The sequence below is a fragment of the Oryctolagus cuniculus genome, chromosome 13, assembly GCF_964237555.1.
Source record: "Oryctolagus cuniculus chromosome 13, mOryCun1.1, whole genome shotgun sequence".
Taxonomy (NCBI): domain Eukaryota; kingdom Metazoa; phylum Chordata; class Mammalia; order Lagomorpha; family Leporidae; genus Oryctolagus; species Oryctolagus cuniculus.
In genome coordinates, this window is record NC_091444.1 from 24790250 (window position 1) to 25276777 (window position 486528).

Genomic DNA, 486528 nt, shown 5'->3' on the forward strand with positions numbered 1-486528 from the left:
TATTTATTTGAGAGGTAGAGTTACAGACAGACAGAGGGAGAGACAGAGAGAAAGGTCTTTGATCCACTGGTTCATGCCCCAAATAGCTGCAATGGCCAGAACTAGCAGATCCGAAGCCAGGAGGCAGGAGATTCTTCCAGGTCTCCCATGCGGGTGCAGGGGCCCAGGCACTTGGGTCATCTTTTACTCCTTTTCCAGACCATAGCAGAGAGCTGGATCGGAAGAGGGGCAGCCAGGACACAAACCAGCAAACATGTGGGATGCCAGTACTGCAGGCAGAGGCTCAGTCTAGTACAGCACAGCCCCAGCCCCTTGTTTGTGTGTTTCAAAGGCAAATGTTGGTAGACAGAATTCCACATTCTAATCTAGCAGGAAATAGCATCAGTTCTGAGCAGCTTTGGCTTAAATTCCTGGATTTGACAACTTTGAAGCTTAAGTTCACCACATGGACACATGGATACACAGACACAGACACAGACACAGACACAGACACAAGCTTTCTGAATAAACAATGGTTTTATTAACCTAGGTTAGGGAAGCTCACATAACTTGGTCATGTATATAATTGTATGATTGGTGATGAAAGATGATTAAATTTTTCTGGTTTCCAGTATGAAATTCTTAAAAAGGTTGAACAATTGTATTATGAAAATCAGAAACCACAAACCCAGGACTGTGGTTTCAAGCTCAAACCACTGGCCTGGGAGTTCAAGAGTGTGTTAAGGGAGGTTGCTCAGGGAAAACATCATGAACTAAACACCCACAGGATTTATGGTAAACACATACACATGCAGATTTTTCTAGGCTATAAACTATAGGCATTTTAATGTTTTCTCAGTAGAATGGTCTCTTCTTTGATCCTTCAATAACAATTCTTGCTTGCAGCCAGGTTTCAGCATGGTGCCTTGCTTAAAAGATATTCATGGAACCAATGAAAATTGTAAAGAATGAAGTCTATTGAACATAAACTCTGACTAAGAGAGAGGTTATGTAAAAGCAATAAGAATTTCTGCTCTAGATTTGCAGCCCAAGCTCACTTACATAAGTGCAAATATTTTCTTCTTTGTGTCAGCCCCAGTAGAATTATTTTGCATTAGGAGTTAACTTTTTTTTTTCAGAAGAGAGAACCATTAACTCCCTATTCCTTGATGTTTGTGCCTTTGATTGTCCAGTGTCAAATGAAGTTGAGAGTTGGTAAATGATTGAATGGCTCAAGTACTACAGTAATCAGCTTTCCACACTACAACGAAATACCAGAGGCAACTAAGTTTGTAAAGAGAAAAAGTTTACTTAGCTCACAGTTCTGGAAGCTCAAGTCCAAGATGGGTGGCCCCCTGGGCAGGGTCTGTGAGGGTGGAGGATGGCAGTGGGGGAGCAGTTGCAGAGAAAGGTTCACACCATGAGCCAGAAAGCAGGAAGGGCGGCTGGGCTCACCTCAGGCTGTGATAACAAGGGGGCCTTTGGAGAACTACTTTCTAAGGGCATGTCCCAAGTGACCCTAGGGAGCTCCCATTAGACCACACTTCCCAGTGGTCTCACCAGCTTCCCTGGAGACCAAGCCTTTAACACGCAGCCTTTAGAGGGGGCACTCAAACTAAAAACCAAAGCACAGCAAAAATTAAGTAGCCAGCTGTTGCTGTGTTCAGGGTTGGCCTGCGACTGTTGGTAATGCAGTTACATTTGCAAACTCCAAACACCTGCTTGCCATGTGCCTTTCAGGCCGTCTGTCAAAGGTCCATGTGACTCCCGCTTTGTGTGATCTTGAATGTGTGTTTGCAGTGTAGACAGATGGCAGCGACTACTTTCAAGAAAACCCAAGATCAGGGTAGTGGCCAGGCTTAGCAAGGCGAAGGGCTGAAGTATAGGTGTGTGTGTGTGTGTGTGTGTGTGTGTGTGTGTGACAGAGAGAGAGAGAGAGAGAGAGAGAGAGAGAGACAGAGAGACACGGGGAAAGAAGGGAAGCTGCTGTCCTCAGGATGCCTCGATCCTGTTTGCTTTTTGCCAAGTGGCTGTCTACCCCAGAGGGAGATCTGGGGCGAGCATCTGGCTGAGTCAGGCAAAACCAAACCAAACCTCCAGATGGCCAAATCTGGTAAGAGTCGCTGGGTGGGAATCCCTAAGCAGCCCTGTCCATGGTGCTGACCACATCCTCCCCACTCCTCTGGTCCACGGAGGGGGCGCCCGACGCGACTCTGGCTCCCCGCACAGCGCCAGCACCTGTGCTGAATCCCGGGGCGCGGCGCGGCGGGGGGCGGCGGGGTGGGGGCGGGGCGGCGTCACGTGCCGCCGGCGGCGACGGCAGCGGCGGCGGGGCCGGGAAGGTTCCATTCCTTCCGGGGCCCGAACTCCGGCGCGCGCGGCCCCTCCCCCGGCCCGGCCGCCCCGCCCGCGGCTCTCCCGGCGGTCGCGCAGTCCCGCGACTCGGGGCCCGCGTCCCGCCCCTCTCGCCACAGCCCCGGCGTCCTCGGCCCGCCGCCCCCGCCCTCAGTTGGTGCGGTCCATGGCGAGCTCATCATGGCGATTGAAGGTAAGCGGAGGCCGCCGGCCGGGAGCGACGAGGGGAACGCCCCGCCGGCGGGGGCTCGCGGCGCCGGGGAGGCCGGGGCGCGGGGGCCCGGCCGCGTCTCGGGAGGCGCTGGGAGGAGCGGGGACGCCGGGCCGGGCCGGGCCTGAGGCAGCCGCTGGTCCGGCGTGCAGCTCCTCTTTCCGGCGGCGCGGAGTGGGGCTCCGGCCGCGGCCCTGCGGAGCCGCCGGACGTCCTGAGTGAGGCGAGGGCTACGGGGCCTGGGGCTGCGCCCCCTTCCCTCTCCGCGCTCCCGCCCTACCGAGAGCGAGCCGGTGCTGCGGTCCCCTCGCTGACCCTTCCCAGCCCCTGCTCTGGGGCTGGCCGTGGTGTGCGCTCTCCGCCCATTCCCCCTCTGCTGCCTTTACAGGGGACCGGGAGGTTGGGGGTGAGGTTAGTTTCCCCCCTCAACACTCAAAATTGCTTTTCTTATGAAAGAAAACTAAATCGATCTTGGCCAGCGCACGCTCTCAGAATGCTGCACACACCCGTCTTTTTTCAGTGTTACAGGATCCATCCACAACAACTCCTGTTTTCAGGAGGCAGCTTAATACAAATTAAGTTGGCACTCCAGTGTAGTTTTTCTCTTGGCCGAAAATCATGTAACCACGATAAAGTGTCAGTATTTTGTCTTGTTTTTAAGGAAGTTACTGTGCAAATCAGCATCACACATCTGGCATGCTTCTGTGAAAGACTACAGCATCTTCCAGCCCCTTTCTTACTCTTTGATGAACTCACAAACGATGAAAGTAATATGTAAAATTTCCTTATGGCTATGTGCGTGTGCGTTCATCTCTACAGATCTGCAAGCTTCCCAGAGCGCTGCCATTATTTGTCTGAAATGAATGTGTGTTTCTCCTGAGAAAAAACTTTTAAAAAGTGCTTTCCATCTAGGTCACCAATCACTGGTGTTACACGCATCTGGGGGCTTCTTTTGGTCAGATACTGTGGGCTCCACAATGGCTTCAGCTGTGTGTTCTTATTTATTTAAGAGATTGAGTATCTATTAAGTCACACAATAAGATAGTTTCAGATACCTGCTTTAGCAAAGGTGATGGAGAATCGGGGCCACCTATAACCTTTGGTAGCCCTAATACCGGAGCCGTACTTTGATGCTCTGTCCCTCTCTGTGCTTTTGGCTAGAAGTTTACAAATCAGGAAACCAAAAGCAGTGATTGATGTCGTGTACTTTTATTTTTCCATCCAATTCTTGTGAAGCAGGTAAAAAAGGCTTAGGCAGAATGTGAGGAAGAATTAGCCAGGTAGCATTCAGGTACAATGCTGTAGCTTGTGATTTCTCAAATACTGTTTTCCAGTTTTTTTTCTCTTTTTTCTTAGTTCTTCCATTCGTTCCTCAGGCAGTTAGATGTTACGGACTCCTCTGTCAATGCAACTAATGACATTTTGCTCTACTACTTGTGTGTTTAAAGAACAAAAATTTTAACAATACTTATATTCTAGAGATTCTTGTGTTAAGATACTTTCATAAAAATTCCCATACTTGAAGCATTTGTCTAAGGTTTTATAATATAAAAATCAGGAATTTTGTCTTCTCTAGTTTGGTGAAGAAACTATAGTTGTAATAGCACTGCAAATTGGATTGTGCTTCTTTCACATACTAAAGTCGCCTGTACACAGCACCCCTCTGGGTTGTGTCATGCAGTCAGCTGAGCTGTAGTTGAAATTCTGTATTGGGTGCGTTTAGAATTGTAGGGACCCCAGAGGAATGTTTCATCCAGCATTCTTCTCAGTGGAGTGGTTCTTAAAACATCGGAGTCTTTCAGTAGACATTTCTTATAATTAGCTTATTCAGTATTCTGTATGAGAGTCTGTCAGGCCATTAGGATGAGGAGGACCACGATCTTTCCCCCGGAGTTCATGTTCCAGTGGGGAGACAGATAATTATAAACATCCAGTTACAATAGTGCGAACACCAAGAACATTCTTCCTTTATGTAAAAATATTCAGTGGTGATGAGTTCAGCACTGGTGTTAGGCAATAGGCTTTCTTTTCCTTTTCTTTCCTTCTTTCTTTCTTTTTCTTTTTTTAGATTTACTTATTTGAGAGGCAGAGTTACATATGGGAAAAAGAGAGGTCTTCCATCCACTCCCCAAATTGTTAAAACGGCTGGAGCTAGGCTGATCGGAAACCAGGAGTCAGGAGCTTCTTCTGTGTCTCCCATGTGGCTGCAGGAGCCCAAGCACTTGGGCCATCTTTCACTGCTTTCCAGGGCCATTGGCAGGGGACTGAGTTGGAAATGGAGCAGACAGGACTCGAATTGATGCCCATATGGGATGCCAGCGATGCAGATGGAGGCTTAACCTACTATGCCACAGTGCTGGCCCCAAGGCTTTCTATTCTTAAGGTTTTTTTCTTTGGCAAAAAAAAAAAAAAAAAAAAAAAAAAATTATTAAGAAACTTCTGTCTTTGCAAGCTCTGCCTTCTCTAGCAGCAAATCAGAAACTCACTGTTTCCCGTATACGTGAATTCCCTACAGCCTTTGAAGACAACTTAGAACATTTTCTTCCTAGACAAAGCATCCGTTCCCTCCTTTGGGTGATCTGCAGTTACAGGTTTTAATACTTGGAATGTGGCAGAGGATCACTCCATTCCAGTATTACTGTTTAACAGCATACATTAAAAATGTTATACCATTCCTTGACTTGTATATAATCCTTTTAATATAGTTCAATATTAGAGTAGACTTTTTGGCACTACATGTTGGCTCAGGGTGAAGCTGTAATCAACCAAACCTCAATCTCTCAAATCCTTTGTCTGAAGTCCCTTGCCTAACTGACCAGTGTTTGGAATTGAAGAGACTGGTCGTTTATGTTTACTAAACATACTCTGGTTATCTCTGGTCCAATGTGTTAGCCCTTGAGTCTAGACTTTTAAGTGCTAAAAACTACTTTTAGGCCGGTGCCGCGGCTCACTAGGCTAATCCTCCGCCTGCGGCGCTGGCACACCAGGTTCTAGTCCCGGTTGGGGCGCTGGATTCTGTCCCGGTTGCCCCTCTTCCAGGCCAGCTCTCTGCTGTGGCCAGGGAGTGCACTGAAGGATGGCCCAAGTGCTTGGGCCCTGCACCCCATGGGAGACCAGGATAAGCACCTGGCTCCTGCCTTCAGATCAGCGTGGTGCACCGGCCATTGGAGGGTGAACCAACGGAAAAAGAAGAGCTTTCTCTCTGTCTCTCTCTCTCACTATCCACTCTGCCTGTCAAAAAAAAAAAAAAAAAAAAAAAAAACCAAAACAAAACAAAACAAAAAAAAAACTACTTTTATTTCCTTTTCTATGTAAAACTCTTACTTTATGGCACCAAATCATTTTTGTACTAAGTAGGCATTTATTTCCTTTTGTCAGACATATAACTACTAAATCAGGACTTAAGACAACTATAACGTGATGGTGTTGCTGTAATGAGCTGATAGAATTCCAGTTAGAGGCGAAGAAATTAGCTCCATCTTAGGTAAAGGTACACATTTTAAAAGGCATTTTGAAATAGTAAGAGTAGTTTCCAGGGGCCAGGGCTGTGGTGCAGTGGGTTAAGCTATGGCCTGCAGTGTAGGCATCCCATATGGGCACTGGTTCAAGTCCTGGCTGTTCCTCTTCTGATCCAGCTCCCTGCTAATGTGCCTGGGAATGCAGCAGAAGATGTCTCAAGTCTCTGGGCCCCTGACACTCACATAGCAGACTCTGAAGAAGCTCTTGGCTTTAGCCTGGCTCAGTCCTGGTCATCGTGGCCATTTGTGGAGGGAATTGGTGGATGGATGGAAGATCTCTCTCTCTAACTCTGCCTATCAGATAAATAAATAAATCTTTAAAAACAAACAAACAAAAAAAAGAGTAGTTTCCAGATCCCTATAGTTACCCTAGTGGTCTGTCCATATCAGGTTGAGAATCATTGTAGCCTACTGAGACATATAATTGTTACCCAATATATTAATTCTTCTCATGTTGCTCTCTGTTGGTGTGACATTATTGACTGTCTCCTTCAAGTTTCTCCTCTCCCAGTAACATACTTATTCTTCTCTTTATCTACCTGAACTAAAGTTTTTTGTGTTTCCATTGTCAACTCCACTGCTATTTTCCGCTTTATCCTTATGGCTGTAATTGCCCATATTGAACACATTTTAATCACTTGTTTACATACCTGTTTTTCCAGTCAGACTGTAAATTTCCAGAAGCTAGTGTGTTACTCAGTTTCATACCCCTTGGACAGCATCTGGAGATAGTATGTACTCAGTGTAGTTTATTGAATTGTTTTATGGAATTCTATACATTGTACACATGGATTACATCCATTTCCCAGATGCTTATCTCTAATACAGAATTTTCTAGATTCATATTTTACAAGCAGTATTTAGATATCTTCACAAGAGTGCCCTACAGCCATCTAAAATGTGTATGTTAGGACATTCAGCATGTCCTAAAGTTGTCATCACAGGCACTAAATTCAGCCTTGATACTCCATTCCATGCAAATTTACGATCTGAGTGACATTTTTCTTTTCTTCCCTCTCCTGTTCTGTTCTGATTTCCATAGCAGAGAGCTCCTGTCCACTGGTTTACTTAACAGATACCCACAGTGGCTAGGGCTAGACTATGCCTCAGAGTTGAGAACTCGGTTCAGGTCTCCTTCCTGGGTGGTAGAGATCAACTATTTGAGCTATCATTTGCTTCCCAGGATCTGCAACTTTATTAGCAGTGCAGGTGGGAACCAGGTCTGGAACTTGAACTTAGGCATAGTAATATGGGATATAGACATCCTAAATGGTGTCTTAACTTCCTGGCCAAATGCCCATCAACTTAGTGGCATTTTAAAGTAACGAGACAACTGAGTTGGAAACCTGGAATCCACTTTTGTTCACCCCTCACATCCTGTTGATTGCTAAGTCCTGCCAAGGTACATCTCAAATTAATTTATTGTATTTAGTTATGCTCTTATCTCTAAGAGACTTGCATTGGTTTCCTAACTAGTCTAGGACTACTAGTGCTAGCTTTCTTTATAAGATGCAAATTTGGTTTAAAAGCCCAGGATAAAGCTGTTCATTAATAATCTGGCCCATGACCTTCCAGTCTACATTTTTCTGTCTCTTCCATAAGAATCAGTTTAATCCACAGAACCACAACTTTTTGTTATACAACTGTTGTGCTATTGTGGTAGTCTTGCAGCCCGTATGATTTCCTGGAATGAAATCTTGCCTCTGCTTCCCAACCAGTTTCCTGCTAATGTGTGCCTTGGGATCATGGTGTGTGATGGCTCAAGCAAGTATTTGGTTCTCTGCTACCCACATGGGTGACCCAGATGGAGTTCCTGGCATTTGCCTTGCCCAGCTTTGTGGGCATTGGGAGTAAACCAGCTGTCTTCCTGTCTCTCCCTCCTTTCTCTATCACTCTGCTTTCAAGTAAATAAATAAAAATATTGAATATGGTAGCGATTTAAAAACAAAGAGAAACATTTCATATTAATCTGATAGGAGAATATTACACCTCTTGCCAGCTTTTCATGTTATGGTTACAGAGATAGTGTTGTTATGTATATAGGAGGTAATAAAACCTACCCATAGTCTATGGCATAGTGAGGTAATTTGTTAATAGCTTACTTTTGAAGGAATTACAGTTCATTTTAATCAGTGATATTCTTAAAAGGGATACTTTGAGGCCGGCACGCGGCTTACTAGGCTAATCCTCTGCCTGCGGCACCAGCACTCCGGGTTCTAGTCCCGGTTGGGGTGCCAGGTTCTGTCCTGGTTGTTCCTCTTCTAGTCCAGCTCTCTGCTGTGGCCCAGGAAAGCAGTGGAGGATGGCCCAAGTCCTTGGGCCCTGCACCTGCATGGGATACCAGGAGAAAGCACCTGGCTCCTGGCTTTGGACCGGCGCAGCATGCTGGCCATAACAGCCATTTTTGGAGTTAACCAACGGAAGGAAGATCTTTCTCTCTGTCTCTCTCTCACTGTCTAACTCTGCCTGTCCAAAAAAAAAAAAAGGGGGGGGGGATATTTTGACATAGGTTAAGGATAAAATTTTAATTTTTTAAAAACATTTAAAAAATTTTATTTGAAAGGCACAGTTAGCGAGAGAGAGGTTTCCATCTGCTGGTTCACTCCCCAAATGGCCATAACAGCTGGGGCTGAGCCAAGCTAATGTCAGGAGTCAGGAGCTGCATCTAGGTCTTCCATGTGGGTGTAGGGGCGCAGTTGGCAGTCTTCTTGGGTGTCTTCTTCTGCCCTCCTAGGCGCATTAGCAGGGAGATGATTTGGAAGTGAGCAACTGAGATTTGAACCATTGCCTGTATAAGATGCCAGTGCTGCAGGCAGTGGCTCAGCCCACTATGCCACGATTTCTAATGTTTTACAGAAACTTCAAATATGTTTATTTAGGTAGGTTTGTTCAGTGACCTTTTGAAATACTTCTAAGTAATTTACAGTTGGATCAAGGTTCCTTTTCTAACTCACTAAACAAAATTAGAAGGGAATACAGGGCCGGCGCCGTGGCTCAATAGGCTAATCCTCCACCTAGTGGCACCGGCATACCGGGTTCGAGTCCCGGTCTCGGGGCGCCGGATTCTGTCCTGGTTGCCCCTCTTCCAGGCCAGCTCTCTGCTGTGGCCCAGGAAGGCAGTGGAGGATGGCCCAAGTGCTTGGACCCTGCACCCCATGGGAGACCAGGAGAAGCACCTGGCTCCTGCCTTCGGATCAGCGTGGTGCGCCAGCCGCAGCGCGCCAGCCGTGGCGGCCATTGGAGGGTGAACCAAAGGCAAAAAGGAAGACCTTTTTCTCTGTCTCTCTCACTATCCACTCTGCCTGTCAAAAAAAAAAAAAAAAAAAGGAATACTGAAGACATAGTTGTATTTTACTTTTTGTTATGTTAAGGTGGTATTAGAATTCACCAGTGCATACCAATGCGGGAAGCAAAATACCTTGGCTTAATTTATAGTTTGTTGAGTAATACACATGATCACTTCCTCTAAGAAGATACATTTGTACATAGTATATATGTAGTAGTATAGTAGATTATGCTTGTACATAGTGTATATGTATATAATATATATGTAGTAATAGATTGTCTGCTTGGATTTGATTTTCTAGGATTGTCTTCATAGCTGATGTCATTCTTTTCTCCCTAAATCCTAGCTGATCAAAACATAACATAAAACAGCTACATACAAATAATGTAAGATTGCACAACCTACTATAAAGATTTGAAGATTTTGCATAAAGTGGTTATATGCATATTTTGTGTATATAAATAGTAGTATCTTATTTACTTGAAACCTAACAAATGGGAGCCTTTGACCGTTTTTTAGAAGGAGAAAATAGTGACAGCAGAGAGAGTTGCTATTAGGAATTTATTTGCAAACTTCTAAGAGTCAAAGGTAATTCAACATGATTTCCTGTTTTCACATTTTTAGGGCTGTGTTAGAATTGATATTCAGAATAATATGTGGAATCATCTTGAGATTCAAGATTTTATTGAAATGTTATGTTCACTATTCTGAACTTACTAACACAGTAAGGAAGGTAGCTTTAAAAACACGATCTGGTTTAGTAGTCAAAACAGTTAACTAGAAAATTCAATTAAATAGAACTTATGTGTGAGCACATACTTATTCAATATTTTGTTCATGAGCTTCTAACAGTCAAAAATTTAATTAAAACTGAATTAAAAGGTAACTCAAAACCTGGAAGATGCTTAATTTTGAAGAGTAAGTTTTATATGGTAAAATTTGTCTCATAGAAAAATTATTGAATAAGTACATAGGAACCTGTGTGGATCAATGCAACACTATATTTAGCATGCTTTGCAAATTATAAAGTGCTCTAAGGTATTGTTATGAATAGAGATATTGTTGGTTATTCTATGTAATGCTGGAGTGGTGGTGAGCATGTTTGTCGGAGTTTAGGCTGCCATTGGATAGGAATGGTACAGATAAAATGAGTTTATAAAAGTATGGAAAGGATTGGATAGTCTGAGGACGATTTTACCTCTACAGTAATTGCATAACAACAACAAAAAGTAAAGAAATTCCAATTCGGGAGAATAACTCCCAGACGGTTGGAGGCCTGAAGGTTTATTCTAAAAATTTTTTTTAAAGCAGGGAACATTGAGAAATATTGAGGCCGGTGCCGTGGCTCAATAGGCTAATCCTCCGCCTGTGGCGCCCGCACACCGGGTTCTAGTCCCAGTTGGGGCGCCGGATTCTGTCCTGGTTGTTCCTTTTCCAGTCCAGCTCTCTACTGTAGCCCCCAGGAGTGCCATGGAGGACGACCCAAGTCCTTGGGCCCTGCACCCACGTGGGAGACCAGGAGAAGCACCTGACTCCTGGCTTCAGATCAGCGTAGTGCGCCGGCCGCAGCGCGCTGGTCTCAGCGGCCATTGCGGGGTAAACCAACAGAAAAGGAAGACCTTTCTCTCTGTCTGTCTCTCTCACTGTCCACTCTGCCTGTCAAAAGAAAGAAAGAAAGAAAGAAATATTGAGAAGATTTATTTTGGAATATTTATACCAGCAAGTGTTTGGAATTGAATAGTAACTGATACTGTTGAAGAGAAGAAAACATTATACAGGAATCTTCACTGTTTACTGGACCTAAACTCAAGCTTTCTTTGTATTCCGCTTGTTAGGAGTGCAAAGGAAATTAGCATTTTTTGGGTGCTCCCTGTGGGCCGGCCTATCCATTTTCTGTCGCAGATGGTACCACCTCTCCCTGTCTTTACTGTGGTTTACATCTGTCTTACTGAGATGTTGTTTTCCTTACCAGTTGTGGACTTGGTTTCAGAATCCTTGGTCTTTTACCACCACTGTATCCCTCACTGCTAATCCACCACTACTTTTCTTACTCCAGAGGATAAGTAGTAAGCACAAGGTTTGCAAAGACAATGCTAGGTGATCCTGACTGTAGAATTGAAGTCTGGCTCAACTCAGAAATTCTGATCTTTCCATAACACTGTTTTAAACTAGTGACCAAAATTGGTATACCTCAAATGAAAGGCTTAATTAAGGACAAAACTTAAAGTTACCTAGCAGTTTCTGACTATGGTCTAAATGGGTTATGTGTGTGGACATCATTAATAGGAAATACTTAAAGCTTCTTTCTTTAAAAATTTTTTTTTATTATTTTGAAAGGTAGAGTTACAGAAAGAGGAGAGATGGAGATTGTACATCTGCTGGCTCACTCCCTAAATGACCACAGGAACTTCTCGGGTTTTCCATGTGGTTACAGGGGCCCAAACAGTTGGGCCATCCTCTGATGCATCCCCCTTGTCAGCAGGGGGATGGATCGAAAGTGGAGCACCTGGGAATGGAACTGGCAGCCACATGGGAAGTTGGCTCTGCAGGCGACGGCTTAACCCACTATGACACAATGCTGGCCCCTAAAGTTTCTTGTTTATTATGTATTCTGTAGGCATCTGCTCCAGAATTAGCTATAATGGTTTATAGGTGTAAGCTAGATGTTAATTTAAAAGTTGTATCTACTTTAATTGCTGTACATACATTGGAGAAGAGCCTTTAGGTGAAATGGAAACAGGGCATTTCTAAAGCAACCATTAAGTATTTGACCAAGAAGAAATAAGGACACATGGCCTTCAAAAAGTTCATAGAGATAGCACTTTTTAATTTATTTTTAATTAATTAATTTATTTATTTTTGACAGGCAAAGTTAGACAGTGAGAGAGAGAGAGAGACAGAGAGAGTTATAGACAGTGAGAGAGAGAGAGAAAGAAAGGTCTTCCTTCCATTGGTTCACTCCCCTAATGGCCGCCACGGCTGGCACTGCGCCAATCCGAAGCTAGGACCCAGGTGATTCCTCCCGTTCTCCCATGCCGGTGCAGGGACCCAAGCACTTGGGCCATCCTCCACTGCTCTTCCGGGCCACAGCAGAGAGCTGGACTGGAAGAGGAGCAACCGGGACTAGTATCCAGGGTGCCGGTGCCGCAGGCGGAGGATTAGCCAAGTGAGCCACGGCGCTGACCCGAGATATCACTTTATGAAATGACTATACATGGATTTCTAACTTTTTTGCACCAAAATAGACATGTCTTTCAGTAATATTTTCTATGAACTTTTTGAAATACCTGTGGAGAACCTGTGGTGATTTAGGCTAATAGAATAAGCATGGTAGGTAAAATAAAGTTTGAAATAAACTGATCCATTTTAAAGGAACTGAATCTTTTGACTTAAGTCCATTTTTATATATTTGGATTTATTTTGAAAGGGTTACACATCACTACACGTTTTTCTCTGTAGCCATGTGGAAAAGTACATAGTTTGTAATGCTCCCCCCTCACTTTGGAAAAAAAAATTCTCCTTCCCAGGAATATTCACAGTTACCTGCACAAACACACATGTACACAAACACAGCACAGATGTGTGTGTGTGCCCACGCACATCGTCTCCTCTTACATGCCTCCCCAGGCCAGCTGTGAAGGATTGTGCCAGTTTGCGTTATGCCTCTACATGGGTTTGCCTGAGGGGAGATGGTAAGTAGGACTAAGCTTGTCATTTTTTGTTTCTCATTTCCATGTTGCAGAGATGATTATTTCAAGAATAATGCTAATATTCTCTCTCAAGTGTAGATTTTTGGGAAATCCATTTTAATTTAAATTGCTTTCAAAAGGATTAACAATTATTATAATTTTTTCATAAAAATGGGAAATCCAGTTTTGCTATCTTAACTATATTAAACAAAATGTTCTCAATTTTTTTTTCCCCTTCTGACAGCTAACCAGTGACCCTGGGCAATTTTATCCATTAGTGTCTTTGTTTATCTACACTGTAAAGTTGTGAAGTAGACCAAATTTATTTCTGAGTTCTAGACTCTTAGGTTTTGTTATTCTGATAATAGTCTCCAAGTCATTGATATTGTCTTTCCTTTTTTTTCCTAAGTAAATCTGATGACTGAAAACTTTGTATTTTAGACATGGTTACTTATTTTAGTAGAAGATTCCTGTCTTTCTAAAGATACTGACTGTGGCCAGTGCTGTGGGCTAGTGGGTAAAGCCGCCGCCTGCAGTGCCAGCATCCCATATGGGTGCTGGTTCAAGTCCTAGCTGCTCCGCTTCCAATCCAGCTCTCTGCTATGGCCAGAAAAAACAGTGGAAGATGGCCCAATTCCTTGGGCCCCTGCACCCGCATGGGAGATCTGGAAGAAGCTCCTGGCTCGTAGCTTCAGATCAGCACCGCTCCAGCCATTGTGACCAGTTGGAGACTGAACCAGCGGAATGGAAGACCTCTCTCTCTCTCTGCTTCTCCTCTCTCTGTGCAGCTCTGACTTTCAAATAAATAAATAAGTCTTTTAAAAAAATGAAAATACTGACTAATTGACCACTTGAAATAATCATTCCTTGTTGTGCATTATATGTTTTATGGCAGAATTAAAATTAGTAAGCTACTTACTGTACTACCATCATTATCTTAGTTGAGGCATGCTGGTAGTGTCTTGCCTTTGGTTTTCAAATTTGACATTTTGTTTGGAAACTTTACAGATTTACTTTTTTTTTTTTTTTTTTTTTTGACAGGCAGAGTGGACAGTGAGAGAGAGACAGAGAGAAAGGTCTTCCTTTGCTGTTGGTGGTTCATTCTCCAATGGCCGCCGCAGCCGGCGCGCTGCGGCCGGCGCACCGCGCTGATCCAATGGCAGGAGCCAGGTGCTTCTCCTGGTCTCCCATGGGGTGCAGGGCCCAAGTTCTTGGGCCATCCTCCACTGCACTCCCAGGCCACAGCAGAGAGCTGGCCTGGAAGAGGGGCAACCGGGACAGAACCCGGTGTGCCGGCGCCGCAAGGTGGAGGATTAGCCTAGTAAGCCACGGCGCCAGCCACAGATTTACTTTCAAAGATAAAATAAGGCATCATATTTGTACAAAATTTACCAAATCTCTGATTGAAAAAGTATTTAAGACTTTTGGCTTCCAAACATGTACATTTGTTATATAGAATGTTAATTTATTTCTTTAAAATCTTCCTAGTCTTAGAAAGGATTGTGGGCAAAAAGAATATAGAACTTTAGGGGCCGGCACCATGGCTCACTTGGTTAATCCTCTGCCTGTAGCACCGGCATCCCATATGGGCACCAGTTCTAGTCCCGGTTGCTCCTCTTCCAGTCCAGCTCTCTGCTGTGGCCCGGGAAGGCAGTGGAGGATGTCCCAAGTGCTTGGGCCCCTGCACCGGCATGGGAGACTGGGAGGAAGCACCTGGCTTCTGGCTTCGGATTGGTGCAGTTCCGGCCGTAGCGGCCATTTGGGGGGTGAACCAACGGAAGGAAGATCTTCTCTCTTTCTCTTTTTCTCTCTCTCTCTTTCTCTCTCTCTCACTGTCTGGGTCTGTCAAAGAATAATAAAAAAAGAATATAGAACTTTAGTATTCAATAATGTGGTAAAACTCAACTTTTATGTTCTTTTGTGTTTTTTAAAAAAATGATTTATTGATTTATTTTAAAGTCATAGTGGCAGAGAGAGAGGAAGAGACACAGAGAGAATTTCTGTCTGTTGCTTCACTCCCCAAATGGCTGCAACAGTCGGGTACTAGCCAGGAGCTAAGAATTCCATCCTGGTCTCCTACATGGTGGCAGGAGTCTGACTATTTGGGTCATCATCCACTGCCTTCCTAGGCAGACTAGTAGGAAACTGCATTGTAAGCAGAGCAGCTGAGACCAGCACTGTGGCCTTGCAGGCCATGGCTTAACCTACTGCACCACAGTGCTGATCCCCTTGTGTATTTTTTTTTTTTTAATTTGACTGGTAGAGTTATAGACAGATAGAGACAGAGAGAAAGGTCTTCATTCCATTGGTTCACCCCCCAAATTTCCGATCCGAAGCCAGGAACCAGGTGCTTCCTCCTGGTCTCCCATGCGGGTGGAGGGGCCCAAACACTTGGGCCATCCTCCACTGCCTTCCTGGGCCACAGCAGAGAGCTGGATTGGAAGAGGAGCAACCAGGACTAGAACCCAGCGCCCACATGGGGTGCTGGCGCTGCAGGCGGAGGATTAACCAAGTGAGCCATGGCACCGGGCCCCCCCTTGTGTATTTTTAAAAGCAGATTTTTTTTTTGAATTTTACTTTATTACCAGGAATTGATTGATCTTTAATGTCACTTTCCATTTTATTGGTAATAGTGATTGCTCTTGAGTTGCACATGTACATCAGTGATATCTTATTTGATGGTTAGGAATTTGGGGGTGTATAACAAGAATGGAAGAGTGTGATTTTACTACTTTGTGTGAGTACTTTGACAAATTTGACAGTTTTCAAGTGAATCAACATTTAAAATATAGTAATTATTTGGTGTCTTTTTTTTCTATGAGGTTTTTTTATTTAGGTAGAATACTTTCCAAATAAAAGTTAGCTTTCATTGTCATTTTGCACTTCTAAGAGAAGTTTAGAATATAATGGTTTTTCTTGTTACTGTTAATACTAATTCTTGTAAGAACTATGCTAATATACTTGTATGAAATAATATATATAGTAAAACAACAAATTTATATTAAATATGAGGTTGAGTCCAGTGTTAAAACAGGCTTTAAAAAGTAGAGGCTTATTACAAAAATTAATTACACAATTCAAACTGTTACGAATGTAACTTATGAGGGATGTCTTAATGATTACATGGAAAACATACTTATAAGTAGCCTATGAAAGCATTGTAAGTCCTTAATATACACTGTAGTTAAGTTATTGCAATTATGAGTCTTCTAAGTCTTGAACATTGTTTCTTCTTAGCTAAGTATCCAGTTGTTTGACTAGTGTCTCCTTCCTATGTACAAAATGTATAATATATAGGTATTCTTCATTCTAATCCTTTAGCAAGTGATCTATGGTTTCTTATTGGTACTATTCCAAATAATATTTTATACCAGTTTTTCTGAATAGTTCTTTTATGACTATAGCTTAATTTGAGGCATTATTTCTTGCTAAGTCTATCTTCCTATTAGTGACTTGTCTGTATTGGTGATAAGAAACAGCGATGGTGTTGATGCAATCAAATTAGACTGTAGAACTAACCTGTTGTAGTGATAGAAATACAGTTTTCTAGTGTCTTAGCTTGCTTCCCAGATGACCTACTTTTTTTTCCAGTGGATATTGTGATTTTTACTTCTCATATTATTGCTGTAAGATATTTCTGTTTCTTATAATTCAACTGTTGATAATATAAAGTGATTAATTTACTATTTTTATTGTGCAAAGTTGAAGAGTAACAGTGTATTTATAAGTTCATAAATAATATGGAATACTATGAAAGTTTGTTTAGTTTACATCAAAGTAGTTCCAGTGTATACCTATAGAGCAACTTAGATTATACTATGGGATGATTAAATCAAGCCAGTTAACATATCTGTCACCTCAGCTACTTATTTTTTGTGGTAAGAACATTTAGCATCTACTCTGCAAGCAATTTTGAAATATATAATACATTATTATTCAGTACTCTCACCATCCTGTGCCCCTTGACCAGTGTCTCCCCTTTGCCCAGCCCTGCCTCTCATTTCCAGCTTCTGGCAGCCACTCCATATGTACTCTCTGTATCTATAAATTTCACATTTTTAGATTCTATGTCTAAGTGAGGTCCTGCAGTGTTTGTTTTTCTGTGTCTGGCTTATTTCACTTAGCATAATATCCTCATGTTTCATTCATGCTGTTGCAAAAGACAAAATTTCCTTCTCTTTAAAGACTGCAGTATTCCATTATGTATAAATGCTACATTTTCTTTATCCCTTTCAGCATTTGCCATTACCTTTGAGCATACACTTATCCCATGACCCTGCAATACTTCTCCTGGGTGTACATCCAAGAGAAACATGCAAAGAGGCATGTATGAAAAAGGTTCATGGTCGGCCGGCGCCGCGGCTCACTAGGCTAATCCTCCACCTAGCGGCGCCGGCACACCAGGTTCTAGTCCCGGTCGGGGCGCCGGATTCTGTCCCGGTTGCCCCTCTTCCAGGCCAGCTCTCTGCTGTGGCCAGGGAGTGCAGTGGAGGATGGCCCAGGTGCTTGGGCCCTGCACCCCATGGGAGACCAGGAAAAGCACCTGGCTCCTGGCTCCTGCCATCGGATCAGCGCGGTGCGCCGGCCGCAGCGCGCTGGCCGCGGCGGCCATTGGAGGGTGAACCAACGGCAAAGGAAGACCTTTCTCTCTGTCTCTCTCTCTCACTGTCCACTCTGCCTGTCAAAAAAAAAAAAAAAAAAAAAAAAGAAAAAGGTTCATGGTAAAATTATTTCTAACCCAAGCTCAAGCCAATCCAAATGTTATGGACAGTAGAATTGAGATTCATATGTGTATAAATATATGTGGGTATGTGTATATGTATGAGTATAATATGTAGTAGAATTCTACATGGCAATGAAAAGGGGTGAAGTCAGAGCTACAGATAATACAATGAGTTGATTCTACAAACGTAACAGAAAGAAGCAAGACTCAACAATGCCCACTGTATGATTCCATTTATATGAGTTTTTTTTTTTTTTAAGATTTCATTTATTTATTTGACAGGTGGAGTTAGAGAGGGAGCGACACAAAGTGAATCTGTTGGTTCACTCCCCAAATGACCACAGTGCTGGAGCTGGGTTGATCTAAAGCCAGGAGCTGGGAGCTGCTTCCGGGTCTCCCACATGAGTGTAGGGTCCCAAGCATTTGGGCCATCTTCTACTGCTTTCCCAGGCCATGAGCAGAGAGCTGGATCAAAAGAAGAGCAGCTGGGATGTGAACTTGTGTCCATGTGGGATGCTGGTGTTGCAGGCAGAGGCATAGCCTACTATACCACAGTGCCAACCCCCATTTATGAACTTTTTTTTTTTAATATTTATTTATTTATTTGAAAGGCAGAGTTACAGAGTGGCAGAGGCAGAGAGAGAGAGGGTTTCCATCCACTGGTATACTCCCCAAATGGCCACAATGGCTGGAGCTGTGCCCATCCAAAGCCATGAGCTTCTTCTGGGTCTTGCACACGAGTGCAGGGTCCCAAGGACTTGGGCCATCTTATACTGCTTTCCCAGGCCATAGAAGAGAGATGGATTGGAAAAGGAGCAGCCACGTCTTGAACTGGTGTCCACATGGGATGCCGGCACTGCAGGCTGTGGCTTAACCTGCTATGCCATGGCATTGGCCCCTTTTATGAGTTTTATAAATGGACAAAATAAGATGCATTGTTAAAACGCAGAAGAGTGGTTATTTCTGGAGGGTAGGGTCATACCTACAGAGATGAACCAGAGGACTCCTGGGTTGCTGGTAAAGTTCTTTCTCATCTTGGTTTGCTGTAATTCAGATGCATACCTTGTGATAAGTATTTGCATGGAATTTTATAAACTTGTACATTTTCTCTGTTTCTATTTTTCTGCCCAATAGAGAGTTTTAAAAAGTGAAATATTTTTAAAAAGGCACTCTCCCCAAAAAAGGATAGTGACAATTTTTTGGGTTAAATTTGTTATTTATTCATTCATTCATTTATTTAAAAGGCACAGTTAGAGAGAGGGGAGAAATAGAGATCTTCCATCAGCTGATTCACTCTCCAAATGGCTGTAACAGCTTGGGCTTGGCCAGGCCAAAGCCAGGAACCAGGAACTCCATCCAGGTCTCCCATGTTGGTACAAGGACCCAAGCACCTAGGCCATCTTCTGCTGTTTTCCCAGATATGTTAGCAGGGAGCTGGATCAGAGGTGGATCCCAGCTGGGAGTTGAACTGATGCCCATATGGGATGCTGCTTGTTAGTTTTTATCATCTTGTTTGATATTTATTGTTGAATTTATAAGAGTTGGTAGATGGAGAATGGAGAAAAGCTCACATTTTATTTTTTACAGTGTGAATTTATGTGATAAAATATAAATAGTGCCCTTGCAGGGCTGACCTTTTCACAGTAACTCACCTTCTGTATCAATGTTGAGAAACAAAAGTAAATCATTCCTTTCAGTGCTGCCTTCTAGATGCTTGGGGAATGGTAGTAGGATTCGTGCTCTTGAGAAACTTGCCTTTCAGAATAACACAGCTGAAAGCTGACTGAATAAAGTTGAATGAAGACCTGCGTAAGACTGGACTCAAGAAAATTCTGAATATAAGGACTATTATGTTCAGTTAGTTATGTTTAAAGAGAAGAATTAGGGAACTTATTTCTGAGGTCATGTTCTGGGTGTCAGTTTAAAATGGTTCTTTGTAACAGTCAAACTTGGTCTGTTTTCTTAACTTCTGTTAAACATGTTCTTAACAGGTGGAGAGAGAACCTGCGGAGTGCATGAACTTATCTGTATCAGAAAAGGTAAGTGCTGTGCATGGTTATTTACATACTAAAAATATTTGAGTTATAATAAATTTTAGTAAGATGATAGATTATTTGGATTTATAAGGCATCTAATTTAATAAATATTATATTTGTTATTTGTATTATTGACTTAAGCATTCCTGAAGTGCCTATTGCTTGCCATGAGAGTTGTGACTTTATATGTAGTTTCCATGGGCTGATAAAGCCTGGTGTCTAATGTGCTGGTTTTGAGACCTGGTGAAGAGGCACAGAATGGAGGGTTTGATTTTTGTTTCCTTTCAGAATCTGGAATCTGAGTGCATGCTGGTCTCCCATTGACTTTGTCCTGTTACTGAACCCATCAGAGATGTGAGGAGTTGGTTGAAATTCAGGTTGGGAGCATGTCCAAGGACCCCATCATCCTTTGACACCAACAGTCTGTGCTTCCTAGAAGGAGCCACCTGACCACTGGGTGGTTCAACAAGGTGGCCCCAGGAAAGGTGATTCAGTTATTAGGTGGCAGTCAAGGAATCAGGTATTCTTTAGATTTGGAAAAATCAGGAGAACCTTGGGAGGCCCCACAACTTGTTTTTCAGTAATTACAACCTGTGAAGTGGTATGGAGAAAAAAAGAAGCTATACTTGGAAAGGTCAGGGAAAGGAAACCTTATAAATATACTACTTTTGTCTCTTTTTTAAGTTTGGGGCATTTTCTTTTTCTTACATCTGTCTTGAAAACTTACTTGGTCCTCCTGAGTCTGGCCAGCTAGCTGCCTTCCCCTCCCTACTCTTTTATCACAAAGAGGGTTGGAGCACTGTCAGTGTTTGTGAAATGTGGATGTGATCGGCATGCCAGGCAAACTGCAGCTCAGAAAAGCTTCCACTTTAGAGTTGAAAAGAAAATTTTAATCCTTCTCAAATGAATTTACGTGACTTCTGCTGACGTGGTCACACTAATTTATCCGTATGTCAGTGCCTGCGATTGCTGTTCATTTAGAAAGCATCTCCTTCCTTTATTAAAGTGTTGCTTATCTATCATACTTTTCCTCTGGAACCACAAAGAAGGACATTGAAGCCAGTTTCCTTTTTGATCTGTACTGCTTCTCTGAAAAGTTTATACTTTATTCTTACTCTTTGTAAACATTTATAGTCTTCTACTCTATCAACCCAAGATTACTGAAAATTTTATAGATAATTTTAAAGTTATTACATTGTTCCAGGACAATATTTTAAAACTTTTAATTTGATGGAACAGTAGGAAGCTGTGATCAGATGAAATCAAATACTATTTTTATTTTTTTTTGACAGGCAGAGTGGACAGTGAGAGAGACAGAGAGAAAGGTCTTCCTTTTGCCGTTGGTTCACCCTCCAATGGCCGCCACGGGAGCCAGGTGCTTCTGCTGGTCTCCCATGGGGTGTAGAGCCAAAACACTTAGGCCATCCTCCACTGCACTCCCGGGCCATAGCAGAGAGCTGGCCTGGAAGAGGGGCAACCGGGACAGAATCCAGCACCCCGACTGGGACTAGAACCCGGTGTGCCGGTGCCACAAGGCAGAGGATTAGCCTACTGAGCCACGGCGCCGACCGAAATCAAATGCTGTTAAAACTGTGTTCATGTGAAGAGAGAATCAAGAATAGCAACAGCTGGAAAGAAAGAAACTAAAATATGCAGTTCTTTTGTGTCTTCTGTGGTACTGATAGCTACAAAGGAGAAAGCAGTATAGATACAGATGATCTGAATATACTTTTTTATTCTTACTATTTTCTTTAATTTTTTTAAAGATTTATTTACTTATTTGAAAGTCAGAGTTACACAGAGAAGGAGAGGCAGAGAGAGAGAGGTCTTCCATCTGCTGGTTCATTCTTGAATTGGCTGCAGTAGCTGGAGCTATGCTGATCCAAAGCCAGGAGTCTGGAGTTTTTTCCAGGTCTTCCACGCGGGTGCAGGGGCCCAAGGACTTGGGCCATCTTCTGCTGCGTTTCCAGGCCATAGCAGAGAGCTGGATTGGAAGTGGAGCTGCCAGGACTCGAACTGACGCCCATATGGCATGCCGGTACTGTGGGTGGCGGTTTTACCCATCACGCCACAGCGCTGGCTCCTCTTGCCTTTTTTTTTTTTTTTTTTAATTGCTTCTACCATACCTATCCAGGTAGTCTTGCCCAGATTTCTTGCCTGGATTTCTCTATATTGGCCTGACATTTTCGCTTTCTTCCATCTTTCTACAGAAAGTTAATTCTGTGATTGAAATTTCAAAAAATTTGTTCACACTATAGCCATGTTGTGGAAAAATGTCTGAATCTCTGTGTGTGTCTTCAACATTAAGTAGTATTGTGTCCTAGTGGATATTCCATATATATTTGAATATTGGCAGAATTAATACTCAGGGCTAAAGCTTTTGCATTTTAAGCTGGAGGTTGCATAGAGCCCAGCTTATGATGGTTATGTAAAGTAGAATACTAATTGTGATTAGTATCAATGATTCTGATAAAGTGATGTCTGTTATTACTCTGAATTTCTTTCTGCATGTTTGCTGCTTTTCTTTCTCCTTTGCTGCATTCTCCCCACTTTCAGACCTGTAAATAAAGATGTACCAGGGTTTGCCCCTGGGTTTCCTTCATTTATCCATCCCCCAACCCCCTTTGATTTTATCTAGTTTTGTTGTTTTAAGTGCCACACAGATTTATAAAGCCAATTCTGGGCTGTCTTTGAACACCTGTTCTTTTTCAAACCACTTATTTGATACTGCTGTCTGCCTGTCTGTTAGAATTATAATTTGATTTTCTCACGTAAACTGGTACCCTCTTCAGTTTGCCCAGTCTCAATGAAAAAATAGCACTGTTCACCTGGTTGCTCCAGTTCTAACTTAAAAATCATCCCCAGTGTCTGTCACCTCCTTGTTTCCATCATTGGTTAGTAAGTACATCAGTCTCACCTGCACAGTGTATTTTTAATCCAACCTGTTACTGTCATTTTAGTCTAGATCTCTGTCTTCTTTTACTCTGATCACTGTAATAGTTTTCTGATTTCCCTACTTAACTCTTATCTCCTTACATTAAATAGTAGTAATTATTTACTTGGGATACAGATAGAGAGCTCCCATCCCCTGGTTCATTCCCTAAATGTCTGCAATAACTGGGCTGGCTGAGGGCTGGAACTAGGAGCCAGGATCTCAATCTAGGTCTTCCATGTTGGTAGCAAGGACCCAACTACTTAAGCCATCACTATTACCTCTCATAGTCTTCATTAGGAGGAAGCTGGACTCAGGAGCCAGAGCCAGGAATTGAACCCAGGTACCATAATATGGGGCACAGGCATCCTAACTACCTGGCTCAGTCCTGGCTGTTGCGGTCATTTGGGGAGTGAACCAGCAGATGAAAGATCTATCTCTCCTTCTTTCTCTTTCTGTAACTTTATCTTCCAAATAAATAAATAAAATCTTTTAAATAAAAAATGTGAGAGAGAAGAGGTAAGTTGAGGAAGAAAACTATGAAGCCAAAAGAAACCAGGCCTTGATGATGTGGAAAATCCTCACCTATCCAGACTGTAAATGACACTACAATTAGTAGGTTCAGTGTCAAGAAAGCATGCCAGTGCTGTGTCATGGCAGGTGGGGCCGCCACCTGCAGTGCCAGCATCCCATGTGGGCGCCGATTCGAGTCCTGGCTGCTCCACTTCTGATCCAGCTCTCTGCTGTGGCCTGGGAAAGCAGTGGAAGATGGCCCTGCACCCACGTGGGAGAACCGGAAGAAGCTCCTGGCTCCTGGCTCCTGGCTTTGGATCGGCGCAGCTCCAGCTGTTGCAGCCAACTTGGTAGTGAACCAGCAGATGGAGGACCTTTCTCTCTCTCTCCATCTCTCCTTCTCTCTCTGTGTAACTCTGACTTTCTGGGTCTCCTATGTGGGTGCTTGGGCACTTGGGCCATCTTCCACTGCTTTCCCAGGTGCATTAGCAGGTAGCTGGGTCTGAAGAGGAGCAGCTGGGATAGGAACTGGCACCCATATGGAATGCCTGTGCTGCAGACTGGGGCTTTAACCTGCTGAGCCACAGTGCCAGCCCCTCTCTGTCACGTTTTACCTTAAGCATCATGAAGTAACCAGGCTGCGCTTTTTACATTTTTTGGAAACCTCAGCTAAATATCCAAGCTCATCTTTTATAAATCCTGCCTTTTCTTTTTTAAACTGTGGGATGCAATTCAGCTAAGCTTTCTGCCACGGTGTTACATGGGTCCCCTTTCTTGTGATTTCTGTTGCATGTTGTTCATGTTCTTAGCATTTGGCATCAGCACCTTCAGCATCTGTATTTCCACCCATGATCTGTTCGTGATGATTTAGGTGTTCTAGAGTAAGATGATACAAGTTTCTCTACCATGGTGCTAATTTCCTTCTTCGTCCCACTGGTAGAGTCATTACCATACATGTTTCTATAAGAAGTCTGTTAAAGGACATTAGGATTTTCTGTTAAGATCCTCAGAATTCTACAAGCTTCTACCCATTATCCAATTTTGAAACTACTTCCATGTTTTTAGATATGTTTTTGGAGCAGCATCCTACTTTTCAGGTATAAAACTTTTAGTTTCCTATGGCTGCTGTATCAAAGTTTACCTTTGGTAGCTTAAAATAATACAAATGTGTTCACTTGTAGTTCTGTAGAGCAGAAATCTGAAGTCAGTGTCGTTGGGCTAAGGTTAAGCTTTTCTTCTGGAGGTTTTAGGGAGAGAATCTCTCTCTTTGCTGTCTTTTAGAGGCCACCTGTATACGTTTAGTTCCTTACTCTGTCTTCGAGTCTTTCACTCCAGTCTGATTCCATTGTCTGTCTCCTTCTTCCACTACTAACTTGGATTGCCTGCCACTTGGATAATCCAGTTTAATCTTCCCATTTCAAAATCCCTGTCGTAACCAAATCCACCAAGTCCCTTTTGCCATTTAAGGTGACGTTTGCAGGTTCTGAGGGTTGGAACAGGGTCCCTATTTAACTCCACACACTTAAATGATCTGACTCTTCTCTACTTTGCACTCTTTTCCTTTACTTTTTATTAAAAGATTTTTATTTATTTATTTTAAAGTCAGGGTTACACAGAAAGAAGGAGAGGGAGACAGAGAGAGAGAGAAGTCTTCCATCTGCTGGTTCACTCCCCAGTTGGCTGCAACGGCCATAGCTGCGCTGATCTGAAGCCAGGAGGCAGGAGCTTCTTCCGGGTCTTCCACATGGTTGCAGGAGCCCAAGGACTTACGCCATCTTCTGCTGCTTTTCCAGGCCATAGCAGAGAGCTGGATTGGAAGTGAAGCAGCCAGGACTTGAACCAGCCATCATATGGGATGTCAGCATTGCAGGCGGCTGCCCCACCTGCCATGCTACAAGGCCGACCCCTCTACTTTGCACTCTTAATTTTATATGTACTTATTACCCACAATGCTTCAGCCACTTAGGTTCTCTTTCTCTTCGTTAATTGCACTAGGCTTGTTTCTGGCCAAAGACTTTATCACAGGCTATCTTTTCTGCTGTCCTGCTCTCTCCCACCAGTTTGAAGGACTTGGCTCCATTGATCCTTCAAGTCTCATTCCAAGTGTTTTCTCATGCATTCCTTACTGGCAGTATCTAAAGTATCTCCTCCCATCCCTCTTTGTTCTTTGACCACAATGAAGACATACTGTTATTTTAACACCTACCTTAATTGACAGTGATCATTTATGTAGTTATATACTTTTTTAAAAAAGATTTATTTTATTTATTTTAAAGAGTTAGAGAAGGAGAAACAGAGAGAAAGGTCTTCCATCCGCTGGTTCACTCCCCAAATAGCTGCAACGGCCAGAGCTGTGCTGATTTGAAGCCAGGAGCGAGGAGCTTCTTCCAGGTCTCCAGTGCAGGTACAGGGGCTCAAAGACTTGGGCCATCTTCTACTGCTTTACCAGGCCATAGCAGAGAGCTGGATTGGAAGTGGAGCAGCCAGGACTCAATTCAGCACCTATATGGGGTACTGACACTGTGGGCTGGAACTTTAACCCCCTGCGCCACGGTGCTGGCCCCATTATATACTTTTTTAGTTGGGGTGAACCAGCTGATGGAAGTTTTCTCTGTCTCTACCTCTTACTGTAACTCTGCCTTTCAAATAAACAAATGAATCTTTTTTAAAAAAGAATATGGTTGGGTTGTATATTAACTAGCATATTAATTTAGTTGCTTTATCAAAGACCACAAGTGACTAATCAAGAAAGGTTTACTTCTCTTTTATGTAAATGAATAAGTTGATAGGCATGATGGAGTCAGGAGATTATTTGGTGAGTTCCTTCTATCCAATGTCCCCTAAGATATGGTTTTGTTTGATATATTCGAGGTTACTATGTCCACATTCCAGTGACCAGAAGAGGGACAGGGAAAACATGTAAGCAGCTTTCTTTTAAGGATGTGATGCAGAAGTAACAAACAAGTCATTTCTACTTGTATGCAGTTGGCTAAGATTTAGTCATGTGGCTATCCATTGCTGCAGGAGAAGTGAGAATAGGTTTGCAAGGTGACATTCAAGTGAACATTAGGGCTTTATTTTGTCACTAAAAGAGAGTGGGACAGAATGGATATTGGGAGATAGCAAACTCTGAAGCAGAGTTATTCCTGTTATTCTTCAAAGGTGTTATAAAATCACAGTTATTGTGATGGTATGGAAGTGACACAGATACAGATAAATAATCCCATGAAACAGAATAGAACAGGAACAGATACTCAGATACTTGGAAACAATGTATCTAAAAGATGATATCACAGTTAAGTAGAGTAAAACTGGATTACTTGTTAAGTAGTATCAAGAAAATTGTTTACCCATTTGGAATAAAAAGGACTGTGGCTTGTGCTATAAATATTAACTAAGATAAACTCTAGTTGGTTTACTTTTGAAACATTTAGGAGAATATTTTGGATGCTATTTGATATCACTGTGGTTTACAAGTTTTCAAGTTACATGTAACAGAAGCTGAGAAGGCCGGCGCCGCGGTTCACTAGGCTAATCCTCTGCCTTGCGGTGCCGCCACACCGGGTTCTAGTCCCAGTTGGGGCGCCGGATCCTGTCCTGGTTGCCCCTCTTCCAGGCCAGCTCTCTGCTGTGGCCAGGGAGTGCAGTGGAGGATGGGCCAAGCCCTTAGGCCCTGCACCCCATGGGAGACCAGGATAAGTACCTGGCTCCTGCCATCGGATCAGTGCGGTGCGCCGGCCGCGGCGGCCATTGGAGGGTGAACCAACGGCAAAGGAAGACCTTTCTCTCTGTCTCTCTGTCTCACCGTCCACTCTGCCTGTCAAAAAAAAAAAAAAAAAAAAAAAAAAAAAGCTGAGAAGGTGATTGATAAATTTTACCATTCTTAAGTTAAAAACTTGTACATTAAGACATATTATCAGAGTGAAGAAGACAAGCCACAAAATGTGTTTGCACCGTGATGTTTGGGTCCACATTATCTCATACTCTGTGAGATACACACACACACAGACATACACATTACATATTGATTAAAGACCTATGTGTGTCCTGAAGCTATAAGACTACTAAGAAAATGTAGAGATGAAGCTCCAGACATTAGTCTGCATACTGATTTTTTGAATATGAACCCCAAAATATAGGAAACAAAACAAAAAATAGACAAATGTGGTTATAGCAAACTGAAAAACTTCTGCACAGTCTAGTGAATAATCAGTAAAGTGAAGCAACAACCTATGGGATGACAGAAAATATTTGCAAACCATATATGTGTAACAGGAGAAAGCATTTGCAAACCATACATCTAACAAGGTGCTGATAGCCAAAATATGAAAATAATTTAAATAACTCAATAGTAGGAAAGCAACCCAGTTAGAAAATGGACAAAAATCAAACACATTTCTCAGTATAACAAATGACCAACAGCTATGGGGAAAAAAGTGCTCAAAATTGCTAATTATCAGAGAAGTATAAATTAAAATCAGTGAGAGATCACCTCTCACCTATTAGGCTATTATCAAAAATAAAATAAAATAAAGATAGCCAATACTATAGAGGATATAGCAAAAAAGGAACTCTTGCACTCTGTTGGTGGATATTTAAGTTACTACAATCCTTGTGGAAAACAGAATAGGGTTTCCTCTAAAAATTCCAAGTAAAACTGCCATGTGAGCCAACAATCCCAGTATTGCACATAGTAGAGGAAATGAAGTCAGTATGTCAGAGATAAGGTTCACTGTTATTTGCAATAGCTAGTATAGGTTCAGCCCAAGTGGTGGGTCCATCACCAGATGAATGGGTAATGAAAATGTTATGTGTATATGCTGTCCAGCCTTAAAAAGGATGGAAATCCTGGGACTGGCGCTGTGGTGTAGTGGGTTAAGCTGCCACCTACAGTGCTGGCATCCCATGTGGGCACTAGTTTGAGTCCTGGCTGCTCCACATCCAATCTAGCTCCCTGCTAATGCTCCTGGGAAAGCAGCAGAAGATGGTCTAAGTCCTTGGGCCTCTGCACCCATGAGGGAGAACTGGAAGAAGCTCCTGGCTCCCAGATTTGGCTTGGCCCAACCCTAGCCATTGCAACCATTTGGGGAGTGAACCAACAGATGGAAGACTTTTTTCTCTGTCTCTTCCTCTCTCTCTAGCTCTGCCTTTCAAATACATAAAAATAAATCTTAAAAAAAAAGGAAGAAAAGCCTATCATTTATGGTAATATGGTTTAATCTGGAGGACATTATGTTAAGTGAAGTAGGCGAGGCACAGAAAGTCGTGGTCTCACTTGTATATGGAATATTTAAGAACAGTAGTTACCAGGGGCTGGAGTGATTAGGGAGATGTTGGTCAAAGGATACAAAATTTTAGTTAAATAGGAATTGAGTTCAAGAGATCTGTTGTACAAAATGGTGGCTGTAGTTAATAACAATGTATGCTTTGGGCCGGCACCACAGCTCACTAGGCTAATCCTCTGCCTTGCGGTGCCGCCACACGGGGTTCTAGTCCCGGTCGGGGTGCCGGATTCTGTCCTGGTTGCCCCTCTTCCTGGCCAGCTCTCTGCTGTGGCCAGGGAGTGCAGTGGAGGATGGCCCAAGTGCTTGGGCCCTGCACCCCATGAGAGACCAGGAGAAGCACCTGGCTCCTGCCTTCGGATCAACGCGGTGCGCCCGGCTGCGGCGGCCATTGGAGGGTGAACCAACGGCAAAAGGAAGACCTTTCCCTCTGTCTCTCTGTCTCACTGTCCACTCTGCCTGTCCAAAAAAAAAAAAAATAATAATAACAATGTGTGCTTTAAAATTGAGTAGATTTTTAAGTATTCTCAACACACACACACACACACACACGACTATAACTGTGAGATAATGTATGTTTGATTTAATTATTCCAAGGTGTAGATCTTTTTCAAAACATGTATATCACAAATACATAGAATTTAAACAAAGAAGCAAATAAATAATTGTTATAATTAAAAAAGGGTCTAAAATACATAATGATCTTTAGCACAGTTTTTTTTCTTAAATTTTTATTTTTCACATATATCAGCTACTTTAATCCCCTTCCTTTTTTTTTTTTAACCTAGAAACCTTTTATTTAAGATATACAAACTTAATGCATTTCATAAATAAAAATTTAGGAACACAGTGATTTTTCCCACCCTAATCTCCCTCCCGACCGGGACTAGAACCCGGTGTGCCAGTGCCGCTAGGCGGAGGATTAGCCTGTTGAGCCGCGGCGCCAGCCAACCTCTGTGTAGTATTCCATCATGTATATATATGATAATTTCTTTATCCAGTTTTCAGTTGATGGACATCTGGGTTGATTCCATACCTTAGCTATTGTGAATTGAACTGCAATAAACATGGGTGTGCAGATCACTCTTTCATATGCTGATTTTTTTGGTTTAGGTAAATTCCCAGGAGTGGGATGGCTGTGTTATATGGTAGGTCTATATTCAGAATTCTGAGGTATCTTCCACAGTGGCTGTACCAGTTTACATGTCCACCAACAGTGGCTTAGGGTACCTTTTCCCTCATATCCTTACCAGCATTTGTTGTTTGTTGATTTCTGTATGAAAGCCATTCTGACCAGGGTGAGGTGAAATCTCATTGTGATTTTCATTTGCATTTCCCTGATGACTAGTGATCCTGAGCTTTTTTTCATGTGTCTGTTAGCCATTTGAGTTTCTCTTTTGAAAAATGCCTGTTCAAGTCCTTTGCCCATTTCTTAACTGGATTGTTTTTTTTTTGTTGAATTTCTTGAGCTGTTTATAGATTCTGAATATTAATCCTTTATCAGTTACATAGTTTGCAAACAAATAATTTCTCCCATTCTGTCAGTTGCCTCTTCACTTTGCTGTGGTTCTTTTTCAGTGCAAAAGCTTCTCAGCTTGATATAATCCCATTTGTCAATTTTGGCTTTGATTGCCTGTGGTTCTGGGGTATTTTCCAAGAAGTCTTTGCATATGCCATTGTTTTGAAGGGTTTCCCCAATGTTCTTTAATAATTTGATGGTATTAGGTTGTAGATTTAGGTCCTTGATCCATTTTGAGTGGATTTTTATAGAATAGTTTTATATTTTATTAATGTGTAAGGATATTTCAGAAACTTCATTGAAAAATGGAACTAAAATTATGAGTTTATTTTGCTGTAAAAATTTTGGGGTATAAAATTTTTTCAAAATACGTGGAAAATATATATTAATGTCATTTCCATGAACTTTAAAAAATTTTTGTTTTCATTTTTATTTAAAAGGCAGTGAGAGAAAGACAGACTAATAACAGTGTTTATCTGCAGGTTTACCCATCAAATTCCTACAATAGCTGCTGTTGGACTAGGCTAAAACCAGGAGCTTGGAACTTCATCTAGGTCTCCCACATAGTGGCAGGACTCAAGTACTTGAGCTGGCATCTGCTGCCTTCCAGGGTGTGCATTAGCAGGAAGCTGGATCTGGATCAGAGTAGCTGGGAGTCTAACCAGCCTCTCTGATAAGGGATGTATGTGGGCATTTCAATGGTGACTTAACTGCTGCACCTAATGCCCACCTCTCCATGAATGTTTTAAATTACCCTCATTAATGGGGCACTGTTAAACGTGCTGGGAGTACAGCACACAAACATGGCTGCTCCCTGAAAGAGGGAGACTGATTCAGTAATCTATACACTGTATTATGAAGTGATAACTAGTAATGTGGAGAAGACCAGTCAGGGACAGGGAATAGGGCTTGCAACCTACCCCTTCAGGAATGTGTAGTCAGGGAAGTTCTTACTGAGAACATGACAGTTGAATTGTGATTTGTAGTGAAGGGAGTAAATCGTGCCAGTATCTAAGGGAAGAGCACTTCAGGCAGAAGGAACACCTGTAGAGTTTCTGAAATGAAAGATCCTCAGAGAGATCCTTTCCTGAAGAACAGAATTAAGGCCATTTGTGGTTGGAGCACAGTGACAGAGTGATAGATAAAGCTAGATAGGTAATTGGGGACTATATTGTGTATCTTGGAAATCCTGTAGGTAGTTTGACATCACCAAGTGAATTGGAAAGCTTTTGAAGTGTTGTAACTAATCTCAAGTTCTATCTTTTTTTTATCATGAGAAATTTCAAACATAGAAAAAGTTGGCAAAACAGTGAACTTACATACTTCCTAAATTCAACATTTGTGTTTATTTTACATGTTTGCTTTAGCTATGCATACTTTTTCAAAAGACTAACCTAGTAGATTTTAGAATGTCTTAGATTCTGAATTTTTGGTTTATATAAATGTTATAGACTAAATATATATATGTATAGTCTTATTTATCCTCCTGTCTACAAAAGGTGGCATACTATATATGTGTGTATGAATGTTTTTATGTTTATCATATATAATTTCTTATCTTTTAAAAATCTATTATATCCTAAATTCATTTCAGCAAGTATATATCATTTTTTCCATCTGTATTGTACTGTAATATGTGAACACACCATAATTTATTCAGTTAATTTCCTAGCAATTAAAATTGTATGAGTTTTGAATTTTTGTTCAAATAATTTCACAAAGATTAACTTCATACATGAATACTTCTGAGTCGAGGTCTGTTTTTAGGTAGATTCTGAAAAGTGGGGCTGCTGTCTTAAAGGGCAATTCTTACAGAAATTTCTTACATGTATTAGAAATTGAAAAATTCCTCTTTTTATTATTCCATTTCATATTCATGTCAGAAATGTGTGAACTCACAGTTCTGCCAACATCCATGTCTTAAACTTTTGGATTTTTGTTGTTACTGTTATTGGTCATCTGGTATGTAGAAGATTGAAGTTCAGTGTAATTCAAATTTTTCGTTTATAAGTGAGGTTGAGGACCTGTATGCTGTTTGTAGAGTGCACTGATGTTGCTTGGTGTGATTTGGAGGATACCAGAAGAAGGTGCTGCTTCTAAAATGTTGCTTCCATGGTTTCTCATTCTCTGACATTTGCTATAATTAGGATACATCTAATCTTTAGAAATTCATTTCAGAATATATTACTTGGCAAGGGAAGGAGAGTTATTTCTTGTTCCTCCAGCATTCTCATCTAAACATGTTGTTACAGTGTATCAGATTATTTACCTTCACTCTGGAAAGCAGGAAATCGTTGACCTAAGGCATGCTACCCAGAACAACTTTTTTTTTTTTAATTAATTTATTTATTTTTGACAGGTGGAGTTAGACAGTGAGAGAGAGAGAAAGGTCTTCCTTCTGTTGGTTCACCCCCCAAATGGCCGCTATGGCCAGGGCACTGTGCTGATCCGAAGCCAGGAGCCAGTTGCTTCTTCCTGGTCTCCCATGTGGGTGCAGGGCCCAAGCACTTGGGCCATCCTCCACTGCCTTCCTGGGCCACAGCAGAGAGTTGGACTGGCAGAGCAACCGGGACAGAATCCGGCATCCCAACCGGGACTAGAACCCTGGGTACTGGCACCGCAGGCGGAGGATTAGCCTAGTGAGCCACGGCGCCAGCCCAGAACAACTTGATATCTGTGTCATAACAGCTATGCCAAATGCCCACCTCTTCTTTCTGCTTTTAAAATTGACTTCTAGGGCCACTTTATTGTTTTTTTTCTGCCATATTCTTACCTTTTCCTCCTTGGTAGAAGAGATGGTAGGGGTTTTTAGGCTTCAGTTTAATACAAGGTAGCAGTGTCAGGCAGGGAGCCAGTTTTAGAGGCCCTTTTCCAACATAGCCAGTTGTATCTGTGTGGCTGATGGAAATTAGAAGCCTAGAGAATGCTTAAAGGTTGTGGAGGTAGAGAATACACTTCTCAAGACAGAGGATTATGATGATGGTGGTGTGTGAGTGAGAGAGGTACTCTAGATAGAGGGTCATGTGAGGTTTCTCTGAGGAGATAACATTTAAGCATGATGCCACGGAGCCAGGATGTAAAGATCAGGGAAAGGCCATGAGAACAGGGAAATACACATGCCTTGATGAGGGAGCTTGGCTCTGCATTTCCAAGGAGCTCAAAGAAACACTGCTGAAGGAGTAAGTAGAGAAGCGTGAAAATTGTCACAGGATGAAGTAGGAGAGGTGAGTGCTATCTAGAACATCCATGCATTTACAGGCTGTGGTAAGGGGGATGAATCTGATTCCAAACACAATGGGATGCCGGAAAAGAATCTTCAGCAGAGAAATGATAAGATTTGCTGGTCATATATGATCTGTAGGGGATAAAAGTGGAAGAAAAGGTACCAGTTAGGAAGCTATTGGAGTAGTTGATGGTTTTTGGGTTACTGTGTTGTGCAGAAGTTGAGAAATGCTTGGATTAGGGTGTTTTTATCAGTAGAATTGACAATACTTGAAGATGAGTTAATGTTGGGCTGGGTGAGGAAAAGAGAGGAACACTGTTAAGTTTTGGCATGGTTTCTGAATGGTTGTGCTTTTGAATGAGATGAGAAAACTGAGGAAGGCAGGGAGTGAGGACTGAGTGATGAACCACAGGAATCAGGGATTCTGTTTGAGACATTGGAAGCTTGAGATGCTTTTCAACTGTTTATTAAAGATGTCTGGAAGGCAGTTGGATATTTAAGTTTGGAATTCAAGGAAAAGGTTAGGCTTGTGGGGCTATTTAGGGACAGGTGTTGTGGTCCAAAGGTTAGTAAGCTGCTGCTTGGGATGCTTGCGTCCTGTATCAGAGTGCTTGGGATTGAGTGCTGCCTTTGCTTCTGTTCACTTGGGGAGGCAGCTGCTGATTAGGCTCAAGTACTTGAGTCCCTGCCACCCACATGGGAGATGGAGTTCCAGGCTCTTGACTTTGACCCTGGCCCAGCCCTAGCTATTGTGGGTATTTGGGGAGTGAACCAATCTCTGTCTTTGTCACTCTGCCTTTCAAATAAATAAAAATTAATTTAAAGAGTAAAAAGCAGGATTTTCGGGGGTATATAGAATTTAAAGCCATGAGACAACAATCATCCAGGAAGTGAGATTAGGTAGAAAAGATGGCCAAGTGGAGCATTGATGTGAATATGGATTTGCGTTTAAAAGTTGAAACACATTTATGTTGCAGTGTTGGAATACAAATTTCTTATTATCTTAATGAGTTTATAATCTTCCAAGTTAATTTTAAAAGATAACTAATGGTCTTCTTGTACTAGGGATAATTATTTGATTTTTTTGATGACTTTCAATCAAAAGCATCTTTCAGGAATATATCTTCTCAATTGATTTTATTATATTTGTTCTTTAGAAGTTAAGGTTTTGATTATTAGACAATAAGCAAAGTAATAAGTATAGTTTGTGTACAAAGGGAGAGAAGAAATGTTACAGTTTAATTTCACCTCAGAGTGTTCTGTTACACAGTGTTCTTGATACTGTGTTGGCTTGTATTAGATCCACTTTGGAAAGGAAAGCTACAGCATATCCAGACTCAAAATTATGATATACATAACATTTACCTTATTTCTTTTCATTAAAAATAAAAGCTCTGGTTTTCAAAGTAATCCACAGTAACAAGAGCATTCCCTTAGCCCTTTCATCTTCCACACCAATCCTACTCTCCCAGAGGCACAAGCTGTCATTTCTTGTAGCTTTATTTTCATTTTCTTCATGCTGCCTTTATACTCTAAAGTTCTCTGCTATTTCTGGATCTTTGAAAATATTTAGACATCTGTTGACTTCCTGCTATGGTTGATGAAGATTTAGCTTTTGTAGAAAACACAGTGCAGTGGTTACTATGTTAGGTTTGTGGTTTGGGAGTCAGGAGTTCTAGGTTCTAATACTGTCTTTCTGCCAAATGTGGTAACTGTGTGACCTCGGGAAGGTTACTTAGTCTTCAGTACGTCACTGTGTCGCTGTCCACATCTGTGTGTGAACTGGAATAGCTGTATTGTCTTTTCATGTGTTGTGAATTTTAAACTAGTTAATACCTATAAAAGACTAAAATTTTTTGAGCAAAACCAAAGTAAATAATAATAATTGTAATGGTAGGAATAACATAATAATAAAATATTTTGCTTTTCCATGCATTTCCCTACTTCTTATTTTTCTAGTATAGTTCTATTTCAGTTTTGGCTAAGTCAGCTTTCAAAATTAAATTTTTGTGAATTATGTCATAATTAGATTTCCTTTTTTGTACAGTTTTTTTTTTTTTTTTTTAAGATTTCATTTATTTGAAAGGCAGAGTTACAGAGAGGCAGAGGTGGAGAGAAAGAGGTCTTTTATCCGCTGGTTCAATCCCCAAATGGCTGTGATGGCCGGAGCCATGCTGATCTGAAGCCGGGAGCTTGGAGCTTTTTCTGGGTCTCCCATACGGGTGCAGGGGCCCAAGGACTTGGACCATGCTCTACTGCTTTCCCAGGCTATAGCAGAGAGCTGTTCGGAAGTAGAGCAGCCAGGACTTGAACTGGCACCCATATTGGATGCTGGCACTGCAGGTGGCAGCTTTACCTACTACGTCACAGCGCTGGCCCCTTTGTACAGCTTTCACTTCTCTTCCTTTCTTTTCTGTCTACTTTCAGGCATTACCTCAATTCCTCATTAATCAGGGTTCGGAATCTCTGATTTCTTTGTTATTCACACTTTCCTTCTGTTAGTTAAAATCTGCCTCTTTGGTTTATATCACATGTCCTTAGATAAGGCCTTTTTTTTTTTCTTAGAAACAACGGACTGGCATATTATATTACTTAAAGCACTGTTTGCTATACCAAGAAATCCCAAGTATATTAGTAATGACTCTTTTAAAATAGAGAGGTCTTTTTCTCTTCTGTGAAGTTTAGATCAGGTATCTCTAATTGTCTTCAGCAGGGATCCAGGGATCCAGGCGCTTTCTGTCTTGTGGAGCCGGCCTCTTGAGTGTGTGGTTTCAGAGGTTACTTTGTTCATCTTTATCCAGCAGGGAGTGTAGCGGAAAGGAGGATTGCACCTAGGAAGTCTTTGTGGGCTACAACTGGAAGCAATACACGTTTCCTTAAGGTTCACCTCCTGTGTCACATGGCTACATCCAACTTCAAAACAGGCTGGAAAGGTTAGCCAATGAGCCCAGGAGGTTCATTGGGTTGGATTCTGCCACTTATCAGTTAAGCTACTCTTAAGAATGCTCGCCTTCCTGTAGTCTTACCTACTCTGTATATGCTAATGGTGATCACTGGGATCAGTTCCCTGTAGATGTAGTTGTGTGTGACTGCAGGGAGCGCACTTAGGCTAGTAGAAGGGGAGGTAGTTTTTGTTGTATTTTGTTTTGGTAGCCAAGGTTGTGAATCGTCTGATTTTGTGATTGACATTGTCTCATTGAACCCTATCCATTTCTTCTTTCCCCCTTTGCTTCATGGTGCCAAAGGGCATGTTTATTTGTTGCCTTTTTCTTCTCCATGAGCTGTGCGTTACAGACCCTGCCTGGTCACTTTAACTCATACATATTTTCAGCTTCCTCCCATGTAGTCTGCGCTGTGGTCTACTCTTCCAGTTGTTGCTGCTCGTGTTCTCTTATTTCACATGAAGTTATCTTTCTGGCAGTGACCTAGGCACCCTTGCTATCTTACCTTTTCTGTTTTCCTGGCACTTTTTCCTCTTTTATTTTTTTTTTTTAAACAACAAAACCTTTTAGTCAGTTCGGAGTGGGGTCGAAGAGCATGAGAAATTATGCCCTAGGGTTGATTTCTTTTTACTCATATTTTTTGATATTTCAATTTTTTTTCCTTTTTTGTTTTAAAAATTTATTTTTATCTATTTGTGTGAAAGGTAGAGTTGCAGAGAGAGAGAGAGAGAGAGCTCTTCCATCTGCTAGTTTACTCCCCAGATGGCTGCAACAGCCAGGGCTAGGCCAGCCCAGAGCCAGGAACCAGGAGCTTCTTCCAGGTCTCCCACATGGGTGCAGGGGCTGAAGCACTTGGGACATCTTCTGCTGCTTGCCCAGGCCATTAGCAAGGAGCTGGATTGGATGTGGAGCAGCCAGGACTTGAACCAGCACCCAAATGGGATGCTGGTATCACAGGAGGAAGTTTAACCTGCTATACCACCACACCAGCCCCAGCATGTTTTTCTATTGAAGATTTTCTGATGATATGATTTTTGTTTTTAAGAAGCAGGGACACAGATCTTCCATCTGGTTAATTCCCCAAAGGCCTGCAAAATCCAAGGCTGGGCCAGGAACCAGGAACTCAATGCAATTCTACCATGTGGATGGCAGGAGCTCTATTAGTTGAGCCATCACCTGTGCCTACCAGGGTTGACATTGGTAGGTAGTTGGAATCAGAAGATGGAGCTGTGAACTGAAGCCAAAAACTCTATTCTGATGTGGAATGCTGATATCCTTATGGCTAGGCCAAATGCCTACCCTGAGGACATGGTTAGCATTTAGCTTTATTTTTCTTGTTTTGTACAGTTTTTGTACAATTTTGGGAAGAAAAATTAGACATGAAATTAGAAATCTTGTATTTTTAAAAAAGATTTATTTTATTTGAAAGTCAGAGTGACACAGAGAGAGGAGAGGCAGAGAGAGAGAGATCGGTCGGTCTTCCATCTGATGGTTCACTCCCCAGTTGGCTGCAATGGCCAGAGCTGCACTGATCCGAAGCCAGGAGCCCGGAGCTTCCTCCTGGTCTCCCACATGGGTGCAGGGGCCCAAGGACCTGGGCCTTCCTCCACTACTTTTCCAGGCCACAGTAGAGAGCTGGACCGGAAGTGGAGTAGCCAGGTCTCAAACTGGCACCCATATGGGATGCCGGCATCCCAGGCCGGGGCTTTAATCCACGGCGCCACAGCACTGGCCCTGACATCTTATATTTTCTTCAAATAGAGACATCCATGATGTGTTAATGAAAAAACATTTAAATATTAATTTAGTCTAACTTAATGCTCTTTTTTTCTCCTCTCCCCCATCCTCCACTATTTCTCATTCCCCACCCCATTCTTCTTTTTGCATGCATGGAAACTTTTCTTTGGAAAGCCTTTCAGAGGGGATTGGGCATGTTCAGGGTGGTAAGGCTGTAGATGTTTGGAAAGGCTTTCAAATCCCTTGGATCTTAACAATGTGTTTAAAGTTTTACATTTCATATTTAAATTATAAATCCATTTTATCTGAGATAATCCAGTTTCATTTTTCTTTATGGATAACTGGTAGCTTCAGCACAGTTTGAGAAATGTTCTAACATTTCCCACTAATCTAAGTGCCACCTCTGTTAATAGATCAAGTTTCTATCAAGTTGGTTGGTCTAGTTCTCTTCTATTAATCAATGTACTTATTCCTTAACAGTATCTCAGTATCTTTTTTTTTTTTTAGTTTTTTAACTTTTATTTAATGAATATAAATTTCCAAAGTACAGAATATTGATTACAATGACTTCCCCCCTATAACGTCCCTCCAACCCGCAACCCTCCCCTTATCCACTCCCTCTCCCCTTCCATTCATGTCAAGATTCATTTTCGATTCTCTTTATATACAGAAGATCAGTTTAGCATATATTAAGTAAAGATTTCAACAGTTTGCTCCCACACAGAAACATAAAGTGAAAAATACTGTTTGAGTACTAGTTATAGCATTAAATCTCAATGTACAGCACACTAAGGACAAAGATCCTACATGAGGAGTAAGTGCACAGTGACTCCTGTTGTTGACTTAATTGAGTTGTGTGATTCTCTCTCCCATATGTTTCTTCTTTTAAGAAATTAGTGAATTAATTTCATTTTTTCAAAAGGGAGAGAGAAAGAACAGATCTCCCATCCCCTTGCTCATTCCCCAGATACCTATACCAGGGCATCTGAAGCCAGGGCTCAGGAACTCAATTCCAGGTATCACGTGTGGGTTGCAGAGGAACTGACTACTTGACTGTCAGCTGCTGCCTCGCAGGGTCTGTGTTAGCCAAAGATGGAATAAGACACAGAGCTGGGATCGAGCACAGACACTCCTGTATGGGACGCAGGCATTCCAAACAGTCTCAGCTGCTGCACCAAATGTCTGCCCATCTAGTTTTCTCCTTCAGTAATGTCAGTTTTATTTTGGGACCTTAGCTTTCCCACGTAAATTTTGTTGTTGTTGTTCTTGTTATTTTCTTTCTTTCTTTCTCTCTCTTTCTTTCTTTCTTTCTTTCTTTCTTTTTTTTTTTTTTTTACAGGCAGAGTGGACAGTGAGAGAGAGAGAGACAGAGAGAAAAGTCTTCCTTTGCCGTTGGTTCACCCTCCAATGGCCGCTGTGGCCAGCGTTCTGTGGCCGGCGCACCGTGCTGATCCGATGGCAGGAGCCAGGTGCTTCTCCTGGTCTCCCATGGGGTGCAGGGCCCAGGCACTTGGGCCATCCTCCACTGCACTCCCTGGCCACAGCAGAGAGCTGGCCTGGAAGAGAGGCAACTGGGACAGAATCCAGCGCCCAGACCAGGACTAGAACCCGGTGTGCCGGCGCCGCTAGGCGGAGGATTAGCCTAGTGAGCCGCGGCACCGGCCCGTTCTTGTTACTTTCCAAAGAAACTTTTTTTATTTAATGAGTGCATATTTCATAAATACTCTAGGAATATGGTGGTTCTTCCCACCATACCCAACCTCTCACCCTCATTCCCACCCTACCTCATCTGTCTCCCCTTCCCAGTTCCATTCTCCATTAAGATTCATTTTCAATTAACTTTATACACAGAAGACCAACTCTATACTAAGTAAAGATTTCAACAGTTTGTGCGCGTGTGCGCGCGCGCACACACACACACACAATTCTAGAAGTTTTATAGTTAATTGTTATAATCCAACCCACTGAGGACAAAAGTTCTGCATGGGAAGTGAGTACACAGTGACTCCTCTTGTTAATTTAACATTTAAGACACTTATGAATGATGTCAGTGAGCACCTGGGCTCTTGCCATGAGCTGCCAAGGCTATGGAAGCCTTTTAAATCCACATACTCTTGGCCAGTGCCATGGCTCTAGGCTAATCCTCCGCCTGCAGTACCAGGTTCTAGTCCTGGTCGGGGCGCCAGATTCTGTCTTGGTTGCTCATCTTCCAGGCCAGCTCTCTGCCATGGCCCGGGAGTGCAGTGGAGGATGGCCCAAGTGCTTGGGCCCTCCACCCCATGGGAGACCAGGATAAGCACCTGGCTTCTGCCTTCAGATCAGCGCGGTGTGCTGGCTGCAGCGGCCATTGGAGGGTGAACCAACGGTAAAGGAAGACCATTCTCTGTGTGTCTCTCTCTCACTGTCCACTCTGCCTGTCAAAAAAAAAAACAAACAAACAAAAAAAAAAAACCACAGTCTCCAGTCTCCATCAGTATTTAGAGAAGGCTGTAAGCAAAGTGGAAGTGCTCTCCTCCCTTCAGAGAAAAGTACATCTTTTTTTGATGGCCACTTCTCTCCACTGGGGTCTCATCCACAGAGGTCCTTCATGTATGACACGTTTTGCCATAGTATCTTGGCTTTATATGCCTGAAATGCTCTCACAGGCTTTTTTTTTTTTTTTAATTTATTTATTTTTATTTGAAAGTCAGTGTTACACAGAGAGAGGAGAGGCAGAGAGAGAGAGGTCTTCCATCCAATAGTTCACTCCCCAGTTGGCTGCAGCTGCCGGAGCTGTGCTGATCTAAAGCTAGGAGCTTCTTCTGGGTCTCTCATGCAGGTGCAGGGGCCCAAGGACTTGGGCCATCTTCTACTGCTTTCCCAGGCCATAGCAGAGAGCTGGATTGGAAGTGGAGTAGCTGGGACTAGAACTGACGCCCATATGGGATGCTGGCACTTCAGGCCAGGGCGTTAACCCCCTATGCTACAGTGCTCGCCCCTCTCTCACAGGCTTTTTAGCTGGACTAGCATGTCTTAAGGGCTGATTCTGAGGTCAGAGTGCTATTTAAAGTGATTATCATTCTATGAGTCTGCTGTGTGGACTGCTTCCCATATTAGAAGATTCTCTCCTTTTTAATTCTATTATTATTACCAGACACTTGATCTTATTTAGATGATCCTTTTTACACTTAATTCTATCTATATGATCAGTTACTTTAATTAACACTTAATATGGTCAGAGTAACACTTAAGATGGCATTTTTACCACCTAGCTTAATGGGATTTGGTGTCCCATGGCTAGTTTTTAAATTACTCTTAGAAGTAAGTTCTGGGGCTAGTGCTGTGATGTAGCAGGCGATGTTGCTGTTTATGGTGCTGGCATCCCATATGGGCACTGGTTTGAGTCCTGGCAGCTCAACTTCCAATCCAACTCTCTGCTATGGCCTGGGAAATCAGTAGAAGATGGCCCAAGTCCTTGAGCCCCTATAGCTGCATGGGAGACCTGGAAGAAGCTCCTGGCTCCTGTCTTTGGATCAACTCCACTCTGGCCATTGCAGTCATTTGGGCAGTGAACCACCAGGTGGAAGACCTCTCTCTCTCTCTCTCTCTCTCTCTCCCTCTCCCTTTCTCCCTCCCTCCCTCTATCTCTCCCTCTCTCTGCCTCTCTCTGCCTCTCTACCTCTGCCTTTCAAATAAATAAATAAATAAATATTTTTGTAAAAAAAAAGTAAGTCTGTAGGAATGTATGCAGAACTATACAGCTTTACATTTACAAACTTCTTCCTCCCTCCCTTATTCCCACTTTTATTTTTTACTGAGATCTGTATTCAATTGACTTTATACACATATGGTTAACTCTATGTTAAGTAAAGAGTTCAGCAAATAGTATGAAGTAAAGGGAAAAAAAAAACTTCCTCTGTAGTCAAGACAAGGGCTGTTCAAGTCATTGCCTCTCAAAGTGTCAATTTCACTTCTACAGATTTCCTTTGAGATGCTCTATTAGTTATCACAGATCAGGGAGAACATATGATATGATATTTGTCCCTTTGGGACTGGCTTCTTTCTTTCTTTCTTTTTTTTTTTTTGTAATTTTATTTATTTGACAGGTAGAGTTACAGACAGTGAGAGAACAGACAGAGAGAAAGGTCTTCCTTCCGTTGGTTCACTCCCCAAATGGCCGCCATGGCCGGAGCTGCACTGATCCCAAGCCAGGAGCCAGATGCTTCTTCCTGGGTTCCCATGCAGGTGCGGGGACCCAAACACTTGGGCCATCCTCCACTGCTTTCCCGGGCCACAGCAGAGAGCTGGACTGGAAGAGGGGCATCCGGGACTAGAACCAGCACTCATATGGGATGCTGGCGCCACAGGTGGAGGATTAACCCAGTGCGCCATGGTGCTAGCCCCGGGACTGGCTTATTTCACTAGGTATGATGTTTTTCATTTTTATCCATTTTGTTGCAAATGAGTGGATTTCATTTTTTTAAACTGCTGTATAGTATCCATAGAGTATATATCCTGTAATTTCTTTATCCAGTCTTTGATTGAGGGGCATTTAGGTTGATTCCATATCTTAGCTATTGTGAATTGAGCTGCAATAAACATGGGGGTGCAAATAACTTTTAGTTACTGATTACATTTCCCTTGAGTAAATTTCCAGGAGTGGGATGGTTGGGACATATGGTAGGTCTATGTTCAGATTTCTGAGGTATCTCTAGACTGTCTACCATAGTGGTTTTACCAGTTTACATTCCCACCAAAAGTGGATTAGGGTACCTTTTTCCCTGCAAATAACCAACATTTTTTCTTTGTTGATTTTGTATGAAAGCAATTATAACCGGGGTGAGGTGAAACCTGATTGTGATTTTGATTTGCATTTCCCTGGTGGCTAGTAATCCTGAGCATTTTTTCATGTGTCTGTCGATCATTTGGATTTCTTCTTTTGAAAACTGTCTGTTTAAATTCTTTGCCCATTTCTTAACTTGGTTGTTTCTTTTGTTGTTTTGGAGTTTCTTTGTATCTCCTGGTTTTAATCCTTTATCAGTTGAATAGTTTGCAAATAATTTCTCTCACTCTGTTGGTTGCCTGTTTACTTTCCTGAATGTTTCTTTTGCAGTACAGAAACTTCTCAATTTGATGTAATCCCATTTGTTAATTTTGGTTTTGATTGCCTGTGCCTCTGAGGTCTTTTTCTTTCTTTCTTTCTTTTCTTTTTTATTTTTAAGATTTATTTATTTATTTGAAAGTCAGAGCTACACAGAAAAGGAGAAGCAGAGAGAGAGAGAGGGAGAGAGAGAGAGAGGGGAAGGGAGAGAGAGAGGGGGGGGGAGAGATAGATGTCTTTCATCTGCTGGTTCACTCCACAATTGGCTGCAATAGCTGGAGCTGTGCCGATCCGAAGCCAGGAGCCTGGAGCTTCTTCCAGGTCAGAGGAGCAGCCGGGACATGAACCAGCATCCATATGGGATGCCCGCGCTTCAGGCCAGGGCTTTAACCCGCTGCACCACAGCATTGGCCCCTGTGCTTTGTCTTCTAAGTTGAATATTTTTCCTTCTGCTTCACCGATTCTGTTGTTAAGGCTTTCCACTGCATTTTAAAATTTATCCTATTGAATTCTTCATTTCTAGGATTTCATTTTGATTTCTATTTAAGATCTCAATTTCGTGGGGGAAATTTTCTTTCATGTGTTGTATGGATTTCATTAGATCGTGCATTTGCTTCTGATTACTTCTAAGTAATTCTGTGGTCAGTTTTTTGAATTCCATTTCTGGCATTTCTTCAATCTCATCCTCTTCACAATCTATCATTGAAATGTTGTGGTCTTTCAGGGGCATCATGTGGTCTTCCTTATTCTTGTTTCTTGAATTGGTACATTTGTTCAGCATTTGTGGAGATACTCATTGGTTTCTTCTTTGTTTTTTTAGCTCTGGCTCCTTTTGTCTTTGGACTATGTGTGGATTAGTGGAATGTCTGATTTCATGGATTAGTTAGAGGCATGTGCTGAGTGTGGCCAAGGAGCTCTGTTCAGTTCTCCAGGGTGAAGGGTATGTCTGAGGTGACACACCCATGTTTGGCATGGCAAATCTTCACTTTTTTTTAAATCAGAGGGGAGGTTTGTTCTTGTTGGCATAAACTAAGCTGAGCTCCTCTCCTCAAAGGAGACCAGTGCCTGGGCACTAGCCCCAGTGGGTATATTAATTGCTCTGCTCTGCTATAAAGACCACACAAAGGATCTGTGCAGTCCTCGGTGTAAGCTCAGATTCCCCAGTAATGTCCCTCATGAGGTAACCAGGGAGGCTTGATTGTGTGGAGCCTCCTAGTGACTGCCCAAAATCCCAGCCACACCCTTAGTCCTCTCACGCAGCCTCAGTGTTTTCACAGTCCTGGCACACCAGTTTTCCACAGTTATGAGCACCCAGCCCCCTGTCTGTTCTCCCCACCAGACTTAAAGAGTCCCTGCTTGACTGGTTGCTGGGCATAGACACCACGAGCTGATGCATCTTTTACTTATGTCCAAAATGGCACTAGCTCTCTATCAGCTTGTTACAGGACACCGTTGTAGGGTGTTCGGGAAGACAGAAAGCGTGCCTCACCTTTGTTTTTTTTCTCCTCTAGTGTGGCTATCCCCTTGGGGCTCCACCTGGGAATCCCTTTAGGCTCTTCCTGCCTCTTCCTGGCTTGGGCTGCTGTAGTCTGGTCTCACCTCAGTCTCCAACGCTGGTGGGAGGCTCTCGGCTGCTGGGGTCCTGAGTTGTGCACCCTCCATGTAGGTCCACTGTGTCCCTCCAATTTATGTAGAGTTTCCTCTGATGTTTTCTCCCTAACTCTTCCCCTACGTGTAAATTCAAGATAAGTTTGTAAAGTTCCTTAAAAAGCCTTTTTTGAAGTTTAAATTGGAATTGCATTGAGTCTTTAGATCAAGGTGGAGATGTTATTTTTAAATTACTGAGCTGTCCTTGTTCTTGAACATTGTATACTTTTACATTTATTTAATGCCCTTCAATACAGAAAATTTCTCTGTAGATATCTTGTATCTGTTTGTTGGATTTATATTTCAATATTTTTATTGCTATAATAAATGAGATCTCATACAAAAATGCAATTAACTTTTATATATTGGTCTTATGTGTAGACATATTGCTAAACAATTTTAATGTTTCTGTAGGTATTTTGGGGTTTTCCATGTGGATAATTGTCTTCAAATATGAACTGTTTTTATTCCTTTGCAGTTATACCCTTTATTTCTTTGGTAGCTTTTAGGAAAAAGTAAAATGGAATTCAAAAGATAGTTCATAGTACTTTCAAATGCTTGATTAAGAATAATCTTAAGAATGAGAAATAACAAGTATTCGTCAGGATATTGAGAAATTGGAACCCTCATACATTGCTAGTAGTTATATAAAATGTTGCAGCCAGTTTAGGAAGCAGTTTGCAAGCTTCTCAAAATGTTAAAAATAGAGTTCCCTTATAACCCAGAAATTTCATTGCTTGATTCATAACACAAGTGTTGAAAACACGTTTTCATGCAAAACTTCTGTATGAATGTTTATAGCAACATGTTCATGATAGCCCAAAAGTAGAAATAGCCTAAGTATCCACCAGTTGAAGAATGAGTGAAACAAAATGTTGTGTATCTGTATAATGGTATTAGTATTATTATTTTTAAGATTTATTTATTTGAAAGTTAGAGTTACAGAGAGGCAGAGGCAGAGAGGGAGGGAGGGAGGGAGGAAGGAAGGAAGGAGAAAAAAAGAAAAGAAGAGAGAGGTCTTCCATCTGATGGTTCACTCCCCAAATGGCTGCAACAGCTGGAGCTGAGCTGATCTGAAACCTGCAGCCAGGAGCTTCTTCCAGGTCTCCCACATGGGTGCAGGGGCCCAAACACTTGGGCCATCTCCTGATTTCCTAGGCCATAGCAGAGAGCTGGATTGGAAGTGGAACAGCCAAGACTTGAGCCGGCACCCATATGGGATGCCAGCACTGTAGGCGCGGCTTTACCCGCTGTGCCACAGCTCCAGCCCCAGTGGTATTATTATTAATACATTAAAAGGAATCAAGTGTTAATTCAAGTTACAACAGGGATAAATCTTGAAAACATTATGTAAGTGAAAAAAGCCAGACACAAAATGTCTATTTATGTGAAATAACTAGAACAGGCAGATCCACAGAGACATTAGATTAGTGGGCTTGCCAGGGTTAGAAAGAGAGAGGAATATGGAGTTACTGCTAATGAGTGTTTTTGTGTGTGCATGTGTGTGGTGTGGTTGATGAAAATATTTTGAAATTCATGACAATAGCTGCACAGTACTGTGAATATCATATACGATAGACAACTGAATTATGTACTTTAAAATGGTGAATTTTGTGGTGTGTATATCTTAAATTTTTTTAAAAGAAAGTGCTTACATAGTATTTTTTCAGTGTCATGGGATCCTTTTTATGCAGAAGTTTCCATAACATGAAATTCTGTTCCTTTGATATTTATTACTTTATTACTTTAAATCTTTTATGTCTTTATGAGCCCAAAATTAAAATACTGATATGCCTCATAGAAGCACATGTACTTGTGTATGTTAATGTGTATTAATATGTTCAAATCATATTAATTTGGAAGGGGTATCTAGTTTAATGGCACAGGACTCTCTCTATGGTCCTGGCCTTAGTATTTTCTATATACAATACTAAATTTATTTTCATGGAGTTAATTTATCTGTAAACACAAATCAACATATGATATCCCGGTTCAAATGGCACTCTGTTCTGGAAATTGCAGGGAAAAATATTTGTAGTGCTTACAGAATAGGAGATATCACTAATGAAAATTTTTTTATAGTTCTTAAAAAGTTAATAATTGACTTTAAAAATAAAGATGGCTTTACTAAGTCATGAAGAAAATGTGTTCCTGATGTATTTTTCCTTGATTAAATGAAGTCATTTAGTTAAGCCACTAAAATAAAAATACCTGGGTATTCTTGGTAAATAGTATCAGAGATACAAAAGTTTTCTAATCTTTTCTCCTATTTCAAACAGATTGTCTGAAGCTAGGTTGGCCACTTGTACTTCTTTGTATGCTGCTTATCAAAGTCTAAGTGACCTTTATACTTTCTTTCAAATGTGACCCTAAAGAGTAACTGAAACTTCACCAGTTAACATTTTATTTACTTATTTATTTATTTTTAAAATATTTATTTGTTTATTTGAAAGAGTTAGAGGGAGGGAGGGAGGGAGGGAGGGAGAGTTAGATCTTCCATCCACTGATCACTCTCCAAATGGCCACAACAGTCAGGGCTAGGCCAGGCTGAAGCCAGGTGCCAGGAACTTCATCCGGGTCTTCCATGTGATATGTGGGCCCAAGTATTTGGGCCATCTTCTACTTTCCCAGGCACAGTAGCAGGGAGCTGGATTGGAAGTGGAGCAGTTGGGACATAAACCGTTGCCCATTTGAATGCCAGCATCAGGCAGCTTACCCTGCTGTACCACAACACTGCTCCCCCCACTTTAAATTTATTTATTTATTGAAAAGGCAGAGTTACAGAGAGAGAGATTGAGATTGGTTGATTTCTAAACACTGTTTCTATGTGTGTTATCTATTTCCCTTTGAGTTGGCTGCTGTTGTCTCGGGAAGAATAGAAGCCCAGTTAGGTTCTCATGTTTCGAGATCTTACCCTGAGATTTCGTGATTCAGTGAAATACGCAGATTGGTTCTCTTTCTTCCTTGCCCTGCTAACTTACGTCCTTGGCCCTTCCTGCTGCTGTTGGTGTTTTTTAGTGATCTTTTTATGGGGGATATTTAACTAAGTATCTGAAAGTATAGATGGTAATATTTCTTACAGAATTTGTAAAGTTGTAGAAATGTTCTGATATTTTGGGTGATGGAGTAGGGCAGGAATTTTTTGCTTTGTGACCATACTTGACTTTGAAACCTTTTATAATTCTAACTATCCAGGGTAGAACAACAATAAGGTACCATTTCTTTTTTCTAGTGTTTAATGCAGCTTTTATTTAGTAGAAAGAGTATAGGAAAATACTTTGTAATTACATATAATTGGAATCACAAGACACGGATGAAATTTTTCAATTTGCTTCATCCAGCTTTGGCAACTGTGAAATTTATTGCTGTTTGGTTTGGATGTGATTTATCTCCCAAAGTTAAGGTGTGTTGGAAATTCGGTTCCTTGTGTGGCCATGCTGAGAACAGGTGGAACCTTTAAGAGGTGGAGCCTAGTATAAGGTAATTAGTGCATTGGGGGTGCTGTCATTGGAAGAGATTAATCTGGTCTTGTGGAGTGGTTGACTGCTTGCAAGAGTGGGTTGTTACAAAGTGAGGCTACCCTATGCCCCTGTCTCTTTCTGCCTACGAACAGTCCCGTTTCTATTCCACCATGTTGTGGCACAGCCAAGGGGCTCTTTCCAGGCAGGACTCCCTTGCTGGGCTGCCAGCACCATGCTGTTTGGACCCTCCAGTCTCCAGAATTGTAAGCCAAATAAACTTCTTCACTTCATGCAGTACCTAGCTTCAGGTGTTTTGTTATTAGCAAGGGAAAATGGACTAATACAGTCATTAAATTCTCTATTTATTCATATGTAAAATGGTGACAATATTAGTGGTATCTATAGTAATTTCACAAGACTTTGCTGACAACCAGATGAACTAAAGTTGGATTCAACCAACTATGGATTGAAAATAATTGAGAAAAAGTTGCATCTGTAATTAACATATGCAGACTTTTTTATGTCATTATCTACTACATAATACAGTATAACAACGATTTATGTAGCATTTGCATTGAATTAGATATTATAAGTAATCTGGAGATGGGAGATTGTAGGTAGGTTTTGCAAAGGAACTTAAGTATTCATAAATTTTGGTATCTCCTGGATAGTGGGAAGGGGTCCTGGAACCAATGCTCCCTAATTCTGAGAGGTGAATATGTGTGAGAGCCTTTGTAGCCAGTAAACTGGTATATACAAATTATTTGTATTTTCTTACTGAAGAAGGTAGGGATAGTCTTGGAACCTCTAAACTCCTAAAGATGAGCCAGATGTATTCTGTAGGTATTAATTTTATGTTTAAAGATTTATTTTATGTATTTGAAAGAGAGAGCAATCGATCGATCAGTCGATCTTCTTTTTCTCAAATATTTTCAATCCATAGTTGGTTGAATCCAACTTTAGTTCATCTGGTTGTCAGCAAAGTCTTGTGAAATTACTATAGATACCACTAATATTATCGATCTGGTTCACTCCATGGCTGGACTAGGCTGAAGCCAGGAGCCCAGAATTCCAACTGGGTCTCTTGCATAGGTAGCAGGACTCAGGTATTTGGGTTCTCTTCTGATGGTTTTCTATGTGTATTAGTGGGCAGCTGGATTGGAAGAGGAGTGGCAGGTATTCAAACCATCATTGTGATGTGGGGTGTTGGTGTTGCAAGTGGCAGCTTTGCCTGCTGCACCACGGTGATGGCACCTGTAGGTATGAATTTTAGAAAGTAGTTCTGATTGTTTCTATTACTCATTGTTTTGGTGATATTCAGGATTTTAAATGTATAATAACTACAGAGGGTGATAACATGAGCCTTCTAAAATGTTTCAGTAATTCATTTAAATGATGACATATGTATGCAGGAAGCCCTTGTTGACCTCTCAACTAGGAAATGGCTTGTAATATTAAGAAAATCTGACCATAATCTTTGGCTGTAGAATTAGATTTCAAATTCAACTTCTTTGCCAGTCCAGTGAAGTAATTCTTGTATTGTTACATCAACACTTGAATGTGAAATACATTGTTCCCTCTTGTCTGTGGTTTCACTTTCTGCAGTTTTGCTTACCTGTCCCTAAATGTGGTTGGATACCAAATGAAAAATTCCAGAAATAAATAATTCGTAAGTTTAAATTGTGTTTTGTTATGAGTAGCATGAAGAAATTTTACACTATTCTGCTCCCTCCTGTTCTGCTCTGTTCCTCTTGGAAAATGACTCATTTTTTCCGTGTAATCAAGGCTGTATGTGTTGCCCACTCAGTAGTCACTTAAAACCATCTTGGTTATCGGGTCAACTGTTGCAGTATTGTGGTGTCTGTGTTCAAGAAACCTACATCTTAATATTGGTCCCAAAGGCTAAGAGTAGTGATGCTGGCAATATTTTTACAGTATACATATTATTTTAATTGTTCTAATTTATGATTAGTTGCTGTTTGTTAATCTCTTACTATGCATGATTTATAAATTAAACCTTATCATAGGTATGTATTTATAGGAAAAAGCATAGTATCTCTTGGGTTTGGTACTATCTGGAGTTTGGTTTTGACATATATCCCATAAGGATAAGTGGGGAACTACCATACTAAAAGTCATGGAGGCTGGTGCCGCGGCTAACTAGGCTAATCCTCCGCCTGCAGCGCCGGCACTCTGGGTTCTAGTCCCGGTTGGGGTGCCGGTTCTGTCCCGGTTGCTCCTCTTCCAGTCCAGCTCTCTGCTGTGGCCCGGGAAGACAGTGGAGGATGGCCCAAGTGCTTCGGCCTGCACCCGAGTGGGAGACCAGGAGGAAGCACCTGGCTTCTGGCTTAGATCAGTGCAGCGCGTTGGCCATAGGGGCCATTTGGGGAGTGAACCAACAGAAGGAAGACCTTTCTATCTTTCTCTCTCACTGTCTAACTCTGCCTATCAGAAAAAAAAAGTCATGGAAAAATTATAATTCTGTGCTGTTCTTCACTTCAACACTAAACTTCGTAAACTGCACTAAGGAGCATGTGCAGGGTAAGGTGGTAGTGTTCTCAACATGTAATTCAGTTTGAATTTATTTCAAAAATATATCTAGAGAAGTAATTTAGTTCTTCTATTTGTACTACTTTCATGTTATTAGAGTTGATATCTTTCCCTTTGGTATAGCTCAATAACTTCAAGGCAGTGTTAATAAGAAATGTTTGTGAATTGAGGGGACCAACGCATTTTTGTGAGTACTCTGTTGGAATACATTTTAAGCTTTTTTTTGTCTTCAGCTTCAGAAATTTCAATTAGGTTGTGAATTTATAGAACCTTGTTGATAGCAAAGAATAGGGCTTTTTGCTGCTATAATTAAAATGACACTTTCGTTTACAATTTAATAGAAGGTGGAAATCGTGGAGCTATATTTTGTTTGATTCATTCTCAGCTTCCTTGAACTTCTTAATGAGAGGTTTATGTGCACCCAGAGGGAAGGAGTCACTGCATTGACTCACGCTTGTTATTTTTAGTTTCATAGTCTAAATTGAAGCTGCTGTGAGTTATTCTAAGCACTGAGTGAGTAAAGCAGACCCTCAGTGTTTGAATGTACTGTGAAGGTCATGGGAGTAAGAGTTCGGAGTGATCGTAATGAAAATGGAGAGCACTGGGTGATGAAGACTCTGAAATTAGACCGTCCTTCACCTTACCAGGTTCAGCCTGTCTTGGAAATACTCCTCCTAAAAGTACCATATTCTCTTTCTGCTTATTTCTTTTTCTCAAGGCTGGGTTAGTTGGAGTTTTGTGAGTGTAAAACTATGGTGCTTTTGCAGAATGATGTGTGTGAGCCAACTTTAGTAATTTAAAGCTTTCTTTGGTTTATCCTAACCCATCTGCATTATTCAACTGAACCATTGTACACTCTAATAACTTCCGTTGAAACAGAGTAGAAGTTCACTTACTGGTGCTAGATCAGATGAACTAGAATGTTTTTAATTGCCCAGCTCTTGGTCCAGAGGAAGTAGTCTGAACATCCTTTTGTTGATGATTAACTGACCTGTGGGGAGATGTTGTTACCCTCTTATTATTTGTTTTTTTTTACAGTGTTCCCTTATAGTTCCTGCATTAGAAGTAGATCACTCCTGCTTCCCTGTCCTTGTTAAGCCACTGCTCCACACCAAGTTTCTTTTTTTTAAACTTTTATTTAGTAAACATAAATTTCCAAAGTACAGTTTATGGATTACAGTGTCTTTTTCCCCCCCATAACTTCCCTACCACCTGTACCCCTCCCATCTCCCACTCCCTCTCCCATTCCATTCACATCAAGATTCATTTTCAATTATCTTTATATACAGAAGATCGATTTAGTATATATTAAGTAAAGATTTCATCAGTTTGCACCCACACAGAAACACAGAGTGTAAAATACTGTTTCAGTACTAGTTATAGCATTAATTCACATTGGACAACACATTAAGGACAGAGATCCTACATGAGGAGTAAGTACACAGTGACTCCTGTTGTTGACTTAACAAATTGACACTCTTGTTTATGGTGTCAGTAATCACCCTAGGCTCTTTGTCATGAGTTGCCAAAGCTATGGAAGCCTTTTGAGTTTGCTGACTCTGATCTTATTTAGACAAGGTCATAGTCAAAGTGGAAGTTCTCTCCTCCCTTCAGAGAAAGGTACCTCCTTCTTTGATACCCTCTTATTATCCTTGAGAGAACAGGAGTAGGCATAAGATTTTTGAGATATTTCTCGACAGAACTGGTGTCATGCATACCATGTTGCTCCTGTCAGTGATAAGGGTCTACACATTTGATTTCTCTCTCCTAATATATATATATTTTTTTTACCATTAGAAGTAGGATAGAGGAGAAGAGAAATTTTTTCTTTTTTAAATAATCAACCTATTTCATCCTAAGAACCAGGCAGAAGAATTGGATATATACAAATTAGTATTTGCTTAAGTACTTATTTTATTTAAATGAAGTTTATGTATAAAAATATATTTGACTAGATTCTTTTTGATAAATGAGTTTAATTTTTTCTGGTGATTTATCTAGTCCCTGACCATTTTTTAGAGAAGGGAAAATATCTGCAGAGGATAGTATCCATATATTAATTGAAATATGCTTCAACTTTATATTTCAACTCCAGGAGTTAGAGAACCACAAACCTTTAAGAGATCCACTAAATGAGGGTGATGTATCTGATGATATGGCTTAGGTTTGAAGTTCATGTCCTCAGAGAACTGCTTGTTCACTCCAGTGAATCTCTAATTGCTTTAAAAAATGGATTCCTTGAAGCATTTAAGTCTTCAATCCACTTGCAGTTTATCTTTAACTAATAAGCCAGTTAATAGAAATACCAGTTATTGGATAATGGGTTCATCCTTTCCGTGATAATTGCAGTATCATTGTTATCATATACTTAATTATTATATACATTTTGGTCAGTTTCAGTATTCAAATTTTTTTCTTTCACTGATCTTTATTTTCTGGAACCACTGTTACACTCTTTCTTATTGCAGCTTTTGTTACCTGGTTGAAAAGGGATTCTTATGTTTGTTAAAACAATTCCTGTTTATTCTCTTACATTTATTTTTCTGGATGAACTTTGGAATTGTTATGTCAAGTATCCCCTCCTACAGGTTATGTCCCATTCCCTTTCCCCAGGAGTCCTAGAATTGAGTACAATTTCTAAGTATATTTGTCTTTTCGTTCAGGAACATGGTAAATCTCTTCTTCTCTTATGTCTCCAATTACAGTGTAAAGTCATACACATTTCTTTTTATTTTTTGCATATAAAAGTTAATGATTTATATATTTACTTTGAAACTGATCATGACTATGGATTATTGGAGATTTAGTTAGGAAAATTAAATGTGTTATAGTTGATTAATATTTTTTGTATTACCATGTGCATCAAGGATCCTCAGGACCCATTCTTATGTTCAGAGCCGTAAGGAATCATGAGACTTAACATATAGCTGTCATCCTGGCTGAAGTAGAGAGATCATAAGAGGAAAAGGTAGAAATGGAGTCAGGGAGAATGCGTGCTCAGGGATCCTAATAATACCTTTTCTCTGTCATTAGGGTCACACAGAACATACGTCCTCTAGCAATGAAAGTGCAGCCACATACATGCCATGTTTCTGCATAGAAAGTCTTGAAGAGTCAGAGGCCCCTGTTGAGTTTGCAGATTCTTTTATCCACCTGCTTATATCTGCCATTGAAAGCGTCTGGTGAATTGTTCATTTGATCTGTTGTACTTTTACCTGTAGAATGTTTGGTTCCTTGTTGTAATGTCTGTTTCTTTATTGACATGCTCTGTTCATACATTGTTCTCCTAATTTCCTTTAGTTCTTTGCTCATGGTTTCTTGTATGTCATTGAGTATATTTAAGATGGTTGATTAGTAATAATATCTGGACTTCTTTAGAGTTGGTTTGTCTCAAATTCTATTTTTTCCCCAAGAATGGAAAATTAGACCACAACATCCTGTTTCTTTGTAAGCTTTATATTTTTTTATGAGAACTGAACATTTCAAATTCTATAATCTGTTAACTCTGGAAATCAAATTCTCCCATTTCTTGAATGTTTCTGATTTTTGCTGGGAGGGTTTTGCACTCATCTTTAGAGTGACTTATTCATGTGGTTTTTGAGAAGTCTATTCTTTCTTGTCTGTGGTCACTGAGATTTCTTTACCTTTGTAAACACTGAAGAGATTCTTTAAATGTCTGGATTGAGAAACCAAATAAAAAGTGTGTGTTTTTACATCTGCCAGTAGCCACTGCTGGGGCAGCCATGGGAGCCTGAAGTGGCCAAAACAAAGGCAAGTATTAGTACTGGTCCTTCAGCATAGTGCCAGGATGACTAAAATACTCAGCCTCAATCTTTGAAAAGTCAGGGCCTTACTGCTGATCCCAGCAGCAACAAGCCATTCTGGGAACAAGAGTTGCTGTCCAAAATGAGGCTGAGGAATGGGAGAATGGGGACTGGTTCGCACACATGGCCCTTTTACTGAATTGCAGCATTCTCTGCCTTTATCCAGCATGTCCCTGGTTAAAGTATCTGATTAATCAGATTCCAAGTTCCAAAACAGTAGACTGTGATAATTCAGGGTTGTTTTCAGTGGAGGGATCAATCTGTGAAGCTTCCTACTCTACTATTTTCTGTGATGGCACTCTTAGTGTATTTGTGAAAATATATAAAATATTGGACAAAAATAATACTTGCCCACACATCTACTATTTCCAGTGCTCTGTGTTCTTGTTTAAGATCTGGGTTTCCATGTGATATTTTCTTTATGCTGAAGGACTTTTCTCACAGTAGGTTTGCTGGCAGTGAATTGGGTTGCCAGTGGTGAATTTAACTTTTGTATATTTCAAAGGCTTTAAAAATTTTTATTTTCATCTACTTGAAACACAGAGTGACAGAGAGATAGACATAAGAAATTGTCCTTTGCTGGTTTGGGGCCAGGTCAAAGCCAGGAGCCTGGAACTCCATCTGCGTCTCCCATGTAGGTGGCAGGGACCCTAGCACTTGGGCCATCATCTGCTACCTCCAAGGATGCATTAGCAGGAAGCTGGATCAGAAGCGGAATAGCTGGGATGAAGCTGACCTCATAGAACATGCAGGCATCCCAGGTGGCAGCTGCGCCTGCTGCTCCACACCGCCTCCCCCTCAAGCTTTTGCTGTCCTTCATTTTCATGCATGCTTTTCAAAGATAGGTTTACTGATAAGGAATTTGAGGTTAATGGTTATTTGTTTTTCTTCTTTCAATGCTTAAAAGATAATACTCCACTTTTCTCTAGCTTGTATTCTTTCTGATGAATAATCTCTTGCCAACCTTTCCTTTTGTACATAATGTGTACTTTATTCTGGCTACTTTTAAGATTTTGTCTCTATAACTGCTTTTTTAAAATTTATTTTTATTTATTTTTTATTTTTTTGACAGGCAGAGTTAGAGAGAGAGAGAAAGGTCATCTTTTTTCCCTTGGTTCGCCCCCCAAATGGCTGCCACAGCCAGCACACTGCGCCGATCCAAAGCCTGGAGCCAGGTGCTTCTTCCTGGTCTCCCATGCAGGTGCAGGGCCCAAGCACTTGGGCCATCCTCCACTGCTTTCCCGGGCCACAGCAGAGAGCTGGACTGGAAGAGGAGCAACCGGGACAGAATCCGGCGTCCCAACTGGGACTAGAACCCAGGGTACCAGCGCCGCAGGTGGAGGATTAGCCTAGTGAGCCACGGCGCCGGCCCTATAACTGCTTTTTTTTTTTTTTTTTTTTTTTTTTTTTTTTTTTTGGACAGGCAGAGTGGACAGTGAGAGACAGAGACAGAGAGAAAGGTCTTCCTTTGCCGTTGGTTCACCCTCCAATGGCTGCCGCGGCCGGCGCGTTGTGGCCGGCGCACCGCGCTGATCCGATGGCAGGAGCCAGGAGCCAGGTGCTTTTCCTGGTCTCCCATGGGGTGCAGGGCCCAAGCACCTGGGCCATCCTCCACTGCACTCCCTGGCCACAGCAGAGGGCTGGCCTGGAAGAGGGGCAACCGGGACAGAATCCGGTGCCCCAACCGGGACTAGAACCCGGTGTGCCGGCGCCGCTAGGCGAAGGATTAGCCTAGTGAGCCGCGGCGCCGGCCACCCTATAACTGCTTTTAAACAATTTGAAAATGATGTTCCTTTGTGTTGTTTTCTTCATTTTTCTTCTACTTGGGTTTATTGAGCTGCTGTTGGTTTTTAGTATTCCTTAAATTCAAAGACATTTAGACTATTTTAAAATCAGATATTTTCTTCATCTTCCCTTTTCTTGCCTCTTTTTCACAGAATTTAATTACACAAAGATTTGTTCACATGAAGTTTTTGCACAGTTATGGATTCTTTGTTCATTTTTTGGGGGTCTATTTTGTGGTTTGGTTGGATGTTTTCTGTTGGTATGTTTTTGGTTTCACTATGTTTTCCTTTGTAGTACTTAGTCTGTTTTCAGTCTCTTTCAGTGTTATTTTATTAAAAGATTTATTTATTTATTTGAAAGAGTTACACGGAGAGGAGAGGCAGAGAGAGAGAGAGGGATGTCTTCCATTCGATGGTTCACTCCCCAATTGGCTGCAACGGCCAGCACTGTGCTGATCCAAAGCCAGGAGCTAGGAGCTTCCTCCAGGTCTCCCACGTGGGTGCAAGGTCCCAAGGACTTGGACCATCTTTTACTGCTTTCCCAGGCCATAGCAGAGAACTGGATCGGAAGTGGAGCAGCCGGGTCTGGAACTGGCCTCCACATGGGATGCCGGCGCTTCAGGCCAGGGTGTTAACCTGCTGTGCTACAGTGCCGGTCTCTCAGTGTTATTTTTGATCTTGACCATTATAGCTTTGGCCATCAAAAGTTGACATACCTTTTCAGAAAAATTTCCATGTCTCTCTTTTTTTTTTCAATTTACCAATTGTTTTAGTTATGTTTTTGTTTTTTTTTTTTTTAATTAATATAAAGAGAACAGATTTCATACATTCCATGGATACAGTTCCAAGAAGACAACCATACTTCCCTCTCCCTCCGCCTAATCTTCATTCCGTCCCTCTCTCTTCCTTTTGTCAGTTTTTGCAAAGACATAATTTTAATCTGTTCTGTATTCACAGGATTAATTCACCACTAATAATGATATGCAGCAAGTAAAAAACAGGAAGATCACAATTCCATAGGAGTATAAAAATGTAAACATGACAATCATATCATAAAATGTCTACTTCTTGCCTATACTTTTTTGTAGTATATGTTAACTGTGACATATCAGAGAAAAGATGATATTTATCTTTTTGAGACTGGCTTATTAAACAGATCATAATCATTTCCAGTTGTATCCATTTTGTTGCAGGTGACAGGATTTCATTCTTTTGTGTGGCTGAGTGGTACTCCATAGTGTATTTATACCACATTTTCTTTATCTAGTCATCAGTATTTTTTATAGAAAGCTTTTATTTAATAAATATAAATTTCATAAGTACAACTTTTGGATTATAGCAATTCTTCCCCCTTTATCTGCCCTCCTACCCCCAAACCGTCCCACCTCCTACTCACTCTCCCATCCCATTCTTCATTAAGATTCATTTTTAATTATCTTTATATACAGAAGATCAACTCTGTACTAAGTAAAGATTTCAGCAGTTTGTACCCATACAGACATACGAAGTATAAAGTACTGTTTGAAGACTAGTTTTACTGCTAATTCTCATAGTACAACACGTTAAGGACAGAGGTCCTACATGGGGAACAAGTGCACAGTGACTCCTGTTGTTGATTTAACAATTGACACTCTTATTTATGACATCAGTAATCACCCAAGGCTCTTGTCATGAACTGCCAAGGCTATGGAAGCCTCTTGAGTCCACAAACTCTGGCATTAGTTAGGGCCATAATCAAAGTGGAAGTTCTCTCCTCCCTTCAGAGAAAGGTACCTCCTTCTTTGATGGCCCCTTCTTTCTACTAGTCATCAGTTTTTGGACATTTGGGTTGATTCTGTATCTTAGCTAATGTGAATTGAGCTGCAGTAAGCATAGGGGTACACATAACTCTTTCATATGCTGATTTTATTTCCTTTGGTTAAATTCTCAGGAGTGGAATGGCTGGGAAATACTGGTAGTGTTTTCAGATTTCTGAGGCATCTCCTACTGTCTTCCATAGTGGATGTACTAGTTTACATTCCAATCAGCAATGATTGAGTACCTTCTCCCCTCTGTCCTCACCAGCATTTGTTGTTTTTTGATTTCTGTATGAGATCCATTCTGACTGGGGTGAGGTGTAATTTCATTTTGGTTTTTATTTGTCTTTCCCTGATGGCTAGTGATCCTGAGCACTTTTTTCATGTGTCTGTTGGCAATTTGAATTTCAACCTTTGAAAGATGCCTATTTGTATCTTTTGCCCATTTCTTTTTTTTATTTTATTTATTTTTTAAAAAGGTTTATTTGTTTTCTTTGAAAAACAGTTACAGAGAGGCAGAGGCAGAGAGAGAGAGAGAAATCTTCCATCTGCTGGTTCATTCACCAGATGGCCACAACAGCTGGTGCTGAGCTGATCCGAAGCCCAGAGCTTCCTCCTGGTCTCTCTCACAGTGTAGGGGCCCAAGGACTTGGGCCAATGTGGTGGAATGAGAAGGCCATGCCAAGATGGTGCTGGCAAGCGAGTGTCAGGAAATGGCTTTAGAACCCACCTGGCAAAGGAGTCTGCCTGGCAACAGGCAGTGATTGGGTACAGCATAAACTGCCCCTTGACAGGACTGGCTGCCTCAACTGTATAAGCTGCTGCACCAACTGAAATAAACAAGTCTTCAAGCTGTTTGCCTCTAGCCTACTTTCACCTGACTCCCAGTGTCTACATTGTGACTCTACGCCTCTTGCCCCCATTGTGCTTCTCCTCTCAGAATGAATCCACAGCAACAGGCCATCTTCTACTGCTTTCCCAGGCCATAGCAGAGAGCTGGATCGAAGTGGAGCAGCTGGGATTCCAACCAGTGCCCATGTGGGATGCTGGCACTGCAGGCAGCTGCTTCACCCACTACCTTACAGCGCCGGTCCCTTGTCCATTTCTTAACTGTATTGTTTGTTGTTGTTGAGTTTCTTAGGCTCTTTATAGATCCTGGATGTTAATCCTTTATCAGTTTTATACTATGCAGATATTTTCTCCCATTCTGTCAGTTGCCTCTTCCCTTTGCTGAGTGTCTCCTTTGCAGTGCAGAAACTTCTTAGCTTGAAGTAATCCCATTTGTCTATTTTTGCTTTGATTGCCTATGGTTCTGGGGTCTTTTCCAGTAAGTCTTTGCCTATGCCAATGTCTTGCAGAGTTTCTCCGATGTTTTCCTCTAGTGATTTGATGGTATCAAGTCATAGATTTAGATCCTTGATTCATTTTGAGTTGATTTTTGTATAGGGTGTAAGGTCAGGTTCTTGTTTTATACACACATAGATGCAGTTTTTTTCCAGCATCATTTGTTGAAGAGATTGTCCTTTCTCCAGGGGTTTATTTTAGCTTGTCTGTCAAAGATCAGTTGATTGTAAATGTGGATATTAATGTCTGGGGTTTCTTTTCTGTCCCATTGGTCTACATGTCTATTTTTGTGCTGGTACCAGGCTGTTTTGATTATACCTGCCCTGTGGTATATCCTGAAATCTGGCATTGTGATGGTTTCAACTTTGTTTTTGTTTAAGATTGCTTTAATTATTCCAGATCTCCTGTGCTTCCATATGAATTTTAGCATCATTTTCTTCTAGATCTGAGAAGAATGTCCTTGGTATTTTGATTGAGATTGCATTGAATCTATAAATTGCTTTGGGTAGTATGGACATTTTGATGATACTAATTCTTACAATCCATGAACATGGACGGTTTTTACTTTTTGTGTCTTCTGTTTCTTTCCTTAATAGTTTATAATTTTCATGGTAGAGATCTTTCACATCCTTGGTTAAATTTATTCCAATGTATTTAAGGTGGGGTGTGTGTGTGTGTGTGTGTGTGTGTGGTTATTGAGAATGATACTGATCTTAGAAGTTCTTTCTCTGCCATGGCATTGTTTGTGTATACATAGGCTGTTGATTTTTGTGTGTTGATATTATGTCCTGCAACTTTGAACTCTCTTATGAGCTCCAGCAGTCTGTTAGTAGAGTTTTTTTATGCCTTTATATATGATATATAATCTACAAACAGGGATAGTTTGACTTCTTTGTTTCCAATTTGTATCCCTTTGATTTCTTTCTCTTGCATAATGGCTCTGGCTAAATCTTCCAGGACTATTTTGAAGAGCAATGGTGAAAGTGGGCATTCTTGTGGGTTCCAAATCTTAGTGGAAGTGCTTCCAGCTTTTCCCCATTCAGCGGGATGCTGGCTGTGGGTTTGTCATAAATTGGATCTCAGAAGATGGCATCTGCTGCAGCCCCTGACTGTGGGAGCTGCTGGTGGTGGATCCCACTTGCTGCTGTGTGTATGAACTGTCCATGCTGTTCCACAGTATCTCTCTTCTTTCTGTAGAATTATTACTGCAAACTTCTCTTCAACTCTCTCTTAGGAATACACTTCCTTCACTTTTCTTCTGTTATCTTCCCATGGTCAAAATCAGCATGTCTTTTCCCTATTCAGTCATCTATGTATTTCTTAACACATTCAGTCTTTCTTCTAGTTCCTTGAACTCATGAAATACATCATAATTGTTTGTGTCCTTGTCTATCAATTTTCTGAGAGAGTTTTGTTTTCTTTCTTCTTTTGTGGTCTGTGTAATTTTTTTTGGATGCCAAACATTGTGAAGTTTTCATTAATGAATATTTGATAATTTTGATTAGTTCTTTTTTTTGTTTTAAGATTTATTTTATTTATTTGAAAGAGTTACAGAGAGAGGTAGAGCCATATATATAGAGAGAGAGGTCTTCTATCTGCTGGTTCACTCCCTAGATGACCACAATGGCCAAAGCTGAGCTGATCCGAAGCTAGGAGCCAGGAACTTCTTCAAGGTCTCCCACATGGGTGAGAGGCCCAAGGACTTGGGCCATCTTCTACTGCTTTTCCAGGCCATAGCAGAGAGCTGGATCGGAAGTGGAACAGCCAGGACTTGGACCGGGGCCTATATGGGATGCCGGTGCTGGAGGCTGGGGCTTTAACCCTCTGAGCCACAGCACCAGCCCTTTGAGTAGTTCTTGAGCTTTATTCTAAAGTAAGCTAAATTACCTGGGAACAGTTTTTTTCCTTTTGGCTTGCTTTTAACCTTTCTTGGGAGACAGGAAACCTATATTTAGTTGAAAATTAATTTTCTGAGACAAAGTCCTTCATAATAATGTAGTAGCTCATACGTTTTGAAATTATTCTATTCTGGAGGATATTAATAGTCTCTATTTCTAGCTCTCTATCAGATATGATTGCTCTTAATTCTAATCATATTAGGCAATTCCTTTCCCAGCCTTTGATTGTTTCCTTACCTGTCTTTGCTGAGCAGTGCTTGGCTCTTCATAATGGGTCTCAGTGCAGACACTTGGAGTTCTTTCCTTATCAGGTGGTTCCCAGCCCTGTGGACTTTAAGCCTCCTTGCCTTCTTTATATTCCCAGGTGTAGCTCCTCAAACCGGAAGACTGCTGGCCTCTGCTCATGTTACCTCTCTCTGTACAGTAAACTTGTCATCCTCTTTCTCCAGACAGGGAGCTTGGAAAATCACAATCATGTGATGCATCTCATTTTTTCTTCTTCTTAATGATAACTGCTTTTATTTCCTGTGTCCAGTATCTTGAGTCACAGTATTTCATATATTTTGTCTCTTGTTTTAGTGTTTTCAGGTAGTCTGATCTTGGTTATTCTGAATTAATTGGAAGTGGAAAAAATGTTATCAGAATGGGGTCATTTGGGGTATTTAAATAGACTAAAAAAAGAATCTGGAGCAGAAGTTTCAGGATAGAGACTGGGAAACTACATAGAGTCCTGAACTAGAGAATAAGATGCAGTGAAATTCGTCCCTCTACCCCCTGGGCTTTGGGGGCTGATGTAATCTCATACAACTCTTGCTTTATAAAAAACAAAAGGGGGGAATTTTAGTAAAATGACACAGTCTTATTTATGGTGCTATCTACACCCGGACACCATCCTAGGCTCTAGCCCCTGCTGCCCTTGCTGGAAGCCAGGTGACCACATGGCCTAACCAGTGGTGTCAGCTCTACCCCCATCCTAATGGGATTCTCTGCTCCTACTTCCCTGCCTGCCCCGCAGCCAAGTTTTAAGAGGACCTGCTCCTAAACACGTGGCTCTCTTTCTCTCCATCCCCTGATCTCTCTCTCTCGATTTCTCTCTTACTCTCTGCTTCTCCCTCTTTTCCTTCTTTGCCCCTTCCCTCCAGTCTGTCTGTCAGGTTTCCTCACCAATAAACCCTTTCCCTTAAAAAAAGAAAAAAGATGCAATGAATTGTAGTTAAGATGAGGAGGCTTGTGGAGAAGATTTAGAAACTACAGGTTTAGGAGTGAAAAATAAAACACAAAAGAAAATTTCTAAACTTGGGAAATGAGCTTTATCTTAGATTTGGCTTAAGGAAAGACATTCTGTAGCCATCTGACATTTAACTTTTGAACCACTGCTTTGAATCGTCTCTTTGATTTCTGAATTCATTTTAAATTTTAGTGTTTCAGAAATGGTGATACAAATCTAATTGCTTGCATCACACCTCTTTTTAAGAATGGCAGAAGATAATGTGTATCTTTTTACTTAAAAGTTAAATAAATTGTTTAATACTTTTTAAGCATGTGGGAAAAATTAGTTTCATGTAGTTACATTAACTAGTAGACATATGGTGCCATCTAATGGCTAATATGAAAATCTAGTTAGTAGCATAATGCTTGACAGTGTGTACATATGCTGACGATCTTTGTTATTGAAATCTATGTTGCTTTAAATGATCAAGGTACAGTTTTTATTTCAAAACTTAAATATAAATATTTTCATTTTATAGTGTTTTTAAAATTCAACCATGTCATTGTCTGATTTTCATCATTTTAAAGCCTAACATTTTTTTTAGAATGTTTTATTAAAATATATTTAATTCAAATCGTGTATATAAAGTCATTTTAATTAAAAAGTCAAATTTACAAACCTCCCATTTGGTATCATTTTAGTTCTTATTCCACCATCTCAGTCTTAATGTACAGCTGTAAACTGTGCCTTGAGGAACATCAGTTCTGTTAGAAAAATATTTTTTTTAAAGATTTATTTATTTATTTGAAAGAGTTACCCAGAGAGGGAAGGAGATGGAGAGAGAGAGAGAGAGAGAGGTCTTTCATTTGATGGTTCACTTCCCAATTGGCCGCAAAGGCCAGAACTGAGCCGATCCGAAGCCAGGAGCCAAGAGCTTCTTCCAGGTCTCCCACTTAGGTGCAGGGGCCCAAGGACTTGGGCCATCTTCTACTGCTTTCCCAGGTCATAGCAGAGAGCTGGATCAGAAGTGGAGCAGCCGAGTCTGGAACTGGCACCCATATGGGATGCCAGGATTGCAGGTGGCAGTTTTACCCGCTATGCTACAGCACCGGCCTCTCGAAAAAGATTTTATTCTTCCTTTCTTACTTCCCTTTCTCTTTTTTGTACCTTTTATAAAATATATCTAGAATGTGAGAATATTTGATCAACTTTTTAAATTGGTGTTGAGAAATCTTAGGAGTTCTAAGGCATCACCCCAGAGGCTGTTGTGGAGACGGCTAAAATTAGAACATGAGCATGATGAAGGCTCCAGAAGTCCTGCACTGAAGAAAACTGCTCAACTCTGCTTAGCCTAATATTCCCTAAATAGTTATCAAGGAATCCTACCCTTCCTTTTTAGAAAAAGTTATTTATTCATTTTAAAAGGAGGGAGGGAGGGAGGGAGAGAGGGAGAGGGAGAGAGAGAGAAATATGAAAGAACTGAGATTTTCCATCTTCTGGTTCACTCCCCAAATGCCCACAACAGCTGGGGCTGAACTGCCCCAAGCCAGCAGCTAGGAGTTGCATCTGGGTCTCCCACACGAATGACAGGAACTCAAACCAGGCCCTGCACTATGGGATTCAGGGGTCCTAAGTGGCAGCTTAACTGGCTGTACCACAATGTTACCCCCTCCTTAAAAAAGAGCATGTCAGCTCCCCAAACCTCAACCTGGAAGTTGTTTTATTATTGTGTTGCTGCCTGCCATCAAATCATACTCTGGTATCTTTTGAGGATAGAAAGGGTCTATTATTATTATTACAAAAAGGAAACAGGTGAAATATGTCTCAAATCTGCCACCCCAATTGAGCCTGGGGGGCCAGCTCTATAGCTTAGGGTGGAGAAAGCTGTTATGCAGAAATGTCCAGCAAGGCAAATCTTGGCTGGAAAGGCATGGGTTCAGGCCCCCAGGGCAAAACGGACTTTCACTTCCCGATTTCCGTGTTTTCTCAAAGGGCTCAAGTACCTAATTCCTGAGTTGCTCTGGCTTGCTTGAGTATTTTCTGATGTTGAATGACAGTATGATATTTGATCATATGGGCATCCTGTTATTTATTATTTATTAATCAATGTGCTATTCCTGGAGTTTTAAATGTGTAAATAACTGTACCTTCACTAGATACTCTGCAGTGAGAATAAAATCCTTAAAATAGTTTTTCAATTTTTTAAGAAAAAAATTTTTTTTTTTGACAAGCAGAGTTAGACAGTGAGAGAGAGATACAGAGAGAAAGGTCTTCCTTCCGTTGGTTCACCCTCCAATGGCCACTAAGGCCAGCGCTGCACCGATCCGAAGCCAGGAGCCAGGTGCTTCCTGCCAGTCTCCCATGGGGTGCAGGGCCCAAGCACTTGGGCCACAACAGAGAGCTGGACTGGAAGAGGAGCAACTGGGACAGAATCTGGCGCCCTAACCAGTACTAGAACCTGGGGTACTGGCGCTGCAGGCAGAGGATTAGTCAAGTGAGCTGTGGCACCGGCCAAGAAACTTTTTTTTTTTTTAAAGATTTATTTATTTATTTGAAAGAAGAGTTACACACAGAAGCAGAGGCAGAGAGAGAGTGAACGAGAGAGAGAATGCACGCTCTTCCATCCGCTAGTTCATTCCCCAGTTGGCCACAACAGAGCTGATCCAAAGCAGGAGCTTCTTCCGTGTCTCTCGTGCGGGTGCAGGGGCACAAGGACTTGGGCCATCCTCTGCTGCTTTCCCAGGCCACAGCAGAGAGAGCAGAGAGCTGGATTGGAAGTGGAACAGCTTTCATACGAACCAGTGCCCATATGGGATGCCAGCATTGCAGGCTGTGGCTTTACCCGCTAAGCCACAGTGCCGGCCCCCCCTTAAAATGTTTTTAATTGCTCTGAAATTTCCTTAGAAAATCTCTTGTATTTAAAAACAGTTTCTAGAATTAGGCTATCTGGGTCAAAGAATATCCTCATCCTTAAGGCCTCTTACAACATTCATAGCAATTTATATTCTTAGTAATTATATTCCAGGCTGTTTCCTTTACATTCTTATTTTGTCTTCATTATATATAAAAAAAAGCTTACTAAATTTACATATTAGTGTTTTTAGTTGCATTTCTCAGTAACTGTGAATTTGGATATTCTTTCAACTTTACCAATGATTTAACATTAAAGAATTAGTGACAGTTGTTTGGTCCTTCTTTGGAAATTACACTTTGCAGATTTATTCTCTTTATTAAAAAAGTTAAATTGAGTGATTGATTTCTTTGGGGGGCTATGGTTTTTCTCAGTCATGTGTTAAATTTTTGCCAAATTTTTTGTGGTTTAACTTTTTGGTATCTTTCTGATGCACAGAATTTTTATGTTTCTGTATAGGAAAAAAGTTAATCATTTCTATATGATATTTTGGTTCTAAGTTATGTTTGTAAATTTGTAGTTGACAGATGTTTACTGGTTGTAAAAGAAGTGTACATTCACTGACATAATCTAATGCTAAAGTCACACGTAACCCCTATATTCGGAGATGATAGTGCCATTCATTGAATAACCAGCATATTTATTTCTTCTTTACTGATTTGAAACGCTTTCTTGGCTGGTGCCAAGGCTCAATAGGCTAATCCTCGGCCTTGCAGCGCCGGCACACCGGGTTCTAGTCCCGTTGGGGCACCAGATTCTGTTTCAATTGCTCCTCTTCCAGTCCAGCTCTCTGCTGTGGCCCGGGAGTGCAGTGGAGGATGGCCCAAGTGCTTGGGCCCTGCACCCGCATGGGAGACCAGGAGAAGCACCTGGCTCCTGGCTTCGGATCAGCGCGGTGCGCCAGCCGCAGCGCACTGGGGGCAGCGGCCATTGGGGGGTGAACCAATGGAAAAGGAAGACCTTTCTCTTTGTCTCTCTCTCTCACTGTCCACTCTGCCTGTCAAAAAAAAAAATGCTTTCTTAATTACAGATTTACAGTATATACTGAATAATACTGATCTTTTTATACTGTATCAATGTCCTGTTCTTTTGTTAGTGTCATACTATTTAATTGCAACTTAATCATATATTTTAGTGTTTGGCTTAGTCAAACCACATTTTAAATCCTTTTAAACATGTTCTTTCTCTTCCTTACTATGAATTCTTATAAACCTCTTGATAAATACCTTCATGATAACTTAAATGGACAGTTTTCATCCCTACCAGGTATTGCCAAGTTTTCTATTTATAATTTTATAATTTAAAGAATGTGTAAGTGAAATCATATAGAATGTGATCTTTGGAGGTTGATTTTTTTAATGTGCTTGAGATCTGCTTGGGTAGATATCAATAATTTGTTCCCTTTTGTTACTGAAAATTTTCCATTGTATGGAGTTACCACAGTCTGTTTAACCACTAACCACTGAAGAGCATTTGTGTACTTTCTAGTTTTTGACTGTTACATGCAAAGTTGTGGTGTACATTCAGATATAGTTTTTTATTTTTTGTGTGTGGGACATTGTGATAGTTAATTTTATGTATAAAATTGGCACCTAGTTATTTGGTCAAAACCACTATAAATGTTTCTGTGAGATTTTTTTTCTTTTTAGATGTGATTAGCATTTAAGTTAGTAGACTATATATATATATATATTTTTTTTTTTTTTTTTTTTTTTTTTTGAGAAGCAGAGACATATAGAGGCAGCTGCCATCTACTGGTTTTCTCCCCAAATGCTTGCAATGGCTGTGTCTGGGCCAAGTCAAAGCCAGCAATCAGTAATACTGTGTTCAGGTCTGCCATTTGGGTAGTAAGAACCCAGTTACTTGTGCCTTCACTGCTGCTTCCCAGGGTCTACATCATCAGGAAGCTAGAATTGGGAGAGGAGCCAGATATTGAATCTAGATACTCCAATATGAGATGGGCATCTTATCCAACACTAGCAGTCAGTAGACTTTTTAGTAAAGGAAATTACCTTTCATTATGTGAGTGGGCCTCATTTTATCAGTTGAAGGTCTTTTTTTTTTAAGATTTATTTATGTATTTGAAAGGCATATTTACAGAGAGGCAGAGGCAGAGAGGGAGAGAGAGAGAGCAAGAGAGAGCGAGAGCATGTGAGTGTTGATCTTCCATTCACTCGTTCACTCCCCAGTGGCCACAATGGCCAGAGGTGGGCCAATCCAAAGCCAGGATCTTATTCCGGGTCTCCCGTGCAGGTGCAGGGGCCTAAGGACCTGGTCCATCTTCCACTGCTTTCCCAGGCCATACCAGAGAGCTGGATCCGAAGTGGAGCAGCTGGGACTTGAACCGGTGCCCATATGGAATACTGGCACTGCAGGCGGGGCAGCTCTACCTGCTGTGTCACAGCACTGGCCCCAGTTGAAGATCTTAGTAGAAAAGTCTGAGAAGGAATATATTCTCCCTCTGCACTACCTTTGAACCCAAGACTACAACACCTGCTAGCTGGCCCAAAGGGTTTCAGATTTTCCAGCTCCCAAATACACATGGGCCAATTCCTTAAAACAAATCTCTCCCATGTTTATATGCTATTGGTTCTGTTTCTGAGGAAAAGCCTCACTAAAACAGATTTTGGTTTTGAGTGATTTTAGAAAAATATAATCCTTTTTTTTTTTTTTTTTTTGACAGAATGGACAGTGAGAGAGACAGAGAGAAAGGTCTTCCTTTTCCATTGGTTCACCCCACAATGGCTGCTGCGGCTGGCACGCTGCAGCTGGCCCACTGCGCTGATCCGAAGCCAGGAGCCAGTTGCTTCTCCTGGTCTCCCATGGGGTGCAGGGCCCAAGTACTTGGGCCATCCTCCACTGCACTCCCGGGCCACATCAGAGAGCTGGCCTGGAAGAGGGGCAACCAGGACAGAATCCGGCGCCCCGACCGGGACTAGAACCCAGTGTGCCGGCGCTGCAAGGTGGAGGATTAGCCTAGTGAGCCGTGGCACTGGCCAATCCTTTTTTAAAAAATATTTATTTATTTTATTTATTTGAAAGACAGAGTTAGAGAGAGGTAGAGACAGAGAGAGAGAGCTCTTCCATCAACTGGTTCACTCCCCAGATGACCGCAATGGCCGGAGCTGCGCCGATTTGAAGCCAGGAGCCAGGAGTCTACTCTGGGTCTCCTGCATGGGTGCAGGGGCCCAAGTACTTGGGCCATCCTCTCCTGCTTTCCCAGGCCACAGCAAAGAGCAGGATCAGAAGAGGAGCAGCTGAAACTCAAACCAGTGTCCATTTAGGATGCCGGTGCTTCAGGCCAGGGCTTTAACCCGCTGCGTCACTGCGCTGGCCCCAGAAAAATATAATCTTGAAGATGAGTTTTCTGAATTGATTCTGGGATTTCTATAAGTAGTTCTCTGATCTGACTTGCATTAAAGGCACTAAGGACACTATTTTCAGTAGTAAACAGAGCACATTGCGAGATGTGGCAATAGTGATATGTAAAATATCATGGGTTGGTAATCCTAATGAAATATGTATAAGGAGCAAGTTGACAATGGTGGTGAGATTGTCTGGTTGTTCCTAATTGAATGTACAAGTAGGGGAAGAAAAGGATTTGAATTTCCAGCCCCAATATCACACAAATGACCTGAAAGTTTCTGTATGTGCTCTGAAATCCTGTAGCTGCAGAGCTGATACTGCGAAGCGCAGGAAGTCAGCACAGTATGTAAGTGCTCACTGGAGGTGGGTTTTCTTTGTGTGTGTGTGTGCTCTGTGATTGTCATTACCAATTGATCTGTAAGCCAAGGCTGAGCTAAATTTCAGTCCTTATGTGTCAAGGAAATCCATCTTACATGGTCTTTAGTTATTTAGATACTTGAATGATTTAATAGGGATCTTCAAAAAGTTCATGGACCATCTATATTTATGGAAAAACTGTGCATAAATTTCAAAAAGATTGCATTGAAATGAAATTTTTTAATTTTTCTAAGACTTAAGAGAATTTTCTGTTTTCATTTTATTTGAAGGTGGAGACAGACATTTGGAGAGTGATCTTTCCTTTACTATTTCACCCTTTGAATACCTGCAGTGGCCAGGGCTGGGCCAGGCCAAAGACGAGAGCCTGGAACTCAATCAGGTTCTCCCATATAGGTAGCAGGGAACCAAGTACTTGATCCATCATCTGCTGCCTCCCAGTGTGCATATTAGCAGGAAGCTAGATTGGAAGCAGAGTAGCTGGGGCTTGGACCAGGAGCTCTGATATGGGATACCAGTGTCCCAAGTAGTGACTTAAATGCTGCACCACACATCTACCCCGGGTATAAAACACTTGGAACAGTGCAAGATACAGAGTAAGTCATTAATTTTTTTTTTTTTTTTTTTTTGAGAGGCAGAGTGTACAGTGAGAGAGAGACAGAGAGAAAGGTCTTCCTTTTCCGTTGGTTTACCCTCCAATGGCCACTGTGGCTGGTGTACTACGCTGATCCGAAGCCAGGAGCCAGGTGCTTCTCCTGGTCTCATCCTCCACTGCCTTCCTGGGCCACAGCAGAGAGCTGGACTGGAAGAGGAGCTACTGGGACAGAATCTGGCACTGCAACTGGGACTAGAACCCGGTGTGCAGGCGCCGCAGGCGGAGGATTAGCCTATTGAGCCACAGCGCCAGCCCATTAATGTTGACTTGTAATTATTGACTAGACTTGGTGAAGGTCTCTCATAATCACACACATAATCTAAGAATAAGCTCTTGTATTGCTTTTTATCTAATTCACTGTTGTTTTTATTTTTATTTTTATTTCTTCTTCCACTTTAAAGATTTTAAAAAGCAAGGGAGAGACAGAGAGATCTACTCTCTGCTGTTTACTCCCCAAATGCTGCAATTCCAGGGCTGGGCCAGGCCAAAGCCAGGAGCTTGGAAGTCCACTTGGGTCTCCCATGTGGGTGGCAGGGACCCAACCACTTGGGCCCTAATTTATGCCTTTTCGGTCCATGAGCAGGACACTGGTTCGCAAGTGGGGTGACTGGGCGTGGAGCTGGCACTCCAGTCTGCAATGTGGTTGTCTCCTGTGGTGGCTTATCCTGCTGTGCCACGTTCCTCAGGGCTTCTTTACACTTACTTACAAATGTTTCATAATTTTTGTCCTTTTATGATTAAATACACAGCATTTTAGACTAACTATGTTTTCATTAGCCTCCAGATAATGAAGATTTATTGTTAGGAAACAATTCTTGTTTTCACTGATACTTCTGGAGACTGTAAATTGAATATTGTTTTGAATCATGGAAAACACAAAAACTCTTACTTCTAGGCTGAAAATATGCAGTAATAGCAAACAGCTTTGCTGTGATCATAATTTTAAAGTGAATACTTTAGAATTGTAATATATTCTCATTAATTTAGTTTTGCTATATATTTTTAGTTAGTAGTCTAAGAAAGTTACCATCCACTCCAAATTTACTAAGATTGTTTTTTAAATTATCGGTGGCAGGTGAACTCTGTGGTGTAATGGGTTAAGCATCCAGCTGTAGTATTGGCATCCCATATGGCTGCCAGTTCACATCCCAGCTACTCCTTTTCCTATCCAACTCTCTGCTGTAGCCTGGGAGAACAATAGAAAGATGTCTGAGATACTTGGGGCCCTGCACTCACGTTGGAGACCTGGAAGAAGCTCCAGGCTCCTGGCTTTGGATCGGCCCAGCTCCAGCCGTTGCAGCCATTTGGGGAGTGAACCAGCGGGTTGAATACCTTTCTTTTTCTCTCTCTCTCTTTCTCAGTTTAACTCTGCCTCTCAAGTAAATAAATAAATCTTTTAAAAAATTATAGATGGCTATTGGTGTTTCTTGATAATTTTTTTTTGCCTGTTGAAAGAATGCCTTTTCTCATTCAATTTGTTAATATAATAAATTAAATCAATTGACATTAGCATTCTAAGAGTGCGTCAGTTTTACCTATTGAGGATTTATAACTTTGTCTTAATGTATTTCTTCATAAAATTCTAGATTTTCTTTTAAAAAATCATTTTGAGAGGCAGAGAGACCATGATTTCCCATTCTGTTGGTTCACTGTTCAAATGCCTGCATCAGCTGGGACTGGGCCAGAAGCCAGGAACTTCATCCAGGTCTCCCACATGTCAGGGACCCAGCTACCAAGTCACCACCCAGAGTGAAGCCAGACTCAAACCCAGGTATTCTGTGAAATGGGATGTGAGCATCCCAGGCAGCGTCCTAACCACTCTACCAAACGCCTGCCCCTGGATTTTTCTTTTTTTTTTTTAAGAATTGTTTTATTTATTTGAAAGAGTTTCAGAAAGAAGTAGAAATGGAGAGACAAAGAACACACACACATGGCAGGGGGATTTCCATCTGCTGGTTCACTCCCCAAATGACCTCAATGGCCAGACCTGAGCCTATCCAAAGCCAGGGGCCAGGAGCTTCTTCTGGGTCTCCCACGCAGGTGCAGGGCCCCAGACACTTGGGCCATCTTCTACTGCTTTTCCAGGCCACAGCAGAAAGCTGGATCAGAAATAGAGCAGCTGGGACTTGAACCAGCACCCCTATGGGATACCAGCACTGCAGGCCAGGGTTAAAACCCACTGTATCACAGCATCGGCCCCTGGATTTAGTTTTTAATATTAATTTTTCTATGTATTCATGGCTACAGATGCCAACGATTATTGTAGTGAAGCTGCGTATCAATCCATCCCAAGTGTTGGTGACATAAAAATAAGCATTTAGGGACCTGATGCTGTGGCATAGATTAAGCTTCCACCTGCAGTGCCAGCATCCCAGGTGTGTGCTGGTTTGAGTCTGAGCTGTTCCACTTTCAGTCCAGCTTCCTGCTAATGCACCTGGGAAAGCAGTTGAAGATGACCCAAGTACTTGGGCCCTTGTACCCTTATTGGAGACCCGGAAGAAGCTTCTGGCTCCTGTGTTTGGATGGGCTCAGCTCCAGTTACTGTGGCCATTTGGTGAGTGAATCAGTGGATGGAAGATTCTCTCTCCCCCTCCCTCTCCCCCTCCCTCTCCCCCTCCCCCTTTTTCAGTATCTCTGTTTTTCAAATAAATATTTTTTTTAAAAACATAAGAATTTATTTTTACAGATCTGAGAGTTAGCTGGCTTCCTGCATTTTTGATGCTTACATTCTAGTAGAGAAAAACATAAATACCTAAAATTAATAAATGAGTTTTTGGCATTTTATTTCAACCAAGAATATAACCAGTCTGGTCGGGAACAGGTTAATTAGGATTGTAACTTGGGAGACACAAATTCAAGTAGTCTTGAATTATTTTCTGAGACTTGAAGAAAATGCCAGCAATATTTAAAATTGGGGGAGGGTTAGTAGTTACTCTACTGATTTATCAAGAATTATAACTGACGCTAGCAAAAGTTAAGTTTTTTTTTTTTTTTTTTTGACAGGCAGAGTGGACAGTGAGAGAGAGAGACAGAGAGAAAGGTCTTCCTTTGCCGTTGGTTCACCCTCCAATGGCTGCTGCAGTGCATCGCACTGATCCGAAGCCAGGAGCCAGGTGCTTCTCCTGGTCTCCCATGGGGTGCAGGGCCCAAGTACTTGGGCCATCCTCCACTGCACTCCCTGGCCACAACAGAGAGCTGGCCTGGAAGAGGGGCATCCGGGACAGAATCCGGCACCCCGACCGGGCCTAGAACCCAGTGTGCTGGTGCCGCCAGGCGGAGGATTAGCCTATTGAGCTGCGGCGCTGGCCATAATCTTTTGTTTTGTAAGAAGGGGATTTGGTGCAGTCTCTGACACTATGTAATTTGTGGAGGGGTCCGTTGCACAGGTCAGCAAACAATGTTTTAGAAAACTGCAGTTTGGTGGAGTTCAAGGCTGGCCTGCGTGTGGCTGTGTCTGAAACCTAATCCAACTGTGGCTTCTGAGCTCTATTCTTAAGTGCCCTAAATCAATGCTACTGCATTTAAATTTTATTCCTTGACATTTAGAAGATAAGAGATGGAAAGGTTAGGAAAGTAAGAGGTAGGATGTTAATGAGTTTCATTTTTAAATAGGTTGGGCATAGTGATCTGGTTAAGGAGGTTATCATGTTTTGTTTTGTTTTGTTTTGTTTTTCATGATCTATAATTCTGTTTTTAATTCTCTTAAGTCTTGTGATCACATATTTTAGAGGTTTTGTGCTGATGGTATCTCCTCTCCCTTAGTCCTTCCACTGAGCTGGCAAAAGCAGCATTACTAAACACAAATACGCAGTAGCTCCTCAGTGTTCTGTGTTTCCAAATGGCTGCTTATAGACAATCCTGAATTTTAACTCAGTCTAAGGTAGTAAAGAATTCAACAGCAAGTGTAACTTGTTACTCCACCTGGTCATGCTGACGTTCAAAGCACCTGACCTTACGGATCATCTATAAAATGTGAGAAGTGTTAAATATTCTTTATTTGATATGCATAAACCACACTAAAATGCCTTTCAGTAAGTAAAAGGCAGAAGTTTAGATACAGGAAATTCTAATGAGATTGCCACAGCTAAGACCAAAAATACGAAGTAGACGTTTCCAAATGTCTTCAGCTCTTGCCTTAGGTAGGTAAAGAACAAGGGAATCTCGTTCAGTTCTGAGACAGTGAGGCAATTTCCCCAGCATTTAAATCTAAATCCAATCTCCCAACAGGTTTTGGGATGGCATTGACAAGTTTTGTTAGTTAAGTCCAATCATATCCTTAGAAGGGGAAAACAGTGAGGGCATTCACTGAACTGGAATTACTACCAAAATTTCCTATTTAACCACACAAGGCAATATTAGACTGTTGGACAAAAATATTTTGTCAGCCATTCATGATCTGAATTCTGGTGTATGAGAATTAGATTATGGTGCACATAAAAAAGTCACGGGACATTGCTGTTTTATAATAAATAAGGCAGTGGCCAGCTATTACTCATTCGTAGCTTTTTTGAGATAAGCTATCAAGTCTGCCCTTTCATTCTTCTTCTTAATGCCAGCGAAGATCATTTTGGTTCCAGGGATGTATTTCTTGGGATTCTCCAAATACTCCATCAGCGTGTCCTCTCCCCAGGTGATGCCTTTGTTCTTGTTGGCGTCTGTGTAGGAGAATCCAACGGCCTGACCTGTCTTCCGCCCGAACAGACCATGGAGATTTGGTCCAGTCTTGTGCTTGCCTCCCTTTTCCACAGTGTGGCACTGGGCACATTTCTGAACAAAAATCTTCTTGCCTTTCTCAACATCACCCATTTTTAACTGGCTGCTTCCGCACTCCCGCGCTCACCGCTCGTTAGTAGCTCGCGCCCCAAAGGACCGCACCAGGAAGCTGGATGTCCCGCTCTCTCAAGGAGGTTATCATGTTTTAAACAAAGACTTGATGTAGCTGGAAGAATCAGCTGTGTGAATACCTGGAACAAAGCCATCTAGGCAGAAAGAACAGCTAGGTGAAAACAGCCTGGCTGATATTTGGAAAAATTCAGTGCAGATTGTGGGTGAGCAAGGAGGAAACTGGTAGGAATGAGGTCAGAGGAGCATAGGGAGCCATTGGAAGGTGTTTGGAGCAGAGATCAGTCAGTTCTGAGTTACCTTTGAAGGACTTGTTCTGGGTCCTCTTGTGAGCATAGACTGAGAGGGACAAGGCTGGCAGAATGTGGCACAGATAGGAGCTCTTGCAGAGCTTGAATGAGTCATCAGATATCACCCAAACTGAGAAAAACTAAGAACTGTCCAGTTTTTAAGTTCTTTAAATTTTGAAACAAAAAAGACACAGAGAATAGTAATTGTAGGTTCAGATGTTTGGCACAGGTGTTTCAGCCACTGGTGGAACACCTGCATGCCACACCGGAGAGCTTAAATGTGAGTTCTGGCTCTGCTCCCAAGGCCAGCTTCCTCCTAATGTGCACCCTGGGAGTCAACAGGTTGGGTTCCTACCACCCACATGGGAAACCCGGTTGCATTCCTGGCTCTTGGCTTAGCCCTGACCATTGTGGGCACTTGGGGAGTAAACCACATGGGTGCTGTGTCTCTTTGCTGTCCTGTTAAGTGTATAAAAAAGATTTAACCCTCCCTGGTAAAGAAGTGGACTGCTGCTGTTTGTCCAGAAACCTTCATGCACTTTTCCTTATGACCACCCCTCTCTGCTTGCATTTATGGAAGTCACTTCCTTCCTTTTTTTTAGGTTTACTATGTAAGTATTCATCCCTGAAAGATGAGTTAGATTTTCCTATTTTAAACTTTATATTGGAATCTTGTAATTGTCCTCTTGCTTAGCCTCATGTTTTCAAGGTTCTTTTGTTGGATGTAACTGCACCTTGTTCTCTTTTATGACTACATTAAGAGTGTAGTGTATGAATATTCCATGAGCATTTTTTTTAACTGTCTGCAAGTTCTCCATTGCCCAGCTTTCTCATGAATACATGATACTGACAGTTTGGTCATTCTGGTGCTCTTTTGAAGTTTAATTTGCGTTTTCCAGATTAAGGGCAAGGTTGAACACCTTTTGATATATTTTTGGCCTTTTTTTTTTTTCATTTCTTGTGATTAAGTCTGGTCAGGACTTTGCCTAATTTTTTTTCTGTGCTGTTTTTAAAAAAAATTGTACACTTTTTTTTTTTTTTTTTAATTCATTTGAAAGACTTACAGAGAGTCAGAGAGAGAGAGAGATCTTCCATCTGCTGGTTCAGTTCTCAAATGGCTGCAACAGCTGGAGCTGGGCTGATCCAAAGCCAGGAGCTTCTTCCAGGTCTCCCATGTGGGTGCAGGGGCCCAAATACTTGGGCTATCTTCTACTGCTTTCCCAGACCATTAGAGAGCTGGATCAGAAGTGGAGCAGCCAGAACTCATACCAGCGCCCTTATGGGATGCCAGTACTGCACGTGGCAGTTTTACTCACTACGCCACAGTGCCAACCCCTGTACACATTCTTTATACATTCTACATATGAACTTTCCCCCCTCACTTATGTTGCAAATACTATGCAGTTCTTTGGTTTGCTTTTTTATTATAGGATACTTGTTATCAATCACCCAAAGTGCTGAGTCTTAATTTAATCAAATCTGTCAGTATTCTTTTGTGTTTAGTATTTTTTATGTCCTGTTTAATAAGAAATTTTTGTTTGCCCTGGGGTCATGAAGAAAAATCTTTTTAAAAAAGATTGATTTTAAAGGCAGATTGATAGGGAGAGAGAAAGGAAGGGAGAGATCTTGTGTCTGCCACTTCATTCCCCCATATGGCCGCAACAGCCAGGTCTGGGTTAGCCCAAACCCAGGAGTCAGGCACTCCATCTGGGTCTTCCACATGGGTAGCAGAGGCCCAAGTACTCGGGCCATCTTCTGCTGCCTTCCCAGGCAATTAGCAAGCAAGGAGTTGGATCAGAAGCAGCCAGAACTCGAACCTGCATTCTAATGTGAGATACCAGCATTGCAGGAGACGACTTACATGCTGCACTACAATGCTGGGCCCTGTATTTTTTTCTAAAAGATTTATTGTTGAAAACATTCAGATTTAGATCTATATTGCATCTCAAATTGATTTGTTGATTCATATTTTGCCTTTTTATTTCTGACTTCCCTAGTACAGAAAAAGATGACTCCATCCTCCCTTCTTCCTGCTCCGTTTCTGTCCTTATCATGCATGAGAATTATGTGTGTATGTGTCTGTTTCTGGCTTATTAGTGTGTTGTCTATCCTTGTGTCATTATTACCTTGTTTTGAAATAATCCTTGATGTCTGATAGAGCAGTTTCTTCCCTTTAGTTTTTATTCTGTGCTCACCACGCAACTTTTTAATTACTGTTTGAGCTGTTCAGGTGTTCTAATATTAGGACGATGTGTGTCCTGATTGGACATCTTGTTAACATTTCCATTTCTTTTTTTCATTCTTTTTTTTTTTTTTTTTTTTTTTTTTGACAGGCAGAGTTAGACAGTGAGAGAGAGACAGAAAGGTCTTCCTTCTGTTGGTTCACTCCCCAAATGGCTGCTACGGCCAGTGCGCTGCGCCAATCCAAAGCCAGGAGCCAGGTGCTTCCTCCTGGTCTCCCATGCGGGTGCAGGGCCCAAGGACTTGGGCCATCCTCCACTGCCTTCCCGGGCCACAGTGGAGAGCTGGACTGGAAGAGGAGCAACCGGAACAGAATCCGGCACCCCAATCAGGACTAGAACCCGGTGTGCCGGCGCCGCAGGTCCAGGACTAGCCAAGTGAGCTGCGGCGCCGGCCCCATTTCTGTTTTTCTTAAGGAGTTTTCTTCAGTGTAAATTTAAAAAGTTGTTCATACGTCCTCTTTCATTCAAATTTGACTGCAATTAGTGGGATCTAAAAGATAGCTAGATGAATCGCCCCTATGTTTAATTTTTTTTTCCTGCATGTAAGCCATCTAGGCCCTGGAAAAAGCTATGTGTTTGGACTTGTAAAAGTGAGTAAAAGACATTAGATAGTGATGAGCTCATCAGATAATGCTGTCCTTGAAAGCCTCTGCTGCCCAGCCGCATTGTGGCAGTGCTGACTTGCTCCCTTGAAACCATTACATTATATTCTGTAGCAGGTTAGGATTCGTAAGTAAAATGTCTGAGCATGAATTTTTTGAGAAGATGATGTAATGTGTCTGTGGAACAAAGTTTTTCCTGATTTGCAAAGCAAATAGTCATTGAGTACTGCCTTCTTCCAGGTGCTGGGCTAGGCGTTAAGGGAACCAGTGATGCAAATTCCTGCTGGTGTGGACCTGTCTGTTGGGGGAGGCTGACAAGCAGACTACAGTTTTGATCCATTGTGCTAAGTTCCATGAAAGAGGCATGTTCATGGTACCATAGGGACATTCACTGTCGCGTGTAACTTAGTGACAAGAATACATCGTGAAAAATGCATCCTTAGGAAATTTTGTCATTGTGCAACCATCATAGAGTATGCTTACACAAACCTAGATTTTTTTACCTACTGCATACCCAGGTATGTGGTAACATCTCCATGGTATGTGCCATGACTGAAGCATCATTATGCAGTGCATGAGTGGAATCAGGGCATGTTCTCTTTTACATTTAAAAAGGCTTTCTGGAGGAGTCCATGTCTGAGCCAGGTCCAGAAAGGTAAGAGGAGTTAAGAGAATGGAGGCAGAGAAGGGCAGTTCAATCAAATATGTGAGAAGACCTGGTGTGAAGGAGCTTGGGTCAGAGTGAAACACTCCTTAGAAATTAGCAGCTTAGCAGCTATGTCTTAGAAGTTACTTCAGTTCTTGGTTTATAGGCAATAAACAGCAATTTAGATAACCATCTTCTTGGCCATTTCTTCTGCTGTTTAAAGTAAGTTCATCTTTGGTGTAGGACTTTTTTATTAGTGAATTTAATTGTTTCTATCTGAACTTTTTTTTTTTTTTTTTTATCTTTGACAGGCAGAGTGGACAGTGAGAGAGAGAGAGACAGAGATTGAAAAGTCTTCCTTTTGCCGTTGGTTCACCCTCCAGTGGCCACCGCGGCCAGTGCGTTGCGGCCGGCACATCCCGCTGATCCGAAGCCAGGAGCCAGGTGCTTCTCCTGGTCTCCCATGGGGTGCAGGGCCCAAGCACCTGGGCCATCCTCCACTGCACTCCCTGGCCACAGCAGAGAGCTGGCCTGGAAGAGGGGCATCCGGGACAGAATCCGGTGCCCCGACCGGGACTAGAACCCGGTGTGCTGGCGCCGCTAGGCGGAGGATTAGCCTATTGCGCCACGGCGCCGGCCTTCTATCTGAACATTTTTACTATTCTCAGTTCATTTTGAGATTGGAAATCCTAATTGCTTTAATTAAAATCTCAGAGCAAATAGAAGGTTTATGTTTTTCCCCAGTTGAAAACATCACACTGCTGATTTCTATTTGATTTAAAGTATATTATTGGCTTCAGTTTTTTCTTAATGTATTTTACTGAGCCAACATTTTCATTAACATTTATCAATTTTTGGATCTTGGTGGAGCAGTAACTGTGCAGTTGCTCATATTAAACTTCATTTTGATGTATTATTTCTTTAATATATTGAAGTCACTAGTATATATTTATTTCTTTCAGTGAATTAGTGATCATGTCCAACCTAGTATTCCTAGGATCATGTCCAAAATTAATGAATATATTCTCAATTGCTTCATTTACATCATTGGTACAGATGTTAAGCAACACAGTTCTACAGAGTGGCTCTCTTTAGGCCAATTCTAAGTCACTGAGCTTTGGGTACAATCAATCTTAGGTCCTTTTTTCTGTCTCGGACTCAGATACATGTAGTCAGATACAACTGACTTAAAGTTGCTAACTCAGAAAAAGAATGTTCTGTTAAGGATAGAGTGAATACTATGGCCTCTTTGACTTTAGACCCTGTCATAGGTAAAAGCAAAGGAGATAAACTAGAAAGCTTGGCACCAGGCACAAAAGTCAAACTGGCTAACTGTACATGCCTGAGATGTCTTAGGTGGAATTACCAATCTTAATGGCTTATTCTTTGGGCTTTCCAGTCCTCACTTAAAATCTAGATTCTATATATAATTTTGTGATTAAACTGAAATTTCATATTAGAGGAAATTCTAAGGTTTATTCAGGAAAGGTAGACATTGTTTATGTAGCTAGTTACTATTTCAAAGAAAGAAAGTAGAAGGTTATCTTGATTGCTTCACTGAGATGTAAAGATTGTTCCTTGGTGTCATGTTTTCCTAGATAATCGAAAGTTGATATTTTGATAACTTGTACTAATATTTTCCCATGTAACTGCCCATTTTTTTAAATTAACACTTGACATTTAACCCACAGTCTACATTTCATTTACTTGAATATTAATTGGTATGACCTTTCTAGGGAAAAGATCATTTGGCAAAGTATGTACATAGACCGCTACCTTTTTAACATATTGACAAAGTCTAGAGTGATTTATATTTTGTTAGGTGATTGTGATACAGCACCAAGGATTGGAACTTCTCTGTCATTAATAGAAGCATTATGGGAGCAAGTGAAGACAAAGTTAACATAGGGCCTTGTGTGTATGTGTGTATGTTTACTTGTTTGTGTGAGACAGCCTGAAAGGTAGACCCCAGAAGAAGCTCTTTCTTCCAGCCTGTTCTGCTGTGGCATTGAGCAGCTGAGACCTAGTAGGAGAAGAGAAATAATTAAAATCAGAGAAGAAATCAACAGGATTGAATCCAAAAAAACATTACAAACAATCAGCCAAACAAGGAGCTGGTTTTTTGAAAAAATAAACAAAATTGACACCCCATTGGCCCAACTAACTAAAAAAAGAAGAGAAAAGACCCAAATCAATAAAATAGAGATGAAAAAGGAAACATAACAGCGGACACCACAGAAATAAAAAGAATCATTAGAAATTACTACAAGGACTTGTATGCCAGCAAACAGGGAAATCTATCAGAAATGGATAGATTCCTGGACACATGCAACCTACCTAAATTGAACCAGGAAGACATAGAAAACCTGAACAGACCCATAACTGAGACAGAAATTGAAACAGTAATAAAGGCCCTCCCAACAAAGAAAAGCCCAGGACCAGATGGATTCACTGCTGAATTCTACCAGACATTTAAAGAAGAACTAACTCCAATTCTTCTCAAACTATTCAGAGCTATTGAAAAAGAGGAAATCCTCCCAGATTCTTTCTATGAAGCCAGCATCACCTTAATTCCTAAGCCGGAAAAAGATGCAGCATTGAAAGAGAATTACCAATATCCCTGATGAACATAGATGCAAAAATCCTCAATAAAATTCTGGCCAATAGAATGCAACAACACATCAGAAAGATCATCCACCCAGACCAAGTAGGATTTATCTCTGGTATGCAGGGATGGTTCAGTGTTCGCAAAACAATCAATGTAATACACCATAGTAACAGACTGCAGAAGAAAAACCATATGATTATCTCAATAGACACAGAGAAAGCATTTGATAAAATACAACACCTTTTCATGATGAAAACTCTAAGCAAACTGGGTATGGAAGGAACATTCCTCAATACAATCAAAGCAATTTATGAAAAATGCATGGCCAGCATCCTATTGAATAGGGAAAAGTTGGAAGCATTTCCACTGAGATCTGGTACCAGACAGGGATGCCCACTCTCACCACTGCTATTCAATATAGTTCTGGAAGTTTTAGCCAGAGCTATTAGGCAAGAAAAAGAAATTAAAGGGATACAAATTGGGAAGGAAGAACTCGAACTATCCCTTTTTGCAGATAATATGATTCTTTATTTAGGGGATCCAAAGAACTCTACTAAGAGACTATTGGAACTCATAGAGAGTTTGGCAAAGTAGCAGGATATAAAATCAATGCACAAAACTCAACAGCCTTTGTACACACAGGCAATGCCACAGCTGAGAAAGAACTTCTAAGATCAATCCCATTCACAATAGCTACAAAAACAATCAAATACCTTGGAATAAACTTAACCAAGGACGTTAAGGATCTCTACGATGAAAATTACAAAACCTTGAAGAAAGAAATAGAAGAGGATACCAAAAAATGGAAAAATCTTCCATGCTCATGGATTGGAAGAATCAATATCATCAAAATGTCCATTCTCCCAAAAGCAATTTACAGATTCAATGCAATACCAATCAAAATACCGAAGACCTTCTTCTCAGATCTGGAAAAAATGATGCTGAAATTCATATGGAGACACAGGAGACCTCGAATAGCTAAAGCAATCTTGTACAACAAAAATAAAGCTGGAGGCATCACAATACCAGATTTCAGGACATACTACAGGGCAGTTGTTATCAAAACAGCATGGTACTGGTACAGAAACAGATGGATAGACCAATGGAACAGAATTGAGACACCAGAAATCAATGCAAACATCTACAGCCAACTTATATTTGATCAAGGATCCCAAACCAATCCCTGGAGTAAGGACAGTCTATTCAATAAATGGTGCTGGGAAAATTGGATTTCCATGTGCAGAATCATGAAGCAAGACCCCTACCTTTCACCTTACACAAAAATTCACTCAACGTGGATTAAAGACTTAAATCTACGACCCGACACCATCAAATTATTAGAGAACATTGGAGAAACCCTGCAAGATAGAGGTACCGGCAAAGACTTCCTAGAAAAGACTCCGGAAGCACAGGCAGTCAAAGCCAAAATTAACTATTGGGATTGCATCAAATTGAGAAGTTTCTGTACTTCAAAAGAAACAGTCAGGAAAATGAAGAGGCAACCGACAGAATGGGAAAAAGTATTTGCAAACTACGCAACAGATAAAGGGTTGATAACCAGAATCTACAAAGAAATCAAGAAACTCCACAACATCAAAACAAGCAACCCACTTAAGAGATGGGCCAAGGACCTCAACAGACATTTTTCAAAAGAGGAAATCCAAATGGCCAACAGACACATGAAAAAATGTTCACGATCACTAGCAATCAGGGAAATGCAAATCAAAATGACAATGAGGTTTCACCTCACCCCGGTTAGAATGGCTCACATTCAGAAATCTACCAACAATAGATGCTGGAGAGGATGTGGGGGAAAAGGGACACTAACCCACTGTTGGTGGGAATGCAGACTGGTTAAGCCACTATGGAAGTCAGTCTGGAGATTCCTCAGAAACCTGAATATAACCCTACCATACAACCCAGCCATACCACTCCTTTGAGTTGGCAAACAAAAAAGCTGTCTGCACCTTAATATTTATTGCAGCTCAATTCACAACAGCTAAGACCTGGAACCAACCCAAATGCCCATCAACAGTAGACTGGATAAAGAAATTATGGGACATGTACTCTATAGAATACTATACAGCAGTCAAAAACAATGAAACCCGGTCATTTGCAATAAAGTGGAGGAATCTGGAAAACATTATGCTGAGTGAATTAAGCCAGTCCCAAAGGGACAAATATCATATGTTCTCCTGATCGGTGACAACTAACTGAGCACCAAAAGGGAAACCTGTTGAAGTGAAATGGACACTATGAGAAACAGTGACTTGATCAGCTCTTGTCCTGTTGATGTACAATTTAATACTTTATATCTTTTAGTATTTTGTTTTGTTCTAGTACTATTGGTTGAACTCTAATTAACACACAGTTATTCTTAGGTGTTTAAATTTAACTGAAAAGAGACCATCATTACTTCTTGCTTGGATCCCTGTAGTTATTTTCTAAACTGCCTCTTGCCATCCTTATCTCTTGACTATAGTGATCCCACCGCTTCTGTGCCTACAATACTTGAGCCCTCACTGCCTTCAGTATAAAGTTCAAACTTCTTAAGTGTTTGAATATCTTTTTGTCCTGGTTTATTCTCCAGCTTTATCTTTTGCCACTGTTTTATTCTTTTATTCTGTTCCCTTAGAATTATTGTACCTTCCCTCTAGGACTTTTACTGTGTTCTGTTTGCTTTGCCTTTTCCTCTTATTCTAGATTCTTCATATTTTCAGTTTAAGAGTATTTTCCTCCCAGAAATTTTCCCTGATCTCCCAATATTAGGTGTCCCTGAGTTCAGAGACCACATTTGTCTTGTTCTACTTTCTATTGCTTAGTACTTATTGAATAAGTTAGTGGACAGTTAGTATTTCTCAAATGTTTCCAGTGACATGAAAAGACACCTAGCCTATGGGCAGCAGAGACATAGAGTCACCTGCTAACACCATGATGTTTTGCATTTTATTTTTTAAATTTCAGCAAGTTTTCTTGTTTTGTTTTTATCAATTTAAAATACAAATATGTCCTTATTAGTTAAATCAAAATTATATGTTATCTCCCCAAATCTCCAACTAAAATAGATATTACTGATATTTGATGTGACAACATCAAATTTTACTTTAGTTTCATCATTTCATTCCCTATCTTGTTTCTTTTGGTTTGAATTATTTCTCCAGTTAAATTATTAATGTTGATTTACTTGCTAGTGATCCTTAACTTGCAGCAGTACTCGTTACTTTATAAAAAATTTCTGAAATTATACCCTACTTTAATGACTTAAAATTTGTATTTACAAACTCTAAGTACCAACACACAAACGTCTACCTACTTGATTGTGCTCCAACACTGCCTTGTGTGATCACTGCTCACTTACTTTCCCTGCAGTTTAAATTGAAGAATTATATCTTTGTTGCAAAGCTTACATGGTAGTTTTTCATTAAACTTCAAATATGATTGCTCCCACTGTATCTGACACAGATAAAGCAAAAAAAAAAAAAAATAGATATCACTTCGCAAACGAGACTCTATATTTCTTACTCAGTATGCATGGAGAATGCAAATGAATAGTTTTTTTTAAAGATTTATTTATTTGAAAGGCAGTATCACAGAGAGAGAGAAGGAGAGGCAGAAAGAAAGAGAAAGAGGGAGAGAGGGAGAGGAAGAGAGAGAGAGCTCTTCCATCCTCTGATTCACTCCCCAACTGGCTGGAGCTTGGAGCCAGGAGCCAGGAGTTTCTTCTGGGTCTCCCACGCAGGTGCAGGGGCCCAAACACTTGGGCCATCTTCCACTGCTTTCCCAGGCCATAGCAGAGAGCTGGCTCAGAAGTGGAGCAGCTGCGACTTGAACTGGCGCCCATATGGGATGCTGTCATTGCAGGCAGTGGCTTTACCCGCTGTGCTACAGTGCCAGCCCCGTGAATGGTCTTTAACGTTCCAATTGCTATATGTGAGTAGGAGTTTCAAATGAGTTGCGTTCATGTCATCTTTAACTCAGGTGTGCTGGACTTATCTGTTTACTGGATAAGAAAACACAATACTGCTGGTAAGGCAGATGAGCCTTGGATAACATACATATGTGTTCAAAGACAGTAAATTCACATGTCTGGAACCGTTCAGTGTTTCCTACAAAAGCTACTCTCTTCAGAGTGGGTCAGGTGTGGCCAGGGGAGAGGGAAGAGATGTTTTTAGAATAAGGAAAGGGTGCTTCACTTCGAGAACTACTTGGCATAACGTTAACATGTAGGAGGAAGGTAGTGTTGAAATTGCTTCTGTTTATCTGGAGGTTTTGAACTGAATCCTGAAAAAACTGTATCTGAAACTCTGGTCGATCTCACTGATTGGCTTTAACTAGATAGTTCTCCTGGAGTGAGTGTTGAATTTTTCAGACTCTTACAGAAGCTCAGCAATGAAGCTGCTACTAAAAAGGAAGACCAAAGATTCAGTGAAAAAGTAAAGGAGAGGAGGAAGAGCCCTCAGATATTGTCCATGCCATTTGTCATTTAGATAATTCTGTACTAATGTGTTTACATTAAATAGATGTGGAAGGTTTTAACCAGTTAACCCTAATTTGTTCACGGAATGACTCTTTGCTGTAAAGGGACTGACCTTGAAAGTGAGCTTATCTTAGCCCACGCTCCACTGGAATTGGAATTTTGAAACCTCAGTCAAGACTGTACTTAAAGAAAAGTCTCTCCTGGAAGATGTTTGATAGAGTTTTTATATTAAATATTTAGTTTAAATTTATCATAAATACATTAAATATTCAGTGGTAGTATTAAGTATATAGTTGAAATGTTTGGTTTTCCATACTTAATACCTGCATTTCTTTTTATCCATTTATTTTAAATTGATTTTAGATTTTTATTGATGTTAAATGGAACTTACTTATTACATAAGTTATAGGAAGTATAGGCTCAATCTGTTGATGATTTGAAATGTAGAACAAATTGTATAGCATCTATTTTATGTTGCTGGCCAGGTAACCATTTTTCTGAAGGCATTTCCCCTCTAAAGTCTAAGGTAATGTTCCATATCATTGCCATCTGTGCCTTCTACTCTGTTCTGTTTTTCTCTGAGTTACTCCGTGGTGAATTACATCACTTATCAGTGGATGCTCTTTTTAATTGTTGATTTTTATAAAATCCAGAGTTAATTACTATGTTACTATATTCCTTTTGATTTATATATCATCTTTCCAGTTTGACACCATTCATATTATATTAAAACCCTTCTACCACTCTTTAGTGTTTTCTTTTTCTTCTTTACAGTGATTTATTTGAAAGAGGTGTATAGAGAGAGGGACAGAGAGAGAGAGAGAAAGAGAGAGAAAGAAATCTTCAAACCACTGGTTCAGTTCCCAGATGGCTGCAGTGGGCTAGGACTAGGCCCAGCAGAAGCCAAGAGCTTCTTCCAGGTCTCACATGTGGGTGGCAGGGGCCCAAGCATTTGTACCATCTACTGCTGCTCTCCCAGGCCATTAGTAGGGAGCTGTATCAGAAGTGGAGCATCTGGGACAGAAACTGGTACCTATATGATATGCCTATGATAAGACCACAACACTAGCCCTAACCCGCCTTAATCCTTTTTTTTTAAGGTTTATTTATTTGAAAGACAGAGTTACAGAAAACGAGAGACAGGGGAAGAGAGTGATCTTTCATCCACTGGATCACTCCCCAAATGGCCGCAGCGGCTGGAGTAGAAGCCAGGAGCCAGGTGAGACCAGAAGGGTCACCAGAAGGGTCGCCCATGTGTGGCAGGGTCCAAGCACTTAGGCCACCTTCTGCTCTTGCAGGCTGTTAGCAGTGGAGCAGCCCATACTTGAATTGGCATCTGGTGCCACAGGCAGTAGCTTTACCTGCTGTGCCATGGTGCTGGCCCCTCCCCTTAATTCTTAAATGGGCTATTTGTCTGTATCTAACAATTAATCTACGTTAATGCAAGGAGTGATTAACAAGAAAAAAAACACAAATTGTACATGTAACTAGGGATCTCTGCAAGATACTGAAGTCCAAAGAATTGAAGAAAGCAAAATGTGTTTGTGTTTTTTAGACAAAGAACAATCAATTTGATAAGTATTAACAGGGCAAAACAGATCCATGGAATATTGTGTCACTAGGAGCTGTCTATATTGGAGATGGGAAAGCTAGTGGAAGGTAAGAGCAACTCCAGTGGGCTTGTTTGTTCAGGTTCATTACAGCCCCAGTTAGCAGTCTCTGCTGATTAATGCTATTTTGCCGCCTTGTGGGGAAGACACCCCTTCCAAAATAATCTTTAGGGCTTGCTTCATGCAGGAAAAGACAGGTCAAATGACCCTTTCTGACCTAAGAGTTCCTCAGGTGACTTCAGCTTGAAATAATCTATATACTAATTCAGCGTAGTTTGAGATGATATATCCTTAACTCCTTTGATACCATAATATAAAAATTATCAAGGAAGATTTTGTTTGTGGAAGTAATTGACATGTTTTAAAAGGAAATTTAAACATGTCAAATTAATCTTTTATATTCGTAACCAAAAATCACTAGTAAGGGTTTTATACCAAAGCAAAACAAATTGTAGAATTTTTGTAATTAAAATTTTGGAAAAACAGCTAATTAAATAGAAAGCAGGTGTTTCATTCAAATGAAAGTTGACTTCTCATCTAGTTCACATTTTGATCAAGAGGTAGAATTGCATCTATTAAATGAATTATTAAAGTGTCTGTGACTTGGAATTAGAGGCCTAGTGTTTCATGCTCAGCAGGACAGATCAGCAGTACATCCCTGAAATGCAGATTGTAAGTTGTTGCTCTTTATCTTAAAAAAAAAAACAAAGAATTTATGAAGCATAGGTACTTCTTGTTTAATTTTACTTTTAAAGACTAGGATAGTCTTGTAAAATTTACTTTAGAAGTTGTATAATTTGTTTTGAGGTAAATTAATTTTATCTAAAGTGTTATTGAGATAAAAGTAAGTCAAAATTGAAATAGCTTATTTCATTATTTTTATGTATATATTTTTAGTATTTTTCCCAGAGGCTCAAAAAGGAAAATGTTCTTTTATCACAGACTTAAAGTAGAACTTAATTCTGTAATACTTCCAAAGTCAAAGTGGGTTTGTTCTTGCTTTGCCTTTTATAAGACTTTAATTTTACAGTTTTCTTTCAGTGACCAACTCGTCTGTAGAAATTAAAATTTGCCTCTGTTACTTAAGCTTGATTTCATTTTAAAGTTTGGTTTTTGTAAATATATACCTTACTTTCTAAATATAAAGATTGCTACCACAGCCAGTTTAATATATATAGCATATATAATCATTAATTTTGGGCAAACTATTAAACTTACTATGTTTTCTGGTAGATGTTATTCCACCTACTGCCCCCTTGTCTCCAGTAATTCATATAGATCATATAGCTCACAGCTTTTAGTTATATTCCATATGGAGCAGTATTGCTGAACACCAAGCTTACTGTTCTAAAGAATATCTCGGGTTTTTAAATTGTCACTTTATTAACAAATGTGGCATATAACATAGATGTATGATTGATTTTGGTTTCTAAATGTAGTTCCACAGTTATTTTTAAAAGTATTTTTAACAAGTATCTTGAATAGAAAAATTATGTTTTTAGTTTTAGTTTAGAAAGCTAAAGTCATTTTTTAACATATAAAAATAAAATATTTGTTCATAATGTGTGATAAGCTATGTGACAAGTTAATTTTTAATATGCAGGTTGGATATAAGTAGGATTGCTTGATATTTAAGACTCTGCGCTCTGTAGTAAGAATGTTTAGGTTCAAATCCAGGTTTTTCTTTCATAGATTTGTGACCTTGGGCAAATTAATTACTCTCTGGGGCTCAATTTATCAATCTAAAGAGTAAGAGTATTATAGTACTTACCCATCAAAAAATTGTTTTGACATTAAATTTTAAAATGAAAGTGATATGATAGTGCCTGGCAAGTGGAAAGCAGAGACCAGCAATTAACAGTTTGTGTTCAGCAGTCATTGTGCCCAAATTCAAATCTAGGTTCTGTCACTGCAATAATTTTAATATCTTGAGAATTTTACTTGCCCATTTTAAAGAACCTCAATATCTATCTACAAAATCTGATTATGGTGCAAATTAAATCAGACAGTGTTTATGAAACACTTGAGACAGTTCTGGTTAAAAATAAGCACTCTTTAAAATTTTTAATGTCTTGGGGACTACGCTGTGGTGTCGTACTAAGCCTTTGCCTACAGTGCTGACATCCCACATGGGTGCTGGTTCGTGTCTCAGCTGCTCCTCTTCTGATCCAACTCTCTGCTTATGGCTTGGGAGGGCAGTAGAAGATGGCCCAGGTGCTTGGGCCCCTGCACCCATGTGGGAGACGTAGAAGAAGCTCCTGGCTTCAGATCAGCCCAGCTAAAGCTGTTGCAGCCATTTGGGGAGTGAACCACCAGATGGAAGATCTCTTTTTCTCCCTTTCTCTGTAACTCTACCTCTCAAATCTGTAAAAAAATTTTTGATGTCTTGGAGCCTATGCTGTGATGTAGTACTAAGCCTCTGATGCAGTGCCGACATTCCACATGGGTGCCGGTTCGTGTCCTGGCTGCTCCACTTCCAACTCAGCTCTCTGATATGGCCTGCAAAAGCAGTAGAAGATGGGCCAAGTCCTTGGGCCCCTGCACCCAAGTGGGAGACCTGGAAGAAGCTCCTGGCTCCTGGCTTTGGATCAGCACAGCTCTGGCTGTTGCAGTAATTTGGGGAGTAAACCATCGGATGGAAGATCTCTCACTCTCTCTTTGCCTCTCCTCTCTCTGTGTAATTCTCACTTTCAAATAAATAAATAAATCTTTTAAAAAATAGGCTTTTTGGCCAGCGGCGCGGCTCACTAGGCTAATCCTCCACCTTGCGGCGCCGGCACACCGGGTTCTAGTCCCGGTGGGGCACTGGATTCTGTCTCGGTTGCCCCTCTTCCAGGCCAGCTCTCTGATGTGGCCAGGGAGTGCAGTGGAGGATGGCCCAAGTGCTTGGGCCCTGCACCCCATGGAAGACCAGGAGAAGCACCTGGCTCCTGCCTTTGGATCAGCGCAGTGCGCCGGCCGCGGTGGCCATTGGAGGGGTGAACCAATGGCAAAAGGAAGACCTTTCTCTCTGTCTCTCTCTTTCACTGTCCACTCTGCCTGTCAAAAAAAAAAAATAAAATAAAAAAATTTTAAAAATAGGCTTTTTATTAGCCAGTTTAGTGTGTAATTTAATTTTTTATTGATGATGTGTAGTATTCATGTTAATTTAATTGTAGTATTGGATTTATCAAATGCTTTTTTTAAATTGTAATTTTTTTAATTGTAATTGATTTATCAAATGCTTTTTATTTTTTAAGGAAGCTTTTATTTAATGAATGCAAATTTCATGGGTACAACTTTAGGAATATAGTGGTTCTTCCCCCTGTACCTTCCCTCCCACCCCCATTCCCATCCTACCTCCTGCTCTCTCTCCCATCCCATTCTTCATTAAGATTCATTTTTAATTATCTTTATATACAGAAGATCAACTCTATATAAGGAAAGATTTCAACAATTTGTACTCCCCCACACAAAAAGTATAAAGTACTGTTTGAGAACAAGTTTTGCAGTTAGTTCTCATAGTACACCTCATTAAGGACAGAGGCCCTACATGGGGATTAAGTGCACAGTGACTCTTGTTAATTTAACAATTAACACTCTTATTTATGACGTCAGTGATCACCTGAGGCTCTTGCCATGAGCTGCCAAGGCTACAGAAGCCTTTTGAGTTCACAAACTCCATCTGTATTTAGACAAGCCATAAGCAAAGTGGAAGTTCTCTTCAGAGTGCTGTAAGTGCTGATTCTGCAATCAGAGAATTGTTTCGGGCATTTGTCATTCTTTGAGTTTGCTGTGTGGCCTGCTTCCCATGTTGGAACATTCTCTCCTAAAATTCTATCTATTGTTATTACCAAATACTTGATCTTATCAAATGCTTCTATAATCAGAACTGTTTGGTAGCTATTTGTTGGTATCATGTCACTTAAAATGATAAGTATTGTTTTAGTCCTGAGATATGAATGAAAAATAGAAATATGAAGGTTTTATTTTTAGATTATTTATTTGAAAGGGAGAGTTACAGAGGGAGGGAAAGAAAGAGATCTTCTGCCCACTGGTTCACTCCTCAAATGGCTGCAATGGCCAGGGTTGAGCCAGGCTGAAGCCCAGAGCCTGGACCTCCATCTGGGTCTCCCATGTGGATAATGGAGGTCCAAGGCCTTGGGCTGTCCTCTGCTCCTTCCCAGCTGCAGTAGCAGGGAAGGAGGAAGCCAACAGAGGGACACAGGTGAGGACTGAGGCAAGGGACGTGAAGAGCAAGGAGGCAGGAGCGAGGGAGTACAGAAAGAGCGGTCTCATTAGTTAGGGACAGATACTGGACCAGGCAGGTTTGAATCCTGACCTTTCTACTTACAAGCCAGTCATGTAGTTTAATATTTCTATGTCTCGATTTATAGTGGAAATGATGGGATTGTTGTTAAGATGAAATGAGTTAATAGATTAAAGTGCCTAAAACAATAAATGGCATATATGTGTTTGCTGTTATTTTTATTAGCAGTAACTAGTTTCTTTGAGTAATATGAGCTAGTTTTCCTCTCATTTGGTTTGTCAATGGATGGGAGATTTTATGGCTGCATAATAGCTTATCCTTAAGACATTAAACTTGAGTGTGTTTGGGGCCTATGCTAAAAGGGGAACTCCTGCACATGTTTGCTGTTTGCAGTGTAATGTTTAAGTAGTACCTTCTTTTGACTCTTCATTCCAAATTCTATCTTGCTTCTGGCCTCCCTGCCTATTAGAAATGCTCATGAGAATTCTACAGTTTCCATTTTTAAAATTTAAATCTTAGATCACTTTATTCTTTTATCACTCTTTATTTAAAGAGAATAGATTTCATTTGTAGATACAATTCTAAGATAACCATATTTACTTCCCCCCTCCCTCACTCCACCTCCCTGCTTCCTTTTTTTTCTCTTTAATTTTTACAATAACATAACTTTAGTTTATAATAACAGGCTTAATACATCACTAATTAATAATGTCCAACAAGTAAAATGTAGAAAGACCACTGTTCCACAGGAGTATAGACAAAGACTGAAAGCAGTAATCAAATCCTAAGATGTCCATTTCATTCTTACACATTTTTTGGTATTCTATATTAACCACTATGTATCATAAAAAGCATATGATATTTATATTTTTGGACTGTCTTATTTACTAAGCATAATGGTCTGCAGTTGGCATACATTTTGATGCAAAAGACAAGATTTTGTTCTTTTTATGGCTGAGTAGTATTCCATTGTGTCTGCATACTACATTTTCTTTATCTAGTCATCAGTGATGGACATCTGGGTTGATTCTGTAGCTTAGCTATTGTGAATTGAGCTGCAATAGACATGAGAATGCAAATAATTCTTTCATATGCTAGTTTCATTTTTATCTCATCCTCTGGCTTGATACACCATTGTTTTTATATCATATAACTTAGTTTCTTAAAATTTTGTTTTCTTTCCCAGCCATGTTCCAGCCTGACCTCAAGGTGGGCAGGAATGGTGTCTGGGTTATGACTTCCAGTTTCTAATAGTGAGATCTGATACCAGCCTGATATCCAGCCAGCACCCCTGCCATTCTTTCATCTCCCCCTCCAACTGATGGCCTTTCCCTTACAGTATCACTCTCTGCTCCATCTTCTACCACAGCACTATTGACCCAGCTTTTGATTAGTCTGTAATGTCATAATTCACTTTCATATTTATGGTATGCCTAGGTATCACAAATAATGAAAAGCTGAGATTAAAGCACTCTTCCATAACCAATTGGTGACTTTTCCCCCCAGAATATTAGTCATGTATTTCGCATAGCTGTGGAAGCTGGAAGTTGGAGATCAAGGTGCCAGTGTGACTGGGTTCTTGTGAGAGCTCTCTTCCTTGCTTACAGAGAGCTGACTTCTCTCTATCCTCATATGGCAAGGAGAGGGGGAAAGCGTGACCTCGTGTGTGTGTGTATATGTTGTTTATTAATTTGAAAGAACAACAAAGAAAGATGGAGAGATAGAGATGCTCCATCTGCTGGCAAATGGCCACAACATTCAGGTGTAGGCAGGCTGAAGCCAGGAGCCAGGAACTTGGTTTCACATAGGTGGCAGAGGCCCAAGTACTTGGGCCATCTTCCACTGTCTTCCACTGTGCCTCAATGCCAGCGCCACATGACCTGATTCTAAACAAATGAGTTAGGTGTTAATTTCTCTGGCTCTTCTGATTAAAGAATGGATCTTGGGGGAGAGAACACATTTGGTCTGCTTGAGTCATAGAGAAAGAGTAGGTCATATGTTGTAAGAGATGTTTGAGGTATGCGATTTATTTTTAATCAATACTAGAATATTATATATAAGGCACTGGGGATACAAAACTATTCCTGTTTAGTCCCAGATCACTGATGTAGTGACAAATAATGGAAAGGATGAAAAGATAGAGGTTTGGAGAAGGTGGACAAGATTTTATCTGTTCTTATCTATAAAATTATATGTATTCTCTTGAGGCCAAGTTCTTTTGAGAGTCTGGTAGCTCATCAGAACGGTTTCGTTTAGTTTCTTTTTTTTTTTTTTTTTTTTTTTTTTGACAGGCAGAGTTAGACAGTGAGAGAGACAGAGAGAAAGATCTTCCTTCCATTGTTTTCACCCCCCATATGGCCACTACGGCTGGTGTGCTGTGCTGATCTGAAGCCAGGAGCCAGGTGCTTCCTCCGTCTCCCATATGGGTGCAGGGCCCAAGCACTTGGGCCATCCTCCACTGCCTTCCCAGGCCACAGCAGAGAGCTGGACTGGAAGAGGAGCAACTGGGACAGAATCCAGCGCCCCAACCGGGACTAGAACCCTGGGTACTGGCGCCTCAGTTGGAAGATTAGCCAAGTGAGCCATGGCGCCTGTCTCATTTAGTTTCTATAACATAGAGAGGCCTCCTGGCTCTGGGACTGTGTACACGTTACTCCCTATGGAACAGTGGTAACTTGGCCACTTACTGATTATCAAAGTGTAGTCATGGAGGCCTCAGTGAACTTTCAGAAGGTTTACTCGATCCTGCGGCACTGAATCAAGTGGTTCTGTGTCGCTGTGGTTCTCATAGTCCCTGTTCGCCAGTCGTAGCCTTTGTTACTCTTTTTTTCTAATGGCTGTTAACAGGTTGTTGGAGTGAAACAGCAGCTGTGTGTAAAACAATGTCTAGAGTGTGGCTGACGCTCTAGAAATACTTGCTGGCTGAGTGCATGCGGTAGAGGGGGGTTCCTCATTCCAGACAGGGGAAAGAGGATGGACAAAAACGAGGAGTGGGATGTTGAATATTGCCGATTCTGAGGCAGTGAGTAGTACCATTTGACTGGAGTATAATACTGACAAGAGAGGCTGGAGCTTTAAATGCCAGGTTGGGGAGTCCTGAGTTTTTTTTTTTTAAAAAGGGCTGTTAAAGTTTTTAGATATAATTCAATACATAGTCTCATGAAGTTATGTAATGTGAAGCACAAGAAATAGTTTTTTTCTAATTCTTGTGTTAAAATCTTTGTAACACTCTTCAATGGATTAAACATGATAACTGCCTAGTATGTAGACTCCTGCTTTTCTTTCTAGTTTGTTCTAATGTAATTTATAAGAAAATTTGAATGAATACTGCTGAGTGGATTGAACAAATAGCATTAAACTTCGCAGTTTGTTTTGCTTATAAACGATGACAATTAAATCCAAATAGAGAAGTAATCTAACTTACGGGAGTTTCCTTCTTATTTGTAGCTTAAAGAAAATTAAATGCTTACAGCTGTGACTTTTTTCTCTCTAGTATCTCCAGAGGCAGTTGGATTTTTGTCAGCTGTTGGGGTGTTTATTATCTTGATGCTGCTCCTTTTTCTGTATATTAATAAGAAGTTCTGTTTTGAAAATGTTGGCGGGTTTCCAGATCTTGGTTCAGGATACAGTCCAAGGAAGAACTCACAAGATAAAATTTGTAAGTATCATATTGCTACTTCCCTTGTTTGTTCTTTTTATATGTACTATTCATTATAATACATACAACAAACGTTGGTTTTGACGTATAATAAATTGATATGTGAACCTTCATTCTGTGAGTAAAGGATCTAATATTAAGTAAACTATATTTACATATCGTATTGCTCACAAATTGCTAAGATATTACATAAAGATGAATTGTATATCACAAAATGACATTTTTGTTTTTCATATATAATGTGTACTTTTGAGCCTATAGCATGAACAGATATGCTTTAAGAAGAAGAAATCATCTTCATATTTCATATAGCATTTTTAAATCCATCGTCCAAGCAGCTTTCTAAAGAGCTATTTTGCCATGTCCCTAGAAAGCTTTTGAAATTATTCTCCCTTTTTCTTTGCCTGTTCTTTAATTCTCAGCTGAAGGATAATTTTATTGCTTGGAGGAGATGGTTTTCCCCAGGAATTTAGTGTGTAAGTAAATTCTGATTCTAATCAATAGTGTTCCATTTCCTCCTGGGGCACCAGGCTTTGTTACTTAATGTTACTAGATATGGGAAGGATGAAGCTGTCACAGGTTTCTTTGTCTTATGGAAGTGTTTTCCTTGAAAAAAATGTTTAATTATTTTTAATTTGCTATTTACAAAGAATGGATTATATAAATAGTTGTAGGAGGAAGTTGAGACTTAGAAAAGCAAAGTGTGAATTTAGAAGAATTTGGGGACCAATTGCAGAGAAATACTGCTTTTCTTGTCTGTTATGTTGGAGAAATGCTTTTCTCTGACAGCTCAAATGGTGTTAGCCCCAATACTTTTAACAATCTTCGAGTTAATCATAGTCTGTGACTTTTGTGCGAGGAAACCATAGAACTTGATTTTGTTTTGACATGGTTCAAAATTATATATTTTCTGAAATCAAAAAGAAAAGTTTGGTGAGAAGAGTGAAAATACAGTATCTTTTTTTCAAATCTCTTCAGTGACTGGTGTAAGAAGAAACAACTGGATTCTCATACTCACTTCTACATTCAATCTGTGATATAGCTTCAGAAAAACTCCAGTGTTCTTGTGTAAACAAATGAGAGTTAAAAAGTTAATATTTTCTTACTGTTATGATAAAACTAGTTTGACCTTGAAGAGGTCTTAAAAGTTCTCAAACATCTTAATTTTTGTGAGCCTTGTTCTTTCACTTATTAAATAGAAATATATTTATTTCTCAGTTATTGTAAGATCAAGTATGATAAAATGTTTCAGAATAGTGCCTTGCATGTAGTATTCAGCAGATGGTTATATTAATTTCCCCTTACTCTTAACCTTTATGCAAAGTTGTTTATTTTCCCATTAATATTTTTCTTATTTTAAACAATATGAGTAGTTAATAAGATGAGACAGCTTCATTATGTAGACTAATCAGTAAACTAGAAATATGTAATAAAAATCCCTTTTATACTGCTTTCAGGTATAGAATAAAAGATAGTATTGGATGGGAAGATACATGCTGCTGTTGTCATAGCTGTGAAGTAGGAAAAAGTGTCCTAAGTAAACCAAGTGGTTTTTTTTTTTTTTTTGGAAGAGTCTTTACTTAACCTGTTTCTTCCAGTGCTGAATGCATTTACAGAAAGTTTAAAAGCCACATTGTGAAATGCTATTGTTGGGCTGATAAATAGCAACATTTAAGTAAATGTTAAATTCGAGTTCCAAAGTGATATTTTGAGAAGAGAAAAATTCCATTACTGCACCTTTTAGGAACAAGGAATTAGAAAATGGCATTTTTCAAAAATTTTCAGCAGAGTCTGCCCTCAGTGTCCTCTCTGGTGGACACAATCAGCAGTGCCGTGGAAGATTTGACCACTGCAGTGGGGGAAGTTGGCTGTGCTCTCAGTGACTCAGTGACTGAGCAGGTAACAAGCCTGATAAATGGCTTGTGCCCGGAAGAGCAGAGTTCAGCAGCAGCGGAAGCTGTAGACACTTCCACACAAAGCAATGCTGTGTTACCAGAAGTCTGTACAAACGCTCATAGTCAGAAAACACAATCCAATTTAGAGCACAGAACTCTAATAGATTGTGCTAGTACTTCAGCTTCACAGAAACAAGATCAAGGAATGCGTGAAGAAGGGGTGTTTGAACGTGTTGATGATAGACAACAGACTCTGTCAGAATGTCAGGAAACAGGCGCTGCTGGTGCTGCTCTGAAAGGACACAAGAGTAGTGGTGGGACACCAGTTTTCAAGCAGAATACAAAGGCTAGATCTTGTCAAGAACAAGAAAGTACTGGCATATGGAGAAAAAATGGATTAGGAATCTCTAGTAATGGTAAGAATGATTTAAAAGAGGTAGGATATCATGGAATGAAAGGAAATCAGAATACCATGAATGGAACAAACTCACTGTATGAGCAAAAGAAATACATTGCTGCACATAATAATAAAGTAGAAGAATATGCTAAATCTCAACCTGTCTTTTTGGGAAGAGACCAAGAGAAAATGGGACATTGGAGTAAAAATAAACATCCTATTGATTTAGAGCATTCTGATACTTTAAAGAAAGTTGAAAAGCATAATAAGAATAAAGGATTCAAAGGGAATGAGTGTTTGGGAAATGAATGTTCTCCGCAAGATACTTTGACAAGCAGTAGACATGTGATACAGAAACCCATCATGAAGGAAAACATACATCCAGCACCTTCAGTCAGTTCTAAAGAGAAGTTACCAGAAAAAATCAAAGAACAAATAAATCCAACGAAATACTTCAAACTGAAAGGAGACCTAAAACCAAAGAAAAATGAAGCTGTTTCTGCCAAGAAGGGAACAAAGAGTAAAGATGAAAAATATTGTAATATAATACCAGAAAAAGGTGAGGCCTCCTAATGTTGTTTTGAGTGATTAAATTTTTTCTTGATTTTTTTTTAAATTAGGACACTATCATCCAAATTTCTTAACTTTCTTAGACATGCCTGTATATCTAATTTAAGAATTTCTTGAATCCTTTTATTGGGAGATATTTTAAAATTTTTTTCCCACAATCATTTCAAGAGCATTCATGTTATTTGTATACTATCCAGTATTGCCCCAGTCCCTGAATTATTTGGCCAAATTCTTCAGCAGCCCTAATTTTTCTTAATGTCTTTATTTTGCAACCTGAAATTCCATGATTTTTTAAAATATCATGCACACTTCAGTTGGAGTTTATTCTTGTGCTGTAGTTGCATTTCAACTTTCTATATTTTTGTAACTATTATTTGTATAATATTGCTTTTCAAATCTATATCATATTTTGTATTTTTCCTTGAGAGCAATATTTGTTTTATTGAGTAGGACACTTCCTGATATCTTTATTCACTTAGCTATAGATTAAAAATTATATATGACTGCTCTAGTTTATAGTGAAGTATATATGAACAGTTTATTATTACTCTTGGGTTCTCCATGTAGAATTAAGATTCTATCTAAGCATTAATAATTTTCAGCCCCAATATTTATGGGAATTTTCAAAAACATAAAACGTTCATATTGCTAATATTTACTTCTAAATCTGTTAGTCATTTCTATATGTTGCTGATGTGATCATAATGCCAGAAGTGCGTTGGCTTTTATTTATAAAATATACATTTGGAATTTTTCTGGAAATTTAGATTCTCATAAAAAACCGAGTAGCAAGAGAAATCAGAAGACTTTTATAATTCTATATGACTGCACACATAATAGGGATCTACTACTTACTGATTGTAAGAATGATTTTTAAGAGATATAGGAGAGACTGATCCAGGATCACAAGCTAATTAAAAAGGAATGCCAGTGTTTGGAAATGTATCCATTTTGGAATCTGTTCTTCTAAACTGATAAGAACAGATACTACACTTGATCTTGGCCAAAAGGCCAAGAAGAGATGGAGTCTGTTCTAATAGTTTTTTGAATGTCAGTTTCAGCAGTTTTTGATAGTTCTTATTTAGTTCAGGTAGCCTTATTACTTGAAATAACAAAACTGAAATAAAATAAAGTAAAATAGTTCACATTATTTTCACAAAAACAGTAGAATGGGCAATAGTGATAAATACATTACAAGGTAAGATTCTAGATTTTGTTTTGATTTGTTTGTTAAGAAACTTATTGGCAGGGGGTTGGGGCAGGTGTTTGACACAGAGGTTAAGCCATTGTGTGGGACCACTACATACCATAGTAGTGTGCCTGAGTTTCAGTCCCAGCTCTGTTCTTCATTCTGGCTCCCTGCAAATGTGCACCTGGGAAGGTAGCAAGTGATGGCTGAAACAGTTGAGTCCCTTCTACCCATGTGGGAGACCTCAATTGAGTTCCTAGCTCCTGGCTTTGACCAGTCCAGGCCAGGGCTGTAGCAGACATTTGGGGAATGAATCAGCCAATGGAAAGTTTCTCTCTATATATCTATCTCTATCTCTATCTCTATCTCTATCTCTATCTCTATCTCTATCTCTATCTCTATCTCTATCTCTATCTCTTTCTCTTTCTCTTTCTCTTTCTCTTTCTCTTTCTCTTTCTCTTTCTCTATTGTAGATAGAAATCAAGTATCTCTTGATACTTAGGGAAATCAAGTATCTCTCAAGTACTCTAGAATAGAATCAATACTGAACTTGAGCATGCTTTGTTTCAGACATAATTTTGAAAGTCTTTGATCCATAGATTAACCCTTTATTTGGCTGAACTGTAATACTACTAGTCTCTCTGTTCTCTGTTCTGGGTTCTGACATAGTGGTTATAAGGTATAGAAAGAGGAGCAAGAGTTTTCTTCTCCATTTCTTTCTTCTTTTTAAAAAAATTATTTATTTGAAAGATAGTGATCCCATCTTCTGGTTCACTCTACAGTGGCCACCGTTGGGCCATGACTGGAGCCAGGAATTTCTCCCACACAGATGGCAGGATTCCAGTTTTTCAAGCCGTTAGCTGATGTCTCCCAGGATCTGCATTTGAAGGAAGCTAGGGTTAAGAGCCAGAGCCAGCAATTGAACAGTGGCACTACAGTATGAGACATGGGCATCGTAACAACAGTATTAACTTTTAGGCTAAATGCCTGCCCCTCTTCTCTATTTCTGAATGTGGGGGGCAACTTTAGGTAACACCTGTAGCAGGTGAACTTTGATTAGATAATTATTACTCTCTTCAAGGGGCTCAGAGCATTCCTACTGCCTTAAAACTACTATCGTGGTGTCTTAGACAGGGCTGACAGTTCTGAACTGGGATTAGAAGGCCTTGATTGTAGACCAGCTCTCCTGTAATCTCAGCACTACCTAGTAGAACTTAGGCAATTATGGAAGAGTTCTACCTATCTGCATTGACCTGTATTATACCCACTAGCCACATGTGGCTATTGAGCACTTGAAAAGCAGTTAGTAGCATGGGGGCTTGGATTTTGAACTTTATTTAGTGTTGATTACTTTAAATAACCAAATGTGATTATTGGCAACATGTTGGGAAGTGCAGAAAGTGACGGTCATAGCATGACTCTTTAATGGCTTTATTTTACTGAATTAAGAAGTGAGACTTAGACTAGATGACATCAAAGCTACTTTACTTCTAACTTATAAACATTTGGTTCCATTCCTGTACTTAGAATTACTTCCTGTGTGCCCTCTGTCCAAATTCCAACCTTAATTCCTTCACAACAGATGGTCTTCACTGAGCAGAAAGGGGAAAACAGCCATGTTGAACTGATGATTTTTAACTACTGTGATCTCTTTACCTTTCTAGAGCTGTTTTATAATCCTAAAGAAGTTGCATCTTGGTGTAAATAAATCTCTAAAATAGTGATAACTAGTGCTTTTTAAAATTACATAAAATTTGCACTTCCTTAAAGTTTCATTTGAAATTTAGACAGATTTAAGTAAAGTTTTGCTAGTAGTCCCATCTTTCACGGGTAATATGTGTTAACAGTTTGGTACATAATCCTTTCAGACGCTTTTATGTGCCTGCATATACAAGTGCTGTGTGTATGTGTTTGTATATATTGCATGTGGGCATTTGTGTGTGTGTATTTTAAATGGGAATATAATAACATCTTCTATATCATAACCTTTTCTTTTCTCTTTGCACAATGTTGTGATTGTTCTTTCCCTGTGAGTACTTGTAAGTCACCTCCTAATAACTGCATAGTATATCATTGCATAAATACATCACAGTTTACTTAACCAAGGCCCATTGATGGACACTTTGATTCTGTACTTTGATTTTCTTTTGCCTTTAACACAGTGTAATGAATTTTCTCAAACATGCATCTTTGCTGACCTGTTATTTTCTAAGGTTGAATTTTTTAAGATTTATATATTTATTTGAGAGTCACAAAGAGACTGGGGAAGAGAGAGAGATTGATCTTCTATCCACTGGTTCACTCCCTAAATGTCTGCAACAATCAGGACTGGACCAGGGTGAAGCCAGGACCCTGGAACTCTGTACACCTCTCCCACTTGAGTGACCAGGGCCCAGATACTTGGGCCATCATTGTTGCCTTCCCAGGTGCTTTACCAGGGAGCTGGATTGGAAGTAGAACATCTGGGACTCGAATCAGAGCTCATATGGGATGCCAGGATCACAGGCAGAAGCTTAACTCACCAGGCCACAGTGCCAGTGCCCAAGGTTGAATTCTTAGAAATAGGGGCTGGTGTTATGGCACACCATTGCAGCCATTTGGGGGAGTGAACCAATGGGAGATCTCTCTTTCTGTGTCTCTACTTCCTCTCTGTAATTCTGCCTTTCAAGTAAATAAATAAATAGATATTTTTAAAAAAGAAATGAAATTGGCAAATTCCTGGAGAAGGATCAGAGATAAACAGATGTAAAAGCTTGATATGTTTTGCTGAAGAGCTCTCTAGAAAAGTTGTACTAATTCTAATTCCACCAATAATTATATCTGCCCATTTCTCTGTTCCTCTGCTAGCACTGAGCATTGCCAGTTTTGAAAATTTTAGCCAAAGTGAGAATCAAAAATGTGTCTTCTAACATGAATTACTTGAAGTAGTTCCATCTGTATTGGCAATACTTACAGCTTCATTTGTGTGTTACTGATGCTTTAAAAAATTTTATGCAAAATGGCAACAAATACTCTTTTAGGTTGAAAAATCCCTGTGGCTAACATTTATATAATTAAAATATTAACTTTTTTCTATTTTTTAAAACTTTTTTCTATTAAAACATAAAAAGAACTTATGCTTTTTATGAAAAAATTATATTTCTCTAAAGCTAAAAATTCAGATTATATTATAGATGTGTGAGTAAATATATATGTGTATATATATACTGTGTGCATATATATGTCCTTTTTTGGTGTGTGCGTGTGTATATATATTATATATATATGGGTTTTTTGTAAGTATAAATACAATTGTGTATGTAAATTTGTTACTTTCTTGAATTATAATTTAGCAAACATGTTATGCTTTATTGTGTTAAAATGATCATTTGTTCTCCCTGTCATTCCAAATAGATAATTCCTACATGGACAAAGATGAACATGGTTCATCCTCTGAAAGTGAAGATGAAGCTCTGGGTAAATATCATGAGGCCTTATCCAGAACACACAATTCTCGACTGCCACTGGCAGATTCTAGACAAAAGAACTATGCTTGGGAAACAAGACAGAAATACAGTCCTCTGTCTGCAGAGTATGATGGCTACAGTAGTGAAGCATCAATAGAGGAAGGTAAGATAGACTACTTTCTTCTTTGAGATGACACCATAGTATTAGGTTATTTGTGTCTAAAGTTTTAGGCCTCTTTGGTTACATAGTAAATGAGAGCACATACAGAATATTCACATTTTTTGGAATATATGTTATACAAATCCAAGTCTTTGGGCTGAAGCCAAACATCAAAACCAATACCAAAACACTTAAAAGCAAGACACAAAATAATTTAAATAATGTGATAATTGTAGCTCTCATTCTGTAATGAACACATACCTGGCAGCGTGAGATGCAAGATATGAATCTCCTGTTTTCTCACATGAATTTCCTAAACACGTGTTAAAGGAGCTGATAAGAGTCTAAGTGTCTCACGGTGTTGAATATAATTCCAGTGTGTAAATGAATGCTTTTTTCATTCAATATGGTCCCCAAACATCAGCCAAATGCTTCACATGACAAACAACAGGAAAAAAAATGACGTTCTGTTCCATGCATAAGGAAAAACTTAGACGGATTCGTTGAGAGCTGGTAATATATTTACTATGAAGCAGCTGAAGAGGTTTTCAAGGATTTTAGTGATTTCAGGAATTATTTTGTCTCTAATTTGGCTTCATGTGTTGATATTGACATTAGAACACAACCTGTGTAAAAGATTCAAGTCTACCCTTACATGTTTTTACATTTTCTATAACAAATTTAAAAGGTTTTACCATTAATTATCTTAATTTTCACATACAAATGAATCATTTACTTGCTCAGTAGAATGAGTACTCAAAGTAATTGTTTATACTCAGATATGAAGAAAAGAATAGTATATCATAGATACTGTTTTTATTATGTACATACAAATTATTCTTGATTTTGTATCTGTGATTTGTGTTTTAGAGTCTGTTACTTCTGATGACTTTAAATCTTACTCCCAGCACATGCACCTGTTAAAGGGACCAAATCAATTTTTATATTTGGCTTCATGCACACTAAAGATTAGTATACCTCACTTTTATTTCTGCTAGTATACAGGTATGATATTAATTCACCAAAATATTGATTACTTTACAAAAGGCTCATTATGAGATGCAACGAATAAATAGGAAAGATTAGACAGGGACTGTACCCTCAAAATACCTCTTGGTACTTGGTTAAAACCAAACATGTGCTTCCCAAGATAACTAGCACAGACGGTCCCCAACCTGTATATGCCTCTGGCACATTAATTATAGAACAGAAAAAGTGGATCTTGGAACCTAATCCCCACTGACATTCTGGCTGTGTGTGTGTGTGTGTGTGTGTGTATGTGTGTTTATTTATTTATTTATTTATTTTACCTTTTTTTTTTTAGGAAAACAATAAATTTAGAAAGTACAACTTTTGGATTATAGCAGTTTCCCCCCCATAACCACCCTCCCACCCACAAACCATCCCATCTCTTACTCCCTCTCCCATCCCATTCTTCATTAAGATTCATTTTTAATTATCTTTATATACAGAAGATCAGCTTAGTATATACTAAGTAAAGATTTCAACAGTTTGCACCCACACAGACACACAAAGTAAATATAGTACTGTTTGAATACTAGTTTTACCATTAAATAGCATAGTACAACATATTAAGGACAGAGATCCTACATGGAGGGTAAGTGCACAGTGACTCCTGTTGTTGATTTAACAATTGGCACCCTTATTTACGATGTCAATAATCACCCGAGGCTCTTGTCATGAGTTGTCAAGGCTGTGGAAGCCTCTTGAGTTCACAAACTCTGACCTTATTTAGACAAGGCCATAATAAAAGTGGAAGTTACTCTCCTCCCTTCAGATAAAGGTACCTCCTTCTTTGATGGCCTGTTTTTTCCACTGGGATCTCACTCACAGAGATCTTTTCATTTAGGTCATTTTTTGCCATAGTGTCTTGGCTTTCCATGCTTGAAATACTCTCATAGCTTTTTAGCCAGATTTAAATGCCTTAAGGGCTGATTCTGAGGCCAGAGTGCTGTTTAGGACATTTGCCATTCTATGAGTCTGCTGTGTATCCTGCTTCCCATGATGGATCGTTCTCTCCTTTTTAATTCTATCAATTATTATTAGCGGACACTGGTCTTATTTATGGGATCCCTTTGACACTTAATCCTATCTTTATGGTCAATCATGAACTTAAACTGATCACTTTAACTAGGAAGATGGCATTGGTACATGCCAACTTAATGGGATTTGGAGTCCCCTGGCACGTTTCTAGCTCTACTGTAAAGGGTAAGTCTTGAGTGTGTGTCTGGCTGTTTCTCTTAACATATTCACTATGAAACTTTGGTATAGTTAATTCTTTTTAGATTTATTTCATTGTTTCCAAAATGTGAACAATAACCTGGCCGTTTTCATGAAAATGAAATTATGTATATGGTATAGTTTTTTGTGTCCGGTACCTAGTGTGTATGTAGTCAGTCAATGTAGTTGAAGGTGGAGGTAGTGAAAGCAATGTTGGTGATGATAATTGTAAGAAAGCCCAGAGTTTGTAGTCTGTGAACCTAGATACTTCCACTTCTGTAGGTGCAGTTTAGGATTTTTTTGTTTCCTTACTTAGCCCTTTCTCCCCTTTATTCAACCCACACCCCTCTGATGTCTTGATTCATTCTTCCCATAGTCCAATTATTCTAGCTTGGCTATATAGTCAATAGGAAAAGCAGTAAGGAGAGAGAAGACCTTGGTGGCTCTTCTCACGTATTTATGCCCTGACCTACCCTCTGGAACTGGTACACGTTTCCTAGAATCACCTTCTCATTTAATTTTACCATATGTTTAGGACCCATCTTTTTTTTTTTTTTTTTTTTTTTTTTTTTGACAGGCAGAGTTAGTGAGAAAGAGACAGAGAGAAAGGTCTTCCTTCCATTGGTTCACCCCCCAAATGGCTGCCACGGCCGGCGTGCTGAACCAATCTGAAGCCAGAAAGCCAGGAGCCAGGTACTTATCCTGGTCTTCCATGGGGTGCAGGGCCCAAGGACCTGGGCCATCCTCCACTGCCTTCCCGGGCCACAGCAGAGAGCTGGACTGGAAGAGGGGCAACCAGGAGAGAATCCGGCGCCCCAACCAGGTTTAGAACCTGGGGTGCCGGCACCACAGGCAGAGGATTAGCCAAGTGAGCCGTGGTGCTGGCCAAGAACCCCTCCTATACTTTTCTACAGATTTATACCCCAGATAATTTGATAAACCATAGAGCAGATTGATTTCAGATATTCAGATACATGAAATTACATTATTTCAGACGTTTGATGAAAGCTTTTAATGTGCTATGCACTATACTAGATACTATGGACACAAAGATGAATAAAGCAAGTTCATTTCTCAAGAACTCCCAGACTGGAGGATGAAGACCAGTGAATCTACATGTAATATACCAAGAGATCTGTGTGTTGTGTGCATGAAGTACTGTGGAAGTACAGTGAAGGATGTGACTGAGGCTTTGTTTAGGAGGTGCGGATATGGAGCCTTCACAGAATAGGTGAAACCGTACTGGAATGAGGACTGTGTCAACAGACAATGAACTGGTATGTGCATGAACTCATAGAAGCAAAGGGAAGTATGTTTTGGTGCACTTAGGATCTATATTTGGAGAAGGGCTAGGTAGTAAGAATGAATGCAGTGCTGAGGAGTTAGATATTGTTTTAATAGAAAATGGAGAGCCCTGGGAGATTTTTAAGCAGAAGAGTGTGGCACTTTCAGATCAATGTTTTAAGAAACATCATTTAGCTATTATAAAAGAAATGGAAGTAGGAGGTATGGGAAGAACAGGTTAGATAGTAATAAGATCCTCATTAGCAATTAATTTAAGATTGAAGAATATGTAGATTTAGGGATGGCTTCTTTGTCTCTTCGTGAATGATGAAAGTATGTGGTGAATGAAGAATCACGATAGCTAATTAAGAGAGCATCAAAGAGGTAAGGTAATTTCGTTTTCATAATGTTGAATTTGATGTGCCTTTGGAATATCTGGGTGAGTAAGATAGATAGTCATGTTAAAATGCTGCCATAGTAACTTAGGATGGAGAGAGGACCAAGTGATCATGTAAAATAACAACAGGTTGAGAAAGTAGTTTGTGTGTTGTAGTTATTGTCTGTTGGAAGACCAAAGCCTAAAACAGGTTGAGTAAGGAGTAGGAGAAGAACAAGAATTGTGTTCAGGTTCCCCTATGATACTTGTGACTCCAAAGCAGTGAAGCAGTATGCTTGTACTTCATATGTGCCAGAGAGACCATCAGGAGCCCTTTTTAAGTCAAAAAGTGAAAGAACAATAAGAAGGTATTTGAGAGAGAAAGGGAGACAACATTCATATAACTTTTATTGTAATATGTTACCATTGTTTTATTTTTATTATTGGTTACCATTGTTAATCTTTTTAAAAAAGCTTTATTTTATTTCTTTGAAAGGCAAAGTTCCAGAGAGAGCAGAGAGGGAGAGAGGGAGGGAGAGGAAGAGAGAGAGAGAGAGTGCTTCCATCCACTGGTTCACTCCCCAAATGGCAGCAATGGCTTGGGCTGGGCCTGAACAAAATCAGGAGCCTGTATCTCCATCCTGGTCTCCCATATTGGTGGCAGGGGCCCATGTACTTGGGCATCTTCTGCTTTTCCCATGTCCATTAGCAGGGAGCTGAATTGGAAGTGGAGTGGCGAGAACTCAAACCAGTGCTCATGTGGCAGGAGGTGTCTTAACCTGCTGTGCAACCGACATTGGCCTCACCACTGTTAATCTCTCAGTGTGCCTGATTTATGAATTAAAGTGTATGATAGGTAGGTATGCAGAGGAGACTACTTAGTCTTTATAGAGATCAGTACTATATGTGGTTTGAGGCTTCCCTGGAGGTCCCAGGACATAACCTGCAGATAAAGGACAGTGGTCAGTGATTTTACATGGGAAATGCAGCAGGCTATTTCAGGACTTGGAAGTAGTTACTAATTGAAACTGTGATCATGGATGGAGTTAGGGGGAGAAACTTTCCAATTATGTATACTTTGAGTATTCCATGGAGTAGATTAAATTGATGAAGGAGAGTGTATGGAGAGAAAAGCTCAGAGAATTATCTTCTTTGACAGGACAATCAGGATGTCCTTTAAAGAAACAGAAGAGACAGTGAAAGATAAAGAAGGCAATGAGGAGAATGACATATTTCATCAGCTAGGGAAGGAGAGTGGAGATGTTGGGAAGGATAGGAGTTCAAAACAAGCTCTGTGGTCCAATAGACGGTGGTCAATAGCTTACTTACTTTGTTTTCTTTTTCTTTGTCTTTTTTACAAAGATTTATTTATATATTTGAAAGGTAGAGTTAGACACAGAGAGAAGAGAGAGAGAGCTTCCATCCACAAGTTCTCTCCCCAGATGACCACAATGACTGGGGCTAGGCCAGGTGCCAAAAGTTTCTTTCAGGTCTCCCACATTGGATGCAGGGGCCCAAGCACTTGGGCCATTTTCCATTGTTTTCCCAGGCCATTAGGATCTGAAACAGAGCAGCCAGGACTCGAACGCACCCAAATGCAATGCTAGCCATGCCATATAGTGGCTTAATCTGCTGTGCCACAGCACCAACCTCAAGCAGTAACTTTGAATTGAAGTTTTGGTAGAATAGAGTAATAAATAAAGAAGTTGGGTTGAATGCTGTTAAGGAAAGAGTAAGTGGTAAGAAAATAGTTGCTAATCGCAACTTCTTACTACCTGCTCACTCACTCTCTTCTTATCAACCTTCAGAGTCAAGAAAGAGACATAGTTGAAGGGGTTTTCACCAGAGGCTCACCTTCTTCCTCCCAACCACCAATAGTGACCTTGCTCTGTTGTGTGTTTGGAAAGAGAAGGATTTGCTTCCAGTATACATTTGCATCCCCCCAGGTGGTTGCACCTCTGTGCAGCTTCCTCTGCAGAAACACTGCTCACTGGATGTCTGATCACCTGAGGGCACAGGGATCACGGGGACAGTTGTTCATTTCCCTAAGGTCAAGTAAAGGCATGAGCCCAGTGGGTTGCACTTGCCCTCACTGCTCTGACCCCTTAGTCTGCAAATACCATCATCCAAGTTTCTAAAGGTTCCTCAAAGAAGTGAGTCTTGGGAGTTTAAGTAACTAAAGAGCATTGCAAGATAGAAGGGAAAATATTTTGAAGTGTTCACTTTTTACGTGATGTGATATTACTTCACTATTGATTATAAGGAATCTTTAGTAGGTATCTCAATACCTAATTAATTCCACTAGAGAACGTTGGAGCAGCCAGTGTTGGAAACAAATATGTAAGAGTAGAAAGGGTTAGGGAGGCCCTGGGAAGGGACCAGGGTTCCCATATGCAGGAGAACTTTGGACCAGCTGCCTATAATTGAGTTCTTCTGTGTGCCTCACTCCTTGAGCTCCTGTGCACATTGTCATATAAGTCTTACTATTCATTGCACTTCATTATGGTATATAAGATTAGTTCCATTTTACTTAAGTGAAAAGAGATTATAGATCAATTAAATAATGTGTAACAATGTCACATCAAATGATAAAAACTGTACTTGTCAAGTGTACTGCAAGATAGATGTTTGGCTGCTGTTACTAGGTTATCACTGTTCTATTCATGATGATCCCTTTTACTTAGGTCCTTTAAAGCTGTTTATTTTTTATAAACCTGAAATCCAGATATTCTAGAAAAAATAAGAAAATATGATGGCATATTTGTTGATCACATTTTCTCCTCTAGGTGGCCATATTAATCTTCAGTTTGTTTGGAACTACAAAAAGGGATCATGTCTATAAGAAATTGTTCCAGGAAAAATAGTAAAATAATTTATCAAATTCCTTTTATTCAATTTAATTTTTACTGGGTCATTCTTAAAACTAAAGACATTTTCTGATAAACCTCTTATTTTAAGAGGATCAAAATGAAGTATGATTTATGGGTATCTTGTATAAACTGGTAAGCTAAACCAAACTTTGAAATTCCAATTATGTTGGTTAATGCTTTCTATTTTTATGTTAAATAAAAAAATCTTTAAGATAATTTTATGCAGAATAAAATTTAGTGTGAAATTATCAGAATTTCTTTATATTATTCATGGCTTTTTATTCTTAGCTCAACATAGACATGACCAAGCTGTATTTATATATTGTGGAAAAGTGTATTATTAAAATTATATAATGTTATTTTGGGGCAAGTTAATTTAAAACATTATCTGAAAACAATTTCCATCATCACCTATATCTGAGGGTATAGAGGCCATGTTTACATAACACCAGTCAATCCCTTCCTTTATGGCTGTGTTGGAAACTTCATGCTACTAATTTCATGTTATTTTAAAACTAGAGCTACTAAAGAATTTCTTTATTTCCTTTATTTAAATTTTACTTTTAAAATAGCTTAATACTTGAGAAATAAATTATTTTGTTTAATTTTCTCTATGTATATTTTAACTGCTTTATAAAGATTGTTCTGCTAATTTCCACTTTAAGATTTATTTGACAGGCAGAGTAGCAGAGAGGGGAAAGGAGAGATAGAGATCTCCCATCTGATGGTTCATTTCCCAAGTGACCACAATGGCTGGGACTGAGCCAGGCCAAAACCAGGAGCCAGGAACTCCATCTGGGTCTTGCACTTGGGTGGCAAGGACCCAAATAGTTGGGCCATCTTCCCCTGCCCTGCCAGGTGCATTAGCAGGAAGCTGAATCAGAAGCAGAGCAGCCAGGACTCAAACCACTGCTCTAATATTGGATGCTGGCATTAAAACAGCAGCTTTAACCTGCTGTGCCACAATAGCAGCCCTTTCCACAATTTCATTTCTTTGTATTTTCTTTTAAAGATTGACTTATTTATTTGAAGCAGGGGGTGGGATTGGGGGAGCGAGTTAGAAAGGGGGAGAGAGAAATTGATTTTCCATTGCTGTTTCATTCCCCCAGTGGCCACAAAACCCAGGGCTGAAGCCTGGAGCTTCATTTGTGGTGGGGACTGGAACTGGCACTCTGATATAGGCTGCGGGCCTTGTAGGTGGCAGGTTACCTTACCAAGCCACAATGCACTCTGCCCTCACCCCTAGTCTTTTGTGTAAGGACATGAATAAAAATTCTGTTTTCCAGACTTCTTTGATATAAGGAAGTTTAGTAACTTAGAATTCTTTGACATAAAAATATTTGGTGAATAAAATAGAAAAAAATAGAATTATGTAATTAAATACATTATATGGTTTAGATTGCTGGTAAACTTTTCTTTGTTTTTATATTCTCTGTCACGAACACATCTCTTCTTTTTTTTTTTTTTTTTTTTTTTTTTGACAGGTAGAGTTAGACAGTGAGAGAGACAGACAGGTCTTCCTTTCCGTTGGTTCACCCCCCAAATGGCCGCTACAGCTGGCGCTCTGCACCGATCCGAAGCCAGGAGCCAGGTGCTTCCCCCTGGTCTCCCTTGCGGTTGCAGGGCCCAAGCACTTGGGCTACCCTCCACTGCCCTCCTCGGCCACAGCAGAGAGCTTGACTGGAAGAGGAGCAACTGGGACAGAATCCAGCACCCCAACCGGGGCTAGAACCCTGGGTACTGGTGCCCCAGGCGGAGGATTAGCCTAGTGAGCCGCAGCACTGGCCTGAACACATCTCTTCTGAAGTTTTCTTTATTGTGTGTATATGTTTTTAAAATATGGGCAAGTTTTTAAAAATTTATTTTCATTTATTTGAAAGAGACACTGAGAGACAGATGGACACAGAGATCTTCCATCCATTGATATATTCCCCAAATGCCTACAGAAGCTGGGCCTGGGCCAGGGCCAGGCTGAAGCCAGGAGCCCAGAACTCTAGCAGGGCCTCCCCTGTAGGTGGCAGGCATCTAAGTCCTTTAGTCAGCTGCTGCTGCTTCCCAGGGTGCATGTTAACAGGAAGCTGGATTAGAAGCATAGTAGCTTGGACTTGAACCAAGCATTGTGATAAGGGATGAAGGCAACCCACACAACCAACCTGTTCTCCCCTCACTTTTTTTTCAAAATAGCCATCTTAATGGCTGTGAGGTGATATCTCACTGTAGTTTAATTTGTATTTACCTAATGATTCGATAAGTTGAGCATCTTTTCATATGCTTTATTAGCCATTGAAATGTCTGTTGAATTCCTTTACCCCCCCCCTTTTTATTTAGAGGTCAGATGTCGCTCCCCCTCTTCGCGGAGGAATGACACAGGACCCTGCGCTGTTCTTTTGTCTGTTCGGCCCTTCCCGGGTTTGCTGCTGGTTCTTCCCTGGTTGGCTGCCGTCCTTCCACCTCTGTGGAAGGGCGGTTCCCCCTGCCACTTTCCCCACTTCCGCGGGGGAGCGGCACACCGCTGGCCGGCTCTCTCGGGGGCTGCTCAGATGTTATTCGGATGTTCCTGGTGCATGTTGTCTTTCTCCTCCTTCATAGTCCTCTTCCACCAATCCCAACTCTGCTACCCACACGCCGAGCACGCTGCTCTCCTCCAAAGAGAGGCAGCTGTGTAGAAGTTGTTTACTCCTCTCCCAGCCCCATATTGTGGGAGAGCAGATGCATAGAATAAGTCTTAATTCCAGTAACTTAGTCTAGTCCGAGTTGCTCCCCACAGTCAGAGAGAGAGAAAGACCTGCCACTTTACCCCCTCCACAGGCTGGCAATAGCCAGGGCTGGGCCAGACAGAACCTGGAAACCTGGAACTCAATCTGGGCCTCCAACGTTGGTAGCAAGGACCTGAGTACTTGGGTCATTTCCTGTTGCACCCAAGGTTTGCATTAGCAGGAAGCTAGAATCTGAACTGGAGCTGGGATGTAAACCTAGATGCTCTACTATGGGATGTGGGCATCACAAGCAGTGTCTTAACAGCTGCACCAAATGCTCATCCCCCTTTACACATTTCTGAACTGAGTTGTTTTTCTTTTTTCTTGAATTTTAGGTATTCTCTATGTCCTCTAGATTTTAATCCCTATGAGATCCATGATTTGTAGATCTATTCTTCCTTTCTGTAGGTTGTGTTAGTATTTCATTGATGTTACCTTTTGATAAACAAAATGTTTATTTTTTAAATTTTTTTTATTTAGTAAATATAAATTTCCAAAGTACAGTTTATGGATTACAATGGCTTCCACCCCCCATAGTTTCCCTCCCACTCGCACCCCTCCCATCTCCCACTCCCTCTCTCATTCCATTCACATCAAGATTCATTTTCAATTATCTTTATCTACAGAAGATCAATCTAGTATATATTAAGTAAAGATTTCATCAGTTTGCACCCACACAAACACAAAGTGTAAAATACTCTTTCAGTACTAGTTATAGCATTACTTCACATTGGACAACACATTAAGGACAGATCCCACATGAGGAGTAAGTACACAGTGACTCCTGTTGTTGACTTAACAATTTGACACTCTTGTTTATGGCGTCAGTAATCTCCCTAGGCTCTTTGTCATGAGTTGCCAAGGCTATGGAAGCCTTTTGAGTTCGCCGACTTCAGTCTTATTCCAACAGGGTCATAGCCAAAGTGGAAGTTTGCTCCTTCCTTCAGAGAAAGGTACCTCCTTCTTTGATGGCCCCGTTCTTTCCACTGGGATCTTTCATTTAGGTCTTCTTCTTTTTTTTTTTTTTTTCCCAGGGTGTCTTGGGTTTCCATGCCTGAAATACTCTCATGGGCTCTTCAGCCATATCAGAATGCCTTAAGGGCTGATTCTGAGGCCACAGTGCTATTTAGGACAACTGCCATTCTATGAGTCTGCTGTGTATCCCGCTTCCCATGATGGATCGTTCTCTCCCTTTTTGATTCTATCAGTTAGTATTAGCAGACACTAGTCTTGTTTGTGTGATCCCTTTGACTCTTACACCTATCAGTGTGATCAATTGTGAACTGAAATTGATCACTTTAACTAGTAAGATGGCATAGATACATGCCACCTTGATGGGATTGGATTAAAATCCCCTGGCACGTTTCTAACTCCACCATTTGGGGCAAGTCCGATTGAGCATGACCCAAATTGTACATCTCCTCCCTCTCTTATTCCCACTCTTATATTTAACAGGGATCACTTTTCAGTTAAAATTTAAACACCTAAGAATAATTCTGTGTTAATTACAGAGTTCAACCAATAGTACTAGAACAAAAAAAAAAATACTAAAATGGATAAAGTATTACATTGTACATCAACAGGACAAGAGCTGATCAAGTCACTGTTTCTCATAGTGTCCATTTCACTTCAACAGGTTTCCCTTTTGGTGCTCAGTTAGTTGTCGCCAATCAGGGAGAACATATGATATCTGTCCCTTTGGGACTGGCTTAATTCACTCAGCATAATGTTTTCCAGATTCCTCCATTTTGTTGCAAATGACCGGATTTCATTGTTTTTGACTGCTGTATAGTATTCTATAGAGTACATGTCCCATAATTTCTTTATCCAGTCTACTGTTGAAGGGCATTTGGGTTGGTTCCAGGTCTTAGCTGTTGTGAATTGAGCTGCAATAAACATTAAGGTGCAGACAGCTTTTTTTGTTTGCCAATTTAATTTCCTTGGTAAATTCCAAGGAGTGGGATGGCTGGGTTGTATGGTAGGGTTATATTCAGGTTTCTGAGGAATCTCCAGACTGACTTCCATAGTGACTTAACCAGTCTGCATTCCCACCAACAGTGGGTTAGTGTCCCTTTTCCCCCACATCCTCTCCAGCATCTATTGTTGGTAGATTTCTGAATGTGAGCCATTTTCACCAGGGTGAGGTGAAACCTCATTGTCATTTTGATTTGCATTTCCCTGATTGCTAGTGATCGTGAACATTTTTTCATGTGTCTGTTGGCCATTTGGATTTCCTCTTTTGAAAAATGTCTGTTGAGGTCCTTGGCCCATCTCTTAAGTGGGTTGCTTGTTTTGATGTTGTGGAGTTTCTTGATTTCTTTGTAGATTCTGGTTATCAACCCTTTATCTGTTGCGTAGTTTGCAAATACTTTTTCCCATTCTGTCGGTTGCCTCTTCATTTTCCTGACTGTTTCTTTTGAAGTACAGAAACTTCTCAATTTGATGCAATCCCAATAGTTAATTTTGGCTTTGACTGCCTGTGCTTCCGGAGTCTTTTCTAGGAAGTCTTTGCCGGTACCTCTATCTTGCAGGGTTTCTCCAATGTTCTCTAATAATTTGATGGTGTCGGGTCGTAGATTTAAGTCTTTAATCCACGTTGAGTGAATTTTTGTGTAAGGTGATAGGTAGGGGTCTTGCTTCATGATTCTGCACATGGAAATCCAATTTTCCCAGCACCATTTATTGAATAGACTGTCCTTACTCCAGGGATTGGTTTGGGATCCTTGATCAAATATAAGTTGGCTGTAGATGTTTGCATTGATTTCTGGTGTCTCAATTCTGTTCCATTGGTCTATCCATCTGTTTCTGTACCAGTACCATGCTGTTTTGATAACAACTGCCCTGTAGTATGTCCTGAAATCTGGTATTGTGATGCCTCCAGCTTTATTTTTGTTGTACAAGATTGCTTTAGCTATTCGAGGTCTCCTGTGTCTCCATATGAATTTCAGCATCATTTTTTCCAGATCTGAGAAGAAGGTCTTCGGTATTTTGATTGGTATTGCATTGAATCTGTAAATTGCTTTTGGGAGAATGGACATTTTGATGATATTGATTCTTCCAATCCATGAGCATGGAAGATTTTTCCATTTTTTGGTATCCTCTTCTATTTCTTTCTTCAAGGTTTTGTAATTTTCATCGTAGAGATCCTTAACGTCCTTGGTTAAGTTTATTCCAAGGTATTTGATTGTTTTTGTAGCTATTGTGAATGGGATTGATCTTAGAAGTTCTTTCTCAGCTGTGGCATTGCCTGTGTGTACAAAGGCTGTTGAGTTTTGTGCATTGATTTTATATCCTGCTACTTTGCCAAACTCTTCTATGTGTTCCAATGGTCTCTTAGTAGAGTTCTTTGGATCCCCTAAATAAAGAATCATATCATCTGCAAAAAGGGATAGTTCGAGTTCTTCCTTCCCAATTTGTATCCCTTTAATTTTGATGAAGTCCAATTTCTTTTTCTTTTGTTGTTTGTGCTGTTAGTGTCAAACCCAAAAAGTCTGCTAAATCCAGTGTAATGAAACTTTATCACTATTTTCTTCTCAGAGCTTTATTTTTTTGTTTTTGCATTTAGGACATGATCCCTTTTGAGTTAATTTTTACATAATGGTGTAAGAATTTAACATCACTCTTTTTCACATGAATATCCAGCTTTCCCATTAGTTAAAAAGACTTTTACCCACTGAATGGTCTTGCACACATGTCAAAAATTACTTGACAATATTTGTATCTGCAAGAGGTTATTTTTGAATTCTCTGTTCTATTGGTCTACATGCTTGTCTTTATTTCAGTACCACGCTGTTTTGATTTCTGTAGCTTTATAGTATGTTTTGAAATCAGTAAGTGTGAATCTTCTAGTTTTGTTTTTTCATAATTGGGGCCCTTTGAGATTCATAGAGTTTTAGGATGAGTTTTTCTGTTTTTGCAAAAATCTTAATTGGCAGTTTGTAGACTGTGTTAAGTAGAGTGCTTTTGGTATTAATAGACATCAACATTGAATCTTATAATCCATAACATGGTGTTAATTCTTTTAATATCTTTTGGAAAAGTTTGGTTAAATTAATTCCTAAATATATTTTCATTTTGATAGTACAATCTTTTTTAAAGATTTATTTTATTTATTTGAAGGAGAGAGAAGACGACAAGGAGAGAGATCTTCTATCTGCTGGTTCATTCCCCAAATGGCTGTAATGGCCAGGGCTGGGCCAGACTGAGGCCAGGAGCTTCTTCCAGGTCTCCCACTTGGGTAGACTTGGGCCATTTTCCACTGCTTCCCCAGGCCATAAGAAGAGAGCTGGATTGGAAGAGGAGCAGCTGGGTCACTTCCTGGTGCCCAAATGGAATGCTGGCGCTGCAGGCAGAAGCTTAGCCCACTACACTGCAGCACCAGCCTCTGGGGTATTCTTAAGGCTTCTATTGCGTCATAGTCTCAGAGCTGAATGTTTCCACACCTAGTAGTTTATACAAATAAACTGTTAAGTGAGACTTGAATAAAGACAGATTTTTGGAGTCCTTGAAGAAGCTCCTGGCTGCTGGCTTTGGACTGGCCAGACCAAACTGTCCATTGTGGCTATTTGGGGAGTGAACCAGCAGATGGAAGACCTCTCTCTATCTGTAATTCTACCTCTCAAATAAATAAATAAAATCTTAAAGAATGCCCCAAAAAAGAATTTCAGCTTTTCTGCTTTTCAAGAAATGATTTTTAAATTACTTAAACAATGAAATCAGAAATACTAAAATCATGGAAATATGTAGTTATTTAAGTCACTGAAAAATGTATAACCTCCTGAACCTTTCCTCTTATTCCTATCACTCCAGCTCCCTAGGGTTGATACATGTCTATTCTTTCAAAATTGAATATTGAGAGAGGGTGCGAAGTTTCTTAGGGACACAGGAATGCCCAGTAGGAGTGTGTTGAGTCATGACTGTTTGTACTACTGAGGTTTAAGTGTGTTTGGTAAACTAGTGAGAAACACCAGCAGAATACTGGTGTAAGCGTGCTGATCTTAGTCATGAACTCCAGCCTTATCTGTCCTTGGATTTCAGAGATATCAGTGCATAGCTATTGGATGAGGAAAAGGCTGTTGACAAAAGCAGTTTCCCAAGAAATTTAGGAACCAGGCATATGAAGTTGGTTCAGTAATTTAATCTTAATCAGTATAAGAAGGCAATTTTAAGGACTGCATGTTATCTCCATCTATTGACAGCATCGTGTGTTTTTTTTTTCTTCTTTAACCCACTGATGTAGTAAATTATATTCATTGGTTTTCTAATATTGACCCAGCCTGGCAATTCTTTTTGCACATTGTTGGACTCAATTTGCGAGTATCTTGGGGGTCTTTATCTCTGTTTGTGAGAGATACTGGTCTGTACTTAGAATTCCTTCCTATGTTCGTGGCCTGAGGGTAGTACTGGCTTCATACAATTAGTTAGGGAGTGTTTGTGTTATTCTGTTTTCTGGAATAGACTGTAGAGAATTGACATTGGCATTGTTTCTTCTTCCTAAATGTTTGTAAGAATTCACTGATGAACCCGTCTGGGCCTAGTGTTTTCTTTTTGCAAATGTTACTCATTTTGGTTAAATTTCTTAAGTAGATACAGGAAATTACTTCTCCTTGTGTGTGATATCTTTCAAGGAATTAGTCCTTTGATGTGAGTTATCAAGTTTGTGGACATAGTGGTGTTCATAATATTCCTTTGTTATCTTACAGTGATCAATAGGATCAGTAGTGATGGAGATTGGTAGCTATACCTCAGATTATTTTCCTGTTGTTTAACTTTTTATTTATTTTTTACTGGAGCTATATCTGAATATGTGGAAAGCAAGAATCTGTAATAAGATCTATAATAGCTGTTTCAGTAAACCTTACAGTGCTGCTGTACTGGTTTTGGGGAACACTTTCTAAGGGAGAATGGAGTGAAGCCTTTCTTTCCTTGTCTGCTGTCAGTTGCCATGTGCTTAGCATCTTGAGTGTGCAGTGGGCAACCAGCAGGAATGCCTGAGCCTGGAAGTTCAGCAGGTTTGTCCCTGTGGGAGCACTAAGATGCCATGGCAGGGGACAGGATCTCCTGTTGCTGTTTTCTCGGATTGTTATCCTTGTCCTAGAAAAGGACGTCACTGGAATTAACTGAAAATGCTAGATTATCTGTAATTGCCTTATCCTTGGTACATGGGGACCTTCATTGCCACCCTTGAATTGTAAGTCTTAGGCCTGCCTTTCAGTAGTTCCCCACCACATATGAGATTTCCACTTGATGGGACTGATGTTGTGTCACAGCAGGTTAAGTTGCTGCCTGTTACGTCAGCATCAGATGTTGGAGTGCCAGTTTGGATCCTGGCTGCTTGGCTTCTAGTTGAGCTTCCTGCTAGTGTGCCTGGGAAAGCAGTGGAAGATGGTCCAGATGCTTGGGTCCTGTCACCTAAGTGGAGTTTCACATTTCTGGCCTTGGCTTGGCCCAGGCCCAGCCATGGCAGTCATTTGGGGAGTGAAACCGTGGATGGAAGATTTATTTCATTCTCTATCTCTCCCTCTTTTTCTGTCACTCTACCTTTCAAAAACTATTTTAAAGTAAATTTTAAAATAATTTTTGTGTTTCTAATTTTCAATTCATATTATATATCCTATATTTTCTAGAAATTATTTCTTATTCAGATTTCTAATCTGTCAGCATAATGATGTTTATATTAACATCTAGATTTTTTTAAAAAATAACTACCAAGATTTTTAAATACTGGGACCAGTGTTGTGGCACAATAGGTTAAGTCACTGCATTTGTTGCTGGCATTCCATGAGTGCTTGTTCAAGTCATGACTGCTCCACTTCTAATCCATCTCCCTGCTAATGTGCCTGGAAAATCAGCAGAAGATGGCCTAAGTACTTGGGCCCCTGTCACAATGATTTCCACTTCCTGCTAATCTCTACCTTGGGAAGCACCAGTCATTCAGGCAGTTGGGTTCCTGACACCGACATGAACACCAGGATGGAGTTTCTGGCTCCTAACATTAACCTGACCCAGCCCAGGCCATTGCAGACATTAGGGTAGTGAATGAGCAGATGAAAGATACCTATCTTTATGTTCTTCTTTCTTTCTCTCCAAACAAATAAAAATTTTGAAAAAAAATTTATGAAAGATAATCCACACTGACATTTTTTGTGTCTATCTCAGGTATAATGGCAACATAACCAAATGACATGAACACAGATGCATCTCAGTGGCGTACCAGCCGCTACGACAGCCTTAGGAAAAGTAGTTGAGTGAACAGCATCTCTATGCATTCTTCCTATGTCTTTGTTACCTTTCTACAACCATCTGTTACCCTTAGGTTGCTATAAGCACCTCATCAGGTTTATTCCACTCCGGTTATCTCTGTTTACTTCTGTTACCAATAGGAAGATTCTTTGCCATTAGAAATTTCTAAATTATTATATATTGTCTTCCCAAAAAAGGAAGTATAAAAGGGGAGAAGGAGAGGAAAACCTAGTTAATCAGAGCATTGAAACTTGAAATCATAATTGTACATGTATGGTATTGACTCTTTATCCTTGCTACTTTGATTTTTCTCATGATCTGACTCTACTACTCAGTTTAAAAACAAACAAAAACACAGGAGCTACTGTCATGGCCCAGCCGATTAAACTGCACCTTCGATCTCCTGCATCCTATATTGAAATGCTGGTTTGAGGCGCAGGTACTCTGTTTCAAATCCAGTTTCCTGCTAATTCACCTGGGAAGTCAAGAGTGGTGGCCCAAGTGCTTGGGCCCCTGCCACCCTTGTGGGAGGCCTAGATGGAGTTGTTGACTCCTGGCTTCACCCTGGCCCAGCCCTAGTTGTTGTGGGTATTTTGAAAGCAAACCAATGGATGGGAGATTTCATTCATTCTTTCTCTCTCTCTCTCTTTTTTTTTTTTCTTGACAGGCAGAGTGGACAGTGAGAGAGAGAGAGAGAGAGAGAGAGAGAGAGAGAAAGGTCTTCCTTTGCCGTTGGTTCACCCTCCAATGGCCACCGTGGCCGGCGCACTGTGCTGATCCGATGGCAGGAGCCAGGTACTTCTCCTGGTCTCCCATGGGGTGCAGGGCCCAAGCACTTGGGCCATCCTCCACTGCACTCCCTGGCCACAGCAGAGAGCTGGCCTGGAAGAGGGGCAACTGGGACAGAATCCGGCACCCCAACCGGCACTAGAACCCAGTGTGCCAGCACCACAAGGTGGAGGATTAGCCTAGTGAGCCGCGGCGCCGGCCTTCATTCATTCTCATTCATATTCTACTCTCTCTCTCTCTCTTTCCCTCCCCCACCTTCTCACCCCCTTCCCTTTCTCCTTTTGTCACTCTACCTTTCTAATAAATAAAAACTTAAAAAAAAATCACAGACGAAAAGAATGTAATTCACCATATACAAAAAATACTTGAACAGAGATGTGTCAGTTCTATTGGTGTCTTATGAAAAAAGTTTATTGTGAAGACTATAATTAGAAATTGATGAATTTCCTCCTCTGCTATTATCCTGGTTTGCTCCCCCTGTGTTTCCCATTGTGCACATGGTATGTGGTATAAACTTTCCTATGCATTTGAACTAAGTTTGTGTATTTGTTCTCTAGAATTTTTAATAACACTTCTGAAATTATAGAACTTTTTAAGAAGGGGTTTGCCTTAAAATTGAGCCTTACTATGGGGAAGGAATCATTCAAATATGCTTTGTTTCCACTTCAGCTATTGTATAAGCTAGAAAAGAGGGAAAGAAGTAGTAGTAGAAGGCAGTTATAATGAAAGCATAGACTTAATTGTTTAGGTGGCAGTGTTAGAAAGACATATCATGTCCAGCTGTGTTTGGGCGGATTTGAATTTTGAGGAGCAAAATGAAGAGAGAGCTAACTGAATACACGCTTGTATTGTGCAGTGGGGAAGGTGTGTGAGAGTGGTGGTTGAGATATAATTATCAGGTTGGACATTATGGTGCTATAGATATTCCTCCTGCTTTCATCCATATTGAATGATTGTTGACTCATGTCAAAGAGGTGAATATTAACTGATGTACCCTTCTTTGGTAAAAAGAAATTGAGATGCTATTCATGTTAATTTTAAAATTCTGAAGAATTTCTGATCTAAGCAATTTTGATGTAGAACTGTCTTTTTGAGACATTACCTTTGAGAAAATAAATTATATTGGAAACTGGCTGAATATGAATCAAAAATTAATCTAATGGTATTTTAATATGTTGGCAAAGTCCTTTCATTTTGCTTGATATATCCTTATAAGGATAAAAATTTTCTTAGAAAATTTAGTTGGGGCATAGTGTGTAAAGCCACCACCTGCAACAGCAGCATGCCCTGTGGGTGCTGGTTGGAGACCTGACTGCTCCACTTTTGATCCAGCTTCCTGCTAATGGCCTGAGAAACCAACAAAGATGGCCCAGGTGCTTCAGCGTGGGAGATTCAGAAGAAGCTCCTGGTTCCTGGCTTCAGCCTGGCCCAGCCTCAGCCATTGTGGCCACTTGGGGAGTAACCAGCAGATGGAAGATATCTCTCTCTCTCTCTCTCTCTGGCACTCTCTCTCTCTCTCTCTCTGCCTCTCTCTCCCTCTCTCTCTCTGGCTTTCCCTCTTTCTCTGTAACTCTGCATTTCAAATAAATATATCTTTAATTAAAAAACATAAAATTCAGTTACATTTAGGTTCCTGAGATGTTGAGTAATTCCATCAACTCAGCCAAAATAGCCATTCTGACTAATGGGCTATTCAAACATTTTCTATGGGTGCCAAGAGTTAAAGGAGTTGGGAAACCTATTAATAAAGAACTGAATAGGAATGGGGTTTCCAGGACTCTGTTTTATTTGGAAAAAATTTATTGCTGTAGTAACTTCTGCTAACTGAAAGGATTGCTCAGGGCACAAATACATGTCCTGTTAAAGGAAAGCCCAAAAATCAAAGAATAAAACTTAAACCTGTCTATTCATGGATATTTTGTTAACCATATTTAAAATTCTTGGAACGATCATTTAGGCTAGTAGTTATTTGTGTCCCACATCCTAGTGCCTGGGTTTAACTCCTGGCTCCAACACCTACGGGGGACAGCAGAAATGATGGTTCAAGTAATGGGTTCTTGCCATTCAGAAACCTGGACTGGCTTAGCCATAGCTATTGTGAGTATTTGGGGAATGAACCAGAAGATGTGAACTCTCAGTCTCTCTCTGAAAAAAAAATTTTTTTTGAAAAAATTTTCTCAAGCTTAAGTCATTTGCCTATTTAATAACTGGGTAGTTTGTTTTGTTGTGGAGTTTCTTGATCTCTTTTTTTTAATGTTTATATTTTATTTCATTTAATGAACATAAATTTCCAAAGTACAGCTTATGGATTACAATAGCTTCCCCCTTGATCTCTTTATATATTCTGGTTTTAATCCCTTTTCAGTTGCATAGTTTGCAAATAATTTCTCTCATTCTGTTGGTTGCCTCTCCACTTTGTTGAGGGTTTTTTTTGTTTGTTTGTTTTTGTTTTTGCACTGCAGAAGTGTCTCAATTTGATAATCCCATTTGTCAATTTTGGCTTTGATTGCTTGTGCCTCTGAGGTCATTCCAGAACTCTTTGCATATGCCAGTGTCTTGCAGGATTTCTCCATTATTCTTGATTAATTTGATGGTATTGGGTCATAACTTTAGATCTTTGATCCATTTTTGTTTTGTTTTGTTTTGTTTTGTTTTGACAGGCAGAGTTGACAGAGAGAGAGAGAGAGAGAGAGAGAGAGAGAGAGAGAAAGGTCTTCCTTTGCCGTTGGTTCACCCTCCAATGGCCGCCGCGGCCGGCGCACCGCGCTGATCCGATGGCAGGAGCCAGGTACTTCTCCTGGTCTCCCATGGGGTGCAGGGCCCAAGCACTTGGGCCATCCTCCACTGCACTCCCTGGCCACAGCAGAGAGCTGGCCTGGAAGAGGGGCAACCGGGACTAGAACCCGATGTGCTGGCGCCGCAAGGCGGAGGATTAGCCTAGTGAGCCACGGCTCCGGCTGATCCATTTTGAGTGGATTTTTATATAAGGTGTAAGGTAGGGGTCTTGCTTTATACTTCTCCATGTGGAGACAAGTTTTCCCAGCATCACTTGTTGAACAAACTGTCTTTGCTCCAGGGATTGATTTTATCTCCTTTGTCAAAGATAAGTCGGTTATAAGTGCTTGGATTGATTTCTGGTGTTTCTATTCTGTTCTGTCTGTTTTTGTACCAGTACCAGGCTGTTTTGATTATAACTGCCCAGTAGTATATCTTGAAATCTGGTATTGTGATACCTCTGGTTTTGTTTTTGTTGTATAATAATGCTTTAGCTATTGGGGTTACCTGTTTCCATATGAATTTCAGCATCATTTTTTCTATGTCTGAGAAGAATGTCCTTGGTGTTTTGATTGGTATCACATTGAATCAGTAAATTGGATGTTTTGATGATATTAATTCTTCCAATCCATGAACTTGGAAGATTTTTCCATTTTTCTGTATCTTCTATTTCTTTCTTTAATGTTTTATAATTCTCATCATAGAGATCTTTGACATCCTAGGTTAATTGGAAGGTATTTGATTTTTTTGGTAGCTATTCTGAATGGGATTGATCTTAGAAGTTCTTTCTCCGCTGTGGCATTGTCTGTGTATATAAAGAGTATTGATTTTTGTGTGTTGGTTTTATGTCGTGTTACTTTACCAAACTCTTATTAGTTCTGATAATGTCTTAATGAAGTCTTTTGGATCCTCTATATATAGAATCATGTCATCTGTAAATAAGGATAGTTTGACTTCTTCCTTCCCAATTTGTATCCCTTTGATTTCCTTTTCTTGCCTAGTATTTCTGACTAAAACTTCCAGAATTATATTGAATAGCAGTGGTGAGAATGGGCATCCTTTTCTGGTTCTGGATCTCAGTGGGCCTGCTTCCAACCTTTCCCTTTTCAATAGGATGCTGACCATGTGTTTGCCATGAATTGCCTTGATTGTATTGAGGAATGTTCCTTCTAAACCCAATTTTCTTGGAGTTTTCATGAAAGGGCATTGTAATATATCAAACTCTTTCTCTGCTTCTTTGAGATAATCATATGGATTTTGTACTTCAATTTGTTAATATGATGTGTCATATTGATTGATTTGCAAATGTTGAACTATCTCTGCATACCAGGGTTAAATCCCAGTTCATCCAGGTGACATTTTCCTGATGTTTTGTTGGATTCACTTGGCTAGTATTCTGTTGAGGATTTTTGTATCTGTGTTCATCAGGGAAACTGGTCTGTAGTTTTCTTTTTCTGTTTTATCTTTTTTGGGTTTAGGAATTAAGGTGATACTGACTTCATAGAATTTTGGAGGATTCCCTTCCTTTCAGTTGTTCTGAATAATTTGCGAAGAATTGCAGTTAGTTCTTTAAATGTCTGGCAGAATTCAGCAGTGAAGCCATTCAGTCCTGGGCTTTTCTTTGTGGGGAGGGTCTTTATATTGATTCAATTTCTGTCTCTTTAAGATCTCAAATTAGGGGCTGCCACTGTGGCTTAGGGGGTGAGGCCATTGGATGTGGTCCTGGCATCCCAAATGGGTGCCAGTTTGAGACCCAGCTGCTCCACTTCCAATCCAGCTCTCTGTTATGGCCAGGGAAAGCCGTTGAAGATGGCCCCAGTCCTTGCGTCTCTGCACCCACGTGGGAGACCCAGAAGAAGCTCCTAGCTCCTGGCTTCAGATCGGCACAGCTCTGGCTGTTGCGGCCATTTAGGGAGTGAACCAGCAAATGGAAGACCTCTTTCTCTGCCTCTGCCTTTCTGTAACTCTGCCTTTCAAATAAATAAATAAATCTTTTTTTTTTTTTAAATCTCAATTTTGTGAGAGAAATTTTCTTTCATGTAATGTAAGATTTCATTAGTTGGTGGATTTGCTGATTATTTCTAAGTAATCCTGTGGTCAATTTTTTCAGTTCAATTTCTGGTATTTCCTCAGTCTCCATCTTCAGATTCTAGTATTGAAATGTTGTGTTTTTTTGGGGGTATTATGTTGTCTTTCTTATTCCTGTTTCTTGAATTTCTGCATTTATTATTCAGCATTTGTGGAGATACTCATTGGTTTCTTCTTGTTTTTACCCTGTGATGGCTTTAGTCTTTGGACTATGGCTGTGTGGATTAGTGGACTGTCTGCTTTTTCAGTGACTCCCTATAGGCGTGTGGTGGTGTGGCCAGGGTGCTCCAGGGAGAAGGGAGTATCCAAGGTGACACCCACATTGGGTCTGGTAAATCTTTTTTTTTTTTAATCAGCGGTAAGGTTTATTCAGCTCTGTTGGTGTAATCTCACTTTACCTCATCTCCTCAGAGGAGATCAGTGCCTGAGCGCTAGTCCCAGTGGGTATAATGTTCATGGGCACTGCCACAAGAACCACACACAGGATCTGTACAGAATCTCACCCGCCCTCCATTGGCTTGTTATATAGGACACCAGGTGCAGGGTGGTCAGGGTGAGCAAAATGAGCCCCCCCCCTTTTTTTTTTCTCCTCTAGCTTTTTTTTTTTTTTTTTTGGACAGGCAGAGTTAGATAGTGAGAGAGATAGAGAGACAGAGAGAAAGGTCTTTCTTTTTCTGTTGGTTCACCCCCCTAGTGGCTTGGCCGGCATGCTGCGCTGATCTGAAGCCAGGAGCGAGGTGCTTCCTCCTGGTTTCCCATCGGGTGCAGGGCCCAAGGACCTGGGCCATCCTCCACTGCATTCCTGGGCCACAGCAGAGAGCTGAACTGGAAGAGGAGCAACCGGGACAGAATCTGGCGCCCCGACCGGGACTAGAACCCGGTGTGCCGGTGCCGCAGGGGGAGGATTAGCCTAGTGAGCCGTGGCGCCGGCTCTCCTCTAGCTTTTTAGGTACACTGTTCCTCACAGGGCTCCAAGCCAGATTCCCGCTAGGCTCTTCCTGCAGCTTTATCACCAGTGGCTGGGGCTGCTTCAGACTGGCCTCATCTCACTCCAGAGCTGGTGCTGAGGCTCTCGGCTGCTGGGGTCCTGAGCTGTGCATGTCCACCCCTCCACGTAGGTCCACAGTGTCCCTCTAATTTGTTTGGCATTTCCTCTGGTGATTTTTCCCTAACTCTTCCCTGAGACTACATCTTCTCCATTTTTTTAAACCTGTATTCTAGACTAGAGCAGTAAGCTCCCTCTATATTCCACTATCTTAATCCCCTCCAGAAAACTCTTTTAAATACATGAAAATTCAGTGACAAAAATGTGGCTCTAAGAAGTGGCCAGATGACTGAGGTTTATATCAAATCTTGGCATAAACAAAGGGAAAGGGATTTGGATTTCTGGGCAAGCAGAGGAGTGGATGGTAACTAAGAGTTATTTCTGTTTGCATATAAGTATTCGCTTATCATTGAATAAATGATAGGTAGGGTTGACTCTCATTTTTATCAATACAATTAATATTATGCCAGTGTTGACTGAACATTCAGTGAGTTTGTAGAACTCAGAGCATTGAAAAGGAGTGCCCAGGCCCAGTGTTGTGGAACAGTGGCATAAGCCACTAATTGCAGTGCTGCATTCCCATATTAGAACTACTCTTCCTATGATCTAGTTTCCTGCTAATGTATCTGTATAGGGAGAGGAAGATGCCTGAGTAACTTAGGCCCCTGCCACCTGTGCAGGAGACCTGGATGGAGTTTCAGGCTCCTGACTTCGGCCTAATCCCTAATCCCAGTTCTGGATGTTGAGGCTGTTTGGAGAGTAATCCAGTGGACAGAAGATAATCTGGGTGTATGTGTTTCTGCCTGTCACTTCACTTTCAAGTGAACAACAACAACAACAACAACAACAAAAAACTTTGAAAAAAGGCCCAGGGGAAGGGAGGGGGAAGGAGTTCCCTATAGGGGGGATTGGGAGGCATCTCTGCAGCTCCAAATTGCGGGACCTCCATAATCTGTCTTTCTGTGGAAGTGCCTGCCAGGTAACACTGAGGGTGGTGCCTGCAACAACTTCACTGGCACCTTTGTTCTTGTAGAGCCAGTCCTGTGAAGCCTGCAGTTGCCATACAGTGCTACGCGAGAGAAGTGTGAAGGCGCAGGTGGCCACAGCCTGGGTAGACCTGATGCACATTGATCACTTTGCCCACTCAGAGGCCACTGCCAATGCTGTCTGCTGATGTTTATGATGTGTAAGGATAGAACCTGGAGGATAGGTGGGTACCAACCTAGCCCCTATTCAGGACACAAGTCTTTGTAGTGAGCAGGAGCTGGGATGTGTGTCAGCTACTTGCTTAGGCAACAAACAACTTCATAGAAGGTTTTCAAATGAAAAAACAGAAGCCATACTGGAACTATATGGCTGAATGTCTGTCCTGAACTGATCACTGGTTTTGGTTTGATGGCAGGAAGATAGGTGAAACCCTGTAATTTACAAAAGGAAATTTCTTTCCTAAAGGAAGTGTGTGAGGGATGGGAAGTGAGTATATGTAGTATGTGAATGCTTAATATTTATCCTGCTATTTAGAAGTGCTAGCATATATTAAGTGAAAAAAAGCAAGGTGTGGAATGACATGGATATTATACTACTTTTTGTTTAAGAGACGGGAAGTCGGTATTGGTGTATATTTAAAAGCACAGTGGTGGAAAACTCAAAAACTTTTAAAAAATATCTACCTCTGAGAAAGGGATGGGACATGGAGGAGAGACTGCAAAGGTTCTCCAGCACTGGGTTCAGTGAGATGGTACATTTGCAGCAAGTCAGGCAGAGCAACTGCATTACTCACAGGTGGGCAGCAAGATAAACAAGCATAGGCCATGACAAATCGGGCTGGCCCCTACAGCTCAGGAAAGCTGCCCGGGCAGATAGAGTCTTATCTGTGCTTGCCACCTGTGCACCATACCTGAGAGAAACTGAAAGTAGTTTTATATCCCAGGCACCACTGGGATCAGTAAGCCAAACCTTGGAGGACATCCTGTTCTAGGAGAAAGAGGCATCACCTGGATTGCTCCAGAGAGTTCCTCCTTATCTCAAGGTGTTGCATTCTGGTATGTACACTTAATTCTTAGAACTGCAAGCAAAGGGATGAAGGAAATACTAGGCCATCAGAGAACTATTCACCTGCTTATTTATAATCATATTCTGATTTGGTCACATGATTCAGGAAATGAATAAGCTACGGACAAGCTTAATTCAAATCCCCTCTTCAGTGATTAGTAGGTGTGACATAATTAACATTTTAAGATTATTCATTATAGCATATTTTCTTTTTAAAAAATATTTATTTCTGTTTGAAAGATGGAGAGACAGAAGCAGAGACCCTCCATCTACTGACTGACTTCCCAGATTTTTGTGACAGCAAGGGCTGGACCAGGCTAAATCCAGAAGCCAAAACTCAATCTGGGTCTTCCACATGAGTAGCAGGGACCAAACCACTTGAACTAACCCCCAGGGTATGCATTAGTGGGAAGCAGGTCCAGACACTCTGATATGGGATATGGCTTTCCAAGCAATGATTCAACCAATGTACCCCAAGCCTGTTCCAGTTTCTGAAATAGAAAATGTGGCTAGCAGTACCTACTTAAAGGATTAGTGTGAGGACCAGAAATACCACATATCTTGGCATGTAATGATTCTAAGTACATTTGTGGCTATTAACATATTGATACATATGAAAGATCTTTATTTATAAAATTAAGACTCTTAGGTATACACATTGCTGACTTAATTTGTTCAAGAAGTATGTAAACTTCAACTATATAAAAAGTTAGAATTGAATTTTACTGATAGTTTTTTTTGGTCAAGAGGGAAAAATATAGTGTTTTTCGTAACATAATATTACTCTTAAAAATCGAATTGTTGGAGCTGGTGTTGTGGCATGGTGGATAAAGCCCCACCTGGGATGCCAGCAACCCCATGTGGGCACCTCTTTTTGTCTTGGGTACTGCACTTCCAATCCAGCCCCCTGCTAATGGCCTGGGGAAAGCAGTGGAAGATGGCCCAAGTACTTAGGCCTCTGCCACCCATGTGGGAGACCTGGATGAAGCTCCTGGCTCCTGGCTTTGGCCTGGCTTGGTCCTGACCAATATAGCCACTTGGCTAGTGAACTAGCAGATGGAAGATCTCTATTTCTCTCCCTCCTTCTCTCTTTCTCTCTGTAATGCTTTCAAATCAATCAGTCTTTAAAAAAGAAAAAAAATTGAATTGTCTCCTATACAAAAAATTAATTCCAATTATAGTTACAATTACATATAAATTATAATTTAAATTAAAATGATTTCCCAGTTACTGTTACCAGTTCACCTCTAACAATTCATTTCTTTTTTTTTTTAAATGGGATACTTTTTTTTTTTTGGGGGGGGGGGACAGGCAGAGTGTACAGTGAGAGAGAGAGACAGAGAGAAAGTTCTTCCTTTTGCCGTTGGTTCACCCTCCAGTGGCTGCCGCGGCTGGCATGCTGCAGCCGGCGCACCGCACTGATCCGATGGCAGGAGCCAGGTGCTTCTCCTGGTCTCCCATGGGGTGCAGGGCTCAAACACTGGGGCCATCCTCCACTGCACTCCCTGGCCACAGCAGAGAGCTGGCCTGGAAGAGGGGCAACCGGGACAGAATCTGGTGCCCCAACCGGGACTAGAACCCGGTGTGCCGGTGCTGCAAGGCATAACAATTCATTTCTAATCAAGGTACCTTTGTTCTTACAGAACTTTTAGAAACACTGTATAAATAAGGTTTTTGTTGTTGTATTTGAAAAGCACTCTTGCTTAAGACTAATCTTGGATTTAGATTTCAACTCTATGATTATACAATTAGAGGTAAAGTTTGTTTAGTTTAAATTCACTTAAATTATTGGTATCAATTAGCTCCTAAGGCCTTGTTTTCGTAAGTCGGTATTCATTTTTTTTAATAGAATGTATTTATCCCCTGTGCTGCTTACAGCCTTGAATTGACTTCCTAACACCGGGGAACTCTTTTTCTTTCTTTCCTTTTTTTTTTGTTTTTGTTTTTGTTTTTGTTTTTGTTTTGACTGAGTTAGAGAGAGACAGAGAGAAAGGTCTTCCTTTGCCGTTGGTTCACTCCCCAAATGGCCGCCACAGCCAGTGCGCTGCGCTGATCCCAAGCTAGGAGCCAGGTGCTTCCTCCTGGTCTCCCATGCAGGTGCAGGGCCCAAGCACTTGGGACATCCTCCACTGCCTTCCCGGGCCACAGCAGAGAGCTGGACTGGAAGAGGAGCAACTGGGACAGAACCGGTGCCCTAACTGGGACTAGAACCTGGAGTACCAGCGCCACAGGCAGAGGATTAGCCTAGTGAGCCGCGGCACCGGCCCGTTTTTTGGTTTTGATTTATTTGAAAGGCAAAGTGTGACGCAGAGAGGGAGAGACAGAGATCTTTCATCTACTGGTTCACTCCCCAAATGGGTGCAATGACTGGGATTGGGCCAAGCCAAAGCCAGGAGCCTGGAACTCCATCTGGGTCTCCCAGGTAGGTGACAGGGTACCAAGTACTGGAACCATCTTCTGCTGCCTTCCCAGGCACATTAGCAGGGAGTTGGATGGAAAGCAGAGCATCTGGGACTCAAACCATACTTGTATATTATCCCAGTGTTACGAGGTGCTTAACCCTCTGTACCACAACACTGACCCCAAGTTTATGTTCTTTAATGTACACTGAAGATAGGGTTCCAAAGCTGTACCCACTTAAATATTTCTAACGTTTAACTTTATGAAGATGTTGTCTGTTAAGAGCTTGTGATGAAACCATGAATGAAGGGATCTACATGGGTATGCTCTTAGATGAGAACTGAACCAATTAAAACATAATGTGAGAACTGTAGTTTTAAACCTGTGCTCTGTGTTGTATGAATAGAATCAGTGGATCCATGGGGTTTGGAGCAAGATAAAATGAGGAGCAGAGAATAAAAATGCGAGGGTGCAGATCTAGCTCCTTATTTATTGGTTTAGATCAATTAGATTTTATTTGAACACAACATTCTGTAATTAAAAAAGGTTTTTTGTGAAAGCCTCAAGTTAATAGTATTGATGGTTGAAATGATAGGATTAAAGATGAATATGAGGTACTATAAATATTTCAATTAACTTTTCCTTGTTCTCCCATTGTTTTAAGCCTCTAGTTAGTTGATTCCCTGTGGTTGTCATGTTTATTCCTGGCTTTGGTACCATTGTTGGTACTGTTCCCTAATTTGAAACCTCATACTTGCTTTCTGCCTATTGGACTCAGCATCTCAAAGTCAAGGTTAAGGCAAACTCTGGCCATGAAGCTTTCTTACTAATATTCTCACAGACTGAACTTTCTATCCCCAGGAACAGAAAAGAGGAGGTTGGAATTTGAGAGGTGGTGTGTTTGACAGCTCTCTTACTCCATCCCACTTGTCGGTGGGTGCTTGAAATTATTGGAGGGCATAGAGATAGTTTGTTGTTGTTTTTTGTTTGTTTGTTTTGAGGCTCCTTGGGTAGTATTGTGGAAAGCAGAAGAGGAGAGAAGAGCAGTGGTAATCAGGTAAACTGTTGGTCAGGAGAAGATTACCTAATCAGAGGGCTGAGAGCTTCAACTGCTGAGCACAGAGAAGGCATGCTCTATTCTGAGAAACAGTCTGCCCTATTCTGAGAAAGTTCTTGGTGATTGGGAAGATTGAGATGAAGCTGAACATCACCCAGATGAAATAAGTGCATCATTTATGAAGAAACCACCATACCAACAAAAGCTACCCAGCCAGCTAGGACTAAAGTGTGGTTTGGGGTCCCTCCTCCTATCTATAGGCAGCCAGTATGGCAATGCCAGCAATTTCTCCTGTGCCTTTTCCTTATTCCAATGCATCAGAATATTAGAAATGGAAGAGAGAAGAAAGTATCCCAGAACTAAGTCAGCAAGGTGCTGGAGTAGAAGGAGGATTAAAATACAGACCTTGTTAACCTCCCACTTAGAGTTCCATGAACAGAAGCTGAGTTGGCTGGTGAGGGAGGAAGTAATACTTAACAGTGCTTACAGTGGCACCATTTTAAGCCTTTTACCTATTTTAATTTACTTAATGTTTTGACAGCTTTATGGGCTATGGACTATTATTAACTCTGTTTTACACATTAGAAACTTAAGAATAGAGATAAAATTTGAGTTAGACCTGAGAATGAGTTTTAAATTCTACTAGTTTGAGATTCTTTATGAATAGAAAGTGACTCAGAATGAATGAATTCTGTTTTAAGTTCAAATTAAGGACAAAATGAGGAAAATTCAATGCGATACATTTAAAAGAGATTAGAATAAAAAGCTGCTTAATGTTATACTCTACCAAGTTGAGACTAATGAATTGTTTACATATTTGAAAACAGTTTGGCTGAGTTTTAGTATATAAACATATTTATTGCTAATGTATTATGAATTACCACTTACATAATTTATGAATACCAGAATTATATAGAAAATATTTAATAATTTGGGAGTAAATTTGGTGGCTAAGAATTGATAAGTTCATGTATGCTAACTTAAGAGAAATTGTACACACATAAAAAGGCTTTAGAAAATTCATAGAGTTTGTGTAATGTGGAAACGTCTATGCATGGAATCTAAACATTTTTGCACCAACATAAACTTATCTTTTGATTCAATTTTCTGTGAACATTTTGAAGTACCCTCATATGTATACACATACCTATATGTAACATATACAACCTAAATGTTATCAAGTTTGTGCAGCTTACAAGCATGAATAGGATCACATTACCATTAATTCCCAAATAGTAGGATTTAGTAGTGTAAACAGTTCTTAATAAGACCAGCTTTACCTACTGACATGGAGACTTTAATCTCTTGTACTCCCTGTTCCTTGTATCAGAGGGATAACTCCAAGGATACTGCTTCGTATTGCACAAATTAGACCAGGCTACTACTCCCTTTTGACCTCTGTTCCAAACTGTTTTTCTCTGGCCAGTTGTGCCACTCAAGACACATTGTCAACACCGTTCTAAACTGTGTTAGATGGCTTGTACCATCATGACACTGACTTGCTGAGAAGTGACAACTCAACATTGTTTTGTAAGTGAGAAAAAGAATTCTCCTTTTGCATCGTTCTTAGTTTGGGGAATCGTCTGTCAACAGTCCTAGGCTTCGGAGTATTCCCAGAGTTTTCACAAGGCCGTTCTTTCAGCTCTCGCACAACTCATTTTTCCCAGGGTGTAAACACATTGCCAGGTTAGTTTCGCTGGATGGTGATGTTTAGTAGCCATCACTGTGCACTGGACTCATTATTTGTCCTTGGCCTCAAGCACTATAGCTTAGAGTGGCTTTCTGTGAGAGATAGCTCTATTCCTTATTGAAATGTCTTGAGCTTTATTGACCCTTTGAAAAATTCAGATTGTTTTGTTCACTTAAGCCCCCAATTTGCCACATACACTGTATTAGGGGTCTTCAAAAAGTTCAAGTGAAGTACATATGATGGAAAAACTACATATGGGTTTTAATATTTTTTGCATCAGAGTAAACTTGTCTTTTAATTCCATTTCTCCATGAACTTTTTGAAGTGCTCTATTATTTGCATTGCCTTAGCTTAAGATGCATTCCCTAGAGGCTTCTTACCCTCCTGTATGCGGCAGTGGACACAAGTAGATCCACAAAGGGTGGAAAGCAGGGAAATGAGTGGTGGGCTGGCAACTGGCAGGTGGAATGTGGTGTGATAAAGATGTCATCTAATTTAATATTGAAATATATCTGAGCCGGTGCCACAGCTCACTAGGCTAATCCTCCGCCTTGCAGCACCGGCACATCAGGTTCTAGTCCCAGTCGGGGCGCCGGATTCTGTCCCGGTTGCCCCTCTTCCAGGCCAGCTTTCTGCTGTGGCCAGGGAGTGCAGTGGAGGATGGCCCAGGTGCTTGGGCCCTGCACCCCATGGGAGACCAGGAGAAGCACCTGGCTCCTGGCTTCGGATCAGCGCAGTGTGCCGGCCGCGGCGGCCATTGGAGGGTGAACCAACGGCAAAGGAAGACCTTTCTCTCTGTCTCTCACTGTCCACTCTGCCTGTTTAAAAAAAAAAAAAAAAAAGAAAAAAGAAATGTATCTGAATCTCAGCTCTAGTCTAGCTTTGGCTTCTTCTGTACCAGTATTGCCAGTGACTTAGGTTGTGGTATCATTTTTTTTTTTTTTTTAATCTACTTAAAGTGAGTGATGATAGTCACCAGGTATGGTTGTACAGATCTGTACTCAGCAGCAGGGGAAGTGGCAGATACAGCTTCCAATCACAACACTTCCTAGAACTGTTACTTGGGGCCTGTCACAGGCTCCCTGTCCTTCCTCCTGCCAAAATGATAGGACTAGGCAACATGACTTGCAGTTCATCAGTTTTCATATTCTGAGCTCCTGTGTTCCTAAATGAAAAATTTTCATTGTGTTGCCTTTATAATTTCCAATATAAAATGTAAAGTTAGAAAACATAAGTGATTTTTGTATTCATTTTATATTCTAAAATCTTTCTTTCAGTTCTTTTGTGTTGGGTACTTTTCTGAAATTATCTTTAGTCTCTGTACCAAAATTAATGTAAAAATACTAAGCTGTTTGATTTTGGGGGGCTATACTACAAGTACTCCAAAGTAGGTTTGTAAATAAAGTAAGAAAACTCTGAGATAATAATTTATTTATGTTTAGGGAACTTTAAAATATTATTTGGTTGTAATTGTAGGTGAGAAATGTAGAAATGTAAAGGGAAATACTCTTCTAGTAAAAGAAAAAATATGTTCATCTCGTCTGTGCTGCTGCTATTTTTTCTAAGTGAGATTGGATTTCCTTTTTTAGGGCAGTTTTTATTTATTTTTTTTGCTGTTGCTATTATGTTTTTGAGTTTCTGTGCATTAATTTATCTAGCTTTTATAGGTAGTCAAATTGCTATAAAACTTGTTTTCCTTGATACTTCATTTTATTGAGTAGATTTGGCTAACGGTGTTATCTATAAGTTCCTAATAAAATTCAGATCATAATCAGTGAAGATATCTTTGATTTATCCACTCTTTCATTTGAACATTTGTTTAAGTTTTCCATCTCTGTAAGAAAACTTTAAAGATATATTCTGTGTATGTGAACTAGATTTTCTGTATTCATTGAATGGACTTTCATGCCTTTACTGTATTTCCCAAAGGCCTGCCATTTAATCTTTTTTTTCATTATCTCAGATACTGTTGAATCCTTTCTCTCAATCCCATTAATTTCATCCTTCATATTACTGCACCTTGACATTAATGGACTGTCATTGTAGAAGATATTATGTTTGGTTTGTCTGTGATATTGAATAGGAGTAATATGAAATTTTTGTAATTGAGTTGGGTTGCATGAGCAATGATGTCGTTCATATCTGGAGGGTTTCTTTAAATGATGAGTCAAATTTGAAGCTTCTGGGAAAAAAATTTTCAGAGTATACACATTTATTCTTATGAGAATCTTAATGTAGAGGCTAATCAGTTATGTGTCACATTTCAAGTTATGAGTAAATATTTTTAGTAGCCTCAAAGATAGACTTTTATAAATTATGACCTGATTATTTCATTTCTCTTTTAAAAGCAAATATCCTTTGTAAAAGTGACAAAGACTTGAGTCTGGTATAATGATATTCAGTGCTGTATCCTGATATGCTTAGCCAATAAACCTCAATTTTAGGTTGATAGACTTAAGATTTTCTAGGCCGTTTCTAGACTTATTAAATAAAATCAGAAGTGGGGTTTATATTTAAGAAATTATTGAAACTGATTTTCCTTATGTGAAATCATATTCTGAATTTAAGTATAAAAAGAACACTCAATTTGCAGTGTAACTTAGAGCTTTGATTTTTCAATTTTAAATACATTTTGGCTGTTGGAAAAACTTCATATAATCTATTGTTGTATTGTGATCTTTGCTATTTGATTCTTACTCAGCTTTGTCTCTTTCACTATTCAAAATTAATCTTCTAAAATTACTGTAGTTGCCTTATTTTTTCAATTATCTCTTTTTTTTCAGTAGTATAAAGATCTATTATACAGTGGCTTTGCATTTTTGGCATTCCATTGCAGAAAGTATCAATTTGTCACATAAAAAGAAAAATTAGATATACTTTATTCATGGTAAAGTCACACCCTAGCTTTTTTAAAAGCAGCTTTGACTTGGAGTTGCAAGCCTGAGGATATTGATTTGAATTATGCATGACTGTCTGGTGTGCAGTTGCATTAGCCTGCTGGATGGGTAATGTAAACATGTTCTGAATTTTAAGTATGTGACAGTGTATGAGTGGCAGGTTAAAAATAGAACTAATAACCAACTGCATATTTAGAAATTTGATTCTTACAGTGTAAAACTATACAAGGATGATCTCTGCAAATGGTTGACTGCGAATATAATAACTGGTTTTGTATTCTACGAATATAAAAGATACTGTCTGATAAGATCAATGCGTTTTTTCCCCCTAACTTTTGAACTTTTGACAGTGGAAAACAAAAACACAATAATGTGCAAGAGAATAAGGACTTTATTTCACAGATTACAAGTTGATTGCCCAGGCATACCATTTCTAATATATTTTTAAATAAATAGGAAGTTTTTGATGGTATTTATACCATCATGCCATTCTGAATTCTAGAATGGCAATGGGTACAATTGAACATTGTAGTTTACAAATGAAATTTGATATTTTGATCTCTTTAGACACTGTACTTTTCACTCCCATTTCAAACTGGGGAAAAACAGTTTATTCTAAGTACAGTCCATATCTCTGACACTTATATTTTAATTGACATTTCTAACTATGCGTTTCCCCTAAATTTGTAGTAGCTCTTTAATTGTGAAAATAATTGCTAGTTCTACAATTTGAAATTAAATGTTTTAGTTTTTGTATCTTACATGCTTTGTACTACATAGGTTGTCTGATGGATAGGTATTTACTATGACCTGGTAAATTTGACCCATTTTTCTTTTACATTAATAGCTTTTTTCTTTCTGGTTCATAAGAGCTCAGAGATACTAAAAATATTTCCCTTTGTTATATATAAAATTTTTTTTCTTGTTGGTTTAATTATATTATTCTTGGTGACTTGGTAATTTTGCTGATCCAGAATTTTATTATGTCAGATTTTTCCACTTTTTTTTTAACGTATGGCTTCTGGATATCATGTTCAAAGAGAACTTTCCTATTTTGAGATTGGGAAAATGTTTTCATATTTTTCCTAGTATTTTTCTGGTTTCATCTTTGAAAAAGATATATTTATATATATTTATATATTTGAAAAAGATCTGACTCTCTCTCTCTCCTTCCATATATATGTATGTCAGAGTTACAGAGAGAGAGAGAGAGAGAGAAAGAGATACAAACAGAACTTCTGTCTGCTGCTGGTTCACTCCCCAGATGGCTGAAACGGCCAAGGCTGGCCAGGCTGAAAACAGGAACTTCATCTTGGTCTCCAACATGGGTGCAGGGACCCAAACATCCATCCGGGCTTCCCACGTGGGTGCAGGGGCCCAAATACTTGGGACATCCTCTGTTGTCTTCCAGGCACATAAACAGAGAGCTGGATGGGAGGTAGAACAGCAGGGACCCATAGACAGCAGGTTAACCACAGCACAGGCCACAGAATGTCTTTTTTATTTTCATCAGTCACCTTCACTTTATATTTCAGAGATCAAATAATTTTCCTTTGTTTTTGTTTGCTTTCTTCATTTGGCCTTAGCTAGGATTATCATCAGTTACCCTTTTCTTATGTGACTTAATTCTTTGCTGTCCATAATTCACTTTCTGTTCCTAGACCCTCCAAGAGCTCTCTATATCAACAGTCTCTCTCTCTTTCTCCCTCCCTCCCTCCATCCCTCCCTCCCTTCTTCCTTCCCTTTCTCTCTCTCTCTCTCTCTTTCTCTCTCTCCTTAAATATTTTTTTTTTTTTGACAGGCAGAGTGGACAGTGAGAGAGAGAGACAGAGAGAAAGGTCTTCCTTTGCCGTTGGTTCACCCTCCAATGGCCGCCGCGGCCGGCGCGCTGCGGGCGGCGCACCGCGCTGATCCGATGGCAGGAGCCAGGAGCCAGGTGCTTTTCCTGGTCTCCCATGGGGTGCAGGGCCCAAGCACCTGGGCCATCCTCCACTGCACTCCCTGGCCACAGCAGAGAGCTGGCCTGGAAGAGGGGCAACCGGGACAGGATCCGGCGCCCCGACCGGGACTAGAACCCGGTGTGCCGGCGCCGCTAGGCGGAGGATTAGCCTAGTGAGCCGCGGCGCCGGCCCTCCTTAAATACTTTTTAAAAATCAGTTTGTGACCATCACTGTGGTGTAGTTGGCAAAGCCACTTGCAGTGCCAGCATCCCTTGTGGATTCTGGTTCAAGACCTGGCTGCTCCACTTCTGATCCAGCTCTTTGCTATGACCTGGGAAAGCAGTAGAAGATGGCCCAAGTGCTTGGACTCTTGTACCCCTGAGGGAGACCCGAATGAAGTCCTGGCTCCTGGCTTCAGATTGGCCCAGCCCCAGTTATTGCAGCCATTTGGGAAGTGAGCCAATGGATGGAAGATTCTCTCTCTCTCTCTCTCTCTCTTTCTCTCTCTGCCTCTCTGTAACTCTGCTTTGCAAATAAATAAATTTTTAAAAAATCAGTTTGAGATAGAATATCCTCCCAATCTCTTTTCTTGTAAATTATCTTCAAAGGCTAGTTGATAATGCTGCCACATTGTCACAATCCATTTTCCCAAATCACTTGAAAGCTAGATTTTAGCTCCCTCGCTCCAGTGAAAACTTTTAATTTAATATTTTGTTGTGGTAAAATGTTTCTGGCACAAAATTTGCCCCATGGAGTGGGACCACATATAAGTGGAATCATAGAATATTTGACTTTTGGTGTCTAGCTTATTTCATTTAGCACAATTTTCAAGGTTCATCTAATGACATGGATTAGAATTTTATTCTTCCTTTAATCTGTTATTTATTTGATTCTTTCAGCTGTGGTTAAAATATACAAAACAAAATTCATTTTTTCCCTTTAACCATTTTTTAAAAGATTTGATTTATTTGAAAGGCAGAGTGACAGAGAGGGAGGAACAGAAATAGATCTTCCATCTGCTGGTTCATTCCCCAAATGCTTCCGTGATCAGGATGGGGCCAGGCTGAAGCCTGGAGCCAGGAACTCCATCTGAGTGTCCTGCATGGGTGGCATACCTGGATTGTATGCAGGGTCCTGCATACCTGGATTGTGTTTCACTGCCTCCCAGCTGCACTAGCAGGAAGCTGGATCTGAAGCACAGCAGCCAGAACTCAGCTGCATCATAGGCAGCAGGTTCACCTGCTGTGCCACAATACTGGCCCCTACCCATTTTTAAGTGTAGTTCTTTGGTACTGAGGACATTAACATTGTTGTATAAGCAGAACAACTTCATCATCCCAGATGGAAACTTGGTATTCATTATAAAAATGATTGCTCATTTTCCTTTCAGTTCCTTTCCTGGTAATCGCTATTCTACCTTCTTTCTCTATGAATTTGCTTGTTCTAGATAACTCCTGTAAGTGAAATCATGCAATATTTGTCTTTTTATAATGTCCTTTGAATATAACATAATGTCTTCAAGGTTCAGAACTTTGTCCTTTTTGTGACCAATTAATATTCCACTGCATGTATATACAGCATTTGGCTTGTCTGTTGGCTGATAGATACTTGGGTTGGTTCCAGTTTTTGGCTATTGTGAATAATACTGTACATAGCAGTATTATTTGTACAGTATACTGTACAAATATTGATTAAGTCTCTGCTTTCAACCCTTTTGGTTATGTCCCCAGGGGTGGAGTTATTGGATCATAAGGTAATTCCACATTAACATTTTGCAGAACTGCCAAACTCTTTACTACATTGGCTGAATTATTTTACATTATCACAGCCAATTTGGAAGGTTCCAGTGCCCACCCTACCTCCATCCTCACCAATACTTAGTGTTTTCCATTTTTTGTTTTTGTCTTCTTTTTAAAGATTTATTTATTTATTTGAAAGGCAGAGTTAGAAGCAGAGGGAGGGAGGGGGAGAGAGAGAGAGAGAGAGTGAGAGCGAGCATGCACGCGCTTTCATCTGCTGGTTCACTCCCCAGATGGCTGCAATGGCCGGAGCTGGGCCAATCCAAAGCCAGGAGCCTCTTCTGAGTCTCCCATATGGATGCAGCAGCCCAAGGCCTTGGGCCATTTTCCACTGCCTTCCCAGGCACATTAACAGGGAGCTGGATCTGAACTGGAGCAACCAGGACTTGAACCGGCCCCTTTAAGGAATGCCGGCACTACAGGCAGTGGCTTTACCCATTATGCCACAGTGCTGGCCCCTTGTTTGTTTGTTTGTTTTTTTCTTTAATAATGGGTATAAAGTAATATCTCATTGTGGTTTTGATTTGCATTTTCCTAATGAGTAGTGATGCTTGTTATTCCCTATGCTTATAAGCCAGTTGAAATTTTTTATGGAGAAATGTCTATTCAGGTCCTGTGCTTGTGTTTGAATTGGGTTCCTTTTGAATTGTTTGATATTTTCTTCCATCCTTTGGGTTCTTTTCATTACCTTCATAGTATCCTTTCATGAACAAAATATTTAATTTTGATGAAGTTCAGTTTACCTCTTTTTCCTTTGGTTGCCTATGCTTTGTTGGTCATAAACAAGAAATAATTCCCAAAACCAGCATAACAAAGATTTCCAGTTTTCTCCAAAGAGTTTTATATTTTAAACTTTTATGTTTAGAATTTTTAGTTGATTTCTATTTATGATTTAAGGTAAATATCCAAACTTATTATTTTGCATGTGGGTAACTCCTTAGTACCATTTGTTGATGATAATTCTTTGCCTGTTGAATGATCTTGTCCTCCTTATGGACATCAATTGACCATATACGTAGATTTTTTTTTTCTGGACCCTCAGGTATGTTCAGTTGATCTATGTGTCCTTGTGCCAATCCCATTCTGTGTTTATTACAGTTGCTTATATTAAATTTGAAGTCATGAAGTATGAAACTTCCCACTTCTTTTTTTACAGTTTTTTTTTTGAGGCTATTCTGGATATTACTAAATTTTCATATGAATTTTAGGATCAGATTGACAGTTTATACAGGTAATTCATCTGAGATTCTTACAGGATTGTGTGGAAAGCATAGATCAGTTTGGAGAATGTTAAGTCTTCTAATTCATTATCATGAAATGTCTATCCAAATATTTAAATATTTTTACATTTCCTTCAATAGTATTTTTCAGTATTCATAGTTCATTCTTTTTTTGTCATAAATCAGAATTCTCTTCCTTGTAAAGCTGAAAAATAATCCATTGTATATATATACCATATTCCATTTATCTGTTCATCTATTAATGGATACTTGGATTGTTTGCACCTTTTGACTTTGTGAATTATGCTGCTATGAACTTTGGTATATAAGAATCTGTTTGAGTACAGGCTTTGCATTCTAGGTATATTCATAGAAGTAAAATTGCTTGATTCTATTCCTTTTTGCTGCATGTATTTTGGTACTGTACCATTAATTATATATGTAATTTTTAATGCCTTTTTTTTTTAAAGATTTATTTATTTATTTATTGAAAGGCAGAGTTACAGAGGGGCAGAGGCACAGAGAGAGAGGTCTTCCATCCGCTGATTCACTTAAATGGCCAGGAGCTTCTTCCAGATCTCCCCCGTGGATGCAGGGGCCCAAACACTTGGGCCATCTTCCACTACTTTCCCAGGCCATAGCAGAGAGCTGGATTAGAAGTGGAGCAGCCTGGACTTGAACTGGTGCTGATATGAGATGCTGGCACTGCAGGCGGTGGCTTTACCCATTGTGCCCCATGCCTTTCTGATGTATTGACCCTTTTTTATTTTAAAATGTTTCTCTCTCTCTCTCTCTTTTATTTGACAGGCAGAGTTAGAGAGAGAGAAAAGTCTTCCTTCCATTGGTTCACCCCTCAAATGGCTGCTTTGGCCCGTGTGCTGCGCCGATCCGAAGCCAGGAGCCAGGTGCTTCCTCCTGGTCTCCCATGCGGGTGCAGGGGCCCAGGCACTTGGGCCATCCTCCACTGCCCTCCCGGGCCACAGCAGAGAGCTGGACTGGAAGAGGAGCAACTGGGACTGGAACCCGGCGCCCATATGGGATGCCTGCACCGCAGGCGGAGGATTAACCAAGAGCCACGGCACCGCCCCCCCCCCCCTCTCTTTTTTTTTAATGCCCCCCCCTTTTTTGCTCTCAGTATAGTCATGCTTTTCTTGAGGTGGTTGTTTGCAAATACATCTTTTTCCAACATTTTACTCTTTTTTAAAAAGATTTATTATTATTTTTTAAAGGTAGAGTGACACAGTGGGAGAGCTCTCTTTCATCCCCTGGTTCGCTAGGAAAAGAGAGGGAGAGAAATGGATAAGAAGAGAGAGAAGGAGAGTGGGAGAGGGAGAGGGAGATACTCCATTTACTACTTCACTCCCCAAATTCCTGAAAAATCCATGCTTGGAGCAGAAAGGCAGGAGGTCAGAGCTACATCGAGGTCTCCCCTGTAGGTAGCCAAGCACTTGAGTCATCATCAGCTGCTTCTCAGAATGCTTTAACAGGAGGTTGGATCAGAAGTAGAAGTGCTTGAACCAACACATTGATGTAGAATGCTGGCAGCCCAAGTGGTGGCTTCCCCCACTGGGCTACAACACATGCCCCTCCAACCTTTCACTTTTAGTCTGTTCAGATTATTTAATCAAAAGTTGGATGGCATGATACTGGATCATCACACTTTAAGTGCAATCTGTTAATCTTTGCATTTCACTGAATTATTTAACTCATTTATATTTGGTGTTATTGATAGGACTGATTTCTGCTGGCTGGGTCCTCTCCCCACTTCTGTTCCTTTTCTGCTTCCTTTTTCTACTTCTTTACTGTTTTCTTTTACATCATGGGGATATTTCCTAATTTAACATTTTAGTTCCTTAATCACTTTTTTACTATTTGAGTTTTCTTTAATTGGTTGCCCATAAAGATTTACCATATATATATATATATATATATATATATATTTTAAAAAAGATATATTTATTTATTAGATAGGCAGAGTGAGAGAGAAATGGTGGGTACAGCAGGGAGACTTATCTTCCATCTCCTGATTCACTCCAGATGTCTGCAAAGGCTAGGAATGGGCCATGTTGAAGCCAAGAGCCAGGAACTCCATGCAGATCTCACACTTGGGAGGCAGGTGCCCAAGAGCTTGAGCCGTGTTTTGCTGCTTTCCAAGCAGGGAGCTGAATCAGAAGTGGAGCAGTGGGGGCTAGAAAAAGCACTCCGATATGGATGCTAATGTTGCAAACTGCAGCTTATTTGGCTGCCCAACATTGCCAGTACCTGCCATACTCATCTTTTTCTTTTTTTAAAGAATTATTTTATTTCTTTGAAAGAGTTACAGAGAAAGGTAGTGCCGAGCCAGAGAGAGAGGTATTCCATTCTGCTGATTCACTCTCCAAATGACTGCAACGGCCAGAGCTGAGCTGATCCGAATCCAGGAGCCAGGAGTTTCTTCCAGGTCTCCCACGTGGGTACAGGGGCCCAAGGACCTGGGCCATCTTCTACTGCTTTCTCAGGCCACAGCAGAGAGCTGGATCGGAAGAGGAGCAGCCAGGACTCAAACCGGTGCCCACATGGGATGCCGGCGCTGCAGGCTGGGGCTTTAACCCACTGTGCCACAGCGCCAGCCTTCATTGTTCATCTTGCATACCTAAATCAGCTTCAGATTTTTGCTAGTTTAATTCCAATAATATATATAAAACTAACACAGAGCTCTATTCCATTTTCTCATTTTGTTTTACTGTTGTAATATTACATTTATTTGTGTTACAAACCAAACATACTGTTTTGTTTTTTTTTTTAAACGATCACGGTCTTTTCTTTACCCAATACAGCATTGTTCTCATCTACTACCATTGTGTTATTGTTAGCAGATGCATTACACATACTTGTATATTTCTGTATGTTATAGACCCAACAATATATCATACATGTATATATACATATTCTATACTGTTGACTTTAAAATTAGTTAATACAAGAAAGGAGAAAAATACGCACTTCTACTGTTTTTTATAGTTGTATTTTTGTAGTTATTGCTCTATGCTATTTCTTTTTTTAAAAAGATTTATTTATTTATTTGAAAGTTAGAGTTACACAAAGAAGGAGAGGCAGTGGCAGAGAGAGAGCAAGGTCTTCCATCCACTGGCTCATTCCCCAGTTGGCTGCAACAGCCAAAGCTGCGCCAGTCTGAAGCCAGCAACCAGGAGCTTCTTCTGGATCTCCCATATGGGTGCAGGGGCCCAAGGACTTTGGCCATCTTCTGCTTCTTTCTCAGGCCACAGCAGAGAGCTGGATTGGAAGTGGAGCAGCTGGGACTAGAACTGGCGCCCATATGGGATGCCAGCACTGCAGGCAGCGGCTTTACCTGCTGTGCCACAGCGCTGGCCCCACCACAGCCAGCTACTGAATTCCACTAATTCCTAGCTGATTGCTTAGGTGCTTTCAGTAATACTGTGGTTCATGTTCATACATTGTCTTGTGAACTAAAACAACAAAATGCTACTTCCTTTGAAGGAACAGTTTTTGACATCAGTTTTTAATTTTTTTTTAACTTTTATTTAATGAATATAAATTTCCAAAGTATGATTTATGCATTACAATGGCTTCCCCCACATACCATCCCTCCCACCCACTACCCTCCCCTTTCCCACTCCCTCTCCCCTTCCATTCACATCAAGATTCATTTTCGATTATCTTAATATACAGAAGATCAGCTTAGTATACATTAAGTAAGGATTTCAACAGTTTGCTCCCACACAGAAACATAAAGTGAAAAATAATAGATGATTTTTTTTAAATGATGATGAAATCAGATCAGACCTATTGTCATGTTTAATCCCAGTGAGAGTCAAGTTGGGAGTTGATAATTTCTTTTTTTTTTTTTTTTACAGAGGATCAGTTTAGTATACATTAAGTAAAGATTTCAACAGTTTGCACCCCCATAGCAACACAAAGTGAAATATATTGTTTGAGTACTTGTTATAGCATTAAATCTCAATACACAGCACATTAAGGACAGAGATCCTACATGAGGAGTAAGTGCACAGTGACTCCTGTTGTTGACTTTACCAATTGACACTCCTGTCTATGGCATCAGTAGTCTCCCTATGCTCCAGTCATGAGTTTCCAAGGCTATGGAAGCCCTCTGAGTTCTCCGATTCTTATCTTGTTTAGACAAGGTCATAGTCAAAGTGGAGGTTCTCTCCTCCCTTCAGAGAAAGGTAACTCCTTCTTTGAAGACCTGTTCTTTCCACTGGGATCTCACTCGCAGAGATCTTTTGCCAGAGTGTCTTGGCTTTCCATGCTTGAAATACTCTCATGGGCTTTTCAGCCAGATCCGAATGCCTTTAGGGCTGATTCTGAGGCCAGAGTGCTATTTAGGACATCTGCCATTCTATGAGTCTGCTGAGTATCTCACTTCCCATGTTGGATCACTCTCCCCTTTATTTATTCTATCGGTTAGTGTTAGCAGGTACTAGACTTGTTTATGTGCTCCCTTTGACTCTTAGTCCTTTCATTATGATCAATTGTGAACTGAAATTGATCACTTGGAATAGTGAGATGGCATTGGTACATGCCACCTTGATGGGATTGAATTGGAATCCCCTGGTATGTTTCTAACTCTACCATTTGGGGCAAGTCAGCTTGAGCATGTCCCAAATTATACATCTCTTCCCTCTCTTATTCCCACTCTTATGTTTAACAGGGATCACATTTCAGTTAATTTTTAACACTTAAGAATAACTGTGTATTAATTACAGAATTAAACCAGTCATATTAAGTAGAACAGACAAAAAAACTACTAAGAGGGATAATGTATTAAGTTGTTCATTAACAGTCAGGGCTATGCTGATCAAGTCACCGTTTCCCATAGTGTCCATTTCACTTAAGGAGGTTTCCTTTTTGGTGTTCAGTCAGTTTTTAATTTTTTTAAAAGATTATTTGTTGGCCGGCGCCACGGCTCACTAGGCTAATCCTCCGCCTTGCGGCGCCGGCACACCGGGTTCTAGTCCCGGTTTGGGGTGCTGGATTCTGTCCCGGTTGCCCCTCTTCCAGGCCAGCTCTCTGTTGTGGCCAGGGAGTGCAGTGGAGGATGGCCCAAGAACTTGGGCCCTGCACCCCATGGGAGACCAGGAGAAGTACCTGGCTCCTGGCTTCGGATCAGCGCGGTGCGCTGGCCGCAGCGCGCCAGCGCAGCAGCCACTGGAGGGTGAACCAACGGCAAAGGAAGACCTTTCTCTCTCTCACTGTCCACTCTGCCTGTCAAAAAAAAAAAAAAAAAGATTATTTGTTCAAAAGGCAGAACATCAGTGGGGCATGGCGGGGGGTGGTTGTGGTAAATACCTCTATCCCCTAGTTTACTCCACAAAAGGCTGCAATATCCAGGTCTGGCCAGGCTGAAGCCAACATCTAGGAACTCCATCTGGGCCTCCCACAAAGGTGGCAGGGCCTCAAGAACTTGAACCATCTTCTGGTGCCTTCCCAGGAGTGTTAGGAGGGAGCTGGATCCGAGGAGGAGTATCAGGACTCAGACTGGTGCCCATGTAGGATGCCTGCATCATAAGTGGCGGCTTAACCCACTGTGCCACAACCCTGGCCCCAGAGATTAGTTCTTCTGGGGAGAGATTAAGAATTATCTGTTCTGTGGCCTTTTTTTTTTTCCTCCTTTGACATCTGTGAACCCAGGTATCGGAGATATGATTGAGGACTACAAGCTTCCTTCTGATATCCGTGCTTCCACTGTTGGGCATTCGCTGTGGGGCAGCAGCTGCCTTAAGTCCCCTTAGTTCTGGCTTTCTTGATGTGGAGGGTGGTTGGGGCTGCGGTACTCAGTGTGCCACACTGTGGAGGAGTGCTCTGTTTCATGCCTCAGGGCTGGGTAGAAGAGTCCCACCTCTCAAACACTTGTCAGGGACATAGCCTCAGCAACAGGTAGCTGTGGAAGTGGTGAGACACTGATGTTTCACTTCTCCTTGTGAAGAGCCTTCCCTGGGTGCTGAGAAGAGAAGGAGCCCTTTGTTCTCGCCCATAGCAGCCTGGAGTAGTCTCCACCTCTCTAAACTCAAAGAAGAAAGAGAGGGAGCTGTCTTGGTTCAAGCATGATAGATGCTTGGCTTTCTTAGTGAATGTTTGCCAGTGTTCTCGTACAGATGTTTCCTCCCCTGCTGCTTATTTCCATAGGCTCAGTGATCTTTTATGTATATGTGTAGTTCTCATCAGTTTCACTGACCAGCAGATCAGTGGAGCTCTTACAGCTTCATATCAGGAGTCAGTCTCCTATTTTTGTTTTAAATGAAAATTTTTTAAGATTTATTTGAAAGGCAGAGTTACAGGGAGAGGGAGAGTCAGAGAAGGAGAGGGAGAGGGAGAAGAAGAGGGAGAGGGAGAAATCTTTCATCTTTCATCTGCTGGTTCACTTCCCAACTGGCCACAACAGCCAGGGCTGGGCTAGACTGAAGCCAGGAGCTTCTTCAAAGTCTCTCACATGGGTTTAAGGGCCCAAGCACTTGACCATCATCTACTGCTTTCCTGGGCATATTAGCAGGGAGCTGGATCGGAAGTGCCCGCCTCACAGGTAGTGGCTTTACCCGTTATGCTGCGTTGTCTCAACAATTTGTCTCTAGCTCTGGCTGGGAGTACAGTGTTTCACATTAGTTAGTGGACCTCTTGTTCCTGTTTTAAAGGGAATGCTTTCTAATGTTTTTCTTTCATGATCTTTGTTCTGTGGGTTTGGAAGATACCATTTGCTGAATTACAGAAATTCTGCTCTTAGTTTGCTGAAAGTAATTTTTAATCATAAATTGATGTTTCATTTTAATCTGTTCTTTCTGATGTTTCAGAGATTACATGGTTTTTCTCTTTTAATCTGTTTGTCCTGCAAATTATATTAAAAGATAGTCCTTTGATTAAACCACCCTTACATTCTTGAGCTAAATCCAGATTTGTCATACTATATTTGATTTTCTCTTTGGCTTCCTTTAGGATTTTATAACCACTTTCCTGTGGGAGATTGCCATGCACTTTCCCTTTTCATGTTTTCCTTGGTTGAGCTTTAGAATCCAGGGTTTGCTAAAATCATAGCATGAATTTTTTGTTGTTTCCTCTTTCATTGCCTTGTATATGACTCCGAGTATCTGCTTTCTAAATTTTCAGTAGAATCAATCTGCAAAATGATTTTTAGGTTTTGATGGGTTTCTTTGTACATAGATTTTTAATGATTCATACTTAAAGGTGGTGTGACTGGGTGTGACTAGGTTCTCTGTTTCTTCATGAGTCAATTTTCTAAGTTCTATTTCCCCAGGAATGATTTATTGTATAAGTTTTCACAATTTTGGTCATGAAGTTGTTAATAGCATTCTTTTCTTTGGTTAATCTTGTCAAATTATTTTAAATAGTCTTAGCACTTTCTTTTTTTTTTTTAATTTTATTTATTTATTTGAGAGGTAGAGTTACAGAGTGAGAGGGAGAGACATGTCTTCCTTCCATTGGTTCACTCCCCAGATGGCCGCAACGGCCGGAGCTGCACCAATCCGAAGCCAGAAGCCAGGTAATTCTTCCCCTTCCCACGTGGGTGCAGGGACCCAAGAACTTAGGCCATCTTCTACTGCTTTCCCAGGCCATAGCAGAAAGCCGGATTGGAAGAGGGGCAGCCGGGACTAGAACCAGCGCCCATATGGGATGCTGGTTCCTCAGGAGGAGGATTAACCTACTGCACCATGGAGCTAGCCCCTAGTTTTAGCACTTTCAACTGGTTTTAATTGTGTCAGTTCTCTCTATTGAAATTTTTTAACATTTTTTTGTCTTTTTAATTTCGTTTTCTTCTTTTTATATATTTTTTTTTTGAGTTAAGCGTTTTTAAACTTCTTCAGTTGGATGCTTTATTTTTCAATCATTTTTGTTTTCTAGTATGTATCTAAGACTACACATTGCTCTTTTTATTTTTTTATTTTATTTTTTTATTTTTTTTTTTTTTTGCACAGGCAGATTTAGACAGTGAGAGAGACAGAGAGAAAGGTCTTCCTTCCATTGGTTCACCCCCCAAATGGCCACCACGGCCGGTACACTGCAGCTGGCGCGCTGCACCAATCCAAAGCCAGGAGCCAGGTGCTTCTCCTGGTCTCCCATGCAGGTGCAGGGCCCAAGCACTTGGGCCATCCTCCGCTGCCTTCCTGGGCCACAGCAGAGAGCTGGACTGGAAGATGAGCAACTGGGACAGAATCCAGCACCCCAACCGGGACTAGAACCCAGGGTGCCAGTGCCGCAGGCAGAGGATTAGCCAAGTGAGCCACGCGCCGGCCCTACACATTGCTCTTTAAATGCCATTCTAATTGAATCCTACACCTTGTTATTATTTTTTATTTAAGGTAAACAAATTTCATGTAATTCATAAATACAGATTTAGGAACATATTAATAGTGATACTTCTCACCCTATCTTCCCTCCCACCCATGCACCCATTCCTCCTCCTCCTTCGTCTCTTATTCCCCATCTTAATTTTTACAATTATTTGTTTTCAGTTTACTTTATACTCATAAAATTGACCCTATGGTAGGCAAAAAGTTAAACAAATAGTAAGAAGAAAAACCACCATTCCTTAACAGTAGAGATGAGGGCTGTAAATAATCATCAAATCTCAAAATGTCATTTTTACTCATATATATTACATTTTGGGTACTCAGTTATCACAGATTAGTGAAAACATATTGTATCTGTCTTTTTGAGACTGGCTTATTTCACTAAGCGTAATGGTTTCCAGTTGCATCCATTTTGTTGCCAAAGAAAGCATTTCATTCTTTTTTATGGCTGAGTAGTATCCATATATGTATAGCACAGTTTCTTTAGTCATCAGTTGATGGACATCTCAGTTGATTCCATATTTTAGCTATTATGAATTGAGCAAAAGTCAATATGAGGATACAGATAATATGCTGATTTCATTTTGTTTGGGTAAATTCTCAGGAATGGAATTGCTGGGTGCTATGATGTATTCTGTTTTCAGATCTCCATACTGTCTTCCACAATGGCTGTACTAGTTTACATTCCCACCAGCAGTGAATTGCGGTACCTTTTCCCCACATCCTCACCAGCATTTACTGTTTGTTGATTTCTGTATGAGAGCCATTCTCACTGGTGTGAGGTGAAACCTCATTGTGGTTTTGATTTGCATTTCCCTGGTGGCTCGTGATCCTGAGCGTTTTTCATGTTTCTGTTGGCCAGCACCATTTGTTAAAGAGACTGTCTTTTCTTCAGGGATTGATCTTAGTTTTTTTGCAAAGATTAGTTGGTTGTAGTTGCATGGGTTTATTTCTGGAGTTTCTATTCTGTTCCATTGGTCTACATATCTATTTTTGTGCCAGTATCAAGATGTTTTGATTTTAACTGCCCTGTAGTATGTCTTCAAGTCTGGTATTGTGATCCCGCCAGCTTTGTTTCTGTTCTATAATATTGCTTTAGCTATTTGGGGTCTCTAGTGTTTTCATATGAATTTCAGCATCATTTTTTCTAGATCTGAGAAGAATATCATTGGTATTTTGATTGGGATCACATTGAATCTGTAAATTTTTTGGTAGTATTATCATTTTGATTATGTTAATTCTTCCAATCCATGAATGTGGGTGATTTTTCCTATTTTTTGTGTTTTCTTCTATTTCTTTCTTTAAGGTTTTGTAATTGTCATCGTAGAGATCTTTCACTTCCTTGGTTAAATTTATTCCAAGATATTTAACTTTTTAAGATTTATTTATTTATTTGAATGTCAGAGTTAAACAGAGAGAAGGAGAAGGCAGAGAGAGAGAGAGAGAGAGAGGTCTTCCATCTACCGGTTTACTCTCCAGTCAGCCACATTGGCAGGAGCTGTGCTCATCTAAAGCCAGGAGTCAGGAGCTTCCCCCAAGTTTCCCACATGGGTGCAGGGGTCCAAGGACTTGGGCCATCCTCCATTGCCTTCCCAGGCCACAGCAGAGAGCTGAATCAGAAGTGGAGCAGCTGGGACTCGAACCGACGCACACATGGGATGTGTGCACTGCAGGCGGCAGATTCACCTGCTACACCACAGTGCCTGCCCCAAGTATTTAACTTTTTATAGCTATTGTGAATGAGATTGATCTTACAAATTCTTTCTCAGCCATGCCATTGTTTCTTTACAAAGGCTACTGATTTTTGTGTGTTGATTTTACATACTCCCACTTTACCAAACTCTTTTATAAGTTTCAATAGTCTGTTTTTTTAATGCTTTTTCATGATGTGATTTTTTTATAAAGATTTATTTATTTATTTGAAAGAGTTACACAGAGAGAGGAGAGGGGAGAGAGAGAGAGTGTGTGTAAGAGAGATCTTCCATACACTGGTTCACTCCTCTGTTGGCCACAACGGCCAGAACTGCGCCGATCTGCAGCCAGGAGCTTCCTCCAGGTCTCCCACGTGGTTTCAGGGGCCCAAGGACTTAGGCCATCTTCCACTGCTTTCCCAGTCCATAGCAGAGAGCTGGATTGGAAGAGGAGCAGCCGGGACTCAACCAGCACCCATATGGGGTGCCAGTGCTTCAGGCCAGGTCGTTAACCCACTGCCCCACAGCACCGGCCCCCATGATGTGATTTTTAGGGACATAATAAAGCATACAAAAATTTTGATAGTCTTTTTTTTAAAGATTTATTTATTTATTTGAAAGAGTTACACAGAGAGAGAAGGAGAGGCAACGAGAAAGAGAGAGGGAGGGAGGGGGAAGGGAGGTCTTCCATCCGCTGATTTACTCCCCAATTGGCCACAACGGCCGGAGCTGTGCCTATCTGAAGCCAGGAGCTAGGAGCTTCTTTGGGTCTCCCACCTAGGTGCAGGGGCCCAAGGATTTGGGCCATCTTCCTCTGCTTTCTCAGGCCATAGCAGAGAGCTGGATCGGAAGTAGAGCAGCCAGGACTAGAACCGGTACCCATATGGGATGCAGCACTGCAGGCGGTGGCTTTACCCGTTATGTCACAGCGCTGACCCTGATAGTCTTTCATTTTGATGGTACTGGTTTTTTCCCTCAGAATATCTTTAGGAGAGGTCATTCTGTACAGCTTTTGGAATTTAGGAACATTGCAGCAAAGCATTTTCACAGTAAAGTTGGATTTTACTTAGATGTAGCATGAAACTTGCATTAATATAAAATGTCTGCAAAATACATTGGTCACTTAACATTACTTAGTATAAACATCTTACTCTGAGGGGAAATATTTCTCTTCTTTTCATCCTTTGACCTTGACACAGAACCTCTCCTGCTCCCTACTCCATTCCCTTTTCATTGTGCAACAGCCTTACAAGGTGTTTGTTAAACATCTTACATAGCCATGCAGAAGGGCCTACATCTCAATGAAAACATGATGCTCTGTTAGCGTGAATAAACTTCCAACAAAGAAGACTCTAGTTCCTGTTCATCACCTGTTGCAAGCATAGCAGTTTTCACTGTTAGAAAGTTAATCCCTTATTGTATTCCAGGTCCAAAGTGGAGCTGTTAAATGTTATAAATTCACAGTAGTTAAATTTACAAGATTTTAGTTATAAGGCCAGTCTGTTCATTTATGGACATAAGCCCAGAGAGATTAAATTTTCCCTTACCTTCTTAATTGTAGGCCATGATTATACTTTTTTTTTTTTTTTTTTTTTTGACAGGCAGAGCTAGACAGAAAGAGAGAGAGAGAGAAAGGTCTTCCTTCCGTTGGTTCACCCCCCAAATGGCTGATGCGGCCAGCACGCTGCGCCAATCTGAAGCCAGGAGCCAGGTGCTTCCTCTTCGTCTCCCATGCCGGTGCAGGGCCCAAGCACTTGGGCCATCCTCCACTGCACTCCTGGGCCACAGCAGAGAGCTGGACTGGAAGAGGGGCAGCCGGGACAGAATCCGGTGCCCCAACCGGGACTAGAACCTGGGGTGCCAGCGCCGCAGGGGGAGGATTAGCCTAGTGAGCCGCGGCGCCAGATACTGCCTCCCTTTTGATTGTTCTTTATTGATTTTCCTTATCCTTGTTAGTAATTTGTATAATGTCAAGCAGAAAACAGAACTAAAATAAATACCTCTTGTTTATCATTTCCTGGGAGAGATAGGTAAACTTGACATTGTGTTAAGTGGTTTATACTGTCACATATAGGTTCACAGAAATCAGATGGGTGCTTCTTAACAGAACACAGGATTGGGTTTCGGCACCATCTGCAAGGTGTCCAGCGCGTAACAGCTTCTTAAGAGAACACAGCATTGGGTCTTCAGTGAATATCATGCCAGAAACTGATTTAGATGGACACATTTTCTCTTCTAGTTTTTGATAAGAAAGTTTGAGTATAATTTTGCCCCAGACTTTTGCAACAGTCCTTTTTTATGAGGAAAAACCAAATTTAAATATTCCCTTTGAGTTCCAATACGAATTTTAAGAGCTATATTATTTCCCCCTCATCTAATGTTTAGTTAAGCTAAGTAGTATCATTTCCTTTAACTATTATTATGGTTTATATTTAGAAACTTTTTGTAATCTTTCAATAACTACAGAAGATGCCTTCCTGCTCTGCAGATGGAGAAATTGAGGCTTTGTAACATCCAACTTGGAACTTCTGTGTGGAGTTCACTGTCAGAGTAAATTTATATATTTGTATGCATAGTTTATAATTTCAAGAGCTTTCTTTCAGATAATTATATATTCATATATTAGGTAATAAGAATATTTGTTTATCCCATCTATATGGTCTTTAGGTTGCATGTTTTTGTAGAATGGATAATGTGTATTACTATACTGATGTTTGTTAGTCATAAATTTTAACTAGCCATTCGTTAAAAGTTTAATCTGGCCACATTTAATGTAATTCCTGTTAATGGTTATGTCATGTAAAGAGACTGAAATCTATAAAATACGTGAATATATTTCTTAAATAGTACAGTAATATATCCCTGACAGGAAGTCTCACCACTCCTTACATATCTGTACTATTTTTAAAAGAATATGTCACACACAAAAAGGGATACTGAAAGATATGTTTTGTGGAAGCTGAGTCTGATATTTAATTCCTGATTTTTAAAAAAGGATATCATATGTAGTAAAAGGTTTTTTTTTTTTTTTTTTTTTAATTTTTTTTTTTTTTTTTTTTTTTTGACAGGCAGAGTGGACAGTGAGAGAGAGAGACAGAGAGAGAAAGGTCTTCCCTTGCCGTTGGTTCACCCTCCAATGGCCGCCGCTGCAGCCGGCGCACCGCGCTGATCCGATGGCAGGAGCCAGGATCCAGGTGCTTTTCCTGGTCTCCCATGGGGTGCAGGGCCCAAGCACCTGGGCCATCCTCCACTGCACTCCCTGGCCATAGCAGAGAGCTGGCCTGGAAGAGGGGCAACCGGGACAGAATCCGGCGCCCCGACCGGGACTAGAACCCGGTGTGCCGGCGCCGCAAGGTGGAGGATTAGCCTATTGAGCCACGGCGCCGGCCAAAAGGTTTTAAATAATTAAGAAACATTTAGGCCGGCGCCGCAGCTCACTAGGCTAATCCTCCGCCTTGCGGCGCTGGCACACCGGGTTCTAGTCCCGGTCGGGGTGCCGGATTCTGTCCCGGTTGCCCCTCTTCCAGTCCAGCTCTCTGCTGTGGCCAGGGTGTGCAGTGGAGGATGGCCCAAGTGCTTGGGCCCTGGACCCCATGGGAGACCAGGATAAGTACCTGGCTCCTGCCATCGGATCAGCGCCGTGCACCGGCCGCAGTGCGCCGGCCGCGGTGGCCATTGGAGGGTGAACCAACGGCAAAAAGGAAGACCTTTCTCTCTGTCTCTCTCACTGTCCACTCTGCCTGTCCAGAAAAAAAAAAAAGAAAAGAAAAGAAACATTTAATTGTCACAATAAGAAAAGAGTAGGGGGCAGGGTCTGTGCTGTGGTGCAGTGAGGTTAAGCAACAGCCTGTAGCACCAGCATACCATATGGGCACCAGTTCAAGTCCTGGCTGCTCCACTTCTGATATAGCTCCTTGCTAATGCACCTGGGATAGCAGCGGAAGATGGCTTGGGCCCTTGGGCCCCTGCCCTCATTTGAGAGACCTGGAAGAAGCTCCTGGCTCCTTGCTTCGGCCTGGCCTAGCCCCAGTCATCATGCCCATTTTGGGGGGGGTGAACCAGTGGATGGAAGGTCTCTGTCTTTCCCTCTCTATCTCTCCCTCTCTGTAACTCTGCCTTTCAAAAATAAAAAAGTATAGGCCAAATGAGTTGATTTCTGTTATAAGTCAAAATAAGTTTTACTGATAATTTTTTAAAACCCCATTTTGCAAATAACACTAAACAATCTATATGTTCTCATAAATGAACGTTCTGCAATTTTTGTATTACAGGGTATATGACATCAGTGTCTATGATGTATTGTCTCTCTCTCATATGATCTTTCTCATTACTGAAGATCTCTAAACCCAAGTTCACTTTGGGTTTGGAGTTTTTATTCTGGATCCTGTGAATCACTGATGGATTATCGTATTGGTTTATTTTAATATTTATACATTTTCTAACAAATCATACTTTCTACCCAATGATTTAATGTCTATTCAGATTCTAAAAAAATAATTTACTGATTTATTTGATTAAAAATATGTATATATATTCACACTATTTTTAAAGCATGAATAGTGCTACAAACAATTAGAAATTCATACTGTCTAGATGGCTTGATTCCTGCCATGTCAGTTTTCTTGTGTTTGATGAGACACATAAAGGAGTTGTGGGAGAATGCTTGTCACTGGTATCCATGGAAACTCCAAAGATACTTTGGAACTCAGAGGCATAGAGTAAGCCACAGTAATAGATCTCATTATAAGGGCAAAATACATAAAAGGTTCAGGCATATGCTTTTAATTAGTTGCCAAAAATAGCTAGAACTGGAGAGCATGCAGTAAAATAATAGTTTTCACTGTTAGAAATAGTATGGGCACCATTTGAAATTTAATGATTGTTCATTCCTTACTAAAGGAAGGAATGTACACTCAGAGTATTTAGAATAATGTAGTTTCTTAATGATAATTTGGACATAGGAGAGTACACTGATAAAAGGGAGACAGTTTCATGCTGATACAATTGTAGAATTTGCTTATTAGTTTTAGTTCTTCTTCCTATAACATAATTTATTCAGAACACCACTCTTAGGCTTTTCATTGTAGGTTCTAATCTGTTCAGGAAATGTACTGTCTCTACACAATGTGCAAGAATGATTCTATCATTTTGTCTTAATTTTTGCTACTGTTGCATTTGTATTTTAATTGTTCAGGTATATTAAATTTTCAGTGTTTTTTTGGGGAACATATTTAAATGAGTTAAAACAAGATTATGGAAAGTAGACCAGAATAATTAAGTATTTTTTGTTAGAGAATTATGTAGCTAAGAGATTAATAACTTTTGAAACAAAATTCTTCAAAGATTTCCTTTTGATTTGCAATCTGTAAAGAATAATCTTGTGTTGCATTGCAGTTCAACACATTATTTCTTCCTGTTGCTATAGAAACTAATTCTGGTGCAGCTGTGATTGCTAATCAAAATTCCAACATTATACAACCTTTCCCCCCTTACTGCTTCATTTTATTTTTAGTTACAAAATAATAAATTTCAATGGTGTGAGTTTATAGCAATGGTCAATAATTTAATGCAAAGATTTCTTAGAATTTGCACCCTTTTCCTTGAAAAAAGGAGATATTCTTATTATATAGTTTCAATATGAACAAGGAAACAAAAGCCTTTTTGCTGAATTACAAAGGTCTATAATTGCTATATTACATCAACATTGTGAATCACTTAACTGCTTCATAATCCTAAATTGCTACTACTTCAACCATCGATTTTTAAAGTGTCTGGTTACTTGATGTTATAAAAATGTAAAAAAAAAAAAAAAAGTCCTTAGAATGCTTGAAGTCTTTTAATACAGAATGGGAATGTAACTTTATTGTTTTAGCCTCAAATAATTGAGATCAGATTTCAACTTTATGTCATAACTAAAAGCTCATCAGTTCTCATTCTCTCTTTATTGGTTTATACCTCCATAACAACGTACATTGTTTACATCAAACAGTGTAAATCTGTGCATATTGTACTAGCCAGAATGAAGTTACATTTTTTGTCTGAGAAGATTAATTCTATTTCATAAGTTAAATATAAAAACTCATCCATTTATTTATGGCAAAAAAGGTAATATATGACATAGACATATGGCTCAAACTGATTCTAAAATTAAATCTTTAATATATGTTATATTATCATTTACATTATATTATTTGCATATGATATTACTTATAAAATTTAATTTTCTGACATGGTATATCAAAAGGTAGATGGGGCAGGTGTCATGGGACAGTGGGTTAAGCTGATACTTGGAACATCACCACCCATGTCGGAGTGCTGCACTGAGTCCTGGCTACTCCACTCCAGTCCAGCACCCTGCTGGTATGCCTGGGGAGCAGCAGATGATAGCTCAGGTGTTTGGGTGCCTGCCACACACATGGGAACTCAGATGGAGTTCCTGGCTGCTGACTTTAGCCTGGCTCAGCCTGAGCTGTTGAAGCTCTTTGGGGAGTGAACCAGCAGTTGGAGGATCCCTCCCATTCTCTGTCTCTCCCTCTTTGTCACTGTTCCTTTAAAATAAATAAGTCAGTCTTTTTTTTTTTTTTTTTTTTTTTTTTTTTTTTTTTTTTTTGACAGGCAGAGTGGACAGTGAGAGAGAGACAGAGAGAAAGGTATTTCAGTTATGGTTAAGCATTGGTGGCTCACAAAGCATTGTAGAAATGGAGATATATTTGCTACCACCCAAAGAATCAATTTTAGTCCCAGTAGGGATGGTGTTGCTCAAGTTGAGAATGCTTATCACTGCTTCTTTTTTTTTTTAATTTATTTTATTTATTTGAAAGACAGAGGTAGAGCCAGAGAGAGTGGTCTTCCATCCACTGATTCACTCCCGAAATGACTGCAGTGGCCAGAGCTGAGCTGATACAAAGCCAGGAGCCAGGAGCTTCTTCTGGGTCTCCCATGAGGGTGCAGAGGCCCCAAGGGCCAGCCTGTCACTGTTTCATTAGAAATGAAAAATTTGGAATTTCTGCTTCAAAGATAGCTAGTATAAGACTTGCTTTATTGATGTAAATAATTAGAATACAAGAAAAAATAGAAGAAATAAATGTTTTCAGACATGAGACAGCAGGCAAGGCAGCACTGTGCTCCATGAGAGAAGGCAGACAAATGAGGTAATACCTATGAAAGTCCTTATCGCCTGAAGGCCTTGCAGTGGCATAAGGAGGGGAATGAGTATCAAACTTGGCAGTGTCCTGAGTTGAGAAGACAGAGACTAAAGTTCAGGGACATGAAGGCAGGTAGAGTCTGTGGAGTAGTACTGGAGAAGAGGGAACCGCCCAAGATGAAGCCCAACAGTCTTTAGAGTGGTTCCTCAAATTCCTGGCTGAGGTCTGATCTGTGAATCAGATCCCAAAACTGGAGAAGCAGTCACCCAAAAGCAGTAGAGCAATTCTCACCATTTAAATGCAATTGAAAATGACGTGCAGGGGCCAGCACTGTGGCTCACTTGGTTAATCCTCCGCCTTGCAGCACTGGCATCCCATATGGGTGCCGGGTTCTAGTCCCGGTTGCTCCTCTTCCAGTCCAGCTCTCTGCTGTGGCCCGGGAGTGCAGTGGAGGATGGCCCAAGTGCTTGGGCCCCTGCACCCATATGGGAAACTGGGAGGAAGCACCTGGCTCCTGGCTTTGGATTGGCGCAGCGCCAGCTGAAGCGGCCATTTGGGGGGTGAACCAACAGAAGGAAGACCTTTCTCTCTCTCTCTCTCTCTCTCTCTCTGTCTCACTATAACTCTACCTGTTAAATAAAAAAGAAAGAAAGAAAATGATGTGCATTCCCATTACCTGGAGCAGAGCACCCTTGTAACACATGTCACATTGGCTAGAGTCCTTGGGAAGATAGTCCTGGCGCTTGCCCTGTCTGTCTTTCGAATAAATACATAAATCTTTCTTAATCTTGCTTGTATCTTTCAAAGATTTTTTGATGGATATAGAATTTTTGGCTTTTTTTTTTTTTAAGACAGAGAAGGATTTTCAGTCTTTTTGTTCACTCCCCAAATGGCTTCAGTGGCTGGACCGGGCCAGGCCATAGCCAGGAATCAGAAACTCCATCTGGGTTTCTCACATGAGTGACAGGGCCCAACTACTAAGGCTATCATCTGCTGTCTGCTAGGTGCGTTAGCAGGAGACTTGATCAGAAGCAGAGGAGCCAGTACCCAAAGCAACACATGCCCCACAGTGGCTTAACCCACTGACCACAGTGCTGGCTCCAGTACATATTTTTTCAATCAAATAAGAAGGAAAGGAATGTTGTCGCTCCCCCTCTTCGTGGAGGAGCAACACTAAACCCTGCGCTGTTCTTTCTGTCTGCTCGGCCCTCCCCGGGTTTGCTGCTGGTTCTTCCCGGGTTGGCTACTATCCCTTCCACCTCCGTGGAAGGGCAGTTCCCCCTGGCCACATTCCCCACTTCCGCAGGGGAGCGGCACACCGCCGGCCGGCTCTTCTCGGGGGCTGCACAGGTGTTCCCCTTAGATGTTCCCCATAGATGTTCCTGGTGCATGCCGTCTCTCTCCTCCTTTATAGTCCTCTTCCACCAATCCCAACTCTGCTACCCACATGCTGAGTACGCTGCTCTCCTCCAATCAGGAGCAGGTCCCACAGTTTATTGGTTGAACTGGAGGCAGCTGTGTAGAAGCTGTTTCCCTTCTCAGCGCCATATTGTGGGAAAGCAGATGCATAGAATAAGTCTTAATTCCAGTAACTCAGTCCAGTCCGGATTGCTCCCCACAGATCCCCCTTTCTTTTTATTTTTTGGCGTTGATACGCGCCTGTCTTCGGTGTCCCGCGGCACACACTCTGCTCTACTTGCTAGAGTTGCCACAGGCTCTTACAAGTCCTATCAATCAGGCAAACCGAATCCGGGTCCTCTCTTCGCCATGTTGTGAGGAGGTTTCTAGGCACTGATGCGTGCCTGTGTTCGGTGCCCTGCAGCGCATGCTCTGCTCTGCCTGCAGGGGCTTACAAGCCCTAACAATCAGGCAAACCGAATCCAGGCCTTCTCATTGCCGTATTGTGGGGGAGACTTATTAGTGTTGGTTCGTGCCTATCTTCGGTGACCTGCAGCTCATACTCTGGTCAAGCTGCTTGCTGGTGCTTACCGCCTTAATCAGGCAGACCGAATCCAAGCTCTCTCATTGCCATGTTGTGGGGTGACTTATTGGTGTTGATAATGTGCCTGTCTTCGGTGACCTGCGGTGCATAAGCTGCTAGCCGCCCGCAGGTGCTCACCACTTCCCTAATCAGGCAGACCGAATCCAAGCTCTCACATTGCAGTGTTGTAGGGAGGCCTCTCTATTTCTCTATTTCTCTATCTCCGGGCATTCCTATTTCTCCCATTTTACTTCTATCTTCCAGCATTCCTATTTCTCTCCTTTTACTTCTAAACTTCTGTTTCTCTTATCCCTGCGGCTTCCCGGCGGCGCTCGCCCCGAGGCTGCTTCTCGGCACCTTGCCCCGTAGCAGCTTCTCGGCACCTCGCCCCGCGGCAGCTTCACGGCTCTGCGCGGCTTCCCGGCGCCTCGCCCCGCCGGCGGGTTCCCGGCTCTGCGCGCACGCTCCGCGGTCTCCACGCACTTCGTGCCCGCACCACGGCCTCGCGCCAGCCCCGCGTTCCCTATCTATTCACGCCCCGTGCTCTCTCTGCACGCGGCGGCTTCCGCGAATGTTTCCGCCACCACCGGCATTCAGTCCAAGTTCCCCGGACTAACCTGGCGAATTTCAACCTGGCGGCCCACGTCTCTGCCTCTGGTTCCAGATCTTCGCCTCTTGCTCCCCGGGGTGACTTGAAGAATTCCAAGGTGGCTTATGTCTCCGCCTCGGCCTGCACTCGCGGCTTCATCCTCCCTAACATTTTTTTCTACCCGGTATGTTTCCCTAAGTTTTCTTCCAACAATATTCCTCCCTCATTTCTCCTGGCCTCTCCCCACAGTCCGTATCCAAGTCTAAGTTTCTTATAGGTTTCACTTTCACTTTCAACCTGCAGTCCGTATCTGAGTCTAAGTTTCTTCTTGCTTTCACTTTAAATCCTAACTTCTTTCCCACAGTCCGTATCCGAGTCCAAGCCTCCTCCAGGTTTCACTTTCGCTTTCAATCTCCTAGCTTCCCCGCCATAGTCCGCATCCGAGTCTATGAAAGCTTTCACTTTCGCTTTAAATCCTAACTTCTTTCCCACAGTCCATATCCGAGTCTATGCCTAGGCTTTCAATAGCTTCTTCCGGCACCTTTCTCGTCCGGCTTTTCCCTAGGCTGTTTGCTAGTCTCTCTCTCCGGTATTTTCCCATTTCTTTCCGTTTCTTCCCTATTAGGTTTCCTAACCGTCCTAGGTTTCCTATCCGAGTCAGGTTTCCTATCCGAGTCACGGCACCACTATGTCGCTCCCCCTCTTCGTGGAGGAGCAACACTAAACCCTGCGCTGTTCTTTCTGTCTGCTCGGCCCTCCCCGGGTTTGCTGCTGGTTCTTCCCGGGTTGGCTACTATCCCTTCCACCTCCGTGGAAGGGCAGTTCCCCCTGGCCACATTCCCCACTTCCGCAGGGGAGCGGCACACCGCCGGCCGGCTCTTCTCGGGGGCTGCACAGGTGTTCCCCTTAGATGTTCCCCATAGATGTTCCTGGTGCATGCCGTCTCTCTCCTCCTTTATAGTCCTCTTCCACCAATCCCAACTCTGCTACCCACATGCTGAGTACGCTGCTCTCCTCCAATCAGGAGCAGGTCCCACAGTTTATTGGTTGAACTGGAGGCAGCTGTGTAGAAGCTGTTTCCCTTCTCAGCGCCATATTGTGGGAAAGCAGATGCATAGAATAAGTCTTAATTCCAGTAACTCAGTCCAGTCCGGATTGCTCCCCACAAATGTCTTGCCAGCCGATCAATCTTTTAATTTTTTGAAAGATAAGTTTTTTCAGGCAAAAAATAAGATAATAAATTGACACTTGGATCTATACCTGGAAATGTAAGTAAATATAAAAGCTACTTTTCCTCAAAATAGTAACAATATATCATAAGGTTTATAAAAATATGTGGTAGTAGCACAATGAATGGGATGGAAAGTATTCTATTAGAAGATCTTCATGGCACACATGAACTTATTTAGAGGCAGACTGTGAGAAGTTAATGACATGGTTTGTAAATCCTAGAGGAGATAGAAAATAAAAGTATGGCTGATAAGCTGCTGGTGGAGAGAAAATAGAATCATAAAGATATTCAATTCAGATGAGGACAGAAAAAAAATAGAACAACTGAGACAAATAAAAAATAACAAATGGGTGAATTTACATTCAACCATGGAGATCAAATGTTGACAAACACTTATCATAGGCCAGATTTGGCCCGAGGTGTGTTTTCATATGGCCTGTGAGCTAAGAATAATGCTTACTTTTTGCTGTGGCATAATATACATGGCAAAATTTACTGCTTTAGTCATTTTAAGTGTACAATTCAGTGGCATTACATAAATTCACATTGTGGTGCAATTCTCACCACTATCCACACATTTTTATCTTCCTAATCTGGAATTCTGTACCCATTAAACAATAATTGCTCATTCCTCACTCCCCCTAAGCCCCAGCCATCACCATTGTACTTTGTCTTTATGGATTTGATGACTCCAGGTAACTCATGTGAGTAGAGTCATACAATATTTGACCTTTTGTGCCTGTCTCATTTAACTTGATGTACTACTATCTTTAAGAGTCATGTATCTTGTCTTGTGTCAGAATTATATTCCCTTTTTTAAGATTATTTATTTGAAAGGAGGAGTTACAGAGAGGCAGAGAAAAAGAGGTCGTCCATCCTTAGGTTCACTCCCCAAATGGCCTCAACAGCTGGAGCTGGGCAGTTCTGAAGTCAGGAGCCAGGAGCTTCTTCTGGGTCTCCCATGCAAATGCAGGGGCCCAAGGATTTGGGCCATCCTCTGCTGCTTTCCCAGGCCATAGCAGAGAGCTGGATCTGAAGAGGAGCAGCCGGGACTAGAACTGGCGCCCACATGGGATGCTGGTGCTTCAGGCCAGGCTTTAACCTGCTTCGCCACAGCGCCAGCCCCGGTGTGTTCTTTTACAGAAAATTTGTCCGTTGGTAATATAGATAAGTCATTGCATGTAAATATTTTAAATGTGCCAGTGAAAAGGCATACATTGTCAGGTGAGATTTTAAAAGGTAAGACCACATAAAATGCAAAAATCAAAATATATATTGTGTACAATAAATCTAATATAAATATGAAGTAAGGAATGGAAAAATGATGTCATACTAACATAAATTCAAACAAATCTGAGGTGACTTTTTTCAAAGATTTTGTTTAGAAAAAGGAACATATATATATATATATATATATATATATATATATAATTTTGTAATATAAGTAAATTCATCAAAAACTTAAAAATCCCAAATGATAGCTTTAAAAATGAAGTAAAAGAAAATGGACAAATGATTATACTCAGATTTTGCTACTCCTCTCTTCTGTCTTGGTATTGTATAGGAGAACAAGCAAAATTAAGGATGCAAAAGGTTTGAGTAACTGTATCAACCAATTCTTTTTAACTGACAATGATTGAGCACTCAAGAATAGCAGAATACATACTCTTTTCAAGTATACATGGACGTTCTCCAAGAAATACCATATTCTGGGCCATCAAAAATGGTTCAGCAATTCTGAAACTGTTGAAACACCATGGAATGTGCTTACTATCCAAAACGAAATTAAATTAGAAGTTAGTGGTGGCAAGATATTTGGAAAATATGTAAATGGCCATTAAAAATGTATCATAACTATCACAGAAGCAGTCTCATGGGAAATTAGTATTTTGAACTGAATGAAAATGAAAGTACAACATATATGTATTTGTGGGATTCACCTATAGCTCAGTTCGCCTCTTGTAATGTATTCCTCATGCAGCTGTCTGTGTGTGTGTGCAGATTTAGCAAGAATAAAAGGCGCAACTGTATCTCCCTGTGACTTCCCTGTCTGGTCTTTATTCAGTATGAGAGTATGTCAAAAAGTTTGAGGAGAAGTGGATTCAAAGACAACTTTCTTTTGATTTTGAAATATTTGCATACAAGGGGTCTTCAAATAGTTCTTGAAGAATACATATTAGAAAAAACTATGCTTGGATCTCAAAGGTTTTTGCACCAAACTAAGCTTCTGATTCTACTTTTCATTAACTTTTTGAGGTATCCTTGTATATGCCAGCTCCCCTTGATGATGGAGAGCAGCTGGACACCTCCACCTCTTAGATACATATGTATCCTACCAAGGATCTTCATCTCTCAACTCTTCTACTCTCCTGCTCTTAAGAGCTTGCTGTCATCCAGAGTATAGTTAAGAACATTTAGTATGGAATGCAGAGGCAGACACGCTCTTAGAAAAAAAAATTCTTTGTTTCCTTGCTAGGTGGAAACTATCTATTAAATTTTGTTCCCTGTGTATTATTGTAAAGGGGAAAAAATTTCTAGGTTAAAGCTACATATCAGAAACAAAGCTTGTCTTCATTTGTTCAATCAGCATACTCCATCTGGAGTGAAAACTATAGTTGAAGTTATTTTGTAATTACATTTATGATAGTATGCCATCATTTTTCATGCTTACTAATTTTCAGTGGCCAAACTAGTGAAGTCATTTACCAAACTTGTAACCCTCATCAAGTCTGATGGCAGGTTAGTCTCTACTTTTCCTTTTGGATGCCTTGCTGCTGAAGAAAGGAAACTCTGATGGTTTTGACCAACACCTAAAAAGCCAAAGTTTTGATTCCACAAATTGATATAGGAATGTACATCCTGATTACAGTCCAAAGAACTAGGAAAATAACAGCAAAGTGATTTCTTAAGTATTTGATCTTATCTGCTGCTATTATATGTAGCATTGGTTTTGAATTTTATTTTCTAACTGCTCATTGCATGTGTATCGAAATCCAATTGATTTTTTAAATGCTGATTTCATATCCAGTAACATTGTTAAATTTACTTACTAAATCTAATAGATATCACTATTTAGGCTTTCAGTGTCATAGTCAACATCTGAGAATAATGACAATTTTATTTCTTTTTTCCAATCATTTTACATTTTATTTTTCTTGCCTTATTACACTGGCTAGGACTTCAAATACATTCTTGAATAGAAATGATAACAGGCATGCTTGTCTCATTCCCAATCTCAGAGGTAAAACTTTCAACATTTCATCATTAAATATGATGTTTTCTCTAGGGCTTTTATAGATACCCTTTCAGAGACAAAGGAAATTGCCTTCTATTTCTAGGTTGCTTGGGGATTTTATCATGAATGAATAATGAATTTTATCAAATGCTCATTAAAAACTCTTAAAATAATACTAATTTTTACTTTTTTCTCTTTTTTAAAATTAATTTTTAAGGAATACAACTTTCATAAGTACAACTTTAGGAATATAGTTATTCTTCCCTCCATACCCACACTCCCATCCCTCCTTCTCCTCCGTCTCCCCTTCCCAGTCCTATTCTCCATTAAGATTCATTTTCAATTAACTTTGTACACAGAAGACCAACTCTACAGTAAGTAAAGGTTTCAACAGTTTGCAAGCACATGCGGGTGTGCATGCACACACACACACACGCACACAGCTGTTTGAGAACTAGTTTTACACTTAACTTTAATAATACAACTCATTGAGGACAGAGGCCCTGCAAGGAGAGTTAGTGCACAGTGACTCCTGTGGTTCATTTAACAATTAACACTTGTATGATGTCAGTGACCACCCAGGGCTCTTGACATAAGATGCCTAGACTATGGATGCCATTTGAGTCCACAAACTCTGTTAGTACTTGGACAAGGCCACAAGCAAAGTGGAGGTTCGGTCCTCCTTTCAGAGGACAGATTTATTTAGATTTATACATCATTTAGATTTAGATTTATACATCCTTCTTTGATGGCCACTTCTTTCTCACTCACAGAGATCCTTCATATAGAACATTTTTTGCCACAGTGTCTTGGATTTTCATACCTGAAATGCCCTAATTGTGTTGAGGAATGTTTCTGCTATACCCAATTCCTTTAGAGTTTTCACCATGAAAAGGTGTTGTATTTTATCAAATGCTTTCTCTGCATTTATTAGGTAATCATATGGTTTTTGTTCAGCAGTTTGTTGATGAGATGTATCACATTGATTCATTTGCAAATGTTGAACCATCCATGCATACCAGGGATAAATCCCACTTGATCTAGGTGAATGATCTTTCTGATGTGTTGTTGGATTTGATTAGCTAGAAGTTTGTTGAGGATGTTTGCATCTATGTTCATTAGGAGAATTGGTCTGTATTCTCTTTCTAAAAAAAATTTAAAAAAAAAGAAATTAAGCTGATGCTGGCTTCATAGAAAGAATTTGGGAGGATTCCCTCCCTTTCAATTGTTATGAATAACTTAAGAAGAATTGGAGTTAGATCTTTAAATGTCTGGCAGAATTCAGCAGTGAAGCCATCTGGTCCTGGGCTTTTCTTTGTGGGGAGAGCCTTTTTTTACTGATTCAGTTTCATCAAGATAATGGGTCTGTTTAGGTTTTCTGTGTCTTCATGGCTCAATTTAAGTAGGTTGTACATGTATCATAATGAATGGGGAAAGTTGGAAGCATTCCTACTGAGATCTAGAATCAGACAAGGATGCCCACTCTCACCACTGCTATACAATATAGTCCTGGAAGTTTTTAGCCAGAGCCATTAGGCAAGAAAAAGAAATCAAAGGGATACAAATTGAGAAACAGGAAGTCAAACTATCCCAATTTGCAGATTACATGATTCTATACATAAGGGATCCAAAAGATTCCACTAAAAGACTACTGGAACTCATAGAAAAGTTTGGTAAAGTAGTAGGATAAAAAATACACTAAAATCAGTAGCCTTTGTATATACAGACAATGGCAAGGCTGAGATTGAGCTTCTAAGATCAATCTCATTCACAGTAGCTACAAAAAAATCAAATACTTTGGAATAAATTTAACCAAATATGTCAGAGATCTCTATGATGAGAATTATAGAACATTAAAGAAATAAACAGAAGATACCAAAAAATGGAAAAGTCTTCCATGTTCATGGATTGGAAGAATCAGTATCATATCAAAATGTCCATTCTTCTGAAAGCAATTTGTAGATTCAACACAATATCAATCAAAATATCAAAGACATTCATCTTGGATCTAGAAAAAATGATGCAGAAATTCATATGGAGGCACAGGATACCTTGAATAGCTAAAGCAATCTTCTACAACAAAGACAAAGCCAGAGACATAACAATACCAGATTTCAAGACATACTACAAGGCAGTTATAATCAAAACAACCTGGTACTGCCACAAAAATAGATTGATTGACCAATGAAACAGAATAGAAACTCCAGAAATCAATCGAAACATCTATAACCAACTTACATTTGACCAAGGAGCTAAAATGAATCCCTGGAGCAAGGACAGTCTCTTCAACAAATGTTGCTGGGAAAACTGGATTTCCATGTGCAGAAGTATGAAGCAAGACCCCTACCTTAAATTTACACAAAAATCCACTCAACATGGAATAAAGACCTAAATCGCCAACCCAGCACCATCAAAGTAATTGAGAACACTGGGAAACCCTGCAAGATATTGGCACAGGAAAGAATTCTTCGAAAATATCCCAGAGGCACAGAGAAAGTAAAAATTTTAAGATGGGATTACTCAAATTGAGAACTGTACAGCAAAAGAAATAGGAAGGTGAAGAGGCAACTGACAGAATGGGAGAAATTATTTGCAAACTACGCAACTGATAAAGGATTAAGAACCAGAATCTACAAAGAGATAAAGAAACTCCACAACAAAACAAACAACCCAGTTAAGATGAGTCATGAGCATAGATCATTTTTCCATTTTTTGTGTCTTCTAATTATTTCTTTAATGTGTTGTAATTTTCACTGTAAAAATCTTTCACATCCTTGATTAAGTTTATTCAAATGTATTAAAGTTTTTTTGTAGCTATTGTGAATGGTACTGATCCTACAAGTTATTTCTCAACCCCGCATTTTTTTGTTCACACAAAGGCTATTGATTTTTGTGTGTTGATTTCATTTCTTGCAACTTTACCAAACTCTCTTATGAGTTCCAGTAGTCTCTTAATGGAGTCTTCTGGGACCCTATAGATAGAATAATGTCATTGGCAAACAGAAAATCTGACTTCCTCCTTTCCAATTTGTATCCCCTGATTTCTTTTCCTTGCTTAATAACTCTGGCTAAAACTTAAGAGAACTGCATTGAATAGCAATGGTGAAAGTGAACATTTGGTTTCAGATGTTAAGGGAAATGTTTCCAACTTTTCCCCATTTAATATGATACATTCTGCAGGTTTGTTATGTAGTGCCTTGATGGTTGAAGAATGTTCCTTCTACACCCAATTTGCTTATGGTTTTTATATCGAAAGGATGTTACACTTTAGCAAATGCTTTCTCTGCATCTATTGATATAATCATATGGTTTTTATTCTTCAATTTGTTAATGTGTTGTATCACATTTGTTGAGTTTTGTATGTTGAACTATCCCTTCATATCAAGAATAAATCCCACTTGATCTGGGTGAATGATCTTTCTGATATGTTGTTAGATTTGATTACTAGTATTTTGTTGAGAATTTTTGCATTGATATTCATTAGGGATATTGGTCTATAGTTCTTTCTCTCTGTTGTATCTTTTTCTGGCTTTGAAATTAAGTTAATAATGGCCTTCCAAAAGGAATTTGGAAGGAATCCCTCCCTTTCAATTATTTTGAATAGTTTGTGAAGAGTTGGGATTAGTTCTTTAAAGATTTTGTAGAATTCGTCAGTGAAGCCATTTTGTCCTGGTCTTTAATTTGTTGGGCGGGTCTTTATTACTGATTCATAACTCTGCATTGGTTATCGATCTATTTAGGTTTTCTATATCTTAATAACTCAATTTTGGTAGATTGTATATGTCCAGGAATCTATCCATTTCTTCTAGATTTTCCAATTTGTTGATATGTAGCTGTTTGTAGTAATTCCTGATGATTCTTTTTATTTCTGTGGTATCCACTGTAACATCTTTTTTTTTAAACTTTTATTTAATGAATATAAATTTCCACAGTACAGCTTATGGATTACAATGGCTTCCCCCCCATAACGTCCCTCCCACCCGCAACCCTCCCCTTTCCCACTCCCTCTCCCCTTCCATTCACATCAAGATTCATTTTCAATTCTCTTTATATACAGAAGATCAGTTTAGCATACATTAAGTAAAGATTTCAACAGTTTGCTCCCACACAGAAACGTAAAGTGAAAAATACTGTTTGAGTACTAGTTATAGCATTAAATCTCAATGTACAGCACACTAAGGACAAAGATCTTACATGAGGAGTAAGTGCACAGTGACTCCTGTTGTTAACTTAACAAATTGACACTCTTGTTTATGGCATCAGTAATCACCCTAGGCTCTTGTCATGAGCTGCCAAGGCTATGGAAGCCCCCTGAGTTCACTGACTCTGATCATATTTAGATAAGGCCATGGTCAAAGTGGAAGTTCTTTCCTCTCTTCAGAGAAAGGTACCTCCTTCTTTGATGACCTATTCTTTCCACTGGGATCTTACTCGCGGAGATCTTTCATTTAAAAAACATCTCCTTTTTCATCTCTGATTTTATTGACTTGGGTCATTTATTTATTTATTTATTTAGGTTAATTGGACCGCTAGTGGGTCAATTTTGTTTATTTTTTCAAAAACCAGCTCTTCATTTTCCTGACCTTTTATACCACTTCTCTGGTTCCAATTTTATTTATTATCTAGTTTTAATTATATCTTTCCTCACACTAATTTTGCAGGTTTGTTCTTATTTTGCTAGGTGCTTGAGATGCATTGTTAGGTCATTTTTTGATGCCCTTCCAGTTTTTTGCTGTAGGCACTAATTGCTATAAACTTCCCTTTTAACAGTGCTTTTGCTGTATATTATAAGTTCTGTTAGGTTTTGTCTTATTCATTCATTTCTGGGAATTTTTTTTATTTCCATCTTGATGTCTTCTATAATCTGTTCATTCAGGAGCATGTTATTCAGTCTCTATGTGGTTGCATATTTTCTAGAGTTTTTTTTAATGTTTATTTATTTATTTGAAAGTCAGAGTTACACAGAAAGAGAGGAAAGGCAGAGAGAGAGGTCTTGCATCTGCTGGTTCACTTCCCAATTGGCTGCAATGGCTGGAGCTGCGCCAATTCGAAGCCAGGAGCCAGGAGCTTCTTCCGGGTCTCTCACGCAGGTGCAGGGGCCCAAGGACGTGGGACTTCTGCTTTCCCAGGCCACAGCAAAGAGCTCGATCAGAAGTGGAGCAGCTGGGTCTTGAACCAGTGCCCATATGGGATGCCAGCACTTCAGGCCAGTGCTTTAACCTGCTGTGCTACAGCACCGGTCCCTAGAGTTTCTTAAGTTGTTAATTTCCCATTTCATTACATTGTAGTCAGGAAAAGATACATGGTATGATTTCAATTTCTTTGTATTTGTTGAGACTTGCTTTATGGCCTACCATTGGTCTATCCTAGATAAAGCTCCATGCACAGTAGAAAAGAATCTGTATTCTGCAGCTGTGGGATGAAATGTTCTGCAGATCTCAATTAGGTCCATAGTGTAGATTAGTTCTGAAGTTTCTTTGTTGACTTTTTGTCTATTTGATCTGACCATTGATGAAAGTGGGGTGTCGAAATTCTCCATTATTATTGTACTTGAGTCTATGTCTCCCTTTAGATCCATTAACTTTTTTTAAAAAAGATTCATTTATTTATTTGAAAGTCAGAGTTACACAGAGAGAGAAGGAGAGGCAGAGAGAGATAGAGAGTTCTTCCATCCACTAGCTCACTCCCCAGTTGGCCACAATGGCTGGAGCTGTGCCTATCTGAAGCCAGGAACCAGGAGCTTCCTCCAGGTCTCCCATGCAGGTACAGGGGCCCAAGGACTTGCGCCATCTTCTACTGCTTTCCTAGGCCATAGCAGAGAACCAGATTGGAAATGGAGCAACTGGGACTTGAACCAGCACTCATATGGGATGCCGGCAATGAAGGTGGCAGCTTTACCCACACAGTGCCAGTTCCTAACTTTGTTTTAAGTAACCAGGCACCCTGACATTGGGTGCATATACATTTACTATAATTTCATCCTACTATTGAATTGTTCTATTAATCATTACATAATGCCCTTCTTTGTCTCTTAACAGTTTTTGTGTTGAAGTCTATTTTGTTTGATACTGGGATGGCTACTCATGCTCATTTTTGCTTTCTGTTAGCATTATCTTTTTCTCTGCTTTCACTTTTCAGTCTCTGTTTGTCTTTATTGGTGAGGTGTGTTTCTTGTAGGCAGCAAAGAGATGGGTCTTGTTTTTTAATTCATTCAGCCAGCCTTTATCTTTTAACTGGAGAATTTAGGCCATTTATATTCAAGGTTGTTGTTGATAAGTAACAACTTGGTCCTGCCATTTTCCCATAAATATTCATATTGTTTGCTTTGGATTTCCTTTTTATTTTTACTAGGAGTTTTTCTGCCATTACATTCTTTCATAATGATGACTATCTTTCTGTGTTCTCTGTGTAGCACATTCTTAAGTATCATTTGTAAGGCTGGACAAGTGGTAACCAACTCTTTCAATTTCTGTTTGTTTTGAAAGTATTTATTTCACCTTCATTTATAAATGACAGCTTTGCTGGGTACAGTATTCTGGATTGACAGGTATTTTTTCTTTTAGAACTTGGACTGTGTCCATTCTTTCCTAGCCAGTAGGGTTTTAGATGAGCAATGTGCCATCAGTGTAATTAGATATACTCTGAAGGTAATCTGACATTTCTCTCATGCACAACTTAGAATCTTTTCTTTATGATTTGCTGTTGAAAGTTTGCCTATAATGTATTGTGCTGAAGATATTTTCTGATGATGTCTTTTAGGAGTTGTATGTGTGTTCTGTACTTGGATGTCCTTGTCTTTCTCCAAATTGGGGAAATTTTCTGCTATTATTTCACTGAATAGACCTTATAATCCATTCTCTCTTTCACACCTTCAGGACTCCTAATACATGTATGTTTGATAGTATCCCATAAATCTTGAATGGTTCTTTAAGTTTTTCTAATTTTTCTTCTTCTTCTATTTTTCTTTTTGGTTAGGTATTTCCAGGGATCTGTGTTCTAGCTAGGATATTCTTTCTGCTGCCTCACCAAGTCTGTTGTTAAGATTCTTTAATGTATTTTCTATTTGACACATTGAATTCTTCATTTCTGATATTTCAGTTTGATTTCTCATCAATATCTCAATCTGGCAGAATTTGTCATCTGTGTCATGTATGGATTTCTTTAACGCATGTATTTGCTTCTCTGTGTTTTTGAATAATTTTATCATACTTTTCAGTTCCTTTTCAGGCATTTCATCAATCTCTTCATCTTCACATTCTAATATTGAAGTCTTGTATTCCTTTTAGGGAATCATATTGTCTTGTTCATGTTTGTTTTATTTCTGTTTATTTTTAGGCATTTGTGGTAACACTTGTTGGTTTTTTCCTCTGTTGGCTTTTATCTTTGAACTATGCCTGCATGGCTTAATGGAGTGTGTATTCCTTTAGTGAATTCCCAGAGGTCTGTACTTGGTGGGGACAGGGAGCTCTGGCCAGTGCTTTAGGGTGAGGCAAGATTCCTGGGTGAGAACCAAGTTGGAGGTGGTAGATATCCTCTACTGTCAGCAGAAGGGAAGGTACGACCATGTCTGCTGGTGTGATCACATCCTCACCTCCGTTCTGCCCAGCATGAGCCCACAGTGGCTACACACCCCAGCATGTAGGCACATGAACCACACAAAGGATCTGTGCGGTCCTCTGTGTGAATACGGAGCCCTCTGCAATGACCTACTCCAGGCACTCGGGGAACTCTGAGCCCCTATAGCTATATACAGTGAATGCCTAGAGACCCAGCTACATCCCCACCCTGTCTGTATTCACAGAATCCCCACACTCACAGTGCACAAGGCTCCCACAGTTATGGAGAACAGAGAATGCTCTCTCAGCCCTGCGAACCTGCCTGGTCTAGCAAGAGAGCCAAAGTGTTCCCAGAGCCAGCTGTCTGTCGGTTGCTCTTCGTTAGCAGTTTGAGTCTGGGTACCTGTGAGGGGAGGGGAGCACCGCACAGGCCTAAGTGGGAGCTGCACCCCCTACCAACCCTCCAGGCCAGATTCAAAGTTAGGACCAAAGCATTATCCCTTCAATAAAATCCCCTAGTTGTGCTTGTGCTAGCTGCTGTAGCCTCTACTCACATTAAGATGGCACTTCCTCCCAGGTCACCAGGTGCCCTTATTGGGGGACAGGAAGAAAGCAATGTGCTTCTGCTTTGCAGGGTTAGGTGGGCAACCTGACTCCTGGTAGCACTCCAGGCAGGATTCAAAGTCAGTGTGGTCTGCAGCATTGTCCCTCAGGCAATGTCAGCAGTGACAGCAGCTGCTGCAGACTCCTCTCACCTTGCTCCAAGAAGATGGCCTCTCTTCCAACCTCCAGATGTAGGCGTCTCCAGTGGTATCCTTGCTTGCTTGCTGCTCTGTGTTTGTACTGTCCATGTTGTTCCTTGCCATTCCTCTTCTTTCTGTAGAATTTCCACTGCAAACTTTTTTCCAACTCTTCCCTGGGAATGCAGTTACTGCACTTTTCTTCTGGCCCTTTCTCTAGTTTCAGTGTTTAACAGCATCTGTTTAAGCCAGTTATGCTAGTGCTGCTTCCCCTACCAGTTGTGGGTTTAAGAGAAAAAGGCCCCAGCTCTGTCCAGGAAGAACTGTGAGGCAGTATGCTGAGACACTTCTGGGAAAGATCACCTCTCTTCTCAGAAAGATGGGGTGCTGGCGCCTCGCACCACTGCATTGGGAAGTTTTTTATTTACTTCATATCACATTGTTTAGATATTAATTAGTTTAATTCAATGAAAGATTACATGGTATTTTTAAAGGAGAGAAGGGTGGTGTTTTAATCATTTATGAACTATATACATTGAGAATGTGTTTGAAAATAATAGACATTCCAACTATGAGGGTTTTTAAAATAAATTTTTTTAGACAAGGGATTTGTCTCAGGCATCAGGATGTTTGGAGACAGCTACTTAGTGATGTTTGAAGTACTCCACTTTCTGCTTTTCTGTCCTTAGCTTTCATTCTCATGCTTGTCACTTTATGGTCAAAAAACGGCTACTGCAACTGCCAGCAGGAAGAAGGGCAGAAGGCCTGCCGGTTACATCTGACTGCTTTTGTCAGGAAAACAAAAGCTTTCTTAGAAGCCTCACTGTGAAATCTTCTGCTTAGGTCTCACTGCCTAATTAGCATGCTTCTTGGGAGAGGGTAAGTGTAGATGGGGGTTCAGCCAGCCTACCAGCTGTAGCAGGCACACACACTTACCTTCCCGTGTAATGAATTAGACCAGATAAACTTGTGAAGCCACTTGTCTCTTTATTATTCCAGAATTCTGTAGGTTTTTTGGCTCCTCCTTGTAGTGTGTCTGTCTTTGCTGATTTAGCTTCAGCTCTATTAATTTAGTAACTGTCGCTCCCCGTCTTCGTGGAGGAACGACACTAAACCCTGCCTAGGCTTCATGTCCGAGTCACGGCACCACTATGTCGCTCCCCCTCTTCATGGAGGAACGACACAGGACCCTGCGCTGTTCTTTCGTCTGCTCGGCCCTCCCCGGGTTTGCTGCTATCCCTTCCACCTTTATAATCCTCCTCTGCCAATCCCAACTCGGCTGCCCACACGCCGAGCACGCCGCTCTCCTCCAATCAGGAGCAAGTCCTACAGTTTATTGGCTGAACTGGAGGCAGCTGTGTAGAAGCTGTTTTCTTCTCTCCCAGCGCCATATTGTGGGAGAGCAGATGCATAGAATAAGTCTTAATTCCAGTAACTTAGTCTAGTCCGAGTTGCTCCCCACAAGTAACTTTTAACTTTTTATATAAACTAAAGTTAGTATGTTAGACTCATGAGTTAAGACGTTTAGTTTCTTTTTTTCCAGAATTAGGGCTTCTGAACAATTATGTAAACTTGTTCATAAAAGTAATAGATTTATATATTCATTAATATTTATATAAATATATATTTATTAATATTTTTATTTGAATTAGTCATTATGATAATTTTTAAATTAGGCTTATAGTTTTTATATAAATTTTCCTCTTAAAAACAGAAAAACTATTGAATATTTGAACTGAACTCTAACAATTATAATACAAACTACCTTTTCCAGGATCCCTTCTTTTTTTTTTTTTTTTTTTTTTTTTTTTGACAGGCAGAGTGGACAGTGAGAGAGAGAGACAGAGAGAAAGGTCTTCCTTTGCCGTTGGTTCACCCTCCAATGGCCGCTGCAGCCGGCACACCACGCTGATGCGATGGCAGGAGCCAGGTGCTTCTCCTGGTCTCCCCTGGGGTGCAGGGCCCAAGCACTTGGGCCATCCTCCACTGCACTCCCTGGCCACAGCAGAGAGCTGGCCTGGAAGAGGGGCAACCGGGACAGAATCCGGTGCCCCGACCAGGACTAGAACCCCGTGTGCTGGCGCCTCAAGGCGGAGGATTAGCCTAGTGAGCTGTGGCGCCGGCTTCCAGGATCCCTTCTGAGAAAGGAGATGTAGTCCATTAAAGAAAAAAATGAGCAGTGCTTAAGTTTAATACCTGCTAATTGCATTCAGAACTTATCAACACAGTCTTAGCTATTCATAAGTTATATGGTGGACTTTGTACCCCCTCTCACTATCCTTGTTCACAGAAATGTTTATTCATAATCACTGGGATAGCTCATAGAGGTAAAAAATAAAAGGTTCATTTACGAGTGAAAGAAAATGGGTGTCACATTAACTGCTAAAGGTGGAGGTGCATATTATAGACCAAGTGAGCTATTCCTTAGAAGGCAGAGACACAGATGTAGAGTGGATTGGGGAGGGCCGTCATAATGAAGAGAGAGTTCAGCTTTTCATATTTGCTGATGATTGATGGATGTTAGCAGAGATTACTTCTGATTTGTATTGCTCACTTTAGTATTCTGGATCTAGGAAAGATGTGGAAAATAGTTCTGACACTACTAACAATGCTAATTTATGTTCATTTCAGTAATTGAAGAAAAGAGATGAAATCTTTGTTTTGCCTACCATATTTTTATTGCTTTACTTAGGCCACAAATCACAAAGGAGTAGAGTAAGTGCCTATGGTACAGAGTTTACTTGAAAGAGGATAAATAAAGAAGCTATCTAATACTTACCACTCTGCCATCTTTCAGGAGTAGTGCAGGATCTTTCTTAGTATGTGACTAACCTTACTGTGCAAGGGAAGGGAGGAGAACCAGGTTATTTTCTTTCAGCATCAGCTAGGGATAAAGAAAACGTTTTAATTGAATAGTTATGTTGCCACACACACACACACACACACACACAATCGTGTTTTTAATCCAGTTTGAGAGAGTTACACCTACTGTAGACTGTATTTACTGCATGTTGAAGCTAACTGGAAGCAGTGACCAGATTCTTAATCATTATCAGGAAACTGCATTCAGAGAATGAGAAGAACACCCCCACTGGATGAATTGCAGCCACCACCATATCAGGATGACAGTGGTTCTCCCCATCTCTCATGTACACCCTCAGAAATCGGAGACAGTAAATGTGAATTTTCCCACTGCAGCAACAGCCCGAGATGTTCCTATAACAAGTGCCCAAGTGAAGGAAGCACAGGTCATGAAGTAGAAAGTTTTCATAATAAAGGATATGAAGACGATGTTCCAAGTGACAGCACTGCAGTCCTGAGCCCTGAAGTAAGTAAAAGCATGGAGAAGTTTTGAAAATGAATGTTATTTGGAGGATAATAATCCTACACTTCTCCTCTTGGTAAGAAGACTTGTTTTTAATCACTACTTTATCCCTTTGCGGCTTATGATACTGGTTTCCAAACTTAATCTTTACCTAGCAAACTTAACAGGACTGTCCCAGCTAGTCTTCCACTTCCTCCCTTCCACCAAAGGCAGATAAGTAGCTAATTGGTTCTTGTCTTTGTGAGTTTTTTAAAAAATATCTATTTACTTATTTGAAAGAGTTTCAGAGGGAGAGAGAGAGAGAGATTCCCCTTATGCTGGTTCACTCCCGAGAGAGCCAGTGTCCAGGAGCCAGGAGCTTCTTCCAGGTCTACCACACAGGTGGCAGGGACCCCAAGTGCTTGAGCCATCCTCCACTGCTTTTCCCAGGCCATTAGCAAGCAACTAGATTGGAAGTGGAGCAGCCGGAATGCAAACTGGTGCCCACATGGGATGCCGACCTTGCAGGCAGCAGCTTTTACCTAGTTCTTGTTTTTTTAAGACACACTTTATATAAAGCATTCTGGAATGGCTTGCCTTTTTCTTTATCTTAAGGTTACTATTTTTTTGTTATTTTATTTTGAAATTTTGTTATTGCAAGTTTCCTCATTAATATTTTACAAGTATTTCAAAGTAATATTTTTTTTGACAGGCATAGTTAGACAGTGAGAGAGAGAGAGAGAAAGGTCTTCCTTCCACTGGTTCACCCCCGATACGGCCGCTATGGCTGGCGCACTGCACCGATCTGAAGCCAGGAGCCAGGTGCTTCCTCCTGGTCTCCCATGGTGCAAGGTCTGAGGATTTGGGCCGTCCTCCACTGCACTCCCAGGCCACAGCAGAGAGCTGGACTGGAAGAGCGGCAACCAGGACAGAATCCGGCGCCCCAACCGGGACTAGAACCCTGGGTACTGGCGCCGCAGGCGGAAGATTAGCCTAGTGAGCTGCAGCGCCGGCTCAAAGTAATCTTAACTGTATTTTCATAGCAGGATATGGAGGGAATAAATGGTCCGTTTTACTAATGAAATTTTAATTCATGGCATCATGCATTCAGAGTGGTTGAGTTTTAAGTTCCTTTTTGGGGGTGAAAATGACATAAGAATAATTGTATTTCAATGTCAAAGTATTAGCATATTCTAAAAAGGATTTGTGGAAATCCTTTTGTGGATACCCTCCAAGTACACATCAGGCAAACTATCCCAGAGGATTCCCAGACTAAATTAAGATGTTCAAATTGTGTGTGTGTACAAGTGTATTTCTTTCTGTGGAAGCGAAAAAGGTAATTTGGAGAATTTCATAAGGTAGAATTTATTTTTAGGATTTACTTTCCTTTGACGTTTTAGATTGTAAATTTTTACTTTTGTTCCAGACAGTGTTTAGTAATACTATAGTATGTCCATGTTCTTATTGCATGGATTTTCTGAATAAATTCTGGAGGTGGTTCCCAATATGCAGAACAATTAAGCTATTAATAGAATTTCCTTAAGTTTCTCTTATGTCTTTTTTAAAAACACTTTGTAACCATGACTTTATTTCTTCTATTTCTAGCATTGTAGTATATGAGATAGAAGAAAATGCTACATTGATATTTTAACATAGATGTCAGTATTTCATGATTTTCCACAAAGACTGTTTCTCTGTGTTCTTTCACCTAAACATATTTGACACAGCTATTTTATAGTTTTGCAAACTATATAGTTAGCCAGCAAGTTAGCAGCGATTGTAGAATTCACAACTATTAAAAGCAGTCAACTTATTTAGTGCCAGCAACCCTTTCAGGAGTTATGCAGTTTGCTCAAGTATGTGGAGCTCTTGAGTAGTGGCACTGTAATTCATACCCAGGCCGATCTGGCTGCAGAAACAGTGCCTTTACCAGCTCTGTGACGTTACCCTTCCTCATCCAGATGACTGTGATGCAGGCATACCCTCCCAGGATACACCAGGCAGACCATCCCAGAAGATTCAAGACCACATTAAGATGTTCAGATTGTGTGTGTGTGTGTGTGTGTGTGTGTGTGTAGGTATATTTCACATACAAAGCCAGTGGGGCTGGTGCTGTGGCGTAGATTAAGCATCCACCTAAGTAGCAGCATCCCATGTGGGTGTGGTTTGAGTCTTGGCTGCTCCACTTCCAGTCCAGCTCCCTGGGGTGTCAGTAGGTGCAGGTAGCAAAACTCCACTGTGATGTGAGTCATGGTTTATCAAGTGCCTGTATGTCCTGTTTCCTAGTCTCTTCCCTGCCAGCATCCCTGTTTATGGTGGCCACAAGGTGCACACTTACCAGATTGGAGAGCTGTGTGAGTATATCAGGCAACCACTGAAACTTGCCAGTTAAGTCTATTAGACTGCTGTTGATTTTTATCAACATTGCTTAATGGAACACATGGATGACAAAGCACTCATTCCCAGAAGCAACATAATCATGATTGGGTTGTTCATCTCTTTCTATAGGCAACATTCATTTGTTCCATCATATTTCCTATTAAATCTGCGTTTGGCATATCATACAGGTTGACTTTGTTGCTATTTGTATTTAATATATCTTAAAAATTGTACTTCTATCTCATAAGCTACTTCCTTATTCATTATCTATAGTTAGCACATCCTATAAGTTTTGCAATTTTTCAAAAGCTGCTAACCTGCTTTCTGTTTAACATTTTTTTGGGTTTCCTCTGTCCTGCTTATTTTTGTGTCTTTTATAGCAACATTGAACACATTCAAATATAGAAAATTCATATCACACAAAAACTGTGGAATGTTAAAAGCCTATGGTACTGTAAAATTCACTTGGTTTATTCAAGTTTTTTTTTGCATCCTTGTTATAGATATTATGTATCAAATAAAAAATTCTTGCTTTCTTCTTGGTTTATTGTAGGCTATAACTATCTTAGAGCCTATCCATATACAATTCTGAACTGACTGAAGAGAAGGAAGGGTTCAGAGAGTTCTGTGGCAAGGAGATCATAAACTCTGTTGATGACCTGTTGTTAACTAAAGGATTTTTTTTTTTTTTTTTTGACAGGCAGAGTGGTCTCCCATGGGGTGCAGGGCCCAAGCACTTGGGCCATCCTCCACTGCACTCCCTGGCCACAGCAGAAAGCTGGCCTGGAAGAGGGGCAACCGGGACAGAATCCGGCGCCCTGACTGGGACTAGAACCCGGTTGTGCCGGTGCCACAAGGCGGAGGATTAGCCTAGTGAGCCGCGGCACCGGCCAACTAAAGGATTTTTTTTTTTTTTTGGAACTTTTAGTAATTTTTTTTTAAACTTTTATTTAATGAATATAAATTTCCAAAGTACGACTTATGGATTACAATGGCTTCCCCCCCATACCGTCCTTCCCACCAACAACCCTCCCCTTTCCCACTCCCTCTCCCCTTCCATTCACATCAAGATTCATTTTCGATTATCTTAATATACAGAAGATCAGCTTAGTATACATCAAGTATGGATTTCAACAGTTTGCTCCCACACAGAAACATAAAGTGAAAAATAATAGATGATTTTTTTTAAATGATGATGAAATCAGAGCAGACCTATTGTCATGTTTAATCCCAGTGAGAGTCAAGTTGGAAATTGATAATTTCTTTTTTTTTTTTTTACAGAGGATCAGTTTAGTATGCATTAAGTAAGGATTTCAACAGTTTGCACCCCCATAGAAACACAAAGTGAAATATATTGTTTGAGTACTCGTTATAGCATTAAATCTCAATGTACAGCACATTAAGGATAGAGATCCTACATGAGGAGTAAGTGCACAGTGACTCCTGTTGTTGACTTTACCAATTGACACTCCTGTCTATGGCATCAGTAATCTCCCTATGCTCCAGTCATGAGTTTCCAAGGCTATGGAAGCCCTCTGAGTTCTCCGACTCTTATCTTGTTTAGACAAGGTCATAGTCAAAGTGGAGGTTCTCTCCTCCCTTCAGAGAAAGGTACCTCCTTCTTTGATGACCTGTTCTTTCCATAAAGGATTTTTAAAACCTGGATCCAGGTGCCTTGGAAAGAAGCATTTTCTTATTGTCTGTTTGCAGAATTTAAATACTAGCTTTTTTCTATAAAAGTTCCACCTTTTTAACCCTGGGCTTCCCTAGAATTGTTGGAATGCTCAGCATAAAGAACTTTAGGGAGGCACCAAGAGAAACAAAGTTCAAAAATAATTGCCTAACTCGGATCTGGCTGAAAAGCCCATGAGAGTATTTCAGGCATGGAAAGCCAAGACACTCTGGCAAAAAGATCTCTGTGAGTGAGATCCCAGTGGAAAGAACAGGTCTTCAAAGAGGGAGGTGCCTTTCTCTGAAGGGAGGAGAGAACCTCCACTTTGACTATGACCGTGTCTAAACAAGATAAGAGTCGGAGAACTCAAGGGGCTTCCATAGCCTTGGAAACTCATGACTGGAGCATAGGGAGATTACTGATGCCATAAACAGGAGTGTCAATTGGTAAAGTCAACAACAGGAGTCACTGTGCACTTACTCCTCATGTAGGATCTCGGTCCTTAACGTGCTGTACACTGAGGCTTAATGCTATAACGAGTACTCAAACAGTATATTTCACTTTGTGTTTCTATGGGGGTGCAAACGACTGAAATCTTTACTTAATGTACACTAAACTGATCTTCTGTAAAAAAAAAAAAAAAAAAAAAAAAAAAAGAAAGAAATTTTCAATTCCCAACTTGACTCTCACTGGGATTAAACATGACAATAGGTCTGATCTGATTTCATCATCATTTTAAAAAAATCATCTATTATTTTTCACTTTATGTTTCTGTGTGGGAGCAAACTGTTGAAATACTTACTTAAGGTATACTAAGCTGATCTTCTGTATATTAAGATAATCGAAAATGAATCTTGATGTGAATGGAAGGGGAGAGGGAGTGGGAAAGGGGAGGGTTGTTGGTGGGAGGGACGGTATGGGGGGGGAAGCCATTGTAACCCATGAGTCGTACTTTGGAAATTTATATTCATTAAATAAAAGATAAAAAAAAAAAAATAATTGCCTAGGGCCTTTTGAAAAGGCTTGCTGCCTGAAAATCTTAGCTGTCATGACACTGTTTCAGAAGATACTTAATCAGTATACCAAAGCCATATAATTAATATTCAATAATTTTTATCAGCATACATTAAAACACTTTGTTTTACCAGGTAGGAGTATGTTTACCCTGATTTATTCATAATTCATGAAACTAAATTCTGTATTTGTTCCCTGTCCCCATGTATTGTTCTTCATAAGTCATCTGTTTTTCCATACATGATACCAGTTAACATGCAAGATTTAAAAGTTCAAAGATTCTTTGTCACTGTTCTGCAGAAAGCAGAGTTCTTCCCCCTAAAATAAAATAGGACTTGGCACATAGTAGGTGCAATGGTTAGGGCACTTATTAAGCTGCTGTAACAAAGAGGATCCCTACCCACCATGCGGCTAAAAACACAGAACCTTATTTCTCTTTTCTTTTTTTTTTTTTTTTTTTTTGGACAGGCAGAGTGGACAGTGAGAGAGAGAGAGACAGAGAGAAAGGTCTTCCTTTGCCGTTGGTTCACCCTCCAATAGCTGCCGCAGCCGGCGCACCGCACTGATCCTATGGCAGGAGCCAGGTGCTTTTCCTGGTCTCCCATGGGGTGCAGGGCCCAAGCACTTGGGCCATCCTCCACTGCACTCCCTGGCCACAGCAGAGAGTTGGCCTGGAAGAGGGGCAACCGGAACAGAATCCGGCGCCCCAACCAGGACTAGAACCCCGTGTGCCGGCAGCAAGGCGGAGGATTAGCCTATTGAGCCACGGCGCCAGCTTTTCTCTGTTCTTAGCAACAGCCAAGAGTAAGTAGGCAGCTTCACTCTTCAGCATCATTCAGGGCATCAGTTCTTTTTTCCCATTATTCTGCTATTCCCTAGGGTGTTGTCCCAATCCGTGTGCTCCAGACTGATAAGGCTGATAGGAAGAGTGACACGGAAAGAGTGGAGGGCAAGGGAATTCTTGTATAAGCCAGATCTGGATGTCTCATACATAACTTCTGTTTGTTTGCCATTGGCCGAACTCAGTCCCATAGGTGTATCAGCCATCAGGGGCTACTGATGAACAAATCCTTGTGGGCAGTGTGCTGCTAGCTAACACTGAGGGAGTCCTTTTGAGTACATAAAAAAAGGAAAGACTTAGTGTCAGTAATACTCACTGCTGTAGTAGGTACAATATAAAAAATTATAAAATTGGTTCTCATTTTAAAACAAAAGTCATTCAGTATTTACTAGAATACTTGAAGGGGCAAAGCAGTGTAATTAAAGGGTCAAAAGTGTGGGTTTGGCATTGTCAGTAACCAATCAATATTCCCAAATAGGTAGTCTAGCAGGAATGGAGATAATTGAAAGTAAAACAGGTAAAATTTCTTGTAATTTCATAATTAATATGTATGGTTTCAGTCTTTTTTGAACTTTTTAACTGTGTTCTATTTTCAACAGTAATTAATATTAGAAAATAATGTATTTTAATTCTGGTTTAAAACTGATGTAAATATGGTCTTGTGTTATGGAGATTAAATACTTGGCTGCAAATACTTTGAGGCCTTATATTTCTACTTCCATATTTCACATTTTAATTTATTTTTTATTTTTTATTTTTTGACAGGCAGAGTGGACAGTGAGAGAGAGAGACAGAGAGAAAGGTCTTCCTTTGCCGTTGGTTCACCCTCCAATGGCCGCCGCGGCCAGCGCGCTGCGGCCGGCACACCGTGCTGATCCGATGGCAGGAGCCAGGTACTTCTCCTGGTCTCCCATGGGATGCAGGGCCCAAGCACTTGGGTCATCCTCCACTGCACCCCTGGCCACAGCAGAGAGCTGGCCTGGAAGAGGGGCAATCGGGACAGAATCCGGCGCCCTGACCGGGACTAGAACCCGGTGTGCCGGCGCCACAAGGCGGAGGATTAGCCTAGTGAGCCACGGTGCCGGCCACATTTTCATTGATTTTTAAATCTACATATGTTTCTGTCCTGTTAGACATGAGAACATTGTAGAACAGACCCTGAAAATGGAAGCAAATTTTTGAATAGTAATATATTTTTAAATTTTTGGCCTCCTTTTCTCTAACTTCATACTGCACTGTCAGTTGCATTGTTTGTAATGTTGAAAGCTTAGTAGTGTCCTACAAAATGAATAGAGCTACATATAAAAGAACATATTTTAAATTCTCAGTAGTAAAATATTTATCCAAGTTTCTCAAAAATTATGGTGGTACATATTAAACTTTAAATGTGTCTTTATTATAAGATTTTTAGTTTAATCTGCCACTTATACTACTCTGGTTCTTCAGGGCAAGTTTTGATTGTACTTCACTGTTTATTTATTTTTTTTGTGTGGCAGCAAATGAAAATTGTTTTCACATCATCCTCCTAATGAAATATCATGTATTTATTTACATGCTATTTTAAATAATAGAGTTAAAAACTGAAACATTGAAATTTGCTTTTCTTAGGATCTGTCAGCTCAAGGATCATCTTCACAGCTTCCTAAGCCTTTTGATCCTGAGCCAGAAGCTAAATATGGCACACTGGATGTGACTTTCGACTATGACTCACAAGAACAGAAGCTTCTGGTAACAGTGACAGCTGTCACAGACATCCCAACATATAACAGGACAGGTGGCAACTCATGGCAAGTACACCTTGTTCTTCTACCTATAAAGAAACAGAGAGCAAAAACCAGCATCCAGAGAGGACCATGCCCTGTCTTCACAGAAACATTCAAATTTAATCATGTTGAATCTGAGATGATTGGAAATTATGCAGTTCGATTTAGACTCTATGGTGTACATCGCATGAAAAAAGAAAAGATTGTGGGGGAAAAGATTTTTTATTTAACAAAATTGAATCTTCAAGGCAAAATGTCATTACCTGTGATACTGGAACCTTCTTACAATCATTCTGTGAGTATCTCATCCATGGCCTGCATTTAGTTTATGTTCATGGTATATGAACTACACAATTTTAAAAACATATTGTCCAACAACTTTTTCATTCTGTTTTTTATTTAGTGATCATAGTTTTACAAACATTTCTAAGCTCTGAATAGTTAGGTAATTTTTTCTTATCTATAAAAGTTACCCTTGAAGATGTTAACATTACTTCTGTATTTTAATTTATCCTTCACAGGGTTCTAGCCCAAGGTCTTAACATGTTTGTTCCTATGTTGAAAGCTTATTTTAAGGTAGATTATGACATAATCTGAACTTCATATAGAATTTATCGATTTCTTTCCAGGTTATAAGTAGGTGATACATTAGGAATGATCCAGTCCTGTTTTAGTTGCTATGTTGCAGAAATTATTTGCTCTTACAGAATGTGTATTGCTCCTAGTTCCTCACTAGTTCTTGTCCCAGAACTGCCATTAAATTATTTTTGAGACTGCTTTGCTATACTTTCCACTCCCTTTCAGTTAAAGATTTTGAAATATTTTTTGGAAAACACTTAATACTTGGAGCGAATTCTCTATTTTCTCCAGATTGTAATCACATACAAATCTCTTGTTTTCCCTCTTTTCAGCAAAATTCCCATAAGACATTGCCAATCACGAGAGAGAACTCTGCAGTCTTTGTTGAAACCAGGGAAATACTTTATGCCATATAGTCAGATTTTGAGAAAAATCTGTGATAATGCTCTAAGTGTAAATTATGACATTTATTCTTCTCTGTTATAGTGAATAAAAATATTTTAATATGAATTTACAGAAATAGATTTTAGGATAGATTTTTATGTTAAAGTAAAGATATGATGTTTTGGGGTTTTTGAAAAGCTTTTAAATGTGTAAGCATAGCCCATGATTAGGATCTCATTGGCTTTATACAAGGCAGCATTTGATCTTGTCATTTGTTCATTGAAGTATATACCATTTTAACTTGATGATTTCAGCATTTTTAAAAACAAAAAGATAGTTGTAAATATAGTCTACTCATTGGGTTTGTAGGATAAGATTTCATCCTTTTTGGGGAAATTTATAATGTAAGTTTTCAGAATTACCATTTTGTGGCTTTTAAAAAATAGTATCATCAGTTATTAGAGGAGGGAAAAAAGAATGTGTAGACAGTATTTCATGGGGCAAAGAACACTTTTTCATAAAGTTGAATATTCTGCAATGGTTGATATGATTCTTAAGCTTTCTTATTTGGTCTGAGTGTTCTCTTGTTATTCTGTGGAAAGTATATCCTAACATAGAATAATTGATTTAAATTAGAAGAGAAATATCGAATCATCAAGAGGTATGTTTTTTTTTGTTTATTTCAAATTATCTTTCCCAATTCTATATTAATTATATTCATTCCACAAAGAAAAGAAAGCCATAGAAAATAATACAGCTTTATCTCTGGATAAACTAAGTAATTTCTGTGTTCTGTATTCATATTACATATGTTAGGTTATAGTCATTATTTCTCTAGTCCTCTTTTACCAACCAGTATGGTAAATTTCTGAGTAATATTTACAAAAAGGAAAAAAGTGCTAAATAAGTGATTAGCCTAAGGCATAATATTTAAAGTGTCTTGGTCTTAATTTCCCCCCATGTTGACACAGTTTTCAGACTTCACAGGTCTGTTTAATTGTTCCATTTTCTTGGTTTCCTTTTTTCTCTGCTTCCTTAAAAATCTCATTGCTTATTTTTTGCTTCATTACCAAAAATAACTGGACATGCTGTAGTTATCCGGTTAACAGAATTATATCTATCAGTTGTCATAAGAATTTAATACCATAAGAATAAATATATGTGTGAGAGTGTGTGTGTATGTATGTATATATATATATATATATATATATCTTTATGTATATCTGTCTTACATGTACTATAGTGGCTGTGTTCTTTTTGCTTAAGTTTTTATGCTAACTTTATGGAGAAATGTTGAAATTATAGTTTTCCTAGATGAGTTTTGCTCTGAATTTGTAAGATGTGATAATATGTATCTAAGAAACATGCTCATAATTAAACATTTATTCTGCTAGTTTTTGAATAATTACTGGCTGAGAGTTACAACAGACCAGCTATATTGTATGGTCCCTGAGTGGGAATGTTTATGGTGATTGCCCTGTCTGTGGTTCACAGTTAAATGTTGGATATATGTGTGACACACAATTTATCTTTTTTAGATCTTGAGTCTCCAGATGTAGAAGAATCACATCTATATTTAATATAGAAACTTAATATAGAGACTAATATTCAACACTCAGAGATCCTTGACTTTGACCTCAGATAACTAAATAGCATTTCTTTAGGGAATGATGGTGGGGTTCTACATGTGGATGAATGAGGGACTGAGTGTTTGGTATCCTGAAAAATAGGTTTTAGTGGTGTCTGTTGTTGCACAGGTATATCCTGTTGCTTCTCCCTATAGCAAAAACATACATTAGCATCCTGGTAAGCTCAGATGTGGCCATGTGACTTGCTTTTATCCTCTACCCATAGCCTGTAATAACCGGAATAATGCCTCTGCTACTATGGAAGTAATGTAGAAATGGAGATTTTTTTAAAAAGATTTATTTTATTTATTTGAAAGAGTTACAGAGGGGCAGAGCGAGAGAAAGGTCTTCCATCTGCTGGTTCATTCCCCAGATGGCCGCAACGGCCAGAGCTGTGCCGATCCAAAGCCAGGAGCCAAGAGTTTCTTCTGGGTCTCCCACGTGGGTGCAAGGGCCCAAGGACTGGGGCCATCTTCCACTGCTTTCCCAGGCCATAGCAGAGAGTTGGAGCAGAAGAAGAGCAGCCAGGACTAGAACCAGCACCCAAATGGGATGCCGGCGCTTTAGGCCAGGGCTTTAACCCACTGCGCCACAGCGCCAGCCCCGAAATGGAGATTCTCTAAGCTTTGATGAGAGCCTCCCTAACCAACCTGAAATACAGATATGCTTATACAGATAATGCTGTATAAGCAAGAAGGCAACAGTTGTGCAGGCTGCGCAGAACATGCAGGTGTTTGTTAGCACGGCATAACCCAGCCTGGCAGGTACAGCATTGTGTGAACCTCAGTGGCAAAGAATCAGTTGAAGCAGGAAAACTGACTAAAAAAAAGTTGCATTCTTCTGAAAGAATCTGAGGTTCCTTATGGATCTCTGGGAAGCAGAGGGAGTTTACCATGCCAGATACTTCTTAAGTTCTGGGTGGTTTTTTTATTTCAATTTTTGTTTTTCTGTTAGTTGAATTATTTATGATAATTGTTTGCCAGTTGAATAGTGAATCAAAAACTGACTGTGGTTGGTTTTGTCAGGATGAATAAATAGATTGTTTAGGGGAAGCTAAGGGATGAGAGAAAGGACAAGGCCGCAGTGAAAAACTAAGTTTTCTTAAATCCTAGCGTTAATGATACTTGATGTGTGCCTAGATCTCTATATTCCTTCAAATCTGGTTCCATATTACATATTTTTTAAGATATTTATTTATTTATTTGAAAGTCAGAGTTACACAGAGAAAGAAGTCTTCCATCCGCTGGTTCACTTCCAAGTGGCCGCAACAGCTGGAGCTGCACCAATCTGAAGCCAAAAGCTTCTTCTGGGTCTCCCACGTGGGTGCAGGGGCCCAAGGACTTGTCCATCTTCTACTGCTTTCCCAGGCCATAGCAGAGAGCTGGATGGGAAGTGGTGCAGCCGGGACTCGAACCAGCACCCACATGGGATGTGGACACTGCAGGCTATGCCACAGCATCAGCCACCCCCCATATTATATTTTTTAAGGTTTGTTTGTTTATTTATTTTTTTGAAAAGCAGAGTTAGAGAGAGAGAGAGAGAATCATCCATGTGTTAGTTTACTCCCCGAATGGCTGCAACAACCAAGGCTGGGCCATGCTGAAGCCAGGAGCCAGAAGCTTCATCCAGGTCTCGCACATGGGTGACAGGAGCCAGGTGCATTAATGGAGAGCTAGATCTGAAGTGAAGCAGCCAGGACTTGAACTGGAGCCCACGAGGGATGCCAGTGTCACAGGCAGCAGCTTTACCTGCTATGCCATAAAACCTGCCCCACCATATTATATTTCTGGATAAATGACTAGATGTTAATTGATAAACTGGAATGAACAGAGAGGCAAAAGTTGTTATAAAGTTTTCAGTAGGTTGATTTAAATGGTGAAAGAGGAAACCTAAGCAGAATAGAGAGAGAAGTGAAGCTAGAAAGGGGCGAATGGATACAAGGAAGTAGGAAGGTTAGTGGACCGAAGGTCCAAGGATATCAAGGAAAAGATGTGAGAGTAGTTGGGCAAGCAATGTGGATGGATAGGGGACTGCAGTTGAAGAGGGGGAATGTTTTCCATTAATATGATATGGGATGACAAGGGCCCAGCATGTGATAGTGGGAATGGGCATTTGAGATGGAGTAAAAGATAAAATCCCTGGAGATGGACAAGTTGGGAAAGAAAGGCCAGTTTCTTGTGTGAGCTATCCAGGTGGACATTGTAGCCAGGAAAGATGGAGACACAAGGTGAAGTATAAGAGAATTGATTCAAGGGTTCGTCCTCGAGAAATGAAGGAGAAGTGTTCAAGGAATGAAGATGAAATGTCCAGGAGGACAGAGTAGCGTGAGCTTTATAGGAAATAGCTTGTTCTTTTCCATGAATTTAAGGTAAGAAGCAGTATTTGAGAAAGCGACATGGAACTTTGCTTTGCTTTCTGACAGTGAGACTCTTGGTGTATTAGGGAATAACCAGAGTGAAAAGTCTGAAGGGGTGATGTCCTTTCAGAACAATTGGGTTCCTTTGAAAGCAAAATGTTGGGGCTTCAGAGAAGAAAATAAAGTCCTGGAGGAGATGAGCAGATATCAGAGGTGCACAAGAGGCATAGTGAAAAGATTCGCAAAAAGATCATAATGGGGGCCGGTGCTGTGGTGCGGCAGGTTAATGCCCTGGCCTGGAGCACCGGCATCCTATATGGGTACTGGTTCAAGACCCGGCTGCTCTACTTCCGATCCAGCTCTCTACTTTGGCCTGGGAAAGCAGTAGAAGGTGGCCCAAGTCTTTGGGCCCCTGCACTCACATGGGAGACCTGGAAGAAGCTCCTGGCTTCTGGCTTCAGATTAGTGCAGTTGCGGCCAATTGGGGAGTGTACCATTGAATTGAGTACCTCTCTCTCTCTCTCTCCCCCTCTCCCTCCCCTCTCCCTCCCCCTCCCTCCCTCCCTCCCTCCCTCTCCTCTCACTGTGTAACTATGACTTGCAAATAAATAAATCTTAAAAAAAAATATAATGGGAGATTGCATTAGTGAAGAAGTACAAAGATTGAAAGGATTAATAGTGAAAGTCAAGGAGATGGCTAATATCATCAAAGATTTGCCTTCATTTATGTTATACCAAAATGTCGATAGCAATCATAATTTACATCTATTTAAATTTCAGATTCTGAGACACATCTGTAGCTAAGCAGTTACGATATTGGTTAATATGGCCTCGTCCTACATTGGAGGGTCTGGCTTCACTACCTGGCTCCAGCTAGACTCCAGCATTCTGATAACACAAGTCCCGGAATGTAGTAGTGAGTGCTCAAGTGATTAGGTCCCTGCCACCCACGTGGGAAAACTAGATAGCGTTCCCAGCTTTAACTTCACCGAGCCCAGGCCATTGCAGGCATTTGGGGAGACCCAGCAGGTAGGAGTAACCTCTCTGTCTCTCACACACACATACTCTTTTAAATAAATAAATAAAAATTCATAAAACCAAATTTCATTTAAAGTCTAATTTGAAATTCCATCTTTGTAAAAATAGAAGATTTCTAATATAATATAAGCTGTCCTATCGATCTTTGTGTACCCTAAATCCAGTACCAGTCATTGCTGTACAAATGGTGACTGGATACATGGGTGAGTAAGTGCATATGGTTCTATAAAGTTACTGCCTCTGGGGCTTGTATTTGCGGTACTCATATATTTTTTGTCATCAATTTGATTTATGTCTTCTAGACTTTAAACACATGGAGAAGAGAGACTTATATTTATATGGTATTCTTAATAGAACCCAGAATTTAGTTGTTCAGGGAACACTTACTAAACTAATTCATCAACATGTTCATGTTAACTGGAATATTCTTACTCAGTTGTATAGAGTAGTATTCCTTGGTAGGTATCAGTATCCTTAAAGTGGCCCTATTAAGAATGTTTCCTAATTTGGAGTCCAGTAAGAATGGATTTGAAGGTAATTAAATAGGAACATATCATGAGTTGTTTTATTTTAATAATTGGTTAGTTAGGGTTATAATTGCTTATCCCATTTCTCATTGAGGGTATAAATGCCACAGTCTCCTGAGAGTGATCCCTCTTCCTTATGCCTTACTACAGTGATGATCTTGTGATAGATAACTATAATTTCAGCTTTTAATTTCTGAAATCCCTGGATCTCATCAATAGCCTTTTTTGTTAATGGATTGAATAAATTCAATTAGATATTTGTACTGTTACTTTTTCTTATAAAGAGATAAATTATTACTTTTACTGCATGATTGAAATATATGTCCCTATATATGTCATCAGTATATGTCATACATAAGTCTCTATTACTAACAAATACCTTTCAAAAGTTGCCTTTACCCATGTTTGTATGCATTACAGTTCACAACTACCATTGTCAATAAAAATCTACAATTTTCAGTGTAGATCACTCTTAATCATAAAGGATTTGAAAATAACTGCCTCATGATAAACTGGTGGTCACAGTTAAGGGTTATTGCATGATGGAGAAAGCTGCATGTGTGTACTTTAGTTCTCTTAATAATAACATTAATGTGAGTCATGGTGCACAGTAGTGTAAAACTAAGTAGTTACAGACTTACTGAGAGACCCTCATTCAAAGAGAAAATGAATATATGCTGTACTGGCGGTAGAGAGGGGTAACCAGTGGCACATAGAGAACTGTTACCAGAGACATCTCTTCATGAAAGGGAGAAGCTAAAATAGTACATAAAAGGATTCTTTTTGTTTAGATCAGATTCTTAGTCTTGTAGGGGGAAGAAAAGTCAAGTTTAAATATCATGTCTCAAAAAATTTCAAACATCTGGAAAGAATAGAGTGATATAACCTGAAAATGTCAGTGTGTAAAACTAATTTTTAAAATATATATTAAGTATAGAGAATAAAAGCATCAAACAACTTAACTGGGATTCATTCTGTTGAACCATCCAAAGCCTAGTCTTAAATCTCAAGGACTAACTTATACTTCATTCTTGTTTAGTGTGCATTACTTTTTTTTTTTTTTTTGACAGGCAGAGTGGACAGTGAGAGAGAGAGACAGAGAGAAAGGTCTTCCTTTGCCGTTGGTTCACCCTCCAATGGCCGCCGCGGCCAGCGCGCTGCGGCCTGTGTACCGCACTGATCCAATGGCAGGAGCCTGGTGCTTCTCCTGGTCTCCCATGGGGTGCAGGGCCCAAGTACTTGGGCCATCCTCCACTGCACTCCCGGGCCACAGCAGAGAGCTGGCCTGGAAGAGGGGCAACCGGGACAGAATCCGGCGCCCCGACCAGGACTAGAACCCGGTGTGCCGGTGCCACTAGGTGGAGGATTAGCCTATTGAGCCACGGCGCTAGCCCAGTTTATTTAGTTTTATTGTGGCACTGAAGACATGAGAACTAATATTCAGAAGCAGACAAATTCATCATTTCCTGGGCCAGATTGTTCTTTTAGGAAAATAGATTTGGGAAAATAAACCAGAAGCTCATTAAGTGTCCTCAAGGTCATATTTTACACACCTAGACAGTCCTGAAATCCACATTATAAAATGACATAAGGAATGAAGATAACATTAAAAAGTTTGCTCTAAAATAGCACACTGTGATTTCTTTAGCTATTATCATTTCATTTCCTGGGAACTGCTTTTAATGCTCTATGAGGATATGTATAAAAGCAACAGTAATAATGTATGAAATAACTCAGGTAGCTAGAGAATTCTCTATGAAGTTACATTAAGACTCTCAGAAACATTCCTCTATATCCATATTTAATGAATGTATAAATCACATTTTGCTATTTCATTTGTCAGTAAATTATAATGTTCAAAATATGAATCCAAACTCATTTTCAAATAGTCTGTTTTGTAGCATAGGAGAATTGTTATTACCTTTTTAAAGTTTAAGAAAGGAAATTTGAAACTGAAGGTGTTCATAAATTTAAACTGAAATCATCATTGTATTCATTCCTTAGTGGGAGTGTATTTAGAAGTTTAATTTGTATAAGGTAGTTAGCACAATAACTGGGACTTAGTAAACACCCAATAAGTGTTAGTTTTGCTAATATCATCATCATCCCTACTATTAATTACTATTAACATCACCACTTGCTACCATCACCCTTTAGTGTGAATTCATAGTTCATTATCTCCATAATTCATTTTGTCTTTATAGATATGACCTTGAATAATTTTTAAAATTGACTCAGTTTTTGTTTGGTCTTATTAATATAGAAGTAAAACTTGTTATAAATATGAAAGAAATGTTAACTTTTGAAGTCTTTATACATTAGTATGATACATATTATGCTAAATATCTTTCATGGTTTATACCACTGTTTTCTTTTTAAAATTATTTTGGTGTATTTTTTCATGTTAATGTGCAATTGATACAAAAAGATCAGATTCAATGTAGTTCATAGATCAACCCTAAGTATGTAATATTCCCTCCCTTCTCCCTCCTTCCTCTTTCTTTTATTTCATTTGTCTATTCATTCTTAGTTTTTGAGATAGCATATTTTGAGCTTACAATACAGTCAAGACTTAATGTTCCACCAAATAAAGAGCTCAACAGGTAAGAAGTAAGAAGACCCTGATTCATTACTTTTTTCAGAGGCAAAATGTGTGATATATTTATTCTATTTGTTAATATATTTGTGTACATATATACATATACAAAAACACCTGGTTAGCTCTCAGGGTAGGTCACATTCTAGGCAAATAACAGAGCTTAAACTATTCTAGCCAATTTAGGGAGAAATTCCAAAACTAGCTCCAATTGGGAAATGTATTCACTGAAAATGACTTAGCCCTGATAAACCAGGACTGCCAAAAGAGGGCCAGCTTCTCCGTGTGGCTCCAACACATGGAGACCAAGGGCCCTAAAACCTGTTCCCTTTTTATAATGATCTCACCTTTATAATCCCTCTAACTTAATATTTCCTAATTCCATCATAATACCACCGTAAGAAGCCATTACCCCAAATTCTGTCAAGAGTATAGAAAGAGACAGCCACCTCCACTGGGCACTGTAAAGTAGGAGCCACGGGCCTGCAGTTCTGATTTTCTTCCTTCTTCATACATGTAACTACTTTTTTGAGAGAAGCATGACTCCTATTATCCTTAGTGTATTATTTGATCAATCCCCTTATATGTAACCAGTGCTCTACTGCAGCCACCTGCCTTCCATACAGATACCCACTTTGTCAAACTCAAGTTCCAACTTCCTTGGTCAGCTTTTCCTCCTACAGGAAGTGCCCATTGTGTGTGGCTTGTGACATTCATTCCCGTGTTCACTCCCATCTCCCTCCCTGCCTCTGGGTAAAGGCTCTCCTTCACTCTGCACAGGCACTGAATTGCCACAGCAGGTTGCCTATGATGTAGGGACATCTGCCTTATCTTGCTTGGACTCCGACACCTCCCCCCTTTTCCCCCTCACACACACACACACACACCAGATCACCATTCACTGAAAATACTCCTCCTCTCCTGTTTGGGATCTGATACCCTACACTAGCCCATCCTTCTGAATGGATGCTCTTGACACTCTGCTGAGACTCTGACAGCCCATTCTTTGTCACCCCGTAGTTCCTTTAGTGAGATACCTTTCTAACCCTGGTAAGGCTTATGCAACCAAGCTAAGCCACCCTCTGTGGAAATGTCCTCCTCATCCTACACAGCTATACCAGACTGCTGATCTGGACTATCTCCACATACTAAATTGGATCTCCCCTCTCAAGCCCAGCATGGACACCTCCTTCCACACTCTGCCTGATATGCTGCTCCTCTGTGAGGATGCCCTATTCATCCTGTTTGGATTTAGCAAATTTCTGTAAATTAAGGACCACTTGACAGTCCCTTAGTAAGGTGATGAAAATAATGATTACGCAAATGCTAATAATATGATAGCCACTAACATATTTACCAGAAATACAGATGTGGTTATACTATGTCACAAATAAATATGACATTTCCCTTTTTTAGGTGTCTTTAAAGTGGCCAAAGATAAACTTCAAAGTATTGAGATTAGGTATATTTTTGGCTACCTGAGATTAAAGAGAAACTAGTGTGTGATGGAACTGTCCATGGTGCTGACAAGTCCCTGGCATCTCTTCTGGGTTCCAGTGTGGCTGCCTTGAATTTGGCCATCTTGAATCTTCCCTACTTTTATACATCTAATATTGCTCCTCAGATTTTTTTAAATATTTATTTATTTGAAAGTCAGAGTTACACAGAGGAGAGGGGAGAGGGAGAGGGAGAGAGAGAGGTCTTTCATCTGATGGTTCACTCCCCAAATGGCCGCAACAACTGGAGCTGTGCTGATCTGAAGCCAGGAGCTTCTTCCAGGTCTCCTATGTGGGTGCAGGTGCCCAAGGACTTGGGCCATCTTCTACTGCTTTCCCAGGCCATAGCAGCGAGCTGGATAGGAAGAAGAGCAGCCAGGACTAGAACCGGTGCCCATATGGTATGCCGGCACTTCAGGCCAGGTCGTTAACCCTCTGCGCCACAGCACCGGCCTCCGATTTTTTAAATCCCTGTTAAACCTGAGTTCATTCTTACATCTTGATTGGCTAAGGCTTTGTATACATCTTTTAGATATATAATACCATTTTCTGAATTTATTGTAATATCTTATCTTGCTCTTTTTTCCTTTTTTTGGTAAGAGGACCTCCTTCTAGTCCAGGTGATATATTAAAAGGTGGTATCTTCTGCTAATTTATGAGAGTGTGGAATTAGTATGGTATAGTCATGGTGTTGATGTTATATCCCCTTCTAGAAGGAGAACTTTCTTAAAGATGTATTTATTTCTAGTGAGCTTCTTAGCAGTTGCTTCCAGGTCATATTCTCTAGAGACACAGACTCGATTTGGGGGATGGTGGTTATGTTGTCCTCTCCCCTTGGGATAGGGTTCTTCAGCTCTCATTCCTATAGTATCTTAAATGCAGCTACAGTGACAATAAACCTCAAATTTATACCAAAAGTTATGTTCACTGGAGATGTCTTCAGATTTATGTCTTGCTCTTTATATTCAGAGTGTGACAAGAAATGAATAACAGACATTGTTAGCAAATAGGTTTATTTCTTTTAATATCTGAGTACCTCCTAAATGCCTAAATGTGAATGAGCAGCTAGCATTAGCCAATAGTGGTGCCAGTAGGGGGGTAACTCTGATGGTGCTGTCCAATGCATTTAGTTAGCATTTTCCCTTGCCTTCCATGTCTTATTAATATGTTCACTGATAGATAACCAAGTAGACTGAGAAGAAGATGAAACATCTGTATTTTCTTAAGTACTTTTTTTGTCTTCTTTTGAGTTGTTGGAAGAAATAAAAATTTCTAAGACTCCTAAGGCTGAGTGCTAACTTTTGGCTTTTTTTTTTTTTTTTTTGGTAACTATCTGGTTGTTTATCCTTGAAATCATAGCCCAAAATATGTTATTCTCATCTGATTATGTTACATTTAATTAAGCCTTAACTATATTTATTTGCACATCTGTGTCTAAGTTTTATACATTTCAGCTTAGCATTTGTCACAAGTTACTCATTCTACATCATTAGCATTAAGTAGACCCTTGTGTTTCTTGGTTTAGTCAAACCCATACTTAAGTCATTTGTAAAACATTTCAGCTAGATGCAAAATGCTTTCATGTACTGAGTGTCTTTGAAACTTCATGCCTTTAGTGCTGTTGACACTTTTCACTACCATACACAATTTTGAATTCTGTTTATTCCTCCTAAAAAACATGCTCTTCCCCCTGCTCCTCTATTTCCTAAGTCACTTTTCAATACCACCATACAAATACCTGAAAACTCCAGGAGCCGTGAACTTACCATATCTAATCTTGTCACTTTGGGATTCATTGAGCTTTTTGGAGCTCTGCATTTATAATTTATATTAATAATTAAATTTATAACTTTTTGTTACTACTTTAAATATTCTTGCCTGCTAGACCTTTTCTGAGAGTTTGATTACATATGTGTTACATGCTGTGTAGTTACCTCAGAGCTCACTGATGCTTTGTTCTTAATTTTTCTTCTTTTCTGATTTTTGGGTATCTATGTTGCTTTGTCATCAGATTCATTAATCTTCCTCAGAGCCTACCGTGTTGGCAATGTTATGCCATATGTTTTTATCTCAGATGTATTTCTTGATTTTTAAATGTTAAATACCTGTTTTAAATGTATACAAAGTCTATCACCTGAGTATTTCCTGGGCTGAGTTTATCAATTGACTTTTTTCCTCAATATATATTTTATTCTTTGCTTGTTTGCTAATTTTAATGGATGCCAGATACAGTGAATTTTATATTATTGGTTGTTGAAATTACTTTTGTCTTTATGTACTTTTGAACTTTGCTCATGCTTGCAGTCAGGCTGCTTAAAACACTTTGATTTTTTAGGCTTGTTTTTGCATTTTACTGTAGAAATCTAAACATTCTTTATTCTAGGGCTAATTTGGCTCTACTGCTCAGGAAATTTATTTCTAAGTACCAAACACCCTATGTATTATGAGTTTTCTTCACTTTGGCTGTTCAGAGTATGAATTATTTATAGACCCATGTGAATTCTAGAAATTTTCTTGTTTCTTTCCTATTCTTCTTTCCTTGGCCATAGGTGGTTTGGGATTTTAAGAGTTTCTAAAATATGAATGAGACTTGAGCGTATTTAATATGAGTGAGACAAATTGAGTGAAGAGTGATGTTTATGATATATGACAAATAGAGACATGTAGCAGAGTCATGTGTCACTTAACCATGGATATATGTTCTGAGAAATATATTAGGAGATTTTGTCACTTGAACATTGTAGAGTGCACTTACACAAACCTAGATAATAGAGGTCAGTCACTCAACATGTTTTCTTAATGTGAGAGATGTGGTAACTATCAGCTATGTAAGGCTGGCACCAGCATAACATTGCATATTGTTTTTTTTCTTTTTTTTAATTTTTTAAAAATTTATTTGACAGGTAGAGTTAGTGAGAGAGACAGAGAGAAAGGTCTTCCTTCTGTTGGTTCACTCCCCAAATGGCCACAATGGCCAGAGCTGCACCGATCCAAAGCCAGGAGCCAGGTGCTTTCTTCCTGATCTGCCATGTGGGTGTAGGGCCCAAGCACTTGGGCCATCCCCTACTGTTATCCCAGGCCATAGCAGAGAGCTGGACTGGAAGAGGAGCAACCAGGACTAGAACCAGCGCCCATATGAGATACCAGCGCCGCAGGTGGAGGATTAACCCAGTGTGCCACAGCGCCGGCCCCGCATATTGTTTTCACATAAACTTTTTATGTAGGTTGTATACTGAAATGATTACAATTACAGTTTAGTAAATATATATACCAGTAACATTGTCATTTATTATCATTTTCAAGTATTATGTATTCATACTTGTATGTGCTATGCTTGTTGACTTGTAGTAAATCCAGTTACACCCCAAACACCTCAGATATGAGTAACTGGTTGCATTATGTTATAATGTCACAAGGCTGTAGGAATTCTTCAGCTTTATTATAATATTATGAGATCATTGTTGTATATGTGGTCCACTGTTGACCAAAACTTCATTATACAGCACATGACTGTATTTTTAAGACGGCTAAAGAAAACAGAAGCCAGACAATTGGTAGAGAAACTGATCTGAAACAGAAAGGATGCTTGCTCTGGTAACTTAAAAAAGAGGAGAGGACCCCGATGTGGGGAAGTCTGTTGATCTTTTAGCAGGAAGTTGAGGAAGATTTCACAGATTGAACATGTGTAGGTGTGTGTGTGTGTGTGTGAGAGAGAGAGAGAGAGAGCATGCGCAAGTGAGCAGGAGGCAAGAATGATTATAGAAAGAGGAGATTAGATCAGCTGATTTTAGGGGAATGGAAGCTTTATAATCAGAGAAATGTAAAAATAAGCTTACCAGAGGAGTATAACCAGATACTGGTGAGACTAGTTTCTAATTCATCCAACTGTGTGATGTTTCCCCCAGTGCAGTTGGAGTTACTAGGTTCATACCAGCCAGTCAAGTATTTCAATAGAGAAGCAAGGAAGTTTAAGCCATTTTCAAATGAACAATTGAGACAGTGGATCTGGGAGTGTACACTTGGTGGAGAGGAAAATGAGGACAAGAAGTACAAAAGTACAGACCAAGGGAATGGAGGTCTGGCCACGGTGTGCTGTGTGAGAGAAACCGAGGGAGCAAACCTGTTAGGGGGCCGGCACGGTGGAGCAGTAGGTTAGTCCTCTGCCCGCTGCGCCGGCATCCCATATGGGCAAAGTCTGTATGATGGTAAGTCCCATAAGATCATTTTGCCAAGTGACGTTGTAACCATCCACATCTGTGTGAGTATTCAGTGATGTTCACACAGTGACAGATTGCCTAACTCTGCATCCACAAGGTATCTATCTCCCTTGTTAAGCAACCTGTGTTAGTAAATGGACTTGAACCATTTTCTCCAGAAATACTCTGAGATTCAGATGTGTTTACTTCAAATTGTTTTTTAAATTAGGGTATAGTTTAAAATTATAAAGGTAATTATCAACATATGTACTAAATTTTAATCCATTGGAAACTGTTTACATGTTAACTCATTCGACCTACTCTTTGTTTCTATAGATTCACTAATAAAACTGTTCTGTATCTTTATATATTTTTGAAATTGTTATAATTGTGACTTGCTTAAGAATATTGTAGCTTAGTAGTAATACATTAATTTAGCCTTATAGGTGTCTGCCTATAAAAATTTTAACTGTATATCAAAGTCTTTTCTAATCTTTTTTTTCTTTGACATAGTAATCAAGTGGTTTAGTTATTTGTGTAAGTTCAGGGTAATTGGTCTTTAAAATATAAGCAGTTATTAGGTATTAGTAGTGATTTAACTTGAGAAGTTTCTTTTTTTTTTTTTTTTTTTGACAGGCAGAGTGGACAGTGAGAGAGAGAGACAGAGAGAAAGGTCTTCCTTTGCCGTTGGTTCACCCTCCAATGGCCGCCGCGGCCGGCGCGCTGCGGCCGGCGCACCGCACCGATCCGATGGCAGGAGCCAGGAGCCAGGTGCTTTTCCTGGTCTCCCATGGGGTGCAGGGCCCAAGCACCTGGGCCATCCTCCACTGCACTCCCGGGCCACAGCAGAGGGCTGGCCTGGAAGAGGGGCAACCGGGACAGAATCCGGCGCCCCGACCGGGACTAGAACCCGGTGTGCCGGCGCCGCTAGGCGGAGGATTAGCCTAGTGAGCCGCGGCGCCGGCCGAGAAGTTTCTTTAGTGTTCCATAACCTTGTCTTTAGTTTTCTTGTTCAGTTCAATGGAGTAAATACTCTGACATTACAAGTCAAGGTAGTTCACAAGCTGCCAGTTTTTCATTAATATTGTACATAAAACACAAACCCTGGATGCCAAGTTAATATAAGACTGCAATTGTCACCCATAAACCTAAATATCAAATTTTGTTTTTATCAAAACAGCCTGTGTTAAATTTGAATTCAATAATAAATGTATACCAATATACTATACTAATCTGTTTTGTATTTGAGCACCATGTAAGATTTTAATTGTTCCAAGAGCACTGTTAACTACATATTTATTTTTAAGATTTATTTATTTATTTGAAAATCAGAGTTAGAGAGGGGGAGACAGAGAGATCTTCTGTCTGTTGGTTCACTCAACAAGTGACTGCAATAGCCGGGTGTGGGCCAAGCCAAAGCCAGGAACCAGGAGCTTCACCCTGGTCTTTCATCCGGGTGGCAGGGGCCCAAACATTTGCGCCATCTTCTGCTGCTTTTCCCAGGCCATTAGCAGAGAGCTGGATCAGAGGTGGAGCAGCCCAACATGAACCGGTAACCATATGGGATGCCAACATTGCAGGCAGTGTTGTACGCTAAGCCACAACACAGGCCCCAGAGTTTTTGAAAACAATATTAAATTCTCTTTGAAGTTCTTTCTAGAATTATATTACTTTACAATAGAAAGCTTTTAAATAATTTTTATAACAACTTAATATTGAGCTATGATTCACATGTCATAAAATTAATCCTTTTAAAGTAGACAAATACTGGTTTTTATAACAGTCACAGAATTTTTTAACTCTCACTGATATTTAATTCCAGAACATTTTTTCACCCCAAAATAAAATTCTATACCCATTAGCAATAATGTTCTCTGCCAAAACTGATCTGCTTTCTGTCTGGTTTTGCCTCTTCTGGACATCTTTCTTTTTTTAAGATTTATTTATTTTACTTGAAAGTCAGAGTTACACAGAGAGGAGGAAACGCAGAGAGAGAGAGAGAGAGAGAGAGATGTTCCATCTGCTGGTTCACTCCCGCCAATCTGAATCCAGGAGCCAGGAGCTTCTTCCAGGTCTCCCACATGGGTGCAGGGGCACAAGGACTTGGGCCATCTTCTGCTGCTTTCCCAGGCCACAGCATAGAGCTGGATAGGAAGTGGAGCAGCCAGGACTAGAACTGGCACCCATATGGGATGCCGGCATTGCAGGTGGCAACTTTACCCATTATAGCACCAGCCCCCTGGACATCTTTCTATGAATGTGTTTGAAGGCAGAGCACACCCATATTTTAGCATGTATACATACATACTTCATTGCTTTTTTTGACTTAAAAATTTCTGTTAAATGGATATATTACATTTTACTTACCCATTCAGTTAGTAAGCTTTTGGGTGGTTTTTATTTTTGGCTCTTATGAATAATGCTGTTAAGAGCATTTATATGTAACTTGTTATGTGGACATCTACCTTTCCTTCTTTTGCATATACACCCAGTTCTAGAATTGCTGGTAACTATGCTTAGCATTCTTAATAACTTCCAAGCTGCCTTTCAAAGGACCTGCACTGTTTTTGCTACCCCACCAGTAATGTATGAAGTTCCAGTTTCTACACATACTTCCCAACACCCGTTACAGCCCTTTTGTATTAGCCATTCTGGTGGGCTCAAAAATGATGTTTCATTGTACTTTTGATTTGCATTTCTCTAACCAGTAATAATGCTGACCATCTTTCTATTTGCTTAGTGGTCACTTGTGTATATTCTTTAGTAAAATTTCTATTAAAATCCTTTGCCCATTTTTTAATTAGCTCTTCTCTGTGTTTTTGAGATGAATACTTTATATATTCTAGAAATAGATACCTTATTATATTTGAAATTTTTTTCTCCCATTCTGTGCTTTTTACTTTCTTGTTGGTATTCCATAAAGCACAAAGTTTTTAATTTTGAGAGGGTCCAGTTTATTTTTCATATTGTGTCTTGTGTTGTTGGTGCCATATCTACAAAGCCATTGTCTAATCCAAGGTCATAGATTTACTGCAGGGTACAGTTTGCATCCTCTAGTCCCAGGACCAGGACCAGCACTATTGGTGTTACAAACCACAGCACCAATTGGACTCTCCTAGCAGGGCTTGAAGAAGAGCCCATTCACATCACATCATCCTAGATCTACAGGAATCCATGCTGCAAACTCCAGCATCACTCAGGCTTACCAGTGGACAAGGGGATAGCCACTTGTGTCTCCCTCAGCACCAAGAACAAGGCCTTGGATATCACAGTCCCGAGAGACTGACAGCAAATTCTCTGTGGACTAGATATGCATCCTAGGAAATCCACATTCATCTCAAAGCTACATTTCTGTCCCTATGAACTGCAGCAGACTTTACCACTGTCACAAACAAAACTGATATTGATTTTTTTTAGATTTTTATTTATTTGACAGGTAGAGTTACAGACAGTGAGAGAGAGAGGCAGAGAGAAAGGAAAGGGCTTCCTTCCATTGGTTCACTCCCCATATGGCCGTAACAGCCAGAGCTACACCGATCGGAAGCCAGGAGCCAGGTGCTTCCTCCTGGTCTCCCACGTGGGTGCAGGGTCCCAAGCACTTGGGCCATTCTCCGCTGACCTCCCAGGCTACAGCAGAGAGCTGGACTGGAAGAGGAGCAACCGGGACTAGAATTGCGCCCATATGGGATGCTGGCGCTGCAGGCAGAGGATTAACCAAGTAAGCCACGGTTATGGCCCCAAAACTGATATTGATTAAAACAAAATAAATCACTTAGAGATTTTACTCTTGGGCTCATCTAGAACCAAAGCCAAAACAACAAGCCAGTGACACTCTGCATTTCCAGCTAAACCATAAACTTTTTCCAGTAAAATCTCCATAAAGAATAAGGGACAATTACACCAGATGTATAGATGTCAACCCAGGGACACAGGAGACATGAAAAATCAAGTTGCACAACACCTCCAAGAGAACAGAGTAGTCCTCCAGAATGAGAACCTGAAGTTACAGAAATCTATGAAATTCCAGAAATAGAATTCAAAATAGTGATTGTAAGGAAACTCAGTGCAATGTGTGAGAATGCAGATATATTAAAGAAATTAGGAAATCGGTGAATCACATGAGTGAAAATATTACTGAGGAGATAGAAATAAATAAGATGAACCAAATAGAAATTTGGGGCATGAAATTTTCAATCAATGAAGTAAAAAGTACAATTGAGCGCTTTAGCAACAGACAGGCCAAGTAGAGGAAACAATTTCTGACTTTGAGGACAAGACTTTGGAAATAACTCAATCAGACAAAAATAAAGAGAAAAGAGTGAAGAAATTCTGCATGAAATATGAGATACCATTAAACAACTAGACATTCATATTATAGGTATTCCTGAAGGAGAGGTATAGAAAGAAGGCATTAAGATTAAGAACCCGCTGAATGAAATAATAGTTGAAAATTTCCCAGGTCTTGAAAGGGACATGGACATCCAGATATAAGAAGTTCAAAGGACTCCAAGCAGAATCATCCAAAAAAGGTCTCCTCCAAGGCATGTTGTAGTCAAATTGTTAAAAGTTAAGGACAGGGAGAGAGTCCTAAAGGCAGTAAGAAAGAAGCATCAAGTTATATATAAAGGAAGACCAATTAGATTGACATCACACTTCTCAGTAGAAACCCTACCGGCCAGAACAGAGTGGGATGATATATTCAAGGTCTTAAAATTTCAAACCGAGAATCTTATATCCAGTGAAGCTATCCTTTAAAAGTAAAGGATAAATATTTTTTCAGATAAGCAAAAACAGAATTCACACCTCCAGACAAGCCTTACAAGAAATTCTCAAGGAAGTCCTGCATTAGAAATAGGCATCCTGAAAACATGTGACACCACCAAATTTACTATCAGAGCAGGTAGAATCGGTATCCAATCAAAAAAATGACAAGTAGTATTTCTTATCTCCCAATACTTACCTTGAATGTAAATGGATTAAATTCTCCAGCCAAAAGACTTAAATTAGCTGAATGGACAAAAAAACCAAGACTCCACTATATGCTGCCTGCAAGAAACTCACTTCACAGAGATACACATAGACTGAAAGTGAAGGACTGGAAAAAGATAGACAAGGCAAGTACAAACCAAAAACGAGCCAAGGTAGCTATCAGATAAAACAGACTTAAAATTTAAAACTATAAAAAGAGACAAGAACTTTCTATTTTGATAAAAGGCTCTATTCAGCAAAAGATGTATATAGCATTTACATGATATTTATAGCATTAGACCTAAAGGAAGAGACAGACTCCAATACAATAACAGTGAGTGACTTCACCTTACTATCATCAGTGGACAGATCACCCACCTGAAAGTCCAACAATATGCTAGAGTTGTAAAAAAACATCAAAAGCAGTGTTAAGAGGAAGTGTGCTGGCGTCGCGGCTCAATAGGCTAATCCTCTGCCTGCGGGGCTGGCACACTGGGTTCTAGTGCCGGTTGGGGCACCGGATTCTGTCTCGGTTGCCCCTGTTCCAGGCCAGCTCTCTGCTGTGGCCTGGGAGTGCAGTGGAGGACGGCCCAAGTCCTTGGGCCCTGCACCTGCATGGGAGACCAGGAGAAGCACCTGGCTCCTGGCTTCGGATCAGTTCGGCGCGCCAGCCGTGGCGGCCATTGGAGGGTGAACCAACGGTAAAGGAAGACCTTTCTCTCTGTCTCTCTCACTGTCCACTCTGCCTGTCCAAAAAAAAGAGGGAAGTGTACAGCATTCAGTGTTCACATTTTTAAAAAAAAGTCTCAAATGAAAAATCTAATGAGGCATGTTGAAGATTTGGAAGAATAAACCAAACCCCAAATCAGCAGGCGGTGAGAAATAATAAGGATCAGAGCAGAAATAAATGAAATTGAAAAAAAATACAAAAGATCAACAAAACAAAAACCTGGTGTTTTGAGAAGATAAAGTAGATAAACCTCTAGTCAGATTAACAAGAAAAAGAACAATCTCAAATAGATAAAATTAGAGATAAGGAGACATTAAATCCAGCACCACTGAAATAGAATCATAAGAAACTACAATGAAAAGCTATATGCTAATAAACTGGAAAACTTCAAAAATGGATACATTTCTGGATACATTTAACTAACCATGATTAAATCTAGAAGAATGGACAGTCTAAACAGACAGATGACAAACAATGAGATTGAAGCAGTAATGAAAAGTCTTCCTCAAGGAAAAGTCCAGGACCTGATGGCTTTATTACTGAATTCTACAAAACATTTAAAGAGGAACTAATTCCAGTACTTTCAAACTATTCCAAAAGATTGAAGAGGGTGGAATCCTGCCAAACTCTTCTTATGAGGCCAGTAGCACTTTGATACCAAAACTGAACAGATACAACATGCAAAGAAAACTACAGACCTGTACCTTTAATGAACATAGATTCCCAACAAAATCCTCGCAAACCAAATCTAAAGCCACATCAAAAATTCACACACACAATTAAGTGGGATTTATCCCAGGAATGCAAGAGTGGTTCAGTATTTGCAAATCAACAAATGTCATAAATCACATCAACAGAATGAAGAACAAAAAAAATATGGCCATCTCAATGGATTTGGAGAAAGCATTTGATATGAATCAGTACTACTTTATGATAAAAACCCTCCGAAATTAAATATAGAAGGACCATACCTCAAGATTATTTAAGGTTATTGTATAACACACCAATAGCCAATATCATACTGAATGGGAAAAGCTGAAAACACTTCCCCTAAGATCTGGAATAAGACAGAGATGTCCACTTTCATCACTCTTAATTCAGTATAGTACTGGAAGTTTTAGCAAGACCAGTTACGGAAGAGAAGGAAAGGGCATCAGAATTGGAAAAGAGAAAATATCCATATTTGCAGATGGAATGTTGTACATGAAAATACCTAAACACTCCACCAAAAAGCTGTTAGAAAACTAATAAACCAATTCAGTAAAGTTGCAAGTTACAAAATAAACATACAAAAAAAGAAACCTTTTTATATCCTAATGATGAACTCACTGAAAGAGAAATCAAGAAAGAAGAAGGAAATCTCATTTATAATAGCCTCAGAAAAATCAAATACTTATAAATAAATTTAGCCAAAGCAAAAGATCTCAATGATGAAAGAAATCAGCAAGGACACAAGCAATGGGAAGACATTTCTTGTTCCTCAATTGGAAGAATGAATATCATGACAAATGTCTATACCATATAAAGTGATATGCAGATTCAGTACAATACCTATGAAAATACCAATGACATTCTTTACAAAGGTAAGGAAAATAATCTTAAAATTCATATGGAATCAAAAAAGGTGCAAAATATCTGAAATGACCTTGAGCAAAAAAAAAAAAAAAAGCTGGAAGCATCACAATACCTGACTTCAAAGTATACTACAAAACTATAGTAATTAAAACAGTGTAATACTAGCGTAAAAGCTAATACATACATCAGTGGCATAGAATAGAGAGCCCAGAAATTAATCCACATACATAAAGCAAAGTGATTTTTGACAGAAGTGTTCAGACCATACATTAAAGATAATCTCTTCAACATTATGCTGGCAAAATTGGAAATTAGAGCCATACCTCTCACCATATACAAAAATCAACCCAAGGTGGATTAAAGACTTAATTTAAGACCTAACACCGTGAAGTTGGTAGAAGAACATGTAGGGGAGATATGCTAAGACATTGGTGTAGGGGATGACTTCTTGGACAAGACCCCCAAAGCACATGCAACACAAGCAAAACTAAACAGATGCAATTATTTCAAACTCAGAAAATTCTGCACAGCAAAGGAAACCATCAATAAAGTGAAGAAACATCCAACAGAATGGGAAAAAATTTTTTCACGCTACCTATCTGACAAAGGATTAATATCCATAATATATCAGCAACTTATAAACTCAACAACAACAAAAAAACAGTAATCCTATTTAGAAATGGGCAAAGGACTTCAATAGACAGTTTTCTAAAGAAGAAATACAAATGGCCAACAAATATATGAAAAAGCTTTAAACAGTGTGAGCCATCAGGGAAATGCAAATCAAAACCGCAATGAGACATCAGCTCATCCCTGTAAGAATGGCTAAAATCCAAATGACAGTAGCAGTGCTTATGAGGATGTGGGGAAAGGGGAACTGTATACACTGTTGGTGGGAATGTATATTAGTGCAGCTACTACAGGAAACCGTATGGCAGTTTCTTATAAAACTAGAAGTAGAGTTGCCATATGATTCAGCAATCCCACTTCTGGGTATGTACCCAAAAGACTTTTTTTAAAGATTTATTTATTTATTTGAAAGAGTCACACAGAGAGAGAACTTGAAGAGGCAGAGACAGAGAGAGGTGTTCCATCTGCTGGTTCACTCTGCAATTGGCCGCAATGGCCGGAGCTGCGCTGATCTGAAGCCAGGTCCCAGGAGCTTCCTCCAGGTCTTCCCACATGGGTGCAGGAGCCCAAGGACTTGGGCCATCTTCTACTGCTTTCCCAGAACACTGCAGAGAACAGGATTGGAAGTGGAGCAGCCGGGAATTGAAGTGGCACCTGTATGGGATGCCAGCTCTGCAGGTGGTGGCTTTACCTGCTACGCCACAGCGCCACCCCCCACCCCCCGCCAAGACTTGAACATCTTGATTGTATCAAAGAAATACCTGCACCACCATGTTAACAATAGCACTCTTTACAGCAGCCAAAATATGGAATCAACCAAGTTGTCCATCGTCAAATGAATAAAGAAAATGTGGTATATATACATAATGGAATATTTTTCAACTATAAAAAAGAATGAAATTCAACTATTTTCAACAGAATGGAGCAACTAGAGGACATCATGTTGTGTGAAATAAGCTGGACATAGACAAATACCACATGTTCTCCCTATAAGCAGGAAGTCAAAAATTTTTTTAAAAGTATAGATTAGTATTGCTGCAATATAGTTTTGTCAATCTTTGTTTTATACCTTGTCAAACCAGTGGTTAAGAATGTTATATTACTGTAGTTTTAATGATGTGATTACTTTAAAATTTATTGTAGATGGGTGAAATGGTCATCTTTTCCTTCAATTAATTATTGTTTATAGCCATTGCTTGTATTCCCACTAAATGAGGGTCTTTTTGCTTTTTATTATTACACTTTTTATTTGGTGGAGTGTTTAAGCCCTTGACTGTGATGTAAATTAAAACTGTTGTCTCAAAAACTAAAAAAGAAAGGGAGAGAAAGGAAGGATAAGGAAAAGAGGAGCAGGACAAAGAAGAGAAAGAAAGTATCATTATATTCATAAAATTGTGTCTGGGAACTATATTGAATCTGTTAAAAACTGAAAAAACTAAAAAATAAGTTTTTATATGGTATCAGTGAGAGGTTCAAAATAATACTCTTGCATGAGGATATCCTGTTGTCCCAATGATTTGTTGAAAAGATTATTTATCCACTTAAGGTCTTGGCACCTTTGTTGAAAACCAATTTAACAGAAATACTGTGCTTTGAATTATATTCTACTGATCTATGTGTGTATCCCTGTGCCACTATGATCTTACTCGTATAGTTCTGTAGTAAGTTTTCAATTTGGGAACTATGAGACCTTTAGCTTGGTCCTTCTTTTTCAAGATGTTGTTCGTCTACTATGTATCCCTTGCATTTACATATGAATTTCAGAATTGGCTTCTCTATTTCTAGAAAAAAATATAATTGATTTTTGTATATTGATCACATATGCTGTAGCTTTGGCTTAACAAACTCATGTGTTCTCATAGCTTTTTTTTAATGTGTATGTTGGAATTTACTGCATACAAAACCTGTTATCTGTGAACAGAGATTGCTTTTTTGTTTTCAATCTGAATGCCTTGACTCTCTCTTAAACCAAATTTTAGTGAGGTTCTTTGAATTCTCTTGACATAGGCCTTGACCTTGGTAGCCCAGCTGTCTTTGGCCAGCCCCATTCAGTGTTAAGAAAGAAGGCTGCTAAGTCATTGTAGCCAGAATCCCCATCCTTAATGGCTGATCCCCTGTGATGCCTGTTCAGGTTCTCCATATCCCAGCTTTGACTTGTGAGTCCTTCATCTGTCTCTACCAACAATCCTTTTAAGTTAGCTAAACCAGTTCCCCTATCCTTGATGTCTCCTCTCAGTAATTTTATGTCTCTTGACCATTCACCACCCACATTTTGCTTTTTGGCTGTGTCTTTGGTGTATTCAGAGTTGAGGACAATATCTTGCCACTGCTGAGATAGTCTTTGATAGCTATTAAAATAATCTTGAATGAAATAAAGTTTTCCTTCCCATTGTAACAAGGATCAAAATAATTTTTTCTTTAACAACCTTTTATTTATTTATTTATTTATTTTTTATCTTATTGCCTGGTTAGATCCTCTGAAAACAATATTGAATAGAAGTGGTGAGAGCAGATTTTCTTTTTCCTGATTTTAAAGCGAAAGATTTCAGTCTTTGACCATTAAATATAATACCTGTGAGGTTTTTTGTAAATGTGTTTTATTTTTTATGATTTCTTTTATTTTTATCTGAAAAGCAGAGTTGTAGGGAGAGGGGGAGAGAAAGAGAGTGAGGTCTTTACCTCTCATGCCCCAGATGGTCACAATGGCTTGGGGCTGGGCCAGGCCAAAGCTAGCAGCCTAGAACTTCATATAAGTCTCCCACAAGTACTTGGGCCATTTTCACTGCCTTCCACGGTGCATTAGCAGGAGGTTGGACTGGAAGTGGAACAGCTGAGACTCAAACCATTACTCACATGGGATGTGGACAGCAGCCCTACCAGCTGTGCACAGTGCCAGCTCCAAGATTTATTTTCTTTATTTGAAAGGCAGGGTGACAGCAACAGAAATCTTCTATCTGCCAGTTCACTCTCCAAATGGCCACAACACCTGGGACTGGAGGAGGCCAAAGCCAGGAACCTGGAACTCCATCTGGGTTTCCCACATGGGTCGCAAGGGCCCAAGCACTGGGGTCATCTTCCGCTGCTTTCCCAGGCACATTGGTAAGGAGCTGGATCGGAAGCAGAGCAGCCAGGATGGGAACCAGCACTCTGATATGGAATGCTGGCATTGTAAGTGGCAACTTAACCCGCTGTACCACAGTGTGGGCCCCCTTTGTGTTTCTTTTTTTTTTTTTTTAAGTTTATTTGTATATACCTTTTATTAAGTTTAATTTGATGAATGTTTTTATCATGAAAGGGCATTGAAGTTTGTCTGATGCTTTTCCTGAATCTATTGAGATGATCATGTGCTGTTTGTCCTTTATTCTATTATTACGGTGTATTTTAATTGCTTACTTTCATATGTTAAATCAACATTGAATTCTGGGTAAATCTTATTTTGTCTTGAAGTATAATCCTTTTTTAAATTTTAATGTTCATTTTATTTGAAAGTCAGAGATTTTTCCATTTGCTGATTCACTCCCCAAATGCCACCAGAGCCAGGGCTGGGCCAGGCTGAAGCCAGGAGCCCATAGTTCCATGTGGGTCTACAACATGTGGGGCAGGGATCCAGTTACTCGATCCTTTACCTCTGCTGCCTCCTAGGACGGGCATTATTAGGAAGCTGGACCAGAAGCCGAGAGCCAGGACTCAAACCAGGTCCTCCAGTACAGCATGCAGGCATCCTAAGCAGTGATTTAATCACTGTGCCAAATGCCCACCTCTTTATACTCTTCTCTATATGTTGCTAGATTTGATTGAGGTTTTTTGATACTGCTGAGAGACAGGTTTATAGTTTTCTTTTTCTGTGATGTCTGTACCTGGTTTTAGTATTCTGGAATACAAAAGGAATGAACTGGGAAGTGTCCCCTTCTTCTTTTGGAGGGGGAGAGGACAGAGAATTTTTAAACATTTAATAATGTTTTAGCAGTGTCCTGCTGTAAGGAATACCACAGAGAGCATTTATGGTGCTTTTAACAACAGCAGTTTATTCTCTCACAGTTGAGGAGGGTAGAAATTTGAAATAAAGGTGTCAGCAGGCCTGGTTCTTTCTTCACGGGGCAGCTTTTTGATTACTAATCTAATCTGTGTGTGCCTGATAAACCCGAAATTTCTGTTTCTTCTTGAGTCATTTTAGTAGTTCATGTCTTTCTAGAAGTGTTTCCCTTTCATTTACAGGGACTTGCTGAATTGTAGGCAGCATTCCCTTATAATTTTTATTACTTCTATAAGGTCAGTAATGATAAATCCTCTTTCATACTTGATTTGAGTAATTTCAATACTCTATTTTTTTCTTGTTAAGTTTGTCAATTTAGCCATCTTTTCAAAGAATCAGGTGCTAGTTTTGTTGATTTTTCTCTATTGTTTTACCATTTTTTCTATTCCAGTCACTATTATTTTCTTCCTGACTTTGCTTTGGGTCTAATTTACTCTGGTTTTCTAGTTTCTTAAGGTAGTTTAAGATTTGAGATCTTTTTTGAAAATAGGCAATTTTGGGGCTGGCACCATGGTGCTGTAGGTTAATCCTCTGCCTGCAGCACTGGCATCCTACGTGGGTGCCAGTTCTAGTCCCAGCTGCTCCACTTCCAGTCCAGCTCTCTGCTATGGTCTGGGAAAGCAGTGGAAGATGGCCCAAGTCCTTGGGCCCCTGCACCCACATGGGAAACTGTGAAGTGTCTGGCTCCTGGCTTTAGATTGGCACAGCTACAGCTGTTGTAGCCATATGGGAAATGAACCAAAAGAAGGAAGACCTTTCTGTCTGTCTCTCCCTCTCACTGTAACTCTACCTCTCAAATAAAATAAATAAAATCTTAAAAAAAAAACAGGCACTTTCAGCTATCAATTTTCCTTTTTTTAAGATTTATTTTATTTATTTAGAAGGCAGAATTAGAGGGAGAGGCCTAGAAGAAAGGTTTTCTATCTGCTGGTTCATTCCCCAAATGATCACAATGGCAAGGGCTGGGACAGACTGAAGCCAGGAGCCAGAAGCTTCTCCTGGGTCTTGCGTGGGTACAGGGGCACAAACACTTGGGTTGTCTTCCACTGTTTTCCTAGGTGCATTAGCAGGAAACTGGAATGGAAATGGGGCAGACAGGACTTGAACTGGTACACTTTGGGATGCAGGCAGAGACTTTACCCAGTACTCCACAACACTGGCGTATCATTATCATTATAAAATGCTATTCCTTGTCTCTAGTATCAAATTTTATCTTAATGTCAATTGTGTTTTATATTGGTATAACACTCTAGCTTTTTTTGGTTTTGCTTGCATAGTATATCTCCTCAGTCATTTTTACTTTTGTCCTTTTTTATGGATTCTAACAGGTGACTCTAGTGGACATTATATAGTTTGGTCCTGTTCTTGAGCCATGTTTTTGTGTTTCTTTGCATGTCATAAATTTTTTTAACTAGATTTTTAAAAAATTTATCTAAGATATATAAATTTCATGTATTTCATATTTACAGATTTGGAAACATGGTGATGCTTCCTACCCCACCTTCTGTCCCACCCATATTCCCAACCTTCATATCCTTCCCCTCCTAATCCTTTTCTTAATATTTACAATGATCTGCTTTCAGTTTACCTGATACTCATAAGATTAAGCAAACACTAACTAAGTAAAGAGTTCAACAAATGGTAAGAAGAGAAAAACGCTATTCAGGACCATAAACAATCGTGGACACTCAAAATGTCAGTTTTACTCCTGTACATTACATTTGTGGTACTCTGTTAGTTACCACACATCAGGAAAATAAGCAGTATCTATCCTTTGGGGATGGATTTATTTCACTAAGGGTAATGTTTCTAGTTGCACCCATTTTGTTGCAGAAGAAAGCATTTTATTCTTTTTATGGCTGAGTAGTATTCCTTAGTGTATATATACACCATAATATCTGTATCCAGTCATCAGTTTATGGACATCTGGATTGATTTCATATCTTATTTTTTTTCTTTTTTTTTTCTTTTTTTTTTTTTTTTTTTTTTTTTTTTTTGACAGGCAGAGTGGACAGTGAGAGAGAGAGACAGAGAGAAAGGTCTTCCTTTGCCGCTGGTTCACCCTCCAATGGCCGCCGCTGCAGCCGGCGCACCGCGCTGATCCTGGCAGGAGCCAGGAGCCAGGTGCTTTTTCCTGGTCTCCCATGGGGTGCAGGGCCCAAGCACCTGGGCCATCCTCCACTGCACTCCCTGGCCATAGCAGAGAGCTGGCCTGGAAGAGGGGCAACCGGGACAGAATCCGGCGCCCCAACCGGGACTAGAACCCGGTGTGCCGGCGCCGCAAGGTGGAGGATTAGCCTATTGAGCCACGGCGCCGGCCAAATTTCATATCTTAGCTATTGTGAATTGAGCTGCATTAAACATTGAGGTACAGATAATTCTTTCTTATGCTGATTTCATTTTGTTTGGGTAAATTCCCAGGAGTGGGATTGCTGGGTCATATGGCATATCCATTATCAGCTTTCATAACTGGATTGTTTGTTTTGTTGTTGTTGAGTTTCCTGAGCTCTTTATAGATTCTGGATATTAATCCCTTATCAGTTTCATAGTTTGCAAAATATTTTCTCCCATTTTGTCAGTTGCTTCTTCGTTTTGCTTAGTGTTTCCTTTTCAGTGCAGAAGCTTCTCAGCTTGATGTAATCCCATTTGTCATTATGGTTTTGATTGCCTGTGCTTCTGTGTTCTGTTCCAAGAAGTCTTGCCTATGCCAATGTCTTGCAGAGTTTCTCCAATGTTCTCCAGTGTTTTGATGGTATCAGATCATAGATTTAGATCCTTGATCCATTTTGAGTTGATTTTTGTACAAAGTTTAAGGAAGGGGCCTTGTTTTATACTTCTGCACACAGAGATACAATTTTCCCAGCACGATTTGTTGAAAAGACCGTCCTTTCTCCAGGGATTAATTTTCACTCCTTTGTCAAAGATTAGTTGGTTGAAGATGCGTAGGTTGTTTTCTGGAGTTTGTATTGTGTTCTGTTGATCTACGTATCTAGTTTTGTGCCAATATCAGGTTGTTTTGATTATAACTGCCCTGTAGTATGTCATAAAGTCTGGCTTTCTTTTAATCGTATAAGATTACTTTAACTATTCATGGTCTCTTGTGTTTTCATATGACCTATAGCATCATTTTTTTCTAAATCTGAAAAGAATGTTTTTGGTATTTTGATTGGGATTGCAGCGACTCTGTATTTCTGTAGTATAGACATTTTAATTATATTAATTCTTCCAATCCACGACCATGGAAGAGTTTTCTGCTTTTTTGTGTCTTCAATACCTTTCTTTGTAATTTTCATCATAGAAACCTTTCATCTCCTTGATTAAATATTTCAAGGTATTTATTTTTTTCTGTAGCTATTATGTATGGGGTTGATCTTAGAAGTTCTTTCTCAGCCATGGCATTGTCTGTGTCTACAAAGGCTGTTGATTTTTGTTTGTTGATATTTATATCCTACCACTTTACCGAATTCTTTTATGAGTTCCAGTTGTCTCTTAGTGGAGTCTTTTGATTTTAAGAATTATGTCTTCTGCAAATAGGGAGAATTTGACTTCCTCCTTTTCAATTTATATCCCTTTGATTTCTTTTTCTTGCATAATAGCTGTGGCAAAAACTTCCAGGACTATATTGAATAGCAGTGGTCAAAATGGGCATCCTTGTCTGGTTCTGGATCTTAATGGAAATGCTTCCAAATTTTTCCCCATTTAATAAGATGCTGTCTGTGAGTTTGTCATAAATTTCTTTGGTTGTGTATTAAGGAATGTTTCCTCTACACCCAGTTTGCTTAAGGTTTTCATCAAGAAAGCGTATTGTATTTTATCAAATGCTTTCTCCACATCTATTGATATAATCATATGGTTTTTATTCTTCAGTTTATTAATGTAATGTATCACATTTATTGATTTGTGAATGTTGAACCATCCCTGCATACTAGGGAAAAATCCTGTATATCTGAGTGAATGATCTTTCTGATAGGTTGTTGGATTCAATCAGCTAGTATTTTGTTGAGGATTTTTGCATCTTTGTTCATCAGGGATGTTGGTCTATGATTCTCTTTTTCTGTTGTATGTTTTTCTAATTTAGGAATTAAGATGATGCTGGCTTCATGGAGTTTGGGTGGATTCCCTCCCTTTCATCTGTTTTGAATAACTTGAGAAGAGTTGGAGTTAGTTTTTGTTTAAAAATCTGGTAGAATTAAGCAGTGAAGCTGTCTAGTCCTCGGCTTTTCTTTGTTGGGAGGGTCTTTATTACTTATTCAGTTTCCATCTTGGTTATTGGTCTGTTTAAGTTCTCTAGGTTCATGACTCAATTTAAGTAGATTGTATGTGTCCAGGAATCTATCCATTTCTTCTAGATTTTCTAATTTGATGGCATATAGCTGTTTGTCGTAATTGCTGATGATTCTTTTTATTTCTGTGGTAGCTGTTACATCTCCTTTTTAATCTCTGTTTTATTCATTTGTGTCTCTCATTTTGTTTTTGGTTATTTGGCTGAATGATATTGATTTAGTTTATTTTTTCAAAAAACAGCTCTTCATTTCACTGATCATTTGCATTTTTGTTTCAATTTTGTTTATTTTCTAATTTTAATTATTTCTTTCCTTCTGCTAATTTTGGGTTTGGTTTGCTGTTGTTTTTCTAGATCCTTAGATGCATTGATAGGTCATTTATTTGATGCTTTTCCAGTTTCTTGATGTATATACCAATTGCTATAAACTTTCCTCTTAACGCTGCTTTTGCTGTACCCCATAAGTTTTCATATGTTGTACTGTCATCTTCATTCATTTCCAGAAATTTTTTGATTTCTTGTCTTATTTCTTCTATGACCCACTGTTCATTCAGGAGCATGTTGTTAAGTCTCTGTGTTTGCATATGTTCTTGAGATTCTTGAGTTGTTGATTTCTAACTTCATTCCATTGTGATCAGAAAAGACCATGGTATGATTTCTATTATTTTGAGTTTGCTGAGACTTGTTTTTTGGCCTATCATATGGTCTATTGTAGAGGAAGTTCCATGTACTGATGAAAAGAATGTGTATTCTGCAACTGTGGGATGAAAGACTCTGTAGATATGTTAGGTCAGTTTGGTCCATAGTGTTGATAAACTCTCTTGTTTCTTTGTTGATTTTTGTCTAGTTGATCTGTCCATTGATGAACATAAGATGTTGAATTCCCCTGTTACTATTGGAGTCTATATATCCCTGTAGATCCATAAGCATTTCATTTATTATAGTTACATCTGCCTGTTGAATTGATCCCTTAATCATTATGTTCTTTGTCTTTTTAACAGTTTTTGTGTTAAGAATTATTTTTTTCTACTAGTAAGATGGCTATACCTGCTCATTTTTGCTTTCCATTAGCATGGAATATCTTTTTTTCCTGTCTTTCACTTTGTCTGCATGTGTCTGTTGGTGAGCAAATAGATGTTTTTTTTTAATCCATTCAGCCAGTTTGTATCTTTTAATTGAAGAATTTAGACCATTTACATTCAAGGTGTTTATTGATAAGTAACAATTTGGCTCTGCCATTTTTCCGTAGTATTCCTATTATTTGCTTAGATTTCCTTTGTACTTTTACTGGGAGATAGTCTGCCTTCACATTCTTTCGTAACGGTGACTATCCTTCAGTGTTTCTGTGTGTAACACATCCTTAAGCGTCATTTGTAAGGCTGGACGAATTCTTTAAATTTCTGTTTGCTATAGAAGAGATTTATTTCACCTTATTTCGTAAATGAGAGCTTCACAGGATACAGTATTCTGAGCTGACAGCTTTTTTCTTTTAAAACTTGGACTATGTCCCTCCATTCTCTCCTAGCCTGTAGGGTTTCTGATGAGAAGTCAGCAGTGAGTCTAATGGGGATCCTCTGAAAGTAATCTTCCATTTCTCTTATGCATGTTGTAGAATCTTTGTTTTACTGTTGAAAGGTTGACTACAATGTGTCATGGTAAAGGTCTTTTCTGGTCATGTCTACTAGGAGTTCTATGTGCCTTATGTACTTGGACATCCCTTTCTTTCTCCAAATTAGGGAAGTTTTCTGTAATTATTTCACAGAATATGCCTTCTAATCCGTTCTCTCCATATCTTCAGCAATTCTTAAAACCTCTATGTTGGATTGTTTAATAGTACCTCATAAATCTCCAATACTGTTTTTAAGTTTTCTGATTTCTTGTTGTTGTTTTTTTTTTGGGGGGGGGGTCTGAGAAATTTCCAAAGATTTGCCTTCTAACTTGAAGGTTCTTTCTTCTGCTTCCCCAAGTCTGTTATTAAAATCTGTGTTCCTCACTGACTGCTTTCCACTCCATTTGATCTATTAAATTCTTCATTTCTAATATTTCATTTTTGATTTCTCTTCAAAAATTTCCATCTCATGGGAGAATCTTTCTTCCATGTCATGTATGGATTTCTTGTGAATTTGCTTCTCATTACTTCTGAGTAATTCTATGATTAATCTTTTTAATTCCTTTTCAGGCATTTCATCAGTCTCTTCATCTTCACATTCTAATAATGAAATGTTGTTGTGTTCCTTTGGGGGAGTGCTGTTGTCTACTTTATTCTTTTTTCTTGAATGTCTCCATTTATTTTTAGGCATTTGTGGGAATACTTGTTGACTTTCTTCTCTGATTGTTTTTATCTTTTAACTATGCCCTGTGGCTCAGTGGAGTGTCTGCTGTTGCAGTGAATGCCCAGAGGCATGTCCTAGGTGTGGCCAGGGACCTCTGGTCAGTGCTCCAGTTTGGGGCGAGTATCCAAGGTGACACCTAAGTTGGGCATGGTAGGTCTCTTGTCGACTTGGTAGAGTGTATGATCACCTCTGTTGATATAATCACACCCTCACCTCCTCTCTTCCAAATGCCCTGGATTAGCCCACAGTGGGTGCAGCATTCACCTGTGTTGCCACATGAACCACACAAAGGATCTGTGCAGTACTTGCGTAAACACGGATCCCACTACAGTGACCACCCCAGGCAGTCACACAATGACTTTGGCATCACATATGGTGATTGCCCCGAGACCCAGCTACACGCCGTGTCCTGTCATGCCATGAGAGTTCTCACCATCTCAGCACAAGGCTCCCTCAATCATGAGGTACAGAGAATCCACTCTGCCCTGCTAGCCTGTCCCGTCCACATAGAGGTGGAGATGTTTCCAGAGCCAGCTGCCTGTGGGTGCTCCACGTTGGCAGTTTGAGACCCAGAGCCTGTGATGTGTCGAGAGTCTGGGGGCGCTTCACAGTACCACATGTCAATACCCCAGGTCAGTCCTCCCAGCCAGACCCACAGTCAGTGAGGGACGCAGATTTTCCCTCTGGTAAAATCCCTGGGTCACACGCACGCATGAGCACCACTGCAGCTGCTAGTGAGCTCACAACGGCACCTTCTCCCGCCCAGTGCCCAGCGGCTCTGTTATCAAGATGGTGCCTTGTATCCACCACTTGCTGGGTGCACACACAATAGCCAGTGCAGCCATCACTGATTTCAAAATGGTGCTCTCTCCCAGCTGGTTGTCAGGCGCTGTTGTTGGGGGACGCGGAGAGAGAAATGTTCCCTTTTTCAGCTGGGTTAGGCCTAGTACCTTGCCCCCTTAGGGCTCAAGGCCAGACTCTGAGACAGTGTACTCCTCCACTTTTTTACTGTTATTTTCCCCTAGCCTAAAGCAATGCATCCTTTCCCTATTCCATCATCTTGGAATCTTAAAAACTAGGTATTTTGAATGTTATGATCAATCCCCTCACCCCAGCATTTGTTGTTATTGTTACTCTTTGATGACTTTCTTGGATTACTTATGTAAACTCTCTTATTTTTTATGTATAGCTCCTGAAACCTTAGCTTTCATTTCCTGCATCTAAGGATCAGCTAGAGGTGAGAGATTAGGACCTTCTCAGATCTTTCCTTGGCATGTGCATAGCCTTGCACTTCTCTAGATGTCCAGGAATGTGTTGGAACTTTTCAAATATTACTATGAACATCTCATTCCCCATATTTTCCTCAAATGTTGTCCTCAGCCTCTAGTCAGCCCCAGCTAATACAGCTTCCTCACAACTGCCACTGATTTTACAGCAGTTGTCCTAAGCATACAGCTCTTCCATTCACGCAGATCAAGTTCTGTGTCAAGTAAAATCAAGACAGAGCCTGAGAGTGGAACTTTCCAGGGAGCTGTCGGAGAGGTCAAGTAGTAGAAGTTCTCTGGAAATGGAACTACTGGCTGCTTCAAACCCACTGTTCCTCTGCCAGCGTCTGCTAGGAGCAGGTCTTCAAGGTTTCCATAGTTGTGAAGCTGTTGCATTTCAAGGCTGCCGTGGAGCCAGGGAAGGAGGTTGGAAATGGGGGTAAATTTTAACTGCTGCAGATTTTGTCATTATAATATTCAGCCTTTTTTCTTTTAAAAAAGATTTATATATTTATTTGAAAGACAGCGTTAGAGAGGGAAAGACAAATTTTCCATCCACTGGCCTCCTGCCCAAACAGCCACATGGCTGGGACATGGCCAGGCGAAAGCCAGGAACCTGGAACTCCTTCCTGGTCTCCCATGTGGTTGGCAGTGTCCTGAGCACTTGGGACATCTTCTGCCTTCCTAGATGCACTAGCAGAGAACTAGATTGGAAGTGGAGCATCTGAGACTTGAACAGGTATCCTTATGGGACGCCAGCATTGCAGGCGGTGTCTTAACCTACTGAGCCACAACGCTGGCCACAGCTGTTTTTTCTTGAATAAATGTTCTGCGGATTGTTGCAAAGCTTTGGTTAGTTCAGAATTCTGAAAAAGCTTATTTTGACAATTTTTGCTATTGTTCATGCTACTTTTACAAAGGAGCAGACTTTCAGAGATCCTTATTTTACCCTTAAGTATTTTTTAGTAGAGGTCTGTAATCATCAAAGTGAATTTTATGAATGTCTAACATTGACTTGGAGCTTGATGAGCTGATCTAAAATGATCATCCAGTCAAGAAAGACCTAATGACATTAACAGAGGAGAGTCACAAGGCCAAAAGTTCCAAGAGTAAGAGTAACATCAAGTGGACATGGAAGATGACTTACACATGTGTCTTGTGCCAGCGTCTCTCCACCTCTCCAACCCCCATTTCCCACTGTGTACTTCCATGGTGAAGTGCACACATAGTGGTGTGCAGGAAGCACTGCAAGGGGAAATGACTAAGATAACACGACATGCAGAGTAAGTTGTCATGTAGCAATCTGTTTGCATGTACTTCTGTTGTTAGCTCACATAACGTTGTAATTGGAAAGAGTGTGAGCAAGAATCTTCTTTCTATAGTAGAGAAAATTAGACTCTCAATAGGTGAATTACCCAGGACTTAGGGCTCGCAACAGGTGGTTGTTCCTAGCTATTTTGCTTTCTTATTAAGTGTTCTTTACACCACTCAGTGACAAGGCTCTCCTAGAGGAGTTTTAGTAGTAAGGAAAAAATCCAATTTTAAAATGCTTTCTAGGGAAAAATTAGCCAAGATATATCTGGTTGGTTGTGTAATATTAAATGAGAGAAGAGGCCCAAGATTTGTAAAGTGTAATGCATGGAGTATGCAATGTTAATAGATTGCCACCAGGCTAAATATAAATGCTATTCTAATTTGGGAGAGTTGCATTGATTCAATGAAAGAATCAGGGAAATATTTACTGAATATTTAATTGAAGACAACAATGTATGTTTTGCTAATTTTCCACCAGGTGTCAGCAACACTTTAAACAATAGCAGTGGTAGTGCTTATTTGAAAGTGTCTTGATTGTTACATGTTATGCAGTTGGTAACATATTGTATTCTTTGCTTCCCACTATCAGATTATTCCATGGTATCCTGAAATACGTCATCTATTATGTAGAACTACATTCAGCATTTTAACTGTCTACATGGTATGATTCCTTAGCTGTAATATTATTAAAGCATAAATACTAACTTCTCAGAAGACTCAAAGTTTTTGGAAAAACTGGGTCAGCAGGGGGCAGCACAATCTTATAATGTTGTAAATTTGGTCATTTGAATGACCATTCAGAAAAAGGATATAAAGATAGCATGGTACAGGAGTTTTCAGGCTATTCAAGCATTCAAACCCTTTATTTCAAATAAAATGCTACTTACAACTTAAAAAACAGCAAATAAAGGTCATATTTTCTGTATAGAAAGCTTATATTTACTTGTAACAGCAAACACTGAAAACATTTGGGGTTTGTTTTGATGAATGTAATATTTAGAATAACATTTTCTAGGGGCTGGCATGGTGTAGTGATTAAGATACCACTTGGGACTCCCACATGCCATATAAGAGCGGTTGGGTTCAAGTTCTGGCCCTGCTCTCCATTCTACCTTTCTGCTAATGGCTCAGCCTGGGAGGGAGACATAAGTGATGGCTCAAGTAGTTGGGTCCCTGCCACCCTTATAAGAGGCCTGGGTTGAGTTCCTGGCTCTTGGGTGTTAGGGGAGCACGGAAGCTCCCTCTGTCTCCATCTCTGCCTCTCAAGTTAAAAAAAAACAAAATCTCGAGGATACTACTATTGCCTTCCTTTTTTATATATGAGGAAATTGAGTTTGAAGGGAATGGTAAAACATGCCCAAGGTCACAAAGACGGTACAATTTTAAAACATTCACATAAAACCGCTTGTCTTACTCCAAAGCACCAGTACCTACAAAATTATACAATTGCCAGTAATACAGTTTAGTCTTATTGCAGCTCTATAAGCCAATCCTATTTATTTCTTTTGTTGTACACAATTAGAGAAAATCCTGATCCAACATAGATAGGGAGTTATGAATAGTAACTTTAAAAAATTGAGTATTCTGCAATCTCTAGGTATTTCTCAATTAACAGAGATGTCAGGTGAGTCTTTATCCCAAAGTACAAAAAGTAATACATTACATCTGCAGTACAGATAAATGCATTAGTGTTCTCTAACATGTGAATAGCTGTTATAACCAAAGAAGCAGACACAGCTAATCCACATTTTAAGAAGCTTGGAAATGCTAAATACCTTGCTAAAGTCACATTCTTGGAACTGAAAGACCCCAGAAATCTGGCTCCAAAGTTTATTTACCTTACCACTACACTGATACCTCTTTATTTTATCATTCATTGATGTGCTTGTTGTTTTTTAGTATTTAAACAGTTAAATTATATCTATCTATTTTGACAGGCAGAGTGGATAGTGAGAGAGACAGAGAGAAAGGTCTTCCTCCTGCCGCTGGTTCACCCTCCAGTGGCCGCCACGGCTGGTGCGCTGCAGCCGGCGCACCGCGCTGATCCGAAGGCAGGAGCCAGGTGCTTCTCCTGGTCTCCCATGGGGTGCAGGGCCCAAGCACTTGGGCCATCCTCCACTGCACTCCCTGGCCACAGCAGAGAGCTGGCCTGGAAGAGGGGCAACCGGGACAGAATCCGGAGCCCCGACCGGGACTAGAACCCGATGTGCCGGCACCACTAGGTGGAGGATTAGCCTATTGTGCCGCTGCGCTGGCCCAGTTAAATTATATTTTAAAAATGAAATTCAAAATAATCCTCTGACTGTAGTTGGAAAACAAGTAGTCTGTGGAAAATAGAGTATAATCTAAAGCATAAACATTTAGAAGTAAGGTGGAGTTGTTATACTGTAATTGGCAATCTATTTAGTTTTCCAATAATAAAAGCATATGTATGTGTGTGTATGTGTGTGTGTGTATTAGAAACAAGGCTTCAAATCATTTCGTTTAAATTCATTAAAGGGAATACACATTTAGAATATACCACCTTGCACAGGAATAACTGATTCTAGCGTTCTCTAAGCTTAGTGACCAATTTTAAAATGCTTGTACCTCCCCCAAATGCATATGTGAGAACATTTCTGGCATAGAGGTTCTTCACTACCTTAGCAACCCAGTATGTGTCACCAGTGACTCAGATATCTCACAAAGAACGTTTTTTGCCGTCTTCCGAAATGCAGTAGACCAATAAGAAGGCAGGGAAGTCAGCTACGTTAATTTTGAAGCAAAAGTCATAGAACTTAATATGTGCTAAAGTTGCTAGGTTACAAAAATCTTTTTAAATTTTTATTTTGTTTTAGAGGTAGAGAGAGACAGAAGCAGCTCTCCTTTTCCCTGGTTCATCTCCAAATGCCTTCAGAGCTGGGAATGAAATCAAGGTTTGGCACATGGATAGGGACCCAGGCACTTGAACTATCACCTGCTGACTTACAGGGTGCACACTTAGCAGGAAACTGAAATTGGGAGTGGAGTCAGGACCTCAACCCAGGTGTCGTCGTATTGGATACGGATGTCTTAACTGCTAGGCCAAGCTGCTACAATGATTATAAAAATCTTATATGATTATTCCACTATAACATGTCTAGATCTCCAAGATTGATTATAGCAAAACAGATGTTTTTAGATATTTTTTGCTGCAGGGTAAAATTGCAATTTTTTTCCCTCAAGAGGTACATGTAGAAACAATGGGTATCATCTCAAGTGGAGACTCACTGTGTCACCAGCTCAACTAAGGAAATTATGATCCCTGGCCCGGCGCTCAGTCCTGCCTTGTGCCATTTTCAGACCTCAATCTGCGCACATTACTCCCCGTGTCAAAATGTTCCTCTTGTTTCCACTGCTTCCAGATCCAGGTTTTCCTACCATACCGCATGTCATGTCTTTCCAGACGCATTCTTTCTGTCCAGCAGTGGTTGTTGTATGCTGCTGAGTGATAGGTTCTGGGCTAGTTTGGGGTACAAAGAGGAATGAGACAAAGACTGTGCCCTCAGAGGATGCACAGTCTAGTGGGAGAGACGGTACGCCCGTTCCAGAAGCATGCAGTGAGTCTCTGATAGAAATAGCTGCGTGGGGCTGGGTGCGTGCAGTTTGGCCTCGGCCTTCCTTTTTAGCTGTATTTTCTACCCCTTCCCCTGTGCAGCAGCCACACCAGGTCAATGTACATTTGCTAAGTGTGCTATCCATTTAGGGGCCTTAGCTCATACTCTTCTCTGTCTGAAATTCCCTTCCCTATACCTGCTGAAATTCTTTCAGGGCCAATTTCAAATATCACTTCTCAGGAAAATTGTTTTTGCTATCCAGAGTTAATCAGATTCATCTATTTTTCTCCCACAAAACCTCTCACAGCATTTTATTTTGGTCTGCCTCAAAATCATTTCATCTCTTTCCTAGTATGGTACCTGGTCAAGAACAGACATCCTATAAACTTTTATGCCTCTGAGTGTCTGAACAGCTGCTCTGATTCTGTTTCCTTGAGAAAGAGAAAACAATATGTTGTCTATTAATTACTTTTGCGACTGTCACAAAGTATGGTCACAAAATAAATTATGGTTATGATATGAATGTGAATAAATGTTTTTAAAATTATTAAACTGAGGATACAAATATTATGTTAGGTACCAGACAGTAATTGATACGGTTGGTTTTCTACCAGTCTACTCTATGCCATACTTCTTTTCTTAAATGAAATCCTGTTTTGTTCAGGAAGCCAAACTGGGCCATACAGAATTCCCACAGAAAAAAGTAATCCCCATTGAAGATGAAGTCACACTTTTTTTTTTAAGATTTTATTTATTTATTTATTTGACAGGTAGAGTTACAGAGAGAGACAGAGACAGAGAGAAAGGTCTTCCTTCTGACAGTTCACTCTCCAAATGGCCACTACGGCCGGAGCTGCGCTGATCCGAAGCCAGGAGCCAGGTGCTTCTCCTGGTCTCCCATGTGGGTGCAGGGCCCAAGCACTTGCGCCATCCTCACTGCACTCTCGGGCCACAGCAGAGAGCTGGCCTGGAAGAGGAGTGATCGGTACTAGAACCGGCACTCATATGGGATGCCGGCACCACAGCCAGAGGATTAACCTGGTGTGCCACGGCACAGGCCCCAAAGTCACATTTTAAAAAGCATATGCATAAAAAATGATTGGTGAGAGTATGCAGAACTTCATAAAAATGTATTGGCAGCTCTAGAACAAATAGAACTTGAGAAAGAGATTATAAAATAAATGTGTTAAAAGATAAAATGATTATTAGAAAGCACAAGGAAAGGATGAGACAATGTGGGGAAAGAGGCAGATCTAAGTAATGACCATATGGAATTTCTAGAATGAAAAATAAGGTCATTAAAATCATTAAAATGTGAAAAATATAAGGTATTTGAAGGATGGACCAACACTGTTAAGCATATTTTCCAATAAGCACTCAAGAATGAGAAACCAGAGAAAATGCAAGACAAAACTGAAGTATATACATCATCAGATTGAGAAAGCACAGGACCTAAATAGGATTAATAAAAATAAATTCACAGGGCCCGTGTGTGGCACAGTGGGTTAAGCCACCATTTGCCAGGCTGGCACATCTTGTATCAGAATGCCAGTTTCAAGACCTGGCTGCTCTGCTTCCAAGCCAGCTTCCTGCTAATGTGCTTGGCCAGGCAGCAGAAGATGACCAAACTGCTTGGGCTTCTGCCACCCATGTGGGAGACCAGGATGGAATTCCTGTCTCCTAGCTTTGGCCTGGCCATTTGGGGAGTGAACCAATGGATGTAGGACCTCTCTTTGTGGTCTCCCCGCCCCCCCACACCTTTAAAATAAATACATTAATGTATTTTTTTATCAAAATGAATTGACATCCATAAAAACTGTAGTATGAGGATGAAACACCAAGGGTAACGTGACAAAAACAACCGCAGAGTGCAACTGGACTAACAGCAGGCTTCTCCAGAGCCACAAAGAAGGGGCAGTGGTTTATGAGCTCTCGAGGTCCCAAGGCGAAATAACCGCCAAGGTGGGATTTGATTGCCACCTGAGTTCTCTGTCTATGCAGAGAGCAAACTCCAGGAACTTACAAGCAAACAGCAAGGGAGTTTACCACTCATAGGTCACTGTTTGCATAATTACTAAAGCATCGACTTTTGTAAGAAAAACGTTGAATACAAACGGAAGAACTGAAATTAAAGAAGTGATTATGCCACAAGAATGTTAGGGATGCAGAAACAGCATGTAAATAATCCAAATAAGCAGAGATAGATTAAGCAGAAGAATACTAGGAAATATGTGGGTGGTTTGACTTAATGGAGACTTATAGGACTTCTGTCCCAGAAATATAAAAGAAGCACTTTCCCTAAGCACATGTAGAACATTGATAAAAGTCGACCATGTGCGAGACCACAAAGGAATTCTTCACAAATATCAATGGATAGCACAAAGACTTCATTCTCTGACCACACTGTACTCAAATTAAGACATTCATTAAGTATCGGTTAAACATGTTACACACAAGAGTACTTCAAACAGATCGTGGAAACATGGAATTACAAGATAAAGTTTGGTGCAAAAATTTTTTTGAAGTGCATGCCTAGTTTTTTCATAATACACATTTTCCATGAACCTTTTGAAGACTTCTTATACATGCCAGACATTGTTCTAGATTCTCTGTATACATTAATGAAAAACAAATTTTGATGATGCACTTCTAGGTAGGGGAGGGAAGGAGAGAGAGAAAGATAACACATACTTGACGTGTGATGAAGTAGTAAGTATTTGGGGTAAAAGAAACAAGGTGAAGAGGATCAAGAAGTCTAGCAAAGGGCAGTGCTGGCACCGCTTGGGGCGCCCTTATGCCATAGCAGAGTGCCTGAGTTCCAGTCCTGGCTCTGCTGCAGATCCCACATCCCTGCTAATGTGCACCCTGGGAGGCAGCAGGTTATGGCTCCTGCTTTCCTGGTTTCCTGCCACCCAGATGGGGTCCTGGATTCAATTCCTGGCTCTGAAGGCATTTGAGGAGTGAAACAGTGAATGGAAGTGTCTCCTGCTGCCCTGGTATCTCTCTATCAAATAAAATGTTTTCAAAAGAATACTATTAGAGCGGCCGGCAATGTGGAGTAGCAGGTTAAGCGTTAGCCTGCAGTGCCAGCATCCCATATGGACACTGGTTCAATTCCCAGCTGTTCCACTTCCAATCCAGCTCCCTGCTAATGTGCCTGGGAGAGCAGCAGAGGATGGCACAGGTACATGGGCCCCTGCACCCATGTGGTAGACCCAGATGAAATTCCTGGCCAGCCCTGGCAGTTGCAGCCATTTGGAAAGTGAGCCAGCAAATGAAATATATATTTCTCTCTCTTTCTCTGTCTGTATTTGACTTTCAAATAAATAATCTTAAAAAAAAAGATTACTAGTGGATATATTAGTTGTACTGATTTGACCATGATACAATATACACATGTATCAAAGTATCACATTGTGCTCCATAAGTATGTATAAGTTATGTGTTAATTAAAATAATAGACTGCATCTGGGGTTGTAGTTACAAAGAGATGTAGTTTTAAATGAGAAGTCAAGGTTAGACTCATTGGGAATATGACATAAGAACAAAGACCTGGAAGATGCAAGAGGCTCAACCATGTGCATACCTGGGGAAAGGACACTGAAAGCAGATGAAACACCTTGCTGAACCCAGAGCACAGTATTGTGTTCAAGGAGGTGCATTTAGCTCTAGAGCTCCTCGATGGAGGAGCAGAGTAGCAGGAGGTAAGGTAAGAGGCAGTCCTCCCGCGCCACCCTCCGAAACGTGTATTTGGGAGTCACACAAATTGCTTTCTAACTTAACTGAGGGCCAGAGACTAAAGCAAAATGGAAAATTGAAATGTTTACAATCAAACAAAATGAAAAATCTGTGGGGTCTCTAACATTTCTAACAGCCTTATAGGTTTGAAATATATTTGTAGGAAGGCGATAAAGAATGTGAATTGAACAGCTAAGCTTTCTTTGATTCAGAAAGTTAGAAAAGGAAAGCAGTAAAAAAAAATAAGGAAAAATTGTAAAGAGGTTTAACAAAAACAGAAGCTGGTTCTTTGAAAGTACTTATAAAATAGATAAGCCTCAGGAAAGAAAAACAGTATGTTAAAGGAAGACATAGCCACCAACTCAGGACATTTTAAGATGATGAGAAAATAATTCTGGAAAAATAAATTTGAAAATTTGTATGTAACAAGTGATTTTCTTAAAATAAAATTATAGAAGGTGGTTTAGGAGTAATAGAACACAAGAAAAAAGCTTATCCTTAAAGATTGACTCAGTAGCCAAGAAGATCACGTTAACAGAGAGAAAAGGGTGGTTGAGCTTCAGAGGCAAGTTTCATGCAACTGCAAAGAACAGATAACTCCTGTGCTGTGTAAACTGTTTGGGAAAAGGAAAAGAAAGCACCTGACTTCTCTTCTGAGATCTGTGAAATTTTGACACCAACTAGATAGTAACATAAGGAAAGAAATTATAAAGCAATCCCATTTAAATAGGAACTCCAAATCATTTTTTAATCAAATTCAGCCAGAGAACATGCACACGCATATGTGTATATGCAACACAGACACACACACACGTATAAGGGTACTTCGAAAGTTTGTGGGGAAATGGAATTAAATTTATTTTGATCCAAAATTTTTTGAAATTCATGTATATACAGGGTATTCAGAAAGTTCCTGGAAACAAAGGGAGAGGAAAGGAGGGAGGAAAGAAATCCCATTATTCTTAGAATTGTGTTTATGAACTATATTAAGTCTGTTAAAAACTAATTAAATTTTTTTAATTCAAAAGTTCCTTGAAATGCATGTAATGAAAATACTATGCATGAATTTCTATATTTTTGCACCACAATAAAGTTTTTAACTTCATTTTCCATTGACTTTTTGAAGTACCCTCTTATACAAAGTTTTGATCAGAGCAGGAATTTTTCACAGTCATTGCCACAGGATGCTGTTGTAGATTATTTTGGGGACAGACTTTTGGCGTGGTGGTTAAGATGCCAGTGGAACTCCGCATCCCCTATCTGGTAACTGGCCCCGAGACCTGGCTCCATTCCCAATTGTAGATTCCTGCTGGTGGGCTCCCTGGGAGGCAGCAGGTGATGACTCAAGTAGTTGGGTCCCTGCCACCCACCTGGGAGGATACAGATGGAGTTCCCAGATCCCAGCTTAGGCCCAGCCCAGCCCCAGCTGTCGGCAGGCATTTGGGGAGTAAACTAGTGAATAAGAGATCTCTCTCTCTCCCTCTCCGATAGTTAAATGATTTTTAACTTTTCATCTATGTTAAGCCTTACCAACTACGTCACTTTTTCGATGTTAATATCTGAAAGTACAAGTGAGGATTTTCTGCTTTTATTTTTGCCTCTCCCTTCCCTAACCTAAGCGTCAGAGCTGTGCTCACAGAGCATAGTAGCTTTCCCTTTGGCTGAGTGACCTTGTCCTCCTCCGTGGCTCCTGCAGGGCTAATGGCTGCACTGGCTCAGCAGAAAGCCTGAAGCAGGCAGTCGCGGTTGGAGGACAGAGAGCAGCAGTCTTCCCCGAAGGCCAAGGGGGTGGGGAAGGGCAGGGATGCACAGCTCAGTTGAATGAACTCTGCAGTCACTATCTCTTTTTCTCTGCCTTAGCATTCGTGTATTTCCTTGTGGCCCAGTACCCTGGCTTTGCTCGGGGGACCAGCCTTCCCCTGTACTTCCGATGAGGCTGACTTAGTTTCGGAGCCCTGGAATTAAATCACATGGGCACTGAATAGCCAGTTCTGGGGGTTTGCTTTGAGCGATCAGGAAGCTGCCTTCCACTTGCCCACAACACCCAGAGCTGCTGGAAACCATCTGGCAACTCTGAGCAAGAGTCTGCCTGAGAATGAAGCCGATTTAGGGGGAGAAAGCGGAGAAATGGATAAAGGGAAACCGGTTCCTAGTGACATGGATGAGGCCTGGATCAGTGAGTGCCTAAAACCACCTCTGTACTAACTGTTGTGTTCTGTAAGTACCTGGATTCCCTTGTGTTACTTAAACCAGTTACACTTAAACATTCCGTCCCTTGTAATCAAAGGGAGCCTCGTGAAGCCTACTGTTTCAGGCAGGCCAGCTTCCGGCACAGCCCTGAAATTTAAACTTTGCATTCACTCCCCACCCCACCCCACCCCACTCCCCCTAGTGGCCGTTGGTTGGATCCACTTGGTGTTTTAACAAGCCCTACGGAAATAGGCTCTTCTTCCCTGGATTTACAGGGGTGTGTGTGGGAGGCCCGGGATTCGAAGTAGTTGTGCTGCTCTTGCTTTCTGTCTAGCTGAAGTTGCCTCTGGTTATCTCTTCCTGCTCTGGGTTCCCTGGGGCTGGGAAAGGGCCCTGAGGGGGAAGCTGCAGAGGAGGAGGAAGCTCCCCGAAGTGGCAGCAGGTGACTGCCGCCTGCTACCTCCAGTCCCCCTGCACCCTCGCCACCTCATCTCCAGAACAGTGTGATGGGAGCGCTTCAAATATAAATGAAATTAAAAACCAGCCACTCTGCGGCAGCCACCATCAGAAAACCTTCAACAGAAACCCTTCAAATGTCTAGTAACTGTCATTGTGCAGCTCAGCACTTTCGCCTTAAAAAATACTGGGTATAACTAATTACAAGTAAGCTGGAGTCAGTTCAGCAGTAAGAGAAGCCCACTATGTTGATTCAGTAGGAAATCTGGCATTTCTCATCCTACGGTCCTCCCGCCCAGTCTCAACCTATTAACACCATTAAGGAAATAAGCACTCATTCTGGTTTAGAGAAACATTACATAGAGTTTATGCATTTCGCTGAAAAATTAAAAAGGCTTTTCTCTATTCTCATAGAATGGCTTACAAGCCTCCACCCTGAGGCAGAAGACCCAAGGGGAAGGAGGAGAAGTATTAAAAAGAAATAAAATATTACGCAAGAAGGGAAGAAGTGTTACTTTGGGGAGCCTGTGGGACTGTTCCTTTAAGTAGACCTCGTTAAGGTTGGAATTTGTTTGACTTTGGGTTAATCACCTGCAGTTACTGCCGCCTAGGCAAGCCCCAGTTATAAATTAATGATGGGATCCGCTGAGGGAGTAGCTAGAGCTTCCTGAATCTCGCAGAATGGAGCAGATGCCCTGAGGGATAGTCTGAGGACAAGATGCCACTCGCGCTGGGAGCCTCTGTGTTTAATTTGCTCTCGCTGCCTAGGTCGGCACTGTCTCCTGCGCTCGCTGTGCCCCCCGCTCCCTTGCACTGGCTCAGCACTGCCGAGCTTGGGCGGGCAGCTGCACGGATGGCATTGGAAAGCCCATGAGATGAGCGCTCTCTCGCAGGTGGAACCTCAGAAGGAACGCTTTCAAAGAATGCTTTTCTTCTGTTATCAAACACTACACCATTTCCACAGTCCTGTAACGTGGGACGTCACCACCAGGGATCCTCATGCTGTTGCTTTTTTGTTGAGCTCAGAGATAAGAATATTCACTGCAGAGAAGCGGGAGAAAGAAACAAACCGGTGATTGAGCCGCGGGAGAGGCCTCTCCCGTCACTTTTCTTTGCTGCCTCTTCCTTGCTCCTGTTGAGAAGCAGGTTAGGGTCACTTCTTCGTATCTGGCAGTAAGTTAATGCCAGAACCCAGCTGTGGGAACTGTGTCACAGTATTCCAGCAGATGCTGCTAGGAGAACAGCCTAATGCAACAGCACTCCACGTGTGCCGCGGCATGTTTGTGACACCGCTTTCCTAGGTGACGATGTATCCTCATCGACTCTGACTAAAAGTGTGGTTTCTCCTCCAACTGTCATGAACACATAGCAAACTATGTTGTGTGTACCATGATTTACCAATACAAGATGCAAATTCCTATGGCTCCTCCCTTTTTGTTTTAAAGATTTATTTATTTATTTGAAAGGCAGAGTTACGCAGAGGCGGGGGGGGAGGGGGAGAGAGAGAGAGAGAGAGAGAGAGAGAGAAGTCCCATCCACAGGTTCACTCCCTAGATGGCTGCAACAGCTGCAGCTGCACTGATCCGAAGCCAGGAGCCAGGAGCTTCCTCCAGGTTTCCCACAAGAGTGCAGGGGTCCAAGGACCTGGGCATCCTGTACTGCTTTCCCAGGCTTGGAAGAGGACGAGTCGGGACCCAAACCGGCGCCCACATGGGATGCTGGCACTGTAGACAGCAGCTTTACCCGCTACACCACAGCGCCTGCCCCCAGGCTTCCCTTCTGTGTCTCTGACCTGCAAATGATAAAATTATGAATATTAATCCAATGAGTTAACTCAGAGCCAGTTATTAATTAATTCTCCTTCATTAGTCATATAGCCAATAGTAGATTTAAACTTGAAGATTTATACAACATATTTTCCAATTTTTAAATTACATTGTTAGGGAATAATGTTAGAGTTTTTTTTTTTTAACAGAGTAAACCCTTTTAGAAGTCTTCAAAGGAAGTCTTAAACATGTATTTTTGTCATTGTATGTTAATTTGTATATTGTGTCCTAGCATCAAATCATTCTTATTTTAAACCTGTTGTCTTATGAAACACAATGCCCATTAGAAAGGTGTAAAAAGCAAATTTACAACCATTCATTTATCATAAAGCAAAACCTGCGTAACTACTGTACAGGTCAAGAAATACAATGTAGCCAGCACCAGCCCCACCCCCTGAAGCTGCAGCCTGCCCTCCCTGTCACACTGTTCCTTCTCTTCCACCCCCAGAGTTAACCACTGTTTTGACTTTTAGGTTTGTTGCTGTCTTGCTTTTCTTTATAGTCTATCTATCTGTTGATGTTTCTAGAACGCCATGGGTTAGTTTACCTGGAGTTTTGCTATTGTTGTCATTTTGTTTTTGAGATTTAAATTTACATAAATGGAAGTATGCAGCTAGGTATCCTTTAGAGTCCAGCATTTTTCACTCAAAATGACGTTTGTAAGTGTCGTTGTAGTTGCTTTCTACTGCTGTATAGTGTACCATTGTGTGAACTCACCGCCAATTGTTTGTCCATCCATCTGCTACTCAGGTCAGCATGAATGATACTGCTCAGAGGTTCTTTCATGTAACTCTTAATTAACAAGTCACATGTTTCTGATAGAACTGGGGTTGCCAGATGGCAGGGTGTGTGATTTTTAACATTTTTAAAAGTGGTATCACTATAACTCTACACTTCCACTGGAGGACATGAGTGTTCCCCTCACTCTGTGTCTCCACCACACTTGGTATTCTTTTAGCCTACCTGTTTGTAGTATAGTGTTACCTTATGGTTTTGATTTCCTTTTTCCTCATTGCTAATGAAGTCAAATGCAAAGAAACCTGTTGAGATTCTTCTTGGAATTGCACTTAATCTTCAGATCACTTGGGAGAGAATATTACAAAAATAAGCCTTCTATACATTAACATCAGTTGTTACAGCATTTTGGGGCCAGCACTGTGGCATAGCGAGTAAAACTGCTGCCTGCAGTGCCAACATCCCATATGGGCACTGATTCGAGACCCAGTTGCTCCACTTCTGATCCAGCGCTTTGCTATGGTCTGAGAAAGCTGTGGAAGGTGGCCCAAATCCTTGGGCCCCTGCACCTGCGTGGGAGACCCAAGGAAGCTCCCGGCTCCTGGCTTCGGATCATTGCAGCCATCTGAGGAGTGAACGAGCAGATGGAAGACCTCTCTCTCTCTCTACCCCCTCGCCCCCACCTCCCCATCAACCTCTGCCTCTCTGTAACTCTGCCTTTCAAATAATAAATAAATAAATTTTTAAAAGACCCCTACCTTACACCTTACACAAAAATCCACTCAAAATGGACCAAAGACCTAAGTATAAGACCCGATACCATCAAATTATTATTATTATTTTGTAAAGATTTATTTATTTATTTGAAAGATTTATACAGAGGCAGGGAGAAAGTGAGGTCTTCCATCCTCTGGTTTACTTCCCAGTTGGCCACAACAGCTGGAGCTGTGCTGATCCAAAGCCAGGAGCCAGGAGCTTCCTCCAGGTCTCCATGCAGGTGCAGGGGCCCAAACACTTGGGCCGTCTTCTACTGCTTTCCCAGGCCATAGCAGAAAGCTGGATTAGAAGTGGAGCAGCTGGGACTTGAACCAATGCCCTTATGGGCATTGCAGGCAACGACTTTACCCACTACGCTACTGTGCCGGCCCCAATACCATCTAATTATTGGAGAACATTGAGGAAACCCTGCAAGACATTGCTGTATGCAGAGAGTTCTTGGAAAAGACCCCAGAGGCACAAGCAGTCAAAGCCAAAATTGACAGATGAGATTACATCAAATTGAGAAGCTTCTGCACTGCAAAAGCAACCCTCAGCAAAGTGAGGAGGCAACTGACAGAATGGGAGAAGTTATTTACAAACATGCAACTAATAAAGGATTAATAACCAGAATATATATAAAGAGCTCAAGAAACTCAACAACAACAAAGCAAACAATCCAGTTAAGAAATGGACAAAGGACTTAAACAGGTGTTTTTCAAAAGAGGAAATCCAAATCCAAATAATCAACAGACACATGAAAAAATGCTCAGGATCACTATCCATCAAGGAAATGCAAATCAAAACAACAGTGAGGTTTCATGTCACCCTGTTAGAATGGCTCATATACAGAAATCAACAAACAACTGCTGGTAAGGATGTGGGGGAAGAAAGTACCCTAATTCACACTTGGTGGGAATGTAAACAGGTAAAGCCACTATGGAAGACAGTATGGAGATACCTCAAAAATCTGAATATAGACCTGTCATATGACCCAGCCATCCCACTCCTGGGGATTTACCCAAGGGAAATAAAAGATAAACATGGAAGTACATTGCAGCTCAATTCACAATAGCTAAGATATGGAATCAACCCAAATGTCCACAACTGAAGACTGGATAAAGAAATCATGGGATATGTGCACCATAGAATACTATACAGCGGTTAAAAAAAGATGAAATCCTGTCATTTACAACAAAATGGATGAATCTGGAAAACATCATATTTAGTGAAATAAGCCAGTACCAAAAGGACAAATACCATATGTTCTCCCTGATTGTGGTAAATAATAGAGTACCTAAAAGATAATCTATGGAAATGAAATTGATGCTTAATCTATGGAAATGAAATTGAAAAAGGGCTTTGAACAGCCCTTGTCTCAACTATTTGGGAACAGTTTTTTTTTTTTTTTTCTTTCATACAATTTGTTGAACTCTTTACTTAGTATGGAGTTAATCTTATGTGTATACAGTTAATTGAAAATAGATCTTAGTAGGAAATAAGAATGGGAGTAGGAGAGGAAGGAGAAAGAAGTGTGGGAGTGTGGGTACGGTGGGAAGACTCACTGTGTTCCTAAAGTTGTATTTATGAAATGCATGAAATCTGTATACCTTAAATAAAAGGTTTCTGGGGGGAAAAGTATGAATAATTTTCATCATTTGAAATTCATTGTTATAGACTAGTGTCTGCTAATTTTAACTGAAAGAATTAAAAAAGGAGAGAACGATCCAACATGGGAAGCAGGATACACAGCAGACTCATAGAATGGCAGATGTCCTAAACAGCACTCTGACCTCAGAATCAGCCCTTAAGGCATTTGGATCTGGCTGACGAGCCCATGAGAGTATTTTAGGCATGGAAAGCCAAGATGCTGTGGCAAAACACACACACACACACACACACACAAACACAAAAACAAAAAAACAAAAAAACAAAAAACAACCAACCCTAAATGAAAGATCTCTGCAAGTGAGATCCCAGTAGAAAGAACAGGCCATCAAAGAAGGAGATACCTCTTTCTCTGAAGGGAGGAGAGAACTTCCACTTTGACTATGACCTTGTCTAAATAAGATCGGAGTTGGTGAACTCAAAAGGCTTCCATAGCCTTGGCAACTCATGACAAGAGCCTAGGGTGATTACTGACGCCATTAACAAGAGTGTCAATTGTTAAATCAACAACAGGAGTCACTGTGTACTTACTCCTCGTATAGGATCTCTGTCCTTAATGTGTTGTACAATGTAAATTAATGCTATAACTAGTACTCAAACAGTACTTTACACTTTGTGTTTCTGTGTGGGTACAAACTGTTGAAATCTTTACTTAATATATACTAAATTGATCTGTATATAAATATAATTGAAAATGAATCTTGATGTGAATGGAATGGGAGAGGGAGCGGGACAGGGGAGGGTTGCGGGTGGGAGGGAAGTTATGGGGTGGAAAAGCCGCTGTAATCCAAAAGCTGTACTTTGGAAATTTATATTTATTAAATAAAAGTTAAAAAAGAAATTGTTATTTATTAATTTTTAAAAGCCTGTGTGTGCTGGGTAAAATGTCTGTTCTGTAGTTGTTGAGAATGTTATTCTACATATGATCAGAAGATGAATTTTTTTAAAGATTTATTTATTTATTTGAAAGAGTTACACAGAGAGAGGTGAGGCAGAGAGAGAGAGAGAGAGAGAGATCTTCCATCTGCTGGTTCGCTCCCCAATTGGCCACAGTGGTCACAGCTGCACCCATCCAAAGCCAGGAGCCAGGAGTTCCCTCCGCATCTTGCCATGCGGGTGCAGGGGCCCAAGGACTTGGGCCAAGTAGATGAATTTTGCTTACTGTGCTATTCAAATCTTCTGCGTGTTTACCCATATTTATTTGCTCATTTAGACAGTTACTGAGAGAAGTGTGCTAACATCCCACTAGGTTGAATTTCTCTTTTTCTAGTTCTGGCAATTTTTGCTTTCTCTATATTGAGCTCATGTTATTAAATTGATACAAATTTAGAATTATTTCATCTTCATGGTAAATTGAATATTTTCTTATTTTTAATTATACTTCTTCATCTCAAATAATAATTATTACCTTAAGGCTAACCCTGACTGATACTAATTTAGCTACATACATTTTTATTTTATTTTAGTTCTTGTTTGCATGGTAAAATTTTTCCATCCTTTCCAACTTCTCTGCATATTTGTGCTTTAGATGTTGGTTTATAAATAACAGAGTTTTGGCCGGCGCCGCGGCTCACTAGGCTAATCCTCCGCCTAGCGGCGCCAGCACACCGGGTTCTAGTCCCGGTCGGGGCGCCGGATTCTGTCCCGGTTGCCCCTCTTCCAGGCCAGCCCTCTGCTGTGGCCCGGGAGTGCAGTGGAGGATGGCCCAGGTGCTTGGGCCCTGCACCCCATGGGAGACCAGGAAAAGCACCTGGCTCCTGGCTCCTGCCATCGGATCGGTGCGGTGCGCCGGCCGCAGCGCGCCGGCCGCGGCGGCCATTGGAGGGTGAACCAACGGCAAAGGAAGACCTTTCTCTCTGTCTCTCTCTCTCACTGTCCACTCTGCCTGTCAAAAAAAAAAAAAAGAAAAATAACAGAGTTTTGTTTTATTTACTTAATCAAAGTGTGCCAATCTGTGTCTTTAAAAGACTAGTTAAGAGTTTTGTTTTGTTTTGTTTTGTTTTGACAGGCAGAGTGGACAGTGAGAGAGAGAGACAGAGAGAAAGGTCTTCCTTTTTGCTGTTGGTTCACCCTCCAATGGCCACTGCGGCCAGCGCACCGCGTTGATCCTAAGGCAGGAGCCAGGTGCTTCTCCTGGTCTCCCATGGGGTGCAGGGCCCAAGCACTTGGGCCATCCTCCACTGCACTCCCTGGCCACAGCAGAGAGCTGGCCTGGAAGAGGGGCAATTGGGACAGAATCCGGCGCCCCAACTGGGACTAGAACCTGGTGTGCTGGCGCCGCAAGGCAGAGGATTAGCCTAGTGAGCCGCAGCGCCGGCCAGTTAAGAGTTCTTAATCTCTGCGAGTCTCCTTAGCTTGATAAGTGTCTTTTTAAAATTAATGTCCTACTTTTTTTTAAGATTTATTTTTATTTATTTAAAAGGCATGGTTACAGAGAGAGAGAGTTACAGAGAGAGAGCTCTTTCATCTGCTGGTTTATTCCCCAAATGGCCATAAGGCTAGGGCTGGGCCAGACCAAAGCCAGGAGCCAGGAGCTTCTTTCCTTGTCTCCCTTGAGGGTGCAGGGGCCCAAGCACTGGGCCATCTGCTGCTGCTTTCCAGCCATTAGCAGGGAACTGGATCGGAAGTGGAGCAGCTGGGACTCGAACAGGGAACCAATTGGGATGCCAGTGTCACAGGTGGCAGCTTTACCCAGCATGCTACAATGCAGCCCCATATGTGGATAAGTCTTTAAACAATAATTTTTTTACATTCAGAAAATAGTTTATTAACACCTGTAAGCTTAAGAAATGTATCTTTGATATTTATGTATATACATGGGAATTTATGGAATGCCATCATTTCCTATTACTTCTTTGATTCCTGTATAATGAAACCAAGTCCAGGGACTCAGCTATGCTGAGGACAGTATTTTTAATCTGGTGTCTGGGGAATTTGGTTTGTAGCTCTTTTATTGTGATTTACCTGTCTAAATCCAATAGACACAGCATGCCTCTCTTCATACGCCTGTTTTATAAGATACTATAAAAATTCCATTTTTGATTTCAGGGCTGCGACTCCCAGGTGAGCGTGTCGGAAGCGTCTTGCAGCGAGAGCGCCTCCTCCTGCCAGTCTCTGGAACACGGCTCGGTCCCCGAGATCCTCATCGGCCTGCTCTACAACGCCACGACTGGAAGATTATCAGCAGAAGTGATAAAAGGCAGCCACTTCAAAAACCTGGCAGCGAACAGACCACCCAGTGAGTGAAAAAATAATTTTTTTCATTCTAATGTTTTCTGTACTTAGGGGACTCTCAGCGTTAGGGGTTTCAATCCTATCATTTAGTCTGAACCAATCAAAATGAAATGGTGCAATCATCAGCTAATCTCTTTCATGTTTTCTATTTCCAGTCATTTGGGAAGTAGGAAAATTTGAAATTCAAAATATTAATTGTAAGGTGACAGGACTTTTAATTTTTCATAGTGCCTGCAGAATAAATTATCCCTATCATGGCCATTATCTTTTAACGTCAGAAAAAGTTACAAGGCTTTAAAAAGTGAGTGATGCTCCCAATATAAACAGGAATGTGTGTAGCCCTTGCTGTCAACTGCGGATTACTTCTGTGTTTTCTGTGTGCAGGCGGTACTGCGAACTACTGTTTTTACTTCTGTGTCGTCCCCTTTTGCCCCCTTAACAGTCGAGGACGAAAGTGTTCACATTTCTTTCCCTTTAAAACTGCAAACGGGTACTGCGGCAGAGGCTTGTCTCAGAGACCCTCACGGGCCCTGCCTGTGCCAGGACAGGCAGAAAGAGGACTGCTCTGCTGAGTGCACCTCAGGTGCTAGGCAGGGAGAGGAACTGGCAGGCCTGTGCCCTCTGCCCTCTGCCCTCTGCCCTCTGCCCTCGTGTGCGCCTCCTGCTCTTCTCTCTGCCTCTCGCAGTCCACTGGGGTGAGGGCAGGTTCTGGGCATACAGAGGTGCTGGCTGTCCCCTGACGAACCCCCAGCCCGTCTGTGCCTCTCTGTGAGATGTACTGGGGGCATCTTTGTGCTTTCCCAAAATCACAGCTGTTGATGCCTAAACTGAAGATTGATTCAAAAGGAAATGCTGACTAATAATACCACCTTAAATTTCTTTAAGGATTCCCCCTCAATTGGTTAGTGCAGCCTTTTACTGCACACACTAAATAATTATTAAAGGAGGGGAAATTTGTTCAGACTGAATTAAATAAGCTTTACTTCTAAATGTTACGGAAGCTCTTTATTCGATGGATGAAAGGCCTGACTGTATTTGGTTTGCCCCAAGTCATATTGGAACGCCTGCTTCCGAGGTCCTATCAGGGAATGTATCCATTCCTGAATTAGAAGTCCGGAGGCTACTGTGATATTTACGTTTCTCCCCTTACATGAGTGACCTCAGTCCGTTTCTTTATAGGTAAAATAAAGGCCATGTCCCTCACGGGGTAATTGGGAGGCTCAGGTGAGATCAAGGTGCCTCAGAGAAGGCTGGAATTAAGGGGTCTGCCTTCTCATTTCACACGGGCAAGTTCGGTAGGAGACAAGAAGCAATGACTAGAATAAACCGATGTGGAAGCGTGGCTTGGTTATCTTCATTAAAACACACACTTAGGATGCAGGCTCCAATGGCCTGAGAAGGAAATGAGTAAAGCTCATAGATGAATGCGAGGGAGCGTGGTGAGGCCAGTGACAGGCAGGAGTGTGCACGCCCTGGCCAAAGACATTCGGACCGCAAAAAGTTTTTGACACTGTACAGCTGAAACGAAACATCATCTGGGTCACCTGGAGCCGCAGGCTATCTGTTCGTCTTTCATGCTTTAGCGAAAAGTATACTTTTTTAAATAAATGTTGATAAAATGTAGTGTAATAAAATGATTGGCTTGCCTTCCTGTAGCCACTCTGATGAAACCAGAGAAACACAGACTAAAATGAACCATGGCAAGGCCAGGGGCAGCAGCAGGGACAGGTAATAAACACGTTGAGAAAGATTAACATCCACACCTGGAGCCAATATTTTGGACTAAAAAATAGGTTATAGGAATTACCATTATTTTAGAATTTGATCTTCAGTATAAGGATGATCAGTGGTATTAGCTGTGAGGTAACTAGGAAGTAAATATAAGTCAATATTAAAAGCAATTACTTGAACACAGAGTATTTATAAAGCAAAAGTAGGATATTTATAAAATAAAATGTAAAACAGTTTGAGCAGTTTTCATAAGCTGAATAAATTATGTAAAGTTGTAGCTCTTCATTTATACCCAGGTTCTGAGCTTTGAATTATGCCACATAATGAATAATACCAATATTAACTAAATAAACAGTAGCAACATTCAAGAGCAGAAATTTTGATAGTTCTGTTTTATTTTGTGTAACTTAATTTTATATCACATTGGGAGTAATAAAAGTATTGCAAATATCAAATATTGCATGGACAAACTTAAAATTTGGCATAATAATGATGATCCTATAATGAATGACTTTTATTCAGTCTTTTGTAGTTTGATAATTTGCATGATTCTATGTTCAATGTGCTTCAGACCAAGAAGATATCTTTATAAAGATGTCCCTCTTTAAAACAGTGTAATTTTTATTTAAGGTTGCACAATGACCTTAAAATTCTCATTCCATGAAATTTACCCAACAACCCTTTTGTTCAACCCTCTGCCTGAATTAAAATGCTAAAGTTTTGTGTTCTTCCACCCCAGTGAACAGTGTTTCCTCTTTAATTCTAACCTTTGACCCTCTTTCACCCAACGATTGACATCTGGTCATTATTTCTTTTACTGCTTTCCACCCCCTGTTGTCAGATGGACTGTTCTGTTGTCTAAAACACTTGATAGGTGGACAGGTTTATATTATCCGAGGTGAGTTCCTGTAGAGGCTAATTGGATGTTGTCTTTTCATGCAAAAACAAAATACCCTAAAACTTGCCAGCAGTGAAGCTGTCCACCATGTTGGTTTCTGAAAAAAATGCACATTTATTATCTGTGGTACTATAAATAAAAACTAACGTAGAATTTATCTCTGATTATGGATGATGGTGTGCAGAATATCTATAAAAGAGGCAAAACATTTTTTAAATGAAAGCTTTAATTTTTCATTCATCTGTACTTTGATTCATATAACAGAAGTAGATATTTCATGAGAAATATTGCAGTTTTCTTTAAAATTAATTGAATTTTGATCTGAAGTACACATGATGGATCAACATGCTGAAGATCATTTGCATGGGGCTAAAGAGCTTGAAAGCCCATTCGTTCAGAGAGGATTTTCTCCCAGATAATCAGGCAATGAAGTGTTCTGTTTCACTTTGTACACTCAACATCACGTCAGGTTTTTGTTTTCTAATTCATGAAAATAATTAAGATATCATACTTGAAATTTTACATTAAATTGTGCCAAAAAGAATTTCTGTGGTATTTATCTTAACTACCTAAAAAAGCACATTAAATATACTGTTGCATGAAACCAGGAGAAAGTTTTACTTGATTTGTTAAACTTTGAACTCTTAATGCATTTGGCTTCATTTTGGCCCTTAAATGTTTTTAAGATATATTTTAAAACCACATCCATGCAGAGATTTTTTTGACATTTCATCCTAAGCTGTTTTGATGTCATCTTTGCGTATTTGTCTTCCTCTTTTCCTCTTCACCATTTGCCTTCATTCCTATTTGTTTGTTTCTTCTGATTCTCTGAAAACACAGTGGAATGCTTTACAGTGTTGTGGCTAATCAAGCTTGCTAAGTGTTGATTAATGCTATGATGTTGTGCTCAGTGAAGCTGAATGGGACGAGAGTGGGCAGGGGTGGTAGTGGGCGGGCAGGGATGTGGGTGGGAGGGGAAAGGAAGGATTATGAGGTATACCTTTAAATTCTATTATTGAAAACTAGTGAGGTTAAGTTATTATTACCCCAAAAATATTTTTGGCCTACTTAAGGTTTTCTGTTACTTATCACATTTTGTAAGCATCTACATCAAAATGGAATTGGTTGAATTACCATTAAACATGGTATACACCATATCCTTGTAAAGTTTAAATATTTAATCTTTTCAGCATATGTTGCGAGAAAATTATGTTGAGTTTGCTTCAAATGATACGTGTGATGTGTTGTTTTTTCCTTTAGATACATATGTTAAGTTAACTCTACTGAATTCCATGGGTCAAGAGATGTCCAAATGCAAGACATCCATCCGCAGAGGGCAGCCAAACCCAGTGTACAAGGAAACGTTTGTTTTCCAAGTGGCCCTATTTCAGCTTTCTGATGTAACACTCATACTGTCCGTGTATAACAAACGCAGCATGAAAAGAAAAGAGATGATAGGCTGGATTTCTTTAGGTCTGAACAGCTCTGGAGAAGAGGAACTCAATCACTGGACTGAGATGAAAGAGTCCAAAGGACAGCAAGTATGTAGGTGGCATGCGTTGCTAGAGTCGTGATGACAGTTCGCAGGAGCGGTCGCAATCCAAGGCGGCGTTATTTCTGATCACAACATACTGCTTTCACCTAATCACCATCAGAGGAGCTGTACTTTGAAGAGTCGCACTCAACATTCTACCAAAATGCTTTAAATTCGGTGGGAAGAACATCTAAAACTGACAGCGATGAAGAAAAGATCTCTCTGGTAGAGCTTGTTTGGGAAACTGAGAAACTGACATCATTATTGTTAAACTAACACCACTCCAGAGACATGCTTTTGATTTGAAGTTAATTTTACTTTAGCTAAAAAGCCAGTAATGTCATGGAATATTATAAGTGCTTTTAAAAAATCAAAATTTTAGTTGCAACAGTATTTCAGTATCACCCCACATATCCACAAAACCCGTTTCAACTGGCTGGTCCCTGCTGTTTGTGATGTTCCCTGATGAGAAATGAGCAGTTCTCCAGCTCTCTCCTAAGTCAGATCCGTGGTGGAGGGCGTCAGTCCATTGAACCTGGTTTATTTCAGGTGTTTTCCCTCTCTGCATTTGGTTTCATTGTGCCTCAGTTCTTCTCAAAAGCACTGAATCTGAGTGCAGGCAAACACTCATTTCTGTGAAGGAATTTTCTAAATGTGTTGCTTTTTTTTCCCCCAAGTTCATTTCTTCATTTGCATCTGCCTTTGCCTGATCCAAAGAGACCAAGTCACCGCACTGGTCCCTTGCAAGTCTCCCTAGACAGGTTGTACTGTAGAACTATGTAACTTTCTGTTGAAAGCACTTCCTGTATTATTGTATTCCAATGTAGGAAGCTAATAGAGCAGGCCTTGACTTTAAAAATCCTTTCAGTAATTAACTCTTTAAAATTGTAGTAATTTCAAAATACCTTTTTTTTTTAACAAAGTGAAAAACACAGTAGATGAGCTGTTAGAAATTGAAAACAATTCAAGTTAAAGAAAAATGTCTGCTCTGGGTACTTAGAAACCAACACTGCATAAAGCAGGTAGCATTCAGGATAAGAAACAGTCCTCTCTAAATCTCACTTTTACTTCAATTTGTATTTGTGATATAAAGACTATCCAGTTCTCAGTTGATTCAGAACATCCTATGAACGGTTCTGAGACTCCTTACGAAGTTTCTAGTGACTTGTGATGAGATTTTATGAAATTTACAGACAATGTGCTTCAACGTGACGTCATCCTGTGCCTTTCTTGTAAGCTGAATTTGCTCATACAGCTTGAAAGTTGTATTTGCGAAATTAGGCCTTCAATTTTTATAAATGTAAAGATTCCTCAGAACAGTGTCACAAATCTTGATTTCCTCGGACACGAGTAAAGGTTGTACGAATTTTTTAAATGACAGGACACTTTCATTTGTTCTTTTTATATTTAGGAACTCTGGTCTGTCAGGAATATTATAAGCTGTTTTCTTTTTAATTTTGCTTCTTACCTAATATATAATTTTATGCATATACTTTCTTAAATAGAGTATGTTTATATATGAAAAAATTTGCTTTTTTCTTTCTCATTTTTAGTTAAACTAGACAAAAGCATATTATTTATCAGTTACTAAAAAGCTGTGTATCATTGTTCCTAGTCCTAAGTACTATATATCGTTGTAAGCTAGAACTTGTTATTGGCATAATAACAAAAATCATAGCATTTACTGCGGCTTGGCTGTACTGAGAGGCCTTAAGAGAAATCAAAAATATTATGAAGTCCTATATCTTTTTTAGTTAAAAAAATGGCAGCTCTATGCATTCATACACATAAACTATAGGAAAAATACAAATGCTATATTGGGTAACATGGAGTTTAGGAACATAGGTTGCAGAATTGCATGAAAGGGGAAATCCAGCCTTTTCTTGTTACATCAGTGAACTTTTTCCAGAATTTTTTATAGGTTAGTTAAGCTGTAAAGTTGGAACACGAATCAAATGGTAAAATAGGTATCTCATTGAAGTATCCTCAGCCAACAGTATACAAAAAGATTTGAAAGGGAGGGTGTAGATTTCATGGGAAATTAGACTTAGGCATTTGACATTACAGCTATCTTCTCCAGCTTTGGAACAACTGCCTGTATTGCTGACAACTGGTATCTTCCTAATAAAAAGAGTTATCAGGCTTATTTGTAGCTGGAACAAGCTTACTCAAACACATTAGTAAGATCAGTTTGGTGCTTTCACCCCTAGTAAGAAAAAGAACTAATTCATTGTTAAATGTACCTCTTTATTCAGACTATGCCCAGAATTAAGTTTGTGGTTTGATATATCCTAAGTTTATCTGGTGCAAGGATCAAGTCCTATGTGACCCAAAAATTAGTCAACGTTTTGAAAAACATTAAGAAAGACCCTCCCTTCATCCCAGCTTCCAGGTTCTCAAAGACGATAAAGTGCATGCACACCACGATTCTCAAAGATTAGAAAATGCATATACACGCACACACACCCTAGATAACTATGTGTGCACGTGTGTTAATTCACAAAGGTGAAGTGGCCATGGCTTTTTCAGAAAACTCAATGGAAAAAGATTTCTCAACTTATGGATTCTTTTTCTCCTCCATAAATTTGCCAGATACTATGTTTAGTTTGGGATGATATTTGCTGGCATTTTTCTCCATACAAAACAAAATATATACCTTTTTTTTTTCCTGTGAATTGACACAGCTTGAAGTAGTTACTCCCCCAAATTGACTGTTCTTATATAAAGGGATTACATGGGGCTCAAGAGACCCACACGACTCTGCTGATCTGATGTATTGCACAGTACTACTGTTGCTTTGTGTACTTGAATTTGCATGAAAGCTTAAAGACAAAACCTTGCATCTCACTAACTATAGCAAATAGGGGCCCAGTGGCGGGCAGCAGGTGCTGACTGGGAAAGTGGAGAAAGAAAACCCCCTTTCTTCCTGTTCATTGGAGTTGCCTCGTTTTATGATAAAATGAGACAGTCTAGAGATGGCAACTGACTGGCGGTTATGAGAGCTCATGAGCCTAGAGTCACAGTCGTGCAAATGAGCTGCCAAGTGTAGTTACTACTGGCCAGGTAATGACGTGTGTTTCAAACTGCAGAGAAGTGGTATAGGAGATCATCTTACCTTTCAGAAACAGTCTCATGGTGCTGTGTCTTCAGTACCATCCACGTTTTGCCTGAAATCCAATCGAATATTACCTTATGCATTCAGTCAGTTCTCAGTAGTACTGTATTGCTGACAAAAATAATAAATTGGACCCCAGCTTAAAAATGGAAAACCTAATTGATAAACTATCTAAGCTACCTTGATTGTTGTTTGCATGTTTACATTTGAGGCCTGGTGGAGGAGTTTCATCCAGCATGGTGCTGACGCCTAGGGCTATCCATAAATCATTTCTTTAAGACCCTCTTCGTTTTCCATTTACTTATCAAGTGAATCGCGCATAATCAGGGACTGCAAAGGAAGGTTGCACCAAGTAGAGAGAGAAGGAATAGAATTGAGGACGTTCTTCAAAGCAGAGATGGGTGGGGAGGCCGAATGATACTGCAGTCTTTCAAACGAACTGTAAAACAGGCTACTGGAAGGTGTGAGTTTTAGGCGGCTTAAGAGCAGTAGTCACCAAGAGATTTTTTTCAAGGTACCTATCCAGATGTGAATAGAAAGGGCCTAAATCTATTTGCATAAAATTGCCATTTGTCTACATGGACTGGAAAACTCCTAGAAGTTTTTCCTATTAATTGACAGCTGTTGTATTATTTCACGTGGAGACTAATTATTCACAAGTTTCTGTTTCTTTCTTTTTCTCCCATCTGCCATCCCCAGTTCATGTGTGGCCTCCACTGGGGCAGCCATCAGTATAATTATCACCAGCCATTTAGTATCTCACAGGGTTAACCATGATACAAGGTATTTTCCAAAGTTAATTTTAAAATATCAGTTGGGCCCTCCAAAATGTGTCATAAAGATGATAGTAAACAGCTGTAATTTACTAAGACCTGGCACAGTAACTTATTATTTGATTCTCACAGCAGTACTCCGAGGGAAGTAATATTATCAACGTTTTATCGATGAAGAAACTGCAGTTTTTTTTTTTTTCATCATTCAAGAGGTTAAGCGACTGTCCTAGGGTCATCCCATAAGTAAGTACATTAGTGAAACTAGCCTCCGAACCCAGGTGTAAGTTACTCTAAGACCTCTGCTATGCATGTTGAAGTTGGATCCTTCTTTACTAGTTGCAAAAACAGTGTTTATTAATGATCCCACCCACCTTAATGGAATGCCGAAACTAGGGGGCAAAATAAACTTGAGTGACAGAAAAACAATCAGGATTTCATTCCTCTCAGGCCGCAGATGATACTCTGTGTCATACCTTGTAGATGACTTTGTTTTCCAAAGACTTGAGATTAATTTACCAATGTAGCACATACTAATGTTCCCAAAGTATACTAATCAATTTATTCTGCTTTTTGACTGCTTCTGGGAATCTGAGGTATTTAACTGCATAAGCACCTTTTTGCCCTGGGCAGCAGAAATCCTGTAACCTGTCAGGCCCACATCTTAACCCAGCCAGTTGCCAGCAGGTTCTGCCTCCCTGTACTCTCGGTGCAGCTTATTTATGCTTCCCCTGTGCTCTTTAATAAAGAGAACACAGGAGTTACAGCTAGTTTCATCGCATGTCGCTCTGTCCCCCTAGGAGAAGATAACTCCTGAGTCGAAGAATGAAAATATGTTAGACTCACACCAAACTCCAGACACATGTTCTTCCCAGGGACAAGACACAAACTAGTGTTTTCCAAACTGCACTGCACTTCAAAATTACCTTGAGAGCTTAATTTTGTATCTACAACTCCGTCTCCAAGGATTCGGTTTCACTGGGTCTGGGGAAATCTAAGAAGCGACATTTTATCAGACACCCCAGGAAATCCTCTCTTGAGATATTGGTGTAGACTATTGAACTTATTGCATAAAATTATCAGTAGCAGTGCCTCAGTATCTGTAGATTAGATCTCTAAGTGTGACAGTGGATAAATCAGGGAGAGATTAAGACTAGGGGTAGTAGTATTGATATTTGTGCTTTCTCAAAGGGAAACATGTTTAGTGAACAATAAAAATTGATATTAATCATGAGTTCCTGCACATTCACATTTAATATAACTTCTTCAAACTGTTGCTTGCTGTAATAAATATATTTTGCTGTGTTGGTTCTAGGATTCTTGCACATTCCTTTGCATTAGATACAAGGCCGGGAGGATGTCTGGGGAGATATTTGTCTTGTATTTCTGTCGGGATTCTAAGTGAAATAAGACTGACCTTTGAGCACATGTGTAGTAGCAGCCATGGGTGGTGGCCTTCTTGCGTTCTTGTGTGGAGTAGGCTTCCTTGCCATCCTCCTCACTGGCTTCCTTGTCCTCACACCGACCAGATGCACTTCAGTCCTGGATTCTTCACTAGGAACCCTGTTACTCCTGCTCCAGTCTCACACATTGCCTTGAGTGCTTTATTCTTTCTTAGGGTCCTTGGGTCCTTTATCTGAAATAGCAAATATGGCAACCTCAAAACCTCTTTCAGATAGAATAAATGCTGTGGATAAGGCACATCTAAGTTTTTGTTTCCCCTCACTTGAGATGCAGCCACCCTTCTGTCTCTGATGTAATATTAATATATATTATGTTTTGAAAGTTTTCTCAACCTACTGAAAAGTGAATTATTTGAAGATTTGAAGTAATGTCATTATGGAATTAGGCTGTTTTGTGACTGCTGGTGTATCTCTGTATTTGATCTGACCATAGTTTGAGATTTGGTTAATATAACCTTAAAATGATGGAGTTCAGTAGCCTGGAATTATTAATCCATTATCAAAAATGGATGTAAAATTCTTGCTGTTTTCTCTCCCTGTTTAGACTAGTATGTATCTTTTTAAAACGCTCCTGCATTCTTCCGCCCTGCCTTTCCGCCTACTCTTACTCACAGAAAGTCGCACTGGCTAGCAGAGTTCATCCATCAGAGCTGAATAATTCCTTAGTCCTGTGGACCAGGCGGTAGGGAGGAGCAGCCAGGCTCTGTCAGAGACTACATAGACAAAGGGTGATGCTCTTCATTCATAAGGCATTTGCTGCTGCTGTTAGGAGGGTTATTGTTGTATGCACTTACCTTGAGCAGTTGTAAGGCTTGGTATAACTGTATTGTGGAATATGAGCCTCTTAGTACATAAAAACGTTTAATAATTAATTATGAGAACAAAGTCAGGGCTATGTCAGTTATAGTGCAAGATGTTTGATATTGTTTCAGCATCAGTTTGACAGTCTGTATCTTAAATTGTTTTTATTTTAGGGCTTTCTTCATCTTCTTTGTTATTCTCATTATTAGTAAATGAAGCTTGTACTATTTGATTTTTGAGTTTGTCTTTAAAGTACTCAAGACTGCTTTAAAAAATAAAACCTTAACACCTTTCTTTTAATTCCTTTAACATGTGATCTCTCATCTGACAATGTGTTTAAAATGAATACTCAATGTACAACGTATAACATTCCCCTGAAAAATGCTTCCAAAATTCATTTATATATTCAGATATTGTTAGAGTGCCTATCTATGTAAGCCTAAGCAGTTAGTGTTAAACATGATTTTGTTGAATGAGGAAGTAGGGATTTTCCCTTATCTGTGGTTAGCTGCTTCTCTTTGCCATTCCTGGTTGAGCCTCTTCCCAGCTCACCCTTTGTCCATTGCTAAGCTGTCAGCTGCCCCTGTTGGTACTGTTTTCAGTAATGACTCTCAAGGTAGATCCTCAGTCATTCCTGTGTGCCCCCCCACCCCGTTATGTTGATGAAAGTAATAGGTAAGCACCAATGGGAGACAAGAGCCCTGCATGAGAAAGGATCAGTCTCTGTAATAGGGAGAAGCCTGTAACGGGGTGGCACCTTGGTGCCCAATACCCAGTTATAATGCAGCAGAACCCAACTTTGGAAGTGAGGAATTCTGGGTTCCTGTGTCACATCTCTACTTTTGGTCTTCTCCCTCCCCTCTCCCCCAAGATTGTACATCCTTTTTTATTTTAAATTTTCTGAGAAGGCTTTTCAAAGTTTCTTTAACCAGGCTATTTCAAAAAACTGAAGACTGAAATAAATACCACGGAGTACAGAAGATCGCTTTCTTTCTTCTAGTGGGGGAATATGGGAAGTGACTTTGTTGGGGCAGTCTTTTTAGTACACATTGAGAATATTGCAGCCTTCTCCAGTGACAGACATTTGTTGTGTGAGGAAAGACCAGATAGCTCTCTTAGTGTCTGAATGTATTTGAACAATTATTAGAAGCACAGCAAGAACTGAATGGTGATTCTTCCAGCTGCATTTTATGTTAAAAATATTTAAGCTTACCAAGAGGAAATTTTCAGTAGTAGCTTGCATTACAAAATTAGTTTATCGTGTTTCTGTATAATTTTATTTTTAGATGCCTTTTTGGAAAAGAATAGTGACAGTAATTTTGAGGAATCTTTAAAGGTGTCATAGAAAAGATAGCCAAACTTTGGTTAGATTTTTACTAAAATGTTGAGATTAAAAATATATAAATATTACTTTTCAGTTAAATTAGCCTTGAGGAAGAATGGTTATTTCCTGAGTTTTAAGGGTCTTGATCGATCGTTTTTCTAAAACTCATGAGGTTCATCACTGCTCAACACTCTTGCATTGTTTTAGTTCTCAAAATAATGTAATTTTATGGGAAAACTCAATTAGCAGAATCTTTTATTCCATTGTCCCCTTCCTGCCTTTCTTCTTCCCTCCCTCCCTTCCTTCCTCTCACTTTTTGAGTCAAGAAGCCTCCTTAATAATATAGTTTCTACAGAGCTTTCTTACTTATTTTTCTAATAATGGATATAACAGTGTGATGAAGTCTAAATGCTCTGTGAGCAGAACTCTTTCAGACAACCTGAGAAAATACACTCCTGAATAATGTTTCCCGTGGTCTTCAATTGTCCCTAACACATCTGCTAGTGACTCTCAACCATTGGTGGATCTTGTTCATATATACAAGTGTCTGTGTGATTATCGACAATATTGTATTATTGTCACATTACTTTGCATTTTGGATCAAAAGTATAAACAGATAAGTGTGTGAAGCAATCTGTTTTCTAGAATGAGCGTATATCTGATCACTTTCATATAATGGAAACTGTGCTATATGTTGCATTTTATCCTCATAACTACTTTTCTACTATCTATACACCGATTGTCTCGGTGCCTTTTTCCTTTTGTATAATTGTACTACATAAAGAAATTGTTGACTTCTGTGTAAACAATGTTAAAATTACTATTCCAAGGAGATTTTAATGACAGTTTAATTTTCAGAGAATAAATTTTTGTGTGGGTTAAAAATTACTTTTCTTCACCTTTATGTAAGAAATCTATTCACGCTTTAGTACTCACATGGAATGGGTAAACATCTGACTTTTCTAATAATATATAAAAATCAGCCCTAATTCTTATCACTGACAAGCAAGTGTTAATATGACTGTTATACAAAATAAAATATCAATTACAGTAGCAAATATCAGTGGTCACATGTAAATGTTGTAAAATCTTGGGTCTGGAAGGAATATCATTTAAGCATGCTATGACATATTGCCATCACAATGTTTGGGTCATATTATTTGCTTCACCTGTAAGTCAAGTCTGGCCTCTCTCCTCTCCCCAGAAAAATAAACTACAGACATTTTTTAACATTTTAAAACAATTTCCTTTAAAGTTGATACCATTGAAGGACAGAAGTAACTAGTTTTAAAATGGTCTCAGTATCTTTAGCTTCCCTTTAGCGTGAATTTGTGGTCATTCATAGCCATATCTTCAGTCTGTTTAGCAAAGTCCTTTTCCATTGGGCATTAGTAGTTTGTTGATTTTTAATTCTGTTTTATTAGGTAGTTGTATTGTTTCCCAAATACCTTGGGGTTAGAGATCTTTTTGGTCCATTTTATTTCTAGCAATAAAGATTTATAACAACAGACTTAACAAGTACTATTTTGCATATGAAAAAGAATTTAAGCATTTGGTGCTCTAAAATTGACAGAAATTAAAGTTGCTACATCATCTAATCTCTGGTTGTCTTGAATCCTTAGTTCCATAAATTAACCAGAGCCTTTTTTGTTAACTTTTTAAAAGGGTAGAGCATCAATGCCCAATTGGTCTGGTTTACTTTTTGTTTTGTTTTGTTTTGTTCTGTTTTTGCTTTTTATAGAGTTTATGTAAGTTTCATGAAAACATAAAATGTGTTCACAATGTAATCTTCAGCCACAGTTTAAGGAACTTGTATCCTTTCCTAGAACTTGCTGCTGAATTCTCAGATATTTTCGGCAAATATAGACTTGCTTGTGAGTGTTCACAAAATTCTCTTTCTGAATTCTAAGCAGTGTCCCCATTTGGATAGTTTATTTGTTATTGAGTGCTTTGAAAAAAATCATTTTTATCTTGGTCATGGCTTGTTGTCTTTCAGAGAAAGTTTACATGAAGTGCAATTCCAGCAGAGGATTGGCACATCTGTATTCTTGCCAGCAAATCACTACATTATTTTCTGTTGTTACAGGGGGGTTGGGTAGTTATTCATTATAATGTGTTAGGATTTCATTTTGATTGCAAATTGGCTATAACCACTCTGATCTCCAGTATGCAAAGTAATATTTACGTCAGCTCTTTTCCCCAAATATTATCAAAATACTCCATACAGTTTTCCTTTTGAAAAAATAAACTCATTCTAATCTAAAAATAAAAGATCTCAGTAAAATATGCGGAATATTGTGTTTGGTTAGTACTTTATAATGAATTAAATGCTTCTGTATAACTAAATAACAAGTAAATGGGGACAAGCCACAGTCTTGCATCTCCTAATGACAGGGATACCTTCTGAGAAATGCATTACTGGGCAGTTTTGCCACTGTGTGAAGTAACTACCAAACTTTAAAAAGGGTGGGGCCAGCGGCACGGCATAGCAGGCTAAGCTGCCGCCTTCAACGCTGCTGTTCCATGAGTGCCAGTTCCAGTCCAGGCTGCTCCACTTCTGATCCAGCTCCCTGCTAATGTGCCTAGGAAAGCAGCAGAAGATGGCCCAAGTGCTTGGACCCATGCACCCTCATGGGAGACACAGATGGAATTTCAGGCTCCTGGCTTCAACTTGGCCCAGCCCTGGCCATTGCTACCATTTGGGGAGTGAATCAGATCTCTCTCTCTCTCTCCCCCTCTCTCTCTCTAACTCTAACTCTAACTCTAACTCTGTAACTCTGCCTTTCAAATGAATGAATGAGTGAATAAAATATTTTTTAAAGTATTTTCCAAAGTAGCATTTTGCATCCTACCAGTAATGAATGAAAATTGTTACTGCTTTACACTGCTGCCAGCAGTTGGTATTATCAGGGTTTTGTGTGTTTGTTGTTTTGGATTTTAGCCATTCTAGTAGGTATGCAGTGGTGTCTCACTTGGAATTTTCAGTTGCCTACAGATGAGATATCATGTTTCCATCTGTGTATTTTCTTTAGCAGTGAGGTGTCTGTTTAAATCATTGCCCATTTTTTAAAAATGGTTTGTTTTCTTAATGTTCTGTTCAAGAGTTCTTTGTATATTTTGGATACAAGTCCTTAATCTGATGCATGTTTTGCAAGTGTTTCCTTCCAGCCTCAGCATGTCTTGCCATTCTCTTAACATTGTCTTTCACTGAGCAGAAGTGTGTAGTATTAATAAAGTTCAATTAATCTCTTTTTTTTCTTGAAGATGTTGTGTTTCTGATGCTGCATCTAAAACCTCAGTGCACACCCAGGGTCATCTAGATTTTCCACCACATTTTTTTCTAGAAGTTTTATCGTTGGCATTTTACATGTATGTCTATGACCAATCTGGGTAAAAATTTTTGGAAGGTATAAGGTCTGCGTCTGGGTTTGGTTTTGTTTAGTTTTGTTTTTGAGTGTTCAGTTGTTCCAAAGTACCCTTTCTCCACTGAATTGCCTTAGCTTCTTTGTCAAAGAGGAGTTGACTACATTTCTGTGTATCAGTTCTTTTACCATATAGTCTCATGTTAGATCTTGGGTACTTGGTACTCTAACTTTGTTCTTCAGTTTTATGTTACGTCTTTTGCCTTATCCATATAAACTTGAAAAACAGTTTGTTGATATCTATAACACATAATGTTTTGCAATTTTAATAGATTGTGTTACTTTCTCTAATCCAGAAAAATGAAATATTTCTCCATTTATTTAAATTTTTACCTGACTTCTTTCATTCAAGTTTGGTAATTTTCCATATATAGATCTTAGACATATTTTATTAGGTTTATATCTATTTTTTTCCTTTGTAGACCTATCAGAAATACTATTTTTTAACTTCCAATTCCAATTTTTCTTTGCTGGTATTTTGGAAAGCAATCAACTTTCTATACATCTATTTTTTTTAATGATCTTTATTTATTTGAAAGGCAGAGTTACAGAGGGAGAGGGGGAGAGGGGGGAGAGAGATCTTCAATCCCTTCATTCACTCCCCATATGGTTGCAATGGCCAGGGCTGGGCCAGTCCATAGGCAGGAGCCAGGAGCTTCTGGGTCTCCCACGTGGGTGCAGGGACCCAAGGACTTGAACCGTCTTCCACTGCTTTCCCAGGCACATTAGCAGGGAGCCGGATCACAAGTGGAATAGCCAAGATTTGAACTGGTGCTCATATGGGATGCCAGCATCACAGGCAGTGGCTTAACACACTTCACCTCAATGCCAGTACCTATTCATCTTTTTAATAAAGATTCATTTTTATTTATTTGAAAGGCAAAGTGACAAAGAGAGGGAGAGAGAGAGACAAAGTTCTTCATCCAGTGGTTCACTCCCCTGATGGCCACAACAGCCAGGGCTGGACCAGGCCAAAGCCAGGAGCCTGGAACTCCACCAGCACTCCAGAATGGGATACCAGCATTGCAGGCAGCAGCTTAACCCACTGCACCACATTGCTTTTCCCAACTTTCTGTTCGTCTCGTGTCCTGTACCCTTTTGTCCTCCAGGAGGTTTTTTGTTGCTGATTCTTTGGAAATGTCTCGATAGGCAATCATGTCATGTGCAGAAAGTAAATGAAGTTTTATTTCTTCCTACTCAGTGTATTTATCGCTAATCTCCCCTTTTTTTCCTCTTTGTACTAACTGGCATTTCCAGTTTGATTTGAATAAGAATGATGAATGTTGAATGAATGATGAATGAATAAGAATGAACATTGTTGCCATGTTCCCAGTGTTAGGGAGATGATATGCAGTCTCTTTCCAGTAAGTGTGATGCTGGCTGTAGATACGTTGCAAATGTTCTTTATCAAGTCAAGGAAGTTCTCCTTTATTCCTAGCTTGCTGAGATGTTTTTGCATGAACAGGTGATGAATTTTGTCAGACACTTTTTCTGCATCAGTTGGTAATGATCATCTAAGTTTTTTCTTCAGCCTGTTGAACTGTTGGATTACATTGATTTTCTAACGATTGATCTATCCATGCATACTTAGAATAAATCTCACTTGATTATGGTTAATAATTTTTTAGACATTTTTGGATTCAGTTTACTGATTTTTTGAGGATATTTTACATCTGTGTTCATGAGAAATGCTGGTCCATAGCTTCCCCGTAAAATTTGGTCTTGCTGTTGCAGTCATCTTGGCCAGAGGTGTTTTACTGTCGGTAGTTACTTGTAGAGGGATTGTAGAAAAGGAAACATTCAAGACTGAATAAGCCTCGGTGGCTGATGAGGCGTGGAGTAGAGAGGGAGAAATCTGGGCATTCAGTTCACGGCGTGCTGAATCCAGGATGCTGCCGTCTACTAACCCAGGGTGAGCCTGTCTGAAAGAAGAAGTTCTGTCACTTCGTTTTGGATGCCTGTGAGGATATTCCAGGTAAAATTTCCAATAGATTGCATAAGCAATCCCAAAGCTAAGAAGGAAAATATGAACTGAAGGTATGGATCATCAAATTTCAAATTTGTTCAGTCTGGATAAATGGAATTTGTGATATGCCTGTGGTGTATAATTTAAGCAACATAGGTTACCTATTTTTTAAAAAAATCACATAAGACTAAACTCATTATGAAGACAGCATATTGGATATCCAAATCCCAACCTCTCCTCATTTAGAAAAGAATATTAATAAATAATTAGAAGAGATTTAAAATAGCTACCTAAAGAATTCTTTCTAGATTATAAAGAACAATCATAATAAAGGTAAACTAATAAACTATCTTAATAAATAGTGACTTAATTTACTATTCTATCTCTGTCAGTTCGGTTGCTAGGAACTAGTTTTTCTTTCTTTTTTGTGTGTTTACTTTTGTTTTTAGAACTAGTTTACTAATGTTCCTCAAATGTTGGATGACTAAACAGTATCTAGTAAATAAATAATGAAAAATGTATATGCTGTTTAACGGTGGAACCATATAGAATAATAAAATTGATTTTAAAAACCAATTTTACATAATTACATATTGCAGTGAGTGTAGTACTTTGGCAGCCTTAGCAGATAGTATGCTATTTATTTAAAAATACTGCCTTATTTGAAACATTCTAGAAACATCCTTTTGGTATTATTTTTCAGCCTGATTAGCAGTTAAATAAAAATTAAATTGCTTTATACTCACTTTTTACAAAAATCAGTATTTTTTAAAACATTTGGGGGAAATCTAAAACACCTACAAAGTAAACAAAATAGAATAATGAACCTTCGTGGAGGTCTCTCCCAGTTTTAGTAGCAAGGAACATTTTGTCAGTTTTGTATCTCTGTGTCCTGCCTGTCCCCACCTAATTCTTATATTTTTTTTTGTTTTAAGGTAAGTTTTACATAAGCTGGAATACACAAATACACTTGTACAGTTTTGACCAATGGATGCACCTTTGTAACCCACACATATATTACACCATCTGCAAAGAATGTTTCCTTGTGTTCTTCCTTAGTTACACCCAAAGGCAACCAGTATTTAGTCATCATAGATGAATATTCTACAACTTCAAAAAATAGAAACCTTGGCGCTCAGCTTCTTTGAGTAAGTGTAAGGTCTTTGAGGTTCATCCGTGTTTTTGCATGGGTCAATACTTCATTCCTTTTTATGACTAAATATATAATTCTATTGTATGTGTATATCACAGTTTGTTTTCCATTTTTCTTGACCCAGTTTTCTATTGCTTCATAACAAACCACCTCAAACTAAGTGACTTTGGAAAATTCACCATCACTTACTTTACTCACAAATCCGAGCATGGCATGGCAGAGGAGACTTTTTTCTTTTATACATGTTCCTTGGAGCGGCTTAAAGTCTGGAGGTGACTATGGCCCAGTGGCTGGAGTCACAGTGAAACGTACGCACATGCCTGATGGCTTTGCTGGCCGTCAGTAGGAATCTTAGCTGGGGCCTTTCCTTGTGACTGCTTGGCTTCCTCACGGTCTGGCAGCTGGACTCCAAGAATAAGTATCCCAAGAGAACAAAGCTGTAGTGACTTGTCCTCTAAGACACAGGCGTTGCTGCCGTGGCCAACACTGTCACAGTCTTGTCCATGTTCAGAAGAAACAAGAGGGACTCCACAACTCAGTGAAAGGATGGTGACTCACATTGTGAAAACGTGGGATGGGATGTGTACACTGTCCATCTTAGGCACGTATCTGCCCGTGCTTCCCAGCGCAGTCTTCTGGCCACAAGGGTTCACATCTCTCCACATACAGAATACACTGGAGCCCTCTTACCATGGTGGCACGAACATGGAGTCCAGAGATTTGTCATGTCAGCGAGAACTAGGAGTGGGTGAAGCTCTTTGAGTAGCATTCTAAAGAACTGAAGTAGAGACAAGGGACGTGCTCAGTGACCTACACCCAACACACAGTGGTGGTGGACAAGCAGAGACTAACCACTGATCCTACCATTCAGAAAGACTTCTGCCTGCTGCCTTCTTCACAAAGTGTAGGCAAAATCTATGCCACTGAGCAGTTTTCTCACACTACCTTCTGCCTGTAGAAGTTTGGGGGGTCCAGTGGGCCATTTTAACTTCATACTGTCTTTCTCCCTTTCAGTCAAAGCAGTATAAGCTTCTTAAGCCTTGTGGGCTTTGTTTTAGGTTTTTTTGTTTTGTGTTTTGTGTGTGTGTGTGTGTGGTGTTTTTTTGTTTTGTTTTGTTTTTGTTTTTGTTTTGTTTTTTGTTTTTTTTTTTTTGTTTTTTTTTTGTTTTTTTTTTTTGGACAGGCAGAGTTAGTGAGAGAAACAGAGAGAAAGGTCTTCCTTCCATTGGTTCACCCCCCCAAATGGCTGCCACGGCCGACGCGCTGCACTGATCCAAAGCCAGGAGCTAGGTGCTTCCTCCTGGTCTCCCATGCAGGTGCAGGGCCCAAGCACTTGGGCCACCCTCCACTGCCTTCCCAGGCCACAGCAGAGAGCTGGCCTGGAAGAGGGGCAACCGGGACAGAATCTGGCGCCCCAACCGGGACTAGAACCCGGGGTGCCGGTGCCACAGGTGAAGGATTAGCCTAGTGAGCCGAGGTGCTGGCCTTGTTTTGTTTTAGAAAGGCAGAGTGGCTGGTTCATTCCCTGAGTGCTTGCAACAGTCATGGCTGGGCCAAGCCAAAGTCAAGGAAACAATAACTCCATTTATGGATGGCAAGAACGCAAGTACTTGGGCCATCATCTGCCCCTTCACAAGTTCATTACCAGGCAGCCACATTGGAAGCAGAGTAGGAATTGATCCCAGGCACTCTGTTACAAGATGCAGATGTCTCAAGTGGTGCTTTAACTTGCGCCAAAATGCCTACCTCACATTGTTGGCTTTTTGTATTAATTTTCAACCCACTATTAGACAAAATCTACACCCAAAAATACATCCAAGTCTTGTCTACCTAGGAATCTCTATGGGGCTACCATAGGACAACAGCCTAAAGATCTTTAGATACCCTGTTCTACAGTACGGTCCATGAAGCACTTCCTTAAAAATACTTAGCAGGATTTTCATCTGTTTGAAAATATCTATAAAACACCACCTTAAATCGTACTGAGATCTTAGCAAAGAGATTTGTCATTCCTTGGCCTCATGTGTAACCGCTTTTTTCCACAGCACTGATTTGCCTGGAAGCCTTTTCTTAGAGCATCATTTACCATCCGGAGAGACTAGAACTGAGAGCAGTTTAATTTTGCATGCAGTGAGTCCTGGCTGCTTAAATTTAACTTTTCCTTCTCTTAACCTCTGTTTTGATGCATAGCTAGTGAGAGCTCAGGTGGCATTTCCAATATTGTGGCTGCAAACCCCCTTACTGAGGTCCTGAATGCATCAGTACATGTCCTGTTTTCACTGTCACTGCAGGTGACCTTAGGGACAACTTTCCACCAGTAAGAAACAAACGTCTTTCTCTGCCGGTTTCCAATCACATTTTCCTAGATTTCTTTTCAGCCCTCACTGCAAGCCTTCTCAGGGTCCTTTAGACTCCGGCTAATATGCGAGTTCTTCAGAAACTTCTGTCCTGCGTTGGGTAACACTCACAAAGGTCTGCCTGGGTGCCAGAACGGGGAATGTAGGAGGTGGGGCTGTCTCTGGGAAATAAAATCTGCCACACGGTCTGTTCAGGGACATTGCCTAGGTTAACCTGTATTGTTAATACATGTCCTATTCACGAATGACATTTTTATGACAAAATGACATTTTTATATTGCTGAAAAATCTAACCCATTTTCAAAAGGATATCATTGAGGTATTGAGAATAATGTAGTAGAGTTTTCAAATTCCAAACGAGTTTTAAAAACACTTTGATCAAGGGTGGGCCTTTGGTGCAGTGGTTAAGGTTCTGGTTGGGACTCCTGCATCCCAAATTGGAGTGCCTGGTCCAAGTCCTGGCTCTACCACTTCTGATCCAGCTTCCTGCTAATGTGTACCCTGGGAGGCAGCAGACAAGGGCTGATGTACTTGGGCTGCTAACATTTGAGACCTGGATTGAGGCTTGAGACTTCAGCCTGGCACAGTCCTGGCTATTGCAGGCAATGGGGAGTCAACCAACAGTTGGAAGATGTTTCTTTTCCTTTCAAATAAGATGAAAATAAATAAAATTTTAAAAATATTTTGGATAAAGCCATTGCTTTGCAAATACTGTTTGAACTTATGTAAAATTCCAGGGGCTGGCACTGTGGCATAGTGGGTTAAGCTGCCACCTGCAGTGCCAGCGTCCTTTATGGGCACCAGTTCAAGTCCCAGCTGCTTCACTTCCAATCCAGCTCTCTGCTATGGCCTGGGAAAGCAGTGGAAGGTGGCCCAAGTCCTTGGGCCCCTGCACCTGCGTGGGAGTCCCAGAAGAAGCTCCTGGCTTCAGATTGTCCCAGCTCTGGCTGTTTCAGCCATTTGGGGAGTGAACCAGTGAATGGAAGACTCTCTCCCTCTGCCTCTCCCCATCCTCCTCCCCTTTCCCCTCCCCCTTTCTCTCCTCTTTCTCTCCCTCTCCTTCTCCCCACCCCCCGCCTCTGTCTGTCTGTAACTCTGCCTTTCAAATAAAAATAAACATTTTTTAAAAATCCAGTTGTCCTTAAAGCAGATTATTTATACATGTAATTGAATGCAGTGTCTTCTTTGACTATCAGTTACAACTGTTAAATTACCACTATCAAGAAGAGAATCAAATTTGGCTGGCAAGGGGTAGACTAATTTCTCAAGCTTCCCAACACTTACCAACAATTTTGTGAAAATATTATGAGATCTTTGATACCTTGTTAGCATGCTTGTTTGTTTTTTCCCAGTAGCACATTTCTCTGAAGAAAATCACCTCCTATATATTTTCTGTGAATATAACCCAAGAATATATGGCAGTCTAACCATATGCATAATTCTTCCAAGAAGTAGTCTTCTGCTAAACTCGTTATCCAAAGAAGCCCATGGCTGATAGAGACTTTGAAGGAATCCTTGACTTTCTGCTATGTATTTGACACTGACCTGGATCAAAGAATATTTTATAGGAATAGTGAAGATGCCTTCTCTCTTGAAAACTTCCATCCATTAATAAACCATCCATTCCCGAGTATAAAGTTTCTCTTACACCCCCACCTTGCCCCCTGCCATTTACAACGAGAAAGCAAGAGTGTGTGTGTGTGTGTGTGTGTAAGAGAGAGAGAGACAGAGACAGAGACACCATAATCACTTGGTCTTCCTGGTTGGGGATGGTCACGGAAGACTCTCCCTTGCTAAGAGAGTGAAAGCCATGCTGGCTACAGAAGCAAAATGAGCACAGGGAGCTGGCTGCCCATAAGAAAACTGGAAAAAGAACAAAAAGGTGTTTCTTGGAGGACAGGCATTGTGGTGCACCACCTGGGACTCCTGTATTCTGTATCCGAGTGCCTCATTTCAAGTCCCAGCTACTCTGCTTGTGACCTAGCTCCCTGCTGATGAGCATCCAAGGCAGGAGATGATTGCTCAAGTAGTTGGGTTCCTGCCACCCGTGCAGGCACCCAAATGGAATTCCAGGCTCCTGACATAGGACTTGCCTAGGCCTGGCTGATGTGGGCATTTGGGGAGCGCACAAATGGATGGAAGATCTCTGTTTCTCAGTCATTCAGCAAATTAAATAAATGTTTTTCTTAATTCTGTCCTCTGCAAGGCAGAACAAGGAGGGGGATCATCAGTCAGTTGATGTGGTTTTTTAAAAGTTTCTTGGGAGGAGGCTACCACTTGGGACACCTGTGTTCCCTATCAGAGTACCTAGAATGGAGTCCCACCTCTGCTTCCAATCCAGCTGCTTACTAATGCACCTTGGAGGCTTCAGATGATGACCCAACCCATGCGGGAGTCCCAGATGAAGTTCCTGGTTCCTGGCTTCAGCCTGGCCCACCCCCTGGCTATTGTGGACATTAATGGAGTGAACCAGTGGATGGAAGATCTCTTTCAGTCTCTCCCTTTCTCTCTTTCAAATAAGCAAACAATATTTCTTGGGATGGGCATTTGGCCTAGCAGTAGAGTGCGTTGGTGTGATGCCTACTTCCAACTCCCAACTCCAGCTTCCTGCCAGTGCAGCCCCTGGGTAACAGCAGTGATGGCTCAGGTGATCAGGTTCCTGCCACACGGCTAGGAGGCCTGGATGGAGTTCCTGCCACAGCTGGGAGGCCTGGATGGGGTTCCTGGCTCCCAGCTTTGGCTCAGGCAAGAACAATGCAGGTATTTGGGGATTTAACCAGAAGATGTGAGCTTTCTCTCCCTGTCTGTCTCTCTCTGTCTCTCAAATAAATAAATAAAAATGAACAAAAACACTTAAAAGTACTTCTTATTCAAAGTTGATTCATGAGTAATGAAAATTCATTACACATTAGTGAAAAATTAGCAGTTTTTACTTGAGTATTTTTCTTTACATGCTTGATAGATGCAGTATGTTAAATTTTATCTGTAATAGTTGCAGGTTCAACTTTAAAAACAGATATTAAAGGAAAAAATTGCGTATTCACATGTTAAATGAGAATGTCTAGAATAACCGCCTTCACTTGGGAGCACGTGACTATTACCAAGGCCTCGCCACATCATGGTGGCTGGATCCTAATAGCGGAAGGAAGGAGACACACAACCTTTTGAGTATCAGACTTGCAGAGGAAAACGGACCAGGTTTTCTTCCTATTTACATTGTGTGGGCCGTTCTTGGGGAGGCTGCTGTAACAACAACTCACTTCCACCCTTCCCCCCAGCTTGCAGCATTAACTTCCTTTACAAAGTCATGCGGTTTCTCTTTTCATTGATCTTTGGTTGACTCTCTTTTAAACTACTAAGGACATTTCTAGCAAAGCAGACTTCAACACTAAACAGATTATCAGGAGTCTGTAGAAAAGCATAAAAGGTGAGCACGAGTTTGATTGTTCATTTTACTCAAAGTTTTTTAGTCTTTATTTCTTGAAACCATAAGTGGATGGTTGCACTGTCTTCTCATTGCCACTTTGTTCCCAACAAAGTTACTTTTAATTCTCTCTTGATTTTGATTTTGTTCTAAATGGGTCTCCCTTTGACAGCAACAGAGTGAAATGTCTTGAAGGGGAAATTGCTCCATATGATGATTGTGAAATAAAACGCCTGCCAAATTGGATTGATTGAGCTTTGAATACAGTAATATTAAGCGAAGGATATATTTTCACAAAAACCTTTGGGTGAAATAAGATAGGAGTCACATGACTACATTTCAAAATGTCAAATTGGGGTTCATGGTGTAAAAATGAGGTGCACACTAAAATAGTGCCGAGGGCACTAGAAACTAGAGATGCACGTAGGGCATGAGGAATAGAAAAGGAAAAAAAATCATTCGGATCATCCAAGTTGTAGGCTTTATTTCTTGAAACCTGCTAGTGGATAGTCATCATTTTATTATTACTGTAGAAGTTTCCAGGATAAAAGTTGAGTTCCCTGTACTTTCAGGTTTACCGATGTGGAACAAGTGTATCAAGTGGCTAGACAAGGTGTGAAGTATCCATTTAGATGGTGTATACCATGTGTGCAGCTAAACTGGCGGTGTGGTAGGCAGATTCTAGGAAGGCTCCTAAGAGCCCCTCCCCCTCGTGCACATACCTTCTCACAACTATTTAAGAAGACACTAATCTAGATGTTTCTGTGAAGGGTTTTGCAGATGTAATTAACGTCTTTCTTCAGTTGCTTTAAGTGAAGGGTATTTCTTGTGTGGGCCGGATCTGCTACTCAGGTAAGTCCTTTAAAGAAGTCTCTTGCTGGCTTTCTTTTTTTTTTTTTTTTTTTTTTTTTTTTTTTTTTTTTTTTGACAGGCAGAGTGGATAGTGAGAGAGAGACAGAGAGAAAGGTCTTCCTTTTTGCCGTTGGTTCACCCTCCAATGGCCGCCACGGCTGGCGCGCTGCGGCCGGTGCACCGCGCTGATCCGAAGGCAGGAGCCAGGTGCTTCTCCTGGTCTCCCATGGGGTGCAGGGCCCAAGCACTTGGGCCATCCTCCACTGCACTCCCACGGCGCCGGCTTCCATTGACTTTTTGAAGTACCCTCTTATACAAAGTTTTGATCAGAGCAGGAATTTTTCACAGTCATTGCCACATGATGCAGGATTAGCCTAGTGAGCCGCGGCGCCGACCTCTTGCTGGCTTTCAAAAAGGAAACTGCCACACTGTGGCAAGGAATGGCAAGCATCCTCTCCCAGAGTGCTTCCCAATCCAATTTTCCTTGACCCTTGGACCCAGCTTGGGACATATGCATCTACGTTTGTGAATGGAAAGAGCCATACCATGAACAACTTCTTCAGAGCCTAAGTTTGTTGTAGGAAATCAGTATAACAAATCAAAGAGTATTCTGTCATCTTGTAGACTACTCATGCCCAGGTGACTCAGAGCCAACCTACAACACCATCAGTGGATTTAGTAACTGGAACATGGACAGAGCTCCACTGAAATCTGCCAACAACCAATGACCTTGGAAGGGGGCATCGTGTGCATCACAGATGGAAAGCTGAGCTTCCAGATGGACACTGGCATTCTCTGTCTACACAGATAGGTAGAACCAAAAATTAAGTTGCAGATGCATGTATGTAATCACTCCTAAGGATTTTCAGGGGTGCTTAGAGAACAGAACTCTCACCAGAGGTTTAGCTGTGTCAAAGAACTCAAACAGAGATGGGTCAGGGCTATTTATCACTCCTGGGATAGCTCAAAATGTGGCAACAAAAGGTCCAGTTTCTGGTACCTGATGGAGATTGACGGATAGGACCTACATGGGACAGCTCTAAGTGATAGGAATCTTGTTTATGAAGTGGTAGAGTTTACGTGAGCAGTGCCTGGCATATGAGAAACACTCTGTAAATGTCAATTATCTAAGTCCTTTTTTATGAAAATAGCTATATGCTTGGGAAACCAGAATTTTCTACCACATTGGAATAAATGGTATGGTTACTATTCTCAATGAGTTCTAAACCAACACATAAATTACATTTAAAATGGTTATTTCCTAGATAGTTTATGAGTTAGAGTTAGGATAAGTGAAAAGTGTAACACCTTTTGTCTCAATGAGGTATACTTTTACAACACAGTCTCACTACTTGAAGCAGAAACAATTTTCTATACTGTACACCAAACACGCATCATGTGAGAGCAAATGGAAGACTGAATATAATCACAAGAAACTCAAACCATATGAATGGTGATGTACTCATAGTTACACATTAAGTTTCATCTTTGAATTCTTAAGAATTGGAGAATACTTCTCAAATGTGTTTAGACACAAGGTGTCAGCACAACCTTGAGCTCAGTTAATTCTCACCCGAATATCCATCTGTTTGGGTAGGGTGGGTTTGGTCTATAGATGGCAATGTAGCTGTTCCTCTATTTTGTGTTAAATATTCTAGTTAGTTATTCAATTCTGATCATTTTTAAATGCTGCAATATAAACTCAAAAGGGCATTCAAAGATAATATGAAGGCAAAGCCCAAAACCATAGGAATGCAATAAAATGTATCCAGTGGGATCATATCATAAATTATATGCATAGGCCGGCACCGCGGCTCACTAGGCTAATCCTCCGCCTAGCGGCGCCGGCACACCGGGTTCTAGTCCCGGTCGGGGCTCCAGATTCTGTCCCGGTTGCCCCTCTTCCAGGCCAGCTCTCTGCTGTGGCCAGGGAGTGCAGTGGAGGATGGCCCAGGTGCTTGGGCCCTGCACCCCAAGGGAGACCAGGAAAAGCACCTGGCTCCTGGCTCCTGCCATCGGATCAGCGCTGTGCGCCGGCCGCAGCGCACCAGCCGCGGCGGCCATTGGAGGGTGAACCAACGGCAAAAAGGAAGACCTTTCTCTCTGTCTCTCTCTCACTGTCTACTCTGCCTGTCAAAATAAATAAATAAATAAATTATATGCATTTTGCATAAACAATTTGTATGGTAATAAACCCCCCAACATGATTTGAGTAATATGGAAAGTTTACTACTGTTTCTTTCACACCTAATTAGAAGTCATGCATCTCAGACTATTAATAGTAGAAAGTTATTTCTACAAATACATGATGTTGCTAACTAGCATATACCTGCTCAAAGTCAAGCACAATCCAAGCAACTGTTCAAAATAGTAAATTAAAGGATGTTTTTCCAGATTTCCACTTCTTACAACAGACACTTTATTTGCAACCCTCCATTAAACAACTGTAATAATGTTACTCCACCCGTAGGGCTGGGGAATAAAGCAGAACGTTATGTGCTAATAAAAGGGTCAACTCACCAAAAGACATGACAATCCCAAATGTATATGCACAAGTAACTGAATCTTTGCTTTCATCCTCAGTTATTTTCTAGGATAAATTTGCTGCATTCAATATGTACATTTGTAAACATTCTGATAAATCATGCCATGTTGCCCTCCAGAAGAATTTTGCTAATTTATACTCTGGGCCAGAATGTACACGGAATGTCTCCTCTCTCTGTTTTCCCAAGACCAGGTGAAATACTTTTAAATGGAGTTGCCTTACTTTAAATTTTTCCTACTAAGAGCAACTGCAAATGTTTCTTTTATAAGTATAGGTTTTTGCATCTTCTTTCAAAAATAAATGAGAATGATGTTATTTGTAAACTAGTGCTTAGAAAATGCTTAAAAATGGTTTAAGGGTTTTCTTTGGAATTTGATATAGAATGTCCATTTCAGTCAAGGGGAATGCGTGTGTGAATTAAGTATGACAATTCTCCCCTAATATCTCTATCACTTAATTGTCACATCATTTTCTGATGATGAGATTATGTGTTTCCTGATATATTGCAAGCCTCTAAGGGCAGAGGTTTCTGTTTGATGCTGTTATTTAAGGTCTCACAATTACAGCGTCTGGTACAGTAACCTTTCCATAAATAGTTGGTGCAGGAAAGCTAGAATGAGGGAGGAAGTGAGGAAGGAAATGCAAACTTCAACTTGGTCTTTACCCAATATCATAAATTTCAATTAGTAACCTATTAAAGGAGATTGTGTTATTTTTCTAACAATTTATTGGCATCTAAATTGACTATTCAAAATCTGCATGAAATTCATCACAGATACCTACTTAGGGTATCCAAAGGAGCCATAAAAATCTACTTAGGGGCCGTAACAATATTCTGTTGTCCAATATTTTATAAGCACAGCAGATCATCCACAGTTCACATCAGTGGAGGAGTCTGGACTTGCTGAGGCATCCCAGAATGCCATCCCTTGTACCTTGTATAAGAAAGAGTCAGTTATTTCTTTTCTGATTAATTGTAGAATTGGGTTTTGTTTTTTTGAAATGATGGTGAAATTCTCACCACAGTTAGAATTTTATATTTGTGTAAAATGCCTGTAAAAGCCAAGCAAGTGAGAATTCCATTAGCCTGAAATTTGTTTAAGCAGAACTTTGCTAAATTCACAGTAATAACTCTAAAGTATGCAGTGTTTGGAAATACATTATGAATTATCAAGGATTTAACTATACTTAATATAGGTTTATACATTGTATTACAGTAATTTGAGACTGGTGTTACATATAGAATCCGTGCTGATTCCAGAGCTGCTGTTTATTTAGAGATTATCAACGTCAGCCACTGTTGTTGTGACTTTGCTAGAGTTGCATAGCTAACTTATGTCCCAGTGGAGCTGGATCTCAAGTCTATTGAATCCTAAGTGTGTAGGCAATTATTATGTCCTTTGATTAATCTTAGTGCATAACTGACGTTGCTTTCTCCACAGGACCTCAGCTCCTCACCTAGACTATTGTTTTGGGAGATTTTTCCATAATAATATGTAAAACAATGGTGGGTCAAACCTGTCTCTGTGATGAAGAAAAAGTTACTTCCTACGATATGAATGTTTTCAAATGAAGTCTCTCTGAATAAACTCTTCAGTCTAGGATCTACTTATCCTTTTATTTCTCTATTTCTAGCACAATGCTAAGCATCTGGTATCTACTTGTTAGCCAACAAGGAAGACTGATGAGAATTACCAGGAAGTAACTCAATCCTCATTCTTCCCATTCTGAGTGATCAAGTTGAGTGTCTTTATCTCATTAATATCTGACTATGAAATCCCTTGACACCCCAAAAGACTAGCAATTTATTTATAAGGAGATGATACCTGATTGGGAAGCTTTTTGCTGGCAGAGATTTTTCAAAGATTTGTCTTTCTCCTGGAGTAAATATCTTATTTTTAATTATTCATAATGTTTCTCCTGTTTTACCACAAGCTTCCTCAGAGGACAGAAGAGCATTAAGCTTCTTCCGTAACTACAAGAATGTGATGTGTGAATGGAATAGAGATTCTTTAGCGAGTCATTGTTATTCTGGGCAAACAAAATTAAACATGATTTGCAAATGCTGCAGTCAGAAACAACAAAAGGTGTACAGGGATGCAACAGAATTTATACTGCTGGCACACCAGACAACTTCAATGGAAGGGCTCACAGTTGAAGCGGAAACTGAAAAGACTTCATATTCTTAACAGATAATATTAGGTAAAAATATGAGCATTTCTATAAATATGAGCAGAAAAGCATTATTTAGATTTTTGCTAAAGGAATGCTCTACAGTTGTGAACGTTTTCTGTATCAGTTAAATTTGGAAAAGTGCCTTTTCTCATAATGAATATTTAATAATTAGCATCCAGTTACTATCTGACACTGCTGAGGCTGACAGTGGTCTTGCAGAGTCTTCTTTGTGGCTCACCGTGGCATGAGTTACACTCAGTAGAATGAGACATTTTTACTGCACATCGTACAGTTTTGTGAGTTTTGACAAACTCCAGTTTGACACACACCCAGTCCTGGCCAGCACCACAGTCAAGATACAGAACAACTTTTGCCCCCTAAAAGTATCCTCACTCTCCTTTGCATTCAGCCTCTTCCTCTCTTTCAACCTCCAGAGATCAGCAATCTTTCTCCTGTTGTGTTTGCCTCTTTTAGACTACCATGTGAACGGAATCAAATACATGGCCCCCTGGCTCTGGTCTCTTCGACTTAGCACAATGCATTCGAGACCCCAGTTGGTTGTTGCTCAGTGGTCTGTTGTAGGAGGGATGTACCAGTTTGTATACCCACTCACCAGTTAATAGAATTTTGTTTCCAGTTTGGGGTAATTATGCATAAAATGACTATAAGCATTCAATTATAATTTTTGTGTGCTGTCATAGTTCTTGCTTTGCTTGGGTAGTATCTAAGAGTAGAATTTTGGGGTCCTATGGCAAGTGTAGGTTTTATTTTATTAGAAAATATCAGACTTTTCCGAAGGAGCTGAAACATTTTGCATCCCCACAAAATGCATGAAACAGCAAGCTGCTTTGCATCCTCTCCAGCATTTGGCCCTGAAAGATGTTTCTGCCGTGTTTATTGATGTCAGCCATTCTAGTAGGTGGAGGAGTAACACAGGATTTTAGTTTGCATTTCCTTGGTGACTAACAGTGTGGAACATTTTTTCCCATGCTGCATTGCCATCTGTATGTGTTCTTTGGTGTAGTGTATGTTCAAATCTTCTGCCCATTTTTAAAATTGTATTGTTTCCTATTACAGTTTTTTTCTAGGAGTTCTTTGGATTTATAATGTGGTCCCCAGTCCTTTTTGGAGACAGCTGTTTTATAAATGTTTTCTTCCAGTCTGTGACTTCCATTTTACTTTCTTAGCAGTGCTTTTGAAGAACAGAGATTTTTACTTTTGTGTTTCTGAGGTTTTTCTTTCTTTACATGTGAGAGTTCAATAGTGCTGTCACCTTTTCTTTTTTCTTTTGTAAGATTTACCTATTTATTTGAAAGGCAAAGTGACAGGCAGAAAGAGAGCAGGATGGGGGCGGGGAAGAGAGAGAGAGAGAAAGAGAGAGAGAGAGAGATCATCCATCTACTGGTTTATTCCCCAGATGCTCACAACACCCAGGACTGGGCCAGGCCAAAACCAGGAGCCAGAAACCTCATGGGTGGCAGGAACCCAATTACTTGGGCCATCATCTACCACTTCCCAGGTGCAGTAACAGGAAACTGGATTGGGAATGTGGAGTAGCTACAACTCCAACTGGCACTCTGTCCACTATGGGATATGTGTCCCAAGCAGTGTCCTAATTCCCTACACTACAATTTGAAATCAGATAATGTGTCGTCTTTGTTCTGTCTTAACCAATAGGGATTACTGGGAAATGCAGTTAAATGGGGGATGCATGACCAACCTATAAGCACTCAAGTTTCATCTTTAAAGTTTTGTGTGGGTTAGAGAGAGGCATTTGGCATAGTGATTAAGATACTGCTTGGAATACCACCATCCATGTAGGAGTGCCTGGGTTTGAGTCCCGGCTGTGCTCTCACTCCTTCTTCCTGCTAGTGCACACCCTGGGAGGCAGCAGACAATGGCTCAAGTAGTTGGGCCCCTGCCACCCACGTGGAGTCTTGGATTGAATTCCTTGCTCCCAGCTTTGGCCTGATGCAGCCTCAGCCAGTGTAGGCATTTGGGGAGTGAACCAGCACTTTCTCTCTCTCCCTCTCTCTCCAATAAATAAAAGTAATTTTAAAAATAAAAAATATAACTTTGTGCAGACCAGCAGTACGTATCTCCAGGTTGAACTCCCACCACAGCCTGTCTGGAGAGAGAAGATGCCTGGCGGATCTGCTGGGGAATGCGAGCTGTGACAGAGAAGTCTTCAGCCCTCACTGCAAGGCCGCCTTCATCTCAGCAACACTTGCCAGTTTTCCAAATTCACCTTCTGTGGGGAGCAGATCACCCTTGAAGAGCAAAGTCAGAGAGGGCGCACTCTGCCTCCAACGTCATAAACCTCTTCTTGCTTTTCAGTGGTTGAGATTCTTTTTTAAAAGGATTTATTTATTTATTTGGAAGATCAGAGTTAGAAGGCCACTAGTTCACTCCCCAGATAGTTGCAATGGCCAGCACTGGGCCACGACAAAGCCAGAGCCAGGAGCTAATTTGTCTGGATCTCACATTTGGGTGCAGGGGCCCAAACACTTGGGCCTTCCTCTGCTGTTTCCCGAGCTGTTAGCAGAAAGCTGGATCAGAATTGGAGCAGCCAGGACACAAACCCGCACCCATATGGGATGCCAGCATCACAGGTGACAGCTTTACCCACTATGCCACAACACTGACCCCTTAAGTTCTTTTTGTTGGAAAAAAAAAAACCTTGATTTTATGATACATAAATTATGGCTAAATAAAATTTTAAAAATTCAAATGCCTGGATGAAGCAGCAGTTTAGTTTAGTATGAGTGAGTTTCAAGTACATTGCAATAATTCCGCCTCTGCACTGGAGTGAGTGAGTAGTAACAGAGTTGCCTCCTTTGTTTGGGGAGAAGATGGGGATAGCAGGAGGAGCTGCAGTGAGTGGAGGTGAAGTGGAGGGTGGCAGGGAGCGGCAGCCTTGCAGGCCCATCAGGAACTTGGGCAGCAGATCTAAGACCCTGTCCTGCTCCAACCTTTCCCTACCAGGTCTTCATGAGCTAGGGATTTGTCTTCTTAGAATTGCCATTAGGCCTCTGTGAAATAGTCCCTCAATACTGCTGTGATAAAACAAAGGGCTAATCCATGAGAAGTATTTAGCCAAGAAAAAGGTTAATTAGCTATTATTATTTAAAGTAGACGTTTTTGAATGAAGACAAAATGCCAAGATGCCATGGACTTTCGGATGGTGGTCCTTACTTGCCTTCAATGGGAAAAGACCGCTCTTGAGCCTTCAGAACCCAGAGCGCAAGCGCAGGTATTGTGGCGGCCCCGCCCACCCACCTGGGCTTTCTCTGAGGCCGTCTGTGGTCCTGTATACCCAGTCGCCCCTTTAGCTGAGTAGAGGTGTGATGTCGGGGTCCCTTCTCGGGGATCTAGGAGAGCCTCCCCACCAAGTAGGGCACCTGCTGAATGTGCTTCCTTCGTTCCACTCGGTTCTTCAACTGCAAGCAGCCCCCACCACCACCCCCACCCCCGCCAGGTCTCCAGGCAAGGGGACATTGCTCCACCTCATTTCTGAGGCGTCTTATGTAGAAAGTTAAGTTCAAATCTCCAAGCTTTGGCTTTGATAAGTGAAGGGAAGGTTTGACAGTTTCTCTCACAACAAAGCCTGCTTTTCAAGACTTTTCTCTCATTCAGGATGGAAAAAAAAAAGGCAGAATTGAGCAGCAGCCCCATTATTCAAGCTGCTTTCTACCATCTCTGTGAAACAAACGCTGATTTGGTGAGGAAAGACAACAGAGCACCACCACACATTTAGAGAAATCTTAACTACGTGGCTTTAAATCGCTGAGATTATTACATCTCACACATGTACAAAGGAAAAAAGCCATTTTAAATAAAAATAAGGAAGACACATTATTTTTTAACATTTCTTTGAAAGGTAGAGAGAGAGCAGGCTTCCATTTTCTGGTTCACTCCCCAAAAGGGCTAAGCCAGGAGCTTTAGGTAGGTCTCCCATGTGGGTGGAAGGGGCCCAAGCACTCGGGCCATCTGCTGCTGCCTTTCTAGGCGTATGAACAGGCAGCTGGTTCAGAAGTGGAGCAGCTGGGACTCGAACTGTAGCCCATATGGGGTGCTGGCGTCACAGGTTGCAGCTTAACCCACTGTACCACAGTGCTCACCCCAGGATTTCATTCTCTTAATGTCTGACTAATATAGACACACATTTTTTTATCCATTCATCTATTGATAGATACCTAGGTTGATTCCATATCTGGGCTGTTGTGCATAGTGTTGGAATGAACACAGGCCTGCTAGTCTGTTTTTGATAAGCCGGTTTCATTTCCTTCAGAAACACTCAGAAGTGAGGCAGCTGGGTCCGATGGTCTATTTTGTTGTTTCTGGGCATTGCCATACTCTTCTCCATTATGACTGCACTAGGTTACGTTCCTGCCTGCAGTGCATAAGGGTTCCCGTTTCTCCACATCCTTGCCAGAATATGTTGTTTTTATTTTTTGTCTTTTTAATAACAGAAATTCTGACTTGACTGAGATGATCCCTCGTGGTTTGGATTTGCTTTTCCCTGAAAGCTACTGACACTGAGCAGTGTTGGTTAACCATTTGTGTTTCTTTTGAAAAATAATATTCAGATTCTTTACTCATGTCTGCACTGGATTGTTTGGGATTTTGTTACTGTTGTTGTTGTTGACTATTTTGAGCTCTTTGTATTTTCTTGATATTAATCCAGAATAGGTTGCAAATATTTTCTCCCATTCAGTAGGTCACCTCTTCACTCTGTTGATTGCTGTGCTTCTGAGTTTATTATAATCCAGTCTGTCCATTTTTGCTTTGGTTCCATATGTTTTTAGAGTCTTATCAAAAAATGTGCTGCCTATGCCAATGTCTTGAAGTATTTCTCTGATCTTACATTTAAGTCTTTGATCCATTGTGAGTTGATTTTTGTAAAGAGAAGTTGGGGGAGGGAAATCCAACTTTAGTCTTCTGCATATGGATATGCAATTTTCCCAACACCACTTATTAAAGAGACTGTCTTTTCCCTTGTGTATTTTTAGTGTCTTTGTGGAGCATCAGGTGGTGGTAGATGCAGATTCATTTCTGGGATCTCAGTTCTGTTCCATTGATCGATGTGTCTGTTTCTGCCGGTACCATGCTGTTTTGGTTACAATAGTCTTGCAATATGTCTTGAAATCTGGTGTTGTGATGCCTCTAGCTTTGTTTTTGTTGTTGTTGTTGTTGTTGTTTTTCAAGATTGCTTTGGATTTTTGGGGTCTCTTGTGCTTCCATATGAATTTTGGATTGTTTCTTCTAGTTCTATGAAGGTCATTGGGCCACAGGAAGCTGCCCCCTTGTGTATGGGGTAAACTGTTGTCAGTGTTCAAGAGGCTGCCCATTGGAGAGGAAGCTGGAGCCCTCTGCTGCAGAACTGGAGAGACTCAGTGGAGGCCGCGTGGAGAAACTTGCTGGATGGCAAGTGCCGCTGAGGCCCTGCAGACCTGTGGCTGCTGCACACAGCAGCCGGCAAGAGAGGCTTCCTCTGTCATACCTGCAGTAGCCTTGCAAGACCTGTATTGGCAAAGCCTAACATTGCTCCAGCTGGCAAAGGAAAAATGTCCAGCTCCAATATTGTAAAAAAAAAAAAAAAAGACAACAGAGTAGAGAGGCAATAAATTGATAACTGGCACACACAAAAATTTCAGAAAATTTACAGCCTCTGTGCTTTTTTTAGGAAGCTATTCAAAAATGTGATCCACCAAGAGGAAGTACATTAGGGAAGAGGAACGTATGAGATCCAAGAAACAAGACCCAGGGGATTAACCGAAGGAATGAAATAAAATGAATCCCAGAATGATGATAATGGATAATCCATAATGACATAGCAGCACTAAGGGGCAAGTAATATCCCTGATTGCAACAGAACGAGAGAGGGATGCCTCCAAAGAGAAAGAGTAGGTGTGTACACATGTATGCACGCATGTGTGATGGGCAAGAGAGAAAGGAGGAGGAGGGAGGAAATAATAAAGATGAGAGAATGCTTGATTATGTTGGGAGGAGATTTATACTCAGTCACTTTCAAGGTAAATTGATATATAGAAAACTAAGTGAAAAAAGCTGATCGTTACTATTTTTTTACTTACTTGAGAGGCAGAAAGACACAGCCCATCAGCTGGTGCACTCCCCAAATGCCTGCAACAGTTAGAGCTGGGCCTGACCGAAGGCATGAGCCAAGGACCATCACCTGCTGCCTGGGTGTGCATTAGCAGACAGCTAGAACCGGGAGCAGAGCTGGGACTTGAACCCAGACTTTCCCATATGCAATGCGGGCATCTTAACTGGCATTTTTTGACTACTAAGCCAAATGCCTGTACCAAAACTGACCATTACTAACCCCAGAGAAGAGGGAAAGTTTTACAGAAAAGGAAATGTAATGTAGCCCATTACATGTCTATTGGTGAAATATTTACATATTGTTAAGCATCCAAACATGAAATACTAAAACTAATCCAAATCATGATACAACTAGTCATTCGCTGAATGACAGTGTTTTAGTCATTGATAGCTCACAGGCAGAGCTGGAACATTTCTGTCCCCTAGTGACATCACAGCACAGGCTCTCCTCACACTAGTGTGGTGATGGTGGCGTAAACAAACCCACTGCACTGCCAGTCCCATACAAGTAGAGCACATACAGCTGTGGACAGCACATAATGCTTGATCACAATGTTGACTGTGTTACTGCTTCATGTATTTATTATACTATCCTTTGGCCATTGTTTATTTAAGATGTTTATTTTTAAATTTTTGAAATTTATTTTCATCTACTTGAGAGGCAGACAAAGAAAAAGGGACGAGAGAGGAGAGGAGAGGGGAAGGGGAGGGCAGGAGAGGAGAGGGAAGGAGAGAAGAAGAGACATCTTCCATCTGCTAGTTCACTCCCCAAATGTGCATAACAGCTGGGCCTGGGCCAGGCTAAAGCCAGGAGCCAGGAACTCAATCTGGGTCTCCCATATGGGTGGCAGGGACCCAAGGACTTGAGCCATCACCTGCTGCCTCTAAGGGAGCACAGTAGTAGGAAGCTGGAATTGGGAGGGAAGCCAGGACTCAAACCCAGACACTCCAATATGGGATGCAGATGTCCCAGTTGGCATCTTACCCTTTAACCAAATGCCTGCCCCAAAGGTTCTTTTAATGCCTTAGAAAATATACCCATGTTGTGGAGGCCGGCCCCACATTGCAATACATTTTTAGATGAAATTCAGGGAATGTGCTCTTGCTTCTTACTTTTAGTAACTTCAGAATAAAAACTGAGAACTGCTACTTCAAGGATGGAAAGAGACCTGGATTACTGCAGCTGCTCAGTTACAGATTACACTGACCTGGGAACTTGGAGACACTGTCTCCACCTCTTGAGAAATGAAGGCTCTTAGCTCTTCATGGTATATTACCTTTCAGTGCATCGAATATCTATTGCATGTTTTGTGTGAGTGTGTGACTCCCTCCAAAATTCATATGCTGGCATCCTAACCCCCAGGATCTCAGAATGTGCCCATATTAGACAATCGTGGCAGATACTGGTGTTGTTATTAAAGGGGGGGGGCAGGTAAGGGAGATTATCTGGATGTCGCAGGCAAACACAGAGGCAAGGCCATGTGGAGATGAAGACAGACATGGGTGATGATGCAAAAGCCAAAGGAGACCAACGATTGCCAGAAAAGCACCAGCAGCACCAGATTCTTCCCCCAGCACTCAGAGGGAATCCATCCTGCCAGTGCCTTGGCCTCAGCCTTGCAGCCTGCACAACGGCAAGACACCGGATGTCTGATGTTTAAGCCACCAGTTTGTGGTACTTCACCACACAGCCCTAGAAAACTGCCTCGCTGTGAGATGTGCATTTTCTGTTGAGTGATGGGCTATTTCCCAAGTGAGCTTCTTTTCGTTGCAAATGTTATCCAGAGTCCGTGTAGTCATCATGTATTTTTTCCAACATAATTATATCATCAGTTGAATCAATTTCTCTCCTAGCACTACATATGTATGGTTATGTATGAAAAATTGTATGGGGAGATAGCAGAAAAAGGAAATATGATTACTGCTTTCCTAGACTAAACGAATAAATTGGCTTTACTATCAGGGGACAGAGGGACTCACACTCACCAAGACTCTCCACTCAGCATTCCTTGTTTGCTTTTCTAACTAACTGAAGTCCTTCCAGTTTACATTTGGTTTGTAAGTTTTCTTGAATACATAATGTCGTGGGTATATTGCTGAGTTCCCTCCATGTGCATTGTAAAGCAAGAGCCAGCCTGTCTTTCCATTTAAAACATTTCCTGCTGACAAACTACTGGGGGTCTGAACTAGACAACATTATCCTAAGGTAAGTGTACAGAAGTCTGATCAGTTTAGAGATCAAGTGGAACTGACAATGTTTGCCTAACACAAAGAAATTTCTAATCAGTGGCGTGCGTGTGTCTCCATGCAGAGTGAACCAGATATGTGCTATCTGAATGTGCGCGTTTGGAATACCTCCAGAATAAAGGCCTAGAAAAGTCCTGTTCCTCTCACTCTTATTAAGAACTTCAGTTCTGACACTTGAATGCATGCCTTCAGAGTAGACTTGAGAACTGCGATAGAGCTACACTGATCATTCAAGTTAGAAACCCTTCATGTCATTGTCTGGAGGCTGCAGGCAAATGCAGAAATCTATGAGGGTGAATTATTATCCAGAGAATTGATCCAGTTTTCCTTTTCGTTTTGCTCATGTCTGCATGGTCTAAATCATTGGGTGAGAAATATTCCTAGCAATGAACTACATTTAAAGCCCTGGTAAAACGTCGTTTTTATCTAATGGCCAAACACAACAAATAATCACAGTGGCTCTTGACAAGGTTGGCACTGGTAAGAAATCCCAGAGGTGATGGGATTAGATGGCGATTACACATTGTAAAACGTGGGAGTCCTGGGTCAGTACTCTTTCCGCTAGTGCAGAGGTTTTTAATGAGCCTCCTTAGTAATTTGGGGAAGTCTTTGGACCTAGTCTCAGAAACTGTTTCCAGGGCAGGCACCTGGCGCAGCAGTTAAGACATCATTTGGGGCACCGTGTCCCGTACTGGAGTGCTAGACTTGAGCCCTGACTTCACTTCCTGTTCAGTTTCCTGGTTACATGTGTGCTAAGAGGCGGCAGGTGGTATCCCAGATGGGTGGGTTCCTGCCACCCGTGGGGGAGACCCGGATGAAGTTCTGAATTTCTGGCTTTGGCTGGTCCAGCTCTGGATGTTGTGGACATTTGGGAAGTGAACCAGCCAATGGAAGATCTCTTTCTGTCTCTTTCTCTTTGCCTTACAAATGAAAAAAAAAAAAAAAAGTTCCTATTTCACTCCTGAAACTGATCAAATAGTTGTCTCAGTTAAAAATCCTAATGCCACATCCTGTCTGCTTTACTATTGATTGGTGATTCCCAGTAGCTTGATATTGGACATGGGGTGGGGGCAGGGAGTTCCATCGCTGGAAACCATGAAACGGAAGCCAGGTTATATGACTCCTAGAGCGCTCTGTACGTGTGTGTTCCAGTAACATACATTCCCTCAACACTAATTATTTGGTGAAAACCAGGGAGAGAGTGCACACTTTTTCAGCAACTTGGTCCTATTTTCAGATATTTAAAAGCAAGTCAGGGCCGGCGCCGCGGCTCACTAGGCTAATCTTCCACCTGCGGCGCCGGCACCCCGGGTTCTAGTCCCGGTTGGGGCGCCAGATTCTGTCCCGGTTGCTCCTCTTCCAGGCCAGCTCTCTGCTGTGGCCCGGGAGTGCAGTGGAGGATGGCCCAGGTGCTTGGGCCCTGCACCCCATGGGAGACCAGGAAAAGCACCTGGCTCCTGGCTCCTGCCATCGGATCAGCGCAGTGCGCCGGTCGCAGTGGCCATTGGAGGGTGAACCAACGGAAAAGGAAGACCTTTCTCTGTCTCTCTCTCACTATCCACTCTGCCTGTCAAAAAAAAAAAAAAAAAGTCAGAAGACTCCAGAGAGAGATGGAAACAAGGTGCATTAATTTGAGAAAAAAACTATTCATTGTGATTCTATTGGTTTTCATGACAGGGCATATATTCTATATCTAGGCATGCTACTAATTCTGGCAGTAATCTTTGCCAATCCACTTCTGTGTGTGTGCCAAAATATTTGCATAGACCTTCTATTTCTAGAACGGTCTCAGGTTTACATAACAATGGAGATGACAGTAAGGAGGGTTCCCATAAGCCCTGCACTCAGTTTCCCTGAGCGTGGTACATCTGTTACCATTAACAAATCAATATCAAGAAGGAAGACCACAGAGGTAAAGTGCCATTGTCAATACATCCTATCAGTGGTGTATGCTGTCAGCTTGAGTTTCCACTGTTGACATTCACCTTGATCACCTGGCTGAGGTATTGTTTGTCGGGTTACTCCATGGTAAAGGTGTTTTTTTGTCCTCCTGCCAGTTCAACATCGATGGAAGATAACTCACTCGCTCGCTCTCTCTGTGTCTCTCATGTGCGTGTGTGTGTGTGTCTCCTTCTCTGTAACTCTTTCAAATAAATAAATCTTTTAGAAAAAATATTTCACGTCCACTGAATTAAGGCTTACAACTTTAGACAACTCATTGGTCTTTGGAAACCTTAGTCTCCTTGACTACAAAATGGATATAATCATACCCACTATAAAAAGTTGTGCAAATCAAATAACATATAGAAAACACTAGGCATATGGTAGGTCCTCAATACGTTGTAGCTGTTATTCCACAGCGCATAATTAATTGACCCCACTTAAAAGTCAATGTCAATTAAATGGGCCTGTTTGAGATGGCTTTTCCTCTGTTGAAACCGAGTTCAGGGAGTACACACTGTGCACAGGAACTTCATAAAGTCTTTAGAAAATCAAATTACAAGATGTTTATTTTAGGGGCAGGCTCTGTGGCACAGCTGGTTAAGTCCCTGCTTGGGACACCCACATCCTGTATAGAAATGCCGGTTCAAGTCCTGGTTCCCTACTGAGGTATCCTGGAGGTAGTGGATCCTGGCTGCAGGGCTTGGGCCACTGCTACCCACATGGGAGAACTAGACTGAGTTCCTGGCTTCTGTCTACCACCTGGCCCAGCCCTGACTCCTGTGGGCATTTAGGGAGTGAACTAGCAGCTGGAAGATACCTCTCTCTTTTTCCCTGTCTCTGTTCTGCTTTTCAAGTGGATGGAAAAAAAATAAACCCTTTTTAAAGAAGATGTTTATTTTTGTGAAAGTGTTTTGAAATCATGTCTTGGGGCCAGCACTGGGCCGCAGTGGGTGAAGTCACAGCCTGTGACACTGGCATCCTCCATGAATAAGGGCCAATTCAAGACGCAGTGGTTCCACTTCTGATCCAGCTCTCTGCTGACGCGGCTGGGAAGGCAGCAGATGGTGATGACCCAAGGACTTGGGCCCCTGTCAGCCCATGGGACACCAGGTTGGAGTTATAGGTTCTTAGCTTTGGCCTGGCCCTGCCCGAGCTATTGTGGCCATTTAGGGAATGAACCAGTGAATCTCTCTGTGTTTGTGTCTGTCTGTCTGTCTGTCTGTCTCTCTCTCTCTCTCTCTCTCTAACTCTGCCCTTCAAACAAATACATAAATCTTTTAAAAAGTAAAGAAGCCCACGTCTAGTTTTTAATGCCACATGCTTTGGAAGACCTCTCATATCTCTCCTTCATTCCCTGCCAGCTTCCCATCTTCCTACACTCTTCCCAGCTTCCTACACTCGCTTCTTTCTCCCTTGTTTTTCTCCAGTCTCCTTACCTCCTGCTCTCTGCACTGGCAGTGCCTTCCTACCGTCCCCAGTGCCACGTCCCTTGCTCCAAGTGGCCTGTGGGAAGCAGCTGAGCTGCTCTGGGGCTGATAAGGACTCCACTGGCCCCAGGTGGGCAGGGATCAGCCATGAGAGCTCATGGAAGTTGAAGCAGCTTCCCAGACGCTCCATGTTCCACGTGGGGGACTTGAATTCCTGCATTTGTTTGTTTGGTTTTAAGTGGTTGCTTTGCTGATCCTATTACTGTAAAGGGTAATGATATTTGGGAATAAAAGCCTATGAATAAGTAATGCTAGAAGTAAGAACCAGAACTGTGGGGTAGAAAGCGCATGTTAAAAATAGTCTGTCATTTTCAACTCTGCCTACTAAGGCTTTTCCTAAGCCTGAAAGACACAGAGAGTGCGACAGGGACAGGAGCCAACCCTGCTTGTGAGCTGATCTCCAACCCTAAGGGACTTCCTACCGTGGCCCAGCCAGCTCCACTGGATTTCTCTGATGCAGGCAACCGGACTCCCCTCTGTGCCCCTACCAAAGCCAAGCAATCAGAATAAAAAATGCAAAATGTATTGACTTAAGAAGGGAGACTATAAAGTGAGAACATGTTAGGGTCTGCTCTGAGAATTTTATGTTTCTTGAGACAGTTATTCTGCCCAGGAGTAGACTTGTTATGCACACTGCTGAAACAGGCAGGCCACCCAGTGATCCAATTAAAGCACAGATACGAGCAAGGTTGGACCACAAGGAAATATGAGAAGAGACTGCAGCTCAGGATGAGAATTCAACCCACAGCATCCCAGGCACCACGCATGTGATTATCGAGGAGTTGAGTCAAGCTGAAGTCCTGCAACTGCAGCACAAATGGCTGCCAAACCCTGATTCTTTTGAACTGAGAGAAAACAGACAACTACGTACTTAAAACACCCAGCCTCCAGTCCAGGGAGACCAGATCCATAGGTCTGCGAGCCAAGACATTACAACCGACATAAGCCATTGCTCTGTGCCAGTCAAGGCCTCGGATTTATTGCTGTAATGGCTAAGGTCACAGGCTAAGGCCCTCTCCAGATTCTGCTGTTGAACCCAGACACTCCCGCCCCTTCTGCCTCCCCCATCCGACACCAGGAGTCTGTTAGGGCACAAATGGGAAACACCCATCAAATGCCGCAGGAATATTAACTTCACTAGGAAGCCTTTATATGCCATTACTTTAGAAAGGATTCCTTGTTAGTCCTACCATTAAACAATTAAATTGTCAGAGATGAATTCTGTGCATGTGTGTGCAGAGCCTGCCTGTGTGTGCAGGATGTGTAATTTCCTGCTCAGGTGATGTCTGCTGCAGGTTTTCTCTCTCTCTCTCTCTCTCTCTCTCTCTCTCTCTCTCTCTCTCCTCCCCCACTCCATCTCCCTCTGTCTCTGTCTCATTCTCTTCTACCCTCACCACTCCAATTGTATGCTTTTGCCTTTACATTGTTGATAATGAATACATCTTTGTTATGGTATAAGCTGTTTTCTTATGAACTTTGATGTCCCTGCACATTTTTAAAATTTATTTTGAAGGCAGTAAGAGAGACAGACTCACAGATCTCCCATACACTAGCTCACTCCCCAAATGCCCACCACAGCTGGGGCTGGACCAGGCTGAAGCCAGGAGCTCCACCTGGGTTTCCTATGTGGGCGGCAGGGACTCAGATAGTTGAGCCATCATCTACTGCCTCCTGGGGAGTGTATCAGCAGGAAGCTAGAATCAGGAGGGGATCCAGGACTCGAACCCTGGCACTCCAATATAGAATGCAGGTGTACCAAGTGCTGTCTTAATTGCTGTGCCAAATGTCCATTCCCGCACCTGCACATTTAGATGAAAGGGACACCAAATGAAATGCCCAAGATCAGTTGTCCCCAGGGGTCCGCCTGCCCGAACCTGGCTCCTCAGTTCATCTTTCCTGACACCAGTCATTTCACTCTCCTTGTGTTGTACACATGGATGTTACAACAAAGAGCTCTGAATCGAGTCAGCTACTGCCTGCAGGCGGGAAGAAGGATTTTCAAGCGCTGTTTCCCTTACGTTTTTATCCTAATCAGACGTTGTTTCTTTGTAGTCCTGGCTTACTGATGCCAGGTCTCCACCATAAAGTGTTTGGCCTATGGAAATCAAATGTGCTTTATGAAAAGTACATATATTGCATTTCAACCCAGCACTAATTATTTTAAGTCAAGAAAGAGCATACCACTAAAAACAAAGGTAGTGATACTTAATAAATACATGACTATTTCTAGAAGTTCATGGAAAATGCAATTAAAAGGTAATGCCCATTTCTGTGAAATTATTGAAGACTCCCATAATTAAGACCCCACTTAAATCTCTATACATGCTTTTTAAACATTTATTTATATTCTTTACTTGAGAGGCAGAAAGAAGAGAAACAGAGCCCCCACGTCCCTGGTTCGTTCCCCACATATCCACAATGACCAGGGCTGGACCAGGCCAAAACCAGGAACAAGGACCTCAAATCCAGGCTTCCAGGGTAAGTGGCAGAGACCTCACTGCCTGAGCCATCAGCTGCTGCCTCCCAGGGTGTATATTAGCAGGCAACTGAAATCAGGAGTGGGGTCAGAAAGTGAACCCAGACACCTTGATATGGGATGTGGGTGTCTCAACCACTGTCGTAACCATCAGGCCAAGCACCCACCTCCACACGTTTTTATTCAGCTCAGAATTTTACTTAATTGGAATACATCCTTGCCCTCGTCAGCTACCAACTCTTCTTTGAGCCTCTAGTCTTTTTAAAAATGCTAAATTCAAAAAACAGACGAGTCATACATTAAGATGAAAAGACTTCTAGCCCAGGAAAATGCTGGCAAAAATTTATGCATTTGAAAGGCAGAGCATCAGAGAGAGGGGGAGAGAGAGAGAGAGAGAGAGAGAGAGAGAGAGGGAGAGAGAGAGAGAGAGAGAGAGAGATTGAGATTCCATCTACTGGTTCACACCCCAAATGGCCACTGCAGCCACACTGGGCCAGGCCAAAGCCAGGAACTCCATTCGGGTCTCCCACGTGGGTGGCAGGGGCCCAAGTCCTGGGCCATCTTCCACTGATTTCCCAGATACACTGTTAGCAAGGAGCTGGATCAGAAGTGGAGCAACAGAGACGCAAATCAACACTCATATGGGATCCTGGCCTTTAGAATGGGGGCTTAACACACTGGCCACATGCTGGGCCCGCCTACCTGTTTCATAACAATGTACAGATGAGGCAATCAGAGAAGGAAAGCAGCTTGGAAATGAAGTGGTGAGTAGCTACAGTTTCTGCCCACACTGCCCCCTTTTGGAATTCATTCCCTTTGGCTTGCATCTTTTTAAAAACGGAACGACAGGATTTTTGAAGCCCCTGCCTCAGGCTTAGGCAGGGGTGTGCTGTTGGCCAGCTCTGGGTCTCCTCCTGCAGCCTGGTGCAGCCTCTCCCCGGCCTTCCCCGTGTCTGTCTTGGGGCTTTGCATGAAACATCCTGCCTCTGTGCCCGGCCATCCCGCTGAATCAGTGCTCTGACAGAGCCCAGTGTTCAGGCTTTCAATTAAGGCAAAACTGTGTGGCTTTCCCTCTCCAAAGAAGGAAAAGGATACACAGGGCTCTCTCCTTGGATGAAGAAAAGGAAAACAGAACAATAAAAGGCAACCAGATTCTGTCCCGGTTGCCCCTCTTCCAGGCCAGCTCTCTGCTGTGGCCAGGGAGTGCAGTGGAGGATGGCCCAAGTGCTTGGGCCCTGCACCCCATGGGAGACCAGGAGAAGCACCTGGCTCCTGCCATCGGGTCAGCGCAGTGTGCAGGCTGCAGCACGCCGGCCACGGCGGCCATTGGAGGGTGAACCAACGGCAAAGGAAGACCTTTCTCTCTGTCTCTCTCTCTCACTATCCACGCTGCCTGTAAAAAAAATAAATAAAATTAAATAAATAAAAGGCAACCAGAAAATACTTATGTCACCAGTTTTGAAGGTTTTTTTTCCTCCAAGTTCCCTATGTAAGAAGTTCAAGTCTACCCAATCACACACACACACACACACCTCTTGCTTAAACGATGTTTTCTCCCTCCTGCGCTCCAGCTGCGGCCCTGTTTTCTCCCCAGATGTAGGGGTGTGAAAGCTCGCTGTTGGCTTTGATCGCCCCAGTGCCTTCACCCCTTCACTGCTGTGCTTATCTCACACGTGGGCCTCGTGGAAGTCACCCCTCCACCCCCACGCAGCGGCCCCTGTCTCTTCTCTGGTCATCCAGGTCCTGCTCACATTCCACATCTCACTTACCACTATCTTTACCATGAAGACTTGGAATGAATGCTGGGCACATTCTTTTGCTTAATACAATATTAACATGAAAAGCATTTCAATAGAAAAATTTTAATCAAAAAAGTTATCAAGTATGTTAGAACATCTCTTTAGAAATAATTGGTATACTCACCAGTGGTTACTGTAACCCATTTCTGCCTGTCCAGCAACATAGGTCTCCTGAAATAGTACTCTGAGCAAGGGACCATATGTGTTGGGAGATTTCCATTCAGAAATAACACTCATTGGCTGCTACTGCATCTGAAATCATGTCATTAATTATGCATTGCTTTGACTAATTTTTGTAGTATTATGATACTCGTATTAAAATACAAATATCCCCGAGAGAGACAACACTCCAGGCTCATTATCAATGATTTACATCTTTCCAGGGATTATTTTAGGATTATCGGATGAAACATCAAATCACTTTCCACTTGTGACGGCAAATCAGTAAGTTGAGCCACACGAGGAAGCACGGTTCATACTGTGATTGCTCCTGTGTTGAGATATCAGAGAGGCTGGGAGGGACTGCTTGCTACCAAAACTGCACCATCCCAACCCAAATTTCTTCTTTAAGGTTAAGCTAAAAGGGTTTTTGTACTCTGTTAACTACAGGTATCCCTGAATGAGGTCACCCATCAAGCCCCAGATGTAATTTTCACATTTGAATGAACACACGTATCAGATTCTTCAAGACGCTGACCTAAGCCCTTCACTCTTCAATTCTCTGAAATGTCTTCAGTAATTTCATTAAGTCCTAAGGCCTCAACCTCAATATTTACTGGAATAATCATAAATGTTTGTAACTTGCTCCCGCAGTCTATCCACAGCTAGATCCCTGTTGCCCGCTTCTGTCTGTTCCATCAACACTTCACCCTCATTGTGCTCAGAACCAAAGCCTTAACAATTCTTTCCTCCTCTCTTGTGTCGAGTCATTCGGTCACGCCGTGTCTCACGCAGTATCGTCAGGGTCAACTGTCATTCCTCTCTTCCCCACAATCAGTGCCCGCATCTCCGAGGCATCTCAGTCCTGCTTCCTCCTCAGTCAGAGGCATCACTCTAACGCACACCCGCACTTGGCCCCGGAAGGCTGCCGAAAGAGCCCCCCACCCAGGATCCCCAGGATCCCAACAGTAGTCTCCACTGTGCATTACTCTTCTCCACTGTGCATAGTCAGCTTGGATCATGTCATTCTCCAGCTCAAAACTCCAGCTCAAAATGCTCCCCAGTGCCTACTGAATTCAAATCAAATTCGCCTTGTTTTCCAGTGGACGTGACGAAATGGCTTCATCACCCTTCTGCTTTCCTAAACCCCAGTGACACTCGATCTGTCTTCTCAGAAAGTACCCCTTGCTTTTCAACCTGTGGGCCTTTCTGCCACTTGAAATGCTTTTCACCATGCCCCATTTCCACCTATTGCGAGCTACTGATATTCAAGATCAACTTCAGATTTTACTTTTTTGAAGAAGTCTTGCCCCTCCTTCCCTCCCCCACCGGCACATGATCATTCCACTGCTGAACTCCCATGGCATCTCCTGTGCCCTGAATCACTAACTAGAACCACTATTTCTATGCTTGTCTTATGCTACTCACTACATTGACAAGCCCATAAGTCTAGGAACAGTATCTTATTCATCTCTTCCTCACCTGCAGTGCCTACCTTAATTCTTGCATATGAAATGCACATAATTATTGAAGTATTTCTGAGCGAGTTTTGAAAGAGAATGACAAAGAAAGTAGACTTGTCCCCAGCTTCTGAAAGAGTGGCTTTGCCAAGAAATGACATGACAGGATTGTGGAGAACAACTTTGCACACTTTGTAATCTTGTCTAAGACTGCAGCCTAGGACAAGCATCTTGACAATGATGGACAGCTATGTAGGGGGAGAGAGGAACTGCCCCAGAACACTAGCAGCCTTCTTTTTTTTTTTTTTTTTTTTTAGATTTATTTAACTTATTGAAAGGCAGAGGGAGAGAGAGAGTGTTTGTGTGAGAGAGAGGCTTTCCACACAGTGGCTCACTCCTCAAATGACTACAACAGCTGAGTCCAGGAGCCAAGAATTGGGAATTCCATCCAGTCTCCCACATGGGTGGCAGACAGCCAAGCACTTGGACCATCATCTGCTACCTTCCCAAGTGCATCAGCAGGAGGCTGGATTGGAAACAGAGCAATGGGAATTTGAACCAGCACTCTGATATGGGATGATGGGCTTGCAAACAGTGACTTAACCCACGATGCCACAGCTCCACCAGGATATTTTTGATGAAATGTTGTGCTAAGGACTCTTGTAGATGGGGCAGCATGAAATCATTGGATTGCAAAAGTCTTGGGAATGTCTTCAGGTCCTGGAATGCTACAGGGTAAATGAGAGCACTGAGCCAGAAATCTAGAAAGAGTAAATGAGTTGCTAATAGAACTAATTGTATGTTTCACGAGGCTACATACACTAGGCTAGAATAGCTCTATGGCAGCCTTGTTCAGGTTTCCACACACAAACGAAACTTACAGTCAATTGCTCAATCAACACATACTTATTGAGTGCTTTCCATGCTCCAGGCATTGTGCAGAGGTGCTGAAGATTAGGGGTAAACAAAAAAGAAAAGTCCCTGCCTTCATGGGCTGTGCTTTCTAGTAGAGGAGAAAAAGTGATCAATATAATGCATCTGTAAAATACAGAGCTTGCGAGAATATGATCAATTTCCTGGACACAAAGCGGTACATGCGGATGAAGTACGAGGATTTTAAGCAGAGCGGTCAGGGCTTGTTAAGAAGGCGAGGCTTGAATGGCCAGCACTGTAGCATAAAGCCATTGCCTGCAAGGTCAACATCCCATATAGGCGCCAGTTCATGTCTCTGCTGCTCCACATCCTATCCAGTGCCCTGCTCATGCGCCTGGGAAAGCAGTAGAAGATGACCTGAGTGCTTAGGCCCCTGCACCCATGTGGGAGACTCAGATGAAGCTCCTGGCTGTTGGCTTCAGACTGGCCCAACCCCAGCTGTTGCAGCCATCTGCGAGTGAACTAGCAGATGGAAGCACTGTTCTGTCTGTCTGTCTCTCCCTCTCCTTTTTTCTCTCTCTCCCTCTCTCTGTAACTCTGACTTTCAAACGAATGGGTAAGTCTTAAAAAAAGAAGAAGGTGATGCTTGAACAAAGAGGTGAGCACTGATCTGTGCAGCTACCTGGGAAAGAACATTGCAGGCAAAGGGAGCAGCCTGGGCGCAAGTCTTGAATGTAAGCAAGGCCTGACGTTGGAGGAATGGAGAGGAGGCCAAAGTGACCAGAGCAGTTGGCGGTAGAGAAATAAAGGGAAACGTCTAGCCTTTGTAGACCACTGCAAGGATCCGGCTTTTACTTTGAAATGGGAACCTTTGGTAGAGTCTTAACAAAAATGGACGTTATTGGCTACTGAGTCATGAGAGGGCCAAAGGCTGAAGCAGGAAGAACCAGTTAGGAGACTATTGCAGGGCCCTAGTGAGACAGGATAGGGGTAGGACTCAGTTATGTCCCTCACCACCTGAAATATAACCATCTTCCAACAACGCTGCATCCATTCCAGCTCCAAACCAGTCAGGAGCAAGGAGCGTCCAGACCTAACCACAAGAGACCTCCCATTCTGCCCTGTTAGGGGCTTCCTCAACCTGCACAAATGACCAGAACAGCCGAATGCCACTGATCTGGGACCGTCTTGGGGTAACAGTAGTAAGCAACAGCCATTTTAAGTGTGTTGTATGCCCCCCCCCAAAAAAAAAAAATCAATGGTGCCTGCACACAACACTGAGGTGGGTGCAGATTTAACCATCATTTGCCAATGAGGAACCAACACAGCTCCCCAGACCCATAAAAGCACCGCTCAGTTCCTATAGGAGAGACAGTACAATCTCTTTCCACCGTGCTGTCTCCCTTGTATTCAAGACTAAGCCCACAATAAAACCAGCCCAGTTTTAAGTTGGCCTCTTGTCAGTTCCTATTTGCAAGGGAGCCAAAGAACCTGGGGTGGGTAACAGCAGGTCTGAGTTGAGACCTTCCAGAGTTCAGAGGCCATGGAGAAAAGCAAGAATCAGCAACAGAGACAGGGAAGGAACAGTGGGAACGTGGCAGGTAAACCAGGTGGGAGTGTCGTCCTGGAAGCCAGGAGAGAGGGCCACGAAGCCAGATGCTGCTCACAGGTAAAGCAAGATGAGAACCAAGAAATGACCTTGGAGTTAAGCATCATGGAGGTCATGATGACATTGACAAGAACAGTTTCAATGGAGCGATGGGGACGGAAAGCCTAATTGAAGAGGATTTGAGAATGGGAGAAGAGGACTTAGGAAGACGGAGTGTAGAGCACTCTTTTCACCATAAAGGTGCTACGTGTTATTTTTTAAAACCAGCAACTCTGACATTTTATTATTCCAAGTGGGCATTATGCCCTGGCAATCTGAATAAGTCCAATGTGACTTTAGAAAGCTCTCTTCCAAATCTGACAAAGTTTCATGAAATGGGTCTCAGCAGGTGTAAGTCTGGCACTGTCTTGAACTGAAGAAAAAAAATCTGCCTTCAGTGAATTTGCAGCTCAAAATATTTTAAGTTTTATAATCAAACTTCTACCTTGCAACTTCTCTCACTTTCACGCACACACACACACACACGATGGCATCATAGTTCTCAACTGAATATTATAATTCATTATAAATAGCATCCACTCCAAATATTTCATTATTGATTTATAGTTAGTTCTTTTCTCATGCCGTAGCTCCATTTTAAAATGATGTCTCTCATTCCGTGGACATTTACCTGCCTTTGCTACTCGTAGGCACAGGTTCTCACAGTTTGGGCATTGAATCTCAGAAAACATGAAGCTTGGGATTAAAAGTAGGACGGGGGAGCTGTCAGTAAAACATGTTAACCTCATGTACCTGAACAGGGTAGGGCCAAGTTCATGCTCAGCACAATGATTTGGTACTTGCATTGTCGTTTCATTTTGTTGCAGCATTAAAGCCAAGAGTCCTCTCCACCCAAGGGCAATGCCAGTTTCCCAGAAGGCTCATTTTTCAGAGCCAAAGCTCCAAAGATGCCAGTGCAACCCATGCTGATACTTGGTCTCATGTTATTTCTCAATTTTATGCGTAATTTGCTCCTTTTGGTTTTATGCATTTTGACACAGCCAAGTGTGTGTGGGGATTTCCCCATAGTCCTTTAAATGCTATAAAACTTTAATATAGGGAGATAAAAACAATAATAAGCCATGCCTCCAAGCCCTCACATTTAGTTCTTTATTTGAGTTTGACAATAACCAGTTTTAGATACTGACTTAGATTGCCAAGTACTTGCTCTGTTTTGTGCCTTTCCTTACCATCTTTCCCTACCCAAGTGAAAATGACATTCGACCCCAAACCTGGACATGCAACTCCCATTGGTTCCCAAGAAATAAAAAACTAGCATCTTTACAATTCTTAAATTGCTGTCCTGGTGGCCTATATCTTGCGTGAGCCAATGCAATCGAATGTGGTTTAGGATGAAGCCAAGATGGATGCCCACCCCCCAGTTGTAGGCATGCAACCCTGGAATGTCTCCTGGAAAAAAATGAAGTAAGCTCCTGGTAGTCTGTTGGGTTTGTCTGTTTTCAGCATAATTGCTTCTCTCGCTTCCTAATACCCTTCAACCCTCTGAGAGTCTTTAATGCACAAAGTTCAACAAAAACACCTTCAGAACAGATTAGTTCTAATTATGTTTAATATTTGTTTGCTGCTTTATTGAATAAACTACGCTTGCCTTTTTTCCAAAAAAAAAAAAAAAAAAAGGGAATTCACTTAACTGCATGCCAGTCTCCCAAATTTTAAGTGTACAAATGAAATGGAAAACATTTATTACACAAATTTAATTACAATTCTAGGAAATAAACATGCAAATCAGATAGAGTTCAATTTGCAGATGCTAATCCTCACCCTTGATCTTGCTCCTTTCCTCCCTGATTTTCAGGCTCTGCGCCTCCTTGGTTCCTGGGGAGCCAGGCAGCCAGAGGTTTGTCTTTCCACAGTCGGAGGATCACTGTTTTAAAGAAGTGTTATATTTAGCACATCTGGCGGAGTGCAGTAAACAAACATTACAGCCTCTGTAACACGTTCCTGCAGGTGCCTCCCCTCGGTTTTATTAGGTTTCTGCCTTCCAAGCCTCTGCGTTCATTACACCTGAAATGACCCATCTCGTCTACGGAGCGGTCCCCAGGCAGAAGTTACCAATTCATGTTTCCAACAACAAACTCCGATGGAGCCCAGCACAGGGGGAAATTGCCGTGAGCGAAAGAATGGGATTCTGGGGCTGCAGTTACGTTCTCCTGACCAAGGACAACCTCCTTTATTACTTTCTTTTTATTTCCTGGGGGTTTTCCCCGCGGCTCCCCACGCAGAATGAGTTGCCAATGCAAGCTGCAGCAGGACCTAGGCTGCTTTTTTTATACCTACAGATGCAGCCCAGGAGGGGAGCGGCGGAGCGGGAGGCGAAGGGAGCACACCGCTGGGTCCTGCACGGACATCTGTTTCTCATCTCGGTTTGCTGTGGCAAAGGAGAAGAAAGTCTTTTGCAAAGGGTGGGAAAAGCACAGATTTTTTTTTTTTTTCAAGTCGCACGCACACACAATAACAGCCACGAAACTAAACCAAATAAAGACAGACACGACGTCTCGGAAGGTTGCGGCGCGAATCCACGGCTCTGCTGGAGCCGAGCCCCCGGGGCCAGGGCGGGAGCCCGGGAGCGCGTGGGGTCCGGGCTGCGGGCTGGAGCAGGGCCCGCGTGTCCCCGGGCAGCGCGAGGGGAGGGGCGGGGAGGGGCGGCGGAGGGCGGGCGGGAAGCCGGGAAGGAGGCAGGGGCGGGCTGGGGTGGGGGTGAGGGGAAGGCGCCCCGTGTGCTTCCTGAGGAGCGGCGGCGGCGAAGGAGGAGGGAGCGCGGGCGCTTGTCATGTTCCCTCTCTCGCCCCGGGGGCATCCTGCACAGCCTCTCCTCGGAAATCCACGGGGAAATGGCAAACAGGATTGACGGGTTTCACGCGCTCCTAGCTAGACACAGCCGCTCATTACCATAACCGTCTGCAGCGACGGCGGCGCAGCGCCCCAGCCGCGGCGGGGACCTGCCGGGACCCTCGCCCGCCGCGCACCAGCGGCCACCGCCGACCGGGCCGCCGGGCCGGGACCCGCGCCTCTGTGCACCGGCGGCCGCGCTGGCGCCAAGCCCGGAGCGGACCAGCGGCCGCCGCCTCCCCGCTGACCCCGCGGTAAGAGCCGGGCTGAGCGCGGGCCGCGGGGGCGGAGGGCCGGGCGGCTCGGAGGGCGAGGGCAGGTGCCCAGGGGCTCCTGCCCGCGCGCCCCCGCCACCCTGGGGCTGCGCCGGGGCCACCGGGTGGCCTCGCGGCGGGCCGGAGCGGGACCCGGGCGCGGCGTGGGGGCCGGGGCACAGCTGCGCGCGGAGGCGGCGCGGGCTTTTCCCGGGGTTGGCGTGCGCCGCGGCGCCTCTCCCAGGGCGGGAACCGCCGCCGCCGCCTCCGGGGCTGCTAGCTCCGGCTGCCGCCCCCGAGCACGGAGCGGACCCCAGGGGCAGGTGCGGCCAGCAGCTCGCGGGGGGAGACCTGCGCTGGGTCTCTCCTCCTAGGGGACCGAGGTCCGCAGGAGGGAGGTCCCCAGATCTGGACGCCGCGGCGCACGGCAGGTGGGGAGGGAGGGGTTGTGGATGTCAGGAGCGCGCGTTTGCGAGAAAAAAGAATCGCTGCGGGAGCTGACACCTTCTGTCCCCCGCCACCTCCGCCCCCGCGCCCTCCTCCCAGGCAGCCGAGCCGCGCTGCGGGCGGCGGCGGCTCCTCTGTCCTCAGCTCACCTCCCCGGCGGGCTGGGGCTGCTGCCCGCCGGGTCCACGCCTCCGCCTCTCTCCCCCCTTCCTTCCCTCCCGCCTCCTGGGTCCCAGCAACTTTCCCGAATGCCCAGCTGCGGCCGCACCAGCGGGGCCGAGGCGGCCTCGGACCGCTGGGAGGTGCGCGCTCCGGGCGCTCGGCGGCCGCGGCTCCGGGTGGGATGGGCCGGCGAGGAGGGAGGCCGGGCCGGCATCTGCTGCGGGCTGGAGCGCGGGGCCCGGGCCAGCCTCGCCAGAGCCCTGCCAACCGCCGTGAGTCACTTCCTTGGAATCCTACCTTTGGTGTTTATTTCCCTTAGAAGGAAACTTGGTTTAAGAAAAAAAAAAAAAAAAAAAGAAGAGGGAGACGAAAAGAAAGAATAATAATAGCTCTTATTCTGCAGGAGAGGCGCAGGGCTCTGGCACCGTGGAAAGACAACTTGCCTTTGTTCCTAGACACTTGGGGTGCTGGTGACTTTCACCCGCTGCCGGGCTCAGCTCGCGAGCTGGGGCAGGGGCTCGGGGCTGCGGCGCTCGCCTCCGGGGGCTGGGGCTGTGTCCGAGCACGAGCCTGGACGCCGTAGCCGCTGCCCGCCTGCAGGGGATGGACCTTCCAAACCCAGGACCCTGACCTTGGGCCTCTGCTGGGAAAAGTCGGGGGCCAAGCCAAGCCTCGGACACCCCGACACCTCTCAGTGCTCCCTGGGTTCCAGCATAGCCTTCCCAACTCCACCGCCCAACCTGAAGCCCTCGGCCTCGCGGGGCTGGGGCAGAGAAATGCGCTTCCCAGGGCAGACAGGTGTACCGCAGGGACTGGCAGGAAAGCGACATCTGTCTGTTTAGAAGGGTTCAAGGCTGTCACTCCACCCACCGGCCCCTTCCAACACCGCCACGAGCCAGACAAGCTGTTGAGATTTTGTTAGGGACAATGTGGAGGTCAGGGGGCTGGTTCCACCTGGCACACGTGTGAGACTGCTGTGCTGGCAGCCGCAGCCCAGCAGCTCCCCTGGGCTCCTGGGCTCCAGCCAGTGCTCTCTAACTGCTGTGATGCGCTTCAGAAATGCTGCCTGTTCTCCGAAGTCACAGGAGAGGAGAGAGGTGTGGGCACAAAGCGGCCAGAAGGGCCCCCCACCCCACCCCGTTAGAGTCCAGAGGCCACTAGCTCAGGGCTGCCCTGGCCAGTGTGCCAGCCGCTCCTGTTAGCACCACAGTGGCACCAAAGAACTGACAAGCCCAACTCTTCCGGAAGAACCAATGTGTATAGAAATGCCTGGTGACTTTGCTGTGAACGTTTGCTGGAAGAACTTGACATTTTAGCCCCCAGTCTCCTGGGGATGTTTGAGAGGTCGTTCATTCCACAACATCCACTCGGGTGACAGAACAGACTCCCAAGCACCTGCTGGTAATTCTAAGCACAGACAAAACACACTTTGAACATCCTCCATTTGGATCTGCCTGCCTCTGCCGGTAAAGAAACAAATGTTGCCACCATCTATACCCCTGGGGCTGTACTTAATTGTTATCAGCACATGGAAATTTTAAAAATTAACAGCACATAAATTTGTGGTCTTGAACTTCTGAATTCAGCAGCAGAATTATAATGTAAATCTCATACAGGGAGTAATGCCAGTTTGGATTCCTCCATGTGTTACAGATAAAAATTCCCATGAAACAATGGTGCTTAGTACTGCACAGTCCAGCTTTTCATGAGCGTTAAACTTCCCTTCTTAATTTGTTAACATCCTGGTGTAAATTCTAAATAGACCAGGAAGACTCAATTGCAAAATCTCCTCCCCATTCTCCAGTAATCCCAACTCATTCATGTTTTATTCAGATTTACATAAATCACTGGCAGAACGCAGCCTCCCCAGTTTAGGATGTTGCGTGTAACCGGTTTCCAATTCAAAAAAAGGAAACCTTACCAAAATTAGATATTGTAAACAAAAGAAACAGGATAAAAACTATTATGTCACATTTCAAGTTCAAATGCATAATGATAGAATTTCATATGCTGGGGAACAAGACTAACACATACCAACTCTGGAGTCCCGGGACAATCCAGAAAGCTACTCTTCAAAAGTCATTGAAATATAAACAAAGTGACCAACATCAAACAGACCAGGATGGAGGATGTCCTAGTAAACACGAGGAGCCTGCCTGAGAATGCTTTTCCTTCCTAAAGGGTGTGGGGTTATCAACCTGCTTTTGTTTATCTGTCAGAAAAGTTCTCCGCAGGCCAGGGCTTGGAAAAGTGAGTGCCAATTTCAAGCTGGATACTATGGTTGCTGCCAATAGGAGAGAGCTACCAACTGATGCAAACTGCTAGCAATAGCATTTTCTGATATGATCATCTCTTAGAATAGGATAAGACATCGGATTACCACATGAGTGTCTTCAAGGAATAAAATACCAGGAGGTTTGATGCCTTGCTTGGATATGAAGTTTAAGGAGTGGGAGAACAGCTAAGTTTGATAAATCAATGTTAGGTTAAATTTCTTGGCTGATGTCTCTGATTCTTTATAGAGAATTAATTGAACCTTTTTTTTTTCTCTTTTGTGACAAGGTTTTCTAGTAAGCCCCTGCTGATGGCTCTGGGAAGAGCTTTGTGAAAGAGGAGGAGGCGGGTTAGCTGCCCAGATCAGCCCCCCTCTAGCCACTGACCTGGATGCTGTTCCTGTATGTCAGAAAGCCTGGCTTCATTCTTCATGGGTTGGAGCCACATTTGAAACCTGAGAGAGAGAGAGGCCTGGGGGAAAGATCGAGTCATTGCTGCCAAGAGCTGCTGTGTTAGCCCCAGCCCATTGTCACTTTAATGAAGCTGTTTGCCCTTCCCCTGGCGATTGCCAGCGTTTCCCTGGGAGTGGACCCTTGTCAAAGCATGTAGGTAATGATAGTCTCCCGCGAGACGATCAGAGAGGCCTCCGCAAAGCGACATGAGCTGTGTCATTTGGAAAAGAAAGCGAGAACCAGACCCTTGGTGTGTAGCTGAAAGACAGTCAATCTTCAGAAAGCCAGGCCTGACATCTCTTTGGTGACAGTTCTTTAAACTGCAAAGTCAGAGAGAGGAGGTTTGGTCTCCTAAGTAACCGGCTGCTCTGCTGGCCCCTCAGTCGTTTCGCTCTGATCGCAGACTTTCTTCTCCCTTGGGCTCAGTCCTCACCCCAGCTTGAGCCCAGCCTAGGACCAGGTGAAGACACGGAACCCCCAGGAAGTGTCCCCCCCCCCATACTCCTACCACCACCGGCCCAGGTATGGGAGACCCAGGAGTGGGGCAGGGCAGAGGTGCCCAGCAGCCTGCTGGACCAGAGGAAGGGCGTGAACTGGAGAGAGGAGCAGCGAGGTGTTGCCTCTTGGAAAGTTCCTGCCTTGTGTCTGGGCTTTTGCAGTGTGAAGAGTTGTTGGCTGCCTCTGGCCCTGGAGCCCTGGCTCCTGTTTAATATTCTGCCTGCTCCGTTGATGTTGTGCTTGGCTCCTGTGGGACTGCAACTCACGGCTTGAAACTGGAGCCAATTTTCTGTCTTCATCTCGCAGTGTTTTGACTGGAGGCAGATCCAGTTCAGGCCGATCAGGGCTGGTGGAAACAACTACCAAGTGTCTCTGTGTCTGCCGCGCTCTGGGAGAAGCTGGAGGGAGCCCCAGAATGTTGGAGAGGAGCTGGCCTTGGCAAGCAGAGGAGGGGGGGCAGGGGGCAGCGGGACACACTGAGCATCTGTTGGAATTACGGTAGAGGGTTCTGCCTCTCCACCCGTTTCTTTTGATTGATTAGCGGATTTCATCAAAGGAGACTCCCAGGGGATCGACTAGAAAATTGATTTTGCCTTATTAATAGAAAAGAAGCGCAAGGGTTTTGGCCCTGCCTCTTAGCGGTGCGTTTTCTGCGGGAAGGTCAGGAGGAAAATGTGTTTAGAAGGCAAAGCAGCTGTCTGGAAGAGGGCTGAGGGGAATCTGAGAACAATAAGAAGTGGGGTTTTAAAGAGCCGCCCATGAAACGTGGCTTGCCGAACACGAAGGCTGAGCTAAATAGCAGCAAGAGAGTTTGCCGAGGTCTTCTCTGGAAAAAATAATCAAACGTTGCAGGGTGAAGGGGCGGACCAAGAAGTAAAAGTTTCCCAAAGCAAAGGGACGAAGATGCCAAGCCCGTCCCCTGGCCCGCTCAGGAGGAGCGCTATTTTCTTTCCCCTTTTTTCTTTCCAGATCTGAGGCTGTCAGCGATGACTCTGGTTCTGTCCATGAATAGATTCTGCGAGCCCATTGTCTCGGAAGGAGCTGCTGAAATTGCCGGATACCAGACGCTATGGGAGGCTGACAGCTGCAGAGGCCTGAGCCCCCCGGGGCCAGCCCAGGCTCCTTCGCAGGGAGACCGGGGGGCCGGGCCCCCTCTGGCAGGTATTCCCCCTTGATCCTCCTGTGCTGCCCTCTGCGGCCAGACTGGTGGACGGGAGGTGGTGGCTGGGGCGCGCTTCTCAGCCCAGAGCTAATGCTCTCAGGGCTTCCAGGGCTGCCCATGCGCCTCTGGAAGTGAGCCCAGGGCGCCCAGGGCATGATGGAAGTGATAGTTGAATCACAGTCCGACCTGCGTCCACCTGTGCCCCTGCTTGCATCTAAGTCGTGCATCAGGATTTTTGAACCAAACCAAATATTGAAACTCTGGGCTTGGTTTTGGGTTTTCTACCCTGTGGTCTGTAGGGTTCTCTCAGGCTGCGCAAGCCCTGGTGGGCGTGACAATGAAACCTGTATCCTGTGAGATATCCAGCTATATGCCTCTTCTCTTCAGAAGTATGCCGTTGGTGCTGGTTCTTGCAGGGGAACAATTTTAAAGCCAAGAAAACAGAAACGTGTTCTTTCTGATCTTTTACTCTTATAGTCTAAGACAAGTTAGTTTGGACTTTTGTGTAGTGCTGGCTATTTAAAAAAAAGAATATAAAACAAGTACTCAATGGAGCATGTTTTGATTTAAAAAAAAAAGCATTCAAAGCTGGGGTCTTTAATAACATGTAGACCTACTTTTAGTCATAATTGACTTGTTACATTTTTGAGAGTGAAAAGGATCCTAGTTACAAGTTTAAATTTTGTATTTTGAAAGAAGGAATGTCATAACTTCAGTGTGTAGGTAATCATCTGTCCAGTAACCTAGAGCCAGTGATACTGGGAAGTCGTTTGGTTCTCAGTGGTTACGGTTAAACATGTATCCTTTGCACAGTGGTGTTATGTTATCATGGATGTAACTAAACAATTTGAGTGAATAGTCATGTTATCTTAGAGTTGTTAATACTCTTCCCCTTTATGAATGTTGATGTTTGCCTGTGCCTAGAACTAAGTAAACTTAGTAAATGTTGAAATATGTCATTTTCTTCTATAATTGCCCAGAAATCCTCACCTAGCCTGGGTCAGGATTCCATGTGATAGCAACTATCAAGATAAATGTTTATTTTTAATCACCACATGCACAGACAAATATGCAGCCAAGTTATCCTCTGGAAGGAAAGGAAAGGAAAGTATTTTGTTTGGAGAACCTCTGGCAAACCGCATGTCATTTGTCATATCTGATTTATTACCACAGGATCACATTACAGGGGAATTTCAAATCCTATAACAACATCCAAGATCACATACTTTAAGAGGAAGTATGTGGAAGAAGAGGATTTTCACCCACCACTCAGCAGCTGTAGCCATAAAGTATGTTTTCTTAATAGTCATTATTTTTATTAAGAGTTTAAGATACTTAAGTAACAGTTGCTTGATCCAGTTCCAGAAATTAAATTGTTTCACCCAAGCAATGAACATGAGCCACTTCTCAGTAGAGCCACATTAATCGTTGTCACTTTTTTGGGCCCTGTGTTATTTTTCATAAGTACTTGGAGAGAGAGCCAGAAAGAGATCTTTTTCCCCTAGAAATAACAAAATTATATAAGCCAACAAATGTCTTCTTTGCTTATGATTTAATATTTCCCACGTAGTGTTAAGGGTTACAGGGATTCTGCTCTCTCCGTGAGTGGGGGAGGCACTCCGTTCTTTCCTTGCCTGCTATCCGCGGTCCAAGCTCTGACTCTCGTGGTGCCCATGGGGGGCTGTCCTGACCTCTTGGGGGCAGACTCACCATCTCGTGTGCTTGCTAGGAGGACAATGTGCTTCATTGGACATTCACGACATACGTTAAGTTTGTTGAAATATAGAATTCATTCCCAGGAGAGACCAAAGCTAACTTGTATGTGTGAGGGGACTTTCAAAAAGTTCATGGAAAATTAACATTGTCTTTAAAATTTTTTTTTAAATTTCTTTGAAAGGCAGAGAGAAACAGAGACAAGGATAGGATCAGGGAAAGAGATGGAGATTTCCCATCTGCCAGTTCAGCCAGCAGGACAGTGCCAGGCCCAGGCCAGAAGAGAGACTCAATCCATGTTTCCCACGTGCGTGCCAAGGACCCAGCTGCTTGGGCCGTCACCTGCTGCCTCCCAGGGTGCACAGCTGCAGGAAGCTGGACAGAGAGTGGAGCCAGGACGGGAACACAGGCATGTGTTCACCATGGGCTGTCTTAACCCGTACACCAAATGCCTGTCCCTGGCATTATGTTTTAGTTCTCTGCATGCACAAACTTTCTGAAGCTCCCTGGCACAGTAGGAAGATAACAGGATGCGGGAAAGTGCTTGGCACTAGGAAACTGGGAAACTAAGCTTCTGAAATAGTCGATTCTTTTTTCTTGATGATGCCTTCCCTGAAAGAACTATCCGTGATTAAATCCAGGGGGTATAGCCCCAGACCATAATTACCTGAAATGCAGGTAATTTTCCTGCATTTCATTTTCAGTTCATTTTCCCCTCTGCCTCCTCCTTCATCTCCTCCGTAGCCCCCATCCTTTCAATGTTGGTGTGAGCCTGCGTCCACAGACACTGGGCTTTGCCCTGAACGTGGAGTCCCTCCACGGATCAGTCTGGACTCGGTTAGTTCACAGCTCCCCAGGTTATGCCATCCGCTTGCTTCTCCCGTGACCTCGGTGAACTGGTCCCGTGCGTTGCGTTCCTTCTCAGTTTCTGCGCAGGGCTGTGGCTGTGGCTGTCTCACGGCCCAGGAGCAAGTCCTCGCTTTTCCTCTCTGCATCTTTTCTCCTGCCTGGCCCCTACAGGAATCCTGCCCCCTACAGGAATCCTGCTTTGGTCCTGCTGAGCCTCAGGAATCACTGTTGTTCTCGTCTCTAACAAGAGTCGTAACCCAGAGGGCTAAACGAGGGACAGCGCTGAAAGCCGGTTCCTCGTAGGCTGGAGCAGGTGTGCAGTATGCCCCTTATGACCTGCATCTTGGCATTTAAAAAAAAAAACGCTTATTGGTGTACCATCTCTGACTGTATGTGTCTGTGTGTGCATGTGTGTCTGTTTACATGCATTGAAAAAAAAACCACGCATCATAGTATGGCTCGATGAATTTCACCGAACTTAGCCTTGCCAGGTAACCATCATGCAGCCAGCAACCAGAATCCTTCCTTGCACCCATTTCTAGTCACTGTACCCTGCTCCCCAAAGTAGCTGCTCTCCTGGCTTCTAATAGCTTACGTTCCTGGTGCGTTTCGGCATCTTTCCCATTGGCTTATGAAAGAGTGAGCACCTGGCGGGGCCCTGTGGAGGCCCCTGGTGCTTGAGCACACGGTGAGTCAGGAAGGGCCCAGGAGCCCCTGTGGGTGAGGAAAGAGGACTTCAGCAGCCCCGGGGACACCATCTCTAAACGAGCCACAGGGAACCTAGGCCATAGCCTTCCCAGACCCAGACACTGCTGAGAAAGAACTGCGATTCTGCTGATACCCGTACGGAGTCCATGTCCTAAGCCTTCTCTCCCTGTTTTTGATTTTTAGACCATCTCAATTTTTGAGGAACGAGCCCACATCCTTTATATGTCCTTAGAAAAGCTCAAGTTTATTGACGACCCAGAAGTGTACCTCCGAAGGTCTGTCCTTATAAATAATTTGATGAAAAGGATCCACGGAGAAATCATCATGCAGAATAACTGGTGCTTCCCTGCCTGCTCCTTCAGCGGCGCCTCCGCCCAAGAGTGGTTTATGACGCAAGACTGCCCTTACCGAAAACGACCCCGGATGGCCAAAGAGGAGTGTGAGAAGTTCCATGCCTGCTGCTTCTACCAAGAGTGTGGTGGTCACTACCTAAATTTACCCTTCTCTGTCAATGCTAATGTCGGAAGTGCCTCCAACACCGCCTCCTCTTCTTCCTCTTCCTCTTCCTCTCCCCCTCTACCATTACCGAGTTGTTCCCACCAGGTGGATTTTGATGTAGGCAGTGCACCTGTGTACAAGAGTGATGGCCAGATACCTGCCAATGAAATCTTTGTTACTAATGTCAGGTCACTAAATGATGAGAAAGCAAATAATGACACCAGCAGAGATGGTGGCCCCCTCAGCCATGAACCTGTGGGAAATGACCTTGCTTTTGAGTGCAAAGGCCAATTTTATGATTATTTTGAGACTGGATATAATGAGAAAAACAATGTCAGTGAGTCTTGGAAAAAGTCCTTAAGGAAAAAGGAGCCTTCACCGAGTAGCAAACTGTGCTGCAGCAAAGGAAGTAAAATATGAGCCATCTTTGCCCCAAAACTTTGACGCATGCCCAGCATGATCAATTAGCTCTCATAAATTTTATTTTGAATGGATTTTATAGTTTTGTACAACTGATAAAATTATGCCATGAACATGCCGTGTCATTTTAATGCCTGAAGAGCAGATTGCATAAAACATCTGTAAAGTAGGCATCAGCAAGCTACTTATCAATGTGGTGATTTTACCAAGAAAACAGTTGACTTAATGCAGAAGAGTGTATCTTAGTTTTCTTACAGAAGAGACAAATAGATTAGATGGGGGGTGGAGACAATGTGCCCCTGTGACATCCCCCAAGGAGCCTGTCACTAGCTAAGAACCTTCAACATGGTTGCCAATTAATTAGATGGTTATTTGGCAAGCAGATCAATGTAACCAGAAAAGGATGTCTGCTTCTTCTACGTGATACAGTTATTTTTTTCTAAAGAAAAGACTGAAGGCAGGGAGCTAGGTGAAATGGCTTCATGGTGCTGTTAAATATTGGTATTTAGCAGTCTTGTGATGTGCAAATGGGATGTGATGGCATGAAACACACCTGTCTCGGGGCGAAAGTCTACAGTCCGCGGAGGCCATGTTCCCTGCAGCTTCCTGACTTGCCTGTGATGGGTGTTGAGGCTTGGAGAGAGGCGGTATACAGGGCGATTCTTGGTGCCTTACTTTATCTTAATTTTTGCCAATGTGAAAATTAAGGATGAATCAGAGTTATAGCAGGGATTTAACAAACAGGAAAAAAAAAAAACAGGGTGGATCAGTATGGTTTGGGAACTGTTAACTTTGAACTATTGTGTTCAACTTTTGATTCGACATCTCTCTTCTTCCTTTATTTTTGATGCCTGATTGCGTTTGGATTTGGCATTTTTTGATAGGGACGGAGGGAACAATAGGGAGAGCTGTGAGAAACCAGCACTTGCTGCTTGAGCTCTTCTATGGCAATGGCCTGTTGCTGGGGTTTGGATTTTCTGGGTTTTGGGTTGTTTCTCTTTGGTTTGTTTCTTGTCCAATGAAGTTCATGAACCAGTGGCATGCATTATCTTTTCGTCTGTTTTGCATCATTTCACTTGTTTAGATTATCAAAGCATGTGGTTTTTTATATATGACTTTTGCTATTGATTACGAAGCACAATGTTAATCAATGATGTGGTGATCAATGAGGTTTATCTTAAAGAGTGTAAAGATTTTCGTTCTGGGAAAAGTTATTTTGGAGAAATGGGACTTCATCTGTGATAGTGACTATGTATTCGGTCAACATTCTCTGCAATAACATCTTTGATCTGTGCGTTGGCAAGAGTGTTCAGAGTGGCCCTCTGACTTGCCTGCCTTCCGCTCCAGCCAACTGCTCTTGCTACACTGTATTCCAATTTCCAAGCCTACTCATGGACTTGAGCCTCTTTAAACTCCATAGGAACTAAATGCCAAACAGAGGAAATAAGTGAGTCCTCCCAGTTTCTCCAAGATAAAGCTTTTTAAAAGTATTGCTATTAATATTAAATATAGGTCTCATTCATACAGTGTATGAGTTGGATCATTTGGGCAGTTGTCCACAAGGACCAATTTTTGAAACATGTTCTTGTGTTATAGCGAAATAGTCTAGTATTGTTTTGTCCTTTATTTTCAATATTTGATAAACATTTGATGTTGAAAATTTAGATGATAGATGCTTGTATATGAATGTGTTGTAATAAAGTGAGGTTTTCTTGATATATATTTATTAAAAGGATCAAAACTCATTAAGGTTTTTTTTTTATTTTAGGTGGCTATTGGCTATATTTCTCTTTTCCATTAGTCTCTCCCCTTCATAAAAGTTTAAAGCATCTAGAAACTGTAGTGGACAGCGGCCACACAGGAGTTTTAAAATAAAAGTATTTTAAGAGGCCAATCTAACACATGTTTTGGAATGGTCCTAGCTTATAGGTTTAGATTTCTGTTGATAAAGAAGCACAATGTTAATAAATGATGTGGTGATCAATAAGGTTATATCTTAAAGTTGTAAGCTTTTTCCTTTTTTGGAAAGTTTCTGAAAAAAATGCATAGCACAAAGCTGTGAATACTGAATCCTAGCTAGTTCCCTTATGAAATGTCAAATTTTTTAAGACTAAGAGCCAGCTGTAAACAGTTACAATAGCTACCAAGGATTGCTGATGGTATTCTGTACAATTCCGTATTAATGTTATTCTTGGAAGCTAATATTTTATTTGATAAAGGGAGAAAGCAAGTTGAAAGCTCATGAGCTTATGAATTTGTCACATGTAGCATTCTTATTAAGAGTATCATACCTCATGGAAATTTAAATATGGAAGATAAGACTTAGGCTTTTGCTTTTTCAAAGCTCCTACCGTCGCCAGTGTTTTTCCTGATGGCCAAAGCTGTACAGTGAGAAGCTGGTGATGGTGGATAGGTCTCAGCTGAGCTGGCGGTGCTGTTCAGTGGAAGCCACTAGAACTGCATCTTTGCAGAATGAGTGGTGCCTTCCAATCCAGGAACATAAACATGTGTTGTATCCAGGATATTTCCAACACCTAAAATAAACTATTTTTCTTTATGAAAAAAGAATCCGTGACACCAACCTATTACAAACATTGCCCTGTGGCTAGTCGGAGGGCTTCGGGGTCTCTTGGCTCCTACCGTGGCCTCTGACTGTCCAGCTTTGTCATTTCTATTCATGACATCTCCAGTTAGATTATTCTGGGGTGGCCAAGGCTTCCCTTCAGAGTAAGTGAAAGCTATTTGTTGGGTTCTTGAGCCTTGGAGAAGGTGTGATGGCCTCTACTCCCCCAGCCTGCTGACCTCGCCAGCAAGAAGCCCCTCGCATAGCTGTGCTTTGCTTTAAGGAAGGCTTGATGTGGCAGAATCCAAACTTTTAGGCAGATTAAAAGCAATCTTGGCTTATGAAGGTGGTCCTGCTCCCCAGGAGTGCTCTCCCTCTAGGCGTTGAAATCCTTAGCCTGTGTCTCCTGTTCTTCCTTTCTAAAAGTGGGTGCTTGTAGAAGGTGGTCTGCCAGACCCACTTTAGACAGGTAAAGGAATCATGCTGGGTTTCTGCTCCTAAAATCCTGTGGTTCAACACTTCACCTGGAAGGGGTTCTGAGGACTGAATTGCAGGAACAAGAGCCTGGGAGCAAAGTAAACAATTTGAAACCAGCAGAAGCTGCTGTTTAACAGGCAATCAACAATCAGGGTAAAACACCTTTGCATGCTTTGGCCTGACCTTTTAAGACAACACAAATTTAGAGAGCTTTACAAGCTACTTTGTTAAACAAATGCACAAGCAAGTGGATGAAAAGTATTTATTTTTAGAGCTCCTGGTTAACTCTGGCAAAGCATGGCTGCAGCCCCTCCAGTCATGAATTTGATCACTTCCTGTCTGTGTATCAGAAAGAGAGCAGCGAACAACATAGTAGAAACAATATGGGAGTTAGGAGACAACAACTTCACAGCAAACATCAAAGATACAGGATTCCTATGTGATACAGCTGGGCTGAAACTGAGCAGGAAATGTTTTGGGGAAAAATTAGTTGTTCAAATCCACTTTTATGACAGCCCCTTAATCTTTTGAAGTCCTTCCATTTGTAGTTGAGGTTGTCACCTCTCTGCCAGTTTTACTAGGTCCTGTCCAAGACAAGGATTCAGCAGGGCACTAACGATGATGGTTTAAACTAGATACAGGACTGTCCTATGAAGAGAATAAAATCCGTTTTTAAATAATAAGAGATGATGTATGGTTTCTAGTCATTCATTTTATGATTGCTGTGTTTTGGTTCTGCAGTTTAAAATAAATGCGTTGAGAATCTGTAAGTTACTACAAGATGCCTCTGTTGCTTCTTTGAGAGTTACAATGTATAAGCAAGGTATGAGCTCTAAGACTTCTCCATTTTGTATGACAGAGCTATATGACCCCGGGTGAAACAGTTGCAAGTTTAGAGATGGTTTCCAGCCCTGGGTACTTGCCATTTTTTAGTTGGGAGAATGCACTTAGCAAAAGCACTTGCAAAGATGTAAGTTCTGAACACTTGAAGCTCACATCCTGCCATAAAGTGCATCAGCAAGTGAGTTTAATAAAACATGCTGTTTAAAATAGTCTGCAATTTCCTGTTTCTGCGTTTCCCTTCAGTATCTGTGACAAGCTGAAGAAGGATGACTAAACGGAGGGAATTTACACAAGCTAGTCTGGTGATGTTTGCAAACCATCGCCATGAGCTTCATCTTCTTTGGTAAACAATTCTCTGGTGGGCTGTCTATGGTTGGTTTTTTTTTTCCCCCTGGGTGTTGATCCAATTTGTTAATTTTGAAAATGCAAACTACTTATCCATAGCCTGAAAACACCTGCTTTTGACCACAATGAAATGGATAGAAGGGATGGAGATGTATTAGTCATTTCTCATGAAATTTCCCGTATTTCTCAACCCATTTTAATAACTATTCCCTGATTTGAAATGATAAAATCTTAAAAAACACCACGTCTGGGGAAGAGAACACACACACCAGAACTTACAGAGATGTTAAGTTGTGATCTTGGTTCCTGCAAAGATCCCCCACGACAGTGGGCAAATATGAGAACTTGGGAAAGAAGAGGTACAAGGTACTTGATGGCCCTGACTGCCAGGACTAGACCGGGCTTTAGCAACCACTTCCTCCATCCAGATCATTCTATAGGAGGAGCTGAGTCCAGGCATCAGGCATGTTGTGGTCTGCTGCCTCCTCCCACCAGCTCTCACACGTGAGTCCCCAGCCCTGACTTTGCAGATGCCCTTGAAGCAATGCTAAGAAATTAAGGTCAGCTGTGGTGTGGCCCGGTCTCCTTGCTATCAGGAGAGGAGTAGATTGCTCTGAAATGCACCTGGCACAGCACTGGCGTATTTAAACCACCTTCAAAGCCCAAAACCCCGCTGTGGGAAGGAAAATGGAAAGCTGGGGAATGACAGACTAGGGGTGTTGGTGAGAGGTCAGGGAGCTGCCTTCTGAGTCAGTACAGCGGAGGGAGTCAGAATACGGTGCTCCACACACACTGCGCAATGAGTGCATTTCTTTCAGGAAAAGCCTAAAGACTAAGAAACAAGGCAAAAGTATTTTTCTCTTTCAAACCCGTTATGAAGACAGGAAAAAGCATTTCTGGAACTAAAGGATTTTCTCTGTTTTTTCAGGGAGAGATGGCTTGTTTGCTTTTCTGGAGTTGGGTGGGTTTCTCACCACTGTTCTCCAAGTCCTTACTTAACATGCTCTGCTTTGCAATAAACCCACCAAACTGTCTTTAGTGCTAAGAGGAGGCCTCAGCCCAAGGCACTGCTGCCCTGTTGGTTCTGGCACAGAGGCGGAGGGTCTCTCGTATATAGTTGAGGACTGAGAAAGTGGGGTTTGGAACCAGACAGTCGGCCTTGAAATCCTTGTTCTGCCATTGTTGTGCAAATCTGGCCTTGGCCAAAAACCTACTTTTCCCCGGTTTCCTTGTCTGTAAAGTGGGGAGGCACATGGAATTCACCTCATGAGGCTGAATTAAAAGCTCTAATACTGGGGGAGTGTCTTGGCTTTGCCGGGATATGCAATGAGAGTGAGCCTGTGTGACTTTTCCATTGCTATCCATTACTGCCCTGAAGGCCCCAACACTGCCAGACCCTCCTTTAGGTGCAGAGAGTGTTCACTTTCTTGAATTCTGTACCGTGACCTCGAACTTAGGGTCCTCGGGCTCTTAAGCTACTACAATAGTAGGCATTGGGAGGCTGGTGTTGTGGCCCCGGCTTCCCATATAAGAATGCTGGTTCTAGTCCTAGCTGCTCTGCTTTTGATCCAGTTTCCCACTAAAGTACCTGGGATGGCAGCAGAGGATGGCACAAGTGCTTGGGCCCCTGCCATCCATGTAGGAGACCGGGATGGGGTTCCTAGCTCTTGGCTTCAGCCTGGCTTAATCTTAGCTACTGCAGCCATTTGGGGGAGTGAATTAACAGGTGGAAAATCTTTCACCTTTCAAATAAATAAACTCCTTTTAAAAAGGTAGTCATTGGTGTCCCTAAGGTATGTTTAGTATTCCACAAAACCCATTGCATGCTGCACAGGCTAATCCATGTCAGATTTCCTTACCTTTGGCTTGACTAAAATTTATCATCAACTGAGAATGAACTCTGGGAAAATGAAGGCATTTTTTTAAAAAAATTATTTTGTTTATTAGAAAAGCAGAGTTTGTGGGGGATGGGAGGGGACCTTCCATTCACTGGTTTACTCACCAAAAGGTTGCAATGGTGGGGAGCTGGGCCAGTCAGAAGCCAGGAGCTTCTTTCAGGTTTCCCACATGAGAATAAGGGCCCAGGGACTTTGACCATCTTCCTCTGCTTTCCCGGGTATGTTAACAGGTAGCTGGATCAGAAGTGGAGCAGCTGGAACATGAACTGGTGCCCATATGGGATGCCAGCACTGCAGGCAGCAACTTTACCCTCTATGCCACAGCACCAGCCCCAAGGCATTTTTAATAAATGCAATTTGGTTCTATGAATCCTTCAGAACGCTGACTGTGTGGAGAGAATGACAGGTGTCCCTCACAAGTGAAGGGATGAAAACCCACTGACCTCTGACTCATCCCCAGGATTTGCCAAGGTTCATGTTGACTCAGTTACTGTATAGAATGGCTCTCTCCGACCTTGGTTTTATTTGGAAAACAGCACAGTAAAAAGTAAAAGAAACTTGGGGAAGGGAATAATTTAGATTCACCACTGTTCCTCATGTTGCTGTCCCTGATAATGGGGCCAAAGCATAATTTTCTGGACAATGTTGAGGACATGGCCTATCAAAAATAACTAGGATAGTTTCTACTTATAAAATCTAAGTTCAAAAAACAGATCAGGCAGGGAGTGGTTATTACTAGAGCAAACTCACATCACTTTCTGTGCTGCCATTAAACTTGAACCCAACAGAGGGTCTCAAAATAGGATGCTACCTGCAAAATTGTGTTTCCATCTCTTTCCGTGTTTCCAGGGTGTATTTTTCTACAAGGTGAGGTATGTCTGTAGTGATGCTGACCAGTAGATCCTAACATGAGAGCAAAACTGAACTATGTGGTTTGGGAATGAGAACTGGGCACAGAGTGTAGTGAAAGCAAAGGCATGGCTGTGCTGTGGGTCCCGGGACTTCCTTGCAACAGGCTCTCCTCCAGCACCGTGGGGCTCTGGGTTCTCATCACTGGCAACAGCAGTTAACATGTGAGCCAGCTGAGACACGCCGTGGGAAGCCAGGGCATGTAGGCTGGCCAGCTCCAAACCCTTGGCCTCTTAGTGTTGGGAAACCCAGCAGCTGGGTTTTTTATGCAGTGATTAGGATTCCAAAGAGTAAGGATGATCAATTAGGATTCTCAACCAGCCCAGCTTTGGCCTAGCTGGTTTTAGCCAAGATGACTGAATGCAAAAGGGACGTGGGGCATCTCTGGGAGCTGAGAATGCCATTCTAGTCTCCACATGGGTGGCAGAAACCCAGTCACATGCACCATCATCGCTGTATCTCAGGGTCTGTATCAGCTGGAAGCTCGAGTCAGAAGTCAGAGGCAGGAAGGAATCAAATTCAGCCACTCTGTTGTGGCACGCAGGCGTCTGAGCCACTATGTCAAACACCTGCTCCTAACTATGCTTATTCTCATTCTAGATCAGACAACGGGAAACTCACTGTAGAATTTTCTGATTCACTGTCTTGGGGTCTACTGTATTGACTGATGGTCAGATGCTATCCCTTGACCACAAGATCACCATCAAGTTAGTGGTTCTTGCCCAGCTCTGCCTCCCACTGGCTGTGTCACCGTGAACAAGCCCCTGAACTTCTCTGGATCTGAATCTTCCCTCCATCAGGCAAGGCTGGGCTCAAAGCGCCTCTGACATTGTTCTCTGGTCCTTCTAGATTCCAACAACCTGGGCTGTTTCCAAAGATTTTCTCTTGATTTCCTCCTCTTCCCCAGGATGCTGTCCCCGTTGCACTCCCACCCCCCATCCCGCCCCTCTCTTCCCCCGTCAAACAGACGCTGCTTCTGGATCCTTCTTAAATAAGGGCTCTGCAATTTCTGCACATGGCTGCAAACGTATTGTCTATGCTCCAGAAAGGCGCGCTCCTCACCCTCAATCCAGTGAGCTCACACCTCGGCCCAGCCCATTAACTCGGCCTGCCCGGAGCCAGCCGGGCGCGGCACTGCACCCCCCCCCCCCCCCCGGGCATCGGCTGGGTCTTGCTTGGAGCAGCCAGCGGGCCTGCACCACGCGGGGATCCCCGAACCCTCTTCTCTCCCATGCCGCTGCCTGATGAAAACAGACTTCCCTTCTCTGTTTTATGAAGACAGTCCTTGCAGCTGTGACTATAACTGCTTTTTTTTTTTATTCCATACCAGCCAAGATTATGGTCCCATAACCCAATTAGTGTCATTTGGTGGTGGTCCAAGGGCTCCCGTGCGCGAGCTTTAATTTGGGGATCCCCGGAGGCTGCACTTCACATCTGTAGCCGGCCTGTTCTCCCTCTCCCCTCATTTGCTCGAGGTTTATGGGAGGATTAGCTGTGTGGTCTGCGAGGCGGCTGCCTCTTTCATCCGCTCCGCGCTCGAGCCGCCTTTTACTTTTCATCAAGCCCTGGCACCTGGGCGGGCAGCCCGGGCGACTGGAAGAAATCAGGGGGTGCCCTGCAGGCCGCGTGGGGGAGGGGCACGGGGCAGGGCTGCGGGCCAGGCGGCTCCCCACGCGGCCAGGGCCCGCCGGGCGGGGATCGCGGGCGCCGCGCGGGGTGCCCCCACCCCGCCCCCACTCTGGCTGGCGAGGGCTTCGGGCGCTCATTGTGCAGGCAGCTGGCACCAGCTGGGAAGGCGAATTAGCATAACAAAGAGCCCGAGCGAGCGCGGCGCGGCCCGGCGGGGGCTCTGCCGAGCGCCTCCGGCTCGGGGCGGGGGAGGCGCCGTCCCCGGCAGCAGCGCGCCCCGGGTCGCCCCGGCCGGAGACCCTCGGAGCGACAGGGCCAGCCCCCCGCGGGCGCTCTCGGCCTGATCCGGACCGCAGGGCTCGCGCGGAGAAGACAGCGGGTGTGCGCGTGGGGGTACGGGTCACTGCTCCCAGGGTGTGGGAATGCGGGTGGTTGGCGGCCGCCCGCAGACGCGAGGGGACTCGCAGCCCCCGCCCCCGGAGGGTCCCTTTGTTCCTTTCCCAGAATCGGCGGTGGTTTCGTGTAAATCACCTGTTCCCAATCCTGGCCGCCCCTCGGACCCTGTCCCGTCACCTCCCAGGAGCTTTCCCCAGGGCTCTGGCTCCCGGCCACTCCAGGGTCTCGAGACCAGGTGGCCTGGTTGCGGCCGGGCCAGCGCCGAGAACCGCTGGGCGGGCTGGGCCTTGGAAGCTCTTCCTTCGCCTTCGCCAGCAGAGGTCAAGGGCACAGCCCTCCGGTCCCAGCTCCACAAAGAAGCACTGCATTCAAAGAGCGGCCCAATCTCAAGCTGACCAGGACCACGGAAGGACATACAACCAGAAAACGCCCGAGGCACTTTCTGCGCCGCCTGCGACCCAGGGCGCCCCCTCATTTCAGCCGTCCCCGGCACGTCCCCTCCAGACTCGGGCTCCAGCACCCTCCCGCAGGAAGGGAAGACCTGTGCACGCGCGCGTGCTGTCTCCCAGAAACTGCCAGCTGCTACGAAGCCCCGGACGGGAGTGGGGGTGGAGGGGCGGGACCTGGGGACCACGGAGCTGCAGCTCCGCGCCTCGGGTCACGCGCCTAGGCCTCGCCGCGCTGCACCGCGCCGGTTTCCCGGTTGCGGGAGCCGGGTGGCTGGCGACTGCTCGCCCACGGGGCCACAGGATCCCTCGCCTGAGCTGCAATGCCAGTCCTGAGCTCCCCTAGTACCCAGAGGTGCGCCTTTCGCGAAGGCAGGCCTGGGCAGCTGCCTTAGCATCTCCAAGCTCCCGAGAGGCACGGGCTTCCGAGACCACCCAGCCACCCTCCCGGCCAGGGAGACAGAGGCCCCGGAAGGCAAGCGACACGGCCCAGCCTGCTGCGCTGGGGCATGCTCTCCAGGGAGAGCCCGGATGCAGACGGCGCCGGCCCTGGGGGCCCACAGGAGAGCAGAACGGGGTTGAGCCCCTGGACCTCCAGTCTGAGCTCTGCCCTGAGTTCAAGAGCCGGGCAGGTGCCCTGAGGGGCTGGGGGTGGCTGTTGCTGTTATTAAGAGTTCGGAATTCTCGGAGGTTCTAACAACTGTGTTCATTCTCAATAAATGGCTTCTTAATAATCGTTTTAATTAGCAAAAAGGCTGTCTTATTAAAGCTAATTAAAGGCAATTTGGGAACCTTATTTTCATACAATCATAAAATTAGAGAAACAAGAGGCTGGAGAAATGGGGAGTGTCTTAGCTTTTCTGCAGGGACCAGGAAGGAGCTTGGGAGGAGACCCTAACCCCAAGCCAGGTCTGCAGGGCCCAAGTGCTCAGTGGGTGAGCCAGGGCTCTCAGACTCGGTCTCAGATGGGGGCCAAATGTGGGGAGGGCTCCTCTGTCCACCTCACCTAACTGGAGTTTGAGTCACCCAAACTCCTCTTCCTCTGCTCCCACAGGGAGTGTTCTCTTCCTCCAGTTATCTTCAAGTTGGCACAGAGGGCTCTGCTAGGCACTCTGCCACTGCACCTTCCCACTCGTGCCCAGAAGCACCCCTTGGTCCCCCAGCATTGCCTCCCCATCCATTCAATGGCCCATGTCCTAAATCAGTAGCCTAACAGGTGCACTTAACCTCTAGGCCTGACTCTCAATGCTTTCCAGCCCTCAGTCCAGGCTACCTTCTGCTCATGTCCTCTCCCTGCCCTGACTTACACAGTCATTTCCCCTCAAGGGCAATCAAGATGTACATTTTGTTTGAAGCTTCCAGGGCTACAGTAGGCCTGTTCCATGACATATAAAATGTAATGTTCAGCCAGAATCATGGTTTGGGGCTTTTTGTTTTTAGACAGCCATTGTAAAGCAGGAATCCAACGTGGGGTTCAGCCTAAGAGAACTCAGTTAACAATCTTGCCTGCACACAACTTTCAGCAATGTCTTGATTTCTCTAAGATCCGGTTTCCTCTTGTGAGTAACCTGAGGCTAACGATGATACCCACATGACCAGATTGTTGGGATGTATAACAGGTAACAGGAAGTCAGGGAAGTCCCTCTTCACAATAGCAGGTGCATCACACTGTTCGTTCTGCGATCCTTGTTCTTGTTGACATGGGGACCAATGTAGGAAGTATGTGCAACCCTCCAAGAAGAGAGCCCATCGGAGGGATCTCCTGGCTGTCTGAACTCATCAGCCTCGGAGCCCGCCCTCTGTCCCTTCTGTCTAGGATCCTTTCCAAATTCTCTGGGTCCACAGGATACTGGTTCATGGGCACATCCTTCCTGTAAGTGTCCAGCCTCCACAGTACAGGAGAGAGGCACTGGACAAGGGGGCGGATCCTTGCCTTCTTACATTAAGTTTCCCAGCCTCCATTCTCAGCGAGCCTCATAAATAACACTGGCAGGAATCCAGCAGATTAAAAGAGCCCACCCATAAACCCTACCACAGCACCAAGAATTTTTTTAAAATTTCTTTTCATTTTTTTTTTTTTAATTTGGATGGCAGGGATAGAGATCTTCTTTTGGCTGGTTTACTCCCCAAGTGCCAGCAACTGGACCAGGCTGAAGCCAGGAACCCAGAACTCAATCCGGCTCTCCCACAGGGGTGGCAGGAGCCTTCCTCTGCTACCTCCCAGAGTATGCTTTCATAGGAAGTTGATTCAGAACTGGGGTAGTCGGGACTCAAATTGGACACTCCAATATGGGACGTGGGTGTGGTAAGGAGCAGCTCAACCTGACGCACCAGTGACGTATCCCAGAGCACCAAGAAGTCTTGCCTGTTCTTGAAAAGGTGACTTGATACAAGCAGATGCTACATAGCGGGTGTTGTACCTGCTCAGGCCTCGGGGCAGTGAGTGGCCAGGAGTCCTCTCCCATTGTCCACCCCCCAAGCATCCTCTGGATGGAGCTGACCACAGAGCAAGGACGATGAGCAGCCCCGTGATGTGGCAGGTGTTTAGCTGCCTGGCGTCCAGGTAATTTTCTATAGCTAATTGATTATCGCTGGTACCGCAACCCCTCATACACCAGAAGGAAATGTAAACCTGTGACAGTCTGATCCTGATCAGCCCCGCTCTTGGTACCATCAGGGGCTGTAATGGAAACACAAGGGAACCAGCAGCCCCCTGCAATCCCACACAGGGGTTATTTTTTCCATCGCAGCCAAGAAAGGCTCTTACACACCAACCCTGAGCATCGGCGGCTATGCCAGCCCCACCACAGCTTCCGCTGGGGCTGGAGCTACCCTGACATGTGTGATTAAAGCTCCGTGTGAGACAGCATGGCTGCATTTTCAAGGAGACCGAGGAAACCTCACAGGACCCCTGGGGCAGGACACAACACTGCTCCTCAGAACATTCCTTTTAAAAAAGTTGTCATGAAATCCAATTAAGCAGCTGGAAGGCCAGCGTGGGCAGGCCTCCTCGGGGTTAATAAATAATAGAACATGCCATGCGTCGGAAGGGTATCTCTTCCCTACGCGTGGAGGCTGTGACAAGCCCTCCTGGTGGGAAGAAACTGCACCACCACCACCCCGGGTCCCCAACATTTCAGTGGACCCACAGTGAGGTCACCTAGACAGATGCCCCCAGAAGCCACAAGCTCATCGGCATGGCCCTGAGAGTGAGGGAGTGAGGGAGTGAGGGGCTGGCTTAGAGCAAGGACAGTGTCAGTGTCGGCTCAGGAGCCCTGGTTCCAGCCCAGGTTTGTCTCACTCCCAGACAAGCTGGGCAGAGGCTCTGTTCCCCGTGGAAGAGGACTGTTCAAAGGGAGGACTGGGAGGAGGACATAGCAGGTGCTCTCTAACTGGTCCTCCTTCTCCATGGCAGAACTCGAGGTGGACTTTTTTTCTTTCTTTGTGAAAAACTTTTTATTTATTTGTCTGAAAGAGACAAAGAGAAAGCAGGGGGCACTCCCTTGTGCTGATTCATTCCCCAAATGCCTGCAAAGACTGAAACTGAAGCTAGCTCAATCCAGGCCTCCCACATGGGTAGCAGGACCCTAATGACTGGAGCATTCACTGCTGCCTCCCTGGGTGTGCATGAGCTGCAGTCAGGAGCCGGAGCTGGTATGGAACCAGGTACACGGGCATCCTAACTGGTGTTTTAACCACTAAGACCAAAATGCACCCCCGGAGAGGCTCTTTGCTTTTGCTAGACCAGCACTTGTAATGGAAATTTAATGAGAACCATGAGTGTGATGTTAAAAAATTTAGTAGCCTCATTAAAAATAATAAGTTCCAAGAAACAAGTGACACTAATTTTAGTAATATATTTAGCCCGATGTATGCAAAATATTGGCACTTCAGCATGTAATCAATATGAAAATTACGAATGGGATCTTATACACTTTTTGGTTTTGTACTAATCTGGGTGTGTTTTACACTTATAACACATGTCAGTTAGGACAAGACACATTTCTAGTGCTGCATAGACACATGTGGCTATGGAAAGGTCGAGCCCTGTTCTCCACGACCCTTTGCTCACGGATCACATAGCTTCCAGCTGGCTCACAGCCATGTCCTCTCTCCTCTTTGTTCCCTGGGGCCATGTTTTTCCTTCTTGGGGCCCCTGAGCCCTGCTCTCACTCAAGACCACAGAAACACAGAAAGGCAGTTTGGAAACTGCTCCCAGACACTGCCCAGGGAAAACCCCCAGGGGCTAGAGGGTCAACACCTTGGGGTGGCGACAGGATCACACACCCCAGGACAGGCTGTGCAGGGCGCTCCTACCAGCTGGGCAGGCAGGTACAGGGGCCTGGGAGGTGGTGCTCCCAGAGTGGCAAGAGCTTTTGTTCGGAGCAGAAGGGAGGGCCTTTAATCCTCTCTGTTGCCAGAGAGAGAGAGAATGTGGGCGGCAAGTGAAGTCTTGTCGGAGAAAATACTGGCAGGAAGGTGAGCCACATGCCGGAGCCACCCTCCCGCTTTGATGTAGCTCCTTGGTGCCATGCAGGCCAGGCCAGGCCTGCGACAGACGCAGCCCTCCGCGGGGGGTTGTGTCTGGGTGAGTGTCTGGCCCCGATCAGGCTGTCGCTGCCTGTCTCTGCATGCCCCCTCTCGGAAAGCGTCCCAAGGGGGAACGAGTCCGGGCTCACATGTTCCGAAGCCCACGTTTAGACAGGAAGTCTGAGAAGCAGGAGTGCCACAGAGAAGGCCACAGGCTGAGACAGATGGCCCTGTACCCGGCATGCCCGCCCTTCCTCCCTGACTGCTCTCTGCCGCCTTGCAGAACAGCAGTGGATGAGTGAGCAGGGGACTGTTCCAGTCGGGCAGGAGCTGAGACAGGCGCCCAGACAGCCCCAGCCAGCACGCTGAGTGCAGGGACTCGGGGGGGACGCGCTGTTCATGGGCCTGGAACTGTGGGATGTGATGCAGCCTTGACAGGACCCCACGGGTCAGGAGAAGGTCGCGCATTTGTGAGAGGCTGGGCTCTGGCAACCTTGGCTGGATGGCACCGTCAGCCCAGGCTTTAGGAAAGAGGACAGAGAGCTGGTGATCGGCCTCTCACATGTGCGCAACCTCGCAGCTTACCAATAGACGTTCACCTTCTGGTAGAACTCTCCTGACGATGCTACACAGTTGGCAGGGCAGATACCAGTGTCTTTATTTCACAGGTGAGGGAAGTGGGGTTCGACGAAGGGATGGCCTTCCCAGGGCAGAGCCAAGATCACCAGGCAGGCTTTTCCACTAGACTTTGCCAGAATCCAGCACCCAAGGAGACCTGGGAGCAGGAGGCTGATGAGAAACCTTGAATCCTCTTACTCAATCAACGGGCTTGAGTGCGTTTCTTTGGAGGGGAAGAGATGCTGGGGACAAAAATAAAAAAATCTAATTTTTATTTGACATTTTATTTGTTTACCAGAGAAACACACACACACACAAACACACACACAGAACTGCACACTCACTTTCCAAATGCCCACAATGGCCAGAGCCAAGAGCCAGGAGCCAGGAACGCAGTCCAGGTTTCCCACATAGATGTGAGGGACCCAGCCATCACCTGCTCTCTTCCAGGGGCTGCTTAGCAGGAAGCTGGAATCCGAGCAGAACTGAGACTCAAACTCGGGCACTCAGATGTGGGATTTGGACGTCCCAAGTGGTGGCTTAACCACCAGGTCAAAGGTTGCCCCCAGGATCAGATTTTTCATGGAATCTATGATGCCCCAAAGCTTTTTTTTTTTTTTAAGATTTATTTTATTTATTTGAAAGAGTTATGGGGGGGGTCTTCCATTCTGCTGGCTCACTCCCCAGATGACTGCAATGGCCAGAGCTGGGCTGATCTGAAGCCATCCTGGAGCTTCTTCCAGGTCTCCCACGCAGGTACAGGGGCCCAAGGAGTTGGACTATCTTCCACTGCTTTCCCAGGCCACAGCAGAGAGCTGGATTGGAAGAGGAGCAGTCGGGACTCGAACCAGTGCCCATGTGGGATGCCGGCGCCGCAGGCTGGAGTTTTAACCTGATGTACCACGGCACCAGCCCCGCCCCAAAGCTTTGGTGAGAATTACTGATCTTGGACTCCTTCATTTGGCAGATGAGGAAGCTGAAGGGCTGAGAGGGTCAGTGATTCAGCTGGGTTCCTTCTGGCCTCGGGGCACAGGCAGGGCTTGAGTCAGGAGTCGGACTGCCCTCACCAGGCCCCGCCTGGAGCTCTGCAGTGGCTCCTGAGAGCCCCAGGTGGGGAAACATCAAGACCCTGCGTGCAGGGATCAGGACTGAGAATGGGTGTGTCCAGCCAGCTACACCCTCAGCCAGCTGTGCGTGTGGGGCTGACATCCTGTCCTCTCTGCACATGCTCACCTTGCTGAACTCTCGCCACCTCACTCCTACTGGGAATAGAGCAAAGACGCAGAGACCTGGAATGCGCTGGCCACAGAGATGGGGCAGGAGAAGGCGAGAGGAAGGCGTACAGAAAGGAGCAGGTGGATGTAGACCCAGGCTGAACAAGATGGCGCTGGGCACCAGATGACCAGGACAGTTGGTTTTGTGCTCCTGTGTCACCCCCCTCTCCCCATCATTCACACTACAAGTAAGGCCCGTCTCTTCGACCCGAGCCCCAGACCATCTGCATTGGTCAGTGTCTCTCTGCGCAAACGAAGCCCATAGACAAAGCCAGAGTTTTCCCCATCTGGTTTTAGCATAAAAGGATTTATTAAAGACATTGAGAGGACTGGAAAAACAGACTCCAGGCCGCGCCTCTCCGGCGACTCCCAGCACCACCGGGAGGGAGCCACATGGCAGATCTGCTGCCTCCCGGAGCAGGAAGCTGCCGGCTCTACGCCACGCTGGGTCTGCTACGAGCTGGGGCCGGGCAAGAGGGGTGACCCCTTCCTGCTGTGTGCCTCTTCCCAGGTAGCTCTGTTCTGAGTCAAAGATCGACTTCCCTGCCCAGAAGCAAAGGAAACTGGAAAATGCAGGTGCTTTGTTCTGTTTTACTCTCCACTGGGAAGTTGGCTGTGCACTCTGAAGAAATAATGAAACCTGAGAGAGGGTGAAGATTTGGGCACTGGGGATGCCTTATCTGTGACAGGGCCCCTTGGGGTTCTGGGGACGTGGTCCTGGGGGCTTGCCACCACTACTGCTTTCTAAAGTCTCTCTCTTTTAAAAAAAAAAATGTATCTTACATATTTGAAAAGGGGAGAGAGAGAGAAGTCTCCCATTCCGTGGTTCACTCTCCAAATGCCTCCACCAGCCAGGGTTGGGCCAGGCTGAAGCCAGGAGCCAAGAACTCAACCCTGGTCTCCCTTGGGGGAGTATTTGATCTGTCACCTGCTGCTTCCCAGGGCGTTCATTAGCAGGAAGCTGGAATGGGGGCAGAGCCAGGACGCCAACCCTGACACTCTAATATGGAATATGGGCATCCCAAGTGGCATCCTAACCGCTCTGCCAAAACACACACTTCTCATATTAATTTAAAGAAAATTTTTAAAAATTTGTGTGTTGTGTATCATAAGTGTACATGTCTTTATGTATCTGGCTTTCTAGGTAGATGTCTATGCATACTCATGTGTGCATGGTGTGTGTTTATGCACATGCATTATTCTGCATAATAATCATGTATCCTACCCTTCAAGTAGGATTGAGGTGCTGGAGAGTATTTGAAGCAAAATGCTCTGTTCCCCATATCCCTCCCCTGCCTCATACCCAGGCCCTTGGAGAAACAGACAGGGAGTGTGGCTCACTGTCCTGCTGGGTGCCCGTGGGCCCCGCCTTGTGATTGGTAAAGACCCCTTTCTCTCTCCAGAGCGCCCCATGTAGATGATCTACATGGCGGCCTTGTTCTTGGGGGACACCTGACACTGGCTGGTCTCTGGGATGTGCTGACAGAGATGTCCTCGCAGCCGCCCCGGCTTGATTCCCTTGGGGAAAACAAGGCAGTCAGTTGATTCTTCGTTTTCCTCCTATTGTGAGAGGCCACAGGGGGGGCCCTGCCTGGCCTCCCACCCCTGCTCCTAGGAATCGACTCTAACCTCTTCTGCTGCTGTCCGTCCTGAGCATGTGCTACTCTCCCACCCTCACTTCTCATGAAATTCAGCGGAGCCTGATTTCACACCAGTTTTGTGCAGGTTTGATGACTGCTTCGCTTCCCACTGCCTCTGCCATCAGACGAGGGATCCCAGGGGCAGGGGCGCTCCCCTGGGCATTCCCAAGTGTAGGTTTAGGTCTGCCCCCTCAACCCCAGGGTCTCTAGGGACCCAAAACTGTCCTCCCTCTCCCCTGAGGCTCCCAGGGACAGGGCTGCTTGCCCTTGGCCTGCGAGGTGCAGGGAAGTACAGGGAGAAAGCTTGTTCTCCCCACTGCTCCGCAGTTGGGCTGGCTGGAGGGGGAGATTTGTCCCTGCTACTCCCCCTCAAAGCAGTGCTGATTTTTCCAGCCTGCCTGGGCCTCCAGGCTGCAGATCGGCCTGGTGCTTAATGAAGCGCTGTCTCCATCTGTGGTCTGGCCCTGCTGGCAGCTCCAGCTGCCTGGGGCCTGGCTTTGGGGAAAGCAGTAAAGAAGTTCCCTCATCTCAGGCCTCCACCCCCTCCGTACACACCAGGGGATCCACTCCCCCACGGCCAGCCCCACCGCACCCATGTTAGGCTAATGAGGTCCAGACCCCACACCAGAGCTGCCCTGATGGGGTTGACCTATTTAATTAAAACAGCAGCTTCCAAAAATGGAGACTCTGCGTCCAGGCTGTGCCCCTGGCCACAAAGACAGACTCGGGCTGTCTCTGGCCAGCTTGGACTTTGGCAGTCCTGCTCCATCCCCGACTTTCTCCCGCTCCACAGCCCTCCCCCCCCCCCCACTCCCTCCTTCCCTCTGCTCCTTTTTTCCAACATCTGTGTCCAGAAAGGAAGAAAAACCCTGTTTGGACTGGCCTCCTTCCATCCGTCATTTTTTTTCCCTTTTCAAACGTCTTGTCTAAAGCAGAGTCGGTTACATAAACATTCCACCTCTTTCCATAAATTGGCCGCGGTCTCTGAACAATGGAGTTACTGTGCAGGGGAAGAGGGAGCCCAAGGCCACACCCCACAAGTGTTGGTCCCCCAGCCAAACCGAACCAGAGGCTCATTCTTTGAAAGACCCAAAGAGGAAATCCAGAATCTTCAGGCGAGACCTCGGCTGTTGTGTTTGGAGCAGTTCCTTCACCAAACCCCCTCTCGTCCTGCCCCTCCCGTGGCCATCCCTCCACCTCCTTGGCTTTAAGCTCTTTGAACCGACGCCCGATTTCTGTTTTTCCCTTAACTTCCGGACGATCTGTGTCACTGTATGTCCCTGTCCTGAGGGTGAAGTGTGCAGCTGATGGAGCTGGTGGTGGTGGTGGTGTGTGTGTGTGTGTCTTTCTGTCTGTCTTTGGCAGGGTTTTTGGAGACACACCCTCAAGATTTTGCTGCCTTTTTCTTTAAATAGAAACAGTTAGACCTCACTAATTCAGACCAGTTGGAGAAAAGGCCAGAGAGGAAGAGAAGCCTGACTTAACATAGTTAAACTTAGGCTTTCTTACTTTGCCTAAGTGCATCCAGTTCCTGGAACTGCACTACCATGTCATCAGATATGGCCCTGACAGACTCGCTACATGAGTGGATAAAGATCTTCTATGGTCATCATCTTAAATTCCTTATTATATGCGAAGGCGACTCAGGGTGTGAAAACATTTTTTCTTACCAGGTCAGATACCTTCAATATTTGTAGTACTTACTGGCTCAGGGAACCTTCTTCTTAGCCGAACTGTATGTTCTTTATTGATAACTTCCATATCTGAGTCCATTTGCTATCAAGAGCCTATTGTAGCTCCTAGCACATAATAAATATGCAAGATGGATGTGGGATAGTGGGTTAATGGGTGGATGAAGGGATGGATGGATGGTTGGATAGATGGACAAAGGCATGAATAGGTGGATGAATAGGTGGATGAAACTAGTGAGGCAGGAATAGAGGGATGGGGAAAACCCTGAGAGGACAAGTTCGAAAGAAGCTTCTATTGACCTCATTCTGACGGGTGCAGGGAAAAGCTAAGGGCTGTGTCACAGCAAGAGCATAACTGAGAATCGAGTCATGAGCTCCCTCAGCAAGTGACAAAGCTGGTGACAGCAGAGATGGTTGGATCTGTGGCTGAGAAGTGACACTGTGACTTCGTGTAAGGCAGAGGAAGGAAGGATGGGATTGAATGGCATTGGTGTGACTGTGTCTGTGAGCAGGTCTGGGGAGGTAGGCAGATGTGGGTGTGGAAAGATAAAAATGAGATTAGTCTGCCAGGAATACATATAATTTTTGGAGGGAGTGCAATATCGGTTAAGGCACTTTTGACTGCAAGTAATAGAAAACCGAGTTCAGTTGACTTACACCACATCCTAGAGGATATTTCCCAAGGTCTAAAGATATTTTTGGTTATTACAACTGGGATGGGGGTACCACTGGTATCTAATGGGTAGGGGTCAGAGGTGCTATTTAACATACAAGACAGCTGTCCACAGCAAAGAGTTATGTGACCCCAAATGTTAGCAGTGGTATTGCTGAGAAATTGAGGCCTGAATCGCTAAGGATAACTGCAAATAGATCTTTGTAAAAAAAAAAAAAATAAGAAGGGAGGAGCCGGCACTGTGGTATAGTGGGTAAAGCCGCCACCTGCAGTGCTGGCATCCTTTATGGGTGCTGGTTCAAGTCCCAGCTGCTCCACTTCTGATCCAGCTTTCTGCTGTGGCCTGGGAAAGCAGTAGAAGATGCCCCAAGTCCTTAGGCCCCTGCACTTGTGTGGGAGACCCAGAAGAAACTCCTGGCTCCCGGCTTCGGATGGGCGCAGCTCTAGCTGTTGCGGCCAATTGGGGAGTGAACCAGCAGATGGAAGACCTCTTTCTCTCTCTCTCTCTCTCTCTCTCTCTGCCTCTCCCTTTCTCTCTCTGTAACTCTGAATTTCAAACAAATAAATGTTTAAAAATAAATCTTTAAAAAAATAAGAATGGAAATGAGAGAGAAAGGAGGAGGGAGAGGGGGATATGAGAGGGAAGAATCACCATGTTCCCAAGTTTGTATACATGAAATGAATGAAGTTTGTATTCCTCAAATAAAATTTTAAAAAAGTATATTTAAATAAAATAAAATATGTTTGTTTTGTTACCAGAAAATGTTGAAATTCATATACACAGGGATTTTCCAAAATTTCACAGAAATGCATATTATGAAAAACTATGCGTGGATTTCAAAATTTTTTTCACCAAAGCAAACTCCTATTTTAATTCCATTTCCCATGAATTTTTGGAGCGACTCTCATTTATACAAGGATTGAGAACTACGTATTCACATGTGCATTAATGAAGAAATAAGTCTGGGTAAGGTGTATGTGTAAAGAAGTCACCAAGGAGCAACCTGCCCATCTGAGGAGCTGCCCCAGCGCTGGCTGCTTCACAGCTCTTTGAGGAGCTGCATTCTCTCCATTTGGTGGCTTTGCTTCTGTGCATGTGGGGCCTTTGTTCCCTCGAGGCCATAGAGGCTGCAATGCCTGCACTTCACATCTTCATCCAGTAGCTTTCTCCTGTGTCCATGCCTGTTCCTGCACTGATCCGGGGCAAGGGGGTTACATGATCAATTTAATTAAGACTCCTCACTCTCATCCTTACCCTGACACCAGGGGAGGGAACCTGAAATCTGAGCAAAATGTGTCTTCTGTTAGAAAGAAATGAGCCTTCTGGAGAGGGGAAAGGACCCTGTGTAGCTTTACAGCAGGATCTCCCTGTCCTACTGGGCTTATGAACTGAGAAATGCACTTCTGGCCCTCAAGGACAAGCGCTAGCTTGCTGCTGGGTTAGCCACTTTGGGATCTGCCCCTTCAGTCAAACAATGGGGTTGAATGCCTTCTCCTGGTGCTAAGAGCATAATAGATATGATTCCTGCCAACCTTGAGCTTTTGAACTTATAAGGGAGATGTGAATCAAATAATCTCACAGATGATATATAAATATAGACAGAGACGTGCTGCAATTGGAAAGCACATTGGGGGATGGTAACATAAAACAGGAGGGCTCACACAGGCTGGGGAGTCAGGAGAGGCTCCCTTGGTTGAGCTAAGATCTGGAAAATGAATGAAAGCATACTTGGTAAGAGACAGGAGACACGGAGTGTTTCCTTGGATGATGCCCACATGTTGGGAGGATCACAGCTCAATCCAGGGGTGGACAAAGGGCAGTATAGTGCAGAGCAGAGACCAAAGGGAGAGGTGAGGGAGAAGAGCTAGATCTCACAGGATCTGAAGGCACATGTGAAGGGCTTTGATCTTGATCTTAAGAGCAAGGAAAAGTCATTCTGGTGTGCTAAGCAGGGATAACCTTGATTCAGCGTGAAGAGCGAAGTGGAGATGAAGCTACGTTTGGGGATGTAGGAAAACCATTGCAGGGTGGAGGCAGGTAAGGAGTGATGGAGAATTGGAACAGGATGACAGTGAGGGTGCCGAGAGATTGTGAGACAAGACTGAATTATTGATTTTGTTGTGGGCTGAAGGGTAAAGAAAGCACTAAAGATGATTTCTACACTTCTGGCTTGAAGAAATGATTGGAAGACAGTCTTTTACCAAGAAAGAAAACCCTGGGAAAGGATTGGCTCTGTGGGAAAATCTGAGATTAGTTGTGGACATGATGAGATCATAGTTCCAAGAGCAGATGATGAGTAGGCAAGTGGATATGTGGATTAGAGATCAAAGGAGAAAATGGGGTTGGAAACTTAAATTTAGGAGATACCAGCATGCAGATGGTGTAGTGGCTGCCTATTGCTGAGTAACAAATGACCTCAACACTTAGTGACTTAACAACAACAATCATTTGTCATCTCTTACGGTTTTAGTGTGTTGGGACCTTGGAGTGGGCAGAGGGGATGACTTAACTCTGTTCTGCAGCGTTTGAGGTCTCAGCTGGAAGACTCAAAGGCTGGGAGCTGGAACCATCTGATATTGATATTGGCTCTTTTTTTTTTTTTTTTTTTTTTTTTTTATTTTTTTATTTTTTTTTATTTTTGACAGGCAGAGTGGACAGTGAGAGAGAGAGACAGAGAGAGAAAGGTCTTCCTTTGCCGTTGGTTCACCCTCCAATGGCCGCCGCTGCAGCCGGCGCACCGCGCTGATCCGATGGCAGGAGCCAGGAGCCAGGTGCTTTTCCTGGTCTCCCATGGGGTGCAGGGCCCAAGCACCTGGGCCATCCTCCACTGCACTCCCTGGCCATAGCAGAGAGCTGGCCTGGAAGAGGGGCAACTGGGACAGAATCCAGCGCCCCAACCGGGTCTAGAACCCGGTGTGCCGGCGCCGCAAGGTGGAGGATTAGCCTATTGAGCCACGGCGCCGGCTTGATATTGGCTCTTGACTGAGACCTTAGGTAGAACTTTTGGCCACATCGCCCACATGTGGCCTCTTTTTGTGGCCTGGGTTTCCTCTCAGCAGCATTGGTTTTAACAATGAGAATCCAAAGAGAGAGAGAGGGAGAGAGAGAGAAAGGGGAAGAGAGAGACAAAGGGGGAGAGAGAGAGAGAACCAGGTAGAAATGTGGTCCTTTATGTGACGTAATCTTGGAAGTCATAGGATGCAGTTCTACTGTACTTCATTGATGAAGGAAGTCTTAAACTGCCACTGAGATTCAAGGGAAGGTGAATGGGACTCCAGTTCTTGGTGGAGGGCCATCAGTTCCACGGTAAGAACACAGGGGATGGGATAAATATTTAGGTGTGGCCATCCCTGGACAACACTATGCACCACAGGTGCTAATTAAAGGTAATGAGTAAGATTTCCCAAGGAAAGAGCATAGATGGGAAGAGAGAATAGCTTTGAATGGAAGCTTGGAGTGATCCTGCATGGCAGGCTGAAGAAGAGTCTACAAAGGCCAGAGAGAAAGAGGGGACAAAGGGTAGGAAGAAAACGGGAGATACAGGGTCACAGAAGCCACTGGAAGAAAACTCACTCGCTCATTCATCGAACATTTATCAAGCACCCATTTTGCCAGACTGTTCTAGGTTCTGGAAATACAACAGTAATTGCACAATTCCCTGACTTCATGATGACTACAATCTAGGAGGAAAATATGTAGTTAGTTGAGGACTGAAACAAAAAATGTGTCTTGGACATAGCAACAGGAAGGTCAAGAGTGACCTCATGAGAATGGCTTGAAGTAGAAATGAGGCGGAAGTCAGACCGAGGAGAGATGAGTTGGGAGGAGAGTTAATAAACAGACCGCAGAGGTAAGCGCAGTCCTGGGTCCCTGAGGTAGGGGCAGGACCCCTGGCAGGGCCTCTCATCTTCCCTGCGCATGTCTGGGGTCTCCGAAGTGGGAAGCAGGATGAAGCCCCGCTGTGACTGGATGGCTTTTCCTGAGCTCCACCCAGGGTTGTTTGGGAGGTCACTGAGAAGGTGCCCCCTAGGGCATCTCCAGCCTCCAACACTTAAACAGCAGCGCTGTTGTCTCCTTGCCCCTCGTGGGTGATTTTTGGATGCTTCCAGAACCCATCATGAGCTTTTGTCCCAGCTTCTGGCCACCTGGGTCTCCCCACAGGCTACCCCTCTTCCCACCTTCTTGATGTCTGTACTCCCCTCCTTTCCATTTCTGCCACTCACTGTTTGGGGGCCCATTTCAGGTTCTGCCTGGGCCATGATCTCTGTGTCCTGTTTAGTCTCCCCACGGCACAGGTAACCTCCTTCAAAGAGGACCATGGTTGCGAAGTTTATGTCTTCAGTGACACCGGGCAGAGTCTAGCACTGGGCTAAGGAAATCGCCCAGTATGTGTTGCATCTGTCAAGTGAACTGAAGCCTCTGACCATGTGCCCTGTGAGCCTGAAGCAGCGGTTGAGACCCTGAGAGACACACGGGCTCATTTTTCAAGAATCTGCTTGCAGAACTCCTGGGGATACGCAGCAGGAGAGGCACTCCACGCTCCAGAAGCTTTGAGATCCACATGCAGGAGGAAGGAGGGATTTGGTTCCTGATCCCCCAGAGGCATCCCCAAGTAAGGGAGACAGAACACCCTGACCCATGGCAACAGCTCAACTAGTGCATTTAGGGATGGGGAATGGATACAGAAGAAAGGATTGATTGAGGCAGAATGGTCCTCACCTGTGAAGTGTGTGATACTGAATGTGGGGGGAACGCAAAGCCTGACTTGTTCACCTGTGTCACCTAGTACAATTCATATAACCCCTCTGAGCCTCAGTTTTCCAGGCTTTAAACGGGAATAATGGCCGGCGCCGCGGCTCACTAGGCTAATCCTCTGCCTTGTGGCTCCGGCACACCGGGTTCTAGTCCCGGTCGGGGCACCGGATTCTGTCCCGGTTGCCCCTCTTCCAGGCCAGCTCTCTGCTGTGGCCCAGGAGTGCAGTGGAGGATGGCCCAAGTGCTTGGGCCCTGCACCCCATGGGAGACCAGGAGAAGTACCTGGCTCCTGCCATCAGATCAGTGCGGTGCACAGGCCGCAGCGTGCTGGCCGCGGCGGCCATTGGAGGGTGAACCAATGGCAAAGGAAGACCTTTCTCTCTCTCTCTCACTGTCCACTCTGCCTGTCCAAAAAAAAAAAAAAAATATATATATATATATATATCCACTTCATGGAATTGCTAGAAGAAGTGGACTAATTTAAAGCTGATCCTCATTATTTGTAGACTCTTTAACTGTGAATTTGACTATTTACAAAATTTAGTTGCAACCCCCAAAATGATATTGGCCATGCTTTTGGGGTCACTTGTGGTCATGCACAGGGAGGCATTTGAGTCCCCTGACACCCGTGTTTCCTGCTGAGGTCACCAAGGAATACTCTGCCTTCTCGTTTCAGCGCTCAGACTATACACACAGGTCCTCCTGGCTGCCTCCGCAGTGCCAGGTCTCGGCATTTTTTGCTTCCCTGTTTCAAATGGTCCCCGGCATAGTGCTGGAGTGGCATCTATGTTCCTTGCACAGCAAGGCTGCAACGAGCCTGACAGAGAACCTGACCGTGCTTGGCGATCTTCATGCAGACACAAGTCCTATCACCACCGGTAAGTTGTGTTGATGAATCGGTGCTGGGTATTAAACAGACACATCAGCGGAGGGGACGTGTCGCTCGCTGGATGGAAATACTGTCATCAGAAACTCATCCTGTGTTTCCAAAAGGAGCGAAGGTCCAGGACTGGCAGCGGCTTTCTAGCACAGAACCACTGGCTAATGAGCAGGGGCGGTGGGGGTGTGGAAGCTCCTGTCCTGAGCTCGGCCCAGACGAGAAGCATTCGAAAAGCACAGACTGCAGGACTCCCTCCGGGCAGGTTATTGCCATAATTGTTCATGCTTTGCCAGGAATTTGGTTCCTAAAAGAGTCAAAAAAAAATTTTTTTTTTCACACATCCCCACACCGTTCTCCCCTGTCAGAGACAGTGTTACAATGGGCCTAACCACAGCTTACTGCTCTGTTCAGCTGCTACGAATTACGCTCGGCGCCTGGTGTCCACAGGGAAAGGATTCCAGGACCCCCAGGGGTATCAAAACCCATGGATGCCCAAGTCTCTAAAATGGCACAGTATGTGCATTTAGCCTATGCACTTCCTCTTGCGTACTTTACATCGTTTCTATAATACGGTTCTCTCCCAAATGCCCACAGCAGCCAGGGTTTGGACAGGTTGAAGCCAGGAGCTGGGAACTTGATCTGGGTCTCCCACATGGCTGGCAGGGCTCCGAGTACTGGGAGCATCACCCACTGCCTCGCAGAGTGCACAGTAGCAGGAAGCTGGGATCGGTGCAGAGCCAGCCCTGGAACGCTGGCACTCCGATGTGGGATGCGCGCTTCCCAAGGAGCACCTGAACTACTGCACCAGATGCCAGCCCCTTCCCGGAACATTTTGATCTGCTGGATTGAGGATGCAGGATTCACAGATGTGGAGCACCGCCTGGATAGTCTTGCAGGAAGGTTTCTGTCCTCTTCCTTCTACGCCCTGTGGATGCCTCGCATTTCTGCCCCCGGACAAGGAGCTCCAGACACAGACCTGCCTCTTGTTTTCGCTGCGTGTTTTGTCCTCACTCTGTCCCAACCATCTTGAATTTCAGTGGCTGCTTCAGCTTTGGTTGGTCCTGGGGAGTGAAAAAGGATCAAAAGCCTTGTCTAGGACTGGGCTCCCCGGCAGGGGAGCAGAGAGGAGGGGGCTCTGGCTCAGGAGGTGGGAGGGACCCTGATCACCAGGTTCCCCACCCCCACCCCCCGCCCCCAGGCAGCTCCCGGCTCCTCTGGGTGGGAATGGAAGTAGCGAGAACAAGGGCAGAGGACATGAGGTTTCCTCCACACATGGGTCTGATTAGACTCCCATTCCTGAGGCTCTCTGTGCTTGAACACTTTCTCCCCAGGAAGCCAGACAAGCAGTGGGGGCGGGGCGGGACCAGATCTGCAAGCGTGTGCTGGGGCCCGGCTGACAGGCCAGGCTTAAGGAGGCAGCCCCGGGTGAGGCGGGCACTTGATCTTTATCAGAGCCCTCTCCCGCCTCCCGGCCTCCTGCCAGCTCCCGGTAGCCCCTGGCCAGGATCCTCCAGGAATTCAGAGCCTGGGGATTGTATTACCGCCTGCATTTCATTAGCGCAGGCCGGGGCCAGTAGAGATGGGGTGGCAGGGGGTAAGTGGGGAGCCGTCCAGGGCCTTCGGTGCCAAGCAGGCGCCTTCGGTCGCTTGTTTCTGCCTCCCCACCTCCGACTCCCCCTCTGCCTTCCTCTCCCGTGTTTCCTGCAGGGGAGGATGTGGAGGCTGTGTATTTACGCTAAGAAAGGGACAAGTCTTCCAGATGATCAGAGGGGACAGAAGTGACCAGTAGCAGGACTCTCGGGGAAGCTGTGTGCCAGGCACTGTTCTGATTGCTTTGCGTGTATCAGGGCGGTCCATTCTCAGACTATCCCTGTCTTACGGATGAGGCCATGGGGCAGAACTGCAGGACCTCCACATATAGCCTGTGTTATGAGGACTGGTTGCTGCACACTTACAAGAGGAGACGCGGGGAGGGCGGTGAATCTAAGGTCTCTTTCATCTCTATTTCTTGGTCTCTTAACATGGAGAAGGAAATCAAGGAGAACAGAGCGTCTGGGTCCTTACTGCACTGGGCTCCATAGCCTCGTCAACAAAGCTTTTGTTCATGGGACAGATGGTAAAGATTTCAGGCTTCAGGGTTCATGTGTCTCTGTCACAGCCAGCCAGCTCTACAGTTGCAGCGTGAAAGCAACCAGGGACAATCCAGGAGCCGGTGGGTGTAGCTGTGACACAGTACAACTTCATCCAAAAATTGTTTCTTTTCATTTTCTTTGAAAGGAACCGGGACAGAGAGAGAGAGCGCGATCCTCCATCCCTGGTTCGCTCCCCAGACGCTTACAACAGCCGGGTTGGGCCAGGCCAAAGCCTAGAGCCTGGAACTCAATCTGGGTTTCCTATGTGGGTGGGCAGGGACCCAAGTACAGGAGCCATCACTTGCTGCCCCCAGGGTGTGCATATCAGCAGGAGGCTGGGTCAGAAGCAGAAGAGTTGGGATTCCAAACAAGCACTCTGATATGGGAAGTGGACATCTCACCTGGCGGCTTAGCTGTTCTCCAATGCTACGCCAGTGAAGATCCATTTACCTAAACAGGCAGAGGGCTGCGTTTGGTTCTCCGGCCTAGTCTACTTTGCAGACATCTGATTGCTCAGTCAAGAGTCCTGTCCTCAGATAGATAGTCTGCTCCAGGCTTGATGGGGACATGCATGGTTGTGAGTGACATACTCCATTTGTGAATATGCAAAACTACGCACACTCACAGACTCACACACATGCTCCCCAGCCTTCCGTCCATTCATACAAGCCAAAGCTCTCCTCCACACCTTGTGTGGCCGTGTACATCTCCAAAGAGAGAAGTACCAAGCTGCCCCTGACTGGGCTTCTACTGTGCTCACTGTTCTATATACATACCTCATTTCATTGTCTCAGCAGTTCTCCGCACAGGAGTTATGATCCAGGTGTTAGTTTGTCAGGGCTACCAAAGCAAAATACCACAAGCTGGGTGGATTGAACAACAGAAACGTGTTTCCCCACCACTCTGGAGGCTCAGTTCTGTGGTCAAGGTGGTACCATCTTGCCACGTGTTCAGAGAAGAATTCTCAATATGGTCTTAAATAGACCAGACAACACGGTAAGTTTCAAGGATTCTATTCAGTCCAAGAAATGAGTAGGAGAGTGAGGGTTTTATTTAATGGGAAAATAGAAGACTAGACATTAAGTTGGGTCTATACCAAGCAGAGAACAGGCCAGCAGCCGCGTGGAGCAAGCGTTTGGTTATGAGCAGCCACAAGTAGCTTAGCATAAGTAGTGAAGCAAAGGCAGAGAGAGCGATTTTGGGGAGCTCATCACCTTTTATGTGCTTTCCAAAGGGGAGTGGTTACGTGGTCTGATGGGCAGGTGGGCCTTCAGGTGAGGTCAGGTAGGGGCATGAGATCACACAGGGAGGTGTGGTGAAGGGCGTGTTCTCCAGCTTACAGACCTAATAGGTTTTACTCTATCTGCCTGCCTGTAGCAAAGGTGTTGTATCAAAGGTGTTGTAAGGCTGGGGGTCTTGGGAAGCCCCTCTCCTCGGGTTGCAGGGGGCTATCTGCTCCTCACTGTAACTTCATGTGGACTTCTCTGAGTATGTTCTGCTGTGGGCTATTTGTGTCCTCGCCACGCTCATCTGTGGAGAGCCTAAGCCCTAGTGTGATGGTGTTGAGAGGTCATTGAGACAGCCCCCAAACACTGCCTTGAATGTGGGTGCTATATATCCTCAAGCCAACGTCCCTTAGCCCAGCTCATGGAATTCAAAGAGTGGTACAGCCAGACCTACAAGATTCTAATCATCAGACATTTGAGGTCATTTTCTTCTCCAATAGATAACACCTTGATGGCCAGTATTGTCTCGAGGGGTCTGGGCAAGGCATAAACCTTCCCTGATGAATAAGGCATTGCTGACCAACCAGGAATTTGACCAGGAGTAAAACATGTAACCAGACTAGATAACCACTGTGACGCCAGCCAGTCCCTTATCTCCTGGCGGGAAGCCAGCATGCAGCCACCCCCATGCATTGTTCCCTTTATTCCTGATGCCCCCTTCCTTGTAGCCTTCCTCGAAGCCCCCCTCATCGGTCAACAGACTAAACTTGTCCTCCTCATTTTGATTTGGCACCAGGGACAGGGACTGAGCTTTTGGTAACGTCATTAGAGAGGCACCAGAGAGCTGCCTCACTGCTTCCGCCATCTGACGACACAAGCGGATGCTGCCCATGAAGAACAGGCCCTCACCAGGCTCTGAATCGGCTGGCACCTTGACCTTGGAGCTCCTATCCCCCGTGAGAAATGTTTGTGATATCTTGCGATAGCAGCCTAAATGAACTAGGACAGTGTCTGTGTCCTAATCTCCTTTTCTCATGCGGATGCCTGTCATGTTGAATCAGGGCCTACGCTAGGACTTAGTTCTAAATTGATTGTCATTGAAAGGCTTTAGAGACTGTCTCCAAATTGTGATATCCTGAGTTACCGGGAGTCAAGACCCTATCACACGCATTTCTGGGAGGATACAAGTCAACCTATTATAATCCTAGTTACCAAAAAGGTAATAGAGACTGAGAAGCCAAGGAATCGGCCCTAATTCACGTTACTGTAAACCCAGTCCCTGTCCCCGGTGCCATAATGACGAGGCCTGAGAGTGGAGAAAAGGATGACGGGGCAGCAGACCCCCAGGTCTTGAGAACCAGCACCCTGCTAAACGAGGGTGTTTGGGGGGCGTGGGGGGGGGTGGTTAAAGAGGCTCCAAGGAAGTGAGAGCTGCTTGGAAAAATCCCAAGGACCCTCAAGTCTCTGGTGTCAGGTGCCCAGGCTTGTCAACCAGATCAAAGGCAGTACATTCTTTCTGTATTTCATCACAGTGGCCCTTGAGGTCCACAGGTGCTGAGATCAGACCTAGTGTGACCAAGTCATCCTGCCCTGGTTGTCTGCAACAGAAGTTGAGATAAGGAACAAAGCGATAAGTGCCTTAGGACATGGACAAGCAGGAAGCCAGTAGTCCAGCCCTGAAGCATCAACTTCCTGGTTTATACTTAGTAGAAGTAGTTAAAATTATTTGCTTATGATACTTTATACCTGGTTAGTTACACTGCAATATCAATACCTTACTCCAAAGCCTGTGTTGCTGCGTTCATCAGTAGTTCATTCATTTTTGTTGTTGAGGAATATTCCATTGAATGCATATATCACTGCTTTTTTTTTTTGGAAGGCATAGTTACAGAAAGAGAGGGAGAGACAGAGGGAGGATCTTCCATTCACTGGTTCACTCTTCAAATGGCCATAATGGCCAGGGCTGGGCAAAACTGAAGCCAGGAGCCAGAAGTTTCTTCTGGGTCTCCCATTTGGATTCAGGGACCCAAGCACTTGGGCCATCTTCTGCTGCTTTCCCAGGTGCATTAGCAGGGAGCTGGATCAGAAGTGGAGCAGCTGGGACTTGTACTGGCACCCATATGGGATGTTGGTGCTGTAGGCAGCAGCTTATCCCACTACACCACAGTGTTGGCCCCATCACTACTTTCTTATACTTTTTTTTTTTTTTAAAAATAGACCTTTTGTTTCCAGATTATTATGACTAAAGCCACTATGAGCATTCTTATACAAGTCTTTGGGCATGAACTCTAATTTCTCTTGACTACTTAGCTAGGAGTGCAACTGCTGATTAATAGGGCAGGTGGATTGTTTTTTATGAAAAACTGCCAAACTGTTTTTCGAACTGGTTATACTCTTTTACACTCCCACCAGCGATGTCTGAGAGTTCTGGTCATTCCATCTCCTCATCAACTTTGGGTTGTTTGTCTCTTTCTTACTCAAGGAGTTTTTCTGTATGATCCTTTGTTGAGGACACTGAGTTCTGGTATGGCAGTGTGAGAAGTCCTGCAGAACCACTCCCCAGTGAAATAGATTAAAATTATTTTTAAAAAATTCCAAGCAGTTAAAGGCTCTAGAAATGGCCCTAGGCAAATAGAACAAAGGAAGAAACAGCTATTAAAGAAAATCTACAAATATTTGATAAGAAAAATGATAATTTGTAGTATTTCAACTACCCCTTAAATTGGCAAACTGATTCTAAAATTAAATTACAAAGGACCCACAAAAGCCACACAGTCTTGTGGAAGGAAAACGAAGTAGGATTCACACTTTCCAGTCGTAAAACTTACTACAAAGCAACATTGGGCAAAATCATGGTACTGGCACAGGATAGACATATAACCAGCTGAATAGAATTGAGAGTGCAGAAATCAAACCAACTGTCTATAATCAGCTAATTACGATTATCATTATTATTATTATTATTATTTGGACAGGGGCACCAGACTATTCAATGGGGGAAGGAATAGGACATGATGCTGGGACAACTCAATAGCCGCATCAACAGAATGAACCTGGACCCCTACCTCATACCATATGGAAACATTGACTCTAAATGAATCGGTTACCTATACATAAAACCTAAAACCATAAAACTCTTGGATAAAAATCTCAAGGATAAATCTTCATGACCTAGGATTTGGCAAAGTGCTCTCAACACCAAACACACCAGCAGCAAAAGAAAAAAAAAATACTTTGAACTTCATCAAAGTTAAAAACTTGACAGCTTCAAATGACATTATCAAAAAAGTGAAAAGACAACCCACAGGATGGAAGAAAGCATTTGCAAGTCATACTCTGAAAGGGACTTGCATCCAAAATATGGAGACGATACTTGGCTTACGATGGTTCTGTTTAAGGGTTTTTTGATTTTATGATGGTGTGAAAGTGATGGAACAAGGACAGAGCCTCAGCCATTCTAGCTCCTTGCCTGAAAGTAGATAAAATCGGAATTTACTCCTTACCCTCGCCTCCTTTGAAATCCGGAATTTACCGTTTATCCCTGCATCCTTTCAAGAGACCAATTCAGTCTCACACTCTGTGTTGTTCCCCACCCTTCCCCATGCATTCTTTTTCAGGTTTGGAAGCCGGTGCCAAACTTGAAAAACCTGTATGGAGAAACTCAGCTCCTTCTGTTGCCCCACCTCCCCTCCGGACTCCTAGCCCACCCGAAGATGAACAAAAGCCCAGCCTGAGGAGGCTTGGGCCCTCTGCCATGTGCTGGGTCTGTGTGCACGCTGGCAGTGGTCACCACCTCTGAGAATTTATTTTCCCTGAATACATTTGTTCTGGCTGCGAGTTTGTATCTCGTCTCCTCTCTGTTCTGCCCTGCTTTTCCTTACAGAAAGTGAAACACGTTTAGTAGAAACTATGCCATAAATTTTGAATCTAGATCTTTTCCTGCATTGTCTATCTGTGCAGTATGATTCCCTCTCTGGGCCATGGAAGCGAAACACAGCTCCTTATCTGCCTTGCTATCCCAAGGGTAAACAACCAGTCTACTGTGTAACCAGCATTTTTTGAGAATATAGATATTCAATATGTTACATGAGATATTCAACATTTTATGATAAAATAGTCTTTGTGCTAGATAATTTTGTTCAGCTATAGGCTAATGTAGGCTTTCTGAACATGTTAAGATAGGCTAGGCTAAGCTATGATGTTCAGTAGGTCAGATGCATTAAAATTGATTTTTCAGGGTGCAGTGCTGTTGTGTAGTGGGTTAAGCTGCCACCTGCAGTGCTGGCATCCCATATGGGCACCAGTTCAAGTCCCAGCTGCTCCACTTTCGATCTAGCTTTCTGCTGTGACCTGGGAAAGCAGAAGAAGATGGCTCAAGTCTTTGGGCCTCTGCACCTGTGTGGGAGACCTGGAAGAAGATCCTTGCTCCTGCCTTCGGATTGGTGCAGCTCTGGCTGTTGCAGCCAGTTGGGGAGCGAACCAGAGGATGGAAGACCTCTCTCTCTCTCTCTCTCTCTCTCTGCCTCTCCTTTTCTAACTCTAGATTTTCAAATAAATAAATCTTTTAAAAATTGATTTTTCAACTTATATTGTTTAAGATTTATTTATTTGAAAGGCAGAGTTACACAGAGAGAAGGAGAGAGAGAGAGAGAGAGAGAGAGAGAGAGAAAGAGAGAAAGAGGTCTTCCCTCCACTGGTTCACTCCCCAATTGGCCGCAATGGCTGGATCTGTGCCAATCCAAAGCCAGGAGCTTCTTCCGAGTCTCCCACATGGGTGCTGGGGCCCAAGGACTTGGGCCATCTTCCACTGCTTTCCCAGCCCATAGTAGAGAGCTGGATTGGAAGTGGAGCAGCCGGGACTTGAACCTGCACCCATATGGGATGCCGGCACTGCAGGCAGCGGCTTTTACCTGCTAAGCCACAGCGCCGGCCCCCTTCAACTTATATTTTCAATTTACAGTGGGTTTACCAGGATGTAACCCCACACAAGTCAAGGTACATCTGTATGAAAAATTTTTACAAATCAATAAAATACCACAAACTACATTCAAAACTAGGGCAAGGGATCTGATTAGGTATTTCTCTAAGGAAGTCTACAAATGGCAAATAAATGTGAAAATTTCACAGCATCAGTAGCAGATCAATTGAAATACAGATGAAAACTGCAGGGAGCTGGCATACCCTTGCCATACCCTCTATGATGGCAGGAATACAAAAGTCTGATACTAACAAGTGTTGGTGAAGATGTGGTAAAACTGGAGCCCTCGACCATCTCTGGCAGGAGTATAAAATGATGCTACACTTAAGGAATGAAGACTGCTACATGCCACAATGTGTATTTGAAAACATACCACACAAAAAGAAATCAGGGACACAACATCACATATCATGTTTCTCATCATATGTGATATCCAGAATGGACAAATCTTCAACACAGAAAATGGATGCATGTTTGCTTAGGGGTGGGGGGCTGGCTGGGGATTAGGAGCTGATACCTAAAGGATAGGGGTTTCTTTTGGAAATGATGAGCATGTTTCTTTTTTTCTTTCTTTCTTTCTTTTTTTTTTTTTTTTTTTTTTTTTTTTTTTTTTTTTTTTGACAGGCTGAGTGGACAGTTAGAGAGAGAGACAGAGAGAAAGGTCTTCCTTTGCCGTTGGTTCACCCTCCAATGGCCGCCAGGGCTGGCGCGCTTCGGCTGGCGCACCGTGGCCGGCGCACCGCGCTGATATGAAGCCAGGAGCCAGGAGCCAGGTGCTTCTCCTGGTCTCCCATGGGGTGCAGGGCCCAAGCACTTGGGCCATCCTCCACTGCCTTCCCGGGCCACAGCAGAGAGCTGGCCTGGAAGAGGGGCAACCAGGACAGAATCCGGCACCCCGACCGGGACTAGAACCCGGTGTGCTGGCGCCGCAAGGCAGAGGATTAGCCTAGTGAGCCGCGGCACCAGCCAATGAGCATGTTTCAAAATGTTCTGTGGTACAGTTGCACATATATGTGAATATTCCAAAGAACTGCTGAATTCTGTGGTAGGCAAACTGTATCTCAACACAGGTATTGAAGAGAATAACTGTTGCTGTAGGGGTGTTTGTCTGCTTATGTGTCTGCATGAGCTTCCTGCTGCTGCTACAGATGAATACCACAAATGTAGTGTCTTGAAACAGCACTCACTGTTCTGGAGGCCGCAAATTGAAGAGCTGTTTCCCTGGACTGAAATCAAGGTATCGGCAAGGCCACCCTCTCTCCAGGCGCTAGGGGAAGTCCGTCTCCTTGCCTTGCATCTTCTCAAGGGCACCGAGTGGCAGTTCCTCCATGTTCAGAGACCTGTCCTCCTCACATCTCTGTCTGACCCTGACCACCTTATAAACACCTACAGGATGACATTGGGCCCACGGGCATTAGCCAAGGGAATCTCTCCATCTCTAGATCCTGAATTTAATTGTATCTACAAAGTCCCCTTTTGCATGTAAAGTAACATGTGTTTTAGATTAAGATATAGGCCGGCGCTGCGGCTCAATAAGGTAATCCTCCACCTAGCGGCGCTGGCACACCAGGTTCTAGTCCCGGTCGGGGCACCGGATTCTGTCCCGGTTGCCCCTCTTCCAGGCCAGCTCTCTGCTGTGGCCAGGGAGTGCAGTGGAGGATGGCCCAGGTGCTTGGGCCCTATACCATGGGAGACCAGGAGAAGCACCTGGCTCCTGCCTTCGGATCAGCGCAGTGCGCCGGCCGCAGCGCACCAGCCGTGGCGGCCATTGGAGGGTGAACCAACGGAAAAAGGAAGACCTTTCTCTCTGTCTCTCTCTCTCTCACTATCTACTCTGCCTGTCAAAAAAAAAAAAAAAAAGATATGAACATTTTGGGGCAAACCATCAATCTGCACATCATGGTGCATATGCACACACACTCGTGTATATGTGTGTTTGTATCAAATATGTCTCTTAATCCACGGCTTGCCTAGTCACTTTTGTAACGTCTTTGGTTAGCAATCTTTTTTCTTTTTCTTTTTCTTTTTTTTTTTTTGTACAACTACACAAGCTTATGCAAATTCCAAGGACCTAGAATAACTAAAATAATCTTGAAAACAAGAGCACTCTTTTTCCTTTGGTTATATTACAGAATTCCATTGGCTAGTACACTAACATATTAAAGATTTTTGCAACTCTATTTATGAAATGTATTGCTCTATAGTTTTCTTGTAATGTCCTTGTCTTTGTTCAATTTTGGCTTTAAGTTTGTAGTGGCCTCTTAGTAGGAGTCGGGCGTACCTCCCTCTGAAAAAGATTTTGTAAGAGTGACATTTTATAGAATTTGCCAGTGCAGCTTCTGGGCCTGGCGTTCTCTTCTATGGAAGACTGTAAATTATGACTTAGAATTCTTCAATAGAGGTAAGACTACTAGGATTTTTTTTTCTATCCCTTCTTGTACTCCTGTTTATACTTTGTGTCATTCAAGGAGTTTTGCCTCTTTCCTTTAAATTGCCACAGTCGTCTTGTTTTGACAAACACAAACTTCTCTATCTTGGCCATTGTACTGGATCAGGTTCAGCAACTGCCCCTGGTCTCAAAGCAGAGTGGTTGCTTACAGGGTACCTTTCCTTTCTTTTATTCTGATTATAATAACACTAGCTTATTAAAGATAATTTTGGAAATCCACACAAGCCTATAAAAGAAAATAAAAATCACGACTTATCACGCTGCCCAGAAACAAATCACTATTTGCTCTAATGTTGTTTCATGATAATCTATCCATAATAAAAATCATTATTAAGTGCACATACAGTAAGCTTGACTTTTTAACTGCGTAGTCCTGTGTGGGCAGGAGAAACCACGGGAAGGAAACTGCAGAGAGCATTACTTTGCTAGGGGGTGTGCTCTCCTCTCTCTCTGAGGCACAGGGGTCCAACCAAGCCCTGTGCCTGGAGGGAGGTGGGGGCAACAACATTTTCCTTCGGGAAGACACCCAAGTGCTTCAGGGATGGTAACCGATGGTAGATCAACTGCTGTCCAGTGGCGGGGCCTGACAGGGGCCCTGACAGATGAAGAGCCCTCTTGCTTCAGCTCAGGGGGAGCCTTGTGTCTTTGGGTGAGATTTACAGGTGGCGCTTCCTCCACCAGATTAAGGTCGGTGGTGCAGAGTGGTGCAGGGCCCGTGGTCTTCAGACGCGGGTCAGCGGGCGTTCCTTTTGAAGTAGGGATTCAGCTTCCGGTAGATGGGGAGGGAGTCTCAGAGAAGGTGACTGGAGGAAGGCTCATTGCCCGCCTGGGGATTCCTAAAGACACTGCTGGTCACCGGTGAGGCTTGGTGAGACCTTGGCATGACAGGAGACGCGGGCAGGCCTGAAATTGCCTTCCTTATTCTAAACTTGCTCACGTGGAGACATGCCGAGGAATCAAGGCTCAGGTGGTGTCCGGCTTTGAAGGACCCTCAGTCCAGCTCCACTGCTGGGGCGGATGGATCAAGGAGTGGGGTGCTGGGTCTCCCTGCCTCCCCTATGCCCCTCTGTGCCTTAGCAATATCTCTTTCAGCCTCCTCTTCCCAGGCATCTCCTCAAGAGGAACCTTGAAGCCCAGGATGGGATTGATCCCAATATTGAATCTCTGCTTAGTGCTACAGTTGAAAGCAAGGGGCGCCCAGGATGAGCCTGCAGCCATCTAGTCCCGTGTGGCTGACTTTCCCTACAGTAAGGAGGCCTGGGCACCTGAGATTTAAAGGGCCAGCCCTCAGCTGGGTGCATGTCCATAGGTCAGAGTGACTGTGTCTGAGGAATGGCTGGCCATGGACAACAGCAGCTTCACGTGTGTCCAACTCTCAGCTACCATGGCTGGGCCATTGGAACTTGGGCTTGATTTTATAGGAGCTGATAATTTAGGCTTGGGAGGCAACCAATAGAGTTTTCATCTGAGGTCCACAGACATCCTAAAGAATCCCTAAGTAGGGGGCCAGGGCTGTGGCACAGCAGGTAAACACCGGATTCCTGTATGGGCAACTGTTCAAGCCCCAGATGCTCTACTTCCAATCCAGCTGCCTACTAGTTCACGTGGGAATGCAGTGGAAGATGGCACAATGCTTGGGCCCCTGTACCCACGTGGGAGACCTGGAAGAAGCTCTAGGCTCCTGGCTACAGACTTGCCCAGCTCCGAACATTGTGGCCATTTAGGGAGTGAATGAGGGGATGAAGATCTCTCTGTCTCTCCCTCTCTTTATTTCTTTGTAATTCTATCTTTCAAATAAATAACTTTAAAAAATCTTAAACCAAAGAATTCTTAAGAAGAGCTTGAGCTCAATATAGTTGGATTCCTAGGAGAGCCTGTGGATTCTATTTCACATGTTTAGAAACATTTTTAAGGAAAGGGTCTGTAGGCTTCAGCAGATTATCAAAGTAGCCCATGATACCAAGAAAGCTCAAAACAATAAGAACTTGGTTCTCCTCTTCCTTTTTCCTTTCATTTTCCTTTTCTTTATCTCATTCCTCCAATTTTATAGCAGGGCAATGGCAAGTCAGCAGAGCCCTCTGACGTTACTATGGACCCCTCCTCCTAGCCTACTTTCAATGTTTGTTGAAAATGTTCCATCCCTCATCAGGTGAGGATGGAGAAGCAGAGAGGAGAGGACCCTGTTCTCCCTTTCAAGTAAGGAAGTCCATTCTGTGGCTTATTTGTATCTCACTTCGCTCCCCAAAGGGCTTGGGGCACAAAGAAGCATTTCAGCATATGCAGACCCGTGTCTTAGGCATTAAACAGCAGGAGTGGGGACAGGGAGTGATCCTGGAGTGCGTGCACAGACCTTGCTCAGCTGCTGAAATCAGCATTAGCATTTGGCTCTATTCCAAAACCCTCTTCCATCACCTTCAGAGCAAATCTCAAAATCTAATAATAATTTAAGGGAGTATTCTTGTCAAACTTAAAAGGCGTGGCCTGTTCAGTCCTTTAATAATCCTTTCTCAGAAAAGGGAGGCTGCTTAATAAATTGCAATTGCAATGGATGAGTCTATCAAGAAGGAGAAAGTTGATTAATGTAACTATTATTGACTTAGTCTACGAAGTCACTTCCTGGTGGGAATTGGACGATGCACATCTTTTTTCCATGAACACTGCTAAGGCTTTGGTACTCAGGTAGTAGTGGGTCATTGTAAGAAGTTCCAGCTTCCACACTTCGGTCCTCTGTGTATTGTTCATAAGCGATATGGCACAACTCTGCCAGTTTTCAGAAGTCGTTAGGAATAAACATCCTATTTGGATGCCAAAATATGCGTTAGTCCTACAGTGGACATAATTGGTTGTTCCAGTATGCATTTCCCATCCTTTCTTTAGTACAGAATAACCCAGCTTGAGCTGTGCGTGTGGCTACTTGGCTAAGACCTCATTTGCAGCTCAATATGGACATATGACTAAGTCTTGGCCAATCAGATGTACACCCTCCAGGTATTCCTTTAGGAAGCAGAGATGCCCACTATTATGTTTCTCCTCTTCCCCTGGTGAGGAGGTTGGAGTCATGGAGCTGGGAGAGTCACTGTAGCCCAAGACTTGGAGTCTGAGGCTGAGAATGGCAGAGTATGGCAGAAGAAACTGGACTTCCCTTCATTAATTTAAGAAGCCTGGATCTCCAGCACCACAGAACCACCATTCAATCCCAGAGCCGTCTACCCAGATTTTCATGTAAGAGAAATTAGAGACAGCATTATTCTGGCCATTGGTAGGGAAGTTAAATCTGTGTCCTAACCCGTGCTGGTCCCAGCCACATTTCTGCCTGCTCCTGGGCTGTCTTCTCCTCTCTGGGCTCCAGTTGAACTGTCTGGTCTACTCTGACATTTGCTATCATGATCCATTGCCAAAGGCTCTCAGTCACTTGGCCTTGCAGTCTCCCCTCTTCATCTCATTCCCATTTCTCCTTGGCCTGCCTCTAACCAATCTACCATCTCCAACTTCTGGAAAGAATCCACCAAAACACAGCAAAAGCTGACAATATTTACTTAGCACTTCTGTGGCAGTCTCTGAACTAATCACAAAATTAATGTAATCATCTCATTTGAGCTTCTCCACAACTCTTTGAAGTGAAAAGCTTCATTCTGTCCATTTTGGAAAGGAGGAATCTGGGTTGCAGAGAGACAAGGGAATGTGTTTTCTGCTAATTCTGATAAAATTCTGACTCCAGAAATCCCAAGACAGAGACGTCCTTGACAGCACTGAAGGATTTGAGAGCCATTCTCTGTGATCAGGGAGGTCCCTGGGACAGCTGCTGGTTGTGTCTTGGCAGCCCCTGAAGCTTACTTGGGAAGGACAGCGTTTTCTTGCCCAAGGCTCAGCAGGTGAGTGAGGATAGAAAGGAACAGAGCCGTGGTGGAGTTGGTCCTCCCCTTGCTGTCCTAGGCTGTTGAGTGTTCCAGGACAAGTTGAAGGGATTCCCAGATAGATGTTCCCAAACTTACAATCTTGTTTAGTCCCCATCCCTGTCTCTTGTCATTGTCTCTGCAGCTCCTCTTGGCTGGATCATATTTGGTCATTGGCCTAAAAACAGCCTGACTCCCCAAGCATCATTTAGTCTTTTGGCCATCGCCCACAACATGGAATCAGTCCCCTCGTTAATTCATCCACCCTAACCCAGATGGGCACTTGGACAAAACCTAGCTCGTTCTGGTGCCAGGGTTGGTGGGATGGCTCTGGCATCCTAATTGGATGGTGGAGACAAGCTGAGGGGCTTTGGGGGCCTCCTCCTGCGTCTCTAGTTTCTGAGAAGCTGCAGGACTACCATCAAGTTCCTTTTGTCAATTGCACACTGCCCTTACGGCCCTGTCTCCCCCGCTCACCAATCACAGGCAACTCCAGGGTTGTTTAAAATGGCATTCTCCCCAGTTGGTTTCCCTAGGATCTTCCAATTTCTACCCTCAGGCCCTCTCCAATTTTATCTATTTTTTTTCCTTTGTCGAGACTTGTGTTTAATTAGAACCACATTATACCAGAGAGCAGCTTACCAAGCCAGACCCGCAGAGAGCTCTCCAAGGAGGAACTGGGTCCCTCCCCTCAGCCTGGGGACAGCTGTGTCACTTCCCAGCCTTGAATGTGGACCAACTAAAAGATGTTTAGCATGGCCACCAGGATGTCCATCTGAAGGGAAAGATGGCAGCTGACAACAGAAACCCCGCCCCCTCTCGCCCTTCCTGTTTCTGTGTAAAATGTCTCTGTTCCTTGCACTCTCCCCAGCCACAGCAAAGGAGGTGTGTGGTCGTGCGCGGACCCAGCGTCACACGCCCTCGGGTTAAACAGGCATTTACTTGTTCATGGGAGATGCTGGGATTTGAATATGTCCCCTAGAAGCTCACATGTGGGAAACCCAATCCCTACATTTAAATGTGAATGGAATTAGGATCAGATGATATTATGAAGACGGGGTCCCTGTGATGGCACTGGGAAGAGGAACAGAGGGCAGAGCTAGCTGCTTTCCCTGGGACGCCCTCCACCACGTTAGGAAGCAGCAGGAAGACCCTCGTCAGATGTCAGTACCACGCTGTTGGCCTTCCCAACCCTCCGATTCTGTATACTTTGTCCACTCTGTTATTCAGCTTTAGTAACTGAAAACAGACTAACCCAGGAGAGTTTAATGCTCTCATTCTGGGGATGCCACAAATAAGTTCCTCATTCTTTAAATGAGCATATGGTCAATGCTTTGTGTAGCTGCATGTTGTTGTTTTGCCAAATGGACGAAAGGGCTGTGCTGGTTGTGGCTGATCGGTATGCAGCATCTATTCTACCTTCCCAGGTATGATTTCCAGACTAGTAAGCCAGATGCTATACTTCGCAGAACCCTTTGCAGCTAGGGTTTCTGGTGACAGTTACAGGCGCTGGGTGCAAGTGAGACAAAGGCCCTCCTCTGCAACTGTGGCTATGGAGCATCCTCCAGAGAACCAGACATCCACCTTGGTGCACCTGAGTCTTGCCCAGAGCCACCCCTGGATCCTGTCGCAAGTGCCACGACGTCGCATTGTGCTTTCAGCAGCTGCTCTCCAGCGCTGTCCCCAGCCTGCAGGTGTCAGTGATGATGGTGACGGTGACAGATTTCTGATCCTTGCATCCAGACGCAGCAATGGCTACATGGATTTTTTTTTTTCTTGATTAGTCAGCTTCACATTCACCCACCTAGATGGCACCTCCCCATGTCTGGCCTGTTCTAAGGTGTTCTAGGGCCATTCCAGGAGGCACGGTCTAGAGTCTGCTGTGTTAGTCCTGGTAGCAATTTCTTGGGCACCTAATGCACGATGTCAAACAATGCTTCTATTTTAAATGGCTAGAATGGTTTCTGCTTTCTGTAACTGAACTGTTCTTGAAATAAGGGGCTTTAGAAGAAAAAGAGTGGAACCATGGAGGAAAATTCTAACATTTGCTGTGGAAAAGAGTTGGTTATAATATTGTTTTTGCTGAAAAATCCATGAAAAGCTAGAAAGTCATTTTTTTGTGCTGATATTTACTCCAATTTGGTTCAGAAGACATAGATTTAAAGATTGCCCTAAGAGATTTCCATGCATGCATTTAACAAACCTTAATTCTGTGTCTGGGACTATACTAGGTACTGAGTTCAAGTGAAGAATCAACCATAATCCTTGTCCCCCAGGTGCTTGGGGCAAACATCGAAAGTAAAATTAAAGCGCGCTTGCAACAAGCACTTTAATTAAGGTCAAGCTTAAATTGTAGTTGAGGAAAGTTGAAGTTAAGGTGGGCATTTGGTACAGGAGTTAAGCCACTGCTTGAGATGCCCATGTCCCAATAGAGTACCTGGTTCGAGTCCTGGATACTCTGCTTCCGATATAGCTTCCTGCAAATGCACACCCTGGGAGGCAGTGGATGGTGTCTCAAGTCCTTAGGTCCCTGCTACCCATGTAGCAGACTAAGTTCTGGGCACCTGCGTGTGGTGCGGCCCAGCCCTGGCTGTTGTGGGCATTTGAGGTATGAACAGTGGATAGAAGGTCTTTATCCTTTGCTCATCTCTGTCTCTCTGCCTTTCAAATAAAATGAAAGAAATAAAAAACTGAAACTGTGCAGTTCTGCATGGTTGCCCTCAAATCCTTTTTGGCACTGACACATTTTTGGTGTTTTATTGAAAAGCTTGCTTCATGAGCATCTCGCCCAGATGGAGTGCTTGTGTTCATATGAGTTACCAAAGAGTTGCAATTTTCATTTTTGAAATGTGTAGAAATTTTATCATTCTCAGCTAGATCTTAGGTGCAACACACACACACACACACACACGCACGCACATACTGTGATTTGGAATGTGATATTGAGACATCTACCAGCAGCTGGGTGCAAAGCATTCCAAATCTGGCAAGAAAGGAGCATCTTGAATGTTGAGTTGGTGGAACTAAACTTCTAGAGAAACAACAAGCGAGTGTCTTTGGCTACTGCTGTACCTACACACAAACGTTTTTTGGTGAAATCGCCCAATCAATCAGCTGCTTATTTGAGCATGTGCAAAACGGAGGTCTTCTTCATCGCTTCACTCCCCCAGAGGGAAGGAGCCTTTTCTGTTTTGTTCACTGCTCAATCTCCAGCACCTAAAATAGAACTTAGCCCATAGCTGGGCTGAATACATAATTTTCTGAGTATTGAATACGTTTTTTCACAGCATCTTTCTGGCTCCCGGGTGAAATACAGGCTGTGGGGGGCTCAGGGTGGCAAGCAAGGTGGCTGCAGTCACCAGGGGAGAGATGGTGCTGGCTTGGACGGGGTCATTGGTGGAGGGAACAAGCAGCAGTCTGGTTTCAGGTCTCTTTAGAACGGAAACTTGTCAGAACTTGCCTGGCAACTGTGGGGTGTGAGAAAAGAAAGGAGTTGAGCCCAACTCCTAAATCCTTGGCCAGAGCAATTGGATGAATCGCGGCCCGTTTCTGGGAACTCCAGGCCGAGGGACAGCCCAGGCAGCAGCCCGGGCAGGTGCGAGCTTGGCTTGCTCCAGGACAAGCCAGGAAGACCGTGAGCAAGCACAAATGGGAGCTGAGGTCAGAGAGGCAGCTGGCCCGCGGTCCTGGAGGTTGCCCAGCAGGTGAGGATTCGGGCTGCTGCTTTGAGAGCCCGGAAGTTCCTGGAGAGTTCTGTACGCTGTTCTAACATGATCTCGCTTACCTTTTAGAAGGCTCGTTCAGGCTGCCTCTGGAAAACCCACCACAGAAAGCAAGACTGGCTAGAGCTATATCAGGGACCAGGCAAGAGACAGGGTCCCAGGCTGGTGGCTGTGGTGGGGATGGGACAAACCGGATCAGGTCTCCTGCCATCCCTGCTCTTTTTCCTTGTTATTGCCATGGATGGGACTGCACTGGGTTTACCTTCTCTCTCATTCCCTCTTCCTTGTTTTTTTTCTACATCAGACTCTGTGTCAACCCTCCTCTCCCCCTGTTCCTATGTGAGGTTACTTCAAAAAGTTCATAGAAAACGGATTTAAAAGATAAACTTATCTTGTTGCAAAAATTTTGAAATCTAGAACGGGTATTTAGCCTATCTGTTAGGATGCCTGCATTCCATATGGGATTATCTGGGTCCGATTCCTGGCCCCAGCTTCCTGCCACTGCAGAACCTGGGAGGGAGTGGTGAATGGCTCAAGTCCTTTGGTCCCTCCATCCATGTGGGAGGCCTGGGTTGAGTTCCCAACTCCCAGCTTGGGCTTTAGCCCAGCCCCAGCCATTGGGGACACTTGGAGGGTGAACCAGCAGATGGGAGCGCCCATCTCTGTGTCTGTCTCCGTCTCCCTGCATCTCAAGTTAAACTTCATTCACAGTTTTTCCACGATACATGGATTCCATGAGTTCTTAAGGACTCCTCGTGTTTTATTTACTTATTTTGTCCTCTATGCCGACCCCTACCCCAGAAGGTAAACTCTACAGGCACAGGCACTTTGCTTTGCTCACTGCTGTATCACAAGCCTCCAGGCCAGTGTGTGCCAACGCCCCTGGACAGGGATTGTGGAATACTTGGGAAGGTTCCCTTGATGTGAGAAAAGGATCTGTTATGCAAATGTTAGTATGCACACGATGAAAGACAAGAGGAATACCCAGACCACCTGCGGGAACTGTCTGTCAAACTTTCCACTGATGTGCAGTCAGCTTGTGATGGCAATAGCGGGCGATGACACTTGTGTCCCCAAGTTGTCTCCTGCATCCACACACAGGTCAGAACGAAAACGTGTCTTAGTTTAGTAACCCATGAGGGGTTCGTCTTCTTTCAAACAGCTAACGCCTACACACACAGAGTTATGCAAATGCATGAGTACCCATCATTTTATCACTTTTAAGTGTCATCTTCCTCTCTACCCCATTTCCTTTCCTATGGTCAGCCCTAGCCCTGCGCCCTCCCCTCCCTAGTACCTTCCCTATGGAGTCTATTTTTCCAGCGGTCTCTGTGGGAAATGTCCCTGTACCTATTCTGGCGGGAGTGCTGCTCGTGGTTTTACAATATGGGATCATTGAAACGCCTTTTTCCACTTTTTACTTTTCTTGTTCAACCAGCTCCGTGTGCGACTCTGACTTCTCATGTCTGCGGTCTACACACGACTCCATGGTGTGGATGTGCGGCGATGCAGTGAGCTCTTTCCTCTTACAAGGCGTCGCCCTGTGAGCCACGTGGGAATGGCACTCCTAGAGCAGTACAGCTCGGTGCAGGAGGTGAAGCTGGCTGGCTGGTCTTTAATTCAGTCCCACAGTTTTGTAGTTAAGACTAAGGAGGACCAGAAAGGTAAAGGGAGATGCCCCTGTCACACAGCTGTTTGCCTAGTGCTGTGTAAAAATCTGAACAGCCTTTATTTCCTATGATCTCCAGAAGCAGGGCAAGCATTATCATGTCAACCTTAAAGGTAGAGAAACTGAAGCCAAAAAGACTAATTGCTTTGATTTTTATGGCCAATGAAGCCAACACCAGGGCTGAAAGCCAGGAGTTTTGATTCCTGATCTCCAGTAGCTTCTTTCATTCCTGTTTATTGGCAGTTCTAACATGAAGCATCTACAGAGCAGCCTTTTGTTAATATATTCTGGATATGAATTGTATACCCTGCCGGGCAAAAGAGGTTCATTAAAACAGTGATGCAATTTGGATCTGTTCATTCTTCACAACACACTTTCCTTACCCATCAGGGTGAACCGTGTTGAGGTGAAAGCAGTCAGTCTTTGGAATCCGATGTAACTCTGCCACCAACTCTCTGACCTCCAGCGGGTAACTTAGCATCCCTAAAACCACTTCCCTTCTCTAAAAATTAGAAATCTTTAGATTCTAATTTTAAAAAATTAGAAAATTTTTAATTCGACAGCACCTGCCTTATCAGGTGTCATTAGGGTGAGATGAGACAGGACCATGCTTGGCACAAAGTAGCTTCTCAATAAACACTAACTGTTATTTTGGATGTCACGATTCTTTGGTTATATCCAAGGAACTGGCAGGTACTATTCCTTCTCCACTCTTTGTCTAGCGAGGGAAAGCCTACAGTCAGTCGTCCTGGCTGGCTACCCTGTTGTTCTTCACAACTAATGGCTGCGGGGGGATTCTCTTTCTTTTCTTCCTTTCTTTCCTCCCTCCCTCTATCCTTTCCTTTATAAGATTTATTTATTTATTTGAAAGTCAGAGTTACAGAGAGAGAGAGAGAGAGAGAGGTCTTCCATCCACTGGTTCACTCCCCAGTTGGCCACAACAGCTGGAGATGTACAGATCCTAAGCCAGGAGCCAGGAGCTTCCTCTGGGTCTCCTTCCGGGTGCAGGAGCCCAAGGACTTGGGCCATCTTCTACTGCTTTCCCAGGTGCATTGGCAGAGAGCTGGATCGGAAGTGGAGCAGCCGGGACTTGAACTGGCGCCCACGTGGGATGCCGGCACTGCAGGCGGCGGCTTTATCTGTTATGCCACAATGCTGGCCCCCTTCCTTCCTTTTCTTTTTCTTTCTCCCTTTCTGCATTTGCACAAACTGGAGGGGACTCTGCCCCTTAAAAGGCCAGAGTGAGAACATCCTGCCTCGTCCGCCGGTGTGAGACATCAAGAGTGCAGACGTTTTTCGGCACAGAGCGTAACTGTCAGTGGATGTGTTACAGCTATTTTAGTGCCTTCTCCCCTCCTAGAGAAAAGCCATTTTCAAGCCAGTTGCTTGCAATGCATCAAATGATGAAATACAGATAACAAATTGTGCATTTGTTTGGCTTCATGCTTATTACACCCCTGGTTCTGCAAAGCATTGCACTTAGCCCCTAATAATCCCTCTCCCGAGATCAATTACCAGGATTTATCTGGTTCCTTGAGCATAAAAGTGTTTTATTGTTTTTCCTTAGCTCCAAGTGAAGTGCGAGGGGGTAGGCCAGGTTTACCGGGACCGCCCCAGGATCCTCGGGCCGGCTCCGGTCTACCGGTTCCTCACAAGCAAGAAAGGAGGAGCCGTTTGGAAGCATCTCCTCTGAGGAGTGACCGGGCCCAGATGTTCCGTCTCTGGTTCTTTGCACAAGGCACCTCAGTCGGCAGGTGCCCGAGGAAGGTGGCGCGGCTCTGGGACGAGGCTGGAGACCAGGGCTGTGTTACCGTTTCAGACCAAATCGTTTTTCCTCTAGAGTTTCACTGTAATCCAAACCAGTTGAGCATTTGAGAAGAAGTAGGTACCATGAAAAGGGCTAATGGAATTAGCTTTCATGTTTTTCCAGGACTCTAAACCATATTTCCTGTCACAACTGTACATTATTAATACAAGGCATCTGTGAGCGCAGAACCGCCTGAAAATGTGCACCCAAAACCTCACATCTGGTTTCGATAATTTATTTCTGACATTTGTAGTTGGTGGGGAGGGGAGAGGATGGGAAAGGGGTGGAATTAAACCAAGATGTTGCCTTTAACCCATCAGAAGCTCCTAGTTGGAGCCGAGAGCCGTTCTTACCGTGGTTTCTGCATTAGGTAATATAATTATATTAATTTAGCAGCAAATAGCATGACTCCAGGCCTGGTGGGTGAGGGCCCCCACCCCCACCCCGCTCGCTTTTATCCTGCCTTCCTTGGCTACAGCAATTAGCTTCCTTTCGTGAAGGGGATCCGCAGGACCACCCCCCAGTGGCGGGGGTTGGGGGCTCTCACAGAGCTGTCAGGTGTCATTCGGCTTCCCCGGGCGCCCTTCCCCTCCCCGCCCCTGCAATTAGTTCCCTTTCCTGTTCTGCCAGCCCCTCGCTGGCTGGCTGGCTGGCTGGCGCAGAGACAAAGAGGCCTGGTCCCCGAGGTGTCCCCACTCCCGCCCCCTCCGTGGGCCCAGCCCGGGATTTCTCCATCAGAAATCACCCTGGGTGCTGGGAGCCAGAGAGCTGGGTCTGAGACCCTCCCCAGACATCCCATAATCAGATTTCAGCTCCATTCACCACTGGACAGACCGGCCAACTGTGCCACCTCTGTGACAGGGCCCTGTCTGGGTGGCCAGAGCCCTCGGGTTAGGATGGGCACAGGTGTTGGGGAGGGTGCACCCTTCAGCGCCATGACAGCTCTGCTCATCAGAGAGCCGTCCTCTGCAGGGCAGTGGCCCCAGGGGGGGCCTTTGTGGCCTTTGGGACTTGGACAATTGTTTTTATTTCCAGCCACAGATGTACCTTTCCAGACTCGCCAACTTAGCAATGGCCGCGTGAGCCATTGTGCTGGACAGCAGCCTCCTTGCCAGAGAAGGAGCCAAAAACCAGAGAGGTCTCGCGTTCCGCTCTAAGTTGCACAGCTCCAGTTCGCTGAGCGTGGCTGGAGCTGAGGGGCTGCGTGAGCCCCGGCTCGGGGCTGCCTGCAGTGAGGCGCTGGAAGACACAAACTTGGCTGGGGCAGGGGGACGTGGGGGTGTCCAGCCTGGCTGGACAGCCCGCCGGGAGGCTCAGCCCGCGTTCAGATTTTCCTGGAGCCGGTCCACCCGCGGTCAGGCCACATGTGAGTAATAAAGGATTGAGTGTTGTGTACTTAGGCTGCTCCCCCTCCTCCTGGCCCCCTTCCCCGGCCTTGACTTCCTTTTGGAGTCCCTGCTGACTTCTGGGTGTCCACCATGGGCCCTGTTGGAAAAACTTCAGCTCCGTCTCCGAATAAAAGGAATGAAATCCTGGGGAAAGGAGCCAAGGAGGAAAGCCACAAATACGCATCTGGCGGAGGCAGCCGGAGCGGCTCCAAGAACCACAGTGATGCTTCCAGACGGCTGCTTGCAGATGGCGAGCTGCTGGAGGCTGGGTGCCCGCCCTGGTCCCAAGCGGGAGGGATGAGAGCAGGGAGAGAGAAGGCGCATCTTCCCCGCCACACCAGCCTGGCCTCCTCGCCACCCACCCAGCTCCTTCAGGCTTCTGCAGGCCAGGAGGAGGAGCTGGAGTTCTGGAGTCAGACCAGAGTGGCTGGAATTCTTGCTCTCCAGCCCAGCGCCTGGGGCTTTGAGTGCGTGCCAACCTCTCTGAGCGCCGGTTTCTTTACCTGCAATGGGACTGTTAGGAGGACTTACATGATGTGCATAGAGCACTTGGCACACTCCTTGTGTCGGGGGCTACATTGTGACTTTTGGGGGTCCAAGGCATTTTTGGCTCTGTGGCCCTGACCCCTCCATCAAATCCCTCTCCCCCCAAAAAAATCATTTAAATAGTATTTTATGGCTGCATTGGTATAGAGATGAATATACTACTATTATAGAGTAAGGCATTTTTTAATTTGAAATTTCATTTTTCTTTCTGTTTGTTAAAAGAAATTAAAATATATTCATGACTTGCCCTCCACCCGCAACCGCAGCCCCCCACTGGTGTTATAAGGCCCTCAGCACTGTGCCAAAGGGTGAGGCAGCCCTACTTGGACCCCAGCTCAGGGTCTGCTTTTGGGATGGGCTGAACGGAGACATGGAGTGTGCTTCTTCATGGGAGGGGCCATCTCAAAGACTACCAGGAAGAGAGCCTTACGAGCAAGGGTAGGGGAGTGATAGCTCCCCAAAACTCAGCACCCCACCCGCCCTCCTCTCCCCACCCCGCTCTGCCCATCAGCCCTCCACCCCCACTCCCTCTGCTCACATCCAGGCACAGAGAGGCCCGACTTCCCCTGCAGGGCCCTGTCCTCGTGCGTCTGTTGCTGCTATAGCAGACCGCCGCAAACTGGAGCGTTTATCAAGAGAGGAGCTTTGTTTGTCTCAAGCTAGGGGAAGCTGAGCAGTCCAAGAGCATGGCCCTGGACTCCGGTATGGGCCTGCCCGCTGCGTCAGAGCATGGCTGAAAGGAGAGCCAACCTGTGTGAGGGACGAGGCCCCAGGACCCCAACTCGCTTTGATGCTTTGATAATAACCGGCTCTGGATAACTGACCCACTCCCAAGGTCACGATGTGGATCCACTCGGGACTCCAGGGCCCGGCTTGGCAGCCCAGAACGTCGCCTTGAGGATGAAATCGCCAACAGGTAGAGTCTGGGGGACAGCCTCAGTGCGGAGCAGGCCTGAGCCAGGGTGTCCCCCGACAGGCGGATCCCTCACTACCACAGCCTCCTGGGGGCCCCCGCAGGTTTCCCGAGGGGAACCCTGAAGTGGAGACAAAGGGGGCCCTGCCCTGAGAGCAAGAGCTCCAAGTGTGTCTCATGTCTGAGGTCCCCCAGGGCTGGCTCATCCCTGGGGACTCCTTGCTCCTAGGATTCGCTCTAAGCTCCCAGGCAACTGGCAGGGACTAAGGAACTTCTATTTCTAAGGTAGGAGTGGCCAGTGTTTGTCAAAGACTTAGGGCACTCCCCTGGCCTCTCCAGAAGGTGGCCAAGGCTGGTCCCGAGCCCCAGGGAAGCAGGAAGTCCCTGCAGGCAGGCAGGCGGCCGGCTGGGACTTGCTGGCTCCGCTGGAGGGTAGCATTCCTCAGCCACGACTCTGCCAGATTCCTTCGCATAATTCCCCAGGAGCCACTACGGGACTGGGGGCTGCCCCGGCCTTCCTCTGCCTCCTCCTGGGGTCAAGGCCCCTTTGAGGCCAGCAGCGCCTGACGAGGGCCCTGTCTCCTCCCCACGTCGGCTCTCTCTGCAGGAATCATAGCTCCAGCTTCAGGCTTTTCTCAGAAACCGGCTTCCCCCTGACAAGTCTGCAGCTCCAAAGGACCCGGCTCCTCTTGCTGTTGAAATCGGGCGCATCTGGAAGCCGTAAACTTTTCACCAGGCTGAGGGGAAGACAAGACAGATTGTAGGGGATGGAGCCACCTCTGGGACTCATTATTCTTTATATTTCACCCGTCACATTTACCATCTTCGTCAAAGAGACAATAAATGATCTCATTAAAACCCAGAAAGATGCTCTCCCCTTCCAGAAGAATTGCTCTCAGCACCCTGTTCTCTGATGGGGGCCGTGTCGGTGAGGCTGGCGCAGGGGCCGCGCGAACCGGGGGTGTGTAGGGCAGAGGCCCCCCAAATGCCGTTCTTTGTGCGCGCATAGCCTCGGGCTGTCCATCACCGTAGCCGAAACCAGTCTTACACAGTTTCGCTCAGAGGCAGGCTCCCTCGGGAGAGGCCGCCACCAAGAGGACTGTTAGGTTGTGGGGTTAAAAAAAAAACCAGCGTGGGGGAGCTGTGGAGCAGCTCCTCTGTTCTCTTCTTCCTCTCCTCCGAGAACTCAACCCGGTCGGAAGATTTCAGGGCGGATGTTGACTTGAGGCTTCCATGGGTGGGGAGACCTCTCTCAAAGCCAGGTCTATGAGAAGAGGGTTTGGGCAGCGTTGGAAGCTATTGTCACCCCACACAGAGCCCACAGTGCCCCACTGTCCTGAACCATGCCTCTGCACTCTCCATCGGGCACAGGGGTGACCCTTAGGCAACCGAGAAGGGACACCATACCCCCTGCATCAGGGGCAGGTGGACACAGGGGGAAGTTCTCTCCCTTTGCAGTCTGGTCCGGCCTTGGCCTGAGACGGCCACAGTTGTGTCTTTCAAGTCCTCACTATTGAAGATGGGGTGAGCCACGGTGATGTCATGCGGGAGCTCCTGTGATACAGAAACTCCCAACCCTCCCCACCCCACATCCCAGGCATTTTAATGAGGTCCCCAGGTGACTTGTGTGAATTCCAGACGGAAGTGATGCCCTACGCTGGTTCTGTCCCAGTCCAGCTCTCTGCTGTGGCCCGGGAAGGCGGTGGAGGATGGCCCAAGCGCTTGGGCCCTGCAGCGGCTTGGGAGGCCAGGAGGAAGCACCTGGCTCCTGGCTTTGGATCAGCACAGTGTGCCAGCCATAGTGGCCATTTGGGGGGTGAACCAACTGAAGGAAGACCTTTCTCTCTGTCTCTCTCTCTCTCACTGTCTAACTCTGCCTGCCAAAAAAAAAAAAAAAAAAAAAAAAGTGATGCCCTAGACCTAGGCTCACAGTCGCCTGCAAAGCTGGTCAAACCGAGGGCAGCTGACTCAGGAGGTCTGGTGCGGCCGAGAAGGTGCAGGGCTGCTAAGTTCCCAGGTGGTACGGGTTGGTGGTCCAGGGAGCACACCAAGGTCATTCCCGAGTTTACGGCACAACACTTAAGGAATGGCATTTCACACTACAGATTCCTGGAGCTGGTGTTGTGGCGCAGAGGGTTAGGCCACTGCTTGCAATGCTGGTGTCGCATTCTGCAGTGCAGCTCTGAGTGCAGCTGCTTTGCTTCCAATCCAGCTCCCTGCTGATGTGCCTGGGAAAGCAGCAGAAGATGGTCCCAGTCCCTGGGCCCCTGCCACCATGAGTGATCTGGAATGAGTTCCTTGCTCTGCCTGGCCTAGTCCTGACTGCTGTGGCTGTTTGGGTAATGAACCAGAAGATGGAAGATCAATCTCTCTCTCTGTCTGTCTCTCTCTCTGGCCCTTGTCCTTGCCCTCTTTGCCACTCTACCTTTCAAATAAATAAAATAAATCTTTACAAAAAATATTTCTGGGGTAGGCATTTTGCCTAGCACTAAAGATGATTGTGTTCTACCATGGAGCGCCTGGATGCAACGCCTGCCTCTGGCTCCTGACTCCAGCTTCCTGCTGGTCTAGATCCTGGGAGGCATCAGTAATTGGGTTCCGGCCCCACAAACGGGAGACCTGCTCCCAGCTCGGCCCCTAGTTGTTGTGGGCATTTTGGGAATGAGACTGTTGATAGGATTCTTTCTCTCTCCACCCCCACCCCTTCCTCCCTGCCTCTTTGCCTCTCAAATAAATAAAGTACAGATTCCTGGGCTCCACTTGAAGAAGCTCAGATTCAAAGTCTTAAAACCCAATAACAGGGTTGTTCAAATGCACTTCACAGTTTACAAAGCGCTCTGACAAACGATATTCCACAGACTCTCTGGAAGCGAGACCTCGTACCAAGAATGAGGACGCGCAGGCTGTGAGCGGGTAAGGGACTTAGCCAAGGTCTGAACCCAGGAGTCCTGAAGTCGCAGCCTGGACTTTCCCCCCATCACAACCGGTGTTACAAAACTGTTTCCACGGCTGTTGAGTTCATTACAAGCATTTTTAGTTTCGTGATCAGATTTGAGTTAACCATTCATAGGATTTCCCAGAGCTGGTTTTAAGGTTCCGCAGACCCTGGTCAATGAACAGATAAGACTGCTGGGGCCGGAGCAGCATCTATTTCCACACTGGCCACACCCCCCGGTACTTAGAAGCATCTCAAAATGGTTGAACGTGGCTTTTCTGATGGTGCCTACAGTTTCAGTTCACCTTTTTGGAAAGGGTAAAAAAAAAAAAAAAAAAAAAAGAGGTAAAAAGACCTAACTCTTTCTTCAAAGGTCAAAATGATCAAATGTTGGTGTGGCTGAGTCTGAATTAATGAGTTAGTTCTCCATGGGCATGGACTTTCTGTCCCCATCACCAACAAGGTGCTCAGCTACACTTCGTTGATGACAAAACAAACAAACAAAACCACATTGTGGCCGGCGCCGCGGCTCACTAGGCTAATCCTCCGCCTTGTGGCGCTGGCACACTGGGTTCTAGTCCTGGTCGGGGCGCCGGATTCTGTCCCGGTTGCCCCTCTTCCAGGCCAGCTCTCTGCTGTGGCCAGGGAGTGCAGTGGAGGATGGCCCAAGTCCTTGGTCCCTGCACCCCATGGGAGACCAGGAGAAGCACCTGGCTCCTGCCATCGGATCAGCACAGTGCGCCGGTCGCAGCGCGCCGGCTGCGGTGGCCATTGGAGGGTGAACCAACAGCAAAGGAAGACCTTTCTCTCTGTCTCTCTCTCACTGTCCACTCTGCCTGTCCAAAAAAACAAAAAATACATTGTATGCCCCCGGGCCATATGGGGGAGGTGTGGGGGAAATTTTCATCTTCCTTGAATCCATCCTCAGATCCTTTGTCAACGCAAGCGGGAATGGAAGGAGAACAAGGCCTGGTGGCTGTGGCTGCGGATTGGCCTCCTCCTTGGCTGCAGCTTTTGAACAGGTGTCCAAGAAAGGGGCCAGTTTGAGGCACACACTCCTGTGGCTTCAAGGGAAGCGGCACCGAAACCTGGAGGAAGCAGACGTTCTCGGTGCTCCAGGTCACAGGGAGCACGGTGGCGCCCCTCCCCCACACGAGAGCTTCTCCCAGAGGTGTTTCTAGAAGCCCCCCAGATCAAATTCCTAAGCCATTTTCTGCCTCACCATTACTTAGTTGTGTTTTTAACTTGTAGAACTTGCTGCTTTGTAGTGGTGCCAGGATTTTCTTCCCCGGGGTGGAGGTGAGGCGATCACACCAGAGAAAGCCGGGGGTGCCTGTGTGTGACATCACATGGTACAACCAGGACATATCTTTAGAAAGAACACTAATAAAAATTCTCCTGGGTGAACGGTGTCGATCTTGTGTTGTTTGGGGAAAGTGGCTCATCAGAGTAAATGCCTCTTTCTCTGACGCCTTAAGTATCCCGCGTGCCTCCGACGAGCAGGTTGTTAAGGTAATGTTAGCCTTTATTGCTGAAAAGCGGTGCAAATAGAAACCCAGACTACAGAGATTACCTGCTTTCAAACTACAGAAATGAGACACTTTCTCTTACAATTTCCCTTTCCTCCAAATAGCAAGCCCTATTTACTTGCGGGAATAGTCACCGACTCTAAGGACCACACCCACTCGCTCAGACGGAAAGAGCTGGCAAAGTGAAGTGCAGCTATTATGTGGGCAAACCTTGGAGTTGCTTCCTCCTCCTGCGCTGTCGTGCCATGTGCTCACCGCTCCCTCTCCACCCAGGCACGTATGAAGGTACTGCCCCCGGAACCCTCCCCTCCAGGGTCGGGCTGGAGAGGGCCTGGTGACCGAGCGGGGAGGCAGAGCAGTGTCATGGGAAGTTCCGAGACTGAGGGAGGAGACCCAACCATCTGTCCCTGGACAGGTCTGATGGAGGAAAGTTACACATATGCACACAAACATACACACAAGGGCACTTCCTAAAACTCCTGGGGGCTGGCGTCCTGGTATACTGCGCTTAAGATACCACAAGCCATGCCAGCACTCCATAGGAATGCTGGTTCAAGTCCTGGCTGCTCCACTTACGATCCAGCTCCCTGTTAACATGCCTGGGAAAGAAGCAGAATATGGCCTAAGTGCTTGGACTTCTGCCACCTGTATTGTAGACTTGGATGGAGACCCTGGCTTCTGGTTTCGGCGTGGCCCATCTCCAGCCATTGCGGCCATTTGGGGAGTGAACCAGCAGATAGGAGTCTCTCTCTCTCTCTCTCTCTCTCTAACTCTGCCTTCAAATAAATGGGAAAATGGAATTAAAAGAGATTTGAGGGGCCGATGTTGTGGCGTTGTAGATTAACCATTTGTCTGCGGTGCCAGCATCCCATATGGGCGCTAGTTCAAGTCCCGGCCGCTCCTCTTATGATCCAGCTCTCCGCTATGGCCTGGGAAAGCAGTGGAGGATGGCCCAAGTGCTTGGGCCCTGCACCCGCATGGGAGACCAGGAAGAAGCTCCTGGCTCCTGGCTTTGGATTAGCTCAGCTCTAGCTGTGGCAGCCATTTGGGGAGTGAACCAGTGGATGGAAGACCTTTCTCTCTGCCTCTCTCTCTCACTGTCTGTAATTCTACCTCTCAAATAAAAATTTTTTTAAAAAAAGATATATTTGAGAGTGGCTGTTTTGCTCAGTGGTAAAATGCCACTTATGTTGCCTGCATCCCATACTCAATCCTGCTTCCAATTCAAGCCTCTTTTTAATACACACCCTTGGAAACAGCAGATAATGATTCAAGTAGTTGGGTCCCTGCCACTTGGCTGTTGTGGGCACTGTAGGCATTTGGGTAGTGAACCAGTAGATAGATGATTTCTCTCTATCTCTGTTCTTCTCCCTCTCTTTGCCTTTCGAATACAAAATGAAAATAAACAAAAATTTTTAAAAACATAAGTTTATTTTGGAGCAAAAAGAGAAGTTGAAATCTATGCATGTGAAGCATCTCCAAAAAGGTGACTGAAAAATGCATATTATGAATCAATGCATGGATTTCAATTTTCTTGGCACCTGTTTTTAACTCACGCTTTGATTCCATTTTCCATGAACTGTTTGCAGTACCTTGGTCTATGCACATATGCACATATTTACACAGGTATTTCCACCAAATATTGTATGTGAATATCTACATATTTTCTTGGGACACATGTAGAAAAGTGGCATTTGATGAATGACATTGAGATCAGGAGACAAGGGCAGACCTAGCTGGCCCAGGTTATGGACTTGGGTGCTGGAGAAGGAGATCGAGATCGTGAAGGGCAAGGGTGTCTGACTCTTAGTCGAGAGTCCCTGTGGCCCCGGGCATACTCTCTATGCTTAATACCAGGCTGGGAAAGAATGGTAGAGACCCTGCCTGCTCCTTTTCCAACAACGTTTCCTTCATAACCAAGGCACAATAGCATTCCCCAGCCCACTGTAACAGGATAAACAAGTTTGATGTAACTTCCAAATCTATTTTCTATTGTAAGTTCTGTTTATTGAATAAAATAGCAATTCAACATGTTTGCAAATCATGGTGCTGTGAGATGCCAGCCCTGGCAGGGATTCACGTGTTTACTGTACAGCTCGCCCAGTGTGGCTCTGCTACTCAGCAGAGCGGCAGTGTGGAATTCCAAACAGCTGCAAGTAGTAAGTTGAAAGCGATTTTTGCTAATCTTCCAGGGGTTATGCGGCATGGTGTAAACTAGTTCCAGACAGCAAAAGGTACTTGTTTTGAGCGTCAGGACCTTGAGCAGCTTCTGGATACTTGCTTTTTGGACTGATAAAAGGAAGAGCGAGACTGGGCTGTGATTTTGCCCATTTGCATTGAGAATTGTGTAAATGAGAACCTGGGTTTGTTTTCAATTAGAAAACCCTTTCTTTTCAACATTTTTTGGGCACGGTTCCCAGCCTCTGGAGAAAATGCACAAAAGCAAAGATGCGGTCCACTTATGGAGGAAAGTAGGAAAGCCAACCCTACCTCCCCAAGCTTCTCCAAGGATTCCGCAATTAGTCAGGAGACTTGTGGTTTAGCTATCTTGAACGTAGAACTCACTTGCACTCATTCAGCCAGAAAAAAGTTGATCTTGGTTTCACAGTAAAAACACATTTTCCAAGATACAGATGCAGAGTCAGGGGCTTTGGTAGTGATCGACCAAGAAGTACACCTAATTTGCCAAGTGCTGTGCCCACTGCGGCTTCTGCGGAGGCGGGACTTTCTAGCCCACCCATCGCCTATTGCCAGGTACTGTGCCCCAGCCCCGTGCCTCCTTGTGCTGGCTGGAGTCCATACGGGGCTGCGGAAGCCCAGCTCAGAGGCTGCATCTCATTCCCATGAGTGCTGGGATGTGGAGACGCTCTGCTGCGGCTTGTTGTCCGCGGCTGTAGCGTTGTGAGCACAGCCTGGAAGCTGACTGCCAGGCACATGAGTAGCCAGGCTGTCTGCGTGCTCCCTTCTGTCCTGGCTTTGGCATCTGAGGGAGGCCCAGCCTGTGTTCCAGCCGCTGACTGGTTGTTGCCAGCTCAGTTTCCCGGGATTTGGGCCTCGTCCCAGTCTCACGCCTCACATGGAGCTTGCTGGTTTCTGTTAGCATTTCGGTCTGCCCCTCACAGCGCACGTTGCTGCTGCCAAGAACTTATGAAACTGGATTCCCATTTGGCTCTTTCTGATCAGACCCTCCTGGATCCCTTTGCCTGCTTGGAAACAGACGGCAGTTGTGCCACATCCCTTGGACTTGCCTGTGGCTGCACAAGGAAGGGCTGTGCCTGGTCCATATGTTCTGATTCATGGTATCCCTTTTCCCCAGCCTGCAGTGCAGCCGCCTCGAATCTGGAATTCTAGGCAATGCTCGCCCTGCTTTTGGAATCGTTCCTTGTGGTTATGACCTGTGCTAAACAAAGAAATGTTATCAAGGGGGAGGCTTCCAGAGGACTCTCTACCTACCTTTGAACACCTTCCAAGTAAAGTTCCTAAGAACATTCTAGAAGATCACTTTTTTTTTCTTTCTCTGCAGCTTAGCTCAAGTCAGAGGGAATTTGATAGATTTATGACAAGGTCTTTTTCAAATGTGTTGATCTGGCTAGCTTTGACTGGCCCTCAAAGGAATCCTCCGCCCTGGAGCAGGCCCATCTGGTCAGATACAGTTACACAAATGGGCAGGTTCTTGCAAATGGTCCATCAACTTCGCATAAAGAAAAACAATTAGCTGGGCCTTTAGTTATGCCTCGGAGTGCACTTTACTTTCAAATCTATTTTCATTGAGACCTTCTGCCTGGAGGAAAATGCTTGTTGATCTGTATGCTATGAAGTGTTAGGGAAGTGACTTTCAAATCTGCTAACATCCACACAGGTTTTATTTATTCATGGAGCTTTAATGTTTTTCGCATTTTCTTCTTAAAAACCAATAATCTCTGTTAATCAAAATGCAGAAACACAATTTAAGAGTTGGCCATTATTTTTTCTTGCTATGGAAAATTCATCAACAAATGTTAAACAGACCCATGCAAACATCAGTAACTGCAAAAAACAGTAATGAAAAATGCATCCATGATCTTTCACTATTTTGCTTATTTCCAATAGATGGAAGCAATATAAATGTCTCGCCTTACATTTGTGATTGTTCATTTCTGATGTGTGACAAACATACTGTATTATTATTAATTATTATTATTATTGTGCTAGGGCTTGTAGAATTTCTTCAAAGCCTTCTCCCATTTATGATGATTTAGGGAGCAATCCCAACTTAATATTTCAGTTGCTTTTTTTTCCATGTATTTTAGAGATATGTCACTTCTTCTGGTCTCATTAGTTAATAAAATGTTATTACAGTATGGCAGACATTGTTATATAGCAGGTTAAACTTACACTTGAGACATCTACATCCCATATCAGAGTACCTAGGGTTAAGTCTTGGCTCTTTCACCTCTGATCCAGCTTCCTGCTGATGTGCCTGGGAAGCAGCGGGTGATGGCTCAAATACTTGGGTTCCTGTCATCTACATGGGGGACCTGGATTGAGTTCCTGGTTCCTGGGTTCAACCTCTTCTAGTTGCAACTGTTGCAGGCATTTGGGAAGTCAATGAGCAGATGAAAGAGCTCTCTCTCTCTCTCTCTGCCTTTAAAATAAAAATGCAAAATAAATGTGATTATAGTTTAAAATCCTCTTTGGAGTATGATATTTGTAGAAACAAATATGTAATTCATTGAAAATCTTCCATGAATAAGCCTCTAGGCTTCATCAAGGAAACCCTGTTATCAGGGATCTTTGAGACCTTGCTATTAAGCTTTGAAGACCTTTGGTTAATTGCAAAACCTCTCTTACCACAGGCAAAAGAGATGAGATAGTGACCTGTGGCGGAGCACAGAGCTGGCAATGGAAGGCTCAGAACTGCTCTGAGCTCCCCTCCCAACATCAGCGTATCTCCTGAGGCTTTCCTCGGAGCACCCAGACCTTGCAACAGCTTGAAACCCAGGATGTCACAGATGAGGTGTGACTTCACCTCTACTGCTCCTTGGGCACAGGAGGGAGTTACCTTAATAGTAGGAAGCCACGTTTTATTGACTCTCCTTGCCATGTCCCACCCAAACTCCTCCAACCATGTCCCCTCTGTCCCTGTGAAATGTGACCATGTTATTACAAATCAACACACAGACTCACCTGGGTCATCCCCTTCACTCTAGCCCCCATCCCATCCAATATCACCTGTCCACAAAGTCTACTAAAGGCATCTCTCTACTGCTCAAACTTCAAGACAGAACTCCAACATTCAGGCCAATCAACCCAGGGCCCAAAGCCTGCAGTCCATGAGCACAGAAAGGTGCTGTGTTCTGAGCCCTCTGTCCAGCAATTCTAATCATGCTAATTCCTTGGGCATGTGAAAGTAATATTCCTGTTAGCCCTCACAGAGTATTTCATGAAAACCAATCCTACAGTGTTGGCTCTTTCTCTTTTTAATGAAGTTGTATTTATTTGAAAGGCAGAGAGAGAGAGAGAGAGAGAGGTCTTTCTATCCTCTTGTTCACTCCTCAAATGCCATGCCTGCAATAGCTGGGGTGGGCCAGACTGAAGCCAGGAAACTTGAACTCCTCCTGAGTCTCCCACATGGGTAGCAGGGCCCAAGTAGTTGGGCCATCATCTGCTTCCCAGGTGCATTAGTAGGGAGCTGTATCAGAAGTGGAGAGGCCAGGACTCAATCCCAGGTACTACAATATGGGATGCCGCATCCCAGGTGACAACTGGCTGTGTCACAACACCTGCTCCACATGGCTACTTCTCTGTAAGGCTCAGACACCAAGCTAAGGTTCTGACTATGAAACAAATCCCATGCTGGCCTTCCATTTGGGATCCCCACCAGATGGCCACTGGACTGCCTCCCTTCAGCTCTGATCCCATAAAACACACCTGCTAATCACCTATTCTTGTCTCTTAGCAATTTGGGTACATTCTCTGACATGTTTAAACCTCAGTTTGGGCTCGGAGTGAAATTCACCTTATGACATTGTCATAACCAAATTTGATATGAGCTGTCCTGCTTTCCGTAGAATGACCCCACTGATGTCTTTAAGCCATGGTGCTGAGCCTAACCCTGGGGAGCCTGGAGCACACACACACACACACACACACACACGGGGTTGGGGGGAGAGAGATGTGCTCAGGACACAAAAGCATCAGCAAATGCATCAGTCCCCTTGGCCCCTGGGATAAATGGTTGACCCAAAGGGCAGCTATTTCACTGTCTTGAAGATTTTTTGAAAATTATGAAGAAAAGCAAGCAAACAAACAAACAAAAAAACCCACAAAAGCTGTGTCCTGGCTCTTGCAGCAACTTGAGTAGTTTTGAGTATTTTTTCATCCCTTCCTTTGGGGGAACAAATTAAAGTTGTGTGTTTATTTCTGCAATGTGAAAAACACAAAGAGAAAGCCTCTCCAAAGGATGATGCCACTTCCTGTTCCAGATATGTGCCAAAAACCACATGAAAAGGAAAATACCCTCCATGCACAGTCTTGGGCAATAGGCTTGCCTTGTAATGTTACTTCTAATTCACTTCTACTTAAACTCACTCAAGGTACGACCCCTTGTCCCACACCACACAAAGTCACTCAAAGACAGGTGATAAAGGAATGACTACACTGACACAGCCTCTCATAGTCAGAGAGAACATGACTATTTATTAGTTATTTGAAAGGCCCAGAGACACAGAGAAAAATGAGAGCCAGAGAAAGCAAAATCTTCCCATCCAATGTTCCTTTCTTGGGAACTTAGATTGAATTCATGCCATGCCGAGTTCCTGGCTTCTGGTACCCATTGGCAATCCTTGGCATGCCTTGGCTTGCAGCTGCCTCACTCCAGTCTTGGATTTCCCATTGCATTCTTCTCTGTGTGATTTCTCCTCTTTATTTTATTTGAAAGGCAAGGGGTGAGGGGAAAAAGAGAAAGATCTCTCATTTGCTGGCTGACTCCCCTGGGCCAGGACAAAATCGGAGACAGGGAGCTCAATCCAGATCTACCACTTGGGTAGCAGGGATCCAAGTATTCAAGCCATCATCTACTGTCTCCTAGGGTGCACATTAGCAAGAAGCTGGAATCCGGGTGGAGTCAGGACTCAAGCCCAGGCACTCTGAAATGGGAGGTGGGGGTCCCAAGCAGTGTTGTTTTTAAAGATTCATTTGAAAGGCAGAGTTACAGAGGCAAGAGAGCGAGCAAGATTGATCCTCTGTCTACTGGTTCACTCCCGGAACAGCTCATGGGCTGGAGCCTGGAATTCCATCAGGTGTTCACATAGGTGGCAGAGGGCCGTCCTTTACTTCTTTCCCGATTGCGTTAGCTGGTTCAGAATTGGAGCAGCTGGGACTCGAACTGGTTCTCCTATGGGATGCCAGCATCCAGGCTGCAGCTTAACCCACTGTACCCCAATGCCAGCCACCCCAAACAGTGTTTTAAACACTGCACCAAATGCCTGGTCCCCTCTTATAAAGACAGCTGTTGTTGGATTCAGGGCTCACCTTGATCTAGAATAATCTCATCTCAAGATCCATAACTTAATCACATCTACAAAGACTTTTTCTCCAAATAAAATCACTCACAAGTTTCATGTCTTTCTTCCAGCAAGTGAGGTGTTGGTACCATTCAACCCCCACATGTAAAGGAATATGAAGGAAATCCAAAGAAGGGCACCAGACACCTCTGTGTCCTGTTGAGAGCAGATAAAGCCAGCTGGCGTTGTGGACTGGGAGTGAACTATGGGGTTGTCATCTTAGTTCAGTCAAAAGTAAGTCTGGGATTTGGGGTAAGACCCTTTTCTTTGCAGTCTGATTTCTGCATCTGTAAAATGAGAGAATAGATTAAATTACAGGAAAGTGCCTCACAGCTCTGCTGTTGTGTTTCCACAGGCTTAGCCTGTCTCCTAACTGGTTCTTACAGGTGCTCTATGTGCACACGCATTGGTGCCAGGCATACGCCACCCTCCTGCAGACCAAGACACATACCTCGCAGACCCGGTGGAGGTTTCCACACCGAGGCTAGAATCTACTTTCTCATGGGGGGCATCTAGAAGCGGGCTCCCATTGTGTCATGTTTGCCTTGGCTGTTGAAATAAATCTGGCAGTGCACAGAAATGCTGCACCTTCGTATTCCAGGTTTTTCCATAATCTTCCTGGTGTCCTGGATTTTGGATACTTTTCTTTCTTGTTTTTTGCTGCCTCCTTTAGGCTCTGGTCCTCAGCATATCCAATGCTCTCTGTCCTGGAGGTTGGATGATCTAAGAACATGGTGGGTCATGATGGAAGACTTGGAGATTCCACGGCACTGAGTCTTCCTGGGACTCCTGATGGTAAATTCGCTCTGTACTAGAAATTGTGCCCTACTCCAAGAAACCTGTGTGGCAGCTACCTTTGGCAGGTTATGGAATCTTTTTTTTTTTTTTTTTGTACTAGGAGTGGGGCTCTGACCCAAACTGAATCTTGTTATTATTCCATATTTCTACATGTGTGGGCTGTGCAAAGGAAGAATATTGTCATGGAAACTGAGAATGACAGAGCTGGAGAAATTATACACATTGTTTTCCATGTACATGCATTTTTCTAAAATATAAGTTCCAGGAGGGTCCGGGGCCTCGTCAATATTGTGCACAGCTGCACCATCTGCACCTAGTCTAGGACGTGGCGCGTGGCAGGCAATCATGAAAATTCTTGCCATGAATCAGATTCTTAGAGGAGTTCAGATCTCCTGCAACAACCCGTTTCTGGTTCGCTTTCCGCAGCCAGTAATGTTAGCAGACTAACACTTTAGTTTTGCTAAGCAACTGATAAGCTAAACATGATGAAAAGTATTAAGGAAATTTTGCTCTTATTAGCCCAGTACTCTTTCCATTATAGGCATTAAGCAGAATAAGCCTTTAACTTATCTCTTTGTAAGTGTATGCATTTTAACATTTGTTTTTCTTAAATTCCTGTTTTCTTAACACACACACCACATGCACACACGCACACGCACACGCACACGTACACACACACACACACACAGAGGCAGGCCAGGGTTTGGTCTCCTGGCCACTGGTTTGGGAGCTACAGAAACAAGTAAGGTCTTGTGTGGCCACCTAGTGGTGGATCCTCATACCTACAGGGACGCATGGCTTCCGGAGGTGCTGTCAGGGACACTCTGAGGTTGGCCACTACCTCCAGGTGTCTGAGGCCTGCTCCAGGAGGTGAGGCTGAGCCAGAAGGAGGGTGAGTTAGGGCGCTGCCGGCTGTGGCAGCTGCTTCACTCCCTGGGGGTCGGCGGCCAAAGGCTGCTGAGCTGGATGACCCAGAGCCACCCTAAGGAAGTGATGTCATGGCCTCCAACTCGGAGAGGCCTTTGAAAGGAGGGAGGATGTCGGGGGAGTTGGAGTGCATGCCAGGGTGGGACAAGAAAGTCCTTGTTTTCTGGGAAAAGTCAAGTTTCAAACATCCCTGGCCTCAATTTCAAACTCTGCACTTGAACGCCTTTATGGAATAGTCCCTGGGATGAAGAAGCTGGAGCAACTGTGCAGGACACAGGATCACGGAGGGACTGAGCGCTGAGCAGTGTCACTCAGCACTGTCTATATACTGGGGTTTCCAGAGGAGGGGTCTGGGCTATGACTTTGTGCTTGCTTGCTTTTTTTAATGTCTGTTTATTTATTTGAAAGCAAAGTTACAGAGAGGCAGAGGCAGAGAGAGAGGTCTTCCACTGGTTTACTCCCCAGATGGCCACAACAGCCAGAGCTGGCCGATCCGAAGCCAGGAGCCAGGAGCCCCTTCCAGGTCTCCCGTGTGAGTGCAGGGGCACAAGGACTTGGGCCATCTTCCACCGCTTTCCCAGGCCATAGCAGAGAGCTGCATCAGACATGGAGCAGCCAGGTCTGGAACCAGCACCCGTATGGGATGCCGGTACTGCATGTGGCAGCTTCACCTGCTACGCCACAGCACTGGCCCCTGGGCTATGACTGAATGAGGCTCCTAGGGGAGGTGGCCCTGGAAGAAGGCAGTGAAAGCCCAGCACTGATTGGACACACACCATTAGAAACATCTGCTTGTCTTCTTGTACCCCCACCCAAAGGTACCAGAGCACGTGGTGCCATTGAATGACATTGGTATCCAAAGAGTACCTTCTCTTCCCTAAGTTGGTCAGTTTTCACCTTGATAAAAATATTTCTGGCAGCTGATGTTGTGGCACAGGTTAAGCTGCTGCCTGTGGTGCTCCACTTCAGGTAAAGCTCCCTGCTAATGCACCTGGGAAAGCAGTGGAAGATGGCCCAAGTGGTTGGGCCCCTGCCACCCAGGTGGGAGACCCAAATGAAGTTCCAGGTCCCAGTCTCAGCAATTGAGGCCATTTGCAACCAATGGATGAAACATCCCCTTCAGTGTCTTTTCCTCTCTCTCTGTAACTCAGCCTTTCAAATAAATAAATTTTAAATAATGTTTCTGGTGTGCACTGGTCCGTAGCCTTACGCAATGCTAGCTCTGTGTAAGCTCTTGTCATCTACTGATTCTGGCGATCAGCTCTTAACTTTCTCCACATGAAAACACAGAACTTTCCCTCAAGTTGTTGTCTGTACTCATGCACACCCAGCATCTCCAAAGATCGGTGTATTCCAGCCACGCTGCTGTGACCCATTCCTAACCATTCTCCAGAAACTGCCTGGCTCAGGACTTTCTGGTTGCCAAACCCAAAGGCTTCACCAGTAACCACCTTCTAGCCTCATGGCATTCTAGCCTCATGGTTAGCGTGCCCAAATCCCACAGTGGAGGGCCTGGGTTCAATGCCAGCCTCTGGCTGCCGACGCCAGCTTCCGGCTAATACAGATCACAAGAGGTAGCGTTAGTGGTTCAAGTAGTTGAGTTTGTGCCTCCCACGTGGGAGACCTGGATTGGGTTCCTGGCTCTTGGCTTCAGCCTGGCCTGTATCTGTTGAGGCCATCTGGGGGAGTGAACCAGCAGATGGAACATCACTCTCTCTCTCTCTCTCTTGCTCTGCATTTCAAATAATTACATAAGAAACAAGAGAATAAAACTTGAGAAAGTTATAACAATTCTCAAAACATGACCTCTTTCTGAATAGTCATAATTTCCCCTCTCCTCAACCCCTATGTTCTTGGAGTCTCTGTGGTTGCAGAGGGCATGTGTCTGGGGGCCAGAGGTCGTGCCCGATGCTGGGTGGGGAAGGAGAGCAGTGGCTGGCCCGTCACAATGTTCTGTCCACACCAGCTTCACTGGCTGACCCTTCCCACTGTGTCCCATCGTCCTGAGCCAGCTACAGTTCCTCATGGCCACCTCTCCCCCATCTGTCTCTGCCCAGCCCTTATAGTGCAGCCTGCTGCTCTCTCAGGTCTGTTCGGCATGTTTAGTGCCTCTTACACATTCCTGTTGGTGACCAGAGACATTTTACGTTTCTCCTACCTTCCCAAGGGGCCTGGGACTTTGCGCAGCCACCGTGGGTCACGGCTGCTCAGCTCTTCCAACACCATCCCGAATGCGGAAATTCTCCTGGGAGCTCTGGTTCTCCCTGGCACATTGCAAGAGGAGAGACACACGTACCCTTTGCTAGGGAGTTCCCACCGATGTTCAAGTTTCTTTGACTGTGGCTACCATAGGAAATACATTCTCCACCATGGCTAAATACATGCACTCAACACAAATAAAGCAGAGTTTCAGGAAGCACTATTTACCAGTTCCTTGTAATATACTCTGGCCTTTTCTAGTCCATTGTATTTAGTTTCTCTTCATGCTGGTTTTATCCCAATAAATCAATTTTATGGTTCAAGAGTAGATCTTGGTCCACCGCTTGAGAAAACACTGCCTTAATAGTGGGTTGATTTGGTTCGGGAAGTGGGTGCTGGGCCTGATCCCAAAAATTGGGAAATAGCTACACAGTTGTTTTCTTCTTTCTCAAAATGCACAGCGCACAGAATAAAAGACAGGCCTGCCTTTCAAGCTGTTGTCTCTACTATGCGCTTAAAATAAATCCATTCAGACATTCGACAGACTTCCAAAGTCCCCAGTGTTACCTCCTCTGTGTCTGCGAGCAATGTGTACGGAACACGGCAGAACGAAAAAGAGTAACACGGGAGGAGGAAGCGCGAAGGAGTGAACCTCAGGCGGTACTGCGCATGCTGTGTGCCCTGTTGCCTCTAGTAAGGATATCTTCTTAGAACCGAGTGCAGATCCCAGGCCAAGCTTTTCCCATTTTTGGTTTTAGTTAATCTCTGTATCATCCCTATGCTATCGTATGAGAGTTATCCCCATTTTATAGGAAGGAAAGTAAGACTAATCTAAATTTGCCCCGTCCCTTCCCTCCACATGGAGACTACTCCTCACACTGGTCTCTCTTTGCTCTCCCTCACCACCAGGAGCGGTGGGGCCTGGACGACTTCTTTGCTCTCAGAAAGAGCTCAGTGGCCTCTCAAGCACACAGCTGCGTCCTCCCGACCTTGAAATGCGATGGGCTTATTGCCCAAGCCTGCAATGCCACCTGCATGCGTGCTTCCAGCTGCTCTCCGTCATTCCCCATCCAGGGTCCCTGTGGCTAGAATTCAAGGTCACCCAGAAGTGGTTGGAGGTCGTTCCCTAGCAACGCACAGACTCTCACAGGAAACGGCCACAGTAACTTCCCTTCATCTTTTCAAAAACTCACTCGTCCACAACAGAGAGAAAGATGCCTGGATAATGCAAACAAAGCCAAGGACACATTTTTGGTTTTCCCTCTCCAGTTCGGCAAGTCCTGTCATTACTCAGCAAATATTTACTGATTATGGACTGGGCATTGATCTAGGTGTGATCAGAGATTTAGAGTTGAACAAGACAAGATCAAATTCTTGCCCTTCTAGAGTTTCCATTTTTTAAAGATTTATTTATTTATTTGAAAGAGTTATGCAGAGAAAGAAGGAGAAGCAGAGAGAGAGGTCTTCCATCCGCTGGTTCACTCCCCAATTGGCCACAACGGCCAGAGCTGTGCCGATCCGAAGCCAGGAGCCAGGAGATTCCTCTGGGTCTCCTACATGGGAGAGGGGCCCAAGGACTTGGGCCATCTTCTACTGCTTTCCCAGGCCACAGCAGAGAGCTGGATCAGAAGAGGAGCAGCCAGGACTAGAACCAGTGCCCATATGGGATGCCAGCACTGCAGGCAGTGGCTTTACCTGCTACGCCACAGCACCGGCCCCATGAGTTTCCATTCTAAAGGGACTGGTTTTTGGGGGAGGATTACACAAACCGTTGACTTTCAATCTCCTTTCCAATCAGACGTTTGGGTAAGAAACACAATCTTGCATGGCAGTGTAGTACATCACTCCTTCCCTCCATCTCCCACACAATAGAATCAAAAGTTTTAAAGAACATTTGCTCTTATTATAGATCAAGAACTAAAAACATAGTGTTAAATTATCTTTTAATACTTGAAGGTAAAATAGAAAAAAAGACCTAAGGAAGCAATGAAAAACATTGGGCAAGGTTTCTTTAATGCACTAGGTGCACTTGTCGGCTGCTAAGTTTATTCCATTGCAGAATATACAAGGACAATATTACATGCACACACGTGTGAGCTGTTTCATTCTCTTTTGTTGTAATCTGTTTTGAAGGTTGAAAATCTTTGTTCACACAAACAGGTCCTTGTGAATGGTAATAATAAAGATGAACTCTTTTTAACCTAAAAAAGGAAATTCTTCTTTGATCTTGCTCTGAAATGATGATGAATTTATTGTCCTGTAATCATAGTTTGCTTGCTGCAAGTGGAAAGTGGAGCTGCACTAATTCACTCACTTCTTTTGGGCACCAAGTTTAGGTCAATTATTGATTCACGTGTTTTTGAAAAGAAAATGGTTCTTTCATTTGAAAAATTTTCTCTAATATTTATAATTTCTTTTCTGGCAAATAATGATTACAAGTTTGAAACTGAGCAGTGAAATGTAACAATACCCCTCATTTTATTTCCTCTTCAATAGGCTGCAACAATATCATGAACAAAAGGGAGCTAAGCTGATCGCTTCTGTTTTTAGGGAAAAATTTCATTTTATTTGTAATGAGAGAGAGGGAGTGGGAGAGAGGGAGAAGAAGGGAGATGGAAGAAGGAGAAGTAGAAGGGGAGAGAGGCAGAGAGAGAGAGAGAGAGAGAGAGAGAGAGAGAGAGAATCTGTTCTGTCTACAACAGCTGAGTATGTTGCAGGCCAAAGTCAAGGAGCCTGAAACTCCATCTGCGTCTCCCTTGTGGATAACAGGGACTCAAGTGATTGAGCTCCCGTTTGCTGCCTCCCACGTGCCGGTTAGCAGGAAGTGGAGGAGCTCTGACCTAAACCAGACACTCTGATATGGGACGCAGGCACCCCCAGTGGCATCTTAGCAACTGCACCCAATGCCTACCTTGGGTGATTGCTTTTGAATTTTGCTGTAATATGATGTCTTTGGAATCCTGGGTATGTTCACTTGTAGAATCATATTGTGGGACCAGCACTGTGACACAGCGGGTTAACGCCCTGGCCTGAAGCGCCAGCATCCCATTTGGGTGGTTCTAGTCCCAGCTGCTCTACTTCTGATCCGGCTCTCTGCTATGGCCTGAGAAAGCAGTAGAAGATGGCCCAAGTGGTTGGGCCCCTGCACCTGTGTGGGAGACCCTGAGGAAGCTCCTGGCTCCTGGCTTCGGGTCTGCACAGCTCCAGTCATTGCGGCTGGTTGGGGAGTGAGTGAACCATCAGATGGAAGACCTCTCTCTCTCTCTCTCTCTCTCTCTCTCTCTCTGCCTCTCCTCTCTCTGTGTAACTCTTTCAAATAAATAAATCTTTTAAAAAAAAGAATCATTGTTGTTTTCTTCCTGAAGTTGTACATTTAAATTCATTAATAATATCGGTAACCGGCTGGCGCTGCGGCTCACTAGGCTAATCCTCCGCCTTGTGGCGCCGGCACACCGGGTTCTAGTCCCGGTCAGGGCGCCGGATTCTGTCCCGGTTGCCCCTCTTCCAGGCCAGCTCTCTGCTATGGCCAGGGAGTGCAGTGGAGGATGGCCCAAGTCCTTGGTCCCTGCACCCCATGGGAGACCAGGATAAGTACCTGGCTCCTGCCGTCGGGTCAGCGCGGTGCGCTGGCGGCAGCGCGCCAGCCGTGGCGGCCATTGGAGGGTGAACCAACGGCAAAGGAAGACCTTTCTCTCTGTCTCTCTCTCTCTCACTGTCCACTCTGCCTGTCAAATAATAATAATAATAATAATAATAATATCGGTAACCGCTGTTAAACATACTAATTTTAAATCTCAAACAATTTTTTAAAGATTTATTTTGAAAGTCAGAGTTACACACAGAGAGAAGGAGAGGCAGAGAGAGAGAGAGAGAGGTCTTCCATCCACTGGTTCACTCCCCAATTGGCTGCAACAGCTGGAGCTGCACTGATCTGAAGCCAGGAGCTTCTTCCAGGTCTCCCACGTGGGTACAGGGACCCAAGGACTTGGGCCATCTTCCAAGGCTTTCTCAGGCCATAGCAGAGAGCTGGGTTGGAAGTGGAGCAGTCATGACTTGAACTGGTTCCTATATGGGATACTGGCACTGCAGGCGGCGGCTTTATCTGCTATGCCACAGCTCCGGCCCCCAAACATAATTTTTGAAAATGAGATTGCTTTTCAACTGGAAAAATGTGATGGTTGTTTCTGAGTTCATTCATTCTGTTTAACACAGTCCCTTCGGTGTCCCTGAGATAACCAGTGAACTTCTTTGTGCTTCAGCTCCGAATTGAACAAAATGCATTAAGGTTTTGGCTGTTTAACAAGCTCTTGTTAGTGAATTTCACAACCTTCACCACGTTTTTCAACACTTTCATGAGCTATAAATTATTTCTAGAGACGGCAATATTGTTGTGTGTTTCCAAACACAGTGGTTACTGGTGACGTTGAACAATATTGCAATAGCTTTTTCCTCTAACCATATCTGCTGGCTCCATCACTCGTAATTCCATTATTATTTTTCCAGTTTCTAAGATATTGACCAACACAGCATTCTTCTAGTTTTGTAATATATCTAATCAATTGTGTGTAGGGTTAAAATTAAACAACACAGACTCAAATAAATAAATAAAATCTTTAAAAGAATTAAAATTAAACAATATACACATTTTATCATTTTGCAAACTCTAGAGGAGCTGAACAATTGTTAGTATCTATGCTCCTTGAGAGAGAGAACCCAAGGTCCATACTGGATTTTAACCACAGGAGAAGCATGGTTCTAAAAGGCTCTGCAGTAGTAAGGATATGACTAGGAATAGTATTATCCCAAATAATTATAAATTTTAATTTATTAGTTGATTTGGCATTAAAAATCATATGTATTGCATCTATTTATCTTAGAAGAACACCTTTTCAACAAATTGTGCAATTGACTTTTACTTTTGCTAAGCCATTTACAAATAAATCTCCTGAATATCACAAAGAAGTTGTGCCAGCGAAGTTCAGTGCATTTAGCCTAGCAGTTTAGACTCCCATTAAGATGCTTATGTCCCACATAGAATACCTGGGTTTTATTTCCAGCTCTGGTTTCCGACTCTAGCTTCCTGCTAATGCTTACCTTGGGAGGCAGTGGTGATGGTTCAAGAGTTTAGGTTCCTGGGGCCAGTGCTGTGGCACAGTGGTTAAAGCTCTGGTCTGAAGTGCTGGCATCCCATATGGGCGCTGATTCTAGTCCTGGCTGCTCCTCTTCCGATCCAGCTCTCTGCTATGGACTGGGAAAGAAGTAGAGGATGGCCCAAGTCCTTGGGCCCCTGCACCCATGTGGAAGACCTGGAAGAAGCTCCTGGCTCCTGGCTTTGGATCGGCGCAGTTCCGGCCAGTGTGGCCATCTGGGGAGTGAACCAGCGGATGGAAACCTCTCTCTCTGTCTCTACCTCTCTCTGTAACTCTTTCAAATAAATAAAATAAATATTAAAAAAAAAGAGTTTAGGTTCCTGCCACCCATGTGGGAGACCTGGTTTGTGTTCTTGGGATCCAGCTTTGACCTTGGCCCAGTCCTGGACCTGTACATTAGAGGCATTTTAGAAAGTAGATGAGTGGATTGGAGCGTCCTCTCTGCCTCCCAAACAATTGTTCCAGTATTTTGTTATTTGTTTGAAAATGTCTGAGAGGTTTGTTGACAAGTCCAGCAGGCTGTGTTTCCAAGTGTCCTGCTTGTTTGAAAGGTATTGTTACAAGTAATATGCCAGTATTGTGGTTCGTCATTTTTATTAGATTTTACACACCATAAAATACTTTAAATGCTCTTTTTTTCCCTTTTTGAAAACATTTATTTATTTATTTGAAAGGCAGACTTACAGAGAGGCAAAGGCCGAGAGAGAGAGAGAGAGAGAGGGAGAGAGAGAGAGAGAGGTCTTCCATCTGCTGGTTCACTCCCCAGATGGCTGCAATGGCTAGAGCTGCGCTGATCTGAAGCCAGAAGCCAAGAGCTTCCTCCAGGTCTCCCATGTGGGTCTAGGGTCACAAGGACTTGGGCCATCTTCCACTGCTTTCCCCAGGCCATAGCAGAGAGCTGGATCAGAAGTGGAGCATCCAGGACTTGAACCAGTGCCCAAATGGGATGCTGACACTGTAGGTGGCAGTTTTATCCTCTACGCCACAGTGCTGGCCCCCCTCTATCTCCTTTTTAAATGTACCTCAAGGGGCCAGTGCTGTGACTTATTAGGTTAAGCTTCCACCTGTGGTATCAGCATTCCAAATGGGTAACAGTTCAAGTCCCGGCTGTTCTACTTCCAATCCAGCTCCCTGCTAATGGCTTGGGAAAGCAGTGAAAGATGGCCTAAGTTCTTGAGCCCCTATACTCACATGGGAGACCTGGAAGAAGCTCCAGGCTCTGGGGGAGTGAACTAGTGGATGGAAAACCTTTCTCACTGTGTCTCCATCTGAGTCTGTAACTCTGCCTCTCAAATAAATAAATAAATCTTTAAAAAAATGAAAATAAATGCACCTCAAATGAAGTTGAAACATTACTTAGAGTCAGTGGTTTTCTCAGCTTGTCACTATTTATGGTTCTATATATCTGGTGATGAATTTGGTCATTCCTTTTTTTTTTTTTAAAGATTTATTTATTTAATTGAAAGTCAGAGTTACACAGAGAGAGGAGAGGCACAGAGAGAGAGAGGTCTTTCATCTGATGGTTCACTCCCCAATTGGCTGCAATGGCCGGAGCTGCGCCGATCCGAAGCCAGGAGCCAGGAACTTCTTCCGGGTTTCCCATGTGGGTGCAGGGGCCCAAGGACTTGGACCATCTTCTACTGCTTTCCCATGCCATAGCAGAGAGCTGGATTGGAAGTGGAGCAGCAGGGTCATGAACTGGCGTTAGGCATTTCTTAAATTTTCATTTTATCATTTTTATTTTCTATTAGGAGAAATCTTAATATAGATTATAAACTATTAATTGTCTTATGATGCTGATGGCCACGTTCACATCATAGACCAGAAAATGAAACAAAACGTTTGTTTTTAGAAGATAGGTGGACTTGTACTAGTCAACTGATATTCATCACGGTCTCTCAGTAACTAGCTTAATCCTGTTCACAGCAATTGGATGCAGTATTTCCAACGTTGTTCATAATTCTCAAAAGTCCAGTGATGGGGGTGGGTGCTGTGGCACAGCTGGTTAAGCCACTGCCTGGGACACACACGGTCCATATAGGAATGCCGAGGACCAAAGTCCCACCTCTGCTTCTCCTCCAGCTCTTGCTGATGTGCCCGGGAGCCAGCAGATTATGGCCCAAACACTTGGGTTCCGGCCACCGTGTGGGAGACCTGGTTACAGTTCCTGGCTCATGGCCCAGCACCAGCTATTGCAGACATTTCGGGGAGTAAACCAGTGGATGGAAGAACTCTTTCTCTCTGTCTCTTCCTACCCACTTTGTCACTCTGCCTTTCAAATCAATCATTAAGTCTAGTTGTGACCCATTAACTTTATTTTACAGTCTATTAACATATTGTGTCTTGCAAATAGTCTAAATAATTCTGCTATGAATAATATTTATTAATATGAGTAAATTAGAGAAGCTCAGAGTGGTAAGTGCAATAAGAAAATATAGATGAATGCACATTACATGCACATGATGGAGTAATAGATTGACTGGGTAGGGATTAATTTTGCCAGAATGGTCAAGGAATGCTTCTTGGAGGAGGAGACATTGCACTTTGCTCTTCATGGTTTACACTGCTGATGTGAGTCCATTCTTCAGCCTTTCTAGGTAGTTTGAACTACAGAATTTTATTTACTTATTTAATTTGTTTGAGAGGCATAGAAACAGAGAGAGTGAAAGAGGTATAGAGAGGCAAATAGACAGCAGGGTCATTTCCTATTGTGTGGCTCAATCTTCAAATCCTCAAAATGGCCTGGGCTGGGCCAGGTGCAGGCTGGAAGCCAGAAACTCAATCCAGGTCTCCCACGTGGGTGTCAGGGATACAAGTGCTTGAGCCATCACTCGCTGCCTCCCAGGGTCTGCACTGGCAAGAAGCTGCACTTGGAAGCAGAGCTGGAACTCAAACCCTAAGCACTCAGATTTGGGGTGTGAGCATCCCCAGCCAGCATCTTCGTCACTGGGCCAAGTGACCATCCCAGAGCTACATTAGAATTGTGCTTGTTAGTTGCTGGCTGTATTTTTAATATATGTATTTGGAAAATCCTCCAGAGCTAGACTGCAATTTCACTTTTTTTTTTTTTTAAAAAAAAGGATTTATTTATCTGAAGAGCAGAGTTACAGGGATGCAGATGCAGAGGCAAAGAGAGAGAGAGAGAGAGAGAGAGAGAGAGTGGTCTTCCATCTGTTTGTTCACTTCCATCTGTTGGTTGCAGCAGCCAGAGCTGCACTGATCTGAAGCCAGAAGCCAGGAGCTTCTTCCAGGTCTCCCACGTGGGTGCAGGGGCCCAAGCACTTGAGCCATCTTCTACTGCTTTCCCAGGCCGTAGCAGAGAGCTGGATTGGAAGTGGAGCAGCCGGGAACTCGAACTGGTACTCAAATAGGATGCTGGCACTGCGGGTGGTAGTTTTATCCACTACGCCACAATGCTGCCCCACTGCCCCACCGCCCCCACCCCCGCCCCCTGCAATTTCACCTTTAATATTGAAGTGAAGTGTTACCCTGCGTGTAACATGAGTAGCTGGGCAAAGGCTGGGTCCACGATGAGCATGGAAAATCACCATAGCACAGGGTTGACATGCTAATAGGTAAAGCAGATAAGAGGCTGTGCCAGGTGTTGAAGGCCTGGGAATCCTTCCAGACAGTTTGCTATCATTTTCTGGTGTGAGGTTTTGTAATAGGAAATCCTACTCCTTTGTCTTAGAGTCTCTATGTCTTGCTGACCTCTTGTGTCTCTGTTGAATGGATATAATTTCTGGGGCTCAGTCACCCTGGGATTGAAATCAAGATTGTCCTGGTCAGTTCTGCAGTCGAGAGCGTTGCTACCAGGGGCTCAGGGCTGCCTATCTGGACAGGAGGCCCCACTGCATGACTGAGATCCTGATAACTTTGAAGGCCAGAGAGAAAACACACCCAAGGCAGATGCCTGATTGCAGGCGCCTGATTAATGACTTATTGAAATAATGGCATAAAGAGTGACTGACCGTTCATTACTCACATTTACATACTAATTTTGATATTTTTGCTTTTGAAGAAATACAGTCCCTGGGGACAAATTGATTCCCTCTTTTAAGCCTCAATTATCACCAATTTGGCTCGGTTGACTGTGTTCCCAACGTGCTTCTCAGCCGCAGGACGCGCCTAGGTTTTGCTTGTGCAGTCAGAACAGCAGCCTCCCAAGCCGAGGCAGCTCTGGGCACGCCGGGCCGCGCACTGGCTGCTCTGGCTCCCACTCAGGGAGCCCCCGAGGCCTGGCTGCTTCCAAACAAGTGTGAGGCTTCGAAGGCCACATACTTCTGTGTGTGAACCATTAAAGGGGGAGAAATCCTTCCTTGTTCTCTCTTCTCTTCCTCCCCCCCAAACCCAATTTTCCCCTGGTGATGGACCTTACCACTTGTATACTCTGATGATCCTGCCTCTGACTTCCAGCAGGAACTTAGTCTCCCACCATCCACTCCTCCACCTCCAGACCCTGGCCTTAACAAACGTCGAGGGTGGGCTGTGTGGCACGGCAGGCGGCCACCACTTGGGAAGCCCGCATCCCATAGCAGAGTGCCTAGGGTGGAGTCCTAGATCCTTTGCTTCTCATCCAGCTTCCTGCTAATGGGATGGCCCAAGTACTTGGGTTCCTCACACCATGTGGGAGACCCAGATCCAGTTCCTGGTTCCTGGCCTCCATCTAGCCCAGCCCTGGCTATTGCAGGCATTTGGGAAGTGAAGCAGAAGGTGGAAATTCTGTCTCTCTCTTTCTGCCTTTCAAATGATTAAACATTAAAAAGAGAAAGAGAGAGCGAGAGAGAGAGGTCTCTGCTTTTCAACAAGTGGTATCAGGAAATCTGGATATCCATAGGCAAAAGAATGAAAGTGGCCCCTTACCTGATACAAGGTTATCTCAGAATGAATCAAACACCTAAATGTAAGAGGTAAAAGTATGAACTTTGGCCGGCGCCGCGGCTCACTAGGCTAATCCTCCGCCTTGCGGCACTGGCACACCGGGTTCTAGTCCCGGTCGGGGCGCCGGATTCTGTCCCAGTTGCCCCTCTTCCAGTCCAGCTCTCTGCTATGGCCCGAGAGTGCAGCGCAGGATGGCCCAAGTGCTTGGGCCCTCCCATGGGAGACCAGGAGAAGCACCTGGCTCTTGGCTTTGGATCAGCGCCATGTGCCGGCTGCAGCGTGCCGGCCGCGGCGGCCATTGGAGGGTGAACCAATGGCAAAAGGAAGACCTTTCTCCCTGTCTCTCTCTCTCACTGTTCACTCTGCCTGTTAAAAAAAAAAAAAAAGTATGAACTTTTAGAAAATCACATAGGAGAAAAAACTCTTCATGACATTGGATTAGGCAATGATTTCTTGGATGACATCGAAAGTATCAGCAACAGGGCCCGGCGTTGTGGTGTAGCAGCACGGGCATCCCATATGGCTGCTCCACTTCCAATCCTGCTCTCTGCTGTGGCCTGGGAAAGCAGTAGAAGGTGGCCCACATCCACGAGCCCCTGCACCCACGTGGGAGACCTGGAGGAAGCTCCTGGCTCCTGGCTTCGGATCTGCCCAGTTCCAGCTATTGCAGTCATTTGGGGAGTAAACCAGCAGATGGAAGATCTTGCTGTCTCTCTGCCTTTCAAATAATAAATAAATAAATCTTTAAAAAGTATCAGCAGCAAAGAAAAAATAAATTGGATCTTATCAAAATTAAAACTTTTTTCCATCTCTGGACACAAGCAACAGTGAAAAGACAACCCACAGAATTAGCAAAAAAGCAGCGGAAGATGGCCCAAGTTCCTGGGCTCCTGACACTCACATGGGAGAGCTGGAAGAAGCTCCTGGCTCCTGACTTTGGCCTGGCCCAGCAGTGGCCACTGTGGTCATTGGGGGAGTGAACCAGCAGATGGAAGATCTGTCTTTCCCTCTCTCTCTCTGTAATGCTGCCTTTCAAACAAATAAATAAATCTTTAAAAAAGAAAATTCTTTAAACCAGTTAAATTAGTAGAGTTTATTCAAGTACAGCAAATCCAAACAAAACAAAAATGACTCACAACGTGTGCAGCTCCTAACACCAGAGCAGGTGCTGAGAACTCTGGCTAACAGATGATCAGAGGACACTTACAGAAAAGGGGAATTGAGGAATAGATAAAAACATAATTGACTGTAGCTTATTCAATGAACCAGTCAGTTGGTTACAGCCTAGTTGGTTAATTGGCTACAGTGCCACTTGCTACCCTGCAAAGTTACTATGATTGAAGTTGATATGGGTTGGCCTTTTGGGCCTGCTACAGGTGCATGGTATAAACCTATGGCCATTTATGAGTTTAATAACACATACAATGAAATAGCATTGGGCCTCAAAACAGAAGGAACGTTTGCAACGTTGTGATGACACATTTAGAAATGTGGACATTTCTAAATGGAATAAGCCAGACGCAGAGTGACAAAGACACTTTAGTCCCAAGTGTATGAACTTGCAGTTACTAAGATAAATAAGTTCATACAGCACGAGGACAATAGTTGATATCAACCTACTGTATACTTGAACTTTCCTGAGAGTAGATCTTTTTTTTTTTTTTTGACAGGCAGAGTGGACAGTGAGAGAGAGAGAGAGAGAGAGACAGAGAGAAAGGTCTTCCTTTACCGTTGGTTCACCCAAGTATTCTCACCACACACACACACACACACACTATGGGGCAGGTGTTTAGAGTAGCAGTTAAGCTGCTGCCTGGGACACCTGCACCCCCTATCAGACGCCTGGGTTTGAGTCCCGGTTCTGCTCCCAATTCCACATTCCTGAACACATACCCTGGGAGGCAAGTGGTTGTGTCCCTGCCACTTACGTGGGAGACCTGGGTAGAATTCCTGGCTCTTGGCTTTGGCTAGACCCAGTCCAGGCTGTTGCGAGCATTTGAGAAATGATTCAGCAGCTGAGATCTCCCTCTCTCTCTTTCTGCCTTTCAAATAAAATAAAATAATGACTCACAAAGTCATTCAATAAAATAAATAAGCACCTTTAAAAGGGTAACTGAAGTGATGGATTTTAACTAGCTTTATTGTGCTAATATTTCATGATGTACACTGATACCAAAATATCACATTGTACGTCTGGAATATATCCAACTTTTTCTAGTTATACCTCTGTAGAGGCGAAAACAGGATATGTTCTATATTATGGATTAGTTCTTTTGTTTTTATTCCCATAATTCAAAACCAAAAGGTTTGTTGAATGTTTTTAAGGGTTTTGATACATTTTGGGGATTTTGATATTGCCAGGTTGCTCATCTGCCTGACAATTGTGTGTGTTATCAGATGGTACCCTTGCCAACTTTGAATGTCATTTATTAAAATTTTGCCAACTTGATGGTGAAAAATAGCATGTTTTCATGTAATTATTAAGCTCAATTCTTTGAGCTTTTTGCAACATATTTGTTTCCTATTTTGTTTCCTTCCTTTGGTTCCCAGTGGATTGTCTATTCATGTGTCTTGCTCATTTAGCAAGTGACTTCTGTGTTGTTATTCCTTTTATTAAATCTATAATAAAAATAACACTATTTCCTACAAACACTTCATCCAGTCTATTGCTTACACTTCAGCTTTGGCTGTTTTTATTTAATCGATGTTTCTGGTTTACCTGTGGTCAAGTTTGCTATATTGTGCTTTGTGCTTTCAGGTCAGGATGGCTCCGTCCTGTTAATGTGGATCTATGCTGAGGCGGACTGGTGCTGTGGCTCAGGGTTAAGCCGCTGTTTGTGATGCTGGCATCCCACATGAGTGCCGGCTGGAGTCCCAGTTGCTCTGCTTCTGATCCAGCTCTGTGCTGGTGCATCTGGGGAAGCAGCAGACGATAAGACTGGGGTTGGGAGACCTGATGGAGTTCCTGGCAGAGGCAGGGGTGGGGTTGGGGTGCCTCAGCCAGCTCCTACCGTCCTCATGGCCATTTGCAGAGTGAACCACTCGATGGAAGCTCTCTCCCTCATTCTGCCACTCTGTCTTCCAAAGAGATAAATCTTTAGTAATGAGGTGGGAATTTATCCCACCCACTTCCCTAATCTAACACGCCTGGGTTCTTCCTCCATCACTTCCTCTGTCAAACCCTTGGATCTAGCAGCCTCAGCTAGATAAAAGGCACAGGTAAATGTCATTTCTGGATACCCAGTCCCATTTGCGTTTCAGATAAGCAACAGGTACTTTTAAAAAGCATCAGTACATCCCAATTGTTGCATGGCCATGTAGAAACTGAAAAAAAAAAAAAAAGTCATGCATCATTTGAAGCTCAACTGGGTTTCCAGGACTGGCCAAACCTGGCATTCCTACTGGGGCCAGTTCACCAACACCTGCTCACTGAGCTCCACCTTGGATCTGGTGTTGGGGGCTGGGTGGGGGAAGCCGAAAGGGCAGACAGTTCCAGTTCTCAGGCATGCTTCCTACTCTAGTTTCCCAGAGAGTTTTGCAATCCGAAAATAACCCTCTGGGCTGTAACAATGACCGCTCGATCAGACTTGCTCGGGCACAGCCTCTGCGTTTTCCTGTTGCCCACGAAGGGCTCCCACGCAGCTGTTCGAGCCTAGGACCACCTGAAACACCTTTCCCTGGGGAGACCCACTCCCTTGGTTTGGCGAAGGAGCCAGAAGCCCGTGGTTGCAGGTGGTTCTGCTAAGATAAATCCGCGGAACGCGGGCAGTCCGTCTCCCCGGCTCGGCGCGGCGCCCGAGGCCTCTGGGCATCGCGGCTCGGCTGAAGTCGCCAAGCCAGAGAGGGGTCCCTTCAGGTCCCCTCTGCACTCAGAATCCTTGGATTCTAGGTTTGTTTGTTTGTTTGTTTGTTTGTTTGTTTTGCAGCGCTGCTCTCTGCAAACTGCTTTCCATTGCGTGCAGTTCACCCCATCCGATCTTCACTCTAATTTGCGAGGAAAAGCAGGGCAGCTCATTTCTGTTTCACGGAGGCGGACGGGGAGCCTCACGCGGGCTAAGTTCACGCAGCAAGCTCCGGAGGCTGCCCCGCCTGCAGATCCCGCCCTCTTCCCACCCCACCAAGCTGCCGCCTTTCGCCTACAACGTCCGTGGGGACCCCGGGCTTGGACAGAGAGCCCACCTTGAGTCGCAGGTGACTTCCGCTCTGCCACTAACCTGTAGACAGCCCCGGCCTTGCAACTGACACACGCGTTGGGGGAGGGGGACGGGAGGTGGGGAAGAGGTTTGTGCACGCGCCTGGGCGCAGGAGCCCGGAGCCTGGGGCTGCGCGGGGCCGAGGGGCCGGCCGCGTGATCGCCGGGCCCCTCCTGCAGCGCCAGAGCGCCGGGTTCCCGAGCCGGGCGGGGAGCGGCCGCGGGCACGGCGGCGGGGGCGTGCGCCGAGCGCGTGTGCGCGCGCGCGCGGCTGCGGCTCCCCAGGCCGCTCCGGGGAGAGCGAGGGCGGCGCCCGCCAAGCCTCGCAGCGCCGCCGCCGGGACTCGGAAGTGCAGAGCTAGGGGTGTTGGGAACTCGTGGCGCGCGGGAACGTCGCGGTCGCCGCCGCCCGGGACAGCCCGGAGGTTGGTAGCTGGTGACCGTAGGGGGTCCCCGGGGAGGTTAGCTGCTGACCCTTTGGCTTCGGTTTAATTTGCTGGAAAAAAAAGAAATACACAAGACGCTTTTCCTTTCCTGCTCCAGTGGCCGTGTGCGCGCCCGAGGGCGGGACAGAGGAAGTTCCCGGTCCCCTGGAGTAGACAAAGGCGACGGGGGCCGCGCGCGCAAAGGCGGGGGTCCGGTGGGCAGTGGCGGGGGGTCCTGTCCCTTCCCCAACCGAATCCACGCGCTCCCATGCCCTCCTCGTCTTCTTTGGCTTGGGCCCGAGTTTCCGACCGGTGCGAGGAGGGGGCTGCGAACTCCGGGCCCCCTGGCAGCGATACAGGCGCGCCTGCCTGAAGGCTGCGGCTCCAAGGATCCCGAAGTTAGAGGTTGCTATTGTTCGCTACTCTGGGGACTCAGTTTCCCCCATCTGTATATGGACTAACCCTCCTCTCCCCCCATCCCCACCCCCAACCCCGGTCCTCACCAAAAATGTTAGAGGTGGCTTTGGAGAGGAGGAGGTGCCATGTCTCGGATCAGGGCTGCCGGCTATGTTTGCAACGTGTGGGCGAGGCTCGTGTTTCTGTCCCTTTCTATTCTGTTTCATTCATTCATTGATTCTCGAAGCTGGGCGCCTACCTCGCAGTGGGATGACAGCTAGGGGAGCACCTAGCAGAGAAGACGCGTGGTTTTCGCGCTGGGCTTTGAGGAATGATCGTTTCCATCCATTCTCTGTGTCCCAGCTCCCGACTTCGCTGCGGCCCCTAACTGTGCCGAAGTGTTGGGAAGGGCAGTTTTGAGCTAAGAGATTAGGTTGGCAGTAGGCCCTGTGCTGGTGAAGTGCCTTAGATACATTGTTTCTAAATCCTGTACTGCCGGGAAGAGGCGGTGTCCCCGATTCTCCGAGGAATACAGCTGGGGGGTGCGGCACAGCCCGGAGCAGTACCTGTGGGCCCTGGGTTCTGGCCTCCTCTTGTGGATCACCACCTTATCCGTGGTTTGCTTGGCTCCCTCCTTGGGATGTAGGTTAGACACACTAGGAGTGAAAGCCTGGCATTGTCGCAGCTGTCTTCTTTGTGGGGGGCTGCCTTATCCGTGGTTTGCTTGGCTCCCTCCTTGGGACGTAGGTTAGACACACTAGGAGCGAAAGCCTGGCATTGTCGAAGCCGTCCTCTTTGTGGTGGGCTGGGTGGGTATTGGTAGGAACTCTAGGGAATGCCAGCCAGTGTGACTCTCCTCTTCTGGTGAGTGCTCTAGACCTGGCCAACCCGGAAGTGCTTCCTAAATGATGTATTGGCTTTCTCTGTCTTGCCTGAAGTCCTTGATTCCTTGTAGCCATCCTTAATTTTTTTTGGGGGGGTGGGTGGGTGCCCATGGACCTCATTGAAGTCTGGGGAAGTAAGATTTTTTTTTTTGGACAGGCAGAGTTAGAGAGACAGAGAGAAAGAAAGGATTTCCTTCCGTTGGCTCATCCCCCAAATGGCCACTACGGCCTGCGTGCTGCACCGATCTGAAACCAGGAGCCAGGCACTTCCTCCTGGTCTCCCATGCAGGTGCAGGGCCCAAGCACTTGGGCCATCCTCCACTGCCCTCCTGGGCCACAGCAGAGAGCTGGACTGGAAGAGGAGCAACCGGGACAGAACCGGCACCCCAGCTGGGACTAGAACCCGGGGTACTGGTGCTGTAGGTGGAAGATTAGCCAAGTGAGCCGAGGCACCGGCCTGGGGAAGTAAGTTTAAAAGACACTAAGAATGTGTAGGTTTATAAATCACAGCAAATCCCTTAATCCTTGGGGGGGGGGTGTTCCCAAAACACCCAACGGGTGCCTGTGCCTGAAACTGCAGACGGTGGTGAACCCTACACTGGGATAGTGACAGCAGTGGGCAGGTGGTGTGCACAGTGTGATTGTGCTGCATGAAGGGGGTGGTTTGTGTTCCAGGCAGAATGGAGCTGGATGGTGCAAGGTTTTCTCACGTAACTCAGATGGCACACAATTTAAAACTGACGAATTGCTTATTTCTGGAATTTTCCATTTTGTATGGTCTTTGCCAGTTACTGAAATCACAGGACCGAAGCCAGGACCCAGGAACTCCATTCTGGTCTCCCACTCGGATAGCAGAGACCCAAGTATTTGAGCCATCTTCCGCCGACTTCCCAGGCACTTAGCATGAAGCTGAATTGGAAGTGGAGCAGCTAGGACTCGGAACTCTGCTATGGGATGCCAGCATTGCAATCCCTTGGCCTAATCTGTTGTATACTAATGCTAGCCCCTAAATTTATTTGCCTTCAATTTTTCCATGAACTTTTGGAAGTCCCCTCATAGTAAGTAGGGAGACCCATGTAAATGGTATTTTGCAGCCTTCCCTCAGTATCTCATGGGGACTGTTTCAGCAAGCCCTTTAAATAAAAATGATGTAGTATTTGCGTATGCTCTGCATGTATCTCCCCATATACTTTATTTTTTGATAGGCAGAGTTAGACAGTGAGAGAGAGACAAAGGTCTTCCTTCCATTGGTTCACCCCCCAGATGGCTGCCAGGGCTGGTGTGCTGCGCCGATCCGAAGCCAGGAGCCAGGTGCTTGCTCCTGGTCTCCCATGCGGGTGCAGGGCCCAAGCACTTGGGCCATCCTCCACTGCCTTCCCGGGCCACAGCAGAGAGCTGGACTGCAAGAGGAGCAACCCGGACTAGAACTGGCGCCCATATGGGATGCCGGCGCCGCAGGCAGAGGATTAACCAAGTGAGCCACGGCGCCGGCCCCAGAACTGCTCTTTCTGCCATGGTTGGTTGTCTGCCTTTATGAACGAAGGAAATGATTTTCAGTTAGAGACTGTGAACACAGAGGTGTATGAGAGAAGAGTATGAACTCATGGCCCCTGAAGCCCCCTGATGGCCACTTGGGCCTGCAGGGTTGGGTATCTGAGGTTGCAGTTCCACCTGGTGAGGACGTCTAAATTCTTGCTGGCCACCCCAGCAGCTCTTTCCTCCTTCTCAGTTTGTGTCTTTGTTGAGGTTTCCTTTAGCTTCTGGTGATCAAAGCTTCAGAAGTTTGATTGCCCAGCTGGGTTGTTGCTGTGTTCTGCCCGCTCTGCTCCTTCTCTGGGTGATGCTGGGTGTGTGTCATGCACTATACACCAGGCCCTCCCTTTGCCCTTTGTTTCGTCAGGTGGCAGTCAGTCTTGCAGTATATGGTTTTACATCTCTGATCCCTTTTTGAGTGCAGTACTCAGAGTTCTGGATTTGGGGGCCAGGGTTGTGGTACATGTGACACGGGCATCACACACTGAAGCCTTGGTTTGGGTCCCAGCTTCTCTGTTTCTGATCCAGCTGTCTGCTAATGCACCCAGGGAGGCAGCAGAGGATGGGCCAGACCACAAGGAGAATGAGAAGGAACCAGCAGATAGGAGCCTTGTCTTTCTCTTCCCCACCCTGCCATTGCTCTAACTTTCAAATCAATAAATGGATAAAAATCTTAAAGTTCTGGATTTTGGAGCATTTTGGGTTTGGATTTTTTTTTTAAAGATTTATTTATGTGAAAGGCAGAGATACAGAAAGAGGAGGGAGAGACAGCGAATAAGAGCCACTTGTGAGAGGGAGGGAAATAGATAGGTATGTTCCATCTGCTGATTCATCCCCCAAATGGCTGCAACAGCTGGGGTTGGCCAGGCTGAAGCCAGGAGCCAAGAGCTTCTTCCAGATCACTCAAACAGGTGCAGGGGCCCAAGCACGTGGGTCATCATCTGCTGCTTTCCCAGGTGCTTCAGCAGAGAGCTGGATCGGAAGTGGAGCAGCTGGGAGTTTAACTGGCACTCATATGGGTTGCTGGTGTCACAGGAGGCAGCTTAACCCACTATGCCACAATGCTGGCCTCAACAGTCTGAAGAATGAACAAATTACTGCCTCCAGCAAAAGTCTCATTAAGTTGAGAAAAAAGAAATAAAAGAGCAAGGGACTGGTGCTGTGGCATAGTGGGCAAACCTCCGTTTGTGGCGCTAGCATCTCTTATGGGTGCTGGAGTCCTGGCTGCTCAACTTCAGATTCAGCTCCCTGCTAGCATACTTAGGAGAGCAGTGGAGAAAGGCCCAAGGACTTGGGCCCCTGCACCCGTGTGGGAGACCTGGAAGAAGCTCCTGGCTTCTGTCTGGTCCATTGGGGACTATTTGGGGAGTGAAACAGCCAATGGAAAATTCTCACTGTTCCTCGCTCTCGCTCCCACCCCACACTCTACCTTTCAAATAATTTTTTTTTTTTTTTAACAAAGAACTGTTTTTTGATTTGAGAGGTAGAGTTACAGAGAGGGAGAGACAGAGGTCTTCCACCTGCTGGTTCACTCCCCAGATGGCCACAGTAGCTGGAGCTGGTCGATCAGAAGCCAGGAGCCCAGACTCCATCCTGGTTTCCAACATGCATGCAGGGACCCAAGCACTTGAGCCATCCTCCTGTGCTTTCCCAGGCACATTAGCAGGGAGCTGGATCAGAAGTGGAACAGCTGGTACTTGAACTGCTGCCCATATAGGATCCTGGAGCCATGGACGGAGGCTTACTATTATGCCATAGTGCTGGCCTGGTAAATAAATTAAAAGAAAACAAAAGAGCAAGTGCTGTGATCCTATTTATAGGAAATTCAGAAACTGGCAAAACTGAAACAAGTGGTAGACTCAGGTTGGTGGTCGCCTTTGGAGTTAGCAACTGGAGAAGAACAGAAAGGGTTCTGAGGCATTCAGGGTTTTTATTTCAGTAATAATCATGTGGTGACTCCATTTCTTAAGCCTTAATTTTTTCCCTTAAGTATATTTTTAATAAAGTTTACTTAAAACATCACATTGTAGAAAGCTTCATCAATTCAGATGCCCCCAATATAGGGAGCAGAAGGTGTAGTAGGCACGACTCGTGATTTTAAAAAGGCTTAAAACAGGTTGAAACATTTCAGGGGAAGAATGTAATATCACACCAGTAGCCTTTATGAATTAGGGACTGTATGCAATCGACGCGCTTTTGGAGTTTTTAATAGCAGAGTTCTGGCTTACAGGAAGTTCGTATAAAAAGTCTTAGAGTTCTGTTTGATTGTAAGGCACATACAGCGTGAGTGGAAGCCAGACCTGCTAAGGTGAGTGTGGAACACATTTTCAGATTTAATCTTCTCCCAATTCAACTTTTTAAAACTTGCTAACAGTTGGATTAAAACCAGTCTGATACATATCCATCTGGTTGGCTGTGTCCTCCCACGAGGCCATGAACCGAGGGCGGGGGGCGGGCAGTGTGTTCATCTCCTGTTGTGTCTGTGGCCGATCATCACGCGGACTCAGTGGCTTACGATGACTCATTGATGGCTTAGTGGCCCTGGAGGTCAGAAGCCCAGAATAGGTCGGCAGGGCCCATTCCTTCTCGGGGCTTAGAGGGGACTGGTTTGCTTGTTGCCTTTTCCAGCCCGGAGATGCCTCTTCTATGCCTTTGTTCATGGCCCTTCCTCCACCTTCGCATCTTTTCTCTTTCTCTGAGCCTCCTGCCTCCCTCTTGCAAGGAACCTTGTGATTGCATTGGGCCTCCTGGGCTAATCCAGGATAATCTTCCCGTGGAAAGATTCTGAACTGATCGCATCTGCCAAGTCCCTTTGCCAGGAAAAGCATCAGGGCCCCAGGTTCCAGGACGAAGACATGCTTGTGCTCCGGGAGTTGTCTTTGGGGGTTCCACTGATGGGCTCTTTGCACTTTATCTTCAGATAGCATAGTTCCTGGTTCTCAGTAGGAATTCCTTGATATTTATTGAATGAAGAAATGAGTGTAGGGTTTCAGCAGGTGAAGTCTAGTTTGTGAGACAAGAGAAATGATGGTCTTGCCCTACTTGCCCTCTGCCATATTTTGGCTTAGTCCTAGGTTCTTGTACTATGGTGAGACAGCTAGCATACTGTACCTATGCAGTCGAACCTTGCATTTGTGGTTCTACCAGAAGGTAACATGGGACCAGTGCAGACACCTCTCAGCAGTGGAGGGGCAAGGTTAAGACTCAAAGAGAAGAAGGCACAATATTAGAACTGCTTAGGGTTGCTCTGCCTTCTGATGTCTCTGGAGATGGTTGATAGGTTACTGTAAAAAGAATTCCCACACTGCCTAGAAATTAGGCCAGATGGCAAGGAGGTCCCCACCGACTTGGGAGCATAATATTTTTGTGGTTACATAAAATAAATATGCATAGTCATGCATTGCTTTTAGCAAGGGGATATGTTCTGAGATGCATTGTTGTGTGGTTTAGTTGTTGGGTGAACATCATGGGGTGTACTTACACAGACCATGGCTAGAACATCATAGGGGATATAATCTATGGGACCATTGTTGTCTGTGTGGTCCATCTTCAACTGAAATGTTGTGTGGTGCGTGACTGAGTGTGTGTAAGAAAGTACTTCAAAACATTGGTGGAGAAATGGAATTAAAAGACAAATTTATTTTGGTGCAAACACTTTTTGAAATCCATGCATAGTTTTTTTGTAATCTTTTTTTTTAAGGTTTATTAACTTATTTGAAAGACAGTTACAGAGAGGCAGAGGCAGAGAAGTCTTCCAGCCACTGGTTCAATCCCCAAATGGCCACAACAGCCAGAGCTGGCTATATCCAAAGCCAGGAGCTTCTGGGTCTCCCATGTGGGTGCAGGGGCCCAAGGATATGGGCCATCTTTTAATGCTTTTCCAGGCCATAGCAGAGAGCTGGATCAGAATGGAGCAGCCGGGACTCGAACCGGTGTCCATATGAGATGCTGGTACTGCAGGCAGTGACCCTGCTACACCACAGAGCCGGCCCTGGAATCATTTTCATGACCTTTTTGAAGACCCCTTATAATGTATGCATTTTAATTTTTTTTGCACTGAAATAATTTAATGCAATTTCCATGAACTTTTTGAAGCATCTTAGCCTATGCTCATGTATATATGATAAAATGACTATTTAAAATTTATTTTTATGAAAGAGTTACAGAAATGGCACAGTGAGCACGCATACTTCCATCCACTGGCTCACTCACCAGATGGCCACACAGCTGGGCTGGGCCAGGCTGAAACTAGGAGCTTCATCTGAGTCTCCCGTGTGGGTGCAGGGGCTCAAGCACTTGGGCCATCCTCCGCTGCTTTCCCAGGTGCATTAGCAGGGAGCTGGATCCGAAGTGGAGCAGAGCCTGGACTGAACCAGCACCCATATGGGATGCTAACATCGTGGGTGGCAGCTTACCTGCTATGCCACATCGCCAGCCCCCGAGAACAACTTTTGTAACATTTGATGTGATAAAGATCCACTGTGAAATATCATTTTCCAGGCATTATGTACTAGTATCTATAATACACGTGGTACAGTAGGTTGTGTCCCTGCCCCCTTTTAGGGTGCCATTGCTGTTCCTTCTAAAGAGATGGAATCTATTTTCTTCCTTTCCCTTGAATCTCTGCTGGCGGTTGACGTATTTGATCAGTAAAATGTCCCCTGAATTCTTGAGCCTGGTCCTTAGGAGACGTGGCACCTCTTGCCTTTGGGTTTTCTGGAATCTGAGACCCCCGTGCAGTGGTGAGCTGAAACCAGCCTGCTGCAAGATGAGCGCCACCATGTGGGAGCAGCTGGGTACCCCGTGTCACCGGGCACCCCGTGTCACCGGGCACCCAACGCCAGCTGTGTGCGAGGCCATCGGGTCCCTCCAGGCCCTGGTTAGCTGTATGGTGACTGTAGTCATGCCAGTGACCCCAGGGATGATATCACATTGATACTGCACAGAACCCCAAGAAAGACTGTCTTTGTTTTAAGCTGCTGCCGTCACAGGATTCCTGTACTGAGACAAGGCCCTTTAACAGGAAGCGGTCTTTTATCAAGCAGGCATAAGGCCCAGGTGGAATTTATTATGCAAAATCCTGAGCCCCAACAAAGAAGGGTTTTCCCTTCTATACGGTTTCAGCCTCTTTGTCTCTCTCATATGGCTATGTGCATCCATTTGATTGGATATGCTAGTGTTACGTGGTGGCCATAGGACTGATAGTGAATGTAGTTACTGAGGACTGAGCCGCCCGCTGTCTGGCGAGGGTTAGCACCATTGCTCTATACTAATGAGCAGAACCGGAAATGGTTACCTATGAGCAGGTCGGGACTACAGCTGCCTCGTTCATAGGCCAGCAGATAACAACTGCGTTTCCTTCCCAGGACAGATGCCTCCCTTTTTCTTCTGACCTTGGGAAGGCCTGTACCACAACTTTAATCATGTCAGTTAGAAACAAGTTTAACTAAAATACAAAGGCCTGGGGCCAGGGCTATGGCCTAGTAGGCTAAGCCTCCGCCTGCAATGCTGGCATCCCATATGGGCGTTGGTTCTAGTCCCAGCTGCTCCTAGTTCATATGAGGGTAGGAGTCCAAGGACTTGGGCCATCTTCTGCTTTCCCAGACCTTGGCAGGGAGCTGGATTGGCAGAGGAGCAGCCGTGACTTGAACTGGCACCCATATGGGATGTGGGGATGCAGCCGGAGCTTCACCTGCTATGCCACAGTGCTGGCCCCCTGAATACGAGTGTTAAGAGGGCTTTGGAGGAAACTGAGATGGGAGAGTGGCATGAGCTTGGAATTGATTTTCCTGGGGAAAATAGTCACACTTATATTCTGCACATTGGACTTCTCTTCTGTCAGATTGGATCCTGGAAAAGAGCAGAGGTCTCGTCCTGACCTCCCAAGTTTGCTAGCCTGTTGCCCCACTGTTGCACTTCCTTCAAGGGGGTCGTCTGTGGCTTCTGTGGGCAGGTGCTCCTTTTGCTTTTGTGATGTTGTGGTTTCCAGAGTGCTCATTTATTCCTAAATTTAGAAACAACTTCAGTTTTACCCTTACCTTGACATGAGTGCTGACTCTCCCCTCTTACATCCAGGGTAATTGTTTGATTTGGTTGGCCTTCTCCTGTGAGCCTTATGAGGAACACACACGAGTTAGATACTTCATGTGTATTTTGATGGCGTCTTGTTGACTTCCACATTTTCTCCTTGGAGTATCTAAAAAAAGCTTTCATTTTTAGATAGCTTTTATTATCTTCTATCTTCCTAGTGGTTTGGTTCCATTTAGGTTTTGAGATGAATGAATCCAGTATGCTTTGTAAGAATAGTGAGGTGCCTGGGGGAAGGCCCTGGTGTTACACATGGTGCGTGTGGCTCTGAGCTCTGCTGCCTACTCGCTATCATTTTGGGAAAGTTTCTTAACCTTCCTGGGCCTTGGTTTTCTTGATGTGTTTAAGAGAACAGCAGAAGTACCAACCTGGAAGGGTTGGATTGAGGATTAAATGAGATAGTACTTGTAGTCAACACAGGTAATCTGTACATTATATGTAATGTAGGATAGCTAGTGTGAAACTGTAAGAAAACTCAGAAGCCAATTTTTTTTTTTAAGATTCATTTTTATTTATTTGAAAGAGTTACAGAGGAGAGGCAGAGAGAGGTCTTCCATCTGCTGGTTCATTCCCCAGTTGGCCGCAACGGCCGGAGCTGCCCCAGTCTGGAGCCAGGAGTTGCTTCTGGGTCTCCTGCGTGGGTGCAGGGGCCCAAGAACTTGGGCTGTCCTCTACTGTTATCCCAGGCCATAGCAGAGAGCTGGATCAGAAGTGGAGCAGCCAGGACTCGAACTGGTGCCTATATGGGGTGCCGGTGCTTCAGGCCAGGGCGTTAACCCACTGCGCCACAGCGCCAGCCCCAAGGCCAATTCTTAGGACGTGGAGCAGTCGGTTGGTAGACGGTGGTGCTGCTACTAAAGGATTGCTGGCTTGGAGGTGAGAGCCGCTGATTCCAAGTCCCTGCTGCAGGTGAGTGTTAGGGTGTGCATAGCTCAGCGGGCACTCGATACCAAGGGCGAGGTGCAGGGCAATTGGAAGGAAGTGTGGAATCCATCTGTTGCATGCATTGGAGGTAAAGACAAAGCGTTTCTGAAATGCATTGGAAACTGCTGGGGAGAACGTGTTTTACAGCAGTTATTTTTATGCACGTTTTGAGCTTTGGCACAGTGAGCTGTGCTTCTCTCCCAAAATTAAGGGACAGCATTTCTGGCTGTGAGAGTGTGGGAGCTGGGAACATCGGTTTGGATTTTCGTTCCGTTCCTAGCTTCTCTGTGTCCTTGGGCAGGCCCCTTTCCCCGAGCAGGGATCTGATACTTGAACAACAGAAGCTCAAGTGTTAGCCTTCCTCCGAGGCTCGGGGTAGAAAGTATCTCTGAAAGCAGGTGCAGTGCTGACTCACAAACCCAACACAAACACAGGCTCCTCTGGTTGAGAAAACAGCTGCCAGCTCAGGAGTTCTTGACAGTTTATGGCTGATTTTTATTCTGTAGCCCTCTTGAGTTCTGGAATTGTCAAAAAATTTTTTTTTCGCACCTGAATTTTATTTACCCACCATCCTGCTTTCTTTTAACATTCTAAACATTATATATTGTAAGCCAAGTTAGTATCTTTTTGACCCCTGGTTGTGATAGATACCATATTACAAAGTGATGGCAGATCTCTGCCTGCTTTTATGTTCCTGGCCCCTCTCAACCTCTAGCTATCTCTCACAGGGGTTATTCTGACCCCTGTAAAATGAGGACTAAAAGGACGAATAAGGCCTAACTCGCTCATTGTCCTGAGGTTTGAGAAGGCCCAGCACGAGCCAGGCTCTCGGAAGCAATCAAGCTTCAGCAGGTCCTCCTTGCCCTCTGATAGAGCTCCTCTTCCCCCATGACCAGGGAACCAACAGATCTGCAAACCAAGCACACGGGTGTGACACTATGGGCCGGGCCAAGGCCTGCCTGGCAAGGTGCATGGGCCATCCTCTGCCACTTCCAGGAGTGCGCCTTAGCAGCAAGCTGGTTCAGAAATAGAGGTAGGACTTGATACCAGGTACTCGGATATGGCATGCGGGTCTCCCAAGTTGGGCGGCTCAACTTGTTTGGCCCCAATGCCCACTCTGTCCCCATAAACTTTTTGTGACATGTCAGTGATTTCATCATTCTTCTGTCCAAGCTTTGACATAAATTTGGTGTTTGTTCTTGCTTTAATTTCGCTGAATTCATGTTTCTCACGTAGGTCCCCCTCCCCCCTTGCCTTTTTAAGATTTACTTATTTGAAAGAATTACAAAGAGGGAGAGACAGATCTTCCATCTTCTGATTTATTCTCCAAGTGGCTGCAATGGTCAGGGCTGGGCCAGGGCAAAGCTAGGAGCTTCCTCCAGGTCTCCCACGTGGGTGCAGAGGCCCAAATATTTGAGCTGTCTTTGCTGCTTTTTCAGGCATGTTAGCAGGGAGCTGGATCAGAAGTGGAGCAGCTGGGGCTCCAACTGGCGCCCATATAGGATGCCGGCGCTGCAGAGAGTGGCTTAACTTGCTGTGCCCCTGCACCGGTATAGCTGCTCTTCCCACACAGACATGTTGTTCTTCATAGTGCCTCAGATAGATCCTGTTTACATGTGACACAAGTTTATTTTAGTGCAGAAAATTTTTGAAACCCACACCTCGTTTTTCTGTAATGCACATCTTCTGCGGACCTCTCAAAGGCCCCTTATGTAATGTGTGTTTAAGGCCTCATGCTGCTTGGCTCCTACTCTCCCTTCACCGAATCATCGGTGCTGTCTCTTCCTCACGGTCCTGCCCAGTATTCTCACCCTGGGGAGGTGTCCTCGGGCATGTCCCTTCATCAGACATCCCAGCACACGCAGCGGTGCAACCTCATTCATTTACATGGAGCAGGTTAGACGAGTGCTTTACAACAGACTGTGCTCCTGTAGATGAGCCGTTTCCTGCAGCAGTCGTACTATAAATACTGACGCGTTTGCAGGATCTCGCAGCTTTGCTGGAAGTGTTGTTGCAGGACTGACTCGATGCACAGAGAGCAGAACAGAAAGGACCCGTGTGTGGCCCAGTGCATTAAACCGCCACTAGCAATGGCAGCATCGCACTTCACAGTGCTGGTTTGAGTCTAGGCTGCTCTGCGTCTGGTCCAGCTTCCTGCTAATGGGCCCGGGAAGGCGGAGGAGGATGCCCCAGGGCTTGGACCCCTGCCACCCATGTGAGAGACCTGTATGGAGTTGCTGGCTCCTGGCTTTGGGCTGACACAGCCTTGGCTGTTGTGGACATTTGGGCTATTAACTCAGGAGGAGGATCTCTCCTTAATCCTTCTCTCCATCTCTGCCTTTCTGATAAGTAAAACAAATGATCCTTAAAATGATAATTAAAAAAACCCCAAAACAGAAAGGAAGCATTACTCATTTGAGTAAGAACCTCTTTGATTTCATCAGGATACCTCTGCCTAAAGAAGAACATGCTTATTTAGAGTGAGAATGAAAGCTTGAGAGGTTTTCAAGAGTTTCGGGGAATACTTGGACTTGTACATTGAAAACAGTTCGACTTACGTCCCCAACGTGTGGCTTTTCTGTTTTGGGGTACTGTGATGTCGTTAAGTCCTTTAAAGCAGATGTCCTCTGGTTTGCTTTCAGGGTGCACAGCTGTAGTGAACAGTGGAGAACGGGGGTGAGGGGAGTAATTTTCCGGAGCTGAGAAGGGAGGTGTGAGGAAGCAAGGGGCGCTAAGGACACGTGAGTGAGTGCTGTTGTCAGTGCCTAGCGGTGACGCTGATGCCGTTGAAGTAATGCCGCAAGAGGCAGAGCGCTGCCTACAATTCCCTGGGAGAGGAGAGAACGAGACACCGGGCGGAAAGCTGTCGTGTGTCCCCAGGGACCGCGTGTCCTATGTGCAGGGTGGCCCTGGGCTGGCTGGCTGGGGTGAGGAGGAAGAGGGAGACACTGAGGAAGTCCTGGGACTGTGGACCTGCTGAGAGGTGCAGCAGTGGAACACGGTGCCTCCCAGGTGCTGTCGGGTTGATTTCCTCAGCTTGGACAGGAAGCCTGGGCTGGGGCTGGCAGGCTCCTGATGAATTAAATCTGCTAACTGGGAACTGCTGTTTGTTGAAGGCTTACTCAGTGACAGGCTTAGCGCTGTGTCTTTCATCCACTCAACAGCCCTATGAGGACGAGGGAGGAGGTAAAGGCAGCACTCCCCTCCCGGTGGGTTTCCTGCCAGAAGTATCCCTGGGGTGTCAGTGGAGGATGTCTGGTCCAGTTCTCAAAGGTCGGTGTTAGACAGTTCTGTTGTTTGCTGTGTGTCTGTCCCCTGCCCACCCCCCTCTATTTCTTTAAGAGGCTGCACACACACAGGGGAAGAGTGTGTCATGGCTGGGTCACTCCCCAGGTGACTACGACAGCTGGGACTGGGCTGAGCCAAAGCCAGGAGTTAAACTCATTCCAGGCTTCCTCCTTGGGGGGGGGGGGGCAAGAACCCAATGACTTGCACCATCATCTGCTGCCTCCCAGGGCCTGCATCATTAAGAAATTGGAACTGGGAGCTGAAAATTAAATCCAGGAACTCCTGGGATACAGGTGTTTAACTACTAGGCTCACCCGTTACCGTCTGTCCTCGTGTATGTGTCGGCACAACTGAAGTGTAGTTAAAAGCCATAGCTAAAGGGGAAGTGTTGTAAAGCTGACTTCATTCCCCGAGGGTTAAATCCTCAATGCAGGGGGACTGTGCCACATAGAGTGTCCCTAAAACGCGTCTGAAGAGCAAGGCTCCTGGAACTTCACCTACACGATTAGTTATCTTCAAATTTCAGTCGCAAGAGCTAGTCCCAGGTTCTTAAGGAAATTAGGTCATACCATAGAATACCAACATCCTTTGCCAGGAGAGGCCTTATTAAACCAGCAAATTAAAATTAACTTGGCAGCAAAGGGAAGATAACAGTATTCCTACAAAGTTGCCGAAAGGAATCTTGTTGTTCTAGGCGATGCCTGGAGTTTAAAAATGAAGTGTGAGTAGAAGGGTGGGAACCCAGAAGGGGTTCTAAAACACAGTAGGGCTTAGTGAGGCTTGTGGTTGAAAGTGTGGGTGCCTGATTACATAGGAACCCAGGCCACACCTCTGGGCAACGTTTCAGGAATGACTGTGGGACACTCTGGGTGGAAGACCATTGGTTTTGACCTTGGAGTTTATGAATACAGAGTTTATTTCCCTTCCTGCGCTGTCTCCTGGTAGCCTGAAGACAGGAGTCTCTGTGGGGCAGATTCTGAGCCAGACTGTGAGGCTAAGTGACTGCTGCTGCCTGGCCCAGGGAAGGGCAGGGCCTCCAAGTCCAAAGACTTGGGTCTGAGCTCTGGCCCTGTGACCTTATCATAGTTGTCATCCGTGAAATGCCTGCCTCCTTTGCTCTGCCTCCTTCCCTGGGATTTTGTGAAAGCAAAGTGAAGTCCTGTGTGTGAATCCTGGTTTTTGGCACCACTGTCACACATCAGAAGTGCATTTCATAAATACAGATTTATGAGCATAGTGATACTTCCCTCCCTCCCACCGATGCGCCAACCCTCTTCCTCCGTCTCCCATTCCCACTCTTAATTTTTACAGAGATCAACTTTCAGTTTACTTAATGATCAAAAGGTTAACCCTACACTAAATAGAGTTCAACAAATAGTATGAAGGAAAAGAAAACTCTTGTTCTTCAACAGAAGAGAGCAGGGCTGTAAACAATCATTGAATCTCAAAATATCCATTTCACTCCAATGGCATCCGTGAGGAGATGTATTTGGGAGGTTTGCGTAAAGCAAAGAGGCCCATAAATGGGCTTAAGTTTAGCTAACTGTTATTTGGGAAGGGTTGGGGCTACTTAACATGTAGAGTTTTAGGTGCTAACTTTCCTTGATCTTGTCTATTGCTTAGAATGTAGCCATGGCTGCCAGCAGAGATCTGGAATCAGGGGATCAACCTCAAAGCACCCTCTTTTATGTAGGAGTCCAGATAGGAGCGGTCACGGGCAGTTCTGGGCACGGGGATGCTCCATGGAGTCGGGAACTGATGCCTTCTGTCTTGGTTTTCCATGTGGGTTTCACCTTTTGGTTCCAGACGGCTCTTCCACTGCTGTTCAGGAAAAGAGAGGTTGCCCACAGCCTCACGTTTTCACTCCAGGTCCTTTGGCTGGAACTGTTCAAGTGTCCATACTGGGCTATGGGATAGCGCTGAGCTCGGCATCCAGCTAAAAACTCAACTGCTCTATAGGAAAGGCACTGGGGAAGGGGTGGGGGCTGCCAGCAGTGACTGTCACAGCTGCTGGAGTTGCGTCGTTAACTCCCCTCTAGGAAGTGCACATGATACACAGAAGGCCTTTATTAATGCAGCCCGATCAACAAGTGGGGGTGGCCTCTGAAGAAGAGAGGAGGGGAAAGCTGTTGATGGGGTTTGCAGGTGACTGGTCTTCTTGTGTCTAGGCTGGTAGTCCCTTCTTGCTTATTCCAGGCACTGTGCTAGGGGTTGGGGGATCGGAAATCAGTCCCTGCTCTCTAAAGATCCACTCTGCAGGGAGAGGCAGGTGTGCTGTGCACTGGATAGAGAACAGTCTGATGTCTGCTGTGAAGGATGGCTGTGTGCGGGAGTTCCCGCCATGGGCGGTGGGGCACATGCCTTTGCCTGTGTTGGGTTCAGGGTTGGGGAAGGTCACCGGGAGGAGGAGACTTGAGTGGGATCGTGTCTGAATCACCTTGATTGGGTCCCTGGGAGTGGGAATTTGCTGAACTGAGGGTGAGATGTTCTGCGGTGTCACGGTCATGGCTTAACCTTTTGTCTTTGTTACTCTTCCTAGAAAGTCTGAGCGTGGGCTTCAGGAATCTTGGTGACAAGGAGCAATGCTGCCCCGATGGGAGCTGTCTCTTTACCTGCTGGCTTCACTGGGCTTCCACTTCTATTCTTTCTATGAAGTTTATAAGGTATCCCGAGGTAAGGCCCTGAGCTTTCTAACCTCCTACCAAAAAACGAAGTGGGGAGGGAGCGCTCGGAGGTGGAGATTCAGGAAGATGGTCCACCTGGGGCGGGGTGACTCGGGCCCTGCTTTGCTTTCTCCAAGCCTTGGATAGTGTGGATCTGGGACATGAGTCCACGAAGTTTTGTGTCTCAATCCTGGGTCTTTAAGGTGACTTTGTGGCTCATTTCTGTGACTCATCCTGTCTACAGATATTGACTAGTCATGGTGTGGATTTGCATTGAGCATTCAAAGTGAATTCTTCAATCTGGCGCCATCACTCCTCTCAGATGTATCTCAGACTGTGGAGGCAGGTTGATGGTGTCAGAGACCCTGGCAGCTTTTCTCTTCTTGCTCTGCCATCTTTAGTGCCTTGCCTTTGTGTGCATGTTGCAGATGAATTATACCCTAATTGCATTCCAGGTCATAGTAACAAGAATGAAGAATTTCCCCTTTTGAGAACAGGTTGGCATCTAGCAGTTGTCACTCCTGCTTGTACCCAGTTTGTTAGCCCCAAGTCATATGGCCACAACTGGGGGGCTATAAAATACTGTGTTTTATTTTTTAGATTTATTTATTTGAAAGGCAGAGTTAGAGAGAGACAGATCTTCCATTCACTGGTTTATTCTCCAAATGGCCATGATAACCTGGGTGGGGCATGTTGAAGCCAGGAACAAGGAATTTCTTTCAGCTCTCCCATGGGGTACAGAGTCCCAAGCACTTGGGGCATCTTGGAATGTTTTCCCAGGTTTATTAGCAGGAATTGGATCAGAAATGGAACAGCCAGGACTTCAGCTGGAGCCCATATGGGATGCTGGCAATGTAGGTGGCAGCTTAACCCACTATGACACTGGCCACCAAAATACTGTCTTAACCTTGGTGGTGATACGCTTTCTAAAACTTTGTTGTGGAAGGAAGAATGAATTTTGGAGGAAACATGAGCACTGTCTTGCACAGTGAGAACAGTTTCCAAGAGGTGATGACGAGACTTGAGTGGTGCCTTAAGAGCAGGGTTAGGCAGGTTGGGCAGGGGCCAGAGGAGCTGTGGACAGAGTTGGGTTTAGGCAAACCATGGAGTGTGAGAATTCATGGTGTGGTTTGGGAACTATGAAGCACTCAGTAGGACTAGAACATAGACCATGAAGGAGTGGAGAGAGTTGAGCTTGGCTCCAAGATGAAGGATAAATTGCAGAAGACAACTTAGAGTGTACGTTCTGTAGGCTTTAAGAAAAGTAGAATGGCCTGTATCCACCATGACACTGTCCTGCAGGGTCTTTTCACTGCCTTGCAAGTCCTCTGCATGTTGCCTGTTCATCCCTCTCTCCCCACTAACCTCTGAAGACCCCTGATCTTCTTCCTATGTCCGTAGTTTGCCTTTTCTGGGGTGTCATACAGTTAGAATGGCACAGTATGTAGCCTTTTCAGACTGGCTCCCCTCACTTAGTAGTCATTTGGGGTTCTTCAATGTCTTTCCTTGGCTTGAGAGCCATTTTTGTTTAGCTCCAAGTAATGTTTCATCATCTGGACGTGCCACGGTTTACCAATTCCTTGGGAATTACGAATGAACTGCTCTGATGTGCTGTGTGCAGGTTTTTGTGTGAATGTAAACCAACAGCTCATTTGGTAAATGCCAAGGAGTGTAATTGCTGGATCATATGGTAAACATGTTTGTTTTTATAAAACTGTGGCAAACTGTCTTCCGAGTGGTTATACCATCTTGTGTTCTCACCAGCAATGAGAGAGAGTTCCTGTTGCTCCACATGCTGGCCAGCAGTGGATGGTGTCAGGGTTCTGGATGTTGGCCGTTCTCATAAGTGTTAACGAGATCTTGTTTTTAGATAATAAATATTTGCATTTCTCTAATAGCATATGATCTTTTAATATTCTTGTATGTGTATCTTCTTTGTTTGGGGTTTGGTTCTTTTGGCCATTTTTAACTTATTCCTCTTTTTACTGTCAAGTGTAAGTTATTTGCACATTTTAGGTAGTAATACTTTATCAGATACGTCTCTTGCCATTTTTTCCTCCTAGCCTGCGGTTTGTCTTGTTCTCTTTGCAGTGTCTTTTGCAAGTCAGAAGTTTTGTTTTAATGGAGTACAGCTGTCTATTTCTTTCTTGGATATGATCTTCTCTTTGGTGTTATATGAAGTCTTCACCATACCCAATGTTGTCTAATTTTTCTCCTGTGTAACCTTCTAGAAGTTTCATAGTTTTACGTGTTATGTTTTATACTTACGTCTGTTATACATTCTGAGTGGACTTCTGTGAAGAGTGTAAAGTTTCTTGCATGTGAATGTTGTTCCAGCGCCATCTGTTGCAATGACAACCTCCCCCCCCCCCCCCCCCCCCCGTATTACTTTTGCTCCTTTGTCAAAAGTCAATACACTATTTTTATGTGGCTAGGCCAGGGCTAAGAGCTGGGCACTCAATGCAGGTCCCTGGCATGGGTAGCAGAGAGCCAACTAACTGAGCCGTCTCCTGCTGACTTCCATGGTCTTCATTAGCAGGAAGCTTGAATTAGGATTTGAGCCCAGGCATCTGATGTGGGGAAACTGGCATTTTTTTTTTTTCTTTTAAGATTTATTTGAAAGTCAGTTATACAAAAGAGAGGCAGAGAGAAAGAGGTGTCTTCCATCCGATGGTTCACTCTCCAAATGGCAGCAACAGCCAGAGCTGCGCTGATCCAAAGCCAGGAGCCAGGAGCTTTTTCCGGGTCTCCCACACGGGTGTAGGGGCCCAAGGACTTGGGCCATCTTCTACTGCTTTCCCAGGCCATAGCAGAGAGCTGGATCGGAAGTGGAGCAGCCGGGTCTTGAGCCAGTGCCCATTTGGGATGTAGGTGCTTCAGGCCAGGGTGTTAGCCCGCTGCACCACAGCGCTGGCCCCAGGAAACTGGTATCTTAACCTCTAAGCCAAATGCTTACCCCTATTGTTAACCTTTTAACTGAGAAAGTCTATTCCAGATGAATTTTATTTTTCAAAAAAAATATTTATTTGAAAGAATTAGAGACTGGCAGATCTTCTACCCACTGGTTCATTCCCCAGATGGCCACAACAGCTGGGACTGGGAGAAGCCTCTCTTTATCCAGTATACTTTGCTTTCTTTGAAAGATTTATTTGAAAGACGGAGTTACAGACAGTGGGAGAGACAGATCTCCCTGCTGCTGATCTGCTCCCTGGGTGGCTGTAACAACTGGAGCTGGGCCAGACCTGAAGCCAGGAGCCTGGAACTCCATCTGGGTCTCTCAAGTGGGTGGCAGAGGCCCAGGTACTTGGGCTGCCTTCTGCTTTCCCAGGCACATTAGCAGCGAGCTGGAATGGGAGTGAAGCAACTGGGACTCACACTGGCACTCGGGTGCACTGCCCTTGTTGCAGGTGGTAGCTTAACCGCTGTGCCATGGCATTGTCCCTTACGCTTCTCTTCTGGTGGCCAGCACCAAAGTGTGTCTCAGGCCACTCCCAAGGCACATTTTCTTCCTGAAATAGTTTGGCCAGTTTATGGAAGCTGGGTTCCCCTGCCTTGCTAAAGTATGTTTCATTAGTGCAGTGTTAAACCTTCTTGATTGCATGTCTCATATCTTTAAAAAACAGACAGGAATAAAACTGCTACTTATCTGCATTATAGAGGTTAGGTCACTGGGAGATTTGTCTTTTTCCAGTGTTGAATGTGCTATGCCTTTTTGAGAGAATTTCTATCTAGAACACTTGTAGTTCCTGGAACATACCAGAGACTCAAAATATGCTTGGTAGGTGACAAGACTCCTGTGTCCATAGGACTGCGCATTCTGGACACAGATTAGGTGCCTGTTCAGTTCCCTCCCTGCTCTGGTTTGAACATTATTTGGCTCCCAAACTTGTGCAACATTGTAAGTTAGTGGTATCCAGTTAATCCAGTGATCATGTCTGGGAGGTGGGCCGGGTGGGAGGCCCTCAGTCACTGCTAGTGTGCCATCTGGAGGTAGTTCTTGTAAGAGGATTGGCCTTATAAAAGCTGGGTTGGGCCCTGCTGTCCCCTGTGCTTTCTGGGTCACCATGTAGTCCTTCCTCTGCACATGCTATGCCACGGCCATTCTCTAGTCTCATCAGAAGCCAAACCACCATGGCTGCTTGGTGTCTTTCTTTTCTCAACTCTCTAGAACCCTGGACCAAAATAAACATCTTTGCTTCATAAGCATCCTGTGTCAGGTGTTTCATTATAGTATCAAAATGCTCACTGATACACTCTTGTTAGTAGCAGCAGGATTGCCAGGCCCTTAGAGACAGCAGCCTCAATGATTTTAACAGCCTAAGTCCAATGGAATCTCTGTGGAAAATCCACAGCAGGGACTGAGCGGAACACTGCATCTGCCCCCCTCACCCCCACAAGTCCACCACGTATAGAGCCATGGTTATATGGAAATACTGGGTGGGGTGTTGGTCTGCAAGGCTGGGTGACCAAACCCCTGGGGCTCTGCAGTCTTGGGCAAATTCACAGCCACTGCATTCAGCTTGTGCCTTTAGGCTTAGTGGATAAAGCAACATTTTATGATTTTCTGTTGCATTTAACATGGAGAAAGGTGGGATGTGCCCTGCATCAGAAGGCTTGCACAGTAAGCGTGAAAAAAATCAATGCTTCCACCCAGAAGAGGGCCATGTATTCAGATTATTTTTTGAGAGACAGCCAGAGAAGGCGTCCATCTGCTGGTTCCCTCCCCATGTACCTGCAACAGCCGGTGCTGGGCTAGGCCAAAGCTGGGAGATAGAAGCTTCATCCAGGTCTCCCACATGGGTGGCAGGGATGGAAATACCTGAGCCGTCACCTGATTCCTCCTGGGGTGCGTATTAGTGGGAAACCAGACTCGGGAGCAGAGCTGTGAATGAATCCCAGGCATGGTGGTGTGGGCTGCAGGTGTCCCGTCAGCATCCTAACCAGAGACTGAATGCCTGCCCCACAGCTGTGTACTTAATGCGATTTAATGCGATGTCCCATATAAAATCAATTGAATTCTCATCAGTGAAAAATGTTTGTGGTGGGAGGCGGCCACTGTGAAAGCATCTGGGAGGGATGTCTTTGTTCCAATCTGCTCCCTATTGATTTATGTCTAAAACGCCTGTTTCTTCTGATACCCTTTTTGACATTTTGTAGCTTTCTGGAAATCTGTCTTTTGTAGGTATTGAATGAATGTATTGGGGTTCATAAAACTCGTTTTCACTTTTGTTCTTTGGTCATCGCTTATTTCTTGGACATTTTGTTTATGTCTTCTTAAACTCTTCCCGGCTTTCATCTCTCTAAACCTCCCTTCCTCCTATTTTCCCCCTCTCATCAACTGTGCCTGAGATCTTATTAATCGCTCCAGCTCTTGGCCTTGTTAGAGTTCTCAATGGTTTTTTGTTCTCTAGTTCATTGATTTCTGCTCTTATTTCTTTCCTTATTGTTTCTTTGGTTTTGCTCGGTTGCTTTTTGTTCCAGCTTCCTGAGTTGAGTGCGTAGCTCATTTATTTTGTAAGAAATGCATTTGTCTTACTGTATCTGACTTTTCCTGAAGGATTTGCAGAAGAGGAATCGTTGGGTGACACCACAGGAACATTCTTCAGCTTCTTGATCGACTTGGGCTGCGCTCCGAGGAGGCTGTGCCAGTTAGCGTGTCCTCTCCAGGAGCGTGTCCACTCTGTGCTCTCAGCAAGTTGAGTCTTTACTCCTTAGCCTATCTCGCATGTGTTCAGTGTATGTGAAATGGAGCATTAAATTAGATTTTGCAAATGGGTAACTAAACAGTAAGTGTTTCATCTCACTTTGAATTACTTATTTTTTTTTTTTTTTGAAAATTCTGATTTGAGAGGCAGCGACAAACCCAGAGAGCGCCCATCCACTGGTTCACTCCTCAAATGTCTGCAATGGGACGGGGAGAGGGGCAGGGATGGGTGGAAATGGGGCTGAAGCTAGGAGCCTGGAAGTGAACTGAGGTGTCTCACACATGGGTGGCAGGGACCCAGAGACTTGAGCTATCCCTGCTGCCTCCTAGGGTCTGGATTGGCAGGCAGCTGGAGCCAGGTATGTGTAAGTACTCTACATGGTGTGTGCATCAGTTTGGTGTCATTGACTTGGAGGTCTATCCAGGCATGATCGATCGCTCTCTCTCTCTCTCTCTCTCTCTCTCTCTCAAGAAGATTGTGACTCTGCCTTCCAGATAAATGAATCAGAGATGGGGAGATGAAGGTTTTCCATCTACTGGGTCACTCCCCGAATGCCAGCAATGGCTGGGGTTAGGCCAGGCTGAAGTCAGGAGCCTGGAACTCCATACGGTTCTCCCGCATGCGTGGCAGGGACCCAAGCACTTGAGCCATCCTCTTCTGCTTTCCTGGGCGCATTAGCAGGGAGCTGGATCGGAAGTGGAGCAGCTGATGCCCGTAGGGGTGTGCCAGCAGAGCAGGTGGCAACTTATCCCGCTGTTCCATAATGCCGGCCCTGGAAATCCTTCTGGGAGTAGAAGTGTTGAAAACTGCTTGGAGTTTTTCAGGGTTATTGGTTTATGTAGGTTTTCTTCTTAAGTCAGTATGAGCAATTTTTCCTGTTTCATTGACAATTGCAAATGTATTGACATAGTTCTGTATCATTTTCTTACATTTTGAATCCTGTCTTAAGAACTTTATCAGAGCCGGCGCCGTGGCTCAATAGGCTAATCCTCCACCTTGCGGCGCCGGCACACCGGGTTCTAGTCCCGGTTAGGGTGCCGGATTCTGTCCCGGTTACCCCTCTTCCAGGCCAGCTCTCTGCTATGGCCAGGGAGTGCAGTGGAGGATGGCCCAGGTGCTTGGGCCCTGCACCCCATGGGAGACCAGGAAAAGCACCTGGCTCCTGGCTCCTGCCATCGGATCAGCGCGGTGCGCCGGCTGCAGCGGCGGCCATTGGAGGGTGAACCAACGGCAAAGGAAGACCTTTCTCTCTCTGTCTCTCTCTCTCACTGTCCACTCTGCCTGTCAAAAAAAAAAAAAAAAAAACTTTATCAAAGACTTGCCTGTTCAGTAGATCTATTCTCTCCAGGAACTAGTTCTTGAATTTGCTTGTACATCCCAGCCTTCTTCTCTGCTGTGAACATGACGGGAGCAGCGGCTCTCCTGGACCCGGATGACTTCCCAGAGCCCAGGCAGCCTTCTGTGCAGCGGCTTCTTCCTGCAAACGTACAGGGGAATGACATTCTATACATGCGTGGTGCTTCCCGGGGACGGGTGCCTTAGTGTCACAGGCGCTGTATTCTGTCTGTAATCTTCAGTGATCTGTGGCAAATGTTTCCTTAAATAATCCTACCACAGGGGGAGCCCTTGTATTTAAAGAGCCTTTGGGCTTCTGGTAAAGCACTGGTCTGAATCCCCACCTGGGGTTTCTTCATTTCCCCATTAGAGGTGTTCTTAAGGCGGGAGGCCCTGTAGTTGGCTGCGTTCTGCCTTTTGTTTGTTCCCACAGGTGCCTGGGGGCTTCCTTGTTGCTGTCCCTGAGACTGGAACAGAGCTGCTGTGGAGGGCGGAGTTTTCCTACATTGTGCCCCACACTAAGGCTCCTGGGCATGGGAGGGAGGGAGTTTCTCCCATTTTGTGATTGGATGAACTTGATTGTAAGTTGCTGCTAAGGTAAACAAAGGCCTTCAAAGGGTGGTCTTGCCCTAGGAACCGGGCAACCTGCGTACAGCCACCAGGTGCCTTTTCCTTTTTTTTTTTTTTTTTTTTTTTTTAAAGACTTATTTATTTGAAAGGCAGAGCTACAGAGAGGCAGAAAGAGAGGTCTTGCATCTGCTGGTTCACTCCCCCAGATGGCTGCAGTGGTCAGAGCTGAGCTGCTCCAAAGCCAGGAGCTTCTTCCAGGTCTCCCACCAGTGCAGAGGCCCAAGGACTTGGGCCATCTTCTGCTGGTTTCCCAGGCCACAGCAGAGAGCTGAATCGGAAGTGGAGCAGCCGGGTCTCGAACAGGCACCCCTATGGGATGCCGGCACTGCAGGCAGCGGCTTTACCCAATACACCACAGCACAGGCTTTCAGTATCAAGGCTTTGTGACGGGAGCCAGGCGCATTACCCCTGCGGGATAGGATGCTTCCCACATTGTCTGTGCTCAGTGTCTTAGGAACATCGGAGTCACTGAATTCCAGCTGGGGGGTCCTAACTGCCTCCCCCTACCCCCTGTACTGACACTGGTCGTAGGGTAGGTGATGGGGTTCAGGAATGTGACCCTGAAAGTGTGGTGCCTTGGCATTTGAGAAAACAGGAGCAAGGCCATCTCCCTCCCGTGCTCCCCACCCTTGTCTGTGGGGCAGTCGTGGGACCCCCGTCTGACAGCTGCCCTCTGCGTGCCAGGAGGAAAGGCACATCCTTCTCTCTGAGGACCCCCGGGATGCGGAGAAGAGCGCCACGCCTCTGCAGCCCGCAGCCCCGGTGAGCGCCACCAGGTCACTCCTCGCCCTGTCAGATTCTTCCACCGCAGCCCACTCTGAGTGTAACGGTTTCTTTGTGTCTTCATTTCCTTACGAAAGCCTCTGTGCAATCTACAACTTAATGTTAAACACCGCGGGCCTCCTTTTCTCTGTCTGATTACAGGCGCCTTAGCCGCGACCCTAAAGGGAGCGAAGGTATTTTCCTCCTCTGGTTAGGGGCTGGTGACTTCCATATCAGCTGCTTTCTTCTTCCTGTTAATAGATCTCTCACTGTGCCTTGGGGTGAGGTCTGCATTGGGGGGCAAGCCCTGGCAGCTCCTCCCTCCTGCTGCCCAGCTGGCGCCCCAGGGCGGCCCCCCCTACACTGAAGGTGCGCAGGCTCTGTCCTGTCCAAGAGTTTCCATTTCCGTATGTGGCTGCCTCTACCTCGCCCAAGAGCACCAAGGACTCTGCTCCAAACTGTGCACCTGCAGGTGGGCCCTGCTGGATCCCAGAGTTCCTTAGGCCAGTAGCAGATGGGCAGCCCGTGTGTGCAGGTCGTTCTGCGTCCTGTTCACAACCACATCTTTTGCTTGGGTTATCTCTAAATCATGTTCTCATTCCCCGAGTGAGAATTGGGGAAGGAGGGAAAGAGCCCCCAGGCCTCGAGTGTGTCGTGGAAAGCCGGTACCTGCTCAGCCCTCTCTGTATGAGCATTCGAGAGTTGCTTAGCGCTAAATTCTCAGACTTAGCAGTCCATCTCTCTGCTCCTCTTTCCCATTCATTTACGAGCATAATCTGCTGTGTCCTGTGGCTTCCTCGAGCCAGTATCCACGGGAGCTGACGGGCACCGTGGCTGTTCCCAATGGTGACATTGGACTTGGGTGTGTGTCTGTTTTTCCTCCTCTCCTGGATTATTGCCTTCTGGTTATCCCCCCCACCCGCAATTAATTTCCCATCAAAATGTTGAGAGTGAGAGGGGTAGGTAGGTTAGGTAGAGATTTCAAGTGAACAGTTTGCTGCCACAGCCCATTGGCAGTGATTGCAATGCAGATCCTCCCGCTGGGGAGGTAAGGTGGGCTTTGATGTGTGCTTTGGTGGTGGTGGGGGATGGAATCCAGGCTCATCAGCAGAGATCGCTCCATTCCCCATATGGAACACTGGATTTGGGGAGATGGAACCCACGCGTAAGGAGACAGAGCTGGCTCTGCCCGATGGTGCTGTGTGGCGCGTGTGACACGGTTCACCCCGCACCATAGGAAGAGCGTTCTCGCCCACTCTGGGCTTTCTGTTTGCAGCCTCTTGTGTGCTGAGGAAAACTGCAGTCCCGCTCAGTGGTGGGGGTATGGGCTCCTCCCCCACACAGGTAGAATCGGAGAGGCTCCAGGGGCCGGCCTCCTTGGGGAGATCTCTCGCTGTGGGGTCCTGGTCTGTGTTCTGTCTGTGACTCTTCAGGCTAACTTAATCCAGGGATTTCCAAAAGCATAAATGGATTGAAGGTCTAACTTAAAGTTGATTCCATGTTGTTGTAGAACCCCAACTAAAGCCTGGGCTTGCTCATGCGACGTCCAGCAGGCTGGTCACTGGCAGTGGGCAGGTGGGAGGGAGTGGCTTATTTTGCTAGGCACAGAGCAAGGAGTGGAGCAGCTGTGGCTCAATTCCTAGGCTTCCTGAGGGCGGAAAGGGGGTGAATCTTAGATGAAAGCTGAGCTGGAGCAGCCTGTGGTCGGCTCACGTGCAGGGCTCTGGTTGGTCCACAGCGCTCCTGGCCTCTTTGCTCAGCTGCACTGTTCCGAGAATGCCGTGATGGCCGCGTGGGCCTGGGGTCTGTCTGGGGTCCGTGGAGGAAGATTGGTTATTACCTTGTTTGATCCAGGCCTGGGGTTCCCTTGAAGCCTCTCAGAGTGAAGTCCAGGGTTAGGATGTTAAAGAAGGAGACAGTCGTTGAAATCTGAGTTTCATGACTCGTGCACCACTCTCTTAATTTAGCGAATCCATAGGGAGGAGTTGCCTTGTGATTGTCAGAGTACAGACAGGAACTGCAAGCCAGGGGAGGGCGGCTGGGTCTGACAGTCTGTATGTAAGGCCGTGGGGATGAAAGTTCACTTTCAGTATAGCATTTGCTTATGTCAAGTCAGACAAAGGGCGGTCTGTAGGACTTCTGTAAAAGATTGGGGGGGGGCGGTTTTGGTCTAGGCAGAGCTCTGCCAGTACCGTGGCCATGAACCACATGTGGATGGAGGGCACTTTTGTGTGGCTAGTCTGAACTGAGATGTGCTGGCAGGGTGACACATACACTGGATTACAAATAATTGGTAAGAAAAAGGGAGCTTAAATTGCTCCTTAATCACTGTTTAATGTTGATTCCTGTCAAAACAACATTTTGCATATATTGGGATCTTCCCCAGCTGTATGGCTGTTAGACACTTTAAGCTTGGGTGTGGGCCTCCTACTGCACTTCTATTGGACAGCACTGGGCAGGATTTCCTAATTCTCCTGTCTGCAGATAGCTCCTTTTTCTCCACTAGAGGGAGCTGTGTGCCACCTTCAGGGAATCCAGGGTTAGCCAGTAAACTTCAGGTAACTGAGATCAGAAGAGACTTGGCACAGTCAGATATGGCTGACAAAAACCATATGTTCTCCCTGACCTGTCAGAGCCAATGGAGCACCTAAAAGGTCATCTATAGAAGTGAGATTGGCACTTTGAGATGCAATGACTTTGAACAGCCCTTGTCTTGACTGTTACGAAACAGTTTTTTCCCCCATACTATTTGTTGAACTCTTTATACACATGATTAACTCTGTTAAATAAAGTTAGTTGAAAATAAATCGTAGTAAAAATAAAAATGGGACTAGGAGAGGGAGGAGGAAGAGGGGTGGGAAGAATCGCCATGTTCCTATAGTTGTAATTATTAAATATGAAGTTTGTATTCCATACATAAAAGGTTTCTGGAGAAAAGTTCTTTGCAAATAGATACACATTCATAAGCAGTGAGAATGTTTCTTAAAACATAAGAAAAAGCTCAAGGTTTTACATTGTTTCAATTTGTGTGCAGCTGCAGCCATGGCGCATGGCAACCACACAGCACCATGGCTCTCCGGGAGCACAGAGAACGTGATGGGGAGGAGGCTTCTGGTCGCGTGTGGTGCTGTGGGCCTGTGTGCAGTGCCTCGTGCTCTCCTCTTGGTGCTGGGAGCCTTAGTCTATGGTTTGGAGCTGGAGCTGCCATTTGTTTCTAGCATGTGCCATCCTGCTGCCGTCCTCCCCTGAAACCAGCGTCGTCTCGTGGTAATGACTGAGTGATGCTAATCCCCACGTTTCCCTTTTGGGTAGCTGCTTTTCAGTTTCCTGTGGGTTTTGTACCTTTGTTAGTCTGAGAAGCCTTGATTTTTTTTTTCCTCCATCTCTTGTCTATCTACTCTTTGTCCCTTTTTGGGGAGAATCTCGGCCATTCTGTGGCTTTATCACTACCGTTAGACTGAGTGCTAAGTACTCATCTCTAGCTTATTTACTTAGTATAGAGTTGATCTTCTATATAAAGATAATTAAAAATCAATCTTAATGAAGAATGGGATGGGAGAGGGAGTAAGAGATGGGATGGTTTGTGGGTGGGAGGGTGGTTATGGGAGGAAGAAGCACTATAATCCAAAAGTTGTACTTTAGAAATTTACATTTATTAAATAAAAGTTTTTCTATTAAAAAAAAAAACACCACTGTCTTGAGCTCCGCCCTCGCCCATCCCGCTGCAGACCTCGGAACCCCGCAGCTCCCCTCAGCTCCGTCTCCTGGCCCGCCTTGCACCGCGCCGCACTACGTCCCCAGGAGCTGTTGGTCTGCCTTCCTGGGGCCCAGGCCAAGACAGTGTGGTTCTGTTTCGTCCCTCTCTCACATCATGCCTGCCTATTGCACACCCTCGGGAAGGATTTGGGTGACAATTTTAGCTGTTTCGTGTTCAGTCAATTGTGTAGTTACAAACATGCTGATTTCTCTCATGATCTGCTTAATTTCCTGACATTCTAACACAGCATGCATTATGATCACCAGGACATTGCGGTGTGGTCTGTGTGGGGGGGGGGGCTTTTTTTTAAAAAAAGATTTATTTATTTGAAAGAGTTAGATTAATTGTTCCTGTGCTGGCCCATTCCCCAAATGGCTCCAATGGCTGGGGCTGGGCTAGGAGCTTCACTGGGGTCCCCTATATACATGCAGGAGCTCAAGGACATGGGGCATCTTCTGGTACCTTCTCGGGCACATTAGCAGGAAGCTGGATTGGAAGTGGAGCAACCGGGACTCGAACCAGTGCCCATGTGGGATGCCGGTGACAAAGGTGGCAGCTTAACCCATTACACCACAGCACCAGCCCTGGAAAAGAAACTCGGAGCCTGTGTGCCTGTCCCACGTTTCCCTGTGCTGGACACTTCGCTCCCTTGGCTCTCCTCTCTGGCTTTGATAAGTAGAAAGGGACGTTTGCATCAGCCCTACCACATGTCCCTGGAAGTCGGGTCACAGAAACCCAGACAGGAGGCCGGGTGAGACCTGTTTCCCCAGCTGCTGCTCGGTCCGCAGGTAGCTGTTCCGGGATGTCGTCCGGTTTCGGTGGTGCTGCTGTTCAGCCAAGCTGGTTTAGTTGGGGTTTCTGACTAATGGAGGTTGTTTTTCTTCTCAGAGCACGAAGAGGAGCTGGACCAAGAATTTGAGCTGGAGACGGACACTTTATTTGGAGGCTTAACGAAGGTACAAATCAGGCGAATGATAACCCTTCTCCCTTTTCAATTCCGGTTTCAGTGCGTTGGCGTCACTCTGGTTAGAGCAGACCAAGGTGGAGTGTCCAGCCTCACGCTGGAGTGAAGTGAGCATGCTGGGTTGGACGAGGCACCTGCCATGGGCTTTGTCTTCCCGTCCCTCATCCTGCTTTCTTAAGATCGCAGGAACCCGATTGTGTAGCTTTATCGGCAGTAGCACGGTTTCCACCTCTGGAATATAGAAAATTGCTGCCTGACCTAGTCAGATCTCTGAGAACCCACTCAGGGCCCTGGGACATCACTGACAGCGGCGGGGACAGCCTCCTGCAGCCTCCCAGGGCCTCTGGCCGTCCCCACTGCCTCACGGCGGCCTGGGAGTTCCTGGCCGTCCCCCAACCCCGCACTCACGCGCTACGGGCTAGCTTGCACGGCTCCTGTTGCCTGCTTTGGTGGCAGACAGGGTGTCTTGTGCCCTCTGTCCCAGAGAGTGTCATAGTGGTCCTACAGCCCCTGCTTCCAGTGGACAGCTGCTACAGCATGTTCTTCTCTTAAAAAAGTGTTTATTTGAAAGGTAGAATCAGAAACAGAGCGGGGGGCGGGGGAGAGGGATACCTATCTACCATCATTTGGTTCACTCCCCAAATGGCTGCAACAGCCAGGGTGGGGTCAGGTGGAAGCCAGGAGCCTCAACTCCATCTGGGTTTCCCAAGTGGGTGGCAGGGCCCCAAGCACTAAGGCAGAAGCCTTCCAAGGTGCACCAGCAGGAGCTGCATTGGAGTAGAGCAACTGGGAGTGGAACTAGCGCGCGTGTGGGATGCCGGTGTTAGTCTTGACCTGCTACTCCACAGTGCTGGCCCCACGCACATTCTCTTCTACCGGAAGCCCTTTCCCTGGGGTTTGGGGTTCTCCCCCTCTTGGGCTTTCCCAGCACCCCATTTCACTTGGCTCACAGAGGGAGTAGGGCTCAGGGTTTACTATGAGCTGTGTATTTAAGTATTTTAGTATGTTTTAAAAGTGCTTTCAAAGCTTTTAGTTTTGTTTTTACCATTTTGCCTCTAAGTATGTTGAGTGCCTGATATGTGTCAGATTCGGTCAACTTCTGTGGGTAGCTCGAGGCCATAAGATAAAGCTTGTGTTCCAAGTTGAACACCCTGCTTACAAATGAGCTTTCGGAAGATGACTTGTACCAAACTGGGCACTGCTACTGCCACCTTCCTACCACGACAGTTGCACATCTTGCTCAGAATTGCGACACCTGTCCCTTTTCTCGGCTCTGTAGAGAGGCACTGTGCTGGGTACACAGCTGTGTCTGGGATGGGAAGAGTGTGCACCCCACTTAAGGAGTGACTTCTGTTTTTAAAGAAGTTGGGAACCGCATCTGCTGGTTCATTCCCCAAACGCCCAGAATCTCGAGAGCCAGACTCTCAATCCGTGTCTACCACATGGACTGCAGGGACTCAAGTCCTGAAGCCGGCACTGGGGAGGGCCAGGAATCGGACCAGGTGCGCCAATATGGGACGTGGGCCTCTCAACCCCCAGGCCAGATGCCTGCCACCCACCCACTCTCCCCTGCTCCTGGTTTTTATTGTTTGACTGGTTATTTCCATGAAAAGCTGGATGTAAAATGAGTTTTCAGTTCCTGCATCAATATTTCCTACTTCAGTGAGCTCTTTTTAGGGTTATTGGTGAAGACATAAAAGGATGGGATTTTTGTGCCTATTACAGAAATGGGGAAGTTCGGGAAGCGTTCTGTCATAATGGAATTTGAAATATAGCAGGAGATGCCTTTGTGAGCGTTGGAGGTCCTACTCTTAGAAATAATTGTGGCTGGCCCCGCAGCTCACTAGGCTAATCCTCTGCCTCGCGGCACCGGCACACCGGGTTCTAGTCCCGGTTGGGGCGCCGGATTCTGTCCCGGTTGCCCCTCTTCCAGGCCAGCTCTCTGCTGTGGCCAGGGAGTGCAGTGGAGGATGGCCCAGGTGCTTGGGCCCTGCACCCCATGGGAGACCAGGAGAAGCACCTGGATCCTGCCATCGGATCAGCGCGGTGCGCCGGCTGCAGCGCCCCAGCTGCGGCAGCCATTGGAGGGTGAACCAACGGCAAAAGGAAGACCTTTCTCTCTGTCTCTCTCTCTCTCACTGTCTACTCTGCCTGTCACACACACACACACACACACACACACAAAAAGGAAATAATAGCATGTTGGATCTTTTTGTAGCGGGGGAAGAATGGTGATCTCATTTCCTGTTGGGAATCACAATTCGGGCATTTCACACAACACCAAATACACGGTGTGTTTGGCCTGGGGCAAAACCAAGCAGACCCAGTTGAGACTAGGACACTCAGCTGAGGAGAGCTGTGAGGCAGTGTGAGGAGTGAGCAGCGCCAGCCCCCCCCCCCCCGCCCCCACACTGTGCAGCTACCGCAGATGCCATTGTCAAGGGCAGGCTCGGCCGGCTGGCTGCCATGCTGTTCCCTGGCTGCTCGGCTCCCGTCCCCACCACGCCTGGTGAGGCCCAGAGTCCTGGGGAGATGACGCCCCATAGGTGTTCTCCATGACAGCCCTGGTACCGGGGCTCGGGTCGGGGATGGCTGTCATTCAGGCCCACTCTGCCTTCGTGGACGGGCTGAGCAGGCTCAGGTGCACGGCCCTGGGCCATCCCGATCGGTGTCTGTTCTTTGACCGTGTGGCCATCCATCCAGGGCTACAGGGGAACTCTTGGTGTCTTGTCTGTCTCTGGCTGGGAACTTTGCTTATGGGGCTGGAGCTGTGGAGACGTAGAGTTCAGAGGGAACGAGTGAGCCCTGTGTGTGTCCCACGGATGAAGGCTGGAAATCTCCTTTCTCCGAGGCCACAGCAGGTGGCAAGAAACATGGTTATGGCCCAAATTCCACCCGAAGAGGATGTTAAGGGTGAATGGGATTGGGAACTTGGCAGGAGAGCCTACGCTCTCTGCACCCCTTGAATGTCAGTCTGCAGCCAGGGAGTCGCGCCTCTGCACTGCCGGCCTTCGAGAGCAGGTGCCGCTCTGCCGTGGGGAAGCTGCTCTGGATGCAGCGGGGGGTGGGGTGTGGGGGTGGCAGCTGGTACCACCCCCAGACTGCTCCTCAGACACCAGCCCCATCCCTGCCCCAGGTCTTAGCAACCAGAAATCAGGCATTGCCAGATGTCCCCTAGGGGGCAAAATCCACCCACTTCTTAAAAACTGGGGTTTTTATTTTTAAAAATGTTGATTCATTTATCTTTTTATTTGAAAGGCAGAGGCAGATCTCCCATGTGCTGGTTCACTCCCTCAATGTCTGCAACAGCCAGGGCTGGGCCAAGCCAAAGGCAGACTCCTGGAACCTGCCCCCACCCACTTTCGAGGGGAGCTAGCGTAGACGAGTAGCTATGGACTTGGTTGCCTTCCCTCGTACCCTTGCTTAGGCTGTGATCTCCTGTGCTGTGTCCGCCCCTTCCCTGTGTTCTGTACCCACATCCCTGCTTTGGCTGCGTCTCCCTGTCTCGGACGCACAGCCCAGAAGAACCTCAGAGCTGGGTTTAGTGCACGTGGCTCCCGACATTCCCCTGCCTCCTTGCACAAATGCGGTCTGTCTTGCGTGGGTGTTTCTGTGCTCATGTCTGCTGTGAGTACTGGGGGCAGAGATGAACTAGACACACAGGTTCCCATCCTGCTGTCTCCTTGTGGAGACGAACCAACAGTAAATAAGTGAGCAACCATGACAGCCACAGCTGGAGCTCAATGACAGGAAGGGAATAAGCGGGGAGATGCGACGCTTTGGATACTTGCGGGTGTGCGGCTGTGACGCATCTGTACCATTTTACTTTGCATTATCCGTCTCCACGAGCCTAGGAGGCCCACAAGGTAAGGGCTTGGGATTTCATCACTTCTGCATCTTGAAGGCCTAGAGCAGAGCAGGTTAGCGTGTTGTAGGTTTTAACTTCAGGACAGGGTGGTGACTCACGTGGTGCCAGGCTGCAGCTCTGAAGTCAAGTGTGTGAGTGCTGAACGCACAGAGATGGATGAGTAAGGGTCGGGGCTGAGTGGAACAGTGTTTGTGGTCAGAGCAGGGGGAGATCATTGTCGTGATTGAACAACTAAAAGGGACCTGGGAGGAGGAGTGGGTCGCATGTGGCGGGATCCTCCGTGGAGGAGATTGTGTTCTGGTGGGAGTCGCTGTGGTTGGGAGAAGGAAAGACGTAAGAGATGTGGACTTCAAGTGAAGCCTCATTCAGGACAGTGGAAGGGGGCTGCACCTGACCACACTCCTCCGGCTTCCTTTTTTGATTTTTGAGATTGATTTATTTGAAAGGGAGAACAAGAAAGAGAAAGAGGGAGGGATGAGAGATGGAAGAGATATCTTTCCAAATACCTGCAACAGGCAAGGCTGGGCTAGGTCAAAGCCAGGAGCCAGGAACTCTGTCTGGGTCTCCCACATGGGTGGCAGGTGTTGGAGCGCTTGGACTAGCCACCACTGCTTTCCCAGGCACATTAGCAAGGAGGAGGATTGGTAGCAGAGTAGCTGAGACGGGAACTGGCACTCTGATACGGATGCCAGTGTCACTAGTGGTTGCTTAACCCATTGCACCTCAATGCCAGCCCCAGCCCTCCAGGTTTTGATAAGGTTTGGAGGATTATAACCCAAATCGGGAACACCTTGGAGCTTTGTCATTGCTTCTGTGCAGTGCCGACTGTACTCACCAGGGTTCCAGACGTGGCGGGGGAGCTCCCGCAGGTACAGCTGTCAAGTGCCGCTCAGCCTCCATGTGCCACAGCGTCTGCTGCTGCTTAGTCCTGTCTGCTCTCCCAGGCGTGCAGCGACCACCTCCACTGATGTGTGGGGGGGCCTGCCTGTGGCCAGGCAGGGCTCGAGCCAAGCTTGGCCTTGCACTGCTGGGTGTTACCCGTCTCTTTGTTGGTCTTCACTCTAGTGGTGCCAAAGGATGGGTGCCCATCCCTTGCTTGGTATAGGAAACTTGTTGCTAGCAGTAGGCTCACCATTAAATGGGTACAAATGCATTTTTTTTTCCCTTTTACAGAAAGAGGTCAGGTTTGCAGTTGGGTGAACTTGAGTTCAAATTTGGCTTTGCAACATCTGGGAAAATCAATGACTTCTGAGCCTCAATTTTTAAAAATATTTTATTTATTTGAAAGGCAGAGTTAGAGAGGCAGCGAGAGAGAATCTTGCATCCACTGGTTCACTCCCCAAATGGCCACAGTGACCAAAGCTGGGCTGATCTGGAGCCAGGAGCTTTTTCTGGGCCTTCTATGCAGATGGGGCTTCTTCCGGTCTCCCATGTGGGTGGAGGGGCCCAAGGAGTTGGGCCATCTTCTTCTGCTTTCCCAGGCATAGCAGAGAGCTGGATCGGAAATGGAGTAGCCGGGACTTAAACCGGCGCCCATAGGGGATGCTGACACTGCAGGCAGTGGTTTTACCCACAACACCACAGCGCTAGCACCCAGAGCCTCAGTTTTATGAGGGGGTCTTCAGAAAGTTCATGGAAAGTGTGTATTATGAAAGGACTACATGGATTTAAAATTTATTTTTTGCACAAAATACCTTGTATTTAATTCCCCTTTCCATGAACTTTTGGAATTGCCCTCATGTTTCCTGCTTACCTCCCACCCCCTGTTCCAGAAAAGAGCTGGTGGATATAAATCAGGCCCGGGTGTGTGCCTGGCACTGAACAGATGCTCACTGCCTGTGCTGGTGGTCACCGTGGCTTTTTCTTCTGTGGGTGATTATTTCCTTTCTTTGGTATTAGAAATTGTGATTGCTTGGCCCCGTGGTTCAGCACTGCTTGGGCTGCCTGCATCCCATATTAGAGTGGCTGGGTTCCAGTCCCAGCTTTCTTGCCGATTCCAGCTTCCTGCTAATGCGCACCCTGGGAGGCAGCAGGAGGTGGCCCAACTGTTTGGGTCCCTGCCACCCGTGTCGGGGACCGGGATTGAGTTTCTGGCTCGTGCCTTTGGCTTGGCCCAGCCACAGCTGTTGTGGGCACTTGGGAGGGAGCCAGCACATGGGAACTTGCTCTTGCTGTCTCTCTCTTCAAAAGGAATTGCTGATCCCCCCTCTGGCAAGGGACTGCTGTTGTAGAAACAGGTCCATGTAGAGAAAGATTGCTACTGAAAGGAGCTGTCAGATCCCCATGCCTCGTGAAGAGTGTGACAAATGGCTAGTTCTTCTTTGGCTCCCGGAGGACAAGGAAACTGGGGTGCACCTGTTCAGAAGCCGTTCTTGCAGAAGTAAAAACAGAGGGGATCTTAGGGTGTCCACGAGGAGACTTAGCAGGGACAGGAAGGTGGGTGGCATTTGATGGAGAGAGAAGAGGTGCCTCTCTAAAGCTGAGACACAGTTCTTAGCTGCTCAAGCTTTTCCTATAAGGATTTTTAAGGTTGAGCCTGTTTCTAAATGTTTCTGGACTTCAATACTTTGCACAAAGAGCAGTGCTCTGATTTTTTTTTCTTTTTAATTTGCATTGAGAAAGGCGATGGGGTGGAGAGAGTGAGTTCCCATCCATTGGTTCATTCCCCAAGTGCCCACAACAGCCAGGCCTGGGCCAGGCTGAAACCAAAAGCTCAGAACTCAATCCAGATCTCCCACGTGGGTGGCAGGGACTCAGCTAATCAAATCATCACTTCCTGCCTGGAACTGTTGGAGATGGGACTCAAACCCAGGCACTCGGGCTCGCAGCGGCTTTCCCACTGCCTCAAAGGCCTTCCCGCCCCCCCCCCCCCCTCTGTTTTCATCTGTTTAACAGTCACTGTGTGCCTCCTGTAGAAGAAGCTTCGAGGCCATGTGCTGGGTGCCTGAGATGCTGTGACCTTCCAGGCTTGGTTCTGAACGTTGGGGAAGCGGAGGCAGACAGTGATGCGAGTTCCGCAGCAGGCCATCGGGACTGTGGGAACAGAAGGTGCCTGTGACCCTGACTCACAGGGATGGGAGCTCACGTGTTGGCTGGGAGTCAGGGACAGGCGCACAAAGGCAGCCATGGGCCTTGAGTGTGAGGAGTGATTCCGCATGGCTGGGGAAGGGTGACTATGAAGAGCGGATGACCCAGGAGCAGTAGGAGGAGTCAGGGCATGGAGGCTGTTGGTGCTATCCGTGGGTTTGGGACATGATCCAGAGGGTAGTGGGCAGGGACTGAAGGCTTGCAGGGGCCACTTCTGTGAACTCTTCCTGAAGCCGCTGACTCATTCCCTGCCCCTTTGATCTTTCAGTTTTGCAGAGCTGAGCCTTGGTGTCGCCATATTTCCACCAACTTCTCCAAGGACCTTGTTTGTTTTTAAAGGATTTATTTTATTGGAATGGCAAAGTTACAGAATGAGGGTGAGACAAATATTCCCCCTGCTGATTCACTCCCCAAATGGCCACAGCAGCCTGAGCTGGGCTTGTCCAAAGCCAGGAGCTTCTTCCAGTCTCCCACATGGGTGCAGGGGCCCAAGCATTTGGGCCATTCTCTGCTGCTTTCTCAGGTGCATTAGCAGAGAGCTGGATCAGAAGTGGAGCAGCCAGGACTCAAATCAGTGCCCATAGGGGATGCCTGCATGGCGGACAGCAGCTTTTACTCAGTATGTATGCTATAAAGCTGGCCCTTCCAAGGCCGTTTTAAATGAGATAATATTTTCTAATGACGTGTAGCAGATATTGAGAGAGAAGGGAGCAGGCAGGGTATTGGGGCTAGGAGCTAATAGGTGGATTAGATGTTTATCCAGTTGCATCATAGGGTCCCTTTTCACATAGGGCAGAGCTCTCCTGTTCCCGTCTCTACCCTCACCAAGAAATCACTGTGCCATCTCACTTCTCTCCTACCTGCCTGTAAACCTCCAGGAAGCAAATCCAGCAGGGGCGAGACTAGATGACCAGAGGCCGTGTACCGACAGGTCCAGAATAGCGAGAGGGAAGCAAACCCGACTGACCTTCTGGTCTTCGCTCTGCCCCTGACCTGGGGGCTGCTCGCCCCTGCTGTCCGGAGACGCTGCAGCCCTCCTCTGTTCCTGGAGGGGCTGGCGTGGAACTCGGCTGAGCTGCCCTGCCATGGAGCAGAGCTGTGGAAGACTGAGTTGTCTGTTAATGAGGACCTAGCTGAGAATTCACACGCAAAGCCAAGTCATACTGATCTCCCAGTAGATGGAGGGAGGCAGAGACTGGCAGGGATGCAGGGGTAGGCTTTCGGGGGCTGCAGCCTAGTGACAGTGAGGTCAGGGCCGACCTCTCTGAAGTCTCCGTGCCACAAAGCCAGCGTGGCCAAGAGACCAGCACCCTTTGCAGGAGGGCCCTCTCCTGCCCGGCACGTTTTCCTGAGCCCAACAGACATTGCTGAAAGCCTACTGCATGTCGGGGAGTTGGAGTCGGAGATGAAGGGAAACTCCTGTGCTGGGAGTGGTGAGCGTTTGCCTACCACCTGCTCTATGCCCTTGTGGGGGCTGAGGGAGGAGGAGGCATGGCCTGTCTCCTCAAGGAGTTCACACTCTGGGCGCCAGCTAACCTACCTCTTTGACGGGAATGGTGCTCTAAGTATTTGACAAGGGACAAGAGGTATCAGTCAGTTGGAAAAGCTGGGGCCTGTCCACAGGCAGGACAGCTGGCCCTACTTCCGTGTCCTGCCTGACAGCTTGGCCCTGGCATGGCATCTTCTAGAGTGTTCTGTATGTATGTTGTCCCTGGTTGGTGTAGGCAAATGTGGCTCAGTTTCTGATCTCCAGGAAGGCTTCCTGGAGGAGGTGGATTTGAACAGAAAGGTTGTGTGTTCTCTTACTTAGGTTTGAGACATGGATGAAAACCTTAAATAAAAAATTGGGACTCATTGTGGTATAGCCACTGCCTGCAGTGCCAGCATCCCGTACGGGCACTGGTGTGAGTTCCAGCTGCTCTGCTTCTGATCCGGCTCCCTGCTAATGGCCAGGGAAAGCAGCAGCAGGTGCTCACGTGTTTGGGGCTCCCATGTGGGTTCAGGGGCCCAAAGAAGCTCCTGGTTTCATCCTGGCTGAGCCCCAGCCCTTGTAGCCATTTGGGGGTGAACCAGTGGATGGGAGACCCTCTCCCTCCTTCCTCCTCCCGCTCCCAACTCTGACTTTCAAATGAATCAATCTCAAAACACACAGAGAATATTTATTTGTTTATTCGAAAGCCAGAGTTGGAGAGAAGGAGTGACAGATCTCCCGTCCACTGGTCTGCCCTCCAGATGACTGCAGCAGCTGGGTCTGGGTGATGCCGAAGCAGTATAATGTTGAGTTGGAATACTTCCGAGCTTAAAACAAAGCTTCTCCCCGCTCAACATTTCTAACTTCGTAGTGATCATTTTCAAATTTCATTGCAGAAATTTTAAGCGCTAGATAATGCTTAGTGACAGACCCACCGTCAGTGAACTAGGAGTTTGTCACTGGAGCAGTGAGTGTAGCCTTTTAAAGTATACTAATTTCTCTTCAGACTAAGTCTTTTGCTTTTTTCTGAGAATTTCTATAGTAAGAAACAAGTCTGAGTTTCAACAGTTATTTTTGTTTAAGCTTGAAAATATTGTACTGTTTACAAGGTACTATGGATGTGCAAATGATGTCCCAGTCATGAACTTGGTACAAGCAGTAATCACAGCGTGTCTCCCAGGCGCTACCACTAGGGGGCGAGGCAGAGGTCTGATTTAGAAGTTTGGTTGAACCAGGATGGTATTGGAATAGTAACCGGTTTTATCCTTCTTGTATGTTGGGTCTTGGAAACAATTATATACGCACAAGAAGTTGCAGCAATATAACAGAGGACTCCACCCAGCTTCCCTGATGGAGAATCTCACATAAGTGTAGGAAACTCTAAACTGGACAGTAGTACAATTCGGACTTCATTCAGATTTCAGTAGTTCCACAGAAACTCATTTATGGGTGTGTGTGTGTGTGTGTGTGTGTGGTCATGGAGTTTTCTTAATTGAGAGGCAGCATGTACATGAGATTGTTTCCATCCAGCGCTTCACTCAGGAGCTGGGAGCCAGAATGTAATCCAGGTATGCCCATCACTTGAGCCATCACCACTGCCTCCTGGGATCAGCATTAGCAGGAAGCTAGGGAACTGGGAGCCAAAACCCGCTGCTCTGATGTGGGACCCTGGAGTCTGAACCCTTAGACCAAGCGGCCACTCCAGTCATGCAGTTTGATCTCATGTGTAGGTTCATGTCATCGCCAACACAAGGAAGACACAGAACCTCAGCCTTGTGCTGCCTCTATCATCACCCACCCCCAACCCTGGCAACTGTCCTTTGTGTGTGTATGACACAGTATAATGTTGGGACTACTGTGTTTTCTTGGTGAGCAGATAAGCCCTTTGATCATTTGGAAATGATTTTCCTTTGTGGGTGATTTTTGTCTCTGTGAAGTGAACGCTATCTGATAAGCAGCTGCTCCTACCTCTCCTTTGATTAATGTTTCTATGCATCCTCTTTCCATCGTTTTACTTTCTTTTTTTTTTAAAGATATTTTTAAAAATTTTTTATTTTTTTTGACAGGCAGAGTGGACAGTGAGAGAGAGAGACAGAGAGAACAGTGAGAGAGAGAGACAGAGAGAAAGGTCTTCCTCTGCCGTTGGTTCACCCTCCAATGGCTGCCGTGGCCGGCGTGCTGCGGCTGGCGCACTGCGCTGATCCGATGGCAGGAGTCAGGTACTTCTCCTGGTCTCCCATGGGGTGCAGGGCCCAAGGACTTGGGCCATCCTCCACTGCACTCCCTGGCCACAGCAGAGAGCTGGCCTGGAAGAGGGGCAACCGGGACAGAATCCGGCGCCCCGATCGGGACTAGAACCCGGAGTGCCGGCGCCGCAAGGCGGAGGATTAGCCTACTGAGCTGCGGCGCCATCCTTTTACTTTCAACCTCCCCATACTGTTGTATTGGAAGTGAATTGCTTGTAGACAGTATGGAGTTAGGTAATTTAACAATCCACTTAACTAATCTGTCCTTTAATTGGCATATTCAGTTTGATTGAGGTTCATTCAGTTTCTCAAATCTGTAGATCTGTGACTTTTTGCAAAGTTTTAGAAATGCTTACCATTATTTCTCTGCATATCTTTTCAGCTCCTTTTTTTTTTTCTCATTTCCTCTGGAAAATCCAGTGACATGAGTGTTGGCTCTTGGGATGTTGGACCACAGGTCTCTGAAGCTGTTTGCTTTCTATTCTGTTTCCCAGTTTGTACAATTTTTGTTGCTCTACCTTGAGGTTCAACAATTTGTCTTCTATTTCTGTTAAGTCCATCCACTGAATCATTGGATTGAATGAATTTTAGTGTTTGTCATTCCTCACGTCCCGAGTTCCCTAGCCAGTCTGCCTTCTTTCTGCTTCCAGAGTCTTAGGTTTATTTAAAAGTATAATCTCCAGGGGCTGGCACTGTGGCATAGTGGGCTAAGCTTCCGTCTGCAGTGTCAGCGTCCCCAGTGGGCGCGGGTTTGTATCCCGGCTGCTCATCTTCTGATCCAGCTCTCTGCTAATGGCCTGGGAAGGCAGTGGAAGATGGCCCAAGTGCTTGAGACCCTGCACCCACGTGGGAGACCTGGAAGAAACTCTGGGCTCCTACCTTTGGATTGACTCAGCTCTGGCTGTTGGGGCCATTTAGGGAGTGAACTAGTAGATGGAAGACTTCTGTCTCTCCCTCTGTCTGTAACTCTACCTCTAAATAACTAAATCTTAAAAATATAATCTCCATGGTTTTTAGCAATCCTTAGTGACAGGGATAGAGAGAAATGTGCCTACTGTAGCTTGCCTGGAACCATGCGTATTTGTTAGTTTTAAGACAAATTTTTATTTTGTTTATTTCTTTAAGGAATATCAACTTCATTAAGTACAACTTTAGGAATTTAGTGATTCTTCCTACCAAACCTGCTCCCTCCCACCCACACTCCCACCCCTCCTCCTCCCTCTCCCATTCCCAGTCCACTAAGATCTCCACTAAGATCCTTTTGGTTAACTTTATACACAGAAGACACATTTTTAGGTATCAAATATTAACTTATTTAGTCAACACACAAGTTTCGGCAGCGAGGAGGCTGAGGCCGGAGGAGGGGAGGGGTGGGGGCGATGTACCCTGAAGCTGGGGGGCCTTGGTCCTTGTGCCTGTCTGTACCCCTGGCCTTTCGTGCAGCTCTGCTGCGTGGGGTGGTTCTGAGCTGGAGGTGCTCTGGGGGGAGGCTGGGGCCCCTAAGGGCAAAGGGCGCAGATCCGGAAGTTGTGTGGGAAGGTCCCTCAACATGACTGCTGGTGTACTCCCCGGGCCTGTCAGACAGCGGGGAAAATTCAAGGAGAAAGAGGGGTCAGGGGTCAGGGGGGCTCACAGTCCTCTCCCCCTGCATTGATGGAAAAAAAAATCTTATCCCATCTAAAACATTTAAATTTAGTTATTTTCATCTTACTTGGGAGAGACCTCCTCCATTTGTTGGTTTATACCCCAAATGTCTGTAACGGCAAGGGCTGGGTCAGACCAAAGCCAGGAGCCTGGAGCTCCATCTGGGTCTCCCAAGTGGGTGGCCGGGACCTGAGTCCTTGGGCCATCACTACTGCCTCTGAGGCTGTGTATTGGCAGGAAGCTGAAGTCAAGAGCCAGAACCAGGAATCCAAGCCAAGTACGCCAGTGTGGGTTGCAGCTGTCTTAACCACTAGGCTAACCACGCGCCCTTCCTTGAACTTTTTGAAGACTGCTCACGTACATGGATTTCAAAGCTTTTTGCACCTCAATAGACTTATCTTTTAATTCCATTTTTCCACTAACTTCTTGAACTGCTCTCCTATGCATGGCCTTGCATAATCCAGAGAGACTGCTAGGAGACAGGTACGGACGGAGAGTTGTCATCGGAGGCTGTCACCGAATTGAGTGACACAGAATTTACCCTGTTCACTAGTTCCCCACGATTTATGTAAGCCTCCTTAAGAGGCCTTCTCTTTTCTTTATCCATAAAACACATTCCCTCTGCCATTATACCCAGGCCCAGTTGGCCAGGCTTGGCTGGTGAGTGTGATGGAGAGCCTGGGAAGGCACCCAGTAAAAAGTGCCACTTGGGCCTGTTCTGTTGGGAGCGTTCCCAGCTGGTAAGCAGCTGCTTTACCCACGCAGGTGGTGCAGATTGTAGCAGACACCCTGGTATGCAGGAAAAAGCAAGTTTTGTTAGTGAGAACACTTTATCTTTAAGGGGATGTTGGTTGGGAGAGACTGTTGTGGCTGGAACTTGTGAGCAGTGAAATGATTTAGTTCAAATTATCTTAGAAATCGCAAAGCAGCTGTTGAGAAAAAGAAAGCGCTTCCAATCATTGCTCAATGAATCATTAGCTCGAGTTCATCCAGAGAGCGGTGTCTCTTCTGTGCAGAATTCTGGCAAAATTCGTCTGCTTTTGTATCTCTTGTCTGGAGATTTATAGGCCGTTCAGGTGAGCTTGTTGCCTTGGGACATCCAGGGAAATGGTTACGATTTCTAGAATCTTTTAAAGGTTGTCTCTGACAGGTAACTCTTATTCCATGTAATTAGGAATTAGATTTAGTCTCAAAGTAAGTAAGATGCAAATAATGCTATTGAGGAAACATGTAAAAATGTCAAGTGTCTCTGTGTTTTGCTTTTGCAACCTGCTACATAGGAGGGAAGGGAGCTTTCTCAGGGTATGCTCTATGGAGAGAGGCACGATGGGTAAGGTTTGTCTTTTTTTTTTTTAAGATTATTTACTTGAGAGGTAGAGATGCAGAGAGAGGGAGAGACAGAGGTCTTCCACCCGCTGGTTCACTCCCCAGATAGCCGGAGCTGCGCCTACCTGAAGCCAGGAGCCTCTTCCAGGTCTCCCACGTGGATGCAGGAGCCCAGGGTCTTGGGCCATCTTCTACTGCTTTCCCAGGCCATAGCAGAGAGCTAATGGGAAGAGGAACAGCTGGGACACAAACCAGTGCCCATATGGGATTCCGGTGCTGCAGGCAGAGGCTTAGCCCACCACACCACAGTGCTGGCCCCAAGGTTTGTCATATTCTACTTGGCTTTGCAGTGCAAAACTAAGTGCCTTTGTGAACGTGTTAGGACATCGACTCGGTGCCATGATTGGTCTGGTGCTGCTGCTCATTGCAGCGACCTGGCTGGCGCTTTCCTCTGCGTTTGCCTCCTTTGAATAGACGCATCTGAGCTCCTCAAAATGAGCTAGGGTCACGCTGCTTCCATGGTGAAGCTGGAGCTGGATTCCAACCAGAAGAAGCATTTGTTCCGTGGTAGGTTAGTCCAAGTTCCACTGCAGACACCAGCATCCACTCCAGACACTTTAAAAAGAATTATTGCTGGGGCTTGGATATTTCAGAACAATTGAAAGCTTGGAGAAGCAGGCAGTAAGGTCCTAGGTTCACTCCTAGAGCCACTTCCCCAAACCACTGCTAATGCAAAGCCCCATGCTTGAGAACCTGGTGTTAACGCTGCATGAGCAAACCCTGCCAGAGCAGGCAGCTACTGCTCCCCTGGGCTCTCTGGACCCTGGGTCTCCACCACGGCTGCTGCAGAACAACCAAAGGACTTGCTCATCCTATAGGAGTCGCACAGCCCACAGGTTGTGTGCTGTTACTCCCACGGTCATAGCATCGCAGTGGGTGCCTGGCACAGTGGTTGAGATACTCCTTGGGACACCTGTGTCCCCTGTCGGAATGCCTGCGTCCAGTTGCTACCTACTTTGCTGCTGATCCAGACTCCTGGTAATGCATAGTCTGAGGGGCACCAATGATGGCTCAAGTACTTGGGTTCCTGCCACCCACGTAGGGGACAAGTTCTAGCTTCCTGGCTTCAGCCTGGCCCAACCCTGGCTGTTGCAGGCATTGGGGGAGTGAACCAGTGTATGGAAGATCTCTCTCTCTCCCTCTGTCTCTGTCTTTTACATAAAATGAAAGTACCTTTTAAAGATTACAAAAAGCCCCAGCATTTTGTATTTGTTTGTCAGTAGCAAAGCAGCAGGTATGCCGGCTGCAGGGGATTCTGGGATATGTGGTTTTGCATCTTCTAAGCTCTGATGAATAGGATGTCACACTGGAAGGGGCATGGCAGGGTGTGGATTGAGCCCACGTGCAGGATCTGCCATACACAGCAGGCATTCTCTTTGGAGGAGAGTGTTAAGATGGTTGCATTCCCCTGGCATTTAGATGTGGCAGCTTTTGAAAATGCTGACATTCCCTTTTGTAAATATTCTTTTTACTTTTTTATTTGGGAAGGCAGGGCGGTGGGAGGAGATGGGTGTTGTATTCCATAGTTTGTTGTCCAAATGCCTGCAACAGCTGGGGTTGGGCCAAGCTGAAGCCAGGAGCCCAGAACTTGGTTGGGTCTCTGACATGGCTGGCAGGGAGTTGAACACTTGGGCTGCCTCCCAGAGTGCACATTCGCAGGAAGCTGGATCGGAAGTGGAGGGGAGACTGAATCACAGGCACTGAGACCTGTGGCCAACTGTGGTCCAAAATTGATGTGGAAAATTCCAGAAATAACTTTTGAACTGTGAGCTGTTGTGAGTAGCATCACAAAATCTTTTGCTGTTCTGTTCTATCCAGCTGGATCTATTGTATCCACACTGTGTATGCTACCCTCCTGTTAATGTTAGTTGCTGAGCAGCTGTCTCAGTTGTCTGATCAGCTGGTGCAATACTGCAGTGCTGGTGTTTATGTTGCCCTCGTGTTGTGGCCTCAACAGTGCCTGTGGCACTTGCCTTCCTTCATGTCATTAGACAGCAGACCACCTCATGGGGTCCCTGTCGGAAGGCTGAGTGTAGCACAAGACACTTTGAGACCATAGTCACATAACTTTGTTATAGATCTATTTATTTATTTATTTATTTATTTTTTGACAGGCAGAGTTAGTGAAAGAGACAGAGAGAAAGGTCTTCCTTTTCCATTGGTTCACCCCCCAAATGGCTGTTATGGCTGGTGCTGCAATCCAAAGCCAGGAGCCAGGTACTTCCTCCCTGTCTCCCATGCGGGTGCAGGGCCCAAGCACTTGGGCCATCCTCCACTGCCCTCCTGGGCCACAGCAGAGAGCTGGCCTGGAAGAAGAGCAACCGGGACATAATCCAGTGCCCCAACTTGGACTAGAACCCAGGGTACTGGTGCCACAGGCGGAGGATTAGCCTAGTGAGCCGCGGCGCCGGCCTCTATTTATTGTTAATGTCTTACTTTGCCTAATGAAGAACTTGGACTGTATCATAACTGTGTACACATAAGAGGAAGCACTATATTCAGGATCTGGTTCTATCTGGTTTCAGGCATGGACTGGGGGGGGTCTTGGAATGGAGCCCCAGTGGACAAGTTTCCTACAGGTCCTGTGTGTGTGTGTAGGGGGGCGGTCTGCGGAAGACCTCGCCCTCCTGAAATCTGCGTTGTGTTCTCCGTGTAAAGGTACTCAAGGCAGGTGCCCCGTCCTGGGCTTCCTGCATCTCTTCCCAGAAAACTGTGCTTGTGCCAGGTCCTTCAAGATGACCTGACACAGGCAGCCACCCTTCTTCGCTCACGGAGGGAGGGTGCCTACGTTCCCACCTGCACCTGTGCTATCCCTTCCAATGAGTCCTGCTGTCCTACTAATAACTGGACCCACTGTAGAGTCAGTCAACTTTTTCAACAAACTTTATTGGAAAATTAAAAAATACTTTGTCTTGGACTGTGTGGAAGAGATCTCCCACCCATCCTCTGGTTCACTCCCCAAGTGCCTACAATGCCTGTGGCTGGGCTGGGGCTGAAGCCACGAGCTGAGAACTCAGTGCAGGTGTCTTGTGTGGACAGGGCAAGGTTAGGCAGAGCTGAATAAGACTGAGACCATTTCTCTGGGCCGCTCGGGAAAAAAATAAAGACTGTTAGGTGGGGGGCATGACATGGTTGGGTATGGTCTTAAATCATTACTTTGGAGGCAAGTATAGTGGTGCAGTGGTAGACACCTCCTGGTGCCTGCTTCCCACACCAAAGTGCCTGGACATGAGTCCTGCTAGTGTGCGCCCTGGAAGGCAGCAGGTGACTCAAGTATTTGGGTCTTTGCTATGCATGTCTGGGGGGGATGGGTGGGTCCTGATTGAGGCCCTGGCTTGGAGTATTTTGAAAATGAACCAGCAGATGGGAACTTTCTACTACTTACATAAATTAATCAAAAAATTAAAAATGCTACCTGGGTGTGGTATACAGGGGACGGAATGGAAAGATTAAGTCTTGGTGGGTAGGGGGAGAGTTCCCAGGAGCCAAGCAGGCTCAGGACAAGGAGAAAAATGACTGGCAGTCACTGCAGCTTTTCCTGGATAACGAATGCTGGGAGATGTGCTGCTCGCTCCCTGGACTCTGTGCGGCCTGCCCAGGAACCTGCTTCATTGTGAGAGCTCCGAGTTGACGGCACGTCCCTCGCAAATGCCGTCTATCGGTGTGGGGAGCAGCGCTTCTGCCCTGGCGGGGGGCTGCAGGGCGGGGAGGGGGCCTGCGGAGAAGCACTGGCGGGGGCTTGGTGCAGCTGCTGTGTTGGGGTGGGGGTTCTCTGCTTCCCGACTGCGTCTTGGTGGCTGCCTTGGCATTTGGTGTGTTCAGAACAGTTCAGTCTGTTGGTCTGGTTTATTGGCTGTACGTTTGTGTTTTTAGCTGGAAAGAGGCTCTTGGCCTGCAGCCCCACCCAAGGTGAGAGCTTCAGAATCTGGGCAGGTTCAAGGGCAACGAAGGGAGGAAAGGGGCACGCAGCAGTGAGCCGCTAGCCCATGCCCTTGTCGCCAGGAGGACTTCACCTTCACCTGTTCACCTTGGTCTAGTGAGGGTGCCGGGGGGAGGTAGCCTCTCTGTTCACGGGTGCTGTCAGGACTCAGCCATGGGTGGGTGACCAGCCCTCTCTCAGTATTTTTCTTTTAGCCTAGAAAATCACTTTTTTGGCCATTCTCTGAAAGGAATCTTGGACGTGGTGCTAGTTCAGCCTTTCGTCTGACAAACAAGGAGACTCGGATCCAGAGTTAAGGGATTTGTCCAAGTTTAAACAGGAGCAGAAACATGAGCAGCAGTCGGCTCCCTCCCTGCTCGCCCTGTTTGAAAGGCTTGTGGGTGGTGGCCAGCTGTGGCCCAGGTGTTCACTGGGTCAAGGCTCTTGGTCTCAGGGAACTTATCATTGTCCCGTTAAAGAGAAATTACATGAATACCCTACAGCGAAGGTGGCATGATAAGTATGTCTGTTCTAGAGCTGAGATGTGGGTGATGGAGAAGGGGGTGCGTTGGGGAGCAAGGGTCAGGAAGGCGTCATCTTTGAGCTGTCATTGGTTTGTGCACTTACTTTGAGCCTGCCACGGGGCTGCTTTGTTGTTGTGGGGTATTGATGAGTCTAGGTGGTGTGTGTGTGTGTGTGTAGAGGGGTTGGCACAAGTAGGAACTTCTTACGTAAAGATTTCTTTCTAGGGGCCAGTGCTACGGCACAGCAGATGATTTCCTGTTTGTTTTTGTTTTTCTTTGAAGTGTGTGACATGCTTGGGTTTGAAACCTGTGCTGCTTTATAGCTTTGGGCAAAGCAATTTTTTTTTTTCTGATCTCTGGGTAACTAATCTTTCATGGAGTCAACAAACAAAACTGGACTATTTTATTCCAACTGCATGGCATTCTAGAAAAGGTAAAACTTAAAGGTAGGAACAAGTCAGTGGTTGGCAGAGGGAAAGAGGTGGGATGGGCGGGGGGGGGGGGAGCAGGTGGAACTCTGGATGGTTTGGGATGGTAGGACTGCTCTGCCTGGTACAGATAAGCTTCCCCAGTCATTGACAGGGTGTGCAGCAGCCTTGATGTTTCAGATCAGGGAGGCTGAACTGGTGAAGTCCATGCAGGTATTCTAGAATCCCCCAAATTCAGAGCTGAGTCACTGCTGGTGCTAAGCGTTTCAGACAGGGGCTGCTTAACCTGCGTCCTAAGGTGAGCACCTGCCATTGTGTGTTTGTCCAAAGACAGCAGCGAGTGTGCACCTTCCTGTAAGCTGTGGGCCTTGGGTGACAGGGCCGTGTCTGTGTGTGTTCGTCATTCACAGCAATGGACGTGTCTGGTGGGCGGTGGTGCCAAAGCGGGAGCAGAGCAGGTGTGGCATTGGAAGTGAACTTGGGCACTGTCCGTCCTTTGCGCTCCATTCTCTGAATGTAAAACTCTTCTAGGTGAATCTGTTAATTAAATGACCAAAACCCACCTGAAGCATTGGTGTGAGGTTGTGGTGAGTGCAGGCCACGCCCAGAAGGACGATCTGTGACCAGACGAGTGGAGGGGCAGATGTCGGTCACACCCTGGGTGCGGGTGACTGCACAGTGACGGCCCCGCCTTGCAGTCCAGGTGAGGCATGTGTGGGGTGGCACTGGGCATCGTCCCACGAGACGTGGCTCCTTAAGGGTGAGGGATTCTGCTGTCTTTGCCCGCAGTGTCTGGAGTGGGAGTCTGCATTTACGAACACCAGGCCCAGAGCTTTGCCACTGTTAGGAAGAGGAAAAGCAGTGTTTCCACAGGAAGTTGGAGTTAGTATTTGAGAGATCCTGGTCTGCTGTGTCCTTCAGGGTTCTCTGCGTTGCCTGGTTACAGATTAAAAACCGCAGAATAAACAGCCATGCTTGTTCTCTCAGAAGTCGAACCCTAGGTGCTGAGAGCACACAGTGGTGTGCAGGGTGGTGATGGCTGTGTGGATGCCTCCTGCGGGTCACTGTAGTGCGTGTGATGGCTTTGCAAATTCACAGGAAATGCATATTATGGACACATCTTGCTTGGGGCTTGGGTCTTTTTTTTTTTAATTGGCATCAAAAGAAACTTAGGTTTTAATTCTGTTTTTCTTTTATTTTTTTTTTTCTTGACAAGCAGAGTTAGTGGGAAAAAGACAAGAGAGAAAAGTCTTCCTTCCATTTGCTTACCCCCCAAATGGCTGCTATGGGCAGCACGCTCTGCTGATCTGAAGGCAGGAGCCAGGTGCTTCCTCCTGGTCTCCCATGCAGGTGCAGAGCCCAAGCACTTGGGCCATCCTCCACTGCCCTCCCGGGCCACAGCAGAGAGCTGGACTGGAAGAGGGGCAACCGGGACAGAATCCGGCACCTCAACCGGGACTAGAACCTGGTGAACCGGCGCTGCAGGCAGATGATTAGCCTAGTGAGCTGCGGTGCCAACCATTAATTCTGTTTAGCTACGTTCCTTTTTGTCTGCTTGGGAATGGCTGAGCTGTTAAGGAGTCTGGTTTCTGAACCTTCAGCTATAGGGAGGGGTAATTAGCTATGTAGATCTCTGCTACTCCAATGTGGTCCCTAGGGCAGCGGCAGTGCACATCACCTAGGAGCTTGTTAGAAATACAGAATTCTGGGGCCGGCATTGTGGTGCCATGGTTTCAGCAGCGCCAATGATGCTGGTATCCTGTGAGCACCAGTGTGAGGCCTGGCTGCTCCACTTCTGATCCAGCTCTCTACTGATGCACCTGGCAAAGCAGCAGCAGATGGCCCAAGTGCTTGGGTTCCTGTCGTTCACGTAGGAGATCAGGATGGAGTTCCAGACTTCTGGCTTTGGCATGGCCCAGCCGCAGGTGTTGTAGCCATTTGGGGAGAGAACCAGCAGATAGAAGATCTCTCTGACTCTAACTCTGCCTTTCCAATCAATACATCTTTAGTAGTAAAATGACTACAAAATCCTGGAATGGGTTGTGGTTCTGTGGGTTGGGCTGCTGATCGGGACACCTGCAATCCCATATTGGAGTGCCTGGTTTTGGCGTGGGCTAGCCCCGGCTGTTGTGGCGTTTAGGGGGCAAACCAGTGGGTGAAAGATGGATCTCTTTGGCAACTCCATCACTCTGCCATTGAAATAAATTTAAAAAGTGTTCAGTCTTGACTTTCAGCATCTTTTAACCTGTATTCTTATTTAAAAAGTGGTGGTTTTACCAGCATGACCTCGTCACGTGACCTGTGAACTTGTTTATCATTCGTTTAATTGACTCTCCGCTGATTGGTGAACGGGAGGGGCTTGGTCTCTAGGTGTCCACATGTCTGCTTCAGCAGGGATCTCCACCTGCTCCTGCCAGGGAGCTTCCCAGATAGGGAACCTGGAACAGACAGGGGCACAGCGCTTAGGGAAGGAAGGCATGCTGTTCACTTCAAGTTCAGATGCAATTGGTGAATGTTTCTATCACATTATCTTGTTGACTGTAAATGACAGCAAGATTGAACGTGACTGAACTAATGCTATTTTATTAGTGTGAAATCAGCTAGGTGTCCAAACTGGGACAGCCTCAGTTCACAGCCTGACTTGTACTCGCTGTGTGGCCTTGAGTAAATGAATTAGATTCCGTGAGTCTCTGTTCCATCTTTTACAGAATGGAGATGGTATGTTTCTACCCCAGATAAGATCCTGGGGATCAGCATTAGCAAAAGCACCAAGTGGGGCCGGCGCTGTGGCGCAGTGGGTTAATCCTCTGCCTGCAGCACCGGCATCCCATATGGGCGCCGGTTCTAGCCCCAACTATTCTTCTAATCCAGCTCTCTGCTGTGGCCTGGGAAAGCAGTGGAAAATGGCCTGAGTGCTTGGGCCCCTGCACCCTCATGGGAGACCATGAAGAAACACCTGGCTCCTGGCTTTGGATTGGCACAGCTCTGGCTGTTGGGGCCATCTGGGCAGTGAACCTGTGGAAGGAAGATCTTCCTCTCTCTCTCTCCCTCTCACTGTCTGTAACTCTCTCTCTCAAATAAATAAAATCTTAAAAAAAACCACTGAATTATTTCAGAAAGTGCAAGGTGCATTTGGGGAGTGGTGGTGAGACCAGCCAAGCTGGAGGGAGAATACAGAATGGGTGGGGGATATCAGAAAGGGGAAGAGTAGGAGTGGGTGGATGCTCTTATATGGAGTTTGGGTTCATGTTGGTCTTCTTCCTGGTTATATTTTTAACTGGGATTTGTGTTCTGATTCATACGAGCCCCAACATTCCTCTGACACGTGCCTCTCCTGCCTTATTTAGGACCCAACAGACTTTGAGTGGAGCTTCTGGATGGAATGGGGGAAGAGGAGGCTGGCGTGGCTCCTGCTTGGCCACATGGTGGTATCTCAGATGGCCACACTGCTGGCGAAGAAGGTACGCTCGATCACAGGGGTCGTTTCCTTTTAAGCCTCTCTATGGGGGAAGCATCCTGACCTAGCGGATGGGGATCAGCCCTGGGATCCTGGGAAAGATGACTAAACGTTGTGAATAATCAATGTGACATTCAAGATGAGCTTCCTCATTCTCATCCTGCATTTGCTTCCTCCAAGTTATTTAGAGCAAAAGTAACTTCAAATGGTGTTCTTTGAGAATTCCTAATGATCTTGTAAAGACTTGTGTGCTTTTGAGTGTCTGTGTGACTAGTTCAGAAGACAGTGATTTCTTTAAGAAGCTGGAATAATTTTGATGACAGGTAGCGTATGCACCTGTGGCTGTGGTAGATCAGAATTAGTTCCAGTAGTGTTTCACTCTTGTCTGGACCTGGATTTAGGACTAAGGCATTTTGTAGAGTAGATACTTGAACAGTGCTTTCACAGGAGGTAGAATTGCAACGTCCGTGGGGCCTGAGATGCTGCCAGGAGGACCTTGCTGACATCCAGACCTGGCTCTGCCCGCTGTCCTCTCTCAGGGGCTTCTTGCTCTCAATGCCTAGTGTGGGCACAGCGAATTTGAATTTGGAAATCTGCCAAATAAAAATAAAGAACAACCAAGAACGGACTTGGAATCAACCGGGAAAAATGCTTGATTTCCGGAGGTTCATGGAGGTGACTCTACAGAGGTAGAATCCCCTGGGAGGGAGAGACCAGAGCGAGAGCTCAGAACATGGGGTGAATTTTTTTTCCAACTCTTTCCTGAAAATTGGTACTTTGTGGGCGGCTTCTCATTCTGGAAGATGGGAAAGCCTAACAGCACAATAACTCCCTTTGAATATGAATTGATGACATTTTTGTACCCAGTGGTTGCTTCTGTCTTGTAAAATAGCAAAACCCAAATTACTAAGTGCTGTCAGGTCTGACTAGTGTTCAAATTTTATAAAACTTTCTGAGTGGACCTAGCATAATGTTCCTCAGCTGGTAGCTACCTCAGCCCCAGGTAATAATTTCTTTTCTAACATAATTTTCTGTTTAGTTTTTCTCAAGACCTCAAAATTCCTAGGAATTTAACATTTTTAATTTATACAGATTTTTCATCTGTCCATAGGTAAAAATGTCTTTCTCTCCCAAGTGTCAGTTTTCCCATATATAAAATGAGTCACATAATAACTTATTTTAACTTCTCAGCGGGACAGATGAAGTACTTGGAGGAAGGCTTGTAGCAAGATGTATGGCCAAGGACCTCCTGGAGATCTGGGTGTTGCACTATTCGTGTTTGGTCCTTGGCTGTGCCATTGATTGGCTTTCTAACCTTAGGAAGGCTTTTCAACATTGAATCTTGATTTATAATCTATGAAATAGGACTTATCAGCTACTATTTTTTTCACTGAAATGATGAGCTTTAGTTGTGAGAAATTTCACCCATTAGAAATAAAGATAAAACATGGAAAAACAGTGACCAAGAGAAAGCGTAAAAGAAATGGTTAATAGAGCCAGCGCCGTGGCTCAATAGGCTAATCCTCCACCTTGCGGCGCCGGCACACCGGGTTCTAGTCCCGGTCGGGGCGCCGGATTCTGTCCCGGTTGCCCCTCTTCCAGGCCAGCTCTCTGCTATGGCCAGGGAGTGCAGTGGAGGATGGCCCAGGTGCTTGGGCCCTGCACCCCATGGGAGACCAGGAAAAGCACCTGGCTCCTGGCTCCTGCCATCGGATCAGCGCGGTGCGCCCGCTGCAGCGGCGGCCATTGGAGGGTGAACCAACGGTAAAGGAAGACCTTTCTCTCTCTGTCTCTCTCTCACTGTCCACTCTGCCTGTCAAAAAAAAAAAAAAAAAAAAAAAAAAAAGAAATGGTTAATAGTAATTCAAATAAATCAATCAGTCATCACAATCAATATAAATTCTCAAAAAAAAACCAAAAAAACAAAAAAAACAAAACCAAAGGTTGTCCGACCAGATTCAAAATAAGTAGGAATAATGGAAGATAAAGCACAAAGCAGAATCCAGAGATGCGCCTCTTAGCTAGATGCACTTAAAGCAGGAGACAGGATTTGAGAGTGAGAGGTGGGGCAGGAGAGTCCAGGCAAACCTGACCCCCTCCTTCCGACAAAATATAAGACACCGGGCGATTTTATTACCAGCTGCCGAAGAGCACTCCTACTGACAAGCAGAGCTGTTTAATAAGAATGTTTATTTCTCAGAAGATATTAGGATTCTAAATTTGCTTCAAGATACATATACAGTGAAAAGTAGTCAGAACGATGAAGCTGATATATAAATCTGATTGTAGCGAGAGACTTTAATATAACTCCATCAATAACTGATACATCATGGAGAGGAACACTCAATAAGGAACAGTGTCAGTAGTGAGTATAATGTAAAGAATTTATCTTCATGCAGTATAAAGAAATGTGTTGCATTCAATAACTGGTGAACCTGTATTCTGTGTAAGAATACAAAGAACATTTATATAGATTGACACATTCTGAACCATAAGTTACTTTTGAACAAATTTCAGAAGGTTTATGATATATAAGCATTTTTTCTGATCTCAGTGCAATTAAGTTGGAAAGCAGTAACGAGATGGCCTGAAAATTCTGATGCATCTAAAAGTACAGAAAGAAAGCATACTTCTAAATAACTCAGAGGTCAAACAAAAAAACTTCCTAGAAATTTAAAAATGCTTATAAATAGAAAAAGCAAATAAAAACATGTAGGAAGTGGCTTGAGTGCAACTTAACTAGAAACAATAACCCTGCATATTCATATAAAATGAACAAAGGGAGTAATTAATGAGCTTAGCATACAGCATAAGCTAGAACAGGGAAAAAGTGAAGGAAAGAGCAGAAGTTAGTGAGATAATCAATGGCAAGAATGAGTAGAGAAAAATCACAAATGTTATGAATGGACAAGTAGACATAACTATAGACATTACAGGGCTAAAATATCCCAGAGGATATTATACACAACTATGTGGTTATAGTTTTAAAAACTTTGGCAAAGCAACCAAATTTTTAGAAAAGATAATAAGTCTCATGAAGAGATAAAGACTGAATCGTAGAAAATAGTTAAAAATCTAGAGAACAACTATACTAGTCTAATATATAAATTCTGCCAAAAACATGCAAAAATTTTGAATCAATCCTAGGCTTTCTCAGAAAAAAGAATCAATGTTCTCCAATTCATTTAATGAAGATAGCATAAAATTCACACCAAAATCAGGACATTATGATTATTACAAAGACATAATTAAGATATTGTTACACAGAATATAGCAAATCATTACACATAGATAGCACTTTGACTCATGACAATGCTGGCCTTTCAGATTTGGGTGAGAAAGATGAAATATTCAATCAACAATGCTGATAAAATTATTTAGCCATATTAAAAAGAAATACCTGATATCATAATTTTCAAAGTATAATTTTAGAAACCATGATACAGGAGAATATCTCTTGATGTTGGAGTAGAGATAGAATTTTTTAAAATATTTATTCGAGGCCGGCGCTGTGGCTCACTAGGCTAATCCTCCACCTTGCGGCGCCGGCACACCGGGTTCTAGTCCCAGCGGAGCGCCGGATTCTGTCCCGGTTGCCCCTCTTCCAGGCCAGCTCTCTGCTGTGGCCAGGGAGTGCAGTGGAGGATGGCCCAAGTACTTGGGCCCTGCACCCTATGGGAGACCAGGATAAGCACCTGGCTCCTGCCATTGGATCAGCGCGGTGCGCCGGTGGCGGCGGCCATTGGAGGGTGAACCAATGGCAAAGGAAGACCTTTCTCTCTGTCTGTCTCTCACTGTCCACTCTGCCTCTCAAAAAAAAAAAGAAAGAAAAAAGAAAATATTTATTTGAAAGGCAGAGTTAAAGAGAGGGAGAGACACACAGAGGAGTCTTCCATCTGCTGGTTCACTCTCCAAATTGCCATAACGGCTGGGCTAGGCCAAGCCAAAGCACCAGGCTTCTGGGTCTCCCTCGTGGGTGCAAAGGCCCAAGCACCTGGCTGTCTTCGGCTGCTTTCCCAGGTGCATTAGCAGGGAGCTACGGTACCACGCTGCCTGGAGCAAGTTTCCTTACACAATATACAGAAAGTACAAATTACAAAAGAAAGTGGTACATTTATCCACATTAAAATTAAAAACTCATGTTCACCCAAAGATACAACAAAGTGAAAAGACAAGACACTGAAGTTATTTGCAAGCTGACAAATGATGAGTACACGGAACTTATTCGGAACTGTCGCAGGAAAACGACTAATCGCTCAACATGGTGCAAAATACGAGGAGGCGCTTGCCGAAGAGGAAACACACATGACCAAAATACCGTGTAGAAAATGTTCAACTTTGGTAGTCATCAAGCAAGTGCATCTTAAAGTTACAGTAAGACATGAGGTCATACTTTCTAGTCTGGCAAAAACAAAACAAAAGTTCCATGACGCTATTCTCGAATTGGCCACCTGAACTCTCACAGTGTAAAACTACACTGGTACGGCTGCTTTGTAGCACGTGACCTGCTAAAGCCCCAGAGGTACCCACCCCATAGCTTCCAGTGCTAATCCTGACCCAATCCCTGGAGGATCTCTTCTGCCAACCGGGACACCAGCCAAGGCATTCATTGCAGTGATGTTTGTAATAACGGAGAGCCAGAAGCAACCCACCTGTCCATGATGGGGAAATGGAAAAGCAGTAGTGAATTTATTTCATGAAATATACTGAATTACAGCATAATTGTGAACTTGGATGAATTTCAGGTTCAAGACATTGAGCTAGGAGAACGAGTTCTATTTCAGATGTGATTCCATGGGTAGAAAGCTCAAGTGTGCGAGGGAAATAAGTGTGGCACCTATTAAGTGGTTAAGCCACTGCTTAGATTGCCTGTATTCCATATCCGATTCCTGGCTTCTCCACTTTGCTCATCCTGCTTCCTGCTGATGCACCTGGGAGGCAGCAGATGGCTCAGGTGCTCCCAGCCATGGGGAGACCTGCATGGAATGTCAAGCTTCTGACTTCAGCCTGGTCCAACCCTGGCTGTTGTGGACACTGGGAGAGTGACCATCAGATGGGAGATTGCTCTCTTGTTTTTTTCCTCACTGTCACTCAGCCTTTCAAATAAATCTGAAACACCCCCTGATTGTCTCTCTGAAGCTGATGGTAATATGTGCAGGTGCTATTTCATTATTTATACCCATCAAACTTTTTTTTTAAAGATTTGTTTGAGAGGCAGACAGAAGGAGAGAGATCTTCCCTTGACTGGTTCACTCCGCAAATGGCTGCAATGACTGAAGACGAGCCAACCTGAAGCCAGGAGCTTCTTCTAGGTCTCTCATGTGGGTGCAGGGGCCCAAGCACTTGGGTCATCCTCCACTGTTTCCCAGGCATGTTAGCAGGGAGCTGGATTGGGAGTGGAACAGCCAGAACTCGAACTGCCGCCCATATGGGATGTGAGCACTGCAGGTAGAAGCTTAGCTTTCTATGCCATAGCGTGTCCCCAACCCTTCAAGCTTTATAAATATTCCTTTCTGTGTTTGATAGTTGATATATATGTATATATACATAATTTTTTTTTACTTGTGAGGCAGAGAATACTCTTCCGTCTGCTGGTTTATTTCCCAAATGGCCACAATAGTCTGACCAGGAGCTCCATGCTGGTCTCCAACATGGGCAGCAGGCATCCGAGCACTTGGGCCATCTGCTGCTGCCTTCCCAGGCACACTAGTCGGAAGGTGGATTAGAAGTGGGGCAGCCAGGACTTGAACCAGCACTCTGATACGGGATGCTGGCATCTCGAGCGGTGGCCCAGCCTGCTGCATCACAGTTGCAGCCCCAGCGGTTGATAGACTTCTTACTAAAGAGGGGAAGAGAACGAAGTGATGGACAGGAGGAAACCTGGGGCTGCCCTGGGCGCGCTGTTTCCCTCCTCTTCGCTCTGTGCCCTGAGCATTGGGACCAGCGTGACCCTGTCTGGTGGTCTCCCTTGCCTTGCCCTCTTGTCCTTGTTCCTTATGATTTGATTTCTAAATTTGTATTTTTTTAAGTCCCCCCCCCCCCCCCACTCACTGGAACATTTAGATATTCCCTAGTTGTCCCTGGCCCTCTGTGAAATTTTAATTCTGCAGTTAGGTTTGTGTGCTGTGTGCATGTCTGAAAGGTAGGATTGCCTTGCTCCCTCCCCCAGCAGCCCATCACCCCCACTGGTCCCCCTGGAGGAAGTAGGGCCCCCCAGAGCAGGCATGATCAACAGCCTCTTCCTGACAGGGTGTTCCCTCACCTCCGGCTTCCCCTTGCACCTGCCACCCGCCGAGATCGACCTCTCTCAAGGTACTGGTTCTCTGTGTTTGATGTGCATGTGCCTTTGCATCCGGGCTGCTCCTCTCTGAGCAGGCAGTATGCAGACATGAGCACGTGGGTGAACCCCTGCTTCCCACGGTCACGCTGGGTAGCCTCAAGGAGGTGGCTTGTGAGCCGGGGCATGGAGAAAGGGGAGTTCACCCACTCCAGCTTCTTGTTTCCTGCCCACGGGGACAGGTGGGCCACTCGCTCCACACAGCCTACCTTACCCAGTGCTGGGAGGCGGTTTCTTTGAATTTTTCTTGGAATGAGGCAGGGAGCCCTGGGCCGTCCCCTCGGTGCAGGGCTGTCACAGGTTAGGTCTGTGAGACAGCTGGTGGGCAGGGCTGTGTCTGTGGCCAGGCCCTGGCTATGCAGGAACCACAACGCTGGCCTCGTTAGCTGCAGGCTTTCCCCTGCTGCACTGGGCGTCCCAGACGGCCGGTGGTCGGCAGGCAATTGTTTTGTGGTCCTTTTTGAGGGCTGTGCTTGTCTGGCATTCCTTGCCCTTTGGGGCGCAGCCCAGGCTGGAGCAGTTCTTGCCACTAAACCTGTGAGCCCTGCAGGCTTCCTGTCTCCCTGTGGTCCCTAATCTCAGCTTTTTCTCGGCCAGCCTTGCCCTGCTTCCAAGAGCGAGGCAGGTGAGTTTCAAAAGTCTGACCTTTTGTTTCTTGCGGTTTTTAAATTTTTTTTCTTTTCGCCGTGACCAGTAATAAAACTTTCCACCCGGCTTGGCCAAGGCTGGAAGCCTTTCCCCTGGTGGAGGCCCTCTCTTGGGGCTTTGGCGAGACTGGAGCGTGAGTCACTTCCCCGCGCCCCTGCTGCGGGTTTGTTATGATTGGATGGCGTGGTGGCCGCTCAGACAGCTGCCTCTTTTCTCCATTACCTGAGACGTGGTGTTCTCGGCCTAAAAATACCCCAGCGTGAACTTGCTGAGAAGGCCGGCCTGGTGTGTTGGCCAAGGGTGGGTCCTGCTGTTGGCCTCGGAGCGTGCCTCTGAGCCACATGATTTGCACTGGCCCGGCGGGGACGTGCAGGGGGCACAGCGGCTGGACAGTCCAGTCCCCTGGTGTGGAGATGATGGATGGCCCAGCTCCTGGAGGCCCAGGGGCAGCAGCGGTGGAATCTTTGCCCCCGACCAGCATCCACGCAGTTCTGTGTACGCCCCAGCCTCTCTCCTGGGAAAAGCAGGCTGAATACAGTGGTTTACTGGGATGGCTTTTCCTCTGTTTGGGGAGATTATAAGCAGAGGCTCCCAAAAGTTCATGGGAAAATGGAACTAAAAGATGCGTTTGTTTAGGTACAAACATTGTAGAATCCACGCATAGCTTTTTCATAATACGCGTTTTCATTCATTTAAGTTACTTGGGAGATGGAGCATTGCCATCCACTGAGCATTCCTCAAATGCTTGCGATGTCCAGGATGGGGGTGGACTGAAGCCAGGAGCCAGGAACTCAATCCAGGTCTCCCACATGGGTCCCAAGGATCCAGTCACTCGAGCCACTGCTGCTGCCTCCCAGCCCTGGTCAGCCTGGGTCAGGAGCCAGATCTGGGTGTCAAACCCAGGTACTCCAAAATGGGTCATCAGTCTATTGTCCATGAGGCTGCGCACCTGCCCCTCTGTGAATTTTATGGAGACCCCTGGCGTGCACAGTCATGAAATAGTTTCTGCATCAAAACAAACTTTTCATTCCATTTTCCACCAATTTTTTGAAGTATCCTCCTGTGTACATATGTGTTTCAGCAGTATCGACTCTGTAGTATGCGATACATTGTGCACAACTGTATTGATCGACTTCCTTTATCTCTCAGTGCTGCCCTGAGTGGTTCCTTGGCAGATGTACAGAGAGAATACACAGCAGAGTCTCTGGCTAATGGGAGTCCTAAGGCTTAACACTTTAGCTGTTCCCTACAGAGGTGAGCTAAGGAGGGAAGTCACTCGGGCACGTCCTATTATCACTCGGTGCCCATGGCACAGATTGAGCTGACGGAGAAGAGAAGCAGAGATGGTGCAAGAAGGGGTACCGTCCCCCAGTTTTTCCTGTGTTCTGGCTCTCCAGGAACATGACTTAAAGAATGCGAGAGGGCTTCAAAAAGTTCATGGAAACAAGGAATTAAAAGCTAATGTGTGGGGCTGGCGCTGTGGCACAGTAGGTTAATCCACTGCCTGCAGCGCCGGAATCCCATGAAGGCGCTGGTTCTAGTCCTGGCTGCTCCTCTTCCTGCCCAGCTCTCTGCTATGGTCTGGGAAAGCAGTAAAAGATGGCCCAAGTCCTTGGGCCCCTGAACCTACGTGGGAGACCGGGAAGAAGCTCCTGGCTTTGGAGCGGCACAGCTCTGGCCATGGTGGCCATCTGGGGAGTGAACCAATAGAAGGAAGACCTTTGTCTCTGTCTCTCCCTTTCACTTTCTGTAACTGTCAAATAAAATCTTTACAAAAAAAAAAAAAAGCTAACGTACATTTCCCACCAACTTTGGGAAGATCCTTCCTTTATATGGATTTCGAAACAGAGGGTGGGCCCCCTAATCTTTTCAAAGAGGTACCAATGGGCCAGCTCAGTCGCTGTGTCCCAGGTGACGTCACAGGGTGGGGGAATGGGTGGTAGGTTTTATGACAGATGTCCATGTTAATAGGTTCGTGTCTCTGGGTTGTTCACTGGGATGGACTCTCCACAACACCAGTAGAGCTCCGAGAAGCCCCCTGTGAGTGCAGAGCAGGCACTTGGCAATGTGAAATGACTCCCTGCTGTCTGCCCTGGCAGAGCAGCCTTGGTTTATAGGAGTCTTGTGGGCAACAGGGAAGTTGGAAGACTAAGTTTTCACACTAGTAGAACTGAAAGCCCAAAATATTGATACTAATTTTGTACTACTACTTGGAGATTAAGCCTGGTTAAATCCTGCGACTCATACATCCACCTGCCTCCAGACTACCCATCTGTATTCATTAAACACTTGATGTATGTTGGAGGCCATGCTAGATTTAGGGCGCCCTGCATTGTAATAGGAAGAAGATAGGATTTTAACGTGCCAGGGGAGGCTATGGAGTAGAAAGTCGTAGCCCATTTTGAGAAGTGGATTTGATGTCAATGCAGGGAGCGGCGAGGGTGGCGGGGGAAGGATGTCCACCTAATCAGTTCTGGAGCAGTGGGCACTGTGTCTCATCAGCAAGGCTGTAGATTTCCCACTTTGGCTTTCTCTTCCCTGATACAGAAATACACTTTCACTTGGATACCCAGTCTGAGGGATCTTCACACGTTCCATGACAAAAACGCACTAGGAAAAAATAACACGGATTTCAATGTTTCTGCACCAAAGTAAACTCCCATTTAATTCCATTTTGCCATGAACTTTTTGAGGTTTCCAGATACAAGACCATTGTAAATTTAGATAAGGACCATGAGTTACCTCACACGTACCAGAATGATTCAGAAAATCCCAGGAACGGCACCGTATGCTGGTAAGGTATGGATAAAGTGGATCACTCATCTCTCGCCTGGGGAGCGTACGGTGGTACAGGGACTCTGTAGCATGGGCCACTTGTTACCGAGTGGAATGTGTGCATGCACCTAGCTTGTGTGCTGTTGGACATGTACCCCAGAGAAGGGAAAGCCTACATAAAACCTGCACTTGTATGTTTCTATCAGTTTGATTTGCAGTAGCCCCATACTAAAAACAGCCTAGGTGTCCTTCAAAAGCTACATGCTTCCACAGACTGTTAGGCCTCCCTACCCCGGAAAACTACTTAGGACTGAAAAGGATCATGAGAAAGATTGGTTGCCAAAGTTAGGGATAGGAGGTGGGGGTAAAGGCATCACCTGTGATGGAACCATTCTGCCTGTATTGTGGATCCTGAACCTATACCATGTGATTAAAATGTATAGAACTGAACATAATTCATAAACACAAACGAATACAAGTAAAATTGAAATTGGAATGTGTTTAGTGAATTGTAGACATGTTAGTATCCTAACTACACTATGGTTTTGGAAGTAAGATGTTAGCATTGGGAAAAATTGGATCAAGTCTCCAGGGACCTGATTTGTTATAACTGTAGGTGAGTCTCAACTCTATCAACATGAAAAAGCATTGCATAAACATTGTACCTGATTAGAATTTAAATTTCTATATTGGAATTGCTGCAGCCCAACATTAAATAAAGGTTGGGTTTTATTTGTGCATTTGACTTGATCAGTATGATTCTTTGTGCCTTCTTAGCAAGTGATCAGTAATTCCCAATCATAAGTATCATTGAAACTCTTAATGTAAATGAATTGGGTGATTTTTGACTCTAGGCAAGCTTTAAAAACCTGAGCTTGACATAGAGTATGTCACATACATCCTAAATATTTGCATATATCTCTGTCGATCACCATGTGAACTTGGAAAAAAAATCTCAAAGCCCTTTAACCGATGGATGAGTCGGTGCTATTTTGAGATAAAGCGTGACACATGCTGTTTCTTTTGAAAAGTTAAAAAAAGCTTTGGCCTAGTTGATACCAGAGGCTTGATACTGACATTGAAGCTTTTTCAGTTAACAGATGTCTGATAAACCCGTTGGCACACTTGGAGTGGAAGTAGGTGGGGCGGGGCAGTTAGACAGCCTTTGTCCAGGAGATGGATCTTTGAAACGCTGTGCAAAGCTCAGAGCATCCATGATCTTGCTCGCCCTGTCAGGCAGGGCCGCTCTGCCGTTCCCAGACCCCTCTCTCCTGCTGCTTCCTGTTCCAGGATGGTGATTGGGGCAGGCGTGCCCAAGGGTTGCATCCACTGTGGGAACTGCCCTGCTGTGTTGGAAAACAGGGCATGGGAGGCTAACTGTGATTAGGATTTTAATATTGTTTTAAAGATGGGATTTGTATTCGACCATTTTTGTGTGTGACTATAGTGAAATATTGAGTCAGGCTACTTTATAGAGAAAAGGGTTTTTTGGTTCACGATTCTAGAGGAGCAAGGCCTAGGGACCTCATCTGGTGATGGCTTCATGCTTGCAGGGTCCTGAGGCAGTGCTGAGCGTGACACGGCATGAGGCAGGGAGTGGACGTGTGTTAGGTGTGTGTTTGAGTGGCCTCTCCCTTCTCCGACCCCTACATGGGCGCCAGTTTGAGTCCCAGCTGCTTCACTTCCGATTCAGCTCCTTGCTAATGCACGTGGGGAAGCAATGGAGGATGGCCCAAGTGCTTGGGTCCCTGCACACACGTGGGAGACCCAGATGAAGCTCTTAGCTTCAGCCTGGCCTAATCCTGCCATTGTGACCATTTGGAGAGTGAACCAGTGGATGGAAGATTCTCCCTCTCTCCCTTCCTCCCTCTCTCCCTTCCTCCCTCTCTCCCTTCCTCCCTCTCTCCCTTCCTCCCTCTCTCCCTTCCTCCCTCTCTCCCTCCCTCTCTCCCTTCCTCCCTCTCTCCCTTCCTCCCTCTCTCCCTTCCTCCCTCTCTCCCTTCCTCCCTCTCTCCCTTCCTCCCTCTCCCTCTCCCTCCTCCCTCTCCCTCTCCCTCCCCCCTCTCCCTTCCTCCCTCTCCCTCTCCCTCTCCCTCCCCCCTCTCCCTCTCCCTCTCCCTCCCTCTCCCTTCCTCCCTCTCCCTCTCCCTCCCTCTCCCTCTCCCTTCCTCCCTCTCTCCCTTCCTCCCTCTCCCTCTCCCTTCCTCCCTCTCCCTTCCTCCCTCTCCCTTCCTCCCTCTCCCTTCCTCCCTTCCTCCCTCTCCCTCTCCCATCTCTCTCCCTCTCCCATCTCTCTCCCTCTCCCATCTCTCTCCCTCTCCCATCTCTCTCCCTCTCCTCCCTTCTCTCTTCCTTCCTCCCTCTCTGCTCCCTATCTCTCTCTCTCTCTCTCTCTCTCTCTCTCTCTCTCCCCTTTTCTCTATAACTCTGCCTTTCAAATAAATTTAAAAATACCATATTCAAGCCATAGCAGGATTCCAGTGACACTTCTATAGCTGGAGTATGAAATCCAGTATTGTAGCAGGGTTCTGGCTTGTACAGCAGTTCTGTGTGAGTGATCATTTTTGCACTCTCCACATCTTGTCCTTTCCCTCACTGGTCCATGGGGAGCACTTGCCTGTACTCACTGTGGACAGTGAGAGCCTACTGGTAAGGCTAGCAGAGAACGCGAGGGGGATGGGGCCCACTTTCGTGGTGTCTTAGAACAGGGCCTGGCGCTGGCTACCTGTCCTGTCCTGTCTGAAGGGAGACAGCGGTGGTGAGACTGTGGGAGAAATTTATCTGTCCTCAAGGTAGCTTCTGAGACCGCTGTGAAATTCATCAGAGTGTCTCTCAAGTAGATGAGATTTACACAGCACCAGTAAGTATTTCCTGAAGGTTCTTTCAGCCTTTTCCAAGTTGAAGCAGCCGCAGGCTATGGCATGTTCCCAAAATGATCCCAGAAAACAGGCTTTTTCCAAAAGGATTGAATAACGCCTAATAAAAACGTCACTTTCTATACATCCACGGCCATACAAGCATGGAAAAGAATTCCGATGCTAAATGCTGTAGGTCACGCTGAAAAAGAACTCGCTTTTTTTTTTTCCATTTGTTAAAATTGCCTCTTGAAGTCGTCTTTGGAGACCTTGTTCTTTTTGATTGGGCTCTGCCAGGAGTGAGTGAGTAGGGGAAAGTTTGAAGCAAATTTATGTGGCTGTTTTCTGTGGATAGTCGGATGGAAAAACATTAAATGAGTTTCACATTTTCCTGGTTTTCTCGGAACTTCAAAGTCGTTGACCTAGTCTCACAGTTAGAACGTTCTCTTGGACTAGGGTTTAGGTTTGGAAAAGAAAAGGACTGGGCAATGTTTTGGAAGAGTTAGCATCCAAGGATAGATTCACCACTCCCACCCCACAGTCGTCTTTCCTTGAAAGAAGCCTCGTTGGTTTCACCAGAAGATCCAAATCCAGGCGATTCCTATTTTGCAGCTCCTGGTGTTCCTAGTGGACCACGTTTTAAAAGGAATATCCAGGAAACAGCAGGTTTCCCCATAAGGGTAACAGCTAGTGTTCACAGCATGCGCCTTGTGGTTGGTAGGCGCTGCTGTAAGCCTTTTACGTGCATGAACTTATTTATCCTCACAACAGCTTCATGAAATAGCTTCTATCCTCAAGTTTTACGTATGAAGACACTGAGGCATAGAGAGATTAATTAACTTGCTTGAGGTCACACAGCTACTTAGTGGGACACCAGCATTTGAAGTTAGACAGTTTGATGCCAAAGCTTCAGTCTTTTAACAACATTGTGGTTTTCACTTATTTTTCAAAAGTGTTATTTGTTTGAAAGGCAGAGAGAAGTGGGGAGAAGGTATTGATCTTCCATCCACTGGTTCACTCCCCAAATACCGGCAACAACTGAGGCTGGCCCAGGCCAGAGCCAGGACCAGGAACTCCATTTGGGTCTTCTAATTGGGTAGAAGAAACCCATGCACTTGGGCCATCATATGCTGCCTCCTAGGCACAGTAGCAGGAAGCTGGATCAGAAGTGGAGGTGGGACTTGACCCCAGGCACTCTGCTATGGGATAAGGGTACCTCCATGGTGACTGTCGCTCCCCCACTCGCGGAGGAACGACACCAGACCCTGCGCTGTTCTCGTTCCCCGGCCCTTCCCGGGTTTGCTGCCGCTCCCCCGACCTCTGCAGAGGGGTGGCACCCCCACTGCTTTCTCTGCTTCCGTGGAGGAGCGGCACACCACCGGCCGGCTCTCTCAGGGGTTGCTCAGATGTTCTTTCCGCATGTTGTCTCTCTCCTCCTTTATAGTCCTCTTCCACCAATTCCAACTCTGCTGCCCACACGCCGAACACACTGCTCTCCTCCAATCAGGAGCAGGATCAGCTCCTGCAGCTTGTTAGTTGAATTGGTGAGGCAGCTGTGTGGAAGTTGTTTATTCTCTCTCAGCACCACATGATGGGAGATCCGGATGCATAGTGTTAGTCCTAGCAGTTCCAGTAATTTAGTCTCGGTTGCTCCCCACAGTGACTTGATGCATTGTGCCACAATGCTCCCCATCCCTGTCCTCACAATTGCAGTTTTTTAAAAATCTCTTTTTAAATAAAGATTTATTTGAAAGAGTTACACAGAGAGGTGAGGCAGAGAGAGGTCCTGCATCTGCTGGTCTACTCTCTAATTGGCTGCAACAGCCAGAGCTGCACCTGAAGCCAGGAGCCAGGAGCCTCCTCCAGGTCTCCCACATGGGTGCAGGGGCCCAAGGACTTGGGCCATCTTCCACTGCTTTCCCAGGCCTTAGCAGAGAGCTGGATCAGAAGAGGAGCATCCAGGACTAGAACCAGCGCCCATATGGATGCCGGGCACTGCAGGTGGCGGCCTCAACTGCTATGCCACAGCGCTGGCTCTAATTGCAGTTTTTAAATAAGGATTTCTCAGATATGACCAAGATACATTTTAAAAGCAAAGACATGTTAATTTTGATTTATTTCACTATTTAATAATTGGTAATTAAATAGAAAATATTCTGGTTTTCCTAAAATGAAAATGAATGCACTAATTATATGGACTATGCAAAGATCTCAATATCATATAAATCAGGTAAGATACAATGTTACAATGTTTTCATAATATAAATTTGACTGTAAATTTGCTAAAAATGTAACTTGATTCTTAATTTCAAGTCTCTAGCTCAGACTTCAGAAAGCCTTTGTTCCTGGATAGCCTCAATTTCTCGGGACTACTAAGAAATGTGTACTGAAGCAGAGTGTATACGGCCAGAGTCCAGGCTGGCAGCTCTTCCAGCTGTCTTCTGGTTTCCATAGTGTCTGTTGGAATGTCGGCTGCATCCCTCGTTGTTGGGACCCACTGGTTGGGTGGCTTTGGTTGAAGTTTGGAAAATGGTTACTTGCTCCTGGGTGAATGTGATGGAACCCCAAGGCTTACTATGGAAACTCCCTCTGGATCCCATTTGTCTGTGTTGTGTTAAATTTCCAGAGCCGTGAGAAAAGCATTTTGCTGTTGGGCTAGGAAAACTTGTTCTTATGCATATGGACTCACTTCTCTCCCTTTTCCTCCCTTTGTCTCTCATCTCGCTGGGCCCCTCCCTGACTGCAGCACAGACCCTGGATTCTGATGGTCTATGGAATGTGGGCCTGCTGGTGCGTGCTGGGGGCCCCAGGTGTGGCCATGGTTTTCCTCCACACCATCATCTCCTTCTGCGTGGCCCAGTTCCGGTCGTTGCTCCTGTCCTGGCTCTGTTCTCTCCTCCTGCTCTCCACGCTGAGGTTGCAAGGTGTGGAGGAAGTTAAGGTATGTGTCTCTCTTATGCTTGAGAAAAAGGCCCCAGCCCCCACCATGGGGGGCTTTATCCTGATCCCAGTGGCTTATGTTGTATTCAGATGTGAAAAAATTAGACTCTCGAAGGGGCACCCCCTTGTGGCCACAAAGGTTGATGCATATGAGCTCTGCTGTGAAATGTCATCTTTAGTTATCGTGTCACAAGCCCTGGATGTTGCCTCTGGCAGCCCCTGAACATTTTTCTCTGTTGGGGCATGGAGGGTGCCAGATATCACAGGGCCAGAAAATCAGGAACAAAAGGAAAAGAAACACATACTCTCCTAGGCATGGAATAAAAATCTCTAAAGAGTGCCCTATGATCCCCAGGGAACCTACACATTCCTTGCCTTGTCTGATGCCCCTGATGGTCCTGCAGTACGTGAAGTAGGTGTTTTTCTTCACAGTTGATGAAGAGGATGGGTCGTCTGGTCACGTGCCCCACTCAGACTCTGAATTTGGAGATTGGAAGCACTGTGCTTTGCCCCCAAGGGCACCGACCACATTTCCCTGTTTGTAAACCCGAAGGCATCCTGATAGACCCGGCTGCTCCTCCGGTGTTTGTGCCAGTGGAGGAGGGTCTTGTGCCCAGATCCCACTTTGGCATGGCTTTTGTTTGCATTGGTAAAATTCTGTTTTACAGGCATTGACCTCCTTAGCTTTAATTTTTTTCCCCTTTGGTCATAGAAACAGTGCTTTTTTGTGAATGGATACTGGATTTGATCCTGAGTTTAGACGTTGGCACCCATCCGTGGACTCTGCTTGTACCTGTTTTCTTTTTTTTAAAGATTTTATTTATTTATTTGAGAGGTAGAGTTACAGACAGTGAGAGGAAGAGATAGAAAGGTCTTCCCTCTGCTGGTCCACTCCCCAAATGACCACAACGGCCAGAGCTGTGCCCATCGGAAGCCAGGAGCCTCTTCCCAGTCTCCCACGTGGGCGTAGGGACCCAAGGACTTGGGCCATCTTTTATTGCTTTCCCAGGCTATAGCAGAGAGCTGGATCAGAAGAGGAGCAGCCGGGACTAGAACTGGCGCCCACATGGGATGCTGGTGCCACAGGCAGAGGATTAACCTGTGCCATGGCACCAGCCCCTGCACTGGTTTTCTAGTTCCTGTTGTGCATTCTCTGATCACCTCCTGGGCAGCATGTGACATCCTTGGGGTGGGTGGCTCCTGGCTGTTTAATTTTATCTTTTGTATCTTGAGGGACTTAGCCCTGCAAACCAAGATCATGGTCAAGGGCACCACTCGGCTGTCTGCATGGTGTCCCTGTCTTGCCTAGGTGTTGAATGTGTGTTTATACTTTCAAGGGGGAGATTCAGGCTTGTCAAAGGCAGCTGTCGGGGAAGCAGTTGGCTCTGGGGTTTCAGGGCAGCGGAGGTTGGCTTGTGTGGAGTTCTCAACCATTCCCAGGAGGCAGTTTTCCTCTGGGCTCGAAGTGCATGGCAAGAAAAATAGAAGTCGAGGGCCCCAGCTCTGGGAGTGTGGCCCAGGGTTGCAGGTATTAGAGCCATTCAGCTTTGAGATCAGCCTGGAGATTTTGGCAACCTCTGGAGTTGGGGGCTCGAGGCAGGACCACCCTGTTCCCACCTCCGTCTCTTTCTTCCAGAGCCTGTTCTCAGACCCTACCTGAATGGGCTCACAGGAGCTATTGGGAGAGTTGGTTAATCTACTTCCCTTTCCCAGTTATGCATTCTGTCTGGTTTCTTTGAACCAGCCTCCCCTGACCTGTCCACCTGATCATTAATCCTCAGTTTCAGAAGCTGTTCCTCTGCCTGTGAAACTGCTCCTGGGACCAGCACTGCAGCACAGCAGGTTAAGCCTCCACTTGGGATGCTGGCGTCCCCCGTCGGAGTGCTGGTTCGAGTCTCAGCTTCTCTACTTCCCATCTAGCTCCCTGCTGGTGTGCCTGGGAGTGCCGTGAATGATGGCCTAAGCACCACCCATGTCGGGGACCAGGATGGAGTTCCAGACTCCTAGCATCAGCCTGGACCAGTCCCGACCATTGCAGGCATTTGGGGAGTGAACCAGTGAGTGGGAGATCTCTTTCTGTCACTCTTTCAAATATTTCATAAAAATAAGAGAGGCTCCACTCCAGTGCCGCTTGGGTTGGATTCTCTGTGAGTCCTCAGATGAGGTCCGATGGCGGCAGCGGGCTGCTTCATTGGTGCTGGGCTCAGTGTGAGCTGAGGTTTTGTGTTCATGCTTGTGTGATGTGACAGACATGCGCTGCTTGGCCTGATGAAGTTATCCACGCATCTGGTGTCGCAGACTAAGATTTTTTTTTATTTTTATTTTTTTACTTTTTTTTAAATTTTATTTTGTTATTTGTCTTAGAGTGTTCAGTGGCTTGGAAAGAGTTCCGGAGGTGTGCTTTGTGACCGGCAGAAATCCAGGACCCCAGAGCACTGGGGGACGCTGGATTACCAATATGAGGCTATCCGAGTCACGGCACCAATGTTATATCTTAATGTTAGCCGTCGCAAAGCACACTGGACACCGGAGTAAGGGAAAGGGTTTATTGGGGAACACCCTACAGACCGGAGTGAAGGTGCGGCAAAGGAAAAAGAGAGAAGGAGACTGTAAGAGAGAGAGACAGAGGAGGGAGAAGAGAGAGGAGAGAAGCCAAGAGAGGCCAAGAGCGCAGGAGAGAAGGGCCAAGAGCCAAGAGCCAAGAGCCCAGAGGAGGAGGCTAGAGAGGAACCGAGAGAGGAGACGCAGACTAAGATGTAAAGTCTAAGGAGAAGGGCCTGGTTCCTGTGCAGTGGAGGACATGATTCTGCCCAGGGCTGGCAGTAGAGCCGATGTGTGGACACTGTGTGGAGTTAGAGGAAAGGGTGGATGGACTTGAACTAGGCAAGTGCACCGGACCCATCAGACCAAGTCAATACAGGATTGAATCCTAGTGACTGAGCTTTGGTTGGCTGAGGAGGGCCTGTAGCCAGTTGACTAATTCATCTGCAAACCATGAACCAGTGAGGCAGTAGCTGACGGGTTGACTGGGCTGTCACCGATTATGTTTTCTAGATCTCATCTCTGGTTTTCTTTAAATGTTGTCTGTCTGTGTTATTGGCCGGAGATCTCAGAACCTGTCCTATTTTTCAGTCGGGTTTTGTTTTGCTTTGCTATGTTCTTCTTTGCTCAGTCTACTAAGTTCAATTGGTCTAGCAGTTTTCCTTTAAGCAGGTGTGTGGCCTGTCCCCCAAAGCTCCACGTGACAGTGGTGACCTCTGTGTCCCAGTTAGTAAGATCTGGTGGCTCTCTGAGTGGTGGGCGTCTGACAAGGCTCAGTTCTCTGTGGCTCTTTATTTCTTATCACCCTATGAACATTCCACACACAGACCATCTTGGGATATTTTTGAAAATCTTTTCCTTAGTCACTGTGGGCATAGCACTCCAGTGTTGTCTTTGCTTTTTATTTTATTATAAAAATTTATTTTCACTTGAAAGGCAAAGAGACAGGGCTTCCGTCCTTTGGTTCTCTCCCTAGATGCCTGCACAAGCTAGGGCTGGGCCAAGCAGGGACCCGAGCACTTGAGCTTGACTTGCTACCTCCCCGGGTGTGCATCAGCAAGGAGCAGGAGTCAGAAGCAGGGTTAGCACCTGAGGCCATGTACTTTGATACGTGATGTAGACCTGCAGGGTGCCGTCTCAGCTTGTTCATCGATTTGGGTGGCCGCACTTAGGATCAGTGCGATGGGAAAGAGGAGTCAGGCGGCCTGGGCTCTGTTTGCTATTCGCTGTCTCCTCAGCTCTTGGGGCTGGAGGCAGCCACTTGGCTTTGATTTCCACAATTGGAAAACAGTGGCCTAGCTCTAACTTCCTCACGAGGCTGGTCCAAGCATTGAAAGAGATAGTCTGTGTTCAGTGACGTAGTGAAAATTAGAGAATTTTGAAAGTTCCAGGGCTGGAGTTGTGACATAGTGGGTAAAGCTGCAGCCTGTGATGCCAGGATCCCCATATGGTCTCCGGTTCAAGACCCAGCTGCTCCATTTCTGATCCAGCTCCCTACTAATGGCCTGGGAAAGTAGTGGAAGATGGCCCATGTGCCTGGGCCCCTGCACCCACATGGGAGACTTGCAAGAATCTCCTGGCTTCGGACCAGCCCAGCTCTAGCCCTTGTGCATACTTGGGGAGTGAACCAGCAGATGGAAGATCTCTGTCTCTCCCTCTGTCTCTGTAACTCTGCCTTTCAAATAAATAAATAAATAAATCTTTAAAAATAAATAAATCTTCAGTATGTTTTGCTATTGTTCAGCTATCTTAATTTTTCTGCCTTCTCGCCAAGGGACTGGAGCTGATACTTTGAGCACAGATGCCAAAAATCTGGACTTAGGAGAAACCATAAGGTAGCAGCGCTGTGTTGGCCAAAGATAATTAATGTCTCAGAGTGGTCAGCCAGATGGTCATTTAAACCAGTGTGCCTAGTTATGGATTTGCCATGAAAATACGTTCTCGCCTAACTTTCTGGGGACGTGGCAGGTGTTCAAAACCAAATCTAACTGCATTCAGCATTTCTTCAAGGGTGGTTGGCAGTTACAGTTGTTAGTGGTAGATAAGTGTTCACTTGTCATGGATACTTTTTGGTGGCTTGAACAATGTAGCCAAATGGGGACAGATGCTCAGAGAGCAGCTTGGATGGGCACACAGGATTCTCCTGGTCTAGGCGTCCCCTTCCCCTCTGGGGGCTGTTGGTGTCCCGGATGTGAAGTGGAGAATCTGCAGTGTTCTGTGTTCTGTGTACGGTCTCGAGAGGCCTTCAAGTATCAAATTCACTCTGTCCTCCTTTGACCCAGTTCTATATCTTGTATATATTTCCATAGATTGTGTTTTTTTTTTTTTTTTTGTTAACAATATATACCTATTGCTGAAGACATGGTAACTATAGAAAAATGCAAGGATTATAAATTGATCAATAATTTTGCTCCCTCCAGCACTGGCACTTTATCATATTTCCTTAGGTCCCATGCATGTTTGGATACCTGCTTGTGATTTCTTGTTTTGTCTTGGGCTGTGGTTGCAGTTTTACACACCTACCTTCTGTGTGAGGATTTAAACACACCCAGGGCAGGGAGAGACTGTATCTTTTGCCTGTGAAGTTTGTTTGGCAAATGGTACTCAACTAACATGGAGCCAAATTAATAACCAAAGAGCAAAATGAAAAATGCTTCAGAGACGGAGGTCCCATGTGACACTTGTAAGTGCCTCTTTGTCTTAGAAGTGTCGCAGGAGCTGTCAGGGTATCCATCGGCTGCAGCCGAGCTCCGTGCTAACCCCTGGATGCATCTGATAGGTGTGCATCCAGGGGAACCACCTTTTCGCTGCATCAGGCCTGGTGCTAAGTGGAGGATGATGTTGGAGGTGCTGTTTCTACCACTCGCTAATCGCTTGCTTGGATTTCCACTGGGACTTACTTGATGTTCATTGGTGCGTATGGCTGCTCTACCCCAGGAAGACAGCCCCTTCCCAGGGGCCCCCGGTCCTCTCAGAGAGGTGGCCGTGCTGGCTGGCGCCTGTGTCGGGACTGCATGCCACTCAGAGGGTGTTCTCTGCTTCTGGTTTTGCAGAGAAGATGGTATGAGTCAGAAAGCGAGTTCTACTTGCTGCAGTTCACGCTGACCGTTCGCTGCCTGTGCTACACCAGCTTCAGCCTCGAGTTCTGCTGGCAGCAGCTGCCCGCGGCTCGGGCCTCCTACTCCTTGCCCTGGATGCTGGCCTACGTCTTCTACTACCCTGTCTTCCACAACGGGCCCATCCTCAGCTTCCCGGAGTTCATCCAACAGGTAGAGTGGGCTGGGCGCCGGTGGTCCGTAGAGTCGGCCTCTGTCCTTGTCCCTGCGGATTTATGATTTGTTACCTGGAGCTGTTATGTAGTAGTTGGGGGTATTTTGGGGAAATCAGTCTTCACAATGAAGGCTGACCTGTCTCATGTATGAGTGGGCTTCAAAAAGTTCGTGGAAAATGGAATTAAAAGACAAGATCATTTTGCTGCCAAAAGTTGTTGACATCTGTGAATAGATTTCTCATAGTCTGCGTTTCCATGCACTTGGAAGGATGCCCCTATGGTAGCTCCAAGGGCCCCCACTCTGCTTCTCAGTGGACCGCAGCAACCAGGGTTAAAGGCCAGAGCGTGCGAGGGATTCGGCCTCTGAGTGAAGGCCCAGGGAAGAAAGAATGCGATTGTGACAGTATTCCTTGCAAAAGGAGGACTACAAACCATCTGTACTGTTTAGAAGATGGTCTCTCTGCCTCACTGTCCACAAGCCGTGCTGTGACCCAGGGAGCGCTGGGTTGACCTGGATGAGAAACAGCGGAGTCCCAGAAAACGTGAAGGCAGGGGTGCATTTTCAGGGCCCTGCTTGCCTTCCGCTGACAGCATCCTCGTCTGGAATGCACAGGAAGCTGCCTCTGTGGCCCCACTTGGCTTGTCCCCTGTGTAGGACTTCACACACGCACACGCACACGCGTGTACACACACACCCTTGCACGCACACAACCATCACTCAGAGTGCGGGGCCTGCAGCAGTATTGCTCCTTCCTGGGGTACAACATGAAAGCTGTGCCTTTGAAAAGGAGGAGCATTCTAGAAACGCCTTACTTTGTCTTAAAAACCCACCAGGTTATGTATTGGATTCAGCAGTATATTTATGCATGCCAACGATAGCATGATACTCACACTGCCAGGGGAAGCATAGAACATTCCTTCCATAGAGATGGGTGTTCTCGACAGGTGTGTGTTAGTGTGTGGTTTCTCACATCTCACTTGGGGTTCCATGGGATAATTCTTTTGTCATGAAGTGACTTCAGGAACACGTTTGAAATTACTGTGTTGAAGGCGGAGGTGGTTTAGTGATGGCAGCTGAACTTGTAATTCGGCAGAAGAGCGGGCCTGGGGTGGGCTAGGCCTGCCACACTTCATCTCTTCTGCAGTCTTCTAGCCATTGTGAGTATTGAGCTCTTCCTGGTTTTCCAGCCGACAGCTTTCGGATTAAACAGCCCTCTCCTCTCCTGAGGACAGAAAGTCATTTTCATGGAAACAGTTAAATCTATCAGGGAGAATCAAATTCTTTTCCCAACTCATTCTTACCGAAAGGGATTTGTACTTTATTATGCTGTGAAATGGATTTTTAAAAAATTCTCTTCTTTCAAATGGCGTCCTTCAGGGCTAGCAGAAGTATCTGAGGTCTCTGGTTAGGGTCCTGCGACTGTCCACACTGACAAGATTGCTCTGAGATGATTGGGTCACCTAAATCCTTAACCACGGCTGTCATCCCCTGAAGTCTCAGCCTAGGGAAGAAAAGGGACTTCCTATAGGGCTGGGTGTGGAGACTCGGGGCCCCCTTTGTCTTACCCCTCCCTCTCTTAACCCCTTCCAAGGCGGCAGCAAGGGACTTGGAAAAGCAAATCGCTGTCTTTCTGTATGGTCTGAGAACACTCACAGAAAAGTCAGCCTACGAAAGGAAAACTGCTTGGTCAGCCACAGACAAAGAAAGCCATGATGTTCCCACAATGCCGAGGGTGCCTGTGGGGTGCTTGCCTCTGTGGGCACGAGGGGTTTAAGAGGGGAGTGTTGAGCAAGAAGGTAATTTCTTAGAGTGAAAGGGTTCCTTGTCACTTGGGAGAGGCCAGGGAGGGAAGGGCTAGGAGGGGAGGAGGTGCCCGCTGGAGGAACTGATAAGCAAGGCTGGCTCTGGAGGAGCCCTTGAGTGAATGAATGCATGCAGCACCTGCGGCTGTGAAGACTGGCAATGAAATTCACCTTCGCTCTGGGACTGTCTGGTCAATGCAGAAAAGCTGCTCAGAGCAGGAGGATGAGGCGGCACCACCAGGGGGCAGCAGAGCCCCACTGTGGAAAGCAACCCCCGGGAAAAGCAGTGTCCAATCAGGAATCTGCAAACTCCTGATGCTAAAATGACAATATGAGGTGCACCCCTGAGGATGGTACCTTATTCAGTTTTTCTAGCTTGTAAATCTCCAAGTTATAGATGTCCTGTAATGTAATGCAGGAGAAATTTGTGCACATTAATCTTGGATGGGCAGAAATTTTTTTTGTTTTTGTTTTTGACAGGCAGAGTGGACAGTGAGAGAGAGAGAGACAGAGAGAAAGGTCTTCCTTTTTCCGTTGGTTCACCCTCCAATGGCTGCTATGGCCGGCGCACTGCAGCCAGTGCACTGCGCTGATCTGAAGCCAGGAACCAGGTGCTTCTCCCTGTCTCCCATGTGGTGCAGGGTCCAAGGACCTGGGCCATCCTCCACTGCACTCCCGGGCCACAGCAGAGAGCTGGCCTGGAAGAGGAGCAACCGGGACAGAATCCGGCGCCCCGACTGGGACTAGAACCTGGGGTAACAGCACTGCAAGGCGGAGGATTAGCCTAGTGAGCCGCGGCGCGGGCCTGGATGGGCAGAAATTTTAAAAGGTCTCTATGCCTTAGCTTGAAGACTGGTTCTCTTTCTTCGTTAGGGAGAAACATAGAGAGATTGAGAGAACACGCATACTCCCACCTGTTGGCTCACTCCCCCAAGTGCCTGCAATGGCCAGGAGTGGGTCCAGCCAAAGTTGGGAGCCAGGAGGTCTATCCAGGTCTCCTCCACGTGGGTGGCAGGAACCCAGCTACTTGAGCCAGGACTGCTGCCTCCCAGGGTCTGCATTGCTAGGAAGTGGGGTCCGGAGCTGGAGCTGGGAATCCCCAAATGCCTTTTAGGCCATTTCTAAGGGCATTTGGGGTTGTAGGAGCGTGGACTCCATTTTTTTTTCTCCCATGAATCTGGGCTGGGTGAGGCAGGAATCCAGAGGTTCTAGGGCAGGGCGAGGTGTGCTGTTCCTTTGCAGAGCTGAGGGCCTGGGGCAGCTCTGCCTTCCTTTGAACTGATTGACTTGCTGGGGCCAGCTTGTGGGGTGGTGGTGGAGGAGAGGGAGCTCAAGTGTGGCCAGCCAGGGCCCCTCCTTGCAGGGGAGCTGTGTCTTGCCCCAGGGAGAGGCGCCCGTGCTTGCCCGGGGAATTCAGCACGCGGATTGAGTGCAAAGGCTCCGGAGCCCAACTCCCTGGGTGTGAATCCTTGCGTGCTTTCGGGAGTTACTTAGAGGATTTGTGCCTCAGGTTCTGTATCCGTGAGATGTGGAGACGAATGAGACCCGCTCACAGGATTATTGAGAGTTAATTAAGTGGTTTTATGTGGGTAATGGCACTTGACACATAACTATTGTTTGTTGTTGTTAACCAAAGGCATTCGGCAGTTCTAGGTTAGGGTTTGGGCCACAACTGGAGCCCCAGGTGTCCACTCTGGTGGGCCCAGCAGCAGGGGATTCTGGAGTGTGGCCTCAGAATTGGCCAGAAAGCTGGTTCTGTCTATTAGATGAGAGACCCAGGCCACTGGTGCAGGTGCAGGGAGAGGCCCAGTTCCTGAGCCACAGAGGCTAATGAGGGTTGGGAGTAGGCTGTGTGCAGGGCTTGGGGAGGCATAGGAATGATGCAAACTGTGAAAAGCAATTCTGAGGCCGGTGCCGTGGCTCAGTAGGCTAATCCTCCGCCTGCAGCGCCGGCACACTGGGTTCTAGTCCCGGTCGGGGCGCCGGATTCTGTCCCGGTTGCCCCTCTTCCAGGCCAGCTCTCTGCTGTGGCCAGGGAGTGCAGTGGAGGATGGCCCAAGTCCTTGGGCCCTGCACCCCATGAGAGACCAGGAGAAGTACCTGGCTCCTGCCTTTGGATCAGCGCAGTGTACTGGCCGCAGCATGCCGGCCGCAGCGTCCATTGGAGAGTGAACCAACGGCAAAGGAAGACCTCTCTCTCTCTCTCTCTCTCTCTCTCACTATCCACTCTGCCTGTCAAAAAAGAGGGCAATTCTGAGCATCCTCTCCGAGTCAGACTGACGTGTGGAGTCCCCAGGGCACAAGGGAAGAGACACTGTTGTGCCCACTTCACAGTGGAGGGGAAGAGGGGCATGTAGAACATGGTTGGGTGGGGGGGATGAAGACACGAGCCCGGGCACACTGACTCGGTGTGACCATAGCGAGAGGATGGCGTGTGGCCTGGTGCACAGGCAGGGCTGCAGGGCCCATGGTGGTGGTTTTAGGCCAGCAGTGTTGACTGTGGACCCCACCTGCTGTGTGGGACCCATCACTGCGTGTTAACCTGTGTGGCCTGGGGGGAGGGGCCGTGGGGTCTGATGGGGGGTAATTTGCAAGGAGCAGGGGTGTAGCCAGTGAGCACAGAATGGAAGAGCCCCCGCAGTGAAGGGAAAGACTGCGGCTGCACGGCCCCAGCCCACGCCTGAGAAGCAGGGTGTTAGTGGCAGAGCCGGTGCTGTTGGATAATTGGCTCTGGGTAAGGCTTTTGTTGGGTGCTCTCAAGCATCTGTATCATTAGTGTGTGAGGGAAAAGAACCTTTCATCTTGGAGAACTGTCATCGCTAATCATCAGAACCTCTTTGAGGGGAAAAAGACTTCGATATTCCTTTTTATGCAATTTGCATGAAATGAGGCTGTAAAATGTAATGTGCTTTAAAATGCACTTTGCAGATGAGTTAATGTGTATTTTTTTTTTTAGTGGAGTCTGAACTTGACTTTCCCCTGTTGGTAATTTCCAGTAGTCTTAAGGTTGGCGATCCCCTAGGTTTGGAATATCTCGGATGAAGTTCTTTGCATGCAGGCAAGAGCAGCCTGGCTTGCTCGGAGAGCTGCGTGTAGTGTGTCTGTACTTCTGGCCTCATCAACGGGCCAGACGCTGAGATTCTGAAATAAAAGGGAATCAATGAGATCGAAGGTGTAAGTGGATGGTGGTCACGAGCCCACCCTGCAGAAAGGCCAATTGCCCTATTTTTGATTTGGATGGTTTTGAGCAGATGGGAGTAGAATGAAAAGCTGGATTGCTTTCTTCCTCTTGCATTTATCTGTGCAGTTAAGGAGTGTGTCTCTTGCTTGGAGTGAGGAGGCTTCTAGCATCAGAAAGAGTATTGCAAGGGAAAGTCCAGCCTGTCTGGTCCTGCCGCAGCACGTCGTGACGTCGTGAACGTGGCAGGGAAGGTTTGCTCTGCGGAAAGAAGTTGGTCGCTTTTTGGAAGCCAGTCAGCTACCTTGCTGCTCTTCGTTTTTTATTTGACAGGTAGAGTTATAGACAGAGAGAGAAACAGAAAGGTCTTCCTTCCGTTGGTTCACCCCCCAAGTGGCTGCCACGGCAGGCGCTGCACCGATCCGAAGCCAGGAGCCAGGTGCTTTTCCTGGTCTCCCATGCGGGTGCATGGCACTTGAGCCATCCTCCACTGCCTTCCCGGGCCACAGCAAAGAGCTGGACTGGAAGAGGAGCAGCCGGGACTAGAACCCGGCGCCCATATGGGATGCCAGCGTCATAGGCGGAGGATTAACCAAGTGAGCCATGGTGCCGGTCCCTATTATTGTTCTTGACGATGGACATTTGCGTCATCTTGGACTGCACTTGGTTTGAGGAGGAAAAGGAGGCCTCGAATTGGCCTTGGGGTGTGGCTGCCTGGAGCTGGGAGGGGACCAGGTGGACCTGTTTTCCTGATTGCCCCGCAGGGCTCTCAGCTCCAGCTTCACCCTGGTTTCCCTCTGCTCCAGCTGTTGTCCCCACTCTCGGGGAAGGGGGTGTGCACCAGCGGTGCTCTGAAGCCTCGGGTGCAAGTGTGAGCTTGAGGGGCTCGAACCTGGGGCAGGCCAGCTGTGTGCCCGGTTGCTTATTCAGCGAACAAGACGTTCAGGTGTGCGATGATTCTCTTCTGCCAACACTGTTCTGAGGCCTTGACCACGTTCAGCCAACCTGCTTCTCTCCGAGTGTGGGCATCCAGGAAAGGCCCAGCTGTTGATCAGGAATGATGCTGGGGCCTCTTCCTGCCTTGGCCTTGTCGCTGCCTCAGTGGGAACTCTTGGGCTCACCCCAGATTCGCGGGTGCATGTGTCATGGCCCATTTTTGGGCTGCTGTGACACAGTACCATATTCTGAGTGGATTGTAACCAGCACAGATGCCACACGGTTCTGGAGGCCGGCGGGTCCAGTGCCAGAGCGGCAGTGGAGAGGAAGGACCCAGGTCCCGGCTTGCAGACCAGCACCTTCTCGCCGTGTCCTTGCGTGGTGGCAGGGACTGGCCAGCTCTCTGAGGTCTTTATGTCCCCTTAACCATGCCCAGCAGACACGGATGTGCGGACCATTGCCCTGCGGGCATCCCCGTTTCCTTATTTGTCGATGGTTGTTTGGTCACGAAGAATTTGCTTTTGAGAGTTGGAATGGGGATGAGAGTGAACACAGAGGGAGTTGGTGTGTCGCTAGGAGCAGTGAGGAGTGAGATGGAGAGGAAAGAAGACAAAGATTCGTATGAACAGGAGAACCAAAGTCCTGCCTGTAGGAGATGCTGCACTTCCTGGTGGAAGTGCTGATGGGGGCATTTTTGAGAGGGTGCAGAAACGGGGGCCATGATTTTCATGATGCTGTAAGGTTGCCTTCCCTGCTCCACGTTGGGGTGGATGTTGTGGCAGGGCAGGTTAAACGGCTGCGTGGACATCTGTGCTCCATGTCGGCGCCTGCGAGCGAGTCCCAGCTCGGATGCTGCTTTTTATTCTACTTTAAAGATTTATTTATTTATTTGAAAGAGTTACACAGAGAAAGGAAGAGACCGAGATCTTCCGTCTGCTGGTTCATTCCCCAAATGGCTGCAACAGCTGGGGCTGGGCCAAGCAGAAGCCAGGAACTTCTTCCAGTTCTCTCCCACATGGGTGGCAGGGGCCTGGCACTTGGGCTGTCTTCTGTTTTCCCAGGCACATTATCATGGAGCGGGATCAGAAGCGGAGCAGCCAAGTCTTGAACCCGTGTCCACATGGGATACTGGTGTCAAAGGCGATGGCTTTACTTGCAACACTACAACGCCAGCTCCCATCTCATCTTCTGATCCAGCTTCCTGCTAATGCACCTGGGAGGCAGATGATAGCCCAAGTTCGTGAGTCCCTGGCATCCACGTGGGAGACCTGGATGAAGCTCCTGGCTTCAGCCTGGCCCTGCCCCAACTATTGTTGGGAGAGTAAACCAGAGTGTGGGAGATTCTTGTTCATATTCATATTCTCTCTCTCTCATTCCCCTTCCAAATAATAAAGAGATAAATACATCTTTTTAAAAATCCATTTTAATTGTCAAAGAACTAAAATCTCACCATCCAATGTTCACCACTGTTGTCATTTTTCTAACCTGTCGTCATTATTATTTTTTTAGGATTGTATTTATTTATTTGAGAGGTAGAGTTACAGACAATGAGAGACAGAGCAATAGAGCGAGAGAGAGAGAGAGAAAGGTCTTCCTTCTGTTGGTTCACTCCCCAAATGGCTGCAATTGCCGGAACTGCGCTGATCCGAAGCCAGGAGCCAGGTGTTTCTTCCCGGTCTCCCATGTGGGTGCAGGGGCCCAAGCACTCGGGCCATCTTCCACTGATTTCCCAGGCCACAGCAGAGAGCTGGACTGGAAGAGGAGCAACTGGGACTAGAACTGGTGCCCATATGTGATGCCGGCGCCGCAGGCGGAGGATTAACCTGCGCCACAGCGCCGGCCCCACCTGTCATTTTTTGCAGGTGAACATAGTTTTCATGACTACGTAGTATTGAGGAGCACTCGATGCATTTACCCAAACCCCTACTGTTGGACATCTGTTAGTTCCTTTTTTGTCCTCTCTGCGTCTCAGTGGCACGGAGGACACGGATGCGCTGGCAGGCGGGTGTTTGTGCACTGAGGATTCTGAGATCCCCTCGCTGGCCGAGTCTCTGCCATGGGCTTTGTAGGGTCTTTAAGAGCGTGCATGCAGGCTTGGGGTGGAGATTCTCCGTGCAGGCTGAGGGAGGGATCCGTGTCGTCACCGTCGTGCAGCCTGGCTGTGGTCAGTACAAGTCCAATTCTCCTTCTTGGGGACCCCTCCTCAAGCTGTGCTTCCTGTCAGAACTGCCAGACGAGTCCTCCAAGCACTTACGTCGTTCGCTGGGCAAAACATCTTCTTGGGGTGGGCAGACAGAGGTAAACTCAAGAAAAAAAATTCCTGTTAATTTGATCAATTCACATTTAAAAAATGACCCAAGGAGTTTGGACATATCTACCCGTTTTAGCTGCTTCTTTGAAAAACCCAAGAAGAGCAGTTTAGGAGGGAAGATTGATTTCAGCTTACGGTTTGGAAGTTCACAGTCCAGGATCAGGCAGCCGCACGGGTTCAGGCACTGGGGAGGCGGGAGGAGCAGAGACCCGGGGCATGCTGCCGCTGCTGCCGTCTCCATGGTCTCCCCTCCTGATCCAGCCTGACTCAGTCATGGCTCCACCCTGCCTTCCTAATCCCATACAGTCACTTCCCGAAGCTCCCACCTTCAGGCGCCTTAATCGGCTCACGTCTCTACCCTTATCCATCAGCCGTTAAGCCATTCATTGTTAGTGGAAGGCTTTGGGCTTTAAGTGTCTGCATGAGCTTGAAGAGAATAACTGCAGCCAGCGAGAGGGCAGAAGGCAGAAAGTCGTGTGTGTAACTTCCGCCCGAACGTCCCAACCCGGCTTCTCAGTGCAGCAGGACAGTGTGAGAGAGTGCGAGGACGTGGTTTCAGAAAACAGAATGAAGCCAGTGCCCTGGGGGGTGGCAGCCCCTTCCCTTCCAAGAGCAGTGCCTGCCACTCCTTGCTGCAGCGGCACCCGCTCACCACCCTTCCCAGAGTTTACTTGGTGTCAAACAGGGAATTGGGTCCGTTTCCATCACCACCCAGGGTTTGCGGATGAAGCCTCATCGCTGAGCCCAGCTTCCCTCTGCATGTGCACGCGGCCTCAGGAAACCTTGCCCTTGTAAGATCCAGAAAATGACGCCTTCTCTACTAACTTTCTCTGTCTAGTGGCGTAGGGATGAAATTGCATTTACTTCAAGTTTCATAGCGTGTTTGTGAATTCTGGAGTTTCTGCGTTTTAAGTTACGATGCATCGCTCAAGAGCAGGCAGTGAGGTGAGGCCACAGAACCAGGCAGCTTTGGCGGAACTTGCTTTTGTTTGTATTGCCCATATACATCGACTGTGTTATCCATAGTTGCTATCTGTGCCTCCCTCACCTTTGATGATCTGACCTGGCTCCTAACGCTGCCCTGTGGCTGGTCGTGTGGGATGCCATGAGGCAGGAATGTGAAGGAGATACGCTTAGCAGGAGCAAGATGATCCCATATTAACTTCTGATTCTCCAGTGCTTTTACTAAACCAGCTGCTGAATGGGTCATGTACTTTATCATATTGGGTCATTGCAACAGTTTTTGCTCTTTACATATGAGGAAACCAAGACTGAGTTAAGTGACTTGCTCAGGATCACACAGCACATGTTGTTTGCTAGAATCTTTCGGTGTTTTGGCTGTTAAAGTGCTCAGCTTCCTAAGCAGGACACTTGCCGCTGTTTGTGTTGACTGTGCCTTGTTTCAAAAGTGTCTTGGGGTTCCTGGCAGTAGTGAGCTGCTGGACCAGCCCTGTTCTTACTTGGGACAGTTTTGAGCTCAGGTAATACTTTTTCTCTCAACAATATTGAGTGTTCCCAAGTCCAATTGGATGGCCCCTGTGTTGGTAGACAGTCCTAACATTTGTGAGAAGTTTATTAAAAACACTGGGGGGCCTGGAAGGTTTGCACAGTGAGATGCGATCGGACTTCTTTTGTTTCCACTGCAGATGCAGCAGCAAGAGCTCTGCTCCCTGAAGACCCGCCTCTGCATCCTGGGGCGGGGCCTGAGCCGCCTCGTCTGCTGGTGGGGGCTGGCTGAGCTGATGGCCCGCCTCATGTACATGCACGCCATCTACGGCAGCATCCCCCTCCTGGGGGCCGTCTCCTGTTGGACCTTAGGTAAGTGGGGAGAGCGTCATCTGTAGGGCAAACACCAAGGGTCGGCTGCAGAGTGAGGCTGAACCTGGGGTAGTGGGAGACACAGTAGCCTGGAGCGCACCCCAGCCTCTCCTACCCCCAGCTCTTTAAAAGCCTTCTTCATCTTGGGTCCAGGAGTGCGCCTGGTGAGGAGCCTGGCTGATGCAGGTGAGGGCTGTCTTTTGTGGTCTGGGGACCAAGGGTGGTGGTGATCCCGCCTCATGCTTGAATCCTACTGAGCTTAGCCAGGTCCTTCTCATGTATGGCCGGTGTTGCACTTGTACTTAGAGGGTAGGAGTTGCTGGGCTCAGCCTTGGAGTCTGTTCAAAGAGGTAATAACCCAAAGTGGAATTTTTCTGCAGTCTGCCTTTGTCCTTTTGTGTAAGGCCTAAAGGAAAGAATTGGATCTTTGGAGTCAGACAAGCATTGGTTTAAATCCCAGCTCCACCGGCCCTCAGTGGGTGAAGTTGGTGGCTTATTAAAATTAGTCATTTGTAAAATGAGACCGACCTGTTTTGAGAATAAGTGAAGCAATGCACATCAAGGGTGTGGCTGATGAAGTGTCTGGTAGATAGGCTGGATGGGTGTGTGTGTGTGTGCGTGCGTGTGTGTGCATGTGCGTGTGTTTCCCACCGTCGCTCCCTTTCCTACCTCTCCTTTTCTCCCCGTCTGCGTCGAGACAGGCTGAAGACTCATTTCCTCAGCAGGGCACGGTCCCCAGTGCAAGATTTGACTGTGGCCAAACCTGCAGAGGCCGTCCCCGTTCTGAACTCTGCCTCCTCTCCTCCTGATTCTCTATGCTTTCCAGAACTTCTTGCATCCCCTTTCGTGGCTGGATGCAGCCTGGCCTGACCTCCAACCTGTGGTTCCAGTGGGAAACGTGTGATCTTCTGGCGTTAAGCTGTTCGCTTCAAGGGCAGGAGTTCAAGCCTGACTCCTCATCTGTGCGGTGGTTTATAGAACCTTTTGAAAATCTTGATTATCCTTGGTATCGCCAGTGCTTATTTAGAATGTTCCAAGCAAGAAGACTTTCAGGATCAAAAAACAAAAACGAAAAAGCCGCGCTGTTTTCATAATCTCTTCTTCCTGAACAAATCTTTGTCTTTGAATAGTGGGAGTGACCGATATTGTAAGGTTTGACTGAAGTGACCAGACATATAGAACAGGATTAAATGATGGCTTATACAAAATCAGATCTCAGTTTTTATGGCATCCAGATTAGGGGGCCATTTTAGCTGAAGTGTTTTTAGTGATGAGTAACGAAAGACACAACTCAAAATGGGGCTTAAACAGTAGGAAAAGTTCTATAACAGTGACACCGCAGATCAGCACTAGGGCTGGCAAACCTGGCCACTCAGAGTTGCCAGTGATCCGTCAGTGAGCTTCCCCCCCTCCCCTTCAGCTTAAGAACCAGCCAGAATCCCTGAAGCCTTCATTTGTACCCCAACCCCATCGGCTTCTGACCCTCTCTTACAAGATAACCTGGTTTTTGTGCTTATCATTCTCTTCTTTTTCATTGTATTGTATCGCAGATGAATTCCTAAAATTGCGTATTTTAAGATCTCTTCATATCAAGGATTTCCTACTTGGCCTGTTCTTGAGCATCTTGATTTCTTTTTGGCTGAACACGAAGGTTTTGAGAAGCGTTTGTGTGGATCGATGTAGCCCCGTCCGCTTGTCTTCCCCGGGGGAGGGCATTCCGGTGCATCCTTGGTCCCAGGTTGCCTTCCGTTCTGCAAACAGGAGAGCATGCGCGTCTTTCCCGGGGCGCTGCTCTTCCGTGGAATGCCATTTCTCTGAGCTTTTTGGAGCTGTTATGCAAGTTTCCCTGTGCCAATAATTTTTGGCACATGACTCAGCAAAAAAAAAAAAAATTGTGTGTGCGTGTGTAAATTCTCAGAAGGTAATACTTTAATCCACTGGCAATGTACCCTGATAGTTTATTTTATCTTCCATATTATTTTATTTGAAAATGCTGGTTGCAAACCACTAAATTGGGTATTACTAGAGTTCCTAAAACACTGCTCTGCTCTGATGTATACTTGAATACTTAGAAATAGAATTGCGGAATTATGGGCAATATGCATCTTAAGAATTACAAGGTACTGTCACGTTATTGCTTAAGTTGGTTGAAACCATTCATGCTCCTCTGGGAAGTATGAGTTTGTTCCTTGAAAGCCTCATCAACATCCGATACTGATTTTCAGTATTGAAAATCTGGTGGGCGTGAGTTGTATATCATGGTTCTAATTTGCATTTTCCCAATCACTAATAAGTTTGAACATCCTTTTATAGGTTCACAGGACATTGATAGATCATTTTCAGGGATATAAATGTGACAAACTCACTCATTTTACTATTGGGATTTTTACTTTTTTACTTCTGGAGTCATGGGGGGTTAGTTATTCTGTATTACCATATATATATTTAGTTTCTGTGTTGCAAATATATTTTTTAAAGATTTATTTATTTGAAAGGCAGAGTTATAAAAAGAGAGGGAGAAAGAGATAGAGATCTTCCATCTGCTGGTTCACTCTCCAAATGACCACAACAGCCAGGACTGGGCCAGGCTGAAGCCAGGAGCTTCATCAGGGTCTCCCATGTGGGTGCACAGGCCCAAGCACTTGGGCCATCTTTGGCTGCTAGCCCAGGTGCATTGGCAGGGAGCTGGATTGGAAGTGGAGCAGCCAGGACTTGAACAAGTTCCCATCTGAGTTGCCAGTGTTGCAGGTGGCAGCTTAACTTGCTGTGCCGCAGCACCAGGCCCTGTTACAAATATTAATGTCTTCAGGTTTGTGGCTTGACTTTCAATGTTTTTTTTAATGTCTTTGTGAATAGGATTTAGTGTAGCTGTGTATATGGTTCCAATTTTAGTATATGCACTGCCACAGTGAGCACATGTAGCTGCATCTATAAATTTTCCTTTATGGTTTGTACTTTTTTTTTAGGCCTTTAAAAAATCTTTCCTACCCCAAGGTCATAGAGATATTCTCTTCTGTTTTCTTCTAAAACTTTTAATGATAGAAAAAATCTGTTACTATGTGCATTTGCATTGTAGAAAATTAAAATATACAGATCATTTGTGCTTTAAAACTGGAAATATTGCATTACCATTTGCTCTGAGAGGACTGGATAAAATCTCGAGTACAATTTATATACTGGAGATCTTATCCCCATGGTTCTGCAGGCACACATTTAAGGTTTTCCCTCAGATGAACTTATATTTTACAAATATATTTCAAAGAATTGGTACAAAGTGGAAATAAAACGTGAGTTTATTTTGGTGCAGAAAAAAATTAAAATCCATGCATACAGGGGATCTGTAAAAGTTAATGGAAATTCATGTTATCCAAAAATTATGCATAGATTTCCTTGTATGAATATGTAATCTCATAACCTGAGATTTATTGACTCTACACTTCCATGTTACTAACTTTTTTTCTCACTTGATGCCTAGATAATAGGCATATTTTGCCAGTTGACCCCAAATATCCTTTCTACTGGATTGGCCAAGCTAATACCCACGCTGGGACCACACGTGTTCTCTAGCTGTTTTGTCCCTTAAGACTGTCTTAACTTAGCATCCTCCCTTCTTGTGGCACTGGCTTGTTGGAGGGACCAGGCCAGTTGTCTTGCAGGATGCTCCACCATCTGGCTCCTCATGGTGACATTTAGCTTATTCTCTGTGCCCTATATTTCTTCAACTAAAAGTTAGATCAAAAAGTTTGTGGATTCAAAGTTATTTAAAGCTATAGTACATCATAGATGACATTGCATGCTTACGCTTTTCCCTAGTCTTATGGAAAAATTTTAAACATCTTGCAAGTTTGAAAGCATTTTATATGTACCCACCATGTAAATTTAATGATTCTCGTGTGGCTTCACATTTCCTAAGTGTCTCCAAATATATTTGTTAAACTATTTTCTCAACCCAGGATATAGCCATATTCATCATTTGATTGTAGACTTCTAAAAATTAATTTCTCATCTACTTTTAAGGCACAGCAAAAGAATTATCTTCCATTCACTGGTTCACTTCTCAAATGCCCTAAAAAGCCAAGGCTGGCCCAGACTGAAGCAAGGAGGCCAGAAATCCATCCAGTTCTCCCAAGTGGGTTGCAGGGGCTCAAGCACTTGAGCCATTATCTGATGGCTCCCAGGATACATTCGCAGGAAGCTGGATCAGAAGCAAAGAAGCTGGGACTTGGCTGGCGCCGTGGCTCAATAGGCTAATCCTCCACCTGCGGCGCCGGCACCCCGGGTTCTAGTCCCGGTAGGGGTGCCGGATTCTGTCCCGGTTGCCTCTCTTCCAGGCCAGCTCTCTGCTGTGGCCAGGGAGTGCAGTGGAGGATGGCCCAAGTGCTGGGGCCCTGCACCCCATGGGAGACCAGGAGAAGTACCTGGCTCCTGCCATCGGATCAGCGCGGTGCGCCAGCCACAGCACACCGGCTGCGGCAGCCATTGGAGAGTGAACCAACGGCAAAGGAAGACCTTTCTCTCTCTCTCTCACTGTCCACTCTGCCTGTCAAAATAGAAAAAAAAAAAAGCTGGGACTTGAATTGGCACTCTATGGCACTCTAGTATGGGAAATGGGCATCCATTGTACCACAACACCCACCCAGATTTTATGTCTCTTTAGTCTTCAGTCAAAAATTGTTAACCCATGTTTTAAAATGATACTGACTTGATGGAACCCAGACCTATTGTAGAACTACCCCCTGCTGTACTTACCTGATTTTTAAATTGCATTATCCTTAAATTTGTTATTCTATTACTTCTATTTTCTTTTTCTTTAAAGATTTATTTGAAATGTGGTGGCGAAGGGAAAGACACAGAAATCTTCCATCCATTGGTTCACTCAACAAATGGCTGCAATAACCAGGGCTGGGCCAGGCAAAAGCCAGGAGGTTCATCCGGGTCTCCCACATGGGTGCAGGGGCCCAAGTACTTGAGCCATCTTCCGTTGTTTTTCCAGATGCATTAGCAGGGGGCTGGATCGGAAGTAGAGCAGCCAAGACTTTAACATGTGCCACAACAGCCCCCCTGCTGCATTTCTTTGTAAAATGAAATTTATGTCTAGAGAAGGCTTGGTTTAATAAAAGTAAATTGTTTTGGAGAATTACTTTTTACCGGATGCTGTATACTTAATATTCATGAGATGCAAATAATGTCAACTGTCCTACTGATCGCAGTACTAAGTTACTTGAATGTGGTGGTGACTGCCAGGTCTCTCTCTCCTAAAGGTATTTGCATTCCTTTTCGGTTAACAAGTAACACGTGGGCTGTTAATGCACAGCTGTGTCAATACCTTTCTATTAGTTCCTTTCCTGTTGCTGCAACAAAATACTTGAGGATACAGGATAATATTTAAAGGGGTTTATTAGCTCACGCTTTGGAGGCTGAAAGTCCAAAATTGGACAGCTCCCTTGGTCCAGCCTCTGGTGAGAACCTAAGACAGGTGGCATCACCACAGTAGGAGCAGGTGCTGGAGAGATCAGTTGGTGAGACAAGATGCCAGAGACGGATGCAGGTGCAAGGGCTTGAGCACTTGGGCCATCCTCCACCGCCCTCCCGGGCCACAGCAGAGAGCTGGACTGGAAGAGGAGCAACAGAGACCAGAACCCGGTTCCCATATGGGATGCCAGCGCCGCAGGCAGAAGATTAACCTAGTGAGCCACGGCGAAATGCTGACTTTCTAAATCTGTCATTATGTCTGCATTTCGTAGCTGGCATTCTGTAAAGAGCTTTCAATGACTGACTGGGCTTGGGTGTACTTTCATCTCCAAAGGCAGGGCAAGGTGATATCGCTTCTCTCTGCATATGATTTTCCAGAGTAGAGTTAGTGAAGCACGCCTGTGCAGTGCTCGTGTAAAATGATTTCATGTTTTCTGATGAATATAGCAATGTTTCTTATGCTAAAATTGTACAAAATTTGGTCAAGCTGGCTTCTACCTTCTTTTGAGGTGGGTGTATTAGCCGTTGAGTGTTTCCTTGCTTTCTGGAACTGAGAGAAGTCCGACACCCTTCTTGCATTTTTCCTAGCCCAGTATTGGAACCGGCCGATCCCCTGCACCTGGTTCCTTTCAGTAGGGGAATTGTGTTTAGGAGCCGGGACCTGGCTGTGTCCATTGCTGCAGAGGTGTTGTTGTGTGGGCCTTTATGTGCACACACCTAGCAGATATGTTTTTGTAAAACATGAGTTCATATGGAGATTTTAAATTCAAGTTTAACATCATTACTGCTTTTTCTCAACAGCTTGGATTTTATGTTTGTGCCCTTTTATCAGTGAAAATCTTTAATCTTGGTTCTTACTGAGATGCTCGTGTTTACTTACTGCTTTATTTCACGTTATACATAAGCTAGTTTCACAATTATGCTACTCATCATTATGATTAAAAAATAAAACCACTGTATGACATTTAAGAAATCCTTTCAATTCTTTATGCTTTTAGTGAGTGAATAGTTAGTGTATTCAAAAGTCTTTTGAGGGGCTGGCACTATGGCATAGTGGGTAAGGCAATGGTTTGAGTCCTGGTTGCTCTCTTCTGATCCAGCTCCCTGCTAATGTGGCTGGGAAAGTGGCAGAAGATGGCCCAAGTCCTCGGACCCCTGCACCCAAGTAGGAGACCTGAAAAAGCTCCTGGCTTCAGCTTGACCCAGTCCCAGCCATTGCGGCCATTTGGGGTGTGAACCAGTGGATGGAAGCGTGCGGCTTTGCTGTCTCGTCTCTCTCTGTAACTCTGCTTTTTTAAATAAAAATTTTTTTGAAAAGCCTTTTGAAATAATTCCTTTTAAAGATGTGTTCATATTACTGACTTGATAGTTGGTGAGATTAATTTTAGTTTTCCAGTTCTGGATTTGCTTTTGCTCTTTCAGTTTATCAGTTATTATGTTTCTATTTAAGTTCTCTTTGTGCTTTTGTGTTTACAGGGTCTTTGTCTGTAGTTTCTTTTCCTGCATACATGTCCCTTCATACACATTCCTTATATTTGTAGGGGACTGGTTCCAGGAACTCTTGCAGATACCAAAATCATGGATGCTCAAGTCTCCACAGAAACAGCGTAGAACCTAGGCAGTCCTCCCATATATGTGAACTCCTCTCTGCCTAACACAGTGCAAATGCTATGTAAATAGATACGAGATTGCATTGTTTGGGGAATGGTAACAAAGTCTACACATTCCGTATAGAGGTAGTTTTTTTTTTTTTTTTAATTTTTATTTTTTTTTTCCCAAATGTCTTTGGTCCATGGTTGGTTGAATCTGAAAATGTGGAACCCATGGACACAAAGACTGCCTTTCTTTTTCTTTTCTTTCTTTTTTTTTTTTTGATAGTCAGAGTGGACAGTGAGAGAGAGAGACAGAGACAGAGAGAAAGGTCTTCCTTTGCCGTTGGTTCACCCTCCAATGGCTGCTGCGGCTGGCGCGCCACGCTGATCCGATGGCAGGAGCCAGGTGCTTATCCTGGTCTCCCATGGGGTGCAGGGCCCAAGCACCTGGGCCATCCTCCACTGCCCTCCCTGGCCACAGCAGAGAGCTGGCCTGGAAGAGGGGCAACCGGGACAGAATCCGGCGCCCCGACCAGGACTAGAACCCGGTGTGCCGGCACCGCAAGGCGGAGGATTAGCCTAGTGAGCTGCGGCGCCGGCCAAAGACTGCCTTTCAAATTTTGTTTCTAAACAAGTTAAACAGAAATGAATATGTAATTTTAAAATGTATTGCTTTAAAGTCAGCGATCAAGGGAGAGCTTCCTCCATTCTGAAGCTGCAGCTGAGTTCAGGCAGCAGCTCCTGCAGGATAAGAGGTGCCTCTTGTGTCACAGCAGGAAGACGCACACCTGGGCTTCTGTCTTCCAGGATCTCAGGACTTGGTACCTCTGGACCCTGCCCAGAATTAAGGACCTCGGGACACTCCCCCCTGGAGTGGGAACTGCTTTGGGGAAATAACTCCTGCCACCCTTGGCGTCTGTTTTCCTTGGTGCTCACGGTGGAAGCACTTAATGAACACTTCCGGGGCAGGTTCAGGGGAAGAAAAATTTCAGAGGTGCACCATGCAGTGAGGGAGCAGATATTCAAGGAGGTGACCGATCCAGGATCCTGCATAAGGCAGCAAGGGGAAATCAGGCCCCTCACATTGTTATTCCAGAACGTGTTCACTGCACAGGTAACAAGTAGAGGTTGTTTTCTGTGGGGTTCATTTGATATAGTTAATCAGATGATGGGGACAGTCACGAATTCCGCGGAAGGTGTTAAATCCTGTGGTGGAAGGGAAAGCAGTGGGGGCCAGCTGTCCATCTGTGCTCAAGTGCTACTGACTGTAATTGAGAGGACATTAGGGACTCCATGGCAACCGGGTGACATTTGGTTTCCTTTCATTCCCTTTAATCCTCTCCTGGAGATGTCAAAATAAATTTTCCTTCCATTTATTTTTATCTCTTTTCGGAGCAATGCTGATTATTATTTTTAACTGTCTGCTTCAATTTCCAGTAAGGCTTAGTGCTGTTATAGTCAGCATAGCAGGTGGAGGCCAAGCTCCAGAAAGATGTGCCCCAGGAGCGCTGGTTGGACCTCAGGGCAGGGGGCACTGTGGATGTTGTCCACACCAAGGTTCTAGCAGCTCTGGGTAGGGTTATTCTGCACCCCTTGGGGGCTGTGCTGGCATTTGACTTAGCCACATCTTACTGGGAGAATAGAACTTGAGAGGACACTGACCCTTAAGAGGCAGGCAGAAAAAGAGGAGCCAGCAGTGAATAAGGAGGGGTGTTCATGATGAAGGAAACACACGGGTTTGTGAAGGTTTCAAGGAGGAAGAAGCACTGCATTTGTCAGAAGCTGAAATGAGGCTGAGCAAGAGGGCATGGGAGGGGGTCCCTTTCAGTTTGGCAAATAGGAAGTCTTGCTTGGCTTTGGTCATTGTTGACATAGCTTGCTTTGGAGGAGTGCAAACCAGGATGTAGAATTATCAGAGGTGAGAACACTTGGGGAAACTTTAACTGCTTTTGGCTACAGAAAGCAATTAGGGACTAGCGTGAGAAGAGAGCGTCACTGGAGATTTTGAAGGCACCAGGAGGTTGGATTCTGTTAATGTTCAGGAACATCCTGGAAGAAGATACTTAGCTCCCTTCCTGTCTGCTGAGCTCAGACATCTAATGGAAAGCCAGGAGAGCTTGTCAGATCTCGTCCTCAGGTGGGGGACACATACCGGCTTCTCCAAGGAGATACACACCTGTTCCTCCAACCACTGAGACCATCGCTGCTGCTTCCCCCGTGAGGAACAACTCGTAGGCGACTGTGCATGTTGAGGCTGGCCGGGCATCCCTGCCTCCCTGAGCTGACATGAACCCAGTGTTCGTGTCCTCCAGCTTGGGCTCAGTTGTAGAGATGACCACCACTAACACCCTTAGTGTTAGTGAGGGCAAGGATGGGGAAGAATAAGAATACATGGATGCAAGCTTTAGAGCTGATTTCTGTCTGATCAGGGAGTTCATGACTCCCCCTGTTCATTTCCCACCATCCTGTGACTTCTCCCCCCCCCCCCCCCACTGCCTTCAGTTAGCTGTGTGGTGCTCTTTCCCCGGTGCTGTGATCCGCATCTCCATTCCTGAGGGCTGCAAGGCCTTGTCAGGCCTTTGTGTACTTGGCTGCTATGGACTGTCATGTGCTAGCCTCTACAATAATGCTTGGAGACCCCTGACAAGATCCCCTGGGCTCCACTGCTACTCCTCCTTTCTCTGTTGAGTAGGAGTAACTCAATTCCCACTTGATATCAAGGGTTAACATCCCCAGCTCACACTAGAGCCCTCATGTACTTGATCACCCAGTTCCGTGAGGAGCCCCAAAAGGCCAGGTGATCAACCTCTAATGTGAGGAATCATTGTTGTGTGCCTTGGTGGAAATGTTTCCTTGCAAGGTCTAAGGCCCCCAAGCAAGCAGATCAGAGTTGCAGGACTAGGAAGAAGGTATTTCAGGTGTGGGTTAGGAGGTGTCGCAGTGAGAAGGACCATTCTCGCTCCTCGCCATCTCACATGCGTGGACTCTGGATAAGAGTACAGCGTGAGGTTGGTGCAGAGCAGTTTCTGTATTCTGTGGGAGGGCACCCCAACATCACGAGATGATGTCGTTCATCTGGGGCCATCCTAGGACCATTGCTAGACTATTCTGTGGAGACAGATAATTCTGGATGATGGGATAAGGGCAGAGAAACCCCTGATGCAGTAGCTGGTCTAAGGTCAATGATTTCAATTCCCATCTACTCAAGGTTTACAGGCCTCATGGTCAGTGACCATTCACACAAAGTGGCCCTGCATCGGGGCATTCTGGCTACCAGGCTGGCCACGTAGCCTCCCGGGGCAGCCGTGCCCATGCTGCCTCGGGGTTAGGTGCCACTCTCTCCTCTTTGCTATATAAGGGGTTTGTTGTGTCTGTTGAAATGAAGAGTCTTGCTGTTCCCTGTCAGCACCCCCAGCCCACAGAGAATGGCCTGGGAAGCCGCAGCTGTTGCTTGTGCTCCCCTCACTGATGTCTCTCAAAGTCTTGGTGAACCACGTGTTTTCCATGCCCTCCTGCGTGGCACAGTGTTGGGGTGCGTGAGGAGGTCAATGTGATAAATTCCCTCTGATAGTCTTCAGAAATAATTCTATAACTTCCTTTATGATACGCCAAAGAATTTCTGGCATCTGTCCCATGCTTTTGGGGAACTGGGATGTCTGAGTCTCCAAACTGTCACACAGTCAGCCCACTCCCAGCGGCTGTGGCTGGCGTCTCATCTGGAACCCTGGGTTGCTAGGGGCCCCCATATCAGTACTTCCAGCTGCTCTGACGCTTGTTCTGTTCTCCATCTAGGACTCTCAGAATTCACTGTTGAGATTTTTGTCCAAACCCAGTGGCAAAGCCTTCCATCCTTCTGGAGTGAAAGCTTTGTAATAGGTCCCTGAGGGCATGCTGGGGTCCATTTCTAGACCATGAGCCAGGAGGGCCGAGGAAAATTGGTTTCTCTTGCGCAGTAACTCCCTCGAGTGACTTCATTAAAAGCATCTGCAGACAAGGCCAGGTCAGCCTCTTACACTGGGAGAGCTGCGTCTGCCGGGAAGCAGTGGTCCCTAAGGCTTGATGGGGCACGGTGTCTTGAGTCAGCGATGGTTCCGGTTCAGTTTTTAGGAAGGAAAGTCATCAGAAAGAGTTTTTAGGAGTTCTACTCTTTGCAGGGCAAAGGCGAGAAGTTAGTGACATTGTAATTCAATATCCGTAAGGATCCACTTTGGTTTGTTTATCTGTCTTAATCTGTGACTGAGAGAGAAGGGATTGTTTGTAGCCAAGTCCTAGGAGGCCCCTGATTTCTAGTCTGTACCCTGAGCTGAGAAGGTAGGAGTTTGAGCCTTTGTCTTCTTACCCTTACCTTCTTAGCTCTCCGTGCAGCTGAAAGCAACCTCCTGTCCCACTTTTCTTGGAATTAAGGATGCCCATACCCTTAATAGTTGCAGACTTGGTTCACTGGAGAGGCTAGCTTGCAGGTGTTTACTACAGTTCTTTTGGGATTAACACCTGCAGAAGGGAAGGGGACAGAAGGAGTGGCAGGATGTATGGGTACTCTTTTTTTTTTTTTTTTTTTTTTTTTTTTTTTTTTTTTTTTTGATAGGCAGAGTTAGACAGAGAGAGAGAGACAGAAAGGTCTTCCTTTTTCCGTTGGTTCACCCCCAAGTGGCCACTACGGCCAGTGCGTTGTGGCCTGCACGCTGCACCAATCCGAAGCCAGGAGCCAGGTGCTTCTCCTGGTCTCCCATGTGGGTACAGGGCCCAAAGACCTGGGCCATCCTCCACTGTGCTCCTGGGCCACAGTAGAGAGCTGGACTAGAAGAGGAGCAACTGGGACAGAATTGGCACCTCAACCGTGACTAGAACCCGGGGTGCTGGCGCCACAGGTGGAGGATTAGCCTAGTGAGCCACGGCGCCAGCCATATGGATACTCTTGATACTTGAGTACTTTCAAAAAAGAAACTAATTTTCTTTAATTCTGGGTAATACTCTTGAATGATTTTGGTCATGAGTTTCTCACCTTCATATTTCCCCCTCTTTCTGTTGCTTTGCTTTTCAAGTAGATGAAAATATAAAATATTTAAAAAAATATTTTCATGGGGCCGGTGCCATGGCGCATTAGGTTAATCCTCTGCCTGAGGCGCCGGCATCCCATGTGGGCGCCGGTTCTAGTCCCAGCTGCTCCTCTTCCAGTTCAGCTCTCTGCCATGGCCTGGGAAAGCAGTGGAGGATGGCCCAAGTGTTTGGGCCCCTGCACCTGCGTGGGAGACCCGGAAGAGGTTCCTGGCTCCTGGCTTTGGATCGGCACAGCTCCGGCCATTGTGGCCATTTGGGGAGTAAACCAATGGAAGATCTTTCTCTCTCTCTTTCACTGTCTGTAACTCTACCTGTCAAATAAATAACAATCTAAAAAAAAAAAACAAAAACCCACCCTATCTTCACTTTATTTGTAAAGCAGAGAGAAACACATCTCCCATCTGCCACTCCACTCCCCAAATCCTGTAACAGTCAAGATGGGGCCAGGCTGAAGCCAGGATCACAGAACTCAATCTGGGTCTCGCACATGAGTGGCAAGGACCCATGTACTTGAACCGTGACCTGTCTCCTAGGGTCTGCATTAACAGGAAGCTGGCTTGGAAGTGGGCTACTCAGAACTATAACTGGGTATTCCATATGGGCTGTGGGCATCCCAAATGGCGTCTTAACTGATGAACAAAACACTTACTCCTCTGGTGTTATTTTTTGGGCTATTTTCTCCAACTTTGTCTTCCAACTTGTCTCAATATACTTAAAAAAAAATTGGGGCCAGTATTGTACCCAATATAAGTGTTGGTCTGTGTCCCAGCTACTCCACTTCCATCCCAGCTCCCTGCTAACAGCCTGTGTTTGGGCCTCTGCCACCCATGTAGGAGATCAGGATGAAGGTGCCAGCTTCCAGCCTGGCCCAGCCCTGGCCGTTGCGGCCATCTGGGGAGTGAACCAGCAAATGGAAGATCTCTCTCTCTCTCTTCGTAGCTCTCTCAAAATAAATAAATCCTTTTTAAAAATTGATTTTCCTCATTTTAATTTTTAAGAGCTCCCCTGTTCTCTGATTGTTGGTCCCGTGTAGCATTGTGGTGTTGGGGTCAGGCTGTTTGAGTTCACAGATGACGCTGATTGCATGTCTGGGGAAGAGTTGCTGCTCTCTGTCACTGGGCACAGGTCAGTGCCAGCCGCTCAGCAGTGTTACCCATGCTGCTTCCAGCTTTCTGCTTGCTCGTGTGTGCCTGGTGGTCTCAGGACGGCTTCTTCACCTTCAGGCGTCGTTCTCGCATCTGGAAAAGAAAATGTGAGCAGACAAAAAGAACATCAGACCGGTCTTTCCCAGGGGCCCCGTGGAGGACGTAATTGCTTATATTTTTACTGACCTTGTCTGGGTCATGGCCTCTTCCACGTGCAAAGCATGTGGAAAGACAAATGTGTTTAAGAGGACCCATTGCTCCTTGAACAAAATCAAGAGCCTGTTAGGCAAGGGCGACTGGATATTGGCTAGGCATGTGGTAGTGCCAGCCACAGCAAGCACTGTGTCTGACACATAAGTTTCTGTGAGTGGATGAATGAAGAATGAGACAAATTCACAGAGCCCAGCCACCCATCTGCTGGGAAGCAGACATTTAAAAATAGATACGTGGGGTTAATTGTGAGACACCACTGTGAGAAATTAAAAGTGCTTGGTGTTTCTGCAGCTATGAATATAAGATGGAGTGGATTCTCTTGGGAAATGCCATCGACTCGAGCAGAATCAAGCAAGGACTAACTTGGTCCCTTCGAGGTCACTTAACCTTCGTTAGATAGCCTAGTGTTACTAAGATAGGCAGTTCTGTCCCAATTTGGCTCTTTGCTAATCTAAGAATCTGTAGCTCCTCTTTTATTTTTCCAAATCTTCATTCTGATTCTATGCTTTCTTGCCCATTTTCTATTTGAAGACCCAACTCGTTTGTGAAGTTCTAGGTCATTGCCTTCTCATAAGTTAGTGTGCATGCATGTGTTGTAGATCCATATCCATATCTGTATCTGTGGGCTGTTGAATGCGTCATTCCTGAATGTGTGTCCCCGCACGTCTGTGGAGAGCCAACCCACCAGGTGCCGAGAATGTCGTCTTCGTGTCCTGAGTGTGGTGCCGTGCAGGAGTCGCTTTGAGGCTGTCAGGGACAGGAGTGATCATCCTGAGGTTGTGGGCTTTAGGGAAAGATTTCCCCTCATTTCCCGAGGCTGCTTCTTTCTGCTTCTGCTCTACCTGCTGCGGTTCCTCGGTGCTAGACATTTGAAAAGAGGGAAACGAGTGCCTGCTGAAAGTTGGAGGCGCAGTGTTTGTGAAGTTCAGCTGGGGGTCTTTTTCTTAGGGTGGGCGCCATAGACAACGCCTGAGAAGGTTCCCTCAGCCAGAGACACTTCTGTGCTGCTCTTTGTCGGGGGCTGATGCCTCTGGAGCCAGAGCAGACGCAAAGGTTAGAGCTCCTTGTTCTGCAAGCGGTTATTGTAGAGCCTGGGAGACAGGGAGACAGAGCCCCGCCTGTTGACAGGCCCCCACGAAGAGTAATCCAAGGTGACGATCCCTTCTAGTCTTTGCAGTCATTCTTACCTCTCTAATAATCTCCCATGGCTTTCTCTTCAGATAATCTGTCATTCTCCCTAGCCAGGAATCGTTATGTGGCTAGAGCTCAAACTTAGGCTAACGTTGGCAAGGTAAAAATGGTTAGTTGAGAGGTGTCAACCTTTCTTGTTCACTGTACAGTTTGGTTGTGTGAAGTCCTCATTTTTGAATAGTTAAAAGTTTACTAAGAAAATGTATTTGGTCTCTAGTAGAGTAGATGAACTCTTTTCTGCATTTCTTAGCAGGATCGCAGGCTGTCTCAGTGTCATAGCAAGTAACTTACAAAAAAATGAAGACTTAAGATCCCGTCTTGCTAACAAAGGACTTTTTCTATAAGCCACAAACATGACTCTGAATGCCATTGGGGTTGTGCCTGTTATCCTTGATTCTCTCCCTAACCTTGTAGTGTCAGCTCTGTTGCAAATATGAACTATGGACTCTTAGGAATGGGAACTAGAAATTTCTAGAACGCCTAGCCAAAGACTCTTTTCTCACAGCATTTGTGGCTAAACTTAAAGCCCCAGAGCTGCTTGCCAGGAGCATGTGATAAAATTGTGGTCCGTGTATGGGTGCTATGCCATAGCGGTTAAGCCGCTGCTTGGGATGCCCACCTCCCATATCAGAGTGCCCTGGTTCGAGTCCCAGCTCTGTTTCTAACCTAGCTTCCTGCTCATGCAACCCTGGGAGGAAGCAGGTGATAGGTCAAATACTTGGACCCTTTCTATCTATGTGGGAGACCTAGACTGAGATCCTGGCTCCTGGCTGTTGCCTGGCTTAGCCCTGGCTGTTGGGGGCATTTGGGAGTGAACCAGCACATGGAAGATTCTTTCTGTTGTTCTGCATTTCAAAAAACAAGCAAAGCTTTGCTTGGCACTGACAGAGCCAGTGCACTTGTCGTTGGTTAGAGCTGGAAAGCCCGGTGAGATCTGCAGTGGATATGCAGGGAATGAGAGCCTGGAGGCTCTTCTGAATTGCTGGTGCAGAACTGTGCAGGCAAACCTCAGGTTTCAGAAGCGATACTGACTCAATCAGAGGACACATTTAAAACCAGAGTCCCAGGACAAAAGTTACCAGACTGGGTCATAAGTATACAGAGTTCCCCGGATTTCTGCCTCTAGGTGGTTTGAGGAACCTCACGGCTGATCAAGGACAGAAATGTGAACACAGGTGGCAGGGACATCACAAGCTTTGTTTTGGTTGTGCTTTGATGGGTTTCCGTGCACAGGCAGTGCCTTGACACATGAGACCCTCCAAAGGCTGTGGCCTGGGAGCCACCACTCAGGAGAGGGGAGCAGGAGGGAGGGCCAGGGGCATTTTGTGGCTTGGGGACATCACTTAGCAAGGCAGGGGGGTTCCTGACCAGACAGCTCAGCAGGGCAGCAGCTTGGGGTCTGTAGCCTGAGGTTCATGTATCTATGGCGAGCAGATATGGGATGCCAGCTCAAGGGGGCATACAAAGCATGGGGGCTCCAAAGCCTTATGTAATCTATGTTAAAAACAACTGGCTGTGTCAAGATTGGCACAGGCAAGCGTTTGTAAAGAAATAACTTAGGACTAAATATGCAGAGGCCCTCTTTGCCTCAGCTATGTAAACTGCCTCCTCTGGAGGCTGTGCCTATCTGTGCTTTGGTGCGTTGGCAGGTCTAGCTTAGAGAAAGAAGGAGAGCAGGTGTGGCTGGAGGCGGGGCCTCGTGGTGAGGTGAAGAACGCAGACGTCGTGGAAGGACTTAGTGCTGCTCACTGTCTAATGGACTCCTTAGTTGCTGCTTACCTTTGGTTCAGGTGACAAAGGAGATCAAGGGAAGTGGAGCCCCTGTCCTTGCAGGCTGTGTGGTCTATGTGCAGCTTCGATGAAGAAACGGGCAGTTGCCATGTACTGTGACAGGTGCTGTGATGTGGAAGTGCAGGGTGCGGTGGGAGAACAGAGGAAAAGCGCTTCTCCGTCTAGGGGAGCCTGGAAGGGATTCTCAGAGGCGGTGAGGCTGAGGCCACCTGAAGTTGCTGGGAAGCAAGATGGAAGTGAAGACAGACACGCAGGAGGTGATGGCAGCCCGAACCAGGCTAACTGCTGTTGGGAGACCCATGGTCATGGCTAGAAAGTGAGTCTGGGGCATTCGTGAGTTGGAATTGACTTGGTGTTGCTAGAAGGTCGGCTGTGGAAGTTGAGCGGACAGAGCAGAGTCGGGGACGGAGGCTGGGGTGCTGTCAAATCCCAGGAGTCTCTAGACCACAGCCTTGCAAGCTCGGGCCCTGGGCCTTCTTACCATGAGACCTGTGTTCCCAGCACTCCTGGGACCAGTTGGGACTGGAAGCCTCTCTCGAGTTGGCTGCGTGAGTGTGTGTGCTAGTTTCTAACAATGTCTTATGTCTGATGGGTCTGACAATTAACTTGGTATCGCCAGTCTTTTCTCTCTCTAAGCCTTGTAGAAAATTTCTGGAAACTGAATACTGGATGTTTATTTTTCTTGTGCTCCCTACTCTGATTGCTCTGCAGCTGAGTGTAGGTGTGAACTCTTAGCTCCTACAAGGGCTTCTGCATTCTTCCAGCACGGTGACTCCAAAGGGTGCCTGGGCAGAGTGATGAACCACAAGCACCAGAACAGCTTCCTCTGTCTTCTTGCTTAGAACGTTCTCGTCCTTGTTCTCTGTGACTTCTCTTTTCAGTATTTCGAGGCCAACTTCACAAATGGTGTTAGAAGCTCTGAAACTATAACTAAGACACAGTACCTAGCTCCTGTAGATAGAGTATCTTGGAAGAGACAAACATCTGGATATCCTGTGGCTCCTCCTATTTGTGATCTTCTGGGGGACATAGTTAGTGTGTTAACTTTTATTGTAGGTAAGCAGAGGGGGGCCCATTCAGAAAATGTGTTCATTAAATGCTTTGACTATCCTTGGCTGCTCAGCAGACTTTGAGGTTGTAAGCTCCATGTGACTGTATCTCTCTGTCACTCGTTTACGTAGCACAGAATAAGGGCTCAGCACGTATTTGTCAAGGCAACCTAGGAGTGAACAAATGCATTCTTTTGTTGACTCTTCGGTTGTGAGCCATGTGTTTTATATTTTTGCTGCAGTCTTCTCTGGGGTATTCATGATAAAATGAAATAAGGTACAGTGATGGCTCAATGCTAAAATAATGATTTTTCCTCGTTTTATTTTTTTGTTGATTACTTTGAAAAATTCCTTTCTGTTTTTGATCACAAAAGACAGCCTGCCATACTAAGAACACCTAATGGGTTAGGATGAATGCATATACTCTTACCTGAGGACAGTGTCCTTGAAATGACCCAAGCATCCATTGTTGATGCTCTACAGCTGCGGTTGAATTGAGCTGTAGGGAGTGTACCAGTGTAGGGCAAAGAGGTGTTGTATTCTGTTTTGCTGGATAAGGTACTCTGGCAGAAGCAACTCAAATGGAGACTGCATTGAGAGCTGGAGTGACCAACTGTCCTGGTTCACCTGGGACTCCTTGGTCTAGCATGAAGGTCTCCTCCTGGGTTGCATGTCCCCTTGTAGGAGAAATCAGAATTGAATCTAGAGAAAATATAAATGGTCCTTCTGCAGAACCAAATAAATGCTTCACAGTATTGGACAGAATGGCTTTCCCTAGAGGCAGGGTCCAGCCTTACATGGTGAGAGGTATCAAATAGAAATAGGATGGGGGGACCTTTTGGCTCCTGTTGGATTGGCCATCATCTCCCTAGGGCCCAAGTCTTTGGAGGTGAGACATTTGTGAGATTTGAATGCTGGCACTTTGGAGAGGAAACTAGACTTTATAGACCATCCAGCATTCTTATAGATTAGGAAATGAAGGACAAAGAGACTTAGGGGCTTCCCCACAGTCATAGCTGGTTCACGGCCAGGCCAAGATGGGAGACAATTGTGTTGATTCCCAGGTCCTTGTTTTTCTCTACTGCCTTCACTCTCTTTCCTGTGTGTTATAGTGACTGCCGTCAGTCACGGCTCAGTGGACTTTGTAGGGGAGAAAAAGTCATGTGTTTTCCTCACCCATCATTTGGGTTATGGCTGACAAAAGATAGGTTAACAAGAGAAAACTAAAAAATTTATTGAGCCAAAATTTTTTGTAGCCTTCAGAGGTGGAGTCAAAGGCCCAGGGTGTTTGTATGCTGAGGTCTGGTGAAAAAAGGACAGTGCTGTCCACGTAGGATAAGACACTGAGGATGGTCCTGTCCACAAAGGATAAGACACAGTGGACAGTCCTGTAGGAAGTATGACTGGACACACAGGGTGCGTTCTCATGGGAGTAATCTGAAGGCCGTTTAGCAATGCCTGTTTGTTCAAATTCTTCTGTACATCTCCATTCCTTTTTCTAGGTCTAGGGAGTGCACCTGTCCCATAGGTCTTCAGGAGAGAGGGTCTGGGAGTGACCTTCCTGCTTCTGTGGTTTTTGAAATTTCCTTTAGCTTAAATGCTTAGGAGGCCAAGGTGCCATATAGTAGTCTGTCATATTCTGAGCCATGACAACAGCGCTTGGTATGAAATGTGTGAATGAAAACCATCACATCTCAGCCTTGGGAAGCAAGGAGTATGTGATGTGGATGGGGGTAATGAAGGAGAAGTGAGGGGTGGCTGCACTGGAGTTTCACACGTGCAGTGTTGATTCTAGACAACAGCACCGTGTTGTTGAATGGCCTGAGAACCTGAGTCACAGACGAGGCCTTGTGGGGGTTCAACAGGAAGTCCAAAGCATGCTGTGCCTACATGCAGGAGGCCCGGGGATTGCTTTTCCAGAGTTAAGGGCCTGAATGACTAAATGTCATTGCCGACGGAGACCCTGCTCACTTCGCTGGTGGATCTTCTCTGCATCGTCCGGTGGCCGACTGCTACACGGAGGAGCTCTTTTCCTAGTGACTCTATGAATATAGCCCTTTACCAGATGGTTTGCGTTGTACTGTCTGAAAATCAAGCTTGTTGCTTTGGATTTTGATGAAGATCCGATCAAGGGCATCTTCGTTCGAGTTGTTCTTTTTCATGGTTTCCATTATATTTATGCATAGACATGAATCCATGAGCAGTTGACAACTGGAGTGCCTGTTCTTTTCTTCATGTTCTAGAATTCTTAACATCTTCTCAAATGTGTAATTAAAGGCCTAAAAACCCACTGAATATTCCAATGGGATAAAAATGTATTTTAAATGAAATAAATGGATGAACACACTCAGAAAGGTAACACAAAATGAATTTTAAACACTGGTCACGTGCTCACTAGCAGAGGACAGGGCAGGGAACTTGAAGTAAAGGGCAAAGTGTCTCCCTGTCCCTCTGTGCCCCTATTTTCCCTTTGTACCCTGTCCTGACCGTTTGTCAGTACTTACTGATTTCTCTGCACCTGCCTCACAATCTACTTTTTATTGTTTCTTAATGTATTTAAAAGATGTATTTATTAATTTGAAAGGTAGAATTTCAGAGAAGGAGAAACAGATCTGCCATCTACTGGTTCACTCCCCAAATGGCCACAATAGCCAGGGCCGGGCTGAAGCCAGGAGCTTTGTCCAGGTCTTCTGCGTGAGTGGCGGGGTCCCAAACACTTGGGCCATCTTCTGCTGCTTTCCATGTGCTGTGTGTTATCGGGGAGCTGGATTGGCAGTGGAGCAGCTGGGACACAAACTGGCACCCATATGGGGTGGCAGTGCTGCAGGCACACCTGGTGTGCCATGATGCCAGCCCACAGCATACTTCTTAAACGTAATAGAAGCTTTTCCTCCTGTGACAAAGTATTCTCTTAGAGGATGACTTTTATGAGTCTTATGGCTTTCCCTTATATGCTTTTTCTAGAATTTAGAAAATCAATTCCGTTGACAAAGCAGCAAGTGTGTTTACTTAAGCCTTTGTCAGCTCCTCCAGGATGAGTTCCCAGGTCCAGGGCTTTGGCTGCTCCTAGCCATGAGGGGCTTTAGGAACACAGTGGAGGTGTTTACAGGTAGAGGTGGAGTGGTCGTTGGAATGTGTTAACTTTCTGATTTGATTTCTGCTCCTCTCCACCCCACCTTTCTCTCATTGACTCGCCCTGTTTTCGGGGTTCTCCTCTCAGCTCCTGGTCCTGAGGTGTTTTTTTTTTTTTTAAAGATTATTTACTTATTTGAGAGGTAGAGTTATAGACAAAGGAAAAGAAAACGGTCTTCCATCTGCTGGTTCACTCCCCAAATGGCTGCAATGGCCAGAGCTGGGTCTGATCTGAAGCCAGGAGCCTAGAGCTTCTTCTGGGTCTCCTGTGTGGGTGCAGGGGCCCAAGGACTTGGGCCATCCTCTGCTGCTTACTCTGGCACATTTGCAGGGAGCTGGATTGGAAGTAGAGCAGCTGGGATTCGAACCAGCACTCGCATGGGATGCCAGGACCAAGGACAGCGGCTTTACCCACTGCACCACAGCGTGGCCCCCTTGGTGTGTTTTGAGCCTCTCTGCTCTAGGTCAGTGACAGATTTGCAGCCTGGAGACAGTGGCTTTGTGAGCCAAGGGAAGAGTTTGCTGCCAGAGCCTGAGGGTGAAGTTGAAGGGGTGGGGGAGGTGTGGCTGGTGCTCGTTCCTGCAGCCTTTCTGAACAGAGTTCAGACAACCAGTGTCTCCCAGGGCTTCCTGAAGCTCACCTGGCCTTCATGTGCAGGTTAGGAACCCACCACTTACAAATCCAGATTTTCCCATGGGACAAACCTTCTTGCAAGATGAATTGTGTTTGAAGTCTTTGAAATACTTCTTGGCTGTTTATGGGAAGAATTCACATATGTAAAGATTTGAATCATTGTGTACTGGGAAGAGTGGGCTGGCTAGGACTTTGGAATTCTGGGGTATAAAACTTGAAACGAGGTGACTTCATTGAAAAGCAGTGCATGTCTGTGGTAGTGTGATGGTTTTCCGTTGTGCTTAGTGTAAAGCCAGGTCACTCTTTTTTTTTTTTTTTTAAGATTTATTTATTTGGAAGGCAGAGTTAGAGATGCAGAGGCAGAGAGAGGGAGAGAAGTCTTCCATCCACTGGTTCACTTCCAATCTGGCTGGAGCTGCACCGATCCGGAGCCATGAGCTGCTTCTGGGTCTCCCACGCAGGTGTAGGGGACTAAGGACTTGGGCCATCTTCTACTGCTTTCCTAGGCCATAGCTGAGAGCTGGATCGGATGTGGAGCAACTGGAACTTGAACCGGTTGGTTGTAGATGCATGGGTTGATTTCTGGCATTTCTATTCTGTTCCATTGGGCTATTCATCTGTTTTTGTACCAGTACCAGGATGTTTTGATTATAACTGTCCTGTAGTATGTCTTGAAATCTGATATTATGATGTCTTCAGCTTTGTTTTGTTGTATAATTTTGCTTTAGCTATTTGGGGTCATTTCCATATGAATTTCAGAATAGTTTTTTTCTATATCTGAGAAGAATGTCTTTGATATTTTGATTGGTGTTTCATTGAATCTGTAAATTGCTTCTGGTAGTATGGACATTTTGATATTGATTTTTCCAATCCATGAACATGGAAGATTTTCCCATTTTGCATCATCTTATATTTCTTTCTGTAATGCTTTGTAATTCTCATCATAGAGATTTTTGATGTCCTTGGTTAAATTTATTCCAAGGTATTTGATTTTTTTTTGTTATTGTGAATGGGATTGATGTCAGTACCAATTGCTCTAAACTTCCCTCATAACACTGCTTTTTCTGTATCCATTAAGTTTGTTATATTGTATTGTCACCTTCGTTTGTTTCCAGAAATTTTTTGATTTCTCTTTT

General features: G+C 44.1%; 4 protein-coding genes and 1 pseudogene across 16 annotated transcripts in view; 3 read left to right on the forward strand and 2 right to left on the reverse strand.

Moving 5' to 3' along the window:
* The first annotated feature begins 2286 nt into the window (after window positions 1-2286).
* On the forward strand, window positions 2287-251713 carry SYT14 (synaptotagmin 14). 6 transcript variants are annotated; one of them, XM_051820526.2, is made up of 9 exons: window positions 2287-2527; window positions 19753-19800; window positions 94907-95071; window positions 102516-102731; window positions 176813-177084; window positions 184575-185024; window positions 238652-238841; window positions 241410-241466; window positions 242727-251713. In XM_051820526.2, exons 1-9 carry the CDS (start codon window positions 2515-2517, stop codon window positions 243038-243040), a joined length of 1725 nt encoding a protein of 574 aa, XP_051676486.1. In that variant the 5' UTR covers window positions 2287-2514; the 3' UTR covers window positions 243041-251713. The 6 variants fall into 6 exon arrangements, with proteins under 6 accessions (XP_051676486.1, XP_017203298.2, XP_069911337.1 ...); XM_070055236.1 differs by lacking the exons at window positions 2287-2527; window positions 19753-19800 and adding exons at window positions 81397-86773; window positions 87110-87213; XM_017347809.3 differs by lacking the exon at window positions 241410-241466.
* On the reverse strand, window positions 73495-74741 carry LOC100341050 (cytochrome c). The gene has a single exon (XM_017350037.3). The coding sequence runs from the start codon at window positions 74650-74652 to the stop codon at window positions 74335-74337; it is 318 nt and encodes a 105-aa protein (XP_017205526.2). The 5' UTR covers window positions 74653-74741; the 3' UTR covers window positions 73495-74334.
* Window positions 98853-98956, reverse strand: LOC127483643 (U2 spliceosomal RNA; annotated as a pseudogene).
* A 39837-nt stretch (window positions 251714-291550) lies between the features above and the next one.
* SERTAD4 (SERTA domain containing 4) lies at window positions 291551-304693 on the forward strand. The gene is made up of 4 exons (XM_051821304.2): window positions 291551-291690; window positions 296493-296684; window positions 297859-297974; window positions 300139-304693. The coding sequence occupies exons 2-4, from the start codon at window positions 296510-296512 to the stop codon at window positions 300871-300873; spliced, it is 1026 nt and encodes a 341-aa protein (XP_051677264.1). The 5' UTR covers window positions 291551-291690; window positions 296493-296509; the 3' UTR covers window positions 300874-304693.
* A 75990-nt stretch (window positions 304694-380683) lies between these two features.
* The window catches only part of HHAT (hedgehog acyltransferase), a 305572-nt gene continuing 199727 nt past the window's right edge, over window positions 380684-486528 (forward strand). The window contains exons 1-7 of one of the 8 annotated variants that reach the window (XM_008268452.4): window positions 380684-381016; window positions 397396-397529; window positions 410597-410664; window positions 432593-432706; window positions 448064-448258; window positions 453852-454067; window positions 463944-464115. In XM_008268452.4, coding sequence (XP_008266674.2) covers window positions 397439-397529; window positions 410597-410664; window positions 432593-432706; window positions 448064-448258; window positions 453852-454067; window positions 463944-464115 — 856 coding nt within the window. In that variant the 5' untranslated portion in view covers window positions 380684-381016; window positions 397396-397438. Of the gene's footprint in view, window positions 381319-381606; window positions 381745-397395; window positions 397530-410596; window positions 410665-432592; window positions 432707-448063; window positions 448259-453851; window positions 454068-463943; window positions 464116-486528 lie in introns of those variants that run through there. The other 7 variants (XM_008268451.4, XM_002717417.4, XM_051821306.2 and 4 more) reach the window with 7 other exon arrangements.

Excerpts from the sequence above, each read along its gene's own strand:
- LOC100341050 (XM_017350037.3), bottom strand. The coding sequence starts at position 74,652 with ATGGGTGATGTTGAGAAAGGCAAGAAGATTTTTGTTCAGAAATGTGCC.
- SERTAD4 (XM_051821304.2), top strand. The coding sequence starts at position 296,510 with ATGACTCTGGTTCTGTCCATGAATAGATTCTGCGAGCCCATTGTCTCG. Across the intron at positions 296,685-297,858 it reads GGCCGGGCCCCCTCTGGCAG|GATCACATTACAGGGGAATT; the intron begins GTATTCCCCCTT and ends TTATTACCACAG. Across the intron at positions 297,975-300,138 it reads TCAGCAGCTGTAGCCATAAA|ACCATCTCAATTTTTGAGGA; the intron begins GTATGTTTTCTT and ends TTTGATTTTTAG.
- SYT14 (XM_051820522.2), top strand. The coding sequence starts at position 96,833 with ATGGCATTTTTCAAAAATTTTCAGCAGAGTCTGCCCTCAGTGTCCTCT. Across the intron at positions 97,923-102,515 it reads TAATATAATACCAGAAAAAG|ATAATTCCTACATGGACAAA; the intron begins GTGAGGCCTCCT and ends CATTCCAAATAG. Across the intron at positions 177,085-184,574 it reads CTGCAGTCCTGAGCCCTGAA|GATCTGTCAGCTCAAGGATC; the intron begins GTAAGTAAAAGC and ends TGCTTTTCTTAG.